Below are 576716 nucleotides of genomic sequence, written 5' to 3'. Positions count from 1 at the left end.
CAGGCCACTTTCGAAGGCTGCAGTGTCGGCTACTACGCAGAGGTATAAATCAGCCTTTAGCGCTGTGATGTGAGGTTCAGCAGGGTCACAGCCTCAGGGAAGAAGCTCTTCCTGTGCCTGCTGGTGCGGGAGTGGAGGCTCCTGTAATGCCTACCAGATGGGAGGAGAGTAAATAGTCCATGGTTAGGGTGAGATACATCCTTGATAATGCATTTCACCCTGCCCAGGCAGCGTTTATGGTAGATCTTCTCAACGGTGGGCAATTGGGTGCCAATAATCCACTGGGCAGTTTTCACCACCCGCTGGAGTGCTTTGCGGTCCGATACGGGACAATTGCCAAACCACATTGAGATGCAGTTGGTGAGTATGCTCTCAATGGTACAGTGGTAAAAGTCCGTCAGTATCCTGGGACAGAGGTGAGCTTTCTTGATGCTCCGCAGGAAATAAAGGCACAGTTGCCTTTATAGAAGTTTTTCAAAGTTTTAGATGACATGCTGAGTACTAAGAGCGAGCAATTTCGGGGCTCACGTTGCATGTACAGTATTTCTGGATTCTGGTTACTCTGTCTTTTTGCAGGTTTTGAGTTGTTTGACTGGGCGATCGATGCTGCGTGGGATATCCTGCATTGGGTCAACTGCACGACGCTGAACTGAACTAAACTGAGCATTACTGTTTGATATTCTATGTATTGTCTGCTTGCTTTTTGCATTGAGCAATTTGTTCTTTATACTTTGCATGCTGGGTATTTGATGTTTTCTTGAATGGGTTCCACGGTGTTTCTTTGTTTCCTGGCTGCCTGCTGGAGGATGAATCTCAGAGTTGTATTCCGTATACATACCTTGATAAGAAATATACTTTGAATGTTTGAAATGCCCATGAGAAAATTAACCTTGGTGTAGTATAGCATATGATGACATATACATATGTTGATAATATATTTACTTTGAAGTGGGAAGTAAAAGAAACTGGAGCAATGAAAATCTTACCTGAGGTACCATTAAAGGCTCATATCATTAGCTTTCACAAGAGAGGCATAAATTATGTAAAATGATACAAGAAAGAACATTTTTAGAACTAAGCTAAAGAAAACAAAGTAGTGGGGAGTGGCCGCCATGCTGCTGTACTGAGGAAGTGATTAGGATTGTGTAGGTTGGTTAACTGAACGGTTTAACTTCAGTTTATTATTATTTAACCATACACATCTATACCACCAAACAAAACAACATTCCTCTGGACCAAACTGCACAACATACAGAGTAGCATTGCCACAAATAAAGTAATAAAATGCATTCATGACACAAGTCATGGTTAACAGTATAACTCTACTGGTGGTTCATACGTGATGAGACCAGGGCCATTGCAAGTTCAGTAGACTCATGGCTCTTCCCCATCTTAACTGTCTTTGTCCCAATACTAATGTACCTCCTGCCTGATGGAGGAGGGTCAAAGAGATTGATGGATGGTGGGAGGGGTTAAAGGGAAGTAGCTGTTCCTGAACCTGGTGGTGTGGGACTTCAGGTGTCTGTACCTCCTGCCCGATGGGAACTGTGAGAAGATGGCGTAGTCTGGGTGGTGGACATCTTTGTTGATGGTGCCTTCTTGAGGTAGTACTGTACCTCCTGTGGATTGTATCGATACTGGGGAGGGATGTGCTTGTGGTGCATTGAGCAGAGTCCACTATTCCTTGCAGCTTCTTACGTTTTGTGCAGCAGTTTGAGTTGTTCCTGTGCCTTTCATTCTGATTTTAAATTCCATGCAGACCACAATACCCTGAAAAATGTTCACATAGCCTGTATTCGCTTCAACATCTTTTAATGAGGCCACGAGTGTCATGACGTGATTCATTAATGTATCATCAAAGTTTAACAGCAGTCCACATTCAGACCTGGGCCAGAACAATGAAACTTTCACATTGTTTGTTTGGTCTAGAAATTTAGCTATTCTGGTCAATTTCAAAGGACTGGGTGGAGGGTGGCAGTAGTGAGATATTGGAATGGACAGAATGTGGAGAGGGGGAGCCTGCTACATGGGCAATAGCTTTCTCTCCACATCGTACTGCCCTGGCCTTTGTACTGGCTTGCATATAACAGCTAGCACACAACATCCGCGATGGACCCCGCGGGACCAATGGAGGGTGACAGTAATGTGACACCTTTCCACTGTATGGCTGCCACAAAACAACAAATTTCATTATGTGAGTGAATCTGCTCCTGACGAAGGGTTTCGGCCCGAAACGTCGTCACCACCTCCTCCCATAGACGCTGTCTGGCCTGCTGAGTTCTGCCAGCATTTTGTGTTTTTATTAAATTTCATAACATGTAGGACAGTGACAAAAAAACTGATTCTCGTTCTGATCCTGAGGTTTGTGGTTCAAAGGCCGTGTGGTCATTTTACCAAGAAGAGGGTTTCTTGATTAATATCTATCTGCCCAGTCTTTGCATGTGTCAGATGGTCCTTGAAATCGAAGAGTGCATGTGATATGCTTCATTCTGTCTACGCTATTCATATTGCGAAACATCTCCATCCATTCCTCTCAGTAGCTGTGCAGGTCACAAGGAGAAAGCTCCATGTGAAGCAGCCAGAGTAAAGTGAAGGAAGACTTTCCAATGGAGAGCATCCTGAGGAGGTTCATGGGAATGATCCTGGGAATTAAAGGGTTAACATAATGAGGCGTACCACCAAAGGTTACCTTAAACAGAAGTTGGTGAATCTGTGAAATTCACTTCCACTATGCAGGCCAAGTCATAGGGTATATTTCAAGCAGAGATTGACAGGTTTTTGATCAGTAATGGTGTTGAGGTTATGGGGAGCAGACAAGAGAATGAGATTGAGAGGGATAATAAATCAGCCATGATGGAACAACAGAGCAGATTCAATGGGCCAAATAGCCCAATTCTCCTCCTAGGTCTTATGGTCTCCATCAAATCAGCCAGGATTGTGCTTGTGAGCTATGCTTCCAGTGCCAATGTAACATGCCTGCAACTCAATAAACCAAACCACATGCCTTTGGAATGTGGGAGGAAACCAGAACAGCTGGAAGAAGTCTGGTCATGGGGTAAATGGACAAACTCCTTACAGGTAGCATCAGAACCAAACCCTGGAACTGCATTCCTTGGACTTTGACTTCTCATATGTTGTCCAGCCAATCCCTCCTTGACCAAAAGATATAGGAGCAGAATTGGGCCATTTAGCCCATCAAGTCTGTTCCACCATTTCATTCGTTGTGGTTGATCCAATTCTCCTCTCAGCCTCAGTCTCCTGCCTTCTCTTCATATCCTTCATGTCCTGACCAATCAAGAATCTTTCAACCTCTGTCTTAAATACATGTAAAGACTTGACCTCCACAGCCGCTTGTGGCAACAAATTCCACAGATTCACCATTCTTTGTCTAAAGAAATTCCTGCTCTTCTTTATTCTAAAAGGATGCTCCTCTATTCTGAGGCTCTGTCCTCTGGTCTTAGACTCTCCCACCATTGGAAACATCCTCTCCACATCCACTATATCCAGTCCTTTCAACATTCAATAGGTTTCAATTAGATCATCTGTCATTCTAGTGCTTACAGGCCCCAAGCCATCAAACACTCTTCATATGACGTTGTTCAATCCTGGAATCATTTTCTTGAACCACCTTTGAACTTTTCCAGTGTCAGCACATCATTGACTGAACTTCTGACCACCTACCTGACCTGATGTGGCACTTGGCACCAACTTCTTTTGATAATGCTCTTGTGAAATGCCTTGGGATTGCTTAAGACATTAAGGGTTGCTATATATACACTCAGTGGCCACTTTATTAGTGTGCACCTGTGCACCTGCTTGTAAATGCAAATATCTAATTAGCCAATCATGTGGCAGCAGCTCAATGGATCAAAGCATGCAGACATGGTTAAGAGGTTTGGTTGTGGTGGTAATGCACCATTAAGCTGGGTGCCAACTGCTGTAAAACAAGAAGGAAGAGGTTCAGTTATTGTTCAGATCAAACATCAGAATGGGGAAGAAATATCAAGAAAAAGTGAATTTGACTGTGGAATAATTATTGATACCAGACAAGACAGTTTGAATATTTTATTAACTGCTGGTCTCCTGGGATTTTCATGCACAATGGTCTCTGGAGTTCACAGAGAACAGTGTGTAAAGCAAACAAACATCCAGTGAGCAGTATTTCTGTGGGTGAAAATGCCTTGTTCATGAGAGAGGTCAGAGGAGAACGGCCAGACTGGTTCAAGCTGATGGGAAGGTGACAGTAACTCAAATAACCACACATTACAACAGTGGCAGGAAGAAGAGTTCCCTAAATGCAGAACACATCGAACCTTGAAGTGGATGGGCTACAGTGGCAGGAGACCAGGAACATACATCCATTCAGTACCAACTTTATAATGTATAGGAGGTATGCCTGACTTTTTTATATTTTGGTTTGGATATAAGGTGCAGAAAGGGCCTTCCAGAGAAACGAGCTGCACCACTCAGCAATTCACCTTTCTAATACAAGTCTAATCACAGGACGACTTTTACATTGACCAATTAACCTACCAACAGGTACGGCTTTAGATTGTGGGAGGAAATCTATGCATTCACAAGGGAATGTACAAATTCCTTATAGCAGACCCTGGAATTGAATTCCAAAATCTGGAACACCCTGATCAGTAATTGCATTGCTAACTTCTACGCTGCCGTGGCACCGTATATTCTATACGTTCTATGTTCCCGCTCTCTCAATGTGCTCAAATTGGTTTGACAGGTCAGTGGCCTCCGTTGGTTGAGTTTGACCATGGATATTGCGTCCTATCACAAACAAGAGAACATCTGCAGATGCTGGAAATCCGAGTAAGACACACAAAATGCTGGAGTAACTCAGCGGGCTGGGCAGCATCTAGGGAAAAGTGGACAGTCGAGGTTTCGGGCCAAGATCCTTCAGCAGGACTGAAGAAAAAAAGATGAGGAATCAGAGTTAAGTGGGGGAGGGGAGGGAGAAACACAAGGTGGTAGGTGAAACTGCGAGGGGGAGGGGTGAAGTGAAGAGCTGGGAAGTTGATTGGTGAAGGAGATACAGGGCTGGAGAGGGGAAATCTAATGGAAGAGTTCAGAAGGCTGTGGAAGAAAGGAAAGCAGGGAGGAACAGCAGAGGGAGGTGATTGGCAGGTGGTGAGAGAGGGAACAGGGCATGGGGAATGGTGAAGGAGAATGGTGAAGGAACAGCAGAGGGAGATGATCGGCAGGTGGTGAGAGAGGGAACAGGGCATGGGGAATGGTGAAGGAGAAGGGGGGAGGCCATTACTGGAAGTTTGAGAAATCAATGTTCATGCCATCAGGTTGGAGGCTACCCAGACAGAATATACGATGCTGTTCCTCCAACCTGAGTGTGGCCTCATCGTGACAGTAGAGGAGACCATGGAATGGAGACATTGGAATGGAACTGGGAAGTGGAATTAAAATGGGTGGCCAGTGGGAGATTACACTTATTCTGGTGGAAGTGGTCTCCCAATCTATGTCGGGTCTCATCGATATACAGGAGGGCACACTGGGAGCACAGGACATAGTAGACAGTAAACAGTCACCTGGAAGGACTGTTTAGGGCCCTGAATGGTAATGAGGAAGGAGGTGTAGGGGCAGGTGTAGCACTTGTTCTGCTTGCAAGGATAAGTGCCAGGAGGGAGATGTGGGAAAGGATGAATGAATAAGGGAGTTGCATAGGGAGCGACCCCTATAGAAAGCAGAAAGTGGGGGGGGGGGGTGGTGGTGAGGGAAAGTTGTACTTGGTGGTGGGATCCTGTTGGAGATGGTGGAATTTATGGAGAATTATGTGCTGAATGCAGAGGCTGGTGGAGTGGTAGGTGAGGACAAGAGGAACCCTATCCCTGGTAGGGTGGCAGGAGGATGGTGCATGAAATGGAAGAGATGCGGTTGAGGGCAGCATTGATGGTGGAGGAAGGAAAGCCACTTTCTTTGCAGAAGGAGGACATCTCTTTTGTTTAGGAATGAAAAGCCTCACCCTGAGAACAGATGTGGTGGAGATGGAGGAATTGCTCCGAGCACCTATACTCCTTCTTGCTCTCCATCCTAGCAGTCTACGTGATATACAAACCAATATGCAAGCCAGGGCAGTAGAATATGGAGAGCAAACTGTTGCCCATGTGGCAGGCTTCCCCTTCTCCATGCAGCTGATGAATCCAAAGGAATGGCAGAGACCGATACAGTTTGCCACCAGCGACATTGTTGGGAGTGCCAGTCAGCGCTGAAATCAACATAGGACTGCTTTAGGGACTCTAGCTCTGGAATTTTCATCAAGGTTTACTCCCGAAGCCTTTTCCATGAGTGGTTATAGCCACAATTCAGCGGAGGTTTGAGATCAGAGCTTTCCCTCTCTTTGATGAGATGCCAGCCACAGCTATGAGCCCCATCTGCTCAAAGTGACTGGTTTTAGGGCACCAGTAACTCGCCTCTGCCCCTTCTCCTGTTGGTAGAAACGGTTCCGCCTGGGCTTAGAAGCTAAGCAACATGAAAAGGCCAGGAGCTGGACTTGGTTGTCCAGAATTTGAGGCACACGCTATCAGGAGCATTTAATAGGTAGTGGGAGCTTAACCCCTCTGCTATTCCTGGCTACAACAACCTTAGGAACCAGTGGTAGGTAGTGTATTTAAAAATTCTGCTTCATTTAGTAACTTATGTTATTGTTGCAGGCGTTCTTAATGATTTATTTTTGTTATTAAGTCCTTCTCCCATGGGAAAAAATGAAAGCTTTGGAGAAATTTAATCCACTTGTTTTAATATGATGCATACATCTCCCCCAACTGTCACACCACAATTGTTCAGAAAAAATAGAGTCAAAGGTTCAAAGGTACATTTCATGTCAGAGAAATGTATACAATATACACCCTGAAATGCTTTTTCTTCGCAACCATCTACGAAAACAGGGGAGTGCCCCAAAGAATGAACGACAGTTAAATGTTTGAACCTCAAAGTCCCCCCCAGCTCCCCTCCCTCCTGTGCGTAAGCGGCAGCAAGTAACAAACCCCCCCTCCCCACCAGCAAAAAAAAGTATCGGCACCACCACCAAGCACTGAAGTGTGAGCAAAGCAATAGCAAAGACACAGAACTGCAGTTACCCCAAAGACTTTGGGTCTCACCCGGCATTCGACATACCACAGGCCTCTCTCTCCCTAATAAGGGACAACGAGGTCCCTCCGTTTTTCCCAGCGAGTGGGGAGACATAACAAACAACTCACTAGTTTACAATGTTAGAAGTCCATTACGTCGGTTTTTTAAGCTCTGTTCTCAAAGATCGCGAAGATCCCGGGTCCTTGGGCACACAGCAGTAGATTTTCCAACTCCCCTGACGACACACAGGTCTCCTGCCGTGACACTGACCCTCGATTTGCCCGTCTCCAGAGCCCCGAGATCTTAGGCTTCTAAATCTGAGCCGGGTTCTCAGGCCGAACACTTGGCGTGCCGAGCAACGGCCAGTCCTGAAACTCCGAGAGCGGGTCCCATCCCCGCAGAGAACCAGTCAGCGTGTAACTCCAGGTCAGGGTCTTCAAAATAACCCTGAAAGGGAAAAATAAAAATATTAAAGATGGAAATAGAGTTGTCTCCGAAGATGCAAGCACAGGAGTCGCCATCTTAACTTTGCTCCACCTCCGCCAGTCATAGAATTAAACAGCACAGAAGCAGGCCCTTTGGCCCAACCCATCCATGCTGACCCGGTTGCCTACCTGAGCCGGTCCCATTTGCTTGCTTTCTGCCCCTATACCTCTAAAGGGCCTGTTTAAGATGGTGCTGGTGAGAGAAAGTGGCGCCTTACTGGCAGCAAACAAAACTGCCAACCATTTTATTAGTCACACATTTTATGGAAAACAATCACTGCTTGTAACTTCTTCTTCAGAGTTGAGCTTTTGAACCCCTTGTACGACTTGGTTTCTTTGCAGTGTGAACTGAATTCTTGAAGATGTAGGACACTTGCTGCGTAGCGTGTATGGGCCGAGTCGAGGCGGCGTGGTCCAGGTCCGAGAGAGAGGGACAAGCCAATGTTTGGCCTTTGCTGGAATAGACTTGGAGCCAATTTGAAGCGGCAGATCTGAGGTGAGGTAGATCACCCGGCCCGAGGGTGAGGAGTGAGCCAAGGTTTGGCTGATATAGGTGCTGGGCCGGATTGCTAAGGTCAGGGTGTCGGGGCCAGAGGCGAGGGATGGGCCGGTGTTCAGCTCGCTGCTCCGTGAGGTTTACTCTGACAGGCTCCTGGATCAGCTGCAGTGACGACTGACTTCATGGCTATGACCTCACTTTCGAGAGCTTCTCTTCTGAACGTTCTTTGCTTACTTTTTATAGTTTGGATGATTTGTTTGTTGTTTTGCACATTGGGTGTTTGACAGTCCTTATTGACGGGATCTTTTGGGTTTCCTTGTTTTGTGACTGCCTGTAAGCAGACAAACCTCAAGGTTGTATATAGGATATATATTTTGATAATAAATATTACTTTGAACTTCAAACTTTAAGCATTTCCTATCCATGTACCTGTCCAAATGTCTTTTAAATACTTTGGAGATGAGGCGGAATCTCTTTTATCCTGAAGGTGGTGAATCTGCAGAATTCATTGCCACAGGTGGCTGTTTAAAGCCGAGGGTGATAGGTTCTTGATTAGCCATGGTATCAAAGGTTATGGGGAGAAGGCGGCTGAAAGAGATAACAAATCAGCCATGATGAAATGTTGTAGCAGATGCAATGGGCCGAATGGCCTAACTCTACTTCTATGCACACGCTTTTACCACTTCCGCTCTCAGCTTATTCCATATACCCACCACCCTCTGCGGAAATATCTTGCCCTTGTGTCCCTTTGTAATCTTTCCTGTTGTATCTTTAATCTATGTTCTTTAGATTTAGAGTCCCCTGCCCCGGAGAAAACATTACGACCATTCGCCTTATCTAAGCCCCATTACTACAAGTCTAAAGACTAGCTTTAGGACATGGTGCATGTTTCTCTGGCTCGTAAACAGTCCATAAGATCATAAAGACATAAGAGCAGTATTGGGCAATTTGGCCCATTAAGTCTGCTCTGCCATTCCATCACGGCTGATTTATTAACCTTCTGAAGCACATTCTCCTGCCTTCTTCTCATAATCTTTGACATCCTTACTAATCAAGAAGCTATCAACCTCCGTGTTAAATGTACTCAATGACTTGTCTCCGCAGCTGCATATGGTAATAATTTCTACAGATTCAGCACCCTTTGGCTAAAAAATTTCTCCTTATCTCTGTGTTAAAAGGACATCCTTGTATTTTGTACCTATGCCCTCTGTTTGTAGACTCTCTCCTAGATGGAAGCATCCTGTCCACGCCCAGCTCCATTCCATCTAGGTCTTTCAATATTCAATAGTTTTCAATCAGATCCTCCCTCATTCTTCTAAATTCCAGCAAGCACGGGCTCCCAGCCATCAATGGGTCTCATAGGTTAACCCTTTCATTCCTGGGATCAATCTTGTGAACCTTCTCTGGACCCTCTCCTACATCTTTTTGAGATAAGAAGCCCAAAGCTGCTCACCATACTCCAGGTGAGGTCTGACCAGTGCTTTATAAAGCCTCAGCATTACATCTTTGCTTTTATACTCTAGTCCTCTCAAAATGAATGCTAACATTGCACTTGCCTATTAACCACCTACTGAACCTGCAAATTAACCTTTAGGGAATCCTGCATGAGGTCTCCCAGGTCCCTTTGCACCTCTGATTGCTGAATATTCTCCATTTAGAAAATAGTCTACACCTTTATTCCTTCTAGCAAAGAGCATTACCATACACTACCCTGAATCATATTCAATCTGCCACTGCTTTGCACATTCTCCTGGTCTGTCCAAGTTGTTCTGCAGATTTCCTGCTTCCTCAACATTACCTGCCCCTCCACCTATCTTTGTACCATCCACAAACAAAGCCATTAATTTTATCTTCCAGATCATTGACAAATAACATGAAAAGAAGTGGTCCCAACACGGACCCCTACAGAATGCCACTAGTCACTGGCAGCCGTGCACAGAGGGCCCCTTTATTCCCACACTTTGCCCTGTCAATCAGCCAATCTTCCATCCATGCTAATATTAGTCCTGCAGTACTGGGCTCCTGTGTCTAATACAGTGGTCACTGAGTGTATGAAGGATCATGCTCTTCTGTTGCTGTATCCATTCCACTTCAAGGTTACAAATTTTGTGTTCAGAGATGCTCTTCTGTACACCACCTTTGTAACACGTGGTTATTTGAGTTACTGTCACCTGGAACCGGTCTGGCCATTCTCCTCTGACCTCTCTCATTAACAAGATGCTACCCACTGGATGTTTTGTTTGTTTATTGCACCATTCTCTGTAAACTCTACAGGCTATTGTGTGTGAAAAATCCCAACAGACGAGTAGTTTCCGAGACACTCAAACAACCCTGTCTGGTACCGACAATCATTCCACAGTCAAAGTCACATAGGTCACGTTTCTTCCCCACTCTGATGTTTGGTCTGAACAACAACTGAACCTCTTGACCAAGGGTTCCCATCCTGGGGTCCACAGGCCCCTTGCTTAATGCTATTGGTCCATGGCATAAAAAACCGTTGGGAACCCCTGCTCTTGACCATGTCTGCATGCTTTTTGCATTGAGTTGCCACCACATGATTGGCTGATTAGATACTTGCATTAGTGAGTAGGTGTACAGGGGTACCTAATAAAGTGGCCACTGAATGCAAAGGAGACATGTGCGTTCTGTCAAAGCACTGAAGTAATTATGATTTATAATTGTTTTCCAGCGATAGTGTGTGCATGCTGTGTTTTACTTTAAGCCTTGACAGTCGGCAAATGTTTGAAATTGGGGACGGGTCTCCTGTGGAAGGTACTTACAGAAGGAAATGGAAGGTCTTTCTACATCACTGGTGACAGGAGGCTGAGTATAAACAGCGGCTACATTAAATCTCTGCAGCACATGCGATGCTAATGCAGGAATGCGACTGCATTTCCACTGGGACCAATTCTGACATTAGTACAATTATCTATAGCAAAACACTGCAGACGTGAGAGGAACAGCTATTTTGCTCGCATGCTCAGTCGGCTGAGCACGAGTTCTGGAGAGATCCTGATGCTCTCTGCTTCGCTTTGCAGTTCTCTCCGAGGTGACAAAGAGAGCAGAGGGGCAGGAGAAGCCAGGACACAACTTCACGTTGTGGCAGCCGGGCTTGAACTACATCATCAAGGTTGGGAGCAAGATCTATCATCAAAGACCCCCACCACCCAGGCCGTGCTCTAGCCTCACTGCTACCATCAGGAAAGGGGTCCAGGAGCCCTAGGTCCCACTACACGAGGTTCAGGAAAAATCAGGCTCCTGAACCAGCATGGATAACTTCACTCACCTCAACTCTGAACTGATTCTACAAACTGTGGACACACATCAGCTGTGTGGTGAAAAAGGCACAACAGCAGACTTTCAAGGATTCTTTAACTCATGTTCTCATCATTATTTATTTGCTCGTTTGCTTGTCAGTTTATCTTCTTTTGCACATCGGTTGTCTTTGTGTGCAGTTTTTCATTGATTCAATCGGACTTCTTTGTTCTGAGAATGACTGGAAGAAAATCAGTCTCAGGGTAGTATATGATGGTGACATACTGAATAGGTACTTCGTTAATAACTTTACTTTGAACTTTGGGGAGATGTTCACTGCCCCCTGCATCTTTGAACATGCCAATTGGCAGCATTTGACTGCAAAGTCATCTCTATATACCGTATGACCAAGTTTAAGGAACACCAAAGTAGATTTCCTTACACAAAACATTTATTTTGCCTCAAAGATATATGAGTGGATCAAAGGTGAATAAGATGATAAAAAGCTTAGATAGCATGGACAGTCAGAGAACTTTTCCCAGGGTTGAAATAGCTAATGTGACGGGGCATAATTTTGAAGATGGTGGAAGGAAAGTATAGTGGGGATGTCAGGTGTAGTTTTTTTTAATACAGAGAGCGGTGGATTATAGATTCATAGAAAACTACAGAGCAGAAACAGGCTCTTTGGCCCATGTAGTCCATGCTGAACCATATTCTACTAGTCTCATCGACCTGCACCTGGAACATAGCACTCCGTACCCACCATCCATGTACTTAACTTCTGAATGTTGAAATCGAGGCTGCATGGACCACTTGCACTCTCACCTCATTGCACACTCTCACTACCCACTGAGTGAAGAGGTTTCTCTTTGTGTTCCCTTCCCTCTAGGTCCAGTCCCACCAAACTTCAATGGAAAAAGCCTGATTGCATTTACCTATCTATAACCCCCCATAATTTTGTATACATCTATCAAGTATCTTTATTCTCCTCTTCCGGGGAATAAATTCCTAACCTTTCCCTATAACTCAGATTCTTGAGACCTGGCACCATCCTTTTAATTTTTTTCCTGTATTCTTTCAACCTTATTGCTATCTTTCCTGTAGACAGGCACCCAGAACTGCACACAATACTCTAAGTAAAGTCTCATTATCTTAATCAACTTCAACATAACATATTTATGAAGGCCAGCATACCAAAAGCTCTCTTTGCAGGCCTGTCTCCATGAGACGCTTACGGAATGATGGATCTGTATTTCCATATTCCACTGTTCTACCACATTTCTCCGTGCTGTACTGTTCACTGTGTAAGACCTACCTGAGTTGGTCCTCTCAAAGTGCAACATCTTGCACCCGTCTGTGTTAAATTCCTTCTGCCATTTTTCAGCCCATTTTTCCAGCCGGTCCAGATCTTGTTGCAAGCTTTGAAAGTCTTTTTCGCTGTCCATTACACCCCCAATATTTGTGTCATCTTGATGTCATCCTCAAATTTGTTTGATCCATTTTACCACATTATCATCCAGTTTGTTAATCTAGATGACAAACAAAGATGGACCCAGCACCTAATACAAGAAAGCACGTGATTAAGGTGAGGGGGGAACGTGCTGGAGGTGTCTGAGACAGTTTTTTTTAGAGTGGTGGGTGTGTGGAACACACTGCCAAGGGTGGGGATAGAGGCAGATAGATTAGGAACATTTAAAAGACTTAGATAAGCACATGGCTGAAAGAAAAATGGAGGGCTATGGGGAGGGAAGTGTTGACCGCAAGTCCCTACAAAGGTTTGTGAGGATTGCTGAGAGGACCATCAGAATCTCCCTTCCATCCATCAAAGATACTTATCCAGAGTGTTGTGTATGCAGGGCTCTTGGCATTGTCAATGATCCCTCCCATCCGTCCAACAATCTTTGACCCCCTACCATCAGACAGGAGGTGCCGGTGCATTAGGACAAGGACTGTTAGGATGGGAAACAGCTTCTTCCCTCAGACCGTGAGAGTACTGAACTCCCGGCCACCACCCGGGTCTCATCATGTATGAAGCAGCAGTAGCATTATACTGTTTACTTAGTAACTTGTGTTCTAAATGCACCTTATTGTTAATTTGTTTGTGGTAATATTACTTCATGTGTTATGTGTTTGAGTTATATGTACTGTGTTGTGCACCTTGGTCTGGAGGAACATTGTTTCCTTTGGTAGTATACATTAAAATGAATTGATTTTATTTCTTACATCCTTCACATACATTAGGAGTAAAAATTTTTACATTATGTTTCCGTCTAAATGTGCAATGTGCAATCACAGTAATTTATAATAATTTATAATAAATAGAACAGTCAATGTAATATAGAGTACACTCAAATCAGCGTGAGTCCAACAGTCTGATGGTCTGGTGGAAGAAGCTGTCCTGGAGCCTGTTGGTCCTGGCTTTTATGCTGCGATACTGTTTCCTGGATGGTAGCAGCTGGAATAGATTGTGATCAGGGTGACTCGGGTCCCCAATGATCCTACGGGCCCTTTTTACACACCTATCCTTGTAAATGTCCTGAATCATGGGAAGTTCACAACTCCAGATGCGCTGGGCTGTCTGCCCCACTCTCTGCAGAGTCCTGCGATTGAGGGAGGTACAGTTCCCATACCAGGCAGTGATGCAGCCAGTCAGGATGCTCTCAATTGTGTCCCTGTAGAAAGTTCTTAGGATTTGGGGGCCCATACCAAACTTCCTCAACCATCTGAGGTGAAAGAGGCGCTATTGTTCCTTTTTCACCTCACAGCTGTTGTGTACAAACCCCACGTGAGGTCCTCGGTGATGTGGATGCCAAGGAACTTGAAGCTGTTTACCCTCTCAACTCCAGATCTGTTGATGTCAATAGGTGTTAGCCCATCTCCATTCCTCCTGTAATCCACAACCAGCCCCTTTGTTTTTGGTTGAAAAATAATATTCTGAATTTGAACTTGAAGTTGATGTTGGAGTAGGGTAAAAGGTTGGCATAACATTGTGAGCCAAAGGGCCTGCACTGTCCATATCGTTCTATGTTTGCTTTTAACAATTATATGCAATCATAATACATTCTAGTCAGAACATAGGATGAGGACAGGCCTACCGACTTCCAGTATTGTGCAAAATTAGTTAAACCTATGGTATTCCTTCCCTTCCTCTCCCACCTACCTTCTTATTGTGGCTTCTGCCCCCTTCTTTCCAGTCCTCAGCCTGAAACATCGACTGTTTATTCCCCTCCATTGGTGCTGCCTGACCTGCTGAGTTCCTCCAGCATTTTGCGTGTGTTGCTCTGGATTTCCAGCATCTGCAGAATCTCTTATGTTTATGCTGCCTAATGACTTCTGCCTGCACGTGGTACATATCTTTCCAATCTCTGCATGTTCATGGGCCTCTCTAAGAGCCTCTTAAATGCCTTTATCATATCTGCCTCCATCACCACCGCAGGCAGCACATTCCAGGCACCCGCTGCCTCGGCACACCTCCTTTGAACTTCCACCGTTTCACTTTAAGTGCATGCCCTCTACTGTTAGGCATTTTGTAACCAGGAAAATGATTCTGACTGTCAATCTATGCATCTGATCTATGCATCATATATTTTCTATCAGATCACAATCAGGAAAGCTCTCCAGTGCCTTTACTTTCTGAGGAGGCTGAAGAGAGCTGAACTAGGCACATCTATGCGATATTCGTTGTGCTACTGAGGCTCAGTGCAACCACTGCATTGTTTCTGTGGAGAAGGAGCACACTCTCGGGGTCTGCTGTGCTGGACACTGAGGGGCTGTGCCCTGTCTAACAGTCTCTCAAGCACTTCGAAAGGCGATGTCTCAAAAAAGACTTCATCTGTTATTAAGGACCCCCACCAACCAGGACATGCCCTCTTCCTATTGCTACCATCAGACAGACGAGACACTGAAGACACACAGTCATTGTCTCAGGAACAGCTTCTTCCTCTCTGCCATCCAATTTCTGAATGGACAATCAACCCAAGATCACTACCTCACTATTTTTGCACTAACTATTTAATTTATATATACACATATGTATATGCGTAAAATATACACATATATGTATGTGTATCTGTGTGTGTATATATGTATCATGCGGTATGTATACTGTATAAATATACTGTAAATATATTTATATATATATATTCTTATTGGAATGTATAGTATATTTTATGCATTGCTCTGTACTGCTGCCATGAAATAAGGCATTTATGGGGGGAGGGGGAAATGCGAAATGATAGGAGAAGACCGGAGGGGGTGGGATGAAGCTAAGAGCTGGAAAGGTGATTGGCGAAAGTGATACAGAGCTGGAGAAGGGAAAGGATCATGGGACGGGAGGTCTCGGGAGAAAGAAAGGGGGAGGGGAGCACTAGAGGGAGATGGAAAACAGGCAGAGAGAGAAAAAAAAACAACTAAATATGTCAGGGATGGGGTAAGAAGGGGAGGAGGGGCATTAACGGAAGTTAGAGAAGTCAATGTTCATGCCATCAGGTTGGAGGCTACCCAGCCAGTATATAAGGTGTTGTTCCTCCAACTTGAGTTTGGATTTTTTTTTGGGGGGTGTGGACGGGTGGGGATTTTGATTAGCCTTACTGCTGGGGGGAAAGTAACTGTTTTAGAGTCTGGTGCTCCTGGTGTGGATGCTGCTTACTCCTCTCTGATGGGACCCTTCTGTTCCAATGAGCTGCACTGCCCAGCAATGCACCTGTTTAACCTTATCCCAATCAGAGGGCAATTTACAATGATTGATTAACCTACTGTCCAGTAGGTCTTTGGACTATGGGCGGAAACCAGCATACATGGAGGAAACCCACGCTCTCCGGGGTAGGGCGTACAATCTTTTTACAGACGGAGCTAGAATTGAACTCTGAACTCCGATGACCTGAACTGTAATAGTGTTGTGCTAACCGCTACACTACCATGGCATCTATTTCAATTATGTTGAAAATTTGCAAACCAGATTATCAAGTTTATTGACCATGATGAGGTGACTCTCAGGGTGGAGGAGAAATATCTCATCTTCTGTCTTGGTATCCTCCAACCTAATGGCATGAACATTGATTGCCGCTTCCAGTATTTTTTCCCTCTCCCTCCCCTCTTCTTCTGTTCCCCACCCTGGCCCTCTTACCTCTTCTCGTCACCTGTTATCACCTTCCCCTGGTGCCCCTTCTCTTCCCTTTCTGCTGAGGTCCACTCTCCCCTATCATCAGATTCTCTAGCCCTTTACCTTTCCCATTCACTTGGCTTCACCTATCACCTTCCTGCTATCCTCCTTCCCATCCTCCCATCTTTTTGTTCTGGCATCTTTCCTCTTCCTTTCTGATCCTGAAGAAGGGTTTTGGCTCAAAACACCGACTGTTTATTCATTTCCATAGATGCTGCCCGACCTGCAGAGTTCCTCCAGCATTCTGTGTGTGTTATTGTTATACCTGTTGTTACCATGTACATTTCACAAAAGCAAGGACTTTCATTGCATTCTGGTGTGTTTGATGACAAGCAAACCTGAATCTAAATCTGTGAACCAAAGTGTCTCCAAAAAACATAATGGACCAGAAAAGGTTAGGTTAATTTCAAAGTTCAAAGTGAATTTATTATCAAAGTACATATATGTCACCATATACTAGCCAGAGATTCATTTTCTTGCAGGCATACACAATAAATGCAAAGAACCACAACAGAAGCAATGAAAGACCGCACCCAACAAGACGGACAAACAATCAATGTGCAAAAGGCAACAAACTGTGAAAATTCGAAAAGACAAAACAGATATTAATAATAATAAATAAATAAATAAGCAATAAATATTGAGAATATGAGATGAAGAGTCCTTGAAAGAGAGTCCATAGATTGCGGGATCAGTTCAGTGTTGGGGTGAGTGAAGTTACCCCCGTCTGGTTCAAGAGCCTGATGGTTGAGGGGTTGTCACATGTACATCATAACATACAGTGAAATGTGTTTCTGTCAAATCAGCGAGGATTGTGCTGGGCAGCTCTCAAGTGTCTCCACGCTTCTGATGCCAACGTAGCATGCCAATGTAGCATGCCCACAATTCACTAACCCTAACCCTAACCCTTTGGAATGTGGGGGAAACCGAATCACCCAGAGGAAATCCACGTAGTCACAGGACAAAAGTACGAACTCCTTACAGAAAGCGGTGGGAAATGAACCCAACGCTTACTGCGTTACGCTGACTGCTACACCCTTCAGTGTACGTCCTGTAGTTGGGCCTTGAAAGCTGAGGCATTGACGAGTCTAGTGATGGTTTTCTCTGACATTTTTCTCCTTCCTCGCAAGGCAGACAGGCAGTTAGGGAAGTTTTATGATTAATAGTATTCACTCGCATGTAGCTTAGAGACATGAGAAACATTTTTAGCTTCAATAATTGCCATAAATTGAGGCTAGCTGCCTGTGAGAATGTGCTCTAGAGCAATTTTGAAGCGTGATCGGCTCGGCTCCAAAGTAACTGTCTGTTCATCCTCGGCTTCTGCGGATGTAATTCCAGATGCACTTTATTGCTTGCTACAGTAAACAGCGCTTAAAGGTAATTTTTCACCTTCTGGAATCTCTTCCATCTCCAAATCAGCAAACAGCAAACTCTAAACCGGAAAGAGTGCAAAATAGATTTATGAGAAAATTACCAGGACTCATCGGCCTGAGTTACACAGACTGGTTAGGGCTTTACTTTTTGCAGTGTAGGATGATTGGGGGGGGGGGGGTGGCCTTTAGAGGTGTATACATTCATGAGGGGTGAGATAGGTTAAGAGCATTAGACATAGGAGCATAATTATGCCATTCAGCCCATCAAATCAACCATAATGCCGTTCCGTTGCGGTTGATTTATAATCCCCCTCAACCCCATTCTTCTGCCTTCCTCCCGTAACCTTTGACATCCTGGCTGATCAAGAACCTATCAGCCTCTACTTTGAATATAGCCAATGACTAGGCCTGCACAGCCGATTGTGGCAATGAATTCCACAAATTCACCACCCCTTGGCTAAGGGCGAAAGGGAAAATATTTAAGGAGAATCTGAAGGAGAGCTTCTTCCCCTCCGCCATCAGATTTCTGAATGGACGATGAACCCATGAACACTACCCCACTATTTTAAAAAATCTCTTTTCGCACTACCTATATAAAATTTTTTACGCATTTGCTATAGTAATTTATTGAATATCTTATTTGAATGCATATCTTACGTGCCGCAAAACAACAAATTTCATGACGTATGTCAGTAATTGTAAACCTGAGAGTGTGGAATGAACTGCCAGTGGTGGATGTGGATTTGATTTCAGCACAAAGAGAAGTTTGCGTAAGTACGTGGGTGGGAGGAGGAGGGGGAGGTCAGTGGAACAAGCCAGAATAACAGTTTGGCATGGACTAGAGGGGCCAAAGGGTCTGTTTCTGTACTGTAGTGCTCTATGACTTTACAGGGTGAATGCACACAGTCGTTTTCCCAGGGAAAAAGAATCAAAAACTAGAGGGCATGGGTTTAAGGTGAAAGGGGAAAGATTTAGAAGTGACCTGAAGGGTAACCTCTTCCCCCAGAGAGTGGTCAGTATATGGAACAAGCTGCCAGGTAGGGGTTTGCAAACTGAGTTTCCAGGAGGCATCCATGGCATAAACCCCCTGTGCTAGAGGATGTGATTGAGGTGGGTACAATTACAACATTTAAAAGACACTTGGACAGATAGATGAGTAGGAAAGGGTTAAATGGATATCGGCTAAATGCGGGCAAATGGGACTAGCCTAGAGGGCAGCTTAAGGCCAGATGGGCCGAAGGGCCAATTTCTATGTTGCATAATTCTCGTATGCCTACAAGACTTCACTGTTTTAGTAAGCGTTTTGCAGAAAGTGATGTGAACAAAACAAAAGAGGTGGTTGTTGACTTCAGGTGGGCACGGAGCAACCACTCCCTGCTGAACATCAATGGCTCCTCGGTAGAGATCGTTAAGAGCATCAAATTTCTTGGTGTTCACCTGGCGGAGAATCTCACCTGGTCCCTCAACACCAGCTCCATAGCAAAGTTAGCCCAGCAGTGTCTCTACTTTCTGCGAAGGCTGAGGAAAGTCCATCTCCCACCCTCCATCCTCATCACATTCTACAGGGGTTGTATTGAGAGCATCCTGAGCAGCTGCATCACTGCCTGGTTCAGAAATTGCACCATCTCGGATTGCAAGACCCTGCAGCGGATACTGAGGTCAGCTGAGAAGATCATCGGGGTCTCTCTTCCCGCCATTACACACATTTACACTACGTGCTGCATTCGCAAAGCAAACAGCATTATGAAGGACCCCACACACCCCTCATACAATCTCTTCTCCCTCCTGCCGTCTGGGAAAAGGCTCCGAAGCATTTGGGCTCTCACGACCAGACTGTGTAACAGTTTCTTCCCCCAAGCCATCAGACTCCTCAATACCCAGAGCCTGGACTGACACCTTACTGCCCTATTGTCTTGTTTATTATTTATTGTAATGCCTGCACTGTTTTGTGCACTTTATGCAGTCCTGGGTAGGTCTGTAGTCTAGTGTAGTTTTTCTCTGTGTTGTTTTTTATGTAGTTCAGTCTAGTTTTTGTAATGTGTCATGTAACACCATGGTTCTGAAAAACGTTGTCTCATTTTTACTACGTACTGTACCAGCAGTTCTGGTCGAAATGACAATAAAAGTGACTTGACTTGACTTGCAGCAAATCAGGTCAATCAAGTAATGGCTGCCTGAATGCCCTGCTTCTTTATTGCACTCAGCAAGATCCCAGAGACCTTGATATCCAGATTATCTGTGTTTGGTGCAGATGAGGGGTAAGGAATCATAAGCAAGTGACTCACTACCATCTTCTCAGGGGGGTGGCAATTAAATTCTGCCCTTGCCCATGATGCCACAATATGAAGAGTGAAGATTGGTGGTGCAGCTGGTAGGGCCACTGTATCACAGCTCCAGAGACCCAGGTTTGATCCCAGCTGCCGCTGCTGTCCATGTGGAGTTTGCATGCTCTCTCTGTGACTGTGTGGGCTTTTCCCCAGGCACTCTGCTTTCCTTCTGTGTCCCTACGGTGTGTGGATGGGAGGTTAAAAATGGCTCTGAGTGTGTGGGTAAGTGGTAGAGTCTGGAGGGAGATTTAGAGTCATAGATTCACACCACACAGAAACAATCTCGCAGCCCAACCTGTCCATGTCAATCAAGATGTCTAAACAAGCCACACTTGACCCATATCACTCTAAAGGTTTCCTAACCATATACTTCCTGTGTCCATAAGACCATAAAACATGATTAGACCATTGAGTCTACTCCGCCATTTCATCATGCTGATCCACTTCCCTCTCAACTCCATTCTCCTGCCTTCTCTCCATGGCTTTTCATGCCTTGACTAATCCAGAACCTATCAACCACTCCTTTAAATGCACCAATGACCTGGCCTCCACAGCCACCAAGATCCAACTTGATGGTGGGGTTATTAGTGCCCATGAATTTACACCCTCTGCAGACTTTTCTCCGATCCTAGGTGTTGGCCCATCCTTACCAGACACGATGCAGCCAGTTAGAAAACCCTCCACAGTACATTTGCAGAACTTTGTGAGAGTTGCTAATGACATACCAAATCTCCTCAAGCTCCTAATGAAGTATAGCCACTGTTGTGCCTTCTTTGTAATTGTATCAAGAGATATATATTAGCTAGGATAGATCTTCAGAGTAGTTGACATCCAGAATCATCCTTTCAATGGTAACACTCCCCCCACCCCTGATGAGGACTGGTGTGTCTTCCCCTTCCTGAAGTCCAGAATCAACTTCTTGATCTTACTGATGCTGAGTGCAAGGTTGTTGCTGCAACACCACTCAACCAGCTGATCTATCTCACTTGTGTACACCTCCTCGTCACCATCTGAGGTTCTGTCAATGACAAATTTATTGGCAATTTCTTCAGATTTAGATTAATTTATCAATTGTGCTATTTTTGTTAAATAGCTGGGGACAACCCTCGAGTGTTGCCACACGTTCTGGCACCAACATAGCGTGCCCAGAATGCTCGACAGAGCAACACAAGCAGCAGCGACAACACCAACAGCAACTTCTGAGGAGTTTCTGAAACCTGGTTGCTTCTTCAGGGGTGCCACGTCTGGGCTTTGCAACCTGCATGACATGTGCTTCCCACAACCTCTTACATCGACTCAGATCTGAATTACAAGCTGCTATCGGATTGCCGGAGCTACGGAAATATTTTGTATTTCACTTCCCTGAGAAAATGCAACTCCAAGGAAGGTGCAGCTGCAGGAAGTGCAAAGACAGGCTCCCACCACCCCCACACCAACTTCCATCCCCTGATGGTTAACAGACTCTGAACCATATGGCCCCGTTCAGGGGAGGGTTCTGGACTCAGCATAGTTCTCCCACACACACACACATACTGAGTCAGCACATGTGAAGTGGTGGTGTTGAAAGCTATTGAGTGTGAGCGCCAGAACTCTACATACCTCAATCCCCAGGTCAAACCCAACTGAAAGCATGCAAGGTCAGGAGCAGTCTTGGCAGTGTGAGTGTGGAGACGATGTTTCCTCTTGTGGGACAGGCAAGAAGAAGCCATCTTTGTTTATAGATGTATATAAGGTATCTATCTATATAAACCAATCTATGGTCACACTCAAAGAGATCTTGTACATTTTCTATCATAGGATTGCTTTTATATTTATATCCATTGTGCTTTAATATCACGGGCGTATGTCAGGAAATTTGTTTTGCGCCAGCAATACAATGCAACACATAGCAAAAAAATTGCAATAAGAGATATTGATATAAAAATTAAATTAAATATGCAGTGCAAAAAGGAAAGAGAAGGTAGTGAGGTAATGTTCATGGGTTCGTTATCTATTCAGAAATCGGATGGCAGAGGGGAAGAATCATTGAATGTTTGTCTTTAGGTTTCTGTACGATAGCAATGAGCAGAGGGCATGTCCTGGGAGATGGAGGCTCTAATTCAAATGCTGGGGTGTCTGTATGTTTATTCTCTTCCATAGCTGCTGCCTGACCTGCTGAGGTCCCCCAGCATTTTGTGTGCTGCAGAGCCTCTCAGGCACTATAGTTGTGAAGTGGCTGCTGTAACTTTACAAGGCCAGTAGCCTGGGTTCAATTCCTGTGGATGTCTGGAAGGAGTTTGTACATTCTCCCCATGACTATGTGGGCTCCTTCCACGTTGCAAAGACGTACAGGTCAGGGTTAGGAAGATACAGGCACGCTACGCTGGCGCCAGAAGCACGGCGACACTTGCGGGCTGCCCCCAGCACATCCTCGGACTGTGTTGTTCGTTGATATAAATGATGCATTTCACTGTGTTTTGATGTTTTGAAGTAGACGTTAAAAGTAAAACTAATCTTTAAAGTCATAGAGAAGGACAGTACAGGAACAGGCCCTTCAGCCCATCTAGTCCGTGCTGAACCATTTAACTTGCCTAGCCCCATCTACCTGCACCCTGACCACAGCCATCCATTCCCCTCCCATCCATGTACCTATCCACACTTCTCTTAAACATTGAAATTGAAATTGCATCCACCACTTGTGCTGACAGCTCATTCCATACTCCCGCTACCCTCTGATCTGAGTGAAGAATTTTCCCCTCATGTTCCCCTTAAACATTTCACCTTTCACCCTTAACCCATGACCTCTGGTTATAGTCCCATCCAACCTCAGTGGAAAAAGCCTGCTTGCATCAACCCTATCAATACCCCTCATAATTTTGTATGCCACTATCAAATCTCCTGTCAACCTTCAATGTTCTAGGGAAGGAAGTCCTAACCTATTCAATATTTCTTTATAACTCAGGTCCTCCAGCCCCGGCATCAAACTTGTAAATTTTCTCTGTACCCTTTCAAACTGTTTACATTTTTCCTGTAGGTAGGTGAACAAAACTGCACGCAGTACTCCAAATTAGGCCTCACCAATGTCTTGTACAACTTCAACATAACATCCGATCTCCTGTACTTTGATCTAGGAAGGCCAGTGTGACAAAAACTTTCTTTATGAGCCTGTCTATCTGTGATACAATTATGGATTTGTGTTCTACCGCACTTGTCAGTGCCCTGCCGCTCACCGTCCAAGACCTGGTTGGTCCTATCAAAGTGCAACACCTCACACTTGTCTGCATAAAATTATGTCTACCACTTTTCACCCCACGTCCCCATCTTTCTTATGTCCTGTGTCCCAACATTATACACCCATCAATCTCAGCTGCCCTCTCTCTTGCCACACCATCCCAACCTTCTCAGCCTGCCATCTCCCACCCCCCCATCCTCATCACATTCTACAGGGTTTGTATTGAGAGCATCCTGAGCAGCTGCATCACTGCCTGGTTCGAAAATTGCACCATCTCGGATCGCAAGACCCTGCAGCGGATAGTGAGTTCAGCTGAGAAGATCATCGGGGTCTCTCTTCCCGTCATCACGGACATTTACACTACACGCTGCATCCACAAAGGAAACAGCATTATGAAGGACCCCACGCACCCCTCATACAATCTCCTCTCCCTCCTGCCGTCTGGGAAAAAGGCTCCGAAGCATTTGGGCTCTCACGACCAGACTGTGTAACAGTTTCTTCCCCCAAGCTATCAGACTCCTCAATACCCGAAGCCTGGACTGACACCTTGCCCTACTGTCCTGTTTATTATTTATTGTAATGCCTGCACTGTTTTTGTGCACTTTATGTAGTCCAGTGTAGGTCTGTAGTCTAGTGTAGCTTTCTCTGTGTTGTCTTTTACGTAGTTCAGTCTAGTTTTTGTACTGTGTCATGTAAAACCATGGTCCTGAAAAACGTTGTCTCATTTTTACTATGTACTGTACCAGCAGTTATGGTCGAAATGACAATAAAAGTGACTTGACTTGACTTGACTTTATCAGCCCTGTGTGAATAATACTGGCATGGTAATGGGGGCTGTACAGAGGCAGAGGGATTAGTGAGAAGCTTTACAGCATCAGCGATAGGTGCTTGTTTCCACCTGTAATAAATATTTGTGCTCACCCAGTGACCATGTGGGTTTCCTCCAAGTGCTCCTCTCCCCCCACTGGAGAAAACAAGCTCAGAATGTCCCACCTCTCCTTCCAGCACATGCACTCCAACCCAGGCAGCATCCTGCATGAAGGGGAAGCTGAGAACCTGAGGGGGATCTTGATTTGCTCAGAGGATGGTCCGAATGTGGAATGAGCTTCCAGAGGAGGTGATGGATGTGAGTCTGATATCAACCTTTCAGAGAAGTTTGGGTAAGTACATTGAATATGGAGGGCCATGGTCTAAGTGTGGGTTGATGGGACAAGGTAGAATAAGGAACACAAAATACTCTGCAGATGCTGGGATCAAAGCAACACGCACGACACACTGGAGGAACTCAGCAGGTCGGGCAGCATCCGTGGAAATGAACAGTCAATATTTCGGGCCAAGACCCTTCATCAGGACATGCTGATGAAGGGTCTCGGCCCGAAACGTTGACTGTTCATTTCCAAGGTAGAATAAGGGTTTGGTACAGAATAGATGGGCAGAAAGGCCTCTTTCTGCACTGCAGTGCTCTATAACCCTATGATTCTAATATCCTGGAGAACCTTTTCTACACTGCTTCCAAAGCTTCCACATTCTTCTAATAATGAGGCAACCAGATCTGGCCCAGCTAGACTTTTATAAAGTATCAACTTTAAAACGTAACTTCCTGACTCTTGAACTCAACGCTTTGATTAATAAAGGCAAGCATGTCATGTGCCCTCTTAACCACCCTAATAACCTGTGCAGCCACACTTTACAGCCCCAGAGACTCGGGTTCAATTCCCACTCCTGTCCGTAAGGAGTCTGTACATTCCCACTCCTGTCCGTAAGGATTTTGTACATTCTTCCCAGGACCTCTAGGTGCTTCAGTTTCCTCCCACATTGCAACGGTCTGCAGTACGGGTTAGGGTCAGTAAGTTGTGGGCATACTGCGTTGGCGCTGGAAGCTTGACGACACTGGCTACCCCCAGCATGTCCTCGAACTGTGTTGGTCGTTGACACGAACAATGTATTTCACTGTATGTTTCGATGTACGTGTGACAAATACAGCTCATCTTTCTTGTGTCTGTAAATATCCTATGCCTCCTCCCTTGACACATCACCACAGTCGGCTTGGCTGGCCTGTCAGCCGTGTCAGATCTGTAGGCCGGGGGGTGTAGTCACTGCCCAATGGAGAAACAATTCACCCAGTGGGTGGCCAGTCACTGCCTTGGCTTTACAATTGTCTTGGCTGGCTAAAGCCTGCTGACATGCAAATGTCACTAATGTCAAGTGATTTTCTTATGAAGGGTATAGATATGCTAATGCATGGAGCCTGTGTCATGCTGCCAGGCAAATTAACACATACTTTGGCTTCAGGCTCCTATTAATCAATTTTGTTAGAGATCCTGTGATCAGATACTGATCATACAAGCTTCCCCCTGCTGTGACAATGGCTCCAGAAGACATCCCTTCACTCCTGGAATACCTGATGCCCTCTCATGCCTGTCATGTTGTCACAGAGTTAAACCAAGTCACTGGACTACTAATACAGAGAATTTAAATTCAAATCACCACACTCCAGCTCAGTTTTCAAAATTCTAACAAATGGAATCAGATATTCTGGGAGAGTTAGAGTGGCATTGTGTTTAGCATAACACTTTACAGCACCAGTAGGATTCGATTCTAGTCTGCAATGCTTGCAAGAAAATGAATCTTAGGGTTGTTTATGGTGGTTTACAGTATTGTGCAAAAGTCTGAGGCATAAGCATTTAGCTCATGTCCTAAGACTTTTGCACAATACTGTATACGTACTTTCATGATAAATTTACTTTGAACTTTGACTTCCCTGCCGTTATTTTAAGGATCATGTACGTTCTCCTCGTGACTATGTGTGTTTTCTTGGCTGCTCCAGTTACCTCCCACATCCGAAAAAGATTTGGTTAGTTAACTATGGCCAGCTTCGTGTTTGGATCCCAGGTCCGTAGGCACCAAGTACCACTACGTGCCCAGGTTCTACCTGTCGCCCTGGCTACGAAGGATGGGTCTGGCCCCCTTACCGTGCAACACCCCTGTCAGCTGGTCGTTGCCGCCATACCTGTCCTTTGTAGAGAAGTTCTTTCAGGTCAACGCCTTTGACCACAGGGCCATCAGGCAGTGGTCAGCACGTAAGGTCCTGCAGGCACTGCAGGAGAAGGACGAGATGGACACAGTGGGGTGGTTCCCTGAGCAGACCGTCCAGTTCATCTGGCAAAATGCCTTATCGCCAGACCTCACCAACAGGCACCAAGACCTCGCCTGGCTGGCGGTGAGAGGGGCCCTCCCAGTCCGATCCCTCCTGTACGCCCGGAACGTCGTCTCCACACCCCTCTGCCCACGGGAGGACTGCAGTGAGGAGGAGTCGGTGACCCACCTCTTTGCACACTGTGGGTTCGTGGAGGAGGATGGAAGGGACAGTGTCGAGGTTCATCCCCAGCATCTGCGTAACAGAGGACTCTCTGATCTACGGGCTGTTCCTGGGGACGCACACGGAGACCAACATCCGGTGCTGCTGGCAGATTATCAACTTGGAGAAAGACGCTCTCTGGTCAGCCCGAAACTTGATGGTCTACCAGCACACGGAGATGCCCGTGGGGGAATGCTGCCGACTGGCACATTCTCGGCTGCAGGAGTACGTGCTGAGGGACGCACTCAAACTTGGTGCAGCCACCGCAAGGGCCTGGTGGGGAAGGACCACAGGCTAGGGTTCTTCTCCCGCGGGAGTTGAGGGGTAGGGGGGGCAGGGTGTATACCCCTGAACAAGGGAATGTAAATATGAAGTAACAGAGTGTCACCTGGGTGGCAAAAGTGTGGGAATGTAAAGACTGTAATGGAAACATTTGTAAAGGACTGAGAGTCATTGAATGGTTTATTGTACATAATTTTATTTTTGAATAAAGTATATTTTGTTTAATAGAAAAAACTACGTTTTAGTTAGTGAGCTGTGGGTATACTATGTTGGCACTGGAAATGTGGTGACACTTGTGAACTGCTCCCAGCTCACCATCATGCTGTGCTGGTCATTGAAGCAAACGGCACATTCTCCTCCATACCCATCTACCATTCTCTACTCTCCTCTCCTATCAGATTCCTTCCTCTCCAGCCCTTTACCTCCCCCCTCACCTAGATTCACCTATCACCTTTTAGCTTGTCCTCCATTCCCTCCCTCCATCTGGCATCTTTTCCCCTACCTTTCCTGTCATGAAGAAGGATCTTGGCCCGAAACATTGACCGTTTATTCATTTCCAGCAGAGTTCCTCCAGCATTTTGTGTGTTATTTATTTATTGAGATTCAGTGCGGAGTAGGAGCCCCAATTTAATGCTCACCTAATCATGGAATGACTAATTACAAAGTTGGGTCAATGGACTGTGGGAGGAAACCAGAGCACTTGGAGGAAACCCACACAATTACAGGGAGAACGTACAAACTCCTTACAGGCAATGAAGGGAACTGAACCCTGGTCGCCTGTACTGTAAAGCATTATGCTAACCACTACACTACTGTACCATCTGTGTACTTGACAAATAAAACTAATCTTTAATCTTTAAGTTTTGAAAATGTTGCCATGTTTCCACTAGTACAAGCACTTTTCAATTGTTAAATTGACGAGATGATCTTGTTGTCATATACACCAGAGTGCAATGAAATTCCTTGTTTGAGTAAGCAGAGGACACGGTGATGGAGACAATGAATATAACGAAGAGCATAAAACTGCAGAAAGCTCCAAAGTTTTTTTTGTATATAATTCTTTATGCTTTATAATTGTTGAATGCTGTTGTTTTTTGTTGCATGTCGTGCCCTGACCAACACACCACAGTAAATTCCTAGTACATGTTTATATACTGAATATGGCAAATGAAGTTAATCCTTGCTTCTTGATCCATGAGATTGTTGTGTAGTCTGAAGGAGAGATGAAAGAAATGCTGACGGAGGACGCACATTTAAATTGAGAAGGGGAATGATTATGCCGGGCAAGACATTTACAGAGAGTGGTGAGTGTCTGGAATGTGCTGCCGGGGTGGGGTGGAAACAGATACGATAGAAGGGTTTCAGAAACTGAGGAAGAGGCATGTGAATGTGCAGGGAATGAAGGAATGAGCAGATTCAGGGTCATTTAAAGCTCTATGTAAATTTATTATTAAACTACAGATATGTCACCATGTACAACCCTGAGATTCATTTTCTTGCAGGCATACTCAATAAATCCATAATAGAATAACAACCATCACAGAATCAATGAAAGTCTGCACCAACTTGAGCAATCAACCAGCGTGCAAAAGACAACAAACTGTGCAAATACAAAAAGAAAGGAATAATAATAATAATAATAATAATAATAATAAAATAAGCAGTAGATATTGAGAACATGAGATGAAGAGTCCTTGAAGGTGAGGCCATAGATTTGTGGAACATTTCAATGATGAAGTGAAATTGAGTGATGTTATCCCCTTTAGTTCAAGTGCCTGATAGTTGAGGGGTAGTAATAATTCATGATTTTTATCTCATGTACATTGAAACATAGAGTGAAATGCATTAACAATCAACACAACCCAGGGATGTGCTGGGGGCAGCCCATAAATGTTATCAGATGTATGGGTGCCAACGTAGCATTTCCACAGTGTTCAGCCAACAACAGCCACCAAACAAGACAGCAGCCTTGCATCCCTCCCATCCACTCACTCACACACACACACACACAGGTCTCCAAGCCCAGAGCAGACTGCTTCCGGGTCTCCAGCCTCCAGTGCACTCACAGACGTCTGACTTTCAGACACATCGACACTGAGCTTCAACCATTTGGCCTCGACTTCTGCACTCGCTAACTTCAGTCTTCAGGGTGGGCATCGTTTGAATGAGATGATTGTGTCCTGCACGGATAGAGAAGAAGAAATTACCTTAGCTCTGGAGGAGTAGGTGTGGTGTCATTTGTTGTCGGAGTGGAATACAATCATTTAGCAGGGTAACGTGGTTTTCAGCCACTGAGTCTGTGCTGCACCAACCAACAGCCACCATTTTACTCCAATCCTTCATTAATCCCAGTCGGCACTTTAGGATGAAACCCTTCACCAATCCTCCAGAAACGTCGACTACTCATTTCTCTCCACAGATGCTGACTGACCTGCTGAATAAGAATTATTTTGTGTGTTTTCCTCTGGACTTCCAATATCTGCAGAATCTCCTGTGTTTATTTATTTTATGGAGATACAGTGCAGAATAAGCCCTTCCGCCCTTTGATCCACGCAGCCCTTGATTTAATCCTAGCCTAATCGGGGGCAGTACCAGGTCTGTTCAACCCTGCGTGCCTGGGAGCAAGCACAAAGTTGTGAGAGTTCTTAATACGTGACATGCTCTTCGCCGTTGACGCTGCTATAACCTCACACACTAAACAGCAACTACAAACTCTCATGGACCGCTTCTCTAAGACATGCAAGGACTTTGGGCTTACCATCAGCCTGAAGAAAACAAATGTCCTTGCCCAGAACGTAGTGGAGACACCAGACATTACCATCAACAATTACGTTCTAGAAGTGGTCCACGAGTTCACATTCATGGGGTTGACAATTAGTGACACCCTCTCCCTCGATGCTGAAATCAATAGGCGTATCGGCAAAGCAGCATTGATCCTTGCTTGACTCTCCTCGCGGGTCTGGGAGAATCCGAAACTCGCTACAAAGACCAAGACTGCTGTGTACAATGCATGCGTTATCAGCACCCTCCTGTAGGGTAGCGAGACTTGGACCATCTACTCCAAACAGGAGAGGAAACTCAATGGTTTTCACCTGCGCAGCCTTCGCTACATCCTTGGCATCATCTGGAGAGACAAAGTCCCAAACTCTGAGGTCCTCTCCCGTGCTGGACTTCCCACAATGTTCACGCTTTTAGACAACGCAGACTGCGCTGGCAGGACCATGTCCGTCGTATGGAGGATGGTGGACTGCCAAAGGACATCCTCTATGGAGAACTAGCAACAGGCAAGAGGAACGTTGGTAGACCACAGCTTCGCTTCAAGGACCTCTGCAAGCACGACATGAAAGCCTTAAAAATCAACACAGAGTGCTGGGAGATTACAGCAGATGATCACAACAAATGGCGAGGTACTCTTCAGCAACACCTAGAGCAAGGCGAAAGAGTGATCAGAGCCAGTTTGAGGAGCAGAGAGCTAAATGGAGAGCACAGCGTACAGTGGACAACAATTCCACGACGCCCTACACGTGCAGCAACTTTGCAACTGTGGCAGAGCCTACCGTTCCAGGATCAGCCTCAATAGCCACAGTCCACACAGCTCTACAAACCAGTGACTACAGAGGCGCAGTACCCATGGTCGACCACGACCGACGGAGGCCACACACGCACGCACACACATACACAAAATCAGGGGGGCAATTTATAATGACAAATTAACCTTGAACCGATATGTCTTTGGACTGTACGAGGAAACTGGATCTGCCCTCAAATTCTATGATTTATGATTCTGTACTAATCCCATTTTATTCTCCAAAGATTCTCATCTGATTCCACCACTCTCCCACATGCAAGCAATTTACAGCAGCCAGTTAACCCAGAAACCTGCACGTCTTTGGGATGCGCTGGGAAAGTAGACTATTCTCGTTCAGCTGTGTGGATGCTAAACCGGTAAATCGGTGTATTCTTGTCTCATGTACTGAGATACAGTGAAAACGTTTTCTCCACACAGCATCCATACAGACCATTTCATCACATCACCGCAATGAGGTAGTACAAGGGAAAACAATAACAGAATGCAGAATAAGGTGTTACAGGTGCAGAGAAAGGGCAGTGCAGGCAGGCAATGAGACGCAAAGCCATAGCGAGGTAGATTGTGATGTCAAGGCTGGTAGATTGCTGCCAGCAGGAGTGGTGGATGCAGGCTTGATTTCAACATTTAAGGAAAGTTTGGATAAGTACATGGCTCAGAGGGGCATTGTCCAGATGCAATTCAATGCGACTAGGCAGAATAACAGTTTGTCACAGACTAGATGGGCTGAAGAGTCAGTTTCTGTGCTGTGGTGCTCTACGACTCTATGACATTAACATTCTATCTTATACTAAAGTCTCCCCATATTCTCGTCAACTGATTTTAACACTCCACCTACACACCAGGGGCAATTCAGCTACTGGCCCATCCATCACAGGAGCATGGTAGCATAATGCAATGCTGTTACAGAATCAGCGACCCCAGTTCAGTTCCTCTGCCATCTGTAAGGAGTTTGTAAGCTCTCTCTGTGACCACATGAGTTTCCTCCAGATGAGCCAGTCCCCCCCACATTCAAAAATCGCATGGGTTCCTAGGTCACATGGCGTGAGCTAATTGGGCCGGTTACCATGCTATATCTCTAAACAAAAAATACCCTTGGCATGTGGGGACCATCACCAATCAGGAAATGCCCTCTTCATGTTACCATCATTGGGGAGGAGATATAGGAGCCTGAAGACCACCTACACTCAACAATTGAAGAGTAGTTTCTTCCACTCGACCATCAGATTTCTGAACAGTGTATGAACCCACGAGCACTACCTCAGCATTCATCTTTTGTACAATTTATTTATTTTCGTCATTTTTATGTCTTGCACTGTACAGTTGCTGCAAAACCGACTTGAACATTTTTTTGTGTATGTTTTTCTGTTATTGTAACTAAATGTGCTGTGTGCTGCTGGTTCTGTGTTTTACTCCTTGGCTCCAGAGGAACGCTGTTTCATTTGCCTGTATTCATGGGTGTGGTTCACTGACAATCAAACTTGAACCTGAAATTTCACAAATACATCTGATTCTGTAACCAAAGCACCCAGGGAAAGCCCACAAAGTCACTGGGAGAGCATGTGAACTGCACAGAGATGGTACCCGAAGGCAGAATTGCACCCTTATCCCCAGCTGCTGGAGGCCATGGCTGGCTTCACCATCTTCACTACCCCAGCTCCCAGGAATGGGGCTTACTATTTCCAATAGCCTTTGGGAAAGTTCATAGTTCAAAATGAGTTTATCATCAAAGTACGAAAATGTCGCCAAATACTACTCTGATATTTTTTGCTCTCCTTTTGCATTACTTATTGAATTTAATTATATATAAAAAATCTTGTTGTAATTTACAGTTTTAAAATTATTATTACCGGTATGTATTGCAATGTACTGGTGCGGCAAAACAACAACTTGAATGACGTTCACCAATGACATTAACCCTGATTCCAATTCTGATTCTCTTACAGGCATTCACAGTGGAATAGAGAAAAACAGAATCAATGAAAAACTACACACAAAGGCAGAAAAACTGAGAAATACAAAAAGAAACAAGTCATAATAATAATAAATATATAATATTGAGAACATGAGTCCTAGAGTCCTTGACAGTGAAACCACAGGTTGTGTTCAGTGATCATCTCTGTGTAATGGTGAATGAAGATGTCCACGCTTGTTCAGGAGCCTAATGGCTCCTAACTGTCTAACAGCGTGTTGCAAGAAGTCTGCTCAGCTCCACAAAAGGCAATTGTAAATCCACATGTTTTTATTGTGAAAGGATCAGGCCTGTATCGTTAATGTTGACAGCCAGTACTGGTAGAAAGCAGAGTCCCAGACACAATGTGACACTTGCCCCGTGATCCCCCGCTTTATCTCTCTGGTCTTTGACACAATCTGCGGTTTTCCCAGCTCTCCATAAAGATTTTGCAGCGGCCCAGGTGGCTTGAGTTAAAGACGAACAAAACAGAAATGTTAATTATCTGCTGGTCAGTGAGCTGGGAACATTTGTTATAAATTACCAGAAACCAGAGATGAGGGCACAGGAAAAGGAACGGTGAAATTCCGATGGTATACTGTGACTGAAAGCAGACAGTGTGGTGAGACTGGATTGCCTGGGGTTCGAGAGAAAGCTCTCATGAACGAGTTAGAGTCATGCGGAGTTGATTAACGCTGTTTTCTGTATAAATATAGAATCAGTCTCTCTTCCCTCACTACCCTGCCCCCCTCCCGCCCCCAGCCCCACACCATCACCACACAGTGCTTTGTAAAAATAAAGAGATTCAGGTCGGGAACCTATATTATTTAAAACTACACACTAAAACGGCACAGAGCCAGGGCGCTCTCGCACCGTAGGGAGGTGGTTTCCTTCCGCACGCATCGTGTGCCGAGATTTGTGGCTCTTTGAGGTGGCTGTGCTAATTTCAGGATCCACGCGGCAAGCGCAAGCTCTACTTGTGCCACATCTTGTCATTTTTAGAGTTCTTAAGGTGGCAGTCTTTCCTCGGGAGCGCTGCCGGAGGTTGTCGTAGAGCGATAGACTCGTAGAGTACAGAAACAGGCCCTTCAGCCGCATTGGTCCATGCTGGCCGAGGTGCCCCATCCAAGCTGGTCCCACTTCCAGCATTTGTCTCCTAGAACCATAAGACATAGGAGCAGGACTAGGCCACTCAGCCCATCGAGTCTCCTCCGCCATTTCATCATTATTGCTCTCGACACCATTCTCCGGCCTTCTTCTCATAACCTTTGATGCACTGCCTAATCAAGAATCCTGGTTCAATTCCTGCCACTGCCTGTAAGGAGTTTGTACGTTCTCCCCGTGACTGTGTGGGTTTCCTCCGGGTGTGCCAGTTTCCTCCCACAGTCCAAAGGCATATCAGTTGATAGGTGAATTAGTCATTGTGCATGGTCCTGTGATGAGGCTCGGATTAAATCAGGCAGTGTGGCTCTGAGGGCCTATTCCATGCTGTATCTCAATAAATAAATAACCATATCAATATACCAAATAACTTGGCCTCCACAGCTGTTTGCTGTGATGAATTCCACAGATTCACCACTCTTTAGGTAATGAAATTCTTCTTCATTTCTGTTCCAAAGTGACGTTTTTCTGTTCTGAGACAGCCCCCTGTGGTCCCAGTCTTCTGGAATATAGGAAACATCGTCTCCACGTCCACTGTACGTCCCTCTAAACCAGATCTCAATGAGAGGGCTTGGGTGTAACCTGACACGAAGACTGAGATGTGTGATCATAGAACGTACGATGGGAACAGGCCCTTTAACCCATGATTTCTGTAATAAACTTGATGCCAAATGATATTAATCTCAGTTGCCTGCAGGTCATATCCATAACCCCAGCATTTACTGCACATTCATGCGTCTGCTAAAAGCCTCTTTAAACCCTTGGTTATTTCTATTTCCATCGCCATTCCTGGCCACCTGTTCCAGGCACCTTCCACTCTCTGTGTAAAAAAACTTGTCCTGTACATCTCCTTTAAACTTTCCCCTTAGACGGGCATCCTCCAGTATTTGGTATTTCTGCCCTGGATGCTGACTGTGTGGAGCCTGAAGTCTGGAACTCTGGCTGTCCACCATCCCACCTCTGTGTTGCTGGCCTTTCATCACGGAGCCGAGACCCAGTTCTGGCCTGATCTCTAATTCCTTCAGATCTGTCCTTAAACCCATAAGACATAGGAGCAGAATTAGGCCATTTGGCCCATCGAGTTTGCTCTGCCATTTCATTATGGTTGATCCATTTCCCTCTCAACCCAATTCTCCTGCCTGTTCTCCATAAACTTTCACATCCTGATCTAACCTTCGACTCTTTCTGCCCTAAAACCATCCCTGCAGACTGAAAAAAAAAGCTAAGTTTGTGTCTCGACCTTGATGGAGATTGTAACTCAGAGCCATCTTGACTGGGAGGTTGCAATTTGAAACACAGAACTTTGAACATAGAACAATACACACAGGAACAGGCCCTTCCGCCCACATTGCTGTGCTGAACCCATTAAACCAGTTATTAAATGTGACTGAAAGTTCAAATTTATTATCAAAGTACATATATATCACCCTGAGATTCATCTTCTTGTGAGTTTTCACATAAAAAAAGCAAACAAATTAATAATCATCATCATCATCACCATCGTTATGTGCCATGATCGTTCTTGGCAAATTCCGAAGAAATGGTTTGCCATGCCTTCTTTTGGGCAGATTCTTTACAAGTGGGTGACTGACCCCAGCCATTAGGAATACCCTTCAGAGATTGTCTGCTTGGCATCAGTGGTTGCATAACCAGGACTTGTGACCTGCACCCGCTGCTCATACGACCACCCACCACCCACTCCCATGGCTTCACGTGACACTAATTGGGACGGGGACTAAGCAGGTGTTACAGCTTGCTCAAGGGTGGCCTGCAGGCTAGTGAAAGGAAGGAGTGCCGTACACCTCATCTGTCACCCTAAATTAATAATAAATAAACAATAAATATCAAGAACATGAGATGAATAGTTCTTGAAAGTGAGTCCAAAGGCTGCAGGGCCAGTTCAGTGTTGGGGGTGAGTGAAACTGAGTGAAGTTGTCCCCACAGGTTCAAGACGCTGGTGGCTGAGGGGTAATAACTGTTCCTGAACCTGGTGGTGTGGGTATCTCCTTGCTGATGGCAGCAGTGAGAGGAGAGGATGACCTGGGTGGTGGGGGTCCCTGATGATAGATGCTGCTTTCCTGGGACGGTGCTCCGTGTGGATGTGCTCTGTGATGGACTCAGGCCTGTCGGTTGTTAACGCAAATGATGCATTTCACTGAGTGTTTCAACGTACACAAATAAACTTGAGTCTTCCATCTTGAATGTCTAACTGTCCTACACAGTGAAGGAACTTCGTGCAGTTTGTGGAATATGTATGAAGCAATAGCTGGAAGTCACACTCCCTTTGCTGAACCTTGGCTGCATGCTAGCATAGTGGTGAGTGTAATGCTTTACAGCTTCCTGGGTACAACCCCCTCCACTGTCTGTAAGGAGTTTGTATGTTCTCCCTGTGACCACGTGGGTTTACTCTGGGTGCTCGAGTTTCCTCTCACATACGGGTTAGCAGATTAATTGGTCAGATTGCGCTGGACGGGCCTGTTAATGTGCTGTTCAATAAACCAGCCAGAGTAGAGGACACACTTCCATTAGGCTGGACATTTTCTTGTGAAAACAATCATGGTGCCAAACACACTGGCTGGTGGGCATTGTATGACGATTGTTGTGGGTAACCATCTTCACCTCAAATTGAATAGGAGAGGGAAATGAGATCAGACACTCCTTCTCCATACTGAGGACATCAATCAATTGGTAAAAATTAGTGTTGGAATTGGTTTATTATTGTCAGAGGCACTGAGGTACGGTGAAATCCTTGCATACTGTTCATACAGAACAGATCATTGAGGTAGAACAAGGTAAAACAATAACAGTGCAGAATGAAGTGTTACAACTACAGATAAAGTGCAGTGCAGGTGAACAATATGGTGGAAGGTCATTACAAGGTAGATTGTGAGGTCAAGAGTCCATCTAGGACACCATTTAACAGTCTGATACCAAGCTGCTCCTGAGCCTGGTGGAACGTGCTTTCAGGTTTTTGAACCTTTGGCCTAATGGGAAGAATACATTTTATAGCTGAACATAACATAACTGAGATGATTTTACGGGACAGTACAGTAGCATGGCAGTTAGTGTGGCAGTGTTTATTTATTATTGTAAGTTACAGTAATTTTATTTTTATTTTATTTAGAGATTCAGTGCAGAACAGGATCTTCTTTACAATCACCAATTCTCCTGCTAACCAGTCCATCTTTGGACTGTGGGACTGTTGGAGCACCCGGCTAATACCCACACATTCCACCGGGACGTCGTACAGATTTCTTACAGATGATCAGATGATATCGGTATTGAACTCCTCCCTCCAAAGCCCCAAGCTGTAATAGTGTCGCGCTCACTGCTATGCTACCGCGGTGCGCTTACTGCTGCCACAAAACAACAGATGTCAATTCATATAGGACCTATAAATCGGTTTGACTGATTTAAATGCTGGGCCAGATTGGAAAAGTCAGGTACAGGCCGAATTGAGGCGGCAGGGCCCGGATCTGAAAGTGAGGAACGAGCCAATGTTCGGCCAATTTAAGAACTGGCACAGCTCGAAAAGGTTGGGATGTTGGGGCCAGAGGCGAGGGACAGGCTGGTGTTTAGCACACTGCTGGGTGAGGTTTACTCATCTCTGCGCTGAACTGAGGACGTGGCCTGCACCTGACAGGCTCCTGGATCGGCTTCGTGGCTGTGGACTCACTTTGGTGAACTTCAGTTCTGAAAGTTATTTGGTTACTTTTATTGTTTGTACAAATTGTTTTTCTTTTGTAGATTGGTGTTTGACGTTCTTCTTTATTAATGGGTTCCGTTGGGTTTCTTTGTTTCGTGGCTGCCTGTAGGAAGACGAATCTCAGGGTCGTATAGAGTATACATACTTTGACTATAAATGTACTTTGAACTTTGAAATCTGACTCTGTAACCAGTTCACCTAGGGGAAAGCCACAAAGTGATGAGGAGCCCTAACAATCTCCAGACAGACAGTACCTGAGTTCAGGTTCGAACCTGAATCTCCTGAGCTGTGTGGCAACAGCGTTAACGTGCTACCCCCACTCTAACCTCAGAATCAGAATCAGGTTTATCCTCACCGGCATATGTCATGGAAGTTGTTAACTTAGCAGCAGTGGTACAATGCAATACATGATAATATAGAAAGAAAAGTAATCAATAAATCAATTATGGTTAGTATATAAATGTGTACTGAATAGATTAAAAATAGTGCAAAACCAGAAATAATATATATTTACAAAGTGTGGTAGTGTCCATGGGTTTAATGTCTATTTAGGAATCGTATGGCAGAGGGGAAGAAGCTGTTCCTTCTGAGTGTACTTTTTTAACTATACCTAATTAGTCAGTTTAATAGGCAATTTATTAGGTACACCTGCTCATTGATGCAAATATCTAATCAGCCAATCATGTGGCAGCAGCTCATTGCATAAAAAGCATGCAGACATGGTCAAGAGGTTCAATTGTTCAGACCAACATCAGAAAGGAGGTGAAATGTGATCGAAGTAACTGTGAATTTCAGAAACTGGGATTTTCATGCACAATATTCTCTAGAGTTTACAGAGAATGGTGCAAAAAATGGAAAACATCCAGTGAGTGGCAGTTCTGGGGGGTGCGAGCGCCTTGTTAATGAGAGCGGTCAGAGGAGAATAGTAGACTGGTTCAAGCTGACAAAAAGGTAACAGTATGTAATTCAAATAGCGTGTTTCAACAGTGGTGTGCAGAAGAGCATTGCTGAATATAGAGCACGTTGAACCTTGACGTAGAATGCCTACAGCAGCACCAGACCACGAACAAACAGAAATACTTCCTGTACCTAATAAAGTGGCCTCTGATGGTTCTTCTCAGCATGCACCTCAGGAGAGAGGTTTAAGCCTACATTTTGTCAACGCAAGGGTATTATCAGCTGCCACATGGCTGTCAGTGTGATTGGCATGGTCACACTGTCCTTAGGGTAGAGGAGACTTGAAAAGCAACTGTTTTGAGTTCTAATCACTGCCTGTTTTCTTTTCCCGCTTCTTGTGTTAGGAGAGAGGGACCACATGGGAAGATAATCATTCCAAACTGATATCCTAATCTAATCCTTGCAAATAAACAAAGGCTCTTGATAAATGTGAAACCAGACCTCTCCAAATGCCACTGAGGAGATGATGGGAGGTGTTGGAACACTGAATCATGTTTATTGCAACTGGCATATGTCGTGAAATTTGTTGATTTGCAGCAATGCTAAACATAAAATGAACTATAAATTATAATAAGAATATATACAGTGCCTATAAAAAGTATTCACCCCACTTGGAAGTTTTCATGTTTTATTGTTTTGCAACATTGAATCACAATGGATTTAATTTGACTTTTTTGACACTGATCAACAGAAAAAGATTCTTTCATGTTAAAGAGAGAACAGATCTCTACAAAGTGATCTAAATTAATTATAAATATAAATCACAAAATAATGGATTGTGTAAGTATTCACCCCTCGGTAGTCGTTACCTCGATTTGGATGTGGTTGGGGGGAGGGGGGTGACCTGACAGAGGATGACCGCGGTGATCGAGTTTCTGGCACTGAGCCTGGTTCTGTGGTACAGAAGGGAAAGAGGATGATGAGGAATGTGGTAGTCATAGGGGATTCCATAGTGAGGGAAACAGACAAGAGGTTCTGTCAGCCTGATAGAGATACCCGCATGGTGTGTTGCCGTCTAGGTGCCAGGGTACAGGATGTCTTGGATTGGGTGCAGAGTATTCTGAAGGAAGAGGGAGAACAGCCAGAAGTCTTGGCACACGTTGGTACCAATGACATAGGTAGAAAAAGGGAGGAAGTCCTGAAGAGAGAATTTAGGTAGTTAGGTAGGAAGCTGAAAAGCAGGACATCTAGGGTAGTAATCTCGGATGGCTGCCTGTGCCACGTGTTAGCGAGTGTATTAATGTGTGGCCGAGAGATTGGTGTAGGGGGCAGGGCTTCAGATTCCTGGATCATCAGGGCCTCTTCTGGGAGAGGTATGACCGGTACAAAAAGGATGGGTTACACCTGAACCCAAAGGGGTCCAATATCCTAGTAGGCAGGTTTAATAGAGCTGTTAGGGAAGGTTTAAACTAATTTGGCAGGGGGATGGGAACCAGAGTGATAGGGCTGAGGAAGGGGAAAACAGAAATAAATCAAAGATAGTGTGCAACAGAGATTATAGAAAGAACAGTCAGGAGATGAGGCTTAATCAAAACCAGTGATATGAGTTACAGGGCAATAGAGACATGGTGCAGTTAAAACAAAAGCAACAAATACTGGACTGCGAGTGTTGTATTTGAATGCATGCAGCATAAGGAATAAAATGGACAATCTTGAAATTCAGCTAGATTGGCAAATATGATGTGGCCATCTCTGAAAATTGGCTAAAGGATGGCTGCCATTGGGAGCTGAACGTCCAAGGATATACGGTGTATTGGAAAGATAGATTAGTAGGCAGAGGGGGTGGTGTGGCTCTGTGTATAAGAAATAATATTAAATCATTGGAAAGAGATGACATTGGATTGGAAGGTGTAGAGTCTCTGTGGGTTGAGTTAAGAAATGGCAAGGGTAAAAGGATCCTAATGGCAGTTGTATACAGGCCTCCAAACAGCAGCCAGGATGCGGATTACAAATTACAGCAGGAGATAGAAAAGGCGTGTCAGAAAGGTAATGTCATAATAATTGTTGGGGATTTTAACATGAAAGTGGATTGGGAAAATCAGGCTAGTACTGGATCTTAAGACAGAGAATTTGTAGAATGTCTAAGGGATGAATTTTTAGAACAGTTTATTGTTGAGCCCACTAGGGGATCAGTTGTGTTGAATTGGGTGTTATGTAATGATCCGGAGGTGATAAGAGAGTTTAAGTTTAAGGAACCCTTAGGGAACAGTGATCACAATATGATCGAGTTCACTTTGAAATTTGAGAGGGAAAAAATAAAATCCAATGTGTTGGTATTTCAGTAGAATAGAGGAAATTACAATGGCGTGAGAGGGGAACTGGCCGAAGTTGACTGGAAAGGGATATTTGCAGGAAAGATGGCAGAGGAGCAAGGGCTGAACTTTCTGCAAAAAATGAGGGAGGTGCAAGACAGAGATATTCCAAATAAGAAGAAATTTTCAAAGGGAAGGAGGACACTACCATGACTGACAAGTGAAGTCAGAGCCAAAGTAAAAGCAAAGGAGAGGGCATACAAGGAAGCCAGAGCTAGTGGGAAGATAGAGAATTAGCTTTTAAAAACTTACAGAAGAAAATTAAGAAGGTCATTCAGAAGGAAAAGATGAATTATGAGAGGAAGCTGGCAACTAGTATCAAAGAAAATATTAGTTTTTCCACATATTGATTGGGACTCCCATATTGTTAAAGGTCTGGACGGGTTAGAGTTTGTAAAATATGTTCAGGAAAGTTTTCTAAATCAATATATAGAGGTACCAACTAGAGAGGATGCAATATTAGATCTCCTACTAGGAAACGAGTTAGGACAGGTGATGGAATTGTGTGTAGGGGAACACTTTGGTTCCAGTGATCTTAACACCATTAGTTTCAACTTGATCATGGATAAAGATAGATCTGGTCCTCGGGTTAGATAGATAGATAGATAGATAGATAGATACTTTATTCATCCCCATGGGGAAATTCAACATTTTTTCCAATGTCCCATACACTTATTGTAGCAAAACTAATTACATACAATACTTAACTCAGTAAAAATATGATATGCATCTAAAATCACCCTCTCAAAAAGCATTAATAATAGCTTTTAAAAAGTTCTTAAGTAGTTTACTTAAATACATTGAGTCCTAACCCCGGCACTTTAACATATCTTACTCCTGGCGGTTGAATTGTAAAGCCGAATGGCATTGGGGAGTATTGATCTCTTCATCCTGTCTGAGGAGCATTGCATCGATGGCAACCTGTCGCTGAAACTGCTTCTCTGTCTCTGGATGGTGCTATGTAGAGGATGTTCAGGGTTTTCCATAATTGACCGTAGCCTACTCAGCGCCCTTCACTCTGCTACCGATGTTATACTCTCCAGTACTTTGCCCACGACAGAGCCCGCCTTCCTTACCAGCTTATTAAGACGTGAGGCGTCCCTCTTCTTAATGCTGCCTCCCCAACACGCCACCACAAAGAAGAGGGTGCTCTCCACAACTGACCTATAGAACATCTTCAGCATCTCACTACAAACATTGAATGACGCCAACCTTCTAAGGAAGTACAGTCGACTCTGTGCCTTCCTGCACAAGGCATCTGTGTTGGCAGTCCAGTCTAGCTTCTCATCTAACTGTACTCCCAGATACTTGTAGGTTTTAACCTGATTGGAAAAAGGCCAAATTTGAAGAAATGATAAAGGATCTAAAAAGCGTGGATTGGGACAGATTGTTCTCTGTCAAGGATGTGATTGGTAAGTGGGAGGCCTTCAAAGGAGAAATTTTGAGAGTGCAGAGTTTGTAAGTTCCTGTCAGGATTAAAGGCAAAGTGAATAAGAATAAGGAACCTTGGTTCTCGAGGGATATTGGAACTCTGATAAAGAAGAAGAGAGAGATGTATGACATGTATAGGAAACAGGGAGCAAATAAGGTACTTGAGGAGTATAAAAAGTGCAAAAAAAAATACTTAAGAAAGAAATCAGGAGGGCTAAAAGAAGACATGAGGTTGCTTTGGCAGTCAAGGTGAAGGATAATCCAAAGAGCTTCTACAGGTATATTAAGAGCAAAAGGATAGTAAGGGATAAAATTGGTCCTCTTGAAGATCAGAGTGGTTGGCTATGTATGGAACCAAAAGAAATGGGGGAGATATTAAATGGTTTTTTTTGTGTCTGTATTTACTAAGGAAACTGGCATGGAGTCTATGGAAATAAGGCAAACAAGTATTGAGGTCATGGAACCTATACAGATTGAAGAGGAGGAGACTTGCTGTCTTGAGGAAAATCAGAGTAGGTAAGTCCCCAGGATCTGACAGGGTATTCCCTTGGACCTTGAAGGAGACTAGTGTTGAAATTGCAGGGGCCCTGGCAGATATATTTAAAATGTTGGTATCTACGGGTGATGTGCCAGAGGATTGGAGGATAGCTCATGTAGTTCCATTGTTTAAAAAAGGCTCTGGGTTTGATGTCAGTAGTAGGTAACTTATTGGAAGGAGTACTAAGAGATAGGATCTACAAGTATTTGGATAGACAGGGACTTATTAGGGAGAGTTAACATGGCTTTGTGTGTGGTAGGTCATGGTTAACAAATCTATTAGAGTTTTTCGAGGAGGATACCAGGAAAGTGGATGAAGGGAAGGCAGTGGATGTTGTCTACATGGACTTCAGTAAGACCTTTGACAAGGTCCTGAATGGGAGGTTGGTTAGGACAGATTCAGTTGCTATGTATACATGGTGAGGTAGTAAATTGGATTAGACATTGGCTCAATGGAAGAAGCCAGAGAGTGGTAGTGGAGGATTGCTTCTCTGAGTGGAGGCCTGTGACTAGTGGTGTGCCACAGGGATCAGTGCTGGGTCCATTGTTATTTGTCATCAATATCAATGATCTGGATGATAATGTGGTAAACTGGATCAGCAAATTTGCTGATGATACAAAGATTGGAGTGTAGTGCACAGTGCAGAGGGATTTGGACCATTTGGAGGAATGGGCAGAAAAATGGTAAATGGAGTTTAATACAGACAAGTGTGAGGTATTGCACTTTGGAAGGGCAAACCAAGGTAGAACATACAAGGTAAATTGTAGGGCACTGAGGGGTGCAGTAGAACAGAGGGATCTGGGCGTACAGATACATAATTCCCTAAAAGTGGCGTCACAAGTAGATAGGGTCGCAAAGAGAGCTTTTGGTACGTTGGCCTTTATAAATCAAAGTATCGAGTATAAGAGTTGGAATGCTATGGTGAGGTTGTATAAGACATTGGTGAGGCCCAATTTGGAGTATTGTGTGCAGTTTTGGTCACCGAATTACAGGAATGATATTAATAAGGTTGAAAGAATGCGGAGAAGGTTTACAAGGATGTTGCCGAGACTTGAGAAACTGAGTTACAGAGAAAGGTTGAATAGGTTAGGACTTTATTCCCTAGAGCATATATGTCAAACTCAAGGCCCGCGGGCCAAATCCGGCCCGCAGTGGAATTATCTTTGGCCCGCGAGATAATATCTAATTACTATTGAAGCTGGCCCCAGTAATCGAAGCGCCTATGGCGTATGATATGGCTAATGCTGAGTTTATTCAGGTACCAGGTTTTCAGGGTTTTTAGTGTTTATTCGGCAGTCTTCTTCATAAGAAACGGAATTTGTAAAGTGAAACACTTTGTAGCTATAGCAGAGACTGAGACACATGAGAGCAGGCTGAAAAAACGGAGGCAACGAAAGCTGCGTTCGCACGCGTCCGACTGATCCGGCCCGCATGAAGCTGCATTTTGCTCAATCCGCCCCGTGACCTAAAATGAGTTTGACACCCCTGCCCTAGAGCGTAGAAGAATGAGGGGAGATTTGATAGAGGTATATAAAATTGGTATAGATAGAGTGAATGCAAGCAGGCTTTTTCCACTGAGGCTGGGGGAGAAAAAACCCAGAAGACATGGGTTAAGAGTGAAGGGGGAAAGGTTTAAAAGGAACAATGGGGGGGGGGGGCTGACATTCAAGAATGTCAGGAAAGTGAAGTTTGAACAGAGAAAATTACGACTGAGAAGGTGCTCAAGAAGCTTAATGGTCTGAGGGTGGATATATCTCCTGGACCTGATGTAATGTACCCTCGGGTTCTGAAGGAAGTAGCTGGAGAGATTGTGGAGGCGTTAACGATGATCTTTCAAGCATCAATAGATTCTGGCATTGTACCAGATGACTGGAAAATTGCAAATGTTAATCTGCTATTTAAGAAGGGTGGGAGGCAGCAGAAAAGACATGGTGTACTTGGATTTTCAGAAGGCCTTTGACAAGGTGCTGCACATGAGGCTATTCAGCAAGATAAGAGCCCATGGAATTAGAGGGAAGTTACTAGCGTGGGTGGAGCATTGGCTGGTCGGCAGAAAACAGAGAGTGGGAATAAAGGGATCCGATTCTGGCTGGCTGCCAGTCACCAATGGAGTTCCACAGGGGTCGGTGTTGGGACCGCTGCTTTTTACGATGTATGTCAATGATTTGGACTATGGTATTAATGGATTTGTGGCTAAATTTGCCGATAATACAAAGATAGGTGGTTAGCAGGTAGTGCTGAGGAAATAGAGAGCCTGCAGAGAGACTTAGATAGTTTATGGGAATGGGCAAAGAAGTGGCAAATGAGTACAATGTTGTAAAGTGTATGGTCATGCACTTTGGTGGAAGAACTGAATGGGTGGACTGTTATTTAGATGGGGAGAGAATTTAAAATGCAGAGATGTAAAGGGACTTGGTAGTCTTTGTGCAAGATACTCTAAAGGTTAAACTCCAGATTGAGTTGGTTGTGAAGAAGGTGAATGCAATGTTGTCATTCATTTCTAGAGGTATAGAATATAAGAGCAGGGATGTGATGTTGAGGCTCTATAAGGCACTTGTGAGACCACACTTGGAGTATTGTGTGCAGTTTTGGGCTCCTTACTTTAGAAAGGAGAGGGTATACTGACATTGGAGAGGGTTCAGAGAAGATTCATGAGAATGATTCCAGGAATGAAATGGTTACCGTATGAGGAACGTCTGGCAGCTCTTGGGCTGTATTCCCTGGAGTTCAGGAGAATGAGGGAGGATCTCATAGAAACATTCCAAGTGTTAAAAGGCCTGAACAAATTAGATATGGCAAAGTTATTTCCCATGGTAGGGGAGTCTAGGATAAGAGGGCATGACTTCAGGATTGAAAGACGTCCTTTTAGAACTGAGAGGCAGAGAAATTACTTTAGTCAGAGGGTGGTAAATCTGTGGAATTTGTTGCCATGAGTAGCTGTGGAGGCCAAGTCATGGGGTGCATTTAAGGCAGAGATAGATAGGTTCTTGATTAGACAGGGCATCAAAGGGTATGGGGAGAAGGCAGGGGAGTGGGGATGACTGGAAGAATTGGATCAGCCCATGACTGATTGGCGGAGCAGACTCGATGGGCTGAATGGCCTAATTCTGCTCCTATATCTTGTGATATTATGGACTTTAATATGACACACCAAATCATCACTGGTGCAGCCAATTGGTTTTAAAAGTCACATAATTAGTTAAATGGAGATCACCTGTGTGCTTCAATTGATTGTAGTAAATATACACTTCTATCTGGAATATGGCACAGCTGTAAATCTGCCTCGAGCAGGCCATCCTCAAAAACTGAGTGACCGTGCTAGAAAGGGAATAGTGAGGAAGGCCTCCGAGAGTTCTATGACAACTCTGGAGGAGTTACAAGCTTCAGTGGCTGAGCTGGGAGAAATTGTGCATACAACAATTATTGCCCGGGTGCTTCATCAGTTGCAGTTATATGGCAGAGAGAAAGCCACTGTTGAAAAAACTCACATGAAATCTCGGTTAGAATTTACCAGAAGGCATGTGGGAGACTGAAGTCAGCTGGAAGGACGTTCTATGGTCTGATGAAACCAAAATTGAGCTTATTGGCTATCAGACGAAATGCTATGTTTGGTGTAAGCCAAACAATTCACATCATCGAAAACACACCCTCCCTACCATGAAGCATGGTGGCGGCCTGCATCATGCTGTGGGGATGCTTCACTGCAGCAGGTCCTGGAAGGTAGAGGGTAAAATGAATGCAGCAAAATACAGGGAAATCCTGGAGGAAAACCTGATGCAGTCTGCAAGAGAACTGTGACTTGGGAGAAGATTTGGTTTCCAGCAAGCGAAAGACCTCAATGCAATTGAGAATTTGTGGCTGGACTTGAAAAGTCTGGTCACTCTCAATCCCCATGCAATCTGACAGAGCTTGAGCAGTTTTGTAAAGAAGAATGGGAGGAAAATTGCAGTGTCCAGATGTGCATAGCTGATGGAGACCTATCCACACAGACTCAAGGCCGTAGTTGCTGCCAAAGGTGCATCTACTAAATACTGACTTGAAGGGGGTGAATACTAATGAAATCAGTTGTTTTATGTTTTATATTTGTAATTAATTTAAATCACTTCACTCTGTAGAGATGCGTTTTCACTTTGACACGAAAGAATCTTTTCTGTTGATCAGTGTCAAAAAAAGACAAATTAAATCCACTGTGATTCAGTGTTGTGAAACAATTGAACATGGAAGTTTCCAAGGAGGTGAATACTTCTTGTAGGCAATATAAATATACACACTCCTTTTTGAGGCGTCACCTTTTGAAGACGTCCTCGATGGTAGGGAAGTGTCCATGATGTAGCTAGTTGATTCCACAACCCTCTGCAGCTTTTTCTGATCCTGTGCAGTGGCCCCTCTATACCAGACGGTGATGCAACCAGTTAGAATGGTCTCCACAGAACATCTGTAGAAATTTTGCTAGAACCTTTAATGACATAACAACTCTCCTCAATCTCTGAATGAATTATACCCACTGGTATGTCTCTTTCATTATTTTCGGCCCAGAATAGATGTTGACACCGACACCCAGAAATGCTGACACACAGGAACTTGAATCAATGAGGACTGACTTTCACTTCCTGAAATCCAGTGATAGTTATTTCGAAACATCGAGTCAGAGAGTAATATATCATGGAAACAGGCCCTTTGGCCCAACTGCTCTATGATAACCTGAGCAGCCTTTCTGTTAGGCCAAGTAGCTCATGTTCAGTCCATGACTCACCAAGCCCATTGCCTCCAAGTGCCTATCCAAAGGCATGCTAAATGTTGCAATAGTACGCATCACCATCACTTCCTCTGGTGGCTCATTCAAGGTACTCAGTACCCTCTGTGTACAGAAGTTACCTCTCAGGTCTTTTTCAAATCTTCCTTCTTATCTTGTACCTGTGCCCTCTCATTGTGAACACCCTGGCCCTGGGGAAAAGACTATTCCTGTTTGCTGCGCTTCACGGGATAAAGATCCAGCGTGGCCAGCCCCTCAGTATAACCAGGCCCTCCAGTACAGGCAGCATCCTCGTAAATCTCTTCTGCACCCTCTCCAGCTTGACGGTTTCTTTCCTGTGACATGCTGTCTGAAACTGTACACAGTGCTCTAAGTGTGGTCACACCAACAACATCTATTACTGCAACATAATGTCCCTACTTCTAATCTCGATGCCTGACTCACTTAAGTAGTGTGCAAGAGGAACTACTTGGCAAGGATGCAATACTTACTGAGGCTTTTTTGAGGCATTGGTCAGACTGTGCTTGGAACATGGGGAGCAGTTTTGGGCCCCTTATCTAAGAAAAGATGTGTTGGCATTGGAAAGAGTCCAGAGGAGGTTCATGAGAATGATTCCAGAAATAAAAGGGTTAATGTATGAGGTGCGTTTTATGGTTCTGACCCTGCACTTACTGGAGTTAAGAATGAGAGAGGATCTCACTGAAACCTATAGATAAAGGGGATGTGAAGAGGATGTTTCCTGTAGTGGAGGAGTCTAGGACCAGAGGTCACAGCACAAGAATAGAGGAACATCCATTTAGAATGGAGATGAGAAGGAATTTCTTCAGCCACAGGGCAGTGAGATTGTGGAATTCATTGTGGAGGCCAAGTCATTGGGTCTTTGTAAAGCGGATTTTGATAGGTTCTTGGTTAATCAGGGTGTCAAAGGGTTATGGAGAGAAGGCATGAGAATGGGTTGAGAGGGATAATAAATCAGCCATGATGGAATGGGCAAACAGACTTGAAGGGGCCAAATGGCCTAATTCTGCTCCTATGTCTCATGGTCTTATGGAATCTCTGCCATCATCAATGATACAGATATCGTCTGTACTTGTTAAGCCTAATCTCTTGGACGACCACAAAGGGCACGTGGACAGTGAGGCACCGAAACTCATGTTTCCCCAGCTGCAGCTCATTAGGATATAATGGGAAGACTATTCATCACCTCAAGCCCGCTTACCCAGACAGAAAGGTCGTGGCTGATCTCCCGAGCAACACAACCTCAGTAATTCAAACGGAACATCAGCATTAACTTGATTGCCCTAAGTAATGCTAGCTCATCCTGCAACATCATTGTAGGAATGGTGACTGGTGATACAGGGAACGGTACATCCAGAATCAGAATCAGACTTAATATCCCTGGCATAGATCATGAAATTTGTTAACTTTGCGGCAGCAGTATATTGCACTGCATGAGAAATGTAGAGAAAAAAATCTGAATTACATATACATCTATTAAATAGTTCAGTTAAAATGTCGTGCAAAAAAAAAACAGAAATAAAAAGTAATGAAGTAGTGTTCCTGAGTTCAATGTTTATTTAGGAATTGGATGGCAGAGGGGAAGAAGCTGTTCCTGAATTGCCGAATGTGTGCCTTCAGGCTTCTGTACCTCCTTCCCCGATGGTAATAGTGTGAAGAAGGCATGTCCTGGGTGATGGGGGTCTTCAGTGATGCCTCCCTAAGGTATTGCTCCTTGAAGATGTCTTGGATAGTATGGAAGCTAGTACTCATGATGGAGCTGACTAATAATACAAGTTTTTGCAACTTAGTTCGATCCTGTGCAGAGGATGTGTAAGAGGATAATATGGTATTTTGTGTCTGCAGTGATCCTACAGTACATTGGCTTATCTGTTGCTGGAAAAGAGAGAGGTTGACCGGTTGGGACTTTATTGGAGTGTAAGAGATTGTTTATTTATTTGGAGATACAGGTCAGACAGACCCTTCCAGCACAACGAGCCGAACTGCACAGCAGTCCATGTATTTAACCCTAACCAAATCACAGGACAATTTACAAAAACCAATTAACCTACTAACTAGGCTGTCTTTGAACTGTGGGAGCAAACCGGAGCAGTCAAAGAGAAATCACACGTTCAGGAGGACAACATACAGATGGCGCTGGAATTGAACCCCAGTCTCTGATGCCCCGAGCTGTACTATCATTGGGCTAACTGCTACGCAACTGTGAAGAGAGGTGTATACAGTTATGAGAGGCATCGATAGGGACCACACTGTATTTTTCCACAAGGTTGCAGTATCAAGGACTAGAGGGCACAAGTCTGGGGTGAGAGGGGAAAGATTTACAAGGAACGTGATGCTTGAGTTTTGCTGAGCGACCTGCTTCTATGCCATCTACACAAGTAGTTGTGTGCACAGGTGCAGCGGAAAACTTACCTGGTAACAGCATCTCAGGCACAGAGGATCAGATAAGCAAAATTTTAGTGCAAAGGGATCAAAGTGGTCATTGTGTGGCTAAACTGTATTGATTAGGGTTTTGCTGGTTGGTTCAAGAACCAAATGCTTGAAGGAATGTGGCTGTTCTTGAACAGTGCAGCATCCATCATTAGAGACTCCAGTACCCAGGTCATGCTCTCTTCTCACTGCTGCCATCAGGAAGAAGGTACAAGAGCATCACGACCCACACCACTGGGTTCAGGAACAGTTACTACCCTTCAACCATCAAGCTCTTGAACCAAGGTGACTAACTTCACTCAACTTCAATTGTTCCATCATTGAAATGTTCCCAGAATCAATGGACTTACTTTCAAAGACTCTTCATTTCATGTTCTTGATAGTAATTGCTTATTTATTTATATCGTTGATTCTTCTTTTTGTATTTGCATAGTTTGTTGTCTTCTGCACTCTGGTAGAACACTCTAGATAGATAGATAGATAGATAGATAGATACTTTATTCATCCCCATGGGGAAATTCAACTTTTTTCCAATGTCCCATACACTTGTTGTAGCAAAACTAATTACATACAATACTTAACTCAGTAAAAAAATATGATATGCATCTAAATCACTATCTCAAAAAGCATTAATAATAGCTTTTAAAAAGTTCTTAAGTCCTGGCGGTAGAATTGTAAAGCCTAATGGCATTGGGGAGTATTGACCTCTTCATCCTGTCTGAGAAGCATTGCATCGATAGTAACCTGTCGCTGAAACTGCTTCTCTGTCTCTGGATGGTGCTATGTAGAGGATGTTCAGAGTTATCCATAATTGACCGTAGTCTACTCAGCGCCCTTCGCTCAGCTACCGATGTTAAACTCTCCAGTACTTTGCCCACGACAGAGCCCGCCTTCCTTACCAGCTTATTAAGACGTGAGGCATCCCTCTTCTTAATGCTTCCTCCCCAACATGCCACCACAAAGAAGAGGGCGCTCTCCACAACTGACCTATAGAACATCTTCAGCATCTCACTACAGACATTGAATGACGCCAACCTTCTAAGGAAGTACAGTCGACTCTGTGCCTTCCTGCACAAGGCATCTGTGTTGGCAGTCCAGTCTAGCTTCTCGTCTAACTGTACTCCCAGATACTTGTAGGTCTTAACCTGCTCCACACATTCTCCATTAATGATCACTGGCTCCATATGAGGCCTAGATCTCCTAAAGTCCACCACCATCTCCTTGGTCTTGGTGATATTGAGACGCAGGTAGTTTGAGTTGCACCATATCACAAAGTCCTGTATCAGTTTCCTATACTCCTCCTCCTGTCCATTCCTGACACACCCCACTATCCACTATAGCGGAGCAGTCCTTCTTTGATAGTTATTATTATATAGATTTATTGATTATGCCCGCGAGAAAATGCATCTCAGGGTTGTATATGCCGACTTATATGTACTTTGATAATAAAATTTACTTTGAACTTCGGAAGTGTGGGATTTCAGGCTTCTGCACCCCCTGTCTGATAGCAGCTATGAGAAGATGGCAAGTCCTGGTATGTGGGGATCTTTAATGATGGAATAATTGGCAAGAACCATGATGAGGTAGATTAGGAGATCATAAGTTCAAAACTTCAATTCTTAGTGTCTGAGAGAGCCATTCAAGGGGCTGTTAAGAACAAGATAGAAGCTACCCTTGAGCCTGTTGGTACATGTCCTCAGGTTTTTATATCTTCTGCTCAACAGGAGAGGGAGAAGAGAGATTGATTGGTTTGGGAAGGGTTCTTGATTATGTTGACTGTAATCACTTCCAGTAGGAAGAGTGGACAGGGTCAATGGAGGAGAGGCTGGTTGTGTCCACAACCTTGCAGTCTTGCTCGGACCAGTTGTCATCCCAAGAATCCGGAAGGTATATTTTCCTTGGTGCCCCTATAAAGATGGCTCAGAGTCCTTGTACCTACCAATACTAGTTCCACTGATCAGTGCTTTGCCCATGGCCTTGACTGCGCTGTTTGTTTGGACACTTTTATATGTTGTGAGTGTCTCAGCTTTTTCCACCTCCTCAGGCTCTGTTCCTGATTCCAACCAACTCTCACCCAAAACATGTTTCCTCAAATTTCATTCATGCTCTTACTCTCAAGTCTTCATGGTTTTAGATGGACCTATTAAACTGCCAGATTGTCACATCTACCGAGGTACAGTGAAAGTTTTGTTTCTTGTGCAATACATACAGATCATTTCATCGTATCAGTGCATTGAGGTAAACAAGGGAAAACTATTGCGAGGGAAGAATTTTGTGTTATTGTTACGGAAAGAATGCAGTGCAAGTAGACAGTAAGTATTTTATTTTATCTTCTGCCTCTTTGTGGGCTGGAGAGTGTTATGTAGAGAAGAGACAATGAACTCTGAACTTTACATTGGTTCATTCTACTTTACAAGCAGAATCTGGCCACATTGTCGTGAGTGTACAGGGAGAAGGGTAGGGAGCTGAGGATGCAGCTTTGTGCAGTAACAGTACTGTGAATAATCGTGGTGGAGATGTTGCTGACTGTCCTTACGCATTGTGTCTATTGGTCAGGAAGTCAGGGGTCCAGTTCCAGAGGGAGGTGTTGAGACCCAGGTCTGAGAGTTAGGAGATGAGTTTGCTTTGAATTATGGTTTTGAACATGGAGCGGTAGTCAATAAATAGAAATCCAACCTAATCAAGGTGACTTTCTGTCCACATACTCCAGAGGTGAGTGTAGAGCCAGGAAGATGGTGTCTGTCCAAGACATGTTTCAGAGGTAGGCAAATTACAGTGGGTTGGGGTTGTCCGGGAAGCTGGAGTTCGAGTGTATTATGACCAGGTTCTCAAAGCACTTCATGGTGGAGGAAGCCTGAACCACTGGGAACTAGACTTTAAGGCATGTTTCCTTCATTTTGTTTGGTACTAAGGTTATAGTGATCTTCGTCAATCAAGCAAGAACATCAGATTGAAGAAGAGAGAAGTTAAAAATGTCTGCAAATACTCCCACCCACTGATCTGCACAGGGTCTAAAGACATGGTCTGGGACATCATCCATGCCAATTGCTTACTGTGGGTTCATTCTCCAGAAGGCTGATCTGACATCTGCTATGGTATGTTCAGGTGCACTGGAAGCTGTTGGGGTGAGTGGTGTCATTTCAATTCCTTTCTGTTCAAAACTATCAGGACACTGGAGCAGGGATCCAACCACAGACCCAGTACTGTGCACACAATGATATTAATTGAGTAACAAATCCCAAGATGCAAACAAAGTTGGCATCAAAGTTCAGGCAGAGATCAAAACATCCAGAGAAATCCAAAAACCAGAATCGGGAGACAGACAGAGTACAAATATGAATGTTGGAAAGGCTCAGGAAAATTCACCGGCACAATCTGGCAACAAACAGGTGAAAACACAGGACTGAAATATACTGAGCAATAAACAGAGAGGCAGATGATAGGTGGAGCACGATGAGACACAGGTGGCAGCAAAACAGGTAATAATGAGAAACAGGTGAGAGGTGGAGTTCTCAGTAATACAGGAGCCGGAGTAGAGCAGGAGCGGGGACAGGAGCACATGGGGCATGAAAACAAACAAGAGCATACGGTAATACAAAACCACAGACTGACAGTTAGGGGGAACCACACAAAAAGACAGAGTTCAACTGGAGGTACTGACAAAAATGTGCATACAAAAAGTAGTGGGTATAGCCCAGTCCATTATGCATAAAGATCTCCTCACCAATGAGCACATCTACAGGGAGTGCTGTCACGGGAAAGCAGTATCCATCATCAGAGACCTACACCACCCAGGTCATTCTCTTTTCTCGTTGCTGCCATCAGGAAGGAGGTACAGGAGCCTCAGGATTCACACCACCAGGTTCAGGAACAGTTATTATCTCTCAAACATCAGGCTCTTGAACCAAACTAAACTTCACTGCCCCATCACTGAACTGTTCCCACAGCCTACGGACTCACTTTCAAGGACTCTTAATTTCATGTTCTCGATATTTATTGCTCATTTATTTATTTATTATTATTTTTTTCTTTTCTTTTTGTTTGTTGTTTTTTGCACATAGATTGTTTGCCCACACTTTTGGGTGCAATCTTTCATTGATTCAGTTGTGTTTCTTTGTATTTAATGTGAATGCCCACAAAAAAATGAATCTTAGGCAATGCACACAAAATGCTGGAGGAAGTCAGCAGGTCAGGCAGCACATATATATATATCTAGGGTGTAGGGTGCTTAAGACTTTTGCACAGTACTGTTGTAATTTTATGTATTGCACTGTACTGTTGCAAAAAACAAATCTCATGACATGCAGTACTGTATATGAGTGATGATAAAATGACTCCGATATAAGACTCTATTGTGGACTGAGAGTGTGAAGGGGGCAGGGAGAGGGGAATCATGGTTGGGTGAAGGGGAACCAGCGGGAAGCACCAGAGAGACATTCTGCAATGAAATGATTAGAATCAAATGACCTTGCCTGGTGTCTCAGGGCTGGGTGTGTTTGCACCTGAGTCACGCCCTGGCACTCCTTTTCTGTCACCAGTCCCACACCCCTCCCACAGCGCTCCACCCTCACCATTCCCATCATCCTTTGCTCCCACTGGATTTACAAACCCGCTCTCCGCTGAATGTCAACAAATACAGTACTGTGTAAAAGCCTTAGGCACCCTAGTTACATATATGTGTGTGCCTAAGCCTTATACACAGTACTGTATAGGAACTTTGATAGTAGAGTCATAGAGACATAGATTCATAAAGTCATAGAGCAGTACAGCACAGAAACAGGCTGTTTGGCCCATCTAGTCCATGCCGAAATCATTTAGACTGCCTAATCCTTGTACTTTGCTAATAAATTTACTTTGAACTTTAGAATACGTTATGTCCATTGGGAAGGGATGTGTTGCTCTTGGCAACGTAACTTGACTTGGTTTTCTGGTCTATTATAGCATTTAAACCCTGCCACATATGATGGCTGATCTGGGACTCAATTTTGAACTGGTACTATTTCTTAGCATCACTGATAGCTTTGCCAAAGTCATATCTTGATTCCTTGTATAGGACAGGGTCACCTGATTTGAACGCCAGAGACATGGACTTCAGTAGAGAACAGCTCCACATCTATCCTGACAAGCCCTGTAATGATTGTGTATGCTTTAATGAGATCACCTTCCTTTCTTCTAAACTCTGGAGAGAGTCAGCCCACTCTGTGTATGTTTTATTTATTTGAAAACTATACTTTATTCATGAAATATAAATGCAATCAGTGCATGTCTGTCTCCACATTCATTCCACCATCACATCAATACATTCTCTTACAATGCATCAACACCCCTTCTGTTCCTTCCTCAAGCAACACACCGGAAAGAGTTAGAGAGGCTGATGCAGAAGGACGCAGCCCCACAGTGTCCAGTGGTTGCAGGTCCCTAGATTGTGGTCCTTCCCAACAGAACCTTTGTGGAGGCTGCACTGTCACTCAACATGCTCTTTTCCATCTCGCAGGGCACCACATTAGCATAGCAGCTAGTGCAACACTACTACAACTTGAGGCGTTGGAATTCAGAGTTCAATTCCCACATGCTCTGTAAGAAAGCTTGTATCTTTTTTCCACGTGCATGTGGGTTTCCTCTTGGTGCACTGGTTTCCTCCCACAGTCAACCTACTAGTTAGTAGATGAATCAGTCATTGTAAATTGTCCTGTGGTTAGGCTAGCGTTAACTCGTTGTGTTGCTGGGCAGTGCGGTTCGGTGGGCTGGAAGAGCCTGTTCTGCACTGTATCTCGAAATAAATAAAAAATCCCAATCTCAGGAAATATCCAGTATTAGAGGGCATTCATTAAGTGACGTTCTGATTCCGATTCAGATTAATTTGTTTATCATGTGTAAATCAAAACTTACAGTAAAATGTGTTGTTCGTGTTAACAACCAACACAACCCAAGGAGGTGCTGAGGGCAACCTGCAAGTGTTGCCACACACTGGCGCCAAAATAGCATATGCACAATGTTTGCAGAGCAACACCATCAACAGAACAGAAATGGGAAAATAGCAGCACAGCAGCAACAGTGAAACAAATCCTTTACCTACACATACACACACATTAACCCCTGGACAGGCCGTCTCCGGGTCTACAGCCTCCTGTGAACTCATGGACTTTTAGACATTGGTTCTTTGACTTCGCCAGTGGGCTCACAGACTCAGAGCTTTGCCCTTTGGGCCTTGGCTTCTGAATTTCCGATAAACCTTTAGGCTTCGATCTTTGGTAGCCCCAGAACTCGCTGATGATGATGAATTGGAGAATCTGGATGAGGACCCCGAACTCCAGACTTGCTATTAGTGGGACCCTGAAGACTAAGCCTCAATTTCCACACTCTCCAACTGCATATCGAAAGGCTCTTGCCTCCTGCTTTCAGCTTCCACAGAACTCTAATCATGGAACCTGCCAATGACATGTTGACCTGGGGGGTGTCATCAGTCGTTGTCCTTGCTGGTCTGCCGTCCGACATCCACCCAGAGATTTCCTTCATCGCACGTCCACATCATTGACCTTTGATCACGGAGTGGAGTCTAGGCTTCAGTTTGACCTCTAACTCCCCCACATCCATGTCCTAAATAGTAACTTGACACCTAACTGAGATCTAATCCCCAAACCATCCCTACAAACTTCAAAATCAACTGTTTGAGTCATAACCCCGATGGAGACTGTAGCTTGGTGCCATCTTAACCAGAGAGTGAGTAAATTCAAATGGATTAAGGGAACAAGTTAGTGGAGAGTGTCTGGATTGTGTTGCCAGGGGTGATGGTTGAGGCAGATGTGAATAGTAGTGTTTAAGAGGTATTTACACAGGCACAGGAATGTGCAGAGAATGGAAGGAAAGGGACATTGTGTAGATAGAAGGGGTTCCTTAACCCCAGTGAAGGGGTTGTCATAACCAGGGGTAGTAGTGGGGTTAATCTCCCACTAACTATTAAATGGTCTCAAAACCAAATCTGGCTCCTGGCCTTCATATGAGTTAGCTACTAAGCCCTGCAGAACCAATTCTACAGACAGAAGAAGGGGCATAGATGGGTTACTAGCACCTTAAAACCAGTCCCTGAAGGAGGATAGGGCTCATCAGCCAAGGTTGGCGTCTCACCTAGGAGAAGGAAAACTTTGATCTCAAACCCCCACTGCCTTGAGGATATACCTACTCATGTGGATGGCGTTGGGAGTAAACCTCAAGGGAAAATCCAGACTTGGAGTCTCTAAGGCAATCCTATATTGAATTCAAAGCTGACTGACAACTCCTGCGACGCCGCTGGTGCCAAACTGTATCGGTCCCTGCCGTTCCTTTGGATTCATCAGCTGTGTGGAGAGGGGGAGCTTACTGTATCGGCAACAGCTTGCTCTCCATATCGCAGTGCCCTGGTTTCCATACTGGCTCACACATCACATAGAACGCTGGGTCCATGGTCAACTCCGATCAACAAAGACCCTCAGCATCAGGTAGAAGAGATTAGCTTGACACAACATCGTGGACCTCCTGCCTACACGGGTCTATGTACTATATTCTATAATCCAATTGGAGAACCTTCACTATACTCCTTCTGTAGGCTTATCCTTCATTAGATAGAATGACCAGTTCTGTACATAATATGTAAACACAAAGTACACTGCAGATGCTGTGGTCAATTCAACACGTACAAACAAGCTGGAGGAACTCAGCAGGTCGGGCAGCATCCGTTGAAACGAGCAGTCAACGTTTTGGGCTGAGATCTTTCGTCAGGACCGTACATAATATGGTTTTGCCAGGAAATTATCTAATTCTAGTAAAACATCTTTGCTCTCATACTGAAATCCTCTTACAATAAAGGCCAATATACCACCTGCCTACGTGATGGTTCACTGAATCGGCATGTTAATCCTTGGTGTTTTGTGTACGCAGACATCTAGATATACCACCTTTCAACTTCAAGTAAAGTTTCATTATCATTCACTATGCATGGCTATAAACAAATGAAACAGTGTGAACACTGGAGGGGGGCACCTAGTGAACACTGGAGAGCAACACCTAGTGAACACTGGAGACCAACATCTAGTGAACACTGGAGAGCAACATCTGGTGAACACTGGAGACCAACACCTGGTGAACACTGGAGAGCAACATCTGGTGAACACTGGAGACCAACATCTGGTGAGCACTGGAGAATGACACCCAGTGAATACTGGAGATCAATACCCAGTGTGGAGAGCAACACCCAGTAAACACTAGAAGGAATTTAACATCGGAGGTAGCACTGAGCAAGCACTGGAGGGCAGAATCAACAGGAGAGGCCAAACCCCAACCCAGCACAATTCCAACATTCCCAGCAGAAGTCCCTACTCTCTCCCCAGTGCAGATGCAACAGGCCACTGCGTCCAAGGTGGCCCGCGGATGAGGCCTGTTCCTTGCCCCAGCCATGCACTGCAGCTCCCCTGCCATTGGTATTGCCAATAAGTCTCACACCATTTTGAAAAAAATACCTGTTTACTATTTTCCTCCCTGATTTATAGAGTCATGGAGCAACAAATCATGGAAACAGATTCCTTAATCGAACCCATCCATGCAGGTCAAGTTGCCTTGCTGGGCTAGTCCCATTTCAAGTTCAAGTTTATTGGGCCCCTATCCATCTAAACCTGTCCTATTCATGTACCCATCCATGTGTCTTTTAAGTATTGATATTAGACCCATCTCAAATATTTCTTCTGTCATCTCAGTCCATATATTGAGCACACTCTGAGTGAAAAAGTGTCCCTCATATTCCTATTAAATATCTGCCCTCTCTCTCTAAACCTCTCTCCTGTAGTTCTTGATTCTCCAACTGTGGGGTAAAGACTTTGCACATTCATCTTATCTACACACTTCTAGATTTCAAACACTGCTTTAAGATCAGCTTTGAGTCTCCTACACTCCAATCAATATGATTCTAGCCTGCCTAAACTCTCCTTGTAAGCCAGTCCTTCATCTCCCAGTAACATATTTTCTGCACTTTTTCCAGGTTAATGACATTTTTCTCATAGCAGGGTAATCAAAACTGTGCACAATATTCCAAGGGTGAGCTCACCAATACCTTGTAAAATTTCAGCATAAGACCATCATTATCATTATGTGCCATGTCGGATGATGTAGGCGATCATGGTCTTCCATCTGTTTTTTATCTGTGAGGGATCATTGCCTGTGGGAAAGAGCCCTTTCACGCTGTTGTTCCTATTCATTTCTCTATCCATGCCCATGATTGTTTTTGGCAAATTTTTCTACAGAAGTGGTTTGCCATTACCTTCTGGGCAGTGTCTTTACTAGATGGATGACCCCAGCCATTATTAATACTCCTCGGAGATTCCTTGCCTGGCATCAGTGGTCACATAACCAGGACTTGTGATACGCACCAGCTGCTCATACGACCATCCACCACCTGCTCCCATGGCTTCATGTGACCCTGATCGGGGGCTAAGCAGGTGCTACACCTTGCCCAAGGGTGACCTGCAGGCTTGCGGAGGGAATGAGTGCCTTACACCTCCTTTGGTAGAGAAGAATTTCCACTCCACCACCCCAGCATAACATCACCGCTTCTGAACTCAATGGCTTGAATGACGAGTGTGGGTGAAAATCATGTCAGAGGGAAATACATAGAACATAGACCATAGAAATCTACAGCACATTACAGGTCCTTTGGCCCACAATGTTGTGCCAAACATGTAACCTACTCTAGAAACTGCCTAGAATTTCCATAGTGCATAACCCTCTATTTTTCTAAGCTCCATGTTCCTATAATATGCAATTATATTTTCTTTCTAATTCAAAGCAATGCACATCAGCTTCTGAATGATAGTGTGGAAAACTGCATTGTGATCTCATTCCCAACTTGGGGTCCAGGACACCTCAGTAAATGGCGGGGTCCGTGGTGTAAAAAAGGTTGGGAACTTCTGCCCCTAAAGAATCTCAGGACTGAATAAGATAGGGAACTGTAAGTCTTCCACAACCAATTACATTATATTTAGGGCAACAGGTATCGTAGTGGCCTGCTGTAAGTTTGGGGTTCCCACTGCAGTCTGTAAGGAATTTGTACAATTTCCCTGTGACTGTGTGGGATTTCCCTGGGTGCTTCAGTTTCCTCCGACATTTCAAAGATGTACAAATTAATGTCACTGGCAGATATCACATTTAGATTTGTAAGTTCTTTCACAGTGTCCATATATTTTCTTCTTTGCCTTCCTCTTCCACGTTTCCCAGGCATACAGCCTTGTAATGTAAGACATTCTATTTCTCCATTTCTGATGACATGGCCCAGGAAATTAAGTTTCCTCTCATTAAAGATCTTTTTGTATGGGCATGTTGAAGTACTGTCTCATTAGTTACCCTATCTCTATATGATATTTTCAGCATTCTTCTAAGAAAACACATTTCTGTTGCTTCTAAGTTTCTTTGGAGTTCTGGTGTTATAGTCCATGTTTCAGAAGCATACAGCAAGATTGACCAGATATAACATTTTAGTAGCCCAAGCCTTGTTGTCATAGAGATGTGTCTGTTTGTAAAAATGGGTTTCATTTTTTGGATGTTGGTTTTGGCAATGGCAATTCTTCCAAATATCTGGACCTGACTTACACTACCGTACTTTCCCTTTTCTATTTTTTAATTATGATTTATAATTTAAATTTTTATTATATTTACTTTGTACTTCAGGGAGCGCGAAGCACAGAAACAAATATCACTGTGATGATTGTATGCTCTAGTATCAATTGTTTGGTGACAATAAAGTATTTGTATTTGTATTTTATTTCTACTTTATTTCTAGAATCTTGTGATATAAAGCTACCAAGGTAATTAAAGCTGGTGTTTTGTTCAATCTCTTGGTTACCAATGTACAATTGGCAATTGGGAGTATCCTGCTGTTTTGATATTACCATACATTTGTTTTTTTTACAGTTGATGGTTAGACCAAAATCTGCACTTGTTTGTACTACTTTGTCTAGGAGGATTTGTAGGTCTTCTGCAGCACTTGCTATTAGGGTGGTATTGTCTGTATATCTTATATTGTTGATGTTAACACCTCCAATTTTTATCCCATCTAGGTCTTCTATTTCTCTGAGAATCATTTCACTATAGATATTAAATAATTCCAGTGAGGCAACGCATCACTGTCTAACTCCTCTTTGAATTTTAGTCCAACTGCTTACATTATCATCAATTGTTACCGCCACCGTTTGATTCCAATATAAAATTTGAAGCAGCTGTTGGCCCCTTCCATCAATGTTTAGTTTAGCGAGAATTTGAAATAATTTTTCATGTTGGACTTTGTTGAATGCTTTAGTGAAATCAATAAAACATAAAAAGACATCATTTTGATATTCAATTGCCCTTTCTGAATGCATTTGTAGTATGAAAATTGCATTCCTTGTTCCTCTATCCTCAGTAAACCCATACTGCATTTCATGTGTTGTCCACCTTTCCTTTCTGGTAAAGTGTACGGATGTTCCATGTTGCCACCCTTAGCCTTTCCCTATTGCTTACAGGCTCTGGATGACGGTCTGGTGTCACCTGCAGCACCTGACTACCCCCACCGAGCGAGGTGTTGTTCTGTTCATGCTGTCGTCTGGTTTCCTTCTTTTGTTTCTTTCCATGGTTGACCAGGCAGAAATTTCAACAGTGGTTTGCCGTTGCCTTCTGTTGCTGCAGTGCTCATCAACTAGAGCATTTGACCTCTACTGGTGTTCCCAATTGGGAATCATACACTAGACGTCGCCCAACCTTTGCTGTTGTTGTACAAAGTCAATCCTCCACCAAAGCTTGGAATCCATCTCCCTGCTGCCGTAGACTTCGGTGATTTTAGGTGACACCACCACCATTGGCCTGATTATTTTTCTGGCGCCAAACACTTGCCATAGACAGAGCTCCTTCAGCGAGACAGTAAGTTCTACGTGAAGGCGGAGTTGTCTTGGGAGGGAGAAGCTATATAATCGCTATTGGTATTTCCTGATATTTAGTCAGGACCAAACCACCCCATATGCCCCTATATATATAATATTAAATTAAATAAGTAGTGCAAATAGAGAGCAAAAAAAAATAGTGAGGTTGTGTTCATAGGTTCATTGTCCATTCAGAAATCTGATGGTGGAGGGGATGAAGCTGTTCCTGAGATGCCGAGTGTGTGTTATCAGGCTCCTGCACCTCCTCCTCCTTGTTAGTATCAATGAGAAGAGGACATGTCCTGTGTGATGGGGGTCCTTAATGATGGAGCCCACCTTTTTGAGGCATTGTCTTTGAAGGTTGATGATTAGAGTTAGAGAGTTATGGGTATGGAATACTGACACTGGAAGCGTAGCGACATTTGCGGGATGCCCGACACAATTTCACTGATTTGATTTGACACAGAATGATACACTTATACACTTCTGTCAATGTTTTGATGTACTTGTAACAAATAAAGCTAATCTTTATAATCTTTTATCCACTTTAATCTGAAGACTCATCTGCAGTTTGAGTCATGCTGAGATCCCATATTCTCTAGGGCGAGAAAAACTGAACTGAAATGAACTTTGACAAACTTCTATAGATGCACAGTGAAGAGAATCCTGACAGGTTGCATCATAGCCTAATAAGGGCAAACCAGTACCCAGGAATGGAAAAGCTGCCAGAAAGTGGTAGAAGCAGCCCAGTTCGTCACAGGGAAAGCCCTCCTCACGACTGAGTACATTTTCATGTATGCACGCAGGTTATATAACGCAGGGTACATAAATGCACAGAGGTTGACTCTGTGGTTAAGAAGGCGTACAGTGCACTGGCCTTCATCAATCGTGGAATTGAATTTAGGAGCTCAGAGGTAATGTTGCAGCTATATAAATTTCTTGGTGTCCACCCGGCGGAGAATCTCACCTGGTCCCTCAACACCAGCTCCATAGCAAAGAAAGCCCAGCAACATCTCTACTTTCTGCAAAGGCTGGAGAAAGTCCATCTCCCACCCCCCAACCCCATCCTCATCACATTCTACAGGGGTTGTATTGAGAGTATCCTGAGCAGCTGCATCACTGCCTGGTTCAGAAATTGCACCATCTCGGATCGCAAGACCCTGCAGCGGATAGTGAGGTCAGCTGAGAAGATCATCAGGGTCTCTCTTCCCACCATTATGGACATTTACACTACACGCTGCATCGGCAAAGCAAACAGCATTATGAAGGACCCCATGCACCCCTCATACAAACTCTTCTCCCTCCTGCCACCTGGGAAAAGGCACCGAAGCATTCGGGCTCTCACGACCAGACTATGTAACAGTTTCTTCCCCCAAGCTATCAGACTCTTCAATACCCAGAGCTTGGACTGATACCTTACTGCCCTATTGTCTTGTTTATTATTTATTGTAATGCCTGCACTGTTTTGTGCACTTTATGCAGTCCTGGGTAGGTCTGTAGTCTAGTGTAGTTTTTTTCTGTGTTGTTTTTTACATAGTTCAGTCTAGTTTTTGTACTGTGTCATGTAACACCATGGTCCTGAAAAAAACATTGTCTCATTTTTACTGTGCACTGTTATGGTCGAAATGACAATAAAAGTGACTTGACTTGACTTGATATTGGACCCTGGTCGGACCCCACTTGGAGTACCATGCTCAGTCCTGGTCGCCTCACTATAGGAAGGATGTGGAAACCACAGAAAGGATGCAGAGGAGATTTACAAGGATGTTGCCTGAATTGGGGAGCATGCCTTATGAGAATAGGTTGAGTGAACTCGGCCTTTCCTCTTTGGAGCGACGCAGATGGGAGGTGACCTGATAGAGGTGTACAAGATGATGAGAGGTATTGAAATGGTTGCCACAAAAGGACACAGGTTTAAGGTGCTGGGGAGTAGGTGCAGAGGAGATGTCAGGGGTAAGTTCTTTACTCAGAGAGCGGTGAGTGCATGGAATGGGCTGCTGGTAATGGTGGTGGAGGCAGATATGATAGGGTCTTCCAAGAGACTTTTGGATAGGTACTTGCAGCTTAGAAAAATAGAGGGCTATAGCTAAGCCTAGTAATTTCTAAGGTAGGGACATGTTCAGCACAACTTTGTGGGCCGAAGGGCCTGTATTGTGCTGTAGGTTTTCAATGTTTTTCTATGTTTACATGGAGTTCTGCCACAAGTATGCAGCATCCATCATCAAAGAACTCTCACCATCCAAGACCATGCTCTCTTCTTGCTGCAACCATTGAGGAGGAGGTATGGGAAGCAGTTCAGGCTCCCGAACTGGTGTGAACGACATCACCCACCACAACACTGAAATCTCAGGTCACATGCCAGTGATAATAAACCTGATTCTGAATCTGACAACCTACAGGTTGACGTTCAAGGGCTCTGCAACACATTCTCTATATTATTTCTTCAGTGGTTTGATCGGGGCACGACTGCGCAAGCGCGTGGACGTCAGTCAGTGAGAACAGCGAGAGGAGTTTAAAAGGAGACAGCTTTATAGAGCCGGCACAGAGTAGGAACGTTTTGGCTCAATGGGGCTTCAGCGATACCAGATTGAGGCAAGTTAGGCTATCTGTGTAGAATACAGATATGAAGAATGTGTGTGAGGCCGGTATTCTGTGCTTGATGTCAGATGTGGGAAGTCCAGAAGCCTCCCGGATGGCCACATCTGTACCAGCTGCGTTGAGCTGCAGCTCCTTAGGGACCGGGTTAGCGAACTGGAGATGCAGCTCGATGACCTTCGTCTGGTCAGGGAAAGTGAGGAGGTGATAGAGAGGACCTATAGGCAAGTAGTCACACCGGGGCCTGGGGAGACAGGTAAGTGGATAACAGTCAGGAAAGGGAAGGGCAGGAGTCAGAGGCTAGAGAACACCCTTGTGGTTTTACCCTATGATAATAAGTACTCCTGTTTGAATAATGTTGGGGGAGGGTGGTCTACCTGGGGGAAGCAACAGTGGCCACGCCTCTGGCACAGAGTCTGGCCCTGTGGTTCAGAAGGGTAGGGAAAGGAAGAGGAAGGCAGCAGTGATAGGGGACTCTATAGTTGTGGATGCAGGAAAGAAGCACGGATGGTAGTTTGCCTCCCAGGTGCCAGGGTCCGGGGTGTTTCTGATTGCGTCCACGATATCCTGAAATGGAAAGGAGAACAGCCAGCAGTTGTGGTACATATTGGTACCAATCACATAGGCAGGAAAAGGGCGGAGGTCCTGAAAACAGGCTGCAGGGAGTTAGGAAGGAAGTTGAGAAGCAGGACCACAAAGGTAGTAATCTCGGGATGACTGCCTGTGCCACGTGACAGTGAGTATAGGAATAGAGTGAGGTGGCAGATAAATGCGTGGCTGAGGGATCGGAGTGGGGGAGCTGGGATTCAGATTTCTGGATCATTGGAACCTCTTTTGGAGCGGGAGTGACCTGTACAAAAAGGATTGGTTGCACTTGAATCCTGGGGGGACCAATATCCTGCGGGGAGGTTTGCTAAGGCTATTGGGGAGAGTTTAAACTAGAATTGTTGGGGAGTGGGAATCAAACTGAAGATATGGAGGAAGAGGCAGTTGGCTCACAAATAGAGAAAGCTTGTAGACAGTGTGAGAGAGAGGAAAGGCAGGTGATAGAGAAGGGACGCACACAGTCTGATGGTTTGAGATGTGACTATTTTAATGCAAGGAGTATTATGAACAAAGGGGATGAGCTTAGAGCGTGGATCAGTACTTGGAGCTATGATGCAGTGGCCATTACAGAGACAGATGGCTCAGGGGCAGGAATGGCTACTTCATGTGCCAGCTTTAAGTGTTTCAGAAAGGACAGGAAGGGAGGCAAGAGAGGTGGGGACGTGGCACTGTTGATCAGAGATAGTGTCACGGCTGCAGAGAAGGAGGAAGACATGGAGGAATTGTCTATGGAGTCTCTGTGGATGGAAGTTAGAAACAGGAAGGGGTCAATAACTCTACTGAGTGTTTTTTATAGACCACCCAATAGTAACAGCGACATCGAGGAGCAGATAGGGAGACAGATTCTGGAAAGGTGTAATAATAATAGGGTTGTCGTGGTGGGAGATTTTAATTTCCCAAATATCGATTGGCATGACCCTAGAGCGAGGGGTTTAGATGGGGTTGAGTTTATTAGGTGTGTTCAAGAAGATTTCTTGACAGAATATGTAGACAAAACTACAAGAGGAGAAGCTGCACTTGATCTGGTATTGGGAAATGAACCTGGTCAGGTGTCAGATCTCTCAGTGGGAGAGCATTTTGGAGACAGTGATCACAATTCTATATTCTTTACCGTAACATTGGAGAGGAATAGGAACAGACAAGTTAGGAAAGTGTTTAATTGGAGTAAGGGGAAATATGAGGTGATCAGGCAGGAAATTGGAGGCTTAAATTGGAAACAGATGTTCTCAGGGAAATGTACGGAAGATATGTGGCAAATGTTCACGGGATATTTGCATGGAGTTCTACATAGGTACATTCCAATGAGACAGGGAAAGGATGGTAGGCTACAGGAACTGTGGTGTACAAAAGCTGTTGTACATCTAGTCAAGAAGAAAAGAAGAGCTTATGAAATAGTCAAAAAGCTAGGCAATGATAGAGATCTAGAAGATTATAAGGCTAGCAGGAAGGAGCTTAAGAACTAAATTAGGAGAGGCAGAAGGGACCATGAGAAGGCCTTGGTAGACAGGATTAAGGAAAACCCCAAGGCATTCCACAAGTATGTGAAGAGCAAGTGGATAAAACATGAGAGAAAAGTACCAATCAAGTGTGACAGTGGAAAAGTGTGCATGGAACCAGAGGAGATAGCAGAGGTACTTAATGAGTACTTTGTTTCAGTATTCACTATGGAAAAGGATCTTGGCAATTGTAGTGATGACTTACAGTGGACTGAAAAGCCTGAGCATGTAGATATTAAGAAAGAAGGTGTGCTGGAGCTTTTGGAAAGCATCAAGTTGGATAAATCACAGGGACTGGATGAGATGTACCCCAGGCTACTGTAGGGGGTGAAGGTGGAGAATGCTGAGCCTCTGGCAATGATCTTTGCATTATCAATGGGGACAGGAGAGGTTCTGGAGGATTGGAGGGTTGCGGATGTTGTTCCGTTATTCAAGAAAGGGAGTAGAGATAACTCAGGAAATTATAGACCAGTGAGTCTTACTTCAGTGGTTGGTAAGTTGATGGAGAAGATCCTGAGAGGCAGGATTTATGAACATTTGGAGAGGCATAATATGATTAGGAATAGTCAGCAGGGCTTTGTCAAGGGCAGGTTGTGCCTTACAAGCCTAATTGAATTTTTGAGGATGTGACTAAACACATTGATTAAGGTGGAGCAGTAGATTTTGTGTATGTGGATTTCAGCAAGGCATTTGATAAGGTAACTCATGCAAGGCTTATTGAGAAAGTAAGGAGGCATGGGATCCAAGGAGACATTGCTTTGTGGATCCAGAACTGGCTTGCCCACAGAAGGCAAAGAGTGGTTGTAGACAGGTCATATTCTGCATGGAGGTCGGTCACCAGTGGTGTGCCTTAGAGATCTGTTCTGGGATCCCATCTCTTCATGATTTTTATAAATGACTTGGATGAGGAAGTGGAGGGATGGGTTAGTAAATTTGCTGATGAGACAAAGGTTGGAGGTGTTGTGGATAGTGTGGAGGGCTGTCAGAGGTTACAGAGGGACATTGATAGGATGCAAAAATTGGCTGAGAAATAAGGTAGGACAAATATGATGACAGAATATAGCATTAATGGTAAGACTCTTGGCAGTGTGGAGGTTCAGAGCGATATTGGGATTCCAAGTACATAGGACACTCAAGACTGCTGCGCAGGTTGACTCTGTGGTTAAGAAGGCATACGGTGCATTGGCCTTCATTAACTGTGGGATTGAGTTTAAGAGCCGAGAGGTAATGTTGCAGCTATATAGGACCTTGTTTAGACCCCACTTGGAGTACTGTGCTCAGTTCTGGTTGCCTCACTATAGGAAGGATGTGGAAACCATAGAATGGGTGCAGAGGAGATTTACAAGAATGCCCTATGAGAATAGGTTGAGTGAACTTGACCTTTTCTCCTTGGAGTGATATATGATGAGAGGTGACCTGATAGAGATATATAAGATGATGAAAGGAATTGACCATGTGGTCAGAGGCTTTTCCCCAGGGCTGAAATGACTAACATGAGAGGGCACAGTTTTAAGGTGCTTGGAAGCCAGTACAGAGGAGATATCAGGGTTAAGTTTTATACACAGAGGGTGATGAGTGCATGAAATAGGCTGCTGGTAATGGTGGTGGAGGTAGATATGATAGGGGGCTTTTAGCAGACTCCTGTACAGGTACATGGAGCTTAGTAAAATAGGGGGCTATGGGTAACCCTAGGTAATTTCTAAGGTAAGGACACGTTCGGCCAGCTTTGTGGGCCAAAGGGCCTGTATTGTGCTGTACGTTTTCTACGTTTCTAATATATTTATTTATAATATATTATATATTTATGTAAACTCCAGTAAACTTGCTGGTTCACCAACTTTGAGCTTTGCTTACCTGATAGACTTGCAGATACTCACTGACCCAGGCCCTGGCCATCAAACCTTGGCTTCCAGACCTCTGATTGGCCTTTGGGCTTTAATTTACAGTATCCTATAACATAGCAAAGTGCAAACCTGCCGCTGACATCCCCTCTATACTTTTCTCCAATCAATTTAAAATTATGCCTCTCGTATTAGCCATAACTGCCCTAGGAAAAAGGCACTGGCTGTCCCCTGTGCTTAGCGGTTTGCATGGGGTGTCAGAGTTTGGAGTTCAGTTCCACCTCATCTGTAAGGAGTCTGCATGTCCTCCCTGTGGAATGCATCTCAGGGAGGACATAGAGGCTCAGGTTTCGTCCCACAGTCCAAAGACATACGGGGTAGGTTAATTGGCCATTGTAAATTGTTCCAAGACTCGGTCGGGGTTAAATCAGGATTGTTGGGTGTTTGCTGGGGCAACATGGCTCAAAGGGCTGGAGGGGCCTATTTTGTGCTGTATCACTGAAATAAAATTAAAATCTTTGGATCATGTTCTATGCCTCTACCAAGTCACGGCAATGAAAAACGTATTTGTTTCATGCTAAATAGTTCTCACTCCGTCTGAATTAAAACCAAAGGTCTGTCCGTGGGCATACTGAGTTGTAAGGCACAGAAAGGTAAGCTCATTATATCCTTGCTGACCCATCTGTACTAATGATATTTTTCTTGTGAGTGTTGCTTACCTGATGCTATGTGTGGCTGCAAGTGAGTTTATCATTGCTCCTGTGCATTGATGGACTCGTGCAAACCTACTGCTGGAGACACAAGAGACAGCAGACGCTGGCGTCTGGAGCTACGACCAATCTGCTGTTGGAACTCAGTGGGTTGAGCAGCACCTGTCCAGGGGTGGGGAAGGAACTGCTGATGTTTCAGGTCAAATCCCTACCTCAGGACTGAGAGATTACATTGGCTTCATTTATCACACGTACATTGAAACATCAAAACATACAAATTTGGCGTTGTTTGTGTCAAATCAGCAAGGATGGTGCTAAGGGAAACCTGTAAAGGTCTCCATGCTTGCAATGCCAATGTAGCATGCCCACAACTTACTAAACCTAACCCTAACCCTAACCCATATGTTGTTGAAATGTGGGAGGAAATCAGAGTTCCCTAGGAACCCCACTCTATCACAGGGAGAACATACAAACTCCTTACAGGCAGCAGCAAGAATTGAACCCATATCAGTGATTGCTGCCACCTCACACAAAGTAAAGTTCAAAGTAAACTTTTATTATCAAAGTACGTATATGTCACCATATACAACCCTAAGATTCATTGTCTAGCAGGCATACTCAACAAATGTATAGAATACTAACTATAACAGGATCAATGAAACTCTGTCCAACTAGAGTGCTCAACCAGGGTGCAAAAGACAGCAAATGCAAACATAAATAAGTAACAATAAATAATGAGAACATGAGATGAAGAGTCCTTGAAAGTGAGCCCATAGGTTGTGGGAACATTTCAATGATGGGGCAAATGAAGTTGAGTGAAGTTATCTCCTTTTGCCTGATGGTTGAGGGTAGTAACTGTTCTTGAACCTGGTAGTGTGAGTCCTGATGAACTTTTACCTTCTACCTGATAGCAGCAGAGAGAAAGGGCTATGAACTGGGTGGTGGGAATCCCTGATGATGGATGCTGCTCTCCTACGACAGAGTTTCATGTAGATGTGCTCAATGGTGGGGAGGACCTTACCCATGATGGACTGGGCCGAATTCACTACTCTTTGTAGGATTTTCCATTCAAGGGCATTGGCGTTTCCGTATCTGGTTGTGATGTAGTCAGACAATATACTCTCCACCACACATGTATAGAAGTTTGTCAAAGTTTCAAAGAGTTAGAGAGAGGAGATGCCTGGCGTAAAGAGGGTAGGTGGAGTTATGGATCCACATCCAGGCTAGAGTGACAACTTCAAGTTCCATTCTCAGAGGGAATTAGTGAACAAAATAGGTTTTTATGACAATCTGCCAGTTTCCTGATTGCTGTTAGTGCCTTTTTATAAACTCCAGTCTTAATTAATTACTTGAGTTTAAATTTCCCCAGACACCATTGAAAAGCATAAAAAAATAACTGCAGATGTTGCAAACATTCAGCAGGTCAGATTGTTCCCAATTTTACTGGGCTTTGGCCCAGATTGTAAAGTGGAATTTGAACTAATTCCCTGCTGGGATGACCTGGGATTCAGGCAGTAAGGATGCTCTGATTCCGATTCAGATTCAGATTTATTAATGACATATATAGTGAAATGTGTCACTTGCGTTAACAACCAACACAATCTGAACAACACTGACAGCAAAAGAACCTGCTTTTCCATTCCTCCTAACCTCTCACTCACGCACTCAGACAGGCCTTCAAACACTGAACAGGCCTCGGATTCTCATACTCACAGGTATTGGGCCTCTGGTCTGGGGCCTGTACTCACAGGAGTTTAGAAGAATGGGAGGGGGGAATCTTATTGAAACCTACCAAATTTTGAAAAGCCTAGATAAGAGTGGACATAGAGAGGAAGATTCTGATGGTGGGGCAGTCTAGAACCAGAGGGCACAGCCTCGGGATACAAGTATGTCCTTTCAGAATGGAGATGAGGAGGAACCTCTTTAGTCAGATGTTGGTGAATCTGTGGAATTCATTGGCACAGTGGGCTGTGCAGGCCAAGCCATTGAGTATATTTAAAGTGGAGGTTTACAAGTTCTTCAGGATGTCAAAGGTTATGAGCAGAAGGCAGGAGAATGGTGTTAAGAGGGATAATAAATCAGCCAAGATGGAACAGTGGAGCAGATTGATGGGCCAGCTGGTCTAATTATGCTCTTATGTCTTATAGTCTTAGAGGCATCCAACTTTGGACTTCATTCCAGGATGATCATGGGTTTGACCTTTGGGCCTCAGTCTTTGGACCCACACAGACCTCAGACCCCTGACACAGGCCCTTGTGACTCTTTTGGAGTCAGCAGGAAGAATGCTGGAAGTGAATAGTTGCTGTGTGAGCATGGCTGGATGGGTTGAGGGACAGAGGGAGGAAAGACAGTTGTTTTGCTGTTGTGTTCTGTGTTGTTCTGCTAAACATTGTGGGTATACTTTGTTGGTGCTGGAATATATGGGTACAGTTGTGGGCTGCCTTAGGTTGTGTTGGTTGTTAACACTAACAATGTGTATTTAAAGTGGAAGTTGATAGGTTCTTGATTAGTAAGGGCATCAAAATCAGTCATGATAGAATGAAAGTGCAGACTTGAGAGGTCAAATTGTCTAATTCTGCTCCTAGGTTTAATGGTTTTTGTCCAAGAGTACCACAACCATGTAATGTCAGTGACTGGAGAGTTATGGTGGCTGGAGTCAGGGCTTTATGCTTTGGCCCTTGGTATGGTCACCCATTACAAACAGGTCAAAGGGTAGAGGCCAGACCAAGAGCGTCTACCGATCTTCCAGGTTTGGGGTTTCAACTCAGGGCTAACAATCAAAATTGTTGTGGAAACAGCAATGAAGAATCCTTCTACTGAGTTTGATCACCTCCACCTGGGATTTGCATGACTGACAGCAGTGAAACCCGAAAGGAAGCTTCTGACATGATGAAGGAAGCCCTGAACACCACCAATATGGCCAAGAACTACAGGGATGGACCTTCATTGCTGTTCTTAATATCAGCAGCATAATGGGCAAGGATGTATGTGGGCTTATGGTCTTACAGTGCACTTATCACTGCATGCTTCAATATATGTCCATGTGATTAATACATGAATCTGAATCTGAGAGACTCTGGTGACCAGTGAAGAAAATGAAGCTTGTTATCTGAGTGAAACAATGGCCATTGTCACTCACGCTCTTAAAATTGGAGCAGTTCTCAGTTCCCTGTTTATGATGACTCTTTGGAGTCAATCAGCAATGCATAATGGTTTTAATTGGAACAGCTTCTGTGGGCAAAGCACCAAAAATTAATCTTTACTTAAAAAATTCCTAAGGGTGAAATATTAAGCAAGTGCTCTAAATTCACTCTTAAATTAAAGGTCACGTTCTGTAGATTAAGATAATGCTTGTATGAACTTTATAATTACTTCAGTTTTTTCCTGCGGAAATTAAATTGAGGTTATTGCTGCGTCTTCCACCACCTCCCGTCCCCACCTGCATGCAATTTGTTCAGTGGCTTTGCTCACTAATTAGGCTTGGGTTGGAGGTACGGGGAAGGAGCCATCCTGGACTCAGGGGAGCTGGCTGATATTTTCTTGCCGTGTGTTGACATGTGTAATGAGTTCAAGGCAAGGATCTGGAAGCTTACCAAGTACCAAAGATAGTCCTTGCCTCTCTCCCCGTCCAACTTAGTTAATTAGTGTTTAACATTACATTGTTGAAAACTTGTAAGTTGTTTTTTTATTGGAACAAGAGCAAATTGGCTTGCATCCTCTAAGCCAGGGGATCCCATCCTTTTTTGTTGCATGGACCTCTATCATTAACCAAGGAGTCTGTGGACCCCAGGCTGGGAACCCTTGCTGTAAGCAGATAGGTTCACAGAATTGCATTCCCCATTACTCAGCTATACTTTATCACAGATCTGAACTCTAATGGAAACATCACGGGCACCTCCTTCCCCACCATCGGTCATATCTACAGGAGGTGCTGTCTCTAGCATCAACAATGATTCCCCACCATCTGGACCACACCATCTTCTCACAGCTACCATCAGGCAGGAGATACAGAAGCTGGAAAGTGCCACACTACCGGGTTGAAAGAGCAGCCATTTTCCTTCAACCATCCAGTTCTTGGACCACCCAGCAAAACCCTAATCGCCTCCTCAGTTTAACAATACTGTGATCACTTTGTACTAAAATGGATTTCTTCTTTCTTCTAATTATGTTCTTCCATGCAGAAAACATGTTTTATTTACAGTATAGTTAATTTACATTTTCTCTTGTGAATGCTGTTTATCGCAGTGACTGTATCAATATGTTGGGCCTAGGATAGGGCCCCTGAGATGTTGATGCCCAGAACCTTTCCACCACAGACCCCTTGATGAGGACTAGCGTGTGTTCTCCTGACTTTCCCTTACTGAAGTCCACATCCAATTCTGTAGTCTTGCTGACAGTGAGTGCAAAATTGTTGTTGTAACACCACTTAACCAGCTGGTCTATATCATTCCCATATGTCTTCTGGTCATCTTTAAGATTACAGTTGTTCCATCAGTGATTTTATAAATGACAGTTAAGCTGTGCCTAACCTCACACTCGTAAGTGTAGAGCGTAGAGCGGCAGGCTAAGCATGAATCCCTAAGGTGCACGTGTGTTCATTGTCAGTGACATGGAGATGTTATTTCTGATCTCCCCTGACTGTGGTCTCCCAATGAGGAAGTCAAGGATCCAGTTGCAGAGGGAGGTACAGAGGCCCAGGTTTTGAAGCTTGTTGATTAGTACTGAGGGTATTTGGGTATGAACACTGAGCTGTAATGATTAACAGCAGCCTGGTGTAGATATTGCAGGTGGTCCAAGGCCGAGTGGAGAGCCATTGAGATTGCATCCACTGTAGGCTTGTTGTGGCGGTAGCAGATTGCAGTGGTCCCAGATCCTTGCTCAGGTAGGAGTTAATTCTAGCCATGACTTACCTCTCAATGCACTTCATTTTGGTAGATATAAATGCAACCAGGTGATAGTCTTTGAAGCAGCTCACCCTGCTCTTCCAGGCTATTGGTATGATTGCTGCCCTCTTGAAGCAAATGGTAACCTCCGACTGCAGCAGTGAGGGGTTGAAGGTGTCCTCGAACGCTCCTGCCAATTCTTCAGCACAGGGTTTCAGCATTCGGGCATGTGCCCTGTTGAGGCCTGTTGCCTTGCAAGGGTTCACCCTCGAGAAGGATGTTTTGACATGGGTCTCAGCTATCACCAGGTCAACAGGTGCTGTTGGGATTCATATAGATGTAGCATTATCCTCCCTTTCAAAGAATGCATAACGGTGTTGAGTTCATCGGGGAGTGAAGCATCACCTGCCATTTATGCTATTGGGTTTTGCTTTCTAAGAAGTACTGGCATGCAAACCCAGCCACAGCTGATGTGCATCTGTTTGTCACACTCCCATCAGGGCGGAGGCTAAGTAACATTCGTGACAGGACCACTACACTCAAAAACAATTACTTTCCCCATGAAGTAAGGCTGACCAACACCTCCACCCACTAACCAACTTTCCAGACCCCCAACCACCACTACTTTATCATTTCCTGTCAGTCACCTGAAGTACTGACACTCCTGTGCCCAGCATTACTTTAAGCTGTCTTATGTATATTCATTGTTTTTTTTTATTGTGGTCTTTATCTTATTGGGATCCAGAGTAACAATTATTTTGTCTTTTTTACACTTGTGTACAGGAGATTACATTAAACAATCTTGAATCTTGAATGATTGTGCAGGGCCTATCAACCTTGCTTTGCTGTGCTTTCCACTCCTCCTGACTTGGATCTGCACTTTGACCAACAAGTTCATTCTAAGAATGGAAAGAAATAAAGATAAAAAATCTTTATTTGTCACATGTACAAGGAAACACACAGTGAAATGCATTGTTTGCATCAATGACCAACACTCTGAATATGTGCCGGGGGCAGCCCACAAGTTACCAGTCTGTACATCTTTGGAATGTGGGAGGAAACCGGAGCACCCAGAGGAATCCCACACAGTCACGGGGAAAACGCTTCACAAAGACCCGCAGGGACCGAACACCGATCACTGATTGCTGGGACTGTAATGGCATCGCGCTAACTGCTAGGTTACCATGCCCCCCCCAGTGATATGTTAAAAAAAATCATCTGTAGATGTGCAGGCAATTATATAACTCGGAAAAGCCAGCAATGGTTTGGATAACAATCCCACACAGTGTGACAAGGACCAGATGTCTGTGGATCACCTTGCAGCGATATGGAGGCGTCGGGGATAGTTTAGCAGATTGCCAAAAGGTACAATGAGATATAGGTCAGCTGCAGATATGGGTGGAGAAATAGCATTTGGAGTATACCCCAGTCAAGTGTGTGATGTTGCACTTTGGGAGATCAAATATCAAAGGTCAGCACACTATTAACGGTAAGGACCTTGATGTGCGGAGGGATCTGGGGGTAAAAGTCCAGAGATTAAAGATTAGCTTTATTTGTCAGAATCAGGTGTAATATTCACTGGCATATGTTGAGAAATATATTGTTTTGTGGCAGTAATACAATTCAAAATTAAAAATGTATAAATTACAATAAGAAATCTATATTAAATTTGGGTGGTGGGGTGGAGATACGTCTCTACCAAAGGAGGTGTAAGGCATTTCTTCCCTTCGCTAGCCTGCAGATCTCACTTACACAAGGCGTAGCACCTGTAAAGTGATCCCCTCACCCCGATCAGGGTCACTTGAATCCATGGGAGTAGGTGGTGATCGTATGAGTGGCTGGTGCAGATCACGAGTCCTGGTTATGCGACTGCTGAAGATTGGCAGATAGTCTCTGAACAACACACACAAAATGCTGGAGGAACTCAGCAGGCCAGGCCGCATCTATGGAAAAGAGTAAACAGTTGACATTTTGGGCCGAGACCCTTCATCAGGCAATCTCCGAAGAGTATTGATAATGGCTGGGTTCATCCATCTTGGAAACACACCTCTCAGAAGGCAATGGCAAACCACTTCTGCAGAAAAATTTGCCAAGAACAATCATGGTCAAAGACCATGATCACCATTGTCATCTGATATGGCACATAATGCTGATTATGTAAATAGTGCAAAAAGAAAAATAAATAAAAAGAATAGCGAGGTAGTTAACATAGGTTCATTGTCCATTCAGAAATCTGATGGCAGAGGGAAAAAAGCTGTTCCTAAAGCACTGAGTGCGTGTCTTCAAGCTTCTGTACCTCCATCTTGATGCGTCGAAACATACCGTGAAGTGTGTGATCAACAGACACAGTCTGAGGATGTGCTGGGGCAGCCAGCAAATTTCGTCATACCTCTGGCGCCAAAATACCAGGCTCACACTTTGTAACCCTAACCTGTGCATCTTTGGACTGGGGGATGAAGCTAAAGAATGTGGCCCAGTCCATCACAGGTAAAGCTTTCCCCACTATTGATCTCATGGGAAGAATGCAGCAACTCCTTACGGAAAGCAGCGGGACAGCGGAACACTAATCATTGGGGCTGTAAAGTGTGGCTGCACAGGGTAATAGGGTGGTTAAGAGTGCACATGGCATGCTTGCCCTTACTAGTTGAGACACTGAGTTCAAGAGTCAGGAAGTTATGTTTTAAGGTTGATTCTTTATGTAACTCTCATTTGGTCAAATTTAAAGTATTGCATTCAATCCTGATCAGCTCATTATAAGAAGGATATGGAAGCTCCGGAGGCAGGGTAGAAAAAGTTCACCAGGTTGTTGGTCACAGATTTATAGAGCACTGTAGCAGAGAAACAGGCCCTTCTGCTTGTCCTGTCGTTACACACACATACCACTCTCTCTGAGTGAAGCTCAGCTTTCCCTTAATGCAGTATGTTTTCTGGATTAGAGGGCATGTGTATTAAAGGGAGTTGGGCGATACTTGGGTTGCTTTCTCTGGAGTGGGAGAGGCTGAGGGGAGATCTGATAAAGGTTGATAAAATTAGTAGTCGTGCAATCATTCGAGTCGAGCGTGACATTTGCCGAAATAGTTATTCCTTTAATGGAGAACGCCTGTGTGTGACTTTGTTTAATTTGGGGAGGTTGATGTATGGGGAACTACCAGATAGCCCTTTAAAGATTAGGGTCAGTGTCCAGTGGAAGGGAATGCAAGACAATTAAGGGGACTTTTAATTGCTGCAGCCTTTGCTGAGGTTATGAGGTGTTTTCATTACTGTTGAGGTCTTGCTTGGATTGCTCTTTGCGTGGAACCTCCCTCCTGACCTTCTCGCCATGGGTGACCCTAGAAGGACCTAAGCTCTAGACAGCATCGCTTTCAGGATCTCAAGACTCTCCACCAAGACAAGGAGATGATCCTCGGAGAAGCTTTCCAAAATTACGAGAGGCACAGATAGAGTAGGCATCTGGGATACAGTAGACAGTTGACATCCTCTCACTAGGGTCAAAATTTCTAATACCAGAGGGTTTACATTAAAATTCAGAGGGAGTAAATACGAAGATGTTCAGGGGAGTTGGTGAGGTACATGGAATGCACTTCCCGGTGTGATGGTGGATGCAGCTACAATAGAGGTGTTTAAGAGGCTCTTGGACAGGTACATGAATGTGCAGGGAATGGAGGGAAATGGACAATGTGTAGGCACAAGGGATTAATTCACTAGCATTTAATTACTAATTAGTTTAGCACAACATCATGGGCTGAAGGGCTTGTTCCTGTGCTTTACTGTTCTATATTCTGTACTTTATGAGTCAACTGTTGTAGTTGGGGTGTATGGGGTGTCCAGGGAAGGGTAACACCTCTGGTGACGGGGCTTGTCATGTCCATTCTGGGGCAGCTCACTCACCTTTGGTCTCCACCAGACACTCAGCTCTTGCCTGTGGCTCCAAATAACTGTTTGCATGTGACAACGGCCACACCCCAGTACACCACGTCGACACACAGGCTAAAGCAGGTGAGGGTAGCCGGCTGGCCTCATAACCCAGTGAGATGGGGACATGCCTGTCCTACCATGCAAAGTCAGCTCTGGTGGACTGGGGGGATGAGATCTACAGTGAGATGCAACAGCCAGGAAGGCAGTCTGCAATGCTTCATGGAGAGTGAAGGGCATGACAAAGCACAGAAGAGGTCATGGTTGTCCACTGCAACCAAGGAAGACCCTGGTATGTGATGGCTACCCATACCACAGGACCCAGCCTCCAGAGGTTAAGAGAGTGGAGCTGCCCCAGGGTAATGGGCTTTTCCACTTTAAAAACTCTCCCACACAGGCCTCTTGTCATTGCTGGATACGATGAACACCAACAAAAGTTGTACTTCAATTCCCACTTCGACATGGTCTTGTCTACTGCCAAGGTGATGTAGCATTTTGCATGTGGTATTGAAGTTTGTTTTTTTCATAAACTTCTGTTTGGCATTCAACACCATTATACCCCAGAAACTGGTGGAGAAACTGTCAACACTGGGACCCAACACCTCCTTCTGCAATTAGATTCTTAACTTCTTAACAGTAAGGCCACAGTCAGTCCACATGAGCAGTAACACCCCTCGTCCCATTAGCAAGGCTATGTGTTCAGCCCACTGCCAATCACACTGCTGACGCATGACTGTGTCGTGGGATCCAGCTCAAACCATGTCATCAAGTTTGCGGAAGACACAACAATGGCTGGCCTTATCAAGAACGATGACGAGACAGAGTATAGAGTGGAAGTGGAGTGGCTGGAGGATTGGTGTGAGAAGAACAACCCAAGCCTGAATGGGGACAAGACAAAGGAGATCATTGTGGACTTCAGGAAGGTGCAAACCAACCATCCCCATCTGCAAATACATGGCTCCACCATAGAGAGATATAGGTGCACCAAGTTCCTGGGAGTTCACATCATGGACGACCTCACCTGGTCCCTGAACAAGAAGGTACAGCAGCACCTGCACTTCCTAAGAAGGCTGATGCACGCAAGGCTCCCACATCCCTTCCCCCCCATCTTAACTGCATTTTACAGGAGCACCATTGAGAGCATCCTGACATCTCCATCTGGTATGGGAGCAGTCGAGCATTGGACCAGAAGTCCCTACAAAGGAATCTGAGAGGATCATAGGGGTCTCCCTACCACCTGTCAGGAACATTTATCAGGAGCGCTGCATATGCAGGGCCCTTAGTACTATTAAGGATCCCACCCACCATCCAGCATCCTCTTTGACTTCCTACCATCTGGCAGGAGACAATGATGCATAAAAACAAGAACAGTCAAGATAAGAAATAGTTTCTTCCTCCAGGCCATTAGGCTTCTCAACTCCTGGCTACATCGTATTCGAAGTGTCACTGGTTAATCTGTTCCATACCTTACAATATTTAATATTAATGCACTTCATTTTGTTATTTATGTGTGACCCATTTGTAGATTTTTTTTCCCTTACCTTCATAAGATATTGTGTATTATGTGTGTTATGTGTATTACAGTGCTTTATGCCCTAGTTTGAAGGAGCGTTGCCTCGTTTTGATTTACATTGTATACATTATATACCTGTATGTAATTAAATGACACTGTCACTTGTCACTTTACCTTCTCAGGTAGATGCATAGGAGAACTGGCATCACTTGAAGGAAAAATCTCTCCAGTGGTTTGGCTCGATATTTATCCCTCAAGCAGTATCACAAATAAAAAAAGACTTTAATCACATTTCTTTTGCTGTGATCTTGCTTTGTACAGAGTACTGGTGTATTCTCTCCCCTAGCAGTAACGCCGACACATTGGGCTGGCGTGGTAGTGTACTGACTAGTTTAATGCCATTACTGCGTCACTGACATGGGTTCAATTCCCCCCATTGTCAGAATCAGACTCAGGTTAAATGTCTTGAATTATGTTATGATGTGGAAACAGCACATTGCAAAATACATAATAAAGTAACAATAAATTATAATTAGAAATACATATAAATTAAATATGATTTAATTTAATTAGGTGGTTCAAGAAGAAAGCTAAAAAAGTAAGAAAAAGTGAGGTGATGGGTTCAATGCCCATTTAGAAACTAAAGGCAGAGGGAAAGAAGCTGTTTCTAAACCACCGAGTGCCTGTTTTCAGGCTTCTATACCTCCTCCTTGATGGAGTCAAGTCAAGTCAAGTCAAGTCAACTTTTATTGTCATTTTGACCATAACTGCTGGTACAGTGCACAGTAAAAATGAGACAACGTTTTTCAGGACCATGGTGTTACATGACACAGTACAAAAAACTAGACTGAACTAGTCTAGAACTAGAAAACAACACAGAGAAAACTACATTAGACTACAGACCTACGCTGGACTGCATAAAGACAACAAAAACAGTGCAGGCATTACAATAAATAATAAACAGGACAATAGGGCAAGGTGTCAGTCCAGGCTTTGGGTATTGAGGAGTCTGATAGCTTGGGGGAAGAAACTGTTACATAGTCTGGTCGTGAGAGCCCGAATGCTTCGGTGCCTTTTTCCAGACGGCAGGAGGGAGAAGAGATTGTATGAGGGGTGCATGGGGTCCTTCATAATGCTGTTTGCTTTGCGGATGCAGCGTGTAGTGTAAATGTCCATGATGGCAGGAAGAGAGACCCCGATGATCTTCTCAGCTGACCTCACTATCCGCTGCAGGGTCTTGCGATCCGAGATGGTGCAATTTCTGAACCAGGCAGTGATGCAGCTGCTCAGGATGCTCTCAATACAACCCCTGTAGAAAGTGATGAGGATGGGGGTGGGGGGGGGGTGGGAGATGGACTTTCCTCAGCCTTCGCAGAAAGTAGAGATGCTGCTGAGCTTTCTTTGCTATGGAGCTGGTGTTGAGGGACCAGGTGAGATTCTCCATCAGGTGAACACCAAGAAATTTGGTGCTCTTTACGATCTCTACCGAGGAGCTGTCGATGTTCAGCGGGGAGTGGTCGCTCCGTGCCCACATTAAGTATTAAGAAGAGGGCATGTCCTGGGTAACACACAGAGACCCGAAACATTGACTATACTTTTCTCTGTAGATGCTGCCTGGCCTGCTGGGTTCCTCCAGCACTTTGTGTCTGGTGCTTGGATTTCCAGCATTTGCAGATTTTCTCTTGTTCATGTCCTGGGTGTTGGGGTTCCTTAATGACAGATGCTAACTTCTTGAGGCATCGCCTTTTCACAGTTTAAAGTAAATTTATTATCAAAGTACATATATGTCACCATATACAAGACTGAAATTTGTTTTCTTACAGGCATACTCAGTAAACCCAATAGCCATAATAGAATCAACGAAAGACCACACCGAACAGCGCGGACAACCAATGTGCAAAAGACAATAAACTGTGCAAGTACAAAAGAGAAAAAAAGATAATACTGATAAATAAATAAAAACATGAACATAGAACTGTACTACACAGGAACAGGCCATTCGACCCACAATGTTGTGCTGAACCAGCTGAAAAGTAAATCAAAAACACTGAAATACTAATCCTTCCTTCCTATACCATGTCCATATCCCTCCATCTTCCATACATCCATATGCCTATCCAAGTGTCCCTAATGTACAGTGGCATGCAAAAGTTTGGGCACCCCTGGGCAAAATTTCTGTTACTGTGAATAGCTAAGCAAGTAAAAGATGACCTGATTTCCAAAAGGCATAGGGTTAAAGATGACACATTTCTTTAATATTTTAAGCAAGATTTCTTTTTTAAATTTCCATCTTATACAGTTGCAAAATAACAAAAAAAGGAGAAGGGCCCAAAGCAAAAGTTTGGGCACCCTGCATGGTCAGGACTTAGTAACACCCCCTTTGGCAAATATCACAGCTTGTAAACGCTTTCTGTAGCCAGCTAAGAGTCTTTCAATTCTTGTTTGGGGGATTTTCACCCATTCTTCCTTGTAAAAGGCTTCTAGTTCTGTGAGATTCTTGGGCCGTCTTGCTTGCACTGCTCTTTTGAGGTCTATCCACAGATTCTCGATGATGTTTAGGTCAGGGGACTGTGAGGGCCACAGCAAAATCTTCAGCTTGCGCCTCTTGAGAAAGTCCATTGTGGACTTTGAGGTTTGTTTAGGATCATTATCCTGTTGTAGAAGCCATCCTCTTTTCATCCTTGGCTTTTTTACAGACGGTGTGATGTTTGCTTACAGAATTTGCCGGTATTTAATTGAATTCATTCTTCCCTCTACCAGTGAAATGTTCCCCGTGCCACTGGCTGCAACACAAGCCCAAAGTATGACCGATCCACCCCCGTGTTTAACAGTTGGAGAGGTGTTCCTTTCGTGAAATTCTGCAACCGTTTATCTCCAAACATACCTTTGCTCATTGCAGCCAAAATTCAGTGTCAGAAGTTTGCAAGGGAACATCTAAACAAGCCTGATGTATTTTGGAAACAAGTCCTGTGGTCTGATGAAGTTAAAATAGAACTTTTTGGCCCCAATGAGCAAAGGTATATTTGGAGAAAAAAGGATGACTTGCCAAAGTGGATGTTACTAAGTACTGACCATGCAGGGTGCCCGAACTTTTGCTTCTGGCCCTTTTCCCTTTCTGTTATTTTGAAACTGTAAAAGATGGAAATAAAATAGTAATCTTGCTTAAAATATTAAAGAAATGTGTCATCTTTAACTTTATGCCTTTTTGAAACCAGGTAATCTTTTACTTGCTTAGCTATTCACAGTAACAGAAATTTTGACCAGGGGTGCCTAAACTTTTGCATGCCACTGTATTAGCCTCTATCACCATATGAGTAGCACAATACAACTGGTCTACATCATGCTGAATTTTTTTCCTGTCTTCTACACCATTCACAACTCCACTAATCTTGGTGTCATCCACAAATTTACTAACCCATCCATCTAAGTTTTCAACCAGTTCATTTATATACATTAGAAACAGCAGAGGTCCCAGCACAGATCCCTGTGAAGCTCCACTAATTACAGACCTTCAGCTCAAATAAGTCCCTTTAAACCACCACCCTCTGTCTTCTATGCAGAAGGCATTTCAAAATGTACCTTAAGCAGCCAATTCACCGCTGATCCCATGCATTTTAAATAGCCAATTCACCATGGATCCCATGCATCTTAAATACAACTGAGATGAAATTTTGAAAGTAAGTCCATGGGTTATCAAAACAGTTCAGTTATAGGGCAAGAGAAGTTGAGTAAAGTTATCTTCTCTGGTTCAAGGGTGTTGAGGGTTTGAGTGATAACTGTTGAGGGGTAATAGCTGTTTTTGAACCTGGTGGTGTGAGTTTTGAGGCTCCTGTATCTTCTTTCTGATGGGTCCCTGTTGATGGATGCTGCTTTCCTGCAACAACGCTCCATGTAGGTGTGCTCAATGGTGGGAAAAGCTTTACCTGTGATGGACTGGGCCATATCCGGGTGATTCTTTAGTTAGGGTAACGTTTCTGTCCATTTAAAGAAAAAATAGTTTTTACAAAAGCAAGTACTGTAGTTTTAAAAGTCAGATAATAGTGGCTCTAGTTTTTTTCAGTATGCTTCATAAATAATATTTTCTTAAATTTTAAGTGAATGTGCCAGAATTTCACTATTTTGGGCTTGTCCCCTAACCAGACCTTGTAACTTTGTCTTCAACATAAAGCAACAATAACTACTAAAGTTATGAAACTTTTAGTTTGTATTTTATCACAAGAACTTTTAAAACAGATGTCAAATTCATGTGGTTATTTTTACACAATTTGTATATTTTTTATTACAAAGAACTGCTGTCCCCAATACTTATGCCATTACCAACACATTTTAGAGAACAATCAAATTTTTTCAAACAACTGCTAATGTAGTTGCTATAGAAATGAGAAGTGACAGGGAGCATGTGGCTGTCATGGCAGAAGACTGACATTTTGATGTCCAGAAATGGGAGTAATTTAAGGATTTATACCTCCTGATCTGAGAGTATGCTTAATATGAGTCATTACCAAACAAGTTGCTATTTGAGTGTTTTAACTGAGAAATAAATAACGGCACTTTATTTCTGTAGATTTAAATTGCATTTATAAGCTAGCTATCCAGTCAAGTTAACTATTGCAAGACTTAGCCAACTTTTTCTTTAAAATGTGAGATGTGACGTTACCATCACACATTTGTATGATTTGGTATTGCAACAAATAGACTCAAAAAGCTCTATAGTTGTACTGTGGAGAGCATTCTGACAGGCTGCATCACTGGGGTATGGAGGGGCTACAGCACAGGACCAAAAGAAGCTGCAGAAGGTTGTAAATTTAGTCAGCTCCATCTTGGGTACCAGCCTACAAAGCACCCAGGACATCTTCAAGGAGTGGTGTCTCAGAAAGGCAGCGTCCATTATTAAGGATCTCCAGCATCCAGGGCATGTCCTTTTCTCACTGTTACCATCAGGTAGGAGGTACAGAAGCCTGAAGGCACACACTCAGTGATTCAGGAACAGCTTCTTCCCCTCTGCCATCCGATTCCTAAATGGACATTGAACCCTTGGACACTACCTCACTTTTTAAAAATATGTTGTATTTTTGTTTTTGCACAAATTTTAATCTATTCAATATATGTATACTGTAATTGATTTACCTATTTATTTATGATTACTATTATTTTATTTTGTTTTTTTCTTCTAGATTATGTATTGCATTGAACTGCTGCTGCTAAGTTAACAAATTTCACGTCACGTCGGTGATAATAAACCTGATTCTGATTCTGACAATGGCAATGAAGTTGTCAAGATGGCCCCAAAATCATCAGCAGACCAATCAAAAAATACAGACACAATTAAAGAAGACCCAGTTAAATACCATCATGAGAGAGAAACAAAAAAAGAAGGGAGACACGAGAACTCACAATTACCAAAGTGTGAACAGAGACTGAAGAGGTAACAGAGAATGTTTTGTCAGAGTTAATGTTTAACCTAAACTATTATTTGTCAATGCCAAAAGTATTTTGTCATTACCATCACAGTGCACATTTTGTTGGGGAGTAAAGTTCTGTTTAGTAATATTGGTCTGAACACATTTGCTGGAGTTAGGTGTTTTGATGTCAAAATCAGCACTCTGTCCAAAAGGCTTAAAATTCCATTAGTCTAATTAGTAAACAAATGTTTCTTTGTTTGGCCAAGGAAAATACTGTCATGCTTATGAAAATATGTCTCAAAATATATTGTGAATGTACTGAAAATGAGTTAAAACTATTTTATTAATAGTTTTTATTTGCAGGATTGACTTTGAAATCTTTGTCATTTCATTTTAATTTAAATTCAGTATTTTGATGGTATGACAGCAATGACACTCATTCATGAAAAGTGTGTAAATACGCCTTAAAATACAAAAGTTCTCCTAAAGGTCGATCATTGCTAAAATCTGGTCTTCATTCCAGAGCCTGAAATAAAGGTTCTAACATAAACAAAACAGTTCATGAAATTTCATTTCTCAGAATTTCTAATAGTTAAATCTGCCTCTAATTGAAGAATCGCCCATTCAGTACATTTTGTAGGATTATCCGTTCAGCCAGTCAACATATTATCCACCACACATCCACAGAAGTTTGTCAAAGGTTTAGGTGTCATGCCAAGTCTATGCAAACTTCTAAGGAAGCTTCCTTTTGATGAGTTCTTGATGCTAGCGAGGCCAGTGTCCATGACATAGATGGCTGAGTTTGCAACTTTCTGCAGCATTTTCTGATCCTGTGCTGTGGTTCATCTATACCAGACAGTGATGCAACCAGTTAGAATTCTCTCCATGATACATCTCTATACATTTGTGAGACTCTTTGGTGACTCTTTTGTGAGCCCATTTCTCCTCAGGCTCCTAATGAAATATAGCCTTCTTTGTAATTGTATCAATTCACTGGGCCCAGGATAGGTCTTCAGAGATGTTAACATCAAGAAACTTCGAAACTTGAAGCTGCTCAACCTGAAAAGAGTTCAAACATTCTTCTTCAGTGACCATGTGGGTTTCTTCCAGATGTTCCAGTTTCCTCCCTCATTCCAAAAGACTATGGGTTATTAAGTTACTTTGTCATATGGGTGAGTTGGAAAGGTTGGATACACAGGCCAAATCACAGTGGCGGGATCCAGGCTCCAAGAGTGGTCCAAGAGCAAAGAACAACCCGATGTTTGGACGATTTAAGTGCCGGGCCAGATTGAGAAGGTCAGGGTATCAGGACTGGTTCTGGCCAGTTCTGCTTGTGGCTCTGCAATATTTATTCAGCTCTCTGCTGGATCTGAGGCTGTGGCCTGCTCCGGCTGCAGTGATTCCTGGCTCCATCTTTCGCAAAACTTCAGTTCTGAATGCTAGTTGCTCACTTTTATTGTTGGCATGATTTGATTTTTTTTCTCTTTATACGTTGGATGTTTGACAGTCTTCTTGGCATTAATGGGTTCTTTTGGGATTCCGCTTTGTGGCTGCCTGTAAGGAGACGAATCTCAAGGTTGTAAAAGGTATACATACTTTGAGAATAAATGTGTTTTGGACATGGGTGTCATTGGACAGTGTGAGCTTGTCGAATCGGAAGGACCTGCTACTGTGCTGTATCTCTAAATAGAGAAAAATATTTAAAGCACCTCATTTGGCTTTGGAACTATGGGTGAGCAAGTTTTCCTTGACTGAATCTCTACTTATGTGGGCAAAACTCACAGAGCACTTAGTACACTAACAAGCTATGGGAATGCAAGGATCATTGAGTAAGTTTTTCACATTGTATTAAATGGAAGTGTTGGTTTGCCTGATTAATGCCCCAGGGATGATAAGTTCCTTGGAGGAGAGACAAAGCTCAGAATCCTCAGTGTATGTAATGAGAAAAAAAATCCTTTACCACTGGAAAATTTACATTGCATAAAAATATTCACAAAAGCCCTGTGGGACCCGTAAACATGAGTTTACTTTCATTATTGATTTGATTTATTTATCTGGAGATACAGCACAGTAACAGGCCCTTCTGACCAATGGGCCCGCATTGCGCAGTTACACCCATGAGACCAATTAACCTACTAACATGTACACCTTTGGAATGTGGTAGGAATCTGGAGCACCCAGCAGAAACCCACAGGGTCATGGGGAGAACATACAAACTCCTTACAGATAGCCCCACATAGACCCACACTTCCATTTTCTCCCCATAAGAACATAAGAAATAGGAGCAGGAGTCGGCCATCTGGCCCATCGAGCCTGATCCACCAGTCAATAAGATCATGGCTGATCTGACCATTGGCTCATCTCCACCTACCTGCCTTTTCCCCATAACCCTTAATTCCCCCACTATGTAAAAATTTATCCAACCCTGTCTTAAATATATTTACTGAGGTAACCTCCACTGCTTCGTTGGGCAGAGAGTTCCACAGATTCACCCCCCCCCCCCCCCCCCCGGGAAAAGCAGGTCCTCCTCATCTCCATCCTAAATCTACTCCCCTGATCTTGAGGCTATGCCCTCTAGTTCTAGTCCCACCTACCAGTGGAAAAAACTTTCCTGCCTCTATCTTATCTATTGCTTTCACATTTTTATATGTTTCTACTGCGGCGGCCACCTGTTTCATTTTGACTTCTCATTCCGACTTGTCAGTCCATGGTGAGGCCAATTGCAGCTTGAAGGAGCAAAACCTCATTTCCATATTATTTCATATTGCTGGAGCACCATGGTAGCGTAGTAGTTAGCGCGACGCTATTACAGCTTGGGGCATCAGAGCTCAGTGTTCAATCACGGTGTCCCGGTTTACTCCAGGTGCTCTGGTTTCCTCCCACAGTCCAAATATGTACGGGTAGATTAACTGGTCATTTTAAATTGTCTTGTGATTAGGTTAGGGTTAAACTGGAGTTGTCGGGGGTTGTGGGGTAGAGTGGCTCACAGGGCAGGAGGACCTATTCTGTGCTGTGTCTCTAAAGAAATAAATAAAGATTTCCATCTGGATCACCTCCAATCTGAAGGCATAAACAACAATTTCTCCTTCTGGTAATTTCTTCCACCTCCCTCGTCTGTTTATTGTTTCCCCATTCTGATACCCCACTTACACCTTCTCTTCTCACCTGCCCAGCATCTCCCTCTTCCTTTCCCTTTCTTCCATGGTCCACTGTCCTCTTCTATCAGATTCCATCTTCTTCAGTCTTTTCCATTTCCACCTATCACTCCCAGCTTCTTTCTTTCTTTTTCAATCTTTTTATTAATTTTCAAATTCATATACATAACAACAGGAATAGTGCAAAGAGAATGGGATTACATCATTGATAATTGCATATATGAATATAAACTAGAAATAACACAAGTATACTAAGCCTCCCAAACTCTTAATGTAATTAAACATGTTAAAAAAAGTGAAAAAAATCAAAAGAAAAAAAAAACAAATTGAAAAAAGAAAGAAAAATTGAACTATACTAAACTAAACAAAACTAAACTAAACAAAGCTGAGCTATTATATTACATCGGATAGAATCATTAATGTCGTTAGTTCCGCTCCTCTATCCATACATTTAAGGTTGATAATAGGCATTCAGAAAGGTCAAGTTACATCATATAAAAGTGTTGAATAAATGGTCTCCAAGTTTCTTCAAATTTAACCAAAGGGTCAGAAGTAACACTTCTGATTTTTTCTAAACTTAAACATAAGTTTAAGACCTGTTGCCTTGACGTCGCATGTGATGAAGACCATGGAGCGGCTGATAATACAGAATCTGAGGCCACAAACCAGGCACGCCCAGGATCCGCTTCAGTTTGCGTATAAGGAGAAGGTGGGAGTGGAGGATGCTATCACGTATTTGCTGCACAAATCACTCTCTCACCTAGATGGGGTCAGTTGTGCTGTGAGGATTACATTCCTTGACTTCTCTAGTGCCTTTAACACCATCCAGCCCAAGATCTTAAAGCACAAACTAACGGAGATGGGAGTAGACTCTCACATGGTGGATTGGATAGTGGACTACTTGACAGATAGACCTCAGTATGTGCGGTTGGGAGACTGTAGGTCTGACACAGTGGTCAGCAGCACAGGAGCGCCACAGGGAACCGTACTCTCTCCGGTCCTGTTCACCCTGTACACATCTGACTTCCAATATAACTCGGAGTCCTGCCATGTGCAGAAGTTCGCTGATGACACGGCCATAGTGGGGTGTGTCAGGAATGGACAGGAGGAGGAGTATAGGAAACTGATACAGGACTTTGTGATATGGTGCAACTCAAACTACCTGCGTCTCAATGTCACCAAGACCAAGGAGATGGTGGTGGACTTTAGGAGATCTAGGCCTCATATGGAGCCAGTGATCATTAATGGAGAATGTGTGGAGCAGGTTAAGACCTACAAGTATCTGGGAGTACAGTTGGACGAGAAGCTAGACTGGACTGCCAACACAGATGCCTTGTGCAGGAAGGCACAGAGTCGACTGTACTTCCTTAGAAGGTTGGCGTCATTCAATGTCTGCAGTGAGATGCTGAAGATGTTCTATAGATCAGTTGTTGAGAGCGCCCTCTTCTTTGTGGTGGCGTGTTGGGGAGGAAGCATTAAGAAGAAGGACGCCTCACGTCTTAATAAGCTGATAAGGAAGGCGGGCTCTGTCGTGGGCAAAGTACTGGAGAGTTTAACATCGGTAGCTGAGCGAAGGGCGCTGAGTAGGCTACGGTCAATTATGGAAAACCCTGAACATCCTCTACATAGCACCATCCAGAGACAGAGAAGCAGTTTCAGCGACAGGTTACTGTCGATGCAATGCTCCTCGGACAGGATGAAGAGGTCAATACTCCCCAATGCCATTAGGCTTTACAATTCAACTGCCAGGACTTAAGAACTTTTTTAAAGCTATTATTAATGCTTTTTGAGTTAGTGATTTAGATGCATATCATATTATTACTGAGTTAAGTATTGTATGTAATGAGTTTTTGCTACAACAAGTGTATGGGACATTGGAAAAAATGTTGAATTTCCCCATGGGGATGAATAAAGTATCTATCTATCTATCTATCTATCTATCTATCTATCTATCTATCTATCTATCTATCTATCTATCTATCATAACATAGTTTGGGAAAACCATTGAATAGTAGGAGGGTTAATATCTTTCCAATTTAACAGAATAGATCTTCTAGCCATTAATGTAGCAAAAACAATCATTTGACGAGCTGAGGAGGATAAATAACTATGTTCCATCATTGGTAAGCTAAAAATTGCGGTAATAGGATGAGGTTGCAAATCAATATGCAAAACTGTTGAGATAGTATCAAAAATATCTTTCCAATATTTTTTTCAAAAGCGGACAAGACCAGAACACATGGGTCAAAGAAGCTACCTCAGAATGACATCTATCGCAGACAGGATTTATATGAGAGTAAAAACAAGCTAGTTTATCTTTAGACATGTGGGCTCTATGCGCCACCACTCCCAGCTTCTTAATTTATCCCCTCCTCCCACATCCACCCACCTTCCCCCTCACCTGGTCTCACCTATCAACCACCAGCTTGTACTCCTTCCCTTTCTCCAGCCTTATTATTCTGGCTTTTTCCAACCAAAGGTCATGGGTTAATGGTGAAAGATGAAAAGTTTAAGTGGAACATGAGGGGAAACTTCTTCACTCAGAGGGTGATGATAGTGTGGAATTAGCCGTCAGCACAAGAGGTGCATGCAAGCTCAATTTCAATGTTTAAAAGAAGTTTGGATAGGTACGTGTATGGGAGACCTCTTGGTCTCACAATCTACATTGTTATGATTTTGCACTTTATTATTTACCTGTACTGCACTTTCTCTATAGCTGTTAGACTTTATTCTGCAATCTGTTATTGTTCTACCTCCATGCACTGGGTGATGATCTGACCTGTATGAACATTATACAAGACAAGCTTTTCTCGATACATTGACAATAATAAACCAATTTTCATAGAACAGGGGTTCTCAATCCTTTTTATGTCATGGAGCCCTACCATTAACTGAGTGCTCTGTGGACCCCAGGTTGAGAACCTCTGTAATAGAACCTTCTTTAAGGTTGTTATAGCTGGGGGAGGTAGTGCGGATAAGTTCCCAGTTCCTATTAAATGCTTCCAATGGTGTGCATGTCATATAGCCTCTGACAACCAAGTCCAGCTCTTGGCCTTCAGGCGTGGCTTAGCTACTGAGCCTGGCAGAACTGTTTCTACTGACAGGAGAAGGGTTAAAGGTGGGTTACTGCTGTCTCTGGGGAAGGCTTCAGGACAAAACCCTGAGGAAAAGTCCAGAGCTGAAATCCCTGAGGCAGTCCTATGTTGAGTTCAATGCTGACTGGCAACTCGTGCAACAGTGCTGGTGCCAGACTGCATTGGTCTCTGTATTGGATTCATCAGCCGCGTGGAGAGAGGGAGCCTGCTGCATGGGCAACAGCGTAAGATCATAAGACCATAAGATATAGGAGCAAAATTAGGCCATTTGGCTCATTGAGTTTGCTCCACCATTTCATCATGACTGATCCAGTTTTTGCTCTCAGCCCCAATCTCCTGCTTTCTCCTCATATCCCTTTATGGCCTGACCAATCAAGAATCTTCAACCTCTGCTTTAAATACACATAAAGACTTGGCTCCACAGCTGCCGTGGCAAAGAATTCCACAGATTCACAACTCTCTGGTTAAAGAAATCCCTCTTCACCTCCATTCTAAAAGGACGCCTCTCTATTCTGAGGCTGTGTCCTCTGGTCTTAGGCTCTCCCACCATAGGAAACATCCTCTCCACCTCCACTCTGCAAGACCTTTTACCATTCGATAGGTTTCATTGCATTCTTGCTATTATATTTTAGTCCTTTTGAAATGAATACTAATGTCACAGTTGCCTTCCTCACCACAACTCAACCTGCAAATTAACTTTAGGGAATTTTGCACAAGGACTACCAAGTTACTTTGCAATTCATATTTTTTTGTATTTTCTCTCCATTTAGAAACTAATTGCCCCTTTCATTTCCTCTACCAAAGTACATGACCATACACTTCTTGACACTATATTCCATCTGTCTCTTCTTTGCCCATTCTCCTAAACTGTCTAAATCCTGTAGTATCTCTACTTCTTCACCTTCTTCTGCCTCTCCACCTATATTCATATCATCTGCAAACTTTTCACCAAAGCCATCAATTCCATCATCCAAATCATTGATATATAATGTAAAAAGAACCGGCCCCAACACAGATCCCTGTGGAATAGCGTTAGTCAACAATAGCCAACCAGAAAAGGCTCCATTTATTCCCACTCTTTGCCTCCTGCTAATCAGCCACTGGTTTAACCATGCTAAAATCTTTCCTGTAATACAATGGGCTCATAGCTTGTTAAGCAGCCTCATGTGTGGCACCTTGTCAAAGGTCTTCTGAAAATCCAAGTACCCAACATCAACCAATTCTTCTTTGTCTATCCTAGAAACATAGAAAACCTACAGCACAATCCAGGCCCTTTGGCCCACAAAGCGATGCCGAACATGTCCTTACCTTAGAAATTACCTACGGTTACCCATAGCCCCCTATTTTTCTAAGCTCCAGGAGTATCTTAAAAGACCCTATTGTATCTGCCTCCACCACCGTCACCGGCAGCCCATTCCACGTACTCATCACTCTCTGAGTAAAATACTTATCCCTGACATCTCCTCTGTACCTACTTCCAAGCACCTTAAAACCGTGCGCTCTCATGCTAGCCATTTCAGCCCTGGGAAAAAGCCTCTGACTATCCACATGATGAATGCTTCTCATCATCTTGTACACCTCTATCAGGTCACCTCTCATCCTCTGTCACTCCAAGGAGAAAAAACTGAGTCCACTCAACCTATTCTCACAAGTCATGCTCCCCAATCCAAGCAACATCCTTGTAAATCTCCTCTGCACCCTTCTATGGTTTCCACATCCTTCCTGTAGTAAGGTGACCAGAACTGAGCACAGTACTCCAAGAGGAGTCTGACCAGGGTCCTATATATCTGCAACATTACCTCTCAGTTGTTAAACTCAGTCCCACGATTGATGAAGGCCAATGCACCTTATGCCTTTTTAACCACAGAGTCAACCTGTGCAGCAGCTTTGAGCATCCTATGGACTTGGACCCCAATGTCGCTCTGATCCACCACACTGCCAAGAATCTTATCATTAATACTATATTCTGCCATCATTTTTGACCTACCAAAATGAACGACCTCACACTTATCTGGGTTGAATACTATCTGCCACTTCTCAGTCCTCTACAGTATCCTCAACATCCCAAACTGTGTGTCATCAGCAAATTTACTAACCTATCCTTCCACTTCCTCATCTAGGAAATTTATAAAAATTATGAAGAGTAGGGGTCCCAGAACAGATCCCTGAGGCACACCACTGGTCACCAACCTCCATGCAGAATATGACCCATCTACAACCACTCTTTGCCTCCTGTGAGCAAGCCAATTCTGGATCCACAAAGCAATGTCCCCTTGGATCCCATGCCTCCTTACTTTCTCATAAGCCTTGCATGGGGAACCTTATCAAATGCCTTGCTGAAATCCATATACACTACATCTACAGCTCTACCTTCATCAATGTGTTTAGTCACATCCTCAAAAAATTCAGACTCGTAAGGCATGACCTGCCTTTGACAAAGCCATGTTGACTATTCCTAATCATATTATGCCTCTTTAAATGTTCATAAATCCTGTCTCTCAGGATCTTTTCCATCAACTTACCAACCACTGAAGTACGACTCACTTGTCTATAATTTCCTGGGCTATCTCTACTCCCTTTCTTGAATAAGGGAACAACATCTGCAACCCTCAATCATCCGGAACCTCTGGAGTGGCATTTGTAATTTGCTGGTCTTACGGAACCATTCCAGAATCTAGTGATTCTTGAAAGATCATTGCTAATACGTCCATGATCTTTTCAGCCACCTCTTTCAGAATTCTGGCACGTACATCATCTGATCCAGGTGACTTATCTACCTTCAGACCTTTCCATTTCCCAAGAACCTTTTCTCTAGTTATGGTAACTTTGCACGCTTCATGCCCCCAATACCTGGAGCATCCACTGTACTGCTAATGTCTTCCACAGTGAAGACTGATGGAAAATACTTATTCAGTTCATCCATATTTCATTGCCTCCCATTACTACCTCTTTTGCATTGTTTTCCACTGGTCTGATATCTATTCTTGCTTCTCTTTTATATTTAGTGTATTTGAAGAAACTTTTAATATTATTGGTTAGCTTACTTTAATATTCCATCTTTACCTTTTTATTGACTTGTTTTAGTTGCCTTCTGTTGGTTTTCAAAAGCTTCCCAATCCTCTAACTTTTCACTTATTTTTTCCTCGATTATATGTCTTCTCTTTGATTTTTACATTGGCTTTGACTTCTCTTCTTAGCCACAGTTGTGTCATCTTTCCTTTAGGATACTTCTTCTTCATGATGGATAAATCCTATGTCTTCCGAATTCCTTCCAGAAATTCCAACAACCGCTGCTCTGCCATCATCCCTGCCAGTGTTCTTTTCCAATCAATTCTGGCCAACTCCTCACTCATGCCTCTGTAATTCCCTTTACTCCACTGTAATACTGATCTGACTGTAGCTTCTCCTTGTCAAATTTCAGGGTGAATTCAATCATATTCTGATCACTTACCCCTAAGGGTTCTTTTGCCTTAAGCTAATCAATTCTGGTTCATTGCACAACACAAAATTCAGAATAGCTGATCCTCTGGTGTTCTATGTTCTTTTTGAGTTCATACATTTCCTCATGACATTGAAGGAGACTATTCAGCTCATTGAGCCCCTGCAATGCTTCAGAGCAAATCCGTCTTCCCGTTCCCCACTTATCCATCTGTATCCAATTCTCTCTCGAATGCTCCATCAGCTCTCCAATCCCTCACCTACACTGAGGGTAATTAATCACACAAGGTGCACAACTTTATAATATGGACAACTCCTCAGGAAACCCAGGCAGTCAAGGAGAAAGTTGCAAACTCCATACATATGACACTGGAGATCAGGATGGAAGCAATTCACAGCTGCTGGGGAGCAAGTCTACCTGCCAAACACAAATAGGCACAAAAGAATGTTATTGCCCCATTCCAAGAAGACTAGAATATAAAACCAAGGATGTAATGTTGAGGCTTTATAAAGCACTGGTGAGGCCTCACTTGGAGTATTGTGAGCAGTTTTAGGCTCCTTATCTAAGAAAAGATCTAAGAGTGGTTCCAGTGGAAGTTCACAAGAATGATCCCATGTATGAAAGGGTTAATGATTGAGGAGTGTTTCATGGTTCTGGGTCTGTACTCACTGGAGTTCAGAAGAGTGATGTGGAATCTCATTGAAACCTATCAGTTATTGAAAGGCCTAGATAAAGTGGACATGGGTGATGTTTCCTACGGTAGAGGATTCTAGGACCATAGGCCACAGCCTCTGAATACAGGGTTGTCCCTTTACAACAGAGATAGGAGGGAATTTCTTAAGCTGGTAGGTTTAATTCATTGCCACAGATGGCTGTGGAGGCAAAATCATTGGGTATATTAAAAATGGAGGCTGATAGGTTCTTGATTAGTCAGGGTGTCAAAGGTTATGAGAAGAAGGCAGGAGAATGGGGTTGAGGGATAATAAATCAGCCATAATGGAATGGCACAGCTGACTAGATGGGCTGAATGGCTTAATTCTGTTCCTATGTCTTATGGTCTTAAGCTCTTATTCCTTTTTTTCCACTGCTTTAGTCACGGCACAATGAGATCAAATGTAAGTTACATAAGAACATAAGAAATAGGAGCAGAGGAGGCTATCTGGCCCCTCAAAGTTGTTCCGTCATTCAATAAGATCATGGCTGATCTGACTATGGACTCAGGTCTGCCTTTTTCACATAACCCTTGATTCGCCTATTATGCAAAAATCTATCTGAATATATGTAATAAAGTAGCATCTACAGTGGCTAGGAGGTGAGGGACATGCCAGTTCAGCTCGCCGCTCCACGAGGTTTACTCGTCTCTGCGCTGAACTGAGGCTGTGGCCTGTATTGAACTCCTGAATTGCTGTAGTAATGACTCGCTTCCTGGCTGTGGACTCCCTTTGTGATTTTCAGTTCTGAATGCTATTTGCTTATTTTTATTGTTGGTATGATTTGCTTTTTTTCTGTTCATTAAGTATTTAAGTCTTCTTTTATTTATTGGGTTCTATTGTGTTTCTTTGTTTTGTGGCTGCCTGTGAGAAGACAAGCCTCAAAGTTGTCTATAGTGTACATACTTTGATAATATTACGGATTTTGAATTTACAGTAGGTTAAAAAGTCAGCACAACATTGTGGGCCAAAGGGCCTGTACTGTGCTGTAATATTCAATGTTTAAATTCTAATACCATGGCCACAGGACCTGTTTCTGTGCTGTATGGTTCTATGTTTTATGTTGTTCTTTGTTTTGTATTCTAACATTAGCCATCCCTGTCAATCCAAAGATTCTGCCTGACCCATTGAGTTCCTCCAGCAATTTCTTTTTTTCTGCACTTAATGTTCATTTTGTCAGTTTGTCACTAAGTTGCCAAAACCATGAACTTTTAGATCATCAAGGTGATGTTTACGTAGCTGATCTACTTTTCTTCACTTAGCCTCTCTTCTGCATAAGTAATTTCACGCCCCCTTAACTTTGGCCAGGGAAGAGGGGGAGGCCAAAACCATGGAATCCAGAGGCAACATAGCCTACTCTTAGCCCTTGGAAAGATTCCTCTGTCATTCCGGGACTTTTGAGAAAATGAAGCCAAGATTTCTCTGCCGCTAGTACACACAATTAAAGCAGGAATTTCAAACTTGCTTCTGAACTCAATTTGGGATTGTTCTGACTGATATTTATTCTTTTGGATGAGATTTTATTTATTTGAAGCTCCCACTGATTTCGAAAAGCATGAAGTCACTTTGGAAAGTACTCAATTGCAAAAGTTTTATTGTAGCTGGGGACGAAGGATGGATGGACTGGGAGTTATTGGTCTTTGGTATGGAGGTATTTTTAGGTCCTGAATCGTAGAGTGATGGACTATAGATTGGTCAAGCACCTCCGCTCCATCCACCTAAAACATAATTTCCTTGTGGCCAATCATTTTAATTCCTATCTCTATTCCCATTCTGACATGTTGGTCCATGGCCTCCTCTGCTGCCATGATGAGACCACTCCAGGGTGAAGGATCAATGCCTTATGTTCCATCTAGGTGGCCTCCAACACAATAGCATGAACATCGATTTTGCTTTCTGGTAAATTTTTATTAATTTTTTCATTTCCGCTCCCCCTTCCCTCTTTTCTTCCCCAATATGTCCTCTTGTCTCTTCTCCTTGTCTGCCTCCCTCTGGTTCCCCTCCTCCTTCCCTTTCTCCTGTGGTCTGCTCTTCTCTCCTATGAGATTCCTCCCTTTCCAGCCCTTTACCTTTCCAACCTTTCTGGCTTCATCAGTCACCTTAGAAACATTGAAAACCTACAGCACAATACAGGCCCTTCAGTCCATAAAGTTGTGTCGAACATGTTCCTACCTTAGAAATTACTCGGTTTACCTATAGCCTTTTATTTTTCTAAGCTCCATGTACCTATCCAAAGGTCTCTTAAAAGATCCTATCGTATCCGCCTCTACCACCGTTGCCGGCAGCCCATTCCACACACTCACCACTCTCTGAGTAAAAAACTTCCCCCTGACGTCTCCTCTGTACCTCCTCCCCTGCTCCTTAAACCTGTGTCCTCTTGTGGCAACCATTTCAGCCCTGGGAAAAAGCCTCTGACTATCCACATGATCAATGCCTCTCATCGTCTTATACATCTCTATCAGGTCACCTCCCACCTCTCTATATAGGGACCTATATAGCTGCAACATTACCTCTCAGCTCCTAAATTCAATTCCACAATTGATGAAGGCCAATACACCATATGCCTTCTTAACCACAGAGTCAACCTGCACAGCTGTGAGTGTCCTATGGACTCAGACCCCAAGATCCCTCTGATCCTACACACTGCCAAGAGTCTTACCATTAATACTATATTCTGCCATCATATTAGACCTACCAAAATGAACCACTTCACACTTATCTGGGCTGAACTCCATCTGCCACTTCTCTGCCCAGTTTTGCATCCTGTCAATGTCCCATTGTAATCTGTGACAGCCCTCCACACTATCCACAACACCTCCAACCTTTGTGTCATCAGCAAACTTACTAACCCATCCCTCCACTTCTTCATCCAGGTCATTTATAAAAATCATGAAGGGTAAGGGTCCCAGAACAGATTCCTGTGGCCACTGGTGACCGACTTCCATGCAGAATATGACCCGTCTACAATCTTCTAGCTTGTCTTTCTTCCCCCCCCCTCCCCAACTGGTATTTTCCTCCTTCTTTTCCAGTCCTGAGGAAGAGTCTTGGCCTGAAATGTCAACATGGATGACCTGCTGAGTTCCTCCAGCATTTTATGTGTGTTGCTCTGGACTAGAGAAGAACCTATTCCAGAGTTATGAGGCCTACAGTTACAAACAAGATGCTGGAGGAACTCAGTCGGACAGGCAACATCTGTGGAGGGATTAAAGATTGATGATTAGCTTTATTTCAGAATCAGAATCAGAATCAGGGTGATGAATCAGGTTAACTTAGCAACAGCAGTACAATGCAATACATGATAATATAGAAAGTAAAAAAATTAGTAAGTCAGTTACAGTAAGTGTGTGTGTATATATATAATAGATTAAAATCAGTGCAAAACAGAAATAATATAAAAAGTAGTGAGGAAGTGTTCACGGTTTCAATGTCCATTTAAGAATCAGATGGTAGAGGGGAATTGCTGAGTGTCTGCCTTTAGGCTCTTATACCTCCTTCCTGATGGTAACAATGAAAAGAGGACATGTCCTGGGTGATGGATATTGCCTTTCAGAGGCATTGCTCCTTGAAGATGTCTTGAATACAACAGAGGCTAGTACCCATGATGGCGCTGACTGATTTTGCAACTTTCTGTAGCTTCTTTCAGTCCTGTGCAGTAGCCCCTCCCCTCCCCAATACCAGTCAGCGATGCAGCCTGTCAGAATGCTCCCCACGGTACATCTGTAGAAGTTTCAAGTGTTTTAGGTGATAAAGCAAATCTCTTCAAACAGCTAATGAAATATAGTCACTGGACTAAATTGTCCCTTAGCGTTTACTAGTGGTACGCAGTCTTAACATTACAGTAAATTGCATCACTTTGTGACAACACCCACCGCAGTACATGGATTGTGCTGGGGGCAGTCCGCGAGTGTTGACACACTTCTCAGCATGTCCTCAGCTTACTAACGCTAACTGTGGAAGGAAACTGGAGCACCGGAGGAAACCCACACAGTCACAGGGAAAATGTCTAAACACCTTAGAGGTAGTGGTGTGGAACTGAACACTGACCGGTGGTCACTGTTGCTGTAAAGCAATTGTGCTGTAACACTATCGTGTTCATAGAACATAGAAATCTACAGCATGTTACATGCCCTTCTGCCCACAATGTTGTGCTGACCATGTAACCTACTCTAGAAACTTCCTAGAATTTCCTGAGCGCATAGTCCTCTATTTTTCTAAGCTCCATGTACTTATCTAAGAGGCTCTTAAAAGACCCTATTGTATCCACTTCCACCACCATCGCCCGCAGTGCATTCCACGCACCCATCACCCTCTGTGTGAAAAACTTATCTCTGATTTCCCCTCAGTACCCATTTCCAAGCACCTAAAAACTATGCACCCTTGTGTCAGCCGTTTCAGCCCTGGGAAAAAGCCTCTGGCTATTGACACAATCAATGCCCCTCAACATCTTTTACACCACTATCAGATCACCACTCATCCTTCGTCACTCCAAGGAGAAAAGGCCAAGTTCACACAAACTATTCTCATAAGGTACGCCCTCCAATCCAGGCAACATCCTTGTAAATCTCCTCTGCGCCCTCTCTCTATAGTATCCACATCCTTCCTGTAGTGAGGTGGCCAGAACTGAGCATAGTACTCCAAATGTGGTCTGACCAAGATCTTATATAGCTGTAACATTACCTCACAGTTCTTGAACTCAATCCCACGGTTGATGAATGCCAACCCACCATACATGTTCAACTGCCTTCACCCTTCTGAAGTCAACAGTTAACTCTTTTCTGACATTGAGCAAGAGGATGTTCTATCTTATTCCTGTATGTTCTGGTTCCAGGACTAAATGGATACAGTAAACTATCCCTTAGTGTATACTCGTGGGCACGGAAATCAGCAGGGGTGAGTTGGTGATGGTGATGGAGATGGTGGTGGACTTTAGGAGATCTAGGCCTCATATGGAGCCAGTGATCATTAATGGAGAATGTGTGGAGCAGGTTAAGACCTACAAGTATCTGGGAGTACAGTTAGACGAGAAGCTAGACTGGACTGCCAACACAGATGCCTTGTGCAGGAAGGCACAGAGTCGACTGTACTTCCTAAGAAGGTTGGCGTCATTCAATGTCTGTAGTGAGATGCTGAAGATGTTCTATAGGTCAGTTGTGGAGAGCGCCCTCTTCTTTGTGGTGGCGTGTTGGGGAGGAAGCATTAAGAAGAGGGACGCCTCACGTCTTAATAAGCTGGTAAGGAAGGCGGGCTCTGTCGTGGGCAAAGTACTGGAGAGTTTAACATCGGTAGCTGAGCGAAGGGCGCTGAGTAGGCTACGGTCAATTATGGATAACTCTGAACATCCTCTACATAGCACCATCCAGAGACAGAGAAGCAGTTTCAGCGACAGGTTACTATCGATGCAATGCTCCTCAGACAGGATGAAGAGGTCAATACTCCCCAATGCCATTAGGCTTTACAATTCTACCGCCAGGACTTAAGAACTTTTTAAAAGCTATTATTAATGCTTTTTGAGATAGTGATTTAGATGCATATCATATTTTTACTGAGTTAAGTATTGTATGTAATTAGTTTTGCTACAACAAGTGTATGGGACATTGGAAAAAAGTTGAATTTCCCCATGGGGATGAATAAAGTATCTATCTATCTATCTATCTATCTATCTATCTATCATGGTTGGATTTCACAAGAAGACCAGAATTGGTTAACTGGGAGTCAGTGTGGGCAGCATTCACAGGGGTATTAGCTGCCTACAATGCTATCCAGCCCACAAGATGCCATAATGTGCAACTGTTACTGACTGCATCCAGATGATTCAGGGGAAATTTAAGTGCTAGCGTTCACGCTGTGTGCCTGGACTTAACTGGTTTCCCTCTCTTCTCATTATTACCTGTGGTAAACTACATATACCTGTCTGGACACGCCCCCCTGCTGACTGCTCCTGTGGCTCCTCCTACTGACCCCGGTATAAAGGCGATTGGGGACTCCGCCCCGGTCTCAGTCTCCAGGATGCAGTGTGGTGGTCAATTGCTGCTTGTTCTTTCTTCCAGCCAATAAAAGCCTATATCTCGCCTCACGTCTCCAAGAGTTATTGACGGTGCATCATTACCGTCGGGCGGGAGGTGCAGAAGTCTTGGGACTGTGTTATGTTTTGTAACTTCAAAACATCAAAGGAAGACACGAGAGTCCAGGAATGCAGGTCTAACTTTGTGTTTACTTTAAACGAGATGTGCATAAATCATGCGGTAGCATGATGATGCATGCAATTCACGTATATGTACATATAGCCCATAATGAATTATTTAACAAGACAAAAATGTTTTAAAACAATGTAAGTACAAGATTACTCAAATCTTACTTAAATACAAAATACACAACACTACACTGCCAGGGTGGGGATAAATTGCTGTCTGCTATCCATTGGGCTCCTAGATCATCTTCATTTTCCTCAGCAGTGAACAGGCTCAGTTACTGTGGACTCACTGTTAGGGACTCTACAGTGCATGTATCATGTGTTATTTGTTTACCTCATTTGTGCTATTTTTCCTCTTTTGCAAATCGGGTCTGTGGTGGTCTTTGTTGTGTATGTTTATTCGTGAATTCTATTGTGTTTGTTTTGTCTGCAAGAAGATGAATCTCAAGGTTGTATATGGCACCGGTATTTTGATAATAAACTTGAACCTTGAACTTTCAACTTTCAACTTTGCACAAACCAGAGGCTGTGTGAGGGCACTGAAGAGTTAAACCCAGGAGATCCAAGGACACTGCAGTATCATCAGACAGCTTTAAGCTTGAGTGCCTCCTGACATCTGTGCTTGGCGTCCGCCCCTTTGATCATGGAAAACCAGACAGAAAAAAGCCTAGCTCTGGGCTGCCGAGGTTAAAAATAAAGTACTCCCACGGCCTGTCCCCAATCCAGATGGCTCAGCAGTCCTGCCCAATACGGAGCAGTGTCAGATTCCTCTTGTGCAATGTTGATGGAGAGATGGAATCGAAACACTTGGCTCAACATGCCAGACTGCAGCAGCAGGAGCAGCCGAAAGCAGCTCTTTCATAATTGCTTTATATCTGTTTTATAGAGTCATTGTATGGTACAGCATGGAACCTGGCCCTTCTGCCCAGGCATCAATCATCTAATTATACTATCATCGATTTATTTCTTTGGAGATACAAAACAAAACAGGCTATTTCGGTCTGTGGAGCCTCACCGCCCACCAACCCACTTATTTAACATTAGCCTAATCATGGACAATTTACAATGATCAGTTAACCTACTAACCTACATGTCTTTGGACTTTGGGAGGAAACTGAAGCACCCAGAGGAAACACATGTGGTCACCGAATTATAGGAAAGATGTCAACAAAATAGAGAGAGTACAGAGGAGATTTACTAGAATGTTACCTGGGTTTCAGCACCTAAGTTACAGAGAAAGTTTGAACAAGTTAGGTCTTTATTCTTTGGAGCGTAGAAGGTTGAGGGGGGACTTGATAGAGGTATTTAAAATTATGAGGGGGATGGAAAGAGTTGACGTGGATAGGCTTTTTCCATTGAGAGTAGGGGAGATTCAGACAAGAGGACATGAGTTGAGAGTTGGGGGCAAAAGTTTAAGGGTAACACGAGGGGGAACTTCTTTACTCAGAGAGTGGTAGCTGTGTGGAACGAGCTTCCAGTAGAAGTGGTAGAGGCAGGTTTGGTATTGTTATTTAAAGTAAAATTGGATAGGTATATGGACAGGAAAGGAATGGAGGGTTATGGGCTGAGTGTGGGTCGGTGGGACTAGGTGAGAGTAAGCATTTGGCATGGACCAGGTGGGCCGAGATGGCCTGTTTCCGTGCTGTAATGGTTATATGGTTATATGTGGTCATGGTGAAGAATGTACAAATGCCTTAAAGATGGTGCTAGAATTGAACTACGAACTCCAGGATGCATCAAGCTGCAATAGGGTGACCCTAACCGCTATGCTACCATGGCACCCTTTTACTTTCTTTCTCTGCACAAAGTTTGTGCCCCTCCTCAGGCTGTTAACCTGATCGACTATTCTTGTTAGCCTCCCCACCCCCTCTATCTATTACCTCAGTCATTGCACTGCACTGTAAACACTTCAAACCACTTTTTATAATGTTGTTTACAATGTAAATACATGCTGGAATCTATATATCTATGAACATTTTATTCTATATCTGTACTTTAATCTCTAACCTTTGAGTGGTGAAGAGTATATTGACTAGTTGCATGATAGCCTGCTATAGATACGCCAATGCCCTTGAATGGAAAATCCTACAAAAAGAAGTGGATAGGATTCATTCGATCACGGGTAAAGCCCTCCCCGCCATTGAGCATATCTACATGGAGCATAGTCACAGGGAAGCAGCATCCATCATCGGGGACCACTGCCCACCACCACCAGGACATACTCTCTTCTTACTGCTGCCATCAGGAAGGAGGTACAGGAGCTTCAGGACTCACACCACCAGGTTCTAGAACAATTATTACCCTTCAGCCATCAGGATCTTGTAGCAGAGGGGATAACTTTACTCAGCTTTACTCACCCCATCACTGAACTGTTCGCACAACCTATGGACTCAGATTCAAGGACTCTTCGTCGATATTTATTGCTTACATATTATTATTACTATTATTATCATCTTTATTTTTTTCTCAGTTCACGCTGGTAATACCAGACGCACAGGCATGAGCAAGCACACTCATTTCTCAATTGCTAGGAACTTTCAGTCCATTCTATCGGTGTTTAGTATTGTGAATTTCTGAAGATTTACATAGATATTGCTGTGTAGCCCTAATTGTTTAAGGCTATTGTCTTGTGACTTTGAATGCTCCAGATGAGGCCTAACCAAGGTTTTATAAAGGTGCAACATAACTTCCTGACTTTTCAGCTCAGTGCCTTAAGCATGCCATATTCCTTCTTATCACCCTAACAACCTGATGCACCATCAATAACTCTCGGAGACGTGAGGCGAGATATCGGCTTTTTTTGGCTGGAGGAAAGAACAAGCAACAAATCACCACCAGACTGCATCCTGGAGACTGAGGCCGGGACTGTGTCTCCAATCGCCTTTATGCCGGGGTCTGTGGGAGGAGCCACAGGAGCAGTCAGCGGGGGAGAGGGGGGGGGGGCGTGTCCAGACAGATATATGTAGTTCACCACACAACCTGTGAAGGAGTTATGAACTTGAACCACAAAATCCCTCTGCTCATCAACACTGTTAGTAACTTCAGTAAGGCCTTCAGTGGACTTTAGTAAGGCCTTTGACAAGGTTCCGCACGGAAGGTTAGTTAGGAAGGTTCAAACATTAGGTATTAATATTAAGTAGTAAAATGGAATCAGCAGTGGCTGGATCGGAGATGCCAGAGAGTAGTGGTGGATAACTGTTTGTCAGGTTAGAGGCCGGTGACTAGTGGTGTGCCTCAGGGATCTGTATTGGGTCCAATGTTGTTTGTCATATACATTAATAATCTGGATGATGGGGTGGTAAATTGGATTAGTAAGTATGCAGATGATACTAAGGTAGGTGGCGTTGTGGATAATGAAGTAGGTTTTCAAAGTTTGCGGAGAGATTTAGGCCAGTTAGAAGAGTGAGCTGAGCGATGGCAGATGGAGTTTAATGCTGATAAGTGTAACGTGCTACATTTTAGTAGGAATAATCGAAATAGGACATACATGGTAAATGGTAGGGCATTGAAGAATGCAGTAGAACAGAGTGATCTAGGAATAATGGTGCATAGTTCCCTGAAGGTGGAATCTCATGTGGATAGGGTGGTGAAGAAAGCTTTTGGTATGCTGGCCTTTATAAATCAGAGCATTGAGTATAGGAGTTGGGATGTAATGTTAAAATTGTACAAGGCATTGACAGACAGACAGACATACTTTATTGATCCCGAGGGAAATTGGGTTTCGTTACAGCCGCACCAACCAAGAATAGTGAAGAAATATAGCAATATAAAACCATAAATACTTAAATAACAGGTTAATCATGCCAAGTGGAAATAAGTCTAGGACCAGCCTATTAGCACAGGGTGTCTGACACTCTGAGGGAGGAGTTGTAAAGTTTGATGGCCACAGGTAGGAATGACTTCCTGTGACGCTCAGTGTTACATCTCGGTGGAATGAGTCTCTGGCTGAATGTACTCCTGTACCTAACCAGTACATTATGGAGTGGATGGTAGTTGTTGTCCAAGATGGCATGCAACTTGGACAGCTTCCTCTTTTCAGACACCACCGTCAGAGAGTCCAGTTCCACCCCCACAACATCACTGGCCTTACGAATGAGTTTGTTGATTCTGTTGGTGTCTGCTACCCTCAGCCTGCTGCCCCAGCACACAACAGCAAACATGATAGCACTGGCCACCACAGCCTTGTAGAACATCCTCAGCATCGTCTGGCAGATGTTAAAGGACCTCAGTCTCCTCAGGAAATAGAGACGGCTCTGACCCTTCATGTAGACAGCCTCAGTGTTCTTTGACCAGTCCAGTTTATTGTCCATTCGTATCCCCAGGTATTTGTAATTCTCCACCATGTCCACACTGACCCCTTGGATGGAAACAGGGGTCACTGGTGCCTTAGCCCTCCTCAGGTCCACCACCAGCTCCTTAGTCTTTTTCACATTAAGCTGCAGATGATTCTGTTCACACCATGTGACAAAGTTTCCCACCGTAGTCCTGTACTCAGCCTCATCTCCCTTGCTGATGCATGGTAAGGCTGAATTTGGATTGTTGTGTACAGTTCTGGTCACCGAATAATAGGAAAGATGTCAACAAAATAGAGAGAGTACAGGGAAGATTTACTAGAATGTTACCTGGGTTTCAGCACCTAAGTTACAGGGAAAGGTTGAACAAGTTAGGTCTTTATTCTTTGGAGCATAGAAGGTTGAGGGGGGACTTGATAGAGGTATTTAAAATTATGAGAGGGATAGATAGAGTTGATGTGGATAGGCTTTTTCCATTGAGAGTAGAGGAGATTCAAACAAGAGGACATGAGTTGAGAGTTAGGGGGCAAAAGTTTAAGGATAACACGAGAGGGAATTTCTTTACTCAGAGAGTGGTAGCTGTGTGGAACGAGCTTCCAGTAGAAGTGGTAGAGGCAGGTTCGGTATTGTCATTTAAAGTAAAATTGGATAGGTATCTGGACAGGAAAGGAATGGAGGGTTATGGGCTGAGTGCGGGTCAGTGGGATTAGGTGAGAGTAAGCGTTCAGCACGGACTAGAAGGGCTGTTTCCGTGCTGTAATTGTTATATGGTTATATGGTTAGGGATCTTGTCCGTAACTGTCTCTTTACAGTTGATCTACGAAGGAGCAGCACTTCACATTTGGCTGGGTGTCAGGACGCTGGAGCAGGGATCCAAGCGCAGACCCATTACTGTTCACACAGTGATATTAATTGAGTAACAAATCCTGAGGAACAAACAAAGTCGGCATCAAAGTTCAGGCAGAGATCAAAACATCCAGAGAAATCCAAAAACCAGAATCGGGAAACAGGCATAGTCAATATTCAGACAGACAGAGTACAGGCACAAATGCTGGAAAGGCTCAGGAAAGTCTGAGTACAACTTATTCAGTACAGCAAGAAAATTAGAGCTTTGTACCAAATGATGGTTGCTTGAATTTCATAGAGGAAAACGATGAAGTTCTGGTTGCTGGTTTTGGTCATAAGGGGCAGCCATTGGTGATATTTCTGGTGTCCGCTTCTAGGCGGTTAAAGTAGCCAATGTATCTTTGTTGGCCCTGTACAAAGGCAAGAAGGAGAGACCAAGATCCTAAACCTGTCATTATATTAACAAATATGGAAAATAAACCATTTTAAAGTGTTAAAAAAAAAGGAAAGGCTCAGGAAAATTCACTGGCATGATCTAGTAACAAAGAGGTGAAATCTCAGGACTGAAATACACAGAGCAATAAACAGAGAGGCAGATGATAGGTGGAGCACAATGAGACACAGGTGGCAGCAATACAGATAATAATGAGAAACGGATGAGAGACGGAGTACTCAGTGATACAGGGGCCGGAGTAGAGCAGGAGCACATGGCAATACAAAACCACAGACTAACAGCTAGGGGGAAACACACAGAAAGACAGCTGGAGGTACTGACAGAACCCTCCCCCCATGGACGCTTCTTGGTGCCATGGCAGGTAGAGCTGGGTGCTGGCGATGAAAGTCCCTGATGAGAGAGGGGTCCAGGATGTTACGGGCGGGGACCCAGCACCTCTCCTCAGGACCGTAGCCGTCCCAGTCCACACAGTACTGGAGGCCATGGCCCTGCCGACAAATGCACCATGAAGTCCTCTGACACATCGATGAGCTGTGGGGGAGGGAGGGGGTTTGGGGACAGGACACAGGGGGTGGCTCATGAAAAGCTTGATGAAAGGTGGGATGAATGCGGCGGAGAGTGGAGGGGAGCTTGAGACGGACGGCAGCGGGGCTGATGACTTTAACAATGGGAAAGGGGCCGATGAAGCAAGGGGCGAGCTTGTGGGAATCCACCTTGAGGGGTAGGTCTCGGGTTGAAAGCCACACACTCTGTCCCTGGCAGTCAGCTTGATGCTTGATCCTAGCAGAGACACGGAGAAGGGCAGAGTGAGTGCTCCTCCACATCCGTTGACAATGGCGTATGAATGCCTCGGCAGACAGAGCACCAACCTCCTTCTCCTGGGCAGGACACAGTGGAGGCTGGTAGCCGAGACAGCACTCGAAAGGGGACAGACCGGTGGATGAGGATGGATCAGAGTTTATGGCGTACTTGGCCCAGGGTAGCTGCTGACTCCACGCAGAGAATTTCTGGGAGACCAGACACCGCAATACTGTCTCCAGCTTGTTGGTTGGCCTGCTCGGTCTGGCCATTGGTCTGTGGGTGGAATCTTGAAGACAGACTCACAGAGGCACCCAGTGGATTACAGATTGCCCTCCAGAAGATGGATGTGAATTGAGAGCCTGTGTCTGACACAACATCTACAGGTAAACCATATAATTTAAAAACATGCAGTACCAGTAATTTGGCTGTTTCTTTGCCCGAGGGAAGTTTAGATAATGGAATGAAGTGTACAGACTTGGAGAAACGATCAGCTACTGTGAGAATGGTGGCATTACCATTTGATGGGGGAAGACCAGTGATAAAATCCAGGGCCATGTGGGACCAGGGTCTCTTGGGGATAGACAGGGGTTGTAACAGACCAGAGGGTGACTGGTTAGTGTTCTTGCCTTGAACACAGACTGAGCAGGCTGAGAGAAAGTTACGGATGTCATCACTCATGGAGGGTCACCAGAACCACAGTCTGATGAAGGCCTGAGTACACTTGGTTCCAGGGTGACAGGATAACCGGGAAGAATGGCCCCACTGCAAAACCTTTGAGCAGGCAGAGCTGGGAACATAAACACGGTTACTAGGGCATTGACGAGGGGCTGCCTCGCTCTGTTGAGCAGCTTGCACCAAGGCTTGAATGTCCCATTGTGCTGCACCCACGAGGCAGTGAGCAAAGGAAGATGACATCGGGTACCCTGGGGTCTCAGAGGAAGGAACTCTTTGGGAGAGGGCATCAGGTTTTCCATTCTTGGAACCGGGGCAATAGGACAGAGTAAAATCGAATCTTGAGAAAAACAGGGACCAACGAGCTTGACGGGAGTTGAGACACTTGGCTGTATGGATATATTCTGGATTCTTGTGATCAGTCCAGACAATAACAATAACAATAACAATGCAGAATAAAGTATAACAGCTGCAGAGACAGTGCAGTGCGGGTAAACAATAACGTGCAAGATCATAACGAGGTAGATTGTGACATTCTCTTCTTATTGTACTAGGAAACCATTCAGAAGTTTTATAACAGTGAGACAGAAACTGTATTTGAGCCTGGTGGAGCATGCTTTCAGTGTTTTGTATCTTCTGCCCAGTGGGAGAGGGGAGAAGAGAGAGTGACTGGGGTCAGTGTGGTCATTGATGATGCTGGTTGCTTTACTGAGGTAATGAGCAGTGTTTACAGAGCCAATGGATGGGAGTCACGTTCCTGTGATGTCCTGAGCGGTGTCTATAAATCTCCAAATTTCCTTGCAGATCCTTGCGTGCCAAGTCAAGGTGCTTCCAGACAGGAAGCTTTCTGTGGTGCATCAATAACAATTGGCGAGGCTCAGCGGGGAATTGCCAAATGATAAGGGAATAATATGGTAGCTTATGGACCATGAATATCACAATGTCCATATCATGTCCATATCTCTCAAATTCTGACCCTAATTACTCCTGGATAATGGGAAACAATAAAGTTCCTCTAATCGGAATGAAATTCATTGTCCATGGCAAAAGCCATCTGCTGTTTCAGTATTATTTCACAGTCGTGGACAATATAAGCCTGTTTCGCTGGATGTGCTTGTTGGCATGTCCTGCGAGTTCCAGTTGGTATCCTGAGCTTCACCTAGACTGAACCCACACTCTGTGAAATGTGAAGTGCATGTTATCACTGTGTTACAGGATAAGCCTAAGCTGCAGCACCTTGTTGTACATGAGTTCCCCATCGTCGCCAGAGTGGCTGCCCTTCTTGGCAGGGATGTGCTTTGGGATGTCCTAGGGTCATGAGACACCTCACTGCAGATCGCGGTGTAACGAGAGAACGCTGATGCGGGGATCTGGAGAGAGAAACAACTGCTTGGATGAGCTCACCGGGACGAGCAGCATCACGGAGGGAAACAGAGAAGTGCAAAGCTCACCACCCCCCAGTCTAACAACTTTCTACAGGAAGACCGTCCTGAGGGTCCTGTCTGGCTCCATCATTGTGGTGTGGAAGCTGCAAGGCATCAAACCTCAAGACCCTACAGAGGAGAGTAAAGCTCACCGGTCACCCTCCTCCATTATTTGTCACATTTATAACAATCACAGCATGGAAACAGGCCATTCCGGCCCTCCTAGTCCGTGCCGAACTCTTAATCTCACCTAGTCCCACCTACCCGCACTCAGCCCATAACCCTCCACTCCTTTCCTGTCCATACTAACGGAGATGGGAGTAGACTCTTACATGGTGGATTGGATAGTGGACTACTTGACAGATAGACCTCAGTATGTGCGGTTGGGAGACTGTAGGTCTGACACGGTGGTCAGCAGCACAGGAGCGCCACAGGGAACCGTACTCTCTCCGGTCCTGTTCACCCTGTACACATCAGACTTCCAATATAACTCGGAGTCCTGCCATGTGCAGAAGTTCGCTGATGACACGGCCATAGTGGGGTGTGTCAGGAATGGACAGGAGGTGGAGTATAGGAAACTGATACAGGACTTTGTGATATGGTGCAACTCAAACTACCTGCGTCTCAATATCACCAAGACCAAGGAGATGGTGGTGGACTTTAGGAGATCTAGACCTCATATGGAGCCAGTAATCATTAATGGAGAATGTGTGGAGCAGGTTAAGACCTACAAGTATCTGGGAGTACAGTTAGACGAGAAGCTAGACTGGACTGCCAACACAGATGCCTTGTGCAGGAAGGCACAGAGTCGACTGTACTTCCTTAGAAGGTTGACGTCATTCAATGTCTGTAGTGAGATGCTGAAGATGTTCTATAGGTCAGTTGTGGAGAGCGCCCTCTTCTTTGTGGTGGCGTGTTGGGGAGGAAGCATTAAGAAGAGGGACGCCTCACGTCTTAATAGATAGATAGATAGATAGATAGATACTTTATTCATCCCCATGGGGAAATTCAACTTTTTTTCCAATGTCCCATACACTTGTTGTAGCAAAACTAATTACTTACAATACTTAACTCAGTAAAAAATATGATATGCATCTAAATCACTATCTCAAAAAGCATTAATAATAGCTTTTAAAAAGTTCTTAATTCCTGGCGGTAGAATTGTAAAGCCTAATGGCATTGGGGAGTATTGACCTCTTCATCCTGTCTGAGGAGCATTGCATCGATAGTAACCTGTCGCTGAAACTGCTTCTCTGTCTCTGGATGGTGCTATGTAGAAGATGTTCAGAGTTATCCATAATTGACCGTAGCCTACTCAGCGCCCTTCGCTCAGCTACCGATGTTAAACTCTCCAGTACTTTGCCCACGACAGAGCCCGCCTTCCTTACCAGCTTATTAAGACGTGAGGCGTCCCTCTTCTTAATGCTTCCTCCCCAACACGCCACCACAAAGAAGAGGGCGCTCTCCACAACTGACCTATAGAACATCTTCAGCATCTCACTACAGACATTGAATGACTTTTTAGCCAACCTTCTTAGGAAGTACAGTCGACTCTGTGCCTTCCTGCACAAGGCATCTGTGTTGGCAGTCCAGTCTAGCTTCTCGTCTAACTGTACTCCCAGATACTTGTAGGTCTTAACCTGCTCCACACATTCTCCATTAATGATCACTGGCTCCATATGAGGCCTAGATCTCCTAAAGTCTACCACCATCTCCTTGGTCTTGTGATATTGAGACGCAGGTAGTTTGAGTTGCACCATATCACAAAGTCCTGTATCAGTTTCCTATACTCCTCCTCCTGTCCATTCCTGACACACCCCACTATGGCCGTGTCATCAGCGAACTTCTGCACATGGCAGGACTCCGAGTTATATTGGAAGTCTGATGTGTACAGGGTGAACAGGACCGGAGAGAGTACGGTTCCCTGCGGCGCCCCTGTGCTGCTGACCACCGTGTCAGACCTACAGTCTCCCAACCGCACATACTGAGGTCTATCTGTCAAGTAGTCCACTATCCAATCCACCATGTGAGAGTCTACTCCCATCTCCGTTAGTTTGTGCCTTAAGATCTTGGGCTGGATGGTGTTAAAGGCACTAGAGAAGTCAAGGAATGTAATCCTCACAGCACAACTGACCCCCTCTAGGTGAGAGAGTGATTTGTGCAGCAAATACGTGATAGCATCCTCCACTCCCACCTTCTCCTTATACGCAAACTGAAGAGGATCCTGGGCGTGCCTGGTTTGTGGCCTCAGATTCTGTATTATCAGCCGCTCCATGGTCTTCATCACGTGCGACGTCAAGGCAACAGGTCTGAAGTCATTCAACTCCTTTGGTTGTGGTTTCTTCGGTACCGGGACAATACAGGATGTTTTAATAAGCTCTGTCGTGGGCAAAGTACTGGAGAGTTTAACATCAGTAGCTGAGCGAAGGGCGCTGAGTAGGCTACGGTCAATTATGGAAAACTCTGAACATCCTCTACATAGCACCATCCAGAGACAGAGAAGCAGTTTCAGCGACAGGTTACTATCGATGCAATGCTCCTCAGACAGGATGAAGAGGTCAATACTCCCCAATGCCATTAGGCTTTACAATTCAACCGCCAGGACTTAATAACTTTTTAAAAGCTATTATTAATGCTTTTTGAGATAGTGATTTAGATGCATATCATATTTTTTACTGAGTTAAGTATTGTATGTTATTAGTTTTGCTACAACAAGTGTATGGGACATTGGAAAAAAAGTTGAATTTCCCCATGGGGATGAATAAAGTATCTATCTATCTATCTATCTATCTATCATATACCTATCCAATTTTACCTTAAATGACACAACTGAACTGGCCTCTACTACTTCTACGGGAAGCTCATTCCACACAGCTATCACTCTCTGAGTAAAGAAATACCCCCTCGTGTTTCCCTTAAACTTTTGCCCCCTAACTCTCAAATCATGTCCTCTCGTTTGAATCTCCCCTACTCTCAATGGAAACAGCCTATTCACGTCAACTCTATCTATCCCTCTCAACATTTTAAATACCTCGATCAAATCCCCCCTCAACCTTCTACGTTCCAATGAATAGAGACCTAACTTGTTCAACCTTTCTCTGTAACTTAAGTGCTGAAACCCAGGTAACATCCTAGTAAATCGTCTTTGCACTCTCTCTAATTTACTGGGAGCATTGTAGACGAAGGCACCAAAGTACGGTTGAGGATCCCTACCACCCATCCCCTGATCTCTTAGAGCTGATTACTGTTCACTGCTTACCTATGTTGCATTCTACATGCATTTTAAATTATATTTTATTAACTTACATATTTTGCCTAATGTGCTGTATGTGGTATATGTTTTGAGGGTGCACTGTGGTCCAGAGAAGTGTTGTCGCGTTTGATTGTAGGTACGGTGCTGTGCAAGAGTTTCAGGCACCCTAGATATATATGTGCCTAAGACTTTTGTACAATACTGTGTGTACAGCCAGCTGACAATGTACTCAAACTTGCATTTAAGAGAAATAATCAAGCTGAGACTGATACTAGCTCTCCACCAAAAATGGTGACATTTCCATGCCGCCTGATCTGCTGAGTTCCTCCAGCCACCTTTACCTCACTGAAACATCTTTGCTTTATGTCAGAAACATTCATTAACTAATCTCACAGCTGGTATGCCTGCCAGAACCATTAGCTTGACATGAAAAGAAATCTTCATACATTAGAACTGTTTAATCAGCTCCAGACAAAGCACAACAATAAAATGGATCAAAGCACCTAGGAGCGTTAGATTGTGGAATCCAACCTAATTTAACACTGAAGCCCTGAGGAAGAACTGTACTGCTGGAAGTAACACATAAAAAGCTGGAGGAACTCTAGTCTGTGGAGGGAAATGTTCAGTTAACGTTCTGGGTTGAGACCCTTCACCAGGACTGAAAGAGAGAAGATGGCTGGTATAAAAAGGTGAAGGAATGGATCGAGCAGGAGCAGGTAAGTGATAAATGGATGCAGGTGAGGAGGAGTGACGGAAAGATGGAGGATTAGATTAGATTAGATTGTGAGGACACTCAGTCCTCGTTTATTGTCATTTAGAAATGCATGCATTAAGAAATGATACAATGTTCCTCCAGTATGATATCACAAAAACACAAGACAGATCAAGACTAACTTACAAAAACTACATAATTATAACATATAGTTACAACAGTGCAAAGCAATGCCGTAATTTGATAAGGGCAGACCACGCACACAGTAAAAGAAAGTCTCAAAGTCCTCGATAGCCCATCATCTCACGTAGACGGTAGAAGAAAGAAAAACTCTTCCTGCCACGAACCTCCAGCGCCGCAAAGCTTCCTGATGCAGCCTCTGGAAACATCCGACCACAGCCAACTCTGAGTCCGTCCGAAAAACTTCGAGCCTCCGACCAGCCCTCCGACACCGAGCACCGAGCACCATCTCTGCTGTGCACTTCGACCTCAGCCCCGGCCGCCAAGCACCAGGCAAAGCCGAGGATTCAGGGCCTTCCTGTCCGAAGATTTTCCGATCGCACTGTAGCAGCGGCAGTGAAACAGGCATGTCGGAAGTTTCACCAGATGTTCCTCCGTGCTTCTCATGTCCGTCTCCATCAAATCAGGATTGTGCACGGCCCCTACTTACAGATAACAGATATTCATTCCTGGAGTGGCCGCGCACACTGCCGTCGTGCCGCCATTTTCTCATCTCTTTTCCCTCAGGAGCTGAGGGAAATGAATAGCATCAGATGCTGGGAGGTGAGGGGTGGAAGTTACAAAGGGAATCTGATGGAGAGTGGAATAAAGGGAGAGAGGCGGTGAGGGAAATCAGGGGGGAAGAGAATGTGGAAGATGGGCAGATGGACATTGTGAGGGAGTGGAAAGAGACAGGATAATGGGGGCCAGGTGGATCACGAGGAGACAGAAAAGAGAAAAGATAGAAACAGGGCAGAGGTGGAGCAATTTCCCGAAGTCCCAGGCGGAATATAATTTTTTTCCTCAAATTTGCATTTAGCCTCAACCTGGCAGTGAAGGAGGTCGAGGACAGGCAGCTCAATATGTGAATAGAGAGGACAATTAAAGTGACTGGTCACTGAGAGCTGCAATCAGACGTAGCAGACAGATTGAGCGTGCTTGACAAAGTTGGGACACACTGGTGTAAGTGTGACATGGGCGATCATGGTCTTTCCATGATCATGATTGTTCTTGGCAATTATTTTACAGATGTGGTTTGCTATTGCCTTCTTCTGGGTGATGTCTTTACAAGACAGATGAACCTGGCCATTAGCAATACTCTTCAGAGTATGTCTGCCTGGTGACAGTGTTTGCATAACCAAGACTTGTGGTATGCATCAGCTGCTTATATGACCATCCACCACCTGCTCCCATGACTTGATGTTTCCCTGATCGGGCAGTGGGAGGGGGGGGTGGGATAAGCAGGATTTAAACTTTGCCCAAAGGTAACCTGTGGGTTAGCAGAGGGAAGGAGCACCTTACATTTCCTTTGATAGAGAACCCACCACCCATCCCATTCATGTACCTTCACAAATCTCTCTTGTGTGTTGAGCTCTACCATTTCTTTCCACTGGCAGTTAGTTCTACAATCTCACTACTCTCTGAGTGAAGATGTTACTCTCATATTCCCGTTTAGTATTACTAATTTCACCCTTAATCTATTATCTCCAGTTCTAGTATCACCCGACCTCTGGAAAAGTCCTGTTTACATTTAGCCTATCTATACTCTTTATTACATTGCATTCCTTTATCAAATCTCCCCTCATTCTCCAGTACTCTAGGGAATAAATACTCTAGAGACCTTTCTCTGTGGTCTCCTGATCTCGCAATGTTCCTAATTATGACCTTGCATCTTAATGTCTATCGGCACTGCTCTTTCTCTGTGACTGTAACACTTTAATCTGCGTTCTGTTATTGTGTTTCCCCTTGGACTACCTCAATGCACTGATGTGATGAAATGATTTGTATGGATGACATGCAGAACGAAGTTTTTTACTGTACCTCAGGAAATCAATTTACAAATCTATTTATGTTTCTCTGAGCTGTCCAGAAAGCAAGTATATTCCTCCTTATTTTTCAGTCTCAGTATTCTCTCCATAGATGCTGCCTGACCTGCTGAGTTTCTGCAGCATTGTGTGTGTGTTGCTTTGGATTTTCAGCATCTACAGATTTTCTCGTATTTATATTCCTCCCCAATACTATGTCTTTGAGGACTTAAAGATGGATAAAACCTCAGGACCTGATGAAATGACTTCCAGGGAGACAAGAAAGGAGATTTGGGTCTGCGATGGCAATCAGTACTGTGCAAAAGCCTTAGGCATACACATATATAGCTAAGGTGCCTTAGACTTTTGCACAGTACTGTAGTAATTTTATGTGTTGCACTGCACAGCTGCCGTAAAAAAAAAACAACTTTCATGACATGTGAGTAATGATAGACCTGATTCTGATGTGGGTCTCTATTGTGGACTGAGAGTGGGAAGGGTGCAGGGGAAGGGAGAGGGGAATCATGGTTGGGAAAAGGGGAAGGGAGAGGGGAGGGAGCAGGAAGCATCGGAAGGACATTCTGTAACGATCAATAAATCAATGGCTTGGAATCAAATGACCTTGCCTGGTGTCTCAGGGAACACGCACCCCTAGCCCCCGGCACTCCTTCTCTACCACCTGTCCCACAGCTCTCCCATGGACCTCCAACCTCGCCATTCCCAACACCCTTTGCTCCCGCCAGTTTTACAAACTCACTCTCTGCTCCACATTGACAAATACAGTACTGTGCAAAAGTCTTAGGCACCCTAGCTATATGTATGTGCCTAAGACTTTTGCACAATACTGTATTTATATCCTCACTGTCCACAGGTGAGGAGGCAGATGAATGGACACAGTAAATGTGGTACACTTATTTAAGATGGGCATGAGGGAATAGTCGAGTAATGGGCAAGTTAGTCCAATGTCAGTGGAACATCGCAGTCGAGCAGGATGTTGTTAATTAACTAGTAATTAAATGCCTAACTAAACTAATGCTTTCTACCTAGACAAAGTCCATATTCATCCATTTCCTGCATGTTCATGTGCCCGTCTAAGAGCATCTTGGAATTGGAATTGGTTTATTATTGTCACATGCGCGGAGATACATTGAACAGCATGTCTTGCGTACCATTCATGCAAACATACACACAATGCTGGTTGGTGGGATGGAGCTACATATCTTTCAAAGAAGGTCTAAGGCACTCAGTCCTTCCAGTAGCTTGCAGGTCACCCTTGGGCAAGGTATAGCACCTGCTTAGCCCCCCCGATCAGGGTCACGTAAAGCCATTGGAGCAGGTGGTGCATATCACAGGTCCTGGTTATGCAACCACTGACACCAGGCAGACAGTCTCTGAAGAGTATTGACATTGGCTGGGGTCACCCGTCTTGTAAAAATACTGAAAAAGAAGGCAATGGCAAACCACTTCTGGAGAAAACTTTGCCAAGAACAATTGTGGTCATAAGACACAGCACATAATGGTGATGATGGTGATCTAAACGAAGCTTTTTGCTGAGACAATGTCCATATTCATCCATTTCCTGCATATCCATGCGCCTGTCTAAGAGCTTCTTGGAACTAGAGTTGGTTTATTATTGACACATGTGCCAAGATACAGTGAATAGCTTATCTTGCATATCATTTATGTAATCATATCATTTCAGAGTGCTCGGAGTTGGAGGAAAGATAAAACAATAACAGAATGCAGAGTGAATTGTTACAGTAACACAGAAAGTGCAGTGTAGACAGTGCAGTGTAAGATCATAGCAAGGAAGATTGTGAGATCAAGAGTACATTTTGTTGTACTAGGGATCCATTTAATAGTCCTATTACAGCAGGATAGTAGCTGTGATTGATCTTGGTAGTACGTACCAAGTTGTGATTCATCCAGACCGGATGCTCTCTATGGTGCATTGATAAAAATTGGTAAGGGTCGACAGCAAAATGTCTGCTGTAGCCACACTGCCAGCCCCGTCATTGCTCATCAGGTGTTTGTTCTCTCAACATTAGCATGTCACGATGGCTGCAATACATTTTTTCTGGAAATTGCAAGGAAATGCCTGAAATTGATTTTAGTCTTCAAGTACATTACACTATGGATAGAAACCAGCTGCTATTTCTCAGAAAATCCAACACATCATCGCTCATTCCACAACCACTCCCTGTGGGACCAGACTTCCACATTCTTAAAGCTTTGTGGATAAATAAACATTCCTCCCGTGCTTTTATATTGGATTACTTAGTGACTATCTTGTATATCTGAGCCCGAATTTTGGTCTCCTACACATTCTGCCTAACTCGAGCGCTATTAATTTTCCAGTGATAGGGTAGATGCAGGGAATGGGTGGTTTGAAAAAGAAATCTGTTAAATCCCTTTAGTTGATAATAACCATGGCATTTACTCTCTGGTCAGAACCTCTAATAATCTGCTCCACTGAACCAGTGTAAGTCAGCTTTGCACTTTTCCTCTCTGAAGTACAGGATGAGTCAGTGGTGTAGAGCAAGCACTTCAAGAAGAAATAATAATGTCTTTGAAAGGCTAGGCAATATACTTTACCCAAAATTAAAATGTTCCATAAAATTTCTATCATGTTTTTGACATATGTTTAATTAACTGTGGGAAGCAAAAGGACTAAGGATTTATGACCTTAGATCCTGGAGCATAGGAGAGTGAGGGTAGATCTGATAGAGGAATACAAAATTATGCAGGGTATAGATAGGATTGGGTGGTGGGGCAGAGATGTGCTTGTACCAAAGGAATGAGGGTGATTTGTTTCCAATCCAGTTCAGTGGGTTCTGAGGTGGCTGACGAGGCTGGTGTGGGACAAGCGATAGTTTTCCTTTCTGCTGCTATATTACATCAGACATTTCAGGAGGTAGGTATGTGATCAAAGACTAACACATTTGGACAGATGTACGGCAGAGAGCACTGTAACTGGTTGCAGCACTGTCTGGTAGGGAGGGACAGACAACAGACTTAAGAGTTAACAGAGAATGCCGTGAAAAACAAAAATAAAATCCAATAAGCAGCAGTTCTGTGGGTAGAGATGCCTTGTTAATGAGAGTGGTCAGAGGAGAATGGCCAGATTGCTTCAAGCTGATAGGAAGGTGACAGAAGTTCAAATAACCACAAGTTATAATGGTGATGTGCAGAAAAGCATCTCTGAATGCACAACATGTTGAACCTTGAAGTGGATGGGCTACAGCCACACTGCACCTAATAAAGTGGCTACAGAGCATATATCACCATTTCTTCATTACTGTGGGGCCAAGTACTGGAAGTTTCTTGTTAATGTCGCTGTGGGAATCCACTAGAAGGAATCCAGTGATTCAATCAGCTGGTTCAACTCCACCTTTAGGGCTGGGGTTGGACCGGAGATACCCAAATCCAAAGTCCAGAATCCAGATTGGACATATGTTGTGAAATGTGTTGCTTTGTGGTAGCAGCACAGTGCAACACACAGACACACACACACACTCACACACACACACACACACTCACACACACACACACACACTCACACACACACACACACACACACACACACTCACACACACACACACACACACACACTCACACACACACACACACACTCACACACACACACACACACTCACACACACACACACACACACACACTCACACACACACACACACACTCACACACACACACACACACACACACTCACACACACACACTCACACACACACACACACACTCACACACACACACACACACACACACACACACACACACACACACACACTCACACACACACACACACACTCACACACACACACACACACACACACTCACACACACACACACACACTCACACACACACACACACACTCACACACACACACACACACACACACTCACACACACACACACACACTCACACACACACACACACACACACACTCACACACACACACTCACACACACACACACACTCACACACACACACACAGACACACACACAGACACACACAGACACACACACTCACACACAGACACACACACAGACACACAGACACACACACTCACACACACTCACACACACACACACTCACACACACTCACACACACACACACACACACACTCACACACACACACACTCACACACAGACACACACACAGACACACAGACACACACACACACTCACACACTCACACACACACACACTCACACACACTCACACACACACACACACACACTCACACACACACACACTCACACACTCACACACACACACACTCACACACACACACACTCACACACTCACACACTCACACACACACACACACACACACACACACACACACACACACACACACACACACACACACACTCACACACTCACACACTCACACACACACACACACACACACACTCACACACTCTCACACACACACACACACACACACACACACTCACACACACACACACTCACACACTCACACACACACACACACACACACACACACACTCACACACTCACACACACACACACACACACACACACAGACACACACACACACTCACACACTCACACACACACACACACACACACACTCACACACTCTCACACACACACACACACACACACACACTCACACACACACACACTCACACACTCACACACACACACACACACACACACTCACACACTCACACACACACACACACACACACACACACACTCACACACACACACACACTCACACACACACACTCACACACACACACTCACACACACAAATATAATTAAATAAGTACAATGCAAGACATAAAAAATCCTATAATTTGCAATAAACAAACAAAAAAACAAATAAATAAATAAAGCAAAATAGGAATAATGAGGTAGGGGTAGTCTGTAAGACACAGGAGCAGAATTAGGGTGTTGAGCCCATCGAGTCTACCCTGCAATTCCACTGGGCTGATTTATTATCCCTCTCAACCCCATTCTCTTGCATCCTTGCTGTAAGCTTTGACACTATTACCAATTAAGAACCTATCACCCTCTGCTTTAAATATACCCAATAACCGGGCCTCCACAGCCAAGTTATGCGGCAAGGAATTCCACAGTTTCACTACTGAAGAAATTCCTCCTTCTCCCCATTCTAAAGCAACAGCCCTCTTTTCTGAGGCTGTGCCCTCTGGTCCTGGACTCTCCCACTATAAGAAACTTGCTCTCCATTTCCATTCTATCTAAGCCTTTCAGTATTGAATAGGTTTCAGTGAGATCCTGACCCCCTAGTTCTTCTAAATTCCAGTGAGTACAGGTCCAGAATCCAAGCCACATGGGAAGAAACAAACAGATTTCTTACAGATGACGTCAGAATTGAACTCCAAACTCTGACAACCAGCGCTGTTGTAGTGTCGCACTAACCACCACACTACTGTGGCACCTGTGAGTTCTTCCAGCATTCTGTGCATTGGGATGGTATTTTTCATCCCAGTAAGGCTGAAGTGTACACTACACAGTCTTCACTACCGTCACGTCCCAGGTTCAGAGATGGGATCAGCAAGCTAGCAGCTCACTAAGGAGTAAAGGCTGAGAAAAAGTGACTGGAATATCGGAGGTTCCATCAGCTTTACAGGCAGGGATATTATCTCATCACAGCAGCCGTTTTACCTTCAGTCTAGAGGGTGAAATCGCCCAGCGGTATGGAGGGAGTGCAGGGGAAGCCTAAGGAAAGATGGCTGCAGGCACAGTTTGAAATATTGTCCTTTAGTAGAGGATATTTATGTGGTTATTCTGCACACAGTTTCAATAGCTATTCAATTCCCCATGGAGTCAATGGACAACACCCCACTGGAGCAATGCTAAAACAGCACCAGTGATCAGGCACGAGGAAATCTGCAGATGCTGGAAATTCAAGCAACACACACAAAATGCTGGTAGAACGCAGCAGGCCAGGCAGCATCTATAAGGAGAAGCACTGTCGATGTTTCGGGCCGAGACCCTTCGTCAGGACTAACTGAAAGGAAAGATACTAAGAGATTTGAAAGTAATGGGGGAGGGGGAAATGCGAAATGATAGGAGAAGACCGGAGGGGGTGGGATGAAGCTAAGAGCTGGAAAGGTGATTGGCGAAAGTGATACAGAGCTGGAGAAGGGAAAGGATCATGGGACGGGAGGCCTCGGGAGAAAGAAAGGGGGAGGGGGGAAGCACCAGAGGGAGATGGAGAACAGGCAGAGTGATGGGCAGAGAGAGAGAGAAAAAAAACAAACAACTAAATATGTCAGGGATGGGGTAAGAAGGGGAGGAGGGGCATTAACGGAAGTTAGAGAAGTCAATGTTCATGCCATCAGGTTGGAGGCTACCCAGCCGGTATATAAGGTGTTGTTCCTCCAACCTGAGTGTGGCTTCATCTTGACAGTAGAGGAGGCCATGGATAGACATATCAGAATGGGAATGGGATGTGGAATTAAAATGTGTGGCCACTGGGAGATCCTGCTTTCTCTGGCGGACCGACCGTAGGTGTTCAGCGAAACGGTCCCCCAGTCTGCGTCGGGTCTCACCAATATATAAAAGGCCACACCAGGAGCCGTGATCAGGGTTCAATTCTGCCGCTTACTGTAAGGAGTTTGTACGTTCTCCCTGTAACCTCACATTCCCTATGTAATCAATTGAATTGAATGGGTTTCCTCCAGGGTGGTCAATTTTCCTTCCATATTTCAAAGATGAACAGGTTAGTATGCTAATTGGTCAGAAGGGTCTAGTCAGAATCAGATTTAGTATCAGTAGCAGATTTATTGTCACTGACATATACTATGAAATAAGACCATAAGACATAGGACGAGAATAAGGCAATTCTGCCCATCGTGCCTGCCCTGCTATTCCATCCTGGTTGATTTATTACCCCACTCAACCTCATTCTCCTGCCTTCTTCCTGTAACCTTTGATGCCCTGACCAATTAAGAACTTATCAACCTCTAGTTTAAATATACTCAATGACTTGGCTTCTATACCGCCCATAGCAATGAATTCCACAGATTCATCACCCTCTCACTAAAGAAATTCCTCATCATCTCTGTTCTAAATGGATGACCCTCTACTCTGAGGCTGTGCCCTGCTGTCCTGGACTCCCCAGCTATTGGAAACAACCTCTCTATGTCCACTCTATCTAGGCCTTTCAGTATTCAATATGTTTCAATGAGATCCTCCTCATTCTTATAAATTCCAGTGAGTACTTGTCCTGAGCCATCGAACACTCCACATGCATTAACCCATTCATTCCAGGGATCATTCTTATGAGCCTCCTCTGGACCCTCTCCAATGCCAGCACATTCTTTCCTAGGCAATGGGTCCAAATGAAGAATGCAGAGGTTAAGTGAGTGGATGCTCTGTGGTTCTATGAGCTTGCTGGCCTCTCCTTCCATGTTACAACATTGCCCATAAAGCACATTTCGAGTCACTGAAGTTTACTGGTGAATGAACAGATCACAGGCAGGCCCATTACATATTTAAGAAACATATTCAAATTGCAGAAGAGATGTTGAAAGTGTATTAACGTGGATAAATCCTTGGGACCTAACCAAGAGTATCCAATGGGAAGCAAGGGAAGACATTACTGGGGCCCTGTTTCATTGTTCACCACAGGTTTCAATAGGTACATTTAATGCCAGAGAAGTGTATACAATATACATCCTGGAATTATTTTTCTTCACGAACATCCATGGAAACAGAGGAGTGCCCCAGAAGGCTGGATAGATAGATAGATAGATAGATAGATAGATAGATACTTTATTCATCCCCATGGGGAAATTCAACATTTTTTCCAATGTCCCATACACTTGTTGTAGCAAAAACTCATTACATACAATACTTAACTCAGTAATAATATGATATGCATCTAAATCACTAATTCAAAAGCATTAATAATAGCTTTAAAAAAAAAAAAAGTTCTTAAGTCCTGGCAGTTGAATTGTAAAGCCTAATGGCATTGGGGAGTATTGACCTCTTCATCCTGTCTGAGGAGCATTGCATCGACAGTAACCTGTCGCTGAAACTGCTTCTCTGTCTCTGGATGGTGCTATGTAGAGGATGTTCAGGGTTTTCCATAATTGACCGTAGCCTACTCAGCGCCCTTCGCTCAGCTACCGATGTTAAACCATTGTTCATTGTTCTGCCTTTATTTGAAAAGGACAGGCTGGAAAGCCGAACACCCACTGTAGAAAAGGTGCTGGAGGGTTTTCTGTGAGACAGGACCTATCTCATGGAGTCATAAAACACTGCAGTCCACCTAGTCTGTACCGAACTGTAATGCTGCCTCAACCCATCAATACGCTATAACTATAACCCTCCATTCCCCTCCCATCCATGTACCTATCCAAACTTCTCTTAAACGTTGCATTCAGACCCCCATTCACCACGTCCACTGGCAGCTCATTCCGCACACCCACAACCCTCTGCATGAAGAAGTTCCCTTTAAATAGTCCACCTTTCCCCCTAATCCTGTGACCTCTAGTTCTAGTTTCAACAAGCCTCAGTGAGAAAAGTAGGCTTGTATTTGCCTGATCTATATCCCTCATGATATCATATACCTCTATCACACCTCCTCTCATTTTCTTATGCTCCAGGGAATGAAGTCCTAACCAATTCAACCTTTCCCTATAACTCTGGTCCTCAAGATCCTTGCAAATTTTCTCTGCACTCTTTCAATCTTATTGGTATCTCTCTTGTAGGTAAATGACTTGAACCCGCACAGTGTCGGTGAGTCTGAAGATTCAAACACAATATTTTAGGAACAGCTTTAGCCCCACTGCCATTGGATTTCTGGAAGCTCCATGAAACTATGAACACTGCCTTGATATTTGCCTTCTGGACTGCTTACTTATTTTGTAATTTATAATAATGTTTATGTTTTGTACCATCCTATAACTGCAATGCAACAGATTTCAGGTCAGTGACAATGGTGCAGCTGATTCTGAAATTGGCTTGGTGGTGAGCATTAGAGAGGTAGCAGAAAGCTGTTTATTAGACTAATGGTTACAATAGCCAGTATTCAGCATAAATAACTCACAAAACGCTGGAGAAACTCAACAAGTCAGGCAGCATCTATAAAAGGAAATAAACAGTTCATATTTTGGCCCCAAACTGCATGACCTACTGAGTTCCTCCAGCATTTTGTGGGTGTTGCTTTGGATTTCCAGCATCTGTAGAATCTCTTCTGACATCAAATACTGTATATAAGATCCCCAGCTGGGGCCTCTCATTACAGGAAGAACATGAAAGCTTCAGATAGGGTGCAGATTAGATTCATTAGGATGCTGCCTGATTAGAAAGCATGTCTTATAAGGGAATATTGAGTGAGATAGGGCTTTTTTTTTGGAGCAAAGGTGAATGAGAGGTGATTTGATAGAGATGACTAAGAGGCATAGATAGAGTGAACAACCAGAGACTTTTTCCCAGGGAAAAATTGGCTAATAAGAGGGGACATAATTTTCAGGTGATTAGAGGAAAGTATAGGGGGGATATTTAGGAGGTGGGGTCAAGATATATCTCTACCAAAGTTCCTTCCCTCTGCTATCCTGCAGACCGTCCTTGGGCAAGGAGTAACAGCTACTAAGTTCCCGATCAGAGTCATGTGAAGCCATGGGAGCAGGTGGTGGTAGGTTGTATGAGCAGTTGGTGCAGATCACAAGTTCTGGTTATGTGACCGCTGATGCCAGGCAGACAGTCTCTAAAGAGTATTGAGAGTGACTGGGTTCATCCATCTTGTAAAGACACTGCCCAGAAGAAGGCAATGGCAAACTACTTCTGTAGAAAAATTTGCCAAGAACAATCATGGTCAGGGAACCATGACCGCTTACATTATACGACACAGAGCATGATGATGATGATATGGGGGTGGGAATCAGTGGTAAGTTTCTTACACAGAGAGTGTTGGGGATGTAGAACGTGCTGCCACTGGTGGTGAGAGAGACATTAGAGAGAGGTCAGAGGAGAACGACCAGACTGATTCAAGCTGACAGGAAGGCGACAGTAACTCAAATAATCGAGTGTTACATCAGTGGTGTTTAGTGGAGCACCTCTGAATGCACAGCATGTTGAACCTTGAAGTAGATTGGGCTACAGCACAGAAGATCACAAAGATGAACTCAATGGTTTTGTTAGGTAGACCACTGAATACATTTCCCCTTGTTCAGAACGCTCTCATTGCTGAAAATACCCCAGCATCAGCCTGGCCAATCACCTGTGGGATAGAAACATAGATCAGACAATATAAAACATAAAACAAAGAACATAGAACGTTACTACACAGTACAGGCCCTTTGGCCCATAATGTGGTACCAACCTTTTAACCTACTCTGAGATCAATTAAACATTTCTCTCCCAAATAGCCCTTCATTTTTCTTCCATCCATGTACCTATTTAAGAGTCTGTTAAATATATTTAATCATTGCTTTCCTCAGAACTATCTAGGTGGCATCCTTCTGAGTCCTAATAAGTAAACTTTGAGATAACTGAGGGATGTTTCTGCCATCCCAGTGCCTGGCTGGGTTTGGATTTTGCAGTTGTTCTTGTTATTACCTGGTCTGGAACTTGCTTGGCATTAAGCATTGCTGGCTGTTAGCGCCAGTGGAAATGAAGAAAGACTGTGCTTGTGAAAGAACGATAAATCAGAGGTCGTGCTGTTAATTGAGACCATGTCCCTAAATGTGTCAGTGATATTAATTGCTCCCATCCCATGGCAACCCTTGCTGAATGTTAATCTTGCAGCAATTTGGAAAGGAAAATGAACAAAGTGTGTGAGTTCCTCCTCCAGTCCCCAATGTTCTCACCTGCTGTCCAATTATTAGGCTGCAGATCACATGAATACTATTTGATCTCATGTAAGGGGAGGATTTCCCCACAGAGGGGCATTAATGTTGGACCAAATAGCCCTGAAATCAAACCCATTTGCACCCACCTCTGTACATGCACTCATTTGCCTCTTTATTAGATACCTCCTGCACCAAGTAACGTAGCCTACATAATGTACTGATTAATAATGCACATTTTAGTATTGCACTGTTTCTTCTTTTTATTAAAATAAATTTTTTAAATATGCCCTCCATGACCAATTTATTAGCTGTTTCCTCTACCCAGCAAGGTAGCCACTGAGTATATGTTCCTGGCCTTCAGCTGCTGTAACCCATCCACTTCAAGGTTTGAAGTGTTGAGAATTCAGAGGTGCTTTTCTGCACACCACTGTTGTAACACGTGGTTATTTAAGTCCTGTCACCTTCCTGTCAGCGTGAACCAGTCTGGCCATTCTCCACTGACCTCTCTCATTAACGAGGCGTTTTCACCCACAGAACTGCTGCTGAATGGATTAGTTTTTGTGTTTTGCACCATTCTCTGTAAACTCTATGGACCATTGTGTATGAAAGTCCCATGAGGTCAGCGGTTTCCGAGATACTCAAACCACCCCTGTTGGCAGCAATAATCACTTCCCCATCCTGGTGTTTGGTCTGAACAACAACCGAACCCCTTGACCATGCCTGCACGCTTTGCTGCCTTGAGTTGTTGTCATGCGATTGGTTGATTAGATATTTGCATCAATGAGCAGGTGTACAGGTGTGCCTATTAAAGTGACCATTTGAATGTACAATTCACACACGAAACACACTCCGCCTGTTCCAATGGAGCAGCGTGGGCTTCTTGAGCTGCACACATTATTCTTGAGGCACTCAGTATGTCAGGAGGGAAATGGACAGTCAATGCCTCACTCCAGATGAAGACTCCTGACCCAAAATGTCGACTGTCCATTTCCCTCCTTAGATGCTGCCTGACTCCTGAGTTTCTCTATCTCCTTGCATGTTGGTCCAGACTCCTGTATCTGCTGCCTCATGTGTCTCTATGAGGTGATTCTTGTTGAAATCTCACCTATCAGGTTATTGGGCGGGCACTTAAAGTTCAGAACAATGAGTGGTGATCTTACTGAACACGCAAAAAAAATACTAAAGGGGTGCGATGTAGAGTTGTTTCCATGAATATTATGGCTACCTTATGGCTCTTGAACTCAGTCCTCTTAAACACCCTCTTAAGCACCCTATTAACCTGCACGGCAACTTTAAGGGATCTATAGACTAGCACCCCAAGATCCCTGGACAATTTCCTTATCACCATCGTCTCTAATTACATCATCTAAATAATGGATGGCATTGTTGGTTTTCCATTGTATCCAATCTGTGTGGGAGAGCTTTTAAAGTGGAAAAGCCATTACGCTGGGACATTTCCACTCTCTCAAGCTCAGAAGTCTGGGTCCAGTGGTACGAGCAGTTGTTACAACTGAGGTCTCCATTGGCTGCAGTGGATAACCATGACTGCTTCTGTGACTTGTCATGTCTTTTATCTCCACTAAGCATTCCAGAACTGTCATCCTGGCTGTTGGATCTTACTGTTAATCTCATTCTCCCAGTCCACCGGAGCTGACTTCCTATGCTAAGACATGCATGTCCTTATCTCTCGGGGGTAGGAAGCCCACCGGTTGGTTCCTCTGACCTGATTTAGAGTGCCTGGTGAAGCAGTGTACTGGGGTGTGGCCACTGTCACATGCAAACAGCCACAGGTGAGAGCTGAGTGTCTGGTGGGAATCAAAGTCGAGTGAGCCGTCCCAGATTGGACACAACAAGCCCCTTCACCAGAGGTGTTACCACTCCCTGGACACGCCATACAGCCCACCGGTGACATTAACACTGTCTAACTGCTAACATTTACCAATTCCATCTTCAGTGATGATCCCTGTCAACCAGAAACCTTCCTGTCTTCATTATTAATCAATTGAGGGATCTGAGTTTCCAGTCTGAGGATCAGCAACCTCCCATCTCTAACTATCAACGTGCATACCAACAAAGTCAAGGTGTAAAAATTCAATAATGAAGCACCAATCTCCACAGCTTAGCAACACCGTGACCCTGTGCACTGAAATGGACTGTCTTTATTATTGTTGTAATTGTGTCCTTTCTTGCAAAAATTGTGTATAATCTAAGTATAATTTGTGTGTTTCTTGGGCATGTTGCTTATCTGATGCTCTGTGCCTGTGATGCTGCTGCAAGTAAGTTTTTCATCGCACCCGTGCATAAGTGTACCTGTGCAGGTGACAATAAACTCGACTTTGACTTTGTCTCTCCACATTTACTGTGTGACCTACTGGGTATTTCCAGAGTTCTCCTCAGTAACAATTGTTCAGTAGTAACAATGCTTTCCTATCATCTCTTTCCTCTCTCTTCTACAGACAGACCCAGTGGCCCGTTCCTGCGCAGTACAATTCTCCACTCAATTTCCTCAAATCCTCTTTCAGCTTTTCGACTTCTTAACCCCCATTGCTACTCAGCATACCTACACTTTGTCTGCATACCCCATTGCTATTGTCTCATATATTTATGGGTATGAGGATAAACTACATTCTGCTGTGGAGCACCTGCTTTGGGTAATGAGGTCACCCTTAGGCAAGGTGAGGCACCTGTTAGCCTCCCTACTTGGGCTACAGTGAAGCCACGGAATGCAGGTGGTGGATGAAGCAGAAGGCAAGTTGGGAGTAACACAATCGATGGTTCCTGCTTCTCAGACGCTGAGCAGAAGATCTTTTCAATAGGACAATGGTCAGGGTCACCCATCTTGTAAAGACACAGCATCGGAAGCAAGTAAGGGGAAGCCACTTCTTGTATTTCATCCCTAGTACAACCATGGTTAATACATACACAGATGTAAAAGACAGCAGCATAAATGGGAGCCCACTTCCAGATAGTGCGGACACCTTGCTGGGTACAGGATATCATGCAAACAGACAAGTGAGCCCGGATCGTCAAACCACTACTGTTTGCAAGAACAGGAGACTGCGAATTGCCACTTGGAACGTACTGTGCTGGTAAGCTAGAAAACGTAAAATTAGAAATGAAGAGACTAGTAGTCAGCATCCTAGGCCTAAGTGAAATACGATGGAAAGGCACTGGAGTATTGCAATCGGACGACTACAGGATGATATACTCTGGAGGAGATAAACATGAAAAGGGTGTTGCAATCATCTTAGACAAAGAAACATCCAAGAGCCTGCTAGGATACTGGCATATCTCAGACAGAATGATACTAATCAAACTAAAAGGACAACAAACAACATCTCGATCATCCAAGTATATGTACCCACAAAGGCAAGCTCAGAGAAAGAAATTGATGCCTTCTACCACTCCCTAGACAAAGCACTAGAATAATGCAAATCACGAGAAGTCGTCGTAGTCATGAGCGACTTCAATGCAAAAGTTGGTGAGTGAAGAGGAGACCATGTTGTTGGAGACCAGGGATTGGGAGAAAGAAATGAAAGAGGAGAAAAGCTTATATTGTGGTGTAAAACAAACAATCAGATAATCACCAACACTTGGTTTAAGCAACATCCAAGAAGGAAGTGGACATGAAGAAGCCCAGATGGGAACAACAAAAATCAAATCGACTACATAACAATCAATAACAGATTCAAAAACTCGATAACTCAATCCAAAAGCTACCCTGGAGCAGACTGTGGGAGCGACACATACCAGTCATTTGCAAAATGAAAAAAAAGATGAGAAAATTAAAGAAACCAAAAAGATCAGAGCCGCTGGATTATCAACAACTACAAAACAATCCTCATCTGAAAACAGAATACACAATCAAGGTGAAAAAGCATTTTCAATTGGTGCAGGATGAAGGAGGCAAATCTTCCTGGGACATAATGAAGGAATCCATGGTTGAAACTGCGAAAGTAACCATCCCACGAAAAGAGCGGAAGAGTAAGAAGAAATGGATAACTGAAGATATAATACAATTGATGCAACAAAAACAGACCATCAAACCAAGAGACAGTGAAGAATACAAACAACTTGATAAGACAATAACAAGAAAATGCAGAGAAGCTAAAGACAGATGGCTAAATGAGAAATGCTCAGAGATAGAAATGCTACAAACCCAAAACCCTGGAACAAAGTTGATGCACAGTAAGATTAAAGCACTAATGGGGAAATTACCTTGCTCAGCAAATGGATTCATCAAGGCAAAAGACGTCAACTTAATTATGAGCAAAGAGGGAATCCTAAACAGATGGACAGAATATAAAAAAGAACGTTTTGAAGACCAAAGAGGAGAAAAACTGAACATAAAGAAGAATCCTGAAAGACTTAGCATCCTAAAATCAGAAATTCGAGCAGCCATAAATAAAACAAAACATTATAGAGCAACTGGTCCAGACAACATCGCTGTTGAAACGATACTGGCATTAGAAGATTTTGGAATAGAGAAAATAACAGAAATAGCAAATGAACTCTATGATCATGGGGAGATACCTGATGATTTGAGTAAATCAGTGTTCTTCAGACTTCCAAAGAAAGAGGGAGCAACAGAATGTGAGTTACATCGTACAATACGCCTGATGAGCCACATGGCAGAAATTATTCTCAGAGTAATCAGGATGAGAGCACGACGCTGTATAAAACCAGAAATCAGTAAAGATCAATGCAGCTTTGTGGAAAACACTGGAACCAGAAATGCAATTTTCATGCTACGGATGATATGTGAATGAGCCATCCAGGTACAAAAAGACATCTACCTATGTTTCATTGACTATACAAAAGCTTTTGACACTGTCAGACACTAAGATCTCCTGGAAATGCTTCAAGATCTTGACATAGATGGGAAAGATATACATTTCTTAAGAAACTTATACTGGGACCAGACAGCATCCATCAGAATAGAAAGAGAAGTGAGTGAGTATCTGAATATCATGAGAGGAGTCAGGCAAGGTTGTGTCTTTTCACCCGACTTATTCAACCTGTATCGCGAAAATATCTTGAGAAATATCAAAGACATCAAAGGACTCACAATTGGAGGCCACAATATAAATAACATCAGATATGCTGATGACATTGTACTAATAGCTGACTCGGAAACAAAACTTCAAGAACTACTCACTATAGTGGCAGCAGAAAGTAATCGCAGAGGCCTCTCAATCAACTCCAAGAAGACAGAAAGCATGGTCATCTCCAGAAAGACAAACATCCCACAACATGTGATCAAGATCAGAAATACAAACAGCAAGCAAGTCAACAAATTCAGATATCTTGGCAGCCAAATAACAAGTGATGGCAGGAACATCACAGATATCAAATACAGAATAGCAATGGCGAAAGAAGCTTTCCAGAAAATGAAGACTATATTAACAGACAGAAAGATGAGCATGTACACTAAAAACAGAATACTGCAGTGCTACATTTATTCTATCCCGACTTATGGAAGTGAATGCTGGACCGTTTCCCCAGCAATGGAAAAGAGACTAGAAGCAGCTGAATTGTGGTTCTACAGGAGAATGTTAAAAATATCATGGGCTACACACACATCAAATGAAAAAGTTCTCAGAAGAGCCTAAGCAGGTAGATCACTCATACCAACAATAAGAGAAAGACAACACAGATTCCTAGGACACATCATTCTCCATGAAGGAAAAATAACCCCTTGGGAGAATGTCACACTGGACTCGAGTGGTTGCACTACTGTCTTACATCTTGTACTTTATGTTAAGCTGCCAATCTTTAGGCCACGCCACTCGGGAATGTGTGCTAATATTATTTTGTGACTGTGTATTCTGTTGTAACTATATGTATTTTGTGTTTTACACCTCGGCCCCAGAGGAATGTTGTTTTGTTTAGTTGTATACATGTGTACAGGGGTGTATGGGGCATCTCTAGTGAAGGGGTTTGCTGTGTCCATTCTGGGGCAGCTCACTCACCTTTGATGCCCACTGGACACTCAGCTCTCACCTGTGTCTGCATGTGGCATACTTCAGTGAGATAGGGACACGTCTGTCCTGGCATGCCATGACAGCTCCAGCAGACGGGGCTGGGAATGTGCTGCTGCAACATTTCATGGAGAGCGAAGGGCATGAGAAGGCTCACCACTGCAACCAAGGAAGATGCCAGTTTGGACCTGGACTTCCAGGGTCAAGAGAGTGGAACTGCCCCAGTGCAATGGCTTTTCCACTTTAAAAACTCTCCTGCACAGGTTTCAATTATAGACCAGTGAGTCTTACCTCAGTGGTTGGTAAGTTGAAGGAAAAGATCCTGAGAGGCAGGATTTATGAACATTTGGAGAGGTATAATATGATTAGGAATAGTCAGCAGGGCTTTGTCAAAGGCAAGTCGTGCCTTACAAGCCTGATTGAATTTTTTGAGAATGTGACTAAACACATTGATGAAGGTAGAGCAGTAGATATAGTGTATATGGATTTCAGCAAGGCATTTGATAAGGTACCCCACACAAGGCTTATTGAGAAAGTAAGGAGGGCATGGGATCCAAGGGGACCTTGCTTTGGGATCCAGAATTTGCTTGCCCACAGAAGGCAAAGAGTGGTTGTAGATGGGTCATATACCGCATGGAGGTCAGTGACCAGTGGTGTGCCTCAGGGATCTGTTCTGGGACCCTCACTCTTTGTGATTTTTATAAATGACCTGGATGAGGAAGTGGAGGGATGGGTTAGTAAGTTTACTGATGACACAAAGGTTGGGGGTGTTGTGGATACTGTGGAGGACTGTCAGAAGTTACAGCGGGACATTGATAGGATGCAAAACTGGGCTGAGAAGTGGCAGATGGAGTTCAACCCAGATAAGTGTGAAGTGGTTTATTTTGGTAGGTCAAATATGATGGCAGCATATAGTATTAATGGTAAGACTCTTGGCAGTGTGGAGGATCAGAGGGATCTTGGGGTCTAAGTCCATAGGACGCTCAAAGCAGCTGTGCAGGTTGACTCTGTGGTTAAGAAGGTGTACGGTGTATTGGCCTTCATCAATCTTGGAATTGAATTTTGGAGCCAAGAGATAATATTGCAGCTATATAGGACCCCACATGATGTACTGTGCTCAGTTCTGGTCACCTCACTACAGGAAGAATGTGGAAACCATGGAAAGGGTGCAGAGGAGATTTACAAGGATGTTGCCTGGATTGGGGAGCAAGCCTTATGAGAATAGATTGAGTGAACTTGGCCTTTTCTCCTTGGAGCGACGGAGGATGAGAGGTGACCTGATAGAGGTGTATAAGATGATGAGAGGCATTCAACAAGTAGATAGTCAGAGGCTTTTTCCCAGGGCTGAAATGGTTGCCACAAGAGGACACAGGTTTAAGGTGCTGGTAAGTAGGTACAGAGGAGATGTCAGGGGTAAGTTTTTTACTCAGAGAGTGGTAAGTGCATACAATGGGCTGCCAACCACGGTGTTGGAGGCAGATACAACAAGGTCTTTTAAGAGACTTTTAGATAGGTACATGGAGCTTAGTGAAGTAGAGGGCTATGGGAAGCCTAGTAATTTCTACGGTAGGGACATGTTCGGCACAGCTTTGTGGGCTGAAGGGCCTGTATTGTGCTGTAGGTTTTCTATGTTTCTATATGTATACTTTTGAATGACAATAAACTTGACGACTTGAAGCAGCAGGTCCTATTGTTCGTACTGAGTCAGCAGCCACCCATGGCCTTTCAGACAGGCACCCACGACAACAGCAGCATGTTTTGCAGAAGACTGTCTATCATGTTGTCACAGACGGTGATGGGTGCCGGGGTAGACGGCAGACACACACATGAACAGGTAGGGAATGGATCGGTGACACAGCAGCACAGCAGCTAGCGGAACACTTTACAGCACCAGCAATCGGGGTTCAAATCCCACCACTGACTGCGATGAGTTTGTGCCTTCTCCCGGTGACCACGTGAGTCTTCCCCGGCTGCTCCAGTTTCCACCCCGCTCCGGAGATGTTCAGATTATGGTCAGTAAGTAGTGGGAATGCTACGTCAGCACCGGAAGCGTGGAGACAATTGCGGGCTGCCCCAAGCACATCCTCAGACTGGGTTGGTCGTGGACACAAGCACAACATTTCACTCTACGTCTCAATGCACAGGTGACAAATAAAACTCATCTTTTAAAAAATCTCTAATTTTTAGATATGGATATTTAAAATTGGCATTGTGGTGGAACAGATAATATTGATTGAAGGGTCTGTCCTTGTGCTGTAATGCTCAATATTCCAAATGCCTTGGTAAAGCCTTGTAACAGAAGAGCTGAGTTCTCCCTTTAGGTCTGGCAAGAGCCAACAGATGATTTGGTCACTCCCACGTTTGCATTTGTGGGACTTCCAGTGAAAAACCAACCACTTTATTTCCTGTCATACAGAGTTCCAGACAGCACACAAAATGCTGGAGGAACTCAAGCAGTATCTAAGGAGAGGAAGAAAGAGCTGACATTTCAGGCTGAGACCCTTCATTAGAGTGGAAGTACTAGTCTTTATTGTTTTCGTTTTAAAACTTTATTTAGAAATACAGTGCAGAATCAGCCCTGCCAGCCTCTCCAATCCAACAGCCCCTGATTTAACCCTAGCCTAATCGTGCAACAATTTACAGTGACCAACCCACCTACTAACCTGTACATCGTTGGAAGCAGGGTTGGGTTTCACATCACTGGCATACAGTAGGTTGTGGAATTTATTAACTTGGCAGCAGCAGTGCAAATGCAATACACGATAATAGAGAGAAAAAGGAAACTGTGAACTGTGAATACGAAAACTGTGAATGACAGTAAGTTGTCTGTGGATTCCACGCATTCCACGGGGACGACACGTAGACGCCTTATGGATGACTGAACTTCCAACTCCGGTGCTCCATGCTGTAATAGCATCACACAAAATGCTACACTACTGTGGTGCCTCGTAGACGGGTGGCACCTCCTCCTTTCCTTGTGAGGGTAGCCTCAAAGCTTTCTGGCTCAGGCAGCGAGGAAATGCTGTTCTGACGAGTATGCCACTTTAGAAAACTCTTATCCAAAGCCCAAAGAAAATCTTACTTTCTTCACTGAGTGACTGGCTAGGGTATAACTCACTAAAGGAAAGTACGTGAAGCTAATATATTTGAACAAGTTCATTACAGCAAATGTCAAGCGTCTTTCAGAGGTGTTTGCAGTGCTGTGGCAGTCGAGTTAATCACTAAATTCTGGGGCTGTAATGGAAAAGGTAGGCGAGATAATGAGATGTGGAGCCCTGCAGTCCCACACTGGTGGCCATCAAAATATTGTATTAAATACCTTACAATAAGGGGCTCTCAAATGGTGTCAGTGCCTGGTCCATTGTAGAATTCTACAATAAAGTGAAAGATGATTCCAAGACAAGAAAATAGAATTTGCGTTTTGACAAACATTGGCACAAAATACGTCAATCAACAAAGTTAATGCTGTTAAAGCCACAGACAGGAAACCAGAAATGGTTTCTTATAATAGGGATTTTGTCTTTTAATGAAGGAGGATGAGAGGTGAACTGATAGAGGTGTATTAGATCATAAGAGGCATTGATAAGGAGGATCTTGGTCTGAAACTCTGAGAGTTTATTCCTCTCCATTGATCTTGCCTGACCTGCTGAGTTCCTCCAGTATTTTTGTGTGTTGCCCTCGCTAGCATGGACTGTCAGAGACTTTTTCCCAGCATGGAAATAGATGCTATTTGAGGGCATCAATTTAAAATGATTGGAGGAATGTATAAGGGAGATTCAGAGGTAGGTTTTTTATAACGCAGCAAGATGTGTGTGTGTGGAATGTGCTGCCAGGGGTGGCGGTAGAGACAGATCCGTTAGGGCTATTGTAGCGGTGTGCTACACGCAGCGCTAAAATAACGACACGGAGTCGGTAAACTGCAATTAAAGAAGATTTTATTCGAACTTCACAGCCTTGCTTTAAAGCCTCCCTCATCCCGCCCTCCCCGGGCGCGGATGCTGTAAGGGGCACGTACTCACAAACCCCCGCAGGCTTTTCCCTTTGTTGGTGAAGCAGACCTGGCCTTTGTGCCGGCACGCTGGCTATTTGTGAGCCGGTTCGAGTGCGCTAGGAAGTGGGTCGCCACAATATTTACTTTTTTAAATTAATTTTTTAATGAGTTTCTGCAATATAACTACAAAAAAAACCATTAACAAAATGGAGATTTATACAGTGCAAAACAAATGTGTCTAATATATAATTCATAACAATAGGAAAAAGCACCCAAAATAAAATCATATAAAGTTAATATCCTCCCCACCCTCCCACTACAAAACTCCAGGCCAACCATTTCAATGTGTAAAACAAACATTAATTGGAGTGTTCGACCCCACAGTGCTGTAAATATATATATATATATATATATATATATATATATATATAAAAGAAATATAATGCCTACTACCAAAACGATAATGTAATTCACATCAAAAAAACCCGTAAAACTTACAGAAAAAAAGCTGAAAGTAAGAGATTATAGTACAAAAAAAAAACTTAATCTAAAGAGTTATGAAAGTATTCAGGAACAGGTCCCCACACCTTATGAAACTTAATGAGGTTTAGGTTCTAAGTGGCAATTAAGAATATGGGATAAAGATTTAAAAACTTCTCTCCAGATTTTCTCTAGACTAGGACAAGCCCAGTACATATGAATAAGAGAAGCCTCGCCCCCCCCCCCCCTTTACACTTGTCACAAACGGGACTAATGTCAGGATAAGACCACGATAATTTCGTTTTAGACATGTGAGCCCTATGTACAACCTTAAACTGCAAAAGGCAGAGTTGAGCACATAAAGAGGTTGAGTTAACTGACTTAAGAATTGAATCCCAAACTGCATCAGATAAAGAAATATTTAAATCATGCTCCCAGGCAGTTCTAATTTTATCGAAGGGGGCACGCCTCACGATCACAAACTTATCATGAATAGTAGATACTAAACCTTTACCCAATGGATTAATACAAATAAAACAGGTCCATAACGTTTTTCTCAGGCATCTCAGGAAAATTTGATATTAAAGGGTTAATGAAATGTTTAATTTGTAGATATCTAAAGAAATGAGTATTAGGTAGGTTAAACTTTACAGACAGTTGTTGAAAAGTTGCAGAACAATTATCTATGAAAAGATCTTCAAAGCGCCTAATGCCCTTTCTGTACCAGTCATGAAATGCTGAGTCTTGCATAGAAGGTAGGAAAAGATGACTGTGTAAAATAGGACTAGAGAGAGAGAAACCATGAATGCCATTATATTTTCTGAACTGAGCCCATATTCTCAGAGTATGCCTAATAAGAGGATTAACAATTAGTCTAGGCAAGTGACAAGGAAGTGCGGATCAAAGAAGTGCAGAAATGGAGAGATCCTCACTAGAGTTCAACTCCATTGCCACCCATTTTGGGCAGTCAGACTGATAATGAAAGAAGGACCAAAAAGTAAGACAATGAATATTGGCTGCCCAGTAATATAAACAAAAATTAGGCAAGGCCATACCACCTTCCTTTTTAGGTTTTTGAAGATGAGCTTTATTAAGTCTGGAACGCTTCCCCTTCCATAGATAGGACAAAATATTAGAATCTAACGAATCAAAAAAAGCTTTAGAAATAAAAATTGGTAAAGACTGAAATAAGTATAAAAATTTAGGAAGGATATACATTTTAATAACGTTAACTCGACCTACCAGAGACATGGACAAGGCTGACCATTGTGTCAAACTCTGTTTTGTAGAATTTAAAAGGTCGGCAAAATTTTCTCGAAAAAGATTCTTTAAGTTCCTTGTTACTGTAATATTAAGGTAAGTGAATTGGTTATTAACTACTTTAAAAGGGAGGTCATGAAATAAGGGATATTTACAAGACTCTTAGATAGACACATGGATAAAAGAAAAATGGAAAGTTACGTGGGAGGGAAGGATTAGGTTGATCTTAGAGTTGGTTAAAAGTTCAGCACAACATTGTGAGCTGAATTACCTGTACTGTTCTATGTTCCCCAGCTTTGAGAACATTTACACAGAGGAGTATCCATCATCAGAGACCCCCACCATCCAGGCCATGCTCTCTTCTTGCTGCTGCCTTCAGGAAGAAGGTATAGGAGCCTCAGGACTCATGCCACCAGGTTCCGGAACAGTTATTACCCTTCAAACCATCAGGCTCTTGAACCAATGGTGATAACTTGACTCAACTTCTCTCCGTGTAAGGCAGCAGCACTATTAGATGTCCTTCTGACTCACAAAATAGCAAAATTCACTTTTCTGTATGTTCTGTAAGAATACCTGATCCATGCAAGTGGGATCTTCTAGTTCCAACGACCTTGCTGGCAATGCTAATCTAGATTAAACTAAGTAGATATCCTGTTCCATACCTACCATCTTCCATCTAGTATTTATACAGCGACGTTAGCATGACAAAATCTCCAGGGGGAATCTATCAAACTAAATGTTGCCACATTGAGAGAGGTAGATTTTGTACAAGGTCTTAAGAGAAGAGATAGAATTGAGAGTTGCTGAGCTTGGGGCTCAGGCAGCCAAAATGTCACTGATGTCAGAGTCATTAAATGGGCAAGTACAGATATCTTGATCGGGATCAGACTCATTGTCATACACTGATGGCGTAAACTTTGTTGTTTTGTGGCACCAATACAGTTCTTTTATTCATTATGAGCGATGTTGTTTGATATAGGTGAACATGGTTTTTCCATGAGCATGACTGTCTTGGCAAGCTTTTCTCCAGAAGTGGTTTGCCATTGCCTTCTTCTGGGCAGTGTCTTTACAAGACGGGTGACCCCAGCCATTATCAATACTCTTCAGAGATTGTCTGCCTGGTGTCAGTGTTCGCATAATCAGGACTTGTGATAGGCACCGGCTGTTCATACGACTATCCACCGCTTGTTACTATGGTTTCAGGTGACCCTGGTCGAGGGGGTAGGGGTGGTGTGAGGGAGGGGCTAGGCAAGTGCTACACCTTGCCCAAGAGTGACCTGCAGGCTAGTGGAGGGAAGGTTTGCATTACACCTCCTTTGGTAGAGACTTAACTCTGCCCTGCCACTCATAACTGTACATGTCAAAGACATAATATTTCCATAAATGGCAAAAATAAATAAATAAGAAGGTAGTGTTCATGGACCATTCAAACATTTGATAGCGGAGGGAAGGAAGATGTTCTGGAATCATTGAGTGCGTGTCTTTAGGCTCTTGTATTTCCTCCTTGATGATAGATGTTGTAACATGAACAGAATCACTAGAGGGACACTGAAGATAATGGATACAGAAGTGTTTTATTCAACAAAAATGAGCAGTAGGACAATTCTATAGGTACAATGTATCTACAATGCTTCCTTTGAACTACATATAGTTTTCAAACACCTGCTTCTTAGCAGCCACACTCCAGTCACCCAAAATGAACGTTAATCAGCATTGTCTAGTTTGCAATCAACACCAGGAAAACTATAGTTCAGGGCTGCATTTTAAATTCAATCTACACTCAGGTCTAAAACTGGTTGCTGATGAAGTTAATATTTGATATATATCCTAACCCCACAATGCACCCTAACAGTAGAAATGAGAAGAGGGCATGTCCTGGATGGGTCGTTAGTGAGGGAAGCCACCTTTTTGAGGCACCATCTCTTGAAAATCTCCTGGATGGTGGGGAGGCTTGTGCCTGTCATGGAGCTGGCTGAATCTATAGCCCTCTGCTGCCTCTTTTGATCCTGTGCACTGGAGCCCCTATTCCATGCCGTGATGCAATCGGTTAGAATGTTTTCTGTTGTATACCCGTAGAAATCTGTGTGAGTCTTGGGTGACATATCAAATCTCCTCAAACTCCAAATGAATTAGAATTGTTGGCAACACACACAAAATGCTGGAGGAACTCAGCAGGCCAGGCAGCACCTATGGAAAAATGTTATCAATTAACGTTTCAGGCCGAGAATCTTCATCAGGACTCATGAAGGGTCTCGGACTGAAACATTGACTCTTTACTTTTTTCCATAGATGCTTCCTGGCCTGTTGAGTTCCTCCAGCATTTTGTATGTGTCACTTGGATTTCCCGCATCTGCAGATTTTCTCTTGCTTGTAGAGTTGGCGCGCCTTCTTCGTGATTGCATCAATATGTTAGGCGCAGGATAGATCCTCTGAGAAGCTAACACCAAGGAACTTGAATCTGCTCACTCTTTACACTGCAAACCCTTGAATGAGGACTGGTGAGTCTCCTGACTTTACCTTCCTGAAGTCCATAATCAGTCTGTGGTCTTGCTGATGTTCAGTGTGAGGTTGTTGTGACACCACTCAACCAGCTGATCTATCTCACTCCTGTCTCAATCCTCTTGGCCATCTGAGATTCTACCAACAGTGACAGAATAGGTAAATTCAACGTGTCACTTGAGCTGTGCCTCACCGTATTGTCACGTGTGCAGAGAAAGGCTTATCCAGGCAAACTGGTGTGCAATAGAGTGCATGGCAACAGAGTGGTGAGAATTTACAATTGTGTCCAGTTAAGTGGAGCCAGTACAGGTCAGCAAACACACGGATGAACAGGACACACTGCAGTTCAAGTCATAGACAACAGAATCAGAGTCAGGTTTAACATCACCAGTATGTTGTGAAATATGTCAACTTAGTAGCAGCAGTGCAATGCAATACATGATAATACAGAAAATTAAGTAAATCAATTACGGTAAGAACATATATGTATATTAAATAGTTAAATTAAAATTAACGCAAAACCAGAAATAATACAGTAAATTAAAAAGTGAGGTAGTGTTTAGGGATTCAATGTCCATTTAGAAATTGATGGCAGAAGGGAAGAATCTGTTCCTGAATCACAGAGTGTGTGCCTTCCTCCTTCCTGATGGTAACAATGAGAAGAGGGAATATCCTGAGTGATGGGGGTCATTAATAATGGATGTATCCTTTCTGGGGCACCACTCCTTGAAGATGTCTTGGATATTATAGTGGCTAGTACCCAAGATAGAGCTGATGAATTTAATAACTTTCTGTAGCTTCTTCTGGTCTTGTGCAGTAGTGCTCTTCCACCCATACCAGACAGTGATGCAGCCTGTCAGAATGCTCTCTATGATACATCTGCGGACATTTTTGAGGGTTTTAGGTGACATACCAAATCTCCTCAAACTCCTAATGAAATATAACCACTGTCTTGCCTTTTTTATAGCTGCATTTATATGTTGGGACAAGGTTAGATCCTCTGAAATCTTGACACCCAGAAACTTGAAATTGCTCACTCTCTCCACTTTTGATCCCTCTATGAGGTTTGGCTTGTGTTCCCTCATCTTATCTTTTCTGAAGTCCACAATCAGTTCTTTGGTTTTACTGACATTGAGTGCAAATTCGTTGCTGTGACACCACTCAACCAGCTGCTATATCTCGCTCCTGTATGCCCTCTTATCTCTGTCTGAGATTCTACCAACAATGATTGCATCATCAGCAAATTTGAGCAATCCTTAGCCACACAGTCATGGTTATAGAGAGAGAAGAGCTGTGGGCTAAGCACACACCCCTGAGGTGCGCCAGTGTTGATTGTCAGTAAGGAGGAGATATTATTACTTGATGGTCCTTGATGGTAGGTAGGATGGTGCCAGCAATGTGTTGGGCAGTTTTGACTACCCATTGTAGAGTCTTCCAGTCTGCTGCTGTGCAGTTTCCATATCATTCAGTGATGCAACTTGCTTGAGCTGTGTGACTCTATGACCAGAGGATCTATTTGCAGAATATATAGCAGCATTCCTTCCCTCTTCTAATTCACTTGAGTTAAGTCCTCACACTTAGAACCTACATATTTTAAGAATGTTACTGCCACCTATTAACTTCTGCCCCTGTGAATCTATGACAATAGCTTTGATCTCTCCTTTATTTATACAGAGGAAATTTCTGGTGAGCAGTCGTGCTCATCAGTCATTCTGACAGCTCAGAGACATTAGAGGGTTGAAAGAAAGAGAGAGGGAGAGGGAGAGAGAGAGAGAGAGAGAGAGAGAGAAAGAGGGAGAGGGAGAGAGAGAGAGAGAGAGAGAGAAAGGAGGGGATGAGGGTGAAATTCTCTGCTTGCCTGTAGACACCCTGATCACATGTGATTAGAGACACACACTCAACGTTTTAGGAACAGCTTCTAGCCTCTTCCACCACGTTTCTGAATGATCAATGAACCCTCTTTGCGCTACTATGTGACTTTATATATATAATTTCTTATTGTAATTTATAGTATATTTATGTGATGCACTGTACTCCTGTAGCAAAACAACAAATTTCATGACAAACGTCAGTGATAATAATATTCTAATTTTATTTTTACTTACAGATACAGAGCAGAACAGGCCCTTCTGGCCCATTGAGCTGTGCTACCCTGCAACCCACTGATCTAACCCTACAATGACCCATACTACTAACTTTCTAACCCTACATGACCCTACAACTTACTAACCCATATGTCTTTGGAATGTCGGAGGTAACTGGAGCACGTAGGGGTAATGGACATGCACGCATGAAGAACATACAGATTCTCTTACAGAAGATGCCAAAATTGAACTCTAAGCTCTGACCCTCAAGCTGTAGTTATGTCATGCAAACCACTGCATTACTATGGCACCCTACATAAAGCTGATTCTAATTCTGACGCTCTTCGAGGGAGGTTGTGAAGTTTCTAAAGCTGCCGGTCCTATCGAACATGTCAAGCATTTTTGATACTCTTTAAACTCATATTTCTAGTATCACCATTCATTTCCCTCTATATTGCATTTAAGAGCCTGTTCTGTGAGAATTCTGTACTGTTGTAAATATAATTGACACACACTGCACACCAAGTAAATAATAATCTCAAATGTCAGCTTCTCTTGTTGTGGAGTATTCTGCCTGAGACAGGGACAAACTTAATTAAAATTACCTTTACGATTTTAGCAGCTGGTTCAGATTGACACGGGGAATGGGGGTGGGTAGTGGGGAAGGAGGACCTGGGGAGGTTATCGTGTACATTAAAGAAGGGAGCCATTCAGCCTATCAAGTTTTTGCTAGTGTACAGAATAATCCCATAGTCCAGTCCTCCAATCAAGTTTTCCCTGTAACCTACTGTGCCACATTCAAAATCAGGGTCACATTTATTATCAATGACTTCATAGTGGAATTTCTGATGTGAAATTTATTATTTTGCAGCAGCAGTACAGTGCAAAGACATAAAAATTATGGTAATTATGAAATAAATGAATCGTGCAAAAAATTGAATAATGAGGTAGAGTTCATAGACAGTTCAGAGATCTGACTGTGGAGGGGAAGAAGCTGTTTCTGAATCATTGAGTTTGGGTCTTCTCTGGTGGTAGTAGAAGAGGGTATGGCCAGAAGATGAGTGTCCCTAATGATGGATACAGGTGTCCTCGATGGTGGAAAACGATGTGCCTGTGATGGAGCTGGCTGCGTCTACAACACCCTGCAGTCTCTTGCAATTCTGTGCACTGGAGCCTTTTACCATCAATTCAGTGATTAAAGATTAACGATTAGATTTAATTATCACATGTACATCGGAACATACAGTGAAGTGTGTCATTTTGTATTAAAAAATCAGTGAGAATTGTGCTGGGCACGCTTCTGATGCCAACACAGAATGTTGTACTCTCTAACCCTAACCCAAATGGAAGGGTTACTATATGCGCACCACTTGGTGACTTTGGGCTGTACTCACTGGAATGAGGAGGGATTCTCATTGAAACCTATCGAATGTTGAAAGTCCTAGATAGAGTGGATATGGAGAGGATGGTTCCTCTGGTGGGGAAGGCTAAGACTAGAGGACACAGCCTCAGAATAGAGGGCGTCCATTTAGAATGGCAATGAGGAGGAACTTCTTTAGCCAGAGAGTGGTGAATCTGTGGAATTCATTGTCACCTGCGGCTGTGGAGTCCAAGTCTTTGGATATATTTAAGATAGGTTCTTGATTAGGATGAAAGGATAGGGAGAGAAGGCAGGAGACTGGGAAGGAGAAGGAAATGGATCAGCCATGATGAAATGGCAGAGGAGACTCGATGGGCTGAATAGCCTAATTCTGCTCCTATATCTTATGGTCTTTTGGAAACTGTAACACGCGGAGGAAACCTAGGCAGTCATGGGGTGAATGCACGAACTTTTTCCGTAATGAAATTCCAAAATTACAGCAGGATCCTGTAAAAAGTAGAACTAACTGCTATGGTAATTTACCACTCTAGCATTCCAGCATTTGCTTACACATCAGGGGATGATTTACAGTGACCTACCGACCAGCTCGTTGTTGGGGTGTGTGAAGGAAACCAGAGCAAACCCACGCTATCTGATAGAAACCATGCAAACAGCACATAAACAAGATCAAACCTCGCTCATTTCCAAGAGGCGATGCCTCGGAATTGCTGTATCCATCAGTAAAGACCCCACTTTCTCCTCTTTTTCTTTTATTTCTTTTCTTCCCCCTCTCATTTTGCATTCCTTATTTAATTTACAGTACTGTGCAAAAGTCTTTGGCACATACATATACCTAAGATGCCGAAGACTTTTTGCAGAGTGTTGCATCTCCTAAATGTTTACCAACATTAACAAAAACTTAAGATTCACAGATCTTTCTGTTTCAAGAGCAAATAAAGAAAGATTGGTGACAGATGTCTTTCCCTTGTGCCTTTCAAATCAAATCAAAATTCAAAAGCAATCCAGGAAAAGATATAAAAACAGCTTACTGTATTATATATTATTGTAATTTTTAGGTTTTTTTATGTATTGCTGCTACAAAAGAACACATTTCATGACATACTGTATGTCAGGGACATTAAACCAGTCTCTGATTCTGTGAGGCGATGGCTCTACCCATTCCACCCCTCAAACCTGGAATGCTTGTGGGTGCTCTCTTTGCTGATGAGCAAGCACGTTCACAAGGAGCGCTGTCTCAGGAAAGCAGCATCCATCATCAGAGACTCCCACCACCCAGTCCATGCTCTCTTCTCACCGCTACCATTGTGAAGGAGGTACAGGAGCCTCAGCACCCACTCCACCAGGTTCAGGAACAGTTACTACCCCTCAACCATCAGGCTCTTGAATCAGAGGGGTGTGGTGAACTACATATACCTGTCTGGACACGCCCCTCTGCTGACTGCTCCTGTGGCTCCCCCCACAGACCCCGGTATAAAGGCGGTTGGAGGCACTGCTCCTCCCTCAGTCTCCAGGAAGTTGTGTGGTGGTCTCTTGCAGCTAATAAAAGCCTATCGTTCGCCTCCCATCTCCGAGAGTTATTGATGGTGCATCAAGGGGATAAATTTACTTACCACAATACTGTACTGTCCCCACAACCAATGGATTCACTTTCAATTGAACTGGCTTTATTACTTACATCCTTCATATATATGGAGTAAAAATCTAACGTTATGTCTCTGTCTAAATGTGCAATGTGAAATTTATAGTAATTTATAATAAATAGGATGTACAACAGGACAGTCAATGTAATATAGAAATACTATTGTGTCAGCGTGAATTAATCAGTCTGATGGCCTGATGGAAGAAACTGTCCCGGAGCCTGTTGGTCCTGGCTTTTATGCTGTGGTACTGTTTCCCGGATGGTAGCGGCTGGAATAGTTTGTGGTTGGGGTGACTCGGGTCCCCAATGATCCTTCAGGCCCTTTTTACACACCTGTCTTTGTAAACACTTCATCTCATGTTCTCAATATTTATTGCTTATTTTTTATTATTATATTGATTGTTTGTACTTATTTATGTATTTGTACAGTTTATGTATTTGCACATTTTGGTTATTTGTCTTGATGTGTGCAGTTTTTCACTGATTCTGTGGTGTTTCTAGTATTTACTGCAATTGTAATGAAACTCAGATTGTATATGCTGACATCTATGTACTTTGATTAAAAAAAAATGTTGAATTTGAACACCATCTCCCTGACGTGCAGATGCACAGGATCCCCTGGCACTGTCAGGTACCCAGGGGAAGATTTATTCCAGACGGCCTATGCAGCTGGGTGTTTGTGGGGGCTGTTCGAATGAGTTGCTACGTTTGACTTCAGATGTATTGAGTACACTTCAAAGGTAATCCACTGGTCGTAGAAACCTCTGGGACATGCTGAATTTGTGATAAGACCCATACATAAACAATTTCTTCTCCCTTCCTTACTTTGCCAAGGCTTTTTAGCAAAATCTTATCTCTGGTATTTAGGCACCGCTCTCCTTATTAAACTGTGCAGATTCCTTATTCATCATCCAGAGCTTAATCTTATGAACTGACGGATTCCAAAAGCTTAAGGAGATTCAGTCAGGGGGAAGTAAGGAGACGGACCGATTATGTATGTAAGAACTGTGATTTGAAGGAGCTATCCGTCAGGATCAGAACCAGGCTAGGCACTCCCTTGTGTTGAGTTCTGTTCATTTAGACTGTGTAAGCATTTAGTTGGCATATGCAGTCTCCCTGTTGTGGGCATGCACACGAGGGTATTGGTTGGCGGGAATTGTGGGCAAGAAAATGTCATTCTAGTGTACTAAATGTGAATGGAGAAAGTAAAGTTGTTAGAATAAAAAGAAAGAAATGCACATTGGTTTAGATGTATTACTTTTACCTCTAACCATCAGGCGTACTTTTAGTATATCTCCCATCAGGGTTTCTTTCAGAGTGTCCACCCACCTTGTAGACACTGTCTTTTGGCCAATGTCTATCTTCCTGAAGCACTCCATTATTTCTCCAACTTCTGATAAGCTTGTCTCAGTGTATAAACATGACTCAGTGGTTAATGCATGGTTATCAGTTTGAGACCCAATTATTTTTTAAATTTTATTGAGATACAGCAAGGAATAGGCCCTCTGACCCTTCAAACTGCGCCGCCTAGCAACTCCAGATTTGACCCTAGCCTAATCACGGACAATTTACAATGACCAATTAACCTACTAACTGGTACATCTTTGGAATGTGGGAGCACCCAGAGGAAACCCACATAGTCACGAGGAAAATGTATAAGCTTCTCCCATTCAGTGGGGGAATTGAACCTGATGCGCCTGTACTGCAAATTGTAGTGCTAACCACTACGTTACCGTGTCACCATGAGACCTCAGCAGAAATTTCCAGGTGAATAGATCAGTGCATTGCCAAGGAGGTTCTGCCCTGTTGGAGAATATAGAACAGTCTAGAACAATAACAGGCCCTTCAGACCATCGTCTCAGTGCTGACCATGATGCCAATTTAAACTGCACATTGTCTATATCCCTCCATGTCTTGTCTGTTCATGTGAAGATATTCTTAATATTTATTGATTTATTATTATTTTTTCTTTCCGTATTTGAACAGTTTGTTGTTTTTTTGCACGTTAGTTGTTTATCCATTTTTGTTTTGTGTAGTTTTTCATTGATTTCATTGTGGTTACTGTGAATGCACTGGTGTCGGTGCTGTGCAATTGCTCAGCAAAAGGAGGTGTAAGGCGTTCCTTCTGTCCGTTAGCCTACGGGTCACCCTTGGGCAAGGTGTAGTACCTGTTTTGCCTCCCAGTCACGGTCACGTGAAGCCATGGTTGGCAGGTGGTGGATGGTTTTTTACAAGCAGATTCTACAAATTGGAATTTATGGTTGTAAAACTAAAAATGCTGGGCAGATGAATCTGCTGATCAATGGCCAGGGTTACCCGTCCAGTATGGACACTGCAACTGAAGGAGGCAACGGGAAACCACTTCAGAATTCCTCCCTTGTATAATCATGAACTCAAGTCAACTATGGTCTCAGTGCAAAGACGTGAATGGAGCCTTCACAGAAGGAGCCTCATCCGGTAGAGGATCTCATGCGCCACAGGTGAACCTCGACCGTTATCCAGCGACTGTCGGCAGATTAAAAGTAAAGAAGATCAGACTAGCAACCTGGAATGTAAGAACCCTTAACCAACCTGGTAAACTAGGCAACATCAAACAGGAAATGGAAAGGTTAAAAATCAGCATCTTGGGAGTGTGCGAGATGAGATGGAAAGGAGCTGGTACAACAAGCTCAGAGGGATATACCGTCATTTACTCAGGAGGAGAAATACATGAAAAAGGTGTTGGAATTATATTAGATGAAGAACATGCAAAATCAATAAAAGGCTATTGGCCAATATCGGATTGAATGTTACTTGTGAAACTACATGCAAAACCTTTTGACATTAACATCGTTCAAGTTTATGCCCCAACAGCAGACAGCAGTGAAGAAGACATCGAACAATTTTATGATGAACTAGAAACAGCACTACGACAATGTAAAAGCTCAAAAAACACCATTATTCAAGGTGACTTCAACGCAAAAGTAGGCAAGACCAGGGACGAGGACAATATTGGGCATTACGGCATAGGTGAGAGAAATGAGAGAGGTAAACGACTAGCCACATGGGTCACAGAAAAAGATTATATAATTGGTAATACCGTCTTCAAGCAATACCTGAGAAAACTATGGACATGGAAGAGCCCAGGGGGTAACAGCAGAAACCAGACTGATTACGTGCTTATAAGGAGAAGGTATAGAAATGCTCTGAAATCATGCAAAACATATCCGGGTGCAGACTGCTACAATGATTATGTACCAATAGTCAGCGTGATGTACCTGAGACTCAGAAAGCTTAGAAGACCAAGAGTAGAGCCAAAGCTGAATTTGGGACTTTTGAGAAAAAAACAGTGACATCAAAAATGAATTCCAAATAACAGTGCAGAACAAATTTGAGGGTCTACAAAACATCACTATTATAGAACAGCAATGGGATAACCTCAGACAGCATTACACAAGGAGCACAAGAGGTGATTCCCAAACAACAGAAAAAAGCTAAAAAGAAATGGATGACAGAAGGAATTCTGAATCTTATGGAACAAAGAAGAAAATGTAAGGAAAACGAAGAAGCCTCCGTATCCTTGCAGGCACAGATAACAACCAAGTGCAAGGAAGCAAAAGAAAAGTGGCTTAAGGACAAATGTGAGTTAATAGAACAATTGCAGAAGACCAACAACAGCAAATGTATGCATGACGAGATCAAAGAGGTCACAAATCGGATGAAAAGCGGGGCAACAACAGGATGTATAAGAGCAAAAGATGGGTCTACAATTATGGAAAAAGGAAAAATAATGCAAAGATGGTCCGAATACATCAAAGACCTACATGACGACAAAGACCGAGAGGACAACTTTGATATTGGCAACAACAACGAGAGCCCAGCAATACTGAGAAAAGAAGTGGAACATGCTTTGAAGAAAATGTGAAAGGGGAAATCATCAGGACCGGATAACATTCCGGTTGAACCGTATGAAGCACTAGAAGATTTTGGTGCAGAGAAATTAACAATCTTATTGAATAGAATATACAACAGCGGCAAAGTACGAGAAGATCTTTTAAAGGCAGTGTTCATTGCACTGCCAAAGAAACCAGGTGCAACAGAGTGTGGACAACACAGAACAATGAGCCACCTCACAAAAATTCGACTTAGAATCACCATGCTCAGAATAAGAAACAAAGCACAGTGTGGCTTTGTCGAAGGCAAGGGAACGTCAAACGCAACTTATATTCTCAGGAATATTATCAAAAGGGCAATAGAAGTACAACAAGACCTATGCTTCTGTTTCATTGACTACACAAAAGCCACAGTGAAACACCAAGTCATCATGAAAATGCTTAAAGATATTAATATCGATGGAAAAGATCTAAGAATAATCAGGAATCTCTACTGGCAAGGAAGTGCAGCCATACGGATAGACAACGAGATTGGTGACTATCAGCCAATAAAGCGAGGAGTCAGACAGGGTTGTGTTCTAGCACCAGCCCTGTTCTCCCTGTATAGTGAAAACATCATGAGAACCATACAACACCTGCCTGGAATAGGTATAGGAGGACACAATATCAACAACCTCCGCTATGCGGATGATACAGTACTGATAGCATACAGTGAAGTAAATTTACAGAAACTAGTATCTACCATCAACACAGAGAGCGAAAGACTTGGCCTAACCTTAAACAAAAGAAACCTGAAGTAATGGTAATTTCAAAGAAACCTGATATCCCAAACTGTAGATGAAATCCTGAAACAAGTCCACAACTTCAAGTACCTTGGATCATGGGTAACATCTGATGGCAAATGTGAACAGACATAAAAGCAAGAATAGCATTGGCAAGAACAGCATTTACAGAAATGAGAAACATCCTAACGAACAAGAAAATAGCAATTGACATCCGCCTTAGAACTCTCAGCTGCTACATTCTCCCTATATTGATGTATGGCTGTGAGTCATGGACCATCACAAATGCAGTGGAAAAGAGAATCAATGCAGCAGAGATGTGGCTCCTCAGAAGAATGCTATGCACATCATACACAGACAGGATAACCAACAAAGAAGATCTACAAAGAACAAAAACAAAACGTACATTACTTAAAAAAATCAGAAAACAGGAATCAAAATTCTTTGGACACATCATGCGGAGAGAGACATTAGAACATTTAGTTACAACTGGAAAGCTGGAAGGAAAGAGAAGCAGAGGCCGGCAGAGAATGAAAATGAGAGATGGATTAACATCACGGTTAGAAACATGGGATGCAACAACTACAATTCGGAGGGTCAGGGACCGTGATGGATGCAGAGACATGATCCCCCACACCGAACGGCAAAGCACCTGAACACACACACTGTGAATGCCCACAAGAAAATGAATGTCAGGGTTGTACATGCATTTTGATAATAAATTTTCATTGAACTTTGATTTAAAGGCTAGCCTTATTTATTTGTCACATGTAAATCAAAACATGCAGTCAATGACCGACACAGTCCAAATATATGTTGGGGGCAGCCCACAAGTGTTGCCTTGCTTCAAGTGGCAACACAGCATGCCCACAACTGACTAACCCTAACCTGTACATCTTTGGAACGTGGGAAGAACCTGAAGCACCCGGAAGAAACTCACAGAGAGAACGTACAGACAGCAGCCAGAATTGAACATATGTCACTGATGCTGTCAGAGTGTTATACCAACTGCTACACTACTGTGCTGCCTCCCTGAGACTGGCATTCAATTACTAGCTTTGCTTATGTGATCAAGTCAATCACAATTACAGATCAAACTTTAGATCAAAACTAAGTCAATGTGGGCTGAAGCAGCAGCAGTTGCTCCCGTGGTGGAGTAACGGTTAGCAAAATCACTCGGAGCATCGGAGATCAGAGTTCAATTCCAGCATCCTCTGGTGCGTCCTTCCCGTGTGCGTGTGGGATTCCTCCGGGTGTTCCACTTTGTTCCCGCAGTTCAAAGACGGATCAGTTGGTAGGTTACTTGGTCATTGTAAATTGACCCGTGATTAGATGCCGGTTAAATCGGTGGGCAGCAGGGCAGCTCAGCTCGGTCGCTGGACTGGCCTGTCCCATGTTGTGCCTCTAAATAAAATTTGAGCAAAAGCCAAGTATATTTTTACTCAAAATGACATTTTATGAAGATAATTAAAGTTGAAATCTGATAATAAGAGACTTAAATTCCTCAGAATATCGTGCCATATATAGTAAACCAATAAAATGGATGGTATTTCACTGTGATTTGACCACTGTACAGAGCTTCACCCAGGTCTACCAAATAGGGGAAAACATACTTGTACAGTGTATAATTACACTGGGAGAGGCTCACCAAAGTGATGTCAATGAACTGCCAAGATAAATCCTTTAAATGAATGGTTTCATTGCCAAGTACTCAACAAGGTCAGATACTCCCCGCAATGGTCTAGTTGTGTTCATCCAACCAATGAGAGACCCCGAGGATGCAAAATTCCAGCTGTGTATCATTTAATGTTCAAAGTAAATCTATTATCAAAGTACATATATGCCACCATACACAACCCTCAGATTCATTTCCTTATATTTATTGTTAATGCCTGCAAGAAAATGAATCGGAGTAATGAGAAGAGAGCATGTCCTGGATAGTGAGGGTCAGGGAAGAGGTGCAGGTGCAAAAAGACACACACTCAACATTTTAGGGACAGCTTCTTTCCCTCTACTATCAGATTTCTGAATGGACAACAAAAATACAATAAATTACAGTAATATATATATATATATATATATATATATATATATATATATTTAATGTATTGCAGTCCAATTCAATACATTAAAATACTATAAACTACTATAAGAAATATATTTTTAATGTATTGCACTAGACTGCAGTTGTTAGAAAATACAAATCAGTGATAATAACCTGATTCTGGTTCTGACAGATTGCAACCAGAAGCTAGAAGCTGGAGCAATACAGAAGATGCTGGAGATGCTCAGCAGATTAAGCTGTACCTGGGGGTGGAAATGGACAGTTTATGTTTTTGGTGAGACCTTCATCTGGAGTAAATAAAGGGTCTCTGACCCCAGGCGGTTAATAATCTGATCAACCCTTCTAGTTAGCACCCCACCCCTCTGTTACCCCCATTACTGTACTGTAGACACTTTAAACCACTTTTTATAATGCTAGTTACATACTGGTGTTTATGTATTTCTGCACATTTTATTCCAGATCTGTGCTTTAACCTCTAACTTCATTTTTATATAATTCTTTATTTTTTTACAATTGTTGAATGCTGTTTCTTTTTGGTGCTTGGCGCACCATACCCCCACTGTAAATTCCTAATCCATGAAATGCAAACACAAGGGATTCTGCAGATGCTGGAAATGCAGAGCAACTCACAAAATGTTGGAGGTACTCACCAGGCCTGGCAGCAATGTCTCCTGTCCCATTACGCTGAGCACTGGCGCTCCCCAAGGCTGTGTGCTCAGCCCACTGCTGTTCACACTGGATCCAGCTCAAAGCTTGAGGATGACAACACAGTGGCTGGCCTCATCAACAATGGCGATGAGTCGAGTACAGAGAGGAAGTGGATAGGATGGTAGGTTGGTGTCAGAAGAGCAACCTAAGCCTGAACGTGGAGCAGACAAAGGAAATCATCGTGGACTTCAGGAACGTGCAGCCAAACCATCCCCCTCTGTGAGTACATGGCTCATCCATAGAGAGAGTTAGGTGCACCAAGTTCCCAGGAACTCACATCACAGATGACCTCACCTGGATTCTTGTCAGGGAAAAGAGATGATATTGCATTTCATCTCTATCTTCACGGACCAGGAATGGTGTTTGGATGAGAGAGTGCAGTAATGGAGGAGGTGTAGGAGAGTGTGGGAGTTGCAGGAACGACAAGCATGAAGTATACTTTGGACAGATTTGTCAGGCGCTCTTTACTTGAGCTGCCCTTAGGAAAAGCTAATAACTATTGGATTTTTGTGTATATTTTCCTTTTATTTTTCCTCTTCTAATATCGAATGCCTTTGGAGCAGTCTTCAATTTTACGTGGGATGAAATTTAACCACTTTTGGGGGGCACGGAAGCACGGTGGTTAGTGTAACGCTGTTATGGACCCAGGGTTCAATTCCAGCAATTGTCTGTAAAGTGTTTGTATGTTCTCCCTGTGAGTCCACCTGTTTCCTCTGGGTGCCTCTGGTTCATCCCACATTGCCAAGACCTACAGGTTAGTGGGTTAATTGGTAAGGTGGGTGTAATAGGGCAGAGCAGGCTTATTAGCCTGATACAGTGGTGTGTCTCTAAGTTCGCTCTTAACTGGAACAGACAGACTGAAAGTGGGAGGTTGCTGGCTAATGAAGAGGGCAATGCTGGAGTATCAAATGTGGCAAAGGGAGGACCATCTCTTGATTTGGATTTTTATGTCTCAAAGAGTAAAAACCTACACTCACATCTCACTGGTCAGCACCTGCAAAGTTCGCATTTTCATGTGAGATCTCAAAGCACAGCCTCCTCTTCCCTGATAGAGATAGACAAAGTTTCAGGTCAATGATCTCTTATCAGATTAGGAAATATTGGAAAGCAGACATGATTGGAAGGAGAGAAAGGGGTTGGAGAGGGAACAGCCAAGAGACCAAAAAGGGTGAGGACCAAATGACAGAGCGAAAAGGATGGGGGTGGGGGGGCGGTGGAGGAATATGTTTATCAGGATACTGCTGAGATTAGAGGGAAGGAGCTGTGAGGAGAGTTTGTACAAACTTGAGTTGTTTTCTCTGGAGTAGCAAAGACTGACAGGAGACCTGATAGACATGAGAGGCAGAGACAGAGTGGGCAGAATCTTTCTCCCAGGGGGAGAATGTCAGATACTCAGGGGCAGAGATTTAAGGTGAGGGAGGGAAAGTTTGCGACTCCAGTGGAGGCTGGAGGCCTGGCCTAGGTTTGATGTGTGTGTGTGTGTGTGTGTGTGTGTGTGTGTGTGTGTGTGTGTGTGTGTGTGTGTGTGTGTGTGTGTGTGTGTGTGTGTGTGTGTGTGTGTGTGTGTGTGTGTGTGTGTGTGTGTGTGATGTGTGCATGTGAGTGTGATATGTGTGTGTGAGAGAGCTGGTGGATGTGTGTGTATGAGTGTGATGTCAGTGTGAGTGTGTGTGTGTAAGTGTGTGAGAGAGCTGGTGAGTGTGTGGGAGGAAGGAAAGGAGGTTGTTTTGCTGTTGTTGGTTGTGTTGTTCTGCCGAACGTTGTGAGCATGTTACGTTGGTGCTGGAGTTGCATTCCTTGTGGACTGCCCACAGCACATCTTTAGTTTGTGTTGGTTAACACATATGTCATACTTCCTGTATGTTTCAATGTACACATAATCATTTAAATATATCTGAATCTCAGTCTGAATTTGCCAAACTGGAGGGATCTGGTCCAAAGGCCTTTGTTTAATTATGTACATGCCATTGGCTTAATTACGTAGTTCAGTACAACATGCTGGATTGAAGGATCTATTCCTGTTTTGTAGCGTTCTATGTTCTATGCTGTTGAATCCTCGATAATGGCTAAAATCCCTCACTCTTGCAGCCACAGTCTGAACCGTAACATGTGGCTGTCAGTAACCCCTGCCAAAATTGCACAATAAAGAGCATTAAACACTGGTGCACTCTGAGTGTCTTAAATCACCCTGGGGACTGCAAGGAGGAACTCGGCCACGGTTACGGAACACTTGAGGTTCAAGGGGCAATTGCAGCTTTGACTGGCCTGTAGGATCTGTTGCGGAATGTGCGACAGGAAACTGTGCTTTTAATCATGTACTTGGGTTCACAAGCAATAAAATATTTTGGCTGGCGCTTTACGCAGTGTACCACAGACTGATGGATTATTAACCCTCGGGGACTGTTGTAAAGACTGCACAGTCACCTTCTGTGGAATAGCAGATTCTCACAGCCCATAATTCAGTTTATTGTGCAAACCAATGTTTCTTTTACTCTGCTTTCCAATTAACCCCCACTATCTCACCCTACTCCTGTAAAGTTTGGTTTTTATCACTCCCTGGATATTCTCTCAATTCCCATTGGAAGTCGCTTTCCCACTGGACTTCCAAGTACAAAATCATAGTGACGTGCTGAATGAAGATTACAGGCGCACAGTAGCATAGCGGTTAGCGCGACACTTTACAACACCACTCATCAGCGATCGCTGTTCAGTTCCCGTTACCGTCTGTAAAAGTTTGTACTTTCTTCCCGTGACCATGTAGGTTTCCTCTGGGTGCTCCAGTTTCCTCCCACAACACAAAGACGTACAGGTTAGGGTCAGTGAGTTGTGGGCATGCTATGTTGGTGGCACTTGCAGGCTGCCCAGCACAACGCTCACTGAGTTGATTCGATGTTTCACTGTACATGTGGCAAATCAAACTAATCTTTAGGGGGCATAACTTTAAGAAGGAAGTATAGGAGGAATGTCAGAGGTAAGTTTCTTACACTTCTGAGTGGAGAGTGCATGGAACTGCCAGGTGTGGTGCCAGAGGCAGAAGCATTAGGAGCATTTAAGGTAGGCACATGGATGATAGAAAAATGGAGGGTTAAGTAGGAGGGAAGGGGTAGATTGATCTCAGCTGCCAAACATCATGTGCTGAAGGGCCTGTGCTGTGCTGTAAATTTATATGTTCTATGTTTAAGTGTTTTCGTCTGGGGTTTTTATCCACTGAAGGAAGGAGTTTACAATGACGTATCACTTCTGAGTCTCAAAAGTTAGGTGACTGTAGTTTCAGATGATCTACAGTCACCTAACTGGCTTTGCGGCTATGACCTGTAGCCATTGGGGTCCTGAACCAGTTTCACTTGCCTCAGTGCTGAACTGGCTCCGTGGCTGTGGCCTGTAGGTCTCGGGCTCCTGGACCGGTCTCACTTGCTGAACTGGCTCCGTGGCTGTGGCCTGTAGGTCTCGGGCTCCTGGACCGGTCTCACTTGCTGAACTGGCTCCGTGGCTGTGGCCTGTAGGTCTCGGGCTCCTGGACCGGTCTCACTTGCTGAACTGGCTCCGTGGCTGTGGCCTGTAGGTCTCGGGCTCCTGGACCGGTCTCACTTGCTGAACTGGCTCCGTGGCTGTGGCCTGTAGGTCTCGGGCTCCTGGACCGGTCTCACTTGCTGAACTGGCTCCGTGGCTGTGGCCTGTAGGTCTCGGGCTCCTGGACCGGTCTCACTTGCTGAACTGGCTCCGTGGCTGTGGCCTGTAGGTCTCGGGCTCCTGGACCGGTTTCACTTGCTGAACTGGCTCCGTGGCTGTGGCCTGTAGGTCTCGGGCTCCTGGACCGGTTTCACTTGCCTCAGTGCTGAACCGGCTCCATGGCTGTCAATTATTTGTTTACTTTTTTATTGTTTGCATGTTTTATTTTTTATCACACATTGGATGTTTATCTGTCTTTGTATTTTGGTAATAAATGCACCTTAAACTTTGAACTAGTTATTAAGCTATAATAGGACAGTTAGTTTACAGTCATAGATTCATATAGTGTGGAAACAGACCCTTTGGCCCAACTACTACATGCTATCCAAAATGATCGATCCAAGCTAATCCCTTTTGCCTTTGATTGGCCCATAATCTTCTAAACCTTTCCATTCCATTTATCTGTCCAAGTACTTTTAAATGTTGTTAATATACTCATTTCAACTGCTCCCTCTACCAGCTCAGTCCACATGGATAACACCCTTTGTCTAGAAAAAGTTGCTCCTCAAGTCCTTCTTCAATCTTTCTCCTCCCACGTTAAATGTATCACTTTTAGATCTTGATTCACCATCTCTAGGGCAAGGACCAAGTGCTTTCAACCTACCTACACCTCAAATGATTTACACACAGATTATTGTCGATGCAAGCATTGAAGTGTTTATGCTTCAGATGCTATGGACTGTTTCTCTCAGGCATTCCGTCTCCACTGACGGAATGAGGTTGTAGAGGATTGTAGTTCCATCATGAGCACCATTGAGGGTATCTTCATGAGGTGCTGCCTCCAGAAGGTGGCATTCATCATTAAACCTCACCATCTGGGACATTCCCTCTTCTCATGGGAAGGAGGTACAAGAGCCTGAAGACCCACACTTGATGATTCAGCATCATTTTCTGCCCCCCTGCCATCAGATTCCAGAATCGGCCATGAACACTACTTCACTATTCTTTTGTTTGCAAAGTATATAATTACTTCATGTTTTTGCACCGTACTGCTGACGTACAACAAAATAATTCATGTCATACAAGATCAGTGATAATAAACTTGAAGCTAATTCTGATTCTGAAGCAGGACTTTAATGTTCCAACAGTTGCTCTGAGTGTAAAGAGCCAGACAGAGGAATTAGTAAAATTTTAAAACAGGTCAGGAAGCAGAGAGTGAAACAATTAGACTTGTAGCGTACTGTCTTCTTGTGAAATTGGAAAAAAATAGCCTAAAAGCTCAAGAGATTCTACAGATACTGGGAATCCAGAGCAACAAGCACAAAATTCTGGAGGAAATTTGTCAGGCAGCATCTATGGAGGGGAATAAGCAAGTAATCAGCAGCAAGATCCTGCATCAAGACAGGCAATAAAGATGGGGGGGGGGGGAGAGAGAAGAGAGAAAGAAGCCAGAATTAGAAGGGGAGGGAGGGGAAGGAATACAAACTGTAGGTGATGGATGAAACCGGGTGAGTGGTAAAGTGGGTGGGGGAGGGTAAGTAAGAAGCTGGGATGTGATAGGTGGTAAAGGTAAAGGGCTGGAAAAAAAAGGGAATCTGATACGCGAGGAGGGTGAGAGAAAGGGAAGGGGCACAAGAGAGGAGTAATAAGCAGGTGAGGAGAAGAGAAGAGCTGAGGGGGAAGCCAGATAGGGGATTGTACAAAGAGAGGAGGAAAGGAGGATAGAAATTGATGTTCATGCACTCAGGGTACGAGGTGTAGTGCCTCAAACCTAAGTGAAGCCTTAACGAGGCATTAGAGGAAGCCGTGGACCTACATGTCAGAATGGGAATGGAAGGTACAATTAGAATGGGTGGGCACCAGGAAAGCCTGCTTTATGTGGCAGTTGGAACAAAGGAGTTCAGCAAAGAAACAAGGTTGGTTAAGAGATTGATTAAGTAATAAAGATCAAATCAATAATCTACTGCAATTGGGCAACATACAATAGTGGCTGTAAGCCCTGTAGGTTTTCCTACAGAGCCTCATAGCTGTGCTACCAACAGGGCATGATGTTAAAGTCAAAATCAAAGTAGATTTATTTTCAAAGTATATGTCACAATATAATATCTTGGGATTCATTTTTCTTACAGGCATTAACAGGAAAATAAAGAAATACAATAGAATTTATGAAAAATTATACATAAACAATGAACATCCAATGTGCAAAACAAAGAGAAATTGAGCAACTAAAAAATAAATAATATTGAGAGTGAGTTGCAGAGTTGTTAAGAGGCTGCGGAGTCAGTTCAGTGTTGATGCCAGTGAAGTTATTCATGCTGGATCAGTACTCTGATGGTTTTAGGGCAATAACTGTTCCTGAACCTGGGTGTTGTGGGACTTTGTCAGGATAATAGACAATAGGTGCAGAAGTAGACCATTCGGCCCTTCGAGCCTGCACCGCCATTTTGAGATCATGGCTGATCATCTACTATCAATACCCAGTTCCTGCCTTGTCCCCATATCCCTTGATTCCCCTATCCATAAGATACCTATCTAGCTCCTTCTTGAAAGCATCCAGAGAATTGGCCTCCACTATCTTCCGAGGCAGTGCATTCCAGACCCCCACAACTCTCTGGGAGAAGAAGTTTTTCCTTAACTCTGTCCTAAATGACCTACCCCTTATTCTCAAACCATGCCCTCTGGTACTGGACTCTCCCAGCAGCTGGAACATATTTCCTGCCTTCATCTTGTCCAATCCCCTAATAATCTTATATGTTTCAATCAGATCCCCTCTCAATCTCCTTAATTCCAGTGTGTACAAGCCCAGTCTCTCTAACCTCTCTGCGTAAGACAGTCCAGACATCCCAGGAATTAACCTCGTGAATCTACACTGCACTTCCTCTACAGCCAGGATGTCCTTCCTTAACCCTGGAGACCAAAACTGTACACAATACTCCAGGTGTGGTCTCACCAGGGCTCTGTACAAATGCAAGAGGATTTCCTTGCTCTTGTACTCAATTCCCTTTGTAACAAAGGCCAACATTCCATTAGCCTTCTTCACTGCCTGCTGCACTTGCTCATTCACCTTCAGTGAGTGATGAACAAGGACTCCTAGATCTCTTTGTATTTCTCCTTTACCTAACTCTACACCGCTGGAGTTAGGGATGCTGGAACAGGGATCCAATCACAGACCCAGTACTGTGCACACAGTGATATTAATTGAGTAATAAATCCCGAGGTACAAAAAAAGTCAGCATCAAAGTTCAGGCAGAGATCAAAACATCCAGAGAAATCCAAAAACCAGAATCAGGCAGTCACTATTCAGATAGACAGCACACAGATACAAATGCTGGAAAAGCTCAGGAAAACCCACTGGCACAATCTAGTGAAAACACAGGACTGAAATACACTGAGCAATAAACAGAGAGGCAGATGATAGGTGGAGCACAATGAGACACAGGTGGCAGCAATACAGGTAATAATGAGAAACAGGTGAGAGATGGAGTACTCAGTAATACGGGGGCCGGAGTAGAGCAGGAGTGGGGACAGGAGCACATGGCAATACAAAACCACAAACTGACAGCTAGGGGGAAACACACAGAAAGACAGAGTTCAACTGGAGGTACTGACAGACTTCAGGCTCTGTACCTCCTGCCTAGTAGTAAGAAAGCATGGCCTTGCTGGTGGGGATCTTTCATGATGGATGCTGCTTTCTTGTGGCAGCACTCCATATAAATTTGTCCAGTGGTGCGGCAGTCTTCGCTTGACATGGACTAGGCTGCATCCAGTCTTTTCCAATTCCTGGACATTGGTGCTTCCATTCCTGGCCACGTAATGAGATATTGGGATAAAGGATTGAAAGTTTGGTTGGGGAGGGAGTTCTTAAAAGAGAGGTGGAGTGGCCTAGGCATGTAATTCTGGAACTTGACACTTAAGAGATGAGGCACTCGATTCCTGTGTGGTTGGATCACAATCAAAATAATAGACACAAAATGCTGGAGGAACTCAGCAGGCTGAATCTATCCAGCAGGCTAGATTCACAGTATCTATGGAAAAGAGAAAACAGTCAATGTTTCGGGCTGAGACCCTTCATCAGGACTGGAAAAAAGAGATGAGAAGTCAGAGTAAGAAGTAGGAGGGAGGGAAAGAAGAACTACAAGGTAGTAGGTGACAAGTGAGATTGGGCGGAGGAGTGGTAAAGTAAGGAGCTGGGAAGTCGATTGGTGAAAGAGATAAATGGCTGGAGAAGAGGGAATCTGACAGGAGAGGACTGAAGGCCATGAAGAAAGAGAAGAAGAAAGAGCATCAGAGGTAGGTGATGGATGGTTAAGGAGATAAGCTGAGAGAAGGAATTGAGAATTGGGAATGGTGAAGGAGAAGGGAGGGGACCATTACTGGAAGCTCAAGAATACTTGTGCATGACTGTTTGATTTAGACCCAGTCTGGAGAAGGATTAGAATTAAAGGTAAGGGTCTAATGAAGATCCAGGAGAGTGTGAGGGTAACACACTTGTGGGTTTTGTCTATTTATCTTCCTCCAGCCACAATCAATTGCAAATAGCCTTTGTTAGTATTGAGGCTGTTGGATGCATGCTGAAGAAGCATTAGACTTTTTTATATCATTGTAGCTCTTCCCTCCATCAACCAGTGAATGTCTCAGAGCAAGAAGTGGACATCTGGATGAAGTATCTCTAAACACAAGAGATCTTGCAGATACTGGAAATCCACATAACCTGCATCCCTGCTCATTGTCCCTTAAATTGCAATTTCTTAAAGTTCAAAGTTCAAAGTAAATGTATTCTCAAAGAATAATAACCCTAACAGAATCAATGAAAGACTGCCCAACTTGGATGCTCAATCAGAGTGCAGAAGACAACAAACTGTGCAAATGTAGGTTTTCACAAATAAAATGAAGTGAGGCATTTTATGTTAAATGAAACCCATAAACGTTTTTTTGACTTCCAAAACCTAAACACAAAAGCGAGCTAAAAATCCTTACGGAACTATGTCATCACATCAGACCAGCCTTCTAAAGCAAAATCCCAAATCAAAGTTGGTGGTTATGAATTATGTACATTTCTCCCAATTATGTTACTCTACACAAGTAGAAAAAGAAATAAATAATAATAATAATAATAATAATAATAAATTAGCAATAAATATTGAAAACATAAGATGAAGAGTCTTTGAAAGTGAGTCCATTGGTTGTGAGAACAACTCAATGATGGGGCAAGCAAAGTTAAGTGATGTTATCCCCTTTTGTTCAAAAGCCTGATGTTTGAGGGGTTATAACTGTTTCAGAACCTGGTGGTGTAGTTCCTAAGGTTTCTGTTCCTTCCTCCTCATGACAGCAGTGAGAAGACAGCATGTCCTGGGAGGTGGGGGATCCTGATGATGGATACTGCTTTCCTGCAACGGTGTTTCATGTAGGTGTGCTCAATGGTGGGGTTACCCATGATAGACTGGGCCATATTTACTACTTTTTGTAGGATTTTCACCCATCCCCTAAATCATTTAAGTTCTAGCCCAGATGAAATCTGTTGGACTCCGTGATGTCATCTGACATTTCAGCATACCCTACATTTTGCTTAAAGCTCCAAAATTCTGCTTCCCATCAAAATGGAGAGATAAACGCATGATGGTGCCTTTGCCTAACTTTCTCTTTAGCTACAGAATAAGATGTCAAATCAGAGATCTTACACTAGAACATGGCTTCCTATGCTGACAGAGCATTGTGGGTTAGCCTTTAGAGTGCAACAGTTGTTAAGTATTTCATGCAAACAAGATTCACTGATTGTGTTGGGTGTGAAGGGCCTGTTTCTCTGCTTTACAACTCTGTGGCTGATCTGTCCTCAGCCTCAACTCACATCCTGGAAGCCTTGTCTCTCCTTGGCTCAGCGGTTTGTCTCTCCCCCGAGTATACTCAGTAACTCAACTTGTGTAGTCTTCTGGGACTGAAAATTCCAAGAATTCACCAATTCAAAGTTCAAAATAATTTATCATCGAAGTGCATAGATGTTACCGTTCACTCCTCTTGTGGTTCATTTTCTTGCAGGAATTTATCGGGAGAAAATGAAATACAGCAGAATTTAAAGAAAAACTGCACGTAAGACAAAGTTGACTAACACCAACAATGTGCCAAAGAAGACAAACTGCAAATAATACTGAGAACATGAATTGTAAAGAGTCCTTGAAGGCACCTCTGTAGATAGTTCAGAGTTGGGGTGAGTGAAGGAACAGACTGCTCCTAATCCTCTAATGGGTGACTCATACTCATACTCGTTAATGCAAATATGTAATCAACCAATTGTGGCACCAACTCAATGCATACAAGCAAGCAAGGGTCAAGAGGTTCAGCTGTTCACACCAAACATCAGAATGGGGAAGAAGTGTGATCTAAGTGACTTTGACTGTGGAATGATTGTTGGTGCCAGACAGGGTGATTTGAGTCAGAAACTGCTGGCATTTCCACTCACAACAGTCTCTAGAGTTGACAGGAGCATGGCTAGACTGGTTCCAGTGACAGGAAGACAACAATAACTCAAATAACCATGCGTTACAACAAAAGAGCATCTCTGAATGCACAACACATTGAACCTTGAAGTGGATGGGCTACAGCAGCAGAAGACCATGAACAAACACTCAAGGGCCACTTGAGTAGGTACAGGAGGTGAAGATCTTTGGTAAGGATGGTGCCCCCTGGAGGCAGCGCCTCCTGTAGATACTATTTATTGATGATGGGGAAGGATGTTCCATGATATATTGGGAAGAGTCCACATCAGATGAAAGATTCTGATGGGATATCTCAGGCCTGAAGCATTAACTGAATCATTTCTGTAGATGCTACCTGATTTGCTTAGTGATTTCAGCATCTTCTGACATTTTTAGGCAAGGACAGAGCATCAAGTCTACTGATTTCAGGCAGTCATCCACTCTAGACTATTTTTGCAGGTTGCCTTTCTCTAGGGTGGCAGGGTGGAGATGCATCTCTACCAAATGAGGTGTAAACCACTCCTTCCCTCCAGTAGCCTGCAGGTCACCCTTGAGCAAAGTGTAGCGCCTGCCTAGTCCCTGATCAGGCTCACTTGAAGCCATGGGAGCAGGTGGCGGATGGTCGTATGAGCAACTGGTGCACATCACAAGTCCTGCTTATGTGACCATTGACACCAGGCAGACAATCTCTGAAGAATATTGATAATGGCTGGGATCACTCATCTTGTAAAGACACTGCCCATAAGAAGACAATGGCAAACCCCTTCTGTAGAAATATTTGCCAAGAACAATAATGGTCACGGAAAGACCATGATCGCCCACGTCTTACGATATGACAAATAATGATGATAATGATGTCTTTGTCTATCACCTTCAGATATATATAGGTTTTGTTTGCTTCTTTACATGTCTTATGAGGAAAGGTTGAGCGAGTCTGAGGTAGTGTCTGCAAGTCTGGCCAGGGACTGGAGACTGGAGGTCCGATATCAGAGAGTCTGGTGCCAAGGACTGGTGGCACAGAGGCAGGGTTAAAGATCTGTCTGTGTGCGTGAGAGGCTGGGTGTTGCTACTGAGAGGGCTGTTTTGCTATTGTTGTTTTGTTCTGCTGCTGTTGATGTTTATGTCGTTCTGCTGAGCACTGTGGGCATGCAATGTTGGCGCCAGACTGTGTGGCAAAACATGAGGGCTGCCACCAGCACACCCTTGGGTGTGTTGGTTATTAATGCAAATGGCACATTTCACTGATTGTTTCATGTACATGTGATTAATAAATCTGAATCTGAGTTAGGGTTTTTCTTTCTGGAGCAAAGGAAGATGTGAGGTGACTTGATAGAGGGGAACAAGATTATAAGAGGCACAGATAGAGTGGACAGCCAGACACTTTTTCCTAGGGTGGAAATGGTTAAAACCAAAGGGCATACTTTTAAGTCAGGAGGTTCCCAACCTTTCTTATTCTATGGAGCCTTACCATTAACTGAGGGGACCATAGAACCCAGGTTGGGAACCCCTGGTTTAAGGTGAGTGGATGTCAGAGGTAGGGTTTTTACACAAAGAATGGGAGGTGCCTGGAATGCACAGCAGGGTGGTGACAGACGCTGATACATTAGAGACATTTAAGAGTCTCTGAGATAGGCACGTGGATCTAAGAAAAATGGTAAGTTCTGAGCTACGTTAGAGGAAAAGGGGTTATCAGAACAATATGGGCCAATTGGTCTGTACTGTGCTGCATGGGTCTATGTTTGTCTTGTCTTGAATGCTGCTCATATGATGCTGCTTGTGTTGTGAAATTTGTTGTTCTGTAGCTGCAAGATGATTAATAAACAAATAAACGAACAAACAAATAAATAAGAAAGTAGATAGACAGACTAATAGATAAATGAATAATTTAAGGACTGTGATGGTGCTAAAAGTAAGATTTGCATTCATGTATCTGTGCATATAGCAATAAACTTGACTTTGACTTTGAATGTACTTGACCTGAACGATTAAATCTGTGACATGTGTGGGCTGACTTCATCACATGTGTTGGTGAGAAGTCATAGTCAAAGAGGAGAACAGCATAGAAACAGGCTCTTCGGCCATCTAGTCTGTGATGAACCACTTAAACTGCCTAGTTCCATCAACCTGCACAGGGACCATAACCCTCCATACTCCTAGCTTTCATGTAGCTATCCAAATGTTGAAATCAGGCTCACATGCACCACTTGCACTTGCAGTTCATTCCACACTCTTACAACCCTCTGAATAAAGAGGTTTTCCCTCACGTTCTCCCCAAATTTTTCAATGGCTCTCCACACGGCTTTAGACCACATGGACAACACAAACACCTACGCCAGGATGCTGTTCATTGACCATGGCTCAGCAATTAATACCATCGTTTCCACAATCCTGATTGAGAAGTTGCAGAACCTGGGCCTCTGTACCTCCCTCTGCAACTGGATCCTCGACTTCCTAACTGGAAGACCACAGTCTGTGCAGATTGGTGATAATATCTCCTTCTCACTGATGATCAACATTGGCGCACCTCAGGGGTATGTGTAGCCCACTGCTCTACTCTCTCTATACCCATGACTGTGTGGCTAGGCATAGCTCAAATACCATCTATAAATTTGCTGATGATACGACCATTGTCGGTAGAATCTCAGGTAGTGACAAGAGAGCATACAGGAGTAAGATATGCCAACTAGTGGAATGGTGCCGCAGCAACAACCTGGCACTCAACGTCAGTAAGACGAAAGAACCGATTGTGGACTTCAGGAAGGGTAAGACGAAGGAACACATACCAATCCTCATAGAGGGATCAGAAGTGGAGAGAGTGAGCAGCTTCAAGTTCCTGGGAGTCAAGATCTCTGAGGATCTAACCTGGTCCCAACATATCGATGTAGTTATAAAGATGACAAGAAAGCAGCTATACTTTATTAGGAGTTTGAAGAGATTTGGCATGTCAACAAATACACTCAAAAACTTCTATAGTTGTACCATGGAGAGCATTCTGACAGGCTACATCACTGTCTGGTATGGAGGGGCTACTGCACAGGACTGAAAGAAGCTGCAGAAGGTTGTAAATCTAGTCAGCTCCATCTTGGGCATGAGCCTACAAAGTACCCAGGACATCTTTAGGGAACGGTGTCTCAGAAAGGCAGTGTCCATTTTTAAGGACCTCCAGCACTCAGGGCATGCCCTTTTCTCACTGTTACCATCCGGTAGGAGATACAGAAGCCTGAAGGCACACACTCAGCGATTCAGGAACAGCTTCTTCCCCTCTGCCATCCGATTCCGAAATCGACATTGAAGCTTTAGACACTACCTCACTTTTTTTTAATATACAGTATTTATGTTTTTGCATGTTTTTTAAATCTATTCAATATACACAATTGATTTACTTGTTTATTTATTATTATTTTTATTTAATTTATTAATTTTCTCTCTCTGCTAGATTATGTATTGCATTGAAATGCTGCTGCTATGTTAACAAATTTCACGTTGCATGCTGGTGATAATATAGCTGATTCTGATTCTGACCTTAACCTATGACTTCTGATTGTAGTCTCACCCAACTTCAGGGGAAAAAACCTGCTTGCATTTACCCTTTGTATACCCCTCATAATTTTGTATACCGCTATCAAGTCTCCTCTCAATCTTCTACTTTCCACAGAATAAAGTCCTAATTTATTCAATCCTTCCTTATAACTCAAGTCTTCCAGATTTGGAAACATCCTTGTAAATTTTCACTCTACTCTTTCAACATTACCGTAGATGTCGGATTATAAGCCGCTACTTTTTTCCCACATTTTGAACAGCTTTGAACACTGCGGCCTTTACTACGGTACGGCTAATGCATGATTTTTTTTCATGCCGCCAAAAACATTTTGCCTCATAACAGTAGACCAATAAAATTGATGAGTAGTTCACAGAGGTCCAATGAAATTGTACGATAAATCAAGCGCACTTTCACAATTAAATTATTGTAAATCAGTCATTTGTACTCACCCTCATCAACATGGAAAACACTCGAAGAAAAGCATTGTGCTGCCTTTATGGCAGTTATTTAGTTTATAATATTTTCGCTTAGTAATTCATTTGTTAGTAATTTCTAGTTAAAGTTAGAAGTGTTTTAACTATATTTGTTTTCTGTACTACATCCCGGGATGCTATGACGTCACACCCGGTTTCACCGCGTCTTGTGGGAAATACCAGTTTGCGATAAACGGGAAGGTGGGGGCGAGCGGCATTAGATCTGAGCGAATGCTGCTTTTAAGTTAAAGGCGATCAATAACTTTTCCTGGTAGGCTGCAGTATATATATTTTTTACCAGTCGTTAGGAGATATTGGAATGTTGTTCAGTAAAAAAGTATACGCAACGTAATTTGTGTTACCGATACGTATGTATATTTAAAAGTAGCCGCGTTACAGGCACGGTTCGAAAAAAAGCATTTGCAATATGTATTTGTTTATGTTACCATATGGATTTAATTAAAAGTTAAAAAATCCTCACGTGTAATATCTTTCTGTGTAAATATCTCATATTACAACGTGGGACACCTGCGGCCGAAAATCCGGTGCAGCCTAAAATCCGGTGCGGCTTTTGATTTTCTTTCTAAAATTAGAGCCAGCGGCTTTTAATCAGGTGCGCTCTGTAGTGCGAAATCTACGGTATTTACATCTTTCATGTAGGCAGGTGACCAAAACTCCAAATACTCCAAATTTCACTGGAAATATGTTAAATAAATCTGAATATGATTCTTCAACAGATGCTGTCTGACCTGCTGATTATTTCCAGTAATTTCTGTTTCAATTACAGATTTTTAGTGGCTGCAATGTTTTTATTCTTGGTAATGTGCCTAGCCAGGGGTTGAGGCTCAGCTCTTCAATCCTAATTTGAACTTCATTAGATTAACATAGAAGTCTAACATCAGAGAGCTGAGAGTAATGGGATGGAGGTTCAAAATGATGGCCAAATTGAAGTTCCGTTTTATCCTTGCAGATCACATGGAAGTGCTCCATAAAGTGATGGCTTTATCTGTGATTGGTTTCTCCTATGTATAGGCCATCCCAAGGTTAGGAATACTAACTTATGGGCAGCCCTACAGTACAAGTGAGATTCCTATAATGGACAGAGTCAGCAACTTTAAATTCCTCGGTGTCAGCATTTCAGAGGATCAGCCCTGGGTCCAGCCAGTGTCATCACAAAGAAAGCACCTTAACACCTCTACTTTCTTAGAAGTTACTGAAAATTCATCATGTGGTCTAAAACTTTGACAAACTTACATAGGTATGTGGTGGAGAGAACATTCACTGGTTGCATCACAGGCTGGTATGAAAACACCAATGCCTGTAAACAGAAAAGTCTCCAAAAAGTAACGGATATTGCCTAGTCCATCATGGGTAAAACTCTCCCTTCCATTGAGCACATAAAAACAGAGCTCTATGCAGGAAAGCAGCATCTATCATCAAGGACCCCCATCATCCATGCCGTGTTCTCCTCTCACTGCTGTCATCAGGAGGAAGGTACAAGAGCCTCAGGACTCACACCACCAGGTTCACGAACAATTATTACCCCTCAACCATCAGGTTCTTGAACCAGAAGGGATCAATTCTGTCAACTTCATTTGACCGATCAATGAACTGTTCCCACAGCCTATGGACTCACTTTAGAGGACTCTACATCTGATGTTCACTGTGGAAAGCCGAATAAGAAGGTGGGGGAAGGGGAAGGAGTATAAGCTAGCAGGTGAAAGGTGAGACCAGGTGAAGGGGAAGGTTGGTGTGTTGGGAGTGGAGATGAAGTAAGAACCTGTGATAGGTGGAAGAGGTAAAGGGCTGAAGAAGGAATCTGATAGGAGAGAACAGCAGGAGCGGTAAAAGAGAGAAGGGATGAGGACGGAGAAATTACCAGAAGTTAGAGATAGTGACATTCACGCCATCAGGTTGGAGATTATCCAGATGGAATACGAGGTGACAATAGAAGATTGACATGTCCGAATTGGAATTGGAAATTGAATTGATATGCCTAGCAACCGGAAAATCCCTCTTGTTGTGGTGGCCAGTGAAAAGGTGGTCAACAATGCAGTCCCTCAAGCATTGACCACCTAAACCAAGGCTGAGTTCAACCAATCCAGGAACAGTCAATCAGAGCCTGCCATATCCAAGGCCAATCCAAAGTCAGTCCGATTCTCGTTTCAATTAACGTTCTAGGAATATTGCGTTGTGAAAATGAACTTGCGAATCCTTGTGCGGGATTCCCTAAGGGTTATCTTGCAGGTTGAGTTGGTGGTGAGGAAAGCAAATGCAATGTTAGCATTCATATCGAAAAGACTAGAATAAAAAAGCAAGGATGTAATGCTGAGGCATTATAGAGCATTAGGCAGACCACTTTTGGAGTATTGTGAGCAATTTTGTCCTCCTTATTTAAGAAAAGATGTGCTAGTATTAGACAAGGTCCAGAAAAGGTGAATGAGAATGATTCTGGGAATAAAAGGGTTAATACATGAGGAGCATTTGATGGCTCTGAGCCTCTGCTCACTGGAGTTCTGAAGAATGAGGGGGTGTCTCATTGAAACCTATGGAATATTGAAAGGCTGAGATAAAGTGAATGTGGAGAGGATGTTTCCTCTAGTGGGGGCACAGTCTCAGAATAGAACAGAGATAAGGAGGAATTTCTTTAGCCATAGAAAGGCGAATCTGTGGAATTCATTGCCGTAGACAGCTGAGGAGGCCAAGTAATTGAGTATGTTTAAAGTGGAGATTGATGGGTTCTCAATTAGTCAGGATGTGAAAGGTTATGGGGAGAGGGCAGGAGTAAGGTTCAGTCGCTCAACATTCAAGGTGAGGTAGTAACCGGATTAGACTTCATCTTTGTAGGAGAAGCCAGAGAGTGGTAGTAGAGGGTTGTCCCTCTGACTGGAGGCTTATGAATTATGGTGTGCCACAGGGATCCATTGTTGTTTGTCGTCTATATCAATGATCTGGATGATAATGTGGTAAACTGGATCAGCAAATTTACAGATGATGCCAAGATTTGGGATGTGGTAGACAGCAAGGAAGGCTAGCAGAGGGATATATATCAGCTGGAAAAATGGCAGATGGAACTTAATGCATGCAGGGTGTTGCTCTTTGGTGGGACCAACTGGGGTAGGTCTTACACTGATGAGTGTGGTAAAACAATGGGACCTGGGAATACAGGTCTAAATTTGTTGAAAGTGACATTACAGGTAGATAGGGTTGTAAAGAAAGCCTTCGGCACATTGGCCTTCATAAATCAATGTATTGAGTACTGGAGGTGGGATGTTATGTTGAAGTTGTATAAAACAAGTTTAAGGGCACCATGAGAGGAAACTTCTTCACTCAGAGAATTGTGACAGTTTTGAATAAGCTGCCTGCACAAGTGGTGCATGCAAACTCAATTTTATAGTGTTCAAGTGAAGTTTGGGTAGGTACATGGATGGTAGGGCTATGGTCCCAGTGCAGGTTAATGGGAGTAGGCAAATTAAATGGTTTGGCACAGACTAGATGGGCCAAATGGCCTGTTTCTGTGCTGTCATTTTCTATGACTCTTCTATGATTTTAATGAGTTGAGAGGGGAAATAAATCATCCATGATCAAATGGTGGAGCAGATTCAAAGGGGCCAAATATCCTAATCCTCTCCTATATCTTCTGGCCTGATGTCTTATCTCACAGTATTGATCCGTGAGGACAAAATGGTAAAAATTAACTAAGCAGAGTATTCAAAATAGGAAGCAAATCAACCTGACCTTGAAAATGAGCTGAACCAGTGTGTCATCACAGACTGTCATGCCTCAGAACGGAGTGTCGAAGTAGAACATACACCCAGCCCGACGGGACACGTTGTCCGAATTCCCACACATATTCCCAGGGGGATGGGAAGTTCAGTGAATGAGAACTGAAGAGCAAACTGGTCTCTTTGGAATTCTGAAAGCGAAGGGAAAAGGGAAGGTGTGCCTACTGGTTCAATTTCAAATTCAAGATGATTGTCATTCAACATATATACCGCTAAATATAACATCGTTCCTCCAGACCAAGGTGCACAACACAGTATGTATAAATCACACACCTAACACATAAAATAATATTACTATAAATAAATTAACAAATAATAAGGTGCATTTATTCAACAAGTTAAAAGGAAAACAGTTTAACTCTACAGGCACTTCACACGTGATGAGTACAAACTGGTGGCAGGGAGTTCAGTGGTCTTTTGGGCGGGGGAAGAGCTGTTTTGCAATCCTAACAGCTATGGTACCTCCTGCCTGATGGTAGGGAGTCAAAGAGGTTGTTGGACAGACAGGAGGGATCATTGACAAAACTAAGTGATCTGCATACGCAGCATTCTTGATAAATATCTCCAAAATGGAAGATAGACCCTGCTGATCCTCTCAGCAGTCCTTGAAATCCTTTGTAGACAGCTTGCAATTTCCGTACCAGACAGCTACTTAGCTGGAAAGGATGCATCTCATCAGATAAATCCTGATTTATACATCATGTTACTTCTCATTAAAACAGCAGCCTTATCCATGGTTCAGGTCCAGAGAGTAACCATCTATCCCACTGACTCAAAATCCTGAGATACAGTATTTCCTTCTTCTGATTCAGGTTCACATGTACATCAAAGTTTAAAGTTCAACTAAATTTTATTATCAAAGTATATGTATGTCACCACATACAGCCCCGAGGTTCATTTTCCTGTGGACCTCCTCAACAAATCTGCAGAGTAATAACTATAACATAATCAGTGAAAGATTGCCAAATTCGAACATGAGGTCAGCTGAGATCATCGCGGTCTCTCTTCCAGCCATCACGGACATTTACACTACACGCTGTATCCGCAAAGCAAACAGCATTATGACGGACCCCATGCACCCCTCATACAATCTCTTCTCCCTCCTGCCGTCTGGGAAAAGGCTCAGAAACATTCGGGCTGTCACGACCAGACTGTGTAACAGTTTCTTCCCCCAAGCTATCAGACTCCTCAATACCCAGAGCCTGGACTGACACTTTGCCCTATTGTCCTGTTTATTATTTATTGTAATGCCTGCACTGTTTTTGTGCACTTTACGCAGTCCTGCGTAGGTCAGTAGCCTAGTGTAGCTTTCTCTGTGTTTTTTTTATATTGCTCAGTCTAGTTTTGTACTGTGTCTTGTAACACCATGGTCCTGAAAAACGTTGTCTCATTTTTACTATGTACTGTACTAGCAGTTATGGTCGAAATGACAATAAAAGTGACTTGACTTGACTTGGATTCTACCAGGGTGCAGAAGTCAACAAACTGTGTAAATGCAAAAACAAGAAACAATAATGTAAATCTCGAGAACGAGAGAGAAAGAGCCCTGGATAGTGACTCCATATAGTGAAATGCATCATTTTGTGTTAACAAAAGAATGTGCTGGGCCAGCCCACAAGTATTGCCACACATTCTGGCACCAGAATAGCATTCCCACAATGTCCTGCAGCTATGTAGAGGTTGTAACTCAATTAGGGGAAAATGTATCCAGCCATGGAGCTTTACAATGTACAAACTGGCCCGTGGAGGACAGGTTATTGGGTGTATTTAAAGCATAGTTTAATAGGTTGTTGTTTAGTAAGTTCAAGTTCAAGTTTATTGTCATTTAACCATATCCAGCTAAAAGAAACAGTGTTCCCCTGAAACCAAGTTGTAAAACACAGTACACATAGTCACATAATTACTTACTTACTGCTCTTCATGCCATTGGCATTCGGGGCAGGAATGAAGGTTCTTCCTCTCTGGTGGTGTTCAGAGCTTTCTTCATCATCTTCCACTCAGTTTTCACTACTGTCCGTTAAGCAAGTCCCAGGTGGAGACTGTCACATTCAGATATAGAAGAATTCTTCGTTGCTGTTTCCAAAACAATTTTATTTCACCAGTCAGGGATGTTAACCTTGAGCTGAACCCCTGAAACTGGAGAAACAGTGGACGACTCTTAGTCTGGCTTCTACCCTTTGACCCATGGATAACCCATAAACCCCTGACTCCAGCCAACATAGCTCTCCAGGTTATTGAGGCAGACCAGCCTCTAAACCATGACAAGGCTGTGGTCTTCTTGGAGAATATAGTCTCACACAGCATTTATGATTACGATCCCACACACATAGTTACAAAATAATATTAGCACATCCCTGCGTGGCCTGGTCTGAAGACGTAAAGTGCGAGGTGCATGTTTATGAATTAGTGTGGCTTCAGAACTGTGTGTCAGACATGGCTATAAGCAGCACTGGGGCCCTACAGGGGACTGTATTGGCTCCCTTCCTGTTTACTCTGTATATCTCGGACTTTAGATACAACACTGAGTCATGTCATCTGCAGAGATTCTCTGATGACTCAGCAATTGTTGGGTGTATAAAAGGAGGACAGGAGGATGAATACAGGGCCCTGGTGGAGGACTTTGTCAAACGGTGCAAGCTGAAACATCTGCAGCTCAACATCACTAAGACAAAGGAGATGGTGATGGACTTTAGGAAGGCTAAGCCTGCACTGCTCCCTGTTACTATTGATGATGAGGATGTGGATGTGGTGAGGACCTACAGGTACCTGGGGGTGTACCTGGATGACAGACTTGACTGGTGCACAAGAAAGACTAGAGTTGCCTTTACTTCCAAAGGAGACTGACACCCTTTGGAGTACACAGGCCTCTCCTTCACATGTTCTACCAGTCTCTTGTAACCAGTACAATCTTTTATGTGGTGGTGGGCTGGGGCAATGGCATCAACATGGGTGATGCCAACTGGCTTAATAAACTGATTAGAAAGGCTGGCTCTGTTATAGGTGTCAAACTGGACACACTGGAAGCTGTGGTAGAACAAAAGACCTGATGGAAAATCCTGGCAACTCCGGACAATGTTTCTCACCCGCTGCATGCCACCTTGGCTGAACAGAAGAGCACTTTTAGTAATAGACTAAGACAACTGACTGCTCCAAAGAGCGCTATATGAGGTCATTCTTACCCTCAGCCATTAGGCTCTATAATGAGTCAACCTATAGCCAGGGAAGTGGCAACCCCCTCCTGTTAGATTGTTTAAGGTAACTTATTTTTTATTCTTTCTTACTTCTCTTCTAATATTGGTATATTTGTATATCTGTGCACTTGTAATGCTAATTTCCTTTGGGATCAATAAAGTATCTTTCTATTTATCTAATGTTACTGGCACTATTACAATAAAACAAACAGCCATATAAATAACTGAAAGAACAGCAATAAAAAGGGTGAAGAGAAGGCAAAATAGGGCTGAGCAGGATAATCAGCTATGATGGAATGGTAGAGCAGACTCGAAGGGCTGAATATCCTAATTCTGCTCCTCTTTCTTGTGATAATATGGTCTAAAGTGTTGAGCCATCTGTCTCCATATTTCTCTATGTGAACTGGAGACAAATTATATTTAAAATCCCTTCTGTGAATCATTGTGGTCTGCAAATAAAGAGCTCCCGGATGGATTGCAGTGATGACTGGCTCCGTGGCCGTGGACACACTTCTGTGAAATTCATTTCTGAATGTTATTTGCTTACTTTTATTGTTTGCATGATCTGTTTTTTTAAATATTCACATTGCATGTTAGATGGTCTTTTTTTTAATGGGTCCTATTGGGGTTCTTTGTTTTGTGGCTGCCTGTAAGGAGATGAATCTCAAGGTTGGATATAGTATACATACTTTGATAATAAATGTACTTGGAACTTTGAACTTGGGATATTTTAATAAGATAATGGTGTAATATAAATAAAAGTAGTTAAAATGCATTACAGAGTACTGTATTATTTTCTGGCAGGAAATGATGAACAGTCAGCAGTTCCATGGTAAATTGTAAAGAGAATCTAATTTGCAACATTGGAGAACACATTTAATTTTTTACAGAATCAGAATCAGGCTTAATATCACTGGCATATGTTTTAAAATTTGTTAACTTAGCAGCAGCAGAACATTGTGATACATGATAACAGACAGAGATGAAGTTTGGGTGAATGTATGTATTTATTTATTTAATATATAGTTGACTTAAATAGAAATTTTAAAAAGTAGTGAGGTAGCGTTCATGGGTTCAATGTCCATTCAGAAATCAGATGGCTGAGGGGAAGAAAGTTTTCCTGAATCACCGAGTGTGAACCTCCTACCTGATGGTAACAATAGGAAGAAGGCATGTCCTGGTTGTAAGTGTATTTTGATGATATTGTATAAGATGATGGTGTTATAGAAATAAAAGTTGTTGAAACTTTGTACCCCTAAGCTGCAGAAGAAGTTTTTGTGATCCTCTGCTGAAGGCCACAAAGAAACTTGCTTCAGTGACTAATTTACTCGGCTTTTTTTCAGGGGGGTGGGTGTGGAGTGGAGCCAGGATTTTATGACCTTACGGAAGATTGAAGAGAATGTTTATGAGGATGCTGCTAGGATTTGAGCAGCTGAGTCAGAGGGAAAGGTGAAATAGGTTATGGCTTCATACCTTGGAGTGAGTGGCCTAATTTCGTTCTTGTGTCAGATGGTCTCATGGTGTAAGTTGTAAATTATGCCTATCTGTAGATATTAATGCATGTTAGTGCCTCCCTTGCAATAACAGAGTTTTTTTTTGCACTGAATACTTGAATTAGCAGTGCTAGTCGCTGTACCTGCTTTATTGTAAGCCACAGTTTACCAGCTGGCAAACACCTCCAGATCTGTTTACAGACACCTGCTCTGCGACTCAGCAGAGCACACACTAATTTCTACTTCTTTCAGCATCGGTGCATAAGACTAGAGGCCATAGGAGCAAACTAGGCCATTCGGTCCGTTGAGTTCTTGTTGTCATTTGTGTAATTTGCATGTGGGCTTGATGTTTTCCTTGTGAAAGGGTTTTATGGTGTCCTTTGTTTCATAGCTGTCTGGAGAAGATGAATCTCAGGGTTGTATACTACAAACTTACCTTGATAATAAATGTACCTTGAACTTTGAACTCTGCGTCTGCTCTGCCATGGCTGATTCATTATCTTCTCAACCTGATTCTCCTGGGTTCTCCCTGTAATCTTTGATGCCCTTACTAATCAAGAACCTATGAATCTCCGTTTTAAATGTACCCAATAACCTGGCCTCCACATCTGTTTGTGGCAATGAATTTCACAGATTCACCACCCTCCAGCTAAAGAAATTATTCTTCATCTCTGCTATTGTAATTATATATGCTGTGTGGTGTGTGACTGTGTTTTTTCACTTTGGGTTGCTATTTCATTTGGCTGTATTCATGTGTATGGTTGAATTAAAATTAAACTTGAACTTGAATTTGAACTTTTCTAAAGGGATGTCCTAGTATTTTAAGGCTGTGCGCTCTGTTTCCAGCCCAAGGGTTCCCAACCTGACCATGGACCCCTGGTTGGGAACCCCTGTTCTAGACTCTCCCACTATTGGAAACATCCTCTCCATGTCCACTCTGTCTAGGAACTTCAATATTCAATAGGTTTCAATGAGATGCCGCCTCATTCTTCTAAACTCCAGCGAGTTGAGTTTCTCAATACCATCCTTAATGGTACTTGATCAGTCTCGGCTGACGTAGCAACTACAGTATATAAAAATTTAGTTGGGATGTTGATGGTTTGCAGAGAGTGCAGAAGAGGTTTACCAGGCTGCTGCCTGGATTAGAGGGCATGAGCTAAAAGGGGAAGTTGAGCACACTTGAGCTGTTTTCTCTGGAGCACAAGAAGCTGAGGGGAGATCTAATAGAATTTCATAATATGAAAGAGTGTAGAGTTGAGAGTCTGTTTCTCAGGATAGAAGTGTCGAGTACCAGAGGTGATGCATTTAACTTCAGAGGGGCAGTCCTGAAGAAGGTTCGTGGCCTGAAACATCAACTGCTTATTCATCTCCATAGATACTGACTGACCTACTGAGTTCCTCCAGCATTTTGTATGTGTTGCACTGGATTTCCGGCATCTGCAAAATCTTTTATGCTGCAGGTGCCCCTGTAAGAATGTGTGTGTGTGTGTGTGTGTGTGTGTGTGTGTGTGTGTGTGTGTGTGTGTGTGTGTGTGTGTGTGTGTGTGTGTGTGTGTGTGTGTGTGTGTGTGTGTGTGTGTGTGTTCTGGTTTCCTCCCACAGTCCAAAACACATTGTTCAGTAGGTTACTTGGTCATCGTAAGTTGGCTGTGATTAGGCTTGGGTTAAATTGGTAGGCTGCTGGGTGGTGTGGCTCATTGGGCCTGTTCCACACTGTATCTCTAAATAAAATAAATAAATATGCTTTTTTCCAGAAAATGGTGGCTGCACAGAACAGACTGTCAGAGACAATGGAAGGGTAATGGTATCTGCGAGGCATTCGGGATGTTATGTTGAAGTTGTATAAGACATTGGTGAGCCCTAATTTGGAGTATTATGTGCAGTTTTGGTCACCTACCTACAGGAAGGATGTAAATAAGGTTGAAAGAGTAAAGAGAAAATCTACAAGGATTTGGGGTACCTGAGTTAATAGGAAACATTGAATAGGTAAGGACTATATTCCTTGGAACGTTGAACATTAAGAGGAGATTTGATTAAGGTATACAAAATTATAAGGGGTATAGATAGGGTAAATGCAAGCAGGCTTTTTCCACTAAGGTTGAGTGAGACTACAATCAAAGTTCATGGGCTAAGGGTGAAAGGTGAAAAGTTTAAGAGGAGCATGAGGGGAAACTTCTTCATTCAGGGTCATGAGGGTGTGAAATGAGATACCAATGCAGGCTCGATTTCAACATTTAATAGATGTTTGGATAGGTAGATTGATAGTAGGGGTATGGAGAGCTATGGTCCCGGTCGGTGCAGGTTGATAGGAATAGGCAGCTTAAATGGTTCAACATGGACTAGATAGGCTGAAGGGCCTGTTTCTGTGCAGTACTTTTCTATGACTCTTAGACTCTAATAGAACACATGAATGTTTAGGGAACAAAGGAATAAAGACCATGTACAGACAGACAGAAAGACAGTTCATGTTGGTACTGCCAGTGGAGTCCACATTCTGTGACTAAATATCGTTTCTCACACTTACCAGGTATATAAAGAAGAAAATAACAGGAGAATGGGGTTAGGAGGGGAAATAGATCAGCCATGATGAAATAGCAGAGCAAATTCAATGGGCCAAATGGACTAATTCTGCTCCTATGTCTTATGATCTATTGGTCTAAAAAATAGATCAGTTTATTTGTCACATGTACATTGAAACATACATTGAAGTGTGTTGTGGGCTCCTCTGGCAGGATTTGCAGTCATTACTTCCTACGAAGCAAAACCTAGCATCATGTATGGCTGTGACGCTCACTGCCAGATGAGCTCAGTGCCTTTTCTACACGCTTTGAAAGGGAGAATAAAACTACACCTGTGTGAATCCCTGCAGCACACAGTGACCCAGAAGCCAACGTCTGACTGTCTTTCAAGAGCGTGAACTCTTATAAGGTGACAGACCCTAATGGAGTACCTGGTAGGACTCTGAAAACCTGTGTCAACCAACTGGCGGGGGTGTTCAAAGACATCTTCAATCTCTCATCGCTGCAATCAGAAGTTTCCCACCAGCCTCAAAGGGCAATAATTATATCAGTGCCTAAGTGTGAGTGAGCTGTCTTAACAACTATCATCCAGTAGCGCTCACATCAACAGTGATGAAGTACATTGAGAGGTTTGGTCATGGCAAGAATGAACTCCTACCTCAGCAAGGACCTGGACCATTTGCTTATTGCTGCAATAGGTCTATGGTAGATGCTATCTCATTGGCTCTCCACGCGGCCTTGGATCACCTGGACAATGCAAATACTATACCTATGTTAGGATGCTGTTTTTTGACTACAGCTCAGGGTTTAAAACCATCATTTTTACAGTTCCGATTGAAAAGCTCCAGAACCTGAGACTCTGTACCTTCATCTGCAACTGCATCCTCAACTTCCTAACCAGAAGACTATAATTTGTGAGGATTGGAAATACCTTCTCCTTAAGACCATAAGACCATAAGACATAGGAGCAGAATTAGGCCAATCAGTCCATGGAGTCTGTTCCGCCACTCCATCATGGTTGATTCTGGATCCCATTCAACCCCATGCCATGCCCCCTACCTTCGTGCCATATCCTTTGATGCCCTGACTGATCAGGAAACATAAAAACATAGAAAACCTACAGCACAAAACAAGCCTGTCAGTACCTCCAGTTGAACTCTGTCTTTTTGTGTGTTTCCCCCTAGCTGTCAGTCTGTGGTTTTGTATTGCCGTGTGCTCCTGTCCCCGCTCCTGCTCTGCTCCGGCCCCCGTATCACTGAGTACTCCATCTCTCATCTGTTTCTCATTATTACCTGTATTGCTGCCTCCTGTGTCTCATTGTGCTCCACCTATCATCTGCCTCTCTGTTTATTGCTCAGTGTATTTCAGTCCTGTGTTTTCACCTGTTTGATACTAGATCATGCCAGTGAATTTCCCTGAACCCTTCTAGCATTTGTATCCCTACTCTGTCCATCTGAATATTGACTCTGCCTGTCTCCTGATTCTGGATTTTTGGATTTCTCTGGCTGTTTTGATCTCTGCCTGAACTTTGATGCTGACTTTGTTTGTACCTTGGGGTTTATTACTCAATTAATATCTCCGTGTGCACAGTACTGTGTCTGCAATTGGATCCCTGCTCCAATGCCCTTTAGCCCACAAAGCTGTGCCAAACTTGTCCTTACCTTAGAAATTATCTAGGGTTACCAATAGCCCTATATTTTTCTAAGCTTCATGTACCTATGCAGGAGTTTTCTTAAAAGAAACAATCAACTTCTGCCTTAAGCTTACCCATGGACTTGGCATCCACCACAGCAGAGAATTCCACAGATTCACTACTCTCTGGCTAAAAAATTCCACCTTATCTCTGTTCTAAAGGGTCACCCTTCAATTTTGTGACTGTGCCCTTTAGTTCTGGATACCCCCACCATGGCAAACATCTTCCCCACTCCACTCTATCAGTCCTTTCAATGTTTGGTAGGTTCTAATGCAATTGCCCCACGTTCTTCTAAATTCCAGTGAGTACAGGCCCTAAGCTGCCAAATGGTCCACATATATTAACCCTTTCACTCCCAGAATAATCCTCATGAACCTCCTCTGGACTCTCTCCAATGACAACACATCCTTTCTGAGATAAGAAGCCTGAAACTGTTGACAATACTCCAAGTGCAGCCTGACAAAGGCTCAGCATTATCTCCTTGCTTTTATATTCTATTCCCCTTGAAATAAATGCCACCATTGCAATTGCTTTCTTTACCACAGACTCAACCTGTAAGTCAACCTTCTGGGAGTCTTGCATGACGACTCCCAAGTTTGCACTATTGTTCCCTTTCCAAAATACATTATCATACATTTCCCAACACTGTATTCCATCTTCCGTCTATCACTTTTTGCCCATTCTTCCAATTTGTCTAAGTCCTGCTGCAATTCCGGCACTACCTACCCTTCCACTTATCATCATATCATCTGCAAACTTCGCCACAAAGCCATCAATTTCATTATATAAATCATTGACAAGCAATGTGAAAAGGAATGGTCCCAGTACTGACCCCTGAGGAACACCACTAGTCACTGGCAGCCAATCAGAAAAGGCCCCCTTTATTCCCACTCACTACCTCCTGCCTGTCATCCATTCCACTATCCATGCCAATATCTTTCCTATAATGCCACCAGATTTTATCTTGTTAAGCACCTCATGTGTGACACCTTATCAAATGCCTTCTGAAAATCTAAGTAAATGACATCCACTGCCTCTCCTTTGTCCACCCTGCTTGTTACTTCCTCAAACAGATTTGTCAGGAAAGGTTTCCCTTCAAAGAAACCATGCTGACTTGGACTTATTTTATCATTAGTCTCAAGTGTCCTGAAAATCTCACCCTTAGTAATAGATTCCAACACTTTCCCAATCACCAAGGTTAGACTAACTTTCTTTCTTTTGTTTTCCTCCCATATTAATGAGTGAAGTGACATTTGCAATCTTTCATTCCTCTGGGACCATGCCAGAATTAAGTGATTTTAAAAGATCATTACCAATGCATAGCAACCTCTCTTGGGACTCTGGGATGTAGTCCATCTGGTCCAGGTGACTTATCCACCTTAACACCTTTCAGCATTTGCAATGGCCATAGGATTGACTTCGACAGCACAAAACTACTGTGCCGTGCCAATGGCTTTTGGGACCGCCTGGTAAAGGAAAACTAGAGGAAAAGAATTTTAACAAAGATGATAATCTTGCTTCCATTAAGAACTGGAATTTGATTGTAAACCAGGTAGGAAAGATGAGTCCTGATTGAATGAGGACTAACCGATCAGGAAGGATGGACTACGGGAATTATAAATACCACCTGACAAGACATGACCAGGCATCATCCCTGAAGACGATGGTAGAGTTTGCCATCGGAACGTCGCTTGTAATTGATACATGTACCAGGCTGAAAGCACGAGAAGTTTATTTGTCATATACATCGGGAAAGCACTAGATCCTTTTTCATACGTCGATGACGTTAAATCTCATTCTGATTCTGCATCGATGCCCAACACAGCATGGGGATGTGCTGAGTACAGCTCACAATTATCTCCATGATTCTAGCCTGCCCACAACTTACTAACTCATATGCCTTTGGAACATGGGAGGTGACCAGACCATACGGAGGAAACCCACGCAGTCACAGGGAGACTGTACAGGCAGCAGCAGGAATTGAACCCTGATTGTTGGTGCTGAAAAGTGTTACACTAACTGCTACATTACCTTGCTGCCTGGTACATCTGGGTAAAGCCCTGCCTACCATTGAGCACATCTACAGAGCGCTGTCTCTGGAAAGTACCAGGCCCATACCACCAGGTTCAGGAACAGTTATTACCCCTCAACCAGCAGGCTCCTGAACCAGGCAGGATAACTTTACTTAACCTCACTGCCTCATCACTGAACGGTTCCCACAACCACTGGGGTCACTTTCAAGGACTCTTCATCTCATGTTATTGATATTTATTGCTTAATTGCTTATTTATTATTATTACTTATCTTCTCTTTCATTTTGTATTTGCACAATTTTTTTGTGTTTTTTTGCACATTGGTTGTTTAACCATCTTTTGGGTGTGGTCTTTCATTGATTCTATTATATTAATGAATGCCTGCAAGGAAATGAATCCTAGGGTTGTATGTGGCGACATGAATTGATAATAAATTTACTTTGAACTTTGATCACCGCGAGCTTTTCTTCCTACCTGCTCCCCAGGGAGTGGGTGGCCAATCCACTAAAGATTATAACCGTTGTTTATCCCCCTTCCCCTTACTCAGTATCGCTTGTGCATTTGCTGCAAACACATTGCCGCTTGTGGCTGCTTGCTAAAACCGATTGATGTCTGATTTTTGCATGTTACTAAAGCAATTCCAGTTACAGGATAATGGTATTGGCTGCATAGTGCACTGGAATACTCTGAAATTGTGAAAATTGCTTCCGAAACTAAGTCTCTTTATTCATTCTGTCATGTAGGGTATCTCTTTCACCACAAAATGTTGTTTGCCTTTGCTGATGAAACATAATTTAGTTGAAAGAATCATTCCAGGCAAGGAGTTTATGCAACAAATTTTCCATTAAATGAGTCAGTGTTTTACCTGGGAACAGGGCTGTTGAGGTACTACAGAGATTCTGATTGCTTCATGCACTTTAAGTGACCTTGACACTCTTGAATGTGACTCAGTGAAAGAAAGTGAAGGTAAAATGCTTTGAACACAGCAAATAAAAGATTGCAATTCAATACAGTAGTAAGTGCCATGTATCTCTGGTTCTGTGATATGAGTTCAACAGCTCAACTCCTCCGCATTTCTGGTCTGCACGAAACATCCTGGAGACAGTCAGACAACAAGGTGAATGACAGGAAGGGGCTTGGCTACTAAGGTGAAGACCCAGTAATGGAGACACACAACACAGATTCAGGTCCTTTGGCCCATAGAGACGATGATCCCCAATGAGAGAGCGCCAATCTTAAACCTTCTTGTTTAAGATGGCGCTGCTGAATCTCACCCACTTCTGGCTGGTGGGCAATATGTACTGCCATAATGTACTGTTAATGTACTGTCTAACCATAATGTACTGGTTAGGCACAGGAGTATGTTCCGCCAGAGACTCTTACCACCGAGATGCAACACTGAGCGTCATAGGAAGTCATTCCTGCCTGTGGCCATCAAACTTTACAACTCCTCCCTTGGAGTGTCAGACATCCTGAACCAATAGGCTGGTCCTGGACTTATTTCCACTTGGAATAATTTACTTATTATTATTTAATTATTTATCGTTTTATATTGCTATATTTCTACACTATTCTTGGTTGGTGCAACTGTAACGAAACCCAATTTCCCTCGGGATCAATAAAGTAGTCTATCTGTCTGTCAATGAAATAAAGAAAACCACTAAATATTTTCTTAATCTCACTTTTTCTGGTAAACAATCATCACAAGTAATGGCCTGTAACTTCTCTTTGGACTTGGAGGAAATTCAGAGGCATATATATTAGGGGCATTTAAGAAACTCTTACAAACACACTGGAGGAACTCAGCAGGTTGGGCAGCATCCATGGAAATGAGCAGTCAACGTTTGAGGCTGAAACCCTTCGTCCTGCCTCTCAGGATCTTCTCCATCAACTTACCAACTGCTGAAGTAAGACTCACTGGTCTATAATTTCCTGGGCTAGTCCCTACTCCCTTTCTTGAATAAGCGAACAACACCTGCAACCCTCCAATCCTCCGAAACCTCTCCCGCCCCCATTGATAATGCAAAGATCATTGCCAGAGGCTCAGCAATCTCCTCCCTTGCCTTCCATGTAGCCTGGGATATATCTCATCCGGTCCTGGTGACTTATCCAACTTGATGCTTTCCAAAAGCTCCAGGACATCCTCTTTCTTAATATCTACATGCTCAAGCTTTTCAGTCCACTGCAACTCATCCCTACAATCACCAAGGCCCTTTTCCATAGTGAATACTGAAGCAAGGTATTCATTAAGTATCTCCGCTATCTCCTCTGGTTCCATACACACTTTTCCATTGTCACACTTGATTGGTCCTATTCTCTCACCTCTTGCTATCCACATACATGGAGAATTCCTTGGGCTATTCCTTAATCCTGCTTGTCAAGGCCTTCTCATGGCCCCTTCTGGCTTTCCTGATTTCATTCTTAAACTCCTTCCTGTTAGCCTTATAATTTTCTAGATCTCTATCATTACCTGTTTTTTTAAACCTTTAGTAAGCTCTTCTTTTCTTCTTGACGAGATTTACAATAGCCTTTGTTCACCATGGTTCCTGTACCCTACCATCCTTCGCCTGTCTTATTGGAATGTACCTATGCAGAACACTACGCAAATATTCCCTGAACATTTGCCGCATTTCTGCCATACATTTCCCTGAAAACATCTATTCCCAATTTATGTTTTCAAGTTCCTGCCTGATAGCTTCATATTTCCCCTTACTCCAATTAAACACGTTCCTAACTTGTCTGTTCCTATCCCTCTCCAATGCTATGGTAAAGGAGATAGAATTGTGATCACTATCTCCAAAATGCTCTCCCACTGAGAGACCTGACAGCTGACCAGGTTAATTTACCAATAACACATCAAGTACAGCCTCTACATATTGTGTCAATAAACCTTCCTGAACACAGGTAACAAACTCCACCCTATCTAAACCCCTGGCTCTAGGAAGATGCCAATCAATATTGGGGAAATTAAAATCTCCCACCACCATGACCCTGTTATTATTACACTTTTCCAGTTCTGGCTGCCTATCTGCTCCTTGATGTCCCTGTTACTATTGGGTGGTCTATAAAAAATGCCCAAGTAGAGTTATTGACCCCTTGCTGTTCCTAACTTCCACCCACAGAGACTCAGTGGACAACTCCTCCTTGACTTCCTCCTTTTCTGCAGCCGTGACACTATCTCTGATCAGCAGTGCCACGCCCCCAGCTTTTTTTTGCCTCCTTCCCTGTCCTTTCTAAATCATCTAATGCCTGGCACTCGAAGTAACCATTCCTGCCCCTGTGCCATCCAAGTCTCTGTAATGGCCACAACATCATAGCTCCCAAGTACTGATCCACGCTCTGAGTTCATCCGCTTTGTTCATGATGCTTCTTGCATTAAAATAGACACATCTCAAGCCATCAGTCTGAACGCATCTCTTCCCTATCACCTGCCTATCCTCCCTCTCACACTGCCTACAAGTTTTCTCTATTTGTGAGCCAACCACCCTTTCCTCCGTCTCTTCAGTTCGGTTCCCACCCCCCAGCAGTTCTAGTTTAAACTCTCCCCAATAGCCTTAGCAAACCTCCCTGCCAGGATATTGGTCCCCATTGGATTCAAGTGCAACCCATCCTTCTTGTATAGTTCACATCTGCCCCAAAAGAGGTCCCAATGATCCAGAAATCTGAATCCCAGCCCCCTGCTCCAGTCCCTCAGCCACACATTTAACCTACACCTCACTCTATTCCTATTCTCACTGTCATGTGGCACAGGTAGTAAATCCACGATTACTATCTTTGAGGTCCTGCTTCTCAACTTCCTACCTAACCCCCTGTAGTCTGTTTTCAGGACCTCTTCCCTTTTCCTGCCTATGTCGTCGGTACCAATATGTACCACAACCTTTGGCTGTTCACCATCCCACTTCAGGATATTGTGGACACCATCAGAAACATCCCAGACCCTGGCACCCAGGAGGCAAACTATCATCTGTGCTTCTTTCTGTGTCCACAGAAACGCCTGTCTGACCCCCTAACTATAGAGACCCATATTACTGCTGCCATCCTCTTCCTTCCCCTACCCTTCTGAGCGAGAGACACCACCACTGTTGCTTCCCCCAGTTAGGTCACCCCCCTCCCAACAGGAGTACTTATTGTTAAGGGGAACAGCCACAGGGGTACTCTCTAGTATCTAACTCTTGCCCTTCCCTCTTCTAACTGTTACCCACTTATCTGTCTCCAAAGCCCCGGTGTGACTACTTGCCTATAGCTCCTCTCTATCACCTCCACACTTTTCCAAACCAGACAAAGGTCATCGAGCTGCAGCTCCAGTTCCCTAATGAAGTCCCTAACAATTGTTGATATATTGTAACTATAAAATTACCTTGCTGTTATCTTTGATCTTTAGCATATAAAAATGTCATATAATATTGGGTTAGGAGGCCTCTTCCTCCAAGGGTGACTCAGTATGATGCCTGTTGCTTGTTTTTGTTGAATAAACGCTTCTGTATGCACAGTTTCAGTGTCTCTCCGGTGACTTTGTTCATATTATATTTGGGGGCTCATCTGGGATACCTTTATGACCCATTGTGTGGCCAGTGATCTCAGCAGTCTAAGTGGGTGACTATTTTTAAAATTAGCACTCACACTTGGGCCTAGTCATGTCAGTGACTATGGGATCACTAGGTATTGTGAACACAGTGGAGAGCTGAACTAGTAGATATAGAAGTGAGTGCGTGTGCGTTCATGTAAGAGACTGAACTTTTGTGTGTTAATTTAGAGAGACAGGGCCATCAGTCATGAAGGGTGTTATTGACCATTTGGGATGCCAGTGAAGTTCGTGTATACTCATTCAGGGAACCATATAGTGGCAGATTTGTTTGTGAGAGTGTGTGTTTTAAGACCATGTCTGTAACCTTGGTATATAAGTTTTATAGCAAAGGAATTATGAGTTCAGATGCACATAAGTGGCAGATTGCAGAGTACATACTCAATAGTTTTAAGCATATATACTGCTCAATTTATCCATTATTTACATTTTGTGTAGTGTGGGAATTAGTGTGGAGATTTTTGAGAAAGTAACTAAACCCTGATGTATTCCTTGAGGAAGTAGTTAAATCGATTGAGGTTAGGCAACATCAGGTTGAGAACCCTGCCGACCCGAACCAGTCCTTGACCTTGATTATGACCATCCTTAAGCCCTTCAACCCTGGGGAGAAGAGAAACATTTTGTCAGAGTTGCCCCCTCTTATGGTTGGCTGTGGGAATGCAGAGTTCTGGCACAAGCTTGAGGAAATGAGTAAAATTCACCAAATGCACTCGAAAAATATCCAAGTGTTGGTAAAAGTGAAGTGCCCACTATGGCCCAGGGGGTGCAGGATGATCGATGGACAACTGTCCATCACCAGCAATGAAGAGAGATATCCCTTAAGGGGGAGGTGAGAGTAACTGGGGAATGATAATGTCAGTAGTTCAGAGAACTGATGAGCCTGCCTTCGATTATGCAGAACATAAATATCCAGCACATGAGAAGTATTCAGGGTTGGATAGTCCAGGGAGGGATGACCCAGTCTTCCTGAAATGCTGAAGGAAGGGCTGAGTTCAGCTTACCAGATAGTTTTAGATAGTGATGGGATCAACCTACTCCACAATCGTATCATGGTCTGTTGAGGTGGACCAGAGGAGGGGAAAGAGAATTCGTGAAGTAGCTGTAGTGAATGTATGTGCTGTGATGTACCAGAGAAATTGCTTTGTGCGCCAGCAACTGGGGCATGTAGCAAGGAATTCTTGAATAGACACAGGGAGGTAATGGAGATGGTATGTTACAGCTGCAGTTGCTCAGGTTATTACTGGAGGTAGTATCCTGAAAAGAGAGCAGGTTGTGCGAAACACTCACCAAAGCAGGAAGATCCAACGCAGTACCTTCTCTTTCCGATATGTCTACTGACCAGATTATAGAGCTGGTGAGGTCAGACAGATAGCTAATGTAGCCTCTATGGCCAGTGCTGGTCATCCACGGATGTACATGAGGTTTATCCGGGGGCCAGCAATGTGAAATATTAGTGGACACAGGGTCATCAGTATCGATAACTGTTCTACCCTTGCCCATGACATTACCAGTGCAGGAGGTGAAATAATGAGGGTGGAGAAAGGTCAGCCCCAGGTACTTGTGACTGAGGGAGTGCAGTTTCCTGTAGATTTCTGGGTGTGCCCAAACAATGAAGGCACTAGCCTGGGGATAGACACATTGAGTATGGCAGGCACTATCGCATACTCGGGGGGGGGGGGGGGAAGAGAAATATCATGGACAAGATAGGGACAGAGAAGATATGTGACTAGCTGAGCAGCTAACATTGCCCACAGAGAGACAGCAGCCTCAAGCAGAGAGGAGAGATAAGGTGATGTGTGGGAATCATGTCAGGAGGTCCCAAGAGGATAGGCCAGCACTGTCATGAGCTGTTAGAAGTGATGCAGCTGCTTGAGAAGGTAGCAGTGATTGAAGTAAAGGCTCACCAGAAAGGGAATGAGTGGGCAGACATCAGTTTGAGGAGGACAGTGGAAGAACAAGAAGCAACAGAAATTACAAGAGTACAGGAGGAAACTACAACGGCCAATTTAGTAGGATTACATGGAGGGATTACACGGTAACACACTGAAGGATCAAGCAAAGCAGCAGCGACATATTGCAAATCGGAGAGAGCCAGAGGGAGAAAAGATAGTCTCTCTGATAGTCTCAGGTAAGCAAGCCACGGTAGGGATTCTGGTTGAAAAGAGGTTTCACTCCTAGTGGTGCTCTGGATGGGTGATGACTATGTGTTGGGATACAGACCAGGCGAGGCAGCCAGTGGCAACACTGGACTCGGGTTAAACGGTAGTTGCCCTCACAGACGGAGCAAGAGATCAAGTGCACCCAGTAGCAGTGTCATTGCAAGAGATGAACACCGGCTGGCTGCATCAGAGCTGACCAAAGCTAATGGAAGCAGACCCACAGCGAAAGCAAAGGCGGAAGACACCGAGAGAGTGTAACAGCAAGCCATGAGTACCATGTTAAAGTATAATGAAGACTGGTTGCTGAGGCAGATGATTAGCCGAGTATAGCTCACTATAGAAATACATTTAGGAAAAATAGATGGGGTGGGATCCGAGTGATGCACCATCAATAGCTCTCGGAGACTGGAAGTGAACGATAGGCTTTTATTAGCAGCAAAACGGAGCACGGCATCTCGGAGACTGAGTGGGGAGCAGTGCCTCCAATCACCTTTATACAGGGGTCTGTGGGAGGAGCCACAGGAACAGTCAGCAGAGGGGCGTGTCCAGACAGGTTTACATAGTTTACCACACCGAGTTACAGCAGATACATCAAGTTCCACAACTTTGATGGTATGGCGGACCGAGAAAGAAAAGGAGTTACACACAGCTGAGTCCTTTCAGTGGTTGGGCCTGCGGGCGAGTGGACAGCCTGGAATGGTGTGCCACAGGGGTGAGCTTCTTGCTGTCATTCAAATAGAGACCATCCCCAACCCCTCCAATGTGAGCCAAATACATATTTACCTTGCTGGTGCCCGTAACCAGAGAGTAACCGCTGATAGCCACTGGCTGGCAGGGAATGGAAGAGTGAAGGTAAGGAATGTGATGAAACTGCAACTGGCCAGCAGGGAAGGAGGCAGCACTGCATTTTAAAGACTGTTGGTCAAATTTCTGAACAATCTCAAAGTTCAAAATTCAAAGTGAAATTTATGATCAGAGAACACACATCATCACGTACAACCCTGATATTCCTTTTCTGTGGGCATATTTAGCAAATCTACAGAACAGTAACTTTAAACAAGATCTGAAGACTATAAAGATCTGGAACAATGAACTGTAAACAGATTGCAAATACAGATAATAAACAAACAACAATTAATAATGAGCATAAAGTGACAGGACAAAAGGGTCCTTAAATGAGTATAGTTATCCCCTATTGTTCAAAATAGGAAGTTTTCGGACGGACTCACAGTTGGCTGTGCTCGGGTGCTTCCAGAGGCTGCATCGGGAAGTTTTGCCACGTTGGAGGTTTCTTCCTTCTGCCATCTGCTCGGGTGCTTCCAGAGGCTGCATCGGGAAGTTTTGCCACGTTGGAGGTTTCTTCCTTCTGCCATCTGCGTGAGATGATGGGCTATCTGGGACTTTGAGACTTTTTTTTACCGTGCCCATGGTCTGCTCTTATCAAATTATGGTATTGCTTTGCACTGTTGTAACTGTATGTTATAATTATGTGGTTTTTTTGGTCAGTTAGTCTTGGTCTGTCTTGTGTTTATGTGATATCATACTGGAGGAACATTGAATTTCCCCTTGGGGATGAATAAAGTATCTATCTATCTATCTATCTATCTATCTAAAAGCCTGATGGTTGAGGGGCTGTAACTATTCTTGAACCTGGTGGTGTGAGTCCTGAGGGTCTTGTGCCTTCTACTTGATGTCAGCAGTGAGAAAAGAGCATGGCCTGGGCGGTGAGGATCTTTAATGATGGATACTGCTTTTCTACAGTAACATTTCAAGATGTGCTCAATGGTTGGGAGGGGTTTAGCAGTGATGTACTGGGCTAAATCCATTAGCTTTTGTAGGATTTTCCATTTAAAGGCTCTGGTGTTCCCATACCAGTCAGCACACTTTCCACCAGACCTCTATAGACATTTGCCAAAGTTTTTGATGACATACTGAATCTCCCCAGACTCCTGAGAAAGTAGAGGCAGTGTTGTACTTCCTTTGCAATAATATTTATATAATGGGTCGAGGACAGGTCCTCTGCTTAGAGATTTGTAGGTAGCCATTAGGGATGATAGCGTAGATATTGATGCAGATAGGGATGATGGGTAATTGGGGAAGGGGTTACGAAGTACAGGGCATTTTTGCTGCCCTATTTGATTAGATCTTTCTCAAAGTTTGGCCCTTCCTGGAACAAATTTAATTTTGTTCAGGAGGGCCAAGAGGAGGATCTATTAGGGCATATTCTGAAGTTAGGGCATATATCAAATATTACCTTCAACAGCAACCAATCTTCGGACATTTATGGGGATTGTAGGTTGAATTTAAAATGCAATCTTGAGCAGTAGTTTTCCTGGAGCTGTGGTCTGGGGTTGATCGCAAACCAGACAACGATGATTAACATACATTTTGGGTGTAAAAACTATATGTAATTCAAAGGAAGCCTTGTAGATACATTGTAACTATAGAATTTTCCTGCTGTTACCTTTTACCTTTAGCATATAAAAATGTCATGTAATATTGGGTTGGGTGACTTCTTCTTCCAAGAGTGTCTCACGATGATACCCATTGCTCAGTTTTGCTGAATAAAACACTCTGACTTTGTTCACGTTACAACAGCCTGCACATCTTTAGGATTTTAGAGGAACTGGAGCACCCAAAGGAAACCTGTGTGATCACAGGGAGGATGTGTAAACACCATGCTGGTGAAATGCCATGACATTTTGGCAGGTCAGATAACTATGAAATTGAATAAACAGTTGATGTTTCAGACTAAGGACCCTTCATCAGGCCTGGTTCCTTAAGGTTTTTATAGCCTGGGAGGGTTGGGTGTTGGGTGTGAGGAGGTAATTGAGGATAAGTTCCCACTATTAGATTTGTACTCCAGGGAGCACGAAGCGCAGAATCAAATATCGCTGTGATGATTGTACGTTCTAGTGTCAATTGTTTGGTGACAATAAAGTAAAGTAATCCTGAAATGCTCTCAATCATTTGTGTCTCAAATAGTCTTTGATAACCAATTCCAGCTCCTGGATTTCACATGAGGCTTAGCTACTAAGTCCAGTGGAACCGTTTCTACAGACAGGAGAGGGGACAAAGGTGGGCTACTGGCACCCTAAAACCAGTCGCCTTGGGCAGATGGAGCTTGTCAGCTGTAGTTGGAAGCTCATCTAGGAGATGGAAACTCTGATCTCAAATCTCCATTGCCTTATGGATATAACCAGTCATGGGGAAGCTTCGGGAATAAATCATGAGGGAAATCACAGATCTATAGTCCCTAAGGCAGTCCTATGTTGAGTTCCGCACTGACTGGAAACTTGTATGATGCTGCTGGTGCCGAACTGTATCAGTCTCTGCCATTCCTTTAAATTCATTGGCCGTGTGGAGAGGCGGAGCCTGCTGCACGGGTAACAGCTTGCTCTCTGTACTGCACAGTCACATAGACAACTAGGACGCAACATCTATGCTTGAGCCAACCTCAGATGCTGCCTGACCTAATGAGTTCCTCTGGCATTTTGAGTGTGTTGTTCTGGATTTCCAGCAGCTGCAGAATCTCCTGCATTTATGTGTCATGAAATTTGTTGTTTTCTAGCAGCAATAAAAATTGAGAGAGGGTCTCACTGAACTCCCGTCGAAGAGAAGTTTTAAACTTCTTCGATTTCTCAGTGAGACCATTTCTCACTGCTTCCTCTTTCTGATCTCCACTCTTCAACCATGTGCTCATCCAGACTCAACCTAACTTATATTTCTTCCCCTCCTCCCTCCTTCTTATCCTGCCTTTCTCCCCCTTCCTTTCCAGTCCTGAAGAAGGGTCTCAGCCCAAAACATCAACTCTTTATTTATTTTCATTGATGCTGCCTGACCTACTGAGTTCCTCCAGCATTTTATGTGCTTTGCTCCGGATTTCCAGCATCTGCAGAATCTGCTGTCTTTCATATTGTCCTGCTCCTTTGTTAAGGCAGAACTATATCCACTTTCTTTGTTTCCATGGTGAGATTAACTACACAGGTTGGACTTTCTCCACTGAAGAATTCCTTCCTCTCTACCAACCCTCTGAGTTCCTCCACAGACTGTTTGCTGTTCCAGATTGCAGCATCTCCCATCTCTTGCGTCTCATTTATGTCCCCATTGAATACATATTTCTTTTCGTGTTGGTGAAGAATTCTCAAACTGTAATTCCCATTTGTTCTTTTGCTTTCTTAAATACCCTGGCTGCTCACTCTAATATTACTTGAAACAAAGTTCTTCATGTACAGAATGCAAAATTATGAGGGATATACTAGTGGGTGATGGGGTGGAGTTATGTCTCTACCAAAGGAGGGGTAAGGTGCTCCTTCCCAAGTCATTTGTCTGGGTTTGACCCATAGCCCTCTAAACACTGGGCTGTACATAAGGTGACTGATGGGAAAAAATAAAGTTGTGGTGGCGATAGTGGGTGGAGGTGTTGATCAGACTTATTGCTTGGGGCAAGTAACTGTTTTTGAGTCTGCTGGTCCTGACGTGGATCTGGTCTGAATCTGATCTGCATTTCTGGTCTTTCCACTAAAGCAGGGGTTCCCAACCTGGGGTCCATGGACCCCCTCGGTTAATGGTAGGGGTCCATGGCATAAGAAAGTTTGGGAATCTAAAGGAAAGAGCTTTCTTTCTATCTGAACCAGTCTTGCATTTGTCTGCCTTTCCAAAGCCTCATCTCCACTTTGGAAAACTCAACAGTCAATTGGGAAGAGAAACAGAGTGAACATTTCAATTGGAAGACCCTTCGTCAGAACTGCTGAGTATTTCCAGCATTTTCTGCGTTGGTTTTTGATTTTTTTTTTGTGATTTCCACTCCTCTCAACCTTCTCTGCTCCAAAGAGAACAAGCCAACATTTTCTGACCTAACCATATTACTGAAATGTTTATGCATTATTTTGCCCTGGGGAAGAAGGGGTTCAGAAACTCTTCCTTGCCAAGGAAGAGGACAATATTGCACTGACCTCTCACTCATGACGATGAAGCAATGGCTGCAGAATTAGAAATTTTTGATAATTAATAGGCACAAATCTGTCAATTACTTTATTTTGATTCAATAGATCCCATCATATGCAATGCTTTAAATACATTAACAAATACCCTGTGTAAACATCCTCTCAAAATTAAAATGTTAATTAAATTTTTCATACCCAGGGTATATTTAAATTAGTTTATAAGATCATAGTTTTGACTCCTAATGTGACTAAGCTGTTGAGGTAGGAATAGCCATGGGCTTCAGTGATTCAATATTTTCATCAAAATGAATTATATAGAAATATTGCACTGAGCATCACATAAATCTGCTTTAACTCTGAAATCAAGTAATCGCAGCTCAGTTAAATACCTGCTGAAAATTCATCTGTGGTTGTCCTTTTCTAGTGAGTAACTCACCCCCTCTACCCGACCTCCACTCACTTTATGTTGTTGATCCAAACCATGTCTCTGTCCTATGGGCAGCAGAGGCATATAGTGGTCAACATAATACTTTACAATGCCAACTGTAGGATTGGGGTTCATTTCCTGCCACTATCTGTAAGGCGTTTGTACGTTCTCCCTGTGGCCATATGTTTTTCCTCTCCTATTCTGTCTGTCTGTGAGCTTCACAGCAATATGCCCCACTGTGCGATGAACTGAGCTCGAGGCTATGGGCCTACTCTGGCTTTCATGTCTATGGACTCACTTTTGCTAGGAATGCTGTTGCTTGCTTTTATTGTTTACACAATTTGTGTTTTTATTTCTCTCTCTGCACACTGGACACTTGCTGGCCTTCTTGTTGTAATGGGTTCTTTCTGGTTTTTTGCTTTGTGGCTGCCTGTGAGCAGATGAATCTCAAGGTTGTAAAATTTATACATCCTTTGATAATAAATGTACTTTGAACTTCGAAGCTTGAGCATTACAAATATGTATGGGTTAGGGTCAGTGAGCATGCTATGTTATACTGTGTACATGATATGATGGTGACACATTTGATTCCCAGCATAATCCTTGCTGATTTGTTTTGACACAAGTAATGCATTTCACTGTATGTTTCAATGCACATGTAACAATTAAAGCTAATCACTTTTAAAGCTAATCTCTTATCTCTTGCTTCTTGAAAGTTCACCTGCAGTTGTGCAAGGAAGGAAATTCTGGAGATCAGGATTGTTCTGCACTGGAATGGTTTAAGAGCATCAACCAGGTTCAATGAAAGGTTCATTTATTATCAAAGTATATATCCAGTATACAACTCTGAGATTCTTCTCCAGATAGCCATGAGACAAAGAAAACAATTGAAGTCAAACACGAGAACTTGCGCCATCATTCTGTGTGTGTTGCTTGAAACATTTGAAATTGTTCAAAGAAAAATATCAACCCCCTGCACAAAAAAGTTTTTGCAAATGGCAACATGATCATCAATCCCCATGAAAAAAAATCATGCCAGTTGGCAACAAGAACATCAAACCTCCCCACACTTGTGATGTGATGGCATCCGATAGTCTCGCGAGACCATGGATCTGCGCCTGGAAAGTCTTGCTTCAGTCAATGTCCTCTCCAGGGCACAGGCCTGGGCAGGGTTGTATGGAAGATCGGCTGTTGCCCAAGCAGCAAGTCTCCCCTCTCCACGCCACTGATGTTGTCCAAGGAAGGGGCAAGGACCGATACAGCTTGGCACCAGTGACGTCGCAGGAGTTGCCAGAGCAAGATTGAAGGCAACGTCAGACTGCCTTAGGGACTTCAGCTCCGGATTTGTCCTCAGGGTTTACTCCCGAAGCCTTTCCCATGAGTGGGAATGGCCGCACGGCAGCGGAGGTTTGAAATCAGAGTTTTCCCTCTCTGAGATGGACTGCCTTCCCGGGCTGACGAGCACCATCTACCCACACCAAGAGAAGCAAATCATGCAAATGACAAGAACGTCAAACCCCAAACCCCTCCTTCACACAGAAAAATCTAACAAATTGCTCCAAACAGCAACAAGAATGGGCAAAAAGCACAGAATATATATATAAAAAATAAAACTGAAACAGCCCAACTTGAATTGCAGTCAACAGTCCAATCTATAAATTGCAGAACTTTGGTAACATCCTTCGACAGCATCGAGGATGGGAAAGACCACTTGAACACAAAGGCCTTCCCTCGGGAGAAGTGAGTGTGTGACCATCACACACAGAGACACCTTATCCCGTAACAGCGAGCACGTGACCATCACCCCTGGAGCTGGTCATCCCGCTCACCTTCTGCATTCGCCACAATGTTCCAATCTTCCGTAATGCTTTAACTGGCGAGAAATGGAGTCCATCATGGGCTTGTATCTCATCTCGAGACTACACAGCTCTAGCTCACTCAATCATTCTCCAAACTGTAAATCACAGGCTCTAACAGTTCCAGAAACACATTTTGTATATGTAAAGGGGGTTTCTTCTTTTCCTTTGTTACTGTGTATGTAAACAAAATGGTTTCTTTGTTTTGTTAAAAGTAGGAATGCTTCTTTGTTGCCAGAGAGTGCTGGAAGCTTGTTTGGGTTAAAATTTACTGATAACGAGAATTGTATTCCTTTGTAAACCAATTGGGATTAATGTTGTTCTTTCTTCCGAGTCTGTAAGCTATTGTTGGCGGGCTTTTGGGGAGTTCGGCATGAGGGGGTGAGAGAGAGAGGACGTGATGCTGTAAACTGGGCGAGGAATGGACCCCAAGTGGGGGGGTCCAAGGCCAGGAGGTACCCCAAGGAGAGGAGACGAAGATAGATGTGCTGGGTTGACCACTTCGGGTGGTCCTGAGCTGCGAGTCGAGGAGTTCGGAGGGGATCGAATGGTGGCCAGAAGACTTCAGTAATTGAGCTCCAATGGTTGTGCACGAAGTGGTTTGGACTTTGATAAGTTTGGCGCCTTTTCTTTATTTTCTTTTCCTTCATGTATACTGTATCGTTATTAATTACTTAGTTATAGTAATCTTTATAAATTGTACTCATTTAATCGCATATGGTGTACTGTCTGTTTTTGGGTGAGGTGGGGACATCACACAGCATCCACACCAGCTGATTACCCAGTTTGGCGGGGCCGAAGGCTGCTCCCCCTAGACGAGAACCAGCTGAGTGAGCCCGAGGCGACCCAGGGGGTTACACATAAAAAGATGAGGTAACAGTTTTGTGGACTGTCTTGAAGGTGGTGCCTGAGGAAATGTTGTTCACTGGCGCTATCTTGACCGGTATTTCTTCTGTTCCCAGTTCTACTGGCTCTGGGATGGTGACACTCAGCCTTGCTCTGAACTCCTTCTCTGTGGGGAATGTTAAGATGATTGTCAATGGTTCTTTTCCTTAACCAATGCAAGCTGATAGGTTGGTTAAGTAGGCATATGGTTGCTGGCCTTCATCAGTTGAGGGTTGAGTTCAAGAGCCATATGGTAATGTTGCAGCTCTATAAAACCCTGGTTTGGCCACACTTGGCGAATATTGTGTTCAGTTCCGGTCACCTTGTTATAGGAAGGACATGGAAGCTTCAGAGAGAGGGCAGGGATGATTTACCAGGATGATGCTGGATTAGAAAGTGTGTCTTATGATCAAAGGTTGAGTGATAGGGCTTTTCCCTTTGGAGCGAATGACGATGAGAGGTGACTTGATAGAGGTGTACAAGATGATAAAATGCATGGATTGAGGGGACAACAAGAGATGTTTCCCAGGGCTGCAATGGCTAATACGAGGGGCATAATCTAAAGGTGTTGTGGAGAAAGTATAGGGGAGGGGATGTCAAAGATAAGTTTTTTACACAGAGAGTGGTGGGTCCGTGGAACACACTGCTAGGGGTGGTGGTAGAGGCAGATACGTTAGGGACACTTAAGAGACTCTTAGATAGAAAAATGGAGGGCTATGTGGGAGCGAAGGATGAGATTGATCTTGGAGTAGGTTAAAAGTTTGACACAATATTGTGGGACAAAGGGCCTGTACTGTGCTGTCTATTGTCTTAAAAACGTCTCCTCCAGTCAGTGACCTTCTTGAAATCTCCCCTTATCCTTCTCAGTGGCACACTTTCCATAGTTGAAGACTGTAAGAAATGACTAATTGCCCAAATTCTACACTCTGTGTCAGTGATCAGAGGTGGAGATGGTCAGCAAGCTTAAATTCCATGGTGTTATTGTTTCAGAGGAGCTGTCCTGGGCCCAGCACACAAGTGCAATTGTGAAGAAAACCCAGCAGCAACTCTGCTTCCACTGACGTTTATGAAATTTGACGTGACATTTAAAACTTAGGCAAACTTCTAGAGCTGTGCATAGAGTGGAGGGTATATTGACTGGCTGCATCACAGCCTGGTATGGAAACACTAATGTCCTTGAATGGAAAATTCTACAAAAAGTAATGGTTACGGCTCAGTCCAACACCGGTAAAGCCCTCCCCACCACCGAGCACATTTACACAAAGCGCTGTTGCAGGAAAGCAGCATCCACGCATCCACTATCACGGATGCACACCACCCAGGTCATGCACTCTTCTCACTGTTGCCATCATGAAGAAGGTACAGGACTCACACCACCAGGTTCAAGAACAGATATTACCCCTCAACCGTCAGGCTCTTCAACCAGTGGGGATAACTTCACTTGCCCCATCACTGAACTGTTCCCACAACTTACAGACTCACTGTCAAGGACTCATCATCTCATGTTCTCAACATTTATTGTTCGTTTATTTATTGTTATTGTGTCTTTCTTTTTGTATTTTCACAGTTTGCTTTCTTTTGCACTCTGGTTGAGCGACCAAGCTGGTACGGTCTTACATTTCTTTGGTTATGGTTATTATTTTATTATGGATTTATTGAGTATGCCTGCAAGAAAATGAATCTCAGGGTCGTATATGGTGGCACATATGTATTTTGATACTAAGCATACCTTGAATTTTGAACTTCGAGCTATGCTAGTTCGCTACTGAATTATAATTTCTACAGTTTACCAGCCTTTATCCCATGATAAAGATTACAGAGCAGTGAACACAATGTCAACAGATCTACAGAAAAAGAAAGATAAAATTCCCTGTTATTTGAAAAAAATAAAAAAAATTGTAAAAGTTAAAAGATTTAGAGCAGATGAGTCACCTGATAAGGGGATGAAGCATTTCTTTAGCTAATCTTGAAAGAACAGGGGAGATCAGGACTATAGATTCCCACTACCATAGGGGAGGAGGTACAGGAGCCCGAAAACATGTACTCAAACTTTTAAGAACAGCTTCTTCCCCTCTGCCATCAGATTTCTGGCAGTCCATGAGCTCCTGAACACTACCTTGCTATTCATCTCTTGCAGTGTTTATATATTTTTCTAACTTTATTTATTTTTATGCATTGTGTGGTACTGCCGCCTCAAAGCAAAACATTTCTCAACATATACAAGTGATAAAAAAAACCTGGATCTGGTCTTAAACATGAGATTCTGCAGATGCTGCAAAGCTTGAATTCGTTTCCCTTCCCCCTTCTTATTCTGACTTCTGCCCTCTTCCTCTCCACTACTGATAAAGGGTCACAATTGGCAAAAAAAAACACCCTAGCTGCAGGTATATACCGTACATGTACCCAAGACTTGTGCACAGTTCTGTAGGTTTTAGATGGATTTGAGTGCATGTTCCCACAGGGCAAATGTCTACAACCTCCCATTATAAATGTTTTCCCTGGGTGATTATTAGAGTGCGGTCTGTACTTACACTTGGCCCTGGAGTGAATAAATGAGGGACTGACCTTTCATGGTTTATACCTCTTTAAACAAAGGACTGAGTGTGAGCTTGTATCCCATAATGAAGAATCCTGCCTTTGTCTAAAATGGAAGAGCACTTGATCTAAATCACCCGTCAGTGGCTTATGCTTAAGAAAGAGCTGCATTCCATAGCCTAATAATGAGATTCCTTTATTTTTTTTGCTAAAAATATACAGTTCTTGGTAAACTATAGGAAAATAAGAATCATATGTGAAGCACTCATTGGCACTGTAAATGAGTGCAATTACAGTACTCTGAAAGGGTTCCAGGCCTGTAATAACTGCTTAAATAGCCAGGACGTGACATGGAATGTAAATACACACCCGAGGGATTCAGACAAAACAGCTGACTTAAATACTCTCAGGACACAGTTTCTGCATCGGTTACCCCCCAACAACACTGTTCCTTTTCTGTTGTGCTGGGCAGCAATAGGTAGGTACTGATCAGGGTCTCAGTCTGAAATGTCGGCCCTTTATCCCTCTCCATAGATTCTGAGTTCCACCAGCATTTTGTGTGTTGCTCTCCATGGACCTGTGCAAATAACTGGGATTGCTACACTTGCTCTGGACACAGTATCATCCCTTGTAAAGACCAAAATAGACCATCTTCTCAGAAATTGTTTCAAGTCTGTCAAGTTCATCGACTGAGTTCCTTTGGTATTTTGTTCATGTTGCTCTGCGCTAAGTGCTGGTAAAAAGAAAATAGAGTAAAAGATGAATAACAGGGTAGTATTTTTGTGTTTGCTGACAGTTCAAAAATCTGATGATGGAAGGGAAGAAGATGTTTCTCAATGATTGAGCGTGAGCCTTCAGGATCTGTACTTCCTGAATGAAAGTTCTGTGAAGAGGACATTTTCTGAATGATGAGGGGCCTTAGTGACACATGCTCATGAAGGATGGGGAGGGTCGTGCCTGTAATGGAGCTGAATGAGTCTGCAGCCTCTTGTGATCCTGTACATTGGAGCCTCCATACCAGACTGCGATGCAAAGTCCAAAGTCAATTTATTATCAAAGTACATACAGTATATGTCTCCATATACAACCCTGAGGCTCATTTTCCAGCAAGCATACACAATAAATCTGTAGAATTGTAACTATAACAGGATCAATGAAAAATCAGCCAATGCACAGAAGAAAACAAACTGTGCAGATGCAAATATAAATAAAAAGCAATAAATAACAAGAACATGAGATAACAAGATAAAGAGACCTTAAAGTGAGATTGTTGGTTGTGGGAGCATCTCAATAGATGGGCAAGTGAGTGGAGTTGTTCAAGAGCCTGATGGTTGTGGGGCAGTAACTGTTCTTGAACTTTCAGAATGTCCTCCAGTGCACATCTATAGAGATTTGCAAGAGTTTTTTGTGAGGTACAAAATTTCCTAAACCCCCTAATGAAGTGAAATGAAATGCAACGTAGATATTCATGAGATGTAGCACTTAGCTGTTAAAATGACTTTCTGAGGAAAATCAGAATTTAAATGAGGAGTATTGGAAAGGGATCAAGTTGTAATGATTACAAATTACTCAAAGTACTGATGCTGTTCAATACGGCTGTTAAAAAGAAAAGTTAATAGGGTTTATTTCTGGAGGGATAGAATTGAAAAGAGCGTTATGTTAAATGAAGAGAAATTTGGCTAACTATTGTGCACATGTCCAGCCATCATATTGTGAGAGACATGGGAGAAGTGTAAACACAATATAAATAGTCTGTGGTGTGTATGGATCTTTAGAATTGCAGAAGGTTGAGAGACAAAGAAAGAGGAAGAAAGAGAGGGAGAGAGAGAGTCTGTGAAGGAGAGAGGAGAGGTAGTGAATGACAGAGAGAGAATGAGACAGATACAAAGTGAGAGACAGAGTAAGAGGGAGAGTAAGAGAATCCAGAGGCAGAGAGAGAGAAACGTAGAGAGACTTTGTGAGAGAGAGAACAAATGAGTGAGAGAGAGAGAGAGAGAGAGAATGAAAGTCAATTTCCAGAGATCATCAATATATAACTGTCATTGAAAAATTGAATTGAGAATTCAGAATACAATTTTTTGTCCAAACAATTGTGAGGACATGGAACTTATTTGTGTAGGAATTGGTTGAGGCACAGAGTACAAACATGCTTAAGGAAGGAAACATCTGTGGAATGAAACAGAAACAGAATCTACATTTCAGGTTGAAGTTCTGATGAAGGGACTTTGCCCTGAAACGTTAACCCTTTTTCTCTTTCCACAGATGCTGCCCGACCAGCTGAGAGTTTCTTTTTTCTTTTTTTTGTGTCAGATTTCTAGCGGGAAAGATTGATGGGAAAAACTGTTATGATAAGGACATTAAAAACTCTTAGATAGGCACATGGATGAAGGTAAAATGGAGGGTTATGGGCTGTGAGCGAGGGAAGGGTTAGATTGACAGTGAAGTAGGTTTATATAGGTCAGCTCAACATCGTAGCTGAAGATCTGTACAGTGCTACGTTCTACTCTCAGTGGTCACTTCATCTGGGGCAGAAATGGAGCCTTGTGTGGTCTACTGTTGCTGTATCCATTCTCTTCAAGGTTCAACGCGTTATGCATTCAGAGATGCTCGTCTACACACCACCGTTGTAATGCATGGTTATTTGAGCTACTGTTACCTTCCTGTCAGCTTGAACCAGTCTGGCCATTCTCCTTTGACCTCTCCCATTAACATGGTGTTTTCATCCACAGAACTGTCATTCACTGGATGGTTTTTGGATTTTCACACCATTCTTTGTAAACTCTAAAAATTGTTGTGTGTGAAAATCCCAGGAGATCAGCATTTTCTGAGATACTCAAACCACCATTCTGGCACCAACAATCATCCCACAGTCAAAGTCACTTAGATCACATTTCTTCACCATTCTGGTACTTGGTCTGAACAACAACTGAAGCTCTTGACCGTTTCTACATGTTTTTATATCTTGAGTTGCTGACGCATGATTGGCTGATTAGATATTTGTGGGTGGACAGGTATACTTAATAAAGTGACATTGAGTGTATGTTCTAAAACAATTTCTCCAGATATGTGGAACAAGCTGCTGGAGAAAATGGTTTAGGCAGGTACAGCAGCAACATTTAAAAGGTTGAAATTCAAAGTCATCAGTACAAGTCCGCGTATGCACAGGTGTAATGTTGGGCATCATGGGCACTAACCTTCACAGCATCTGTGGCGTCTTCAAGGAGTAATGCCTCAAAAAGATGTCACCCATCATCATGGACCCCGAACACCCAGTTCATTTATTTACTGAAATACGGTATGACTCTTTGAGCCGCGGCTCCCAGCTATCGCTAAGGCACGGGATAGTTTACAATAACCGATTAACCTACTAACCAATACATCTTTGGACTGTGGGAGGAAGCCAAGCACCCGGAGGAAAGCACGAGGTCACGGGGAGAATTACAAACTCCTTACAGGCAGCAGTGGGAATTGAACCCATAGCATCCCATTGCACGATACTTCCTTCACCATACTTTACAGTAGGGAATGTGTCACCTGGTTGATTCACAGTATGAAATTTACACCACACGTACCACTTAGTGTTGAAGCCAGAAAGTTCCACTTTAGTCTCACCTGACCACAAGGCCTTCTTTCACATCCCTGTAGTATCTTCCAAGTGACACTTTGCAAAGTCTTCACAGGCAAGGATATGCTTTCTTTAGCCAGGGCTTCTTTCTTGCCACTCTTTCATAAGTACCACTTTTGTACAAGGTCTTAGAGATTGTGGAATCATGAACTTCATCTCCAGTTGCAGTCACGGACTTCTGCAGCTCCCTCAGAGTGACTGTTGGTGTCACAGTAGCCTCTGTTACAAGTGTCATTCTTCTCCGGCGACTAAGTTTAGAGGGGTGGCCTGACCTAGGCAGCGTAGCTGTGGTTTCACATTTTTCCCACTTTATCATGACAGACTATACTGAGCTTCAAGATATGTTCACTCTGCTGACCCACGACTGTGCTGCAACACACAGCTCGAACCACATCATCAAGTTCGCCGATGACACAGCTGCGGTGGGTCTCATCAGCAAGAACTACGAGTCAGCTTACAGAGAGGAGGTGCAGTGGCTAACGGACTGGTGCAGAGCCAACAACCTGTCTCTGAATGTAAACAAAACAAAAGAGATGGTTGTTGACTTCAGGAGGGCACAGAGCGACCAGTCCCTGCTGAACATCGACGGCTCCTCGGTAGAGATAGTTAAGAGCACCAAATTTCTTGGTGTTCACCTGGCGAAGAATCTCACCTGGTCCCTCAACACCAGCTCCATAGCAAAGAAAGCCCAGCAGCATCTCTACTTTCCGCGAAGGCTGAGGAAAGTCCATCTCCCATCCCCCATCCTCATCACATTCTACAGGGGTTGTATTGAGAGCATCCTGAACAGATGCATCACTGCCTGGTTTGGAAATCGCACCATCTCGGATCGCAAGACCCTGCAGCGGATAGTGAGGTCAGCTGAGAAGATCATCGGGGTCTCTCTTCCCGCCATCACGGACATTTACTCTACACGCTGCATCCGCAAAGCAAACAGCATTATGAAGGACCCCACACACCCCTCATACAAACTCTTCTCCCTCCTGCCGTCTGGGAAAAGGCTCCGTAGCATTCGGGCTCTCACGACCAGATTTTTCTCCCAAGCTATCAGACTCAATACCCAGAGTCTGGTCTGACACCAGCTTACTGCCCTGTTGTCTTGTTTATTATTTATCGTAATGCCAGCACTGTTTTGTACACATTATACAGTCCTGGGTAGGTCTGTAGTCTAGTGTAGTTTTTTTTTGTGTTTTTTTTTACATAGTTCAGTCTAGTTTTTGTACTGTTTCATGTAACACCATGGTCCTGAAAAACATTGTCTCATTTTTACTATGCACTGTACCAGCAGTTATGGTTGACATGACAATAAAAGTGACTTGACTTGACTTTGAGGAATTTTGTATCCTTCCCCAGATTTGTGCTTTTTTTGTTATCATTTTCCTGGCTTGTCTTGAATGCTCTTTGTCTTCATTTTGGATTGGTTTGTTGAAAATCTACCTTACTGTTGGACCCCACAGAGAGAGAGGGGGTATTTAATCTGATGAATTCATTGAAAACAGGTGATCCTCAAATTTTCTGCACATCAACAACATGGGTGAGTCAGTCGGTAAGGTACAATACAGTATCGCACCTGAGAAAAGTTAGCATAATAATTACAAAGGAGATGAATACTTCATCACCCTCACAATTTTGGTTTCTAATTTTTAGTAAATTGTTGATAGGTTTTGGAATTTTTCTTTAGATTTAACATGATGCAGAATATTTTGTAGATTAGCTCAAAAATCCTACCTCAATATATTTTAAATTTAGTAAAATGTGAAAATAGTTGTGGGTGCTGAAAGCACTGTAAATCAAACTGTCGCATAGGCTGTTGCCTGTTTCATTTAAACTAGTTTTTACTATAAAGACAACCACGAGGCAAGTCATCTTTCTTCTTCTTCAGCTCCATCTTTACTTTCTTTACTTCCTGTAGAGTGGGTTATTTGCTCACTTTGTGCCTTTGTAATGGACACCTAAGAATGCGACTGTAACTACAGGATTTATGCCTCATTCTGGACTTCTGAAGAACCTCCTGGACAATATTCTTCAAGATCCTCATTGAAATTCCAAGTTCAATGTTCAAAGTAAAATATATTATCAGAGTACACACGTCACCAAATATAACCCTGAGATTCTTTCTCTGTGGGCACACTTAGCAAATCTATAGAACAGTAGCTGTAAACAGGATCTGTAAACTATCAACATCAGGAACTGTAAACAAACTGTGCAAATGCAAATAATAAATGAATAGCAATAAATAACAAGCATGAAATAACAAGATAAAAGAGTCCTTAAATTAGTATAGTTACCCTCTTTTGTTAAAGAACCTGATGGGTGAGGGATAGTAACTGTTCTTAAACCTGTCCTGAGGCACCTGTACCTTCTACCTAATGCAGCACTGAGAAAAGATCATGGCCTGGGTGGTGAGGATCTTTGATGATGGATGCTGCTTTTCTACGACAACGTCTCAAGTAGATGTGCTCAACATTTGGGAGGGTTTTACCTGTGATGGACTGGGCCGAATCAACTACATTTTGTAGGATTTTCTGCTCAAAGGTATTGGTGTTCCCACACCAGGCCATAGTGCAGCCAGTCAGCACACTTTCCACCACACATTGATAGACGTTTGCCAAGGTTTTTGATGACACGCTGAATCTCTGCAGATTCCTGAGGAAGTAGAGGCACTATCATGTTTTCTTCACAATTATATTTATATGAACATCCAGGACAGGTCCTCTGAGATAGTGACACCCAAGAATTACTGACCCTCTCCACCTCTGATCCTCCAATGATTACTGGCTCATGGACCTCTGGTTTCTCTCTCTTGAAGTCTACAATCAGTTCCTTGGTCTTATTGACTTTGAGTGAGAAGTTGTTGTTACTACACCACCCAGCCAAATTTTCAAACTCCCTCCTGTATACTGATTTATCAACCCCTTTGATTCAACCCACAGCAGTGGTGTCATCAACAAACTTGTATATGGTGTTGGAGCTGTACTTAGCCATGGGTGTAAAGCGAATAGATCAGGGGGCTACGTACACATCCCTGTGATGATAGAGATTATGGACATGTTTTTGCCAATCCAAACTGACTGGGGTCTACAAGTGAGGAAATCCAGGATCCAATTGCACAAGGAAGTGTTGAGGCACAGGTCTTGAAGTTTACTAATTAGTTTTGAGGGGATGATGGTGTTAAATGCAGAGCTGTAATCGATACATCTTTCCTGTCCAGATGTTCCAGGGTTGTGTGAAGAGCCTCTGAGATGGCATCTGCTGTGGACCTGTTGCTTCAGCAGGCAAACTGGAGTGGATCCAAATCACCACACAGGAAGAAGCTGATATGCTTTAACACCAGCCTCTCAAAACACTTCATCACTGAAGCCTGCATTGAAACATCAAAACCTACAGTGAAGTGAGTCACTTGCGACAAATCAAATCAGCAAGGATTGTGTTGGGTGCAGCCTAGAAGAGTCACCATGCTTCCAGCACCAACATAGCTTTCCCACAGCTCACTAATCCTACCTGTACGTCTTTGGAAAGTGGGAGGAAACCGGTGCCTCTGGAGGAAACTCACGAGGTCACAGGGAGAACCTACAAACTCCATACAGGCAGTGGCAGAAATTGAACCCTGATTGGTGATCGCTGGTACTATCATAGTATTACACTAACTGCTACACTACCATGGCAACATAGACCTGACTGATTAAAACAGCTCATTTCCTAAAGCACTGAACTTCGGGTGCCACAGTAGCATAGCAGATAACACAACGCTGGGGACATTGGAGTTTGAAATCAATTCCAGCGCTGCCAGTAATAGGTTTATATATCCTTTCTGTGAACTGCATGGGTTTCCTCCGCATGCTCCGGTTCCCTCCCACATTCCAAAGACATAGTGGTTAGTAGGTCATTGTAAGTTTTCCCATGATTAATCTCGGGTTAAATCAATAGGTTGCTGGGCGTTGAGTCTCTGGGCCAGAAGGACCTGTCCCATATTGTGTCTGGAACAAATAAGAAAAAATAAAATAAAGCAGACGTGTTTTCATTACAGAGAATTTGACAACCATTTAGAGTTTCATTCCAAGTTTATTTCATTATCTGAATTTAACTTTCCTGCCTCCATGGCGAGGTTTGGTCTCCTGTCTCAGGATTGTTAATCCAAGCCTCCGGATTTCTAGCCCAATAAATAAATGCTGGGGTATCCAGGTGCAGCAAAGTGCCTGGAAAGAAATTGGTAACAGATTAGCGAAGCAAATGAAATGCAAGAATTTTATACTAAAGAAGCAATGGTTTGGATATATGAGAGTAGGACGATTGTTAAATGTATTTTCCTTGCTAAGACTTGATATACAAAGCTGGCAACAATAACACTGACAGGTGCTCCATTTACAACTTTCCTGGAATATTGCTTCCTGTTCTGGTTGCCAGAAAACAAGGAATTCTTTCGACTACACAAAAGGTTTATATTTGTGAAACCCTTTCCAAGACATTGTGAAACGCTTAGTAGGCAATGCATTATTCTGGAGTAGTAACTGTTGTAGTATGGATAATTTTTGCATGGTAAACTCCAACAACATGGTTTAATGAAAACAATCAAAACTCCTGTATTCGAGAGATTGGTCTATGGGTAACTACTGCTCCGGGTGCAGTTGGTAAAACTGCATCTTCCCCAGAACTTACCAGTATGATTCTACAATGCCATCATAGAAAGCATCCTCACATCAGCCATTATCATTTGGTTAGTGTGCAGCGTCCTGCCACAATATACAAAATCTACAGTAAACTGTCAGGTCAGTAGAAAAAGTCTTCGGCTGCTGTCTACCATAACTGAAGAGTTTGTATGTGTCCAGGACAAAGAAATGAGATGGAAACATCATTGTGGGCACTACCCACCCAGCAAACGGCCTTTTCCAAAAGCTCCCTCTGGAAAGGGCTAGAGGGCTATTAACACAAAAACTTCACACCGTCTTAAAAGTTTCTACCGCCAGACAGTGAATCTGATCAACCATTCCAGTTAGCCCTCCCTTATTACCCGTCACTGCATTGCACAGTAAACACTTTAAATCAATCTTTTTGCACTATTTACATTGTAAATCCATGCTAGTATTTATGTATTTATGCACATTTTTTCCAGATCTGTACTTCAGCCTTTGTTTATTATTTATATGATTCTTTATTCTTACAATTGTTCAGTGTTGTTTTTGGCTGCATGTGGTGACAACTCACCACAGCAAATTCCGATACATGTACCGTAGATATATATGGAAAATAAAGTCAATCCTTTATCCTTGATTCCTGAGGAGAATTTCCCAACATGACTTTGATCTATCTTTTTTTAGAGATACAGTGCAAAACTTCCCCAGTCCTGATCAACACTTCCATCCATTAACTCCACCATTACTTTGACAAACTTGACAACTTCTATAGATGTATGAGGTGAGTTGAGGCCTTCCATCGGCCAGGGCTGACCATGAATATTGCATCCTAGCAGTCTAGATACGCAAGCCTGGGCAGTACGATATGGAGAACAAAGTGTTGCCCATATAGCAAGTCCCCCCTCTCCACCCAGCTGACGAATCCAACAGAACGGCAGAGACCGATACACTTTGGTACCAGCAGCATCACAGGAGTTGCCAGTTAGCATTGAACTCAATGTAGGACTGCTCTGGGGACTCCAGCTCTGGATTTTTCCTTCAGGGTTTACTCCCGAAGCCTTCCCCATGAGTGGGTATAGCCACAAGGCAGTGGAGGTTTGAGATCAGAGTTTTCCTTCTCCTAGGTGAGCTGCCAACCACGGCCGATGAGCCCCATCTACCTGAAACAACTGATTTTAAGGTGCCTGTAACCCCCTTCTCCTGTCAGTAGAAACGGTTCTGCTGGACTTAGTAGCTAAGCCACACGTGAAGGCCAGGACCTGTATTTGGTTGTCAGAGGCTATCTGAGGTGCAAGCAAATGAAAGCATTTAATAGGAAGTGGAAGATTATCCCCACGACCACTCCTAGTTATAACAACCTTAAGAAACCATAGTTGTGTACTGAAGAGTATATTGACTGGCTGCATCACAGCCTGGTATGGAAACATTAATGCCCTTGAATGGAAAATCCTACAAAAAGTTGATGATACTTCCCAGGCCAACATGGGTAAAGTCCTCCTACCTATTGAGCATACTTACATGAAACACAGTCACAGGAAAGTAGCATCCATCATCAGGGACCCCCACCCCATGTTCTCTTCTCACTGCTGTCATCAGGAGGAATGTACAGGAGCCTTAGGACTCACACCACCCTCAACCATCAGGCTCATGAATCAACGGGGTTGACTTTGCTCAGCTTCACTTGCCCCATCATTGAAATGTTCCCACGACTAATGTTCCCACTTTCAAGGACTCTTCATCTCATGCTCTTGATATTTATTGTTTATTTATTTAATATTGTTTCTTTCTTTTGTACTTGTACAGTTTGTTGCCTTCTGCACTCTGGATGAATGCTCAAGTTGGGAATTTCATTGATTCTATTATGGCTATTAGTCTATAGATTTATTGAATATCTCCACATGAAAATGAATCACAGGGCTGTATACTGCAACATATATATACTTTGATAATAAATTTACTTTGAACTTTGAACTTTATTTCCCATCAGTCACTTTATGGACATACAATTAATCTATCTATATAAGCTATTTTATGTATTTATATTTATTGTGTGTGTTGTTTACTATTACTGTGTTCTTTACCTTAAGTGTTTTTTCAGCTACATGAGATCCATAAGAACAATTATTTTATTTTCCTTGAATTGTGTACAGGAAATGACATGAAACAATGTTGAACGGGCCCTTCCAGCCCAACGAGCAGTACCACCCAACTTTCCTACTTATCCTGAGCCTAATCACAGGACAATTTACAGTGCGTTTCAGAGTTACCTCTACATTCACTTCTAAGGACACACAGAACAATTGAATTTATTTTATTCTTTCAATGGACGGTTATGCTTCTTGAAAGGCCAAACTTTATTGCCCAGATCTTGTTGCCCCTGAATTGTGTCTTATTAGCCATTTGTAGTTAAGAACCTATCACATGGTGGAGCATGGACTGCATATCATAATTCTGCTCCTATACCCACCTGAACCGCCTCTCCTGGCAGCTCATTCCAGTAACTCACTACCCTCTGTGGAAGGAAGATACCACTCTTAAATCATTTGGGTGGTGGGATGGTGCATGTCACAAATCCTGGTTATGTGATCACTGACACTACACAGACAATCCCTGAAGATAATGGCTGGGGTCACCCGTCTTGTAAAGACACTGCCCAGAAGAAGGCAATGGCAAGCCACTTCTATTGAAAAATTTGCCAAGAATAGTCATGGTCAAAGACCATGATTGCCCATGCTATATGACACAGTATATAATGATACTAATCTTTTCTTGTGTCGGTGCTGTTTAGTTTTGGACTTGCTGTCCTATTCCACATCCCTCATGATATTATGAACTTCCATGAGATCACCTCTCATTCTCCTGTCCTCCAGGAAATGAAGATCTAGTATGGCTGACCTCTCCCTACAACTCAGGCTGCCAGTCCAGCCAACGTCCTTGTAAATCACATCTGCACCCTCTCCAGCTTGACAATGTCCTTCCTATAAGTGGGTGACCAAAACTATACGCAGTACTCTGTGTGATAGATGAAGGCAGAAAACAAAAACGAGAGGCAGATGGAGTGATGTAGGGGTGGTGGAAGGGGTGAACGTTGGAGACACTTGCTGGAGGGAGATACAAGGGCTGATAGAGCTGGCCTCTGATAAGTAAGCAAAGTGATTATGGGAACCTCTAGGAGATATAGATTTAAGTTAATAGATTTACATTACTTGGTAGAAGGATTTGTCAAAGCTAAATTGAGTTTATTGCCATTTGCACACGCCATGTATGCACAGGTGCAATGCAAAACTTACTTGCAGCACCACACGCATATTGCAGCCAAGACACAACAAAGTTCAAACTTCAAAGTAAATCTATTGTCAGTGTTACCATACATTATCTCACAATAAATGTAAAGAACACAATAAAATCACTTCTGCTTTCATGAACTTTAGTTCTGAAAATTATTTGCTTACTTTTATTGTTTGCAAAATTTGTTCTTTTTCCCTGTACATTGGGTGTTTGACATTCATTTTTTCTTTTTATTCTTTTTTTTGTTTTAATGGGTTCCACTGGATTTCTTTGTTTTGCAGTCGCATGTAAGAAGACAAATCTCAAGGTTGCATATCGTAAACATACTTTGATAATAAATGTTCTTTGAACTTTGAAAATCAATGAAAAAGCTGCACACAAGATGGGAAAACAACCAATGTACAAAAGACAACAAATTGTGCAAAAACAAAAAGACAAAAAGGACAAAATAATAATAATAAATAGATCATCAATACCTATCGCGAGCATGAGATGACGAGTGCTTGAAAGTGAGTCCATAGTTCAGTGAGCGAAGCTGAGTGAACTTATTTCGCCTTGGTTCAGGAGCCTGATGCTTGGCGGGTAATAACTATTCTGAACCTGGTGGTTTGGGTCCTGAGGCTCCTGTACCCTCTCCCTGATGGCAGCAGTGGGAAGAGAGCATGACCTGGATGGTGGGGGTCCTTGATGATGCATGATCCTTTCCTTCAACAGCACTCCTTGTAGATGTGCTCAATGGTAGGGAAGGCTTTACCCGTGAAGGACTGAGCTACGTCCACTACTTTTTGTAGGTTGAATAGAACTAACTATTCTTGAACCTGGTGCTGTCAGATTTCAGGTTTCTGTACCTCCTAATGGTTCCTGCCTAATGGTAACTGTGAGAAGATGGCATGGCCCAGATGGTGGGGATCTTTGATGATGGATGTTTCCTTCCTGAAGCAGGACTTCCTGTAGAGCAGGTTCCTGTAGACTCCTAAATGTTGAACAAGTTAGGTTTTTATTCTTTGGAGCATAGAAGGTTGAGAGGGGACTTGATAGAGGTATTTAAAATTATGAGGGGTGTAGATAGAGTTGACGTTGATAGGCTTTTTCCATTGAGAGTAGGGGAGATTCAAACAAGAGGACATGAGTTGAGAGTTAAGGGGCAAAAGTTTAGGGGTAACACGAGGGGGAACTTCTTTACTCAGAGAGTGGTAGCTGTGTGGAACGAGCTTCCAGTAGAAGTGGTAGAGGTAGATTCGGTATTGTCATTTAAAGTAAAATTGAATAGGTATATGGACAGGAAAGAAATAGAGGGTTATGGGCTGAGTGCAGGTCGGTGGGACTAGGTGAGAGTAAGCGTTCGGCATGGACTAGAAGGGCCAAGGTGGCCTGTTTCCGTGCTGTAATTGTTATATGGTTATATGGACACTATCAATCCTGGGGAGCGATATGCTCATGATGGATCGCTTTGAATCGACTATTACCTGAAATTTCATACATTCTTGAGCATTTGAATTACTGTACCAGACCATGATGCAACCTGCCAGGAAGAGAGAAAATTGTATTGCACTCAATAAGTGTCTAGAATTGTTGGTGTCTGAGAGGAAGGTGGAGTGAAATTAAAGTGAACCATCGAGAATGTTCTGTCTAGCTGCATTGTTGTGGTACAGAAGCTGCAAGGCATCAAACTGCAAGATCCTACAGATTTAGTAAAAATCACCGAGAGGATCATCGGGGCTCCCTGCCCCGTTTATGTGAGATACCAGGAGATTTGCTGACAAAGCATTGTTGAGGATCCCTACCACCATCCCACAATCTCTCTGACCAACTACCATCCGGAAGGAGGTACAGGAACATCAGGACTAGGACTGCCAGACTGGGGAACTGTTGAGTATTTATTGTTTCAATAATATTTCAGTAATTTTGTGAATATACAAAATAATAAATACACAACAGTTTGTATGTATATATATTATACATATATATACATACACATACACATTTGTTTGAACATTCACATGATATGTGTGTGCCTCACTTAAAAAAACATCAAGTTAGATCCACATTTTTGGACTCCTGTGTCTTCCTTTGAATTATTTAATGTTTTGAAGTTATAAAGCATAACATTGGTGATGAGGAACAGCATTCACAAGTAAAAACTAATTATACAGTTTTTTTGGAGAAAGAACAGTATTAGAACAACAAAAATAAAGTCCATTTTAGTGCAAAGGTACACATTAATTAAAATGGTCAGTGTTGCTGACTGAGGTAGTGATTAAGATTGCTCAAGAATTGAGTGGTTGAAGGAAAGTTCCTTCGATGAATCAAATGGTTTTTATGACACTACAATGCTTTCAGGGTCACCAATACATTTTTACTGCCGACTGACTTGAATAGAAAATCCTCCAGCTGCCATGCTGGGTTTCGGATACCTTTCTCCTGAAATCAATAGTTCAGGACTCTGGATCACTGATCCACTAATTAAGCACAATGCTACCACATTGAGTTGCTGTAATTGGCATCATCTCCAACAGTGCGGTACTCTCTCAGTATTGGACTGTACGGCAGCCTGGACTGTAGAGCTGCCTTTTGAATAAAACTTAAACCCAGGGCTTCTAACATCGAGGCGAAAGTTCTGACATGCAAGTTTGGGAAAATGACAGAAAGTGTAGCCATTATTAGCTTTGTAAGTTGGTCAGTGATATCTGCAGGAAAGGAGATGGATTATGTTGCAAATAGCCACAAGTCATTCAATAATTAGCACCACGTCACTGTCGCTTCCACAAACGCTACGGTTCTCCCAGTGAATTTTAAGAAGAGCTACACATTAATTGCCAGTTAAACTCAACAAGGAAAGGTAAGGTTGGAAAATAACAATGCAAGGTCCTGTTAATGAGTGGAATATTTTTCTAAAATGCCACTGAGCAACTCAGCCCTTCCCTTTATTCCATGGTCCATTTTTCAACTCCTGTCTGGTTTCTTCTTCAGCCCTTTATCTCTTCCATTCATCACCTCCCAACTTCTCACATCATCCCTCCTCCCCAGCCACTCCTCTTCCCCCTCACCTGGTCTCACTCATCACCTCCCAGCTTCTCACATCATCCCTCCTCCCCAACCACTCCTCTTCCCCCTCATCTGGTCTCACCCGCACCTCCCAGCTTCTCCCAGCATTCAGAATCAGAGTTATTTATCATGTGCTCATGGACATACAGTGAGATGTGTCATTTGTGCTGACATCCAGCTCACTGAGGATGTAGTAGAACAGCCTGCAAGTGTTGCCACATGCGAAGCGGAGAAAAGGAGGCGTTTTGAGCCCGTCCACCTGAACTGCGAGCGAGGCCTGGCTGATCTAAATGCCAGGTTCCAGGCCCAGAGTGCAACGATGTGACAGGGGCCAGGCCCTAACACGAGGAACGGCTCGAAGTTTGGATGATTTAAACACCAGGCCAGACGGATTGAAAAGGCAGGGTGTCAGGTCCAGAGGCGAGGGTTGGGCCAGTTCTGCTTGCTGCTCTGCGTGCTTTCTCCGCTCCTTGCTGCACTGAAGCTGAGACTGTGGGCCTGCACCGGCTGTTCCAGGCTTTGTGCCTCCAGATTCACTTCCATTCTGAATGCTGTTGCTTGCTTTTAATATTTGCACCATGTGTGTTTTTCTCTCTATCTCTCTGCACTGGGTGTTTGCTGGTCTTTTTTTAAAATGGGTTCTTTTGGGTTTCTTGTTTTGTGGCTGTCTGTAAGGAGACAAAGCTCAAGGTTGCATAATGTATACATTCTTTGATAATAAATGTACTTTGAACTCTGAACACAAATTCCCGCACCAGCGCATCATGCGCGCAATCGCCCCTCCTCCCCCACCCACCCACTTGACACTCTCACCTATGACCTTAATGGAGGCCCTCTGTTGATCGGGGTGGATAATCATCAGCTGTCTACATGAAACACAAGCCAGTACGCAAGCTTGGCCAGTATGATATAGAGAGCAAGCTGTAGCCCACGCAGCTGATGAACCCAAAGGAATGGTAGAGACCAATACAGTTTGGCACCAGTAGTGTAGCAGGAGTTGCCTGTCAGCATTGAACTCAATGTAGGACTGCCCTAACGAATCCAGCTCAGGGTTTTTCCTCGGGGGTTACTCCCAAAGCCTTCCAAATGAGTGGGTATAGCCACAAGGCAGCAGAAGTTTGAGATCAGAGTTTTCCTTCTCCTAGAGAAGCTGCCAGCCATGGCTGACAAGTCCCATCTGACCAAATCGACTGGTTTTAAGGAGCCAGTAACCTGCCTTTGCCTCTTCTCCTGTCAGTAGAAACGGTTCCACCAGGCTTAGTAGCTAAGCCACACGTGAAGGCCAGGAGCAGGACTTGGTTGCCAGAGGCTATTTGGGATGCACAGCACTGGGAGCATTTAATGGATGGCGGGAGCTCATCTCCATTACTACCCCCTGCTATGACAACCTTAATGAACCCCTATCACCTACAAACAAAAAATTCTGCAGGTGCTGAAAATCTTGAGCAGCAAGTGAAATGCTGCAGAAACGCTGAAGATCAGGTAGCATCTATGGAGGTGAATAAATGTCTTGCTCCACAATGTCAACTGTTCATTTCCCTCCATAGATGCTGACTAACCTGTGGGGCTCCTCCAGCACTGCAGATTCTCCTTCAGAATCAGGCTCATTTATCACATGTACATTGAAACATACAGTCAAATGTGTCACTTGCTTTAACAACCAACACACCCAAGGATGTGCTGGGGACAGCCTGCAATTGTCACCACACGTTTTCAAGATTTCCAGTGTCCAGTGCAGAATCTCTTGTGACTTTAAGAAGCAAACCACAGAGACGGTGGAATCTCACTTCCCAACGGAGGGAACTATTGCTGGAGATTTGTTTTCAATTACAACAATAATTATTAACACAATAAATTCTGCGGAGTCTGGAAATACAGAGCACCACACACTGGAGGAACTCAGCAGGTCAGGCAGTATCTATGGTGAGGAATAAAGAGTCGATGTTTTGGGCTGAGAGCCTACCTCAGTCCCAGGCTGGAAGTGCTGAGTACTAGAGGACATGATTTAAGTTCAGAGGGGCAGTTCTGATGAAGGATCTCAGACCAAAGCATCGACTGCTTATTCCCCTCCTTAGATGCTGGCTGACGTGCTGAGTTCCTCCAGTGTTTTAAAAATGTTTGTGTTTTTGTCCGTTAATCCAATATTTCTTTCTTTCCCTTTTGTTTTTCTTTCCATCCCTGATTTGTCTCTGATTCTCCTTATTTCCTTCCCCATCACTCACAGTTTTGGAACTTTGCATGTCCAGGAGGTGGGCTGGTGGTCCCACCATTCTCTTTGTCCAGCTACACCCACTGGTTTGTTACCATCCTACCAGTTCAATGAGACAGTTACTCACAATACTGTACACTCAGCAGCCACTTTATTAGGTACACTGTACACTATGCAAATATCTAAACATGTGGCAGCAACTCAGTGCATAAACGCATGCAGACATGGTCAAAACCAAGGGTCCCCAACCTTTTTTATGCCATGGAACAAGACCATTAAGCAAGAGGCTCATGTAAAGTGTTGAGTTAACCAATATGCTATTATGTTGGTTATTGACGTGAATGACACATTCTTTTGTATGTTTCAATGTTTCGACGTATGTATGACAAATGAAGCTTATCATTGAAGTTGTCTCCAGCCAGTTCTGGTATAAAGCTACGTCAATTTTGGACGAGATCACGCAATATATTCACCTCAATCCACTTTCTTCTGCTTGCGTACCCTTAGCTCCGTCTCTCTGAGGTGAACCTGCCTCTGTTGGTTCTCACTCCTCGTTCTGTGGACGCTTTCTTCGGGCTCTTGAGTCCAAGGTAAGTCAGCACTTTACAGTACCAGCAGCCATGGTAAGACATGTAAGGGTTACAAATGGCTTACGCATTGTAATCATCATTCTGTCAGAGAGTTGACTCTCTGCCAAGAAAAAAACTTTGAATAACTCACTGATGATCAAGTAGAATCTTTAGCAATGAGCCTTTAACCCTAGCATTGAATTCCTCTCAGCTTCAGCAATTCTTTTCCACTCAGCATCATGCAAGGTTTTATGTACTTGATACTCGTGTTTTGCCAGTGTTAATATTGGTATTGGTTTCTGATTGTCACAGGTACTGAGATATAGTGAAGGACTTGTTCAAACAGATCATATCATAACACAGTGCATTCAGATAGAATAAGATTAAGCTAGAGTTTCCTCACATCAGCCATTATTGTCTGGTTCGGTGAAGCATCCTCTCATAATATACAAAAATTACAAGTCTCACCCAAACTCAGTTGAAAAAGCCTGCTTGCATTTATCCTATCTCTACCTCTCATAATTTTGAACACCTCTATCAAATCTCTCCGCATTCACCTGAGCTCCAAGGAATATAATCCTAACGTATTTAACCTTTCCCTAAAACTCAGGTCCACAAGTCCCTGCAATATTTTTGCAAAGTTGGATGTTGCCTCTTGAGACAATACCTTATCTAGTTAGTACTGACGGTGAGGAGGGATCTGACTTACTTTGTCTTTGGGATTATACTCAGTGGCTATGTTATTAGACACGTCCTGTACAGAATAAAGTGAGTGTATGATCATTGTCTTCTGCTGCTGTAGCCCATCCACTTCAACCTTTGACATGCTATGTGTTCAGAGATGCTCCTTTGCACACCACTGTTGAAATGCATCGTTATTTGAGTTATTGTCACCTTTCTGTCAGCTTCTACCAGTCTGGCCATTCTCCTCTGGCCTCTCTCATTACTTTTGCCCACAGTACTGCCGCTCACTGGATGTTTCCTTCGCTCCATTCTATGTATACTCTAGAGACTGTTGTGTGTGAAAATCCTAGGAGACTGGCAGTTACTGAGACATCAAACCACCCCGTCTGGCACCAACAATCATTCCACGTTCAAAGTCACTTAGATCACATTTTCTTTCCAGTCTGATGTTTGGTCTGAATAGTAACTGAACCTCTTGACCATGTCTGCATGCTTTTACATATTGAGCTGCTGCCACATGATTGGCTGATTAGGTACCTGCATTAACAAAAAGGCATACAATTATATGTAAAAACATGGCCACTGAGTGTATGTACTTAAGTGCATTACTTTTTTATTTCATGGCCATACTTTCACCTCTAACTGTATTTTTATATAATTCTTTATAAATGATTTAAAGGTACATTGCTTAAAAGGAAATTACATGCTTCAGATTGCAGTGATAGTAATTTGGAAGAGGTATATTTAGAAATATTCTCCACAGCCCACAGAATGCTGCCGTGGTTCACCAGCGTCATCTTGCTAAGGTCGTGGATGTGTCATGGAGAGTTTATTGACTGGCAGCATCACAACCTGGTTTGGAAACAGCAATGGCCTTGAATGAAAGTTCCTGTGAAAATTAGTAGATGTAGCCCAGTCCGTCACAGGTAAAGCCCTCCCCACCATTGAGCACACCTACATGAAGCGCTGTTGCAGGAAAGCAGCATCCATCGCTCACACCCCCCACCCCCACCACCACTCAGGACATGCTCTCTTCTCGCTGCTGCAAGGGAAGAAAGTACCGGAACCTCGGGACTCTCACCACTGGTTCAGGAACCGTTATTACCCCCTCAATCATCAGAGTCCATGAACCAGAGGGGATAACTTCACTTGCTCCATCATTGAAATGTTCCCACCAACATGTGGACTCACTTTCAAGGACTCTTCATCTCATGTTCTTGATATTTATTGCTTATGTATATTATTATTTCTTTCTTTTTGTAATTGCAGTTTGCTGTGTTTTTTTGCACACAGGTTGAACGCCCAAGTTGGTGCGGTCTTTCATTGATTTTGTTATGCTTATTACTCTATGCATTTATTGAGTATGCCCACAAGGAAATGAATCTCATGGTTGTATCTGGTGATATGTATTTTGATAATGAATTTATTTTGAATTTTGAACTTAACTTGAACTTTATAATTGTTGAACATTGCTTTTTCTTGAATGTCGCACCCTGAACAACACATAACAACAAATTCCTAATCCACGTAAATGTATAAGGTGAATAAATTTAAGACAATAAGATATAGGAGCAGAATTAGGCTATTTGGCCCATCAAGGCTCCTCTGCCATTTCAATCTATCAAGCCCTTTCACCATTTGATGTGTTTCAATTAAGTCACCCATCATTCTTCTGAATTCCAGTGAATCCAGGCCCAGAGCCATCAAACACTCTTCATGTGACAAGCCGTTCAATCCTGGAATCATTTTTGTGAACCTCCTTTGAACCCTCTCCCGTTTCAGCAGATCCTTTCTAAGGTAAGGGATGAAAAACTGCTCACAATACTCCAGGTGATGTCTCACCAGTGCTTTATAAAGTCTCAACATTACATCCTTGCTTTTATATTCCAGTCCTTTTAAAATGAATGCTAACATTGCATTTGCTTTCCTCAGCACAGACCCAACCTGCAAATTACCCTTTAGGGAATCCTGCACAAAGACTCTCAGGGCCCTTTGCAGCTCAACTTTTTAAAAAGTATTTTCTCTCCATTTAGAAAATAGTCAACCTTTTCATTTCTTCTACCAAAGTGCATGGCCATATTCTCCCCAAGACTGTATTCCATCTGCCATTTCTTTGCCCATTCTCCTAATCTAAGTTCTTCTGTAGCCTCCTTTCTCAACACTACCTGCCCCTCCACCTATCTTCATATCATCTGCAAACTTTGCAACAAAGCCATCAATTCCATCATCCAAATATTGACATATAACATAAAAAGTATTGGTCCCAACAGAGATAATTGTGGAACACCACTTGTCACTGGTAATCAGCCAGAAAAGGCTCCCTTTATTCCCACACTTTATTTCCTGCCAATCAGCCACTGCTTTATCCATGCCAGTATCTTTCCTGTAATACTATGGGCTCGTAGCTTGTTAAGCAGCCTCATGTGTGGCACTTTGTCAAAGGCCTTCTGAAAATCCAAGTTCATAGCATCAACTGATTCCCCATTGTCTATCCTGCTTGTTATTTCTTCAAAGAATTCTAACAGATTTGTTAGACAAGATTTTCCCTTGAGGAAACCATGCCTATTTTATCATTTGCTTCAAGTATCCTGAGATTTTGTCCTTAATAGTTGACTTCAATATCTTCCTAACCGCTGAGATCAGATTAACTGGCCTATAGCTTCTTTTCTTCTGCCTCTCTCCATTCTTGAAGAGTGGAGTGACATTTGCAATAACAAAGCAGAATAAAGTATAAAAGCTACTGAGAAAAGTGCAGAGCAGGTAAATGATAAAGTGCAAGATCACAATGAGGTAGATTGTGAGGCCAAAAGTCCAAAATGTCTGTTCAGAATTTTGATGACAGTGTGGAATAGAAACTGTCCTAACCTGATGTTGGTTTCCCTCACTCAGTCTACACCATCAATGGCACTCTGATACTCTGCACATTCAAATTTGAAGACTGATTGCTGTTGAAATTAATATTTGTTATCTACCCTACCTCTAGACTATGCCCTTATATGGACCGCAAACTTGTCATGGTTTGGAGGCTTGCAAGCCTCAAAGACCCAGAGAGTTATGCTGGCTGGAGTCAGGACTTTATGCTTTGGCTCTTGGTAGGGTCACTTCTGCCAAACAGGCCAAAGGGTAGTAGTCCACTGAACCTCCAGGTTTAGGGGTTCAGCTTAGGGCTAACAACCCCAACAGATAAAACAAAATTGTCATGTAAACAGCAATAAAAATCCTACGTCTGTGTGCGACAGTATTCCCGAGTCTCCACCTGGGATTTGCATGACTGACAGTAGCGAAAACCAAGAGGAAGCTACTGATATAATGAAGGAAGCCCTGATCACTGCCAGAGATGGAGGATCTTCACTGCTGCCCTAAATGCCATTGGTGTAACAGCAAAAGAGAGAGAGAGTTTGAAAAGTTTCCTCTGCCCACTTAGGGCTCACTGACCTGCCTTCAACTGGGAGTAAAATGATCTGTTTGGGGGGGGTAAAGTATGGTTTACAATACTATAGTATAATATGTACTCTCTGACGTAAGCTATCAAGATCTGGCTGTCCTGATGAGTACTGTAGCTACTGCACGATGGCAATTCAGCTACAGTACTCAATAATAATGGTGCTGAATCAGATTCAGATTCAGATTCAGGACAAAGATCAGTAAGGATTGAGGGTCAATGATCAAATTTATTCATCATGTACACTTCCATTGGTTAGGAATTTGCTGTGGTGTGTTGGTCAGGGCACGATATGCAACTAAAAGCAACCACATTCAACAATTACAAAGAATTAAAGATGGAGCTTAAAGCACAGATACAGAATAAAATGTGAATAAATACATAAAGACCAGTATGTGTTCGATTCTTATGTATGAAGAGAATCGAGGGATATGGGATTAGTGTAGGAGAGTGTTTCTGGGTTGGAAGTTCAGCCACGATGTTAGTGAGTGGTGGAGTAGATATAATCCTGTTCTGAAAATTCTGCTGGAGGCAACATGCCACAGAAATGTCATTGGTACAATAAAAAAAATAAGCTGTGCCCTCTTCAGTAGTTGATGGAACATTCTTAACTTACTGTTTTCACCAGCCTCCTGGAACAAGAACAACCAGGCTACATGGAGAGCCAGCGGTTATGGCCCCTGTAAAAGACCACACAGCCTGTGATCAGGCTGCAGTGTTGATATTTGGGATTAAAGACGATATATCTTGTACATATATCTTTTTATATCTTATATATCCTTTTTTGGACAGAATACAAGAAATGCTGGAAACACTCAGCAGGCCAGGGAGCAATTGCAGAGAGAGAAGCAATTAATGTTTCAGTTCCAGGGGTCTTCATCTCACCTGGATCCACCCTCTGTCTCACCTTCTCTCTCAACTCTTTACACTGGTAACCTATCTTTATTTGCTGTTTTGTATTTACAATATTTAGAAATACAACATGGGACAGCCCATTGAGCCAAGTGCCCAGGATTGCACTTATTTAACCCACAGGACAATTTACAACGATCAAGTTAATCTACCTACTAACCATAAGTTTTCTCTGGTTGCTTTGGTTTCTTCCCACATTCCAAAGACATGTGGATTAGGGTTAGTAAGTTTTGGGCATGCTATGTTAGTATCAGAAGTGTGTCAACACGTGAGATCCGACCCCAGCACACGTTCAGACTGCAGTGGTTGTTGATGCAGTGATGCACTTCACTGGGCAAAAGTCTTAGGCATGTATGTGGGGCTAGGGTGCCTAAGACCTTTGTACAGTACTGTAATATGTCAATGTGGAGAGCGAGTTTGTAAATCTGGTGGGAGCAAAGGATGTTGGGAATGATGAGTTTGGAGCGCCGTGGGAGGGGTATGGTTCAGGTGGCAGAAACGGTGTGCCGGGGTGAAGGTTAGTAGACACACCCAGCCCTGAGACACCAGATAAGGTCATTTGATTTCAAATAATTGGTTTATTGATCATTACAAAATGTCTCTCTGGTACTTCCTGCTCCCTTCCCTCTCCCTTTCCCTTTACCCAACCATGATTCCCCTCTCCCTGCCCCCTTCCCCTCTCTCAGTCCACAATAGAGAACCATATCACCATTCACATACTGTATGCCCATAGAATTATTTGTTGCAGCAGCAGTACAGTGCAATACATAAAATTACCCTGGCTATATATATGTGCCTTAGACTTTTTCAGAGTAATGCATGTTTCAATGTTTTGATACACATATGACAACTAAAGCTGATCTCCCGTTTGCACGCCCCCTGTAGTTCAGGGTTTCAACTGGACACACTGACTATCCCTTTGCCTCCATGAGGCTGCTCGATCAACTGAGTTCCTTCAGCGGCTTGCTTTTCCAGCAAGTATTGCGGCACCTGCAGTCTATCGTATGTATCCCTGTACATCTCTCCTTCAATCTGATCAAGGGACTTGGATGTAAACTTGTTTTTTTTCCCCACAGATGATACCTGATCTGTGGAATACTTTGAGAATTTTCCATTTGTATTGCTTTAATTTTTCATTTTTAAAAGCCATAATTTATACCTGCAATGAATATTTGAATCCTCCAGGAGGAATGTTGTGATGTGAAAAAAGTCACCAGAGAGGGCTGCATTCATGCATATGCAGGAATCCAAGGACTAATTGTTCTGATCTACATTTTAAATCCAATCTACAATCCACATTCAAATGAGGATTAGTTGTTAGTGAAATTAGTTTTTGCTATACACCTTAACTCCAGAATACGTCCGAACGAGGACCAAGACCTTGGAGACTTACGTGTCTCAAAGACCTGGACAGCTACGCTGGCTGGAGTCGGGGCTTTATGCTTTGGCTCTTGGGAAGGTCACCCGTGCCAAACTGGTTAAAGGGTAGAGGCCAGACCAGGGGTTCAGCTCGGGGCTAACAACCCTGACTAGTCAAACAACGCTTATGAAAACAGCAATGAAGAATCCTTCTACATCAGTTTGCAACTGTATTCCTGATTCTCCAACAAGGTCACTATTCATGAAGTATGGATGATGTGGAGTTGGTAAGCAGTTTAATAATGTCACATCTACGGAGGTAATGTGAAAACCATTTTGCATCCAATCCATACAGATAATTTCATTGAGGTAGTACAAGGTAAAACAGTAACAGAATACAGACTAAAGTGCAACAGTTACAGAGAAACTCCAGTACAGACAAAGTACAAGGTACTGTAGATTGAGGTCAAGGGTCCACCTTATGATACAAGTGAAACATTCCATAGTCTTATATCAGAGGGGTAGGATCTGTCCTTGAGCCTGGTGGCATGCCCTTTGCATCTTCTGCCTGATGGGAGGTGGGAGAACAGAGAACGTCTGGCGTGCGTCATATCTTTCATTACGTTGGCTGCTTTACCAATAAGGTTACTCCACATCCTTCTAAACATAACCCTAACCTGTCTAGCCTCTCTTGCTAGTACAAACCTCTACTATCAGGAATTAACCTGGTGAAGCTCCTGGAGAGTACGTCCGATATCCCTTTGCAGGAGAAGGCACCAAAAATATCCCGAGTATTCCAGATGTGGCCTCGCCAACACATTGAACGATGTTAACACTTCTCTGAGGATCATTCACTTGTTGTGGTGGAGAAACTTGTGAGTTCCTGAGATCCTGGGGGTGACACCATCTGGAGCTCTTGCTAGGGTCATCCATAGTGGTAAGTTAAAGGGGGAAGGTTCCAATCAAAGAGCAATCTAACCAAGAGTGGAGTTGTCAGCAGATCCTGACATCTCAGCAGCAGTGAAGGCAGAGGAAGGCTACAGTGGTGAAGGGTGCTCCAGTTGCCTTGTCAGTGGACCCTGACTCCAATCTGTCAAGGACAAGGTGCTGGTTACCCATGCATCACCCTCCCCACGTTGCACACGTCTTCTCCATTTATGTGGATCCTGGCTTGACCTTTACAGTCACCCCGCCTGAGGCCCCACCAATAGACAGCCCCTTAGGAGAGCATCAGACTCAACTCAAGTGATTGCTCTTCTGCTAATGTTAACAAATTTGTGACTTATGACATTGAATTAATTAAATCTAAGTTTAACAGCAGTGGCAAGGTTTTTGAATTCATGCCTTCACATCAATATCCAGACCTCTAATAATTTATCCATTGTGCCTATTTGTGGAAAAAGTTCCACAGATTAATCACTGTGTTCAAGCTATAATGAAAGCATCTAAGGGAGAGAATTGTAAACTGCAACTAATACAGCAACTAAAACCCAGAAGAACTGTCAATATCTGTGGAAAGAGAATCAGAGCCAATGCTTCAGGTTGTTGCCCCTTCATTGGAATTGAAAGGTGACAAAAGAATTTTGTATTACAAGGAGGAAGGAAGGATAAAGGAGTTAAATGTCCAGGTAAAGTGGTAAATAGCAAGTTGCAGGGGGTGCTGGGTAGGTCACTTGTGGAGGGAAGTGGACAATCAATGTTTCAGGTTCAAACCCTACATCTGGATTGGAAGATAGAGGAGAGCTGACAGGAGATGGGTGGATCCAGGTGAGGAGGAGTGATGGGCAGGTGGAGGAGGGGAGAGTGGGAATAGTGTCCGAGGCTGGCAAATGATAACTGGAGCAATTGAGGGCTGCAGGTGTTGGAATCCAATAAGATTAATGAGTAGCTTTTTTGACATCCATTAAACTCATCAGATGATATTTCAGCTAGTCCTGTTCCCAGCACTGCATCTGGTCCATCAAGCAAACGAATCTGCTCATTGTTCCACCACCTCAATGATGGGCAGTGAGACCTTTATCAAGAGATTTTATTTTCTTTTGTCAGTTGGTCCAGAACTTTCACAGCCTGGTTGAATCGAGAGCAAGAAAGAAAATGTTAAGAAAAACTCACCTTGCACAAATCCACACTCACGCACACACAGACACACATAAATACACTGACACACAAACAATCAGACACACAGACACACTCACACATAAACAATCATACCCACATGCATACACTCACACATGCACATGTAATGCCCTGGTTCATTTTTTTTTACTGTTGTGCTGTATGTATATCATTTTATGCTGTTCTGTGCAAGCTGCTTGTTTGGGTTACTGTTGAAGATAGAGAGAGGAGAAATGTCTGCTATCCAGTTAGGATGGTCGGATTAAGGGGAGGTTTCTCTGATGAGGGTCACTAAGGTTGGGCTTGGAGCTTTTGTTTGAGAGGATGTAGTTCTACACCTGATCACTGGTGCTGGACAGCGATTGCACCAACTGCTACAATATGGTGCCGTCCTAGAAAACAACTAAATTTAACAATTTGCAACACAATTAAACACAAATTTTCCTCAGATTTTGCTATAAAGAACAGAACAGGAACAAAAACAAATCCTTTTAGTGCAAAGTTTTGAAAACTGGTTATAGCATTGCTATACTGAGATAATGATTAGGACAGTTCCATTTGGTTCAAGAACCAAATGATTGAAGGGAATTCTGTTCCTGAACCTGGTTGAGGAGGAGCTTCAGGTTTCTATACCTCCTTTTAGATTTCCATTCAAATTTGTTTATTCATCACGTGTACATCAGAATGCACAACAAAATGCATCATTTGCTTGAACAACCAACAAAACTAAAGGATGTGGTGGGGCAGCCAGCAAGTGTTGCCACACATTCTGGCGTCACCATAACATGGCCACAGAAGTTCAACAGAACAACACAAAACACAACAAAATGGAACATAACAAGTAACAAAACAACAGCAACAAAACTGTTATGTTTTGGTAACTCCGGAAATTAATCAAAAGAAAAACATAAGTCCAGGAAAATGTGTCTATTTTGTTTTTACTTTAGTGAAATGTGTACATATAACATGGTAGCATAATGGCGTGTGCCGTTCACATACTTTTACATATAACCCGTAATGAATTATGTAAACAAAAGAATGCTTAATCAAACAATATATTTGCAATATTACTCAAATATTAAATATACAACAGTCCTCCCTGCTATAAACTCCAACTCAGTAATGTATTGTTTTCTAGACATCTTATATACGCACACATTATTCTATATAACTACTATACAGACATCCACAGCATACTAAATGTTAAGGCAACCCCTGTCATGTGCAAGTTCATTCCAGTACTGGTAAAAATGGGGTAACTCAGATTTCTGCTGCACACAGTAAGTAATACTTGGTTTAAAGAATTCACACTTGTTGCACTGTGCTCCAAGAGCAAAATCTTCTATTTTTTTTAATGCTGTCTTGAGATGTTCCTTATCATCCTCATTGGTAACAATGATGGCATCCAGTTAACACCTGGGCATTCTTGCAGAACCTGGTCCATAGCTTTTGGCCAGAATGCAGGTGCAGATGCTACCCAAAAATAAGCCTATTATAGTGATAAGGCCCTTTGTAAGTGTTTATGATGAGAAACTTTAGATTCTTCTTCCATATCCATCTGTTGATAGGCCTCAGCCAAGTCCACTTGGCAGAAGTTTCTCTCTCCGGAGACGTTAGCAAAGATATTCTCTCTCCTGGGCAGAGGGTATTGATCTACTTTCAGTCTTGTGTAACCCAGGTTAATTAAATCCAAAGTTGCAATGTTAGAAAGTTCTACCAGCAGAGGGATGAAAACCAGATTTACCAATTAAAAATAATTTGAAAAACTATGCGGAGGGGTGGGCCGGACACAAGACGGACAAGGAGAGAAACGCAGCAAACAATCAGAAGCTGAATACATGAACTGTTAAGAGTGGAAATAGTAGAGAGTTTTTTTACCCTACTATCTTGAAAACCTCAGGGTGAATCCCTGGAGGAGAGACAATAGCGATAGAAGATTTATTGAAGCTACAGCTATATATCAGAGTTAACGAGACAATATCAGCAGAGACCAGTGTCCAAAATCCCTACAATGTAGTCGGGAATTAGTTCCACAAAAATCATACTAAAGGATTTAATGAAGTTTTGATACAAGTTTGTGAATTGACTTTCTGTGAGTGATAAACTATTTCATTCTAATGAACTATGAACCAAGATGGCGAGCCTCTTAAGATGAAGAACCAGTGTGGGAAACAAAATGTGTAATGATGCAGAGGATTTAATACGGTTGGATGTACAAGTTTATTTTCATTCGAAGAATCTAAATTTGATTTTCTGCGAGAACTGATTATTTTTGCAAAGACTTTAAGTTACTGAATGAGATTTACTTTAAAAGTTGTGATGTTGGAGAATTGTCGTGAAAGGAGTTAAACTGTATAGATATACAATTTTTGAATTAGTATTTGAACCTTTAGATATACTGCCTGGAACTGAAACAGAAGTTACAGTAACTGTAACACTTAAGAATAGGAATTATATTAGGTTTTCTAACTAATCAGGGATAAGTAAAAAGTTTAGTCTGTAAACTTTTAAATAGGGAATAACACTAGATCTAATTAGTTAGAGAAATTGGAGTAACAAAGGTTATTCTAATGAATATCACTGAATCTGACTAAACAGGAATTTTGCTACACGGGGGCGATGGAGGAGAACCCAAGTGCAGGACACTGGCACGTCGACTCAGTTGGGGAGGCTGGCGTAGACCTGAACGTAGAGCAGGAAACCAGAGGGATCTTACAAGGAGACAGGATTCACAGGGACTCTAGAACTAGAGTGGAACTTAGAATTACCAGTTCTAATCGGAACAGGGAACAAAGTATCACACAAGAATTGACCAACGAACTGACAACCTGTGATAGGGTCGTCCTCGTTTTTATTTCCCAGTCTCTGATTGAAAGCCAGCTGTACGGTAATTGGGTAACTAGCAGCAATTGACTGAAATTGGGGCATGATCAGGGAGAAAGAAGTGTTAAAGGGAATGGCCAACCCGAACTATGACAGTACCTCCCACCCCTTTAATGGGAGCCTCCCGGCATTCCTCCAGGCCTGTCTGGATAGTCCTGATGGAAGTCCTGGATGAGGGAAGGGTCTAGGATAAAGGAGCGGGGGACCCAGGAACGTTATTCAGGACCGTACCCCTCCCAGTCCACCAGGTATTGGAGGCCCTTGCCCCGACAGCGCACATCTAGCAGTCATCGGATGGTATATGCCGGATGGCTGTTGATGAGCCGGGCAGGGGGAGGAGTCTCAGCCGGGGGACATGAAGGGCTGACGGAGACTGGTTTCAATTGAGATGCATGAAAGTTTGGGTGAATACACATGGACTTGGGCAGCGTGAGGCGGACCGCTGTGGGGTTGATAATCCTTTCGACCTTGAATGGTCCCAGGAAGCGGGGGGGGGGGGGGGGCGCGAGTTTCCTAGGTTCACATTTGAGTGGATGTCTTTGGCAGAAAGCCACACCATCTGCCCCGGTTGGTACTCTATCTTCAATCTGTCGGAAGCATAGGTACGTGGCTGCAGATTGAAATCCAGGGAGCATTGGAGCCGGAAGGCCCAGCACCTGCCTAGGTCCTTGGCATAGGGTTCAGGCTCGGGCACAGGCGGTTCTCAAGGGGATGGGATTGTGGACTCTGAGGCCGAAGCCATCCTAAGCAAAGCAGTTTGGGTAGCTGGGGATCTTGGAGGGGTTGGGGAGGCTAAAGCAGAGACCTGGTCCCTCCATTCACTGACCTTCTGCACGTTTATGGTTAGCATCCGAAGGTTGTCTGTGATCTCCCAAAGCAGTTGATCATGGGCACCCAACAGGTAGCCCTGGCTGGTCAGGGCCTCTTGTACAGGATCGATGTCTGTTGGGATCATAGTGGCCAGTTCATTGTTACCCAGGGGCGATGGAGGAGAACCCAAGTGCAGGACACTGGCACGTCGACTCAGTTGGGGAGGCTGGCGTAGACCTGAACGTAGAGCAGGAAACCAGGGGGATCTTGACAAGGAGACAGGATTCACAAGGACTCTAGAACTAGAGCAGAACTTAGAATTACCAGTTCTAATCAGAACAGGGAACAAAGTATCACACCAGAATTGACTAACAAACTGGCAACCTGTGATAAGGTCGTCCTCGTTTTTATTTCCCAGTCTCTGATTGAAAGCCAGCTGTACAGTAATTGGGCAACTAGCAGCAATTGACTGAAATTGGGGCATGATCAGGGAGAAAGAAGTGTTAAAGGGGAATGGCCAACCCGAACTATGACAGTATCCCCACCCCCCCAATGGGAGCCTCCTGGCATTCCTCCACGACAAATTTGGCTTTTGTTGTTATCTAAGATTTGGAGCCTAAACAGAATGTTGAATTTTGAATTGTTCTTGCTCATGTAAATATTTTGTACATATTGTTCTTTTTGTATAAACAATACCATATTTCCAGAAGTGTGTGGTTTCTATTCACTGCCTCCTTCCCATACCTGGACTCTTCTGATGGCCTATTAGCACTGAGTGTAATTTGATTTTCTCAAAAGAGTATGGCAACTAGTCACACACAATAAGACTGGTGCTACACAAGTGTTACACCTGGGTTGTTGGTGACCTAAAAATCACCACAGATCCTGACAGACCTATTCTTCTTGGGCCTGGGACCACTGGTGTGGCCATGGACTCCACTCAATCGTGGAATGAATCCTTTCAGTGTCCATGCGATCCAGCTCACTGCCCACTTTATCACAGATGATACATATGAGGAACCAGATGGGCTTTGTAAACTTTGAGTGTGGCATTTGAATTTAACAGTATTTTACCCTTGAAATGTTTGAGTTTTCCAATGCCATCCTTGAACACTTCTGTGGCATCAAGAATATTCCTGCATTTGCTTTCAGTTGAGTCTATTTCTGAAGATGTGGAATGCAAAGAGTGGATGGATCTCCAATCAAGTTGTAGTTGTCTCAGCCCACAATGCTGGCCCTCCTGTTTTTACCACATACAAGCTCAATGTGGCTTGATGGTTTTGTATTTCATTGCTACGAATGCCATTCCCACAGGAGTTAACTTTTCTCCAGTATAAGTTCTTAGTTGGATACCTGCAGGCTTCAGTTCAGTATCTTGGCACTGCCATTCAAACTCATTTTGTGGAATGATTAATACAGCTGAACCAGTGTCTAATTTCATTTTAATTAATTTGCTGTTCACTTCTTGCGCAAGCTATATTGCTTGTCTGTTGCTACTTTTCACACTATAAATCTCAAGGCTACTCTGTCCTGTGCTACTCTCGTCATTATCAGATTATTCATCAACAATGTGAAGATTAGTGCTCTTGTTGAAACTGCAAGTTGACTTTTTATCTTTTTCTCTTCTCTGTGTTGTTTATTTACTTTTGTCTGCACAACATGCTTTTTGTATGTGTCCTACTTTCTTGCACTTTCTGCAAGTTTTGCTTTTGAAGCTGAATTCATCTGGTATCTGTGGTCCCCTACTACAATGATAACACAATTTGTTTGGCCAGGCTGATTTTTGTTTAAAATATCAGCAAAGCTCATTTCAGCTGGTTAGGTTCTAACTTCTAACCAAACTGCATGCTCTTTCACAAATTGCACTCAGCAAAAAATCGCACTTGTTTTTCATACGCTATTTCAAAATGCTGCCCAATTCATTCAGTAAATTGTTTGAATGTCTAATCCATCAATTATCTGCAATATTACTCAAATGTCACTGAAATATTAAATACACAAAAGATACAAGCCCCTATCCACTCTCCAATACCCCCCTCTCACCCACACATAGACAGTCCTTCAACTCTGCAACAGGCCTTCGGCATCCAGGTTTCAGCCATCGAGCCTCAACTTCTGATCGAGCTTCGGGCTTCGATCTTTGTTATCGAACCCCTGGTCCAGCTGAATATGGGCACCACAGCTTGAAGTCCAAGTACGCTGACTGACCGGCCCCCTTGCCTCTTGCTCTCATGGGCGTGCACTGATCCGGGACAGACCACAGCCACGGTAGTCCTAGTATCCAAATCACTGGCCTTTTGAGCAAGTGTGGACTCCAGGTGACTTTCCCCTTAGGAGAAGTTGGACACCATGGTAGCGTAGCAGTTAGTGCCAGACTCTTACAACTGGGGGTGTCCGAGCCCAGAGTTCAATCCCAGTGTCCTCTGTAAAGAGTTTGTACATCCTCTCATGTGGACTGCATTGGTTTCCGCTGGGTGCTCAAGTTTCCACTAGCTGATCTAGCACCAATACAGAACAATATTTCTCAAATAATTCAGACAGCTATTGACAAAAATTGCTGTCAATGCCTTTATTGTATGCCAGGCAATCCAACCTCCCTCTCATCTGTGCACAATATTAAGGGAACTGACAAAGAAGAAAAACTACTACAGGATATGACAGTGTAGTTAATGGTTAAGCTGTTAGACCAGCAGTCAGCAGTCCGGACTACTGATCCAGAGATGTGAGTTTAAGTCCCACCACTGTGGCTAGGGAATTTACGTTCAAGCAATTAAATAAACCAGGAATTTGAAACAAAACTATTCTTGTTAATAGCAACTATTAACAGCAACTGAACTGTTGAAACACGTCTGGTCTGGCATATACATTACTCCAGCCTCACAACGTTGGCAAACTCTTAACAAGCTCTTCAGTTTAAGTGGGAATGGGTTATGGGAAACTGAATGTTGGCATTGTTCACATCCTGTGAATGAAAAAACTAAAATACATGTGAGACAAGGGAAGATTTTTATCCAAAAATAAACTTTATTCATAATAAAATTTTTATATATGAAGAAGAAACAGTTCAAAACTCTTACATTCATGGCTAATACATTCAGTACATAGAACATATGCTCAGTGGCCACTTTAATAGGTATTCCTGTGTACACCTGCTTGTTAATACAGGTATCTAACCGGCCAATCACGTAGCAGCAACTCAGTGCATAGAAGCATACAGACATGGTCAAGGGGTTCAAATGTTGTCCAGACCAAGCATCAGAATGTTTAAGATGGTGCTGGTGAACCTCAGCGGCTTCTGGCTGGCGGCTGAAAGAAAACAACTAAATACTTTGTTAATCACACTTTTTCTGGCAAACAATCAGCGCAAGCAATAGCCCGTGGCTTCCCTTCGGACTTGCAGGCGATTTGATGTGGCAGAACCAAGACGAGCGAGGCAGCGGGTTTGTTGCCGAATACAAGGAATTTCCAAGTTTCGATCCATTTAAGTGCCAGGCACAATTTAAAAGGTTGGATACATGCAGAATCGAGGGGGAAGGATCCAGGCCCCAGAACGTACCGAAGTGACTGAATTCAATGTTTGGATGATGATTTAAGCGCCAGGCTGGGTTGAATTGGAAAGGTCGAGTATATGCTGGAATTGAGGCAGCAAGGTCCAGGCCCCAGAGCATAACGAGGTGAGTGAACCCAGTGTTTGAATGATGATTTCAATGCAGGCCTAGATTGAAAAGGTCAGGGTGTTGGGGCCTGAGGCGAAGGTTGAGCTGGTTCAGCTTGCTGCTCTGCTCTGCACTGAACTAAGGGTCCGTGACAGGAGTCACTTTGTGCGCTTTATCTCAGAACGCTATTTGCTTGCATTTGTTCTTTGAATAATTTGTTTTTTTCCTTCCTCCACATTGGGTGTTTGATAGTCTATTTTTAATGGGTTCTTTTGGGCTTCTTCGTTTTGTGGCTGCCTGTAAGGGGACGGATCTCAAGGTTGTATAATGTCTACGTACTTTGATAATAACTGTATTTTGTACTTTGAAATGTGCTGTCGGTGACCTTGACCGTGGGATGATTGTTGGTGGCAGATGGGGTGGTTTGAGTTTCTCAGAAACTGCTGATCTCTTGGGATTTTCACGAACAACAGTTTCTAGGGTTTACAGAGAATGGTGTGAAAACCAAAAAAAAATCCAGTGAACAACAGTTCTGTGGGCAACATCGTGCAGAAGATCATCTCTGAATGCACAACTCTTCGAACCTTGAAGTGGATGGGCTACAGCAGCAGAAGACCATGAACATAAACTCGTAGATGATAGCACATAGAACATCAAGCAGAACAGCACAATATGGGACTGATGAAGGGTCTCAGCCCAAAATGTCAACTCTTTATTCCTTTCCACAGATGCTGCCTGACCTGTTGAGCTCCTTCAGCAATTTGGGTATGTTGCTCTGGATTTCCAACATCTGTGATTGATCTGTGTAAGGAAGATGCAAGATAACTTTTTTTAGTACAGCTCAGTACATGTGACAATAATAAAACAATTTATCAAATTACCAATTTACCAAGAATCAGCATCATGTTTATTATCACAGATTCATTTGTTTTTTCAAGTTCAAGTTCTTTTGCACTTTGCTGGTTTATCCATCCTGTTGGGTGCGGTCTTTCATTGATTCTATTATGTTTCTGTTGTTTACTGTGAATTCCCGTAAGAAAACAAATCTCAATGTTGCATTTTTTTTTCATTAAGTGCAATCGTGAACAATAGCTAGATCAGATGGTGATGTATACTTCTGTACTTTGATAATAAAATTTAATTTAAACTTTGAAGTTTGATTGTCATCTGACTGTACATACATAGAACCAAATGAAACAACATTCCTCCAGACCATGGTGCTCCCACAAAATATATTTCACACACAGCACATGAATTCTGTAGATGCTGGAAATGCAAAGCAAGACACACCAATGTGAGAGGAACTCAGCAGATCAGGCCGCACCTGTGAAAAATAGTGAATGTTTCAGGCAGAGACCCTCCTTGAGGACTCAATTAAAAAATTATTACCACACATAAGTTAATAAAATGCCATTCAAAATGCATCTGGTGTGCAACACAGCTACTTTAAACAGTGAACAGCTCGCTGTTCTAGTAATGAGACCTCAGTAGTGACAGGGTATTCATTAGTCTCACAGCCTGCGGGTAGAAACTGTTACCCAGTCTGGCAGTCCTAGTCCTGATGCTCCTGTGCTTCCTTCCTGATGGTAGTGGGTCAAAGGGATTGTGGGATACGTGGCAGGGATCCTCAACAGTGTTATGGCCCCTTCGTCTGTAACATTCCTGGTAAATGTCACAAATTGGGTGGGAGTTGGAAGGAGAACCCAGTGATTCTCTTAATGGCTTGTATTATGTTTTGCAACACAGTTTAGTACAAAGGCAGAAAAATTACTGTAAATTACAATTAAATCATCATCATTATGTGCCATGGCACTTGACGTAGGTGATCATGGTCTCATGGCCATGATTGTTCTTGGTAAATTTTTCTCCAGAAGTGGTTTGCCATTGCCTTCTTCTGGCCGGTGTCTTTACAAGATGGGTGACCCCAGCCATTACCAATACTCTTCAGAGACTGTCTGCCTGGTGTCAGTGTAAAATCAACAGGTATAGAGTTAAGGTGAATAACCAGTCATTTGTGCCCAGGGTAGGCGAGTCTAAAACCAGAGGGCATGAGTTTAAGATGAGAAGGGAAAGATTTAAAGGGGACCTGAGAGACAAATTTTTCACAAGGATGGTGAGTTCATGGAACAGACTGCCACAGGAAGTGGTTTAGGCAGGTACAATTAAAGATTAAGGATTAAGGATTAGCTTCATTTGTCACATCATTGAAACACAATGAAATGCATGGTTTGCATCAAATCAGATCAGCGAGGACTTTGCTGAGAGTAGCTGACAAGTGTCACCGTGCTTGCCAACATACTATCCCTAACCTGTACGTCTTTAGAATGCGGGAGGAAACCGGAGGAGCGATAAGGTCACCTACAAAGTTATTGTGATGAGAATGCACAACCTCTTCAAGAGGAGGAATTAAACCCCTGGCATTGAAATACTTTTACGATAGCCACCACACTGCCGCCTGGTCATTTCCAGCATCTAAGCAGCACCTAAATGATATTTTAAAGTCATTTAGACTGGTCCATGGATAGAAAAGTTTGGAGGGATGTGAGCCTTATGCTCATTGGTCAACTTGGTCAGAATGGATGAGTTGGGGCAAGGGGCCTGCTTCCGTGATGCACTATGACTGAAATCAGAATCAAAGATTCACCTTTTCACCATCTTCAATATTTTGCTGACAAATAAGCAGAAAGAAAATGGGATTTGTATTTGGATTTGTGATCCTTCCCCTGATTATTGCCAAGACAGGGAGATTTATTGGTTGTTTGTCTGGCTTTGTTTATGTGTAGTATTTCATTGACTCTATTGTGTTTCTATGTTCGTCTGTGAATGAAGTGAATCTCAACGTCGTATATAGTGACATACACATACTGTACTTCGATAATAAGTTTACTTTGAACTTTGATTTCTGGAACATCCAGGACGGTTTCTAGGTGATGAAAGAGCTGAGGGGAATGGCACTGTCCATGGATTCACTGGCTGTTACAGAACAGACAGGACAGATTGGGTCCATGATCTCAGCCCTTTCTTGCAGTGGGAGCAATTATAACACTGCCACACCACAGGTCCACTCAGCAGCAGGTTTTTTTATGTTCTTAGGTAGAACAACCTCTCTGGACAACAGCAGCCACAGAGCTTGTGTGCTTAACAGTAGGTTGTAAAGAATCCTATGGCTTTAATCAGGTGAGTCACACGATTACTCCCTATAGAAATGCACTGGCCACAAACTCTTCCTGTGTGTTGTAATGTGTTTGCATTTCAATACAAATGGCTTTTGACATCAAGGAAAAGGCTTACTATTATGTGGACAACTTGAGTACCCTTCTTAGAGACAGGATGTCATTACAGCAACCCACCAAGAGGTACTTCGGAATTACTAGGGCCTGCAGCCTGAATCTCAATACTTGTCCCTTCAAAGAATTCTCTTTATTATTAGCCTTGCCTCCTGATGTCTACCTTAAAAGTAGTCCGGCTTTTTAAAAAAAAACCTTCCTTGTAAAGCAAGAGAGGAATTTTTGCTCAGCTGCATGGAGTGTACGTGGTGGTGATTGTGTGTTAGGCTCCACCAGTGAAATCAAAACTTTGCAAGTGCGTTTTAACATGTGTGTGCAATTAGCACATATCCCATTTATAGAATGGGAGGCCAAAATTCCACTCTAAATCTTCTCCATCAGGAAAACGCAAACAGGAGCTCACAAAAGAAAGGGAATGCGGAACACACAGTCCGATTCGGCGGTGGAGGTGAGACTCTGACTCACTGACATCATGTGAAATGTGGCATATTGCTGCAGCAGTACAGTGCATGGCATTAAAATTACTATAATTTACAAAAAGAATATGTTAAAAATGCATAACTAAATAGTGTACACAGGTAAAGCCAGGGGTGGTAATGGGGATAAGCTCCCACTACCTATTAAATGCTGCTAAAGGCTTGCACCTCAAATAGCCTCTGACATCTAAGTTCAGCTCAAGGCCTTAACATGTGGCTTGGCTACTAAGCCCAGTGAAACAGTTTCTACTGACAAGGGGCAAAGGCAGGCAACTGGCTCCTTAAAACTCGTTGCTTCAGGCAGGTGGGACTCATCAGCCATGGTTGGTAGCTCATCTCAGAGAAGGAAAACTCTCATCTCAAGCCTCCACTGCCTTGCAGCTATACCCACTCACAGGGAAGGCTTTGGAAATAAACCCCAAGGCAAAAATCCGGAGCTGGAGCCCCTGAGGCAGTCCTACATTGAGTTCAATGCTGACCGGCAATTCTTGCAACGCTGCTGGTGCCAAATTGTATCGGTCTCTGCCGTTGCTTTGGGTTCATTAGATTCATCGAGATGGGGAGACTGCTGCAGGGGCAACAACTTGCTCTCTATATTGTACTGCCCTAGCTTGTGTACTTAGACAGTTAGGATGCAACATTTATCATCAACCCTGACCAACGGAGGCCGCAGTGCAAAAAGGGAGCAAAGTAGTGAGGTAGTGTTCATGAACTGTTCCGAATTCTGAGTCTTTGAGCAAGTTTTTGATACCACTCAGCTATGAGTGCAGCTTAAGGGCATCTGCTCAATCAATACAGGAAACAAGCAATTCTCAAGAAAGAAACAAAACAATACTCTTCATTACTTCTACAGTTCCCAAGCGCAGATGTAGACACATTTTCTCAGTATTATAGAGCTTAGAAACAGAGCCTTTGGCCCATCTAGTCTGTGCTGAACCATTAATCTGCCTAGTCTCATTGAACTACACCTGGACCATAGCCCTCCTTACATCCAAACCTCTCTTAAATGTTGAAATCAAACCCAAATCCACCACCTCTGCTTGTTCCACATTTGTGCCATGCTCAGAGTGAAGCAGTTCCCCCTCAGCTTCCCATTAAATGTTTCACCTTTCACCTTTAACCTATGATCTCCAGCTCTAGTCTCACCCAACCTGAGTATTGGAGTTGGGGACACCATGTTGCACTCGTACAAAACGTTGATGAGACTGCACCTATATTAATGTGTAACACCTGGGTGACTCTTTCTCTGAGTACAAGGAACATGCATTTATATAGCACTTCACCTTCTGCATCCTTGAGGTCCTGAAATAATTGAAAATACTCAAAGTAAAATTTATTATCAAAAAAAGTACACTATCTTGAGATTAATTTTCTTGCAGGTATTTACGGGAGAAAAGGAAATAATGGAAATTTATGGAATGAAATTATATATAAAGAAAGACCAACAAATAACCAATGTGCAAATGAAGACAATTTGCGTGAATAAAAAATAATACCGAGAGCAGTAGTTGTAGAGTCCTTAAATGTAAGTCTGCATGTTGTGGTGAGTGAAGTTATCTACGCTGTTTCAGGAGCCAGATGGGTACAGGGTACAGGGTAATGCCTTCTTCTCATTGTTACCATCAGGAAGGAGGTGCAGAAGCCTGAAGGCACACACTCAATGATTTAGAAACAGCTTCTTCCCCGATTTCTGAATGGACATTGAACCCACGAACACAACCTCACTGCTTTTTTCATTTCTGTTTTTGCACTACATATTTCATTTTAACCATTTAATATAGATACATATACTAACTAATATGTTTTTTCTCTATATTTATCATGCATTGCACTGTATTGCTGCCACAAAGTTAACACATTTCATGATATATGCCAGAGATATTAAACCGAATTCTGATTCTGAATAAGATTACCCGAACCTGTGATGTGGGACCTAAGGCTCCTGTACTTCCTGGCCAATGGTAGTGGGGGAGAAGAGCACATGGCCTGGAAGAGGCTCGTGAGGTCCAATAATTAAAGGAACTAAAAGAGTTCATTTATGTTTTTATAACATTGTTCTGTAATTTTTACTGTTAATTTGAGGAATTGATTTCAGATCTCGACTAGTCAACCTGCGGCAACCACAAATGGTTGATGTTCATTGTCTTTATAAGGTGTCAGCCATAGCACTCAGACCTCAGACCCAGAAGGTGAAACATGGCCCTCCCAAATGCTGGGAAAGGTTAAATCCCTGCCTGTGCCCAGAACGTGAAAGAACTGTTTCCAGTGACAGGTTGAGATGGGGCTAGGCAGGTCACCACTCAAGTGTGAATTTCATCTGACACCCAAATGAAAGGCTCTCTGGCGATTATTCACGATTTTGAAGTTCTGAAAGTTGGCAGGTTAATTGGGCACTGAATTCCTGTTAGTGTGTGGATGGGTGGTAGACTCTGCAGGGAGTTGAGGATGTGGGTGTGTGTAGAACTAATATAAAGTAAGTCCTTATAGTTAGCAGGGGTTTCCTTCAGGTTCTTCCCATGTTACAAAGATGTACATGTTAAAGTTAGTGAGTTGTTGGCGTGCTATATTGGCACCGGAAACGTGGCATCACTGAAGGCCTGCCCACCGCACACTCTTGACACAAGCAGCAAATTTCACTGTATGTTTCAATGTTCTTGAGACAAATCAAGCCAATCTTCAATCTTCAGTGTGGCTTCCTTGGGCTGAAGGTCTGGTTTCTGTGCTGATCACTCTGTGACTATATCTCTGAGCAGGAGCCATGGGTGATGCGCCTCACTTCATACCAAAGTGACAGGCTAAATTCTTCTCCCTTCTGTGAGCACCATAACCCAGTTCAAACAGTGCAGAACATCATTGTAATCTTCTCTCAGTACAAATTTCAAGGAGATAATGTTGAGGTATATTCTTCCTCAAGGAGGGAACACAGGGACCAATGGACCACAAATTGATAGAACACAGAACAGTCGTCAGCATCATCATATGTGCTGTGTCCTATGACGTGGGCGAACACGGTTTTATCCATGGCCATGATTGTTCTTTTCAATAGAAGTGGTTTGCTATTGCCTTCTTCTGGCCAGTGTCTTTACAAAATGGGTGACACTAGCCATTATCAATACCCTTTGAAGATTGTCTACCTGGCGTCAATGGTTGGATAATCAGGACTTACGATATGCACCAGTTGCTCATACGACCATCCACCACCTGCTCCCAGGTCTTCACGTGACCCTCATCAGGGAGGGGGCTAAGCAGGTGCTACACCTTGCCCAAGGGTGACCTGCAGGCTAGTGGAGAGAAGGGGCGCCTTACACCTCCTTTGGTAGAGACGTATCTCCACCCTGCCACCCTATAGGAGAATTCAGCAAAGTACTGTCAAAATCTTGGACTCTGCCGTGGAGTTTAGGTCGCAGTTGGCAATCATGCTCAGAAGAATGCACATTTCAGCCACGTAGTGTTTCTATGTAGTTGCATTTATCTCTCCTTCTTTAATTCAGTCTTGCAGGGTCTTGACCAAAGCTCAGCAACAGCAATGCTCACTGCTTACATTCTGGGAAAGACGATTACAATTTAGATTGATGCTGCAAAGGAGTGTTTATTTAGTATTATGCTCCAAGCCACAGTGACGGTGCTAGATTATAGTTTAAGAATTTTAGTTAGCCACCCGGATGGCCTAGTGTTTATTATTTTCCTTTTGTTCTGTCCAGTTCTAATGAGACATCAGGGAACTGTTCATTCAGCTCCGGTGTCTCTCTCTGCACTTGAGCCATCACCCAACACCGTGCAATTATGGGCCCTATGGCCAACCACGTCGCAGTGAGCTTTCAATCTACTATAGTCCAAACATGGCAAATGGGACTGGGTTAGATGGGCGTCTCGATTGGCCCAGATGAACTGGGCTGCAGAAACTGTTTTAGTACTGTATAATTCCATAAGTAGGTAACCGTTGGTTCCTGAAGGTTGTCATAACTGGGGGATGGGGGGTGGCGGGGGTGGTAGTGGGAATAGGCTCCGACTACCTGTTACCATGACATGCGTCTCAATTAGCCTCTGACAGCCAAGTCCAGCTCCTGATTTTTACTTGTGGCTTAGCTACTAAGCCCGGTGGAACCACTTCTACTGACAGCAGAAGAGGCAAAGGCGGGTTACTGGCACATTAAAACCAGTAGCTCAGGGCAAACGGGGCTCGTCAGCTGTGGTTGGCAGCTCATCTAGGAGAAGGAAAACTTTGATCACAGACCTGCCTTGCAGCCATACCCACTCACTGGGAAAGGTTTCAGAAGTAAATTCTGAAGCTGGAGTTCCTAAGGTAGTCTTATATTGAGATCAATGCTGACTGGCAACTCCTGCACAGTCTCTGCCGTTCTGTTGGATTCATCAGCTGTGTGGACAGGGGGAGCTGGCTACATAGGCAACGGCTTGCTCTCTATACCTCACCATGCTGTCTTGCATATCAGAGACAAATAGGACACAACCAGCACAGGGTTTTGGATCACCTATTACAGCATTGTAACTTTACTTACCTCCAGCATGGGCACTAGCCTCCCCAGCAATGAGAACATCTTCAACACATAATGCCCTAACAAAGTGGCATCCAACATGAAGGACTTCCATCATCCAGGGTTGGCCCTCTTCTCATTGCTACAATACGAGAGGAGGTACTTGAGCCTAGAGATCCACACTCAATGTATGAGTAACATCTTTCTCTGCCGTCAGATTTCTGAACCGCTCATGAACACTGTCTCTTTATTTTACTCTCTTATACATACTTATTTTTATATCTTCTTATTGAAATGTTTGTAATTTTAATGTCTTGCTGTAATGGTGCCCAAACAAATTTCAGGACATACGTCAATGACGATAAACCTGATTCAGAGGTAGTGAGCAAAGAGATAGGTAGAACGGATGGGCCATGGACACAGTTAAACCAATGGACAATGGCCTTTGGTGTCCTAATATTAAGTTGAAGGCAATTTCTGCTTCTTTGAAACTAGACTGAGTGAATTGGGTCTAGACTACCATCAGCATACACAGACCATTTGATCATAAGATATACAGTAGGAGCAGAATAGGGCCATTCAGCCCATCAAATATACTCTGTCATTCCATTTTCCCTCTCAACCTCATTCTCCTGCCTTCTCCCTGAAACCTTTGACACTCTGACTATTCAATAACTTATCAGCCTCCACTTTGAATATAGAATCAGAATCAGGTTTATTATCACCGGCATGTGACGTGAAATTTGTTAACTTAGCAGCAGCAGTTCAATAGTCTAGCAGAGAGAGAAAAATAATAATAAATAAAATAAAACATAATAATAAATAAACAAGTAAATCAATTATGTATATTGAATAGATGTTTTTTAAAGTGCAAAAACAGAAATATTGTATATTAAAAAAGTGAGGTAGTGTCCAAAGATTCAATGTCCATTTCGGAATCGGATGGCAGAGGGGAAGAAGCTGTTCCTGAATCGCTGAGTGTGTGCCTTCAGGCTTCTGTATCTCCTACCTGATGGTAACAGTGAGAAAAGGGCATGCCCTGGGTGCTGGAGGTCCTTAATAATGGACGCTGCCTTTCTGAGACACCGCTCCCTAATGATATCCTGGGTACTTTGTAGGCTAGTGCCCAAGATGGACAATGACTTGATTCTTCACAGATTCACCACTCTCTGGCTAAAGAAATTGCTTCTCATCTCCATTCTAAATAGACGTCCCTCTATTCTGAGGCTGTGCCTTCTAGTCCTAGACTCACCCCTCTAAGAAACATCTTCTCCACATCAGCTCTATCTAGGCCGTTTAACATTAGATAGGTTTCAATGAAATCTGACTCATTCTTCTAAACTCCAGCGAGTGCAGAGCCAAAGACATCAAATGCTCCTCGTACGTTAATCCGTTCATTCTTCCTTTGCCGAGTGATTCTTGTCAATTCGTCTAGACCCTCTCCAATGCCAGCACACCTCTTCATAGATAAGAGGCCTGTAACTATTGAGAACTTCCAGGCAGTGAAGAATAGAGTTCACTAATTTTATTTTTTGCAATTCCGTTTAAACCCACAGACTCGCTTGGAAGAATTTAATTTCTCCCTGTTCGATGCGTAAGTCCCCGATGTGTGAAGCTAATAGCCCCCACCCTCAACACAACTTCGGTCTCGAGGGTTTGAGCTGGGATGTGAGGGGTGATTCGGGGCATAAACTCTCGGGGTTTTCCTGTTCGGAAAGCTCCGAAATCGTGAGACGACCAAGAACGGAACCGATCTGGATTTGCGCCCGTGCCTTTGTTCGTACAGAGAGGTGGGGGGGGGGGGGGGTGCAATGAGAGGCGATGAATAAAGTTCAAAATTGGCACGGTCTCGATCTGCGGGAGAGCCAAGCAGTCCCGGTCCGAGAGAACAACCACAGCGAGAGAACGGAGAGAGAGAGAGAGAGAGAGAGAGAGAGAGAGAGAAAGAGAGAGAGAGAAACCCTTGCAACTTGGACGGAAGTCCCTGGTTGCGGATTTAATTTCAGAGTTTCTCCCCTCCAACAAAAATCAGCCATGAACTGAGGCGAACAGTGAATGAGAGAGAGGAAGGGAGAGGGAGGGAAACAGAGATGACGAGACAGTCAGGCAGAGAGAGACAGAAACACTGAAAGAAAGAGAGAGAGAGAGAGAGAGAGAGAGAGAGAGAGAGAGAGAGAGAGAGAGAGAGAGAGAGAGAGAGAGAGAGAGAGAGACAGAAAGAGGGAGAGAGACAGAGAAAGAGATAGGGTGGGGGGAATAGAAAGAGCCAGACACAGAGATGGTGAGAGACGGAGAGAGAGAGAGAGATATGTGAGAAACAGAGCTGGATTTCAATTGAAACTGTAGAGAATTGCCTTGTCAAGCAAACGCCAGGTTGTGCGGCTGAGGGCTCTGTCTTTTTATTGGGGAGGCGGCGGGGGTGGGAGCAGGTTTTATCTGTTTTCTGAGTCCTTATCCCTAAAGACCATCTCTGTTCCAATCTGTTTTGGCGCATGCATGTGTGTATGTGTAAATTTAAAGCCGCTCTCTTCTTCTCTCGCATCCTTTTGGAGTGCAGACTCCCAGGAGAGAGAGAAAGAGAGAGAGAGAGAGGGGGAAAACATCCTTTCATTGGCTCTGACTGTTCAAACCAATTTGAGGGAGATAGATGAGAGAGAGAGAGAGAGAAGCTGCCAGTCGGGTACAAAGCGAGGTTAGTGGGGTCAGCGGTACGCTGTAATCTCTCGGCATTATCTTCTTGATGTTAGGTTTCTCCCCAGAAAATAGTCTGTGGGAGGGGAGAATATTTTTGGACCGCCCATTTTTCAAGCTACCCTCTCACTCTATCCCTCCCTCTCTCTCCACAACCCTTTGCGTTGAAGTGTGTCACGGAGGCAATTGTTGCTGGAGGATTTTTAACGAGGGAAACATACTCACACACATACACGCACACACCCAGACACACAGACACACACACACACACACAACAGAGAATGTATCGCCTCTCCTGCTTCCCGTGAACACATTCCAGCATACATCCAGGGAGAGGGAAGGGGGGGAAGAAGGCGAGAGAGAGGGGGGAGAGAGGGGGAGAGAGAGAGAGAGAGAGAGAGAGAGAGAGAGAGAGAGAGAGAGAGAGAGAGAGAGAGAGAGCATCCCGTGCAGTTAATGAGAGGCTGGCGACTCTTTATACATCCAACTGTAAGCGACAAACTGACCCGATCGCTCTCTAAGGTAAGACTGCATTTTTCTCGACAATTTCGTGTGTGTCCTCCTCATCCTGGGTCATACTCAAGCGATTTTGCAATGTCTTTATTAATATTGAACGCGTGCCTGTGTTTTGAAAGTATTTTGTGTCTAGATGGTGATTTAAAAATCCTTTCTCTCTACCACCACCCCCCCCCCGCCATCTCCTGCCCCCATCACCTCTCACTGAATACTTAACAGTCCAAGTGACTGGAACAGGACCACGAACACGATGTGATTGTATGTTTGTATTTAAAAGCCAATTGACATGTTATTTTCTCTACAATTTCACGCCGTGATTAATCAGTCCGCGACCATTTCTGAATATTTAGCAGGCGGGCTAAGCCGAGAGCAGTGTCGCTGGGACCCCGGGTTCCACATTCAATTGCATTGAAATGCCTGGGGTATTTCATGGCAGAAAAGACATGTTCATCACCTCAAAAGATTGCAACCATTCTTAAAGGGAAGTTTGAAAACCGGCGTGTCCGGAATTAATTATGTTCTTGGTAAATACCTATTGGATGTATCGTTTGCGAGAGCGCAGTTTTACTCGTTAATTCCATCTGGAATCGATTGTGAAGTGAATCGATATATCTTCTAGAACGCTAAGATTGCAGTGTCGTTAATTACTACCCCACTCCGGCACCCCTTCCATCTCCCGTGAAATATTAGCTGCAGTCTCTTAATAACTTGATGGACCCTCCCGCGGTTTGTCCGGATTCAACCGAGGTTTAAACGCCAATTTCAGATCTTAACTGCAGTGTCATAACGCGCTAGTACATTAAAGAGCGGCAAAGTAGCGCAGGGGAACGGAGTGAAATAACAGAGCAGCGGAGATTGTCAGTGTATTGCGTGCAGGTAAAACCCACTCTGTGAAAGGGTTGACCGCGTCTCTGCGATTGCTCCGACTCTTATGTGGCGAGGAATAACAGAGATGTGTAAAATACAACGAAGTGTACGAGACGGTACTGGAAATAAAGCGCGTGAAATACTGCGTGTGCGCGAAATTTGAGAGAGGGAGAGAGACGAGTGCGGGGAATGGGGGGGGGGGGGGGAGAGGGAGCGTTAAGCGAGCGGCCGGGGGGAGTGAGTGAGTGAGGGTGCGAGACTCTCGGACGGTCAGTATGCTCAGACCAGTTGAGGAATCCTCAGACCACAAGTGTGATGTGAATTGAGAATCGAAGGATTGTGTTCCAGTCGAGCTAGTAATGCACTAATTTTTAAAAACACACAACTACAATCGGTCTGGTTGGTTGCGAGAGTGCGGGGACGGGCTGGTGTTTATTCCGCGCTCTGTTATGTGTGACGGAATTACGGAACCAGGAGAGTAAAATTCAGTTGCGACGGTTGTGACCACATTCGCAATCAAACAGAGCGTTGATTGTTGGAACCCGGGAGGGCTGGGGGTGGGGGCAGATGGAAGTCTCTGTAAAATGGAACAACTTCTCTATTGTATATTAAATTGGAAGCAGTCTCCCCCTCCCTTTTCTCACTCTCCCTCCCTCTTTCTCTCTCCCCTTCCCCCTCTCTCTTTCCTCTTCCCTCCTTCCCCTCTCCTTCCTCCCTCCCCTCCCTCTCCCCTTCCTCCCTCCCCTCCCTCTCCCCTTCCTCTCTCCCCTCCCCCGCTCCCTCTCCCTCCCTTCTCCCCCTCTCTGCCCTCCTATCTCACTCCATCCTCTCTCTCTCTCGCTGCAGTTGTTACTACACGCTACCGCTGCGCTGTAAAAGCCTCCTTTTAAACCTGTTTAACACTCAGCCAAGACCAGGTTAAAATATCCGATTAACAGTGCTTGCCTTCAGTGTCCCACAGTTCCATCCATACGAGTTTACAGATATCACTTTCTTTCAAATAGATGATTGGTTGAAGAAATAAATGAGGACTCTTCCAGACTTTTACATCGTCTTTGGGTTGTTTAGAGGAAACTAACTCCAAGCTGAATCAGAGTGGATGATTGACGCCGAGGCGGAACTCACAGACTGAACAGGGGAAAGGGGACCAACCGGGTTGCATGTCTATAGAGCTAGCCGGAATAGAATAGGCCGGACAAACTTACGATGGTGTTCTGAATGGTCGGTGGTATCGGAGAGAGTTTTCAGATTGTGGAGTAGTTTTGGAGGGGGAGATGCCTTCTCTGGTCGAATAGTCAGGTTGTGCCCATTGGGCCTCGATATTGGCAGTGGCTTGGTTCTGCAGGGTGAGTTGAGCTGGGGATGGAGAGCAGCCAGTGGAAGGAAGCCGGTCTGGTCCCTTCTATGAACTGTAATGTTCTTCCGCGCGTCTCAACGCTAGAGGGCACAGTCCCTCTATGAGACATCACGGAAGAGCGCCTGAATATCTGAGAGCCGGGTAGATTCCCAGTGAGAACAAGGATCTTTTCTGCCTATTTCAGCCTTTGCTACCAATGTAAGACTCGCGAGAAATCTTATTTGGTAAGAATCGCACTGAATTTGCAATTTACAGAGGCTACACAGATGTTGTATGGTAGCCGTCAGTAAGGACCCCCATCACCCAGGACTTGCCGCCTTCGCTTATTACTACCATCAGGAGGCTGAAAACATACATTCAACGTTTTAGGAACAGCTTCTTCCCCTCCGCCATCTGATCTCCGAATGGACAATGAACACATATACTCTACCTCACTAATTTCCTTTTTTGCACTACTTATTTATATAGTGTAATATATATATATATATATATATATAATTATGTATTGCAATGTTCTGCAGCAAAACAGCACATATGCAAGTGGTGTTAAACCTGATTCTGAGAGAGTGAGTGTGTGTTGTGTGCTGCCTCTCTTTGGAAAAGAATTTTGTCCATCTGTGGGAAAATGCTGTGTTTGGAAAGACCGAGGAAGTGTAGAAAAAAATAAATCCCATCATAGATTATCAGCAAAATTATATACTTCCATCCTAAAGGATTGCATTCTGTAGAGGTAACGGTAAGCCAATCTATTCTTTGCTTTTTGATATCTCTTTGGAAAAGAATTTTGTCCATCTGTGGGAAAATGCTGTGTTTGGAAAGACCGAGGAAGTGTAGAAAAAAATAAATCCCATCATAGATTATCAGCAAAATTATATACTTCCATCCTAAAGGATTGCATTCTGTAGAGGTAACGGTAAGCCAATCTATTCTTTGCTTTTTGATAAATTGTCCCACAACCACATAGAACCCTTTTCTGTTTTCAAGCAGGCAATGTCTCCTGATAGATTATGGGTTTGGCAATGATAAAAAGTGATTTCACTAAACTACTTGGTTAACTAGTTGCAGGCAATCCGAAGTGTTGGATTGAGTTGTTCACCGATCTTAGCAACTTACTTGCAAACGTTTTGTCACCAAGTAAGGTATAACATTGTCAGTGAGTGCACTGTTGACAATGGTGTGTCACCCAAGTGTTTGGACTTTATATACTTATCAATCAGGTGATTGGATGTCATGTTGGAAAGTCAATTGTGATATGGGGAGGAGATCTCATTGCTGATTGGCTGTGTGTGGTGAACTTCGTGCAGGAATTTTGGCCTCATTGGTTCATAAATAAGATTGAGGTCTGCGTGTTTGTTTACATCACAATTAAGTGATGATTTATTTACATTGCAATCATCAACCACCTGAACTACACATCTTCCGAGTGATCAGAAGTGTATTGGAAAAGTGATCTTGCCTGGATCTTTCCAGCAGATCCGGGAATGAGAGGATGGAAAGATCCCTGAGGTTTGGGCTGAGCTTTGAGTTGTGTATGACTTTGGTTGGAATCTTGCTTTTCCATACCCAGTGCACACTGCATCTCTGTGAGTGTTGGATGCACCGTTGTCAAATAGCACAGTTTAACAGATTAGACCCTGCGGCTGTGTTGAAAAGTTCTGGATTAAATCTACCTGTGAGACTTTGAGGTCAAAACCTGGGCTAACACTATCTGTGATGATCTTGAGTCAATGAATTAGAATCAGGTTTATTATCACTGACATAGGAAATTTATTGTCTTGCAGCAGTGGAATACATAAATGATTACTAGAAGTTGCGATAAGAATATAAAAAATATAAATAAGTAGTGCAAAAAAAGAGCACAAGGTGAGGAAGTGTTCATGGACTATTCAGAAATCTGATGGCAGAGGGTAAGAAACTGCTCTTGAAACATAGAGTGTGCGTATCTACAGGCTGCTGTACTTCCTCCTTGATGGTAGTACAGAGAAGAGGGCGTGCATGTCCTGGATGGGTGAGTATTGTTCTTACTGAATGCCACCTTTGTAAAGCATCACTTTTTGAAGATGTTCAGGATGGTGGGAAGGTTAGTGCCCATGACAAAGCTGGCCGAGTTGGCAATCCTGTGCATTGGTGCCTCCATACTAGACGGTGGTGCAGCCAGCCAGAATGTTCTCTGCACTACTTCTATGGGCATTTGCTAGAGTCTTTGATGACATAACAAATCTCCTCAAACTCCTAATGAAATATAACATGTCTTCCTTCTCAAGCAGAGGAAGTAGAGTTGTATCTCAAGGAAGAGTAGCAGGATTTTTCCCAAATCAGTTCCCAAATGGCAAGAGAATGAGACAGAGAGGGATAATAAATCAGCCATGATGGAATGGCAGAGCAGACTCGATGGGCTGAATGACATAAGTCTGCTCGGAAGTCTTATGGTCTAAATTAACTTCACTAAAGCAGGTTATTTGGTCATTCTCACTTTGCTTGTTTGAACCTACTCCCTGCAAAATATTTGCTGCATTTCATATAGCTCACGTTTGATGGATTTAATTTGTAATCAGAATCAGGTTTATTATAACTAACATACTGTATACCATGAAATTTGTTGTTTTGTGGCAGCAGTATGGTACAATAAGCAAAGTATAAATTACAGTAAGAAATATATATTAAAAATAAAACAAATAAGTTATGCAAAAAGAGAGCAAAAATAGTGAGGTAATGTTCATTGTCCATTTCAAAATCTGATGATGGAGGGGAATAAGCTGTTCCCAAAATGTTGTGTGTGTGTGTGTGTGTGTGTGTCTTCCGGCTCCTGTACCTCCTTCCTGATGGTAACACATAATTATTTCCACAATTACACACTGAATCCACCCCTCTAAAGCTTTTACAAAAGGTTATTCACTAACAAAGCACCATCCAATAATCTGGTTTTCATAAACTATTCACAGTCTCAAATTAAAGTAAAATTATTACTGTCTACAACACATTTGAGTCCACAATGGGATGGGCCCACTGTTATCAGAAATCCCCCATTGTGCACATAGAGATTGCGTGCTCCTTCTCCAAGGACAACGGGGCAAGTATGTACCCCCAGAGCAGAGAGCACAGCCTCCAACTGCCTGCCATGTGGACTCCTGAATGGCCAGTTTAGCTAGGTCCAGGAGATCCCCCAAGCAGACCTCTCCTTCTGCTTGACCATAGATCAGGAGCATGGGCCTGAGGTGTATCCAGAACCTGAGGATTTTGAGGTATTGAAATAGAGGCTGCAACCTCTCACACTCCATTTACACATTGTGCACTGACTCCTCCCAGCCACAGAAAGGACAGGTGGTTGGGTAGTCAGTGAACCGACTATCTGTTCACTGTTACAGCCTTGCTGTATGTAACACATTTGACCACAATATACTGGGGAAGGATGCTTGCATAAAGAGACCTTTACTGGACCCATCATTGAAATGATCCCACAAGTTGAAAGCTCAACTTTCGAGGACTCTTCATCCTATCTGCTCGATATTTATTGTTTATTTATTTATTATTGTTTCTTCTTTTTGTATTTGCACAGTTTGTTGTCTTCTGCACTCTGGTTGAATGCCCTAGTTGGGCAATTTTTCATTGATTCAATTATAGTTATTATTCTATAGACTTGCTGAGTATTTTCACAAGAAAATGAACCTCAGCGTTGTATAATGTGACATATATGTACTATAAAATTTACTTTGAATTTTCAACTGGGGACCTCCATCATTGCCAGTAGCAAAACCTGACAAGAGGCAAGGGCAAGGAGGTGAAGAGTATGTCCAACCCTTCTGCTTACCATTTGTGACAAACTGGCCCTTTGGCATAACTGGTCCATTAGAACAAAGATGCCCCAACCAAGGTAGCCTCTTCATGACCCTGCTACCCATATCGACCCTGTGAATGGCGTCTCCTTTCCCCACCTTCAGTCCTGCTGTCACCGATTGTGGCATTCCACCTCCTATTCACCATTGAGAACAATCCCCCGGTCCCTGCAATCCTTGCATGTACCTCAGCCCCAGTTCCACATCACAAGCCCTACCTCTTGCCAGAATTGGTTTTATTATCACTGATGTATGTCTGTGGCAGTAGTACAGCGCGAGACGTGGAAGAACTTACTATAAGTTACAATAATAAATAAATAATGCAAAAGGGGAATGGTGAGTGTGTTGTCCTTCATGAGTCGTGGGATTGAGTTTACGAGCCATGAGGTGATGTTGCAGCTCTATAAAACCCTGGCTGGACCACATTTGGAGTTTTGTGTTCAATTCAGCACATCTCATTTTAGGATGGAAGTGAGAGTGCAGAAGAGATTTACCAGGATGCTGCCTGGAAAATGTCATTTGAAGGTAGATCGAGTGAACTGGGGCTTTTGAGTGAAAGAGGATAAGAAATGACTTGACTCAGTATGATAAAGATATACTGTAGATAGAGTGGGTAGCCAGTGAAGGAGGATGAGAGGAGATAAAGGTTATACGAGGCATTGCGGAGCCTTTTTTCCCCAAGGCAGCAGTAACTAATACTAGGAGGCATCCTTTTAAGGTGAGGGGAGGAAAGTATAGGGGGTGTCAGAGGTAGGTATTTACACAGAGGGGTGGGTGACTAGAATGTGTTGCCAGAGGTGTACTAGAGGCAAGTACATTCGGGGCTTTTAAGAGACTCTCAGGTAGACACATGGAAGCAAGAAGACTGGAGGGTGATGTGGGAGGGAAGAGTTAGATCGATCTCGGAGTAGGTTGATAGGTCAGCACAGCATTGCGGGCCGAAGGGCTTGGCTGTGGGAAATTTGAAATATTCCAAGGATGTGAGTGGTGTTGCAGAAATGAAAATCCTTCCTTCTGGTCGAGATGTCCTGATGCAGGGACTTAACCTGAATCATCAACAGCTCCTCTCCCCACTGCAGACTCTGCTTGACCCATTGAGTTCTTCCAGATTGTGTGTTGTGCCAGATCCCAGCACCTGGAGGGAGAGAGGGAGAGGAAGGAGAGGAGGATGGAGAGGAGCAGGGAATGGAGGATGGAGAGGAGGAGGGAATGGAGGAAGGAAAGGAGGAGGGAGAGGGGTAGGGAGAGAGAGAGAGAGAGAGATATGTGTGTTTAGGACCGTTCCTCTGAACTGCGAAACCTGAGCGGTGATCATTCTACATTAGTATAGTGGCTGGTATCCACGTCTGCCTCGAAGGAGTTGGGTTCAGTTCAAGGCCTAATGGGACAGAAGGGCATATTTCACATTGATCTCAGTAAATAAGTAAATAATCAAGAACCTATCGACATCTGCTTTAAATTTACCCAATAACCTGGCCTTTACAGCCATTTGTGGCAATGAATTCCACAAATTCACCACCCTCTGACTAAAGAAATTCCTCGTCATCTCAGTTCTAAATGGATTTCCCTCTGTTCTGAGGCTGTGCCTTCTGGCTCCCCCACCATAGGCAACATCCTCTCCATGATCACTCTATCTAGGCCGTTCAGTCCTCTAAACTCCAGCAAATACAGTCCCAGAGCCATGAAACACTCCGCACAGCTAGCTGTTGAGTTTTATTTCAGTACAAAAGGTGTTTCACATTAAGTTACTGTTGCTGTAGTTACTGACCTTGCCTTGTGAGAACCAACAGGTAGAAGATGCACCTCAGGTGCTAACTGTCCTTCACTGTGAAAAGGGACCTTCTGGCCCAGAAGTGGGAGCATGACGGGCATTTATCACAGCCTGCAGGCTTGGTAAGTGCTTTAATTGCATGGGTGACTGTGTAAGCCACACTTCCACAGTCTTCCAGCCTTGTACATTGGAAGCAGTGGAAGTAAAACCTTGCAATGAAGTTTTCAAACCTCGAAACCTGAACTGCCTGTAGCTCTATTCCTTGGACAATAGAAAAGTGAGAGGTGACCACCTCATTGTGAAAAGAGTTTTGTTACCTAGGACTTGAAGAAAAACTTTCCAGAGTTCAGGGTCAAAATGAAAAGTTGTCGTCATGAGAGAACCACAAGAAAATTCTGAGCGGAGATCATTTTATCTCTGGAAAGTGGTGAGAATGCTGAACTTGCTCTTATGAGAGTAATTGAAACAGACAGGCAGATATGCATTTTAGTGGAAAATGCCTAAGTACAAGGGAGCACCGAACAGAAAGATGTGTTTGTTGGAAGGACACGGGTAGGCTGCATGGTAGCACAGCAGTCCCCAGGACATCCTTGGCTGTGTTGGTCCTTGACGCAAACTATGCATTTCACTGTACGTTTTGAAGTATATTTGACAAATAAAGCTAATCTTTCTTTACTTAAAGAGGATTAGTGGAATTCTAACGCGGGCTGGAACTAAGGGCTGGATTGCTATTCTGTGCGGCTTTCTCAGTTGTTTGTGTGGTATATAAATAAGTTCTGCTGATTTGCAGTTTGTAACCTTTGCTCTGAAATCAGACTGCTGAAGGGAAACCATAAAAAACACTGTGTTTTATTTGAAAGGAATGCGTTTGCCACCAGAAAGCAAAACCGAGGCATTTATATATTTAAACATTGGCCTGAAGACTATGTGTGGTGCCTCTTTCCAGAGACCACAGTTGATCTGATGATTTTTTTTCACCCTAAGCCTGATCCTCTTCCCCTTATTATTCCCTCTGCTCTTCCAGAATTAACACATGAATGACATCAACGCTTTTAAAACTTTCAAAAACAAAAATCTTTTGTGCTGTAGAAAATGTGAGAATGATAATAAAAGGCTTCCCAATTGGTGGATTAATAGGCCATAGACCATATATTCAGTGACCTCCTGTCATACCTGCTATATCTTACCAAGTAGCCATTGAGTGTATGTTTGTAGTCTTCCGCTGCTGTAGCCCATCAGCTTCGAGGTTCAACACGTATATTTAGAAATAATCTTATGCACATCACAGTTGTAATGAGTTACTGAACCTTCTGGTCAGCTTGAACCAATCTGGCCATTCACCTTTGACCTCTCATTATCAAGCCATTTTCCATAAGACCATAAGATACAGGAGCAGAATAAGGCCATTTGGCCCATCACATGTGCTCCGCCATTTCATCATTTTTCGCACCATTTTCTGCAAACTCTAGAGACTGTTGTGTGCGAAAACCCCAACTCAAGCCATCCTGTCTGACACCAACAGTTATTCCATTGTCAAAGTCACTTAGATCATACTTCTTCTCCATTCTGATGTTTGGTCTGAACAGCAACTGAACCTCTTGACCATGTCTGCATGCTTTTATGGATGGAGTTGCTTCCGCATGATTGGCTGATTAGATATTTGCATTAATGAGCCGGTGTACAGGTGTACCTAATAAAGTGGCCACTGAGAGCAGAACATAGAACATGGAAAAGTACAGCACAGTAACACACACAAAATGCTGGAGTAACTCAGCAGGCCAGGCAGCATCTATTGCGAGGAATAGAGTCAATGTTTTGGGCCAAGGCATCCATCAGGATTCAGCCTCTACAGTGTTTGCAGAATCTCCTGTTTCTGCGGCGTAGCACATTGAATAGGCCTTCAACCTATTATGTAGTGCCCAGCTTTTAACCTACTCCAAGATTAACTTAACCCTTCCCTCTTAGCAGCCTATAATCTTCTATTTTTCTTTCATTGCGTGGAGAGGCGATCACATAGATATTGACTGTGTCAACTAAAATAATTTCCAGAGGCAGCAAAATATACCAGAATAGTTTTAAAGAGGCTAGAGTTTTAAGGAACGTAGAACTATACAGCACGGTACTGTATTAATTTTATGTTTTGCACTGTACTATTGCCACAAAATAAAAAACAAATTTAATGATGTATGTGAGTGCTGATTACCTGATTCTGATATGGGTGTCTATTCAAGTCAAGTCAAGTCACTTTTGTTGTCATTTCGACCATAACTGCTGGTACAGTACACAGTAAAAATGAGACAACGTTTTTCAGGACCATGGTTTTACATGACACAGTACAAAAACTAGACTGAACTATGTAAAAAACAACGCAGAGAAAAAAAACCACACAACTACTACACTAGGCTACAGACCTACCCAGGACTGCGTAGACTGTAGACCAGGACTGTGGACTGAGAGAGGGAAGGGGGTAGGAAGAGGGGAATCATGGTTGGGAAAAGGGGAAGGGAGAGGAAAGCAACAGAAAGACATTCTGTGATGATCAATACACATATTGTTTGGTATCAAATGACCTTGCCTGGTACCTCAGGGCCAGGTGTGACTGCGCCAGTGCCACCCTCCACCCCAGTACCCCTGGCCACCTGTCACACATCTCCCATGGTGTTCCACCTCGCAATTTACAAACTTGCTCTCTACTCCACATTGACAAATACTGTACTGTGCAAATGTCTTATGCACCCTCGCTATATATATGTGCCTGAGACTTTGCACAGTTTTGTGTTAACCATAATCCCAAATTAAACCTATCCCATTTATCTGCTTATCCTTCCATTTCTCACAGTCAAAAGATCATCTGAAAAAGTTTGAAGTCCATAATGGACCAAATAACTAATAAAAGATTGGTGGAACATAGGTTAGCACAGATCAGATGGGCCAAAGGGCCTATTTCCATGCTGTATGACTCTATGACAGCGTCCATTGTTGTAGGATTCAAAGAGGCTATGACTACCTGGGGCCAGTTATTTTGGCTGGGACGGGGCATGAACTTGAGAGCGAGGGCAGAATGGATGATTGATGGAGATAGTTACTGAAGAGCCTGGGAGATGTACAGCATCTGTTAGCTTCTGGTAGATGGAATTTAATGATCTTGTACTATTCTGTACGACAAATTAAAATGGTCAGAGCAGCTCAGTTTGAAGTGATCTTATCTTTGAATCAAATAGCTATGTGGTTAGCTCTGGCATCAGAGCAGTGAGCAAGATAATGTAGTGTGGACCTCTAGTGCAGTGTGAAGGGATGAGATGTCAATTCAGTCTGGTGAATGCTCCATCATAGACATTGGCCACCCCACCATCAAGGACATCTTCAAAAGGCAGTGCCTCAAGAAGGCAGGATCCATCGTTAAGGATTCTACCACTCAGGACATGCCCTACTCAATCAGGGAGAAGGTACAGGAGTCTGAAGACACACACTCCATGTTTCAGCAACAGCTTCTTCCCCTCCACCATCAGATTTCTGAATGGACAATGAACCCATAAACACTACCTGGCTATTTTGCTCTTTTGCAATTTTATATATTCTTATTGTAATTTATAGTAATTTTTATATATTGATCTGTACCACAACAAAACAACAAATTTCACCACATATGTCAGTGATAATAAACCTGATTCTGGTTAGTGTAGTTCTGCATTGTCGTACAACATCGCCACCAACTTTTGTATCAAATTGGAAACTTACTAATAATTCCTCTTACATTTGTATCCAGATCACTAAGGTTATTTGACAAGCCTTAGGGGTCGCAGCACCAATCCCCGTGGCATAATACAGTACAGTAGTGATCACTTGAGTTGAGTGTGATGTTCTCCTAAGGCAGCAGTTTCCAACCTGGGGTCCATGGACCAACTGGTTAATAGTATGGCATAATAAAAGGTGGGCACCACTGTCCTTAGGGGGTATCCATTGGTGGGATCCTCAGGTGGAATGCACAGCCTGCTCCTGAAGATGTGGGAAAAGGATCAATTGTGACCATATTCAAGAAGGGGGCAATGCTGATTGAGGTAATTATAGAGGCATCTCTCTCCTGTCAACACCAGGCGAAGTGCTTGCACGTATCCTTGTCAAACAGCTCCTTCCGTTGCCTGAAGAAGTACTCCTTGAATCGCAGTGTGGCTTCACCCATCTTGAGGTACCAGAGTCACGATGTGTACAGCAAGCCAGAAAGGCAACCAAAGGCAACCCTTGCACTTGGTTTTCATAGATTTGACAAAAGCTTTTGATACAGTAGACTCCAAGCTCTCTGGTGTATACTATCAAGACATGGCTGCCCTGACAAGTACTTACTTACAAATACTGAAGTTACTACATGATGGTATGTCACCCACACACAGTCACCACCATCAATAGTGGTGCTGAATCAGAACTCTTCACCGTTAACGCAGGAGTCAAACAGGTCTAATCCCTGTGTTATACCATTACTCACAGATTTCCAGTCAGAAAGCAACCCTCCACTGTGGAATCTTACTGTGCGGGCATTGACCACTACGGTTATGTTTTCTCCAAAGGCTGGAAATGCTCTGGAATTCTCCGAGGCCTGGAAGGGTCACCTACACAGCAGTTTGGAGTTTCTGCAGCTGGAAGTGTGGGTGGCAGCAATTGCTCAGTAACAATACAGCTCTGTCTCTCCTCTACCAGGGACACAAGAGTGTTTTTAATAAGGGGCTTGGAACACCCACACAGCCAGCTGAAGAGCTTTGCTTTGTAACAATCCATTGTAGGAATCAACTCACTCGACCCTAACCACTTCCAACGGTAGACACTCTTAACCCAATCACTCAACTTTCTGCTATCTACTACAGTCCAATTTTAGTTCAAGTCCTCAGTTCATAGCTCAGCAGGAACCTCATCTGTGCATTGTGACTGTGTCAGCTCAAACACCATCGAGGACATCTTCAAGAGCTAGCGACTCAAGAAGGCAGCATTCATCTTTAAACGTTCTCAATCATCATCCATCACATGCCCTCTTCTTGCTGCTACCATCGGGGAGGACGTACAGGAGCCCGAAGGCACACACTATGTGCATTTCAAAGCCAAAGTCAATTTATAATCAAAGTACTATATGCTGCCTTGGGATTCATTTTCTTGCAGGCATTTACAGGAAAATAAAGAAATCCAGGAGAATTTCTGAAAAATTATACATCAACCAAGACAAGTGAACAACCAATGAGCAAAAGAAGGCAAATTACCCAACTAATTAAATACAAATAATACTGAGAACCAGAGTTGTAATGAGTCCTTGAAAGTGGGTGTGTAAGTTATGGAATCAGTTCAGAGTTGAGGTGAGTGAAATTACCCACACCTGATCAGCAGCCTGATAGTTAAAGAGTAATATCTGTTCCTGATCCTAGTGGTGTGGGATGTAAGGCTGCTGTACCTCCTGCCCGATGGTGGTAGTGAGAGGAGAGAGAGCAAGTCCTGGACTCTGGGAGTAATTGATGATGGACGCTTATTTCTCTACGATTCAGAAACAGCTTCTTCCCTAACCACCACCGGATTCCTGAATGGTCCATGAAAACTACCTCATTATTTGTTATTCTTTTGCACTAGTTAATAATTTTGTATTTTATAGTAATTTTATGTCTTTGCAATGTACTGCTGCCGCAAAATAACAAATTTCACATCAGTTAAGCCAGTGATAATGAAGCTGATTCTGATTGCGTGGATGAAATCTCATTCTCCACACACAGCAGTGTAAACTTTTCTTCCTCTCAGGTATTTATCTAGTTCTCTTCCTGATTCCACTCGCTCTTCATTTTGGAAGCAAAAATTTGAAATTATTGCTCTAAATACAAAACTGTGTAAAAGTCTTAGACATATATATATATATAGAGAGAGAGAGCTAGGACGCAGAAGGCTTTTGCACAATACTGTAGTAATTTTATATATTATACTATACTGCTGCTGCAAAAAAAGCTCATTATATCTGTGAGAGATGATAAACCTGATTCTGATATAGGCCTCTGTTGTGGACTGAGAGTGAGAAAGGGTCAGGGAGGTGGGAATCATGGTTGGGAAGAGGGGAGGGAGCAGGAAGCACCAGAGAGACATTCTGTAATGATCAATAAACCAACTGCTTGAAATCAAATGATCCTGCCTGGTGCCTGGCACTCTTTCTTGCCACCTGTCCCATACCCCGCCAGCGGCACCCCACCCTCATCATTCCCCAAATTCTTTGTTTCTGCCAGATTTACAAACTGACTTCTCCATTCCACGTTGACAAATACAGTACTGTGCAAAAATCTTGGGCACTCTAGCTATATGTCTGTGCCTAAGACTATTGCACAGTACTGTAGATGGCTGATGATGCAATGAAAATATTACTTGCAATAGCATCACTGGCATGTTAGAAACACAGTATTCACAAGAAATAGATTAGATATAAGTTATGCAAGATGATATAAGAATGAACACAGTCAGAACAAAAAGTAATTCCGCTGTGGCAGAGCAGTCATGGTTTATCTGCACTGGGGTAGTGATCAGGGTTAACACAGAGACATAGAAAACCTACAGCACAATAGAGGCCCTTCAGCCTATGATGCTGTGCTGAACATTTACTTACTTTAGAAATTACCTAGGGTTTACCCATAGCCTTCTATTTTTCTAAGCTCCACGTACCTGTCCAGGAGTCTCTTAAAAGACCCTATTGTATCCACCTCCACCACTGTCGCCGGCAGCCCATTCCACGCACTCACCACTCACTGAATAAAAAACTTACCCCTGACATCTCCTCTGTACCTACCTCCAAGCACCTTAAAACTGTGCCCTCTCGTGTTAGCCATTTCAGCCTTGGGAAAAAGCCTCTGACTATCCACACGATCAATGCCTCCTTGAGATTCATCTCCTTACAGGTGCCCCAAAACAAAGAAACCCAATTGAACTCATTTAACAAAAAGACCATCAAACACCCACACGCAGAAAACAAAAACAAATTGTGCACACAATAAAAGTAAGCAAACTGAAGTTCATAGAAGCGAGCCCATCACCACAAAGCCAGTCATCACTGCAGCGGATCCAGGAGTCCGGTAGTTGCAGGCCACAGCCTCAGTTCAACACAGAGACGAGTAAACCTCGCGGAGTAGCACGCTGAACAAGGGTCATGCAGGTTGGTTCAAGAAACGAATAGCTCAAGGGAAGTAGCTGTTCTTGAACCTGGTGGTGTGGGACTTCAAGTTTCTGTACCTCCTGTCTTGATGGTAGCTGTAATAGGACAGCATGGCCCAGATGGTGGGGATCTTTGATGATAGAAGTTGGCTTCTTGAGATGACGTCTCCTATAGATGCTACTGATGGCAGGGAGGGATCTGCCTGTGATGTATTGGGTAGAGTCCACTACTCTCTGCAGTTCCTTACGTTCCTGCACATTCAAATTGTTGTAAAGACCATGAAGAATCCTGCCAGGATATTTCCATTGTTCTGTATAATTCATGAATAATTTAAATTCTGTGAGCTGTTCCTAATATGTGGAGTGTGCGTCTTCAGATCATGATGAGGTAGATTGTGAGGGTGTGTTCCTCGTATCGTACAAGAGATCCACTTAAGAGTTTGATACATACAGTGTGGTAGAAGCTGTCCTTGAATCTGGTGGTACTGTACCTGCATTCTGGCTTCCGTAACATCTGCCTGATGGGAGGGACTGGTGTTGAGAAGAGTGAATGTCTGGGGTGGGTGTTGTCTTTGATTCTGCTGGCTGTTTTATCGAGGCAGTAAGATAGAGTCCATGGAGGGGATGCTGGTTCCCATGTGCTGAGCTGTATCTATGGTTTCTTGAGGCCCATACTGAGCAGTTGCTGCAGGATGTGTGTCACGAGCTGTTAATACAATCAGACACACATCAATTAAAAATCAGAAAGAGTTGATGGGGACATACGGAATTTCTTTAGCCTCCTGAGCAAGTACAGGCACTGGTGAGCTTTCTTGACCGTAGCATCAATGAATGTGGATCACAGATGGAGACCCACCAGCACCTCTCTGCTCAGTGACACTGTCTGAGGCAGAGGTACTCTCATGCCATTTGAAGGTCCAAGATAAAGGCAATTTATTATCAAAGTACATTTATGTCACCATATACTACCCTGAGATTCATTTTCTTGCGGGCATTCATGATAAATAGAAAAAAGCACAATAGAATCAATAAAAAAGCTGCAGACAACAGAGACAATCAATGTGCAAACATCTAATTGTGCAAATACAAAAATAAAATTTGAATAATAAATAAATAAGCAATAAATATTGAGAATGTGAGTATTAACAGTCCTTAAAAGTGAGTCAATAGGCGGTTGGGGTGAGTGATGTTGAGTGTAGTCATCCCCTCTGGTTCAGGAGATTGCTGACTGAGGGATAATAACTGTTTCTGAATTTGGTGGTGTGGGACGAGGCTCCTGTACCTTCTTCCAGATAGAAGCAGCGAGAAGAGAGCTGGATGGTGGGGGTGCTAGATGATGGAGTGAGCACTTGAATTGCCAAGGTATAGAAATCAACAGATCAAGCACTAACTTTTGAAAGGCTACATCTATAATAGCACTGGGTATGTTTTTAATCAGTGCTGTTAGGTGAAAGAAAGGTTATGAGTTGTTAAGTGTGGAAATAGAATGTTGTCCGTTTTTCATAATCTAATGCATAACATTAACCTATAACCTAATGTGTGTGTGGTGTCTTTCGCAACTGATTTGTGAAATCCCCAGAGAGGGAGCAGGAAAGGTTTGCAAGAATGGTTCCAGGGTTGAGGGATTTTGGCTACAAGGTTAGACTGGAGAACTGGAATTGTTTTCCTTCCAGCAAGAAGGGATTTGATGAAGTGTAATGGAACATGGCTGGTAGAGGAGAGGATATGCCATAAGAAGCTGTTCCCGTGGGCGGGTGGTTCAACAGAGCAGAGACACAGATTACTATTATTGTTATTTGTGCTGAGATACAGTGAAAACTTTGCCTTGCATACTGTTCATACAGATCAAATCATTACACAGTGTGTTGAAGCAGAGCAGGGAAAACAATAACAGAATGCAGAATAAAGTGTAACAGCTCCAGAGGAAGTGCAGTGCAGGTAAACACTAAAGTGAAAGATCCTATTGTGGTAGATTGTGAGGCCAAGAGTCTATCTTATCGTACCAGAAGTTTCTTCAAGAGTCTGATAACTGGAGTAGAAGCTGTCCTTGAGCCTGGTGGTATGCACTTCCAGGGTTTTGAATTTTCTGCTTGATGGAAAAGGAGAGAAGAGAGAAAGTCCAGGATGTGGGTTTTTTGATTACGCTGGCTGCTTTTCTGAGGCAGGAAGAAGTGTAGACAGAGTCCACAGAGAGGAGGCCGGTTTCCGTGATGTGTTGAGATGTATCCACAGCTCCCCGCAGTTGCTTGTGGTCACATTATGCATCAGGATAGGATGCTATACTGGGGCAATAATGAAAATTGGTTAGGGTCAAAGGAGACAGGCCAAGTGTCTTTATCCTCCTGAGGAAGTAAAGGTATGGGTGATCTATCTTTTGACCCTGTGAGGATTTTAGTTCTACACAAAGATAATGGATGATGTAGCGCTTGTTGCCTGTAGAAATGTTGGTCAATCGGAGCCTCCAGAAATCACAAAGGCTCTTGTTAAAGAACTTACAAAGCTCAGGGGGAAACTTGATGAGACCGCTCCACTAGAAAACAAGATATATTCCAAGAGACAAATGGCCTCTTCCTCTGCCAATTCCAAAGTCTATTATTCAATAAGCTTCACAGCGACAGTGACCTGGGTTCGATTCCCACCACTGTCTCTAAGGAGTTTGTGCGTTCTCCCCGTGACCATGTAGGTTTCCGCCGGGTGCTCCGGTTTCCTCCCACATTTCAAAGCTAGCAGGTTAATTGGTCGCATGGGTGTAACTGGGTGGCCCTGTCACAATCACAGACTCGGGCGGCACAGCAATTGCACTCATGAATATGCATGAATCAGCTAATTATTATTTTATTATGGCTGTATTTAATTCATTGTAGCACTTGTCGATACTCGAAAAAAGCACGGCACCATTATGCCGCCTGCTTGCGTTTGGCCTTGCCTGAGAAAGTGGACTATCAAGTCGACTGATGCTGAAGACTAGCGGTGTTTAGATATTTCCTTTCAGCCGCAGTGTTGGCATCTAGTTTTTGGTTTGAAAGTTTTAGCTAATGGCCATGTTTGGCCTAACGTTTATTGTTCACTTTCCCCTTAAAATACTGTTCCCATCAAAAGTCTGTGATCTATCGACCCGCTTCAGTGTCACTCTCTCTCCGCACTTGGGCCATATCCAAACATAGTGACAGGCACGAACAAGATCATTGAGCCAGAAGCCCTGTTACCCTGCTGTATCACAAAATAAAAATAACTAAAAATGTAACTCAAAATATCCTAAAGCATTTCACATCCAACAAAGTTTTTACCTGTAGTGAGAGTCACAGGAAAGGAAGTAAATAATCTGTCATCTCCCAAGCCCTTTTGTCTTGATAACTTTTTTGTGGGATTGTTCACATTAATTGTTAATTAGCCTCCAACCTGATGGTATAAACATTGATTTCTCCTTCTGGTAATTTTCCCCCTCCCTATTCTCTCGTCTTCATTTTCCTACTGTGGCCTCTTACCCCTGCTCCTGATCTATTATCACTTCCCCCTGGGTCCCCTCCTTCTTCCCTTTCTCCCATCTATTTTCTCATCTGATTCCTTCTTCTCCAGCCCATTACTTTCCCTACGCACCTGGCTTCACCTATCACCTTCTAACTTGTCCTTCTTCCCCTCTCCCACCTTCTTATTCTGGCGTCTTTCCCTTTCTTTCCAATCCCCATGAAGGGTCTTGGCCTGAAACATCGACTGTTTATTCCTCTCCTTAGATGCTGCCTGACCTGCTGAGCTCCCCCAGCACTATGTGTTTGTTACATGAGAAATACTCCTGTATTTAATATCTTGCCTGACCTATTACTGTTCAGTGTTGTTGGCTTAAGTCAGTCAGAAACCTCTGACTCACGGGCAAGAGTACATGCATGAAGCGAGAGTTAATATATTCTGGATAAATTTTCAGATTTTGTATTCCTGGCTGGGAACTGTCCTGCCCAACTGTCTGAAAATGGTATAAAACAATCTGAAATTTCTCTCCTTGTGAACATTTCCCCCCATCACAGTGAGGTTACAAGCCAAAGGGGGGAGGGAGGGGGGGGGGGAGAGAGAGAGAGAGAGAGAGAGAGAGAGAGAGTGTGTGTGTGTGTGTGTGTGTGTGTGTGTGTGTGTGTGTGTGTGTGTGTGTGTGTGTGTGTGTGTGTGTGTGTGTGTGTGTGTGTGTGTGGATGCTCATTCAAACTCACATTTATTTGTCAGGAAACATTTTCTGCACATCCACATTACCAAACTGCAGACAAAAACGGTCCCTTCCAAATCCCTTCACAATGTAAATGTTGGTTCAGCTATTGAATACAAAGCAGATTCATAACTAAATAAAATTACATATACAGGGCATTTAGATTTTTTAATATGCCTCAGGCTCCAGATTGGATGTACCAGTGGCTTGACTTTATTTAGATAGTCTCACTGTTATTAAGCAAGGAATGCCTTGGGACTGGATTGCAATTATTACTTACTTAAGCCCAGCACCCGTACCAAGGCAGAATCCCCTGTCCTGGCCAATCTCCAGGTGTGGCCCATCTTCTTGGATGTATCCTTCCTCTCCCTGGGATAAGGTCTTTGGAGCTTCTTCTGGTGTTTCTGTAGCACTGGGCGTTTGCTAGCCTTGTATTCAACCGTCCTCCCTGCACAGCCGGGCTTGGGACCATCCGTGGCAGAGTTTATTGAAAGCAGTGGAAATTAATAGAGAATATTTTGAACTCCTTTCCCAAAGCCCTTTCCATCATCTATAAGGCAAACGAACAGAAGATGAAGTAGCACAATTAGGCCACTCGGCCCATCAAGTGTGCTCCATCATTCCATCATAGCTGATTTATTTTTCCTCTCAACTCCATCCTTCTGCCTTTTCCCCATAAACTTTGACACCCTGACTAATCCAGAACCTATCAACCTCCGTTTTAAGGAAATCTGACTCAAATAACCACGCTTTACAATAGTGGTGTGCAGAAGAGCATCTTCAAACACACAACATGCCAAACCTTGAAGTGGATGGGTCACAGCTGCAGAAGACGACACTGGGCTCCACTGTACCTAATAAAGCCGACGCTGAGTGTAAAGCTAAGCTTTTAAGGTCTTTAATCTTTGAAATATGGTGTTTTGTGGCAGCAGTCCAGTGCAAGGCATAACGATAACTATAAATTACAAAATAAAGTGCAAGGAAAGGAATAATGAGTTAGTGTTCTTGGACCATTCAGAAATCTGATGGTGAGAGGGAAGAAGCTGTTCCTAAGTCTTTGATAAATATTAAATCACTGGCATGCGTTGTGAAATTTGCTGTTCTGTGGCAGCAGTATATTGCAATTCATATTCATAACAATTGTAAATTACAGTGAATATCTATTTTTTAATGTTAAATTAAATAAGTGGTGCAATAAGTGAGAGAGAAAAAGTGATGAGGTAATGTTCATGGGCTCAATGTCCATTCAGAAATCTGATGGCAGAGGAGAAGAAGCTAGTCCTGAATTGCCGAGTGTGTGTCGTCTGGCTCCTGTACCCCCCTCTCCCTGATGGTACCAATGAACAAGAGGGTATGTTCGAGGTGACGGGAGTCTTTAATAATGGATGCCACCTCTCTTGAGGCATCGCTCATATAAGATGTCCTGGGTGTTGGGTGGCTGGTGGCTCGTGTCCATGATGGAACTGACTGAGTTCACAACATCCTACAGTTATTTAAATCCTGTGCCAGTAGAAACCCCCTAACCCCACCTCCCATACCAGGCAGTGATGCAGCCAGTTAAAATGCTCCCCCTGGTATATCTAGAAATTTCCGAGAGTTTTTGCTGACATACAAAATCACCAGGGTTTCTTTGGGGCCAAGGTGCAAAGCACATTACCAACAGCATATAGCACAAAAGCACATATTGTTGTAAGTTTAGAAATACATACAGTCACAAAGAAAATAATATATAGCCCATATCTTTGAGTGGCATGACTGTAGATCAGTGGCTTCCAAACTGGGGTCCATGGACCCTTTGCTTAATGGTATAGGTCCATGGCATACAACAGGTTGGGAACCCCTGCAGTCGATTGTCCTGCTCCAGCTTGTTCTTCCACTGAGCGAACACTGGAGAGCAGCACCAAGCGAGCACCAGAATGCAGTACTGAGCAAACACCCACTCACAGTAACGGTAACTTTGAAACTATCGACCTGATTGTTGTTAAAACCCAGTGGGTGGAGGAAATCTGCGGCAGCTCGCAGATTGTCTGACCTAAACATCATTCCAATGACATGCAAAGAGTAGCTGAATCTCAAGTGGCTTCATTAGCTACTCAGTTGTATCTACACTGGTTCATGAAAGTGCTTATCACCACTTCTCAAGGGATAATATGTGGCAACAGCAATTATGCATGAAAAATGAGTAAAAGAGAGGATATCCACGGTAAGATCCGTGTACAGTGATTAAATTTTAAAAAAAACAGTTTGGCTCATTGGGACTATTTGGAATCCAGGTGACAGGAAAGGGTCCTGTTAAACTTCTCAGGCAGATTATATACTCAGTGACCTTTTTATTAGTGTACTGCACACCTGCTTGTTCATGTGATTATCTAGTCAGCCAATCAAGTGGTAGCAACTCAACACATAAAAGCACACAACCATGGTCAAGAGGTTCAGTTGTTATTCAGACATTGGAATGGGGAAGAGATTTGATCTAAGTGACTTTGACCGCAGAATGACTGGTAGTGCCGGATAGGGTGGTTTGAGCAGCTAAGAAATTGCTGATCTCCTGGAATTTTCACCCACACCAGTCTCTAGAGTAGGGGTTCCCCAAATGGGGTTCATAGACACCTTGGTTAATGTTAAGTCTCCATGGAATAATAAAGGTTGGGAAGCCCTGCTCTAAAATTTACAGAGATTGGTGCAACCCCCCCCCCCCCAAAAAAAAGAACACATCCAATGAGTAGCAGTTCTGTGGGTGAAAATGCCTTGTTCATGACAGAGCTCAGAGGAGACTGACCAGACCAGACTGGCTGAAGCTGACAGCAACTCGAATAACCATGTTACAGCAGTGGTGTGCAGAAGAGCATCTCTGAATGCGCAGCACGTTGAACCTCAAAGTGGATGGGCTACAGCAGCACAGCGTCACATACACACTCGGTGGCCACTTTATTAGGTACAGGAGGTACCGAATAAAGTGGCCACTGAGTGTATAGACGGCGATTTGGATTTCAGTATTGACCAAGCAAATTATTTTTCTTCTTCCCTTGACAGTGTGCAGTGGATGAACACTGCACTCTGGGCTGAAAATTACAGTTTAGAAAGGATATTTAAATTCATTACACATTATTTTTGGAAGGCTGTGATCTCTTTGATTTCATAAATCCTTAGAATTCCCCACCACAGAGAGCCTCCATGCAGAGTGAAAACACAGAAAATAGATAAGTACAGGACAGGCCCTTAGTCCCACAAAGTCGTGTCAAACCAATTAAATTAGTAATCCAATGGCCAACTAAACTAATCACCTCTGCCTACACAATCCTCATATCCTTCCATTTCCCTCACATTCATTTGCCAATCTAAGCATCTCTTAAAATATCCTAAAGTATTTGCCTCTACCACCTCTCCAGGCACCCACCAACCTGTGCAAAAAAAAATCTTGTCCTTCACATCTCATTTGAATTGACCCATTCTCACCTTAACTGCATGCTCTCTGGTATTAGATATTACAATGCTGGAAAAAGATCCTGTTTACTCTGTCTATGCCTCTCATAACCTTGTAAATCTCCTCACAGCCTCCGGCGCTCCACAGAAAAGGTTGTTGAGTCGATTGAAGGTTGAGAATGATATATTCTTGGGTACTGAGGCAATAAAGGAACATGTGAACCAGTACATTAGAGATATTATTGGGCATGGACTTACTGAATGGGGAAGTAGGGGTACGTGTTTGAAAGAAAAGTAAATGGTTTTTGTAAACTTAGCCAACTCCATCATGGGCACTAACCTCCCCAGCAGCAAGAACATCTTCAAAATATGATACCTTTAAAAAGGTGGTGTCCATCATCAAGGACCCCCAACGCCATCCAAGACATGCCTTCTTCTCTTTGCTACCAACCAGGAGATGGTACATGAGCCTGAAGACACATGCTCAGCATTTCAGGAACAGCTCCTTACCCTCGACCACCATATTTCTAAAAGGTCTATGAGCCTATGAACACTATTTCACCATTATGCTTTCTTTTTCTACAACATATACATTTGTTTGTTTGTTTATTTAAATGGCTCAGCCAGAGTAGACTTGATGTGCCAAATGGCCTAATTCTGCTCTTACATCTTATGGTAATTTAAAGTATATTTTATGTTTTGCACTGTACTGCTGTCACAAACATTTGATGACACATGTCAGTGATAATAAGCTTGATTTTGATTTCCTTTTGGAGCACCGTTGTCTCTTATTATCTGGGACTTTCTCCAGAATTGGACTTCTGCAGAATCTCTTATTCTCCAGAAGAATGGAAGGTGACCTCAAATGTGTCAAATTATGGAGGAATTTGATGGGGTGAGCATTTCTACTGGTGTGTGGATTGAGAACCGTGGGGGGGATAGGGGTGATGTTCCGAGTGTCGGAGGAATTTCTTCTCTAGTGGGTCGTGAAGACTGAGACTGGCAGATTGCTTGACGACAGGGGTCAGGGATTACGGGAAACAGAATGAAAGAGGACTGAAGCCAAGATCAGACGGATTGGCCTGGAATGGTGAGACAGCCTCCTGGGCCATATGGGAGACTCCTGAAGCAGTTACTTACGCTCCATGCCTGACCTTCGGCTAACATTGTTCAGGTAAATACCGATGTGATTACCTGAACAACCCAAGTGTGATTCATTGCTTTGTGGAAGTTTCTTGTCCATCGATGGGCTTCTGTATTTCACTTATTACCACTCACATATTTACAGTGTTCTGAGTTTGAGACGAATTGTAGGTTTGCTTACTAAAGTTGCACTGTGGTTATTGTAAAGCTTTCATCTCATGTTCTCAATATTTATTGCTTATTTATGTATTTGCAGTTTTTTGTATTTTGCACTCTGGTTGGTTGTCTGTCCTGATGGGTGCAGTTTTTCATTGATTCTTTGTATTTACTGTGAATGCCCGCAAGGAAATGAATTTCAGGGTTGTATATGGTGACAAATATGTACTTTGATAATAAATTTACTTTGAATTTTGAACTTAACAGTACCAACTGGGATATCAGGATTCCATTGCTGCTGCTGTCTGTAAGGAATTTATATGTTCTTGACGTGACCATGTGGGTTTCCTTCCACATTCCCAAGATGTATGGGTTAGGATTAGTGACTTGTGGGCATGCGATGTTGGTGCTGAAAGTGTGGTGACGCTTGTGGACTTCTTTCTAGTACAATCCTTGGACTGTGTTGGTCTTGATGGAAATGGCACATTTTATTGTATGTTTTAATGTTCAAATAAAGTTAATCATTTCTTTCTTCACTTCCTTCTTTCCTTCCCTCCCTTCTTCCTTCCTTCCTTCGCTCCTTCTCTCCTTCTGTCTTTCTCTCTTCCCAACCTCTAACCCTCATTCTGTCTTTCTACCAGATAAGGGCAAGTTGTTGATGCAGTCAGCCCCCGTGTTGTTCTGCTTGATGTGCTTGTGTGAGGTACAAGTCCAGAGATCTCCTCTCTCCAAACATTCTCTTTGTTTACTGTGAGCCGGTTCATCCCAGCTGCTAGCGATCTAACTGTCATTGATATAGTTCAGCTGGAGAGACGAGTTCAAATTCCAACACAATGACTGAAGAATTTTGCTTCCAGTGATAAAATAAATAGATAACTTCAGCAATGGTGGCATTGAAACAGCTGGGTTGCCCTGAAAGCAGAGAGACACTGAGATCGCAAAGCGAAAGATCAGCTACTGGAGGAACTCAGCACATCAGACTGCATCTGTGGAGGCAGATGGATAGTCAAAAGTGACCTCTACCCTCCCTCTGCCTCCTCAGATGCTGACTGACCTGTTGAGTTTCTCCAGCCTATGAATATTGAAAGGTCTAGATGGAGTGGATGTGGAGAAGATGTTTCCAATATTGGAAAGGTCTAGGACCAGAGGGCACAGCCTCACAATAGAGGAATGACCATTTAGGACAGAAGTGAGGAGGAATTTCTTTAGGTAGAGGTTAGCAAATCAGTGGAATTCAATGCTATAGACATCTGTGGAGGACAAGTCATTGAATATTTTTCTAACTGGCCCAGATCCCACTGCACTCTTTGACAGCTTTCCTTGCTGTCCACTAGACCCCAATCTTGGTCTCACCCACAAATTTGCTGATCCAGTTTACATTATCATGCAGGTAATTAATTGATGTAGATGACACACACCAGTGGACCCAGCACCGATCCCTGTGGTTACACTACTAGTCTCAGGCCTCCGGTCTGAGAGGCAACCATCTACAACTACTGTCTGTTTTCTCCCGCGAAGCCAAAGTCCGATCCAATTGACTACCTCCTCCCGAATGCCAAGCGACTGAACCTGCTTGACCAACCTCCCATGTGGGACCTTGTCAAAGTCAATGTCAGAGTTTGGTATTTTACACAGAGAGTGATGGGGGCCTGGAATGCATTACCTGGGGTGATGCTAGGAGCAGATACAATGGGGACACATAGACAGGCACATGGATGTAAGGTAGATGGAAAGCGATAGTGTGTAGGAGGAAAGGATTAGTATGTGTCTATATAGGGTATCATTCTATGTATTATGTTCAAAACATTATAATTATACCTGCCTTAACGTCTTCCTCCGGCAGCTCATTCCACCTACCTGCCACCCTCTGTGTGAACAGGTTGCCTCCCCATGTTTTGTATCCCTCTATAAGGCACCCCTCAGCCCTGCTACGCTCCACGGGGATAAAAATCCCAGCGTGTCCAATGAATTCCTATAACTGTGTTGCACAGTTCTTCAGATAAGCACATAAAATGCAGAAAATGGAAGGATATGGACATTATGCAGGTGGAAGAGCTCAGGTCAGTTTGCCATTTGATTGCTAATTTAATTGGTTTGGCACAGTGTTGTGCGTTGATTGGCCAGTTCCTGTGCTGTATTGTTCTATGTTCAAACTCAAACCCGCCAGCTTCAAGAGTTTGGGGATGAGCATCACCGAGGAGCTATCAAGGTCTATCATCCTTGATAGTAGGGCAGGCACAATACTGGCTACCTGAGGTGCTTAAGGAAAGATCATCTTTCCCAAAAATTGCTGGCCAACTGTTAACGAGAGAGCGTGCTCGCATACGGAATGACAGTGTGGTACTCTAGCTGCAGCAAGACAGATCATAAATCACTTCAACGGGTGATTAGGACGGCGTTGGGACTTAACTACCGGACCTGGAGACAATCTTCAACTCTCGATGCCTACAGCACGCTCGTAACATCATTAAAGACAAATCCCATCTCTGTCTGTTCATTCCCCTGCCATTTGGTTGGAGATACAAAAACATCTTAGCCAAGATTGTTAGACTGAAAGACAGCTTCCCAAGGGCTGTTATGCAGCGGAATAATGCTACACCCTGGCTTGCCAATGACCTTTGAGTGTTTTGGACTGCTATGGAATGTTACTATTATTTTAATTTTTTTAAATTAAGCCATACATCATGCTTTGTAAATATCTGTTTGCATGGACTGGAGTAGCACTGAAATCTTATTGTCTTCAGCATTGACAATAAAGTTCTATTCTAAACCCTCTGGTCCCTGTAAAAGCTTTGGAAAGTCACACCAGCTTAGGAAGTTGGCCAGTTGGGTCTTTATTCCTTGGAATTCAGAATGAGGGACAACCTTGTAAAAATGTTTGAAATTATGAGAGTCTTTGATGAGCTGGATGGTAACAGGTTAGGGAAGTCGAGAACTAGGGGGTATAAGTTTAGGATGAGAGGCAAGAGATTTAAAAGGACATGAGGGGTAGCTTCTTCACCCAGAGGGTGGTAAGGATATGGAACAAGCTGCCAGGGGAAGTGGTTGAGGCAGATACAGTGGTATAGGTAGATGCAGCATAAGGAGGGATATGAGATGAACTCAGGAAATTGGGATTAGCTAGCTGGAAAACGTGGTCCAGAACAGTTGGGCCAAAGAGTTTCTATTGTGCTGTTTTGCTCTATGTCTTTAACATCCCTATAAATCTTTTCAACATACACCCTATCGTTAAAGATCAGCTTTATTTGTCACATGTACATTGAAACATGAAGTCAGGTGTGTCAGCTGCATCAAACTAAATCAGCGAGGATTGTGTTGGGCAGCCCACAAGTTTGGCCTCGCATTCAGCACCAACATAGCACAATTCACTAACCTTACCCCGAACTGTATGCCTTTAGAATGTGGGAGGAAACCCACACGGTTAAGGGGAGAATACACAAATGACTTACAGACAGCAGTGGGAATCGAAACCCGATCAGTGATTTCTGATCCATGTAAAGCGATTAAACTAACCACTACACTACCATGCCACCCCCTTAACAACACCCTTTACTGTAGCTGGATGAGGCCACCGAGATTGGTCTCACCACCAACTCCTGCGTTTTTCACCGAACTGTCTTCAGAGAGGGGAACCTGCCACATTTTCTAGGTCTGACCAAGCACTGACCCCAGAATACAACAGGTTTATTGAGTGTTAATGTGGCAGGGGTGATTTCAGTATCAATGAACCCTTTTTACTCCCTCCAGTAATTTTGTCTTCCTGCTCTGCCCTGTAGACTAGTGACCTTTGCATCCCCAAGCAAACAGTTCCCTGTGCTTGCTGCAATGCAGGGCAGGAGAGCTTTGGTTGGGTTTAAGCTGATGAATTGGGACTGGCAGATTGATTCTGTCATCTACGGGCAAAGAACAACCAGGCTTGCCTGAAAAACTCCCCGGACCATGGAGGATTGAATCCGCAGCAAGATTAACTGTAAGAGACTTGCTTGGTCATTACTGAAGGATCACTATGTACACAGACTTGATAATTTGTTATGTACATGTACTGTAGGTCTAGCTTGATAAAGCTTCCAGTTGTTGAAATATATAGCCTTCAGATATATATTTATATCTGAAGTCTGCAATCATTTCTGATTAAAACCTGATCTCATAGGGAACATTTTAAAGTATGTGCTTGATTATGTGTCACACATGATTGCTGTGTCTGAAGGTTGTGAGTTCAAGCCCCGCTCTAGTCTGGCATTCCAGTGGAACGGTGAGGCAGTGAAACATTAGGACGGACTTGTTTAAGGTGAATTAACAGTTGAGGCCCTGTCTGCTCCTCGATCGATGGGGGATATTCCTCTCCAGGGAGAGGGCAGGGGTGTTTTCCCTGGTGTCATTTATACCTTGAAACGGATCATTCAGCCAGAAGCACGTCGCTGTATGCCGGGGTTTGTGCACGGAACATGATTACACGCTGAAGGGTGCTGCTTGCTGGTGTGGGACATTGTAAGGATCTGGGACGGAATCAGTGAATTTGTGTGTCGTCTCCAACACCTGTGATCTCACAAGGAACTATTGAGCAGAGTGTAATTGTGATCATTAGAACTCAGATGAATAGGAGGAGGATTAGATTAGATTGTGAGGACACTCAGTCCTCATTTATTGTCATTTAGAAATGCATGCATTAAGAAATGATACAATGTTCCTCCAGTATGATATCACAAAAACACAAGACAGACCAAGACTAACTTACAAAAACCACATAATTATAACATAGAGTTACAACAGTGCAAAGCAATGCCGTAATTTGATAAAGAGCAGACCATGGACACGGTAATACAAAGTCTCAAAGTCCTCGATAGCCCATCATCTCACGTAGACGGTAGAAGAAAGAAAAACTTCCTGCCATGAATCTCCAGCGCCGCAAAGCTTCCCGATGCAGCCTCTGGAAGCATCCGACCACAGCCAACTCTGAGTCCGTCCGAAAAACTTCGAGCCTCCGAACAGCCCTCCGACACCGAGCACCGAGCACCATCTCTGCCGAGCGCTTCGACCCCGGAACCAGCCGTCAAGCAACAGGCAAAGCCGAGGATTTGGGGCCTTCCTCCCGGAGATTTTTTGATCGCACCGTAGCAGTGGCAGTGAAACAGGCATTTTGGAAGTTTCACCAGATGTTCCTCTGTGCTTCTCACATCCGTCCCCATCAAATCAGGATTGTGCATGGCCCCTACTTACAGATAACAGATATTCATTCCTGGAGCAGCCGCGTGCTGCCATCGCATTGCCATTTTCTTGCCATACATTGAACATAGAATAGTACAGGCCCTTCGACTTATAATGTGCTGACCTATATAAACCTACTCTTAATATCAAAATTTAACCCTTCTCTAGTATATAGCCCTCTATTTTTCTTTCATCCATGTGCTTCTGTAAGTGTCGCTTAAATGCTCCTAATCTACCTGACTTTACCACCACCCTTGGCAGCATGTTCCATGCACCCACCACTGTCTGTGTGAAAGTACCTACTTTTGACAGCCCTCTATACTTACCTCCAGTCACCTTAAAAGTATCCCCTCTTGTATTAGCTGTTGCCATCCTGGGAGAGAAGCGATGGCTCTCCACTCTTCTTAACGTGGACGTAATAGGGTGGAAGCAGGGGCGAAATCTCCCCTGGCTAAGTGGTCTAAGATCAGGGGGCACAGTCTGGGGGTAGATTGAGGGGAAAAGGTCTCACTCAGAGGAAGATGTTGGTTGTCCGTCATTTCTGACGATGACAGGAGAGTTGTGTGGGAGAGCTTTTAAAGTGGAAAAGCTGTTGCTCTGGGGCAGTTCCACTCTCTCGACTTCAGGAGTCCGGATCCAGTCACGTGAGTAGTCGTCACAAGCTGGAGTCTTCCTTGGTGAAGCTGGATAACTATGATTTCTTCTCAGCCTGGACTTGTCATCCACTCTCCATGAAGTGTTGCAGATCTGCCTTCTCGGCCATTGGATCTCACTGTTAATCTCATCTGCCCAGTCACATGCTAGGCCAGGCATGTCTCTGCCCCTCTCCTAGTTCAGGCTGCCCGTTGAAGTGATATACCGGGGTGTGGCCGCTGTCACATGCAAACTGCTACTTGGAGCCACAGGCGAGAGCTGAGTGTCCAAAGAGGACCGAAGGTGAACTAGAATGGACATGGTGGGCCACTTCACCCCAGAGGAGGGTAAATCTTTAGAACATTCTACCTGAGTGACTGTGGGAACTCAATTTTTGTGCTCATTTGAAACACAGATGGATTAACTTCTGGGCATTAAGGAATTGAAGGGATATTGGAGGAACGCTGGAAAAGTGGCTCTGAGTCATGATCCCGAAGAAAGGTTGAACGGACTCAATGGCCTGGATGGCTGCCTCTTGTGTGTTTTTTTCACGTACGCATGTCTGTCATTGATGACAGAGGCCCTGGGAAGTACCAAAAGATGCCCCAAATGTTTACCAGGAGTTTCCAGGAGTGTTTACCAAACACCAGTGACATCAAGCCACATGAGGAGAATTTGAATCAGATTAACTACGTTGTGAAATATGTTGCTGTCTGGCTGCAGTACACAGCAATGCGTAGCAGAGAAGCCAAGAATTGATACAAAAATTACCAGCATTGCAATTAAGAAATTGTTTTTTTTCATATATAGATATAAAATAAAATTTAAAAATGTATATTATACAAATAAACCAAGTTAAGTAGTGTAAAAAGAGAGCAGAGAAAGAAATGGTAGCGTAGTGTTTAGCAAAGCACTTCACAGTACCAGTGACCCAGGTTCAATTCCCCCCACTGCCTGTAAGGATTTTGTACATGACTGCATGGGTTTCCTCCAGGTGCTCCGCTTTCCTCCCACGATCCAAAGGCGTACCAGTTAGTATGTATGTTGGTCATTGTAAATTGTCCCATGATTAGACTAGGGTTAAATCAGGGGGTTGCAGGCCAGCATGGCATAAAGGGCCAGAAGGGCCTATTCAGCACCGTATCTCCAAAAAAAATTAAAAATACTACAAAAATTACAATAATTTCAATAAAAATATATATTATAAATTACATATTTGTAATTTACATATACAATTAGAATGTTTTCATTTATACATATATACAAATTAAATTAAATATATAAATTATATAATTAAATAAGTAGTGACATAAGTGAGCACTAAACAGGCTAAACAGGTGTTACACCTTGCCCAAGGGTGACCTGCAGGCCAGCAGAGGGAAGGAGTGCCTTACATTTCCTTTGGTAGAGACGTATCTCCACCCTGCCACCCATGTGATCATAGCAACACACACAAAATGCTGGAGGAACTCTGCAGGTCAGTTAGCATCTATGGAAGTGAAAGTTTCGAGCTGAGACCCTTCATCAGGACTGGAAAGAAAGATGCTAGAATGGCAAGCTAAGGGGAGCGGAAGGAGGGGAAAGAGGCGAATCCAGGTAGGTAGGAAAGGTGAAGGGCTTCAGAGGAAGGAATTTGCTAGGAGCATGGGAGAAAGGGAGGGAGAAGCAGCTCTGGGGAAGGTGATAACAGGTGAGAAGAAGTAAGAAAGGGATCAAAGTGGGGAATGGACGATGAGGAAAGGGGGAAGAGAAATAATAAACAATTTAATGAATCAGTTACTGGAAGGAGAAATCGAAGTACATGCCATCAGGTTGGAGGCTGTAAAGTGATTGTTGTGTTGCTAAGTAGCAGTGAGTAAGTCTCCCCTCAGTCTCCTTCACTCCAGTGGAAACAGCCTCAGCCTCATCCTCTCTTGCAACTCAAAGCTCTCCAGTTCCAGCAACATCCTTGTGAATCTTCTCCGCAAGGAGAACAGAATAATTGTTACTTTGGATCCGACGCAGCACAAAAAAACACAATACGATAAAGACCACAATAATAATAAAAACACAATAAATACAAATACATCAGATAACTTATATACATCAATTGATTGTATGTCCATAAAATGACACTAAGCATTGCCAGGCAATAATAAAGTAGTGATGGTTGGGGGTGGTTGGGAGAATAGATAGCCTGTGCAAAGGTTATTTCTGAAGCGCATTGGACAGATGGTGACTGTTGGCTGCACCCAATTGGTAGCAGTCTCACCCCTTTGATTTGGAAAACAGATTGTTAAGTTTCACTCTAGGAGCTGAATGCATAATCCGTCCTGACAGACTGAGTTAATGTCACGATGCTACTGAATGATAATGACAATCACATTCCATTCCAATAAGAAGATTGTGCATTTTTGTAGCACCAGTATCGCTGTAAAATGCGCCAAGTAGTGTGAGAACTTACTACTTAAGCCCAGTTACCCTTACGGGGGAATAGGGCATTGAGAGCAGCTCGCCAGAATCCTCTGTCCTGGGCCAGTCTTTCACACTGTCTCCAGGTGTAGCCTGTCTTCTTCCTGTCCCAAGGATGAGGACTTTGGAACTTCTGTTGGCGTTTCTGTAGCCCTGGGTTTTTATGGGGTCCTGTTGGTAGCCCCATGCCCGACCCTCCTTTCACAGCCAGGCGTGGGACTATTTGTGGCAAAGTTAAGTTCACGGGATGACAGGCCGACTTTCCTCATGCTGGGGAAGTACTACGAGCGATCATGGAGCAATAAGCAAGGGAAGAGGCCTTTCATCCCAAGCTCTGGTGCCTTTTCCCCAGGGTCTGCGTGCGCCACAGTGGTGTAGCGGTTATCATGATGCTATTACGTTGGAGGCGTTGGAGTCCAGAGTTCTATCGCAGTGTCCTCTGTCAGGAGTTTTTGTACATACTCCCCGTGGAAAGCATGGGTTTTCCCCAGCAACTCCGGTTCCTCCCACAGACCTAGGATGTACGAGGTAGGTTAATTGGTCATTGTAAATTGTCCTGTGATTTGGTTAGGGTTAGTTGGGGTTGTCAGGGTAGGGATCGAAGGACCAGAAAGGCCTACTCTGTGCTGTATCACTAATTAAAATGATATACATAAAAGTCTAATACTGGAGGGTCTGTATATAAGGTGAGGGGGTAAGGTCAGAGCAGATGTGTGGGGGCAGGTTTTTTCTTACACAAGAGACTAACAGGTGCCTGGAACGTGCTACCAAGGATGGTGGAGGAGGCAGATATGATAGAGGCACTTTAGTCAGGCACATGGATGTGCAGACACTGCAGGGAGAGGGACCATGGGCAGGCAGGTGGGATTAGGTGCCATCAGGTTAATTAGTTCGGCATGACATCGCCTGTTCCTGTGCTGCACTGTCTGTTCTCTGTTCCATGAGCAAGGAAAAGATGACTGGTTAATAAAGAACAGGACACACAAAGTAGGTGTAAACAGCTCTTTTTCACGTTGACAGCTTGTTAGTTGCAGGGTGCCAAAAGAATCGGCAGTGGTCCTCAGTAACTTGCAGCCTGTATTAATTACTTGGAGCAGCAATTGTTAAACTGTGGGATCTGATCCAACGTGGGATCTGAACTCCTCGCTGGTGGGTCTTGTGTTCGGGGAGGGATAATCTCCGTCTCTCAGTTGGCTGCTGCTATGCTCGGCTGAGAAATCCTCTCTGTTATCACCTCCAGCCTCAACACACACACACACACATATGCACATGTACAGTATGCATTCACATTCACACGCACACACACGTACACACACACATATGCACATGTACAGTACGCATTCACACTCACACGCACACACACGTACACACACATATGCACATGTACAGTATGCATTCACATTCACACACACACGTACACACATATGCACATGTACAGTATGCATTCACACTCACACGCACACACACACAAAAAAATGCACTTGTATAGTATGCATTCACACTCACACACACAAACATACGCACTTGTACAGTATGCATTCACACTCACACGCACACACACACACACAAAAATGCACTTGTATAGTATGCATTCACACTCACACGCACACACGCACATGTATGTGCACACACATGCTCACACAGTCCCATCAGGGAGGAGGCTATGTAGCATCCACACCAGGATGTCCAGACTCAAAAACCATTACCGTAGATTCCGGACTACAGAGCGCACCTGATTTTTAGCCGCTGGCACTAATTTTAGAAATAAAATCATTTTTTTAAATGTAAAGGCCGCACCGGATTTTCGGCCGCAGGTGTCCCACGTTGTAATATGAGATATTTACACAGAAAGATATTACACGTGAGTATTTTTTTAACTTTTAATTAAATCCATATGGTAACAAAAACAAATACATATTGCAAATGCTTTTTTTCGAACCGTGCCCGTACGCGGCTACTTTTAAATATACGTTGCGTATACTTCTTTACTGAACAACATTCCAATATCTCCTAACGACTGGTAAAAAATATATATACTGCAGCCTACCAGGAAAAGTTATTGATACCTTTAACTTAAAAGCAGAGTTCGCTCGGATCCAAAGCCGCTCGCGTAATGCCGCTCCCCCCCTCCTTTCGTTTCATCGCAAACGGCATTTAAAAGCAGATTTCGCTCGGATCCAAAGCCGCTCGCGTAATGCCGCTCCCCCCCTCCTTTCCGTTTCATCGCAAACGGCATTTAAAAGCAGATTTCGCTCGGATCCAAAGCCGCTCCGCCGCTCGACCCCCTCCTTTCCGTTTCATCGCAAACGGCATTTTCCCACAAGACGCCGCGAAACCGGGTGTGTCGTCATAGCATCCCGCGATGTAGTACAGAAAACAAATATAGTTTAAACTAAGAGGGTAGGTAGCACAATGCTTCGAGTGTTTTCCATGTTGATGAGGGTGAGTACAAATGACTGATTTACAATAATTTAATTGTGAAAGTGCGCTTGATTTATCGTACAATTTCATTGGACCTCTGTGAACTACTCATCAATTTTATTGGTCTACTGTTACGAGGCAAAATGTTTACGAGGCGGCATGAAAAAAACCTTGCATTAGCCGCATCGGATTATTGGCCGCAAAGTTCAAAGCTGTTCAAAATGTGGGAAAAAAGTAGCGGCTTAAAATCCGGAATCTACGGTACTTTCCCCAGGCAGTAAGGCTGATCAACACCTCCACCCACTAACCCGCCCCCACACCCCCAACCAACACGTCTTTATCATTTCCTGTCAGTCATCTTATGTACAGACACTCCTATGCCTAGTGTCATGATATGGACATACAATCAATCTATCTTATATATTTATATTAATTTTGGTTTTTTATTATTTTGATAATTATGGATTTTTTTGGTGCTGCATCGGATAGGGAATATCAATTATTCTGCTTTGTGTATTGGAAATGACTTTAAACAATCTTAAACACAAATGTACGCTCACGCTTACACAAACACGTACACACACATGAAGTCACATGAATATAGACACTCACACAGATACACACACACATGCAAATTTGCACACAGGCATATGCGCAAGTGAACAGGCGCACACCCAAAATCAGCTGTGACCCTTTTGAATGATGAAAGAGGTCTGTGATGCCAGAACAGGACAGTGGCATTGTGCTGTTGTCTCACGGTACCACAGGACTAGGTTGAATCGACCACTGGGCTGTCTGTGTGAAATCTGCATGCTTTCCCTGGATCACACGCAGTCAGAAGATTTTCACTACATCTTGGTACATATGACCTTAATAAATCAGTTCCAATATCAATGGTACAAGATTGACTCGTGACCTCATAATCCACCTCATTATGATCCTGCACCTTACTGTTTGCCTGCACTGCAGCTGTTACACTTTATTCTGCATTCTGTTATTGTTTTACCTTGTTCTACCTCAGTACACTGTGTAATGATTTGATCTGTATGATGAAAGGCATTGATCGTGTGGATAGTCAGAGGCTTTTTCCCAGGGCTGAAATGGCTGCCACAAGAGGGCACAGGTTTAAGGTGCTGGGGAGTAGGTACAGAGGAGATATCAGGGGTAAGTTTTTTACACAGAGAGTGGTGAGTGCGTGGAATGGGCTGCCAGCGATGGTGGTGGAGTCGGATACGATAGGGTCTTTTAAGAGATTTTTAGATAGGTACATGGAGCTTAGTAAAATAGGGGGCTATGTGTAACCTTAGTAATTTCTAAGGTAGGGACATGTTCAGCACAATGTTGTGGGCCGAAGGGCCTGTATTGTGCTGTAGGTTTTCTATGTTTCTGTGAACAAACTTTTCACTGTACTTCAATGCCTGTGGCAATAATATTCCAATTCCGTCAGAATTGGGATAGGAAGTGATGTGTTAAGTTTTCAGTAAGAGAGAAGGTGGTGGAGTGACAGGTAGAACTTGGTGGATGGTTGAAATAGCATGTGAGGCCCCCGTTGGTCAGGGTCGACCATGGATGCCGTGTCCTAGCTGTCTAAGTAAGCAAGCCTGGGCAGTACAACATAGAGAGCAAACTGTTGCCAATGTAGCAAACTCCTTCTCTCCACACATCTGACGAATGCAGAGGAGCAGCAGAGACCGATACAGTTTGGCACAAGTGGCATCGCGGGAGTTTCCAGTGAGCATTGAACTCAGTGTAGGATGGTCTTAGGGACTCCAGCTTTAAGAAGAGACTTCTCCTTCTCCTAGATGAGCTCCCAACCACAATTGACAAGCCCCATCTGTCCAACGAGACTGGTTTTAAGGAGCCAGCAATCCACCTTTGCCTCTTCTCCTGTCAGTAGAAACAGTTCTGCTGGGCTTAGTGACAAAGTCACACAGGAAGGTCAGGAGCTGGACTTGGTTGTCAGAGGTTATTTGAGATGCACGCCATTGGGAGTATTTAGTAGGTAGTGGGAGATTGTCCCCACTACAACCTCCGACTATACCTACCTTCAGGAACTTGAAATAACCTGATGGTGGAGTTTGCCAGCAAATTCAGCTTGTGGGTCTTTGTATTTGTCTTATGAGTAAACTAAAACTATTCTCCTTTGAAGGAGGATGAGTGATGACATGAGGTATACTGTAAGTTGATAAGAGATGTAGATTGGAGTGGACAGCCAGAGATATTTTCCCAGGGAAGCGATTACCAATACAAGACGACAACCTTTTCAGGTGATCTGAGGAAAGTTCAGGGGAGATACCAGAGGTAGGTTATTTTTTACACAGGAAGTTGTGAGTACCTGGAATGCACTGCTAAGGGTGGTGGTAGAGGCTGACACATTTGGAGCATTTAAGAGCCTCTTAGATAGGCATATGGATGTAAGATCAATGCAGAATTTTAGGCTCTATAGGAGGGAAGGGTTAGAATCATCATCGTATCAGAGCCAGTGTGCTGCAGCAGAGCCATGCAGGCTGGAGTTGGTGCTGCCCCCAGTGTTCGCTGGGAAGAAGACACACTCCATTGTGGTCGACTGTAGACTTCTGTGGAATTCATGGCTCAGGTCTGGACTTTTTTATTGTGTGGCTGTATCTTACTGATATGTTTATGTGCTTTGTGCTGTGTGACGGTCGGTACTGTGTTTTGCACCTTGGCCCTGGAGTAATGCTGTCTCGTTTGTTGTATTCATGGGTATTAATGTATGGTTGACAATTAAACTTGAATTGAATTGAGTAGGTTAAAAGGTCGGTGCAACATCGTAGGCCAAAGAGCCAGTATTTTTCTGCACTGTTCTATGTTCTATATTCTATGTAATGTATCAGTGGTAAGATATTGAGTCCTGAAATGGACTTGGTTAAGACAGAAGCGGCAGAGAAATGGCAGAGATCAAATACTAGGGAGATGGAGTCCCTTTATGATACAGCCGAAGATCCTCTCTCAATAAGTGTAGCGATTTAATGAAATGATTGGCCGCTGTTCATTTAGCTGAACCTGGAATTGGAGTACATACAAAATGGCTGCCAGATCTCCATACATACCAGCAATGCAAATTAACTCACTCCCCGTGAAGTGGTTTGAAATGTTTCCTGACACATGAGATAATGTGTTACCTATCTCCTTTATAGGGAACACACCACTTTCCAGCCTGACAGCACTAACTCAGCTTGAACTGAATAAAAAAGACTCCTGGATAGATTATATTGAATTTTTTTACAATTGATGCTGAGTTCTCAAGTCTTCAGTGAAGTCTCAGTAAACATTCCTTCTGGGCTTATATCTATCTTAGGAAAAGATTACTGTTCTGTTCCAATCTGTAGCTTAAATCTGATGCACAGTGCTTATGCTAAATTACTTTTTATTAATGTGGAGTTAGAATGAAGCCTTGCTCACACTAAAACTTTCAAGTTTATTTGGTTCCTCTTGCATTCAATGTAAGGTTCAATACAAAATTCAAGATTGTTTATTATCAATTTCCTTTACACTTGTGTACTAAAGAACAAAATAATTGTTACTCTAGACCTGATGCAGCATAAAAAAACCAATAAGCGTAAAAACACAATAAAAATAAATATAAAAGCAATCCTACACAATTGTTGAGTGTGGCTGTATACACATAGACTGATTTTATTGGGATAAAGCGACACTCTGTGCACTATCAGTACTTATTATTTCCTATTTTATTTTATCTGCACCTCGTGGTGCATCGGCTGACAACCGTTGCCATTTCCTTAGCATTTGTCTTTTTTTTTGTGAGGCCGAGTTGCTAGCTTGACGCTCAACCCAGCACTGATGGACAGCCTGCAATGAGCTGACTGGATTCGAATATAAAGCCATTTGCCTCAAAGTCTGGCGTGGATACCACTACACTACCAGCTAGCTTTATTGTATGCTGTTATTTCTTTAAATGAGTAGTTATCAAAACAGCTGTAACTATGGGATTTGTCTCATTCTGGACTTTGGAAGACCTTCTGCTCATTATTATCTTAAGATCCTCATTGAAGCTATCCGATATTGAAAGTCTTAGAGAAAGTGGACATGGAGAGGATGTTTCCGATAGTGAGGGTGTCTGGGACCACAGGGCCCAGCCTCAGAATAGAAGGATGTCCCTTTAGAACAGAGATGAAGAGGAATTTCTGTAGCTAGATGGTGGTGAATCTGTGGAATTAATTGTCACAAATGGCTACAGAGACCAAGTCATTGGGTATACTTAAAGCCCAGGTTGACAGGTTCTTAATTAGTAAGGGCATCAAAGGTTACATGCGGAAGGCAGGAAAATGGGGTTGAGAGGGAAAATATATCAGCCATGATATATATGTATATCAGCCAGAGCAGACTTGACGGGCCAAATGGCCTAACTTCACTCCCTTTGTCTTTTGCTTTTATGAAGACCTGGGCAGTTCTGCTTATTGGAATTTGCAATTTTTCACTGAGTGTGTTATCCTATTGGATATGCATATTTAGTGTGGAAAGTTCAAGGTCTGTGTGACCAGGTTAATTGCTTTTTGGTTAGTCTTGGCATCAAAGGTTACTTGGAGAAGGCAGGAGAAAGGAGTTGGGAGGGATAATGAATCAGCCATGTTGGAATGATGGAACAGATTTGATGAGTTGAATGGCCCTAATTCTGCTTCTTTGTCCTATGGTCTAAATTAGATTTTTGGTCATAAATAAGCACTTAGTTCAGATACAGTCGTGTAGTTACATAGTGTGGAAAATATCCCTTCAGCCCAACTCACCCATGTTGACCAAATGCTGCCTGGTTCCATTTGCCTGCTTTTGGCCTTAAAACCTTTTCTATCCACGTACCTGCCCAAACGTCTTTGAAACACCTGTGGCGGAAAGGAGAATGAGGCCGAGAGGACTAGTAAACCAGCAATGATGAAGTGGCGAGTAAACTCGAAGGGCCAAGTGGCCTGATTTTGCTCCTGTGACTTATGGTCTTTCAGCATGTGAACATAAGGTGACTTTGATGGGAAATGATCACATCATCATTGGCCCAGAACTCTCTCCCCAGTCCAGCATCAGGGGGGAAGTGGCATTGTCAGATGCACCAACCGAATTATTTATAAATTCCCAAAGCAATGATGTCAATATTTTTTGCACGGGATAAAGCAATATAGGCAGCGGATAATTTGAGCACAACATGTTGTCATGAATAGTAGTGCAGTCACTCGAGTCGTATATATTGCGCTCCTAAGGCAGGGCTTCCCAACCATTAACCAAGGGGTCCATGGACCCCAGGTTGGGAACCCCTGTCTATTGGTGGGTCCTCGGGTGGTTGTAGAGGCCGATCCAGGATGCACATGTTCTGGTGCAGTGTGGGCAGGAGTAAGTGGTGGCTGTGGTTAGTGGTTGAGTCTCATGGTTGTTCAGTGTCTGCTTCCTCAGATGTCACTTGTTCTCTGTGACAAAGCAGAAGTCATTCTCATGCAGATTTCCTCCGGGTGTATCTGTTGAATGGCAATATCTTCCTGGTTTTCAGATATAATGTTGAATTCCTTCAGACTGATGTTGCTATTATCTTTGCAGTATTTACTCTGCCCACCAGTGACATGCCGACCTTCCTTTAAGTGGGAGTAAAGGATCTGCTTGGGGGCGATGTGAGGAAGACATGGCTGCCCTGACAAGTACTTACAAATACTGAAGCCACTGCATGAAGGCACGTCAGCCACAAACTCAGCAATAATGGTGCTGAATCGGAACCCTTCACTGTGGAGACAGGAGTCAAACGGGGCTACAGCATTGCACCCACCCTATTGATTGTTGCCATACTTCATCTCATTGTCCAAGACCTGCCACACGAATAGTTATGTGACGTTGATTAAAAATAAAGATTAGCTTTATTTGTCAAACGTGCATCGAAACATTCTGTGACATGGTTTATTTGTGTTAACGACCAACACAGTCCAAGGATTGAGGAAGAAAAGTGATAATAAATGACTTTGGCCGTGGGATGAGGGGTGACCTCATTGAAACCTGCCCAATGTTGAAAGGCCTTGATAGAGTGGATGTGGAGAGCATGTTTCCTATAGTGAGGAGTCTAGGATGAGAGGACACACCCTCAGAATAGAGGGGCCTCCTTTTAGAATGGAGATGAGGAGAAATTTCTTTAGGCAGAGAATGGTGTATCTGTGAAATTTGTTGCCACAGGCAGCTGTGGTGGTCAAGTCATTGGGTATATTTAAATCAAGGGTTGATAACATTTTGATTGGTCAGGACACAAATGGATAAAGGAAGAAGGCAGGAGATTGGGGCTGAGACGGAAAATGCATCAGCCATGATGAAGTGGCAGGGCAGACTCGTTGGGCCAATGGCCTAATTCTGCTCCTATATCTTATGGCCTTATAGAATGATTGTTGGTGCCAAACGGGGTCATTTGAGTTTTACAGAGAGTGGTGCAGAAAAAGAGAAAAAATCCAGTAAGTGGCAGTTCTGTGGGTGAAAAAGCCTTGTTAGTGAGAGGTCAGAGGAGATTGGCCAAACTGGTTCAAGCTGACAGGAAGATGACAGGACTCAAGTAAACATACACATAGTAACAGTGGTGTGCAAAAGAACATCTCTGAACGCACAGTGCGTCGAACCTCGAAGTGGACAGGCTGCACAGCAGAAGACCACAAACACATACACTCGGTGGCCACATTATTATGTACAGGTGGTTCCTAATAAAGTGGCTACTGAGTGTATGGCTCACTTATTCAATGTAAAAGAGCAGATAGCAGGAAACCAGCAGAGAGCCAGTTTGCTTCACATTTGTCATCGGGAAAATGTTAGCAGTTAAAGAATGTATATCCAAGCACTTGGAAAAGATCAAAGCAATTAGGCATGTTAGCTGACATGTGTGAAAGGGAAATCATGTTTGACCAACTTATTAGTGTTTTTGAAAAGTAACACGTGCTGTGGACTAAGGGGACTGAGAGTCTGCACTATATTTTGATTTCCAGAAGGTGTTTGATAAGGGGCCATATCAAATGCTGCAGCTTTATTGCAGACGGAAAAAGAACCTTGTGTGTAGGAGGTAACATACAGTATATTGTCGTCAGTGGCAAGATGTAACGAACGGGTGCTACAAGCATTGAACATGCACTTTGATCAATTTATATAAAAGATCTGGATGAAGGCAGTGAAGATCTGGTCACTGATGACTGAAAGATGGGTAGCAAAGTAATGGACTCACACTCAAAGACTTTACAACTCATGCTCTGTGTTATTTATTTACTACTTATTTATTTTTTTAATTTGCAGTTTGTCTTTTGCAGGTTGGCTGTTTGTCGGTCTTTTTGTGTAGTTTTTCATTGATTTGATTGTATTTCTTTGTTCTACTGTGAATGCCTGCAAGAAAATGAATCTCAGGGTAGTATTTGGTGACATACACTCGATAGAGTGGACGTGGAGAGATCTTTCCTATGGTGGGGGGGGGGGGGAGCCTAGGGCCAGAGGGCACAGCCTCAGAATATAGGGACGATCACTTGGAATGGAAATGAGGGGGAATTTCTTTTTATTCAGAGGGTGGTGAATCTGTGGAATTTGTTGTGCCAGGCGACTGTGGAGGCCAAGTCTTTGTTTATATCTAAGGCAGAGGTTGATAGGTTCTTGATTAGTCAAAGGTTATGGGGAGAATGGAATCGCAAGGGATAATAAATCAGCCATGATGGAATGGCAGAGCAGACCTGATGGGCCAAATGGCCTAATTCTGTTCCTATATCTTATGACATACAGAAGTTGACACTTTTTCGTGGCACTCCGCTTCTACCATTCCCAACATCCTTTTTTCCTGCTGTCCATTTCACAATGACAAATACAGTACTGTGTGAAAGTCTTAGGCATCCTAGCTATGTATATGTGCCTAGGACTTCTGCGCAGTACAATGTACTCCAAGGAATAAAGATCTAACTTGGTGAACCCTTCCCTATAACTCAGATGCTCTAGCCTTGGCAACAGCATCATAAATGTTTCCTGCACTATTCCAGATCGTTCTATAATAGGGTGACCAAAGCTCTACGCATTACTCTGTAATGCTTATACAACCACTCAGTGCCCTGACTGATCAAGGCCTCCATGCCAAATGCCATCTTTTCATCACCATGTGACACTGCAGTCACCTTGGTCAGCAGGGATGCGTTGGGTTGAAGGGCCTGGTTGCCATAAGGCCATAAGATATAGGAGAAGAATTGGGCCATTTGGCCTATCTAGTCTGCTCCACCATTTCACCATGGCTGATCCATTTGTAACCCACTTATTGGGCTGGTATGCAAACTTGACTCGTTAGCTGGCTCTGCTAATGGCCATGGGACTCAGCGGTGAGGAGACCACCTTTCAAAAAAAATGTATACGTCTAGGGTACGTATCACTTGGGATTCAACCAAATGGGAATGGTGTGACGTTCTGATTAAAGAAACCTTGATTTGACTGAGTGCTGTATAAATACTGCCCATACACTATTGTTGGTTGGCAAGAAATAATGTATATTTACAAATTTCAGCTTTATCAAACAGTAAGAGGAAAAAATAATAAAAGGGCCCATTACAGTTAAACCAGTCCAATATGCACATAAACATTGGAGCTCATCCTGGAGTTGTCTTTATTCACGCGTTGGACCCACGGTCTGTGTGAAAGCACACACCATATTCCGAGCATTGCTCGAAATCCATCTTGAACAAATGGGCTCTCTCTTGGGAGTATTGGCCCTTTCTCCTTGGAGCCATTCATCTGCACAAAGCACTTTGTGCCACAGGGACTTGCCTTCCAACGCCATTCTGTGGCATCTTCCTTTCTCTGCTGTACCCACCAAAAGCCCCCCAAACCAGACTACTGCCCTTCAGAAAACCCTTCCCCATAGTTCTCTAGAACCTTCTCTCACATCCCACAAACCTGACTGGCTGATACACATTCCTAAATTGGACAACATATCTTCAGTCGAAGCCAAAACATGGTTCACTGCTTTTACTAAAAGCAGCTAATATAAACTACTTCACAGCATAGCAGTTGAAATCTTAAGCAGGGTATTACACATCTCCACTCTCAGCCCCATTCTCCTGCCTTCTCCCCATTCCCCAATCAAGAATCTATCAACCTCTGCCTTCAATATACTGTACATAAAGACCACCTCCATAGCCACCTGTGACAAAGAATTCCACAGATTCACCCCTCTCTGGCTAAAGAAATTCCTCCTTAACTTCATCCTAAAAGGACGCCCCTCTATTCTGAGGCTGTGTCCTCTGGTCTTAGACTCTCCCATCACAGGAAACATCCTCTTCCTATTGTTCTGTGACTCGAAGTGCTAGTAAAGTGTAGATTTTTCCCTCCCCCCACATCCTAATTCTGCCTTCTTCTCCCTTACTTTTCAGTCCTGATGAAGGGCTCCTGCCCAAAACGTAGGCTGTTATTTCCTTCCATACTTGCTGCCTGACCTGTTGAGTTCCTCCAGCATTGTGTGTGTGTGTGCGTGCGTGCGTGCGTGCGTGCGTGTGTGTGCGTGTGTGTCTTGCACAACATTTCTAGCATCTGCAGAATCTTTTGTGACTAGGAGTACTGGAAAGTTGCCTGCGCATGTTAGGCCATAGGGCCTCATTCTGTGCTGTAGACCCTAAACTCAGTCTCAGAGTCCTTGGAAAAGCTGACTCACCCCTTTGTTGGCTGGAGCTGGGAGGAAGGACAGACTCCCACCCACATAAATAAAGGAATACAGCGTGGAGTGCAAAGCCAGGAGATTGGCTGGTTTAAATTTAAACGCAGGCTGCTGTGGATGACGGAGTCTCGGAGGTGGGAAGTGCGGCAGGCAGGGAAGAGAGAGAGGGGAATGGCCAGCACTGGAAATTGGCCACCGCTCTGCTAAAGAAAGCGAAATAAGCCAACGGCAAACTGTCAGACAGTTACTGAATTGTTATCCACGTTCGCACAGCAGATTAATTACTCCCGTAAAACCAAGATAGTGTTTACTCTGGCGTGAAGCCAGCACAAATCACTGGGATGCAGAGAGGGGTTGTTCTGATAGAGATCACACGACTTTGCAGAGAAATCACTGCCGAGTCTTTCAAAGAGACCTCCTCTTGGCTTGGCTGAGTTGAGATGTTACCAGCACTGTCCAGTATGCACTCGGAGGGCTGCCTCCTCCCTCCAGGCACATCCTGCCATTAGTCAGGGAAAACCATTCACAGATGTCAGTAATTGATGCCAACTGTGAACTTTTAGATGTTGCTCATGATTATGTTTATTGTGCTGTTTGTGGCGTCGAAAACAGGGAAACAGATGTAACTCAGTTCCTACTCCCACCAATAAGACATGCCCAGCTCTTGTCTTTTCCATAAGACTGTAAGACATTGGAGCAGAATTAGGCCATTCGGCCCATCGGTCTGCTTCACCGTTCCATAATGGCTGATATTTTTTCAACCCCATTCTCCTGCCTTCTCCCCATAACCTTTGATGCCCTGACTAATCAAAAACCTATCAACCTCTGCTTTAAATATACCCAATGACTTTGCCTCCACAGCCAGTCGCGGTGTATTCTATAGATTCAGCATCCTCTGACTAAGGAAACTCCTCCTCATCTCTGTTCTAAATGGACATCCCTCTTTTCTGAAGCTGTGCTCTGTGGCTGGAGACTCACCCACTAGAGCAGGGTTCCCAACTTGAGGTCCACAGACCCCTTGGTTTATAGTGTCGGTCCATGACATAAAGAAGGTTGGTAATCCTACAGTACCTCTCCATATCCACTCTATGTAGACCTTCCAATATTCAATAGGTTCCAATGAGATCCCCCTTCGTTCTTCTAAATTCCAGCGAGCAGAATCCCAGAGCCTTCATATGCCCCTCATATATTAACCCTTTCATTCCTGAAATCACTTTCCATTAGGCCACCCCTTCAATTTCCACTCAGTTGTACCATTGATCCAAACCATGCATTAGATAGATAGATAGATAGATAGATAGATAGATAGATAGATACTTTATTCATCCCCATGGGGAAATTCAACATTTTTTCCAATGTCCCATACACTTGTTGTAGCAAAAACTCATTACATACAATACTTAACTCAGTAATAATATGATATGCATCTAAATCACTAACTCAAAAAGCATTAATAATAGCTTTAAAAAAAAGTTCTTAAGTCCTGGCAGTTGAATTGTAAAGCCTAATGGCATTGGGGAGTATTGACCTCTTCATCCTGTCTGAGGAGCATTGCATCGACAGTAACCTGTCGCTGAAACTGCTTCTCTGTCTCTGGATGGTGCTATGTAGAGGATGTTCAGGGTTTTCCATAATTGACTCTACAGCATAGTGGTTAGTGTGATTGTAGAAAGTCCTGAGTGATAGTGTTGGGAATTGAACACTAATTGCTGGTGCAGTAACGTTTTGGCCTAATCACTGTGCTACTCTGCCTCCTCCACCAGACCTCTCAACCTTCCATATTGGGTCATTCTAACTGTTTTATTTCTTCAGTAATTTCTCCTCTGTTTTTGTAACACCCACAAAATGCTGGAGAAACTCAGCAAGTCAGTCATCAGAGGGACGTGAACAGTCACGGTTTCAAGCCTCTCCTGTCAGGGAGGAGGCTACGTAGCATTCACATTAGGACCACCAGACTCAAAAACCGTTACTTTCCCCAATTAGTAAGGCTGATCAACATCTGCACCCACTGACCCACCTCTCCACACCCCAATCACCACTACTTTATCATTTCCTGTCAGTCACCTTATGTACAGACACTCCTGTGCTTAGCATCACTTTATGAACATACAATTAATTTATGTACATAAGCTATCTTATGTATTTATATTCACTGTGCTTTTTATTATTGTTGAGTTCTTTATCTTGTGGTGTGCGTTTTATTTGTGCTACATTAACAATTAATTTATTTTCCTTTATACTTGGAAATGATTTTAAACAATCTTGAGTCCTGAATCAGTACAGGTAGTCCCCGAGTTATGAACGTCTGACTTACGGACAACTCGTACTTACGAACCGAGGAAGGAGAACACCGTCCGCCATTTTAAGACAGATCGCGACGCCATCTGCCATTTTAAGTCATTGCTGTTGACACTTTGTTGAGTGTTTAACTTTGTATTTGGCTTAAATTTTTCTTAGTAAGATTCACCCTGACCCTGCACCCCCCATTCCAGTCGACTGGTGGCGCAGTGAGATCAGCGCTGGGCTGGAGAACGGAGGTTCGCGAGTTCGATCCATTGATAGACCGCTCCCGTGCTGGGTTGATGTTGATCCAGTGACTCCCGTACCATCCGTGCCTGGTTAATGTCGAGCTCGCAACTCGACCTCGTAAGAAAAACATTGCCACCTCTAAATTCCCATGTGGAATATTGTGGATGATCCTCTTACTGCCGACCGCAGTGTTTCTGTTCCACTGATGGGAAGTGATTGCGATTGAAAATAAAATGGAAATAATAAAGCATTTGGAAAGAGGTGAAATGCCATCAGTCATCAGAAAAACGTTAAGCTACAGTCGGTCAACAATCGGAAAAATTTTAAAGGATAACGGATAAAGTGAGAATAATGGAGCATGTGAAAGGCCCTGCCCTGATATAAGCTATAATTATTACTAAGGAACACAGTTGTTTAAGTTTAATTATTGGAATACATACGTTTCTTAAGTGTTTTATATGTATAGAAAGGTAAAATATATACTATATACTAAGACAAACGTTTGACTAACTGACGCTAAATAATACTGGATGTACTTGTTCCGACTTATGTACAAACCCGACTTAAAGACGGACTCAGGAACGGAACTTGTACATAACCCAGGGACTGCCTGTACTGGGTAATCATCAAGGGCTATGGCCAGAAATGTCAACGCTTTATTCCTTTCTGTAGATGCTGCCTGAGCTGCTGAGTTCCTCCAGCATTGTGTGTGTGTTGCTCTGGATTTCCAGCATCTGCAGAATTTCTTGTATTTGTTAGAACAATGAGTTTTTGGGGATTTCAAGATATTCCAGGAGATTTGGCTGTAATACAGTGGTAGACTTGGCGAAAACAGCTCTTTAGCGCGTCAGTAACTACCGTATCAAAATATCCTATTACTGCCAGAGGGCAGGTCAACAGGAGCAGATAGGAAAATAGTTCAGCTTAAGATACATTTTTTAATCGAAATTTACAGTGAGATACATAATTTGCATTAACAACCAGCACAGCCTGAGCCTAGCTTCACTTTAGGGACATACAATCAATGTGTATAAGCTATTTTATGCCTTTATTTTTATTCTGCTTTTTTTAATCATTGTGTTTTTTAATCTTATTGTGTGTTTTTCTGGTGTTGCATCGGATCCAGTGTAACGATTATTTTGTTCTCCTTTTCGCTTGAGTACTGGAAATGTCATTAAGTAATCTTGAATCTAAACCCAAGGTCGTGATTATGAAACTAAGTTTGGGAGCTAGTTAGCAAAAGTATTTGTGATTTGGACATTTACTTAAGTGAAGTCAACTGCAGGAACCATATTAGTGAAATTGTTCCTCCTCTCTGAAGAATCCTTAATTGAGAGCTGGAGTGAGACAATGCTTTGAAGGATCATTTCAGAAGAGTGGGGATTGATTAGTAACAGCACACTTCATTAACTCTGCACTTTTTCGATCGCATTAATTGGAAATTCTATCCTAATTTTCAAGTGCGAAGTGTCAGTGCGATGAATAAAATATACTGAAGTTAGCATCAGATACCCTTGGTTCAGCAGGAGCTCTCGCACATCAGGTTGCTGGTGATTCAAATCAAAATTGCTCAAGGCGTGAGGCAGTGAATTCCACACCCAGCTGTGAATGACATAGACTTACCTCCAACCCACTCTCTCAGACTCTCCACCAAGCTTTCAGACAATAAGGCATAGGAGTAGAATTAGGCCATTCAGCCCATCGAGTCTACTCCGCCATTCTATCACGGCTGATTTATTATCCCTCTCAACCCCGTTCTTCTGCCTTAATCTTTGACGCACTGTTCAAGAATCTGTCAACCTCCGTGACTTGGTTTCCAGAGCTGGCTGTGGCAACAGATTCCACAGATTCACGACCCTCTGGCTGAAGAGATTCCTCCTCATCTCCAAATGGATATTCCTCTATTCCGAGGCTGTGCCCTTTAGTACTAGACACACCCATAATTGGAAACATCCTCTCCACATCCGCTTTAGCTAGGCCTTTCGATGTTCCATAGGTTTCAATGAGATTGTGCACACCCCCCCCATCCCCAGTTTCTTCTAAACTCCAGTCAGTACAGGCTCAAAGCCATCAAGCGCTTCTCAATTGTTAACCCTTGCATTCTCGTAAACCTCCTCCGTATGTTCTCCACTGCCAACACACCCTTTCTTGGGTAAGTGGTCTAAAACTGCTCACAATGCTCCAAATGCAGTCTGACTGCATTGTTGAAACAAACACTCAGGAGTGAGCAACAACACTGGAGCCCAGTGTGACCTGTAGCAGGATTGACATGTTGGAGCATTCAGAGATGCTCTTCTGCACACCACTGGTGTAATGTATGGTTATCTGAGTTGCTGTCGCCTTCCTGTCAGTGTGAATCGTCGGGCCATTCTCCTCTGGCCTCTCTCATTAACAAGGCATTTGTACCACACAGAACTGCCATTCACAGGATGTCTTTTGCACCATTCTCTGTAAAGTCTAGAATATTGAGCACAAAAATCCCAGGAGAGATCAGCAGTTTCTGAGATACTTAAACCATCCCATCCGGAACCTACAATCATTCAACGGTCAAAGTTACTTGGATCACATTTCTCCCCCATTCCAATGTTTTGTCTGAACAACAACTGAACCTCTTGACCATGTCTGCATGCTTTTATGCATTGAGTGCTGCCACTTGATTGACTGATTAGATATTTGCATTAACGAGCAGGTGTACCTAATAAAGTGGCCACTGAAACTATGTCCATATTCTCACTTTTACAGTAATTTTATGTCTTTGTACTGTACACTGTTCTGACACAACAATGTGTCACATAATCAGTAATAATAATCCTGATTCTGTTTTATCGGGGGGGGGGGGGGGGCTGAGCTTCCAGTTTGAGGAGAAACTGCCCTGTCTCTACTTCTTGATTAAAAAAAAAGTATCATTCGTCCCTTTATGAGATATAAAGCTTCCTTTGTCAGCAACACTATGACTCTTGGATCACTTCACATTAAAATGGGCTTTGCTTTGTTGTTGTTCGACTTGTGATCTTTCTTGTAAAAATTGAGTATAATTTTGGATTAAATTATGTGTTTTTTGTGAATGTTGCTTATCTGATATCTGTGCCTCCGAAGCTGCCTCAAGTAAATATTTCATTGCACCCCTGCAAAATGGACACAATCAACATATGCATATATAGGCTATCTTACAGAACATAGAAACGTACAGCACTGGAACAGGCCCTTCGGCCCAACAGTGTGTGAAGACCCAATTAAATCAGTAATCAAATGGTTAATTGATCTAGTCCTTTATGCTTAAGTCTCTAACATATCTGCTTCTACCACCACCCCAGGCAGTGCATTCCATCCACCCACCATTCTCTGTGTGTAAAAAAGTGCTCCTTGTATGTGCTTTGAAATTACATCCATCACTTTAAATCAGGGGTTCCTAACCTAGGGTCCACAGACTCCTCAGGTAATAGTAGGCGTCCAAGTCATTAAAAAATTTTGGGAACTCCTGCTTTAAGTGCATACTCACTGGTATTAGACCTTTTAACCCTTGGAAAAATATACTGTCTGTCTACACTATCTGTGTCCCTCATATCCTTAGCTATCTATATCAGTTCTCTCCTCAGCCTCCACCGCCGCAGAGAAAACAGCCCAAGTTTGTCCAACCTCTATGTCCATTATAGTACATGTCCTCTCACCGAGACAGCATCCTGGTAAACCTTTCCTGCACTCTCTCCAATGCCTCGGCATCCTTCCTATAATGGGATGACCAGAAGAGTACGCAATTCTCCAGATATGGCCTAATGTTGTATTGTATTTATATTTATGGTGGTTTTGTTGTTATTGTGTTCTTTATTTTATTCTGTTTCTTCATGCTGCATCGGGTCCGGAGTAACAATTACTTCATTCTCCTTTACACATGTGTACTGGAAATGACATTCAACAATCTTGAGTGTACGTGACAATAAACTCAACTTTGACTTTAATATGCCCCTAGGACGTGGAGGAAGGCTACTTGACCCACTGAGTACTCTGTCCCTTTCCTCTTCATGTTTTTCCCTGTAGTCTATTTATTTGTGCCAGTCCAAACACCACACAGGAAATCTTGGGCCTTTGGGTCAGGTTCCATTCTGAATGCAGAACAAAAGGGGACGAGAATGCAGCTGGGAGAGCCACTGCCTCACATCTGTGTTGATTGACTTATTTTCCCTCTCAACCCAGTTCTCCTGTAGCCTTTGATGCCTTTATTAATCAAGAACCTATCATCCTCTGCTTTGAATATACTTGCTTCCAGCGCCATCTGTGGCAATGAATTCCACATATTCATTGCCCTTTGGCTAAAGAAATACCTCCTCATCTCTGTTCTAAAAGGACGATGACCTATTCTGAAATTGGACCTTCTGGTCCTAGACTCCCCCACTATAGGAAATATTCTCTCCACATCCACTTTATCTGGACCTTCCAATATTTGTTAAGTTTCAACAAGATTCCCCCCTCATTCTTTTAAAGTCAAATCAGTACAGGCCTAAAGCCATCAAATGTTCCTCATGTGTTAACCCTTTCATTGCTGGGATCATATTGGTAGGGTAAACGGCCACTCTAAGTTGTCCTTAGTGAGTAGATGGTCAAGCGATGAGACTAAAACAGGAACCCAAGAGAGCCCAGGAGGTGGGATCTGGAGCAACATACAGTCTATTGAAGGAACGTAGAGTAGGGTAAGGGGTCAGCACAACGTTGAGGGATGAAGGGCCTGTACTTGTACTGTTCCATGTCATCTGTGGGAGGAAAGCAGTTGTCAACATTTCATATTAAGACCTGCATCAGACCCACAGAACATTTCTTTTAATTAAATGAATTAGTTTATTTAAAGATACCACACAAAACAGGCCCTTCCATTCCCTTCGAGCCACTCCACCGAGCACCCCACCGATTTACCCCCAACCTAATCACTGGACAATTTACAATGACCAATTACCCTACTAACCAATACATCTTTGGACTGTGGTAGGAAACCCATGCACCCACAGGAAGGAACGAACGAACTTGCTTACAGAGGTCGCTGGAGTTGAACTCCAAACTCCAGAATGCCCGGCGCTGTAATAGCATCCCGTTAAAGCTGCCCTACTGTAGCAAACGTAAGTGGGTGATTGATGTGCGGTGTACAGACTCAATGGGCTGAAGGGACTGGTCTGATGCTGTGTGAATCCGCGACCTCGACAATGAGCGGAGTATGAATTGACTTCACTAGGCGGGCCGCACAATGTCACCCGGGTGGGAAGGAGAACGAATGCATTGTGTTGCAGTAGCATAACAGCTCAAGTTGTGACTGTCACAATAGCTTCTTTTGGATGCCAGTCAGCTGGGCAATGACTATGATTAATGATAATATAATATGCACCAGTACATTGTAATCTAGCATTGAAAGAGTGTTACTTTTCCACTGATTCCTTTCACTCGCTGTCAGCCACCTTTATTAAGAAACTTATCTTGAATCACAGTGCTAAGCAATAAAAATAGAGCACGGAAATCAGCACAGAAAGAATGCAGATCCTGGCTCTGCTTCTGACTTAACAGAACAGTACAGCCCAGGAGCAGGCCTCTCAGCCCCCAGTTTCTTTACTTATTGAGATACAGCATGGAATACATCCTCCCAGCCCTTCGACCCGCTCCACCCAGCGACCCCTGATTAAACCGACCCCAATCATGGGACAATTTACAATGAGGAATTAACCAATTGAACTGAGGAATGAAACAGGAGCACCCGGAGAAAACCCTTGCACTCCGCCAACTTCTTATAGAAGACACCGAGATTCAACTCCAAACTCTGGCACCCCGAGCTGAAATGGAGTGGCGCAAACTGCTACAGTGTCGGGCGCCTCTCTATGCCGAACATGATGCAGAATGAAACTATTTCATTTTTGCCTGTACATGATCCATATCCCTCCATTCCCTGTCTATCCATGTGTCTAACTTTTTAGAAACAGCCAAGGGCAAGCATGTCCCCACAAAGTAATTCAGATTCTTTCCCATTCAGAAGCCATGGATGAACCATGAGGTCTGTAATCTGTTGAGGGCCACATCAAAGTTATTCATGTCTGACAACCAAATAAGAAACAACAGGTCCAGGTATGATCTCCAGAAAGCCGTCTTACATGTGAAATGACAATGCTGTCTGCTGCACGGCTTGAATGTTTTCAGCACCCACAAAGTGAAACCAAGTAACGTAGGTGGCACCAAAGCTTCTCTCCCCAATGACCTCAATGCCTTTTAAACTGCTTCAATCGTCAAAACCTGGCTGACACCTTCACAAACTTTCACACCCTCCGACGATCCTGTGCTTTTAGTCCATAACACCATCAGACATAGCAGCAGAATGAGGCCGTCGAGGCTGCTCCACCATTCGATCATGGCTGATCCCTGATCCCACTTAACCCATGCACCTGCTTTCTCACCATATCCTTCCATGCCCTGACCAATCAGGAAACTATCAGCTTCCGTCTTAAATATACGCACAGTCTTGGCCTCCACCACAGTCTGTGGCAGAGAATTCCACAGTTTCACTGCTCTGGTTAAAAAAAATATCCTCCTTACCTCTGTTCTGAAAGGTCGCCCTCAATTTCAGGCTGTGCCCTCTAGTTTTAGATACACCCACCATAGGAAAGTTCCTCTCCATATCCACCTTATGTGGTCCTTTCAACATTCGGTAGGTTTCAGTGAGATCGCCCTGCATTTTCTAAATTCCAGTGAGTACAGGCTCAAGGCTGCCAAATGCTCCTCATATGGAGCAGTGTGGACAAGGAAAGACAGTGGGTGTCATTTACTTGGATTTTCAGAAGGCATTTGATGAAGTGCCAAACATGAAGCTGTTTAACAAGATAGAATCCCTGTGGTGTTATAGGAAAGAAACTGGCAAGCAGGGTTCCTGGAATCATCCTTGTGAACCTCCTCTGGACTCTCTCCAATGACAACACATCCTTTCTGAGATGAGGGGCCCAAAACTGTTGACAATATCTCCAAATGCCAAATGCGGCCTGACTAGTGTTTTATAAAGCCTCAGCATTATCTCCTTTGGCTCTTATATTCTATTCTCCTAGAAATAGATGCCAACATTGCAGTTGCCTCATTTACCATAGACTCAACCAGCAAACTGACCTTTTGGGAGTCTTGCATGAGGACTCCTAAGTCCCTCTGCACCTCTGATGTTTGGATCTTCTCTCCATTTAGATATTAGTCCGCACTATTGTTCCTCTTACCAAAATGTATTGCTGTACATTGCCCAACACTGTATTCCATCTGCCACTATTTTGCCCATTCTTCCAATTTTTCTAAGCCCTGTTGCAATCACATTGCTTCCTCAGCACTACCTCCCCCTCCACTTATCTTCATATCATCTGCAAATGTTGCCACAAAGCCATCATTTTCACTATCGAAATCATTGACAAACAGTGTGAAAAATAGCAGTCCCAGTACTGACCCCTGAGGAATGCCACTACTGATCTGCAGCCAACCAGAAAATACCCCTTTTATTCCCACTTACTGCCTCCTGCCTGTCAGCCATTCCTCTATCCATGCCAGTATCTTTCCTGTAACGCCATAGGATTTTATCTTGTTAAGCAGCCTCATGTTTGGCACCTTATCAAATGCCTCCTGAAAATCCAAGTAAATAACATCCACCCTGCTTGTTACTTCCTTAAAGAACTCTAACAGATTTGTCAGGCAAGATTTCCCTTTACAGAAACCATGCTGACTTTGACTTATTTTATCATTAGTCTCCAAGTACCTTGAAACCTCATCCTTAATAATAGACTCCAACACTTTCCCAACCACTGAGTTTGGCTAACTGCACAAACATTTCCTTTTCTTTTGCCTTCCTCCCTTCTTAAATAGTGGAGTGACATTTGCTGTCTTCTAGTCCACCGGGACCGTGCCAGAATCAAGCTAGTCTGCCCTCATAGTTCATCTTTTCCCTTTTTATTGCTTTTTTGTTGCTTTTTGTTGGATTTTAAAAGCTTCCCAATCATCCAACTTCCCACTCACTTTTGCTACGTTATATGTTCTTTCCTCGGCTTTTATGCAGCTCTTAATTTCCTTTGTTAGCAACGGTTGCCTACCCCTGACATTTGAAAACTTCCTCTGTGGGACATATCTGTCCTGTGCCTTGTGAACTATTCACAGAAACTTCAGCCATCTCTGCTCTGCCGTCGTCCTCACCAGTATCTTCCTCCAATCCACACGGGCAAGCTCCTGTCTCATAGTCTGTGGCCCATGTGGGAGCATCCTTCAGGAGTGTGAACCCAGGGAAAGCATCCAGTCCAGACGGTGTAGCTGGCCAAGTATTAAGAACTGTGCTGATCAGCTGCTGGAGTGCTCCCTGATATCTGTAACTTCTTGCTTCAGCAGTCTGAGGTACCCACCTGCTTCAGGCAGGCCTCAATCACCCCAGTCCCTCAGGAGAACGTGGTATCCTGCCTCAATGACTATCATCCAGTAGCACTTGTTTCCACCGTGATAAAGTGCTTTGAGAAGCTGGCAATGAAACATATCAATCCCTATCTGAGAAGTGACTTGGATCCTCTCCAATTTATGTAGTGACAACAGGTCAACAGCAGATGCCACTTCATTGGCTCTTCACTCAACCTTGCAACATCTAGTCAATAAAAATGCCATGATACTCTTCATTGAATCTGGCTCAGCATTCAATGCTATCATCCCCTCTAAACACCTAATTATTAAGCTTCATCACCTTGGCCTCAATAGCTCTTTGAATAACTCGATCCTCAGTATCCTCACTTGCAAACCCTAGTCAGTTCTGAACGGCAACAACAAACCATCTCCTCCACAAACTCCATCAGTACAGGTGCACTGTGTACATAGCCTCCTACTCCAGTTGCTTCATACGTACGACCGTGAGGGTAAGTACTGCCCCGAAGCCGTATTGAAGTTTGCTGATGACACCACTGAAGAGGATCCAGAGGAGCTTTGGCAGGATGATGCTGGGAGTGAAAGGGCTGACATGAGGATCATTTGATGGCTCTGGGCCTCCACTCACAAGAGCTTAGAAAAATGGGGAGGGATCTCATTGAAAGCTAACTTAATATTGAAAGGCATAGACAGAGTGTATATGAAGTGGTGGTTTCCTATAGTGGTTGAGTCTAGGACTAGAAGGCACAGTTTCAGAATGGAGAACGTCCTTTTAGAACAGGGATGAGAAGGAAATGCAAGGGTTCCTAACCTGGGCTCCACAGACTCTTGGTTAACGGTATGGTTCCATGACATTAAAAAAAGGTTGGGAAGAGAGGGTGGTGAATCTGTGGAATTCATATCTACAGATGGCTGTGGAGGCCAAGTCATTGGGTTATATTTAAAACGGAGGTTGGTTAGAACCTTCTTGAGACAGAGCATCAAAGGTTACTGGGAAAAGGCAGGAGAGCGAGGTTAAGAGGGATAATAAATCAGTTATGATGGAATGGCAGAGCAGACTCAGTGGACTGAATGGCCTAATTCTTTTTCCATCTCTTATGGTCTAACCTGAAGTTTATTACCTCGGGTGCAGCAGAACTGAGATTCAGTGATGTCGTACATTGAGTAAATGCCATTACTGTTGAGTGCACTTGACCATGAATGATTTTCTGCTGCTGAGGTATATCGACAGTGACAGCTTACTGTCCTTTAGGCCTAATTTAAAAGTTTGTTTTCTTGTCAGTTAAAACTTCTCTGCGTTTTCTTTTGTTCCAGATTGAAGGTCAAATTTTGAAGGCAGAATACAAGGTTAATGGCAGCATTCTTAGCAGTGTGGAGGAACAAAGGTATCTTGGGATTCACATCGATAGATTCCTGAAAGTTGCCATGCCAGTTGACAGGTGGTATGTTGGTCTTCACTAGCTGAGAGATAGAGTTAAGGTAACGTTGCAGCTCTATAAAACTCTGATTTGACCACACTTGGAATATTATGTTCAGTTCTGGTCGCCACGTTATAGGAAGAATATGGAAACTTTAGAGAGGATGCAGAGGAGATGTACCTGAATGCTGCCTGGACTAGAGAGCATGTCTTATAAGAAAAGGTAGAGTGAGCTAAGGCTTTTCTCTTTTGAGTGAAGGAGGATTAAAGGTGATTTGATGGAGGTGTATAAGAGGCATAAGAGGTGTATAAGAGTAGGCAGCCAGAGACATCATCCGAGGGCATAAATGACAAATACAAGGTGCATAATTTCAAGGTGATTAGAGGAAATTATAAGGGGAATGTCAGAAATAAGTTTTTTTAAGAATTGTGTGTGGACGAAATGCCATGTCAGAGTTGGTGTTAGAAGCAGATACACCAGGGATGATAGGAAAATGGAAGCCTATGTGGGAGGGAAGGGTTAGATTGATCTTGGAGTAGATTGATAGGTCAGCACAACATTTTTGAGCTGACCAGCAGTATAGCAGAGTACAGGCCCTGTGTTCTATGAAAGGCTTTGGACACTGTTAAAAGACATGAAAACAAGCAATCTATTTACTGAGGGACAATTGTCAAGTCAGCTCCCTTACAAAGTCTATAGGAATGTTAAATTATACATTCATAATTACCCAATACCTCATGTTCTCTTCTCCTTGCTACCATCTGAGAGGAGGTTCAGAAGCCTGAAGGCACACACTCAATGATTTAGGAACAGCTTCTTCCTCATTTCTGAATGGACATTGAAGCCATGAACACTGCCTCACTACTTCTTTAATCTAATTTTGTAATTTACTGTTTTTTTTGTCTATTATTATGTATTGCATTGTACTGTTGCCACAAAGTTAACAAATTTCATCTCCTATGTCAGTGATATTCAGTCTGATTCTGAAGGTTTCCAAGGGGGAAAGTTATTCTAGCTTTTGAGTCCTGGGTGGATTGAAAGGCGGAGATAGAGTGGACATAGCAAGGATGTTGGGGAGTCTCGGACCAGAGGGCCTTGCTTCTGAATAGAAGGACATTCCTTTAGAGTAGAGATGTGGATTTTTTTTTGGCCAGAGGATGATGAATCTGTGGAATTCGTTGTTGCAGATGGATGTGGAGGCCATATTAATGGGTATATTTAAAATGGAGGTTGATATTCATTTGATTAGTAAGGGCATCAGAGGTTATGTGGGAAAGGCAGGAGAACTGGGTTGAGAGGGAAAATATATCAGCCGCGATTGAATGGCAGAGCAGACTTGATGGGCTAAATGGCTTAATTCTACTCCTATGTCTTTTGGTGTTCTTAAGGCATGGGCAGTTCTGGTTATTGGAAGTTGCATTTTTTCTCTGAGGATGTTCTGCAGTAGAATATGTGCATTTAACATGAAAACTGCAAGGTCTACGTCACCTGGTTGAAAGTGGTCACTTGTCATTGAGCCTATAGCATGCAAACAGGGCATTGGGCCCAAAATGTCCACACCACTCTGGATTAAGCCTTTCTTCCAGCACTAGGCATATAGGCTTCAATGACACAATTCAAGTGCCTGCGTAAATACTGGAAAGAACGTGCAAACTCCTTACAGATAGTGGTGGGAATTGACTCCAGGTCATTGGTACTGTAAAGCGTTGTGCTAACCACTACGCTACTGTAGATTGTGAGGCCAAGTGCCCGTCTTATTCTACAGGAAGTCCATTCAGGAGTCTGGTTACTGCAGGATAGAAGCTTGAGCCTGGCGTGTGTGTTGCTTTCAGGCTTTTGTATCTTCTGTCTGATGGGGGAGAGGAGAAGAGAGAATGTCCGGGATGGGTGGGGTCTAGGTTTATGCTGGTTACAGACACAGCGAGGATTACCTGCCTCCTCTTCACGTAGACGTGACACCATCGGACCGAATATGTCAAATACCACTCTGTCAGATCGATACCATTTTTACAGAGAGTAATACTGGACTTAATATTTTATAGATGACAGCAGTGCCCTTTAAATTTCTCTACAGCTCTGGCTTCTGTGGAGCTCAAACAAAGCGCATCAAAAAATTGAAGATTCAACTCTGCAGTCTGAGCAGTCAGGAGAAAATGAGAAGTGACAGGTTATGAAACAAAAGGAATCTTTTGCTTTTAACTGACAAAGCAAGTCCCGTCTCTCTCCTGCTCAGGGTCTGCAAGTGGGTCTACGAAGCGAGATGTTTATTTTGAGTCTCTCTCAAAGCAAGGAAGTCTTAAAGGGGCAGAGGAGAGTATCTTTGCCTCCTCTAAGGCAGATATTTTTCATTGTCAATCACTGTTCAGTGTTCCAATGCTGAGGAAGATACTCTCCCCTTTGGGTGGTGCTGCCCAGTAATCCCAATCGCGGGTCAATTTACATGATCAAGTAACCTACTAACCAATATGTTTTGGGAGGAAATTGGACCATTCAGGGAAAAAAATCATGCATTCCATGGGGAGGACATACAAACTCCTCACAGAGGATGCCAGGATTGAACTCTGAACTCTGATGCCCTGAGCTGTAATAGTGACTATCCTACCAGAGCACCCCATGGTATAAAAACGAAAATGCAAGCTGCCTGCTTGGCCCATTGAACCTGCTCATGGATAATCGCCTAGAAAGAGCCCCTTATTCCCTCTATCTCCCTGTGTCCTGTTCATTTCTCTACCCTGTAGAAAATCGTCTAACTCCGTAATATATGCAAAATGTGAGAGGAACTCAGCAGGGTAGGCAGCATCTCTGGAAATGACTAAACAGCTGGCATTTCGGGCCAAGGCCCTTCGTCGGGACTGGAAAGGAAGGGGGAAAACCAAGAGTCAGAAGGTGGGTGGGGGTGGTGGGAAGGAGGACAAGATGGAAGGTGAAAGGTAAAGTCAGATGGGTGGGGGAGGGGGATGAGGTAAGAAACAGGGAGGTGAAGATGGAAACGGACAGCTGAGAGAAAGGAATCTGATTGTTGAGGAGAGTGGCTCACGGGAGAAAGAGGAGGAGGAATTGAATTGAAATGAATTGACTTTTTCAATTGAGGGGCACCATGGGGATGTGACAGACAGGTGAAGAGAAGAGCTAAGAGGCCAGAGTGGGAAATTGAACATGAGGGAAAGGGAAGGGGAAAAGTATTACCTGAAGTTGGAGAAATCGATGTTCGACCAATCATTTTGGAGGCTATCTAGCTGGAATATGAGGTGCTGCTTTTCCACCCTGAGAGTGGCCCCATCATGGTAGATGAGGAGGCCATGATGGAATTGGAATGGGGAGAGAAATTAAAATGGTTCCTCCGTAATATCCTTATCACGGTGTTCTGGAATTAATGGGGTACTGAGGTTTTATTTTCTGTCATCAGTGAAAAGTTTTGAATATGGAAGCTCGTGCAACTGCTGAAGATATAAAAATGAATCTAAATATTTTATTGTTTTATTTATTTAGAGATGCACCACAGTAACAGGCCCTTCTGGCCCAACAAGACCGCACTGTCCAATTACACCCCTGTGACCAATTAACCTATTAACCTGTATGTCTTTGGAATGTGAGAGGATACCATACCTTGGAGCAGGTTAGAGGTGGGTTGAAGGGCCTGTTCTGGGTTGACCTGTTCTATGTCCCTATGTACAATATCCTTCTCCACAGATGCCGCTGGACATGCTGAGTATTTCCTATGTGGTCTGAATTTGGATCCCAAATATGCATCTCATTGGGCCATAAGTTTTAAAGGGATTTAAAACAGAGGCTGTTCATGTACTTCCTGTTATCAAGGTTAACACGTAGCTATGATGGTATAAGCAAGATGTTTAAATGTAGAGAGAGTCAAAAGGCATAGATTGAATTCTGCTCCCAGAATTCGTCGATAAATATTGCCAACAGCAACCTATTAATTCATTTCTGTTACCTTGAAAGTTCCAGATACTGGTGAATTATGGATTATAAGCAAATCTGCTTGCTGGAACTTAATCTATCTCTATAGTTGGTGGTTCAACCATCATATTCGTATCTTTGTAAGAATCCTCCAATTAAGTTCCAACTTGCATAGATCTGCAATTTCCTTTTCTACATATCACCTCTCAGTTCTTACTTCATCACCTCCTTCCCCAGCCACTTGGTCTCGCCTATCATTTTCTAGCTTGTATTCCTTCTCCCCCAACCTCATTCTGGCTTCTTCCCCCTTCCTTTCCAGTCCCAAAGAAGAGTCTCTGCCTGAAGCATCTTCAGGTTATTCCCATCCATAATTGCTGCCTGACCTGCTGAGTTCCTCCAGCATTTTCTGTGTGTTGCTCTGGATTTCCAGCATCTGCAGAATCTCTTGTGTTTCTGATTTATAGTCTACAAAACTTTACAGTGCAGGATCAGGCCCTGTATCTATAATATCACCATAGTCAGTCGGATATGGTAGCACACAGGAGACAGAAGATGTCTTGAAGCTTATTAATTAGTTTTGAGGGGATGATAGTATTGAATGCTGAGCTGTAGTCAATAAAAAGCATCCTGAAGTCCTGAAGAAGGGTCTCAGCCTGAAATGTCGACTGTTTATTCACTTTCATAGATTCTGCCTGACCTGCTGAATTCCTCCAGCATTTTGTGTGTGTTGCTCTGCAATTCTCTGTTCTGATTATATACCTGATTTGCCGAATCTGCTTCCACAGCTCTCACAAACAGTGAGCGGCAGATCAGAACAAGGGCTAAAAGAAAAATATCCCCATCTTTCCACCACCCTACACTCCTGTCAGTTATATATTTTGTCAGTAAAAATAGCAGTATTGTTCACAAGGATTTTAAAACCAGTATTCAAGGCGGGTTGACTGGTGGGACCAGCTATGGGATCTGGTTGGAGCTTCAGGCTGAATTTGATTTGATCTATCCCTGGTCTGGTTGATACTGCTGCTGTGGTAATTTGTCACTGACACTGGTTACTCAGTTGGCTCTGGCAGGAAACTGTTTATGATCATGGTGAAGTACTTTCAATTTCAGTTCAGCACTAAATGGTTTGGAGGTCATGTTTGCTGATGTGACAAGAACTGGTAACAGTATGAGTTTAACTAAAAAGGGTTGTACGCAGACATACAATTCACTTTTCTTCACTCCTCTCTCCCTCTCTCTTTTTTCTCATCCATCTCTCTCTTCTTCTCTCTCTGCCTCTCTCTCTCTTTTTCTATCTTCTCTCTCTCTCTCATCCTCTCTTTTTCTCTCCCTCCCAGTCTTTTTCTATCTCTCCTCTCTCCACCTCCCTCCCTCTCACCCTCCCCTCTCTTTCCCCTCTTTCCCCCTCTCTGTCTCCTCTCTCCCTTTCTCCCTCTCCCACTTCCTCTCCTCTCCCTTCCCCTCTCGCCTTCTCTCTCTCTTTTCTCCCTCTCCCTCTCTCACCATTTCTCTCTCCCTCGCACTCTCCCTTTCTCACTCTCCCTTTCTCCCTCTGTCTCTCTCCTCCCTCCCTCCCCACTCTCTCCCTCTCTCCCTCTTCCTGTCATTATCATTAGTAACTCTCATTATCCTCGCACTGAAGCCGACACAAACACAAATCATGATATTCAGCCTGTAACCTTCCCTTCCTGTCCTGGTGTTCACAGACTCAGATGCACCAAAGAATTTGATGACCAATGTAGGAACCATGGTGGCTAATTTGAACACAAGCCCCCACAAATAGCAACAAGACAACGAGGCAATCAATAATTGCTGTTGGAGGAGGTTGATCAGTTCATTGGGGAGAACTTCACTGCAGTTCTTGGAGCACAAATTATTTGTATTGATCCAAGAGGAGAGGCAAGATCTCGATTGAACTGTGCAGAAGTTGAGTATTATGTAACTGGTTTAGCATAAACTGGATTAACCCTAGAAAAAAGGTCTGATCATACATTTAACTTGCACTTCTAAAAGGCTTCTGATCATCCAAGTAGAAGCAATCCGGTGATGTCCTTTGCCCACTGAACAACATACCAATCATCTTCTGATTCAGATATTTAGGGATTGGTGATGATAGTCAAACCCCCTCAGCAACTTCACTCCAAATCTACAGCACCACTCCAGTGCAGTGGTGAGGAGGTGCTGCACACTCAACGTTCAAAGTAAACTTATTATCGAAGTATATATGTGTCGTCATATACAATCCTGAGAGTCATCTTCTTGTGGACAAACACAGTAAATACAAGAAACCTGATAGAATCAATGAGAGACCCCACCCAACAGGACAGTCAAAAGGCAACAAAATGAGCAAATACAAAGAAAGAAAGAAAGAAGAGATATAATAATAACAATAAATAAGCAATAAGTATCGAGAACGTGAAGTGAAGAGTTCTTGAAAGTGAGTCCCTAATTTTTTGGGAACAGTTCAGTGATGGGGTGAGTGAAGTCATCTGCTCTGGTTCAGAAGCCTGATAGTTAAAGTGTAGTAACTGTTCCTGAACCTGGTGGTGTGAGTCCTGAGGCTCCTCTACCTTCTTCCTGATGCCAGCAGTGAGAAGAGGGCATGGGCTGGGTGGTGGGTATCCCTGATGACGGATGCTGCTTTCTTGTGCCAGCGCTCAAAGGTGAACAGTCGACAGTTGTTTTGAGTGGTCCATTATTTATCCCCCAACTATCACCATTATGGTCAGGTCCTCCCTCCACAGATGCTGCGTGGCCTGCTGGGTATTTACAGCAACCTTCAGTTTTTGATTTTAGATTATCTATAATTATTGCTCTTTAATAATGATGATAAAGAACTTGATTTAAAGATTTCAAGTGTAGCTTTGTTTGTCACATGCACATCAAAACATAGAGTGAAATGTGTCATTCGCGCCTATGATCAACACAGTCGGAGGATGTGCTGTGGGACCAGCCTGTAAGTGTGCCACACTGTTGGTGCAAATGCAGCATGCCCATAATTCACTAACCCTAACCTATATGTCTTTGGTGTGGGAGGAAACCAGAGCATCTGGAGGAAGCCCACACAGTCATGGGGACAACATACTAACTCCTTACAGCCAACGGCAGGAATTGAACACCAATCTCACAGCTGCCGTTATAAAGCACTATGCTCAGATGGAGCTGCTTCCCCTACATCGCTCTAGAGGCACTACAGTGAGAAACAGCTTCCCCTGGCTACACACCATTAACGTAGCCCTCTTCTGTGGCCTTTGATCTCAGCATTTTGCGAAAGAGTTAATGGTTTCAGCCTGGGAGCTCGTTCCCTTGTTGTGTTGAGGATAACATTTTGTTTTAATCTTCCATCTTACTGCGGGCTGTTTCATTCTAAACCTGGTTCTGCATTGGCAACCCCTTACAAAGAGCCTGCTCTCGGTTACATTTTTATAGTGGCGCTCCTCGGCATCTGAGATGTGTTCATTGCATTTCACTCAGACCCAGGAGCACGCATCAGAAAGAAAAATGAGCAGCAAATAATTCCTATTGGCTGCTTTAGGGCAAAGAAAAATTCAACTTGTTTTATGAGATGAAAACAAAAGTTGTGTTGCTTCTTCATCCCTTTATCTTTCCCACCCACATTCTTGCTCACCACCTCATCCTCCACTGCTCCAGGGATAGGCCTCCTCTTGATCTCACTTAGCACCCTTCCCTCTTCTTCTTATCCCCTCTCTGACCTCTTGCCCCTTCTCCTCACCAGACTATCACCTCCCACTGCTGCCCCTCCTTTCTCCCAAGATCCACCCTCCTCTCCTATCACATTCCTTCTTCTTCAGCCCTTTACCTTTCCACTCACCGAGCTTCACCTATCACTTTCTAGCCGGTCCTCCTTTCCCTCTTCCCACCTTTTTATTCTGGCATCTCCCCCCGCTTTTCTTTCCAGTCCTGAAGAAGGGTCTCAGCCTGAAAAGTCGACTGTTTATTCATTTCCATAGATACTGCCTGACATGCTGAGTCCCTACAGCATTTTGTGTGTGTTTCTCTGGAATTCCACCATCTGCAGAATCTCTTATGTTTGTGAACTTTACTTGTTTGATGTTTCACTGCTATTTGGACCACCCATGTGTGTTGGAACTCTTTCCTATACACGCGATTCTTCAGCTGCTGGAAATCCAAAGCAACGCAACAAAATACTGGAGGTCAGGCAGCATCTATGGAGAAAAAAATCAGTCAGTGTTTCAGATTAAGATCCTTCTTCCAGATTAGGAAGAAAAGGGGAAGATGCCAGAATAATAAAGTGTGTGGAGGGGAAGGAAGGCAAGCCAGAGGGTGATAGGTGAAGCCCGGTGGGTGGGGGAGCGGGTATGAAGTAAGAAGCTTGGAGGTGATAGGTGGAAAATGCAAAGGGCTAGAGAAGAAGGAATCAGATTGGAGAGGAGAATGGGCCATGGGAGAAAAGAGGCCTGATTCTGTCTGTAATATTCTGCAGTAAGATAAGAAATAGGTGCAGGAGTAGGTCACTTGATCCTTTACGGTTGCCCTTCCTCCATATTCAGTAACTCAATGCTAATCATCTTCCTCAGCTTGATTTCAAAGTTCAAAGCAAATTAATCATCAAAGTCCATATATGTCACCATGTACTATGCTGAGACGCATTTTCCTGTGGCAATTCATAAATAGAAAGAAACACAATTTAATCAATCAAAAAGCGCATACAACAGATAGATAAACAAACAATATGCAAATATAAAATTAAAAAATTAGTAATAAATAAGCAATAAATATCAAGAACATAAGTGGAATCAGTTCAGTGTCGGGGTGAGTGAAGTTATCTGCTCTGGTTCAAGGGCCTGTTCCTAAACCTGGTGTTGAGGAACTTGAGGATCCTGTACCTCTCCTTGATGGCAGTGGTGAGAAGAAAGAATTTGCTTGCTGATGCACCATCAGTAACTCTTGAAGACGTGAGGTGAGATATAGGCTTTTATTGGCTGGAAGAAAGAACAAGCAGCAAATGACCACCACACTGCATCCTGGAGACTGAGGCCGGGGCGGTGTCTCCAATTGCCTTTACACCGGGGTCTGTGGGAGGAGCCACGGTCAGTTGGAGGAGCCACAGGAGCAGTCAGCGGGGTGAGGGGGGGGGGGGGGGCGAGTCCAGACAGGTATATGTAGTTCACCACACTTGCACTATCTCAATCTTGATAAATTTGTTTTCTATCTAATACACTTCTGATTGCTGTATTAAATATACTTAGTGTCTAAGCTTCCACTAGATAAATTTTCAATCACACACAAGCGAAAATGTGCAGGTGCAGGAAATCCAAGCAGCACACACAAAATTCTGGGGTAATTCAGCAGGCCAGACAGCCTTCATGGAAAAGAGTACAATCGATGTTTCGGGATGAGAACCTTCAGCATGATTGGTTGTGATTAGTCAGAACTTCAAAGGTTACAGAGAGAAGGCAGGAGAATGGAGTTGAGAGGTATAGTAAGTCGGCCATAATGAATGACAGTCAGACTCAATGGGCTGAATGGCCTAATTCTGCTCCTATGTCTTATGGTGTTATGGTGTTATGGACCACTTGGTTGAGAATTCCATTGATTTGGCTCATGGATAACCCTTCCTGCTAAGCATTTGACCCCTAGTTCGAGATGTTTTCTTTGTGGAAATGTGAAATGGGAGATAATTGAAAAAAAATAAAAACACAGCAAGATGTAATCTAAACATACTGATTGTTAATGGCTCTGTGAAACTGAGAGACATTTCACTGAAAGCAAATGCCCGTGTTCTTGAGTCAGCTTAGGCAGATTTCTTCAAAGCATTTTTCATCATTTCATTTATGGGGAGGGATTTTTTTTTGCAAAATAAAATGTGTTTGTGAAGCAAAGCATTTCCTGAGAAGGGTCATTCAGCTGTGGACAAGTCTGCCATTGTCCTGGGCTTTGCTGGTTAAGTAGTGGGGAGATTAGAATGTGTAATGTGGAACAATAGTGCTTTTCACTACTGTGTTTCAAAGCTCAATCTCTCTGCTTTTCTCTCTTTCCCTCTCTCCCTCTTCTTTTCTCTCACTTTTTCTTCCCTCTCTCTCCCTCCTGCTCCCTTCTCTCTCTTTCCCTTTTCTCGTCTCTATTTCTGTCTCTCTCTGTCATTCTTTCCATCTCTCACCCTTTTTCACATTTACTCTCCCCTCCACTCTCTCCCCTTTCCCTCCTCTCTCTGTCATTCTTTCCAGCTTTTTCTCATTTACTCTCCCCTCCTCTCTTCCTCCTCCTCTTTCTTTCTCTCTCTCTTACTCTCTCCTTCCCCCTCCCTTTCTCTCTCCCTATCCCTGTCCCTGTCTGAGGCTGACATGAGACAGACTCAATCTCTGTTCACGTTGAACAGACAGCTCAGGGGCAGACAACCTTTCTGATCTACATCAACCTCCCTGCATTACTATAGCAGCTTCTCCCAGCCGCAGGACAATCCAAAGCACTCTACAGCCAATAAAATTCTTTCTGAAGTGCAGTCTCGGAAATAGAGACAGAAGTAGATTTTGTAATGATCTGGCTGATATTATAACATCCATGAGGACAATTCAATGCCCTGGTTTAGATTTGCAGAGAATAGCAGAGTGCGTTCTACAACAGTGGGGCCTTGGAGTAGATGCTAATGTTTCACTGAAAGAGGAGTTACAGGTAGATAGGGTAGTGAAGAAATCTTTGTACTCTGGCCTATATCAGCCAGGGCAGTTGGTGGAGGAGGGGGGAAGTGGCCATGGAGCAGCTATGGTAGCCAAGTTTAAGAGGCATTTAGACAGACACATGAACAGGCAGGGAAAAGAGTGATACAGACAACATGCATTTCAGATTAGATTAGATTAGATTGCCTTCATAGTTGGAATTGAGAATTGGAATTGGTTTATTATTGTCACATGTACTGAGATCAGCTTGCCTGGTGTACAGATGTAATCATTACACAGTACATTGAGGTAGTAGGCCTCCGTCGGTCAGGATTGACCATGGATATTGCATCCTAGTTGTCTAGATACACAAGCCGGGACAGAATGATACGGAGAGCAAGCTGCTACCCATGATGTAGGCTTCTCCTCTCCACACTCCTGATGAAGGCACTAGAACGGGTGAGACTGATACAGTTTGGCACCAGGTGTGTTGTAGGAGTTGCCAGTCAGTGTTGAACTCAGCACTGGGACTCCAGATCTAGACTTATCCCTCGGGTTACTCCCGAAGCTCTCCCATGAGTGGGTATAGCCACAAGGCAGCAGAGGTTTGAGATCAGCAGAGTTTTCCTTCTCCTAGATGCAGCCAACCAGAGCTGACGAGCCCCATCTGCCCAAAGCGACTTGTTTCACCCACCTTTGCCACTTCTCCTGTCAGAAAAGGTTCTACAGGGCTTAGTAGCTAAGCCACACATGAAGGCTAGGAGCTGGACTTAATTGTTAGAGGCTGTTTCATGCACACGCCATTGAGAGCATTTAATAGGTAGTGGGAGGTTATTGCCATGGCGCCCCCCCAGCTACAATAACCTTAAGGAACCAAATGCATGGAGGTAGAACAAGTTTAGGCAATAACAATACAGAATAAAGTGTTACAAGTGCAGGTGGACAATAAGGTGCAAGATCAAAATAAGGTAGTTTGTGAGGTTAAGTGTCCACTTTATCATATTAGGGAACCATTCAATAGTCTTACAATAGCAGGGTAGAAGCTATTCTTGAGCCTGGTGGTGTGGGCTTTTAGGCTGTTGTATCTTCTGTCCAGTTGGCGAGGGAATATCCAGGGTGAAGTGGTCTTTGACTATGATGGCTGCTTGACTGAGGCAGTGAAAAGCGTAGACAGAGGGAGGCGGGTTTCTGTGATGTACTGAGTGGCATCCCGAACCATGGAGAGCGGTTACTGTACCAAGCCAAGATGTTTTCCAGGGTGCATTGATAGAAATCGGTAAAGGTTGATGGGGACATGATGAATTGTTTTAGCCTCCTGAGAAAATAGAGGCTTTGGTGATTTTTCTTGGCCTGGTTTCTATGTGCTTGGACCCATCCATGTGGTTGCAATGGTTTTACACAGATGGGCTGAAGGGCCTGTGTCTACGGTGTGATACAGGGGGAGGGAATGATGTGCTTACGTGATGGGAGTAGGATGATGTCTATTTAGAAGAGAGGTGAGAAGGAATTTATCTAGTTATGGACAGATATAGTTGCTAAGTTATTGGTATATTTAAAGTGGAGGTTATAAGTTCTTAAAAAAAAATAAAAACACAAAATGCTGGCAGAACTCAGCAAGCCAGACAGACAGCATCTATGGGAGGAGGTAGTGATGACGTTTCAGGCCGAAACCCTTCATCAGGAAGTGATAGGCTGGAGGGAAGGTGGAGAATTATGGGAAATAAAAGAGAAAGAAAGATAGGGCTGGGGGGAGATTATAGTGAGGGGGGAAAAAAGAGAGAAAGAGAACCAGACTAAAATAAAAGATAGGGATGGGGGTAAGGGTAGGGGAGGGGTATCAACGGAGGTCTGTGAGTTGGATGTTCATGCCGGCAGGTAGGAGGCTACCTAGGCGGGAGATAAGGTATTGCTCCATCGACCTGTGTGTGGCCTCATTTTGACGGTAGAGGAGGCCATGGACAGACATGTCGGAGTGGGAGTGGTCTGTGGAATTGAAGTGTGTGGCCACAGGGAGATCCCGCCGCTGCTGGAGGACCGAGCGCCGGTGTTTGGCGAAACTGTCTCCCAGTCTGCGGCGGGTCTCCCCAATGTATAAATGGCCACATCGGGAGCACCGGATACAGTATATCACCCCAGTTGACATGCAGGTGAAGTGATGATTCTTCAATTCCACTTCAATTCCACAGACCACTCCCACTCCGGCATGAACATTCAACTCACAGACCTCTGTTGATACCCCTGCCCCCACTTTACCCCATCCCTATCTATAATTTTAGTCTGGTTCTCTTTCTCTCTCTTTTTTCCCCTCACCATAATCTCCCCCCAGCCCTACCTTTCTTTTTCTTTTATTTCCTATAATTCTCCACCTTCCCCCCTAGCCTATTTCCCTTCAGCCTATCACTTCCCAGCTCTTAACTTCATCCCTCCCCCCACTTCTTATCCCCCCTCGACCATCCCATGTTACTTCACGCCTGATGAAGGGTTTCGGCCCGAAACGTCGTCACTACCTCCTCCCATAGATGCTGTCTGGCCTGCTGAGTTCTGCCAGCATTTTGTGTTTTTATTTATTTCCAGCATCTGCAGATTCACTCGTGTTGCCTGGTTATAAGTTCTTGCTTGGTCAGGGCATCAAAGTGTGTGGGGGGAAGGCAGGAGAATGGGGTTGAGAGGGAAAGTAAATCGGCTATGGTGGAGCAGACTTGATGGGCTGAGTGGCTTAATTCTGCTTCTATGTCTTATGGTCTTAGGAGCCGAATTTGGCCATCTACCTTTTGAATCAGCACCGCTAATTGAATCATGGCTGCTCCATTTTCCTGTTGCTAGCTTTGATAATTATATTTAAGAATCTGAACCCATGGCTGGGTGCTGCCGTGTTCAATCTGCCTTGTATGATAGGTTGAATTGTGCTTGGGGAGCAGGATTGCTTCAGGGCTGTTTCTGCATGCCTGTTCTATCGCTATGATTTGAGGCCAAGGTAAGGCTGGATCTGCTCTGATCAGCCTCAACATGTACTCCAGCATGACCTGGGGAGGTGAAATTCAGGTGCAACATTTGGATTCCTTCAGCTTGCTTCGGTGAATTCAATCTCAATTTTGATCTGGGGTTGGCTCTGATGAGGGCGTCAAAGAATGTGGGGAGAAGGCAGGAGAATGGGATTGAGGGAGATAATAAAATCAGCCATGATTGAATAGCAGAGCAGACTTGATGGGCCAAATGGCCTATTTCTGCTCCTTTGTCATAATATCTTATGGTGGTGTCCCAGTAGTCTTGCTTCAGGTAAACTGTGAAGATGGTTCAGTTAGTGGATGTTGCCTAACCCACACTTTGTCCAAGTGACACATCCACCCCTCTTGGTTCATCATTGTCTAAAATCCACGTCCTTCTAATCTCTTTGTGAACTCCTCCCACCCTCCCTCTTTAACTTCCTCCAGTCTTATAATCCTTCAGGACCTCAGCTCTTCTTATGCCAACCCAGTTTTAGTTGGACCTTTGTCATTGGCCCTGCCTTCAGTTGACAAAACTAGTTTTCCTTCCCAAAGCTTTCAGCTTCTCCATTACAGTTTCTCTGACATCCACCCATGTGGCCAGGCTGCCCTAAATCCTCCTCATGACAGATGTTACATTTTGTTTAGTAATAACTGGGGTGTCATGGTAGCGTAATGCTATAAAAGCCCTAGTGATGCGAGTTCAATTCCGCTGCTGTCTGTAAGGTATTTCTATATCCTCATCATGACCACAAGCCTTAAACATAATTAGCGAAAGTCAGCTGCAGGATGTCTTCACTTCTGTTTCTCTGGGTCTATCTCACACTTCGGGTGCTCTGGAGCACCCAGAGGAAACCCACGTGAGAATTTATAACCACAACACCGGGAGGTGCTACAGCTGTGCGGTGGTGACTTTACCAGTTGTACCAATGCACTGCAATTCCATCTGCCAGTTTCTCTCATTGCTTCCCATGACCATGTGGGTTTCCTCCGGGTGCTCCAGTTTCCACCCACATTCCAAAGATGGAGGTCAATTGGCTACATGGGTATAATTAAGCAGAGTGGGCTAGTTGGGCCGGAAAGTTCAAAGTTCAAAAGTGCAAAATAAGTTTATTAAAGTACATATATGGCACCATATACAAACATTTCCTTGTGGGCATACTCAATAAATCGGTAGAATAATAACAATAACAGAATCAATAAAGAAGCACCCAACCAATGCACATAAAAAACAAACAGAAATAAATAATAACAAATAAGCAATACATATCGAGAACATGAAATGAAAGTGAAATGAAATGAAAGTCCTTGAAAGTGAGTCCAAAGGTTGTGGGAACATATCAATGATGGGTCAAGTGAAGATGAGTGAAGTTATCCATTTGGTTCAAGAGCCTGATGGTTGAGGGGTAATACCTGTTCCTGAACCTAGTGGTGTGGGTCCTGAGGCTCCTGTACCTTCTTCCTGATGGCAGCAGTGAGAAAACAGCATGGCTTGGGTGGTGGAAGTCCCTGAAAATGGATGCTGCTTTCCTGGGACAGAGCTCTGTAAAGACGTGTTCAATAGTTGAGAGAGCTTTACCTGTGATGGTCTGGGCTGTATCGGCTACTTCTGTAGGACTTCCTTTCAAGGGAATTGATGTTTCCATGCCAGGCTGTGATGCAGCCACTGAATATCCTCTCCACTACACATTACAGAAGTTTGTCAAAGTTTTGGATGTTACTGATGCCTGTTACTGTGACATATCTCTAAATAAATAATAAAATGTTATCATAATCTTCTTGGGATATGTATTGTATTAAATGCTCTATACCAATGCAAATTGTTCCCAATGGTTAGCCTTTTAGCTATCCCTGAGAGAAACTGGCTGTGTGGGACTCATTCACACCGATGTCCTCATGTGGCTGTGAGCCCAGTGCTCCTAGACTCCACGCACTTACAATACAGAATGGTCATCCACACAAAGATGAAGCAGCATTGAAAGTGATACCTTGATGTTGGAAAATGCTAATGAGCTAGTGACTGCATGGTGTTTGATGAAGACTTATCTAACAAGTGTGGCAGCATTGTAGCGTAGCGGCTAGCGTAAGGCTTTACACTGTCGCTATCTGTAAGAAGTTCATACATTATTCCCGTGGCCGTGAAGTTTTCCTCCGGATGCTCTGATTTCCTCCCACATTGCAAAGACAGATGGATTATGGTTATTAAGTTGTGGTGTTGGAAGCACAGTGACACCTGGGGGCTACCCCCAGCACATCATCGGACTGTATTGGTTGTTGACATAAGTAATGCATTTCACTGTATGTTTTGAAGTTTCAATGTACATGTCTTTATCTTGGGGTCTTGGGGTCTGTGTCCATAGGACGTTCAAAGCAGCTGTGCAGGTTGACTCTGTGGTTAAGAAGGCATACGGTGCATCGGCCTTCATCAGTTGGGGAATTGAATTTAGGAGCCGAGAGGTAATGATGCAGCTATATAGGACCCTGGTCAGACCCCACTTGGAGAACTGTGCTCAGTTCTGGTCGTCTCACTACAGGAAAGATGCGGAAGCCATAGAAAGGGTGCAGAGGAGATTTACAAGGATATTCCCTGAATTGGGGAGCATGAGTTATGAGAATAGGTTGAATGAACTTGGCCTTTTCTCCTTGGAGCGACAGAGGATGAGATGTGACCTGATAGAGGTGTATAAGATGATGAGAGGCATTGATCATATGGATAGTCAGAGGCTTTTTCCCAATGGCTGAAATGGTTGCCACAAGAGGACACAGGTTTAAGGTGCTGGGGAGTAGGTACAGAGGAGATGTCAGGGGTAAGTTTTTTACGCAGAGAGTGGTGAATGCATGGAATGGGCTGCCGGCAACGGTGGTGGAGGCTGATACGATAGGGTCTTTTAAGAGACTTTTGGATAGGTACATGGAGCTTAGAAAAATAGAGGGCTATGCGTAAGCCTAGTAATTTCTAAGGTAGGGATATGTTCGGCACAACTTTGTGGGCCAAAGGGCCTGTATTGTGCTGTAGGTTTTCTATAATCTATCTTTTAAAAATACAAAGACAGGTATCATCTTCCACAGCCTCTGGATATCCTAAAAAATCAACATAGAGCATGATGGAAGATCTCACAACAATACTTTAAAGTTTCAGTGTTTTAAAACAGTGCTTTAAAGAACAACTCTATAAATCTTTGGTTAGATCGCACTTGGAGTTCTGTTCTGGTCACCTCATAATACATTCAGGCAGCATCCTGGTAAATCTCCTCTGCACCCTCTCTAAAGGATGTTGATGCTTTAGAGAAGGTGCAAAGGAATTTACCCGGAGGCTGCCTGGATAGGACAGCATGTCTCATAAGGGAACCTTCTTCCCCTTCACCATCCGAATTCTGAAAGGACAATGAACCTATGAACACCACCTCAGTATTTTTTTTACTTTCTTTTTGCACAACTTACTTAATTTTACTTTACTTAGGTTTAATATCACTGGAATAAGTAAACCTTACTTAGGTTTAATATCACTGGAATATGTAGTGACATTTGTAACGTATATTTCTTAACGTAATTTATAGTTTTTTAAAAATTATGTATTGCAATACACTGCTGCAGCAAAGAAGAATTTCATGACATATACCATTGATGGTTCTGAAAAGATAAGACTTTTCTCTTTGGAGCAAGGGAGGAAGAGAGGTGGCTTGATGGAGGTGAGGTACGGATTGTGTAGATAGCCAGAGCTTTATTTCCAGAGAGAGAATGGTTAATATGGAAGGGCATAATTTTAAGGTGATGAAGGGTCGTATAGGGAGAAACTTAGGATTTTTTTATACACAGGTAAGGTTGGGTGCAGTGGTAGAGCAGATACATTAGGCACATTAAAAGTCTCTGAGATGGGCACATGGGTAATGAGGGAGAGGTCTTGGAGTAGCCACCAGAGGGAAGTGATAGGCAGGTGAGGGGAAGAGAAGGGGTAAGAGGGGAGCCAGAATGGGGAATGGAAAGAGAGGGAAGAAGGAGGAGCAATTTTCTCCAACCCAACAGTATGAACATCGATCCCACCAACTTCTCCCTTTCTTTCCTTTTCCATTTCCCATTCTGGCTCTGCTCTGAACCCCTTCTGTTCACCTGCCTATCACCTGCCTCTGGCGGCCCTCCTCCTTCCCTCTCTCCCATGGTCCACTCTCCTCTCCTATCCGATTCCTTCATCTACAGCCAAGACACTTCATCAGGACCTTTCCTCAGCTCGAAACACTGACTGTTCATTCCTCTCAATAAATGCTGTCTCTTGTGTGTGTTGCTCTGCACTTCCAGCATCTGGAGAATCTCCTTGTTTACCAGGTTCAGGAACAACCATCAAGACTCCTGAACCAGCGTGGATAATTTCACTCATCTCAACTCTGAACTGGTTCCACAGCCTTTAACTCACTTTCAAGAACTCTCCAACATGTTTTTACTTACTTATTCATGATGTGATCATTTATGTATTTGCATAATTTGTCTTCCTTTGCACATTAGGTGTTTGTTTATATATAGCAGGAGTTTCGAAATTGGGGTCCATGGACCCCTCGGCTAATGGCAGGGTTCCATGGCATGAAAACAAGTTGGGAACCCCTGATATAGTTTTTTATAAGCTCTAACTACCTAAAAAAACTGAATCTGAAGGTAGTACATATGTATAACATATATCATAGAGGTACTATGAATTTGATAAAACAGTGATCTTATCATTTCTGGGGGCTTGCTGCATGGAACTCTGTGTTGTCCTCGTACTAGACAGTGATGATATTTCAGAAGTATCTCTTTTGGGTGTCTAAGGGCACAGAAAGCTGTAAAAATGCACATTTTTTCAGTGTGAGAGATTCTTGCACGAACTTTTTACAGTGCCGTTCCCGCATAAAGCTAGCATTCTTTTGAAACAGACTTCTAGGAATCTTACAGAAACTGGCTGACCTAGCCATCACACCAGCAGTAGCAATTTATTTTGGGAAACCTTAGTATAAACCGAGAGGATTGCCAAACCTCCCAAGGAGATACCTTCATTGCTGAGGCCTTGATCGGTAGCATAGCAGTTAGTAGCTGAAACACTCCATCAGGACTCTGATGAATCCTATTACGTTCTGATGAAAGGCCTTGGCCCAAAATGTTGACTGTGTATTCTCTTCCATAGATGCTTCCTGGCTCACTGAATGCCTTCAGTACCTTGTGTGTGCTGATCTGGATTTCCAACAAGCTCTTGTGTTTGTGCTTGTTTAGCAAGTGATTTCTTGACAGATTTATATATTAATTACAGATATAGTATGGAACAGCAACCCAGCTATTCAACTCTAACCTAATTGCAGGACAAATTACAATGTCCAGTTAACCTACCAACCATCTTTGGACTGTGGGTGGAATGCAGGGCACCCAGGGGAAATCCATGCACGCATGCGAAGATCATACAAACATTCTCACAGAGGAAACTAGAATTGAACTCTGAACTTCAACGACCCGAGCTGTAATAGCATTGCACTATCCACTACCCTACCGTGGCTCCCCATTTTCTGCTGGTTCCTTGCATATTCCTGTCTTCCAGTAGTACACATCTAGTAAGGAAAGAGTAGTGGTTTGGAGAAGGAATGGTTGGGAGCGATTGGTTGAGAATATATATCACCCAGCAGATTACTCTTACATCACTAGCAAACACCATCAGTCTTCGTTATTTGCATCAATGGCCTTTTCAATTATAGCTGCCTAGCTTCAGGGCAAGGTACCATTGACAAAATGTACCACAGCAACTATATATCTCTTGCTTCATCACCTCCTTCTGAAACAAAATATGTTCAGATGTTTCATTAACAGGAGAAATGGCTACAATGGAAACTTTGTAGGGTTGCTAGAGTAGCAACACACTTGGCCTTCTTCTACTGGCATGATGAGGCCACTCTCAGGCTGGAGTAGCAATGCCTCATATTCCATCAGGGTAGCCTCCAACCTAACTGCATGAATATTGATTTTGCTAACTTCTGGTAAAATCTGCTCCCTCCCCTTTCTCTCTTCCATTCCCCATCCTGGTTCTATCTCACCCCTTCTCTTCTCCTCATCTGCTCCTCCCTCTGGTGCCCATTCTCTTTCCGTTTCTCCTTTCCACTCTCCTCTCCTATCAGATTCTTTCTTCTTCAGCCTTTTACCTTTTCCACCTATCACCTCCCAGCTTCTCATTCCCTCATCTGGTTTCACCTATTACCTCGCAGCTCGTACTCCTCCTTCTCCCCTCATCATCTTATTCTGGCTTCTTCTCCCTTCCTTTCCAGTCCTGATGAAGGGTCTTGGCCTGAAATGTTGACTGTTTAATAATTTCCATTGATGCTGTCTGATCTGCTGAGTTCCTCCAGCATTTTGTGTGTGTTGCTCAGGATTTCCAGCATCAGCAGAATCTCATGTGTTAATGACAGATTAGTTGCCCATCTGCTGTCATCTACTAAACGTGCATCACTTCTAACCACAGCTTGGGTTGCCCACGTTGCTTGGTCTCTGAGCTGGAGACTTCCTGACAATCTCTCACATTCAATTCTCACTTTCTTCCAAGTGTTCCATCATACAGATCCACCCATTGAATCATAATTTTGCAAATAATTTTCAGTATTGCATATTATTACTATTTTTTTTTACCAACACCCCTGAGAATAAGTAACCTCTGTAAACTTCAGACAGAAATTGCTCACAAGTGTGATACTGGGGAGAGAGAGTGGTATGTTCACAGATAGCACCTCCGTGTTAGCTAGTTACTTTCTATTGAGATTTGCTAATATGTTCACAGTGTCTTATATTACCATCTCCAGTTCAAAGGCACAATCATAATTACACGTGATATACTTCATAAACTGAAAGAAAATATTAGCTCTATAAAACTGAGCTCATCATTCTCAGATTTTCAGCTAGCCTTGAACTCTGCCCGCTGCCTTGTTAACGCAATCTTATTGAAATTTTACAGGCTAGAATCTAGTCAGGGAGTTTGGGGATTAATATAGAGAAGTTCAAACACCCAGAAGTGAGCTACGGGCTGGAATCTAATCAAGGGGTTTGGAGAATTTCTATTGCAGATTGGGAATGGGTATAGGTTGGAATCTAATTATGAGCTTCAAGTGATTCTTATACAGTATGGAATCACAGATACCTAAGAATCATTCACAGGCTAGATTCTAACCGAGGGGTTCAGGGTGTATATAAATAAAATCACAGATACCGAGGAGTTTAATTTAGAATTTTCTAATACAATGGTTATATTTTATTTATTTTCATTTAGAGATACAGCACATTACAGGTTCTACCAGCCCTATAAGCGGAACTGTCCAGCAACCCACTATTTAACCCTAGCCTAATCACAGGACAGTTTCCAATGACCAATTAACCTATTAAATGGTACATCTTTGGACTGTGAGAGGAAACCTGAGCACTTGGAGGAAACCCAAATGCTCACAGGAAGAGGATGCCAGAATTGAACTCCAAGCTCTGACGCCCCAAGCTGTAATAGTGTCGCGCTAGTAACTGTGCAATAATTTAAAGTTAAACGTACCTTGTAAGGACATCAGGAAGCCAAGTGGTTTCAATAGCTCCTCATTCAGAATTGACGACAATAATTTTGTCAATTTGTAGCAAATGATTAAATCCCAAATTAACTCTATGGATTTTTGAATCCGGTTCAACAGACTCAAAGCGGTGGAGAAAATCAGCAGGTCAGGCAGCATTTACAGAGACAAATGAACAGTTGGCGTTTTGGGTTGAGACCCTTCACCAGGACTGGAAAGGAAGTGGGAAGAAGTCAGAATAAAAAGGTGGAGAGGGAAGGGGAATGAGGACCAGCAAGAAGGTGAAAGGTGAAGCCAGGTGGGTGGGAAAGGTAAAGGGTTGGAGAGGAAGGAATCTGATAGGAGAGGAGAGTGGACCGTGGGAGAAAGGGAAGGAGGAGGGGCACCAGGGCAAGGTGATAGAGAGATGAGGAGAAGAGGTAGAAGGATAGAATGGAAAATAGAAATAGAAGAAGAGTGAAGGGGGTGGGGAAAAGTAGAAAGGACAAAAACAAATTACCAGAGGGAGAAATCGATATTCATATTGTCAGGTTGGAGGCTATCCAGACAAAATATGAGGTGTTGCTCCTTCATCCTGAGTGGCCTCATCTTGGCAGAAGAGGAAGCCATGTCAGAATGGGAATGGGGATAGGAATTAAAATGGCTGGCCACTGGGAAATTCCACTTTTTATCAGATGGCGCAAAGGTGCTTGACAAAGTGCTCTCCTAATTTTCAACGGGTCTCACCAATGTAGAGGAGTCCGCGTTGGGAACACCGGACACTGTAATTCACTTGGTTGCTTTGGGCCTTGAATGGAGGCGAGGGAGGAGGGGAATCGGTAGGTGTAGCACTTCCGTCACTTGCAGCGATGGGTGCCAGGAGGGAGATTAGTGGGTAGGGTCGATTGGACAAATGTGTGCTGCTCTGGATTTCCAGCATCTGCAGAATCCCTTGTGTTTATGATTTGAATACAGTTTGTTTGTCTGTTTGTTTCATGTTATTTCCAGTACACATGTGTAGAGGGGGAACAAAATAGTCATTACTCCGGATTCAAAGCAGCACAATAAAGAATGCAACAATAAAAATACAATAAATATAAATACGTAAGATAACTTATATACATAGCAACACACACAAAATGCTGGAGGAACTCAACAGGCCAGGCAGCATCTATGGAAAGAGTGAACAGTCGACATTTTGGGCCGAGACCAGTGGACTTGCCTGTCCACTGTTTACTCTTTTCTTTAGATGCTGAGTTCCTCCAACATTTTGAGTGTATTACTTTGATTTCCAGCATCTGCGCAGATTTTCTCGTTTGTGATTTAACTTATATACATAGATTAATTGTATATCTATAATAACACTAGGCACAGGAGTGTCTGTACATTAGGTGACTGACAGGAAATGATAAAGTAGTGGTGGAGGGGGTGTGGAGGTGTGGGTTAGTGGGTAGGGGTCTTGATCAGCCTTACTGCTTGGGAAAGTAATTATATTTGAGACTTCTGGTCCTGGTGTGAGTGCTACGTGGCCTCCTCTGATGGGAGAGGGACAAACAGTCCATGAGCAGGGTGGGTGGGATCCTTCATCATGCTACTGGCCCTTTTCTGGCACATTTCTGTAAATATGTCCTTGATGACAGGATTAACTAAGGATTTGAAAGACAAAATTAGCGTAATCAATTCTGACCAAGGAGCTATGAAACCCGTTTGGTTTGCTAATGTCTTTACAAGATACGTGTGGCTTTAAATCACTGTGATGTGGTTGATTCCTAATAAATGGGATTGGATATTAAATGCTGACTTTGTCAATGATCTCACTTCCTTTGAAAGAAAAAGATAATGAAGGATTCATTTTGTTTATGTATTGATGTATGTCTTTACGTTTCTACCAAAGGAGAGCCTGCAGGTCACCCTTGGGCAAGGTGTCGAACCTGCTTAGCAAACCCCACACCTGCCCCCACCCCCCGAATCAGGGTCACGTGAGGGTTGGTTGGTTAAACAGCTGATGCCTCTCACAATTCCTGGTTATGTGACAATTGACACCAGGCAGACAATCTCTGGAAAGTATTGATATTGGCTGAACGACACTGCTCAGAAGAAGGCAATGGCAAACACTTCTGTCTAAAAATTTGCTAAGAATAGTCATGGTTATGGATAGACCATGATTACCTTCATCATATGACATGGCGTGTAACGAGCGCATGACAGATGTATGTATATATTGGGGAGTAATTTTCATGTTGAAATCCAAACAAGAACTTTGAGTTAGGTGTCATAGAATGCTACACACAGGCCCTTTGGCCCATCTAGTCCTTGCCGGACTGTTATTCTCCCTAGTCCCATTGACCTCCACCTGGACTATATCCGTCCACAACCCTCCCATTCATGTGGATAAATCATTGCCTGGGAACAATAAAAAGCTATCTGACTAAAACACATGATTCCATAGATACTGGAAATGTTGAGAAACAGGCAGAAAATTCTGCAGGAGCACTGTGAGTCAGGCAGCCTCTATGAAGTTCATGTTTCAGCCGAGACCCTTCATAAGAATGAGAAAGGAAGAGAGCAGATGCCAGACTAATAGATATTGACTCAGCAATTTGTGTTTCTTAACTGATCTGTCTATGGCTGTCCAGTCCAAACCCAACCAGAGCTAGAGGGTAGTACTGCACTCATTTGAGTCAGGGATGATGTTCCCCTAATTGGTTGTCTATTATTCTCTTATGAATACCCGTGCATGACTTTGTTTAATGTGGGGAGGCTGATGCCCAATCAACCACCACACAGCCCAGTCTCCCAGTCTGACCTGACTTGGAAGCATCTGCAGGAACAGAAAAGGAAGGACACGTTGTCCTGCAAGTACATGAGCATTTCAAAGTTCAAAGGTTAAAGCAGTGATCAAGGACTGAAGACGCACTCAGTAACTCAAAGTAAACCGTCCCAAACCGGATAAATTATTGAGCTGACATGATTCAGCTGGACCAAGGACCACTGTGTTGTATCAGAACACACACCCAAACCAACCCCAACCTGACACAAGTGAACAAGAGTCGGCCATTTTGTCCACAAATCTACTCTACATTTATAGATTATAGAACAATACAGGTCCATCAGCCCATGATGTTGTGCAGACTTTTTAACCTACTAGATAAATCTAATGTTTCTCTTCCACAAAATATCCACTTTTCTTTCATCTGTGTCCAACAAAGTCTCTCTTAAATGTCTCTAATGAATCTGCCTCACTACATCACTGTATCAGCGTGTTCCACTCACTGCGTTAAAAAAACTTACCTCTGACATTCTCTTTCTACATTCCTCTAAATTATGCTCTCACGTATTAGTCATTTCCAGCCTGGAAAACGAGCTGGCTATCCACTCGATCTATAATTTATTCATAAGATCAGAATCTCATTTATTATCACTATCATATTATCAAAGTTCAAAGTTAATTGATTATCAAAGTTACATTTTGTGTATGTCACCATATGCACCGTACCACACTGAGATTCACATTGTTACCGGTGTTCTCAGTAGAACAAAGAAGTGCAATAGAATCACTGAAAAACTACACACAAAACTAATAAAACAACCAGTAATATTGAGAACACGAGTTATAGTGTCCTTGAAAGGAGATCATAGGCTGTGTTCAATGTTAAGGTGAGGGAAGTTGTCCCCTCTGGTTCAGGAGCCTGATGGTTGAACTGTTCCTGAAGCTGGTGTTGTGGGACCTAAGAGTCCTGCATTTACTTCCCCATGGTGGTGGTGAGAAAGAGCATGGTCTGGATGGAGGAGATTCGTGAAGGTAGATGGTGTTAATTTGTGGCAGTGCTCCGTGTTCAGTTGGGGGGGGGGGGGGCATTTTCCTGTGATGGGCTGGGCTGCATCCACTACTTTCTGTTCCTGGGCATTGGTGTTTCCCTACCAGGCCGTGATGCAGCCAGTCCAGGATACTCTCCACCATGCATCTATAGAAGTTCAAAGTAAGTTTCAGATGATATGCCAAACCTGTGCAAACCTCTAAGGAAGTAGAGGCGCTGCCATGGACATTTTTGAAATGGGATTTATGTGCTGATCCCAGGATGTGATAACACTCAGGAATATAGTTACTGATCTTCTCCAACTCCGATCCCCAAGTGAGAACTGGCTCATGGACCCAACATTTTTCTATCATTCATGTGCCTAGCTATGAGATTCTTAAAATCCCCTAATGCATCTTCCTCTACCACCGATCACTAGTGGTGAACTCCACTCTCTGACATCTCTCCCCTATACTCGCCTCCAATCTCACCTTAAAATAATGTCCCCTCATGTTAGCCATTTCCGCTCTGGGGAAAAGCCACTGGCTGTTCACTTTACGCTACACCTCTGTGAAGTCACCTCTCATCCTCCCGCTGTCTTCCTCCAGCATCTCGTGTGTTAATGGTGAGTGGAATGGCCTGACAGTGCCCGCCTGGCACCCTCCTTCCCAAACCGCCCCGCACACCTCCTGTGCCTGTCTGTATCTGCAGATTCCTCCAGGCTTTTTTGTAAATGTCCCTGCAAAACGGACTGCTGGAAGTGAAGGTGCCGTGTCTCATCCCGGAGAATCATTGAATCTGCCACGCCAGCTGTGAGAAGCACCACGCGACTCTGAGCTGATGCGGATGACAGCGGATGTGGATGTGGAAATGTATTCATTGCCTCAGGTCGGTTGCATCAGTGTGCGCTGGCGAGGCTCGGCTTCCAACAACATGCTGGTCACTTCCTATCATGGCCAGCACCAGCCTACCAGCCATTGAGGACATACATACAGAAATTGCCAGGAATGAAGGATCCCACCCACCCTGCCCATGGACTGTTCGTCCCACTCCCATCAGGAGGAGGCTAAATAAGTAGCATCCACACCAGGCCCACAGTTACTTTCCCCAAGCAGCAAGGCCGATCAACACCTCCATCCACTAACCCACCCCTCCACACCCCCAACCACCACCACTTTATCATTTCCTGTCAGTCACCTTATGTACAGACACTCCTGTGCTTAAGTGTCACTCTATGGACATACATTCAATCTATGTATATAAGCTATCTTCCGTATTTATATTTATTGTGTTTTTTTTTATTATTACTGTTTTTTTTGTGCTGCATCGGATCTGGAGTAACAATTATTTCATTCTCCTTTACACTTGTGCACTAAAAATGACATCAGACAATCTTGAAATTGAATATGAGAAGGGCCTGTGCTGCATGAATGACAGGATTATTATTCATCACTTGCGTTGGTCATGGAGTTATACAGCAGAGAGAAAGGCCCATCGGCCCATCATATTCATACTGACCCTTTTAATCAAAGTGGAAGTAAATTTATTATCAAAATACGTATGTTTTGATAATACATATATCAACATGTGGATGTTTCCTATGGTGGGGAGTCTAGGTCTATTAGGTCAGAATCGAAGAACATTAATTTAGAACAGAGATGCAGAGGAATCTCTTTCACCAGAGGGTGGTGAATCTGTGGAATTTATTGCAACAGATGGTTGTGGAGGCCAACTCATTGGGTATTTTTAAAGTGGAGGTTGATTGGTTTTTGATTAGTAAGGGTGTCAAAGCAAGTACAATATAATTTATGAAAAACTATACTTAAACTATGACTGACAAACAACCAATATACAAAAGAAGACAAATTGTGCAAAAAAATACTAATACCATGAATATGAGTTGTTTACCCTAATCGCCTTTATGTACATTGGGACGGTATCGTTCCATGTCTTGGCTGTTTAAATGTTTCCAAATGCCTCTGAAGCAGATTGACTGTGTCTAAGTCCACTCTGGCAGCATGATCCAGATACCAGTCAGTAAGAGAATCAGAATCAGGCCTATCATGGGCAGATGTCGTGAAACTTTGTTGCTTTGTGTCAGCAGTTCTGTGAAAATACATGCATTTGGTACATTTGTACGCCTGTTTGTTAATGCAAATATCTTATCAGCCAATCATGTGGCACCAACTCGATGTATGACGTAATCAAGAGGTTCAGTTGTTCAGACTAAACATTAGAATAGGAAGATATGTGATCTAATTAACTTTGAGAATGAAATAATTTTTGGTGCCATTTGGGGTGGTTTGAGTATCTCAGAAACTGCTGATCTCCTGGGATTTTCATGCACAACAGTCTGTAGATTTTACAGAGAATGATGCGAGAAACAAAAAAAAAGACATTCAGTTAGTGGCAATTCTGTGGTGGCAAATGCCTTGTTGCCTTTTTGATGAGAGAGGTCAGAGGAGAATGGCCAGACTGGTTCAAGCTGACAAGAAGGCAACAGTAAGTCAAATAACCATGTGTTGCAACAGTGATGTGCAGAAGAGCATCTCTGAACGCACAACATGTCAAAATTTGAAGTGGATGGGCTGCAGCAGCAGAAGATCAGGAACATAAAACTCAGTGACCACTTCATTAGGTACAATAGATATCTAACAATGTGACCGTTGAGCGTACATAAAAAAGTTAAAGATTAACTTTATTTTGTCACATGTACATTGAAACTTACAGTGAAGTGTGCGTTTCCATCGAAACAAGTCAGCAAGGATGTGCTGAGGCAGCTCGGAAGTGTTACCACGATTCCAGAACCAACAAAACATGCCCACGAGTCACTAATTTTACTATAAGTTGATATAATTTTTTTAACAAAATTAATGAAAAACTAAAGAAATAGTGCAAAAGGACAGGAAAATAGTGAGAAACGTGCACCAAATGTTGGAGGAATTCAGCAGGTCAGGCAAGCGAGTCTGTTAACGTTTCAGGGTGAGACCCTTCAAAAGAACCGGAAAGGAAGGGGGAAGAAGACAGAGTAAGGTGGTGGTGGGGGAGGGGGGAAGGAGTGAAAGCTGGAAGGTGATGCCAGGTGAGTGGGAGAAGGGTAATCCTAGAAAGGGGAGGTGGCTGTGGTCAGGAGTCTGCGTCAGCATATTGAGGTGCATTCATGGGTTTATGGTCTGTTCAGAAACCTAATGTGGAGGGCAGGGAGCTGTTCTACACTTTCTGTGTAAACGCTTACCCTTCATGTACCCCCCTCCCCCCGGAAAACACTTTCCATCTCCTCTTCATGTCAGGTCAAGTCAAGCGCTCAATTACGATGAGGTCCGTGTACAATGAAAAACTCAGGCGCTTTGGTTCAGACCAGACTCAGCAGATAAATTATGCATAAATTATCCATTAATTATACAAACAGTGAAGAGAAAGACTGTATAAAACAAGATATTAATGCAAGAAAATCAGCAGCAATTCCAGGGTTTCAAGAGCTGGTCTGTAGTGTTCCGCTGCTAAGGTAAGATCTCGTTCAGGTCAGTGTGAAAATGCTGATGGCTGTGGATGTTCCTGAACCTTAGTGTGGTGGGATTTTAGGCTTCTGTATCTCCTGTGTGATGGAAGCAAAGAGAAGAGGATGTGTCCCAGATGGTGGGGATCTTTGCTGATCGAAGCTGCCTTCTTGAGACAGCACCTCCTATAGATGTTGTCAGTGGTGAGAAGGGCACTGCCCAGTACTCCCTGCAGTCTCCTTAATGTCCTCTGGCAGGCTTCTAGCTACGAATCAGAATCAGGCCCACTGTCATCAACATGCTGTGAAATGTATTGTTTTGTGTCAGCAATTCTGTGAAATACACTCAGTCGCCACTTTAGGTACATCTGTACACCTGCTCGTTAATGAAAATATTTGACAGCAATCAGGTGGCAGCAACTCAATGCAGAAAAGCAAGAAGACATGGTTTAGAGGTTCAGTTGTTGTTCGGACCAGGCATCGGAATAAATTTTATTTATTTACTTATTGAGATACAGCGTCGAATACGGCCTTCCTGTCCTTCGAGGCGTGCTGCCCAACAGCCCCCCAGTTTAACCCTAACCCAATCACAGGACAATTGACAATGACAATTAACCCAGTAACCAGTGTGCCTTTGGACTCTGGGAGGAAACTGGGGGCACCCGGAGAAAACCCATGCATTCCACGATGTACAGACTCCTCACAGATGACAGCGGAATCGAACTCCGAACTCCAACGCCCCAAACTGTAATAGTGCCACACTAACCGTTACGCTACCGTGATGTAAGAGACGTTGACTGTGGAATGATTGTGGGAGCCAGTTGGGACGGTTTGTGTTTTGCAGAGACTGCTGATCTCCTGGGATCTTCATGCACAACAGTACCTAGAGTTCACAGAGAATGGCGTGAGAAACAAAATACCACCAGCGAGTGGCAGTTGTGTGGGCAAGAGTGCTTTGTTGGTGAGAAAGGCCAGATTGGTTCACACTGACAGGAAGGTGACAGTAATTCAAACAAGTACGCAGTACAGGGGTGGTGTGCAGAAGAGCATCTATGAACACACAGTGTAGATGAACTGTAGCAGCAGATGCCATAACCAGGTTCCACTTCTATGGCCACTTTATTAGGTACACTCCTGTACCTTAAAATGTGGTCCCTGAGAGTGTGAATTTGGTGTGTGTGTGTGTGTGTGTGTGTGTGTGTGTGTGTGTGTGTGTGTGTGTGTGTGTGTGTGTGTGTGTGTGTGAGACAGAGAGAGAGAGAGAGACACTATTTTAAAACGCAGAGTGTTGGTGGGTGTACCTGACAAGAGTGTCTGTAATTACCTATCAGCACAATGAACAGACTTCTTGCCCTATTCAGGCACCAAGAGCCGGATCACTCGTCAACAGTTAATCACCAGGGGCGAGGTACATAGTAAAAATAATTGTCAACGCATTGAAAGAAAAAAAAATTCCAATTTCCTTTTTCTTTTATTTAGCCTAACCTCACAAATGTCTTTTGAGTGTTTCTTTCAATAGACTCACTGAAAATAAATTGAGAGCTGACAGGTCTGTGTGGAGTTGAAATACATTTCCATTCAATGTCACGGATTTACATCATGCACTGCCTACAAACTGGAGCAAGTTTTCCTGGAGTTTATAAAGCCCAGGGGTGTCTGTACTTTATTTATATTACATAGAATCAGAATCACAATCAGAATTTGGTTTAATATCACTGGCATATGTTGTGCTTTGTTATATGGCAGCAGTTTGGTAGTACAGTGCAATATATAAAAGCAATAAATCATAATAAGAAGTATATAGACTGTATATATAAAATTAAATATATATACAGAATATGTCATGATTTTATTTTTGGTTTGTAGCAGCAGTACATAGGAATCCTATAAACGATAAGATATTTCTATCGTCCATCATCAGAGATCCTCACCACCCAGGCCATGCTCTTTGCTCGCTGCTGTCATCATGTAGAAGGTACAGATGCCTCAGGACTCACACCACCAGGTTCAAGAACAAGTTACTACCCCTCAACCATCAGGCCCTTGAACAAAAGAGGTTAACTATACTTGCCTGCCCCATCCATTGAGATGTTCTCACAGCCAATGATCCCACTTTAATGACTCTTACCTTGTAATCTCATGTTCTCATTATTTATTGCTGTTTATTTATATTTATATTTGTATTTACTCTGTATATATATGTTTGCTCTGTGTATTTATATATATATATATAGATACACACACATACATCATCATTACTTTGTGCTGCGCTGTATGACAAGGGCAATTACAGAATAGAATAGTACAACACATTATGGTCTATTATTCTTGGCAAATATTTCCACAGAAGTGGATTGTCATTACCTTCTTCTGAGTGGTGACCCCAGTCATTGTCAATACTCTTCAGACATTGCCTGCCTGGCGTCACGCGTGACATGAATCAGCTGCTCATAGGACCACCCACCACCTACTCCCACGGCTTCATGTGATTCTAATCGGGTAGGTGGGGGTGGGGGGGAAGCAGATGCTACACCTTACCCAATGGTGACCTGGAGACCAACAGAGGGGAGTGAGGTGTGCCTTACACCTCTTTTGGTAGAGACATATCTCCACCCCACCTCCCAATATAGTATATAAATTAAATTAAATACGTAACATAGGAAAGAGCTAAAACACAGTGAGTGTATGTCCATTCAGAAATCTGATGGCAGAGGGGAAGAAGTTGTTCCTAAAATGTTGAGTGTGTGTCTTCAGGCTCTCATAACTCCCTCTTGGTGGCAGTAATGAGAAGAGGGCATGTCCTGGATGATGGGGGCCCTTAATGATGGATGCCACATACTTGAGACATTGCCTATGGGACATGTCCTCGACAGTGGGGAGGCTAGTGCCAGTGATGGAGCTCGCTGCATTTAAGACCCTCTGCACCTTTTTCTAATCTTGTGCCTCCATACCAGATGCTGGTGCAACCAAACAGGGTGAACCCTTGGTGCATCTGTAGAAACTTGCTGAAGGTTTCAGGCTTCTGCACCTCCTGTCCAATGGTCGCAGTGAGAAGATGTCCCAGCCTGAATGGTGGGAGATCCTTGATGATCGATGCCGAATTCATGAGGCAGCAACTCCAGTAGTTGCAAGTAATGTTCTGTGACTCTTAAACTGAACTTCTAACTTAACAAGACTTAACTTTGATACTGAATGCAGTCATGGTATTTGAACACATGGTCTTTGGAAATTTTTTATCCAGAAACAGTTGCCCTCAGTTACTGCTCAGTCCCTACCTCTGGTCACACCTCCCCTGCCACCATAGCATAGTGGTTGGCACAACTCTATTACAACTCGGGGTGTCAGAATTCGGAGTTCAATCCCAGCGTCCTCTGTAAGGAATCTGTCTGTCCTCCGTATTGAATATGTCAGTTTTCTCCGGTGCTTCATTTTCCTGCCACAGTACAAAGAAGTACCGGTTAGTAGGTTGGTCACTGTAACTTGTCCTGTGATTGGAATAGGGTGAAATCAAGGGTTGTTGACGTTTGATGGGTGGTGTGGCTCAAAGGACCAGAACAGCCTATTCTGTACTATATCTCCAGAGTCATAGAAATGTACAGCACAGAAACTGGCCCTTTGGCCCATCTAGTCCGTGCTGAAAACTTTTAAACTGCCAACTCCCATCAACCTGCACTGGGACCATATCCCTCTATACCCTACCATCCAAGTACCCATCCAAACTTTTCTTAAACTTTGAAATCGAGTTCACATGCACCATTTGCGCTAGCAGCTCGTTCCACACTCTCACGACCTTCTGAGTGAAAAAGTTTCCCCTCATGTTCCCCTTTAACGTTTTACCTTTCTCTCTTAGCCCATGACCGCTGGTTGTAGTCCCACGTAACGTCATTGGAAAAAGCCTTCAATCATTTACCCTATCTAAGCCTCTCTTCATTTTGTTTTGCTCTATCAAATCTCCTCTTAAACTTCTAAGGAATAAAGTCCGAACCTATTCGATCTTTCCTTGTAAATAAATAAAATAATAAAAATCTCCACCCCCCCTCCCCACCTTCCCAACCAACAAGCAGGAGGGCAGAGGATGCAGAAGCAGCTGACTCAGCCTCAAATAGAAGCTTGTGCGACCTGAAGACGTGAGCGAAGTGACACCTCATCAAGTGTGACAAACTGCAATGTTCATCAAGCATTATCACTGCAATTAAAATTGAAAAGGAGGATTTGCAAATGAAGAGAATTGCTGTACATGAAAAGAAACACAATTTTAATGAAGGATTTTCCATCAAATGGGAAACTTAATTGAGGTTTTAATTTGCACGCCACATTGAAGCAAGGAAATGTTTGAATTGGGGTCACATATTGCGGAGAACAAAAACCGTTATGAAGTGTTTATTTCACTGAATAAAAAGCAGAAACTCATTTTTCAATAAACAGAGGTCAGACAATGATAGCAAGTACACTGTTATCATTATTAGGTACACCCGTACACCTGCTCATTAATGAAAATATATAATCAGCCAATCGTGAGGCAGCTACTCAATGCATAAAAGCATGCAGACATGGTCAAGAGGTTCAGTTGTTCAGATCAAACAAACATTGTAATAGGGAAGAAATGTGATCTATGATTTTGATTGTGGTGCCAGATGGGGTGGTTTGAGTATCTCAAAGACTGCTGATATCCTGGGATCACAGAGTCAACAGTCTCCAGAGATTACAGAGAATGGTGTGAAAAAAAAATCCTGTGCATTGCAGTTCTGTGGATGAAAATGTGTTGTTGATGAGTAAGTTCAGAGGAGAATGGCCAGACTGGTTCAAGCTGACAGGAAGGCAACTGTAACTCAAATAACCATGCATTGTGCACAGCGGTTCGCAGAATGCACATCACATTGAACCTTGAAGTGGATGGGCTATAGCAGAAGAAGACCACAAACATAACAGAAGGTACTTAATAAAGTGGTTGCTGAGTGTATATCAGTAAACAATCTCTGCACACGTTGGCACTGAATGAGAAACCTTTTGTCTTTGGTCTCCATCATATGAGATGAGCAAGGTCTATCTGCTGGGTCCTCCTCATCGCAGGGTGCTGTGAGCTGACACCTACTGGTCTTGGCATCAGATGCAATTGGGGCACATAATCTCCAAAACCACCTCACGGTCGCTGTAACAGATTATGTACATTAATATTCACCACAACCAACTTAGAATCATACATAACAACACCAGAAAAGGAAGTTGTTTAGCCTGAAGAAGGGTCTTGGCCTGAACCATTGACTGCTATTCTTTTCTATAGATGCTGCCTGGCCTGCTGAGCTCCTCCAGCATTTGTGTGTGTGTGTGTGTGTTGCTTGGATTTCCAGCAACCATTGTAGGCTGAAGGACCTATACTGTCCTGTGCTGTTCTGTTCTATGTTCCACACAAAGAATTCCTAAGTTCAGGATTGAACCTATTTCTCTAAAGCTGTAAGGCAACTCCAGTAACGTATGAGGGGTTTCGGCCTCCAACACCCTCTCATGCATCACTCTCCTCACATGTGACTCCCTAAAGGTGATTAATGTTTTTCACACACCTCTCTAGCTGACTACTTGTCCCTCTAAATAGAATTTGCTTTCTCTATCTGCCCAACAAGTTTTGCTAGCAATTATCCATCCACACTAATATGTTATCTTCTACACTCAGTGGCCACTTTATTAGGTACCTCCTGTAACTATAATGATAGGCTCCCCAAATGGTGGATTATTAGAACGTAGAACATATACTCAGTTGTCTTCCTGTTACACCTCTGAACTTCATAAATTGGCCATTGAGTATATGTTCGTGGTCTTCTGCTGCTGTAACCCATCCACTTCAAGATTCGACGTGTTGTGTACTCAGAGATGCTCTCCTGCACATCACTGCTGTAATGTGTGGTGGTTTGAATTACTGTCACCTTCCTGTCAGCTTGAAACAGTTTAGCCATACTCCTCTGACCTCTCATTAACGAGGTGTTTTCACCCACAGAACTGTCGTTCACTGGATGTTGTGTGTTTCTCACACCATTCTCTTTAAACTCTACAGACTGTTGTGTGTGAAAATCCCAGTGGATCAGCAGTTACTGAGACACTCAAGCCACCCCATCTGGCACCAATAATCATCCCACGGTCAAAGTCACTTCTGCATTTCGCATTTCTTCCTCTGCTTATGTTTGGTCTGTATAACAATTGAACATCTTGACCATGTTTTCATGCTTTTATGCATTCAGTTGCTGCCACATAATTGGCCAATTAGATATTTGCAATAATGAGCAGGTTGTCAGGTGACCTTAATAAAGTGGTCACTGAGTGTATGGACATTCTTTGAAGGAGTAGCATGTAGAGTGGATAAAGTGGAACTGAACAGAGCACCATACTTCTATTTTCAGAGGAGATATACTTTTAATTGGTCCTACCCTGAAGCAGCTTTTTCCCAAGGAAGTTTGTTTGCAGTAGTGCCCTGGAGATAAGGCTTTTCTCTTGCAGATGTTTCTGGTGAAATTCGAGTGGAACCAGCAACATCAGTTGTGGTTCAGTGAGTAGCCTTGTGCTGAAGATTAGTGTGCTCAACTCCCAGTCTAGCCACTAAGTTATGAATGTCTGTTGTGTGGAGGGATTTCTGCTCCATTGCCAATACTGTCACCTGATGCGAGGTCAGGCCAAAACCATGTTTACTTTGGAGTGAACCTGACAAATCCACATTCACTGTGGGGTCACAACGAACTAACATTCTTAAAGCTGGCAATCTAATATTGGCCAATCACTATATATTGAAGATTGATAGGCTCTTGATTAGTAAAGGCATCAAAGGTTATGGGGAGAAGGCAGAATGGTGGAATAGATGCAATGGCCAAATGGCCTAATTTTCCTCCTCTGTCTTATTCATAGAATCATAGATATCTACAGTATGTTACAAGCTCTTCAGCCCACAATGTTGTGCTGACCATGTAACCTTCTTTAGAAACTGCCTGGAATTCCTACCGCATAGCCCTCTATTTTTCTAAACTCCATGTACCAATCTAAGAGTCTGTTAAAAGACCCTATTGTATCCACTACCACCACTATTGCTGGCCATTCTCCTCTGACCTCTCTCATTCCATGCACCCACCACTCTCTGCGTGAAAAACTTACCTCTGACATCCGCCTTGTACCTAATTCCAAGCACCTTAAAACTGTGTCCCTTAGTGTTAGTGATTTCAGCCCTGGGAAAAAGCCTCCACACGATCAATGCCTCTCATCATCTTATACACCTCTATCAGGTCACCTCTCATCCTCCATCGCTCCAAGGAGAAAAGGCCAAGTTCACTCAACCTATTCTCATAGGGCATGCTCCCCAATTCAGGCAACATCCTTGTAAATCTCCTCTGCATTCTCTCTATAGTATCCACATCCTTCCTGTAGAGAGGTGACCAGAACTGAACACAGTACTCCAAGTGGAGTCTAACTAAGGTCTTATTACCTCATGGCTCTTGAACTCAATCCCACGGTTGATGAAGGCCAACACATCGTATACCGCCTTAATGACATTCCTATTGTCCTATGATCAGCAGCAGGTTGAGCAGCCTCTGCTGGAGGAAAGGAATTGCCTATGCTTTAGGCCGATATCCCACCCCATTATTATCTGGTCAGATTGGTCACTGTTAGTAGGATCGCACTGTATCAGATTGTTTGACAGACAGACAGACATACTTTATTTGCAGGAGTGTGGCGAGTGTGCATGTGGCTGTTAGGTAGCGCAATGAATCGATTGGGCCTCCTACGTGTGCAAGTCTCTCTCTTCTTGCGCAGGCTTTTGAGCGTGCATGCCTTCTGTCTTGTTGTGGCCGGTTCATCGCTCCCATCGCTCCCATCGCTCCCATCGCTCCCATCGCTCCCATCGCTCCCATCGCTCCCACGCTCCCATCGCTCCCATCGCTCCCATCGCTCCCATCGCTCCCATCGCTCCCATCGCTCCCATCGCTCCCATCGCTCCCACGCTCCCACGCTCCCATCGCTCCCATCGCTCCCACGCTCCCACGCTCCCATCGCTCCCATCGCTCCCATCGCTCCCATCGCTCCCATCGCTCCCATCGCTCCCATCGCTCCCACGCTCCCATCGCTCCCATCGCTCCCATCGCTCCCATCGCTCCCACGCTCCCATCGCTCCCATCGCTCCCATCGCTCCCATCGCTCCCATCGCTCCCACGCTATAAGTTGCCCTGTGTGTACCACTACTGACAAATGAATTAGTAAAAATGTTTAACCATACTACCCTGTTGTCACGCTTGCTGTGTGCATACGTGACAGGAATCTTGCTAAGCATAAATTGTCCATCTCAAACATTATTCTATCGGCTACAAAGCGTATTGGGATGTCACACAAGGACTGTAAATGCATTCTGGGACAAGGCCGTACTGAATCTCTATCTCAGGGACAATATAACAAAGACAGAAGTATTGAGAAAAATGTGGCAAAAATTACTTGGAGATAGATAAATACATAACACAATTCCGGATTTTAATCTCATCATTATGGTTTCCAGGAGCTAAATGTATCTTCTAGGCCATGATCTCTTCTCAGTACTACCATTGGCCAGGAGGTACAAAAGACTTTGGACCCACACCACCAGATTCAAGAACAGTTGTTACTCTACACCCATCAAACTGTTGAACCAGGTGGATAACTTCACTCACCTCAACACTGAATTGATTATACAACCTACAGACTCATTTTCAAGAACTCTACAATTCTTGTTTCCAATATTACTTGTTAGTTTGCTTGCACAGTTTGTGTTCTTTTGCACATTGCTTGTCTGTCAGACTTTGTGTGTAGTTATTTAATTGATTCTACTGTATTCCTTTGTTTTCCTGTGAGTACCTGCAAGAAAATTAATCTCAAGGCAGTACATGATGACTTTGACAATAGATTTACTTTGCACTTTGAAATGCTTGCAAGAAAATGAATCCTAACGTAGTATATGGTGACATCTAAAAACATAGGATTCTGTAGATGCTAGAAATCCAGAGTAACGTAACTGATGCACCATCAATAACTCGCTGAGACGTGAGGCGAGATATCGGCTTTTATTGACTGGAAGAAAGAACAAGCAGCAATTGACCACCACACTGCATCCTGGAGACTGAGGGCCGGGCTTAGGCCCCAATCGCCTTTATACCGGGGTCTGTGGGAGGAGCCACAGGAGCAGTCAGCAGGGGGGGCGTGTCCAGACAGGTATATGTAGTTCACCACAGTTACACACACAAAATACTGGAGGAACTCAGCAGGTCAGGCAACATCTCTGGAGGTGAATAAACTGTTGACATTTTGGGCAGAGTCTCTTCATCAGGACTATATGGCAACATATATGTCCTTTGATAATAACTTTACTTTGACTTTTGACTTTGACAAAGGTTGCAATCTGTTGTCAAGAAGGGAATGAACAAAGATATTTACCTCAACACCTCCCACTTCCATCGCTGTCGACTTGCTTTCCAACAATCTGCTTCACCAATGACTGGGATTATTTTAGGCTTGAATCTGAATCTCATTCTTTGTGACTGAGGAAATAAATTAACTAGCAAGGGAGGATTAACGACAGAGTGTTTAAAGCATCTCATGAAGTTACTGGAAAAGCATGCACAGACATGTACAGATAGAAGAGAGCTGCTGGACTTGATCAATGTCATTGAATGTCTATCTTGTTAACTTGTAGTCACTGGAGAAGAAAATGACATTGCACTGGCTTGCACTCTTTATATTTTCTTCTCTCAATGGGTGAGTGCTTTTTGTTTACACACATTTTATCTCCTCTCTTCTGCAGTCCATTGTTGTGTGCATTGGTACGATCCACTTTGAGATATAACACCTCTGTACTACCAGTATACTGGGACTGCTGTCTGCACTAACAACTCTGACAGCTCTACTCAGCAAACTCCCATTTCTGGTGGCCTTGCTTGATGAACACCTTCTCCTCCATTTTCCAATATTTCTCACATCAATAAATATTTTTTAAAAAGAAATGTGGGGGAAATAACAATTAAATCAGCTTTATTATCACTGCCAAATGTCATGAAATTTGATGTCTTGTGACAGCAGTACAGTGCAATACATAAAAAATAACTCTTAAGCCACAACACTTTAAAAAAGTGCAGAAGATATATAAAAAGATAGTGTTCATGGATCATTCAGAAATCTGAAACAGTACAAGCTGTTCCTGAACCATTTAGTATAGCTCTTCAGGCTCCTCTACCTCCTCCCTGATTGTAGTAATGCGAAGAGGGCATGTTCCAGACGATGAGGGTCTTTAATAGTCAATGCTCCCTTCTTGAGGCATGGCCTTTTGGAGATGCCCTGAATGGCAGAGTGTGTTGTGCCTGAGACGGAGCTGGCTGAGTCTAAGCCTCTGCAGCCTCTTGCGATCCAGTGCACCAGAGCCTCCCTACCGGACGATGAGTCAGAATGCTCTCACCCCGTACATCTGTAGAAGTTTGCAAGAGTCTTTGGTGGCCTATCAAAGGTGAACATGGTCATCAGGCTATCCCGGCTGCCAACCTTGTTAATTCATTTTCACATTCTCGCACCAACGTTTTTGCCCTTGGCCTCCTCCACTGCCTCAGCTGTGCCCTCTAGCTCTTGGTTCCCTAACCTGGGATGAAGAACAAGTACATTCATCTTATCTGAGCCTCTCATGATTCTGTGCACCTCTAGAGGATCAGTGGCCAGTATCATTCACACTAATGAATAAAGTCCCAACTTGCTCAGCCTCCCTTCGTAACTCAGTACCTCAAGTCCTGATCTTCATAAGTCTCCTCAGAAACTCTTTCCAGCCTCTTTCCAGCTTAATACCCTTTCTCCTGTGACCAAAATCGACCACAATATTCCAAATGCTAATACGGGTGTGGTGAACTACATATACCTGTCTGGACACGCCCCCCTGATGACTGCTCCTGTGGCTCCTCCCACAGACCCCGGTATAAAGGCGATTGAGGCCTGAGCCCTGCCTCTCAGTCTCCAGGATGTAGTATAGTGGTCAACCACTGCTTGTTCCTTCTTCCAGTCAATAAAAGCCGATACCTCGCCTTTACGTCTCAGAGAGAGTTATTGATGGGCCGTGTAATTTTAAGGTGTTTGGAGGAATGTATGGGGGGAGGAGGAAATGTCAGAGGAAATTTTGTCCATGCAGAGTGGTGAATGCCTGTAATGCTGAGGTTGGTGTTAGAGGTGAAAACTTCGGGACATTTGAGAAACTCTTAGAGAGGCACATGGATGAAATAATTGGAAGGCTTTATAGGAGAGAAAGGTTGGATTGATCTTAGAGTAGGTTAAAAGGCCTGCACAACATCGTGGGCCGATGGGTCTGTACTGTGCTGTACTACGTTCTAAATGTTGCCTGACCGGCGTCTTGTACAGCTAGAACATAACATCTCAACGTCTGTTTTTAACATTCTGACTGATGAAGGCCAGTGTGCCAAAAGGTTTCTTCACCTCCCTGCCCCCCTGATATTTCTGAGGAGACTTGGGTCTCCCATGGCAACAACTCCTGCTGCCTTCGAGAGTCCAGATGAAAATGACAAAAGGATCACTTTGTTCGATGCTGCGTAATCAGAGTGTGATGAAGTTGAGTTTGTTCCTCCTTAATGCCTTAGTTCTGCGCAATGATTCCATTTCCCCCTTGTCCATCAAGATTCAAAACAATCTGTGATTCAGCAATTTATCCTCTCTCCTGATCCATCAGCATATGTAAGGCACAGAGGAAATGATCAGATAGTGACCACAATGCACTGAGGTAATTATCCCATCTACTAAAGTTTTTTTATTTATTTTATTTAGCAGTACAGAGCAGAATAGGCCCTTCTGGGCCTACTAGCTGACCTGCTCCAGGAACACCTGACAATACCAGTTTAACCCTATCTTAATTATGGGACAATTTACAATGGCCAATTAACTTATCCACTATGTCTCTGGACTGTCGGAAGAAACTGGTGCACCCAAAGGAAACCCACACATTCCATGGGGAGAACGCACAGAGACTCCTTACAGAGGATGATGGAATTGTACTCTGAACTCCAAGCTAACTATGGCAGCACCCAGATTTACATCAAGAATAGACTTAGAACAAAGAACAGTACAGCACAGTACAAGCCCTACAGCCTACAATGATATCCTGACCTTTTAACCTACGCCCAAGTCCAATCTAACCTTTCCCTTCTACATGGCCCTCCGTTTTTCTTTCATCCATGTACCTACCTAAGACCTTCTTAGTGCCTCTAATGTATAGAACAGTACATCACAGTACAGGCCCTTCAGTCCACAATGTTGTGCTGACATTTTAACTTACTCTAAGACCAATCTAACCCTTCCCTCCCCCATAGCCCTCCATTTTTTTCATTCCTGTGCCAATTTAAGAGTCTATCATTTTTAAAGTTTAGTGATACATCATGTGACAGGCCCTTCTGGCTCATGAGGTCACACTGCCCAGTTACATCCATGCAACCAATTAACCTACTAACCCGTATGTCTTTGGTACCTGGGGGAGACTGGAGCACCCGGAGGAAGCTCATTTGGATGTGGGGGGTTGCGGTGGTGGAAGTGCAAGCTCCTCACAGACAGCAGGAGGAATTGAGCCCGGATCCCTGATGCTGTAATAATGTTTTGTTAATCACTGTGATATCATTGCATCCCTGCATCTCCCTTTGCAACCATCCACACGCCCATCACTCTCCGTGTAAACATCCTACCTCTGATATCCCCTCTATACTTTCTTCCAATCAGCTTAAAATTATGCCCTTTCATGTTGGCCATTGCCACCCCACCCTCGTAAAAAGACAGGGCTACCCACACGATCTATGCATCGTATCATCTTATTTACCACAAATTAAATCATCTCTCATCCTCCCTTGCCCCAAAGAGAAAATCACTAGCTTGCTCAACCTATCCTCATAAGATTACCTCTGCAAATTTAAATATCTGACCCAGCGGATGAGTTTCATTCAGAGCTGGTTGTATTTTCTTTATATCTCTCTCTCGTCCTCACACATTACTGATATTGGTCAATACCACGTCAACATTGACAGATGGTTGAGGTGCCTGACTGGGTTCCCTTGTCTGCTGCCAACTCCAGTTTATCTGTAGTTTGTATTAGCCAGTGGCTCTGACTAGTCAAACTAGACCTGTCACTTACGGCTCTGAGGCTACAAAACAGAGATGGTTCAGACAGCTGTATCTGCTTTCGGGTAGCTCAACTTCAAGCAGAGCACCATTATCATTCTCTTTAGAGCTGCTAAATCTCACAGCTGCTCACCTTTATGATGTTCTGATGGGCTCTGTGAAAATGTGTTAGCTTGTTTGTTTTATCAGGTGGTTTGGTGGGGAAGCAGGCCATTCAGTCCACGGTACATGCTGTACCTTGGGCTTCTCTCAATCCTTCCACGTTGCTCTGTGTTACCTTGTCAGTAAGGTATTCTATCCTTTCAGCATGGTAGTGAAATGCTTTGCTGAACCCGGCTTCAGATTTCACTGCTATCCGTAAGGAGTTATTACATTTTAGTTTCATGTAATAATTAATTTTGACCTCTGGAGACTGGGTGACCTAGAACACCATAGCCCTTCTGGACCATGATGATGTTCTCACATTTTAACCTGTTGTGGTGGAATACATTTTAACATGATGATGACGGGACACTTGTGCAGGAGAGTTTTTAAAGTGGAAAAGCCATTGCACTGGGGCAGTTCCACTCTCTCAACCTCTGAAGTCCGGGTCCAGTGGTACGAACAAGCGTTGCAACTGGGGTCTTCCGTGGGTGCAATGGATGACCATGTCTTCTTTTGTGCCATGTTAGGCCCTGGCTCTCCCTGAAGCGTTGTAGAACCGCCTTTCCATCCACTGGATCTCACTGTAGATCTCTCCGCCCTGTCCACCAGAGGTGACTTCACATACTCAGACAAGCATGTCCCTACCTCACTGGGCTATGAGGCCTTGGCTTATCCTGCCTGTCAAAGCGGTGTGCTGGGGTGTGACCACAGTTGCATGCAAACAGTTACTCGGAGCCACAGATGAGAGCTGAGTGTCCAGTGAAGAGCAAAGATGATTGAGCTGCCCCTCCACCAGAGGTGCTTGCCCTCCTGAGACACCCCATACACCTCTTGCAATCAATCTAATCCTTCCCTCTTTCATAGCCTTCCAGTTTTCTGTCCTCCATGTTCTATATTCTAACCTATTAATCTCTTCCTTAAATACAGCCAATGACCTAGCCTCCAGCCAGCTGTGGTAACGAAGTCCGTCAATTCACCACCTTCTAGCTGAAGAGATTCCTGCTTGTCTCAGTTTTAGGGGGATGCCCCTCTATTCTGAGGCCAGTCGCTTTGATCCCAATCTCTCCTAATGAAGGATGCATCCTCTCCATGTCAACTGTGTTCACACAAGTTGACATTCTGACAGGAGAAAGATGACAATTCCACAGTTAAACACAGATCATAGAACGTAGAAATTTACAGCACACTACAGGCCCTTCGGCCCACTGTGTGGTTTGTTGATGATGTAACCTACTCTGGAAGCTGCCTAGAATTTCCCTACCACATAACCCTATATTTTTCTAAGCTCCATGTACCTGTCTAAGAGGCTCTTAAAAGACCCTATTGTATCCACTTCCACTGCCACTGGCAGCAGTGCTTTCCATGTACCCACCACTTTCTGTGTGAAAAATTTACCCCTGACATCCCCTCTGTACCTATTTCCAAGCACCTTAAACCTGTGCCCTCTCGTGCTAGCCATTTCAGTCCTGGGAAACAGCCTCTAGCTATCCACACGATCAATGCCTCTCATCATCTTAAACACCTCTATCAGGTTACCTCTCATCCTCCGTCGCTCCAGGGAGAAAAGGCCAAGTACACTCAACCTTTTTTCATAAGGTACTCCCTCCGATCCAGGCAACATCCTTGTAAATCTGCACTCTCTCTATGATATCCACATCCTTCCGTAGTGAGGTGGGTAATCATCGGGTAACTCTAAACGGCAAGAGACCTCGTTGGCTCTGACCCTTTTGCCTGTAGAATGAGACGCCCAGAGGCAGAACACTGACTCAGCTATCAGAGCTGCTGCTCACCCCTCTGGAGAGCCAGCTTCGATCCTGATCTCTATGTGGAGTTTGCATGTTCTCCCTGGGTCTGCGAAGGCTTCCTCCAGGAAATCTGGTTATTACCACAACCAGGTAATTCAGACTCCCCAACTATTGGAAACATTATTTCCATATCCACTCAATCTAGGTGTTTCAATATTCAATAGGTTTTAATGAGATCCTCATTCATTCTTCTAAACTCCAGTGGGTTCAGGTCCAGAGCCATCATACACTCCTCATATGTTAACCCTTTCATTCCTGTGAATCATTCGGAGTCTCAAGATAATGTTCTGAAAATGACAGGAATGTGAGAATCCAGAGACTTCAATTATTTAGGGGAGATGTTCTGTGTAAAGCGGAGATGGTTTAATACATTTCCAAAGGTCTGTAATGGAGTAAGTAAAGACAAGCTATTTTTAGAGTTAGTATTCAGGAAGATACAGATGCAAGGTTATTAGTTAAAAGAACCAGTACGCGGATATGGACGATATATGTTAACACAGCAGGCTGTCAGAACCGGCACTGTGCTGCCTGTAAGCAAATTCACTTGAACCTAAATAAAGAAAGTGGATCAGCATTCAATCAGGAAATGTCTGTGGGGAAGGAAAACTGGAAAAGGGGATAATTTGTTTAACATCTAATGTAGAAACAAGCCCTCTCTTCGTAATCTTTGAGCCCTGACTAATAAAAGAACCTATCAACCTGCACTTTAAATACATCTAATGACTTGGTCTCCATAGCTGACTGTGGCAATGAATTCCACAGATTCACCATCATTGGGCTAAAGAAATTCCTCCTCAGCTCTGTTCTAAAGGGATGTCCTATTCTGAGCCTGTGCCCTCTGATCCTAGACTGCCCTTAAGGAAACTATTCTGACTTTAGTCTATTTTATCGTACATCTCCATGTGTCTCAAAACCACATCCCAATGAGATCTCCCTTCCTTCTTCTAAAGTTCAGTGTATACAGGCCCAGAGACATCAAAGGCAACTCTTACATTAACCTTTTCATTCTCAGGAGCATTCTCATCAGCCTCCTCTGCACCATCTCCAATACCAGCACATCTTTTCTCAGATTGGAGCCCAAAATTGCTCAAAGCACCCCAAATGTGGTCCAACCAATCATGTATAAATCTTCAGCATTGCAAATGGCAGCACAATTGTGGCATTGTGGAGCTCTCCAAGACTTCCAGCCTCCACAGTGGGCAGGGAGAGAAGCCAAGTTATAATAATCAGAGTCAGAAAAAAATATATTCAAGAATCTCTCAGCATCATCTCGCTCACTCATTATTCCAGAGAGTGAGCTGGATGGGGAGTGGGAGCATTTGGGGTCTGAAATGTGGGCTGGGTTTGCGTCCAGAGCAGAGGCTGGGGTCGGCAGCATCAGAGTGGAACGTGGGTGGGTCTGTGGACAACAAGTGTCCAGAATATTGGAACATCTCCTGTTCTCCCTAAGATTACTGGGTTCACTGGAAAAAATCATTGTGCTACTGTGTACCACGATAAATAATTAGCCTTATAACTAAAATAATCAGTGGGGCAGTACAGTTCAAAGTTCAAAGGGAAGGCGAGATGTGTGGAACAGGCTAAAAGGTCTGGTAACATTTAAAGTTCAAATTAAATTATTATTAAGGTACATACACGTCACCATATACAACCCCAAGATTCATTTCCTTGCTGGCTTTCACAATAAATACATAGAAACATAATAGGATCAGTGGAAGGCTGAACCTAACATGATGGACAAACAACCAGTGTACAAGGATAACAAAAAGAGAAAATAGTAAGTAAATAAGCAATAAATATCAAGAACATGCGATGAAGAGTTCTTGAAAGTGAGTCTGCAGGTTGTGGGACCACTTAAGAGAAGTTATCCCCCTCTGGTTCCTGAGGGGTAATAACTGTTCCTGGACCTAGTGGTGTGGGTCTCAAGTCTCCTGAAACTTCTTCCTGATGGCAGCAACGAGAAGAGAGCATGGTGGTGGGGGTCCTTGATGTTCACCTGCAACAACACCTCATTTAGATATGTAGAATGGTGGGGAGAATTTTACCTCTGATGGACTGGACCGTGTCCATTACTTATTGTAGGATTTTCTGTACCTTCTTCCTGATGGCAGAAACGGAAAGAGGGCATGGCCTGGATCGTGGGGGTCCAGCAGAATAACAGTTAGTGCAATTCCCTAGAGGGGCAGGTGACCACCTTAAAGGAGAAAAAGGTTTGGGCAGGACATTCCAGGTGCGGTGTGGGCTGTTTGAGCTCCAGATTTGGATGGAGTAGGGGGAGGAACATGCTGGGATATGAGTAAGATTGGAACTGAAGGAGCTCAGACAGATGCAAACTGAAGGGAGGTTTGGGAGGGCAAGGTGCTGTGCTTTACAATGCCTGTGATGACCAAGAAGATTTCTAATGAAGCACCACCGATGCCTGTGAGGGTGTTGGATTTTCTGAGATTTAATGCTTTGTTTGCTTGAACAGCGCTCATCAACTCCATCTGCCTGCATTCTTTATTCCTGCCAGTCTGCCTGTTACCATTCCAGGGCCAGAATTTGCTGTCTTGCACAGTTGATCAGAGGGTCAATAGATGATGTGGGTGAGCGTGTTAATACAATTTTCCTCACTTTGAGTACTTTGACTACTCCTTTGAGTAATTCAAAGGAAAAAGACGGATTGTTCTACTGCCAGCAGTATATTTAATTCTTTTAGTGGTTGGCAAGGGTGGAGATATGTCTCTACCAAAGGAGGGACAGGGCGCTCCTTCCCTCTGTTAGTCTTCAGGTCACCCTTTGGCAAGGTGTAGCACCTGCTTAGACCCACTCCCTCCCCCCCCCCCCCCACCGATCAGGGCCACGTGAAACTATAAGAGCAGGTGGTGGATGGTCGTATGAGCAGTCGGTGCATATCACAAGTCCACTGATGCCAGGCAGACAATCTCTGAAGAGTATTGACACTGGCTGGGATCACCCGTCTTGTAAAGACACTGCCCAGAAGAAGGCAACAGCAAACCACTTCTGCAGAAAAAATTGCCAAGAGCTGCCATGGTAAAGGAAAGACCATGATCGCCCACGTAACATGACACGGCACATAATGATGAATAAATGAATGAATCAGTAGATGTCACACAATGAATGGTAGGGCCCTGAGGGAGTTCTGAGGAGCAGAGGGACCATGGTGTACAAGCCTATGGTTTCCTGAAGGTGGCAGCAAAGGGAAATAAGGCAGTGAAGAAGTTGTGAGAATCTTACCTTCATCAACCAAGGTGTGACTGAGAGCACTCGGTAAACATCATGTGTACACAGGTGCATTTACACACACACACACGCTCACATGCTCATGCACACACACACACACACACACACACACACACACAGAGTCACACACACACACACACACACACACACAGTCACACACACACACACACACACCCACACATACACAGTCTCACACACACACACACGCTCATACACAGTCACAAACACACACACATACACAGTCTCACACACACACACACACACACACACACACGCTCATACACAGTCACAAACACACACACATACACAGTCTCACACACACACACACACACACTCATACACAGTCTCACACACACACACACACGCTCATACACAGTCACAAACACACACACATACACAGTCACACACACACACACATACACAGTCACACACACACACACACACACACACATTGCCTTCACATGTTGCTTTTGTGCTTCAATGTCTTGCCCGGGATATTCTCAGAATGGGTCCCAATGGGTTGGCTTTATGGCACCTTTCCCACCATACACTTAAAATGTTCAATTTCTTTGTAATAGGAATGTGTAAATATGCATATATTGTTTGTATATCATATTTAAGGTCGATACCTGTTTATTTTGTAATATGATTGTAACTATATTGTTGGGTGCATTATATTTTGATTTATGTAGACTGATATGAACTTTGTGGGTAATTAAAGATGGGATGTCTTGATCCCTAATAACAAGATGGATCACCTTTGGTAGCAGTGAGAGAGAGAGAGAGAGAGAGAGGAGGGGAGTGAGGGGGGAGAGAGAGAGCGGGGGGAGGGGGGGGGGGAGGGGGAGAGGGAGAGGGTGAGAGAGGGAAAGGGATATGTTAGGTGTTTACACTGGACATGTTGCTATAATTGTATTTTCTGGTAGACATCTTTTTGTAAATATTGGCAATTTTCTTTGCTATGTTTGCTCATTTTTATTAGTTGCTTTTTTGAATCACCAAATAAACACCCTTGCAAAACCCCACGTACATTAACACAAGATAAATTGAAAAACCTAAATAGCATGGCTGTGGAGATGGTGTTTCCATTAGTGGTTGAGTCTAGGACCAGAGGGCACAGCCTCAGAATAGAATGACATCTCTTTAAAACAAAGAAAATGAGGAAAAATTTCTTTAAGAAGAGGGTGGTGAATCTGTGGAATTAATTGCCTCAGATGGCTGTGGATGCCAAACCATTAGATATATTCAAAACAAAGTTTGATAGGGTCCTGATTAGTCAGGGCCTCAAAGGTTACAGGGAGAAATCAGGAGAATGGGGTTGAGTGGGAGAATAAATTGGCAATGATGGAATAGCAGAGCAAACTCGATGGACTGAATGGCCTAATTCTGCTCCCATGCCTTATGGTGAAATGTTATAGAACATTAGAACAGTAAGGTTATAAAATTTTTGAGAGGGGGTCTGTAGCCAGAGAGACGTTTTAATTACTAGTCATCACACTACCAGTAGGATGCAGGCTTTCAACACAAAATGTCGATGGTTCCTTGTCCTGAAAAGATGCTGCTTGGGCCACTGAGTTCTTCCAAAGGTTGGTTGTTAATGCAGATTCCAACATTTACTGCTCCTCCTATCTCCAGGGAAAGCATTCAGATTCAGATTTGTTTATGACGTGCACAATGAAAAATCCTATAACTCAGTGGACACTTTATTAGGTACACCTTTACACCTGCTCGTTAATGTAAATATCTAATCAACCAATCATGTGGCAGCAACTCAATGCATAAAAGCACGCAGACATGGTCAAGAGGTTCAGTTGTTGTTCAGTCCAAACATCAGAATGGGGAAGAAATGTCATGGAATATTTGTTGATGCCAGATAGGGTGGTTTGAGTATCTCAGAATCTGCTGATCTCCTGGGATTTTCACACACAGCAGTCTCTAGAGTTTACAGAGAATGGTGTAAAGCAAACAAAAAGAAAACACCCAGTGAGTGGCAGTTCTGTTTGTGAAAATGTCTTGTTAATGGGAGAGATGAGAGGAGAATGGCCAGACTGGTTCACACTGATAGGAAGGCGACTGTAATTCAAATAATGACACGTTACAACAGTAAAACAACTTCTCTGAACATGCAACATATGGAACTTTGAAATGGATGGGCTCCAGCAGCAGAACATGCATGTTGTGACCACTTTATTAGTTACAGGGGATATCTAGTAAAGTGGCCAGTGAGGGATGTCACCCGAGGATGTGCTGGGGGCACAACACTGTGATTACACTGGAGAGAATGCAGATGGGGTTGCCTGGGGCGTATTTAACAGTTATGAGGAGAAACTGGATGGGTTGGCACAGTTTTCCTTGGAGCAGAAGAACCTGATGAAGTAATGCAATATACTGGGAGGCATAGACAGGCAGATAGTCAGAGACTTTTCCCCATTGTAGAGGGGTCTAAAACAAAAAGGCATTAGCTCAGAGTAAAGCAAAATAATATTAGAGGGGAGATGAGGAGGACATTTCACCCAAGGTTAGTTTGAATCTGGAACTCACTATTGGGGCAAAGACTCTTGCAGTAATGAGAAGTGGTCATGTCCGAGATGTGAGGCTTCTTAGCTATGGGTGCCGTTTCCTTGAGGCATCACCTCTTGAAGATGTCCTCGATGGTGGGGAGAGATGTACAGGTGATGGAGCTCACTGAGTTTACAACTCTCTGCTGCCTCTTACGATCCTCTGCATCGGAGCTTTCGTACCTGGCTGGGGTTCAACCAGCCACCATAACTTCCGTAGAAATTTGCAAGTGTCTTTGATGCCGAGCTGAATCTCCTCAGGCTCCTAGTGAAGTAGAGCAGCAGCAGGAAATGGCCATCATGACCTATTTTTAATAACAAAATGATTTTATCTTTAGGGGGGGGTTTGGTTCAGTATGGTTTGAGGGCAGCCAGCAGTTAATAGCAGATAGTGTAACAGTTTTCAGTGCCAGCTGTACAATAAGGGTTCAGTTATGCCCTGGCTGTAAGGAATTTGTATGTTCTCCCCATGGCCATGTGTGTTTCCTACAGGTGCTCCAGTTTCTTCCCACATTCCAAAGACACATGGTTTAGGGTTTGTAAGTTGTGGGCATGATTCCAGCTCATCCTGGAATTGTTTTGGTCATTGATGCAAATGATGCATTTCACTGTATATTTCAATGTTTCGATGTACATGTGACAAATAAAACTGATCTTTAATCGAACCCACACCCACCACTTACATTAGCAACTAGTTCCGTACTCTCAGCACACTCCCGAGTGAAGAAGTTCCCCCTCATGTTCCCCTTAAATATTTCGCTCTTCACCCATGGTTCTAAACTCGCCTAACCTCAGTGGAAAAAATCAGTTTGCATTCACCCTATCCATACCACTTATAATTTTGTATAACTCTGTCAAATCTCCCCCCCCCCCCCCCATTCTTCAACACTCCTAACCTATTCAACCTTTCCCTATCACACAGGTCCTCAGTTTCTGCAACATCCGTGTAGATTCTCTCTGCTTCTTAGAACATGAGACAAGTCAATGGCTTGCAAGCAGGCAGCCATTGGAAAGCTGGATAACATAATTATTTTCAAGAAATTTCCCTCAGTCCATAGAGGAAACTGAGAATGATATATCAAACACAAACATTCCAATCACACACCATCTTAAAAAAATGTTTAGTCTGTTTATTGACCAAACACGAGCTTGTCTAAATTCTCCTTTCACAAACTCTGATTAACGGTTGGCAGTGTTTACATTTAAGCTCCATTTCATATTACTCTTTTCCTGTAATAACAGTAGTCCTTCATTCTTTCCTTGACCCTTCTAGGGGTTTTATTTTTCCAGCACTCAGCAATTTTGTGGGTTGTTTGGCTTAAATTTTTTCTGTGTTTATCACCCTTGTGTTAGGCAATTTCTTTTTATGCGTTGGGGGTTTGGTGTTTTTCTTTGAATGGGTTGCATGCTCTTCCTTGTCTCGTGGATGTCTGTGGGAAGACAAATCTCATAATTGTATACTGCGCACATACTTTGACAATAAATACCTTTTGAATCTTTGGACCCTGGTGAGGCTCGTGTTAGCGTAATGGTTTAGCTGATCACTTTAAAGCAATGGTTTCATCCGGGGGGGGGCTCCACTTTCCTCTCATATTCCAAAGCCATATGGTTTAGGGTTAGGGTTAATAAGTTCTGGCCATGCTACGTTGGCACCACAAACATGGCGACACCTGGGACTGCTCCCAGCACATCCTTTGACTATTTTGGTTGTTAATATAAACATCACATTTCACTGTGTGTTTCAAAGTTTTGATGTAACAGTAGATGTGACAAATAAAGCTGATCTTTCTTGAGTTCTCTAGAAGATCAAGATCTTTCTCCTCAGCTCCACTTTCATACACAAACCCCAGACTCCTCGATAAATTGGTAACTTAGTAAATTTGTTTTATTATGTCACAGGTACCAAGGTTCAGTGAAAAACTTCGCTTTGCATGACTTCCACACAAGTGTTTTGAGGTAGTATGAGGGTAATAACGGAATATAGAATAAAGCGTTACAATTACAGAGACAGTGAAGTGCAGGCAGGCAATAAGGTGAAAGGCCATAATCAAAGTTCAAAGTTCGAAGTAAAATTATTATCAAAGTACATACACATACAGCCCTGAGATGCTTTTTTCCTGCAGGCGTACTCAGCAATAGTAACTGTAAACAGGATCAAGGAAAGAGTAAGAGCGTAGAAGACAACATTGGGAAGCATCCTTTCCACATCTACTCTGTCTAGACCTTTCAACGTTTGAAAGGTTTCATTGAGATGAAAAAAAAGAGATAAATCAGGTAGATTATGAAGTCAAGAGTCCATCTTATCATACCAGGGAACTTTTCAACAGTTTTGTAACAGTGGGGTAGAGGCTGTTTCTGAGCCGATGTACTTGTAGGCTTTTGTATCTTCTGCCTGATGGGAGAGGGGAGAAAGGAGATTGTCCTTTGTGCACAGGATATCTTAATGTTTATCAGAAGAAAAACAAAGAGTAAACATAAAATATGCATGTTTTACAATAAGGAGTACAATTAAAACAAAAAAAGTCAAATCTCTTGTGCTGTGAAGTGATCGAAGTGGTCACAGTATTGCTATACTGAGATAGTGAATTGTGAGTTAAGCAAGTTGGTTTAAGAGCAAACGGTTGAAAGGAAATTGCTTTTCTTGAACTTGATGGTGTGGAACTTAAGGCTTCTGTATGTCCTGTCCAATGGTAGCTGTGAAAAGATGTTATGGCTCGGATTGGTGGGGAATCTTTGATGATGGACTTCTTGAGGCAGCACATCATGTAGATCCTGCTGATGCTGGGGGTGGGGGGGGGGGGGCGATGTGCTTGTGATGTAACGGTAACAGAATCCACTGCTGCTTCTTGCAGTCCTGTGTGTTTGAATTGCTGTTCCAGACCATGATGTAACCAGTCAGATTCCTCCATTGAAATTTGTCCATTGCCAACAGGATATCTTTATTTTCTGCCTTCATGCCTCAGAGGAATACATAGAATTCCAGCTCACATTAAAATAAAAAGAGTAATATGAAGAATTAAGAGGGAATTATCATTTTCCAACCTAATCCATGGAGATTAACTGAACATATATCTGCAGGCAGTAAGTCCATTGCTTATGGAAGAAAATTGAATTTTTGCTTGTTTTTTATTAATATCCTCTGAACAGTACATCACATATTAGTCTTGGAGACAGCCCCATTTGCATATATATATGAATCTGAGTCCCCGTGGGATGTGTCTGCACAAAGGTGCGGCGAGGATAGCGAAAGAAATCAATAACTGCTAAAGCACCTGCAGACGTCGTCTAAATTGTGATCCCACTTTGAGAAGCAATTAGTCGTCCGTCTTCAATTAGCGGGCATCTTTTGTTAAAACAATTACAAGAGGGAAGTCAATATTATTTCACTTAAAAGTTCTCCATTTTCGCTGGCAGATGCCGAAATATTGAACAGCGAGTGCTGGCATTGTACAAGACTTGCATAATTCATCAGCAGTTATGATGGTTGCAGGTGTGAATGTGGGATTTGAGAGTCTAAATTAATAAATATCATTACTAGAGTACACGCCAAACCGTGACCTATCTGCAACCTGTGTCCTTTTAATACATTTACCCATCCTGTCCAGACTTGTTGTATAATCAGTGAAAGGAAATTAGTAGTTATATAGAATACATGTGGTAACTGACTCAATATCAAACCCTGACCCTGGCTTTCCCTCAGAGAATCATCACAGGTGGATATAGGAACTGCTTCAAATGAATTCACAAAAATAGAATGGAGACAGGCAGTTATTTATCTCTGAGTAGCTCAGTTCCAGACTAAAGTGACATTTATCCGTCATATTATTCTCATCATTGTGTCCTGCCTCTGAATGAAGGGCACCACGGTAGCATAGCAGTTGGCATGACGTTTTTTACAGCTTGGGACATTCTGGATTTCAGAGTTCAATTCCCATGCCCTCTGTATGTTCTTCCTGTAACTGTGTGGGTTTCCTTTGGGTGCTCCGGCATACTGGTTACCAGGGTAATTGGTCATTGTAAGTTGTCTTCTGTTTAGGCTGGGGTTAAATCGGTGGCTCGTTGGGCTGAGAGGGTCTGCTTCGCACTATTTCATTTCATTTTCATTTTTGAAATCTTTTTATTGGTACATAATCTTTTACAGCTATAAAATGATACAAAACTTCAACAGATTAATATGTATACAATTAATAAAGCTGAAGAAAAAAAAGCTGATCGTAATATATAAAAATGGAATTTAAAAAAAAATATATATAGGAAAAAGAAGAACCCTATCTAACTAGGAAAAAAACCCACATTAACTACAAAAAAGGGGAAAAAAATAAATAAATTCCTTACCTAACAGCAGTCTCCTTGCATTGGGAGTGTTTGATGTGGAGTGTAGGAAAAGCTTTAACTTGGTTCTAACATGTGCTCGCCCATTCTCTGGGAGTGTGTGACGGTAACTTTATTCCAGCTGCCCCTGCCCAGGGAATGTTTGATGGTATTGGAACAGAGTGTAAAATTGTTATTTTCTGGTAGTTTAACCTTTCCTATGCTTGCTTGTATTTTTATATAAACATCTATATACACATAATAATTCAGTGAATTTTCCAGCAATTGTTGAATATCACCATTCAGTCATGGCTGATCCTCTTTTCCCATCCTCAGCCTCCTTGACAGCCTTCTCCCCATAACCTTTGATGCTGTGTCCAATCAAGAACTGATCAAGCTCTGCTTTAAATACACCCAATGAGCTGGCCTCCACAGCTGCCTTTGGTAATAAATTCCACAAATTCACCACCATCTGGCTAAAGAAATTTCTCCACATCTCCGTTTTAAATGGATGCCCTGCTGTCCTGAGGCTGTGCCCTCTTGTCTAGATTCCTCCACCATGGGAAATATCCTTTCCACATCTACTGTCTAGGCCTTTCAACATTCGAAAGGTTGCTGTGGGATTCACCCCTTTCATGGGTTAATTGCTATTTTTCTTTATTCTCAGCTAGTTTTTGTATAAGACGACCATGCCATTTTTGGTCTTTCTTTTTTAAATTACTTTCAAATCAAATCAAAATCAATCAAATCAACTCAAGTTTAATTATGATTCAACCCACACAAGGATACAGCTGAATGAGACAGTGTTGCTCTGGGGCTAAGATACAAAAACATACAGGCACATTCAAAATAGCGAGAAAGTGAAAAAAGAACAAGGTTATGCAAGAAAACACATTCTTACTATAAGACCCTGAGTGGCATCCTGCAAGTTTATGGTTTCCAGCTGTCTAGCCTGTAAATTCATGGATGCAGCACTGGAGGGCAGCATCGACGGGAGAGGCCACCCCCAAACAAGCGTGGACACCATGCTGCGCCACCTCCGGAATTTCCTCACCTGAACTGCAGCAGCAGGCAAGCCCAAGGCTTGAGGCCTAGTCCTCGCTACAACCACGAATCAAGGTGACGCTGCAGCCTCACCACCTGTCTCATAACCAAACAAGGGAAACAGGCCTGCGGCAATCAATGCCCAACAGGGTCTTGCGACCGCAAAAGACGTGTTCAAGATTGTCACTCACGTTTTCACTGCATGCTGCCTTCGCTCTCAGACTCTGGTGCCTTCAAGTAACATCATTCTTCGTTCTTATAACGCTTAATAAAACGGCTGAAAGCAGCAAGTTTTATGTCTCATCATTGATTCTGGAGAACCTCTGGATCACTGAATCAGCAAATCCAACAATGAGGAATGCAGAGGGTGCTATTACCCGGCTTTAACGTATGCTGTCGCATCTCCTGGGAATGTGTGACTTGATAGTGTAAAGGGAGTTTTAACCCATGCGGTCTCTGTGCTGGGAATGTTTGATAGGACAGTGTGGAGGAAGTTCTGTCCTTGTTCTAGGAATGTTCAGATGTTAGGAGACAAAAGCTCAGAGCCATCTTGAAAATAAAGGTTCCCATCGCTGTTGGTAACGAGTTTGTACAGTCTTTTCATGACCATGGGGGTTTTCTCTGGGTGGTCCAGTTTCCTCCTACATTCCGAAGACATCAGGGTTAGGGTTAGTAAGTTGTAGGCACGCGACGTTAGCACTGGAAGCATGATGACACTTGCAGCTACGGCACCCCCCAGCACATCCTTGGACACAAACACATTTCACTGTACGTTATGAAGTTTCGATGTATGCGTGACATGACTATTCAATATTGAATCTTTCTGAAAGTTTAGCAATCCTTTTTTCCAGAGGTTGTGGTTATTAAGTGAGGTTCATGGGAAGTTTGAAGATGGTGGGAATTGAGGGAAACAGGGCAGAAAATGGGAGAATGATGGAGAAAATTCGAAGGGTAAAATGGTGAATTCGCTCTGCTCTCTTGCACTGAACTTTAAATGCTGTGAAGTTTATGTGACCAGGAAAAAGAAGCGGGCAGGATAAATTATTGCAGGAACTACAAGCGTCAGCTGTGGTGGCAGCACGTTTAGGTGAAGGAAAACTGATCTGAAACTTCAGCTGCCTCACAGCTGTACCTGCTCATGGGGAAGGCTTTGGGGAGTAAATTCTGAGGGAAGAATCCGGAACTGGAGTCCCTAAGACAGTCCTACACTGAGTTCGACACTGACTGGCAATGCCTACAATGCCGCTTGGTGCCAAACTGTATCGGTCTCTGCCGTTGCTTTGGGTTCATGAGATGCATGGAAAGGGGGAGCTTGCAGCATGGGGAACAGCTCCCTTTCCATATCGTACTGCTCTGGCATGAATACTGACTTCAACTTAGACAGCTAGAATGCAGCAGCCATGGTCAATCCCGACCAGCGAAGTGTCTCCTCTGCTACGGTGAATAACGTTGTACTCGTATGTGTCCAGTGGAGATTACAGATGCATTTCCAGAATCAGAATGAGAATCCGGTTTATTATCACCGGCATGTGACGTGAGATTTGCTGTTAACTTAGCAGCAGCAAGCAGTTCCATGCGATACATAATCTAGCAGAGAGAGAGAAAAACAATAATAAGAATAAATAAAATAAAATAAAACATAATAATAAATAAACAAGTAAATCTATTATGTATATTGAATAGATTATTAAAAATGTGCAAAAACAGAAATACTGTATATTAAAAAAAGTGTCCAAAGATTCAATGTCCTTTTAGGAATCGGATGGCAGAGGGGAAGAAGCTGTTCCTGAATCACTGAGTGTGTGCCTTCAGGCTTCTGTATCTCCTACCGGATGGTAACAGTGAGAAAAGGGCATGCCCTGATGCTGGATGTCCTTAATAATGGACACTGCCTTTCTGAGACACCGCTCCCTAAAGGTGTTCTGGGTACTTTGTAGGCTAGTGAACAAGATGGAGCTGACTAGATTTACAGCCCTCTGCAGCTTCGTTCAGTCCTGTGCAGTAGCCCCTCCATACCAGACAGTGATGCAGCCTGTCAGAATGCTCTCCATGGTACAACTATAGAAGTTTTTGAGTGTATTTGTTGACATGCCAAAACGCTTCAAACTCCTCAGAAAGTATAGCTGCTTTTTTTAGCGTGTCGCACCAGGCAGTCAGCCATTCTTGTCTGGTGCATGGTATCAGGATCGGTCTCCTTTCAGATTAACTGGGTCACGATATGAACGTTCCTGACTTGACCCTTTTTTACAAGGCCGAGTGGCTAGCTTGGCACTCAACGTGGCACGGATGGAAAGCGTGCTCGGGGGTGGCCCGACTTGGATTTGAACTCAGGAACCTTCGCTCCTGAGTCTGGTGCTGATGCCATTGTGCCACCTGTTAGCCAAGAAGTATAGCCACTGTCTTTTCTTCTTTATAACTATATCGATTTGTTGGGACCAGGTTAGATCCTCAGAGATCTTGACACCCAGGAACTTGAAGCTGTTCACTCTCTCCTCTTCTGATACCTCTATGAGGATTGGCGTGTGTTCCTTCGTCTTACCCTTCCAGAAATCCCCAATCAGCTCTTTTGTCTTACTGATATTGAGTGCCAGGTTGTTGCTGTGGCACCACTCAACTAGTTGGCATATCTCACTCCTGTCTTGATTTGGTTGAGGCTTTGATTCTTAACAGGTTGAACAATTTTCCATCTGAGCGAGTCCTGATGTACACACCTTTGTCCAAATTATGGTCCATTATTTCCAAAACCAAATCAAGAGAGATATGTGTCAGGGAGCTTCTGTATGCAGACAACTCAGCCCTGGTTGCTACTGATGTTAACGTTATTCAAGAAATTGTAGGCTGCTTCTCGTTTGCTGCCAGTCTTTTTGGTCTAAGAATCAATGTCTCCAAAATCAAACTTTTGTCCCAGTGAGACCCAACCACCAGTCATATCGGTCAATGGGGTAGCGCTGAAATGTTCTGAATCTTTCACATACTTGGGAAGCGCTGTGACCAACAACAACTCATCAGATCTGGAAGCTGAGAGGAGGATTCAATCAGCTACAAAAGTCTTTGGTGCTTTGCAGAAGCGACTTTGGTCTCGCCACGACATTAAAATGGCAACCAAGGGTCAAAGTGTATAACACAGCTGTTTTACCATCTCTGCTTTATTCAGCTGAAACAATGACATCATATTGGAAGCACATCAACAAAGTGACCAAGACACAACTCGGGCATTTATGCCAAATATTACCCATCAAGTGGCAAGAGAGGGTACCAGATGTGGAGGTGCTCAAACGTGCTGGTACAGTCAGCACAGAATCGCTCATCACAGCTTCCCAGCTACGTTGGACCGGTTGTGTCACAAGAATGAGTGATGATCGTTTTCCCAAAGCTGTTGTCCATGGTGAGCTACGTGAAGGAAAGAGGAAGCATGGTGGTCAGAAGCTGCGCTACAAAGACGTGCTCAAGCTCCATATGAAGAACACTGACATGAATGTCAACACCTGGGAGAAAGATGCTTCGGACAGAAGAAGATGGCACTGCATTGTCAAGAAGTCAATCCCAGCTATCGAGGAGAAAAGGCAGAAGAAATATGAAGCAGGTCATGAATGCAGGCATTCAGTGCTAGACCAGTCAAGTCACAAATGCAACTGATGTGGGAGACAGTGCCAATCCAATGCTGGTCTTGTGGTCCATAAACATGCCTGCGGAGACTAAACTCTCAGCACAGTCAACATCGAAATTGATGGACAGCTGAAGAAGAAGAAGATATCTCACTCCTGTACGCCCTCACGTCACCACCTGAGATTCTACCAACAATGGTTATATTGTCAGCAAATTTGTAGATGGTATTTGAGCTATGCCTAGCCACACAGTCCTGTGTATATAGAGAGTAGAGCAGTGGGCTAAGCACACACCCCTGAGGTGCGCCAGTGCGCCAATCAAAGTATTTGACAGTTCTTTGAGTGGCGAATAATGAGATTAAATAAGTTTATAAGAAGAAGAAAAGTAAGAAAATATGAGAGAAAAACTGGTGAACTAAATTGATAAATTAGTTTATTATTGAGTTACAGTGAGAAACGTGTCTTGCATACCATTTATACAGACCAACTCATTACAACAGTGCATTGAGGTATGATAAGATAAAACAACCACAGAGTGCAGAATAATGTTTTGGAGTAAAGAGAAGATGCCAACAGTGTATCTGGCCTTTACTGCATTTCGGAGTTTGTCTGATGTACATTTCTTGCCCTTTTTACATTGCAAATTGACTAGTGTTCAAAGTTAAATCATGAGTTGTAAGATACCTTAGGGTGTACCGTAGATGAATGTTTATCAGGTATTTACAACCTGAGACTACCACTTAATAAACCCAAGCTATGTGAAACATTGAAATAAGTGCACTGCTGAAAATGCCACGTTCACTGAAGATTAAATTTGCTGCAACTTTCAGTGAGTTGAGCAGCATCTGTGAGAGGAAAGGAGCTGTCCACATTCTGTGTTGAAAGCCTGAATCAGGACTGAAACACAAAATGTTGGAGGAACTTAGCAGATCAGACTGTATCAATGGAGGGGAATAAATAGTCAAAGTTTCAAGCTTTAGACCAAGAGGGCAGAAGACACAAGAAGAGGGTGGGGAGGGCAAAGAGTAGATGCTGACTGAAGCTGGCAGGTAACAGGTGAGACCAGGTACGTGGGAAGGTGAGGGATGGGAGAGGGAAGATGAACTGAGGAGCTGGGATGTGATAAGTGAAGGAGGTAAAGTGCTGAAGAAGGAGGAAACTGAGAGGAGAGCAGAGTGGACCATGGAAGAAAAGGAAGGAGTCGGGGAACCAAAAGAAGGTGATGGACAAGTGAGAAAGGAGCCAGAATGAGGAATGGAAAAACAAAAGAAGCGGGAGAAATTGATGTTCATGCCGGAGCCTCAGGTCAGAGGCTACCAAGATGGAATATGAGGTGTTGCTTCTCCAACCTGAATTTGACCTCATTGTGGTTGTAGAGGAGGCCATGGATTTTTCCGGACTGAGAGGGAGATGGGAGAATCTCTTCTGTACAGGACTGAGAACGATGAGCGGAAAATCTCTTCTGGTGTGGGCTGAGGGGAAAGGGAGAATCTCTTCTGTTCTGGACTGAGAGGGGTGAGCGGAAAATCTTTTCTGTTGTGGACTGAAGGGGAGAGGGAGAATTTCTTCTATTCAGCAGTGAGAGAGGGGAAAATCTCTTTAGTTATGGACTGAGAGGGAATATGGGATGGTCTCTTCTGTTCAGGAGTGAGAGGGAGAGGGAGAATCTTTTCTGTTCCAGACTGGGAGGGGTGAGGGGAGAATCTCTTCTCTCCAGGATTGAGACGGAAGGGCGAAAATCTCTTTGGTTCGGAACTGAGAGGGGAGAATCTCTCTTGTTTCAGACTGAGGGGGAAGAAGGGAGTTAGCCAGTGTAAAGAGAAGCAGTGAGACAGGAGTCTGAGGTGAATGACGAACTGAGGAGGGAGCGTAAGAAGACATATTGTCTCACTCCACATTAAAGGCCACAGTTTCCTTCATCACAAGCACACACGTACTGACGAAAAAGGCCAGCAGGGATGCTGCCTTTGTCATTTCCCTATCAATTCAGCTGTAAAGTCCTTGAGACATGATTAATTTCACAAGCTCTACGCAACAGATTCAGTGTTTCTCTTCACACAGACGGGGCTGATACAGACAGCGAGATAAATGTGTTGGAGCATGCAGTGGAATTCAAGTAGGCATCTCTCTCCCTGTCTCCCTCTCCCTCTCCGTCTCTCTGCTTCTGTTTCTGAATCCATCTCTGTCTCTGTCACTCTCTTTCTCTTCCTCTGTCCCTCACACTCCCTCTCTCTTTCTCTTGCTCACTGTCCATCTTTCTCTTCCCTCTACAAATACGGCCCAATTCATCGGAGGTAAAGCCACCATTGAGCACTGTCACAGAAAAGCAGCATCCATCATCAGGGACACCCACCACCCGGGCCACACTCTCTTCTCACTGCTGCCATCAGGAAAGAGGTACAGGAGACTCATACCCCGAAAACCAGGCTCAGCAACAGTTATTACCCTTCAATTATCAGGCTCTTGAGCCACAGGGGACAACTTCCCTCAACTTCACTTGTCCCATCACTATGGACAGCCACAAACTATGGACTCACTTTTAAGGACTCTTCATCAATGTCCTCTTTGCTTATTTTTTCGTTATTATTTTCTTTTGTACTTGCACGGTTTGTTGTCTTTTGCACACTGATTGTTTGTCCTGCTGAGTCCTGTCTTTCATTGATACTGTTGTGTTTCTTAGATTTACTGTGTAATTTATTGTAATTTACTGTGTTGGCGCGTGGTCAAGCGGTTAAGCCATTCACCTAGTGATCTGAAGGGCGTGTTGTGTCCTTGAGCAAGGCACTTAACCACACATTGCTCTGCAATGACACCAGTGCCAAGCTGTATGGGTCTTGTGCCCTTCCCTTGGACAGCATCGGTGGCGTGGAGAGGGGAGACTTGCAGCTTGGGTAACTGCCGGTCTACCACAAAAAAAAAACCTTGCCTGGGCTTACGCCCTGGAAACTTTCCAAGGTGCAAATCCATGGTCTATTGATCCTAACGGAGGCCTACTACTGTGTATGCCTAAGAAAACGAATCTCAGGGTTGTACATGGTGACATATATGTACCTGGATAATAAATTTATGTTGTACATCAAAACATACAGTGAAACATTAACAACCAACCCAACCTAATGATGTGCGTGGAAGCCAGATACCTAGAGAAACTCACATGGTCAAAGGAAGAATGTAGAAACTCTTAATGGTTATCAATTTATTGTAAAATGAACTTTGGGGTTTTGTAGATAAATGAAAAAACAAGTCTTTACTTACAACTTTGACCCCCATTTAATTAAAAACATAGAGTCCCATTTCAATGCAAAAGCCACATTGGCCATCAGAATTGAACCTGTGTCTCCGGAATTGTGAGCTGGCAGCTCCCACAGCTGCACTTCCTGTATCTAAACAAATTGTGAAAGATGAACTGTTCTTCCTTCGGGGAAGATTTAAAAAATCTGATTTCTCTTTTTGTGCTCTTGTAGGTTGTAAAGTTACAGCACCATGACCTGTGGAGAGGTAATGAAGCCCAGGGTTGTGTCTCAATGAAGGAACTTTGGCAGTGAGTCTCCTGCTCTGGGCAGAAACCAGGCTGTTCAGAAGCCTGCGCCCGATCTGACAAGCCGAAAGTACCACGACGAGATGGGGAGAGACTTCTACCTGCATCTTCTCCTGGCGTGCCTGGGCGTTGCCCAATGGAGTCACTTCGCCCTTGCAAGAAATTCCACGGGCTCTCAGCTGCCTGGTCAATCTCGACATGGGATGGGTGTCAAAGGTCAAGTGCTTAACCGATCCAAGCGCGGCTGGGTGTGGAATCAGTTCTTTGTGATAGAAGAGTACACAGGCCCAGATCCTGTGCTTGTTGGCAGGGTAAGTCTTCATCTCACTCCTCCCAGACAGTCACATCCCCCACCCTGGGCATTTTTCTTTCTCTCTTCTCCTATTGAGCAGAAGATACAAAAGCCTGAAAGCATGAACCATCAGGCTCTAGGACATCTTCTAGCCTACTGTAATAAGTAGGGGTCCACGGACCCCTCACTTAATGGTAGTAGCCCATGGCATAAAGAAAGTTTGGGAACCCCTGCCCTAGGGGGTTCCTTCACAGATTCTATGGTGTTCTATGTTCTATATCAGTACAGCAATATACAGGCCCTTCAGCCCATGATCTTGTGCCGACTTTTTAATCTGTTCCATGATTAATCTGACCTTTTCCTCCCACACAAACTTCCATTTTTCTTTCATCCCTGTGCCTATCTACGAGTCTTATTTGCCTCTGTCACCACTCCTGGCAGAGCATTCCATATACCCACCTCGCTATGTAAAAAAAAACTACCTCTGATATCCACTCATTCTTTCATCCAATCACCATAAGATCATGCCCCCTTGTGTTAGCCATTTCAGTATTGAAAGATGCTCAGCTGGTGCTCAGTCTATAAATGGTATCCTTCTGGAGAAACTATGTTGTATCCTTTCCACGGTTAAGTATATCCTTTCTGAAGTATGATATTCTGAAATGAATGGAGTATTTCTGAAGCATTCTGCCAAAGGCTGACAAATAAATAAGTTCTCACAGACTTACTTTTGCATTCTGCTCCCCTTGAGATAAAAAAACTCTGAAGTAAATTAGGAGAAAATGGGAAGATTATGATCACTGTTCCCTCTGAGCTGCGCAGGTGTGCGGCCGCGCAGTAGCTGAAATGCTCCCATGCACATAGCCTTTGTTGCTACCCAGCTGGAATTTTCGTTTATATCATGCTTTGTAATGATGCTGCGCAGTTTTCAGGCCGCGTATAAACTTCCGGCTCAGAGCAATGGTTGGTCTGTGCAGCTGTAAAAAACAATTAGAGGGAACATTGATGATGGATTAATCCTGCCAATCTTCACTCTGTGGTCCGTGAATCAATGCAACGTCTCCCTTTTGGCAAGAAACGTTACTTATGCTAAACATCTGCTGATTCTATACCTCACTTAGCCTTGATGATTGTACTGGGTGTTAGAATTCTGAAGAGAATCCCTGTTTTGTTCCAAATTCAAACGTGCAAGTGCAGATTAATATTGCTGGATGTAGAATGAAGTAATAAGGACAAAAGAAAGCAGTAGAGCTGATACAAACTCAGGAGACTAGAATACCTTTAGGTATTTACAGATCTTTTCTATATTCATTCAAGGTATTGGTTTATTATTGTCACATGTACCGCGATACAGTGAAAAGCTTTAGTTCTGCGTGTTCTCTGGCTGGATCATACCTTACATAATTACACTGAGGTCACAGAATATCATACTGCAGTTGCAAAGGAAGTGCAATACAGGTCGACAGATTAAGTGCCAGGATGAGATTGACTGGGAGATCAAATGTTCATCTTTTACCATTTGGGATGACTATTCAAAAGTATGATAATATGGGTTTTCTAATATGGAGGCATATAGCGTAACGGTTAGCACATTTTGCAATCTCAGTGACCTGGGTTCAATCCTCGCGCTGCCTGAAGGGAGTTTTGTTAGTTCTCCCTGTGACTGCGTTGGTTTCATTTGGCTGTTCCAGTTTCCTCCCACAGTCCAAAGATGTACCGATTCGTAGGTTCAGTGATCATTGATAATTGTCCCATGATTGGGCTAGGGTTAAATCGGGGGTTGCTGGCCTATACCGTGATGTATCTCAATAAATAAAAAAAATAATTTGAAGGTGATTGGAAGGAAGTATAGGGGGAATATCAGAAGTAAATTGGGTACGTTGAACACACTGCCTGCATTCCCTCTATGTAAAATTAACATGTGACAATAACAAACCAATTACCAAAATTACTAGTGGGAAGTCCCTGAGATCATTGCTTCGGCTTATAGTCTACATTAACGACTTTGGTGAAAGGATTGATTGCTCTGTAAATACAGTTCTGGAGGATGCCAAAAAAAGCAATAAAATAAGTTATAAGGAGGACACTAAGAGTTTGCAAAGGAACTCTGAAGGATGAATTGAGCAGACAACATTTGATAGACAAAGAGTACAATGTATTAGAATGTAATGGGAAGAATACAAAAGGAGAATAATTAGAGAGAAGCTAAAAAAGAAGTATCTGGGTAGATGGATGAAAGTGCAGATGGATGGATGAATGGAAGTGTGGATGGTTGGAATTATGGTTCATTCAATAGATGGATGAATGGATTGATGGATGGATGGATGGATGGTTAGCTGGACAGATGGATGCATGGATGGATAGATAGATGGACAGATTGTCAAGTGGATGAATGGATGGATGTAAATGTGGATGGTTGGATTTATGGATCATTTAATGGATGAATGGATGGATGGATGGGTTGGTGGATGGATGGATAGATGGATGGACAGATGGTCAAGTGGATGCATAAATGGATGAATGGATGGATGTAAATGTGGATGGTTGGATTTATGGATCATTTAATGGATGAATGGATGGATGGATGGGTTGGTGGATGGATGGATAGATGGATGGACAGATGGTCAAGTGGATGCATAAATGGATGAATGGATGGATGTAAATGTGGATGGTTGGATTTATGGATCATTTAATGGATGAATGGATAGATGGTTGGAAAGATGGTCAGATGGGTGGATAAATGGATGGATGGACAGATGAAAATGGGGATGGTCGGATGGAAAGAGAGACAGATGAATGAGAAATGGATAGATGGATTCACTAATACCGCCTCTTTCCCTTTGCAGCTCCACACTGACCTGGACAGTGGAGGGGGGAAAATCAGATACATCCTCTCTGGTGAAGGAGCCGGGACCATCTTCGTCATTGATGAGAAAACAGGGAACATCCACGCAACTAAAACGCTGGATCGAGAAGAGCGTGCTCAGTACACCCTGATGGCACAAGCTGTGGACCGGATAACGAACAAACCCCTAGAGCCCCCCTCTGAGTTCATTGTTAAAGTCCAGGACATCAATGACAATCCTCCTGAATTCCTGAACGGGCCTCATCACGCAACTGTGCCGGAGATGTCCAATGTAGGTAGGTGCCTTTTCTCCAGGGTCCCAGTGCAGACACATTAATTGGATTTTCATTAGTTCGCAGAAACAACGTTAAGTGAAAATAAAACCCTGCAGATGCTGAAAATCTGAAATGAAAACATAAAATCCTGTTATTATTATAGAGGCATAGAAAAATACACCTGTTGTCGAAAATCTAAAATTAAAAAAAAACATAAAATCCATCAGTTGTTAAAAGTCCAAACTCGAAAAAAAAGGAAATCCTGCAGTTGTAAAAAACCCCAAATCTAAAAATGTTAATCTTGCAGCTGTTGAAAATCCAAAATGAAATTTTGGTAATACTCTGCAGGTCAGGTGACATACACAGAGAAGTAAACAGTTCAAGTCAATGATTTTTTTAAAACTTGAAACAGAACTAGAAAATTTGTATTTGAAGTATAGTGCAGGATAGAAGAGGTGTTCATTGGGAGAGGGAAGATTTTAAAGATTAGCTTTAATTGGTCACATGTACTATACATTGAAACATTGAACCATACAGTGAAGTGTGTTGTTTTGCATCAATGACCAAACAGTCCAAGGTTGTGCTGGGGGCAGCCCACAAGGGTTGCCTTCCCTCACCTTACCAACATAGCATGCCCACAAGCTACTAACTGTAACCTGTACGCCTTTGGAGTGTGGGAGGAAACCAGAGTACTCGGAGGAAACCCACACTGTTATGGGGAGTATATACAGGTTCCTTACAGACGGCAGTGGGAATTGAACCCCAAATGCTGATCGCTGGCCTTGTAAGAGCATTTCAGTAACTGCTATCTGCTGTGCTGCCCACATTACAGTGCCAGACATTAAGGTCATATTAGAGTTATAGGGTCATAGAGAAGTACAGCACAGAATCAGGCCTTTTGGCCCATCTAGTCCATGCCAAACCATTCAAGCTGCTTAGTCCCATCAACCTGCTCCCGAATCATAGCCCTCCATACCTCTCCCAGTCATATAGCTCTCCTGTTAAACATTGAAATCAAGATTGCATGTAGCACTTGGGCTGGCAGCTTCTTTCCACTCTCACCACTCTCTGAGTAAAGACATTTTCCCTTGTGTTCTCCTTTCATGCTTAACCCATGACCTCCAGTTGTAGTCCCACCCAAACTCAGGGGAAAAGCCTTTTTGCATTTATCCTATTTATAACCCTTATAATTTTGTATACCACCATTAAATTCCCCTCAATCTTACATTCCAAGGAATAAAATTCTAACCTATTCAATATAACTTACAACATATATAAATTGTGCAAAAGTTGAATAATGCGGTTGTGTTCATGGGTTCATCAACCATTCAGGAATCAGATGGCAGAGGGGAAGAAGCTCTTACTGAAATGTTGACTGTGTGCCTTCAGACCCCTGTACCTCCTCACTGATGGCTGTAATGAGGAGAGGGTATGTCTCAGAAGTTGAGGGTCTTTATGATGGATACAAGAAATCCAAATCAATGCTGGAGGAACAGGTCAGGCAGTATCAGGCAGTATCAGCAGGTCAGGCAGTATCAGGCAGTATCAGGCAGTATCAGCAGGTCAGGCAGTATCAGGCAGTATCAGCAGGTCAGGCAGTTTCAGCAGGTCAGGCAGTATCAGGCAGTTTCAGCAGGTCAGGCAGTTTCAGGCAGTATCAGCAGGTCAGGCAGTATCAGGCAGTATCAGCAGGTCAGGCAGTATCAGCAGGTCAGGCAGTATCAGCAGGTCAGGCAGTATCAGCAGGTCAGGCAGTATCAGGCAGTATCAGGCAGTTTCAGCAGGTCAGATAGTATCAGCAGGTCAGGCAGTATCAGGCAGTATCAGGCAGTATCAGCAGGTCAGGCAGTATCAGGCAGTATCAGCAGGTCAGGCAGTATCAGGCAGTATCAGGCAGTATCAGCAGGTCAGGCAGTATCAGGCAGTATCAGCAGGTCAGGCAGTATCAGGCAGTATCAGGCAGTATCAGCAGGTCAGGCAGTTTCAGCAGGTCAGGCAGTATCCGGCAGTATCAGCAGGTCAGATAGTATCAGCAGGTCAGGCAGTATCAGGCAGTTTCAGCAGGTCAGATAGTATCAGCAGGTCAGGCAGTATCAGGCAGTATCAGGCAGTATCAGCAGGTCAGGCAGTATCAGGCAGTATCAGCAGGTCAGGCAGTATCAGGCAGTATCAGGCAGTTTCAGCAGGTCAGATAGTATCAGCAGGTCAGGCAGTATCAGGCAGTATCAGCAGGTCAGGCAGTTTCAGCAGGTCAGACAGTATCAGCAGGTCAGGCAGTATCAGGCAGTATCAGGCAGTATCAGCAGGTCAGGCAGTATCAGCAGGTCAGGCAGTATCAGGCAGTATCAGTAGGTCAGGCAGTATCAGCAGGTCAGGCAGTATCAGGCAGTATCAGGCAGTTTCAGCAGGTCAGATAGTATCAGCAGGTCAGATAGTATCAGCAGGTCAGGCAGTTTCAGCAGGTCAGACAGTATCAGCAGGTCAGACAGTATCAGCAGGTCAGACAGTATCAGACAGTATCAGCAGGTCAGGCAGTATCGATGGAAATGAATAGACAGTTGACACTTTAGGCCAAGCCCACTTTTCAGGACCAATGATGGATGCTACTCTCTCTAGGCATCGGCTTTTGAAGACGTCCATGATGGTGGGCAGGTTTGTGCCCGTAATGAAGCTGGTTGAGACCTCAACCCTCTGCAGCTCCAGTCAATCCTATACATTGGAGACTTCATTCCAGACAGAATGCCCTCCACCACACATCTGTAGAGAATTGTTAGTCATTGGTGATTTGTGAGAGTGCTTGGAACACTGTACGAGAACCAGAGATTCATTTGATAATATATCCACTGACCTTTTTTATATTCATAGCAACTTGTATTTGTTAATATATTTATTCAATACACCAACTCTAGAGTATTTCATTGTAACTGGACATATATCCACAGCACATGAAAATGCCATTGAATTTACTGGAGTGATCTCAGGGGCTTGGAGTAAAGCAATATAATGGATAGCGTAGAGAGATTATGATTCTCTATAGAACCAATACTATCCCTATCCTGAGAGTGTATGAATATTACAGTACTGTACATACAAGCTATATAGAAGTACCTAAGGCTTAGAGTAGAACGTAGAACACTACAGGCCATTCAGCCCATAATGCTGTGCCAACCTTTTAACTTACTCTAGGATCAATCTAACCCATCCTTTCCCAAAGCACTCCATTTTTCTTTCATCCATGTGCTTATCTAAGAGTCTCTTAAATATCCCCAATCTTTCTGCCTATGCCATCACCCGTGGGAGTGCTTTCCATGCATCAACCACTGTCTGTGTAAAAACGACATGCCTCTGACATCTTTCTCCCATCCCCACTATTCTTTCCTTCAATCACCCTAAAATTATTGTATTTTCCTTGTATTAGCCATTTCCACAACTTCTCTTAAATGTTGCAATCAAATACACATCCACACTTCTGCTGGAAGCTTGTTCCACACTTGCCCCACTCTCTGATAGAGGGATACAGATCTCCCCTCATTCTCTTAAGCGCCAGTGTTTGTGCTGTGCTGATCGTGGATACAAACGACTCATTTCACTGTACGTTCCGATAATTTGATGTACAGGCAGCATCTATACAGAGGAATAAACAGTTGACATTTTGGGGCCAAGACCCTTCATCAGAACCCTTTTATTGCACTCTTGATACTGCACTTTTGATAATTTAATGTGCATGTATCAAATACATGTGGCTTTCTGTTTTAACATGTTCTACAAGATCTTTATGATTTTCAACTCCTCTGCATTTCCTGTGCTATGTAGGCTTGCTGAAGTCTGTTATCATTGTTGTTAATCTTTTCTCTAATTGCTCCATTGCCTCTACATCCTTAGAAAAGTTCAAACAGACTCGAGGGCCGGCACTTTCTGAAGCCTTTCATAGCAGAGCTCTTGTCTTGCAGCGATGACAGGTGGAGGTGCAAGGGTTTGACAGTATGATGAATGGATATTCCTTCATGCACCGACTCAATTCATCACTTCCCCACTCGCTGTTGACAATGTGATCATCTCCTCTCTCTCCAGGTACCTCGGTGATTCAAGTCACAGCCACAGATGCGGATGATCCGTCCTACGGTAACAGTGCCAGGCTGGTCTACAGCATTCTGGAGGGTCAACCGTACTTCTCAGTCGAGCCTCAGACAGGTACGGGCACCAGCCCCTCAAACCGGTTGACAGATAAAAAAACTGATCGACTAGGATAGAGCGAAACAGACTCGGATAACCAACATACAGCACAGTGTGGCCCTTCAGCCCACAATGTTGTGCCAACATTTCAACCTACTCTAAGATCAATCTAACCCATCCCTCCAACTTAAACCCTCTATTATTCTATTTGCCTATCTTAAATATCCCTAATGTATCTTCCTCTACTGCCACCCCTTGGCAGGGTGTAAAAAAAAACGACATCTGATTTCCTGCCTATCTGTTGACCCAGTCACCTTAAAGTTATGCTCTCTCATAGTACCCATGTCTACCCTGGGAAAAAGTCTGGCTGCCCACTCTTGTCTATTAAGTCATCTCTTGCTCTTCTTCACTCCAAAGGAAAACATTATTTATTTAATATTTCAGTAATATTTGAGTAATATTGTAAATATATTTGATTAAGTATTCCTTGTTTAAGTAATTCATTATGGGTTATATGTAAAGTATGGAATGGCATATGTTATTTTGCCACCACATCCTACGTGTGCCCCTCGCTTAAAGTAAAAATGAAGTTAGACGTGTTATTCCTCGCTCCGTGTTTCTGCTTTCAATTACTTTCATGTTTTGGAGTCAGGAAACATAACAGAAAAACCCTAGCTCGTGCATTAGACGTGCTCTCTAATCCAGGCGGCGTCCTGGTAAACCTCCTCTGCACCGCCTCTGGAGTTTCCCGTCCATCAGTGCGGATTATCTTGTAGTGTGTGAATAGTGCTGGCACGGTAATGAGAGCAGCATGGTAGCATAGCGGTTAGCGTAACACTTCACAGCGCCAGTGACAGGAGATCAATTCATGTCACTGCTTGCAATGGATTTGCACATTATCCCCCCGTTTTCGCCGGGTGCTCCGGTTTTCTCCCACACTCCGACGACGTGCGGGTTACTAGGGTCATTGGTCACATGAGTGTAGTTGGGCTGACTGGGCCGGAGGGGTCTGCTACCATTCTCTATCTCTAAATAAAAAATACATAAATATTCCTAATTCCACTGCTGGTAATGAGTTAATTGGTAGAAGAGTTTATTATGGTCACAGGTACTTAGATACAGCGCCATCCACGAGTCTCAGGAACACATATATACAGCTAGGGTGCCTAAGACCTTTGCACAGTTCTGTATTTGTCAGAGTCGAGAGTGATCTGTAAATCTGGCGGGAGTGAAGGATGTTGGGAACGGCATGTGTGGGGCGCCGTGGGAGGGGTGTGGGACGGGTGGCAGAGAAGCAGTGTCAGCGGCAGAGGTGAGACAACAGACAAGATGATTTGATTCCAAACAATCGGTTTATTGATCATTACAAAATGTCTCTCTGATGCTTCCTGCTCCCTCCCCTCTCCCTTTGCCTTTTCCGAACCATGATTCCCCTCCCCCTGCCCCCTTCCTACTCTCCATCCCCACCAGAGACCAGGGTTATCATCACTCACATGCATCATGAATTTTTTTGAGTGACGGCAGTACAGCGCAATATATAAAATTACTACAGTACTGTGCGGAAGTCTCAGGCACCCTAGCTATATATATGTGCCTAAGACTTTTGCAACAGCACTGTGCAGTGAAAAATTTTCTTTTATGTGTCATCCATGATTCCAAAGCATGAATACATCAAGATATCAGAAGGGACAAGTAATAACAGAATGCAGAATGAAGTGCTGGGGTTACAGAAAAAGGGTAGTGCAGGCAGGCAATAAGGTAAAAGGGCCACAGCAACATAGACTGAGAGATCAGGTGATCATGAGTCCATCTTTATCATACAAGAGTTGACCTTAAACCTGCTGTTTCGTGCTTTCAGGCTTTTGCTTGTACTTCCTGATGGAAATGGGGAGAAGAGAAAATGTCAGGAGTGAAGGGTCATTTATGCTGACTGCTTTCCAGAGGCAGCAGGAAACGTAGACGCAATGGTGGGGGGGTTGCTGGATTTCAGAGAATATAAAACACTGAATGGTACAGGGCCTTTGGCCCACAATGTTATGCCAACCTTCACTCCTGTATGACCTTTTAGTTTTCTATTTTCGGGAGCGAAACAGGGCGTCACGGTAGCGTTGTGGTTAGTCCAACACTGTTAAGGCTCGTGATGTTTCGGAGTTCAGAGCTAAGTTCCGGTGCTGTCTGTAAGGAGGTTGTACGTTCTCCCCTTGACCACGTGGATTTCCTCCAAGTACTCCGGTTTCCTCCACAGTCCAAAGACGTATCTGCTAGTAGGTTAATAATTGTCCTGTGATTAGGCTGGCGTTAAATAGGAGTGTTGCTGCGTGGTGCGGCTCCTTGCACCAGAAGGGCCTGCTTTGTGCTGTGTCTCCAAATAAATAAATACTGACGCAAGGTTGGTGACTGTCAGTCTGAGTTCCAGGTGAAACTTGAGGTTTTAAACCCAATATTTCTGCAGAAAAATCGGAAAACAGGGAACGCACTTTTCTTGTTAGTAGCACAAGTCCGATGTTCCTCTATCTCTCTCCTTCCTGTTTTGGAAGCCTCTATCACTTTTTTCATCATATCAGAAAATTCCTCACAACTTCCCTCTTCCATTCTGTTTTCTAAACTCCCCATTCCCCTTTCCCACACTGTACTCTCATACCTCTCCTCTTTCCCACTCTATTCTCAACAAAAAAGAATGCAGTAGTCTAAAGTGAAAAGGAAATTTCCAGAAATAACACCCTTGATGTCTGTTAATTGAGTTTCTGTTGGAACTGCAGGCATAGTTTGTGGGCAAGTTTCTGTCTAGCTTTTAAATTCATTGAATGAAATGGGGCATCAAGTTACTCAGTTATGGTACAAATGTAAAGCAATTTTTAAATTTTTTTAAACAATTTTATATCAAGCTGGCCTCCAGGGAACTGTACAACAATCTCTCAGTTACATAATTTATTCAGATGTGGGGAATGGGACTAATTTTCTTTTCTGCTTTGCTCTTGAAAATGTACTTTTTGCAGTTTTGTCTAGACTCATCAAAAAATTAATCTCCAGGGTTCAGTCATATTCCAGTGAAATGAGATGGAAAGGAAGATTTGAAAGGAAGGATTTATTCTATTTCACTGCCTTATGGCATCCCTGTTCACTAATGTACTTCACCTGCAGTATAGCACCTCCCTAGCATGTATCGTGCTCATTCGAGGATGAATGGCATCTCCTGTGCATCAGAAAATCCGCAGTACTGTTTAAATTGATGCAGCCAAAATAATGGCACCCATTAGAACAGAGGGATCCGGGAATACAGATCCATAATTCCTTGAAAGTGGTATCACAGGTAAATTGATTATCAAAGTACATGTATGTCACCACGTACAACCCTGAGATTCATTTTCTTGCAGGCATTCTCAGGAAGAAAAACACAATCGAATCACTGAGAAACACAACAGATATGCAAAAGACAACAAGTTGTGCAAATACAAAAAGAAAAAATTATAACAATAGATAAATAAGTAATGAATAACATTGAGAACATGAGTTGTAGAGTCCTTGAAAGTGAGACTGTAGGTTGTGGAATCAGTTCAGTGTTGAGGTGAATGAAGTTATCCCTGCTGATTCTGAAGCTTGATGGTTGTAGGGTAACAACGTTTCTGAAATTGGTGCCTGTTTCAGCACTCTGGTGCTCTATGACTCAATGATGTGCTGGGATTTGATCTACATTGTCAATATCTGGAATCACTTTCATTTTCACTAACTGAAATATCATAGAATTGGTGAAGCTTGTTCTCCTTCAGAACTAGTAAGCTCCTAGAGTTGATTCAGTCAGCTCTGAATGGATGGATTGATACAAATGGTGGAGATGCTGCCTCAAGTTTTAGCAACTCAATTTGATCCTGACATCAGGTGCTGTCTATGTGAAGTTCACATATCCTTACAGTGACAGTATGGGTTTCCTTCCATATTCCCCAAGGACGCATGTGTTGGTAGGTTAATTGGCCACTGTAAGTTGCCCCAAATGTGTGTCTGAGTGGTGGAACTGGGTGTAGTTGTTGAAAATATAGCAAGAAAAATAAAAATTATTCATATCAGATTGGTGTTCAGGAGTGGCTGATGGTTTGCACAGACTTGACCTGTTTCCATATTTTTCTGTGACTCTCTGACTCCATCCTCTTCAAGGGAATTACAGTAACTTTTCCTCTCATTTTCTTCCTAGGTATAATAAGAACGGCTCTTCCAAATATGGACCGAGAGGCTCGGGAGGAGTACCTCGTGGTGATCCAGGCAAAGGACATGGGAGGCCACATGGGAGGTCTCTCCGGAACCACTAAAGTGACGATAACCCTCACTGATGTGAACGACAATCCTCCAAAGTTCCCTCAAAGTAAGGAAGCTTTTTGATACCTTTGCAACCCCACTGGGTATTGACTGGAAAGGGATGAACAAGAGAGATAAGCATGTGCCCTGTCAGAATCAGAATCAGCATTATCATCAGTGAAACGTGTTGTGAAACGTGTTGTGTTGTTTGTAGTAGTCGTATAGTGCAAGATGCAAAAATCGCTTTAAGTTACAAAAATAAACAAACTGTGCAAAACAGGAATAGCAGGTTCATGTGTTCAGAAATCTAATGGTGGGAGTGGAGGGTTTGCAGCCCCCTCTACCTTCTCTGGACAGTAGAGACCAGATAAGAAGATGTTCCAGATGGGAAGGGTCTTCAGTGATGGATGCCACCTCCTCGAGGTGTCATCTCTTGAGAATGTCATTGATGGTGGGGAGGGTTGACAGAGTCTACAACCCTCTACAGCCTCTTACGATCCTGCACATTGGAGCCTCCACACCAGGTGGTGATGCAACCGGCCAGAATGTTCTCCACTGCACATCTGTAGAAATTTGCTCGAGTCTTTTGTGATATCAAACCCCTAATGTATTGTAAATCTCCTTAAACTTTAAATGAAGTAAAGCCATTGGCGTGCCTTCTTTATGACTGCATCAATGTGTTGGACCCAGGATATGTCCACCAAGATGTTGGTGGACAGGAACTTGAAACCACTGACCACTCATTGAGGACTGCTGTGTGTTCTCTCAACTTCACAAGTCTGATAAAAACACACACTGCTTCATTGTTCCATGAACCCTCAAAGTTCATTGTCAAGGTACATATAGGTCACCATAAACAACTCTGAGATTTGTTTTCTTGCGGGCGTACTCAGTAGAATCTGAATAATCTCAATATGCATTTGAAGTAGCTGGTACTGCTGCCAATGGACTGGAGACAGTACAGAAACAGTCCTCTGGTTAATGACAACCTGCTCTTCTGCCTGGTCCAATCTGCATGCACCTGGACAACAGCTCTCCAAACCCCTCCCCCCCCCCCATCCATGCACCTATCCAAACTTAGGTGCTACAGTCTACCACTTCCACACTCGCACCACCCCGTGAGTGAAGATGTTTTGGTTCTTTTAGCTTTTGCATTTATTATTGTCACAAGATACAGTGAAAAGCACGTCTTGCATGGTGATCATGCAGATCAAATCATTGCACAAAGCATTGCATTGAGCTAGCATCGGGTAAAACTAACAATCTAGGATAAAGTCATCCTTCACCCTAAGCCTATAACCTATAGTTCCAGTCTCACCCAACTCGAGGGGGAAAAGCCTGCATGTGTTTCCCATATCCCTCAATTTTGTATACCTCTGTAAGAAGTCACATCCTTCTCCTGTGCTCCAGGAAATAAAGTCTTAACCTATTCACCTTTTCCTCAAGTTCTGGCAATTTTCTCTGCATTCTTTCAAACTTACTCTTCTTTCCTTTAGGAGGGTGACCCGAAGTACACACAGTACTCTAAATCTATAAGATCCCTAGCATTATCTGAGGGATCCATGGACCCAGGTTGGAAATCCCTTCTCTAAATTCAGCTTCACCACCGTACAGGGAGCATTGCCATGGATTTTGTCCTGGAACAGCCACAATCCCCTGATTCAAATGCAAGGGCTTATGTTAACTTAATACTTGGCAGCAACTATTTTCTTTCTGTCTTATGTCCTGCATGTGCTTGCTGGAGGATTGCTTGGGTATTTAAAATTCTGCCTCAGTCAAAAGAACTAAAGAGAAACATAGAAAATAGGTGCAGGAGTAGGCCCTTCGGCCCTTCGAGCCTGCACCGCCATTCAGTATGATCATGGCTGATCATCCAACTCAGAACCCTGTACCTGCTTTCTCTCCATATCCCCTGATCCCTTTAGCCACAAGGACCATATCTTACTTCCTCTTAAATATAGCCAATGAACCGGCCTCAACTGTTTCCTGTGGCAGAGAATTCCACAGATTCACCACTCTCTGTGTGAAGAAGTTTTTCCTCATCTCAGTCCTAAAAGGCTTCCCCTTTATACTTAAACTGTGACCCCTCGTTCTGGACTTCCCCAACATCGGAAACAATCTTCCTGCATCTAGCCTGTCCAATCCCTTTAGAATTTTATACGTTTCAATTAGATCCCCCCTCAATCTTCTAAATTCCAGTGAGTATAAGCCTAGTCGATCCAGTCTTCCCAGGAATCAATCTGGTGAACCTTCTCTGTACTCCCTCTATGGCAAGAATGTCTTTCCTCAGATTAGGGGGCCAAAACTGCACACAATATTCTAGGTGTGGTCTCACCAAGGCCATGTACAACTGCAGTAGAACTTCCCTGCTCCTGTACTCAAATCCTTTTGCTATGAATGCCAACATACCATTTGCCTTTTTCACTGCCTGCTGTACCTGCATGCCCACCTTCAATGACTGGTGTACAATGACACCCAGGTCTCGTTGCATCTCCCCTTTTCCTAATTGGCCACCGTTCAGATAATAATCTGTTTTCCTGTTCTTGCAACCAAAGTGGATAACCTCACATTTATCCACATTAAATTGCATCTGCCATGAATTTGCCCACTCACCTAACCTATCCAAGTCACCCTGCACCCTATTAGCATCCTCCTCACAGCTAACACCGCCGCCCAGCTTCGTGTCATCCGCAAACTTGGAGATGCTGCATTTAATTCCCTCATCTAAATCATTAATATATATTGTAAACAACTGGGGTCCCAGCACTGAGCCTTGCGGTACCCCACTAGTCACTGCCTGCCATTCTGAAAAGGTCCCGTTTACTCCCACTCTTTGCTTCCAGTCTGCCAACCAATTCTCTATCCACATCAATACCATACCCCCAATACTGTGTGCTTTAAGTTTGCACACTAATCTCCTGTGTGGGACCTTGTCAAAAGTCTTTTGAAAATCTAAATATACCACATCCACAGACTCTCCCCTATCCATTCTACTAGTTACATCTTCAAAAAATTCTATAAGATTAATCAGACATGATTTTCCTTTCACAAATCCATGCTGACTTTGTCCGATGATTTCACATCTTTCCAAATGTGCTGTTATCACATCTTTGATAACCGACTCTAGCATTTTCCCCACCACCGATGTCAGACTAACCGGTCTATAATTCCCCGGTTTTTCTCTCCCTCCTTTTTTAAAAAGTGGGGTTACATTAGCCACCCTCCAATCCTCAGGAACTAATCCAGAATCTAAGGAGTTTTGAAAAATTTTCACTAAAGCATCCACTATTTCTTGGGCTACTTCCTTAAGCACTCTGGGATGCAGACCATCTGGCCCTGGGGATTTATCTGCCTTTAATCCCTTCAATTTACCTAACACCACTTCCCTCCTAACATGTATTTCCCTCAGTTCCTCCATCTCACTAGACCCTCGGTCCCTTACTATTTCCAGAAGATTACCGTAGATTCCGGATTTTAAGCCGCTACTTTTTTCCCACATTTTGAACAGCTTTGAACTCTGCGGCCTTTAATACGGCGCGGCTAATGCATTATTTTTTTTCATGCCGCCAAAAACATTTTGCCTCGTAACAGTAGACCAATAAAATTGATGAGTAGTTCACAGAGGTCCAATGAAATTGTACGATAAATCAAGCGCACTTTCACAATTAAATTATTGTAAATCAGTCATTTGTACTCACCCTCATCAACATGGAAAACACTCGAAGAAAAGCATTGTGCTGCCTTTATGGCAGTTATTTAGTTTATAATATTTTCGCTTAGTAATTCATTTGTTAGTTAAAGTTAGAAGTGTTTTAACTATATTTGTTTTCTGTACTACATCGCGGGATGCTATGACGTCACACCCGGTTTCGCCGCGTCTTGTGGGATACCGGTTTGCGATAAACGGGACGGCGGGGGGGAGCGGCGGAGCGAAAACGCTGCTTTTAAGTTAAAGGCGATCAATAACTTTTCCTGGTAGGCTGCAGTATATATATTTTTTACCAGTCGTTAGGAGATATTGGAATGTTGTTCAGTAAAGAAGTATACGCAACGTATATTTAAAAGTAGCCGCGTTACAGGCACGGTTCGATAAAAAGCATTTGCAATATGTATTTGTTTATGTTACCATATGGATTTAATTAAAAGTTAAAAAATCCTCACGTGTAATATCTTTCTGTGTAAATATCTCATATTACAACGTGGGACACCTGCGGCCGAAAATCCGGTGCGGCCTAAAATCCGGTGCGGCCTGTACAAGTAAAAAATTGATTTTATTTCTAAAATTAGAGCCAGCGGCTTTTAATCAGGTGCGCTCTGTAGTCCGGAATCTACGGTATTTATGTCCTCCTTAGTGAAGACAGAACCAAAGTAGTTATTCAATTGATCTGCCATGTCTTTGTTGCCTATGATCAATTCACCTGTTTCTGACTGTAAAGGACCTACATTTGTCTTGACCAATCTTTTTCTTTTCACGTATCTATAAAAGCTTTTACAGTCAGTTTTTATGTTCCCTGCCAGCTTTCTCTCATAATCGTTTTTCCCTTTCCTAATTAAGCCCTTTGTCCTCCTCTGCTGCACTCTGAATTTCTCCCAGTCCTCAGGTGTGCTGCTTTTTTCCGCTAATTTATATGTTTCTTCTTTGGACTTGATACTATCCCTAATTTCCCTTGTCAGCCACGGGTGCACTACTTTCCCTGGTTTATTCTTTTGCCAAACTGGAATGAACAATTGTCATAGTTCATCCATGCGATCTTTAAATGCTTGCCATTGCATATCCACCGTCAACCCTTTACGTATCATTTGCCAGTCTATCTTAGCTAATTCACATCTCAAACCTTCAAAGTTACCCTTCTTTAAGTTCAGAACCTTTGATTCTGAATTAACTATGTCACTCTCCATCTTAATGAAGAATTCCACCATATTATGGTCACTCTTACCCAAGGGGCCTCGCACAACAAGATTGCTAACTAACCCTTCCTCATTGCTCAATACCCAATCTATAATGGCCTGCTCTCTAGTTGGTTCCTCGACATGTTGGTTCAGAAAACCATCCTGCATACATTCCAAGAAATCCTCTTCCTCAGCACCCTTACCAATTTGGTTCACCCAATCTATATGTAGATTGAAGTCACCCATTATAACTACTGTTCCTTTATTGCACGCATTTCTAAATTCCTGTTTAATGCCATCCCCAACCTCACTCCTACTGTTAGGTGGCCTGTACACAACTCCCACCAGCGTTTTCTGCCCCTTTTTGTTATGCAGCTCTACTCATATCGATTCCACATCCTCCAGGCTAATGTCCTTCCTTTCTATTGCGTTAATCTCCTCTCTAACCAACAATGCTACCCCACCTCCTTTTCTTTCCTGTCTATCCCTCCTGAATATTGAATATCCCTGGATGTTAGCTCCCATCCTTGGTCACCCTGGAGCCATGTCTCTGTGATCCCAACTATATCATATTCATTAATAACTATCTGCACATTCAATTCATCCACCTTGTTACGAATGCTCCTTGCATTGACACACAAAGCCTTCAGGCTTGTTTTTACAACACTCTTAGCCCTTATACAATTATGTTGAAAAGTGTCTTTTTGCCTTTTGCCCTGGATTTGCCTGCCTGCCACTTTTACTTTTCACCTTACTACTTTTTGCGTCTACCCTCATTTTACACCCCTCTGTCTCTCTGCACTTATTCCCATCCACCTGCCACATTAGTTTAAAGCCTCCTGAACAGCAGTAGCAAACGCTCCCCCTAGGACATTGGTTCCAGTCCAGCCCAGGTGCAGACCATCCTGTTTTATAAGTCAATAGATGGTAAGAAGGTGCAGGGCTACAGGGCAAAAAGGTGTTTTCTCTGGGTGCTCTGGTTTCCTCTCACAGTTCAAAGACATACAGTGTAGATTAATTGGTCATTGTAAGTTGTCCCGTGAATAGGTTTAGAGTTAAATCTGGGTTGGTTCTCTAAGGCTGTTATAGCCGGAGGTGGTCGTAGGGATAAGTTCACCCTACCTATTAAATGCTTCCAATGGCGTGCGACGCAAGTAGACTTTAGCAACCAAGCTCAGTTCCTGACCTTCACGAGTGGCTTAGCTACTAAGCCCAGCGGAACTATTTCTACTGATAGAAGAGGCAAGGGTGCGGTACTGATGTCTTAACACCAGTAGCTCCGAGCAAATGGAGCTCGACAACTGTGGTAGGCAGTTCATCTAGGGGAAAGGAAACTCGAATCTCAAACTTTCACTGCCCTGTGGCTATACCTGGCTGTGCAAAAGCAAACACCGAGGGAAAATCTGGTCCAAAAATGTTTATTCACCCTGGACGTGACATCATCTGACATCTGTTTTGGATTTGGGACAGGCTGGGTATTGAAAATGTTAAGGTCTAAGCTTTTGGTTTAGCCTGGCTGTGATTGGATTAAGTTCTGATTGGCAATGTTGCTGTTATGGTTTGGATTCGCTGTAGTTAGATTGGGTTTTTAATCCTCTATTCTGGACTTGGATTTTGATTGGCCATGCAGAGGTTGGGTTTGGTTCTGTTCTCAGATTGGGTTTTTATTGGCTGTGCCAGGGTTGAGTTTGGAATGTCAGTCACAACTTGGGTTCTGATTGGCTGTACAGTGTTTAGATTCTGACGATCCTTCATCAGGATCAATTAGGATTAATAATAATGTAGTTTAGTTAGGATTGGGATATAATCTTTTACCTTAGCAGATATCCATGGAAATACTTACTGTCCCTTTTTACTTATCCTGCAAATGTAGTGGTGAAACTGGAATTTTAGTGATGGTCTGGAATCAAGTGGAGAGCGAGTGAGGCAAGGAGTGTTTGAATCTTTTCCCAGTAAAGCACAAGTAAACTAGAAATGCTTTCCTGACTGTTTGGTAGCTTCATGCTGACTTTTAAGATTTTTACTGGAGCCAAAATTAAATGATTAAACAGTTCTGGTTGGATTTGCACTCTGGGTTATTAAACCCAGGAATGTAATCATCAGTCCATGGGGAGCTGGATTGCTATTAATGCCAATAGGTATCAACTGAGGAATGTGGGCATCAAAGCCTTACAGCTTAAGCTACCCTAATTCTTTACTGAGTCACAAGTCTCCATTTATATTTAACATCTTCCAGATGAAGAAGCATGGTTCGAAAGCAGGGAAACATCGTCACTTTGTACAACACAAGGAGGCCATTCAGGCCATCGTCTTTATGCTAGTTCACAGCAGAACAATCCCATCAATCCCATTCCTGCTCTTTTGTAGTCTTGCACCTTGCATAAGTTTATCAACTCCCCTCTCAGAAGTGGGATCAGCTTCTTGTGTAGCTTCAGGGAAGTTCGTGGGTGTCCACATCTCTGAACATAGAACAGTACAGCACAAGAACAGGCCCTTGGGCCCACTATATTGTGCTGAACAAATTAAACTACTGATCAATTAAACTGATTTCTTCTTCTTGCACAACATCTTTCATTTCCTCACATTCATGTGTCTCTCTAAATGTGTCTTAAAAGTTTCAAATGTATCTGCCTCAATACCATCCCAGGCTGTGCTTTCCGGGCACCCATCACTCTGTGTAAAAAAAAATGTCCCTGACATCTCCTTTGAAATTACCCCCTCTCACCTTAAATGGATGACCTTTGGTATTCGACATTTCATATCTATGATACAGATACTCCCCATCTACACTATCTCTGCCTCTCATAATCTTATAAACTCTATCAGATCTCCACTCAGCCTCTGCCGCTCCAGAGAAAACAACCCAAGTTTGTCCAACCTCTTGTTATAGCACACTAAATCAGGCAGCATCCTATTAAAACTCTTCTGCACCCTCTCCAAAGACTCAATATCCTTCCTATAATGGGTCGACCAGAACGGTATGCAATTCTCCAGATGCCGCTTAACTAGTGTTTTATAAAGCTGCAACACAGCTTCCTGACCTTTGAACTCAATGCTCAACTAACAAAGGCAAGCATGCCATTAACCACCCTATCAACCTGTGTAGCCACTTTCTGGGAGCTATGAAGTTGGAGCTCAAGGTTCCACTGTGCATTGATACTGTTAGGGATCTTGCACATAACAGCCTCTTCGTATTTGACCTACCACGGTGCAACAATTCACATTTGGCCAGGTTAAACTACATCTGCCATTTCTCTGCCCATATTTTCAACTGATCTATATCCTGCTGAATTCTTTATTAGTCTTCTACACTATCTGCAACACCTCCAATCTTCGCATCGTCTGCAAGCTTGCTAACTCGTCCATCTATATTATCATCCGGGTCATTTATACATCACAAACAGCAGAGGTCCCAGTACAGATCCTGGGTCTACTTATGGAGAAGCTCACCATCAGCTATATTTCATTAACTGTCTGAGGCAATTTGATATTTCATGAAAGATTCGAGCACAATTCTACAAATCTACCATGGAGAGCATACGGTCGGGTATGGAGGGGCCACTGAATTGGATTTGAGAAAGCTACAGAGAGTTGTAAACTCAGCCAGCTCCAGCGTGGGCACTAGTCACCCTGCTATCGATGACATCTACAAAAGGAGATGCCTCAAGAAGGCGATATCCATCATTAAGAGGCTCAAAGCATCCAGGATTACCCTCTTCTCACTCCTACAGGGAGGAGGTACAGAAGCCAGAAGATGCACACTCACTGGAAGAATGTACAAGCTTCTTTCAGACAGCGGCAGGAACTGAACCTGAATGGTGATTGCTGCTGCTCTATAGTAGCTGTGCTAACCACTATGCTACCATGAAATGTATAAACTGAAGTAGTGTGAAACAAAAATGCTTGGTTAATGCTAGGGGTCAATGGCATATAAAAGGTTAGGAACCCCTGTCCTAAAGAGACTGCAGAGGAACAACTAGGAGAGGGAGAGTTGAGAGCCCAAGGATATGACAGCACCACTGGGCAAAGGGTGATTAGTTTAGAACTTTGATAGCAGTGGGGAAGAAGGCCTTGTGGAGGAGGGCTGGTGACTCAGTTGGAAGCCCAATGACTGTGAGTCTGAGAGTCCAGGGCAGAGGACTGGAGGCAGCCTGTCCTGTGGTTGGAAGCCTGACTGTATGTGTGAATGAGTGGGTTGGGGGAAGGAGGGAAGGAAGGGCTTGTTTTGCTGCTGTTGTTGCTTGTATTGATCATTGTGCGCATGTTATGTTGGTGCCGGAATGATGGGGGTTGCGATCTTGCTGCCGTTCTTTACTTTCTTGGTTTCGTGGCTATCTGGAGAAGAAGAATTTCAGAGTTGTATATTTCGATAATAAATGAACCTTTGTAACGCTGAACCTTTGAATGTGTGGAGATAAGTGCGGGCACCCCGAACACATCTTTAGATAGTATTGGTCGTTAACACAACTGACACATTTCACTGTACGATATGTTTTGACGTGATAAATAAACTTTGGACTGCGTTTGAATCTGAAGCTGACCGTAGCTCTATAGAGGGAATCAGAGATAATGGGGAAGAGACATGAAAGCAAATTAGGTTAGACAGGAATAAATCCGAGGGACTGTAAAGGCAATTCCTGTTCCTGTTTCCCATGATCATCTCTGAAGGCAATGCTTGTTGTTCATTTCCTTCCAGGTGTGTACCAGATGTCAGTCTCGGAGGCTGCCAAGGTAGGGACAGTAGTGGGACAGCTCAAAGCCAAAGACCCAGACATTGGTGAGAACGGCATGGTGTCCTACAGTATCATTGACGGAGATGGAAGAGACTTCTTCGAAATCACAACCGACTCACAGACTCAAGAGGGAATCATCAGGCTGAAAAAGGTATTGAGATATACTGAGAGAGAATGCCAGTACTGTGGAAGTGACTGCAGGGGCTGGTGACACTTGAACCACTCACAGCCCACTTTACATGGGTGATACAGCAGTGAAACTGCGTGCAATTTCAAACACATCTCACACAACCAGAACACATCTTACACAAACAGGAAAGCTTGCCAATGTCTCTACTTTCAGGGGAGGCTGAAGAGAGCAGGACTGTGCACGTTCATACTCAGATTATTTTACAGATGTGCAGTAGAGAGCATTCTAATCAGCTGTGTCACTCCATGGTACCCAAACTGCAAAGAGGCGCAGAGGAAGGCTCGACAACGGGTAGTCAAAATTGCCCAACACATCACCGGCACTGTAATTCCCACTATCAAGAACATACAGTATATACAGAAAGTCCTGGAAAAAGGCCAGTAACATCCTGAAGGATCCCACCCACCCTGCTCATGGATAGTGTTTGACCCAAACCCATCAGGGAGGAGGCTATGTTACATCCACACCAGGACCACAGACTCAAAAACAGTCACTATCCCCAGGCAGTAAGGCTGATCAACACCTCCCCCACTCCTCTACACCCCCAACCACTACTACTTTATCATTTCCTGTCAGTCACCTCATGTACAGACACTCCTGTGCCTAGTGTCAGTTTATGGACATACAATTGACCTATGTATATAAGCTATCTTATGAATTTATATTTATTGTTTTTTGTTATTGTATTCTTTATCTCACTGTTTTTGTGCTGCATCGGATCTGGAGTAGCAATTATTTCATTCTCCTTTACACCTGTGTACTGGAAACGACATTCAACAATCTTGAATCTTGAGTCTCTAGAAGAAAAGATTTTAGAAAAAAGTTCTCTCTCCATGGGTAAACGAGGAAATCTGCAGATGCTGGAAATTCAAACAACACGCACAAAATGCTGGTGGAACACAGCAGGCCAGGCAGCATCTATAAGGAGAAGCACTGTCGACATTTTGGGCCGAGACCCTTCGTCAGGACTAACTGAAAGGAAAGATAGTAAGAGATTTGAAAGTAGTGGGGGGAAGGGGAAATGCGAAATGATAGGAGAAGACCGGAGGGGGTGGGATGAAGCTAAGAGCTGGAAAGGTGATTGGCAAAAGTGATACGGAGCTGGAGAAGGGAAAGGATCATGGGATGGAAGGCCTCGGGAAAAAGAATGGGGGAGGGGGGGAGCACCAGAAGGAGATGGAGAACAGGCAAACAACTAAATATGTCAGGGATGGGATAAGAAGGGGAGGAGGGGCATTAACGGAAGTTAGAGAAGTCAATGTTCATGCCATCTCTCCATGGGTGCTGCCTGATCTTCTGGGTGTTTTGAGTAGATTAGATTAAGATTAAATAAAATAAGATTAATTGACCCGTCAGATCACTCTGTCTGTTGCTTTGTTTCTTTTTGTTGGTTGTAATTCTGTTCTCTCTTGTAAAAAATGTAATTCTAAATGCATAATTTATACATTTTTGCCACCCTCAGAGTGGAAGAGCAATACTTTATTCTCCTTTTGGGAAGCCTTCAACCTGATGGCATGAACGTCCATTTCTCCTTCCTGTAAAAAAAAACAACCTTTCCCTTTTCTTCTATTCCCCACTCTGGCCTTTTACCTCTTCTTATCTGCATATCACCTCCCTCTAGAGGCCCTCCTCCTTCTCTTTCTCTGATAGTTCAGTCTCCTCTCCTATTAGATTCCTTCCTCTCCAGCCCTACCAACCAGCCATCTTTTCTACCAACCTGGCTTCATCTATCACCTTCTAACTATCCTCCTTTCTCTCTCTCCACCTTTTTATTCTGGCATCTTACCCCTTCCTTTTCAGTTCTGAAGAAGGGTCCCGGCCCAAAATCTCGAAGTTTATACATTTTCATAGATGCTCCATGTTCCTCCAGCATCTTGTGTGTTGCTTTATAACTGCTTGTGAACACTGCTTATCAAATATTATGTGTTATGTTTTGTAACTGTAAAACTAATTGAAACTAACATAAAACTAATTGGAAGCAGGAACGCGGAGCCTGGAATGCGTGTTTTAGTTTTGTTTTCACTTTAGTGAGACTTGAGCATATGACGTAGTGGTGTAATGACGTATGCCATTCATGTACTTTTACATATAATTCATAATGAATTATGTAAATAACATAGAATGCTTAATCAAGTAACAAGGATATAATGTTGAGGCTTTATACAGCACTGGTGACTTGGAGCATTGTGAGCAGCTTTGGGTACCTTATCAGAGAAGTCATGAACTGACGTTGGAGTGGGTTCATAGGAGGCTCACAAAAATGCATCCGGGATTGAAAGGCTTGTCATATGAGGAGCGTTTGATGGCTCTGCACCCATACTTAGTGGAATTCAGGAGTGGTGACCTAATTTAAACCTAACAAATTTTGAAAGGCCTCGATAGAGTGGATGTGGAGAGGATGTTTCCTGTGGTGGGGGAGTCTAAGACCAAAGAACAGTGCCTCAGAATAGAGGAGTTTTTGTTTAGAATGGAGATGAGGAGGAATTTCTTCAGCCAGAGAGTGGTGAATATATGGAATTTGTTGCTATAGGCAGCTGTGGAGGTCAAGTCATTGGGTATATTTGAGGCAAAGATTGCTAGATCGTTGATTAGTCAGGGCATGAAGGGATACAGGATGAAGGCTGAAGTTTGGGGCTGAGAGAAAATGGATCAGCCATGATGAAATGATGGTGTAGACTCAACAGGCCAAATGGGTAAATCTGCTACTGTATCTTATGGTCTTATGTTGAATTAGTGATTGATAATTGGAACTGACTCGAAGGACCTGTTTCTGCATTGTGGCCCTCCATGGCTTAATTTGCTGTAGGCCTCCGTTAGTCTCGATAGACCATGGATTTGCACCTTAGAAAGTTTCCAGGGTGCAAGCCTGGGCAAGGGTTTTTTTTATGGAAGACCGGCAGTTGCCCAAGCTGCAGGTCTCCCCTCTCCATGCCACCGATGTTGTCCAAGGGAAGGGCATTAGAACCCATACAGCTTGGCACTGGTGTCATCGCAGAGCAATGTGTGGTAAGTGCCTTGCTCAAGGACACACACACAGCCTCAGCCAAGGCTCAAACTAGCGACCTTCAGATAACTAGACAAATGCCTCAACCACTTGGCCACGTGCCGACGATTAATTTGCTACTCTGCAAAGAAAAGAGACAAGGCAACTTCTTCAGTGGGGTGGGAAATAGTCCTATTATTTCTGGGTCTGATGACTTGTAGCATGATGGCCTGGGTTGGAAGCACCAGTCCCCAGGAATAGAATAGTCTTCAGAAAAGTGGTAGATACAGCCTAATCTATCACAGGCAACACCTTCTCTCCCAATGAGCATCTTTACATGGAAAACATCATCAAGAGCCCCCATCGTCTAGGCCATGCTCTGTTCTAGCCACTAGCATTGGGCAGGGTGTATAGGAGTCTTAGGTTGCATACCACCACTTTCAACAACATTTACTGCCCTACGACCACCCGGCTTCTGAACCAGCGTGAATAACTTCATTTACCTCAACACCGAGCTGATTCCACAACCTACAGGCCCAGTTCCAAGGACTTTACCACTCATGTTCTCAGTATTATTTATTTTTTCTTTGCACATTTTGTCTTCTTTTGCATGTTCATTGTTTGTCAGTCCTCTTATGTAGCTTTTCAGAAGTTCTATTTTATTCCTGTAAATGCCTGCAAGAAAATAAATCACGTGGTGACATACACTCAGTGGCCACTGTATTAGGTACACTTGTACTCCTGCTCATTCATGCAAATACCAAATCAGCCAGTCATGTGGCTGCAACTCAGTGCATAAAAGCAAGCAGACATGGTCAAGGGGTTCAGTTGTTGTTCAGACCAAATAATCAGAATGGGGAAGAAATGAGATCTAAGTGATTTTGACAGTGGTATGATTGTTGGTACCAGACAGGGTGGTTTGACTATTTCAGAACTGCTGAACTCCTGGGATTTTCACACACACGATTCTCTAGAGTTCACAGAGAATTGTACAAAAGTAAACCAAACGAAATCCAGTGTGTGGCAATTCACTGGTGAAATACTGTGTTAATGAGAGTAGTCAGAGGAGAAAGGCCAGACTAGGCCAAGCTGTCAGTAACTCAGATAACCATGCATTACCACAGTGGTGTGCAGAAGGGTATCTCTGAACATACAACACATCAAACCTTGAAGTGGATGGGCTAAGGCAGCAGTAGATCATTAGCATAGACTCAATAGCCACTTTATAATAAAAGTACAGGACATACCTAATAAATTGGCCACTGAGCATACTTTGATAATAGGTTTACTTTGAACTTTGAATAAACTGGAACTAGTTTGATGGAAGCGGGATTTCAGACAGCCGACAGCTGCTGAAACAAATCTGGGCTGTCTGACTTCCCTTCCAACTGGGCAACCGCTCACAGCTTGAATGCTATTCAGAATGAACCATTTAACTGGAACCATTAATCTCAGCAGCTTGGAAGAACTTTAAAATCCTCCTGTTGCTTTGATAGGACAATTCTGGTTCCCATCATCCCTGTGAGCAACATTAATTCTTCAACTTAACAGTTGTCCATACTTTCAAATCAACCCAAGGTTTTCCCTTTTCTATTTTAAGCTTCATACTCAAAATACAACCACAGTGTATATAATTATGAGGGGTATAGTTACGATCAATAGTGATAATCTACTTTTTCCTATGGTGGGGTGTTTGGGACAGAAAACCATCAATTTATGATGAGATGGAAGAAGTTTAGAACAGGGGTTCTCAACCATTTTAGTGCCATGAACCCCTACCATTAACTGAGTGGTCTGTGGACCCCAGGTTGTAAACCCCTGGCTCAGAGTCATAGAGTGAAACAGCAGGAAAACAAACCTAAAGCCCAGTGACCCATGCTGACCAGGATGTCCATTGAAGTGAGTCCTATTTGTTTGTGTTTGGCCCATGTCCCTCTAGGTCAGAGATTCCCTACCTGTAGTCCATGGACCCCTTGCAAGATGGTATTGGTCCATGGCATAAAAGAGATTGGGAACCTCTGCTATAAACTTTTCCTGTCCAGGTCCTATCTAAGTGTCTTTCAAATGTTGTTAGTGTTCCTGTCTCAACCACATCTTCTGACAGATCATTTTATAAACTGACATCCTCTGGGTGAAAACGTTACCCATTGGGTTCCTCTCACCTTAAACCTCTGTCCTCTACTTATCGATTCCCCAATCCTGGGACAAGACTGTGGGCTCTGCCCCTGACTGTATGTTCCCCTAAAAGTTCATCACCAAACTCAAGGATAGAAACGTAGAAACATAGAAAATAGGTGCAGGAGTAGGCCATTCGAGCCTGCACCGCCATTCAGTATGATCATGGCTGATCATCCAACTCAGAACCCTGTACCTGCTTTCTCTCCATACCCCCTGATCCCTTTAGCCACAAGGGCCATATCTAACTTCCTCTTAAATATAGCCAATGAACCGGCCTCAACTGTTTCCTGTGGCAGAGAATTCCACAGATTCACCACTCTCTGTGTGAAGAAGTTTTTCCTCATCTCGGTCCTAAAAGGCTTCCCCTTTATACTTAAACTGTGACCCCTCGTTCTAGACTTCCCCAACATCGGAAACAATCTTCCTGCATCTAGCCTGTCCAATCCCTTTAGAATTTTATACGTTTCAATAAGATCCCCCCTCAATCTTCTAAATTCTTCTAAAAGGATGGCTTCTATCCTGCTGTAATAAGACCATTAAATGTTTCCCTAGTACAAGGTGGACTCTTCTCACAATCTACCTTGTTATGATTTTGCATTTTTATTGTTTGCCTGCATTTACCTTTCTCGTTAGCTACTCATAAACACAAGAGATTCTGCAGATGCAGAAAATCCAGTGACCTACACAAAATGCTGGAGGAACTCAGCAGCTGAGGGAGCATATATGGAAAGGAGTAAAGAGTCAATGTTTCAGCCTGGACTGTCAACTTTTTTTCCTTTTTCATAGATGCTGCCTGTTGCTCCAGCATGTTTGTGTTATATGCAGCTGTTACACTTCATTCTGTATTGTTTTTATGTTGTTTTACCTCAATGCTCTGTGTAATGATCTGATTTGTATGAACAGTATGCAAGACAAGCTTATCATTGTATCTCCGAACATCTGACAACATAAAACCAATTACAGTTCCTATTCCACTGCACATTGCATCTATCTAACGACTTCTCCATTAGTCACTCCGGGATACCGTCCCTAAATCTACTACTTTAACTCACTCCTAATTTATCCCTTGGGCCATGACTGCAAAAGGAAGGGTGCTACATAACTTCAGGCTTTTGATTTATCTGCCTTGTGGGAGAGAGGAGAAGAAAGAGTTCCCCGGGGTGATGGGATCTTTGATTATGGTAGCTGTTTTCTTGAGACAGGAGGGGATGCTTATGTAACACTTACCCAACAGGCTGGTATATGTCTGGGGGAAAAGGAGATCCAGCCACTCACCAACCCACCTCTCGTACACGCAGGTGCTGTGAGAATCAAGTTTATGCCGCGTGAACACACACGATATCAAACTCACACCAGATACTGTTACAGAATACACTTTAAAGATTTTACTAAAACTAAAAGAGTACTATGCAATACAGTATATATGAAAGAAAAGAAAATAAAGTAAAAGACACCAACTTATCAAAGTTCAGTCAGTTTAGTGCACATCGTTGGAGCTCAACCATCGAACCATTCGACCCCTCGTCGCTTTCCTCCGACTTCCACGTCCTCGCACCTGGGACCACCCCAGTGGTCGACCGAGCAGTGCAGCGCACGTCCACCTTCCTCGGCGTCTCCTTCCCGCCTCCCCTGAAAAGACCGCGAAACCCCCAAGCTCCCAGCCTCACAAGACAAAATAACATTCCCCATTGGTTAACAAATGAATACAATCCCCATATCAGCAATTCCAAAGCTAAACAGCTGCGAGAGAAAACACTTATCAAACATACAAGCATTCCTACTCTAGCAAACCAAAGAAGCCATTTTGATTAACATACACAGTACATTGTACACTTATTTCTGTAATACTCTCAGCAGTCTCAGGCAGAGCAGTTGCTGTCCCAAGCTGAGATGTAGAAAGACAAGATGTCTTCTGTGGTACGAAGAAACAACATTTGAGGATGTATAGTATGTACATTTCTCTGACATTACGTTGTACCTTTGAAACCCTTGCATCCATAAAAATTGCTGAGGGTCGATGGTGAGAAATGTTGAAATGCTGGAGGTTTGTAGAGATGGGAGAGATGAAGCTACAGCAAGGTGAAAGCACTGGGATACATCGATGCATTGGGATGTAAAATACAAGGGAGTATGTCATTGAACCTTTTTGAATATCGAAAGGCCTAGATTGAGTGGATGTGGCGAGGATGTCAGGGGAGTCTAGGACCAGAGGACACAATTGCAGAAGCTCTTTAAATGTCTCTTTAGAACAGAAATGAAGAGGAATTTCTTTCGGCAGATGGTGGTGAATCTATAGTATTCATTGCCACAGATGGCATTGGAGTACAGGTTATTGAGTATATTTAAAGCAAAGTTGATAGGTTCTTGATTAGTAAGAGTGGCAAAGATTATGGGCAGAAGGCAGGAGATTTGAGTTGAGAAGGATAATAAAACAGCCATGTTGGAGTGACAGAGCAGACTTGATGGACCAAATGGCCTAATTCTTCTAAGTCTTACAGTCTTATGATCTAGTCCTGGGTCATCCCCAAGTGAAGGACAGACATGGACTGTAATGTATCATCTCTCGTAGTTCTGTCGCTAATCTCTGCCAAGTCTATTTAATCAGCTGGAGCAAGTTTAACACAGCGCCTGACCTTGGAAAGTGATGTCTGGGCCCCAAACACAGTGTAATCCATTATTCAGCTCCTCAAATCATCATCCTAATTAGGCCTGTCAGTTGGTATGTAAAATTCATGCTAATCTTACCATCTGTTTTTTTTAAATTTCCTGATTAGTCATGAAAGCTACCATACTAATTTCACAGGCTTCTCTTTGCTAAACGTCTAGTCTTTGGAACCAATCGGAATCATAATAATTAACAGCCTAGAAACTGGCCACTCAGCCCAGCCAGGCTGTGCTAGCATCTGTTACACACAATCCTCCCAGCCCTCTTCTTTAGAAGCAGAATTAGGTTTAATATCACTGGCATATGTTGTGAAATTTGTTGGTTTGCAGAAACTGTACATTACAATAAGAAATATATATATATGTGTGTATGTATTTGTACACACACACACACACACACACACACACACACACACACACACACACACACACACACACACACACACACACACACACACACACACACACACACACACACACACACACACACACAGCAGGGAGCAGGTTAGGACTTTAGTCCTTGTAACGTAGAAGACTGAGATGTGTTTTGATAGAGGCAAACAAAATACAAAACTATGAGTGGTATAGTTATGGTAAATGCAAGTAGGCTTTTTCTGCTGAGGTTGGGTGGACTATAGCCAGAGGTCCTGGATTAAGGGTGAAAGGTGAAAAGTTTAAGGGGAACATGAGGGGAAACTTCTTCACCCAGATGGTCATGCGAGTGTGGAAGGAGCTGTCAGCACAAGTAATACATGTGGGCTCGTTTTCAACGTTTAATATGTAAACGGATGGAGGGCTTTGGTCACAGTGCAGGGTGATGGGAGTAGGCAGGTTAAATAGTTCAGCATGGACTAGATGTCCTAAAGCATTGAGTAGGTATCTTGAGGCTCCTGTACCTCCTCCCCAATGGTAGCAATGAGATGAGGGCACATCCTTGGTGATGGATGCTGTCCCCCTGAGGCATCACCTTTTGAAGATGTCCTCAATGCTGAGGAGGCCTGGAACCTTTGATGGAGCTGGCAGAGTTTGTTTCCAATCCTATGCTCTGGCCCCTCCGTACCAGACCGTGATGCAACCGGTTTGAATGATTTCCTCAGGATATCTGTACCAATTAGCAAGATTATTTGGTGACACACCACATCTCCTCAAACTCCTAATGAAATATGGCCACTGTTGTGCCTTCTTTGTAATTGCATCGATATGTTGGACCCAAGATACATCGTCAGAGAAGTTGACACCCACGAACTCCCTTCCTGTTCCGTTCCCCTGCACTTCCAATAAGCTTCCCCGTACATGCCTTAGGGTGTGGGCATCTTATCAATCTTTATTGCCCTTGGTGTTTTACTCCTTGATGTCGAACTGTCATTAAATTGTGTATAAATTGTGGGCACCACGATGGCGTAGCAGTTAGTGCGCTGATATTACAGCTTGGAGCCTTTTTTAAGTTCGGGGTTCAGTTCTCACGCTGTTCTGTAAGGTCTCTCTGTATGTCCTCCCTGTAGAATGTGGGGGTTTTCCCTGGTCCTCCAGTTTCTTCTCAGAGATGTACCAGGTAGGCTAATTGGTCATAGTAAATTATGCTGAGACTAGGTTAGGGTTAGGTCGGGGTTTTTGCGGGTTGTGGGGTCGCGTGGCTCAAAGGATCAGATGGGCCTACTCTGCACTGTATGGCAAAACAAATAACATTATGAAGGTCTAGATGGGCTGAATGTATGCGTTTTTTTTCCCCAAGGGAGTGAATCAAAAGCTAGAGAGGCTTAAGATGGGAAGGAGAAAGGCTTAGAACATCAAACATAGAACATATCACAGCACTGGAACAAGCTCTTCGGCCTACAATGCCGTGCCGAATTAATTAAGTTACTAATCAACTAAACTAATCCTTGCTGCTTGCACAAAACATTTAAGAGTTTCTTTGTGCAGAGGGTGGTGAATAGCTTGAATAAGAGCCAAAGGAAGAGGTAGAAATGGGTCCCAAGAACCAGAGGACACAGTCTAAGAATAGAAAGAAGAATTTCTTTAGGCAAAGAGTGGTGAATTTGTGAAAATCATTGCCACAGATGGCTGTGGAGCTCAAGTCATTGGGTATATTTAAAGCAGAGGTTGATAGGTTCTTGACTAGTTAGGCCATCAGAGCTTACAGGGAGAAGCCAGGAGAATGGTTGAGAGGGAAAATAAATCAGCCATAATGGAATGGCAGAGCAAATTCGATGGGCCAAATGGTCTAATTTTGCTCCTATGTCTTATTGCCTTAAGAAACTTTGGTCCAATTACAACATTTAAAGAGATGGATAGGGCAGACTTTGAGGAACTTGGGCCAAACGCAGATGAATGAGACCAGCACAAGATGAGCATCTTGGTTGGCATGGAAAATTTGTGCCAAAGGATTTCTTTCTCCTCTGTGTTCTCTGCAGGGGTAATGATGGACCCTCACAATCATGTAGGGAAGGATGTCTGAGTGTAAGACCCAGGGTGAAAATTTCCCTTGTTTGATATTGACCTTTCATGAATAGATCCTGCATTCTCTCTGCTGTTTGGATAATTATATTTACTCACAGAGCTCATCCTGTTCCCAAATGTGCCCCTGTTGCCCACTCTTTGGTTGAGGGTTGCTAACTCATGATATGGGATCAGTTAATATCCTAGTTGTGTATGTCAGGTCACTCCAGCGAGTGTAGTGTTGAGCGGGTGGCACAGTGCCAACTGCCAGAGACCCAGGTTCGAACCTGACCTTCCATGCTCTCTGTGTGGAGTTTGTATGATCTCCCTGTCACTCGGTGGTTTCCGCTCACATCTCTAAAGACATGTGATTAGGTAGGTTAACCCTCATGGTAGTTTACCAAAATTGGTGACAGAATGTGGGGGTGGGGGGGAGTGGATGAGAACATGGAGCGTATAGAAGGGAATTAGCGTAGGATTGGGGTAAATGGGTAGTTGAAGGTTAGCACAGAATCTGTGGGCTGAAGGGCCTGATTCTGTGCAGATTGGCTCTATATCTAAATGTCCCCTGAACCCTCTTAGGGGCGCCATGATAACATAATGGTTAGCATAACACTATTACAGCACCCTCTGTAAGGAGTCTGCACATTCTTCCCGTGACCGCATGAGTTTCCTCCGGGTGCTCAGGTTTCCTCCAGAGATGTAGGTTAATTGTTCATTGTAAATTGTCCTCAGATGAAGTAAGGGTTAGATGGATGGGTGGCTCATTGCCCAGAAGAGCTTGTCCCGTGGTGTACCTCCACATAAATAAATAATTGGAGTTCTGTACTGAACAGCCATTCCGGTCCACCAAGTTGCACTGCCCAGCGACTCTCCGATTTAAACCTAGCCTCGTCACAGGAAAACTTTTGTACAATGACCAATTAACCTACTAATTAGTTCATCTTTGGACTGTGGGAGGAAACTGGAGCCTGAAACTTGAGGAAATCCACGCACACACTGGAAGAAAATACAAACTTTCTTACAGGGGATGCAGGAACTGAGCTCCGAACTCCCGATGCCCTGAGCTGTAATAACGTCATGCTAACTGCTACGCTACCATGGTGTCCCAGCTGGAGTTCCTCCAGCAGAATGGTTAATTTTAGTTCAGGTATGACTACCTGGATTAAAAATAATCCTTGCTGTTACTGGGGATGGATTTTAACTGATCAGAACAGAGCAACTATCTGCTAAAGAGAGCAATGAAAGCAGAGTTACAGGCCCACTAAAGACATGTCTGGATAAGCACTTGAATTGCCTTGGCCAGGATGAGATTAATGCAGATGGATGTCCACTGGTTAGCGCATGCATGATGGGCCGAATAGCCTCTTTCCCTCAAAGTCAGGTTTAATGTCATATGCACCAGTACGTGTATGCACAGGTGAAATGAAAAACTTACCTGTAGCAGCATCATAGGTACATAGCATCAGCTGAGTAGCATTTACAAACCTTTACAAGAATGCACACAATTAGAGCAAAGAGAAACTTGGTTCTTGAACCAACAGTGAGCCCCTCCGTTGGTTGGGATCGACCATCATGTTGCACCCTAACTTTTCATCTGGTATGCAAGCCAGGGCTGTAGATTGGAGAGCAAGCTGTTGCCCATGTAGCAAACCTCCTTGCTCAGCACAGCTGATGAACAACAGAGGCCGATACGCTTTGCCACCAGTGGCATCACAGGAGTTGCCAGTCAGCATTGAACTCAATGCAGGACTGCCGTAGAAAATAAACTCTGGATTTTTCCTCGGGGTTTACTCTTGAAGTCGTCCCCATGAGTGGGTACAGCAAGGCAGCGGAGGTTTCAGATCAGAGTTTTCCTTCTCCTGGATGAGCTGCTAAGCCCCATCTGCCCGAAGTGACTGGTTTTAAGGAGCTAATAACCCATCTTTGCTCCTTCTCCTGTCAGTAGAAACGGGTCCACCAGGCTTAGTCGTTAAGCCACGGTTGAAGGCCAGAAGCTGGACTTGTCAGGTGCTACTTGTGACACACGACACTTGGAGCATTTCATAGGTAATAGGAGCTTGTCCGCACTGTGCCCGCCCCACCCCCCTCAGCTATGACATCATTAAGGAACTCTAATTACTACAGTTTAGCAGCAATGTGACTATGACATCACTTTGCACTGTAATTAACTTAGATTCATATTCAGACTTCAATGTACATTAAAACATGCAGTGAAATACGTCCTTTGCGTTAACTAGCACACCCTGAGGAGGTATTGCGGGCTGCCTGCAGTGATCTGTATGGATGGCATGAAAAACAGAGCTTTCAAGATTTAGGATTGTTTATTATTATTTGGGTGACGGGATGGAGAAACATCTCTCACAGAGTTGTGAGGCAGAGGCTCCCCTACCTCTGCTATTCTGCAGGTCACCTTTGGGCAAGGTGTAACCCCTGCTTAACCCCCTCCCCTCATATCAGAGTCACTTGAAGCCACAGGAGCAAGAGGTGGATGGTCGTGTAAGCAGCTGGTGCATATACAGGTCTTGGTTATGCAACCACTGGCACCAGGCGGACAGTCTCTGAAGAGTATTGATAATGGCTGGGGTCACCCATCTTGTAAAGACACTGTCCAGAGGAAGGCAATGGCAAATCACTTCTGGAGAAAAGTTTTGCCAAGAACAATCATGGCCATAGAAAGGCCATAATTGTTGCCCATATTATAAGACATGACACATAATAATGATGATAATGACTGTCATTGATCAGTATACAGTTAAAAAGGATCTGATGCAGCATAAAAAACCACAATAGCCATAAATACATAATAGAAACACAATGATTATAAATAGATATGATAGACATAGATATGTATAATACAATAATATATGCATAGATCCATCAGGTGATACTAGGCACAGGAGGTGACTGACAGGAAATGATAAAGTAGTGGTGATTGGGAGTGTGGAGGGGTGGGTTAGTGGGTGGAGGAGTTGATCAGCCTTACTGCTTGGGGAAAGTAACTGCTTTTGAGTCGGGACATCCTGGTGTGGATAATAAGCTGCACTCTTCACTGATACTGTGTTGCAACACACACACAAAATGCCGGAGGGCTCTGCAGGTCAAGCAGCAGCTATGGAGAGGAAAAAAAGAGTCAGTGTTTCAGGTCAAGATGATTCTTCAGGACTAATGAATGCCACTGTCTTGAGGAAGGAATATCCTCTCTATAGATGCTGCCTGACCTGCCAGGTTCCTCCAGCATTTTGTGTGTTACTCTGGATTTCCAGCATTTGCTGAGCCTCTTGTGTTTATGATTAATAGCTCCCGTATACATGTCACCATAACAGTTAACCAGTTGACCAAATGTAAGGAGGCGTATGTAGCAGAGATGCTGATGGAAGGGGTGTTCTTCCCCCAGCCCAGTTGGTGTACCGCTACAGGATATATTTCATTTCCAGTCACTCTCTTAGAAGATGTATTATCTTCCATCATGGTGTTGCTCCCACACCCACTCCATTCATCAGTCTTCCTTTGAGCTCAGCCTTCTCCGATTGCCAGCTGATCCATCTCTGTCACTCTCTCCAGCAGGGCTTGGATTTCGAAGCCAAGAAGTCCTACTCGCTGAAGGTGGAGGCAGCCAATGCGTTCTTCGACTCGCGTTTCGTCAGCAGGGGTCCGTTCAAGGATACAACCACGGTCAAGATCTCCGTGGAGGATGCTGATGAGCCTCCGGTATTCTCCCAGCCTGACTACGTCATGGAGGTCAACGAGAGTGCCCCGGCCGGAACGTCGGTGGGGCAGGTGCGCGCTATGGACCATGACCTGGGCCGCAGTCCCATCAGGTAAAGAGGCATGAGTTTTTATGTCGCCTTGTTAGTCCTTTTCATTATACTCAGAGGCACTGTACTGCCAATGAAACAGAACATAGAACTTACACCAGACCTGCGCAGCACAGGCCCTTCAGCCCATGATGTTGTGATGACATTATTTATTTATGTTTAGAGAGACGGTGTGAACAGGTCCTTCTGACCCTATCAGCCACACTGCCAAGCAACCTATCGATTTAACTCTAGCCTAATCACAGGGCAATTTACAGTTTTAAAATATTTGTATTGAGATTCGGCACAGAATAGGACCTACCAGCCCTTGGAGCTGCACTGCCCAGAAATCCACTAGCCCAATCACGGCACAATTTACAGTGACCAATTAACCTATCAGCTTTGGACAGTGGGAGGAAACCAGAGCACCCGGAGGAAACCCACATAGGCATGGAGAGAGCATACAAACTCCTAACAGGCAGCGATGGGAAATAACCAATTTATCCTCTGACCAGTACAATTTTGGACTGGGGAAGAAACTGGAGCACCTGGAGGAACCTCACAAACGGTCATGGAGAGAAGGTACAATGTCCTCACATACAGCAGGAGGACTGAACTCAGTTTGATGGCTCTGTACTAGTAGTACGCTAACCACTACATTACCATGTCACCCCTATTACGACCACTCCCTAATCTACTCTAAGGTCAATCTAACCCTTCCCTCCTATACAGTCCTCCATTTTGCTATCATCCGTATGTCTATCTAAAAGACTCTTAAATGTTTCTAATGTATCTGTCTCAGCCACCATCCCTGGCAGGGCATTCCACACATCCACCAGCCTACCTCCGACATCTCCCCCTATACTTGCCTCAAAAAGAGGAATAATGAAGTAGTGTTCATGGGTTCATGGATCTTTCAGAAATCTGATGGTACAGAGGATGAAGCTTTTCTTAAAACATTGAATTTGGGGCTTCAGACTCCTGTACCTCTTCCCTGTTGGTGGAAATGAGAAGGGGGCATGTCCCGTTTGATGAGACTCCTTCATGATAGATGCCAGCATTTTGAGGCCCTGTCTCTTGAATATGTCCTTGATGGTAGGAAGAGCTGTGCCCACAACTCTCCCGTAGCTCTTTTCAATCCTGTGCATTGCAGCCTCTGTACCAGACTGTGATGAAAGTTGTGATGAAGTTAGTCAGAATGCACTCCACCATTCATCTGTAGAAATCCAGGGTGTCTTTGGTGACATTCCAAATCTCCTTAAAGCCATAAAGAAATATAGTTGTTGTTGTGCCTTTTGTATGATGTCATCATTTTGTTGGGCCTAGGATAGATCTTACAAGATGTTAACATCCAGGAACTTGAAGGGTGTTGCTCACTCTTTGATGAGGTGTGTGTTCTCCTGATGTTCCCTTCCCGGTCCACAATCAATTACTTGGTATTACTGACATTGAGTGCAAGGTTGTTCTGCAACACAACTCGAGCAATAGCTGATCTATCCTGCTCCTGTACGCCTCATCATTGCCTTCTCAGATTATAACAACAGCGGTGTCACTGGCAAATTTGAAAATGGTGCTTGAGCCACACAACCCTGAGTGTCAAATGGAGAGCAGTGAGCTAAGCACACATACTTCAGGTGTACCGTGTTGATTGTCAGCCAAGAGGTGGTGTTATTATTGATTCACATCCATCATCAGAGATCCTCAGTACCCAGGCCATGCTCTTTTCTTGCTGTTGCCGTCAGGTAGAAGGTACATGTGCCTCAGGACTCACACCACCAGGTTTACAAACAGTTACTAGCCCGCAATCACCAGGCTCTTGAATAAAAGGGAATAACTGCATTCACTTGCCCATCCATTGAGATTTTCCCACAACTAATGATCTCACTTTAAGGACTCTTTATCACATAATTTCATATTCTCATGATTTATTGCTATTTACTTATATTTGCATTTGCACAGTTTGTTGTCTTCTGTACTCTGGTTGATCTTTCATTGATCCTGTGATGGTTACTATTCTATCGATTTTCTGTGTATGCTCATAAGAAAATGAATCTCAGGGCTTTATATGGTGACATACTATAAATGTACTTCGATAATAAATTTACTTTGAACTTCGAACATTGACTGTGGTCTTTTAATAAGGAAGTTAAGGATTCAATTGCAGCAGGATGTAAATATGACCATCTATGTTAATATATATATTACATTATAAATCCTTTTCTTCTGATATTTGTAATTTATCATATCTTTATGTTCCTCATATACCATTAAATATTTATTTCTCCTCTCACGTTAAAACTATTTCTAGACTTCCCAACCTGTGGCCATCTTCTTTTTCAACGCCTTTCATAATTGTATAAATCTCTATAAGATCACTCCTCAGCCTCTCTGCTTCAGAGAAAACAGCCTCAGCCTATTCAGTCTCTTCTTAGGACCTCAAGACATCCAGTCCAGGTACCCTCCCAAGCTTAATATTTTTGTGTTGTGATTACTATTACCGAGTGAGAAATCAGTCTTCAATCACTGCCTAGATTCTGGGAGTTGAAGTACAGCCAGGTGATTAGACTTTCTGAAGTGTGGATGTGGGATAGCACGGTGAGTGCTCTTGCTGGTGGTGTAACAGTGGTCCAGTGTGTTGGTTCCTCTTGTACTACAAGTGATCTGTTGTTGTCTGGGTTGAGTTGTTCTCTGATCTTGGCAATCTATTTGCAAACATTTCATCACCACACGAGGAGACATCATCAGTGTGCTGTTCATTTCTGCTGTGACCTCTGAATGATTTGTTGGTAATAATTTTTTATAGACTCTTTCAAGTTGGCCTGGTTAAACTCCTCCAAACTGATAGGGAAGGCATGAGGATGTGATGTTTCATGTCTGTCTGATCTTTACAATCGCTCAGTTTGTCTAGAGCCTATTTGACACTGGCCTAGAGGCACACACTCAATGATTCAGGAACAACTTCCCCTCTGCCATCTGATTTCTGAATGGACATTGAACCCATGATCATTACATCTTTACTTTTTTATGTTTGCAGTACTTACTTAATTTATCTATTTTATATATTTATTTATTGTAATTCATAGTCTTGATTTGATGTAATTCATTGGATTGTACTGCTGCGTAATTTTTACAGATTGTACATAAATTTCATGACATATGCTGGTGATATTAAACCTGATTCTGATTCTAACAAAAAAAAATCTGTCACACAGCAAGGTTCCGTGAACAACAAGGTGACTAGAAAACCCATTAACACAAGAGATTCTGCAGATGCTGGAAATCCAGAGCAACACATACAAAGTTCTGGAGTAACTCATCAGGTCAGGCAGCATCTATGGAGGGAAATAAACTGTTCAAGTTAAATCAGGTTTATGTCATTTAACTATATACATATATATAATGCATATAACCATATAATGTATACAGAAAGGTTTCCCCCAACCAGGTGTAAAACACCTTGGCTAAGACCCCTTACCAGGACTGGAAAGGAAAGAGGCAGAACCGGAAATAGAAGGTGAGGAGAGAGGAATTGGTACATGCTGGCAGGTGTTAGGAAAAGCCAGGTAAGGGGGAAAGGTGGATGTTTGGGGAAGAGGGGAATGAAGCGAGAAGCTGAATGGTAATAGGTAAGAAAGGTAAAGGGCTAAGTAAGTGTGCCATCCTTTACTACGAATTATGTCTTCTGCCCTATTGGAAGTGTCAATCCCAATTTTCTGGGCTTGTTGAAATACAAGTCTATGCCTGATCTTGAATGCTGAGGATTGAATTCCCAGTCCAGGAGAGTGAACAGAATCCTAAGCATTGGCTCAGAGTCCTTGGCAGATGCACTGTGTAGTACTTGTGCCAGCTGCATCTGGTTTATGGAGGAAAGTTGACCTTCTGTATTATATAGGGATCTGTCAGCACTGTTCACCATCATCATCTCTAGCTCCTAAACCTCAGTGCTGATTTTTTGTTTGCTTATGCCACTTTTATTTGTTGTTTTCTTTGCACATTGGTTGTTTTTCAGTCTTTGTGTGCAGATTTTCATTGATTCTATTGTATTTCTCTGTTCTACTCTGAATTCTTGCAATATAATTAATCTCAGTGTGGTATATGGTGGCATGCACTCATGGCCACTGTATTAAGAAACCCGTACACCTGCTCATTAATGCAAATATCTAATCAGCCAATCATATAGCAGCAGCTCAATGTGTTAAAGCACGCAGACACGGTCAAGAGGTTGTTGTTCAGACCAAATATCAGAATGGAGAAGAAATGTGATCTGGTGACTTTATCGGTGGAATGATTGCTGGTGCCGGACATGGTGGTTTGAGTATCTCAGAAACCGCCGATCTCCTGGGAATTTCACGCACAGCAGTCTCTAGAGTTTGCAGATAATGGTGCAAAGAAACAATCAAAAACATCCAGTGAGTGGCAGTTCTGTGGGCAAAAATACCTCGTTAGTGTGGGAGGTCAGAGGAGAATGGCCAGACTGGTTCAAGCTGACAGGAAGGTGACAATAACTCAAACAACCACGCGTTACAACAGTGGTGTGCAGAAGAGCATCTCTGAATGCCCAACACGTTGAACCTTAAAGAGGATGGGCGACAGCAGTAGAAGACTATAAACATACATTCAGTGGCTTCTTTATTAAGTAGAGGAGGTACCTAATAAAGTGGCCACTGGGAGTATATGTACCTCGATAATAAAGTGTCTTTGAATATTAAACTATTTTTTTACCAAGCACAAGCTGATATTCATGTAACCGTGTCATAAAATTATCAAACCAATTAAATTTTTGCATGGTGCAATGTAAGTTATGCAAGGTTTTGGGAGTTTTATAAACTTAGCAGCAAATCCTGGCTTCACCAGGTGAATTAGTCACTGTGACAACCTTTCTCTGTGACCGTCATGGTGGTCTCTCTAAAATTACTTCTGCAACTTATGGGCACGAGGGTTCAACAATTCAATGTGTTCTCCAATGTTGCAAATTAGATTTTCTTTAAAATTTACCATGGAACTGCTGACTGTTCATCATTTCTTGCCAGAAAATAGTACAGTCCTCTGTAATGCATTTTTAAATACTTTTATTTATATTGCACCATCATCTTATTAAAATATCCCCAAGTGATTCACAAGAAGGGATTTTAAACAAAATTTGTCTCCAGTTCGCATAGAGAAATAAAGAGACAGATGGCTCAACACTTTTAAGAAAGAGTTAGGTTAAATAGAAGAGCAATTTAATGATATTTGATAATTTAACTTTGTGCTGGTCACTGATGGTGGATTGATGGTAATTAAAAATGAATAAATGAAAGCTGGAAATGCTGGAAAGACTCAGGAGGTCAGGTAATGCCTGTGGAGTGAGAAAGAAGAGTTAATGTTTCATCTCAAAGACAGATGCTTTCCAAACCTGTCAGTGATGCCTCCTCTCTGAAGATGCTGCCTAACTTGTTGACTGATTACAGAGTTTTTCCTTTTTAGCTCCGATTTCCTGCATCTGTACTTGCAATAACACGTCATATTCTGTTAACTTTCCTGAGCAACATGTAAAACTCTGGAGGAACTCAGCAGAAAGGCTGCATCTATGGAAATGAATGAACAGTCAACGTCTGAGGCCTAAAACCCCATTAGCACTGGAAAGGAGGGGGGATAAAGCAGGAATAAGAAGGAGGGGGAGAAGATAGAGGACAAGCTAGGAGGTGATTGGTGAAGCCAGGTTGATAGGGAAAGGAAGATGAAGTAAGAAACTAGGAGGTGAATGGTGTAAAAGGACTGAAGAAGGAATTATAATTGATGTAGGTGCTTCTGAACAATAGTCACTGAAGCAGGTTACCATGTTCTCATGTTCTACTTCACGAAGCCTGTGTGAAGTAAGTGGGTACCTCAGAATTAAGAAGAGAGACGGGAGAGGCAAAAATGACCAGAAGTTGGAGAAATTGATGTTCATGCCATCAGATTGAAGTTATTCTTCCCGATTTGGAGAGGTATAATATGATTAGGAATAGTCTGCATGGCTTTGTAAAGAGAAGGTCGTGCCTTACAAGCCTGATTGAATTTTTTGAGGATGTGACTAAACACATTGATGAAGGAAGAGCAGTAGATGTAGTGTATATGGATTTCAGCAAGGCATTTGTTAAGGTACCCCATGCAAGGCTTATTGAGAAAGTAAGGAGATATGGGACCCAAGGGGTCATTGCTTTGTGGATCCAGAACTGACTTGTCCACAGAAGGCGAAGAGTGGTTGTAGACAGGTCATATTCTGCATGGAGGTTGATCACCAGTGCTGTGCCTCAGGGATCTGTTCTGGGTCCCTTACTCTTCGTGATTTTTATAAATGACCTGGGTGAGGAAGTGGAGGGATGGGTTAGTAAGTTTTCAGATGACACAAAGGTTGGGGGCGTTGTGGATAGTGTGGAGGGCTGTCAGAGGTTAGAGCGGGACATTGATAGGATGCAAAACTGGGCTGAGAAGTGGCAGATGGAGTTCAACCCAGATAAGTGTGAAGTGGTTCATTTTGGTTGGTCAAATATGATGGCAGAATATAGTATTAATGGTAAGACTCTTGGCAGCGTGGAGGATCAGAGGGATCTTGGGGTCTGAGTCCATAGGATGCTCAGAAAGCAGCTGCACATGTTGACTCTGTGGTTAAGAAGGTGTATGGTGCATTGGTAGGACCCCTGCTCAGACCCCACTTGGAGTACTGTGCTCAGTTCTGGTCACCTCATGTGAAGGATGTGGAAACCATAGAAAGGGTGCAGAGGAGATTTACAAGGATGTTGCCTGGATTGGGGAGCATGCCTTATGAGAATAGGTTGAGTGAATTTGGTCTTTTCTCCTTGGACTGATGGAGGATGAGAGGTGACCTGATAGAGGTGTATAAGATGATGAGAGGCATTGACCGTGTGGATAGTTGGAGGCTGAAATGGTTTGCCACAAGGACACAGGTTTAAGGTGCTGGGGAGTAGGTACAGAGGAGATGTCGGGTAAGTTTTTTACTCAAAGAGTGGTGAGTGCGTGGAATGGGCTGCCAGCAACGGTGGTGGAGGCTGATATGATAGGGTCTTTTAAGAAACTTTTAGATAGGTACATGGAGCTTAGTAAAATAGAGGGCTATAGGCAAGCCTAGTAATTTCTAAGGTAGGGACATCTTCAGTCCAGCTTTGTGGGCCGAAGGGCCTGTATTGTGCTGTAGGTTTTGTATGTTTCTGTATGATTGCAGCTCTACCTATACACCAGCTATTTCTGTGATCTATCACAATCTTATTGAATGATAATGCAGGCTGCAGAGGTACAATAGGTCTTATTTATATGTCTATAATTATTTGCCACAATAAGATGCCTCAACATGCATCACTGGAATATTTTTGGAAAATCAGGACGTCCAGGCAAATTATTTGATATAGAGGGGTCAATCAGTTCCCTTACATTTAAACTATAAGAGCATAAGATATAGGAGCAGAATTAGCTATTTAGTCGATCAAGTCTGCTTCACCATTCCATCAGGGCTGATTCATTATCCTTCTCAACCCAGTTCTCTTGCTTTCTCCCCATAACCTTTGATGCCCTGAGTAATCAAGAGCATCCACTTTAAATATACTGAATGATGGCCTCCACAGCCATCTGTGGCAATGAATTCCACCGATTCACCACCCTCTGGCTAAAGAAATTCCTTTGCATCTCTATTCAAAATGGGTGTCCCTTTATTTTGAGGGTGTGCCTTCTGGTCATAGACGCCAACTATAGAAATATTCTCTCCACATCTACTCTAGCTAGGGCTTTTGAATTTGAAAATCCACCCCCCAATTCTTCTAAACTCCAGCGAGCACAGGCCCAGAGCCATCAAACACTCCTTATAAGTGAACCTTTTCATTCCTGGAATCATTCTTGTGAACCTCCTCTGGACTCTCCCCAATGCCAGCATGGTATTTCTTAGATAAGGGGTCCAAAAATTGCTCACAACACTCCCAAGTGCAGTCTGACCAATGCCCTATAAAACCTCACCATTATATCCCTGCTTTTAAATTCCGGCCCTCTCGAACTGAAGCCTAACATTGCATTTGCCTTCTTTACCACTAATTCAACCTGCAAGTTAACCTTTTTTTTTGATACTGTGCTCCTGCTAAAATGGACACACTGTGGTTTCAATCCCCTGTGGCTGGAGAGAGTTATTACAATTGAGCTGGAAAACAAATTTCATCCCTCCTTATTGGAAAATCACAACATAAAATTAGCATTCTCACTTATGCTGTACATCAGTGGAAATGTAATTGTGAAAAGGAACTGAGTATTACATTTCAATGTAAGTGAATTGCAAAAGTGGGATTTTACAAATCTCTTTTCACAACTTTGGAATTAGATTCTAGCAGGCTGCATGATGGGCTCAGTGCTCCAGTAATCCCAGCTGCATTTGATCTGTTTGACAACAGTGCTTTGCAAATGTAAGCTCCCCAGAGGACGAGACTGCGGAGCAGCTATGTGTGGGACACATTGCTTTCTGTCACGAGTTGTTACTTGTCTCCCCAGACACCCGCCAACTGGAAGGCAGTGATAGATTCGCAAACTATTTCCAGCGTCTGCAGGCGACGATTCCAACTTATAATAACTTAGATCTGCCGGCTGAATCAAAATGGCTTTCCTTTGAGGGAGGATGGTGATTGAGGCAGGGCTGTTCAATTCTTAAAATGCTGGGGATGCGAATTTAAATCCGACACAGAACTGTTCTTTTAATTTGAGAGCTCTCTTTGAAAAGTGTTAGACTCGACTGACAGCACCTGCATATTTACTAGGTTTCAGCCCTCTAGTTCAAACGCTCCATGTTGTCGCTTAAGTTGACGGGGTGATTAAGAAGGCATATAGTCAGGGGATTGAGTTTAAAAGGTAATGGTGCAGCTCTTTGAAACCATTGTTAGATCACATCTGGATAATTGTGTTCAGTTCTGGTCGCCTCAGTTCTGATATGGAAGTTTCAGAGAGGGTGCAGAGGAGGAATAAGCTCTTAGCTTTCTGGCTGGGTACAAGTATCGATTTCAACCGATGTTTCGATAACGAACTCTGCCATCTTCATCAAGGATGATGCCTGGGCATGTCAAGTCCAGTGGTATTTATATCCCATTGTCTGTCTGTCCTGATTGGTTAGTCCTCTTCCAATCAGGTTTTTGCTGTCCCACCGTGTTTACAATCAAATTCCAGTTCTTATTTAGAGCCAGACCTTCACCTTTGTTAAAATTATTGCGGGGACTTACCAGGATGCTGCCTGGATCAAACAGCATTTGTTTATGAGTGAATTTTCTGCTTGGAGTGAAGGAGGATGAGAGGTGACCTGAAGATGAAGAGCAGCAAAACACCCTGCCTGAGTAGTGGTAAAGTTAGATACATCTGTCATCATTATGTGCCGTGTGATATGACATGGACGATCGCGGTCCCATGAGTATCAATGGTTTTGGCAATTTTTTCAGTGTAAGTGGTTTGCCATTGCCATTGCCATTTACAATGGTGTTTAAGAAACTCTGAAATAGGCACATGGATTATACAAAAATGGAGGGCTGTATAGGAGGGAAGGGTTAGATTGATCTTAGAGTAGGTTGCAACATCGTGGGCTGAAAGGCCTATACTCTGCTATCATGTTCTATGGTCTTTGTTCATATGTGAGTGGTCACGAGTGTGTGTGTACCTCCACACACATTCCAGCTACATGTATGTTTGTGTACGTGGCTGTCTCTGTCTGCATATGCTTATAAGATCATAAGATATGCTGTAGGATCAGAATAGGGCCATTTGGCCCAATGAGTCCTCTCTGCTATTTTATCATGGCTGATCCATTTTTCCTCTCAGCCCCAATCTCCTGCCTTCTCCCTGTATTCTTTCATGCCCTGACTAATCAAGAATTTATCAACCTCTGCTTCAAATATACCCAATCACCTGACCTCCACAGATACCTGTAGCAAAGCATTCCACAGATTTATCACTCTCTGGCTAAAGAAATTACTCCCCATATCTGTTCTAAAAGGACATCCCTTTATTCTGAGGCTGTGTTCTCTGGAAATTACAGCATAGAAAACATCCTCTCCATATCCACTCTATCAAGGCCTTTCAACACTTAATAGGTTTCATTGAGATCCCCTCCTCATTCTTCTGAATTCCAGTGAGTATGTGCCTGTATGCTTCAAAGGTTCATTTATCATCCATTTTACCACTCTCAAACTCTTCAGTTCTCTGGGTAGCCATGAAATCAAGAAAGAAGAGAAAGGCAGCACGAATATCAACCTCCAAATTCTACCTCCCTGAAAAAAAACAAATAAAAACAGAATAGGTACATAAACTATTCGACCACCCCTCCCCCATTCCTCTTCCCACACAAAAAAACCAGGAACACAACATATCGGGCACATTGATCTCTAAAGACAAAAACAAGAACATCGGCCCCAAAAAAAACCCCAAAGAATATAAAAACTATTAAGGCAGAAAAGAAGTCTATAGTCCAAAGTCCAAATCTGAATGCAAGAAACACCTGGACAACAGTCTGCAGCGGCAGACCCTCCCCTCTCCGGTGCAGAGCATCTGATCAAAAGGCAAGCGGACAGCGCTCACCCTCTGCACTCGCTTCGGTGCTTCAATCTCCCTCGTCACTTTGATCAGCGAAAAATGGGAGCTTTAATCAGCGAAGTGAAGCCAAGCGTTGCCTTGTGCCCCGTCCTACAGCCTGCCCGCTATGAGGTTTGCGCATGCCTCTTGGACATTGCAGAGCACTGGGACACCCAAACGATCACCAAACTTTCGCACTCGCCTTGATGTTTCAGTCGTCCTCGTCCCTTTAATTGGCAAACAGTGGATGTTATAATCGGCGAAATGGGGTGAAAAGTCATTTCACGTGCCATCCTGTAGGCTTCTCGCCGCAAGGTTTGCTCACACTGAGTCTGCCTCCCGGAATCTCAGAGTGCCGAAGCACCCAAACAGCAAAATACAGTCTCTCAACAGTTTCAGAATCACATTCGAGACGAGAAACAAATGTAAAAGACAAAAAAGAAGTGAAAAAGATGGTTCCATAATCCATCCAGAAGATGTCGACTAAAGGAGCATTGTATGCAGACTCCATCTTGCATGTGTGTGTGTGTGTGTGTGTGTGTGTGTGTGTGTGTGTGTGTGTGTGTGTGTGTGTGTGTGTGTGTGTGTGTGTGTGTGTGTGTGTGTGTGTGTGTGTGTGTGTGTGTGTGTGTGTGAGTGTGAATCAGTATCAGATTTATTATCACTGTCGTACTATATGTCACGAAGTCTGTTGTTTTGTAGCAGTGTCACAATGCAATGCATCAAAAATCATTATAGAAGCAGTAAGAAATACTGTATAGAAATAAAAAAGATAACTAGTGCAATTGAGAGCAAAATAGTGAGGTAGTGCTCTTGGATTTATGGACTGTTCAGAAATCTGGTGGTGGAGTGGAAGAAGCTGTTCTTTTAATGTGTGTCTTCAGGGCCTGTACCTCTGCTCTGGGGGTAATACTGAAAAGAGAGCATGTCCTGTATAGTGAGTGTCCTTAATGATGGATGATGCCTTCTTGAGGCACCTCCTTTTGAAGATGTTTTCAATATTGGGGAGGCTACTGCCCATGATGGAGCTGAATGAGTTTAAAACCCTCTGCAGTTTTTACTAATCCTATACCGTGGCCCCTCCATACCAGATGGTGATGCTATCCATGGTACATTGGTGGAAATTTGCAAGAGCCTTGGTGACATGCCAAATCTCCTCAAACTCCTAATGAAGTACAGCCTACAGGTATTTGGGGGGGGGGGTGGTGTGTGTGTGTGTGTGTGTACCACAGGTATTTGGGTTTGGGTGTGTATACACACCCCTCTGACAGCGTAGAATCTCAATCTCCTCATTGCGGGAGAGGGTGCATTTGTCAAAACCCAAAGGCCATCTGTTGCTCCGACTCAACCATGGATGTTGCATACTAGTTGTCCACATTGTATATGCAAGCCAGTACGCAGCACATAAGACCATAAGCTGTTAGAGCAGAATTAGGCCATTTGGTCCATTGAGTATACTCTGCCATTTTATCATGCCTGATCCATTTCCCTCTCAAACAAATTCTTTTGCCTTTTCCCCATAACCTTTCACACCCTGACCTGATTCACCACCATCTGGCTAACAAAATTCCTCCTCATTTGAAGCCAGGGCAGTACAGCAAGCTCCCCCTCTCCACTGATAAACCTAAAGGAACGGAAGAGACCGATACAGTTTGGCACCTGCGTTATCGCAGGAGTTGCCAGTCAAGGTTGAACTCGGCGTGGGACTCCAGCTCTAGACTTTCCTTCGGGGTTTACAGCCGAAGCCTTTCCTGAGCAGGTATTTGCACATGGCTCTGGAGGTTTGAGATCAGAGTTTTCCTTCTCCGACAATCCAGGAGACCTTTACAAACTGTGTGTGTAGAATTCTTCATTAATCACAAGTGAAAATAAAAATAAAGATGTGAACAGCAAGTGAGCTTTTGATGCTGGCAATTGGCCCGAAAACGACACATGCTATTTTATCGAAAGCAACCCATTCTCCCCTTGCGTACTGAGAGGGCATGGGTCCAGAACTGAGGAGTTGGTACAAATACCCAAGCTTTCACAGCAAGCATGGCAAGATGCCTTGTTCATTAACACAGGGTGCAAATATCCTAATCAGTCATTAACCCTCTAATTGCCAAAAACTCAAAACAATACCTGCAAGGTACTTGAAACAAACAAGGCTCCTCTTATTGTAACAGACTAACTAGACCTTGCTTTGGCTGAGCTCAGGAAGGAGTATGAAAATTAAAGTACTATTAATCCTCTCAACACTTTTTTACTGACAGACTTTAGGTTTATTTTTAAATCATCCACTCACCAATCATTTTATTTATTTATTGATTGATTGATTGAGTGTGGAATAGGCCCTTCTGGCCCTTTGAGCCAGACCACCCATCAATCCCTAATTTATCCCTAGCCTAATCAGAGGACAATTTACAATAGCCAATTCACCTACTAACCGGTATGTCTTTGGACTGTGGGAGGAAACCCATACAGTAATGGGAAGAACGTACAGACTTCTTACAGGCAGCAGCGGGAATTGAACACTGGTCATTGGTACTGTAAAGCATTGTACTAACCATTATGCTACCATGCTTTGTCTTGTCTCCTCTCTAACGAGTTTTAGCATTTGTTATGTTGTTATACATCTATAGTCAGAAATAAACATTTGATGTTTCAGGCTGAGACCCTTTCCTGATGAAGGATCTTGGCCCAAGACATCAAATGTTATTCTTCTCCATAGATGCTGCCTGGCCTGCTGAGTTCTTCAGCATTTTGTGTGTGTTTCTGAAGATTTTCAGCACCTGCAGAATCTCTTATGTTTATATGTTCCTATTAACACAGGGCAAGTATTTCACAAGTTGCTTTTCAAATTATATTTAATGCTGAGGTAAAGGTGAGAGGGGTCATCACCAGTGGACCACAAATGGTGGACATCAAGCAGTGTTTTTCAAGAGGAGTATTGTAGGGAATGGAGGTGTGATTGGAGAGAGGAGAGTGAGAGACGACCTGATAGAGGTGTGTAGGATGTTATGAGGCATAGACAGACTGGACCTGGAAACCTGCAGATTCCCTTCCATACCTTACTAGAAAAAAAAAACACGGTCTCTTCATCGCAAGTTGATAGGATGGTTAAGAAGGCGTATGAAGTGTTGGCCTTCATTAGTCATGGGATTGAGATCAAGAGCCATGAGGTAATGTTGCAGCTCTATAAAACCCCGGTTGGACCATACTTGGAATATTGTGTTCAGCTCTGGTCACCTCATTATAGGAAGGATGTGGAAGCTTTAGAGGGTTCAGAGGAGATTTACCAGTTTGCTGCCTGGATTAGAGAGCATGTCTTACAGATCAGATGAGCAAACTAATTTCTGACATTCTCTGTTATAACAGGTTAGAGAGAGATGAGTGAGATGTAAGGAGAAGTAAAGAGTTGGGCTTGGGGTCAACAAAAAATTATGAGTCTGGAACTTTGGTCCTGGGGGTCTATCCTTAAAATCCTGTGACATCCTAGGATTCTAGGATTATGGGACAAGAGCTAGATAGATTCATTCATATTCATTCTCTCTCTCTCTCTCTCTCTCTCTCTCTCTCTCTCTCTCTCTCTCTCTCTCTCTCTCTCTCTCTCTCTCTCTCTCTCTCTCTCTCTCTCTCTCGCTCCCCCTCCCTCTCCCCCTCCCTCTCTCTCCCTCCCCTCTCTCTCTCTCTCCCCTCTCTCTCTCTCCTCCTCTCTCTCCCCCTCTCCTCCTCTCTCTCCCCCTCTCTCCCCCTCTCTCCCCCTCTCTCCCCCTCTCCCCCCCTCTCTCCCTCCCTCCCTCCCTCTCCCTCTCTCTCACACACCTTCCTTTTACTCAAACCCAATCCACAACCTGTAGATATTAATTCTACTGCCCTAGCAGTTAAAAATAGCTTGGCAAACACTCCAAATAAAGATGGAGCTGTATAAAATTAATAGGCATATGAATATTTTACATTTCAATATTGTATTACACGACTTAGTCGTCAGGAAAATCTGCTCTGTGCGTTGTCATTGGTATCAGTGACAGTTGGTCCATATCACACTTTGATTCTCTTCTCACTTTACCTCTTCAGTTTGGCTGAAGTGCCGCGTGTGATAACATTCTCCCCCTCACACCCCCACTCCCCCACTTCCCTGCTGGCATCTGGCCTTCCCAGCTGCTTCCAACTGCTCAAAAACCTTATCTGAAAGCCATTGTTACGTTTAACCCATGCAGGTCCAAAGGGAACTCTGCCTTCTGGACTCAGGAGGCACTGAGCTCAAAACAATGAGAGCAGAAATTCATCAGGATTCTGTCAACTGGAAAAGGCAGAAAGCTGAAGGCTTTATAGGGCATTGGTCAGACCATACTTGAGTATTGTGAATCATTTTGGACCCCTTATCTACGAAAGGATGTGCTGGCATTGGGGAGGGCCCAGAGGAGGATCGTCAGAATTATCCCAGGAATGAAAGGTTTAATGTATAAGGAGCATTTGATGGCTCTGGGTGTACTACCCATAGTGCTTTCCCCTTACATTCCTTCTTTACCTTTCCTGCCTATCCCCTCCCTGCTTCCCCTCCCCCACCCCTTGATCTTTCCTCTTACTGGTTTTTCACCTGGCACCTACCAGCCTTCTCCTTCCCACCCTCCCCCCACCTTCTTTATAGGGCCCCTGCCCCCTCCCTCTTCAGTCCTGACGAAGGGTCTCGGCCCGAAACGTTGACTGTTCGTTTCCACGGATGCTGCCCGACCTGCTGAGCTCCTCCAGCGTGTTGCTGAGATCTCATTGAAACCTATCAAATATTGAAAAGCTTAAATAGAGTAGATGTGCCGAGAACCTTCTTTGAGACTCGTGAAGAAGTCCAGAATCCTGAAGAAGGGTTTCGGCCTGAAACAGCAACTGTTTACTTTTTTCCATCGATGCTGCCTGACCTGCTGATTTCCTCCAGCATTTTGTGTATGTTACTTTGGATTTCCAACGTCTGAAGATTTTCTTGTGTTTGTGGTACCCATTATGGCAGGATTCTAAGCAGTGTGGATGATCAGAGGGATCATAGGATCCATGCCCATAGATGCCTCAAAGTTACTGTGCAAGTTGATACGGTGAATAAGAAAGCGTATGATGTGTTGGCCTTCATCAGATGGGGAATTGTTTCAAGATCATATTGCAGCTTCGTAAAACTCTGGTTAGACCACACTAGGAATCTTGTGTGAAATTTTGTTTGCCTCCTTATAGAATGGATGAGGAGAATGTGGATAGGGGGCAGAAGAGGTATACCAGTGCAGATTTGAGTATATGAGCTATAAGGAAACATAATAAGATTACAAGATATAGGAATTAAGCCATTCAGCCTATCAAGTCTGTTCTGCCATTCCATTATAGCTGATTTATTGTCCCTCTCAATCCCATTCTCCTGACTTCTCCCCATGATCTTTGATGCCCTGACTAATCAAGAACCTATCAACTTCTGCTTTAAATATACCCAATGACTTGGCCTCCACACCTGCCTGTGACATTGAATTCCACTGATACATTGCCCTCTGGCTAAAATGGACGTCCCTCTATTCTGAGGCTGTGCCCTCTGGTCCTAGACTCACCTACTATAGGAAACATTCTCTCGACATGCACCCTATCTAGAGCTTTCAATATTCAAGGGTTCAGTCAAAGTTCTTCCTAGAGCATCAGAGGTGGAAGGAAGACGTGACAGAAATTTATATAAAATTCTGAGAGGCTTAAATAAGGTAGACAGTCACAATCTTTTCCCCAGGATAGAAATGTCAGAGTCAAAATCAGGTTTATAATCGCTGACATATGCCGTGAAATGTGTTGTTTTGCAGCAGCAGGGCGGTGCTATACACAAAAATTACTATAACTTAGAAAAAAATAGGTGTAAAATATGAATAGTGAGGCAGAATTCATGTGTGGTTCAGAAATCTGATGTTGGAGGGAAGAAGCTGTTCCCTAAACAATGTGTATGGGTCTTCAATTTGCTGTACATCCTCCCCAGTGAGACTAAATGATGCTGTTGTATCTGCCGTAACCACTTCGTCTGGCAGCTCGTTCCATATTCTCTCCACCCTGTGCGTGAAAACGTTGCCTCCCATGTTCCTTTCATTTAGACTTCCCTACCCCAGGAACAAAGACTGCTTCCATTTATGTTACATAGTATATGCTCTCAAACATGAGAAAATCTGCAGATGCAGGAAATCCAAAGCAACACATGGCTTAACATTATAATGTTTCTCAATTTGAAACACTAATCATCACCTCACTCTCCTACCTTCCAAGGAGTGAGGACCTATCCTGGCCATATCTCTGAGGCACACAATCAACGATTCAGGAACAGCTTCTTGCCCTTTGCCATCAGATTTCTGAAGGGACATTGAAACCATGGACACTACCTCACTACTTTTTGCATGACTTATTGAACTATTTACTGTAATTCACAGTTATTTTATTATTATGTACTACATTGTACTGCTGTCGGAAAATCAACAAATTTCACAATATATGCTGGTGATATTAAGCCTGATTCTGATATTGCAGCCCTTATAGTCCTGTTTGCACTCCTTCCACTTTAACAACATCTTTTCAATAATAGGGTGACCAAAACTCTGCATGCTGCTTCAAATGTGGCTTCCCCAACTGCAACATAATGTTCTAATTCCTATACTCAGTTAAGGTCAGCCTGCTAAATTTCTTTTTCACCTCCTTGTCTGCCTGTGTTGCTACTTTCAACAGACTATGCTCTTGCACTTCTGTTCCATAACACTTCCTATTGTCCTACCATTCATAGTATGAGCTGCACACTGGCTTGACACTGTACAGACCAGAGGAATATGTGCCACGTATGATGTTGCGATGCCGCAAGTAGTGCTGATGCCCTACAGCTCCTGTAACCTGGGCCATTCCTGATGTATGATGCAGCTCGTGTAGTGGTCAAACATTATCTGTATGTTTGAAGTGCGTCATTTGCGTCAATAACCAACACAGTCCGAGGATGCGCTCCAAGGCAGCCTGCGAGTGCTTCCAGCATCAGACTTACTTATCCTAACCCGCATGTCCCTGGATGCGGGAGGAAACCCAAAGGGCATACAAATGCCTTACAGACAACAGCGGGAACTGAACCCTGATCATCCACTCACTAGCACTGTGAGGCGTTGTGCTAACACTATGCTATTGTGCCGACCAACCACCTTGAAAGAACCACGCTGCAAGACCAAGGGTTTGTGCGGGTGGGTAGTAGGTTGATGAACCGGTACCTGGGATTCAGTTACAGGCTAAATTCCAATGGAGCTGTTCTGAGGGAATTATATACGGAATAACAGACACCCAGAGAAAGAGTTAAAACCTGAAATCTAATAATGTAATTATTATTACTCTGCTTGTAACTCAAGTTAGCAGCGCATGTTGGCTGCTGATACAAGGAGAGGCTGGATGATTAAATGGAAAGTGTCCCGCTTTGTAGAACTACCATTCATCAAATGGATTAGTCCAAGAATTTTGCTCAAAAATAATTCAGAGAGCAGTTAGGAGCCTGACTGACCACCTACGGATCTTCATTTTGCTCCAGATTCCTGAAGACATTTCCATTTTCACAGTCACTCCTGGCTCTCTTTTGCTGTCTGTGTAAACCTTCTGAATCTCAGCCCTACAATAAGTCCATAAGACATAAGAGCAGAACCGGGCCATTCAGCCCATCGAGTCTGTTCTGCTATTCAATCATGGCTGATATCCCTCTCAGCCTTATTCTCCTGCCTTCTCCCCTGTAACCTTTAAAAGCCTGACTAATCAAGGAGCTATCATCCTCTACTTTAAATATAGCGATTGACTTGGCCTCCACATCCATCTGAGTTTACCTTAGAACTAACATTTTTGTTTTTCTATATTTAAATGTACAAAACCCTTTGATTAGAGGAGGTTTATGTGCAGTAAGAGCTGAGAGTGTGTTAATATTTGGTGTCAAATTATCACATTATTTATTATTTTTTATTTAGAGTTGCAGCACAGTAACAGGCCCTTCTGGCCCAGTGGGCTGTGCTGCCCTGCCCAATTACAACCCCTGTGACCAATTAACCTACTAACCTGTACGTCTTTGGAACGTGGGAGGAAACTGGAGCACCCAGAGGAAGCCCGCATGGTCATGGAGAGAATGTACAAACTCCTTACAGATATCAGTGGGTATTGAACCTATATCACCAGCTAAATAACGTTACGCTAACAGCCACACTACTGCCCCAACGGCTGAAGTACAGAATAACAGATATCTGGGAATGTGTTACAGACTGGGATCTAAACCAGAAGTCCAACTTATCTATATATAGAATAACAGATTCTCAAGAGTGGGTTCAATACTAGAATCTAATCAAGGGGTTTGAGGAGATTATATATAGAATAACAGTCTCCATAAGATATAGGATCAGAATTAGGATATTCGGTCTAACTTGTCTGCTCTGCAAACTCTGGGGAGTGAGTTACAGATTAGAATTTAGTACTGTGGTTTAGAGTATAGAATAAAAGATACTTGGTCGTGAATTACATATTGGAATTTAATTGAGTGCTTTGAGGTGTTTATGTTCAGGACAGAGTTACAGACTGGGATCTGATTGAACATGGAACAGCAGATCGAAGAAACCACAGGTTGAAGGGATTGGGTGGTGTATATTCCAAGTAGCTAATCACCACCCATTCAGTAACAAAATCAACAAGGCCCTTACATCATCTTTAAGAGTTTAAGATGCTTTTAGATGGACATATGAATGAGAAATATATACAATGTACATCCTGAAATGCTTTTTCTTTCCAACCATCCACGGAAACAGAGGAGTGCCCCAAAGAATGAATGACAGTTAAATGTTAGTACCCCAAAGCCACCCCCCCCAGCTCCCCCTCCCACGTTTAAGCAGCAGCAAGCAACAATCCCCTCTCCCCCACCAGCAAAAAAAGCATCAGCACCCACTATCGAACACTAAAGCGTGTAGCAAAGCATCAATAAAGACACAAACTTGCAGTACCCCAAAGACTACTTGTTCACCCGGTAATTCGACATACCACAGACTTTCTCTCTCCCTAATAAGGGAAAAAGAGGTGTCTCTGTTTCACAGCGAGAGGGGACACATAACAAACAACTCGCTGCTTTACGATGTTAAAAGTCCATTGTGTTGCTTTTTCCGAGCTCTATGCCCAAAGAACTCAGGTCTGTGGGCACACAGCCAGCAGCCAGCTTGATGTTTTCGATCTTCTGTCTCCCATGACTTTACCGGATTCTTACAGAGACACCGACCTTCGGTCCGCCCGTCTCCAAAGCCGCGAGATCCCAGAACTCCGCAGGCGAGCTAATCTCGCCAATTTGTTTTACCATTTAGAGTTGTTAACCCTGAGCTGAACACCTTAAACCTGGAGGACCGGTTGACAACTCTTAGTCTGGCCTCTACCTTTCGATCTGTTTGGCATGGGTGACCCTACCAAGTGCCACAGTATTGACTCCAGCCAGCATAGATCTCTGGGTCATTGAGGCACGGAAGTCACCAAACCCAACGACAAGGTTGTGTCCTCTTGGAGAACGAGTTGTAAAGATGGCTTGTAAATATGAAGGGAATAGAGGGATATGGATGATAGGCAGGAGGAGGATATCTTGTACAAATTACAAAGAAGCATACAAACACAGAAAACCTACTGCACAAAACACACCCTTCGGCCCACAATGCTGTGCCGAACATGTACTTACTTTAGAAATTACCTAGGGTTACCCATAGCCTTCTATTTTTCTAAGCTCCATGTACCTATCCAAGTGTCTCTTAAAAGACCCTATTGTATCCGTCTCCACCACTGTTTCCGGCAGCCCATTCCACACACTCACCACTCTCTGCATAAAAAACATATTCCTAACATCTCAGATCTCTGTACCTACTTTCAAGCACCTTAAAACTGTGTCCTCTCATGTTAGCCATTTCAGTCCTGGGAAAAAGCCTCTGACTATCCACATGATCAATGCCTCTCATCATTCGTATACACCTCTATCAGGTCACCTCTGATCCTCTGTTGCTCCAAGGAGAAAAGGTCGAGTTCACTCAACCTATTCTCATAAGGCATGCTCCCCAATCCAGGCAACATCCTTGTAAATCTCCTGTGCACCCTTTCTATAGTTTCCACATCCTTCCTGTAGTGAAGTGACCAGAACTGAGCATAGTATTCCAAGTGGGGTCTGACCAGGATCCTATATAACTGTAACGTTAACTCTCAGCTCTTGAACTCAATCCCCTAATTGATGAAGGCCAATGCACCGTTAGCCTTCTGAACCACACAGTCAACCTGCACAGCAGTTTTGAGTGTCCTATGGACTTGGAACCAAGATCCCACTGATCCTCCACACTGCCAAGAGTCTTATCATTAATACTATATTCTGCCATCATATTTCACCTATGAAAATGAACCACCTCACACTTATCTGGGTTGAACTCCGCCTGCCACTTCTCAGCCCAGATTTGTATCATATCGATGTCCCGCTGTAACCTCTGACAGCCCTCCACACTATCCACAGCACCTCAACCTTTGCATCATCAGCAAACTTACTAACCCTGAAGTTGACATCAAGATTTCCACAACATTGTCAGACAAATGGTCGATTCAGTACTATACTGTTCTATGTTCTAGCCAATTTGTGTTTGAATCAAGGGATCACAGAGTTGAAAGAAGCTATTCAGCCCTTCAAGTCTATACTGGTCATAAGAGTAATCCAGTTAACCCCACACTACCGCCCTCTCCCCAGTGCTCAGTTACCCCATTCTTCATTTCATGTTCTAGATATTTATTGCTTATTTATTAATTATTATTACTGCCTTCATTTGTATTTGCCCAGTTTGTTGTCTTTTGCACACTGGTGGAACTCCCAAGTTGGTGCAGTCTTTCACTGATTTCATTTTGGTTATTATTCTATTATGGATTTATTGAATATCCCTGCAAGAAAACAAATCTCAGGGTTGTACGTAGTGACATGTTTGTACTTTGATAATAAATTCACTTTGAATTTTGAACCTATCCAGCTGTCTTCTGCTCTCTGCAGTTCAATCTGCCACACTACCTCCCCCGGCCGTGCATCACACTTTGGTACATACACGGTTTAACTCTTTCGAGAATCTGCTTCACTCTGTGCATGATGTTCTTGATGCCTCTGCTAATGGGAACTGCTTCACTCAAACTCCAGCTGCTCTGTCTTAACAACATAACTATAGTATAACTAAAATTATAGATACAGTTAACTAAAACCAGGATGAGGGAGCATTTCACTTGTAGCCTTGCTACTCTGCATTAGCTTCATATATCTTTTAGAATTGATTTTAAAGTTCTTGTTTTTAAAGCTCTCAGTGATCTGGGATCAGAGTACATCACAAAATTGATTTTGTTTTATAATTCTGCTCGAACTCTCAGGTCTTCTTCCTTAAATTTTAACAATCTCCCTCAAAAGATAATTGGTAGGTCACCTTTTCTGAACTATGCTCCTAAATTTGGAATTCAGATAGCTAAAACTACAGGGAATGTAGACTCAGTTGACACTTTTAAACACCAGCTCAAAATCTATCTAGTTAACTTTGCTTTTAACTAACATATTTTTGTCTTTTATTTTCATGTTTGCCCTTTATCCCATTGTAAAGCACTTTGAACTATATCATCTGTATGAAAAGTACTCTATAAATTAGTTATTATGTTATTATAAAGTCCCTCTAACCTGCAGTTAGTTTAACAAATCTCTTCCCCACTCTGTCCAAAACCCAAAGTGAAGCACCAACTACTGGACTCCATTTGTGGTCACACCAGTGTCCAGCCTGACTTAATGCCAGATTGTACATCTGAACCTCATATCCTCAGCTCAAAAGACAGATGAGCATGTCTTATAAGAAAAGTTTGAGTGAGCTTGTGCTTTGCTCTTTGGAGTGATGGACAACGAGAGGTGACTTGATTGAAGTGTAACGATAAGAGAAGTTGATAGGGGAGAAAGCCAGTGCATTTTTCACAGGGTGGAAATGGCTAATATGGGTGGATATAATTTTGAGGTGATGGGGGAGAGGCAACATTCCCTCTAACTTCATTTACAGCTGCACAGACCAACCATTTTTACATGGCCTGTAAACTGCATGGCATTTCAATAAAACATTATATAAAAGAAAATCCCAGCTGCACAGTAACAAAGGCTATGTGCACAGTAGCATTTCAGTTCCTGCGCGGCTGCACACCTGAGCAACACAGATTGAACAGTGGGAGGGGGAGATGTCAGAGGTAGGTTTTTTACAGAGAGAGTGGTGGGTGCTTGAAACATGCTGCCAGGGTTGGTGATAGTTTAACTGTACTGTACTGTAACTGTACCATAACTGGAATGGTACTGTAACTGTACAGTAACTGTAATGGTACTGTAACCATACAGTAACTGCATTGGTACTGTACTGTAACAGTACTGTAACTGTACTGTAATCATAGTGAAACTGTGCTGTAACTGTTCTGTACTGTAACTTTACTGTACTGCAACTGTAACAGTACAGTATTGTAACTGTACTGTATTGTAACCATACTGCAACTTAACCATACTGTACTGTATTGTAACTGTACTGCAATGTAACTGTACCATGCTGTAACTGTAATGGTACTGTACTGTAGCCACACTGTAACTTAACTGTACTGTACTGTATTGTAACTGTACCATAATGTAACCATACTGTAATCATACTGTATTGTAACTGTACTGTAACCATACTATGCTGTAACTACTGTAACCATGTTGTACAGTAACTATACTGTACTATAACCTAAGGAGGGCCTGTACCAAGCTCAGAATTCTGCATGCATTTCCAGGAAGAACTCTTGCTTTCCCTGCGTGCCTTATCATGGTCCTTGGCCCTTATTTGTCTACCTGCTCTGAACTTTCTCTGCAACTGTAACACTATATTTTTCATTCTGTTTTTCTTTTTATAACTCAATGTAATTTCGTACAGAATGACCTATCTCAGTGGTGTGCCAAACAGAAGATTGTTACTGCATTTTGCTGCATGTGACAACTTTTTTTTGTGTGTGACTGTTGGTACTGTGTTTTGCATCTTGGCCCTGGAGGGACTCTGTTTCATCTGGCTGTTCATGTCTGGTTGAATGCAAATAAACTTGAACCTGAATACTAACTAGATACCAATACTATTAAGCTGATATTTATATAGAGATACATCACTGTAAAAGACCGTTTTTGCCCAATGAGCCCACACCCATGCAACCAATTAGCATGCTAATCCATATGTCTTTGGACTGTGGAAGGAAACTGGAGCACCTGGAGGAAACCCATGTGGTACAAATTCCTTACAGGCAGTAGTAGAACTGAACCTGGGTCGCTGGTGATGTAAGAGCGTTCCACAAACCGCTCGGCTATCATGCTGCCCTTACCTCAGCCTACCTTCTCACTTTCAATAAGTTGTGCATATACAGTATATCTTCAGATCTGCTTGTATGCCTTCTAGAATGATATGGTCTAGCCTGTATTTCCTCTGCTGATCTTTCACATCAGAAGGTAACATTTTGCGTTTTTCAGGACTAAACTTCATGTGTCACCAATCGCATCTAAAGTTCAAAGTAAAATATATTATCAGAGCTCATACATGTCACCACATACAACCCTGCGATTCTTTTTCCTGTGAGCATACTTAGCAAATCTATAGAATAGTAACAGTAAACAGGATCATAACTGGCAAATGCAAATATAAATAAATAGCAGTAAATAACGGAGATTATGAAATTACAAGATAAAGAGTCCATAAAGTGAGACCATCGGTTGTGGGAACATCAGAATTAGAATGAGTGTAGTTATCCTCTTTTGTTCAATAGCCTGATGGTTGAGGGAAAGTAACTGTTCTTGAACCTGGAGCTGTGAATCCTGAGGCTCTTGTACTTTGCATTGTGCTGCTTACATTTTACTCCACATTTAGTGCTAGCTGCAGATTTGGGAATAGTGACCCACAACTGAATCATGAACATATTGTAAATACAAAGAAAAGCAGTAGTCACAATACCTGACCTATCAAAGAAACTAATGCAGACTTCACTCCTGTCCCTAAGTCTTTTAGAATTTAAATTGCAATGTTTCCTGGTTCTCTCTCCTCAGATGCTGCCCGACCTGCTGGGCTTGTCCAGCATCTCCTGTTTTGTTGCAGATTTCCAGCATCTGCAATATTGATTTTCTTTCCCTACTCCTTTTTTTTCTCCTTCCTATTACATCACCAGTATTCAATTCTGGTATTTTTAATCCAAAATTCTTCCAGAAGTTAAAAAAACAGAGACACAAAACTTGATTCTTCAGTATCATTTTATTGAGAACCAAGAAAAGACAGTAGCAGAAGTCTAGTAGCTAAGAATGAAGAAGTGAAAAAGGCTAAAGATGACAAGGCAATGTACTCTCTCCTTTTTTTACCCCATAGATAAGAACCATTCCATTCAAATGTATAGATAAGAGCTAACTAATCAGGCAGTCTCTATTCAAATAATGTGATACTGGAGAACTTTCCAGAATGATACAGAATTTTAACCACAAGGGGACACACTGAACAACTACATATACATACCGTAGCCACTAGGAAACATACTGAACAGTTACATTGATATAGTTAATTACATCAAAGTCAAAGTATATTTATTATTAATGTATGTATGTAGAATAAAACTCTGAAGCTTGCCCTCCTGCAGGCAGTATGAAACAAAGAAACATCATGGAACCCTTTCAAGAAAACATCAAAAACCCAATGCACACAAAAAAAGAACAAACTGCAAACGGCTACAAGCCAATGAACGACACGCAGAATATCAAACATCAAACCAGGTGTATTCAGTTTAGTTCAGATCAGTGCAGACGTTAAAAAATTAAGCGGCAAAGAAAATAACAGTGAGACAGTCTAATCCAACACCAGCTTTCTATCCACTCTTCAACAGCCCCCATGAGATGGATGAAAGTTGAGATGTTCTGGCGAGGCTAGAGTTGCAGTAGTGACGTGCAGAACTGTAGAGTAATACATGTCTAAATGAACCACGCTGACCATACTCATCCATACTGATCAATTCCCATCGCTGACTGTAAGGAGTTTGTACATTCTCCCAGGGACTGGTGGTTTCCTCCGGGTGCTCCGGTTTTCTCCCACAGTCTGAAGACCTACTGGTTGGTAGGTTAATTGGATTAGACTAGGACTAATTCAGGGTGGTGCAGCTTGAAGGGCTGGAAGGGCCTATTCCATGCAGTATCTCAATAAAAGCCCATTGTAGGCAAATCCTAGATGCCTGCATTTGGCCCATATCACTCTAACCCTATCCTATCCATATGCCCATCCAGTGCCCCTCCCCCCACTTTTTACTTTGACCTCTCCCCTTCCTTTCCAGTCCTGACGAAGGGTCTTGGCCCGGAACGTCGACTGTTTATTCATTTCTGCCCCACAAGCTGCATGCCTCCAAAATCCTGCGTGTGATGCTCTGGATTTCCAGCAGCTGCAGAATCTCTTGTGGGTATGGGAGTTAGTCAGACTCCTTGCTGGAATCTTGATTTATATATTGTTCGGAGCGAGTATTTGTGTGCTAATCCATTTGATGCATGTTTGCCCTAGGGTGAGAAATACTTCCCATTTAATCATCTGGTGTCTCCCTGTAGTCACTGCTTACTTGAGTAAGCTGAGTAAGATTCGTTTGACTGTGTTTCAGGAGCGGAAGAGGAGGCTGATAAGGGTGATTAATTCAGTAAGCAATTTACTGAGAGATAAATTCAATATCTCTATGACGATACCTTCCTGGGATACACACAAGCAGACACGCGGCACACAAATGGGGGGTAGAGAGAGAGTAAATGCAAGCAAGCTTTTGTCACTGAGGTTGAGTGAGACAAGAACTAGAGGTCATAGGTTAAGGGAGGAAGATGGAGTGGTTAAGGGGAACATGAGGAGAACTTCATTCAGAGAGTGGCGCGTGTGGAATGGTCTGCCGGCAGAAGTGGTGGGTACAGGTTGATTTTAACACTTAAAAGAAATTTGGATAAGTACATGGATGGGAAGGGTATGGAAGGCTATGGTTCAGGTGCCAGTTAATGGGACTAGGTCGAATAACATTTTGGGACAAACTAGATGGGCCAAATGGCCTATTTTTGTGCTGTAGAACATAGAACACTACAGTCTCTAGAACAGCACTGTACAGTCTCTTTGGCCCACGATATTGTGCCGAATTTATCACCGAGTGTTAGATCAATATAATCCTTCCCTCCTACATAGCCCTCAAATTATTTTTCATTGATGTGCCTATCTATGAGTCTCTTAAATGTTCCTAATGTATCTGTCTGTAATGTAATGCCTAGCAGGGTGATCTACCCGCTCACCAATCTCTGACATCCCCACCGTACTTTCCTCCAATCACCTTAAAATAATGCTCCCTTGGTATGAACTCAATGTAGGGCTCTATAAACTTTTCTGTTCATCCCAAGGTTTATTTCTTCTCTTGTTGTGTTCCTCTCAGTTATTTAATTGAGCCACAGTCGAACGTGGATCGATTCTTCACCATCAATCCCCAAAGTGGAGTCATAAAAACCACGGAGCCACTGGACAGGGAGCAGTCAGCCTGGCAAAACATATCTGTGATTGCAACGGAAGTCAGTGAGTATTGAGTCTATCTTAATGATTAAGTTTAAGTTTTCATTTGACTGCACATATATATAACCAGACAAAACAATGTTCCTCCGAACCACAGTACATGAAATATACATTTCAATACATATATGTATTGAATATACATAGTACATGAAATATAATTCAAAATTCATGTAGTGTGCAGCACAGGTAAAGAGTAAACAGCGCACTGTCGTAGTGACGAGCCCACAGTGATGGCCGGAGATTCATCTGTCTCACAGCCTGAGGGTAGAAACTGTTACCCAGTCTGGCAGTCCTGGTCCCAATGCTCCTGCACCTCCTTCCTGATGGTAGTGGGTCAAAGGGTTTGTGGGATCCATGGTTGTAGGAAAGACATCATTAAGCTGGGAAGAGAGTAACAAGATTTACGAGGATGTTGTCAGGATTTGGTGGTGGGGGGGGGGGGGTCTTGTGTTAAAGAAAGAGTTTGTTAAGGTATCATAGTATTCCTTGGAGATGAGGAGATGAAGGGGTGATCATATAGAGGTACATATATAAAATCACAAAGGCTATAGATTTATGTATTTATTGATTTATTAACTTACTGCGTGGAATAGGGCCTTTTGGCTCTTCAAGCCACACCACCCAGCAATCTCCTGATTAGCAATCTAGCCTAATCACCAGGCCATTTACAATGACCAATCAACTTACCAAATAGTACGCTTTTGGACTGTGGGAGGAAATCGGAGCACCCAGAGGAAACTCATGTGGTCTCCGGGGAGAAGGTATAAATTCCTCACAGGCAGTAGCAGGAATTGAACCAGGGGTCACTGGTACTGTAGAGCATTGCACTAACCACTACATTACCGTGCTGTTAGTGACCATTAACCTTCCAACCTCTATGTCTTTGGGAATGGGAGGGAACTGGAAACCCACAGGGTCACAAGGAGAATATATAGACTCCACAGAGAGACAGCGGGTTCAAGCTGGATGATCTGGGCGTTGCCAACCCCAATTTCCCACTCCTTAATGTGAGGACTTGCCTCTGCATCAGTGTCTTGCACTGTGATCAGGCCACAAGTATATGGAACATTTGTCTGGACTCAAGACAAGACATCTTCTATCCTACTGTTATCAAGTAGTTCCTTAGCAGTATTGTACTTAACATAATGATAAGATGAGCGCTTAACCTCACAATCTACCTCATTATTGCCTTGCATCTTAATTTTTACCTGTACTGCCCTTCCTCCGTAGGTGTAACACTTTATTCTGCATTCTGTTATTCCTTTCCTTTGTATTATCTGTATGTATTTAATATTTCAGTAATATTTGTATTTATGTATTGGCTGATTAAGCATTGTTGCTTCTTTAAATAATTCATTATGGATTATATGTGAAAATATGTGAATCGCATACATCATCACACTACCACGTAATATGTGTGCACATCGCTTAAAGTAAAGACGAAGTTCGACTCACATTGCGGACAAGGATGTTCACTGTATCTCAGTACCTTTGATGATAATAAACAAGTTTACCATGCATGAGTACATCAATGTTGAAGCAACATTGCAGGATTTGTGGAACTTGTGAATCACAATTTATCTCTGAGTTGGTTTCCTTTTAATATATTGAACCAAGATGCAGTGCTGTAAGAAGCCGTGTATTATCCAGGGGCTAATGTATCACAGTCAGGTTTAATATCACTGGCATAGGTCATGAAATTTGTTGTTATGCAACAGCCATGCATTGCATTAAAAATACTATAACTTACAACCATCATTATGTGCCATGTCGTCTGAATGGGCGATCATGGTCTTTGACCATGATTGTTCTTGGCAAATTTTTCTGCAGAAGTGTTTTGCCTTCTTCTGGGCAGTGTCTTTACAAGACAGGTGACCCCAGCCATTCTCAATACTCTTCAGAAATTGTCTGTCTGGTGTCAGTGGTCGCATAACCAGGACTTATGATCTGCACCGGCTGCTCATACAACCATCCACCACCCGTTCCCGTGGCTTCACGTGACTCTGATCGGGGGCTAAGCAGGTGGTACACTTGGTTTTAAGTCTAGTGGAGGGAAGGCGTGCCTACACCTCCTTTGGTAGATATGTATCTGCACCCTGCCAACCTATAAATAGCAATAAGAAATATATTAAAAAATAAAGTAAATATTGCAAAAAGAAAGCAAAAAGAAAAGAAAAGTAAGTAGTGGTACTGTACATAGATTCATTGTCAATTCAGAAAATGTAGGGTCACTGTTTCTAAAAGATAATGTGAAGGTGGCATCTACCCTATTATTATCTGGGGAGCTAAATTTGCTGCTCCTTGAAGATAAGGTAAAGGTTGGTTGAGTTTACTTAGAAGTAAATTGCTAGTCAAAATGGAGATAAGAATCTCACTTTATTTGCAAGGAGGACAATTAAAAAGCTGCAGATATTATCTCTCAGGAATTTTCGATTAATACAGGGAGTAGTTGTACGTTTCATTCCTCTTTTAAATGCGTGCAGAGTAATTTGTATTGGAAAGTATGTGTGAGGAGCATCAGGAAAAAAATGAACTCAAAGGTTTTAGCAGACAATGATTGATAAAAAACATAACTACTGTATCTAGTGCTCCCGTGCGGCCTCCTTTACACTGGGGAGACCCAACTTAATTTGAGGGACCACTTTGTCAAACATCTTCACTCTATCTGCCGAGAATAGAATTTTCCAGAGAGCAACCATTTGAATTCCCAACCCTATTCCTGTTCTGCCTCTTTTGCTGCGATAAAGCCACTCTCAGGGTGGAGGGGCAACACCCAATATTGTGTCTGTGTAGCCTTGAACCTGATGGCATGAATATCAATTTCTCCTTACAGTAATTTTTTCCCTCCCCCTTCCTCCTCCTTCTATCCCTCATTCTGACCTCTTACCTTCTCTCCTCACCTGCCTATCACCTCCCCCGGTGCCACTCCTCCTTCCCCTGCTTCCATGGACCACTCTCCTCTCCTCTCAGATTCCTTCTTCTCCAGCCCTTTACCTTCACCTATCACCTTTAAGCTATCCTCCTTCCCTCCTTCCCCTACTTCCATGGACCACTCTCCTCTCCTCTCAGATTCCTTCTTCTCCAGCCCTTTACCTTCACCTATCGCCTTTAAGCTACCCTCCTTCCCTCCTTCCCCTGCCACAGCCCTTTTTTCTGGGGTCTTCTCCCCCTTCTTTTCCAGTTCTGAAGAAGGGTTTTGGTCTGACTGTTTATTCATTTCCATAGATGCTGCCTGACCTGTTGTGTCCCTTCAGCATTTTGCGTGTGTTACTCTTGGTAAAATACTAGTTAGTGTAGTAGCGTAGTGGTCAACAAAATGCTTTACAGTGCCAGCAACCTGAATTCAACACCCATCACAGTCTGTAAGGAGTTCGGATGTTCTCACCATGACTGGATGGATTTCCTCTGGGTGTACCAGCTTCCTCCCACTTTCCAAACATACAAGTTAGGGTTAGGATGTTGTGGGCATGTTATATTGTCACCAGGTAAAATACAGGTTGTGCCTCACTAGATAAGAAGAGGAGGAGATAGAATGATCTAGGTTCAATGCAAAACAATATAAAAAGTAGTTCTAGACTGTAAGACATAGGAGCAGAATTAGGCCATTCAGCCCATCAAGTCTGCTCCATCGTTCCATCATGGCTCATTTATTATCCCCCTCAATCCTATTCTCCTGCCTTCTCCCTGTAACCTTTGTCGCCCTGACTAATCAAGAGCATATCAAGGTCCACTTTAAATATATCCAATGATTTGGCCCGTTCAGCCATCTGTGGCAACAAATTCCATAGACTCACCACCCTCTGGCTAAAGAAATTGCTTCTCATCTCTGTTCTAAATGGACAGGTGGGGGTATATCACATCCAAGTCCTGTAATGATGGTAGACTGCAGCCAATTACCTTTTCAGCTGACCTGACAGATTGCTGCAGATTGTTCTGGGATTGTTCTGCTATTTATGGAGCTGAATGATTTTCTAGAGCAGAAGTTCCAAACCGTTTTAACGCCATGGATCAATACCATTAACCAAGTGGCCCGTGGTCCCCAGGCTGGGAACCCCTGACCTGAAGAGTCATTTCATCAAATTGCATTTGGCCACATATCCTCTAAACTCTACCCATCCATATAGGTGTCTAAGTATCTTGTAAATGCAAACTGCAACATTATATTCTGGCTTCTTCGTTCAATGCCCTGACTCATCCAAGCTAACATGCCAAAAGGCTTCTTTTTTGCCCTTTCTACCTGTGACATCGAACTAACCATGTATTCCTGATTCCCTCTGCTCAATGCACGCTCCAATTTCCTACTGTCCACTTATCTTCCCAAAATACAACACCTCATCCTGATCAAATCAAATGCCATATGTCTATGAGAATATGAGATGGATGGATGGAGAAATGGAGCAGAGGGTGAAAGAGAGAGAGAGAGAGAGAGAGCAGAGAGTTAGAGAGAGAGAGAGAGAGCAAACAGAGAGTTAGAGAAGGACAGTAAGAGAGTTACGGAGAGAGAAAGATTGAGAGAAAGAGAAGAGGGAGAGAAACAGAGAGGAAGAATGAGAAAGAACCAGAGAAGAGAAAGGAAAAGATTGAGGGTGAGAGAGAGAGACAGAGAGAGGTAATGGGAGAGAGAGAGAAAGGGGAAAAGACAGACAGATATAGGGAGAAGGGGGTGAATAAAAGCGAGGGAGAGAGAGATGGAGAGAGGGAAAGAAAGAGAGAGAAAGATTAAAACAAGCACATGCCACAGAGCATTTTGCAGGTCAGGCTGTTTTCTCCAGACAGCTGCATCTGATAATTCCATCTGCAGCTTCCCACTCTCTCACCAACACTGCTGATTCCAAGAACAGCAAATGCTAGAGAATGCTGAACCCTCAAGTCACGTATCATCCGCACTTGGAAATATATCATCTTCTATTTATTATCACTAAGTCCTAGAATTCCCTCCCCACACCCCAGTGGAAGGACTGCAGTGGTTTTAGAAGATAGCCCCATCCCCACCTTCTCAAGGGGCATTGACGGTTGGGCAATAAATGGTGACCTTGCCCAGATACCAAAGTTCAAAGTTCAAAGTTGAAAGCTTCGTAGAAGATTAAATAAAATTAGAAGAACATAAACAGTTTCTGATCAACACACAAAGTTCTAGGGAAACTCAGAGGGTCAAGCAGTATCTATGGAGGGAAACTAAACATTGCCGTTTCAGCTTGAGACAATTTATCTGGTCCATCTCCCTTCAAAGATGCTGCCTGACTCACTGAGTTCATCCTGTGCTCTGCGTGCTATTTCAGATTGCAACACCTGGGCTCCCTTGTGTCCCTGAAGTTTCCCCTTCCCTCACCAAACACCCACCTTCTCCCTTTCACCTGGACTCAGTAACTCATGCCAGCATGTGCTTCTCCTCTCTCCCCCACCAGTTTATTCTGATTTCTGCACTCTTCCTTTCCAATCCTGATTTATCTATTCATTTATTGAGATGCAATACCGAGTAGGCCCTTTCAGCTCACTGAGGCACGCCACCCAGCCTAACCCTGGCCTAACCATGGGGTGATCTACCATCACCAATAAACCTACCAACCAATACACCATTGGACTGTGGGAGGAAACTGGATCACCCAGAGGAAACCCATGTGATTATCGGGAGAACTTACAAATTCCTTATAGGCAGCGACGGGAATTGAACCTGGGTTACTGGTACTATAAAGCATTGTGCTAACCACCACGTTACTGTACCACCCTGTGAAGGTTCTCAGCACAAAATGTCGATTGTTTAACCATTTCTGTAGTTGTTGCCTGACCTGCTGAGCTCCTCTAGCATTTTGTGTGTGTGTTGCTCCGGAATTCCACATCTGCAGAATCCCTCATGTTTCCTATCCATGAACCTATCTTGTAATTGTACCCACCTTTGCCAGTTCATCTGGCAGCTCACTCCATATAGGGTAGCATAGCGGTCAGCGTAACACTATTACAGTGCTGGTGAACAGGGTTCAGTTCCCACTGCTGTCTGTGAGGAGTTCTTCCGTGATTGCATGGGTTTCCTCTGGGTGCTCCAGTTTCCTCCCACATTCCTCTGGGTTACTAGGTTAATTGATCACATGGGTGTAAATGGGTGGTGCGGTCTCGTTGGGCTGGAAGGGCCTGTTACCGTGCTGTATTGCTAAATAAAACTAAAATAAATACCTGCCAGCCTCTGTGCAATGAAGTTTCCCCTCAGCTTCCCTTTAAATCTTACTCCGCTCAACTTATTCCTGTGTTGTCCTGGTTTAGACTCCCCACTTAGGAATAAGTGAGCCTGTGGCGACCCACTGCCTAGCGCACTCAAACCGGCTCACAAATAGCCAGCGCGCCGGCATAAAGGCCAGTCCCAAAAAGGCGCCAAGTCTGCTTCACCAGCAAGGGGAAAAGCCCGCGCGGGACTGTGAATACGTGCCCCCTACAGCATCCGCGCGTGGGACAGGACTGTGAATACGTGTCCCCTACAGCATCCGCGCCCGGGGAGGGTGGGATCAGGAAGGCTTTAAAGCGAGGCCACGAAGTTCGAATAAAATCTTTTTGTAACTGCAGTTCACCGACTCCGTGTCGTTATTTCAGCGCTGCGTGTAGCACACCGCTACAAGCCTTTAATTCTGCTGATCTGAGAGGAAAAGGAGGATGTGATCCAGATGTGAAGAAAACCATTTTCCTCTGGAGAATTCACAAGGGAGTTTCAGGAAGTGTTCAATACTTTGGTTATCTTGCAGTTGTTACAGAAAGACACTGTCTTCACAGCAATCATACTTAATATGGAGAATGGGAAGATGTGGTCGTGTGTACATTGCAGGCGTTTAAGATGGCTGGGTGTGTTGAGATGATTTATATTATGTGCAGCAATGCACCTCCCAAAGGCTTTCCCGGCACACTCTCAGGTCAAACTCTCCCTTCTCTGCTATGTGAGCTCTACACGGGATTTCTCCCAGTGAATTCCCAATTGTTTACTTTTCTTGGCAGGAAAAATAATGAGGAGTTTTCACTGCACTGGTGTATTAGCAAAGAGTCTTAACCAATTCAGGACTGGCACGGAATCTGACTTTCTGCTACACAAGACTGTTGTAAATCACAGTAATTTACAGCAAGGACAGAGGCCATTTGGCCTGTTCTCTTTAGGCTGGCACATTTCCAGCTATTGGCCCGCAGCCTTCTAAGTTATGGCTCTTAGGTGTTGTAGGAGCAAACTGGAAGATCACATGGCATTTATGTTCGAAATAACAGGCCTTTTACTAAAGACGGGTGCGCACCAGGAGATCTACCTGAGCATAAACTGGGTACAGCTTTTACATTCCCAGTTGATACGATTATCAGTAATACTACATTTTGAAAACAGTATGGGTGCTACCGTAATACTTAGTTAAGTAATGGACTAGGTCCTGAATACAGAGTAAAATGATTGTCCACAGGACTAACAGTAAATCCAATTTCTCTTACAAAATTAGATGTTCGCTATAAAATGATTAATAAAACTTCTGATTTTGGACGTTATTCCATGTCATAATGTCAAAGAAAAGCACAGAAACAGGCTCTTCAGCCCATCCAGTCCATGCCAAACCGTTTAAACTGCCTACTCCCATTGACCTGCACCAGGGCAATAGCGCGCCATACTCGCCCCACCCATGTACCTATCCAAATTTCACTTAATCTTTGAAATCAAGCTTTCATGCACCTTTGCTGCCAGCTCATTCCACACTCTCATGACCCTCTGAGTGAAGAAGTCTCCCCTCATGTTCCCCTTAAACTTTTCATCTTTCACCCTTAACCCATGACCTCTAGTTGTAGTCCCACCCAAACTCAGTGGAAAGTCTGCTTGCATTTAACCCATTTATACCCCTCATAATATTGTATGCTTCTATCAAATCTCTTCTCAGTCTTCTACGTTACGAGGAATAAAGTCCTAATCTATCCAATTTTTCCTTATAACTCAAGTCCACCAGACTAGGCAACATCTTTGTAAATTTTCTCTATATTCTTTCAACCTTCTTTACATCCTTTTTTTAGGTAGCTGACCAAAACTGCACACAATTCTCTAAATTAGACCTCACCAATGCCTTATACAACTTGAATATAACATCTCAGCTCCTGTACTCAATGTCTCTACTTCTGGGCTTTGACTGTGGTTCCCTGTTACCACATTAGTACAATCCACATTCCTATTTACTCGATACTAGCCCTCGTTATTCTTTCTCGTACAAGTGCTTTGCAGATACTTCTCGAATGCGGTGAGAATTTTGGTCTCCACTGTCCTTTTAAACCTGCGAGCAGGGAAACTGAAAATATCTTAATACTCAGTTCACATCCCTGGGATCAATCCAACTTCCCCCTCACCTGTCACCTGCCAGCTTGTACTCCTTCCCCTCACCACCCCCCCCCCCAACCTTTTTATTTTAGATTCTGTCCCCTTCCTTTCCGGTCCTGGTGTTGGGTCTCAGTCTGAAATGTCAATAGTTTGTTCCCCTTCATCAATACTGCCTGACCTGCTGAGTTCCTCCAACATTGGATACGGAAAGGCCTGGATAGAGAGGACTTGGAGAAGATGTCTCCAATAGTTCCATTTGGGGCAGCACAGTCGTGTAGTAGCTAGCACAATGCTGTTAAATTCAGGCAGTTCTGGAGTTTGGAGTTCAGTTCTGGCACCATCAGTAAAGAGTTTGTATGTTCTCACCATGAACTGTGGGTTTCCTCTGGGTGCTCTGGTTTCCTCCCACAGTTCAAAGATGTACCATTTGGTAGGATAACTGGTCATTGTAAATTGTCCTGTGCATTTCTAGTATTAATAGGTGGGCTGCTGGGTGGTGCACCTGGTTGAGCTGGAAACTGTATCTCCAAATGAATAAATGAAATAAACTGGTAGGAAATGCTAATATCTGGTGGAACATCCTCAAAATAAATGATGATTTTAAAAACTGGAATGATTTTTTCAGGCAGAAGATCAGAATCAGATTTATTATCACTGACATACAGTTCTGTTGGGCACATATATAGCTTGGGTGCCTAAGATTCTGCACAGTACTGTCTTTGTCAACATAAGGGCGGAGAGCAAGTTTGTAAATCTGGCAGGAGACAGGAATGTTGGGAACAGTGAGGGTGGAGTGCCATGGGAGGGGTGTGGGACGAGCAGGTGGCAGAGAATGAGTGCCAGGGGTGAGGGCTGGCACAGTCGCAGACACACCCAGCACTGAGACACCAGGCAAGGTCATTTGATTCCAAGCAATTGGTTTATCGATCATTACAGGATGTCTCTGGTGCCTCCTGCTCCTTCCCCTCTCCTTTCCCCTTTTCCCTTTCTCCAACCATGATTCCCCTCTCCCTGCCCCTTTCCTATTCTCAGTCCACAATAGAGGCGCGTATCAGAATCAGGTTTATCATCACCCACGCATGCAGCAGCAGCAGTACGGTGCAATACATAAAATGACCACAGTTCTGTGGAAAAGTCTTAGGGCACCCTGGCTATATATCCACGCCTAAGACTTTTGCACAGTACTGTACATGATGTTTTGTATTAACAGTACAGTGCAAAGATACACAAATCTGTCAGTTAAAGAGGTGAATAAATAGTGCAATAATGGAGAAGTAATGAGGTTGTGTTCAGAGATTGAAGGACCATTCATAAAGCTGATGATAAACAATAGCATAGTAATTAACATAATGCTTTATAGTGCCACTGAATTCCACTCTTGTCTGTACGTTCTCTCCGTCACTCTGTGTGTTTCCTCCAGGTGCTCCAGTTTCCACTGTGTTCCAAAGCTGTGTAGGTCAGTAGGCTAATTGGTCACAGGGGTGTAATTGGGTGACGCAGCTTTGTTGGGCTAGAAGGGCCTGTCACCATGCTGAATCGCTAAATAAAAATAGTCAAGAAGCTGTTTCTGAATGGTTGAGTATCAGGCCTGTACTTCATTCCCGATGGTAGTAATGAGAACGTGGCAAAAGGTGAGGGTCCTCAGTGACGGATACTGCCTTCGTCCTTGATGGTGAGGAGAGTTGTGCCCATGCAGAACTCTGCAGTTTCTTTCAATCTTGTACTTAAGAGATTCCATACCAGTCTGTGATGAAACCAGTCAAAGTGCTCTCCACAGCACGTCTACACAACTTTGTAAATGACATTCCAGATATTCTCAAGCTCCTAATGAAGTGGAAGGTGATCACTTTGTGGAATTTGTTTCCACAGAGGGCAGTGGATTCCCAGTCATTGATTGGCAGAGATTAATTGGTTCTTGGTTGGTAACGGTCAAGGGTTTGGGAGAAGGTAGGAGAATGGGGATGAAAAATGTGATTGAATGGTGGAGCAGACATGATGTGCTGAATTGCCTAATTCCGCTCCTCTATATTTTATCTTGAAGCCTCCAATATTTCTGCAGGCTCCCAGGCCTTAAGAGTCCTCATTGCAGTTGCTGTTTGGATTTCCTGGGATGAGGCCTCGTATCCTCAGAATTGTCTCCAAAGAAACTCCAATGAAACTGTTTGTTGTCAGAATAGAGCATTATGGACATAGACGCTCACATACTGGTCTTGTAGCCCATCATCTCTGCGTCAGCCATCAAATGTTCATTACTGATCTTGTTTGTCAGCACTTGATCTTGAACAGCAAGGCTGTCAAAGGTTACAGGGAGGAGAATGTGGTTGAGGGGGAGAAACAATCATTCATAATCAAATGGGAGAGCAGAGCAATTGCCAAATGGCTTACTGCTGCTCCTGTGTCTTATGGTCTGCAAACTGTTCATATCTTGGTGACTGAAATTCTCATCTTGTTATTTTCTACATCTTTACGAGAGTACATCCATTCATGCAGTTCTTTCCAGATACTCATGGGAAACTATTTCAGATCTCCACAAAACATTGGAATAAAAAACTGCAGTTGTAAGATAAAAGACATTGCTGGAAATACTTAGCAGGTGAGATCACATCTTGAAATACTCCTCAGATGAGGTCACATCTGGAAATACTCCACAGGTGAGCCCACCTCGGGAAATACTCCGCAGGTGAGGCCACATCTGGAAATACTCCGCAGGTGAGCCCACATCTGGAAATACTACGCAGGTGAGCCCACATTGGAAAATACTCCGCAGGTGAGGCCACATCTGGAAATACTCCGCAGGTGAGCCCACATCTGGAAATACTCCGTGGGTGAGGCCACATCTGGAAATACTCCACAGGTGAGGCCACATCTGGAAATACTTCACAGGTGAGGCCACATCTGGAAATGCTCCGCAGGTGAGGCTTCATCTCTGGAGAGCAATAATATTAAGATTCAAATTAGTTTATTGTCGTATCTACTTGGGTGCAAAGAAATTCCTCGCTGGCGTGAATCACACAGAGTAAACATCGAGTGTTAATAATAAACACAGTGAAAAGTATTAAATATCAAAATGGTGCAAAAATTGCAGTGCAATCTAGAGTCATAGAGTGCTACAGCAAAGAAACAGGCCCTTCTGCCCATCTTGTCTGTGCTGAACTCTTATTCTGCCTAGTCCTATCGACCCACACCTGGACTATATCTCTCCAAGCCACTCCCATTCATGTAGCTATCCAAACTTCTCTTAAATGTTACACTTGAAATCACTTCTGCTGGCAGCTCATTCCACACTCACACCACCCTCTGAAGCTGGTCCAGGAGCCCGATGGCTACAGGCCACTGCCGTAGAGAAAGTTCTGCGCTGATGCGAACGAAGTCTCACAGAGCAGGGAGCTGAAAACTGGTTAGCCCTTCACCCTCAGCCACGAGAAAGCAGGATTAGTTCTGAGTTAAAGGTGTTCAATTAATTCAGCGCAGTATTGTGTGCCAAAAGGCTTGTTCCTTTTCTGTACTATTTAAAGTTGAAGCTCAAAACGAAATGAAAAGTGACAGACTAAACAAAGAAGTAAATAGTCTGAGAATGTAGCAGCACCATCGGACAGGGTATGTGGAATAAAACACAGATTTGACTTTTTACATCAAAGAGTCTTCATCAGAGCGGTTCCCTTGACTATTTTTAAGGCACATCTAGATTGCTAATGGCCACCATGGTAGTGCAGCAGTTAGCACAATGTTATTACAGCTCAGAGTGTCAGAGTTTCAGAGCTTAAACCTGGCACCTTCTGTAAGGAGTTTGTATGTCCTCCCTGCGGAATACATGCATTTCCTCCGGGTGCTCCTGTTTCCCCCCATGGTCCAAAGATGTACTGGTTAGTAGGTTAACTGGTCATTATCAATCATCCTGTGATAAAGCTAGAGTTAAGTTAGGAGATACTGGCAGCAAGGTTCAAAGGACAAAATGACATACTCCGCAGTGTATGCCCAAATCTAAAAGTTAGTAAATAGATAGATAGATAGATAGATAAATAAGCAAGAGTGTGAAAGGTCAATGGTGTTAAAAAGTTGAAATGACAATCAAAACAGTCAAGTCCTTACTGAATGGTGGAACATGGCTGACAGGATGCGTTCTCTTACTGAATGGCGAAACAGGGTTGTTGGGATGTGTCCCTATTTCAGTTACTAATGTCTATCTTTCATTCTAAAAAGTGCTATAAAAAACTTTAATCATACAGTCAATGGCCACTTTATTAGGTACATCTGTACACCTGCTCGTTAATGCAAATATCTAATCGGCCAATCATATGGCAGCGTCGCAATGCATGAAAGCATGCAGATATGGTCAGGAAGTTCAGACCAAACATCAAAATGGGGAAAAATGTGATCTAAGTGACTGACTATGGAATGATTGTTGGTGCCAAACGGAGTGGGTTGAGTGTCTCAGAAACTGCTGATCTCCTCTGATTTTGGTGCACAGCAATCTCAAGAATTTTCAGAGAACAGTGTGACAGTTCTGTGGATGAAAATGCCTTGTTAATGAGAGAGTTCAGAGGGGAATGGCCAGGCTGGTTCAAGCTGACAGGAAGGCGACAGTAACTCAAATAGCCATGCATTACAACAGTGTGTACTGAAGAGCATCCCTGGACACACAACACACAGAACCTCGATGTTGATGGGCGAGAGCAGCAGAAGACTTTGAACGCAGACAGTGGCTCTTTATTAGATGCAGGAGGTACCTAGCAAGTGTCCACTGAGTGTGATTTGAAGGTGTAATTAAAATGGACCTACCACCAAGCACGTCTGACATTTAAAGTGGTAATTAACATTAGAAGCATTTTAATTGTTTAATTTCATTCAAATCAAAGTCAGATCATTGCTGACTGTCATCCCCAAAAAGCAATCAGTGTTAGTGTGGTTCAGATGACCATTGTCCCATCTCTCTCCAAAGGCCCACAGGTTCAACCATCACATTGCAAATTGATCTTGTCATCCCCATTGTCTCTGCTGCTATGTTGTCAGATCTGTCATCCTGAGGTGAGGTGGTTAAACAAGGTCCCATTGACTAGCTCGTTAAGGATTTTGCTGCATTCACTTTCCCGAGTGTCCTGACCAACTGCATGAAAAGCATGCAAAACAATGAAGATTAAACAGGTTGAGAGCAGCTGATAATTTATTTTATTTTTATTTGTTGAGACACAATGCGGAATAGGCCCTTCCGGCCCTTTGAGCCATGTCGCCCAGCAATCTCCCGATTTAATCCTAACCAAATCAAGGGACAATTTACAATGGCCAATTAAACTTCTAACAGGGATGTTTTTGTACTTGTGCTCTAGGAGGAAGCTAGAGCACCCGGAGAAACTCATGGAGTCACGGGAAGAACATACAAAAAACAAACTCAGGCAGTCTGTTAAGGATTAGTGTTTTGGATCGATTAACTTTCATGGGTTTGCAAAAAGTGGAAACACTTTGTATATCTCAGAAAGAAGATGAAATCAATATTCCTCATAAAAAACTGGAGTAAGCTGCGAGACTATGATCAGCAGAAGTGTGAGGTGGAGAGCTGTTTGAAAAATTAACTATCCCCCTTCATTTTTGACTCAGGTTCTCTCATTCTCACTGCCAAAATCCTTTCTAGGTTCTGGTGATATTGTTTTCTCTCCATAGACACTGCCTGACCTACTAAGTATTTTAATATTTCTAACATTGGCAGGAATTTGTTTTTTGAGCCTGTTGCTGCAGTTGGACAGAATTATTCTGCATATATTGATTTAATAGTCCTTGGTGAACTTGTCACAGAAATGTGCAGTGCCTGATTTTTTTGCCATTTACTTTTGTTTCAAGCGCATTTTCTTGTATTTGTGGATGTCAGACCAAATTGGGGTGATGAAGGTAATTAAAATAACTTTTGACTGGTTTGCGTCAAGTACGTTTAAATCAGGAGTTCCCAACTTTTTTAATACCATGATGAGGTGAGGTGAGGGATCCGTCAGTCAGAGTTGACCATGGATATTAGGTCCTAGCTGTCCATATTGTAAGCCAGCCTGGGCAGTACATGTTGCCCATGCAGCAAGATCCCCCTCTCCATGCATCTGATGAACCCAAGGGAATGACAGAGGCTGATGCAGTTTGGTACCAGCAGCATCACAGTAATTGTCAGTTAGTGTTGAACTCAATGTAGGACTGATTAGGGACTCCAGATCCATATTTTTCCTGAAGACTTCCCCATGAGTGGGTATAGCCTCAAGGCATCGGAGATTTGAGTTTAGAGTTTTCCTTCTTCTAGATGAGCTGCCAACCATGGCTGACAAGCCACATCTGCCCAAAGCTACTGGTTTTAAGGCACTAGTAACCTGCCTTTCCCCTTCTTCTGTCAGTAGAAGTGGGTCCTCTGGGCTTAGTAGCTAAGCCATACATGAAGACCAGGAGCTGGACTTGGTTGTCAGAGGCTATATGGGGGCATGCCATTGGGAATAGTTAATAGGTAGTGGGAGCTTGGCCCCATTCCACCATTGTAACAACCTTAAGGAACCAATTCCATGGACCCCTACCATTAACCGAGGGATCCGCGGTCCCAGGTTGGAAATCAAAATTTACTACACTCAATAGCTACTTTATTAGGTAGACCTGTACACCAGCTCAGTAATGCAAATATCTAATCAGCCAATCATGTGGCAACTAATCAATGCATAGAAGTATGTAGACATGGTCAAGAGATTTATTTGTTGTTCACACCAAACATCAGAATGGGGATGAAATGTGATCTAACTGACCTTGACTATGGAATGATTTTTGATGCCAGATGGAGTGATTTGAGTATCTCAGAAACTACTGATCTCTTGGGATTTTTACGCACAACAGACTCTATAGAGTTTACAGAGAATGGTGTGAGAAACAAATAAAATCCAGTAAATGGCATTTTCGTGGGCAAAAATGTCTTGCAAATGAGATGTCAGAGGCAAATGGTGAAAGGAAGGCGACAGTAACTCAAATAACTGTGAGTCACAACAGTGATGTGCAGAAGAGCATCTCTGAACACACATATTGATACCTTGGAATTGATGGACTACCACAGCAGAAGCCCATGAGCATACACTCAGTGCCCTCTTTATTATGTACGAGAGATACCTGCTCCTCATTTGCTGAATTTTTAACAGTTGCCTCAGTTCATGGCAGTCAGAGGCACACAATAAGTGCCCATTTTCTTTGCACAGGTATATGACAAAATATTGTGCCAGCACACTTGAATTAAACTGCTTTATAAAGTGATTAAGCGTTGAAGAAAATAGAAGATCTTAGTGTGTGAGCCAGCATCCGTGGAGAGTGAAACTTGAGTTACTGATGAGCTTTACCAGAAATGGACTAAGAAGTGAAATGTGTTTTAAGTTGTTGAAGAAAGGGAAGAAAAGAGAAGCTGTGTGATGAGCCCATGAGAGAACGATTGACACTTAGTCTAGCTGGTTGAGAGACGGTGGGGAGGATATTTCTGGAGCAGATGTATAGAAATGAGATGAATTAAATCTCTAACTAATAGAAGAACTCAAAGGATTGAGTGCTGGAAATGTGAAATCAAACCTTGATATCTAATCATCTGAAGTTACTGGAGGAACTCAGGCAGCATCCATGAAGGACAATGGACAGTTGATGTTTGGATAAAGACCCTTCATCTGGACTGAAGGATAGAGGGGAGGTGGGCAATGAGAAAAGGTGAATGAACAGGGTAGAGCAAAAACTGGCAGGTGATGGGTGGATCTGTTTGTATTTGAGGAGGGATTATAGAGAGATGGAGGAGGGAGAGTGGGAATAGTGACAGAGGCTGGGAAGTGATGGGTAGAGGTGACACAAGGCTGCAGATGATGGAATCTGATAAGAGAGGGAGGTGGGTCATGGAACCATGTGAAGGAGGTGGGAAAGGCAGATAGAATCGTGGGGGGAGGGGACCCAATGGGAGCAGTGTGTGGATGATGGGCAGATAATGGAGTGGGGGGGTGGTCAGTGGAAGGGCTGTGAGGGTGATGACCAGATAGAGTAGGCAGAAGACTGGAAAGAAACAGGGTGTGTTGTTCAAAATTCCAGCATTTCTCTCATCTCTCCTTTGATCATCGACAGCTGTTGAATTTTATGCAGAGTCTAGAATATATTGATATGCCATGTTGAAGTTTAGCCTTCATTGAGACTAAGAGACTGCAGGTGCTAAAATATGGACCAACAATTGATGTGCTGGAGGCACTCAGAAAGTCAAGTAGCATCTGTGGGAGGGGGAGGGGTTGGACTGTTAAAGATTTGGCTCAAAACCCTTCATCTTCATGTGGACCTGTCTAGGTGAAGGGTCTCAACGCAAAATGTTGACATGTCTCGTTTTCCTCCACAGATGCTGCCTGGCCCACTGAGTTCTTCCAGCATTTTGTTGTTTTTTTCTTGCTTCAGCTTTATTGATGTCTATTGGATCAGTGTAGGAAGTCAGGGAGAAAGGGATTAGTAGTGTGGATGTGATGGCGAGTTATCTAGGAGCTCTGCATCACACCCATGCAGACAGAGTGGATGTGTTTGATGAGGTAATTTCCCATTCTCTCTCTAGTGACTGTGAATACATTAGACACATGGTATTTTGGAATTTCAATTGCTGCAGAAATACCCAAGCAAAAATCAACTGAGTAACATGGAAAAAAACCAAGTGAATAGGGCGTCAGGGTAGTGTAGCGGTTAGCAGAACGCTACTACAGCTTAGTGCGTTAGACATCATTTCCAGCGCCCTCTGTACGAAAGCTTATACGGTCCTTCCCATGTGCATGTGGCTTACCTGTGGGTGTTGCTGTTTCCTGTCACAGTCCAAGGACAATAGTAGGTTAATTGGTCATTGCAAATTGTCCCGTGACCAGGCTAGGGTTAAATTAGTGGGTTGCTAGGTGACGCAGCTTGAAGGGCTCAGGAAGGGTCTGTTCCAAGTTATATCTGTAAATAGTTAAATAATACAGTGAACCATTCACTTCCCATTACAATCACCTCAGGCAGTCAATATTGAATTTTCTTTAATAACTCCCTCCGTATTAAACAGTAAGCCCTCAGCAGGTTCTATCTGTCATCTGAGTGAATGTCTCAAGGTCAGAGATGATGATTGTGAGTGGCAAAGAGGAGAAATAATGCTCCCCGGGGCAACAGCAAACATTCAGGCTGTGTCAGAAAATTTATATCTGGATTCGGACCACTCCAGAGAACTGTAAGCTGGAGATTTCGAACAATCAGTCCTTCAAAAACTCAGTGAAACTCAATGAATTGCACATGCACATACTGGTCCCTTGGGTAACTGTAATAAGTAGGTGACATTCCACAGAGTCTGAGCAATACTAGGAGTGAACTGCTTGCTGCAATCTAATCCTGCAGATTTTTTTGGAGGGTGTTACTTATGAAATAACAAGAATTAAATCAGTCTACTAAATGCACAACATGGTGGGACAAACTAACTCTATCCAACCTGATCTTTTCACCATTTTAAGGCACCTGGGATTAAGTTAGGGACTGGATCATAAGACCATAAGACATAGGAGCAGAATTAAGCCATTCAACCCTTTGAGTCTTCTCTGCCATTCCATCATGGCTGATTTATTTTCCCTCTCAACCCCATTCCCTTGCCTTCTCCCCTAACCTTCGAAGCCATGACTAATCAAGAACCTATCAACCTCTGCTTTAAATATAACTCAATGACTTGGTCTCCACAACTTCTCCATTCCACACATTCACCACCCTCTGGCTAAATAAGTTTCTTCTCTTCTCTGTTCTAAATGGACTTCCTTCTATTCTGTGTCTGTGCCCCCTCTAGTCCTAGATTTATCCACTATAGGAAACATCCTGTCTACATCCACTGTATCTAAGCCTTTCAATATTTGATAGGTTTCATGAGATCCCCCCCCCCCCCCACCATTATTCTAAACTCCACTGAGTTTAGAAGAATCAAGTTAATAGGACAATCTAGTCCTGTGTATCGCTGGCTGGTGGTGCAGTGATATCAGCGCCGGACTCCGGAGCAAAGGTTCCCAAGTTTGAATCCAGTCGAGCCGCTCCCGGACACGATTTCCATCCGTGCCCGGTTGAGTGTCGAGCTTGCAACTCGGCCTCGTAAAAAAAAACACTGCGCTGTGAGAAGGTCGTGGGGGACCACTCACAGAATCTTTCCCCCAAGACAACCACTTGAAAAAAAAAGTGGTTGCCGAGGCTCTGGCAGAGTATGGCACACACACACAAAATCCTGTGTATGTTTTCACAGGACTGAGATATACTATAACATGGAATCTAATTCAGGGTTTGGCAAAAGAAGAGATGATGATTATGGATTTTTAAAAAAGTCACAGATCCCAGGAGTAAGTTGCAGGCTGGAAAGTAATTGAAAGTTTTGGGGACCTGTATATGCAGAATAACAAACAGCCTGGAGTGAGTTACAGGCTAGAATCTCATTGAGGGATTCTGAGGGCTTAATAACAGATGCCTGGGAGTGTGTTGAAGGCTAGAATCTAATTGAAGGGCCTGGGGTTTCAAATGAAAGAAATGGATACATGTGTGTACTAGCAGCTACAATCACTCAAAAAATCAGGAGCATCTCCTTCCCCTTTGCCTTTAGATTTCGGAATGGCCCACAGACCCATGAACACTTCCTTGTTGTTCTATGTTTGCACTATGAATTTACTTGTTGTAATAATAATTATAGGTTTTTGACCTGTACTGTTGGGGTGGTGGGGTAGAAATATGTCGCTATCAAAGGAGGTGTAAGGCAGTCCTTCCCTCTGCTATTCTGCATGACACCTTTGGACAAGGTGTAGCATCTGCTTAGCTCCCGATCAGGGCCACGTAAAGCCATGGGAGCTGGTGTTGGATGGTCATATGAGCAGCTGGTGCATAACGCAAGTCCTGGTTATGTTACTACCAGACAATCTCTGAAGAGTATTGATAATGGCTGGGGCCACCCATTGTGTAAAGATACTGCCCAAAAGAAGATAATGGGAAACCACTTCTGTAGAAAAATTTTGTCAAGAACAAGCACGGTCATAGAAAGACAATGATCGCACATGTCATACGACACGGCACATAATGAACGAACGAACGCGCCCAAAAAACAAACTTCACATCATGCCAGTGATAGTTCTGATTCTGAGTACCTGACGGAGGGGTTCAGTGGGGTTTATTTATAGAAGTACATATCGAGGAATAAATCACAGATCAACTTTATTCACTGTATAAATTTACATATATTAGGAATTTGCTGTGGTGTGTTGGCACGACATATAATATAAACCAACATTTAACAACTATAAAGAAAAAAGAATTCTATAAAAATAAAGTTAAAAGTACAGGTATGGAATAAAATTTGCATAAATACATAAATACCACCATGTATTTACAATGTAAGCAGCATTATAAGCAGTTTAAAGTGTTTACAGCACAGTGACAGGGCAATAGATGGAGGGGGTGGGGGTAGGGGAATAACTAGAATGGTTAATCAGATTAACTGCACATAAAATGCTGGAGGAACTCAGCAGGTCAGGTAGAATCTATGGAAATGAATAAACAGTCATCGTTTTGGGCCAAGTACTAATGAAGGGTCTCGGCCCAAAACGTCGATTGTTTATTCAATTCCATAGATGCTGCCTAACCTGCTGAAATCCTCCAGCATTTTGTGTGTTTTGCCTTGGATTTCTAGCATCTGCAGATTTTCTCATGTTTGTGATTACATTAACTGCTTGGGGGAAGAAACTTTTAAACTGGTGTGAAGTTTTTGCGCTTTCCAGAAAATAGTTTTTGGAAAAGACAGTTTGCTGGATGGGAAGCATCTGCAATGATTATTCCTGCCCATATTTCTGGACTCATACAATGATGGTAGACTACAGCCAATGACTTTGTCATTTAACAATGTAATAAATTACAGGCTAGAATTTATGTCAAGGTTTCAGTGATTTATATCTGGAAAGATGTGGTTACAGGAGGCAGAGGAGTGGCTACGGGATTGCTTCGAGTCAGTGGGCTGGGCTATGCTCAAGGACCCATCAGAAGATCTGAATGAGTACACCATGGTTGTTACACTTTCTAAAACTAGTCGTAGACGAGTGTGACTCCTACAAGATCAGTCTGAGTCTTCCACAACCAGAAGCCTTGGATGAACCATGAGATCAACACTCTGCTGAGGGCTAGATTAGAGACATTCAGGTCTGGTGACCGAGTGAGATACAAGAAGTCCAGGTATAATCTCCGGAAAGCCATCTCATGGACAAAGTGGGAATTCCAGACTAAACTTGAATAAACGAAGAACTCTTAACAGCTGTGGCAGGACTTACTTGAATGCTATTACCTCTTACAAAGTGAAACCAAGCGACATAGGTGACAACAGGGCTTCAGTTACAGGTGAGCTCAATGCCTTCGAGGCTCACTCTGACCATTAAAACATGAAGGGACCTTCACAGACTCCCACAGCTCCTAGTGACTCTGTGATTTTAGTCTCTGAGGTTGACGTGAGTGCATCCTACAGGAGTGTGACCCCACAGAAAACGTCTGGCTTAGGTTGGGTAGCTGGCTGAGTACAAAAGGCCTGTGCTGTTCGATTAGCTGGTGTGTTCACCAATATCCTTAACCTCTCACTTCGGCAGTCTGAGATACCCAATTGCTTAAAGCAGGCTTCAATCATACCGGTGCCTAAGAAGAACATGGTAACCCACCTCAATGACTATCGTCCAGCAGCACTTACTGTACTTCCATTGTGATGATGTGTTTTGAGAGGCTGGTGATGAAACACATCAACTATTACTTGAGAAATGACTTGGATCTGCCTAACGATATAACAGGTTCACTTCTGGACAGCACACACCAAGATGCTCTTTATTGACTATAGCTCGACATCCAATACTATCATCCCCTCAAAACTAGTTAATAAGTTTCAAGACCCTGGCCTGTATACCTCCTTGTACAATTTGATCCTTGATTTCTTCACTTGCAGACCTCAGTAGTTCAGATTGGCAACAACATCTCCTCTACGATCTCCATCAGCACTGGTGCACCACAAGGCTATGTGGATACCTCCTGCTCTATGCTCTTTGACTGCATGGCTAAGCACTTCTCCAATGCTATATTTACGTTTGTTGATAACAACTGTCACGAGCTGAATCAAAGGTGATGACAAATCAGCAGATACAAGGGAGATTGAAAATCTGGTTGAATGGCGTCACAACAACAACCTCTCACCCAAATGAGAGGCAAAGGAGATGATTATTGAGTTCAGGGGGAGGACGTGTGCTGGAGAGTATATTGATTGGGTGCATCACAGCCTGGTATGGAAAATCCTACAATAAGTAACGGATATGGCACAGTCCATCATGGGTAAAGCTCTCCCCACCATCGAGCACATCCACAGAAAATGCTGTTGCAGGAAAGCAGCATCCATCATCAGGGACCCCACCACTCATGACATGCTCTCTTCTCGCTGCTGCCATCAGGGAGAAGGTACAGGAGCCTCACAACTCACACCACCAGGTTCAGGAACAGCTATTACCCCTCAAACTGGCTCTTGGACCAGTGGGGATCATTTCACTACACTTTCCCCATCATTGAAATGTTCCCACAATCTATGGACTCTATTTCAAGGACTCTTTTTCTCATGTTCTTGATATTTATTGCTTATTTATTTATTATTATTATTTCTTTTTTCTTTTGTATTTGCACAGTGTGTTGTCTTTTGCACATTGGTTGTTTGTCTGCCCCATTGGGAATGGTCTTTCATTGATTCTATTATGGTTGTTGGACTTACTGAGTATACCTGCAAGGAAGTGAGTCTCAGGATTGTATATGGTGACATATATGTACTTTGATAATAAATTGACTTCAGGCTGAATAATAGATGTCCAGGATTGAGTTACAGGGTGGGATTTAAGTAAGAGGCTGTGTATCTACTAAATGTGGATGAAATCATTGCATGTCCTTTATCAAACACAATAATAAGTAGTTAGCACAATTCTTTACAATGCAAGTGATTAGAATACAATTCAGGCCACTCTTTATAAGGAGTTTCTATGTTCTCCCATGGCTGGCTATCTTCCAAGTGGTCTGATTCATTGCACATTCCAAAGACGTATGGGTTAGGATGTGGGCATGCTATGTTGGCACTGGAAGAATGGCAACACCTGCGACCCACCCCGGCACGTCCTCAGATTCGGTTGGTCTTTGACATGAGTGGCATGTTTCACTGCAGGTTTCTATATGAATGTGACAAACAAAGGTCATCTCTATGTTTCTATGTCTTATCTTTTATTTATAACTGGTGGCATTGTGGTGCAGTGAGTAAAGTCACTGTCTCACAGTGTCAGAAAGCTGGGCTTCATCCTGATCCCCGGTACAGTTCTCTCTGTGACTGAATCGATTGCTCCCGTTTCTTCCCACATCTCACGCCAGTAGATTAATGAGGTCCCTGTAAAATCTGCCCCCCCCAGTGTGTACATGAGTGATACAGTTGGGAGGAGTGCGGTGTGGCAATTATGAGGAGAGTTTCTTAAAACATGACTACATGTAGGAAAAATGTAAATGGTAACTCGGTAGTGGTGTGTGGTGTACACTTTGGTAAGGGGCCTGGGTCAAGTGGATGGGGTGGGGGGGCATAACTTTAAAGTGTTAGGAGGAAAGTTTAGACAAGGTGTCAGAGGTTGTTCACAGAAAGTCAGAGATGTATGTAACATGTTGCCAGGGTTGGTTGTGGAGGCAGATATATTAGGGACATTTAGGAACCATAAGATAGGTGAATGAATTGAAGAAAAATGGAGGGCTAGGTAGGAAGGAAGGATTAGATTGATCTTGGAGTCAGTTAAAGGCTTTGCACGTCATTGTGGCCTGCTCTGAGCGGTACTATTCTATGCTCCACACTCAGGTACCTCCTGTATCTCAGAAATCGTCCACTGAGTGTGTGTTCATGGTCTTCTGCTGCTGTAGCCCATCCACTTCAAAGTTTAACATCTTGTACTCTCAAAGATGCTCTTCTGCACACCACTGTTGTAACGTGTCATTACTTGAGTTACTGTCGCCTTCCTGTCAGTTTGAACCAGTCTGGCCATTCGCTTCTGACCCCTCTCATTAACAAGGTGTTTTTGAAAGCATCCTGACTCCTGCATCACTGCCTGGTATGGGAACTGTACTGCACTTCCCTCAATTTCAGGACTCTGCAGAGAGTGGTGCGGACAGACCATTCCATCTGTAGATGTGAACTTCCCACTATTCAGGATATTTTCAAAGACTGGTGTGTAAAAAGGGCCTGAAGGATTATTGGTGACCTGAGTCACCCCAACCGCAAACTGTTCCAGCTGTGTACCATCCGGGAAACGGTACCGCAGCACAAGAGCCAGGCCCAACAGGCTCCAGGGCGGCTTCTTCCACCAGGCCATCAGACAACTATATTTCTTTGTTATATTGACTATCATATTGTACATAATATTTATTATAAATTACAAACTTTGTACTATAAATTGCACATTAAGCCAGAGACGTAATACAAAAATTTTTATTCCTCATGTAGATGGAGGATATAAGTAATAAAATCAATTCAATTCAATTCAATTCACCCACAGAACTGCCACTCACAGGGTGTCTTTATTTGTATTTTGCACATTCTGTATAATCTCTAGGGACTGGTGTGCGTGAAAATCTTAGGAGATCAGCAGTTTCTGAGATACTCAAACCTCCTCTTCTGGCACCAACAAGCATTCCACAGTCAGAGTCACTTAAGAACACAGTTTTCCTCATTCTGATGTTTGGTCTGAACAACAGCTGAACTTCTTGACCGTGGTCTTATACAATGAGTTGTTGCCATGTGACCGGCTGATTAGATAGTTACATTGACGAGCAGGTGTACAGATGAACCTAATAATGTGGCCACTGAGTGGACGTTCCAAATGGGTGTTTAATGGTCTGTGTAGATTTGGTTGGCTAAAGGGCCTATATCCATGTTGTACCTCTCTATGGGTCTCATTTCTCTAAATTCTTAACCAAATTCTTGCTGAACAGGACAATGTTCTGAATTGGTGTTTCTTTAATTCTGCTGGCGTTGGAGCTGGCTGTTTAATTCTTAGATTAAACTGTTTAATTTTCTTTGCAGTTTAACAATTACTTACCTGCAAGTAGTTCTTATATACATAATAACAGTTTCATTTGTGGTAATACGACATATAGATCTGGAAAGCTCTGGATGGTTCTTTGTACTGCATTTATTTGAATAATAACTTTCACATAGGTTAACTCTTATCTCTAAATTAGAATGGAATTTTCGTTATCTATGGGTATAAATGGCTGAACACAAAGCAGTGCCACCTTCTTAGTATCTTAGTCCTTAAACCTTTTGCTCCTTTTTCCTTTGTTCTATGAACACTTAACAAAACGTCTGTGAAGCATCAAGTTTTGTGCCTCCTTCCTGACCTTGGATAGGGAAAAAAAACTCAGGATCCACTGGTCACAATTTTACAACAACCTTTATTCTGGTGACCATTTAAATTTGAAACTCCCAGACTTAAACAAACATCGGCAACAAGTAAGTACACTGTCAACTATACTATTCTTAGTTAACTGTGGAATCGCTATTTCCAGCACTTTGATTAAGCTGAAAAGAGCTCAAACTGCACAGATGTTTGGCTGGATTATTTATCAGAAAATTGAATCCTGTGAGTAAGATATACAAGGTCAAAGCCTCTCATTTGACATCAAAGGTGCAACACATCACTGTGTAGATTTACTCCAACAGAGTGTCACCTAGTGAGCATTTAATTCCACCAGCATTGATTGCCTGGCAATATTAACCAGCCAAACTCATTCTTCATAAGTACTGAAGGTACTCTTACATTCTGTTTGAACACTATCTCAAGTTACAGGGCAAGGGATCTAGGACCGAGATGAGGAGCAGTTTCTTCAATTAGAAGAACATAGAACAGTACGAAATCATAAAGGCCCTTCAGCCAATGATGTTATGCTGACCTTTCAACCTAAACTAAGTTTAATAAAACACTTCCCTCCCACATGAGCTTCTATTTTTCTTTCATCAAAGAGTCTCTTAAATGCTCCTAATCTCCCGGCCTCCATCACCACCCTAGGCAACATGTTCCATTCATTCTGTACAAAAACATTCCTCTGACACCCCTTCCATACCTTACTCCAATCAGTTTAAAATTCTGCTCTCTGTTATTAGCCATTTATGCCCTGGGAAAAGGGCGCAGGCTGGCCAATCTATCTATGCCTCTAATCATCCCCTACACCTCTATCAAGCTACCTCTCATTTTAAAAAGAAAAGCCTTAGCTCGTTCAACCTTTTCTCATAATGCATGTTCTCTAGGTATCCTGGTAATTCTCCTCTGCACCTTCTCTAAAGCTTCCAGATCTTTCCTATAATGAGGTAAGCAGAAGTGAACAGGATACTCCAAGTGTGGTCTAACCACGGTCTTATACAGCTGCAACATTACCTCACGGCTCTCAAACTCAATCCCCCAACTCATGAAGGCCTATCACACCACAAGTCTCTGAACCACTGTATAAAACTTGCATGGTTATTTTGACGTAACAATGGACTTGGATGCGACACTGCTACACCTTCCTTCAAGCAAAGTCCTTTTCAAACATAGAGTGGGGTTTTACCTCCAGCGTCCTTACAATTCCATGGCATTACTACCAAGACAGCAGTAGAATCGGCTGAGTGCAATTTTCATAGAGATCAGTATGGGAAATATTGCATGTTCTCTAAGCTGGTGCGCAAAATTTTAATTGTAATTGTGAGATTGTGGGTCCAGTTAAGACTGGATGTCAATCGTATCCGAATGATCACGCAGTGAATTGATTGGCCCTCCAATGTGCGGAGGGCTCTCTTTTATGGGCGAGGGATTCTGAGTGTGCCTGTCTTTCACCTCGGCGTTCCGGTTCATTTCCCCCACGCTGTAAGTTGCTTTCAGCGCACGCTGTTACTAACATGACTCAGTCATACTACTCTGTTTATGTTCTTGCTGTACGTAGCAGGATGGAGCACTGTATTGCAGGATCACCACACTTGAAAGCAGGCTGTTGTACTGCCGCAGTGAAATTCCAGCATTCAGTAATGCCTTTCACCCCTTTGTTGTGTCAGAATGCCAGTAACAGAGCACTTTGTATCCTCTGTGCATCAGTGGCAAGTATTCAACCAAGAGCCATGTATATATACTGTAGATCATATATTAACGATTTGATGTCAGAACCAGAATTAGAATCAGAATCAAGTTTGTTATCACTGACATATATTATGAAATTTGTTGTCTTGTGGCAGCAGTACAGTGCAAGACATAAAATACTATAAATTACAATAAGAAATATATAAAAAATGAATCAGTACTGCAAAAAAAGAGCATAAAAATGGTGATATCATGTTCATGGACTGTTCATAAATCTGTTGCCGGAGAGGAGTAATCAGATCCTGAAATGCCGTGTGTCTATCTTCAGGGTCTTGTACCTCCACCCTAATGGTAGTAATGAGAAGAGGGCATGTTCTGGGTGCTAAGGATCCTCTGAGATGGATGCCGACTCTCTGAGGCATCACCTTTTGAAGATGTTCTCAATATCGGGGAGGCTAGTGTCCATGATGAAGCTGGTGGAGTTTACAACTTCCTGCAGCTTTTTCCGATCCTGTAGAGTGGCCCCTCCATACCAGGCTGTGATGCAACTAGTCAGATTGCTCTCCATGGTACATCTGTGGAAATTTGCTCGAGTCTTTGGTGACATACCAAATCTCCTCATGTCCCTAATGAAAAAGAGCACAATTTGCAGATCAGCAGATTACACAAAAAAGGAGAGAGACTGTGAGGAAATACACACCAGCTTATGATATAGGCAGCAAGATGGCAGATGACATTAGTTACTAAGAAATGCAGTGTGTCATATTTTGGGAGAAAAGAGATAAAAGAGATAAATACGTTATATATGAGAGATTGAGGATGTTTGTATGCTATTCATTGGAAGGGGTTTAACTGGCTGGAAAGGTGGTAATGGAGTCATTGAAAAGTACAGCATAAGTTCAGCCTATCTAATCCATGCCAACTATTTTAACTGCCTACTCCCATTGACCTGCACTGGGACTATAGTCCTTCATACACCTACCATCCATGTCCCTGTCCATCCAAACTTCTCTTAAACGTTGAAACCAAACTCACATGCACCACTTGCACTGATAGCCCGTTCCGCACTCTCATGACCCACTGAGATAAGAAGTTTTCCCTCACGCTCTCCTTAAACTGTTCACCTTTCACCCTTAACCCATGACCTCTAAGTTGTAGTCCCACCCAACCTCAGTGGAAAAAGCCTGTATGCATTTACCCTATCTATACCCCTCATAATTTTGTATAAATTTATCAATTGTCCTCTCAGTTTTCTACATTCCGAGGAATAATGTCTAACCTACTCAATCTTTCCATATACAGTAACTTAGGTCATCCAGGTTTGGCAATATTCTTGTAAATTTTCTCTATACACTTTCAACTTTATTTACATCTTTCCTGTAGGTGGGTGACCAAAACTGCACACACTACTCCAAATTAGGCTTTACTAATATCTTATACAACTTCAACATAACATCCCATTTTCTGTACTCAGTACTTTAATTTATGAAGGCCAATGTGCCAAAAGGTTACAAAGCCTCTGGTATCCTGTGGGTTATAAATCAAGGCATTGAGTACAAGAACAAGGGACTTACAAGAAACCTTAATAAAATATTGGTTGAACCACAGCTGGAATCTTAGGTGCAGCACTTCAGGGAAAATGTTTTTAAAGATGGTGCAGTAGAGATTTATTGAACTGATTCCAGAGATAAGAGACTTTAGTACAGATCGATTGGAGCAGCTGAGGATGTTCTTCTTGGACCAGTTTTTCCCCTGCCAGAATGTTGTTCGGTATTATTAAGTTGAACTTGTTCTCTTTGCAGACAACCACGTTCACAAATCGCGTGCTCAGGTAGCCATTAGAATCCGCGACATCAACGACAACGCACCGGAACTCGCAGAGCCTTATGAGGTGGATATGTGTGAAAATGCAAATTCAGGAAAGGTGGGTGTCTTTGAGTAACCTCCGCCGACATTCTGCAGAATCGTTCCACAGAAAATGCGGGAATGGAGTGAATGAGATAATGGAAAGTTAATGGTTTCTCATGTATGGCCTTTGGGATTGTGGAATATATACAGTATCTCATAATGCTGGAACGCTATAGTGACCATTACTTGTTTACTGCCTGTTACGTCAATTTTTGCTGATGTTTAGGGCAGCAATGAAGATCCTCCATCTCTACCTGTATTGAAGAATTCTTCATTGCTGTTTCTGTAACACAATTGTTTTTTGACCAGAGTTATAAGCCCTGTGTTGAACCCCCAGATCTGGAGGACACACTACCTTTTGACCTGTTTGGCATGGTGACCCTACCAAGAGCCATAGCACAAGGCCCTGACTCCATCCATCATAGCTCTCCGGGTTATTGAGGCATGCAAGTCTCCAAGCCCTCTGCGTCCTTTTGGAGAAGTGGCCATTAAGAATAATAGAGGTGTACAAGGCATAAATTGAGTGGACAGCCAGAATATTTTTTTTCCAGGGTGGAAATGGCTAATACAAGCGAGCATAATTTTTTGGTGATTGGAGGAAAGTATGGTAGGGTAGGGATATCAGAGGTAAGGTCTTTACATTCAGAATGGTGGGTGCACGGTGTACGCTGCCAGGGCTGGTGACAGAGACATATACATTAAGAGTCCTTAAGAGACAGGCACATATGTGGAAGTAAAATTGAGGGTTATGTAGGAGAATAAGGTTAGATTGATCTTAAAGTAGATTAAAAGCTCAGCACAACACTGAGGGCCTGCACTGTGCCGTAATGTTCTATGTGCTATGTTAAAAAGGTAAATGTTGTTAATTAATTGTCTTCAGATGGGAACAGCCAACGTCCATTCATTGCAATTAATGAACATAGATTAAATCTTAGCTTTCTCTTCCCTGTTGCAGCTCATTCACACAATTAAGAGCGTAGACAGAGATGAAAATGCCAATGGACCAAAGTTCTCCTTTAGCATGGCACAAAATCAAAATTTTACAGTAACACCGAGTGGTGGTAAGTGTTCATTGTTTTTTGTCAGCACTCTGTATAGTTTTGAAAAACATTCTTACTTGTTTCAGAGGATTATCATCCATCAGAACTTGACGCCAAGTCATGTGAAGCAGTGGTGGTCAAATGATTACAAGCCTACCCAAAAGGACAGGCTTTAAGTTGCTCCATCAGAGGGAGAGGGTTGTAGACACAGCCAGCTCTATCACAGGCACAAGCTTCTCAATCATTGAAGACATCTCCAAGAGGTGGAGTCTCACAAAGGTGGCATCCATCTTTAAGAACCCTCACCATCTTCTCATTACTATCATCAGGAAGGAAATAGAGAAGCCTGAAGACACACACTCAGATATTTTAGAAACAGCTTCCTCAGGTCTCGGCCCGAAACGTTGACTGCTTGTTTCAACGGATGCTACCCAACCAGCTTGTTTGTACTTGTTGATTCCTCCCCAATGCCATCAGATTTCTGGACTATCATTGAACCCATGAACACTGCCTCACAATTCCTCTTTCGCACTTATTTATTTGTGTTATTATTGTAATTCTTTTTGTCTTGCACTGTACTGCTGCCACAAAGCATCAAATTTCACAGCATATGTCAGAGATAATAAACATGGTTTTGATTCTGGTTCAGAAGAAGCAGACAGCTTCAGTGTTGGTATTCCAGTGTAGGACCATGGAAGCTGAAGATGTTGCTTCTACTGTTGGTTTAGTGATCGTCTACAAGCTGGAGCAATGTGGAACTGGAGGACCATGGAGATATTGGTGAGCTGTAGGCTGGAGGAGATTACAGAGAAGCCGAGGTGTCATACCACAGGGTTGGGAATGAAGATGAGTGTTTAGCTGAGTTGCCAGATTAGGAGTCTGTGGGAAAGTAAATATCTTAACTACTTTACCCCACTGAAATACTTTTAGAATATAGAACGTAGAACAGTACAGCACAGAACAGGCCATTCAGCCTACAACGTCAAACTTCTAACCTACTCTAAGATCAATCTGACCCTTTCATTTTACATAGCCCTCCGTTGTTCTATCATCCCATGTGCCTGTCCAAGAGTTTCTTAAATCTCCCCAGTGTATCTTCCTCTACCCCCACTCTTGGCAGCACATTCCATGCAACCACCGCTCTCTGTGTAAAAAAAAACTATCTCTGACATTCTCCCTATTCTTTCTTCCAATCACCATCAAATTACGTCCCCTTGTACTCTTGGAAACTGATTATTGGAAACACAACCAGTTGATAGAAACATAGAAAACCTACCGCACGATACAGGCCCTTCAGCCCACAATGTTGTGCCGAACATGTACTTACTTTAGAAATTACCTAGGGTTACCCATAGTCCTCTATTTTTCTAAGCTCCATTACAATGCTCAGTAATTTCTCACAATGAACAGATGATTTCTGTGTTTGATTGAAAATAATCGAGTACACAGGGGATGCGGAAGACTGAAATCTGAAGCAACAAGCAATCGGCTGGAGGTCGAGCAGCATCTGTGAGGAGAATGATCTGTTGACATTTTGGGTTGAAAACCCACATCATTTGTAATGCCTCAACCTGAATCATCATCTTTCGTTTCCCTCGCATAGGCTGGTCAACCCACTGAACACTAACAAAAAATGTTTGTTCATCTTGTATAAATATGGGGACGATATTGTCCTGATGAAGGGTCTCAGCCCAAAACATCAGCTGTTACTCCTCTCCATGATGCTGCCTGATTTGCTGAATTCCTCCAGCATTTTGTGGGTGTTGCTTTAGATTTCCATCTTTCGCAGAATCTCGTGTTCATAAATATTTGGAAAACTTGCCCTGCCTTGAAGCACAAATAAAAATTCCAAGGTTTTTTTTAAATATTACTTGAGGAAACACACTTATTATTCCAAAGACAACATCTCCAACATCCTTGTTCCTCCTGAGTACTGCATACTGGTATACCAACCTTGATCACTACCCCTTCAACACTCTCTCTTCATCAGTCCTGATGAAGGGTCTTGGTCCAAAGCATCGGCTTTATTTCTTTTGATTTATGGTGCCTGACCTGCTTTGTTCCTTCAGCGTTTAGTAGGTGTCTCTCTACATCTGTCCTCTTACTCCACAAAACCCCTCAGAATCGGAATCAGGTTTAATATCACTGGCATATGTCATCAAATATGCTACAAAGTTTGTATTTTGTGGCAGCAGTACGTTGCAATATGTAGTTTTAAAAAAAACTAAATTACTATATATATATATATAATAAGTAGTGAAAATGAGAGCAAAAAAGTGAGGTAGTCTACAATAGTTTATTATCCATTCAGAAATCTGATGGCAGAGAGAAAGAAGTTATTCCTGAAATGATGAGTGTGTGCTTTCAGGCACCTACAACTCCTCCTCCATGGAAGCAATGGGAAGACAGCATGTCCTGGGTGACCAGGGACATTAATGATGGAAGCCGCCTTTTTCAGGCATCTCTTTTTGAAGATGTCCTCGATTCTAGGGTACCTAGTGCCCATGCTGAAGCTGGTTGAGTTTACAACTTTCTATAGCTTTTTCCGATCCTGTGAAGTGGCCCCCTCATAGAAGACAATAATGCAATCAGTTAGTGTGCTCTCCATGTACATCTGTAGAAATTTGCTGAAAGTCTTTGGTAACGTACTAAGTCCTCAAACTCCAAATGCAATATAGTGCTGTCCCTCCGACCAACTTCTCTCCCCATCTCTTCCTCTGCTCCCTTGTCATTCCCTTCAACCTGAGCTATAAGACCGTAAGCCCATAAGAAATAGGAGCAGAATTAGGCAATTTAGCCCATTGAGTTTGCTCCGACATTTCATCATGGCTGATCCAATTTTCCTGTCAGCCCCAATCTCCTGTTTTCTCCCTGTATTCCTTCATGATGTGATCAAATAAGACTCCGTCAAACTCTGCCTTAAATATACACGAAAACTTGGCCTCCACAGTTACATGTGGCAAAAAATTCCAAAGATTCACCACTCTCCAGCTGAAGAAATTCCTCTTAGATAGATAGATAGATAGATACTTTATTCATCCCCATGGGGAAATTCAACTTTTTTCCAATGTCCCATACACTTGTTGTAGCAAAACTAATTACATACAATACTTAACTCAGTAAAAAATATGATATGCATCTAAATCACTATCTCAAAAAGCATTAATAATAGCTTTTAAAAAGTTCTTAAGTCCTGGCGGTTGAATTGTAAAGCCTAATGGCATTGGGGAGTATTGACCTCTTCATCCTGTCTGAGGAGCATTGCATCGATAGTAACCTGTCGCTGAAACTGCTTCTCTGTCTCTGGATGGTGCTATGTAGAGGATGTTCAGAGTTATCCATAATTGACCGTAGCCTACTCAGCGCCCTTCGCTCAGCTACCGATGTTAAACTCTCCAGTACTTTGCCCACGACAGAGCCCGCCTTCCTTACCAGCTTATTAAGACGTGAGGCGTCCCTCTTCTTAATGCTTCCTCCCCAACACGCCACCACAAAGAAGAGGGTGCTCTCCACAACTGACCTATAGAACATCTTCAGCATCTCACTACAGACATTGAATGACGCCAACCTTCTAAGGAAGTACAGTCGACTCTGTGCCTTCCTGCACAAGGCATCTGTGTTGGCAGTCCAGTCTAGCTTCTCGTCTAACTGTACTCCTAGATACTTGTAGGTCTTAACCTGCTCCACACATTCTCCATTAATGATCACTGGCTCCATATGAGGCCTAGATCTCCTAAAGTCCACCACCATCTCCTTGGCCTTGGTGATATTGAGACGCAGGTAGTTTGAGTTGCACCATATCACGAAGTCCTGTATCAGTTTCCTATACTCCTCCTCCTGTCCATTCCTGACACACCCCACTATGGCCGTGTCATCAGCGAACTTCTGCACATGGCAGGACTCCGAGTTATGTTGGAAGTCTGATGTGTACAGGGTGAACAGGACCGGAGAGAGTACGGTTCCCTGCGGCGCTCCTGTGCTGCTGACCACCGTGTCAGATCTACAGTCTCCCAACCGCATATACTGAGGTCTATCTGTCAAGTAGTCCACTATCCAATCTACCATGTGAGAGTCTACTCCCATCTCCATTAGTTTGTGCCTTAAGATCTTGGGCTGGATGGTGTTAAAGGCACTAGAGAAGTCAAGGAATGTAATCCTCACAGCAAAACTGACCCCATCTAGGTGAGAGAGTGATTTGTGCAGCAAATACGTGATAGCATCCTCCACTCCCACCTTCTCCTTATACACAAACTGAAGAGGATCCTGGGCGTGCCTGGTTTGTGGCCTCAGATTCTGTATTATCAGCCGCTCCATGGTCTTCATCACGTGCGACGTCAAGGCAACAGGTCTGAAGTCATTCAACTCCTTTGGTTGTGGTTTCTTCGGTACTGGGACAATACAGGATGTTTTCCACTGTCTGGGTACTCTTCTCTGCTCCAGGCTCATGTTGAAGATGCGCTGTAGTGGTTCTCCCAGCTCAGTCGCACAGGCCCTCAGTAATCGTGGGGAAACTCCATCCGGTCCAGCCGCCTTGCTGGTACAGATCTTCCTCAGTTGACCTTCCACCTGTGCAGCCGTAATCTTGGGCAAGGTCTCCTGTGAGTGGCTATTTTCCTGTGAGGGAAGTAAGCCTGGTGTGGATTTCTGCGGTGAGGATGAGATTGAGCTGTCGAACCTGTTGAAGAAGTTGTTCAGCTGGTTCGCTTTCTCCACATCTCCACTTATGTTCGCCCCCCGCTTCGCACCGCATCCGGTGATGATCTTCATCCCATCCCACACCTCCTTCATGCTTTTTTTCTGCAGCTTTTGTTCTAGCTTCCTCCTATACTGCTCCTTTGTCCCCCTTATCTGTACTCTGAGTTCCTTCTGAACTCTTTTAAGCTCCAACCGATCACCATCTTTAAAGGCCCTCCTCTTCTGGTTTAGGAGGCCTTTGATGTGACTAGTGATCCAGGGCTTATTATTGGGATAGCAGCGAACAGTTCTAACAGGGACAACTGCATCCACACAAAAGTTAAACTCTGTTCTAAAAGGACACCCCTCTAATCTGAGGCTGTGTCCTTTGGTCTTAGACTGTCCAACCATAGCAAATGTCCTCTCCACCACCATTCACCATTCGATTGTTTTCAATCAGGTCACCCATCATTCTTCTAAATTCTAGTGAATACAGGCCCAGAGCAATCAAACGCTCTTCATTTGACAAGCCATTCAATACTGGAATCATTTTCATGAATCTCCTTTGTACCCTCTCCTGTTTTGGCACATCCTTTCAAATATAAGGGGCCCAAATGTGTTCACGATACTCCAAGTGAAGCCTCACCAGTGTTTTATAAAGTTTCAACATTACATCTTGCTTTTATATTCCTATCCTCTTGAAATGAATGCTAACATTGTGTTTGCCTTCCTCACCACAGACTCAACCTGCAAATTAACCTTTAGGGAATCCTGCACAATCCCTCTGTGCCTCCATTTAAAAAAAAAATATTTTCTCTTCATTTAGAAAATATTCAACACCTTCATTTCTTCCACCAGATACACTTCCCAACACTATGTTCCATCTACCATTTCTTTGCCCATTCTCCTAATCTGTCTAAGTCCTTCTGTCGCCTCTCTACTTCCTGCAAACTATCTGCCACTCCTCCTATTCATATCATCTACAAACTTTTCAACATAGCCATCAATTTCATCATCTAAATCCTTGACATATAGCGTAAAAAGAATTGGTTCCCACACAAGCCCCTATGAAACACCACTAGTCACTAGCAGCCAGTCAGAAAAGGCTCCCTTTATTCTCACTCTTTCCCTCCTGACAATCAGCCACTGCTTTATCCATGCCTGAAACTTTCCTGTAATACCTTGGGCTTGTAGCTTGTCAAGCAGCCTCATATGTGGCACCTTGTCAAAGGCCTTCTGAAAATGCAGGTATACAACATCCACTGATTGTCCTTTGTCCATCCTGCTTGTTACTTCTTCAAAGAATTTCAACAGATTTGTCAGGCAAGATTTTCCCTTGAGGAAACCATGCTGACTACAGCCTGTTTTTTCATGTGCCTCCAAGTACCCTGAGACCTCATCCTTAATAATTGATTCTAACATCTTCCCAACTACTGAGGTCAGACTAGCTACCCTATAATTTTGTTTTTTCTGGCTCTCTCCCTTCATGAAGAATGGAGTAACATTTGCAGTCTTCCGGAACCATTTCAGAATCTAATGATCATTACTAATCCCTCCATGATCTCTTCAGCCATCTCTTTCAGAATCCTGCTGTTTACACCATCTGGTCCAATGACTTATCTACCTTCAGACTTTTCAGTTTCCCAAGAACCTTCTCTCTCATTATGATAACCTCAGAACCTTCTCTCTGGTTGACACTTTTTTGTAAGTATACCAGGGCAAGAGTATGATGAGTAGTCTTTATGGAAATAGTTGCTTTGGGTGTATTTAAGGCAATCATTGATAGATCCTTGATTAGTCAGGGCATGAAGGAATACAGGGAGAAGAGAGGAAATTAGGGCTAGAGTGTAAATGTATCTGCCATGATGAAATGGCAAAGCAGACACAATGGGCCAAGTGACCTAATTCTGCTCCTATGTCTTATGGTCTTATAATACAATTACAATGTTGAAAAAGCACTTGGAAAGGTACTTGGATTCTGTACTGTACAGTTTATGATCCTAAAGTTGAGCAGAGTGTTGGATCTATGATTGTGAATGGGTCACTCAGAGATCAGAGGTTTAAGATGGAAAAAGTCCTTTTATTCAAAACAGCAGACAGAGGGGACCTAGCTATCTCTTGGGAGAAGCTCTCAGTACAATCTCAATCTCAATAGACTGAAAAAAAAAAAGAATTTTTATACCATTAAAGACAAAGGTAACAGCAGGTGATATGATTTCAGTTGTTATAGAATACTGATTTTCAGTGCTGACAAATAGTTACATCAAATCTCATTTTTTCAGTGGGAGCACATCAGACCTGACAAGATGCCTCAAAATATTCAAACCCTTTTTCTTGAGATAAATTAATTCACATGGATGGTCTAAACGCTACTGAGGACAGAAGCCCTTGACAATGAAGATGAGTGTATTGAAGGCTGGGTGTTGGGCATCACAGTAGTGTAACAGTTAGCACAACACTATTACAGCTCAGGGCATTGGAGTTCAGAGTTCAATCCCAGTGTCTCCTGTAAGGGGATTGTACCTCCTCCCCATGCAATTTGTGGTTTCCTCCCACTGTCCAAAGTCATAACAGTTAGTAGATTAATCCATCATCATCATCATCATCATTATCTGCCATGTTGTATGACATCATCATTATGTGCCATGTCATATGACATGGACAGTCATGGTGCCCATGACCATGATTGCTTTTGGCAAAATTTTCTACAGGAGTGGTTTGCTATTGCCTTCTTCGGGGCAATGTCTTTACAAGGCAGGTGATGCCAGCCATTATCAATACACTTCAGTGGTTGCATAACTACTGTGTTGGTGGTCGCATAACCAGGATTTGTGATTTGCCCCAGTTGCTCCTACAACCATCCATTACCGGCTCCCATTGCTTCACGTGACCCTGATCGGGGTACCAAGCAGGTGCTTCACCTTGCCCAAGGGTGAAGGAGGGAAGGAGTGCCTTACTCCTCTTTTGGTAGAGACATATCTCCACCCTGTAATGCAAGTAGGTTAATTGGTCATTGTAAATTGTCCTGTGGTTAGGATCATTTTGAATAGGGGGTTGTTTGCTTTGGCTTGAAGGGCCTGAATGGACTATTCTGCCCCATGTCTCTAAATAAAATTACTAAATAAATAAGCCAGAAGCATGGTCTATAAATCTCCGAACTACCAATAAATAGAGCAAAGATACCTATGCTTGATGTTCTCAGTGACAAAACAATCAGACTGTTCTGGGGCCTTTCATGATCTCTGTCATGTATGTGTAAAAAAAACTGAGTGGAAGTTGTCTAGAGCCTGCTTTGATGTAGGCCAATTAATACAGCTCATTGTTTTACACAGGCCTGTTGCCGTATCTCTCTACTGGCCCCCCTGCTGTAGGTCAGTATCTGGGCTCTGTAGATTGTTCTGCTTGTTTACAGAGCTGTCTTTTTAATTTGAGAACTGAGCAGTCTGTTTAATTTACATTTGAAAAGATTTTTTTGAAGATTGGTGCTTACTTATATTAATACACACTCGGCCTCACGACAGCTGAAGGATGTCCCGTGTCTAAAAATACCAGACAGTTGTTTGGTGCAATTTAATCAAAATCAAGTTGATCATCACTGTCTTATAGGATGTGAAATTTGCTGTTTTGAGTGAAAGGAGTATTGGTGGGGAGGGGAGGAGGTGTATGTCAGAGGTAGGTTTTTAATATAGAAAATGGTGGGCACCTGTAACAGACTGCCAGGTTGTGGTAGAGGCAGATACTTTAGGGACTTCAAGAAACTCTTAGATAGGCATATGGTGATTGAACAATGGAGAGTTATGTACTGTGTAGGAATGGTTAGATTGATTGTGGAGTAAGTTATATAGGTTGACATAACATTGTGGACCGAAGGGCCGGTGCTGTTACGTGTTCTGTGTTCCCTGTGAGTGACCATACCATACATGAAGTATGGTGCAAAACAACAACTGAATTGGGGATAATGAGAACCAAAGAACCCGGTTCAATTTTCTGATTGGCAAGAATTCCAGTGGAAGTGTTAGGGGAGACTTCAAAACATTTGCAAAACAGTTCTATGTGTGAATATTCATTTTGCATTGGACATTCACTTTCCAGGGCCCTAGAGGTTTATTACTAACCTCAGCTTTCTACTACAGCTGCAGTGACCTTTCTAAAGCATCAAAGCTTTTGACGATAAGTTAAGCTTTTAAGAAATATACTTTGTTTGGCTTTTTATTGTGAACCAGTGTCCAGTTCTTAATGGCAAAATGTGGGCAGCAGTCTATTAGAAGTTGGAGGCACAGTGAATTGAATCAGAACAAGGTGAAACAATAACAATGCAGAATAAAGTATAAAAGATACCAGGATTGTAGTACATGCAAACGGTAAGGTCCAAGATCATCACAAGGTAGCTAGTGAGGCTAAGAATCGAGCTTATCACACAGAGGGCCCTTCCAAGATAACAGTGGGTTAAGAACCGTCCTTGAGGCTGATGATGCGTGCTTTCAGGCTTTTGTATCTTCTGCCCAGTGGGAGAGAGTAGAATCAGAATCAGAAGCAAGTTTAATCTCACTGGCATACGGTGAGATATTGATGTTTGCAATAGTAGTACATTGCAATGCATAATAATAAAGTCTATAAGTTACAATAAGAAATTTACAGTCCACTGCAGAAGTCTTAGGTACATATATATAACTAGGATGTCTAAGTTTGCACAGTCTGTATTTGACAATGTGGAGCGGAGAATGAGTTTCTAAATCTAGAGCATATATGTCAACCTCAAGGCCCGCGGGCCAAATCCGGCCCGCGGTGGAATTATCTTTGGCCCGCGAGATAATATCTAATTCCTATTAAAGCTGGCCCCAGTAATCGAAGCGCCTATGGCGTATGATATGGCTAATGCTGAGTTTATTCAGGTACCAGGTTTTCAGGGCTTTTAGTGTTTATTCGGCAGTCTTGCTCGGCAGTCTTCTTCATAAGAAACGGAATTTGTAAAGTGAAACACTTTGTAGTTATAGCAGAGACTGAGACACATGAGAGCAGGCTGAAAAAACGGAGGCAACGAAAGCTGCGTTCGCACGCGTCCGACTGATCCGGCCCGCATGAAGCTGCATTTTGCTCAATCCGGCCCATGATCCAAAATGAGTTTGACACCTTTGATCTAGAGGAAACAAAGGATGTTGGGAATGGTGATGGTCGAGCACCACGGTGTGGTACAGGTGGCAGTGTAGGAGTGCTGGGGCATGTGGGTTGGCATGGGTGCCAACACACCCAGCCCTGAGACACCAGGCAAAGTCATTTGACTCCAAACAATTGGTTTATTGGTAATTACAGAATGTCTCTGGTGCTTCCCGCTCCCTCCCCTCTCCCTTCCCCTCTTCCCAACCATGATTCCCCTCTTCTTGCCCCCCTCCCACTCTCAGTGCATAATAGAGACCCATAGCAGAATCAGGATTATCATCACTCTTATATGTCATGAAATAAGTTTTTTTTTGCAGCAGTACAGTTCAATACATAAACTTACTACAGAAGGTCTGAGGCCCCATAGCTATTATATACTGTATGTGCCTAAGTAGTGCAAAAAAAAAATAATGAGGTAGTTTAAAAGAGTTTCGTTGTCCATCCAGAAAACTGAAAGCAGAGGTGTATAGAAGCTGTTCCTGAAACACTGAGTGTGTGTCTTCAGGCTCCTGTACAGGTCGACCTTCACTAATCCGGCACCTCTGGGACCTGCGGTGTGCCGGATTAGTGGAAACGCCAAATTACAGAAGGATCCCAATAAGCAATAGCTAACCACCTGATCATATCTTTAAAATATCATGTAGATCAGTACAATTTAGATAATAATGAAACAGAAATATTAAATGAGTAGCAGGTGAAATTTTAATAAAGTAATATACTTTAAAATAAAGGGTAAAATAAAGGGTACAGGTAAATGTACAGGAATTAACTTACACAGAACAGTTGAGCACTTCCGCTTCTAAAGTGAGACGTTTAATAAACCTTCAGGCAAAGTTACATGTCTGCAAGTGTGGGGTTGTCAGGATCATCAACATCTTCATCTTGAAAAATGAGTAAAGCATCAGGAACTGGTGCTGAAAGTGGCACAGCAGTTTCTTCTAAAATTGACGATGTTGGTGGCACCACATCTAGGTGAGCAGAAGCAGAAGTCAGGGAGAGGAGGTCTTCTATACGCCACATTTCATGCGACTGCCGGGTGGCCGGGGATTCGGCGCCGGGCTCTTCCCTCTTCACTCGCAGTTACTGAGGGAATCCTCGTTAGTTTCTTTTCCTCCGCTTAGTAAATTGCTTAAATTCAACGGGTCATCACATCTGATCTGAGGTCGTAGGCAGAAGAGAACGGAGTACCGGCCAGGCGACGCCAGAGGGTAGTGTGTGACTGCCGGCAGGTGGGCGAGAAGGCGGACTGACCTCGCGTACGCTGGCGGGTGAGACGGGCGGGTGCCGGACGACCACACCACACGCAAATGATATTAATAAATGCAGGAAAACAAGCAGGAATTGCCTGTTTGTGCTTACGAGAGTGTGCTAACACGTGAACAGATCTAGCACAACCAAAACAATGCGCAGCAGATTGGTACGGTTGCCCGGAAAATTTGAAATCAGTGCCGGATTATCGAAGAAACCAGATTACAGGTAGTCGGATTAGTGAAGGTCAACTGTATCTCCTCTTAAGGTAGCAAAGAGGAGGGCGTGTCCTAAGTGATAGGGGTCTAAATGATGGATGCCGCCTTTTTGAGGCATCACCTTTTTGAAGGTGTCCTTGATGCTGGGGAGGCTAATGCCCATGATGAAGCTAGGTGAGCTTGGAACTTTCTGCAACTTTTCCAATCCTGTGCAGTGCCCCTCCACACCAGATAGTGATGCAATAGAGAATGTCCATGGTTTAGTGTCCAACAATTTCCAGGGTATCATTTGCCCTATCAAACTCCTCTATAATTTGGGTCACCTCTTGACAACTCTATCCCCAGGAGAATGCAGGTGGGTCATCCTTCACAGTCCTCGCTAGTCTGCGGCACTCCATTGAGATCAGGAGTTAATCGGATTTTAATTGGAATTGCCAGCCTTGTGGATATCTGATAAGGAGATCCCCAATCAATGGGAGACAATCAAGAAAACAGCATTTGGCGTCATAGAGCACTACAGTGCTGAAACAGGCCTTTCAGCCCATCTAGTCCATGCTGACCTTTTATTCTGCCTAGTCCAATGGACCATAGCCCTTCATACCTGTCCCATCCTTGTGGAGGTTAATATGTTCTTGATTAGTAAGGGAGAAAACAGGAGAATGGAGTTAAGAGAGGCAGAAACAATGGGGTGAATAGCCTAAATCTGCTCTTTTGTCTTATGGTCTTATGGTCTAATAGGTGGTGAGCAGTGTAGAGTTTCTGAAAAGCCCCTGGAGTAAACCCACAGTCAGAATCAGAATCAGGTTTAATATCACCGACGTATGTCAGGATGCTGTTCATCAACTGTAGCTCAGTTTTTAATAATATCATTCCCACAATCCTGATTGAGAAGTTGCAGAACCTGGGCCTCAATACCTCCCTCTGCAATTGGATCCTCGACTTTCTAACCAGAAGACCACAATCTGTGTGGATTGGTGATAACATCTCCTCCTCGCTGACAATCAACACTGGTACACCTCAGGGGTGTGTGCTTAGCCCTCTGCTCCACTCTCTCTATACCCATGCCTGTGTGGCTAGGCATAGCTCAAATACCATCTATAAATTTGCTGATGATATGACCATTGTTGGTAGAATCTCAGTTGGAGACGAGAGGGCGTACAGGAGTGAGGTATGCCAACTAGTGGAGTGGTGCTGCAGCAACAACGTCAGTAAGGCGAAAGAGCTGATTGTGAACTTCAGGAAGGGTAAGATGAAGGAACACAGACCAATCCTCATAGAGGGATCAGAAGTGGAGAGAGTGAGCAGTCTTAAGTTCCTGGGTGTCAAGATCTGTGAGGATCTAACCTGGTCCCAACATATCGATGCATTTATAAAAAAAGGCAAGTCAGCGGCTATACTTCATTAGAATGGAGTTTGAAGAGATTTGGCATGTCAACAAATACACTCAAAATCTTCTATAGATGTACTGTGGAGAGCATTCTAACTGGCTGCATCACTGTCTGGTATGGAGGGGGCCACTGCACAGGACAGAAAGAAGCTGCGGAGGGTTGTAAATTTAGTCGGCTGCATCTTGGGTACTAGCCTACAAAAGTACCCAGGACATCTTCAAGGAGCGGTGTCTCAGAGGGCAGCGTCCCTTATTAAGCACCTCCAGCACCCAGGGCATGCCTTTTTCTCACTGTTACCATCAGGTAGGAGATACAGAAGCCTGAAGGCACACACTCAGCGATTCAGGAACAGCTTCTTCCCCTCTGCCATCTGATTCCTAAATGGACATTGAACCCTTGGACAGTACCTCACTTTTTTAATATATATTGTTTCTGTTTTTTGCATGATTTTTAATCTATTTAATATACATATACTGTAATTTATTTATTTATTATTACTATGATTTGTTTTTTCTTCTGTTATGTATTGCATTGAACTGCTGCTAAGTTAACAAATTTTACATCACGTGATAATAAACCTGAGTCTCATTCTGATCTGTATGTTGTGAAATTTGTTGTCCTACAGCAGCAGTACATTGCAATACATAATAATTAAAACTGTAAATTACAGTAAGTATATATATTTTTATAAAATGTTAAATTAAATATGTAGTGCAAAAAGAGACCAAAAAAGGAAAACGTAGTGAGGTAGTGTTCATGGGTTCAATGTCCATTTAGAAATCAGATGGCAGAGGGGAAGAAGCCATTCCTGAATTGTTGAGTGTGTGATTTCAGGCTCCTGCACCTCCTTCCTGATGGTAGCAATGAGAAGAGAGCGTGTCCTGGGGCTGATGGGGGTCGTTAATGATGAACACCACCTTCTTGAGGCATCACTCAGTGAAGATGTTTTGGATGTTCGGGAGTCTAATGACCATGATGGACCTGACTGAGTTCACAACTTTCTGCAGGGGAGAATGTACAAACTCCTTACAGATGGCACTGGAATAGAACTCCAAACTCCCAATGCTTCAAGCTGTAATAGAATTGCACTGACTGCTATGCTACCATGGTTCCCTGTCCGTCATAATGGAACAGGGAACTGAGGTACCTGAGAGAGAGCTGTTGTAATTCATTAGTGCTAGACCCATTTCTTTAAGCACTCCAGGAACTGCAGGACTGGAAAGACATCTAGTGAAGGGTGATTTACATATCAGTATTGGGAGACACAAGAGGTTCTGTAGATGCCAAAAGTCTTGGGCAACACACAGAAAATGCTGGAGGAACTTAGCAGGTCAGGCAACATCTATGAAATGAAATAAATAGTCAGCCTTTCAGGACAAGACCTTTCCATTTTTCTCTTAAATGTTGAATTCTACTCTGCATCCACCACTTCTTCTGGCAGTTCATTCCACACTTGCACCACCCATTGAGTGAAGAAGTTCCCCCTCAGGTTTCTATTAAATATTTCACCTTTCACCCTTAACCTACTACCTCTAATTCTTGTTCCATCCAATCTCAGTGACAAAGGCTGTTTGCATTTACCCTATCAATTATCATCACCATCATGTGCCATATCGTATGACATGGGCCATCATGGTCTTTGACCATGATTGTTCTTGGCAAATTTTTCTACTGAAGTGGTTTGCTATTGCCTTCTTCTCGGCACTGTCTTTACAGTATAGATGACACCAGCTATTATCAATACTCTTCAGAGATTGTCTGCCTGCTGTCAGTGGTTGCATAACCAAGACTTGTGATATGCATCAGCTGCTCATGTGACTATCCTTCACCTGCTCCTATGGCTTCACATGAACCTGGTCGAGGGAATAACAGGTGCTACACCTTGTCCAAAGGTACTAGAAGAGGGAAGGAATGCCTCAGACCTCCTTTGGTAGGGATGTATCTCCACCCTGTCACCCAAACACTAGTTGTACCCTTGATCATTTTTGGATACCTCCATCAAATCACCCTTATTCTCCTACACTCCAGGCAATAAAGTCCTCACCAATTCTATTTTTTCCAATAACTCAGGTCCCCAAATTCTGGCAAACACCCTTATAAAATTTCTCTAGACTCTCTCAATCATATTGATTTCATTCCTGTAAGAGGTGACCAGAACTGCACACAGTACTCCAGTCCTGGCCTCACCAACATCTTATTCAGTCCACAATGTTGAGCCAAACTAATTAAGTTTGTCAGTAAATGCCAGACTAAAAGTCCCTTTAGAAAAGATAGGTGTGGGCATGGAGGATCAGAAACAAGGGAACTGCATTGTCAATCAGGGACAATATCACAATTGCACTCACAGAGGCATGATAAAGGGTTCATCCACTGTGGAGATATGGGTAGAACTCAAAAAATTAGGAAAGGTGAATGACTCTTGATGGTTTGCTTGTCAGGAGCAATGGAGGCTGGGGGTGGGGGGCAATATGGAAGACTATAATATTACAAGAGGCATAGATAATGTAGACAGTTGGTATGTTTAAGGCATTCATTGAAAGTGAAGGGGAAACATTTATAAAAACAGTTTCCATATTGAATAGATTAACTGGGGTTTCAAAGGTTTCAAGGGTCCATTTAATGTCAGAGAAATGTATAAAATATACATCCTGAAATGCTTTTTCTTTGTAACCATCCACAAAAAACAGAGGAGTCCCCCCAAAGAATGAATGACTGTTAAATGTTAGATCCCCAAAGTTCCCCTCAGCTCCCTTCCGTCCTGCACGTAAGCGACAGGAAGCAACGATCCCCCCTCCCCCCACCGGCAAAAAAAAAGCAACAGCACCCACCACCGAGCACTCAAGCGTGAGCAAAGCAACAGCAAAGACACAGATCTGCAGTACTCCAAAGACTACGTGTTCACCCAGTATTCAACATTCCACAGGCTCTCTCTCTCCCTAATAAGGGAGAAAGAGATGTCTCCATTTCACAGTGAGAGAGGAGACATAACAAACAACTCCATGGCCAATTCCTGCTGCACGTTGGTACTGGGGAGAAATTGATAGGTTGTGGTGAGTCTTAGTGATAATGACCAACCACTGATTCATTGTGTGGACATGGGTTTCCTTCCCACATGTAAGAGCTGGCTTTGTATCTCAGTCTTAAAATCCCTATACACTTCCTATTCCCTAAACTGATCTCTGTACATATTCCACATTACCAGCTTTATGCCTATTTCTCCAACTCCTGCATTCCACTCACTCCAGTCTCTTTTGTTCAGATACCATGCTCTCTGATTCATCACTTTCCACATCCTATTCTCTCTAATACACTGCCATCCACATCCCACTCCACATTCACATCTCACTCCCATCACATCCCACTCCCATCCATATCCTATTTCCATCCACATTCCATTACAGATTCACATCCTATTACAAATCCACATCTCACTCCACATCTACATCCCATTCCCACTCTCATCCACATCCCACTGTCATCTACATTCCATTCCCATTGTCATCTCTCTCCCAGCCACATCCCTATTCTTTCTGATTCAATCCCATCTAATTCCCACTCTTCCCAGTCACTCCCATCTACATCTCCCTCTCTCCAGTCCTGCTCAGATTATAGCTCCCTCTCTGCCTGGCATGATCTCTCATTAGTGTTCCAGTACCAGGCGGCTAGGGGCTTTCATGAAGCTTTAATATCCAAAGCTATCACTAAACTTGTAACAAACCTACCATTCTAACAGTCCTCATTTCTGCCTTCTCCATATTAATAGCTACACAAGGAGATGACATATCATAGCAGTGTAAGAGTGGTGACATTTTCTGCCCTTATTAAATAGCTTATTGCATTATACATGTTGCTTGACTGAAGATCACATTGGGCATATGAGTTGAAAGTTAATGAGATGCCTTCAAACTGTGCGAGATTCATTCACCTCCTCCTCCTGATGAATATTTATGCAAATGTTTTATAAAAATATTTTAAGTCTGGCAGAAAAATAGCTGTGTAAGTACATCTAAACCCGGGAATCACTTCTCCTGGAACTCAAATAGTGTTTGACAGGCAAACAGTGCAGAGAGAAAATAGACAATAGACAGTAGGTGCAGGAGTAGGCCATTCGGCCCTTCTAGCCAGCACCACCATTCACTGTGATCATGGCTGATCATACACAATTAGTACCCCGTTCCTGCCCTCTCCCCATATCCCTTGACCCCGCTATCTATAAGAGCTCTATCTAACACTCTCTTGAATGCATCCAGAGACTTGGCCTCCACTGCCTTCTGGGGCTGAGCATTCCACATATCCACCACTCTCTGGGTGAAAAAGTTTTTCCGCATCTCTGTTCTAAATGGCCTACCCCTTATTCTTAAACTGTGGCCTCTAGTTCTGGACTCACCCATCAGCGGGAACATGCTTCCTGCCTCCAGTGTGTCCAATCCCTTAATAATCTTATATGTTTCAATCAGATCCCCTCTCATCCTTCTAAATTCCAGTGTATACAAGCCCAGTCGCTCCAATCTTTCAACATATGACAGTCCCGCCATTCCGGGAATTAACCTTGTGAACCTACGCTGCACTCCCTCAATAGCAAGAATGTCCTTCCTCAAATTTGGAGACCAAAACTGCACACAGTACTCCAGGTGGGGTCTCACCAGGGCCCTGTACAGCTGCAGAAGGACCTCTTTACTCCTATACTCAATTCCCCTTGTTATAAAAGCCAGCATGCCATTAGCTTTCTTCACTGCCTGCTGTACCTGCATGCTTGCTTTCATTGACTGATGTACAAGAACCACCTAGATTTCATCGTACTTCCCCTTTTCCTAACTTGACTCCATTTAGATAGTAATCTGCCTTCCTGTTCTTGCCACAAAAGTGGATAAACTCACATTTATCCACATGAAACTGCATCTGCCATACATTTGCCCACTCACCCAACCTGTCCAAGTCACCCTGCATTCTCATAACATCCTCATGACATTTCACACTGCCACCCAGCTTTGTGTCATCAGCAAATTTGCTAATGTTACTTTTAATCCCTTCATCTAAATCATTAATGTAAATTGTAATCATCTGTGGTCCCAGCACTGAACCTTGCGGTACCCCACTGGTCACAGCCTGCCATTCCGAAAGGGACCCGTTAATCACAACTCTTTGTTTCCTGTCAGCCAGCCAATTTTCAATCCATGTCAGTACTCTGCCCCCAATACCATGTGCCTTAATTTTGCCCACTAATCTCCTATGTGGGACTTTATCAAAAGCTTTCTGGAAGTCCAGGTACACTACATCCACTGGCTCTCCCTTGTCCATTTTCATAGTTACATCCTCAAAAAACTCCAGAAGATTAGTCAAGCATGATTTTCCCTTCATAAATCCATGCTGACTCGGACTGATCCTTCTACTGCTATCCAAATGTGTTGTAATTTCCTTTTTTATAATTGACTCCAGCATCTTTCCCACCACTGACGTCAGGCTAACCGGTCTATAATTCCCTGTTTTCGCTCTCCCTCCTCTCTTGAAAAGTGGGACAACATTAGCCACCCTCCAATCAGCAGGAACTGTTCCTGAATCTATAGAACATTGGAAAATGATTACCAATGCGTCCATGATTTCTAGAGCCAGGGTACTCTTTAAGTACCCTGGGATGCAGACCATCAGGTCCCGGGGACTTATCAGCCTTCAGACTCAACAGTCTATCCAACACCGTTTCTTGCCTAATATAAATTTCCTTCAGTTCATCCTTTACCCTAGTTCCTTTGGCCACTATTACATCTGGGAGATTGTTTGTGTCTTCCCTAGTGAAGACAGATCCAAAGTACCTGTTCAACTCATCTGCCATTTCCTTGTTGCCCATAATAAAACATGCAAGATCTGTAGGATATGGTGGAAAGGTGCCTTGGCATTTCAGGGTTTGGTGTAACTGGTCCTCTGAAGATCACTGTGATCTTTCTCTAAAGGGAAAGACTGAAGTGACCTAACTTTGTGACTATGCAAGGGGCTGATCTGGCCAAGTTTTTCTCATAGATGTTCAAAGCCCAGATGACAATATAAAACACAATAGTAACTCAGTCCTTACAGGTCGGTTTGCCACAGAATTACAGTCCTGGTTAGCAGGGAATCAGGCCTTTCGGCCCAACTCAACCATGCTGACCAGGATGTCTACCTAAACTAGTCCCATTTGGTTTGGCCCATATGCCTCAAGGCCTTTCTTTCCCATGTACTGTATCTGTCTGAACGTCTTATAAACATTGTAATTGTTTCTACCTCTGATCCTTCCTCTGGCTGCTTGTTCCATTTACCCACCACCTTCTGTGTGTGAACATATTGGCCCCTCATATCCCTTTTAAATATTTCCATTCTCTCCTTAAACCTGTGCCCCCTACTTTTAGAGACCCCCACATGGAGAAAAGATTGTGCCCACTCACCTTTCCACACCCCTCAATATTTTATAAACCTCAATAAAATCACTCCTTATCCTCTTCTGTTTAACAGTCCCAGCCTACCAGACTTTACTTATAACTCAAGCCTTCTTGTAGAGGTTGCTATTTTGTGAACCTTTCCTGCACCATTTTCAGCTTAGACCATAAGATAGGGGAGCAGAGTTCAGCCATTTGGTCCATCAAGTTTTCTCCAGCCTCCTCCCTCTGACCAATGGTGCCCTCACTACCTGTATAGCTGGGTGATTGGAACTGCATATGTAGTCTAAAGGCTTGTACAGTTGTAAGATGTCTTCCCAACTCTAGCACTCGGTGCCGTGACTGATGAAAAGTCAAAAGAAAATTTATTATTAAAGTATGTGCATCTCACTATGCACAACTGTAGCCCCCCCGGTCAGCCTCAGGCTCGCTCAGCTCGCTTCCGTCTAGGGGGAGCAGCCTTCGGCCCCGCCAAACTGTGTAACTGAGTTTGTGTAGATGCTGTGTGATGTACCCCACCACGCCAAAATAACAGACCGTACACCATATGCGATTAAATGACTACACTTTATAGATCATACTTTGACTATGTAGATAGTAGAGGGACAAAATCAGAACTGTTTAACTGTTTTTAAAAAAAGAAAAAGGTGCCATTATTATTAACCAGTTTGTGCACACATCGTTGGAGCTCTTAAGGAACCGGGTCCCCCTTCCTCCAGTCGATGCCCTCCGAACCCCGCTGACCCACGAATGGGACCACCCTCGGTGATTGACCAAACGCTCTACTCGAGTCTGTCCTCATCTCCTCTCCTTGCCGAAGACCCTGGGCCTCGGACTCCCGCTCGGGGTCCGTTCCGTTGCCCAGCTTATAGCATCGTGTCTCCTCTCTCTGTCCCCATCGCGCCTTCTCCCCAAAGCCTGCGAAAACAATAGCTTACAGACACTCAAGAAAGAATAACATCTATCCCAATTGGTTAGCAAATGAATACAATTCTCTCTATCAGTAATTATAACCCAAACAAGCTGCGAGAGAGAAGCACTTTCTCAGCAGTTAACATAACAAAGAAGCCATTTTTATTAACATAACAAAGAAGCCATTTTATTAGTTTTAGAAGTAACCTAAAAGAAGAAACCCCTTACAAAACACTGAGATTCATTTCCTTGCGGGCATACTCAATAACTTACTTCCTGTTCTGTTGCTGGCGTTTAGGCCATCAATGAAGGTCCTCCATCTCTGTGTGTAAGGAAGGGTTCTTCATTGCTGTTTCCATAGCAATTGTTTTTGATCAGTCAGGGTTGTAAGCCCTGAGCTGACCCTAGAGGAGTGGTGGACCACTCTTAGTCTGGCCTTTATCCTTTGACCTGTTTGGCATGAGTGACCAACCCTACCAAGAGCCAACGTAGCTCTCGGGTCATTGAGGCATGCAAGCCTCCAAACCCTATGACATGATAGTGGTCTTCTTGGAGGAAACCCAATAAATCTATAGACTAGGAGCCACTATAGAATTAATGAAAGATCTCCACCCTGGAAAAAAGTCTCTGGCTGTCCACTGTATTTATGCCTCCTATCTTGTATACCCCTATCAAGCCACCTCTAATCCTCTTTCACTCTAAAGTGAAAAGCCCTAGTTCACTCAGCCTTTCCCCATAAGACCTGCTCTCCGATTCAGGCAGCATTTTGGTAAATCTCCTCTGCACCCTCTCTAAAGCTTCCACCTCCTTTGTAGACGGAACATGTTAATGTATGAATCAACAGTCTTAAATAATATCAACAAGCAATCTGCGGGAGTAACTCAGTGGGTTGAGAAGAATCAGTGGGAGGAAAGGAATCCTTGAAGATAGGAAACATTGACAATTCCATTCGTCCCACAGTATTGTTCTCCCTACTGAGTTCCCCCAGCAGATTGATTGTTGTTCCAGATTCCAGCATCTGCTGTCTCTTGATTTGCCTTTAGTAAGATGTTTGATGATTATGAAACCTGAAACATGAGCCACGTCTCTCTTGATTGCCTGAATTGCTGAGTGTTCGAGGAATTTTCACTCTAGACAAACTTGTTTTGTCTGGAATTGCAGAAGCAGAGGGGAGGTCTTAAAAAAGATTTAAGAGAGAAGCATAGACATCTGGCGTCTTCTTCCCAGGATTAAAATGTCTAGTACTAGAAACCATGCATCTACGGTGAGAGAATCAGAATCAGGTTTAATATCACTCGTATACTATATATCATGAAATATGATGTTTATGGCAGCAGTACATTGCAAGGTATAATAAAACTTATCAATTACAATTTAAAACATACTGTGCGCAATATATATACATATAGCATGGATGGTATTGGAGGGAAATGAGACAGTGGCATTTAATGTGCAAAAAATGAACGGATGTGAACACGTGTAGGCAGATGGGATTTGGATTAATTAAAGGTTTAAGTACTAGATTAATTTACACTCACAGTCCTGAATCAAAGTCTTGACCTGAAAGGTTAACCATCCTGTTGCCTTCAGGGATACCAACTGACTTGTTGAGTACCCTGAGTAATTTTGTTTGCTCTTGTTTCAACGTCTGTTCACTTCACTAATCCAGTTTACTAGCACCAGCCTATGCACCATCAAGGACATTTATAGAAAGGTACTGGAAGAGGGCCAGTAATGTCATAAAGAATCCACCCACCCTGCACATGAACTGGATCATCAGGGAGGAGGCTAAGTAGTATCCATGCCAGGACTACCAGCCTCGAAAACCATTTACTTTCCCCAAGCAGTAAAGCTGATCAACACCTCCACCCACTAACCCATCCCTCCACATCCCCAACCACCACTACTTCATCAATAACTTAAGTACAGACACTCCTGTGCCTAGTATCACTTTATGAACATACAATCAGTCTTTGTATATAAGCTATCTTATGTATTTATATTTATTGTGTGTTTTTTATTATTGTATTCTTTATCTTATTATGTTTTTTTTGTATGGCATCAGATCTGTAGGAACAATTATTTCTTTTTCCTTTACCCTTGTGTACTGGAAATGACATATTAAACAATCTTGTGTCTAGAATCTTCAATCTTGAATGATTTGGTAGTAGGGTCTTTACAAGTGAGGCAGAGAGTGGAGTATATATTTTCATTTAAATGGTAATTATTTCAGCTGGATATAGTGTTTACTTTTCATGTATTTGCTGTTGGAAACTAATGCAAAACAAATTCTGTTTTTAGTGTGCAGCCCACACTCCTTGCAATTCACTTTAATTAAATGCTTGGATCAAAGGTCTTTAAAAAGTTGTTTCGTTGTCCTGATTAAGGTACAGCCCCCCAGCTGCTGTTATTGATGCTGAACCACTACGGTGACCGTAAGAATTAGGCCATTTTGGCCCACTGAGTCTGCTTTGCCATTCCAACGTGGCTGATCTATTATCCCTCTCAACCCCATTCTCCTGACTTCTCCCCAAAACCTTTGATGCCCTGACTAATAGAGAACCTATTAATATCCACTTTAAATATACCCAATGACTTGGCCTCCACAGCCATCTGTTGTAAGGAATTCTACAGGTTCACTACCCCTCAAGGCTAAAGAAATTTCTCTTCATTTCTGTTCTAAATGGATGACCCTCTATCCTGAGGCTGTGTCCTCTGGTTCTAGACTTACCCACTATTGGAAACATCTTCTCTGCATCTGCTCTATTAAGGCCTTCTAATATTTGTTGGGTTTCAATGAAATCGCCCCTAATTCTTCTAAACACCAATGACTACAGGGCCAGAGACATCAAACATTCTTCATACATTAATCCTTTCATTTCTGGAATAATTCTTATGAACATACTCTGGACCTTCTCTAGTGCCAGCACATCTTCTCTTAGGTAAGAGGCCTTCACAATACTTCGAGTTCAAGTGGAACACACAGTATCTGTCACCCAACATAACCTTCACAGCCTTCAAGAACAAAGGGGAACAGGTACTGGCAACGCCCACAGTTCTCCTTCCAGCTGTACAGCCTCCTGCACTGGAAATGCATGGCCATAATTCAAGTAAATCTTAGCGTAAGTCTAGGGGACTACTGTCATCAGATTTTAAGCAGGCAGCTTCAACCAGCATTTTGTAGACAGATGAGGTGGGCACTCTGGCCTTGCCTACGCCACACATTCCCAACAAATGTATACAGCAACATGTCCCACCCATTCAGGAGCTGGAAACATAGAACAGTATAGCACAGTACAAGCTCACGATATTGTGCTGACTCTTTAACCTACTCTAAGATCAATCTAAACTTTTTCTCCCACATAGACCTCTAATTTTCTTGCATATCTGAGAATCTCTTCAACTTCCTGAATGTATCTGTCTCTACAACCAACCCTGGAATTGTGTTCCATGCATCTACCACACTCTGTAAAAAAACCTACCTCTGACATGCTATACTCCCAATCACTTTGAAATTATGCCCCGTCAGATTAGCCATTCCTGCCCTAGGAAATAGTCTCTGGCTGTCCACTTTATTTATGCATCATATCATCTTGTAGACCTCTATAAATTCACCATTCTCCTCCTTCACTCTAAAGAGAAAAGTCCTAGCTCACTCAGCCTTTCACGTCACATGCTGGTGATAATAAACCTGATTCTGATTCTTTCCTCTAATCCAGACAGCATTCTGATAAATCTCCTCCAGAGCTTCCACATACTTCCTATAATGAGGCGACCAGAACTGAACGCAATATTCCAAGTGTGGTCTAATGGTCTAATCAGAGTTTTATAGAGCTGCAACATTACCTCATGGCTCTTGAACTCAATTCCCTGACAAATAAAGACCAATGCACCGCTTCCATACATAACCACCCCAACAACTTGAAGGACCAATGAAAGTGGGACCTAACATTCTTCAATTCCCACACTCTGCTAAATCTGCTCTGCACCTTCTTTGAGATCTCCCACTTCTTGGAAAAGTTTGACATTTAGATCAATTTCCATCTGCGAACACAATCAGAATAGATTGTGTATCCAACTATTCAATGCGTACGACGTGCAAAACCTAGTCTCTAACAAGAGGTATAACAAGAGGATGGATAAATTTGGGTTTTATTCTCTGGAGCAGTGGAGGATGAGGAGAGATCTGATTGAGGTGTATAAGATTATGAGAGGTTTAGACTGAGGGAATTCATTTACGGCGAGGAGGGTAATTTGAAAGGAGATGTGAGGGGCAGGTTTTTTTACACAGAGAGTGGTAGGTGCCTGGAATGCACTTCTTGGCATGGTGGCAGAAATATTAGAGACCTCTGAAAGACATTCGGATAGACACATGAACATGAGGAAAATGGAAGGATATAGACATTGTGTAAGCTGAGGAGATTAATTTACCGGTAGTTGGCCTTTTGATTACTAAATACCACAACGTTGTAGGCTGTATGACATTGTGGGCTGAAGGGCCTCTTCCTCTGTGTACCCCTGTGTTCCATATTCAAAGTCAAAGTAAAAAGTAAATTTATTATCAAAGTACATGTACATCACCATGCGCTACCTTGAGATTCCTTTCCTAGTAGGCATTTATAGGAAAGCTCGCCTTGATTGCTTTTGGTTCTTATTCATGACCTTGTGGTTTGTTTAAATATATCGACCATTGTCACAAAATTCATTAACGTGCTCTTCTAAGCTTTGAGCAAGTCAGTGACTTGGATTTGTCATCAGCTGTGAGGCACAGATCTTAACCATTCACCTCAAAGAAAACCTCTTGCATAGAGTTCCCTGTGGCATCCGTGCCCCCTTTTCAAGTCCTCAGTGCTGTCAGTGATCAGCTTAAAAGAGCCATAGTGTTCTAGAAGTTACAGAGTCACAGAAAAGTACAACAGAGGAACAAACCCTTTGTCTCATCTGGTCAGTGCCAAGCCATTTAAACTGCCTACTCTCGTCGACCTGCTCCGGGTCCAGAGCCCTCCGTACCCCCTACACCCCTATTCAAACTTCTCTTAAGCGTTGAAATTGAGCTCGCATGCACCTCTCATGCCGGCTACTCATTCCACACTCCTACCGTCCTCTGAGTCGTGAGACTCGGCAAGTTTCTGCAGCTATACACTGGAAAGCAATTGGTAGGAGCCTCTGAGGCACAGCATTGCAAGAGGGTGCAGGACCAGCCAGTTCCATCGTGGGGACAACCCTCCCCACCATCGAGGAGATCTTCAAAACATTAGCCTCAAGTAGGAGGCATTGATCATTAAGGACCCTCACTATCTAGGTGGGACATGCCCTCTTCTCCTTGCTGTCATCGGAAGGATGTACAGGAGCCTGGAGACCCAAACTCAATGATTCAGTAACAGCTTCTTTCCCTCCACCATCAGATTTCTGAATGGTCCATGAACACTACCTCATTATTCTTTTATTTGTGCTGTTTATTTATATTGTAATTTACAGTAATTTTAAATGTCTTTGCACTGTACCGCTGCTGCAAAATAACAAATTTCATGTCATATAAGTCAGCGATAATGAACCTGAATCTGATTCAACTGGATTGCTGGCACCAAGCAGTTGTGATGTTATTCAACTGGCTGGATAGCTGATTGTATTAAAGTATTCTCATGTATATGAATCAGGAAGGAAAATACAAAATTGTTAATTATCTTTATATGGAGTGTGAAATGCAGACTGTAAAACACATAAGATTAAGACAGAAGCAAAAATAACAAACCTACTTCTCCTTTTTGCATTTTAATATCCATTATGTTTGGAAACATTTATGGAAGGGAATTATAAAGCATGATAGAAAATAAGTATTTTAGGGTCAGTAAGTTTGCTAAGCAGTAATAAGCAGTAATTATGATTTATTATACATTAAATACTCGATTAGATCTCATGGAACTAAACTTATTTAGATCACTTTACAGAAAGACTAGCATGTAAATGGCTTAAAATTACATCAATTTCAATCATTTTGTAAATTGTTTTATTGCCACATGTACAGAGGTATAGTGAGAAACTTGGTTTGCATACCATTTATACAAATCAATTCATTACACAGTACTTTGAGGTAGTACAAGGTAAAAAAATAACAGACTGCGGAATATAAAGTGTTGCAGTTACAGTGAGAGTGCTGTGCAAGTAGACTATAATGTCATAACAAGGTAGATTGAGACCGAAGTAGACTGAGAGATTATCTTACTTCCTGCCCATTACACCGTTGGCACTTGGGACAGCAATGAAAGTCCTCTGTCTCTGTCTGTGCTTGGCTATTTTCCCTATTGTGCCCCAGGTGTGGCTTAGGGTCCCCATTTCTACATTTGCAGTACGACACCAAGTCATCTTTGGTCTCCTGTGTTTCTTCCACCCTTCAGGGGTCTAATGAAGTGCTGTCTTGGTGATGGAGTTGGCCTCTCTTCTCATCATGCGCCCATTCCATTTCCAACATCTCTTCATGAAGATTGTGGTCATGTCTTCTTGATGACACTGAAGGAATCAGGCATGAGTGATGCACCATCAATAACTCTCAAAGACTGGAAGTGAACGATAGGCTTTTATTAGCAGCAAAAAGGGAGCACGGCATCTCGGAGACTGAGGGGGGACCAAAGCCTCCAATCGCCTTTATACAGGGGTCTGTGGGAGGAGCCACAGGAGCAGTCAGCAGGGGGGGTCTGTGGGAGGAGCCACAGGAGCAGTCAGCAGGGGTCTGTGGGAGGAGCCACAGGAGCAGTCAGCGGGGGTCTGTGGGAGGAGCCACAGGAGCAGTCAGCGGGGGTCTGTGGGAGGGGCCACAGGAGCAGTCAGCGGGGGTCTGTGGGAGGAGCCACAGGAGCAGTCAGCGGGGGGGCCTGTCCAGACAGGTATACATAGTTTACCACAATGAAATCAAGAGTCCACGTAATAGGACTTGGGGACCATTCAATTGTCTTGTAACAGTGGGGTAGGAACTGCCTTTGGGTTGAGTGGTATGTATGTTTAGGCTTTTTTATCTTCTGCCTGATGGGAGAGGGGAGAAAAGAGAAAGACTGGGTTGGGTGGGGTCTTTGATTATGCTGGCTGCTTTACTGAGATGGCAATAGGCATACACAGAGTCCATGGAGGGAAGGCTAATTCCTGTCATGTGCTGAGCTGTGTCCACAAATCCTGATGGTTTCTTGCAGCCATGAGCAGTGTATTTACCACAATAAGCTATGACGTATCTGGACAGGATGCTTTCCATCGTAAGGAACAAACGGGATATGCCAAATTTCTTCAGTCAACTGTGGAAGATGAGGCAATTAGTGAGCTTTCTTTGTTATGGCTTCGATGTGTTTGGACCAGGCCAGGCCACTGGGCAGCATGGTAGCATAGTGCTTCCAAGTGCCAGCAATCTGGATTCAATCCCCACTGCTATTTGCAAAGAGCTTGTACGTTCTTCCCATGAGTGAGTGGGTTTCCTCCAGGCGCTCTGTTTTGTCCCACATTCCAAAGAAAAGAGCTAAGGTTAGTAACTTGCAAGCATGCTGTGCCAGGGCTGGACACTTGCAGGCTGCCCCCAGCTCATCCTTGACTCTGTTGGTTTTTGATGAATACAACGCATTTCACTCCATGTTTTGATGTCCCAAATGTACATGTGACGAGTAAATCTAATCTTTAATCTCTTTACTTACCATCCTTGTGTGAATCACTCTGTGACGTTCTTTAACACCACAGCAAACACGGCCGATATAAGGGTGCGGAAGGGTGCTATGAGCAGACGGAAACAAGAGGTCTACCTGTTGCCGGTGATAATCTCGGATGGAGGCGCGCCCCCCCTGAGCAGCACCAACACCCTCACCATCCGTGTGTGCAGCTGCAGCGTGGACGGCAGCGTGCAGTCGTGCAACGCCGAGCCCTTGACACTGCCGGCAGGTCTCAGCACTGGTGCCTTGATCGCAATACTTACCTGCATCATTATACTACTCGGTAAGTGGAACTGTACAATGAAATAGAGTTAGACACAGAGAGTCGGCAATCGAATTATAGATTCATAAACACCAGTAGTCATTAAATTGCTTTATTAATGTCTCATTTCTGAGGTACAGTGAAGACCTTGTTTTGCATGTCATCCATACTTAACTAAGAAAAGATGTGCTGCCATTAGAGAGGGTCCAGAGGAGGTTCACAAGAATTAATCTGGGAATGAAAGAGTTAACATATGTGGAGGTTTTGATGGCTTTGGGCTGGAGTTTAGAAGAATGAGGAAGGAATCTCATTGAAAACTACCAAACATTGCAAGGCCTTGACAGAGTGGACTCTGAGAGGATGTTCTGCATTGTGGGGATGTCTAGGACCAGAGGGGCACAGCCTCAGAATAGAGGGATGTCCCTTTAGAGCAGAGATCAGGAGAAATTTCTTTAGCCAGAGGGTGCTGAATCTGTGGATTTTGTTGTCACAGATGGCTGTGCAGTGCAAGTCATTGGGTATATTTCAAACAGTGGTTGATATGTTCTTGATTAATCAGGACATCCAAGGTCACAGGAAGAAGGCAGGAGAATGGGGTTGACAGGGATAATAAATCAGCCTTGATGGAATGGCAGAGCAGATTCGGTGGTCTGAATAGGCTAATTCTATGGTCTTGTGATCTTCAGATCAATTCATCACTTATGTTCGAAATAGAACAAGGTAAAACAATATCAGGATTAAGAATAGAGGGTTAAACTTACAGTGAAAGTGCAGTGCAGGCAGTCAATAAGATGCAATATCCTAATTATGTGAAGTCAAGAGTGCACCCTACTGTTTAGTAGCATAATAGTGGGACGGAAACTGTCCCTCAGCCCGGTGATACATGCTATCAGGCTTCTGTATCTTCTGCCCGATGAGAGGGGAGGTAAGAGAGAATGTCCAGTGTAGGTACAGTCTATGATTGTGCTGCTGCTTAACCGAGGCATTGAGAAATGTCGACAGAGCCCATAGAGGGGAGGCTGGTTTCCGTGATGTGCTGAGCTGTGTTCACAACTTTGCAGCTTCTTGTGGTCACGGAACGAGCAGTTGCCACGATGCAAGGATGGGATGTTTTCTGTGGTACAGCGAGTGTCAAAGGGGTCATGCTGAATATCTTTAGCCTCCTGAGGTAGCAGAGCTGCTTGTGTGTTTATTAGTCCATTCAGTCATCCTGCATGGGAACAGGTTCTTTGGCCCATCTGACTGTGTTCCCAGTGAGCTAGTCCCATTTGCCTGTGTTTGGCCCAAGTACTTATCTACAGAAGATGGCTTTTAAGTATTGCCGAAGGGCCTGTGTCAACCACAATTTATAACAACTCATTCCAAATTCGTACCACACTTTGTATGGAGAAGCTGACTCTGATGTCCTTTTTAAATCTCTTGTTGCTGATTTCAAACTCCCCACTGGTAAAATAGACGATGTGACTTCACCCTGTCCTGATGATCTGATTATAACTAACAGGTCTCCCCTCAATCTCCTACGTTCCAGGGAATAAAGTCCATCTGGGTAGCCTCCAACCTAAAGGCATGAACATCTATTTCTTGAATTGTCCCCCTCGTCTCCCTCCCTATTCTCCACTCCCATTTCCCTCTTTTACCTCTTCTCCTTACCTGCCCATCAGCTCCCTCTGGTGCTCCTGCCTCTACAAGGAGAGGTCTACACAACCTCTCCCTGTAAATCAGGTCCCTGAGTCCAGGCCGCAACCTGGTAAATATTTTCTGTAATCTTTCTAGTTTAATAACATCTTTCCAATAATAGTAACAAAAGCTGTACACAATAATGTGGAAATTAAGAAGGCCCAGACCACTTTGTAGACAACAAATTTCAAAGTAAATTTATTACCAAAGTACATGCATGTCACCATATTGAAGCCTGAGATTCATTTCCCTGTGGGCATACTCAGCAAATCTACAGAACAGTGACTGTAACAGGATCAATGAAAGATTAACTAGAATTCCGAAGACAACAAACTCTGCAAGTGCAAATACAAATAAATAGCAATAAATAACAAGAACATGAGATAATGACATTAAGAGTCCTTAAGGTGAGATCGTTGATGAATGTTCAAGTGAGTGTAGTTATCCCTTTTTGTTCAAGAGCCTGATGGTTGTAACTGTCCTTGAACCTGGTGTTGTGAGTCCTGAGATTTTGTACCTTCTAGCTGATGGTAGCAGTGAGAAAAGAGCATATTATGGTCTGTTATGGTTAGGATAATAACCATAACAGGATCAATGAAAGACTGCACCGACTAGTGTACAAAGACAACAAACTGTGCAAATACAGAAAGAAAGGAACTTCAGTTACTGTTGTGATGCAGCAGCCAAGTAAGATACCACCAAACCTCAATGTGATAATAACTAGATAAACTGTTTCAGAGATCCAGGTGTTAACAGTCACCTCATAAGGATTAGATTACAAAAACAATGATGTAATGCTGAGGCATTGGTCAGATCATGTTTGGAGTATAGGGAGCAGTTTGGCACCCATACCTCAGAAAGGATGCGCTGGCATTGGAGAGGGTTCAGAGAAGGTTCACGAGAATGATCCTAGGAATGAATGGGTTAATATATGAGGACCTATATTCATTGGAGTGAAGGGCATTCTCATTGAAACCTACTGAATATTGAATGGCTTTGATATTGTGGATATGGAAAGGATATTTCCAATAGTATAGGAGTCTAGGACCAGAGGGCAGTGTCTCAGAATAGAAGGACATCTCTTTAGAAACAGAGACAAGGAGGAATTTCTTTAGCCAGAGGTTGGTGAATCTGTGGAATTCATTGCCACTGATAGCTGTAGAGACCAAGTCATTGGGTATATTTAAAGTGCAGGTTGATAGGGAAGAGCAGGACAGAGCATGAACCCTCCCCACGCCGCCCCCCCCCCCGTATATCATTTTCCAGCTCATGCCCCGCCCTCTCACCCTAACTTCTTATTCTGTCTTCTGCCCCATTGCTTTCCAGTCCTGATGAAGGGAGTCAGCCCAAACCATTGACCCTTTGTTCCCCTCCAGAGATGCTGCCTAACCTGCTGAGTTCCTCCAGCATTTGGTGTGTGCTGTTCTGGGTTTCCAGCATTTGCACAATCTCATGTCTTTGTCAGAATGGTGCATTTTTGGGGATTGCAAATTTAACTGTAGTTCAGTAGCAGACTTGGTAAAAGCACCTCCAGCGTCAGCGTGGCAATAGAGGAGGCCACATGCAGGTTGGAAGAGCAACACCTTATATTCTATCTGGGTAACCTCCAATGTGATTTACACCAGTTACACCACGGCTAACAGCATTGTGAAGGACCCCACACACCTCTCATACAGACTCTCCTCCCTCCTGCCATCTGGCAAAAGGTACTGAAGCATTCGGGCTCTCACGACCAGACTGTGCAACAGTTTCTTCCCCCAAGCCATCAGACTCCTCAATACCCAAACCAGTTTCTCTTTCCCTCTCTCTCTCTCTCTCTCTCACACACACACACACACACACACACACACACACACACACACACACACACACACACACACACACACACACACACACACACACACACACACACACACACACACACACACACACACACACACACACACACACACACCACCCCCCCGAACACCACTCCACTCCCTTTGCAATTTTTGCTCATTTCTTTCTCAATTTCTGCTAAAACATTGTTCACATTTACATCATTTATTATTATATTGTAATTTGCCCTTTTCTGTGCCTATTGTCTTGTTTATTAATTATTGTACTGTCTTGCACTGTTTTATGCACTTTATGTAGTCCCGTGTAAGTCTGAAGTCTAGTGTAGTTTTGTGTTGTTTCATGTAGCACCATGGTCCTGGAGGAACGTTGTTTCATTTTTACTGTGTACTGGACCAGCAGTTATGGTTGAAATGACAATAAAAATGACTTGACTGATGGCATGATCATTGATTTCTCAAACTTCCAGTAATTGCCCTCTGCCATTCCTTCCCCATTTTCCACTCCCATTTCCTTCTCTTACCTTTTTTCCTTACCTGCCCATCAGCTCCCTCTGGTGCTCCTCCCTCTTCCCTTTCTTCCATGACCCTCTGTTCTCTCCTGTTCTCCAGCCCTTTATCTCTTTCACCAGTCAACTTTCTAGCTTTGTACTTCACCCCTCCCCCTCTCCCAGTTTCACCAATCACCCACTGCCTTGTACTTCTTCATCCCCCTTCCCCACATTCTTACTCTGACCTCATCTTTTTCCTTCAATCCTGACCAAGAGTCTGGGCCCAAAATGTCGAACGTTCACTCTTTTCCATTGATGCTGCCTGGCCTGCTGAGTTCCTCCAACATTTTGTGTGTGCTGCTTGGATTTCCAGCATCTATAGATTTTCTCTTGTCTGTGATGTGATTAAGCACCTAAATTTGGGAGCTAGTTGGCTCTGCCAAAAACACTTTGCGTGTGTTGCTGCGGGTTTCCAGCACCTGTAGAATCTCTTGTGACTGCAGATTCTGGAATGTGTCAGACAGAGGTGTTGGGGAGAATGAGAGAGGCCATTAGAAATCTGTGAAGGTGACAAGTAGGATATGGAGGGACTTGTGTGAACTCTTATCGCAGGAAAATAGATGCAGAAGTGTGGGGGAGAAAGAGAAAGAGCCAGCAGCCATCTGGGTACAGAGGTGTGGGCAGTGCATAGAACAGAGCGCTGCTGTGTTGAGAATGCTTGCTCACAGTTCAGGGCTCTTTGCCAGAATCTTTCACTTCATTTTCCAACTGACAGTTTCTGCAGATCTTAAAATTTTAATTTCCATCCGTGTTGCTTTCGTAGTTTGCTTTCTGCGATCATTATTTTCCCTGACATAGCCAGTTAAATTAAGATTTCATTATTGGAGACTTTAAGTGCCACTGGTACTCATTTAAATTCCTTTAATAAACCAAATTACTTTGTTCATCATGGAGGGGATAAGGACTGCAAAGTAACATCGCAGTATCTCGTCAACAATGGTCTAACCAGCGCCCTCGATCACATTCAGTGTAAAGTCCCCAAGTGTATTGCTTGTATATTGTGTTCCCTTGACAGGTAACATCAAAATTTGTCTTGTTGCAGACAGCCCATGGCAACTGTCTCAAACAATATTATTCACAGCTCATTAGTTTCAGCTATTCTTCACAGGGCATCTGAACAGAAGCAATAACAAGCACATTAAACTGTTTGGACAATAAACTCCTGAACACGGCACAAAACTCCATCCATTACAAAGCCTTGACTTAATGCTCATCGTATCTCTGTGGTACGCATCGTATTGGGAGTGAGGGCTGTGCATTGGTGCTTCCATAGAAACATAGAAAACCTACAGCACAATACAGGCCCTTTGGCCCACAAAGTTGTGCTGAACATATTTCTACCTTAGAAATTACTAGGATTACCTATAGCCCTCTAATTTTCTAAGCTCCATGTACCTATCCAAAAGTCTCTTGAAAGACCCTATCGTATCGGCCTCCACCACCGTTGCCGGCAGCCCATTCCATACACTCACCACTCTCTAAGTAAAAAAATTTACCCCTGACATCTCCTCTGTACCTACTCCCCAGCACCTTAAACCTGTGTCCTCTTGTGGCAACCATTTCAGCCCTGGGAAAAAGCCTTTGACTATCCACACGATCAATGCCTCTCATCATCTTATACACCTCTATCAGGTCACCTCTCATCCTCCATCGCTCCAAGGAAAAAAGGCCGAGTTCACTCAACCTGTCTTGATAAGGCATGCTCCCCAATCCAGGCAACATCCTTGTAAATCTCCTCTGCACCCTTTCTATGGTTTCCACATCCTTCCTATAGTGAGGTGATCAGAACTGAGCACAATACTCCAAGTGGGGTCTGATCAGGGTCCTATTTAGCTGTAACATTACCTTGCTCAATTCCACAATTGATGAAAGCTAATGTACCATATTCCTTCTTAACCACAGATTCAACCTGCTCAGCTGCTTTGAGCGTCCTGTTGACTTGGACCCCAAGATCCCTCTGATCCTCTACTCTGCCAAGAGTCTTACCATTAGTACTATATTCTGCTATCATATTTGACCTACCAAAATGTACCACTTCACACTTATCTGGGTTGAACTCCATCTGCCACTTCTCAGCCCAGTTTTGCATCCTTTCAATGTCCTGCTGTAACCTCTGACAGCCCTCCACACTATCCACAACACCCCCAACCTTTGTGTCATCAGCAAACATACTAACCCATCTCTCAGCTTCCTCACCCAGGTCACTTATAAAAATCACGAAGAGTAAGGGTCCCAGAACAGATCCCTGACGCACTCCACTGGTCACTGACCTCCGTGACCCATCTACAACCACTCTTTGCCTTCTGTGGGCAAGCCAGTTCTGGATCCACAAAGCAATGTCCCCTTGGATCCCATGCTTCCTTACTTTCTCAATAAGCCTTGAATGGGGTACCTTGTCAAATGCCTTGCTGAAATCTATCTATGCTAAATCTACTGCTCTACCTTCATCAACGTGTTTAGTCACATCCTCAGAAAATTCAGTCAGGCTCGTAAGGCACGACCTGCCTTTGACAGAGCCCTGCTGACTATGCTGACTTCCAGAATCAGAATCTGGTTTAATATCACTAGCATATGTCGTGAAATTATTGTTATACGGCAACAGTAAAATGCAATACAGAATAAAAATAAACTATAAATTAAAATAAGAAATATACATATAAGTTAGATTAAGTAGTGCAGAAAGAGAGCAAAAAAACAGTGAGGTCGTGTTCATTGGTGGTGATGAGAAAACGGCAAATCCCAAGTAGTGGGGGCACTGTTTTGTTTTTCTTATCAGAGAGTGTGATGGCTTCTGATGCTGCTATGACTTGCTTGCTGGTGCAGTAAAGTATATAGGCTTCTTGTAGCCAAGTGATGCCTCAAAAAGGCAGAGCATCCACTATTAAAGGGTCTCTTTGCTGCCAACGGGGTGGAAGTGCAGAAGCCCAAATACACACTCTTGGCATTTTTAGGGGCAGTTTCTTCCCCTTTGCCCTTAGATTTCTGAATGGACAATGAATCCATGAACACCACTTCACTATTTTGTTTTTTTTTTGTTCTCTTTTTGCATTACACATTTAATTTAATTTTTATATATACATTAAATAAGCAGTGCAAAAAGAGAGCCAAAGGAAGCAAAATGGTAAGATGGTGTTCATGGATTTATTGTCCGTTCAGAAATCTGAGGGGAAGGGGGAAGAAGCTGTTCCTAATCTCTGAGTGTTTGTCAGAGTGACGGCACCCTGGGTTCAATTCCAACTCCACCACTGTCTGTGTGGAGTTTGCATGTTCTGCTTTTAACCTGGGAGTTTTCTCCGGGTGCACCGGTTTCCTCCCAAGTCCCAATGACATGCTAAGTGGGAGGTTTATTAGCAGCTGTAAATTACCCCTTGTGTGTAGGTGGGAGGAAGGAGAATCAGAGAGGAATTGATTGGGAAATCATCGAGGAGCCTTACCATCTGAGGCATCCCCTCTACTCATTACTACCATTTGGGAGGAAGTACGGGAGCTGGAAGACCCACATGCAATATTTTAGGAACAGCTTCTTCCACTCCATGATCGGATTTCTGAAAGGACAGTGAACCCATGAACACCATCTTGCTATTCCTCTTTTGGACTCTTTATTTTTATCTATATCTATCTATTTATTTAGTTAGTTATTGATTAATTTATTTATATATCTCTTTATCTATTAATTACTTAATATTTTCCATCTATTATTTATTTATTGTCTATTACTTATTTATATATCCATATTTATTTTTTGAAACTTACAGTAATTTTCTTATGAGTTGCACTGTACTGCTGCCACAAAACATCAGATTTTACAGTGAGAATAAACCGGATTCTGACTCCAGCCTCCCACTGCTCTCTGTGTTGAAGACATGCCCTACACATCTCCTTTAAGGGGAGCAGGAGCTGTGGGCTAGCAGCTGTATTAGCTGAGCATTGCTCACTGTGCAGCACATTACTGAAACTATCCTGTTTGATTACTGGTCCATGGTCACACACCTCTTTAGGGGCTCAACTGTTGGAACTGACTTAGAATGGGTTTATTATTCTGGCACGTACTGATAAACAGTCAAAAACTTAGATTTGCAATGCAGGACGTTTCAAAAATAAGTCATTTAAGGTAGGATAAGGGAAAAGCAATAACAGAGAGCAGAATGAAGTGTTACGAAGAAAGTGCAATAAAAATGCATTATTTGAAATGGAGGTGACGGCAGTGCGGGATGGAAGGGTTAGATTGATCTTGGAATAGTTTAAGAGGTCGACTTGACATCATGGGCCAAAGGGCCTGTACAGTGCTGTACGCTTCTATGTTCTAAACGCTAAAAGTAGATAATAAGGTGCAAAGGCTACGTGAGGTGAAGATTTCTTCCTTAATGTCCAGAGCCAAGAGTCATTCAAGAGTCTTATAACTGTGGGATAGAAGTTGTCCTTGAGCTTGGTGATACATCCTTTCAGACTTTTATATCTTCAACACAACGGGAGGGGAGAGGAGAGAATGTCTGGTGAGGGTGGGGTCTGGCTGCTTTTCAGAGGCAGTAAGTATAGACAGACTCTATGGAGTCTTGGACAATCAACAGCCTCGACAACTCATTTGGTTTCCCTTGGTAACCGGCCGTTGGCCCTGTCTCTTTGCCTCCACAGTGATCGTGGTCTTGTTTGTGACGCTGAGGCACCAGAAGAAGGAGCCCCTGATCGTCTTCGAGGAGGAGGATGTGAGGGAGAACATCATCAGCTACGATGATGAGGGGGGAGGCGAGGAAGACACGGAGGCCTTCGACATCGCAACTCTGCAGAACCCCGATGGCCTCAACGGCTTCCTGCCGCGCAAAGACATCAAGCCTGAGCTGCAGTACGTCCCCCGGCAGGGCTTCTGCGCTGCACCCAACAGTGTGGACGTCGACGACTTCATCAAGGTCAGGCTACAGGAAGCCGACGGCGACCCCACCGCCCCGCCCTACGACTCCATCCAGATCTACGGTTATGAGGGGAGGGGATCGGTGGCGGGCTCCCTCAGCTCTCTGGAATCGGCCAGCACGGAATCCGACCTGAACTACGATTACCTCAACAGCTGGGGACCCCGGTTTAAACGGCTGGCAGACCTGTACGGATCTAAAGACGTCTCGGATGATTCTTAACGATTAGTGTTATTAGACTGGCCTTAAAGTTCAACATTAAAGATGAAGCAACTTTGGAGAGCCGGAACGCTGAGCTAGAACTTTGCTGGAATCGGGCAGATATACATTCTTTTTATTTTCTTTCCTTTCTTATTTTTAATATATATATATTATATATATATATGCTCAATTGTATTGAGCAGAGGAACTGACACTTCCATCCTTTAAATGTTGGACGTTCTATGTTTCAAAGATGGATACTGTGAAAACGGCCTCGCCCAACCCCAAAATCATTTCCATGGTTCACTTGTCCTCCTCTCTGCCACTCAGCCTCACTCAAAGTTCCTACTGTTGGCAGGCGCAGAACCGAAATGATTGAGTCGGCTTCCCTGTGATCATTTCAACCACTTCTGGGCAAAAAGTAACCGAAGCTTTAGAGTTCCAGTAACATCGTGAGGTCAGTTATTGTGGGGGAAGAGGATAAACACCATTTCTACCGAGCTTTCAGACTCAGCCAGGAACAGAAGGTGCCATTAGCAGCAAAGATAACACAGCCAGAATTTTGAGCCTTAAGTCAGTCACAGAATTGAACTTTTTACATTCGTGGCAGTATTCCTCATGGTACGTCTTACAGTGACATTAAAATCTTTGACGGGCACCAAGCTAATCCGTCTTTGCAAAAATGAAAGAGAAAGACCTTATTCCTGTTTAAATCTTGTAAACTTTTTTTTTGGCTTTAAGTATTGTGTTTAATATGTGTCGGGCACAGAATCTGTTCCCACCACAGTGACAAATGCCTGATGTCTATGTCATTTCTATGTGTCGATTTGTACAATCTTAAAAGTTCTTATTTTAGTAAAAAAAACCATGAATCTCAATAATACGAATCGCAACAAAATGTTAAGGCATCATTATTCTATTTTATGGACATTGTATTTCTGCTTTCCTATCGTGCTTCAGCCACAGAAGCCGGACTTTACAATAAAATGATTTTTCTACAAGTCATTGTCAAACGTGCCTGTTGTCAGGGTGGTCGGGAGAGTTCAAAGTTCAATTTATTATCAAAGTACATGAATGTCACCATATACTACCCTGAGATTCATTTTTTGTGGGCATTCACAGTAAATAGAAAGAAACACAATAGAATTAATGATAGCAACACACAACAGTGACAACCAGTATGCAAAGGCAACAAACTATCCAAATAGAAAAGGAAAGTAAAAAAAAATTAATAAGCAATAAATATTGAGAACACAAATTGTAGAATACTTAAAAGGAGTCGGTAGGTCTAGAATCAGTCCAGTGTTGGGGTGAGTGAAGTTATCCCCATTCGTTCAAGAGCCTGATGGTTGAAGGGTAATGATTGTTCCTGAATTGGTGGTGTAGGTCCTGAGGCTCCTGTAGCTTCCTGCTGATGCTGCTTTCTTGTGGAAATGCTCTTTGTAGATGTGCTCAGTGGAGGGGAGTGCTTTTACCTCTGATGATGGACTGGGCTGAGGTTTGACAGTGGAACACTAGGTCACTACGCCAGGCATTGACCATTGGCAATCTTCATAGGTTACTTGTTGCTCAGTGCATGGAACCCATACTTAAGAAGTCTGGAAATTCTGGGTTTAAATCTGAACCAAGCAGGAAATGATGTGTTGTATCTACTTTGATTATCAAAGTCAAATTTATTGTCATATACACAGGTGCAATGAAAGACCTTCTTACAGCCCAATCACAGCTTCATAACATCAGAAAAATAACATGCACGAGAAACACAATATTGCACAAATTATACACCATTGTTTTTCAAGAAAGGACACAATTAGAGCAACAGTGTTGATTTTAATGCAAAGTGATCAAAGTGGCCGAGGTGTTGCTAATTGGTTCAAAAACTGAATGGTTGAAGGGAAGCACCTGAAGTATGCCAGTGTTGATTGTCGGTGAGCAGAAGATACTGCTTCCAACACGCACAGATTGTGGTCTTCTGGTTAGGAAGTCAAGGATCCAGTTGCAGAGGGCGCATTGAAAGTGAACATCTCACTCGAAAATTTCTACGGATGTACCATGGAGAGCATTCTAACTAGCCGCTTCTCCATGGTATCAAGGATATCTTCGAGGAGCAATACTTCAAAAAGGCAGCATCCATCATTAAGCAGCCCCATCACCGAGGTCAACTCTTGTCATTGTTACCATCAGGAAAGAGGTATGGAAGCATGAAGGTACATTCTCAGCAATTCAGGAACAGCTTCTTCCCCTCTGCCATTTGATTTCTGAAAGGACACTGAACCCATGAATAGTGCCTCACCACTCTTTTATTTCTATTTTTGCACTAATAATTTAATTCAACAATTTAATATTCAATTGTTAAATTAAATAATTAGTGTCTGAGTCCACCAAGCAGGTGGTGATGCTGGAGCTGACAGTCCCATGGGAAGATCACTTGGCCTTTGAAAGGAAGCTCTCGAAGTACGCAGGACTGGTCAGCAACTGACTGGATGGAGAGCGAGGTGTCTCCCAGAGGAGGTTGGTTGTAGGGTTGCAGCCCGTTCCTTAGCCAGAGCCTTCAGCAAATTGGGCATCGAGGGAGAGTGGAAGAGAAGAGCCATCAACAGTATCACCAATGAGGCAGAGAGGGCCTCAAGGTGGCTGTGGCTCAAGAGAGGGGAGCCATGGAGTCATATGTAGCTAGCCATCTGGACACAAGCTGGGGTCTGATCAGCCCTGGCTGGGTCACCTGGAGGAGGGTGTATGATGTTGAAAGACCCGAAACACCCGATGATTCCAGGAACATCACTGAAGATGTGTCCAGAAACATCAGTAGATGTATGTACACAGTGCAAAACAATATATATATACACACACACATACATACACATACATTTTTCTCTATTATTATGTATTACATTGTACTGCTGTTGCAAAGCCAACAAATTTCAAGACATATGCCAGTGATATTAAGCCTGATGCTGAAGCGGCTGTTCCTGGACCTGGTGATGTGGAACTTCTGACTTCTGTATCTCCTGTCTGAAGGTGGCTATGAAAAGATGGGGATCTTTGATGATGGGTGTTGCCTTCTTGAGGCGTGCCTACGGTAGGTGCTACCAGCGGTGGAGAGGAATGTACCTGTGATGTACAGGTTCACTACTCTCTGCAGCTTTGCATTTCCATTCATTCAAATTGCAGTATCAATCCATGATGCAACCAGTCAGGATCAGAATCAGAATCATTTTATTGCTGATTTGAAAAACATACCAGAATTCATGAGGGTCTCGGCCCGAAACGTCGACAGTGCTTCTTCCTATAGATGCTGCCTGGCCTGCTGTGTTCCACCAGCATTTTGTGTGTGTTGCCAAAATTCATTGTGGTTCGATGCCAAGTAAAAAATACCATAACAGACAACGCAATAGCAACCCACAATTTACAAGACTATAGGTCAAATAGCCATGAGCAATCAACAATTAGCAGAACAGTCGCATGCACAAACGTCAATAAACTTAATAAATATGAACATATAAACAGATTAAATAACCATCAACAGAACAAGGAGAGCAGGGGAGACCATTGAACAGATGTTGTGCAGGGACAGTTAGGGTATTACACCTGAGTGAGTTTTGATGAGAATCTGGATAGCTACAGGAAAGAAGCTTCAGAGATGACGTGTGGTCCTGGTGGTGGTGGACTTGATGGCAATTTGATGAGTTGGCTGCTGGGGTGGGTACTTTCAAAAGTACATCTGCAGAAGTTCCCTTGGGTGTTTGATGACTGACTAAATCTCCCTGACCTCCTAAGAAAGTAAAAATCACTGGAACGCTTTCCTTGTGGTTGCACCTATGTGCTGGGCCCGGGACCGATCATCCGATATGCTCATGCAAGAGAACTTAAAGCGTCTGACACTCTTCACTGACAATCCCCCAACATAGACCGCTGTATGTGTGCCCTCTTTTCTCCCTCCTGAAGGCAACAATCAGCACTTAAGTTTTACTGTCTTTGAGAGGTCGGCACCGTTCAACCAGCTGTCTTCTCTCAGTCAAGTGTAGGTAGGTAGATAGAGTGAGATACAATCTTGCAATCAATTTTATTTTCCAGCTGGATCCTAAAAGCTCTTGGCTTCAAACGTCAGGCTTGAATATTGGAATTAAAATTGGAATTGGAATTGGAATTGCAGTTGGAGTTGGATCTGGTTTATTATTATCACATGTACTGATGTCCAGTGAAAAGCTTCTCTTGTATACTGTTCATACAGATCAATTCATTACACAGTGCATTGAGGTAGAATAAGGTAAAATAATAACAGTACAGAATAAAGTGGAACGGCTGCAGAGAAAATGCAGTGCAGGTTGATAGTAAGGCAGTAAGCTGCAAGATCATAAAGAGGTCATTGTGAAGTCAGGAGTCCATTTTACAATACGAGGGAAACATTCAATAGCCTTGTCACAGTAGTATAGAAGCTGTCCTTGAGCCTGGTGGTATGTACGTTTGGGTTTTTGTATTCAAACATTCAGTCTCTCTAGTTCTCCTGGGAAGAGAATTCCAAAGATACATCCATCTAGCAGACAAAGTTCATTCTCAATGTCTCAAATGAGTGATCCCTGATACTGAAGTAATGTTCCTTGTTCTGGATATTCTACGTAACACTGCTTGGGCTCCTGGCCATATTATTTCCTATAATTCAGACCTTCTAATCCGGGCAACATCTTCATAAATTTTCTCTGAACTGTTTCCAATTTAATCACATCTTCTACAATAAGACGACAAGAACTTTAAATGGGTTTAAAGTTCTTTAAAGGTGGCTAAAATCAGAAGGAACTGGGTCACAGTTAGTGTAACATTATTACATTGCCTGTGGTCTGGGTTCAAATCCTGCTGTTTTCCACGAGGCCATGTGAATCCTGGGTGTTCTGGTTTCCTCTTACAAACTCAAGATGTATCGGTTCTTAGGCTAATTGGTCACATGGGTGCAGGATGATGTCAGTGTGCAACACTCCCTCAGTCGACATCTTCCAGATAGCAAATAAAAATAGCTTTTTTATGTCTGTTTTTCACCTTAAATGTGTTTCTGCATCTGTTGGAGCCTGTGATTTACAGTTCGGAGATTGTCCGAGTGATCCGGCGCTTCACTGGCTCTGAGAAGATTCTGGGAAGTGAGCACCTACTGGGATGGCATTGATGTAGGGAAACTTTGAGATGGAGCGTGAGATGATGTTCAACTCTATTTCAGTGTTTAAAGTATCCATTAATCGCTGACACAGTACAGAGGAAGTCTGAGACATCGAGGCGAATGCAGAAGGCGAGCGAGAGTTTCAGCGCCGACTGCTTGTCTTAATTGCTGCTGGAGGAGGAGTCTGTGAGCGGCCTGTCACTGTGGGCAGGTAGGCCTCTGCATCATGTGGTGTCCCTCTCTTTCGACGTATGTCAGTTACATTGTAGGAAGGTATCATGGTTCACCGATTATGGATTGGTCTATTGCGCTGAAGGACTGTGCACTTTTTCAGTCTTGTGGTTTTTATATTCTGTCTTTTTTTATCACCCGTTCCTTTTCCATTTTGGTGTGTGAGGGGAGGGTGCTTGGGGTAGATGTTTGGGGAGCTTTTTGTGCAGGAGAGGGGTTGTATTTTGGGGGTGGGCCGATGTTCCTGGTTTTTTTTTGTGCAGTGAGTTTGATGTTTCTTTCTGAATGACTTTCATGATCTTTCTTTGTTTCGTGGGTATCTAGAGAAGTACAAATTTCAGAGTTGTGAATGGATACATTTTTCGACAAATAAATGAACCTTTGAATTGGGTGGCATGGGCTCATTGGGCTGGAAGGGCCTGTTACAGTGCTATATCTCCGAATAAATGCCGGTTGCAATCTGGAGGGCCATGTTCAAGTTTATCGTTATTCAACAGTATACATGTATACAGCCAAAAAAAAACATTCCTCCAGACTGAAATGCACAACACTACATTAACTCACACACAACACATAACATAATTTTATCTCAAATAAATTTACACATAATATATTGCAGAAGATTAACATTAAGCATACATTGCATTTATGACACAAGTTAAAAAGTGAACAGCATAACGCTATGAGGCAGTGCCTGAGGAGATGATGAAAGCAGAGAGATAACATTATAACATTTAAAAATATCTGGATGAGCACTTGAACACCAAGGCAGAGAATGCTATGAAGAAGAGCTGATAAGCGAGATTGGCATGGACGGATATATGACCTGGTGTACTGGAGGGCTTGTTATCTCTGCTCAATGCTCTCTCTATTTTTTACAGCTGTGCGGACCAACCATTGCTCTGAGCAGGAAATTCTTACACAGCCTGAAAACTCTGCAACACTTTAAATGTGTATTTTTATAATATGCATTATGACTTTTTTGAAAGATTACTTCCTAAAAATGTCAAAATTGTGATTTTTTTTGCATCAAACAAACACTCAACAACTCACAACAGAAGTAAACAATGTCAGGTAGTCAAAACAACTAACAGACACAATAGAAAAAATAAAATGTTTTGACTAGGTGGTGGTGGTGTTCAGTGTTTATTAATGAGCTACTGACTTCCATTCTGTGTTTATTGTTATAATTTGTAACAGTTTTGAACTTGAAACACTGGCAATATAAATACGTTGAAGCTCAAAAATGTTTCAAAGTAAAGGTTGTGGGATGTTTATTATTTAGCAAGTTTATGGATTATATTCATTAATACATAATTAACTATAGGGCATTTCACAATTATATTAACATCGATTTCAAAATGATGTTATCATTATTCAAAATAAAATTCCAGCTGTGCAGCAAGAGAAGCTATGTGAGTGGAAGCATTTTAGTTACTGCATGCCATGCACCAGCGTAGCTTAGAGGGAACAGTGGCGGTGCTGTATGACTCCATGATTCTATGACATGGTAGCGTAGCGCTTAGCATAAAGCTATTACAACTTGGGTGTTCTGGAGTTCAAAGTTCAATTACGGTGCTGTTCTGTAAGGGGACACTGTAAGTCCTCCCTGTGGAACGCATGGATCTTCTCGAAGTGATTGAGTTTCCTCCGCAGTTCAAAGATGTACCAGGTAGGTTAATTGGTGATTGTAAATTGTCCAGTGATTAGGTTAGAGTTAATCAGGTTTGTCAGGGGTTACTGGTGTGGTGTAGCTCGAAGACCTGAAATGATTTACTCCACACAGTATTGCTAAAAAAATAAAATAAATAGGATAATTTCTTAGCAGAAAAAAATGACCTTGCATTGAAGGTCATATTTTCCCTCTTAATTTTTCTTTCTGGATAATCCAACAGATACAACAGTCTCAGGACTAAAGCGTTGTCCTTACGGTAAGTAAGGACTAAATCCACTTGCTTTCTGAAGGGATGACACAACCGTGTCACAAAAGATGAACTTCCTGGAAGCCCTTAGGAGGTGAATTTGTGGAATTCATTACCACTGGCAACTGTGGAGGCCAAGTCATTGGGTATTTTTAAAGCAGAAGTTGATAGGTCAGTGTCAAAGGTTACAAGGAAAAGTAGGAAAATGGGATTAAAAGGGATATCTATGAAGGTTCTCAGCCATCCAGGTCATTGTGTATCAAGCAATAGTAAATCAAGGCAACTGGACTTGCTGTGCTGTCTAGAAGACATTTCGCCACTCATCCGAGATGCTCCCTTCAGTTCTGATCCATGCTGGGTAGTTTTCCAGTTTATAAACTCTGTGAGTTGTTTAAAGGTATAGCAATCACATGAGAGTCGTTAAGAGTCATAAAGGTAATGAGCGGGTCATTAGTCTTACCTTTGCATGAATGGAGGTGTGAATAGTTGTGGAGACACCGGGGTAGAGATGTCAGGACTGCATTGTAAGTAGCTGATAGGTGATGTCGTACCCCACCCCCTCTGTTCAGGATTGGGTTTTACATTTTGACAAAGATGGCTTCTTTAACCCCTCTTTCAAACCACCCGTTCTCCCTGCAGATTGTTATAATTAGAGAGTTGTCCCCTGTCCTTCCATACAGCTGAGTCTCGACCTGAGGTGTTAGCCCTCCTATGTTGGGCCATCTGTTTGTGAAGTGGTTGTTTTGTCTCATCGATACACAGATCTGTGGCGTCTTCATTGCGTTGCATTTGCAGTATTGCTCTGTTTATGATTGGGTGTTCTCATCACCTGTTAGAACTCAAGTTGGGGGTTAGCCGAACACTACATCACCGCGCCAGGACTGTGCCCAACAACATTAGAGCTAAAGATAAGGAGTGCAAGTATTTGAGAAAAGCCTTGAAAGCTTGCAGCTACCCTGACTGGGCCTTCGTCAAGACAGCAACAAAAACCAGCAGGGACATCAGTCCAACAGACAGAGGTCAGGAGCAAAGCAGATGGAAAAACGCGTAGCTGGAGTTTCAGAGAAACTGAGAAGGATTTTCAACAAAATCCAACTCCCTGAGTTTTTCAAACCTACAAACACACTCAGACAGAAACTCATCCACCCCAAGGGTCCTACACCCAAACATAAACAGAGCAATATTGTATATGGTTTCCCGTGCAATTAGAACAGCACAGATCAGCTGTATATCTACAGCTGAAGGACAAGGGACACTTTTCTGATGATAACAATGTGCACCTTTTGGACAGGGAGGGCAGGTGGTTTGAAAGAGGGGTTAAAGAAGCTATCTTTGTCAAACTGTAAAACCCATCCATGAACAGACAGGGTGGGATATGACAGCTATTTACAGTGTAATACAATCATCTCAATCCAGCATCTCCACAACAGTTCACAACTCCATTCATGCAAAGATAAGACTAATGACCCTCTCATTATCTCTATGATTCTTAACAACCCTCATGTGATTGATATACCTTTAAACAACTCATAGAGTTTATAAGCCAGAAAACTACGCACCATGGATCAGAACTGAAGAAGCCTCTCGGATGATGGTGAAACATCTCCTAGACAACACAGCCTTGATTTGCTACTGCTTGATAAAGAGGGATAAAAAATCAGCCATGATAGAATGGCAGAGCAGACTAGATGAGCTGAATGGCCTAATTCTGCTCCTACCAGTATGTCTTTTGACTCAATGGCCTAATTCATCTCCTATGTCTTTATGGCCTTATACAAGCTACTCTGCCGCCAGAGGGAATGCCTTCTATTGCGTTCTCTCCTCATAATTCATACTCTCAAAATCCAGGCTGCGACCTGGTAAACCTCTTCTGCAACCTCTCCACAGTCTCCACATCCTAGTCTAGGATCAGAGCGTGAAGCCTCAAAACAAAGGGACGTCCATTTAATACAGAAATGAGCAGGAATTTATTTAGCTAGTGGGTGGTGGATCTGTAGAATTCAAGGCCACAGGCAGCTGTGGAGGCCAAGTCATTGGGTATACTTAAAGCAGGGGTTGATGGGTTCTTGATTATTAATAGTGAGAAAGTTACAGGGAGATTGGGTTGAGAGGAATAATAAATAAGCCATGATGGAATGGCAGAGAGGAGTCAATAGGCCAAATAGCCTCATGGCCTAATTCTGCTCCTATGTAATATAGTCTTATGGTCTTTTACAAGGCACTATGCATCCAAAGAGAATAATTTCTATGAATTTCTATAATGCCTTGGTAAAAATTAGTATGAGTCAATGAGGACATGCAGAATTTCTTTAGGCTCCTGAGTAAATAGAGGCATTGGTGGACTTTCTTGCTGGTCATATCAATGTAGTTGGACCAGGAGAAGCTACTGTTTCTAAGTCTTATGGTCTCAGCTTCTTTGTACTTGTAAAACAGGAATGAAAGATCCTCGGCTCTAGCACTTCATCTCCCAACAGTCCCAGTATCAGATCTTAGTGGGTGTCGAATCTCGTCTAGCTATCAATCTCACAAAGTCAATCCCTCAGACACCCACTGCTGAAGAACTTCAACATCAATGGCTGTGGGGCTGTGGGTAAGATTGCTTCTGCCGAGCACTCACCATCATCTCAGAAGGAATCAGGCAAAGTAAACCTCGAATTCCCTGAGAACCAAATCACTGAGGAAGAACTCAGAGGAATATGGATGAAGCTCATTCAAACTGGGTTACCAGCAATCTTGCACTCCAAAACTGTTTCTGAGTGAATTCCCCCTTGGCTTAAAGTTGCTTGCCTTTAAAGTTTTGTTGTAAAAAAAAAATCAAGGCTTGCCGAAGAATACACGGAGTAGCCACTTTATACACCTGCTCATTAATGCAAATATCTAAGCAGCCAATCATGTGGCAGCAGCTTAATTCATAAAAGCTGCAGAAATAGTCAAGAGGTTCAGTTGTGGTTCAGACCGAACATCAGAATGGGGAAGAAATGTGATCTAAGTGGCTTTGAACGTGGAATGATTGATGGTGCCAGATGGAGTGGTTTGAGTATCTCAGAAACTGCTCATCTACTGGGATTTTCACACACAGACGGCTTCTAGAATTTACAGAGAATAGTGCAAGAAACACCCAGTGATCGGCAGTTCTGTGTGTGAAAACACCTTGTTAATGAGGGAAGTCAGAGGAGAACGATCAGACTGGTTCAAGCTGACAGGAAGGTGATCATAACTAAAGTAATCACATGTTACAACAGCGATGTGCAGAAGAGCATCTCTGAACACACAAACACATCAAACCTTGAAGCAGATGGGCTAAAGCAACAGAAAATTATGAACATACAGAAATACACAGTGGCCACTTTAGTAGGCATACCCTGTACCGAATAATGAGGTCACTGAGTGTATGTCAGCATTCGGAATCCACAGCAGAGTAACCTGGTGATTGATTCTCCATCCACAACTCTATTATTATTTCTCTCTTTTTGTACTTGCACAGTTTGTTTTCTTTTGCACACGGGTTGAATGCCCGACTGGGTGCGTTTTTTCATTGCTTATTATTCTATTATGGATTTATTTAGTTATAAGGATTGTATATAATAACATTTGTATTTTCATAATAAATTTACTTTGAACTTCCTTCAGCACAAGTTGATAGGGTGGTTAAGAAAGTGTATGGTGTGTTGGCTTTCATTTGTCAGGAGACAGAGTTCAAGAGCCATGAGGTAATGTTGCAGCTCAATAAAATCCTGGTTAGACCACATTGCAATATTGTGTTTGGTTCTGTTCACTTCATTATAGGAAGTATGTGGAAGCTTTAGAGAGAGTGCAGAGAAGACTTACGGATGCTGTATGGACTAGAAAGCGTGCCTTCTGAGAAAAGTTTGTGCAAACTAAGGCTTTGCTTTTTGGATTGAAGGAGGATGAGAAGTAACTTGATAGATGTGATGGAGTGAACAACAGTGGGAATGGCTATATGAAAGGGCATAATTTTAAGATGATTGGAGGAATGTATAGGGGGCATCTCAGAGGTAGATATCTACAGAGTGAGTGGTAAGTGCATGGAACGTGCTGCAGGGGTGGTGGTAGAGGCAGATACATTCGAGATATTTGAAGAGTCTTATATAGTCACACAGATGAAAGAAAATTGAGGGCTATATAGGAGAGAATGGCTAGATTGATCTTGGAGTAGGTTAAAAGGTTGGCACAACATTGCAGGCTGAAGGGCACGCACAGTGGTGTGGTTCTCTAGTTCCATCTGTTATCTTCTGTGTTCTGTTTTAGTTCACAATAGACTAGAGGCTGTTATTATTTCATTTTATTTCATCATACAGCACGGAACAGGCTATTCCAGCCCAAAATGTTGCACCACCCAGCAACCCACCTATTTAACCCTAGCCCAATCACCGGACAATTAACTCAAAGACCAATTAACTCAATAACCAACATGTTTTTGGGCTTTGGGAGGATACAGGAGCACCAAGAGGAAACCCACATGCTCACAGAGAGAATGTACAAACTCCTTTTAGTGGGTGCTGGAATTAAATTTTGAACTCTGGAAGAACCTGAGCTGAAATAACATCATGCTAACCATTACACTACCATGGAGACTGCAAGGAACTAACCATTCCCGTGCAATTTAAACAAGATTCTTGCGACATTTAGCTCTGCAAAAGACTATTATGGTTTGTTTTAGAACAGGTTCTTAAATAATTATATCACTACAACATAAAACTAACAAACATAAGTACCTGTTTCCCCAGCCAGAGGTGGCTCATCATAGACTGATTGTGGTTTGCAACTCAAACAATCTCACGATGGAAGTCATTGCTGAAGTGTATAGGCCTGAAAATAGGGAAGAACTCAGTTCCTTTTTTTGGATACCTTCCACGCGAGACTTCTATCATCTTGGCAACTCTATTTATATCACTGCATGAGGTTTTTAAAAGGTATGGAAAAGGTTCAAGATGGTTGATTATCATTTCCAGTACACAAGTGTAAAAGAGACAACATAATTGTACTCCAGATCTGACACAGCACAATAAAACACAATAAGTTAAAGAACACAATAATAAAATACAATATATATTATATACAGTGCCTATAGGAAGTATTCAGCCCACCCCTTGGAAGTTTTCATGTTATTGCTTCACAACACTGAATCACAATGGATTTAATTTGGCTTTTTTTTGACACTGATCAACAGAAAAAGAATCTTCTGTGTCAAAGTGAAAATAGTTCACTACAAAGTGATCTAAATTAATTACAAATATAAAATACAAAATAATTCATTGCATAATTACTCAGCCCCTTCAAGTCAGTATACAGTGAATGCACCTTTGGCAGCAAATTACAGCCTTGAGTCTGTGTGGATAGGTCTCTATCAGTTTTGCACATCTGGACACTGCAATTTTTCACCATTCTTCTTTACAAAACTGCTCAAGCTCTGTCAGATTGTATGTGGATCATGAGTGAACAGCCCTTTTCAAGTCCAGCCTCAAATTTTCAATTAGATCGAGCTGTGTGGATTTTGACTTGGCCACTCCAGGACGTTAACTTTGTTTTTTTTTTAAGCCATTCCTGTGTAGCTTTGGCTTTATGCTTGGGATCATTGTCTTCCTGGAAAATAAATCTTTTCCCAAGATGCAGTTCTCTTGTTGACTGCATCAGGTTTTCCTCCAGGATTTCCCTGTGTTTTGCTGCATTCATTTTACCCTCTACCTTCACATTCTTCCAGGGCCTGCTGCAGTGAAGCAACGTCACAGCATGATGTAACCACCACCATGCTTCATGGTAGAGATGGTGCGTTTCTGATGATGTGTGGTGTTTGGCTTACGCCGAACATTAATGTTTAGTCTGATGGCCAAAAAGCTCAATTTTGGTTTCATCAGACCATAGGAACTTTTTCCAGCTGTCTTCGGGTTTCCCACATGCCTTCTGGCAAACTCTAGCCAAGATTTCATGCTAGTTTTTTCCAATAGCGGCTTTCTCTTTGCCACTCTCCCATTGAGCTGCAACTGGTGAAGCACCCGGGCAACAGTTGCTGTATGCACAGTCTCCCATCTCAGCCACTGAAGCTTGTAACCCCTCCAGAGTCGTCATAGATCTCTTGGTGGCCTCCTCACTAGTCCCCTTCTTGCACGGTCGCTCAGTTTTTGAGGACAGCCTGCTCTAGGCGGATTTACAGCTGTGACATATTCTTTCCACTTTTTGATGATTGACTTAACTGCACTCCAATGGATATTTAGTGACTTGGAAATTTTCTTGTATCCATCTGACTTGTGGTTTTCAACAACATTTTCACAGAGTTGCTTGGAGTGTTCTTTTGTCTTCACAGTGTAGTTTTTGCCAGGATACTGACTCACCAGCAGTTGGATCTTCCAGATACAGGTGTATTTTTACTAAAATCAGTTGAAACACCTTGACTGTACACAGTGATCTCCATTTAACTAATTATGAGGCTTCTAAAACCCATAGACTGCACCAGTGATGACATGGTGTGTCATGTTAAAGGAGGTGAGTACTTATGCAATCAATTATCTTGTGTTTTATATTTGTAATTTATTTAGATCACTTTGAAGAGATCTGTTTTCATTTTGACTTGAGTCTTTTTCTGTTGATCAGTGTTTAAAAAGCCAAATTAAATTCACTGTGATTCAATGTTGTAAAATAATGCAAATGAAAACTTCTGGGGGGAGGTGAATACTTTTTATAGGCACTGTATATAATATTTATTGTATTTTATTATTTTATTGTACCGTATTCTTTAAATTAATGTGTTTTTTGTGCTGTAATAGATCTGGAGTAACAAGTTCTTATAGGCACTGTACGGAGATTGATTGTAAGCTGGCAAAGTGATGCTAGACACAGGAGTGTCTGTACATATGATGAAGTAATGGTGGTTGGGGGTGTGGGGTGGGTTAGTGGGTGTAGGTGCTGATCAGCCTTACTGCTTGAGGAAAGCAAATGTTTTTGAGTCTGGTTCTCCTGGCATGGGTGCTACTTAGCCTCACCCTTATGGGTGTGGGACAAACAATCCATGAGCAGAGTGGGTTGGCTCCTTCATGATGTTACTTTCTTAAAGGAGATAGGGTAAGGATCAACTAGCTTATGCAAACAGAACCTAAATATAGAGTCACTGTAATCTGTTTTGGATACCAAAAACCATATGTAATGCCGCGATGTTGAGAGGACATAGTTATGAATCACAATATGGATGGTGGCCAATGTAAGATTTGTTAAGTATTTGCATTCTTAACAAAAGGGAAGGGACTTGTGCACAGATGAAGAACTGCCAGACATTACTTCCAGAGTGGACAACCACAAATGAATCTTTAGCTACCTTCTTGTCAAAGCATGGGACAATAGTAGTTTCTTGTGTGTAAATATCATCAACAGCTTGAGTATTCCAGTTTTATAGATGCTACGGCCTAGAAAGCACACCAGCACCTCTGCTTCCTCAGAACGTTAAGAATATTTGGGATATCCCAAAGAATTCTTCTTAATTTTAACAGATGCACTCTTTCCAAGGTGGGGGGAAGTGGGAGAGGAGGGGCAGTGGGGAAAATGCTCCCACTGGCGTGCGCTTTAAATAGCCTCTGACAACCAAGTCCAGCTCGTGGTCTTCACGTGTGGTTTTGCTACTAGGCCCCACAAAATAATTTCTACCAACAGGAGAAGGGGCAAAGGCAGTTCACTGGTGCCTTAAAACCAGTTGTTTCAGGCAGTTGGGGCTCATCAGCTGTGATTGGCAGCTCATCGGGGAGAAGGAAAACTCTGATCTCAAACCTCTGCTGCTTGTAGCTATACCACGCGTGAGGAAGGCTTCAGGAGCAAACCCTGAGGAATTGGAGTCCCTAAGCAGTCCTACGTTGAGCTCAATGCTGACTGACGCATCCTGTGATGTTGCTGGTGCCAAACTGTGTCAATGCCTGCCGTTCCTTTGGACTCATCAGCTGTTTGGTGGAGGGGAGCCTCTTGCATGGGCAATAGCATACTCTCCATTTGATACTGACCTGGCCTTCATACCTGATCATGCATTACGTAGACAGCTAGAATGCAACATCCATGGTCGACTCAAACTAATGCAGGGCCTCCCTCTCAGCCACAGAAAAGCACCTAATCTGAATGCATCTCTGTTTAGTATGACAACTGCTCTGCACAAGACCACAATAAACTGCAGAGAGTTGTGCATGCAGCTCCAACCTTCAGACAAACCAGCCACCCCTCTACTGACTCAGTCTACACTTCTCACTGTTTGATGCTGGAGGGTCAGAAGCTGTTTCTGATCATCCGTGTTAGTAACTGTGGGAGTCGGTATATTTGGGGTAAAAATGTAGTGGATAACCTATCTCCTCAGATGGAGAGAGAGAGAGAGATAAAGAAAGGCGGGGAGAGATGTCAGAGATGGACCAAGTGAACTTGAGGTCACAGTGGAAGTTGGGAGCATCATTGAGGAAATCGACATGGATTTCCCTCCAAAGATGCTGCCTGGACTGTTGAGTTCTTGCAGCATTTTCAGTGTGTTGCTACAGATTCCAGTTTTGAGTCTCCATTCACGTCCTGACAACTCATTGTGAAGAGGCAGAGGGAAGAAGTTCAAACAGCAGGAAAAATAGGGAGGGATGGTGGTCCTAGGACAGGTGGATAAAGGCAGCAAGTAAGACATAGGAACACTATTGCATAGTACAGGCCCTTTGGCCCACAATGCTGTGTTGACATTTTAACCTAATCCAAGATCAATCGAAGGCTTCCCTCCTACGTAGCCCTCTATTATTCTTCCTTACGTGTTCCTATCTAGGAGTCTCTTGAATTTATATATTTGCATTTATTTGGAGACACAACATAGTAAAACCCATGTGGTCATGATGGAGATCAATCTCCTCACAGACATTCACAGGAACTGCAATACCAGGTTTGAGGAGCTGAGAGATATCAGCACCAGGACAGCCTGGTAGTGGAGTGGTTAACACAACGCTTTACAGTACTAGTGAGCCAGGTTTAATTCCTGCCGGTACCTGTGAGGAGTTTGTCCATTCTCCCTGTGGGGCCCTGGTTGCTTCACTTTCCTTCCACAATCTGAAGATATACCGATTGACCATTGTATATTGTCACGTGATTAGGACAGGGTTAAATCAGGGGTTGTTGGACAGCACGACCCAAAGGGCCAGAAGGGCCTATTCAGCACCGTATCTCAATAAATGTATCAACCAGTGCATACTGCCATGCCTCTGTGCTACCTGCCCCACCAATCTATGCCTGCAATCTTTCTTCCAACTGTAGGGGAGACAGGAGGTATGGGATTATGTGAATAGAGCATATTAATTCATATTAACTCCCATGCTACCTTCAGGGGGAGGTACAGGAGCCTGACACCCACACTTAATATGTTAGGAACAGCTCCATCCCCTCTGCTATCAGATGTCTGAGACCATAAGCATTTCCTTATTACTTATATTGTTTATCTATTTTTGTAACTTTTATGTAAAAAAGCATTATAAAATTGCATAGTTTTTATGTCTTGCACTGTACTGTTGCTGCGAAACAACAAATTTCACGTCATAAAGGCACGTCGTACAAGTCAATGATAATAAATCCGATTCTGATTTCTGATTTCTGAACCAATTGCTATTTCGTAGTGTAAACTGCAAGCAGTAATCAGTTTGAAATTAAGAGAACAGCTTTGCAAACAAACATCACTGTCTACAGTGCACAGGCTGCTGGCTCACAGCGGGATGGGCTGGCTGCACCAGAGATATGGTTTTCAAAGTGATGTAACTGAGACAGTCCATCATTTATCAGCCAAACAAGTTAATAAGCCTATATCTAGTCAGGCAACACAGTCTAACTTATGTTGCACAATTGTGAATGAGTTCAAAGAAGCTTGCAGACCAGACTGATTTTATCAGTGAGCACATCAAATACAGTCAAAGGCATAGTTGCTCTTTCAATAACGGAGATATTTGTGTATCCAGAGAGTCTGTCCAGAAGACATAAAATCATAAGACAAGGAGTAGAATCAAGCCTTTCAGAAGTTTGGGTTTATTCCACCATGGCTGATTTATTATCCTTCTCAATCCCATTTTCCTGTCTTCCTCTAGCCTTTGACACTCTGATTAATCAAGAACCTATCAAACGCTGTTTTAAGTAGAGCCAATAACCTGGCCTGCACAGCCATCTGTGGCACTGAACTCCACAGATTTACCACCCTCGGGATGTAGAAAGTTTTCTTTATCTCTGCTCTGAAACAATGCCCCTCAATTTTGAGGCTGTGCCCTCTGGTCCTCGACTCACCCACTATAGGAACCATCCTCTTCACATCCACTCTATCTGTGCCCTCTGGTCCTCGACTCACCCACTATAGGAACCATCCTCTCCACATCCACTCTATCTGTGCCCTCTGGTCCTAGACTCCCCCACTATAGGAAACATCCTCTTCACATCCACTCTATCTGTGCCCTCTGGTCCTCGACTCACCCACTATAGGAACCATCCTCTCCACATCCACTCTATCTGTGCCCTCTGGTCCTAGACTCACCCACTACAGGAACATCTTCTCCACATCCACTCTATCTGTGTCCTCTGGTCCTCGACTCACCCACTATAGGAACCATCCTCTCCACATCCACTCTATCTGTGCCCTCTGGTCCTAGACTCGCCCACTACAGGAACATCTTCTCCACATCCACTCTATCTGTGTCCTCTGGTCCTCGACTCACCCACTATAGGAACCATCCTCTCCACATCCACTCTATCTGTGCCCTCTGGTCCTCGACTCACCCACTACAGGAACATCCTCTCCATATCGACTCTATCTGTGCCCTCTGGTCCTAGACTCCCCCACTATAGGAAACATCCTCTCCACATCCACTCTATCTGTGCCATCTGGTCCTCGACTCACCCACTATAGGAACCATCCTCTCCACATCCACTCTATCTGTGCCCTCTGGTCCTCGACTCACCCACTACAGGAACATCCTCTCCACATCCATTCTATCTGTGCCCTCTGGTCCTCGACTCGCCCAATATAGGAACCATCCTCTCCACATCCACTCTATCTGTGTTCTTTGATCCTAGACTCACCCACTACAGGAACATCCTCTCCACATCCACTCTATCTGTGCCCCCTGGTTCTCAACTCACCCACTATAAGAACCAATTTCTCTACATCCACACTATCTGTGGCCTCTGGTCCTCGACTCATCCACTATGGGAACCATCCTCTCCACATCCACTCTATCTTAGCCCTTCAATAGTCAATAGGTTTCAATGAGATTCTGAACTCCAGTGAGTACAGGCCCAGAGCCATCAAACGATCTTCATGTGTTAACTCTTTCATTCCTGGGTTCATTTTCATGAACCTCCTCTAGACCCTCTCCACAGTTCTCACAACATTAATTCTGGGATCTCTGTCCTCGGATGCTTTAAGACAATCTGTGTGAATTACCTTGTTTAAATTTTCAAAGGACTTTAGAACAACATGCTCTAAATGCTGGAGGAACTCAGCAAGTCAGGCAGCATCTATTGAGGGGAACAAACAGTTGGAGGAGTCTCCCATTGACTATATGCAAAAGCATTGTCAGACTTAATATATTGAAAAATAATGTCATTGTAGCTGTAGAAAGTAGACTCCTGTCTATGGGCTCTGTCCATAGTTCTCACTGCCTCAGTAAAGCAGCCAGCATAATCAAAGACCCATCCAATCTGGACAATCTCTCTTCTCTACCTTCCCATCAGATAGAAGAGTTAAAGGCCTGAAAGCATGTACCACCAGGCTTAAGGGCAGCCTCTGCCCTGCTGCTACAAGACCTTTCAATAGTTCCCTAGTATGAAAGATGCCCTCATTGTCCACCTCGTTGTGACCCTGTAACTTATTGTCTGTCCACAGTGCATCTTCTCTGTAACTGTAACACTTTATCTGCACTAGCTGGAAAAGAGGTGAACAAAGTTAAAAATGGATTTTCAGTATAATGTGACAACAGTAAACCAATTTACACTCATTGGCCACTTTATTAAGAGCCCCCTGTATCCAATAAAGTAGCCTCTGGGTGTATGTTCATGGTCTTCCGCTGCTGTAGGCCACTCACTTCAAAGTTCAATGTGTAGTGTGTTCAGATATGCTCCTCTGCGCACCTCTGTCATAACGTGTGGTTATTTGAGTTACTGTTGCTTTCCTGACAATTTGAACTATTCTTCTCTGACCTCGCTCATCAACAAGGCATTTTCACCCACAGAATTTTTTTTTTGTTATTTCTCATCATTATTTGTAAACTGTGAGTGCCGCTTAATGGATGTTTTCTGATTCTTGTAAGCTGCTGTGCGTGAACATCCCAGGAGATACTCAAACCACCCCTTCTGGCACCAACAATCATTGCATGGTCAAAGTCACTCAGTTCACATTTGTTCCCAATTCTTATGTTGGGTCTGAACAACAACGTAACCATGTCTGCATGCTTCTCGGCACTGAGTTGCTGTCACATAACTGGCTAATTAGATATTTGGTTTAATTAGCAGGAGTACAGGTGTACCTAATAAAGTGGCCACTGAGGTCATGTCATGAAATTTGATTTTGTTGCAGGAAAGAGCAATACAAAAGGGCACCATGGTAGCATAGCGGTTAACACAATGTTACTACAACTTGGCTTGTCGGAGTTCAGAGTTCAATGCTGATGTCGTTGTCTGTAAGGAGTTTGTATGTCCTCCCCATGGAACGTGTGGGTTTCGTCTGGGTCCTCTGGTTTCCTCCCATAGTCCAAAAATGTACTAGTTAGTAGGTCCTGATGAAGGGTCTCGGCCCAAAACGTCGACAGTGCTTCTTCCTATAGATGATGCCTGGCCTGCTGTGTTCCACTAGCATTTTGTGTGTGTTGCTTGAATTTCCAGCATCTGCAGATTTCCTCGTGTTTGGTTAGTAGGTTAATTGGTCATTGTAAATTGTCCTGTGATTGTGCTAGGGTTAAATCAGGGGTTGGTGGGCAGTGTGCATCAAGGGCTGGAAGGGCCTTTTCAACTCTCTATCTCTAAATTAAAAAAAATTGCTATACATAACAAGAGGAAATATATCAAACATTAAGGAAGGCAAAATTGTATTGAAGCATCTGTCATTACCTTTGATCTTAAGGGTATGAAAATCCGATGTACTTTGAGTCTGGGGACTTTTACCAAGAGAGTGTCCAGGAGGTGCATATCATCATGATTAAAGACTTTACCTCACCAGCTTCAGTGTCTTTCTGGTGATTCAGGTCACTGTCACAGCACAGCGACAACAGCACAATCACCTCAAATCCATGTCCAGTCCTCCTGTCCAAATCCACTTACTGTGAGAGCACCACTGCCTTCGGTTCCTTGGAAACAAATTGCATTTCTCGACACAGGAGCATCTTTCAGCCGTGTCAGACATGAGTGCATTGCTGAATGAATTCAAACAAGATCAACATAACTTGAAATGAAGTAAGCTTGCTCATTCATTGCTTCCTTTGACGGAAATGGCACACAAATCAAAAGAAAAACCAGCAACAACAATCAAAACACAAATGTCCCAACAATCTGTCCGATCACATTTATTCATCCAACACAAACCATTCACTCTGCACAGAACTGAACAAGTTGATAACTTAGTTTGATATTGTAAGCATTGTATCTATTTTCATTTCATATCTTTATGGTTATTACTTGCTCAGACATTCTAATTTGTTTTAATAATCACTTCCTTTATTTTCGTCTGCCATCCTGATTCACTCTGGGACTTGGATCACTGACTATGGCAGCTTATCTGACTGGTTGAGGTCAGTTGAAAATGATAAATTAGAGAAAGATAGAATTTTGGAGACACAGGAGTGTGCTGGGGTCTGGAGCAAAAAAAATAACAAGAGGTTGCAGGAGCTCCACACTTCAGGCAGCGTCTATTTTTTGGGGGGGGGGAGGAAATGGACAGTTTAAGTTTTGGGTTGGGACCCTTCAGCTGGGCAAAAAAGTAGGTGGGAGATAGCCAGTATGAAGAGGTGAGAGGACAGGGTGAACATGAGCTGGTAGGTGATAGGTAGATCCAGTTGGGGAGGTTATAGCCGTGTGAAAAGGAGGAGAGTGGGAATTATGACAGATGCTGGGAAGAACAGGTGGATCCAAGTGAAGAGGTGATGGACAGATGGAGGAGGGGAGAGTGGGAATAGTGACAGAGGCTGGGAAGTGATAGGTAGAGGTGAAAAAGGGCTACAGATGATGGAATCTGACAGGAGAAGGAGGTGGAACATGGAACGTACTGAGGGAGGTGGGGAGGACAGATGGGAGAGTGGGGGGGTGGGGTCCCAGTGGGAGGAATGTGTTAGTGTGATTGGCAGATGGGAACAGAGTGGAGCGGGGTCCCAGTGGGAGAGGGCGTGTTGGTGATGGGCTGATGGAGTGAGTAGAGGTGAAAAGAAACAGGGTGTGTGTAAGAGGAATGGGTATATCAGGAGAAAAGGGACAGCAGGAGACCAGCTTTGCTGGATGTATAGGGTGGCAGGGTGATTGGTGAGGACCAGAGAAATTCTAAACCCTGGTCTTTCTGAGGGCAGGAGAAATAACAGCAAAAGTGTAAGAAATACATTGGATGGAAATCTTTTTTATCCAGTGCCAGCGACCTGGTTTCAAATCCTCCATTGTTTCTACAGAGTCTGTATGTTCCCCCCACTACCATGTGGATTTCCTTCAGGTGCTTTGGTTTCCTCCCACATTCCAAAGATGTGCAGATTATTAGAGTAACTGGTCATAAAGGTTTAATTAGGCATTGTGAGCTTATTGAACCAGAAGAGCCTATTGCCATCCTGTATCTCTACGTTAAAAAAAACCAATAAATATACCTGGAGACACAAGAGACAGCAGATACTGGAACCAGGAGCAACATACTGGGTGCTGGAGGAACTCAGCAGGTCTGGCAGCATCTGTGGAGGGAATGGACAGTTGATGTTTTGGTTTCAGATCCTTCATCTGGACTGAAAAATAGGGGGGGGGGATATCCAGTACAACAAGGTAAGGGGTAGGGTGAAACAAGAGGTGGCAAGCAATGAGCAGATCTGGGTGAAAATGCGGTCGACGTGCAGGAGAGAAGATATGATCTCAGAGAGAGAGAGGAGTGAGAGATGGTCTCACAGAACTCAGATCAACCAGAAGATGATAACTTTCTCATTTGGAAAAGGGAAAGGTAGTCAGCACACCTTGCTGTCTGGGAAATTGCACCACACAAACTTCATTGTGTTTTTTCGAAGAGGTAATCAAGAGGATTGGTTGGAACAGCACAGATGGTGTTCTCTATGTGGTCATTAGCGAGGCTTATGACAAGGTGCCACTCAGAAAATTGGACCAGAACATGAGGTCACATGGAACAAAGTGAACTAGCCATTTGGATGCAAAACTGGCTTGATGACGGTGTTAGAGGACGGTTGAATAAATGTGATTGCACATTAGGGTCTTAATTGTTGAGGCCTTGTTTTCTTTTGACTTGTGGACTGCAAGAGGCCTGTAGACTCAGCCAGCTCCATCTTTGGTGGATTGATCAGTGAGTGATTACTTGGTAAATGATTAAGCACGTCGGCTGTGGGGATCCATTGAACCTTTTGTGAATCTGGGACTGAAGAATATTACACGTAGCTCTGGTAACCATCATGGGCACTAAACCCCACCATCAAGATCATCTTCAAAAGATGATTCCTCAGGAAGGCAGCATCCATCATTAGAACCTTGACCCTCGAGGACATGCCTTCTTCTTATTACTACCATCAGCGAGGAGGTACAGGAGCCTGAGGATGCACACTCATCATTTTAACAGCAGCTTCTTCCCCTCCGCCATCGGATTCCAGAACAATCTATGAACTCATGAACACTACTGGATTAGCTGGCTCTTCGTTTGCCCTATATATTTACTTACTTTTATTTTTTGTTATAACCTATAGTGATTTTTGACGTACTGCTGTTGTCAAACAAAACATTTGACACCTACTGTATGTCAATGATTTGGATTCTGATTTACGTGGGAAGGGTCATAGGGATAAGCAAGGTAACTACAGGCTAGTGATCCTTACAATCCCACCTGTTCATGTTGCACCTCCTCTCCATGCTATCTGGAAGCCCACCTTCGCCCAAGACTCTCCGACTGTCCACCCTCTCCCACTTCTCTTCTCATACCCTGGTCCCAATCAATTCATCCCCTGCCCCCACCTCACTACCACTCTCCCATCACCTGCTGTTATTTGCTCTGCCGTTGTCATCTCATGGCATCCCTATTGCTCTCCCACTGAACCCTTTCCATTATATCAGCCAACCACCCTTCCATTCGGCCACCCACCACTCTCCACTATCCCAGCTCCCACCACTCCTCTCACCATCCAAGCCCAAATCTCCTGGGACCCTTTCACACTCCCCCCCACGTCCTTCTCAGGCTAATGCTCTACCATATCCCCACCAACACCATCCACCATCCAGCCCCCTCCTCAACCCTGTCACTGTGCCAGTTCTCATTGCTCCCTCCATTTTCTCAGTTCCTTCCCTCATCCATGACCTCTGTCCCCACCCTCACACAATTCTAGCACCAATGCCCCTGCTCACCACTCACCTAGCCTCCCACCCCATCGCTCTCCTGTTCCCCCATCCCAATCCTTACTTAATTATTTCACTGTCCCATACTGACACCCCCACCCACCCAATACCAGACAGAATCATAAAGTCATTCAGTATAGCAGCAGACCCTTCAGTCCATCTCATAATGCTGATCACGGTGCCCATTAATCTAGTCTCTTTTCCCAGCATTTGACACATATCCCTCTAAACCAGTAGTTCTCAACCTCTGGTCAACGGTCCCCTTGGTTAGTAGTACGGGTCCGTGACATAAAAAAGGTTGGGAAGTCATACCATAGACCATAAGTCCATGAGACATAGGAGCAGAATTAGACCATTCGGCCCATTGAGTTGGCTCTGTCATTCCATCATGGCTGATTCTTTATCCCTCTCAACCCCATTCTCCACCCTTCTTCCCGTAACCTTTGACACCCTTACTAATCAAGAACCTATCACCTTCCGCTTTAAGTACACCCAATGACTTGGTCTCCACAGCTGTATGTGGCAATGAATTCCACTGTTTTGCCACACTATGACTTATCTTCTAAAGGGACAACATTCTGAGGCTGTGCCCTTTCCTATCCTCATACTTATCAAAATGTCTTTTAAACATTGCTTTTAAAACATTGCTGCCTCAACAACTTCCTCATAAAACATGGTCTTTGTATGCACTGTCCTCTGTGTGAAGAAGTTTTCTCTCAGTTGTCTTTTAAATCTTTTCCCTCTCACCTTAAAACAACATGCTCAAGGTTTTAGTTCTCCTTGTCAGAAGGGCAGGAGTCACTGCTATATGTTCTGGGGTTTAAATGCTTCAAAATGGACTGGGAAGGAGGTGAATGATGTGGAGGAATGGCATTACTAATCAGGGATAGTATTATAGACACAGAAAGAAGCAATCGTCTACGGAGTCAGTGTGGATGGAAGTGAGCTGCTGAGCAAATAGATAGTGGGGGTTTAAAAAACATAAGGTGTCTTGGCCTTCATTAGTCAGAGAAGTGACTTCAAGAGCCACGAGGTAACGTTGCAGCTCTATAAACCTCCCGTTAGACGCTTGGAACATCTACAGACTTTCTCTTGTTTGTGACTTGGAATATCATGTTAATTCTGATCATCTCATTATAGGAAGGAAGTGGAAGCTTTAGAGAGGGTGCATAGAAGGTTTACCAGGATGCTGCCTAGATCAGGGAGCATGTCTTATGAGGATAAGTTGAGTGAGTTAGGGCTTTTTACTTTGGAGTCAAGGAGGATGAGAGCTAACTTGATAGAGGTGTACAAGGTGGTAACAGGCATTGATCAAGTGGAGAGCAGCGCATTTCTACTCAGGGCAGAAACGACTTGTATGAAAGGGCATCATTTTAAGGTGACTGGAAGAAACTACAGGGGATATCAGAGATTATTTTTTTATACAGAGTGGTGAGTGTATGAACTGCCATGCCAGGAGTAGCGGTATATCCAAATACATTAAGGACATTTAAGAGACTCAGAAAGACAGGTCAATGAAAGAAAAGTGGAGGGTATGTCGGGGTGTGGGGGTGCGGGGATCATAGGATCAATCTTGGAGTAGGCTGAAAGGTTGGCACAAGACTATGGATCACAGGACCTATACTGTGCTGTACTGATCAATGTTCTATGTTCTCTGGGAAAAAAAGACTGTGTGCATTCACCCCATCATCCAGGCCATACTCTCTTCTTGCTGCTGAGGGTACAGGAGCCACATGACTCACATCACTATGTTCTAAAACAGTCATTACCCCTCAACCATCAGGCTCTTGAACCATAGGAGATAACTTCAATCAACTTCACTTGCCCCATCACTGAACTGTCCCACAACAGATGGACTTACTTTCAAAGGCTCTGCATCTCATGTTCTTGATTTTTATTGCTTATGTATTTATTATTATTATTTTCTTTTCTTTCCTTTTGCATTTGCACAGTTTTTGACTTTTGCACATTGGTTGTTTGTCCATGGTGTTGGGTGTGGTCTTTCGTTGATTCTATTATGTTTCTTGCACTTGTTGTGAATACCTGCAAGGTTGTATATGGGTGACATATATGTTCTTTGACAATAAATTTCTCTTGCACTTTGAACTTTATATTCCTCATGATCTTTTACACATCAATAAGGCCACCTCTCAGTTTCTGATGTCTCCTCCACTCCTGCATCACACGGACTGGGTTGCTTTGCGGGATGCTGATGGAATTGATGGGTGTCATGTGGTATTGCAGTTCCCTTCTGCAGCAGGGGAAGCAGATATAATTATAGGATGAATTAAGTCAATGTGAGAAATGGGAAAGCACCTAATTAATAAGTAATGACCCACTAAACAAATTGGGAGAACGCTTTCTTTCGGAGCAGGCAATCTGTGATTAAACCCGTTTATTAGTGGGTCATTAATTATAGAGCAAGAAGCAGTTGTCTCCAAGATTCCTATCCATAAAATGAATAATTTCACCTCCCTAATGCTCTAGTTACCCGGGGAAAGAATTCCACCAAGAAAAGAGACGGCTGTTCATTTTTGCTTTAACAATAATTTTTCTTGAAAGCCACAGCTTATTAGTATTCAGACCTCTGAGTCAGCTTCAGAAAATCACCTCCACTTCAAAACATCAGAGATAAATTCTACATCCAATTAAACTTAGAACCTTATCAAATTTGACATAGTTTTATAAATCAGAGAAATGCAGGTTGGAGAAGCAAATTTAAATTCTCGTTATGTTACAGTCATGCTTTGATTGTTATAATTATTAAAGACGAACCTTACCCTTTCTTTTCACACTCAATTGGAAACATTTACCTAAATATTTGCTTTGCTTGGAAATTTGAGCCATACCTTTCAGCATGCAATGAGGAGTCTGCTTAAAGGACAGTTAGTTTGTGTTGGACCTTCTCCAACTTGCTGGGTGGAAGGATCTTGGTGTAAGCCCACAGGAGTGAACAGAGGAATCTGAACGCATGCATTCTTCTCTACACACATAGTCTTGCTCCTGGAGTTGGGCAATCAAGAGCAAGAGGGCGACAAGGAGGGCAGAGATTTAATTGGAATCCGATGGGAACTTCTTCACCCAGTCTACGGAATGAGTTGCCAGAGGAAGTGGTTGAGACAGGTACAGTAACAACATCTAAAAGGCACTTGGACTGGTACATACATAGGAAAGGTTTAGAGGGTTTATGGGTCAAGTGAGGGCAAATGGGAGAAGCTTTGATGGGTGTCTTAGTTGTTGTTGACCAGTAGGGCTGCAGATGATGGAATCTGATAGGAAAGGAAGGTGGAGCATGGAATCAAGTGGGGGATGGTGAGGTGGGGCAGATGGGAACAGTGGACGAGGGGTTACTCAGTAGGATGAGAGTGTGGTGCTGGGCGGATAAAGGTGAGGGAGGAGAAAGAAACTGGGTAATAGGGGCTGGTTGGGGAAGAAATTGTGAGCAATTTAAATGCTTAACACTAACAGTGACTATCCTAGTCACTGAGTGTGTGACTAGAGCCAGTAACCACATGCTGAATTACAAAATGAGTGGGGGGGGGGGGTGGTCAGTCACCAGCTGAAGTGCTAAGACATTAGACAATAGACAATAGGTGCAGGAGTAGGCCATTCAGCCCTTCGAGCCAGCACTACCATTCACTGTGATCGTGGCTGATCATCCACAATCAGTACCCCGTTCCTGCCTTCTCCCCATATCCCTTGACTCTGCTATCTTTAAGAGCTCCATCTAACTCTTTCTTGAAAGCATCCAGAGAATTGGCCTCCACTGCCTTCTGAGGCAGAGCATTCCACAGATCCACAACTCTCTGGGTAAAAAAGTTCTTCCTGAACTCCGTTCTAACTGGCCTACCGCTTATTTTTAAACTGTGGCATCTATCTATCTATCGTAGCTTGCCGTAATTTTTTATTTATTACACTGTACTGCTGCCACTAAAGAACGTAGTTCAACGTAGTGTCCATGGATCCTACCATATCTGGGAAGGGTACGTCCCCCTCAGATCTGAAGACAGATGTGATTGGAGAAACTCTTCAAAAACAAAAACATTGGAAATGAGGGCAAAGTTTTTCCTACTCAAATAAAAGCCAAATAAGATTCTCAGAAGTGAACCTTACTGAAAGAATCTCCTACACTGCAAACGCAAGAGATTGTATGGATGCTGGAATTCAAGAGCCGCACGCGCGCGCGCGCACACACACACACACACACACACACACACACACACACACACACACACACACACACACACACACACACACACACACACACACACACACACACACACACACACACAATGATGGAGGAACTCAGCAGGCCAGGCAGCTTCTATGGAGAGATATAAACAGCTGATGATTCAGGCTGAGACCCTTCACCAGAACTCATGAAGGGTCACCTGATGAAGGATCTTGGCTCGAAACATCAGCTGTTTATTCCTCTCCATAGATGTTGCCTGACCTGCTGAGTTCCTCCAGCATTTTGTACGTGTTGTCACAAATTGCTGGATGTCCTTTTGACTCAATACAAGATAAAAGTTAGCAGAGGCATTACAAAATAACTTGAATCCTGCTGACTGCAACATATCCAGGGTCAGAAACTGAAGGTTTGAGGAGACTATTAGTGATTTCACGGTTGTGTTAAGGAATCAGCAACAATGCTGTCATTTTATGTTTTGTGATGGAGCACTGTAGGACAAATTTGTGTACAGAGAGGCATATTGAATCCATGTTATTGGAGACCTGGGGTTCAACTGTTGAACAATAAACAACTTGCCAGAGGAAGTCAGCGGGGGTGAACAACATCTGTATGTGGAGAGAGGAGCTGGTGATGTTTCTGGTTGAAATGTATCGGGACTGAGAGGGGAGAGGAGATACAGCTGATATAAAGAAGGGCGAAGTACTAGTGAGACAGGAGCCCAAGGTCATTGTTGGACTGAGGAAGGGTGTAAGGTGACGAGCTGGTTGCACCAGAAAGGGAGATCAGGGTGGGGTGGAATTGACAGACAGGCACTCGAGGTGATTGATGGACTGAGGAAGGATGTAAGATGATGGGCAGCCTGTGCTGGGAATCAGAGTAGGTTTAGAAGGAAAGAGTGGGTTGTGGGGAAGTAGGGGGGTAAGTCACCAGGGAGGAAGGTTACCTAAAATGGGAAAACTCAAAGTTCATGCCATTGCATTGGCATCATTCTCATTGAGAGGTCAGCAGAGGAAATGATGACCAGGCTCAAATTCCTGGGAGTTAACATCTCTGAGGATCTCTCCTGGGATCCACATATTGATGCAATTATGAAGAAGGCAGATGAGGAGATTTGGTATGTGCAGGTAACACAAAGAGGTTTCTAGCTGGTTTTGATTGTTTGGTATGGGGGGTGGGGGGGGGGGGGGAAGCTGCAGAAGGTTGAAAGCTATTTCCTAATGAAGGATCTCATCCCAAAATGTCAACTGCTTATTCCCTTCCAATGATGTTGCCTGAGCTGCTGAGTTCCTCCAGCATTTTGAAAGTGTGTTGTAAACTCAGCCAGCTCCATCATGGGCACGAGCCTTCCCCAACCCCCCCCCCCCCCCCCCCTTCAATGACATCTTCAAAAGGTGATGCCTCAGAAAGCAGCATCCATGATGAAAGATTTCCACAAATTAGGACAGACATGCCATTTTCTCATTAAATTGAGAGGAAGTACAGGAGCCTGAAGACTCACTCAGTGTTTTAGGAACAACTTCTTCCACTCTGCCATCAGATTCCTGAATGGTCCAAGAACCCATGAACCTCACTGTTCTGCTCTCCTTTTGTGCCCTTTTTTTTTACAGATTCTTATTATAATTTATAATATTTTAATGTATTACACTGTGCTATTGCTGTAAAACAACAAATTTCATGTCATATTTCAATGATAATAAACCTGATTCAGATCTTTGTAGACTCTCCAGGTAGACGTTGAGATGTTGTTCCTCTAGATTGAACTGGGAGCCACCCTCGCAGCGGATAAGGCTGAGTATGGACAGTTCATTTCAGGAATGAGAAAGGGAACCAAAATGGCATACAACTGAGAGCTGGAATTCGGCACTGGGGACTGAGTGTAGGTGGTTGCCCAGTCTACATTTGTTCTCACTGGTATAGAGGAGACCAGATCAGGATCATTAAATGCAGTAGACAAGATTGGAGAAGGTGCATGCAAGTCTTTGCCTCATGTGGAAGGGTAATGAGTACATTGAATAAAGTACATTAAAGAACAATTTAAATCTCACCTTCCCTTCAGTGGGTGTCCACATATACGGGTATTTTCCTTCAGTTGGAGTTGCTTATGGAGAGAACCTAGAATTGTTTAACTGTCATATACTTTGCTACAGAAGGGTCTCATCTCAAAACTTCAACTGTACTCTTTTCCATAGATGCTGCTGGCCTGTTGGGTTCCTCCAGCATTTTGTGTTACTCAGATTTCCAGAACCTGCAGATTTCCTCTTGTTTGATACAGAGTCAGCTGAGCTTGATAAATACAACACATCAAGGGGCAGGCACTCCAATGGTTGAAATCTTATTATGCCCAAAAGAAGGGTGTGGGTGTTGGAGGTCAACTATTCCAGCCTCTGGGCATTACTGCAGGCATTTCTCCAGGCAGTGTCTTGGGCCAAGTTATTTCAGCTGCTTCATCAATGACCTTCTTTCCAACATAAAGTACATTATTTACTGCTGGCTTCTATACCCACCAGGAAATGTTGGCCTGTGGGCAACGTTAATCAACATAAGACCATAAAACTTGGGAGCAGAGTTAGGCTGTTTGGCTAATTCAATCTGCTCCAACATTAAAACATGGCTAATTGCTTACCCCCCTCAACCCCATTCTACTCTCTTCTCCCCATAACCTTTGATGCCCTGACTAATTAAAAGCCTATCAAACTCTGCATTAAATGTACTCAATAACTTGGTCTCCACAGGAGTCTGTGCCAAATAATTCCACTGATTCACCACCCTCTGGCATTTCCATAGATTCATCACCCTCTTGCAGATAGTGGATCAGTAGCAGGAGTCGTGGGAGCTCCAGAACTATGCCCAGGTCATGTGAGCTCTCCGCAAAATTGTTAGACTGTTTGGAATAGACAATACTGATCTATTCCATCTGGGTAGCCTCTAACCTGAAGATATAAACATTGATTTCTCTAACTTTGAGTAATTGCTCCCCCTTCACTCTTCTCTTTTCTTCTATTGCCCATTCTGGCTCCCCTCTTACCCCTTCTACTCACCTGTCCACCACCTCCCTCTCGTTCCCCTCCTCCTTCCCTTTTCCCATGGTACACTGCCTTCTCCTATCAAATCCCTTCGTCTTCAGCTCTTGATCTTATCCACCTATTAAAGTTCATAGTTCAGAGTAAATTTATTGTCAGAGTACATATGTCACCATATACAACCCTGACATTTGTTTTCTTGTAGGCATATTTGAGTAATCCATAATAAAATAATAACCATATTAGAATCAGTAAAAAACTGTACCGACTTGGGCATTCAACCAGTGTGCAAAAGACAACAAACTGTGCAAATACAAAAAGAAAGACATAATAATAATTAAATAAGCAATAAATATCGAGAATATGAGATGAAGAGTCCTTGAAAGTGAGTCAATCGGTTGTGGGAATACTTCAATGATGGGACAAGTGAAGTTGAGTGATGCTATCCCCTTTAGTTCAGGAGCCTGATGGTTGAGGGGTATTAGCTATCCCTGAACTTGGTGGTGCGAGTCCGGAGGCTTCTATATCTTCTTCCTGATGGCAGAAGTGAGAAGTGAGTATGTCCTGGGTGGTGGAGGGGGGGTCATTGATGATGCATGCTGCTTTCCTGCAACAGCGCTCCTTGTAAATGTACTCAATGGTAGGGAGGGTCTTACCCCTGATGTACTGGGCTGTATCCACTACTTTCTGTAGGATTTTCCATTCAAGGGCATTGGTGCTTCCTTACCAGGCTGTGGTGCAGCCTGTCAATACACTCTCCACTACACATCTGTTGAAGTTTGTTAAAGTTTTAGATGTTACACCAAATCTATGCAAACTCATAAGGAAGTAGAGATGCTGTTGTGCTTTTTTCGTAATTGTACTTATCTTGTGGGCACAGGAAAGGTCCTCCAAAATGATAACAGCAAAGAATTTAAAGTTGCTAACCCTCTCCTTCTCCATCATCCACCCTCTGCCACCCATCCACCTCTCCCTCACCCGGTCTCACCCATCAAATTTTTAGCTTGTACTCATTCCCATCCCCCCCACCTTCCTATTCTGGCTTCTTCCCCCTTCCTTTCCAGTCCTGATGAAGGGTCTCACCCTAAAACATCAGCTGTTTATGCATTTCCACTGATACTGCCCGAACTGGTCAGTTCCTCCAGCATTTTGTGTATGTTGCTCTGGATTTCCAGCATCTGCAGAATCTCTCATGCTTCTGACACTGATGCAATGAAGATCATCCATCACAGACATCCTAGTGTAGGGCAGTGAAATGCTCTGTCTGCAGAAAGAAGACACGCAGCTTTGGTGTGTACTGACAGCTGGTTGCACACCAGAATAATGCCAGAGCAAGCACGTTCTCAGTGTAATGGCAGTGTTGATAATAGACAATCACAAAGTATCACAAAGCTTATACAGTATTAAGACCAAAGTGCCGTGTGAAGAGCAAAATTTAAGCAGCATATACACGCAGCGGCCATTTTATGAGATACGTTCTGTTTCAAATAAATGGTAGGGAGTTAAAAGCAGAGACACAGCCTCAGAATAGAGGGGCACCTTTTAGAATGGGGCTGAGGAGGAATTTCTTTATCCGGAGAGTGGTGAATCTGTGGAATTCACTGCCACAGGTAACTGTGGAGGCCAAATCATTGGGTATATTTAAGGCAGAGTTTGATAGGTTCTTGATTAGTCAGGGCATGAAGGGAAATGGCGAGAAGGCTGGAGATTGGGTCTGAGAGGGAAATAGATCAGCCACGATGAACCGGCAGAACAGAGTTGATGGGCCAAATGGCCTAATTCTGCTTCTATTTCTTATGGTCTAATAAAGTGGCCACTGAGTGTATGTTCAAGGTCTTCTGCTGCTGTAACACATCCACTTCAAGTTTTGACGTGTTCTGCATTCAGAGATGCTCTTCTGCACACCACTGTTGTAATGCATGGTTATCTGAGTGACCTTCTGTCATCTTGAAAGAGTCTGGCCGTTTTCCTCTGACCCCTCTCAGTAACAAAGCATTTTCAGCCACAGAACTGCCACTCACTGGATATTTTTTGTGTTTCGCACCACTCCCTGTGAATTCTAGAGACCGTTGTGTGTGAAAATCCCTGGAGATCAGCAGATGCTCAAACCATCCTGTCTGGCACCAGGATCCCACTGTCAAAATCACTTAGATCACATTTCTTCCCCATTCTGAAGTTTCATCTGAGCAACATCTCAATCTCTTGGCCATGTCTTTTATGCATTGAGCTGCTGCCATATGATTGGCTGGTTGGATTAACAACCAGGAGTACAAGTCAACCTAATAAAGCAGTCACTGAGGTATACCACCAACACAATATTGAAACTTGGCAAAGTTTCTTGATGTGTACCACAGCAGCTGATTGCTTGAGTATGGTACAAAGGTATTAGGAGCATAGATGGGGTGAGCAGGCTTTTTCTTTTGGGTTCAAAAGTCATATATTAGAGTTCATAGAGTGTTCTTAATGAAGGTTCCTTAAGGTTCCTTAGCGTGCATCTTAAATAGTCTCGGACAACCAGGTCCAGCTCCTGGCGTTCATATGTGGGTTAGCTACTGAGCCCAGTGGACCCATTTCTACTGACAGAAGAAGGGCCAATGGTGGGTTACTGGTGCCATAAAACCAGTCATTTTGGGCATTTTGGCTAATCAACCATGGTTGGCAGCTCATCTAGGAGAAGGAAAACTCTGATCTCAAAGCAGCTATACACACCTGTGGACAAGGCTTTGTGAGGAAACCTCGAGGAACAATCTGGAGCTGGATTTCTAAGGCAGTCCTACGTTGACTTCAACGCTGAGTAACAACTCCTGTGATACTGCCGGTGCCAAACTGTATCAATCTCTGCCGTTCATTTGGAAACATCAGCTGTGTGCAGAGAGGGAGCCTCCTGCACAGTCAACAGCTTGTTCACCGTATCATACAGCCCAGGCTGGCGTATCACTTAGACAGCTGGGACACAATTTCCTGGTCGACCGTGACCAACAGAGGGTGTCACTTCAGCGAAGAATGCTCGCCTCTTCCGATCCACATTCCAATTCAGGTTCATTTATTTATCAGATGTACATCGAACATACGTTGAAGTGTGTCATTCGCATTAACAACCAACACATCTAAGGATGTGCTGGGGGCAGCCTGCATGTGTCAGCACACATTTCTGCACCAACATAACAGGCCCATAATTTTTGGCAGAACAACACGGAACACAACAAGCAACAAAATAGCAATAGCAAAGCCAGCCCTGTTCCTCCCTCCCACCCACCCACCCAGACACCCACACAGTCCTCCAACTCCAGGACAGGCTGTCTCCACCCCCCACCCTCTCACCCACATGTAGGGCTCCAATTCCAGGACGAGCTGGCCTTGGCCTCTGGCCTCCCAGCCACCCACCCACCCATTCTTCTCTAATTCTAGGTCAGGCTGCCTTTGGCCTCTGGCCTCCAGTGGACTCAGATTCCTACTTGCAGACGTTGTGTTTTGACTTCCCCAGAGGACGTTTGCTGAGGTTCACAGAGATCTGCAGACTTAGGGCTCTGGTCAACAAGCCTCCAATTGCAGATTTCTGATCGAACCTCAAGCCTCAAAATCCCTGTCTCACACATTGCAATTTCCTTTAGTGCTGTTCAAAAATATTTTCAGTCCACTACTGATTTACTGTGCAATTAAAACCACAATTAACTCATAATTACTCTTTCATAATCATGTGATTAATTATGATTAATATTTTAATCACCCAATAACTCAAATGATAATATTTTATTGTTAAAAATGTGTATAGTGCTTGTTACTCTGTTGTCACAGAATAATATTAATGTGATCGATAAATGATAAAACTTTGTTCAGAATTCAATTAACTAATGGTCTGGCTCTCTATTTTATATTTTGTTCCATAATTCTGTAATATTGTCATAGTTTGAAATTCACTTTTTGAGTGATGACCTAACTTAAAGGTTGGAAGCTTTTTTTTAATGTTTAAAAGCTTTTGTATGCATGTTGGTCTCAGAAAGGAATGACAGATATGACATACCATCGATATTGCTGTAACAGTTTCAGAGCCAAATAAACGTGATTAAACAAACTGTTTTTTGTTCCTCTACAAGCTCGCCCTAATGACGGCTGACATTTTATTTCAACCTTCCGTAGTGAGGCTGTATGTAATGCTTCTCACATGTAGAATATCTTGAGAATATCTAAATCAATCTTTTTGATATCCCTGTCATCTCAACTGTCTGAACATTTAATCTTTATATTCAGGTAGACCATAATACCATAAGATGTGGGAAATGTAACGGGCTGGATACATTCCCACACGTGTCTGTACTGTCATTCAACAGGATCATGGTTGGTCTGACATTCTTGTTCCTTTTCCTCCCCTTTCTTCATAACTCTTGGTTAGAAATCTATCTAACTAGATGAATGCTGGAGGACGCTCGCTCCACAGGGATTTGCTCTCTTTGTTATTCCCTTTTCCACTCATCCCTTCCCAAACATGGGACAAGTGCTACACCAGACCCCTACACCTCCTCCCTCATTTCCTTTTCAGAACCCCAACCAATCCTTCTAGGTGAGGTAACACTTGGCTTGTAAATCTGTTGGGATCATCTACCTTATGGTGCAGCATGCTTCACAATGATGAGATGCTACATAGGTTAGGGGAAATGACTTTGCTGAGCACCTTTGTTCCATTTGTAACAAGCAGGATTTCCTGGTGGCTAGCCATTTTAATTCCAGGAGGAAGGGCAAGGAGCATAAATTGGCAGGTGATAGGTGAAACCAGGTGAGCGAGAAGGTGGGTGGGTGGGGGAAAGGAGATTTTGTAAAACGCTGGGAGGCGATAGGTGGAACAGGCTGAAGAGGGAATCTAATTGGAGAGACAATGGACAATGGACCTTGGAAGGAAGGGATGGGGGAGGGTGTGGTAAACTATGTAAACCTGTCTGGACACGCCCCCACCGCTGACAGCTTCTGTGGCTCCTCCCACAGACCCCTGTATAAAGGCGATTGGGGCACTGCTCCTCCCTCAGTCTTTGACATGGTCATGCTCCCTTTTCGCTGTTAATAAAAGCCTATCGTTCACTTCCAGTCTCCTAGAGTTATTGATGGTGCATCAGAGGGGAAGCTGAGGGAGGTGATAGGCATGTAAGGAGAAAAAAAGGGGTTGTGAGGGTATCTGGAATTGTGAATGGAAAAATAGAGATGGAGGACGAGGGGGGTGGGAATAATTACTCGAAGTGAGTGAAATTGACCTTCACGCCATTTGTTTGGATGCGATCCAGAATATGACGTGCTGCTCCCACAGACTGAGTTTGGCCTCATCGTCATGAGGGCAGAAGAAGCCATGGATGAATGCAAGAATCAGAATAGGAATGGGAATGTACAACATTTTGGTTAGGCCACACTTGGAGTATTGTGTGCAGTTCTGGTCACCATATTACAGGAAGGATGTGGAGGATTTGGAGCGGGTGCAGAAGAGGTTTATCTGAATGCTGCCTGGATTAACAAGTATTAGGGATAAAGAGAGGTTAGTCAAACTTGGAATCTGTTCCATAAAGGCAAAGAGGAGTTCTGACAGAAATTTTGAAAATTACGGCATTCAATGGTATGGTAGGTAGTGAAAAAGTGTAAAACACTAGTGGGTGTAGGGTTAAGGGGAGTGGGGAAAGTTTAAAGTTTAAAGGAGATGTGCGTGATGAATTTTTTACCCGAAGAATTGTAGGTGCTTGGAACATTTTGTCAGGAATATTGGTGGAAGCAAATATGACAGTGGTGTTTTAAGAGGCTTTTAAGCAGACGTGAACAGAAACTGAGAGCGGGGGAGGGGTGAAGTAAAGAGCTGGGAAATTGATTGGTGAAAGAGATACAGGGCATATGCTTTCAGGAAAAACACCATCCTCTTCTCTTAATTCCTCCATCTCCACTACATCTGCTCTCAGGATGAGGTTTTTCATTCCAGAATGAAAGTAATGTCCTCCTTCTTCAAAGAATGATGCTTCCTTTCCTCCACCATCAATGCTGCCCTCAACCGCATCTCTTCCATTTCACGCACGTCTGCTCTCACCCCATCCTCCTGCCACCCCACCAGATATAGGGTTCCTCTTGTCCTCAACTACCACCCTGACCACCTGCATGTTCAATACATAATTCTCTGCAACTTCCACCATCAACAACGGAATCCAACTACTAAGCAAATACTCCCCCCCACCCCCCGATTGCTGCTTTCCCCAGGGATCACACCCTATACCAATCCCTTGTCCATTCATCCCTCCTGGCATTCATCCTTGCAAGGGGAATGAGTGCTACATCTGTCCCAACACCTCCTCCCTCACTACCATTTAGGGCCCCAAACAGTTCTTCCAGGTAAGGCGACACTTCGCCTATGAGTCCGCTGGGGCCATTTAATGTGTTTGGTTGTCCTGGTGTGCCTCCGGTACATCAGTGAGACCTGATGTGGAGTGGGAGACCTACGCTCTGTCCGCCGGAAAAAGCAGGATCTCCCAGTGGTCACCTATTTGAATTCCACTGCCCATTCCCATTCCATATGCTTATCCATGGCCTCCTCTACTGCCGCAATGAGGCCACACTCAGCCTGGAGGAGCAGCACCTTTTATTCTGTCTGGGTAGCCTCCAATCTGATGGCATGAATATCGATTTCTCAAACTTCTGGTAATGGCATGCACCCCCCCCCCCCCCTTCGTATTCCCCATCCATCTTTCCCTCTCTCACATATCTCCTTTCCTGTCTATTGTCCTGTCTCTGGTGCTCCTCCCCCCTTTTCTTTCTTCCATGTCTCTCTGTCCTCTTCTATTAGATTCCCTTTCTCCAACCCTGTACCTCTTTCACCAATCAAATTCCCATCTCTTTACTTCACCCCTTCTCCTATCATCTCGTGTTTCTCCTTCCCCTCCCCCCCACCTTTTAACTCTCCTCATCTTTTTCTTTCTGGTCCTGCTGAAGGATCTCGGTCTAAAATATCGACTGTGAGTCTTTTCCATAGACGCTGCCTGGCCTGCTGAGTTCCCTCCAGCATTATGTGTGTGTTGCTTGGATTTCCAGCATTTGCAGATTTGCTCTTGGTAGTGAACAGAGAGATAGGGATTATATGTAGGCCGGTGTTCTGTTTAAATTGGGACCATGGTTGGCACTGACAATGCGGTCTGGAAGCCCTGTACCTGTGCTGTACTGTTGTGTGTTTGCCCATAAGACAGAGGGGCAGATTTAGGCCATTTGGCCCATCCATTCTGCTTCACTATTCCAACATGGCTGACTTATTATTCCCCTCAACTCCATTCTCCTGCCTTCATTTCAGATTTCAGATTCACCACACTCCGGCTAAAGAAATTCCTTCTCATATCAGTTCAAAATGGACATCCCTCTATTCTGTATCTGTGCCCTCTAGTTCTACACTCCCTCACTATAGAAAACATCCTCTTCACATAATTTCTATCTAGGCCAGGGGTTCCCAACCCTTGGATAATGGTTAGAGTCTATGGCATAAAAAAATCTGGGAACCCCTGATCTTGGCCTTTCAAGGTCAGCTGAGTTTGATGCTCTAAGCTGGAGGCTCCTAACCTCGTGTGCACAAACCCCTGGATTAATGTTAAGGGTCCATGGCATAAAAAAGTTGGGAGCCCCTGCTCTAAGCACTTGAATCAGCAAGATGTAGGTGGCAAGGAACTTCATGTGTAAATAGGGTTAGTTCAGAAGAATTTAGAAGAGTTCAGTAGCCCATGTGGAGATGGTGTATGACTTGATAACTCCAGACCAACACTTCAACACTTTTACGATGCCGTCAAGTAGCATACACCATATTTGGATCTGTGATCAATTCTCATCCATTTGGTAACTGGCAGCTTTATTCACTCTCACTACCACGCATGCATAATCGCTTCATGTCAGCAGATGCAATTCAAATGTTCTTGCTGAATCTTCTTCTGAATAACAGCTGCTTCTTTCCTCAGGCTGAAGGTGTTATGTAACAACCTCTTACCTTGTTGCGGGCTTAAAAGATTGAAGAATGTTGTCTCTGTATTTAGAAAGCAAACCTTCTAAATACCTGCCTTCTATTTCAAATGTTTCTGTGACCATTATGTATATTCCAGAATTAAATGTAAGCTTTACAGCACAATTTTCTAAGCAAAGCATCATTAGCTTCACTCACATCATCAAGCTACTTCAAACTGTTTAGAGTTAACAATCTAATGGTGTCGATAAAATTAACTCAGAGTAACCCCAATATGATGACATCTCTTCTTAGCTGCTCCCTGGAGAATGAAGATACCTTGTCTCTATTTGGTTCTGTGGGTTCTGAGGTCAATGTAAGACCTGTAGGCTGTGAATAAGTTGGCAAATGAGATGACTGTCATTCAATGATTAAAGTTCAAAGGTTGGGAGATGTTGATCTTAGTTCATGGTACTAGCTGGATATTGGTATCCTGTTGTTTATAGTACTCATGGCTACCTCCTTTTTATTCTGGTGACTTTTCCCTTCCTTTCCAGTCCAGAAGAAGGGTCTCAACCAGAAATGTCGACTGTTTGCTCATTTCCATGGCTGCTGCATGACCTGCTGAGTTCCTTCAGCCTTTTGAGTGTGTAGGTTTGGATTTCCAGTATCTGCAGAATTTCCCAAGTTTGTGATCTCCTCCTTAAGTCCCTTACATTTTGAGGGGCTTTTGGTCAGAGGATTTGCATGGAGTGCCATCACATCTACATGGAATGCTGTCACAACTACACGGAGTGCTGTCACAACTACACGGAGTGCTGTCACAACAACATTGAGCGCTATCACATCTACTTGGAATGCCATCATGTCTTCACGAGTGCTGTCACATCTACACGAGTGCTGTCACATCTACACGGAGTGCTGTCACATCTACACGGAGTGCTGTCACGTCTACATGGAGTGCTGTCACATCTACATGGAGTGCTGTCACATCTACACGAGTGCTGTCACATCTACACGAGTGCTGTCACATCTACACGGAGTGCTGTCACGTCTACATGGAATGCTGTCACATCTACATGGAGTGCTGTCACGTCTACATGGAGTGCTGTCACATCTACACGAGTGCTGTCACATCTACACGGAGTGCTGTCACGTCTACATGGAGTGCTGTCACATCTACACGAGTGCTGTCACATCTACACGAGTGCTGTCACATCTACACGGAGTGCTGTCACAACTACACGGAGTGCTGTCACAACAACATTGAGCGCTATCACATCTACTTGGAATGCCATCATGTCTTCACGAGTGCTGTCACATCTACACGAGTGCTGTCACATCTACACGGAGTGCTGTCACATCTACACGGAGTGCTGTCACGTCTACACGGAGTGCTGTCACGTCTACATGGAGTGCTGTCACATCTACACGAGTGCTGTCACATCTACACGGAGTGCTGTCACGTCTACATGGAGTGCTGTCACATCTACACGAGTGCTGTCACATCTACACGGAGTGCTGTCACGTCTACATGGAGTGCTGTCACATCTACACGAGTGCTGTCACGTCTACATGGAGTGCTGTCACATCTACATGAGTGCTGTCACATCTACATGGAGTGCTGTCACATCTACACGAGTGCTGTCACATCTACATGAGAGCTGTCACATCTACACGAGAGCTGTCACAACTACATGAGTGCTGTCACAACTACATGAGTGCTGTCACGTCTACATGAGTGCTGTCACATCTACACGAGAGCTGTCACAACTACATGGAATACCATCACATCTACACGAGTGCTGTCACATCTGCACGGAGTGCTGTCACATTTACATGAGCACTGTCGCAGGAAAGCAGCATCTGTCATCAGAGACTGCCACCACCCAGGCCATTCTGTCTTATCACTGCTGACATCAGGAGAAGATACAGGAGCTTCATTCTGTAGGGTGCAGCCTTTCATTGATTCCTTTGTGTTTCTTGGATTTACTGAATATGCCAAGAAAATGAATCTCAGGATTGTATATGGTGACATATATGTACTTTGATAATAGATTTACTTTGAGCCTTCAGGATGGTTGAGGGCATCAATTTCTTTGGAGTGAACATCAGCAGAAGCCAGTCCTGGTCTAACCGTGTAGATGCCACACACAGGAAAGCTACACCCACACTTCTATTTTCTCAGGAGGCTAAAGAAATGTGGCATGTTGACCCTCACCACTTTTTTATAGATGCACCACAGAAAGCATCGTATCTGGATTTATCACAGCTTGGCATGACAACTGCTTTGTTACCCTGATTGCAGGTGCAATAGCGTTTATGCCAACCGCTACACTACCTCGCTTTATGTCAGATACTGTCATGTCAGTACCCTCTTTATGCTAATCTATTTATTTATTTAATGTTTTTATTTATTTATTTGGAATAGTGTGGACCAGGCACTTCCAACCCTTCAAGCCATGATGCCTAGCATTCCCCCGATTTAATCCGGGCTGAATCAAAGGACAATTTACAGTGACAAACTAACCTGCCAACCGGTACATCTTTGGATAGTGGAAGGAAACTGCAGTAGCTGGAGAAAACCCCTGCAGTCACAGGGAGAACGTACAAATTTCTTACAGGCAGAAGCGGGAATTGAACCCCGGTCGCAGGTACTGTAAAGCGTTATGCTCACCATTACGCTACTGTGCCAGTCTGTCTCACTTCCTCAGTGAAGATTCTGGTGGTGGGCTGTTTATCTTTGGAGGAGTTACAGAGACAATGTGGCTGCTTTCTCTCCAATGCTTTAAGTGAAAAGGTTAATTCATGAGTAGCATTTGTTGGTGCTGGGCCTCTACTTGATGGAGTTTAAAAGAATGGGAGGGGGGGTTCTTATTGAATCTATCCAACAGTGAAAGGCCTAGAGGAATGGAAGTTGAGAAGATGATTCCTATTATGGCAAGTCTAAGACCAGAAGGTACAGCCACAGAATAGAACAGAGTCCCTTTAGAACAGAGATGAGGAGGAATTTCTTTAGCCACAGGGTGGTGAATCTAAGGAATTCGTTGCCACAGATGGCAATGGAGGCCAAGTCATTGGGTTGTGGAAGTTGATAGGTTCTTGATTAGTAAGGATGTCAAAGGTTTCAGGAGAATGGGGTTGAGAGGGAAAATAAATCAGCCATGACGGAACTGCAGAGCAGACTTGATGGGCCAAATGTCCTCATTCTGCTCCTATGTCTTATAGTCCATGGACCTGCTGTAGTTACTCCATGACTCAAAAGCATATTTAACTATACACCATGACTGGGGTGGAAGAACTTTATAAGAAGTATGGAGGGAGTGGACAGCCAACAATGTTTTTCCAGGGTGGCAGTGGACCATACTAGAGACACCATCTCTTGGAGGTGTCCTTGATGGCAAGGAGGATTGGGCCAGCTACAAGCCAGAGTGCTTGTAGTAGGAAAATAGGATAAGGAAAGGCAGATTTTAAATATAGGGAGTTGGCCATGTCAGCAGAGATCGGAATTTTTTCCAATTTGCCAAGTTGCTGTGTGTGTAAAATTTCTGCTTTATCTGTGGTTTCTGGATTTATAAGAGTCTGTTCAAACATTACTTATTTTCTGGAAAGAGAAGCAATGAAGACAATGGAAAGGAAGTGTTTAAGTATCAAAGTGTGAAGAATAGTTGGAGCGTGCATGGTCTATATTCAATCTCTATTCTTCCAATTTTCACTTCTCCCCTGAAGTCAGCAGAAAAAAGGATACAGCCCTTTCTGCTCTGCCCTGGAATCCCCAGGAATTGTACATTAATCTCACGAAAACTGCAGGGGAAAACAAAACAAGAGTAAACTCATAAATAACATAATTCTTCCATTTTCTGTGAAAACTTTTGCCGAGTGATGCAGTTTGGCAGGAAGAGGGATAGGCATTGTTAAAATGAAACGGCTTAATATTCAGAAAGAAGCCAGCTGCGGGAACAGAGAGAACTGGGAGGTGTCAGTGTACAATGATTCGAAGGAGGCTGGAATTGACTTTATTGAGAGAGCAAGGAAGTTAGAATAAACCTTTACAAATGACTGCTCAGACCTCAGTGACAGACCTGGAATCCATTCTGGTCTCACGCCACAGGAAAGGTGTCAAGACCTTGAAGAGAGTGCAGGGGAGATTTACTTGAATAGTCCCATGGGTGAAGGGCTCCATCTATTTGGAGAGACCGGAGCAACTGTGATCATAAGAGCAGGGAAGGTTAGGAGCAGATTTGATCGATGTGTTCAAACTTATAAATGGTTCTGCTGAACTAAGTGAGGGAAAACTGCTTTCAATGGTTGAATGCAAACAGATTTATGACAAATAGCAAACAGAACCAGATGTGACTTGAGGCAACATATTTTTCTACCAAAACTGTTATAATTTATAATAGAATTGTCATGGCACAGGAGGCCATTCACTCCATCAAATCAATACTGCTGTCTGCAGACCAAGAGTAACACACACAAAATGCTGGAGGAATTCAGCAGGTCAGGCAACATGTATGGAATGGAATAAAGAGTCAAAGCTTCAGCCAGCTCGGATGAAGGGTCTCAGCCCAAAACATCGACTGTTTATTCCTTTCCATTAATGCTGCCTGACCTACTGAGTTCCTCTAGCATTTTGTGTGTGTTATATTCTCGCTTCTCAAAAAATCTCATTGGGTAGGAGACACAAATAAAACATATTGTAAGACATAGGAGTAGAATTCGATCACTTGGCCCATCGAGCATGCTCTGCCACTCCATCATGGCTAATTTATTACCCCTCCCAACATCTGCCTGTTCCCCATAACTTTTGACACCCTGGCCAAGCATAAACCATCTACTTTAAATGTACTCAATAGCTTGACCTCCACAGCCGCCTGTGGCAATGAATTCCACAGATTTACCACCCTCTGGCCAAATAAATTGCTCCTCATCTCTGTTCTAAACGGACATCCCTACATTCTGAGGCTGTGCCCTCTGGTCCTAGACTCACCCACTATAGGAAACATCTCCTCCAAATCCACTCTGTCAAGGCCTTTCAATATTCAATATGCTTCAGTGAAATCTCTCTTCATTCTTCTAAATTCTAACAAGTACAAACTCAGGCCCAGCAAATGCTTCTCATATGTTAACCCTTTCATTCCCATGTTCATAAACCACACTGGAACTTTTCCAATGCCAACACATCCTTTCTTAGCTAGAGTTACAGAGCAGTACAGCCCAGAAGCAGGTCCTTTGGCTCATCTTATCAGTGCTGACCTGACGGACTAGATGATCCATCGACCAAAGCCCTCAACATCCCTCCCATCTATGTACTTATCCAAACTTCTCTTAAATGTAGCAATTTAATGTTTCAGATCAATGATCTTTCTTCAGAACAGTGAACTTGTTCATTTGAGTGGAATAATATGGTGAAATGGTAAGTTGGTTTATTGTTGTCACACTCAGTGAGGTACAACGAATAGCTTATCTTGCATACCATCGGAACAGATCAATTCTTTACAACAGAGCATCAAGGTAGTATAAGATTAAACAAAAACAGAACACAGAATAAGTGTAGCGGCCACAGAGAGAGTGCAGTGCAGATTGTCAGCAAGATATAGGGTCTGTTACATACAGTACTCATAGTTTGAACATGGGACAGTGAGATGATGTAATGGTGTTGTGAGTGGGATGATGTAATTGTCTCATGACTGTGGAATGATGTTATGTCATGTGATGGCATGTTCCAAATGGTAATTAAACCAAGCCCGTGATCTGTGATGTGGTTCTCATTTTTATTTTTGATGCAACGTTGTTGTTGCCGGTTGGAGATGTGGAGGCTCCTCCGGTTTTGTTTGCTGCACATTTATTTTTCCCTCACAGTCCAGTTTCAGAGAGTGAAGGCATTACCTTCAAGGTCGGGAAGGTTTGTGCGGTGACTACCCTCCAGTCAAAATGGCAGTTCCTTTTATTTCCTTGTGATTTCTTCAAACAAGACATCTCCCGGCTGTGGGATCGGCAGATTCCTCGTTACTTCGAAGGAATCGTTTGTTTCGGGGAAGTATCTCCTTACTGACTGTATAAATCACATGGACTTTTGAATTTATCACTTTAAGTCTGTGCTTGGATGAGAAATCGTTCAGAACAGTTTCTAAGTTTGACTGTTTGTTAGATATTGCCGCCTAACTGTTAACTTCTGGTTAAGTTAGTCTTTGTTTACTTTTCTAAGTTTTGAGCAGAGGTTAATAAATCTCAGGATTTGTTTTATACCCTGTCTCAGTTTCATATTCATTGCTGCTGCATTCGTAACAGGTCATAATGAGGTGTATTGTGAGGTCAAGAGTCTATCTTATTGTACTAGAGAACCACTTAAATTCAAAGTCAAAGTTAACTTATTCTCAAAGTGTGTGTTGTATACATCATCATATGCCGAACTATTATTCTGCCTAATCTCAATGAACTACATCTGCGTATGGGGGTCAAAACAGCTCACAATACTTTAAATGTGGTCTAAGTGTTTTGTAAGAATTCTCCATAATTTCCCTGCATGTGTATGTATATTACAATTGAATTTTATAGAAGCATCAATGACAGTGTCCTGGTAAGTTGCATCTCCATCTGGTATGGGAGCAGCCAGGCATTGGACCAGAGGCCCCTACAAAGAACTGTGAGAAGGGCTGAGAGGATCATAGAGGTCCCCCTACAATCCATTGGGGTAATTTATCAGGACCGCTGGATACACAGGGTCCTTAGTACTATTAAGGATGTCCCCCATCCATCCAGCCTCCTCTTTGACTTTAGGCAGGAGACACTGATGCATAAAAACAAGAACGGTTAGGATGGGAAACAATTCCTTTCCTCAGGCCATTAGGGAAGAGTTTTCATTTTTCATTTCTGCTGTAAAAATAAGACCATAAGACATAGGAGCAGAATTAGGTCATTCATCCCATCAAGTCTGCTTTGTCATTCCATCCTGGCTGAATTATCTTCCCTCACAACCCCATTCTCCTGTCTTCTTCTTGTAATCTTGGATGCCCTGACAATCTCTGCTTTAAATATACCCAATGACTTGGCCTCCATTGCCGTCTGTGGCAATCAGTTCCATGGATTCACCACCCTCTGGCTAAGAAAGCTCCTCTTCATGATGGAGTTAGCAATAGAATTTACCGAAGGATTCCTCATCTATAGATAATTTGTCATTGGCTCCATGTACATTGTTCACCATAATAAAGCTGCCAATCATGTGCTTAAAAGGATAGTCTAGTTTTGAAAATACCAAGAAACTCAAAGAATTAATGGATCATTTGTCCGGCAAAAGTGAAATGACTTATCCCATAAATTTCCGTAAAGATTCTGTTTCTCCTTGATGGTACTGCCCTTCAATCAATAACGAATAGATTTATGAAGGGAGCTCCCCAAGTTAACAGCTCATCACCACACACTTTCTGTTAGTTGTTCGACTGGTCAGCCCCTTCACGTTCTATCTTCGTAAATCTGGTCAACGAAAGCACAAATGCTGCTGCCCATGATCCTCACATCAGGTTCAGTTTCAAGTTCAAGTTTATTGATATTTAATTGTACACTTGCATACAGCTCTGGGACCAATGTGCAAAGCACAGTTCATATATCACATACAGCACATTAAATAATATTAACACAATAATAATCATCATCATTTTGTGCGGTTTTGTATGACGTGGACAATGATGGTCTCCATGACCATGATTGTTCTGGCAACATTTTCTACAGATGTGGTTTGCCGTTGCCTTCTTCCGGACAGTGTCTTTACAAGGTGGGCGTAACCAGCCATTATCAATGCTCTTCACAGATTGTCTGCCTGGTGTCAGTGGCCACATACCCAGGAGTTGTGATAAGCACCGGCTGCTCATATGACCATCCACCACCTGCTCCCGTGGCTTCATGTGACCCTGATCAGTGGCTAAGCAGGTGCTACATCTTGCCCAAGGGTGACCTACAGGCTAGCGGAGGGAAGGAGTGCCTTACACCTCCTTTGGTAGAGATGAATCTCCTCCCCCATCAACAATAGTTATTTGTTAATATTATATTAACAGATAATAACAAAAATGTAATCAGTAGATGTACAAGTTGACAGAATTTGCATTTATGACATATAGTTAAAAATACATTGTATAGTGCTACTGGCACTGTCATAAATAATATACACTGGGTGTTCCAAAGTTTTGCAGCCTGGGGGAAGAAGCTGTTACCCAGGCTAACAGTCCTTGCTCATATACTGTAGTACCTTCTGCCTCACAGTTGGAAGTCAAATAGATTGTGGGATGGATGGGAGGGGTCGTGGTCAATGGATCTGTCACACAATGGAACAATACACAAGAAGGAACTCAATGGGTCAGAGAGTATCAACACAAAAAGTTTGGTCCTCTTGATCAACATGCACAAATTGCAAGAGGAACGCAGCAAGTCAGTCAGTATCTATGGAGGGGAATAAACATGGTGTTGGCCCAAAACGGCGACTGCCTATTCCCTTCCATGGATGTTGCCTGACTTGCTGAGTTCCTCCTGCAGTTTGTGTGTGTTGTGTCAGATAGCATCTGTGGGCTAAAATGGACAGACAATGTTTCAGTTGAGACCCTTTCTAGAAGGGAGACAGCAAGTGTAAAGAGGTGGGGTGGGGGGGGATAAGAGTAACAACATCTAACAGGTTACGGGTGCATCTTGCCAAGGAGGGGGACGTGGAAAGAGTGAAAGCGGCTTGGAGGCAATAGATGGAGGCAACAGAGGGATGAGGATAATGGACAGTGACAGGAGAAGAAGGTGGAGCTAGGAATCTAGCACCTGCAAGTCTGGATTGCCCACAACCCCTATGCTCACTGAGTTGAACAGCTCTGATTTAATTTATGAGTATAAATCAGTCTGAGGTTACACACCACCCTCTTCTTCAGATCCAGACTCATTTATTTATCACAAGTACATCAGAACGTACAGGGAATTGCATCGTTTATGCTAACCACCAACACAACCTAATGATGTGGTGGGGGTACCTCACGAGGGTCACCACATATTGTACAATGACATAGCACATCCACAATGTTTATTAAAATAACAGCAATGAAACAAAATGAGCAAAAACAAACACAAGCAACGCCAGGCGTACAGGAGCGAGATACCTCAGCTGATTGAGTAGTGTCGTCAAACATTGCACTCAGCAGCAGTAAGACCAAGGAATTGATTGTGGACTTCAGGCTGGGGAATTCGGGGAAAACACACCAGTTCTCTTCAAGGGATCAGAAATAGTAAAGGTGAACTGTTTCTAGTTCCTCTGTGTCAACATCTCTGAAGATCTATCCTGGGGATCCAACATATTGATGCAATCCCGTCCACGTGCTTATGCAAACTTCACTAAAAAGTTCCATTCAAACCCACATACAGCACTTCCATTGGCAGTTTGTATCACCCACTGAGTCAAGAAGTTTACCTGGGTGTGTTTGCTTCTTGGGTGCCATTGGAATTGCAGATAAGTGGGAAGTCTTTCAGTACCTTTTAGGTTCATGTTTTTGGAGATGGTGCAAAGAATTTTGAGAGTCAAACTGCATGATTCAGTTGCTGTGTAATTATTATTGTTTAGCCTGTGCCTGTCGCTATGGCATTCACATGAGTGAATTCAAATTGTTTTCTGTTAATAACATGGTCTCTATGTGAAAATAAGGTGACACCTTGTGTCTGAGTAGAGAGTTAAATAAATGGAATAATCTTTCACGCTTTTCATATGTGACAATGCGGACGATAAAAATCAGGCTGAATTGCAAACACTAAGAGATGTTCACCATAAGACTATAAGGCAGTACACCTGTGGATGTACATCTTCACTCCTTCCACCACAACAGGCAGGATTTCATTCTCTTTGGATGCATTATGGCTTGTATAAGACCATAGGACATAGGAGCAGAATTAGAACATCAGGCCATTTGTCCCATCAAGTCTGTTTCACCATTCAATCTTGGCTGATTTATTTTCCCTTTCAACCTCATTCTCCTCTAACCTTTGACACCCTTACTAATCAAGAACCTATCAACCTACACTTTAAATGCACCCACTGACTTGGCCTCTACAACCATCTGTGGCAATGAATTCCACAGATTCATCACTCTTTGGCTACAGAAATTCCTCCTAATCTCTATTTTAAAGGGTAGTCCTATTATGAGGCAATGCCCTCTGATCCTAGACTCCCCCACTGTCATATTATTTCTCAGATTCTAACACCAAATCATCATCTTGGTTAGAGACCTGAAACACCAACTCACCATTTCCCTCCATAGATGCTACCTGACCTGTTGAGTTTCTCTAGCATCTTCACTTGCTCCAGATTCCTGTATCTGCAGTCTCTCTCGTGTCTCCTCTAAACTTGAAGTAGAAGTACTAATAGTTGATCGAATTGACATTGTGAACCCTTTGGTTATATTCTACTTTCAAAAAATGTATTTTTCAGGCATCTTGATTCATGTTTTCCTCTGATATCATATGTTCTTAGGCACTTAAATAAATTGAGACATGGTATTTTAAGCTTTTATTTTAACATGAATTTTGTATGACAGATTCCCAGAGCATTACAGTTTTGAAATAATTTTATATTTAAAACTTCACTTAGTTTCTGCTCCACTGCACTGTTGCTTCAAGGTTCAAGGTTCAAGGTACATTTATTATCAAAGTAGGTATGCAGTATACACCTCTGAGATTCGTCTTCTCCAGAGAGCCACGAAACAAAGAAAACCATGGAAGCCGTTCAAGAAAATCTATCAACCCCCAAATGGGCAAAAAAAGATCACATCAAATCTATGAAAACAGTAATAAGAACATCAAACCCCCATGTACAAATAAAAATTGCAAAAATGAGACCAAGAACATCAAACTTTCCCTTACGTGCAAATAAATCACAAAAAGGACAAGAACAACAAACCACCCCATACGCAAAAAAATTGTGCAAATGGCAACAAGAATATCTAACCCTACACGCCAACCACTTCCCATGCAAAAAAAAACCAAACAAACCATGTAAACGGCAGCAGTAACATCAAGCTCTAAACCCAAACTCCCGCTCAGGCACAGAAAACAAAAGTCACGCAAATGGCAACAAGAAAGAATGGGGAAAAAAACATAAAACTGAAAGTATCCAAGTGCACTGCAGTTAAATCTGTAAACTGCAGATCCAGAACTTTGGTACCATGGTCTAACTGCATCAAGGGAAGAGAGACTATTCAAATGCAGGGACCTTCGCTCAGGAGATGCCAGTGAGAGACCATTACACGCAGACACCTGCCTCTGGAAGCAGCGAGCGAGAGGCTGGAAGAGGGTGCTGAATACTCGCTTGCTTTCTGCACACCCATTGATGTTTCAATTTTAATCGGCAGGAAATGGAGTTGATTGTGGCATCACCACCCCCCATCCCTAAGCATTCTGGCCTCCGGGCTGCTTGCCTCCTGGAATCTTCTTGGAGACAGCTAAGCACCAGGTGGCTCATTCGATCTTCAAACTGTAGATCTCAGGCTCCAGCTAGAACAACTTCATGCCTTCTTTTAGCCTTCCTGATTTCTTTCTTAAGTGTTCTCTTGCGTTTCTTGTACTCCACAAGCACCTCATTTGCTCCTACTAGCCTATATTACTGCGCACCTCTTCTTTTTTTCTCTTAAGCAGTGCCTCAATATCTCTTGAAAACCAAGGTTCCCTACACTTGTGGAAAAGAGTATTTGAAGGTTTCCACTTTCCAAGTACAACTTTACGAGAAAACAGCCTGTCCTAATCCACATGCCAGATCATTTCTGATAAGATCAAAATTGGCCTTCTTCCAATTTAGAATCTCAACCCATGGGCCAGACCTATCTCTTTACCTACTTACTTTGAAACTAATGGCATTGTGGTCACTAGATGCAAAATGTTCCCCTACACAGACTTCAGCCACCTGCCCTGTCACGTTCCCTAATAGCAGATCCAGTATTGCACATTCTGTCATTAGGACTTCTACACACTGATGAAGGAAACTTTCCTGAACATATTTGACAAACTCTAGCAATGCACACAAAATACCCGAGGAACTCAGCATGCCAGATACCATCTATGGAAAAAGGTACAGTTGATGTTTCAGGTCAAAACCCTTCGGCAGGGCAATCTCTCTCCAGTTTAGTCCTTTTACAGTTTGGGATTCCCAGTCAATATGTGGAAAGTTAAAATCACCTACTAAACAACCTTATGTTTCTTGCAACAGTCTGTGAATTCTTTACAAATTTGTTCCCTAGGACTGTTGAGTGGTCTGTGATGTCAGGCATGGTTGCTTCATCCTCTTTTTACTTATTCATCTGAGAGATGTATCTATTCTGAATTGCCCCCAGAAACTCCAGTCACTGATGTTCTGCCATGTTCCCTTCCAAGGGGTCTCTGCTAGTGTCCCCTTCCAATCAACTTTGGTCAGCTCCCCTCTCATGCCTCTGTAATTCCTTTTACTCTACCATAATACAGATGCATCCAATTTTAGCTCTCCCCCTCAAACTGAAGGGTGGATGCTATCACATTATGATCACTCTCTCCTAAGTGTTCCTTTACCTTAAGCTCCCTAATCATCTGGTTCATTATACAAGACTCAATCTAGTACTGACCTAACGTGCTCAACCACACGTTGCTCTGAAAAAGCATCTTTTAATATTCTAAAGATTCCCTCTCTTGGGATCCAGCACCAACCTAGTTTTCCCAGTCTATCTGTATATTGAAATCCGCCATGACTATCACGACATTGTCTTTTACATGCATTGTCATTTATATTTCAAATTTGGGCTACTATTTGGAGGCCTGTAGGGTCACATCAGGGTCTTCTATATCCTTGCATTTTCCTAGTGCTACCCACAAGGATTATGCATCTTCCTATTCAATGTCACCTCTTTCGAAGGATTTGATTTCATTGTTATCACCCCTCCCCCCCACCGCCTACCTGCCTGTCCTTTCAATACAACGAGTATCCTTGGATCTTAAGCTCTCTATTGTTATTATTTTTCCATTTCTAGCTTAATGATTTGATCTGTATTAACAGTATACAAAACAAGCATTTCACGGAATCTTGGTACATGTGACAATTATAGACCAATTCCAATACATCATTTGAATGAGACCTTAATCCACCCATTCTGTCTGGGTGAAGGGTGCTTTAGTAAGATCCCATGGTCTACATTGCAGAAGATGAGAGAAGTTCTCCCAGCATTTTGTCCAATATATCTGCTTTGACCAACACTGAAATAAGTTACCTACTTGCTCGCAAATTGTTCCCTACGAGAATTGCTGTCTTATCATTGTACTGACATTGCAATAGTGACAAATTTTAAGTGTGCATCGGTGTATACGAAGCACTTCAGGACATTCTAAAGCAGTGAGAGACAACCAGGATGTTCATGAAGCAATGTGCAAAATGGATAAAAATGTGTTAAAAATGTGTGTTTTCTTTTTCTATTTCGAGGAAGCTTCCTGGAGAACCAGACTGGCTCATCACTTGCCTTTTATTTTTTTCAGGTACACAGCACTTGTCAAAAATAGTTTGTTGAGATGGGTCCTAAAAGCACTTCCTAGTTATTATACATGTCTGTGACTTACAGGTTGTGCACAGAGAAGAAAGATTAATATACGGCAGGTCACAAAACATTAATTCTTGATTCATTTTGTCAGAACCGTTTACTTTACCCATTGTCACAGGTTTAGTATCAATGTTCCCATTACTCTGTTATGTATGACGATTGTTGTATTCTTTTATTTATTTATATTTGGGGTTCTTAAATTGAGAGTTGTTAATATTACAGTTTTTTTATAATGCACTTTTTTTTTGCATTCTGTATCAAGAACAAAAATTTCAAACCTCCCCTGGTAAAAAGGAGGATTTTCTTTAAATTGTCCCAGGAAGAACCACAATTTTTCTTTCTTGGTTTTGTGGCTGCCTGCAGGAGGATGAATCTCCGAGTTGTGTTCTGTCTACATATTTTGATAATACATGTACTTTAAATCTTTAATATAAATGCAGCACAATGGTGAATGTGGTAGTAGTAGTAATGTGGCCATGAGTCGAGTAGAGTATGAAGTTCTTTTATGGGGTTGTACCATTAGGTTTGCAGGCTGGAAAATTGCCTCTACTAAAGGAGATTTCAGACCATAAAACCATAAGGTATAAGAGCAGAATTGGACCATTTAGCCCATTGAGTCTTCTCTGCCATTTTATCATGGCTGATCCAATTTTCCTCTCAGCCTCGGTCTCCTGCTTTCTCCCCGTAATCCTTCATGCCCTGACCAATGAAGAATCTATCAACCTCTGTCTTAAATATCCATAAAGACTTGGCCTCCACAGGTGCCTGCGACAAAGAATTCCACAGATTCACCACTCCCTGGCTAAAGGACTTCCTCCTCATCTCCATTCTAAAAGGACGTAACTCTATTCTGAGGCTGTACCCTCTGGTCTTAGACTCTCCCACCATAGGAAATATCCTCTCCACCTCCACTCTATCAAAGCCTTTCACCATTTGAAAGGTTTCAAAGAGGTCAGCCCTTATTCTTCTGAATTCTAGTGAATACAGGACCAGAGCCATCAGACGCTCTTCATATGACAAACCATTCAATCCTGGCATCATTTTCAAGAACCTCAATTGAACCCTCTCCAATTTCAGGACAACCTTTATACATAAGGGACCCAAACCTGCACACAATACTCCAAATGAGGCCACACCAGTGGCTTATATAGTCTCAACACTACATCCATGTTTCTTCCCTCCGCTAGGCTGCAGGTTATCCTTGGGCAAGGTGTAGCACATGAAACCATGGGAGCTGGTGAAGGGTGGTTGTATGAGCATTTGGTGCATATTACAAGACCTGCTTATACAACCACTGATGCCAGAACTAGGCAATGGTAAACCACTTTTGTAGAAAAATTTGCCATGAACACCCATGGTCATGGAAAGATCACGATCGCCCAAGTCACATAATGATGATGTTGATGAATCATGTTAGTGAGTTCACGTATTGGAGAGTCATATCAGGGTGGGGATTGTTCATGAGGGACTGTGTTGGAGATGCCTCAGTGCCCAGGCATATGTCCTGTCCAGCAGTATGTCTCTCAGCCCTAACAAAGCCTTGGCAATAACATCGCAGTACGCCTGCTCGAAAGGGGTGGTGTGATGTGGAAGAACGTGTGCTCCATTGAGGGTCACCATCATCATCATTATGTGTCACGATGTATGCCGGAGGCAATCATTGTCTCATGGCCATGAGTGTTCTTGGCAAATTTTTCTACCCAAGCGTTTTGCCGTCGCCTTCTTCTGGGCAGTGTCTTTCCAAGATGGGTGACCCCAGCCATTATCAATACACTTCAGAGATTGTCTGCCTGGTGTCAGTGGTTCCATACCCAGGATTTGTGACATGTACCAGCTATTCATATGACCATCGACCAACCACTCCCATGGCTTCATGTGACCCTGACCCGGGGGTGGGGGGGGGGAGGTGTAAGCAGGTGCTACACCTTGCCCAAGGGTGACCTGTAAGCTAGCAGTGGGAAGGAGCACCTTACGCCTAGTTTATAGAGCGGTACCACCAACCTACCCATCACTACCTTTCTTACTAATAGCTTAATAAAACAATTTCAAGTTTCAGGTTTAGAATACAGAACCTTGTACTCTACAGCACAGTACAGGACTTCCTTACCCACTCCAAGATCAATATAACCTTTCCCTCCTGCTTAGACCTCCACTTTTCTATGTGCCTATCCAAGGGCTTAAATGCCCCAGAAGTACCTGCCTGTACCATCACCCCAGTGCATTCCACACACACTCGCCACTCCCTGTGTAAAAAACCTATCTCTGACATGCCTCTACACTTCCCAGCAGTCAGCTTAAAATTATGCCCCCTTGTTTTAATAATTCATGCTCTGGGAAAATGTATCTGGCTGTCCACTCAATCTATGCTTCTTATCATCTTGTATATTCCATCAAATCATCTCTCATCTTCCTTCACTTCAAAGAAAATAGCCCTAGTCACTTAAGAGATTTTGATTAATTTAACTGAGTATTTTTATTTGTGAATCACATGCTCCTTTTTTTCACAGTAGAGCCCAAATAAAGACACAAGAGACAATTGTAAAGCATTAAAAAACTAAAAATTCAAAAACTGAAATGTCAGCAATTGAAAAGTATTCATACCCCTTTGTTCATTACTTCGCTGAACCACCTCTCACAGCTATTACAGCCAAGTGGTCTTTTTGGATCAGTCTCTATTGGCTTTGCACAACATGGTGGAACAAGACTTGTCCATTCCTTTTTGCAAAATTGCTCAAGCTGTACTAGTTTAGTTGGGGAGTGGTGATGGACAGCCAGATCTTGCCAGAGATGTTTGATTGGGTTAAGATCAGGACTCTGACTGGGCCACTCAAGTACATCAATTTTCTTCTTTTGAAGTCGCTCCATGGTTGCTCTGGCAGTGTGCTTTGTGTTGGTGTCCTGCTGAAAGATGAACAAACTCCCTCCCTATATTTAAGCTTTCTGGCAGAAGCAAGCAGGTTTTTATCCAGGATCTCTCTGTATTTAGCAGCATTGATCTTCCCATCAATCCTGACCAGATTTCCAGTTCCTGCTGCTGAAAAGCATCCACACAACATGATGCTACCTCCATCATACTTTACAGTGGGGATGGTGTTACCCGGCTGATGCGCTGTATTAGATTTACACCACACACACCACTTAGTGTTGAGGGCAAAATGTTCCTCTTTAATCTCATCTGACACAAGATCATCTTCCACATCTTTACAATATCTCCTTAGTGTCACTTTTCAAAGTCTTTATGGGCAAGGATATGCTTTTTTTTTTAGCCAGGTTTTCTTCCTTGCCATTCTTCCATAAATACCCTTTTTGTGCAAGGCCCTAGAGATTGTGGAGCCATGAACTTCATCGCTATTTGCAGCCATTGACTTCTGCGGCTAACTTAAAGTGACTCTCCTACAAGTGCTACCCTTCTCCAGTGACTAGGTTTAGAGGGACAGTCTGACCTAGGCAATGTGGCTGTGCTTTCATATTATTTCTACTTTTTCATGATGGACTGTACTGAGCTCCAAGGTATGCTCAGTGCCTTTGAGATGGTCTTGTACCCTTTCCCAGATTTGTGCTTCTCTATTAACATTCCCCTGACTTGTCTTGTATGCTCTTTTGTCTTCATTTTGGTTTGGTCTGTTGAAAATCTACCATACTGTTGGACCTTACAGAGAGAGGAGATATTTATTCTTAAGAATTTTTTGAAAACTAGTGATCGACCAATTTTCTACACATCAACAAATTTTGTGAGTTGGTAAGGTAATGTAGATTGCACCTGAGGAAAGTTATTGCAGTAATTACAAAGAGGATGAATACTTTTTCAGCTTCACATTTTGGCTTTTAAGTTTTAGCAAATTGTTGACTGGTTTGGGAATTTTTCTTTTGATGTGATATGAGGAACAATGTTTGTAGATTAGCTAAAAATCCTACTTTAATGAACTTTACATTTAGAAAAGGACACGGTACAATGTGAAAATTGCTAGTGTCCCTTTCCAATCAACTTTGGCCAGCTCTTCTCTCATGCCCCCATAATACCCTTTACTCCATTGTTGTACTGATAACTCTCAAAAAGGTATTTGGGAATCTGCAAAATCACTGGAGGTTGGAGGCCGGAGATGGCCTGTCCTGGGTTTAGTGATCTATGTGTGCTTGAGGGGGTGGGAAGAAGCAACAAGACTTATTTTGCTGCTGTTTTGTTGCTTATGTGTTCTGTTTTGTTGTGTTTTGTCTTGTTCTGCCAAGCATTGTGGCCGTTCCATGTTTGTGTTGAAATGTGTGGTGACATTTGCGGGCTGCCCACAGCACTTCCCTCACAGGAAAATAGCCACTCACAGGAGACCTTGCCCACGCCCAGGATTACGGCTGCACAGGTGGAAGGTCAACTGAGGAAGATCTGTACCAGCAAGGCGGCTGGACCGGATGGAGTTTCCCCACGATTACTGAGGGCCTGTGCGACTGAGCTGGGAGAACCACTACAGCGCATCTTCAACATGAGCCTGGAGCAGAGAAGAGTACCCAGACAGTGGAAAACATCCTGTATTGTCCCGGTACCGAAGAAACCACAACCAAAGGAGTTGAATGACTTCAGACCTGTTGCCTTGACGTCGCACGTTATGAAGACCATGGAGCGGCTGATAATACAGAATCTGAGGCCACAAACCAGGCACGCCCAGGATCCTCTTCAGTTTGCGCATAAGGAGAAGGTGGGAGTGGAGGATGCTATCACGTATTTGCTGCACAAATCACTCTCTCACCTAGAGGGGGTCAGTTGTGCTGTGAGGATTACATTCCTTGACTTCTCTAGTGCCTTTAACACCATCCAGCCCAAGATCTTAAGGCACAAACTAACGGAGATGGGAGTAGACTCTCACATGGTGGATTGGATAGTGGACTACTTGACAGATAGACCTCAGTATGTGCGGTTGGGAGACTGTAGGTCTGACACGGTGGTCAGCAGCACAGGAGCGCCGCAGGGAACCGTACTCTCTCCGGTCCTGTTCACCCTGTACACATCAGACTTCCAATATAACTCGGAGTCCTGCCATGTGCAGAAGTTCGCTGATGACACGGCCATAGTGGGGTGTGTCAGGAATGGACAGGAGGAGGAGTATAGGAAACTGATACAGGACTTTGTGATATGGTGCAACTCAAACTACCTGCGTCTCAATATCACCAAGGAGATGGTGGTGGACTTTAGGAGATCTAGGCCTCATATGGAGCCAGTGATCATTAATGGAGAATGTGTGGAGCAGGTTAAGACCTACAAGTATCTGGGAGTACAGTTAGACGAGAAGCTAGACTGGACTGCCAACACAGATGCCTTGTGCAGGAAGGCACAGAGTCGACTGTACTTCCTAAGAAGGTTGGCGTCATTCAATGTCTGTAGTGAGATGCTGAAGATGTTCTATAGGTCAGTTGTGGAGAGCGCCCTCTTCTTTGTGGTGGCGTGTTGGGGAGGAAGCATTAAGAAGAGGGACGCCTCACGTCTTAATAAGCTGGTAAGGAAGGCGGGCTCTGTCGTGGGCAAAGTACTGGAGAGTTTAACATTGGTAGCTGAGCGAAGGGCGCTGAGTAGGCTACGGTCAATTATGGATAACTCTGAACATCCTCTACATAGCACCATCCAGAGACAGAGAAGCAGTTTCAGCGACAGGTTACTATCGATACAATGCTCCTCAGACAGGATGAAGAGGTCAATACTCCCCAATGCCATTAGGCTTTACAATTCTACCGCCAGGACTTAAGAACTTTTTAAAAGCTATTATTAATGCTTTTTGAGATAGTGATTTAGATGCATATCATATTTTTTACTGAGTTAAGTATTGTATGTAATTAGTTTTGCTACAACAAGTGTATGGGACATTGGAAAAAAAGTTGCATTTCCCCATGGGGATGAATAAAGTATCTATCTATCTATCTATCTATCATCCTTAGATTGTATTGGTTATTAATGCAAACGGTCTATTTCATTGTATGTTTCAATGTACACGTGATAAATAAATGAATCTGAATCCAAATCATTCCACTGTGATACATAGAGTCATAGAACACTTAGGCTCAGAAGTAGGCCCTTCGCATACTTAATCCATGCCATGCTATTATTCTACCCTGTCTTATCAACCCCGCACCTAGACAATAGCCCTACAAACCTTTACCATCCTTATACTTATCCAAATTTCTCTTAAAATAAATCAGTCCCATACCCACCACATCCACCGGAAGCTTGTCCCACACTCCCAGCACCCTCTGAGTGAAGAAGTTCCCCCTCAGGTTCCCCTAAAACATTTCACCATTTGTTTATTCATTTTAAACATATTTATTCAGCAATACAGTGTGGACTCAGCCCTCCCAGCCCTTCAATCCCAGCTGCCTCAGCAAACCTAAACAAACCTGTTTAAACGTAACCTAATCATAAGACAATTGACAATGACCAATTCGCCTAATAACTGGCAGGGACTTCAACTGTGGGAGGAAATCTGAGGACCTAGAAAAAACCCATGCATTGCACAGAGAGGACATATAGATTCCTTATAGATGACGTTGGATTTGAACTCTGAACTCTGATGCCCCCACTGTAGTAGTGTCATGGTAACCGCTACAGTACAATGGCGCCCCACCAATGACCTCAGTTCTGATCTCACCCAACCTCATTGGAAACAGCCTGCTTGCATTTACTCTATCCATATCCTTCATAATTTTATATACCTCTCTCAAATCTCCTCTCAATGCCCTTCCCCTCATTTTCTGTTAGGCAAAGAAGTGGAGATTGCTATTAATATTCCATCTCCAATTCAAAGTAAAATTCCCTGAAGGGATTGGCTCCTTGAAGATGTGCCCTGGGATTTCTCAAGGTGTTAGGTTTACGACTCACTTTCGGTACGGAAACACATGGCCCTAGCAAAGTAATCATTTATAGGGTCTGGCTCTGCTGCCAGGGTCAGTATTTATTGCCTGTCTCTGCAGGGTTATAAAGAAGGGCAGAAAAAGAAGCTTGTGTATTAAACTTTGAGGGAGGCATGGAAGATTGAGTAAACACTTTAGCAAAGCAAGAGGAACCCTGAGCAGAGTATACAAACAAGCTTTTGTCCATCCTCTGGAAAGTCTGCGAAACATTCTAACTGATTGCATCACCCTCTGGTATGGAGGGGCAATAGCACTGAATCGGAAAAAGCTGCATAAAGTTGGTAACTCATTCATCTTCTTCATTGACACTCACCTCCCTAGCACTGAGGATATCCTCAAAAGGTGATGCCTCAAAAAGGCAGCCTCCATCACCCAGAACATGCCCTCTTCTCATTGCTGTCATCAAAGAGGAAGTAGAGGAGTCTGAAGACACACACTCTATGATTCAAGATCAGCTTCTTCCCATCAGCCGTCAGATTTTTGAACAGTCCACGAACCCATGAACACTACCTCACTATATTTTTTACTCTATTTTTGCGCTACTTATTTTAATTTTTATGTACATTTCTTATTGTAATTTATAGTTTTATTATTATGTATTATAATGTACTGCTACTGCAAAACAACAAATTTCACAACATATGCCAGTGATATTAAACTTGATTCTGATTCACAATACACAAAATATAAATATCAGAGATTTACAAGACCATTAACAATTTCAAATTAAAATATGCTTACTACCATCTACATAACACTCAAATCCCTGGGGAAGGGGGCAGAAATCCCCCAGTCTACCCATAGTGACCGTATGTTCCCTCTCTAAGGATACCCAAGCACGACCACAACCCTAGCAGATGGACAGGCAATCAGCTTGGACAGAACCCTTGACTGCCCGCTGCCTGGACCTGTGAATGGTTATGTTGGCCAATCCCATCAGTAGTTCTCCTGAGTGACTCATCCCATCCCTTATACTAGGTGCCCATATGTTTCTCATTCATATGTGCCATGTTGTATGGCGTGGACAATTGTGGTTTTTCAATGACTATGATAGCTCTTGGCAATTTTTTCTACAGAAGTGGTCTACCATTGCCTTCTTCTGGGCAGTGCCTTTAAAAGCTGGGTGATTCCCGTCAGTATACTCTTCAGAGACTGTCTACCTGACATCAGTAGTTGCATAAACAGGACTTGTGATGTGCACCAGCTCAAGATTGCCTACTGTGCTATTCCATTCCCTCACTTTGGGAAGTCTGATCACCTGGCTGTAATTCTACTCCCTGAGTACAGGCAGAGACTGAAGACTGCAGCACCAGCGGTGAGGACCTAGAAGGTATGAACAAAGGAAGAACAGGAGCGCCTACAGGACTGCTTTGAATTGATGGACTGGACTGTATTCAGGGATTCATCTACGAACCTGGATGAGAATGCTTCAGTTGTTACCGACTTCATTAAAACCTGTGTGGATGAGTGTGTGCCCACAAAGACTTACTGCACATTCCCAAACCAAAAGCTGTGGATGAACCAGGTACGTCATCTGCTTAAGTCTCCATCGCAGAGGCCGATGTTAAGCTGTCTTTAAAGAGAGTGAACCCTTGCAAGGCAGAAGCTCCCGATGGAGTACCTGGTAAGGCTCTGAAAACCTGTGCCAACCAACTAGCGGGAGTATTCAAGGACATTTCACTGCAATGGGCAGAAGTTCCCACTTGCTTCAAAAAGGCAACAATTATACCAGTGTCTAAGAAGGATAATGTGGGCTGCCTGAATTACTATCACCCAGTAGCAGTCACATCGACAGTGATGAAGTGCTTTGAGAGATTGGTCATGACTAGACTGAACTCCTGCCTCAACAAAGACCTGGACCCATTGCTGACGATACAACCATTGTTGGTAGAATCTCAGGTGGTGACAAGAGGGCGTACAGGAATGAGATATGCCAACTAGTGGAGTGGTGCCGCAGCAACAGCCTGGCACTCAGTAAGATGAAAGAGCGGATTGTGAACTTCAGGAAGGGTAAGACGAAGGAACACATACCAATCCTCATAGAGGGATCAGAAGTGGAGAGAGTGAGCAGCTTCAAGTGCCTGGGTGTCAAGATCTCTGAGGATCTAACTTGGTCCCAACATATCAATGTAGTTATAAAGAAGGCAAGGCAGTGGCTATACTTTATTAGGAGTTTGAAGAGATTTGGCATGTCAACAATACAATCAAAAACTTCTATAGTTGTACCGTGGAGAGCATTCTGATAGGCTGCATCACTGTCTGGTGTGGAGGGGCTACTGCACAGGACTGAAAGAAGCTGCAGAAGGTTGTAAATCTAGTCAGCTCCATCTTGGATACTAGCCTACAAAGTACCCAAGACATCTTTAGGGAGCGGTGTCTCAGAAAGGCAGCGTCCATTATTAAGGACCTCCAGCACCCAGGGCATGCCCTTTTCTCACTGTTACCATCAGGTCGGAGGTACAGAAGCCTGAAGGCACACACTCAGCGATTCAGGAACAGCTTCTTCCCCTCTGCCATCTGATTCTTAAATGGACATTGAATCTTTGGACACTACCTCACATTTTTTTCATATACAGTATTTCTGCTTTTGCATAGTTTTATAAATCTATTCAATATAGATTTGTAATATATGTAATTGATATAATTACATATATCAATATATGTAATTGATTTACTTGTTTATTTATTATTATTATTATTGTTTTTATTTTTTCTCTCTGCTATATTACGTATTACATTGGACTGCTGCTGCTCAGTTAGCAGATTTCATGTCAGATGCTGGTAATAATAAACCTGATTCTGACTCTGATCGTACAATCATCCACCACCTGCTCCCATGGCTTCACATGACCCCATTTGGGGGGGAGGGGTTAAGCAGGGGCCACACCTTGCCCAAGGGTGACCTGCAGGCTAGTGGAGGAAAGGAGAGCCTTACTCCTCCTTTGGTCGAGATATATCTCCACCCCACCGCTCTCACATGTTTCTGCAGAACAAGAAACTTGTATATTAAACTTTGATGTTGATGCGATGGATTAAGTAAACGCTTCAGAAAAGCAAGAGGAACTTTGAACGGAATATAAAAACAAGGTTATGTCCATTCTCTGGAAAATGCAAGTTCAAGTGTAACAAGAGTCAGCATCCAGTTCTGGTCTGACAGTTCAAAATGTTTGAGGGTCGCTGGGTGGTGGCCTCCCATCCCATTAAAACACACATATAGGGCTGGTGTGTGATGTGTCCAGGGAGGGGTAGCTTCTCTGGCGAAATGGCGTGTCATGTTCTCTTACCTTTAGTCCCCATGGATACTCAGCTCTCACCTGTGGCTCCAAGCAGCTGTCTGCATGCAACAGGGGCCACTCCCCGATTGACCACTTCGGCAGGCAAGCTAAACCAGGTGAGGGTAGCTGGCGGACCTCATACCCCAGTGAGATAGGGACATAAACACAAGAAGCGCTGCAGATGCTGGAAATCCAAAGCCACACACACAATGCTGGAGGAACTCAGCAGATCAAGCAGCATCTATGGAAATGAATAAACAGTTACCATCTTAGCCTAAAATGTCAACTGATTTTTTGTTTTGTTTTCAGAGATGCTGCCTGACCTGCTGAGATAGGGGTTTGCCTGTTGTAGCATGTGAAGTCAGCTCCGGAGGACTGGCTGGACGAGATCAACAGTGAGATCCAAAGGGCAGGAAGGTGGTTCTGCGATGTTTTGTGGAGAATGAAAAGCATGGATAGACACAGAGGAAGTCATGGTCATCCGCTGAAACCAAGGAAGACCCTAGCTTGTGATGATTTCTCGTATCACTGGACCCAGATTTCCAAGGTCAAGAGAATGGAACCGCCCCAGTGCAACAGCTTTTCCACTTTATAAACTTCCCTGCACAGCTTTCCTGTCATTGTCGGATACATTGGACAACCGTCATAGTAGTGTAGTGGTCAGTGTAACACTTGACCCACCACTGACCCTGTCTGTACCTTCTCTCCGTAACCACGTGAGTTTCCTCTGGGTGCTCTGGTTTCCTCCCATCTAACCTTAAAGACATGCAGGTAAGTTATGGGCATGTTATGTTGGTGCAGGATCATGCTGCTGTCTGTGTTGGAGGGGTCAGTGCACGAAGGCGGTGTGCAGTCTAACTCGCAAGGCCCTGTTCGACATTGTTAATGTGGAATGCTGCAAGTCCGATTCACTGATTTATTGACAGACAGCATGGGAACCAAGAATGCATTTAATGCCACAACTATTAATCAAGCAGTGATCTTTTCACGCTGAGGTAACGCGCTTGAACTGCTGGAGGAACTCAGCCGGTCAGGCAGAGTCTAAAGAAAAGAGTAAACAGCCAATGTTTCAGGCCAAGAACCTTCTTCTTGAGTGCTGATGAAGGGTCTCAGCCTGAAACATTGACTGTTTACTCCTCTCCAGAGATGCTGCCTGACCTGCTGAGTTCCTTCAGCATATTCTGTGTGTTGCTCTGGACTCCAGCATCTGCAGACTTTCTTGTGTTTTCATGTTGAAAACAAGATCACGGCTTTTTCATGCACTGAGACCATTTGTGGGACACTGGTCAAAGTCTGCATTACTGATCAGGGTGAAAATCATCAGGAATACCTCACCCAAATTAAGGTCCTAGGTAGTCTCCACAGACAGCAGATTTCAAATGCAAGACTGTGCTGGCTACAGTCTCTCTCAGAGTTGCTTAGAGAGACAAATACCTGGGAGTAACATACATACAAAAGGCTGGAGGATATCAGCAGGTCAGGCAGTATTTATAGAAATGAATAAACAGTCAACGTTTTGGGCTGAAACCTTTCATCAAACCACTTACCAAGGTGCTCCCTGAATTAGAGAACATGGCTTATGAGAATAGGTTGACTGAGCTAGTGCTTTTCTCTTTGAAACGAAGGAGGATGAGGGGTGACTTGATAGATGTGTAAGAACGTTAAGAGGCATAGACACATGGACAGCCAGGGGTTTTTCCCAGGGCAGAAATGACTAATATGAAGGGACATAATTTTAACATGGCTCCAAAGGTAGTCAGAGCTGAAGGGTGATAGTGAGGACGAGCTCCCACTGCTAAACAAATGCTCTTCACGGCGTGCGTCTCAAACAGTCTCTGACAACCAAGTCCAACTCCTGGCCTTCGTAATACCGGGCAGACGGGGCTCATTAACCATGGATGGTAGCTCATGTAGGAGAGGGAAAACTCCGATTTCAAACCTCCACTGCCTTGCGGCTATACCGGCTCATGGGAAAGGCTTCAGGAGTAAACCCCGAGGAAAAATCTGGAGTTGGAGTCCCGAAGCCGGCTGACTGCTGTACCCAGCACCAGCACGGCAACTCCTGCGGTGCTGCTGGCACCAAACTGTATCGACTTCCGTCGTTCCTTTGGACCTGTCATCAGCATGGAGAGGGGGTCCCACTGCATGGGCAACAGATGGATCTCCATATCAACTCTGACCTGGCTTGCGCCCTGGAAAGCCATTCCCAGTGACTACCAGAGGAGCAGTACCCATGGTCGACCACGGCCGACTGAGGCCACACACACAAATTTTAACATGTCTGGGTGAAAATTGGAGGTGTCAGAGGTAAATATTTTACACAGAGACTGGTGGGTGTGTGGAATGCACTGCTGGGGTGGTTGTAGGGACAGGTTCATTCAGGACAACTAAGAGGCTCTTAGATAGGCACATGGATGAAAGAAAAATGGAGGTCTATGTGGGAGGGAAGGATTAGATATTCCTGAGTGTAGATTAAAAGGTCAGCACACGTGTATAAAAGTATTGTGCTGTACCTTTCTATGACCTATGTTCTAGGTTAAAAGTAAGCACAACTCAAGTGGGGTGATGGGACTGCACTGTACTTTTCAATGTCTCATGTTTTACTCCACACTGTAGTGAGGACACCTCAGTGGTTTACGTGGCTTTAGGCTGTGACACTCAAGAATTTGTATCTCCTTGTTATGGCCTTTCCTCTTGCTCTGACTCGCGAGCAAACTGTGAATAAACATGAACAGAGTGGAAAGCGACATCTCCCCTTCCTTTAGTTATCAGTATTTTCGCCAAGGAACTAAGCACAGATGGTGGTTAGCTGGCCAATATTCCCAGTATGGAATCAGCATCCAACTGCAGAGGAAATCTGGCCTTAAGCACCTTCAAAGTCCTTTGGACAAATGCAAGAATAGTTGCTCTTGGCCGTGGTTCAATGCTCACCAACTGTTGAAGGATCCCATTTGCATCAGCTGTCAAACGCCTTCAACATAATTCAATCATCCCTCGCAAGATGTACTACTGTCTCAGCTGGGAGCTTCGTCTGTGGGCATAACTACGAGCAAAGAGCAATAAATGCACATCGGTATACTATTGGCAGGCACCCCATCATAATTAATATCATGCTAGCTGAACTGGTTGTGCTCCAGATGGAATGTGCCTGTTATTTAGATCTAACATTGACCAGCTGTCCTGGACACCTGTAAACACTCGGCGTGTCCAGTCAGGCATTCTGTCACTGGCACTGAGATGGGAAAACCGAGCCACTTGGCAGTAAGGTGGGGGTCACTGGGGACCGTTGCCCTGGACTGGCATTCCATGTGGTGAGCGAAGAAACCAGGAGCAGAAGGGTGGACAGCTTTTGTAATCTCCTTGGCACAGTCCACCTCGATTGGTCAAGTAACATATCGAGTGAAGGGCAATGCAGAGCCAGGGACGCACACAAAATGCTGAAGGAACTCTGCAGGTCAGACACTATCTATGAAGAGGAGTAAACAGTTGACATTTCAGGCTGAGACTCTTCAGCAAGAATCATTAGACCACCACACTTCATCAGGTCCTGATGAAGCGTCTCAGCCCAAAATGTCGACTGCTTAATCACCTCCGAAGATGCTGACTGACCTGCTGTGTTCCTCCAGATTTTTTTGTGCATTGCTCAAGATTTCCAGCATCTCCACTCACTTGTGTTTATGCAGAACAAGTGTTGTCTCTTAACGTCACAGAGTCATAGAGTATTACAGCAAAGAAACAGACCCTTCAGCCCATCTAGTTTTGGATAGATAGATAGAGAGAGACAGTGGGAAAGAGGAGAGAGAGAGAGAGAGAGAGAGAGAGAGGAACTGCCTGTTCTATAATGAAATATTTTTTCAATTTGTTCATTTGTTCAATTTTGCTGATTCAGAAATTTTCCCCAAGCATGAAATTCTTTATTTTTTTTTAGCAGTTCTTTAGATTTCTTTTGATTTAATACTATATTCATCTCAGAATCAGGTTTGTTATCAAAAGTTCAAAGGTTAATTTTGTTGTCAAAGTATGCATGTATGATACAACTCTGATATTTGTCTACTCCAGATGACCATTAAATACAGAAACACCATGGTCTGATGAAGGAAAGGACATCAACTCTCAAAATTCGCAGACTCCAAAATCCACACCACCTCGCCTGAAGCAAAAAACAGCCACAATAACAATCTAAGACCCTCCACACGTAATAATTCCCGACCCCCTCACTCACTGAAAAGAACAGCATCTGTAGTACCAAACCCCCAACCATCCCCTTACAAACCAAAAATTAAAAGATCACCCACCTGCCAATTATCCACAAGAAAACACTGAAAAACTGAAGGAAACCAATATAAAGTACAATTTAATAATCAGAGAAATCTCAAAGTATGGGAGATGTCTATTCGCTGCCTGCGAGGGGAGCAGCCGCACAAACTAAGTACTTCCGTAAAGAGTGACCACCGATCTGCGTCGAACACCGCTGAACACGCCAACCCAGCTGTTGACCGTCTGGCGCCGGGCCATCCTGACCACTTCCACATTCCCTTCGATGCTTCAGTCTTCCTCGCTGCTTCGAGATGGAGTCATTCATGACCACGCACCTCGGCTCTAGTTTTTCCTACTAGTAGCCTTGTGTTCTCAGTCCATTTCAGTCCCCCCCCTCCCCCGTCTGTGACCTCCACGAGACAGCTCTCTGGACCCAGCACAGCACTGGATCCTTCGATTGACTGTGCGTCACAAACTCCAACAGTTTCTGTAACACAAACAAGATGAAACGAACAAGCAGAAGGCATAGAAAGAGCAAAATGATTGGAAAGATTTGCTATCTGAAAGGTATTGCCCAAGGAATCAAAGTTCGCTGGTGGCATCTTGACCGGAAGCTGACATATGTGGTCAAATTTGATGTTTTGTGCCAGCAGGACGTTGCAATTCATAAAAATGACAATAAGTTAAAAAATAAATAAATAATGCAAAAGACATATAATGAGGTAGTGTTCATGTGTACATAAGCTAGATTATCAAACTATTGATATAGGAGCAAAATTTGGCCACTTGACCAATTGAGTCTGCTCTGCCATTTCATCATGGCTAATCCAATTTTCCTCTCAGCCCCAATCTCCTACCTTCTCCCCATATCCCTTCATGCCCTGCTTTTAATATTCATAAAGACTTAGCCTCCACATCTGCCAGTGGTAAAGAATTCCACAGATTCCCCACCCTCTGGCTAAAGAAATTACTCCTCATCTCCATTCTAAAAGGTTATCTCTCTATTCTGAGGCTGTGCCTTCTGGCATTAGACTCTCCCACCATAGGAAACATCCACTCTTCATCCATGCTTTCAAGACCTTTCACCATTCAATAGGTCTCAATGAGATTACCCCTCATTCTTCTGAATTCCAGTGAATACAGGCCCAGAGCCATCATACACTTTTCATATGACAAGCCATTCAATCCTGGAATCATTTTCGTGAACCTCCTTTGAACTTTATCATAGAACCATAGAACATTACAGCACAGAAACAGGCCTTTTGGCCCTTCTTGGCCGTGCCAAACCATTTTTCTGCATAGTGCCACTGACTTGCACCTGGACCGTATCCCTTCATACACCTCTCATCCATGTACCTGCCCAAGATTTTCTTAAATGTTAAATGTGAGCCTACATTTGCCACTTCATCTGGCAGCTCATTCCACACTCACACCACTCTCTGTGTGAAGAAGCCGCCCTCAATGTTCCCTTTAAACTATTCCCTCTTCACCCTTAACTCACATCCTCTGCTTTTTTTCTCCCCTTGCTTCAGTGGAAAAAGCCTGCTTGCATTCACTCTATCTATACCCATCATAATTTTATATATCTCCATCAAATCTTCCCTCATTCTTCTACGCTCCAGGGAAGAAAGTCCTAACCTATTCAACCTTTCTCTGTAACTCAGTTTCTCAAGTCTCGGCAACATCCTTGTAAACCTTCTCTGCACTCTTTCAAACTTATTAATATTCTTCCTGTAATTCGGTGACCAAAACTGCACACAATACTCCAAATTCGGCCTCACCAATGTCTTATACAACCTCACCATAACATTCCAACTCTTATGCTCAATACTTGGATTTATAAAGGCCAATGTACCAAAAGCTCTCTTTACGACCCTATCTACCTGTGACACCATTTTTAGGGAATTTTGTATCTGTATTCCCAGATACCACCATTCACTCTGATCATGGCTGATCATACACAGTCAGTACCCCGTTCCTGCCCTCTCCCCATATCCCTTGACCCCGCTATCTATAAGAGCTCTATCTAACTCTCTCTTGAATGCATCCAGAGACTTGGCCTCCACTGCCTTCTGGGGCAGAGCATTCCACATATCCGCCACTCTGGGTGAAAAAGTTTTTCCACATCTTTGTTCTAAATGGTCTACCCCTTATTCTTAAACTGTGGCCTTTAGTTCTGGACTCACCCATCAGCGGGAACATGCTTTCTGCCTCCAGTGTGCCCAATCCCTTAATAATCTTATATGTTTCAATCAGATCCCCTCTCATCCTTCTAATTTCCAGTGTATACAAGCCCAGTCGCTCCAATCTTTCAACATATGACAGTCCCGCCATTCCGGGAATTAACCTTGTGAACCTACACTGCACTCCCTCAATAGCAAGAATGTCCTTCCTCAAATTTGGAGACCAAAACTGCACACAATACTCCAGGTGGGGACTCACCAGGGCCCTGTACAGCTGTAGAAGGACGCCTTTACTCCTATACTCAATTCCTCTTGTTATAAAGTCCAGCATGCCATTTTAGCTTTCTTCACTGCCTGCTGTACCTGCATGCTTGCTTTCATTGACTGATGTACAAGAACACCTAGATCTCGTTGTACTTCACCTTTTCCTAACTTGACTCCATTTAGATAGTAATCTGCCTTCCTGTTCTTGCCACCAAAATGGATAACCTCACATTTATCCACATTAAACTGCATCTGCCATACATTTGCCCACTCACCCAACCTGTCCAAGTCACCCTGCATTCTCATAACATCCTACTGACATTTCACACTGCCACCCAGCTTTGTGTTATTGGCAAATTTGCTAATGTTACTTTTAATCCCTTCATCTAAATCATTAATGTATATTGTAAACAGCTGCGGTCCCAGCACTGAACCTTGTGGTACCCCACTGGTCACAGCCTGCCATTCCGAAAGGGACCCGTTAATCACTACTCTTTGTTTCCTGTCAGCCAGCCAATTTTCAATCCATGTCAGTACTCTGCCCCCAATACCATGTGCCCTAATTTTGCCCACTAATCTCCTATGTGGGACTTTATCAAAAGCTTTCTGGAAGTCCAGGTACACTACATCCTCTGGCTCTCCCTTGTCCATTTTCATAGTTACATCCTCAAAAAACTCCAGAAGATTAGTCAAGCATGATTTTCCCTCCATAAATCCATGCTGACTCGGACTGTTCCTTCTACTGCTATCCAAATGTGTCGTAATTTCCTCTTTTATAATTGACTCCAGCATCTTTCCCACCACTGACGTCAGGCTAACTGATCTATAATTCCCTGTTTCCTCTCTCCCTCCTTTCTTAAAAAGTGGGACAACATTAGCCACCCTCCAATCAGCAGGAACTGTTCCTGAATCTATAGAACATTGGAAAATGATTACCAATGCATCCACAATTTCTAGAGCCACCTCTTTAAGTACCCTGGGATGCAGACCATCAGGTCCCGGGGACTTATCAGCCTTCAGACTGAACAGTCTATCCAACACTGTTTCTTGCCTAATATAAATTTCCTTCAGTTCATCCTTTACCCTAGTTCCTTTGGCCACTATTACATCTGGGAGATTGTTTGTGTCTTCCCTAGTGAAGACAGATCCAAAGTACCTGTTCAACTCATCTGCCATTTCCTTGTTCCCCATAATAAATTCACCCGTTTCTGTCTTCAATGGCCCAATTTTGGTCTTAACTATTTTTTTGCTATTCACCTACCTAAAGAAGCTTTTACTATCCTCCTTTATATTCTTGGCTAGTTTATCTTCGTACCTCATTTTTTCTTGGCGTATTGCCTTTTTTGTTATCTTCTGTTGCTCTTTAAAAGCTTCCCAGTCCTCCGGTTTCCCGCTCATCTTTGCTATGTTATACTTCTTTTATTCTTATACTGCCCTTTACTTCCCTCATCAGCCACAGCCGCCCCTTACTCCCCTTAGGATCTTTCTTCCTCTTTGGAATGAACCGATCCTTCACCTTCTGCATTATTCCCAGAAATACCTGCCATTGTTGTTCCACTATCTTCCCTGCTAGGATATTGTTCCATTGAACTTTGGCCAGCTCCTCCCTCATAGCTCCATAGTTCCCTTTGTTCAACTGTAATACTGACACATCTGATTTTCCCTTCTCCTTCTCAAATTGTAGGTTAAAACATATCATATTATGGTCACTACCTCCTAATGGTTCCTTTACCTCGAGGTCCCTGATCAAATCCGGTTCATTGCACAACACTAAATCTAGAATTGCCTTCTCCCTGGTAGGCTCCAGTACAAGCTGTTCTAAGAATCCATCTCAGAGGCACTCCACAAACTCCCTTTCTTGGGGTCCAGTACCATTCTGATTCTCCCAGTCTACCTGCATGTTGAAATCCCCCATGACAACTGTAGCATTACCTTTGTGACATGCCAATTTTAACTCTTCATTCAACTTACACCCTACATCCAGACTGCTGTTTGGGGGCCTGCAGATAACTCCCATTAGGGTCTTTCTACCCTTAGAATTTCTCAGTTCTATCCATACTGACTCTACATCCCCTGTTTCTATGTCCCCCCTCGCAAGGGACTGAATATCATACCTCACCAACAGAGCCACCCCACCCCCTCTGCCAGTCAGTCTGTCCTTTCGATAAGATGTATATCCTTGAATATTCATTTCCCAGGCCCTGTCCGCTTGAAGCCATGTCTCTGTTATTCCCACAACATCATACTTGCCAATTTCCAACTGAGCCTCAAGCTCATCTACTTTATTCCTTATACTTCGTGCATTCATATATAATACTTTTAATTCGTTACTCCCCTCTCCTTTCATATCAATTCCTATTTCACTTGGCCATACTGTATGATCTCTTCTGAAGCTTTCTACTCCATTGATTCTGTTGTCCTTTTTAACTTTTCTTATTTTCACTTTCCCTTTAACTCCATCCTTATATTTCCAGTTCATCCCCTCCCCCCCCCACTACTTAGTTTAAACACATCCATGTTGCAGTGGCAAACCTGTCTGCCAGAATGCTGGTCCCCCGCCAATTAAGGTGCAACCCGTCCCTTTTGTACAATTCATCCCCACCCCAAAACAGATCCCAGTGGTCCAAGAATGTAAATCCTTGCTTCCTGCACTAGTTCCTCAGCCACACATTCAGATCCATTATCTCCCTGTTCCTGCCCTCTCCAGCACGAGGAACTGGAAGCAAACCAGAGATAACCACCCTGGAAGTCCTGCTTTTCAGCCTTCTTCCGAGTTCTCTGAAGTCTCGCTGCAGAATGTCCTTCCTCTTCTTCCCGATGTCATTTGTGCCGACATACAATACCGCTTCCAGCTGTTCACCTTCACCCTTGAAGATTCCCTGCAATTGGTCCGTGATGTCCTGGATCCTAGCACCAGGGAGGCAACACACCATCCTTAAATCTCGCCTGTTTCCGCAGAAACCCCTTTCCGTACCTCTTACTATGGAGTCCCCTACTACCATGGCTCTTCCTGATGTCTGACTCCTCAGCTTTGCTTCTGCACCAATTTTCGGCTCGCAGACCTGTCCGCCTCTCAGACTGGCAGTATCTTCTGTCCTGACAGCTTCCAAGAGGGTGAACCTGTTTACGAGAGGTACATCCCCTGGGGTCTCCTGTACTTCAAGCATCCTTTCCTTCCTCATCGTCGCCCCCTTTCTCTCTTCCGGTATCCATGGTGTAACGACCTCACTGTAGGTCCTGTCCAGAAAATTCTCGTTTTCGTGGATAAACCTGAGGTCATCCAGTTCTTTCTTCAGTGCTGCAACATGCTCCTTCAGAAGCTGAATCTGGACACACTTTCCACAGCTGTAGCAGATGGGGGCACCATCAGTGGAAGGCTAATGGAACCCTAATGGAAGGCTATGATCTGGGTGCAGGCTAATGGGACTGGGCAGAAGAAAAAATTGGCATAGGCTAGATGGGCCAAAGGGCCTGCTTCTGTGCTGTAGGTTCTATGACTTCATGATCTGCTCTTTAATTTTACTAACATTGACTGAGAGGCTGTTAAATATTAAGTGAAAGATTGGGAAAGATATGGAAAAAAGTATGAGGCTATTCATTTTGGTAGGAAGATTATTTCACTTTTCACCCTAAACCTATGACTTCTAGTTCTAATCTTACACAACCTGAAGGGAAAATGCTCGAATATTATATAACTTTATGTAACTACACATTATACACTCAATGGCCATTTAATTATGTACCTCTGTACCTAATGAAGTGGCCGCTGAGTATAGGTATGTTCCTGGTCTTCTGCTGCTGTAGTCCATCCACTTCAAGATTTGACATGTGCATTCAGAGATGCTCTTCTGCACACCACTTTAGTTATTTGAGTTACTGGCACCTTCCTGTCAGCTTGAACCAGTCTGGCCATAGTCCACTGACCTCTTTCATCAGCAAGACAGCCACAGAACTATTGTTCACCAGATTTTTTTTTGTTTGTTGTGTCATTCTCTGTAAGCTCCAGAGACTGTTGTGCATGAAAATCTCAGGAAATTAGCAGTTTCTGAGATACTCAAACCACTCCATCTGGCACCAGCAATCATTCCATGTTCAAAGTCACTTAGATCACATTTCTTCCCTAACCTGATGTTGTTCTGAACAACAATTGAACCTCTGGATCACGTCTGCATCGAGTTTTTTTGTATTGAATCTTTTCTGCGTTGAGATTCTGCTACATGATTAGCTGATTAGATATTTGCATTAACGAGAAGGTGCACAGGTGTCCCTAATAAAGTGGCCACTGATTGTATATTTTAACTTGTAAGTATTTAAATATTGCGCTCATTTAAGAGAAGTTTGGATAAGTACATGGATGGGAGGGGCACGGAGGTGCCAGTCAAGGAGATGAGGCAAAATAACAGATAAGCAAAGATTGTGATTCTAAATCTGTATCTCACATTTCAGATGCTGCCTGTATTGGAAATGATCTTGGGCTGGACCAGTTGACACAGCTGGGTGATACAGTTAGATTGTGCTCCCCACTGAATTTGATCCTGGGCTGAGCTGGTTGACAGAGCTGGGCGATATTGTCAGATTGTGCTCCACCACTGGACTTTACTCATTGCCCAATGCTGGACAACATCTGGGAAATTACAGGAGAAAAGTGCTGCTGACATTTAGACCATAAGACCATAAGACATAGGAGTAGAATTAGGCCATTCAGCCCATGAAATCTCCTCAGCCATTCCATCAAGACTGTTCTATTTGATGCCCTTACTAATCAAAACCTATTCACCCCCCGTTTAAATATACCTAATGCCGTGGCCTCCACAGCCATCTGTGGTAATGAATTCCACAGATTCACCATCTCTGGCTGAAGAATTTCTTCCTCATCTTTGTTCTAAATGGACGCCCCTCTATCCTAAGACTGTACCTTCTGGTCCTGAACTCCCAACTATAGGAAACATCTTCTCCATATCCACTTTATCTAGGCCAATCAATATTCAATAGTTTTCAGTGACATAATCCTAACCCTAGTTTACAACTGGATTGCTGCCATTTATCAGGAGTAGTGTTGCACTATCTAGTTATTTTCATAATGGTTAATGTGAGAGGTAGTTGCGTATGACTTGGCTGCACATTACAAACGTGTATGCATTAATTCATTGGCTGTAAATTGCTCTGGGTCATTCTGAATGATGCTATAGAAACAAGGGCCTTCCCTTTTTCCTTTCACTGTTCTGGAAATTCAGATTAGAAAATTACAAAAAATACTGACATCCTTTTGTGATCCTCACAGGACAGTTACACAATTTACACAATTTACGGACAACCCTGAGATTCATTCTTTTGTGGGCATACTCAATAAATCCATGATAGAATTACAACTAGAATAGAATCACTGAAAGACCACACTAACCAGGGTGTTTAACCAGTGTGCAAAAGACAACAAACTATGCAAATACAATAAGAAAAAAAAATAAACAATAAATATTGAGAACATGAGATGAAGCATCCTTGAGAGTGAGTCTATTGGTTGTGGGGACATATCAATGATGGGCAAGTGAAGTTGAGTGAGGTTATCCCCTTTGGTTCAAGAGCCTGATGTTTGAGGGTAATAACTGTTCCTGAACCTGGTGATGTGGGACTTGAGGCTCCTGGACCATGTTCCTGATATAATTTTACTATGAATAAAGGCTGTTTTTTGAAATAGAATATGTCTCTGGAGTGTAGCTTCGTTTCCATCCTCCTGAGGGAGGGATGTGACCCAGAAGCATAATCAACATCAGACAGTTGGTGACATTCCAGGCAAAAGCAAAAATATTCTGATATTTGTTCAGCAATAACTTCACCACAATTAATTCTTCTTGCAATAAGGTGGTGATAAGATGTGAGATCTCATGGTTCAATATCTGACAGCATCATTTATCCTGATTTATCGATGGAGGACACTCATGTGAGATCTGATGTCCTCCCACTGATGATGCCCAGTTGATGTGGGAATGGAAAATAGAATTACTAACAGGAACACATTCATCTTCTTGTCCATATGAATCCATGTTAATAAGCCCTTTCTGAATAATTTCAATTAGATATTTCAAGCCTTCTGGTCTTTATTATCAATGTAATACCTGAAGAACATTGCTGTAAAAAAACCTTAAGATAAAACAAAGACAATGGGTGAGTAATGTTAATTTGAATGAGAAGCACTGCGTTAAAATTCCTGTCTCTTCACATCTTATAATCGGTGACCAAAAACAATCTCAACTAACAGAGCATGAAATGAAGAGAGAAATCAAACTGAAATTGTTGAAATTACTGTATATCTTTACCAAATTAAAGCAAATATTTGACATCAATTACAGAACAGCAAATGTGGAACCTTGTCATTTAACTTCTCTAGGAGAACATTGTCTTGGTGGTGTATATTAAATAGTTTTGTTCATTCATGCATTAAACAAGATTCATCCTTTCCTTAACCTAGCACTGAAGTTCCTCTCACTGCAGGTCAATCAATTTTCCTTAAATCCTCACACTACTCTATTAACCAGCCCAAAAGTGGATTAATAGTGTGAGATGGCATCGATTCAATGGGCCAAATGGCCACTATATGAGTTGCATTAATCTTCTACCTTTGTTTGTCACAAGAAGACCGGAAAGTTAGGGAGCAGAAGGCAGAATAAGAAGATGAGGGGTTTTTTTTAAGATTAGCTTCACTTGTCACACATCAAAATTCTGGAGGTCAGGCAGCATCTATGGAGAAGAATACACTATTCAAAGTTCACCAGTGCCATCTTAAACTGTACTGTGAACATGAACCAATTCTGAGGCCTGAAACATAGACTGGTTATTCCTTTCCATCGATGCTGCTTGACCTGCTGAGTTCCTCCAGCATTTTGTGTGTGTTGCTCTGGATTTCCAGTATCCGTAGAATCTCTTGTGCTTTATTTGCCGTATATACCTTAAAACATCAAAACATACAGTGAAGTGCACTGGGTGCATCAATGTCCAACATGGTCCTGGGAAGTACTGGGGACAGCCCATAATAGTCACCATGTTCCCAGTGCCAACATAGAACACTGGAATTGAATGGGTTGTCATATGAGGAGTGCTTGATGGCTCTGGGTCTCTACTCACTGCAATTCAGAAGAATGAGAGGAGATCTCATTGAAACCTATTGAATGTTGAAAGACCTTGATAGAGTGGATGTGCAGAGATTGTTTCCTATGGTGAGGGATTCTAAAACTAGAGGACACAGCCTCAGAATAGACCAATGTCCATTTAGAGTGGAGATGAGGAGGAATTTCTTTAGCCAGAGGATGGTGAATTTGGGGAATTCTGCAAGTGGAATTGGAGAACTCTTCCCAGGAACAGAAGGTTTTCTTGTGACAATACGGGTCCAGGTAGTTAACACAAAAAATATTAAAACATAACGAAAAAACAAACAAACAAATTCAAGGCAATAAAAGCAGAAAATGTCAAGAGAAAGCAAAACCAATCCAACACATTACAGAATGCTGCAACAGTTTAACTCAATCTGATTACTTACACCAGCACAGTCAAGTGGCAAGCATCATTCACCAAAGTCTCGCTTTAAAATCAAACTCATAAAGACATCATCTCTCATGATGAATACAAGTTTGATCCAGTTTCAGAGTCAGAGTTATATTATGACTGATCCAGTATTACAGATAGGACAATCAATGATAACCAGCCAGATATAATATGAGATAAACAAGCGATAACAACTTATTTAATAGATATAGCCTTTCCAAATATACATAACTTACAGAAATCAATAAGAGAAAACACCAGAAATATGCTGAAATAAAAGACAAAATTGAAAGCCCATGGAACATGAACATTGTCCCAATAGTAATATCTACCACTGGTATCATCCCAAAGTCACTACACAATAGCATTAAACAATTAGGCCTACACAGCAATATTTATGTAAATCTCCAGAAATGAACAATACGAAACACCACTAGAATAGTCTGAAAGTTCTTAGCAATTGAGAAATGAGTGTGCTTGGCTATGCCTGTACCTCTGATTTCACCAATTGAGTGGAGAAAAACATAAAAATCAACGATAATAATACAAATAATGTAAAAATAATTACACAACACTCAGATAAATCATCTGAGGATATGTTTTTCATCAATGAAACTTGATTCAGCACCCTACACAAGCATATGCAATTCTGATATGAAGTTCATGTGAACAGGATATGAACAGGGTATACAATGCCCCAGTAGTAATATCTGTGATTGGTATCATCCCAAAATGATTACTGTTGTGTACTGTTTGGCTATGTCTTCTAATATACAGTAATAAACTACAACAAATTCAGTGTGGATAGAATTATAATCATTCTTATTAATTGCAAGGGAAGGTCTACCTCCATACATTAAATCATTGGAAGGTAACTTCAATCTTACAGCTCAGAAAAAATCCATTTTATACTTTTACAGAGAGCAATAATTCATCAGCTTAATGTCTTTGAGGTCATTCTATCCTATAACATTCCTTACTCATCTGGATCCATGGCATTTGTTCTTTAATCAGTCATTTCCCTGGATTTCTCTGTTGTCAAAATACTACCTGCCATAAACAAACATCCTGATATAAAACATGCCCTGTTTTCAAACACTTCAACAAACCAACAAAGCACTCTGGGGATCACACATGTTCCATTTTGTCACATAACGTTTTACAAAAATTATAAATTCATAGAGATGTCGGGGTTACTGATGTATTTCCACACTGCACAATAGAATTAAACAATCAGGCCTACACAGCAATATTTATGTAAATCTTCAGAAAGCCTTAATAATAAACACCACTGGAATAGGCTGAAAGTTCTTAGCAATTGAAAAGTAAGTATGCTTGACTACGTTCGTACCTAAGGTTTTACCAGCTTGAGCTGAGAAAAGTAAGATAATAATAATAATAATGGAAAGACTTTTACCAAGAGTGCAATAAAACAACTTAATTTTGCTTATGGCATAACACTGATCTTTCAGATGCAAAAATAGAAAAATAGCTTTTATTTAATCAATTAGCATAATTAGTAATTTTAATTTTGTACATGCTTATTAATGTTCAGACTCTGCCTTGGCTCTCTGAAATATTATCAAAACTATAATTAAAATGAAGTTAGATTTTAAAGGGCATCAACTCTTGCAGATGAGGAAGCAGTGATAGGAGAGAGTGGGTGTAGGGATCTGAAGACAGACTGGGGTGAGAGATTCTCCCTGAGTTCAAAATTCAAAGTTCAAAAGGTCAAAGTAAAATTTATTATCAGAGTCCATACATGTCAACACATACAACCCTGAGATTCTTTATCTGCAGGCATACTTTGCAAATCTGTAGGAAAATATATAGAACAGGATCAATGTCTGCATCTTGTCCTGTCATGCAGAAAGGCTTAAACAGATTAGGAGAATGGGCAAGAAAGTGGCAAATGAAATACAATGTTGGAAAATGCATAGTCATGCACTTTGGTAGTAGAAATAAATGAGCAGACTATTTTCTAAATGGGGAGAAAATCCTGGAATCTGAGATGCGGAGGGACTTGGGAGTCTTTCTGCAGAACACCCTGAAGGTTAACTTGCGGGTAGAGTCAGTGGTGAGGAAGGCAAATGCCATGTTAGCATTCCTTTCAAGTTGTTTAGAATACAAGAGTAAGGATGTGATACTGAGGCTTTATAAGGCACTGGTGAGGCCTCACCTTGAGTATTGTGAACAGTTCTGGGCCTGTTATCTTAGCTGGCATTGGAGAGGAGCCGGATTCAAGCTGATGATCACTGAAGTAACCATGTGTTAGAAAAGTGGAGTGCAGAATACCATCTCTGAATGCAAAACATCAAACCTTGAAATGGATAGGTTACAGCAATAGAAGACCATGAACATACACTCAGTGGCCACATTATAAGGTACAGTAGATACATAATTAAAGTGGCCATTGAATGCATGTGTACAATTGATGTTTACTTGACATTTTTCTTGTGGATACTACTTATCTGATGCTGTGTGCCTGCGGTGCTGATGCAGGTAAGCTTTTCATTGCACCTGTGCATGTATGAGGATAGGCTGAACGAACTAGGGCTGGAAGGAGGATTAGCAGTGAATTGATAGAGGAGTAGAAGATGACAATAGACATAGATCATGGACAACCAGAGACTTTTTCCCTGAGTGAAAATGGCCTATAAGAGGGGGCATAATTTTGAAGTGATTGGAGGGAAGTCTTGGGGTATGTCAGAGATAGGTTTTATGCAGGGTCAAATGGTGGATATACGGAACGCCCTGCCAGGAGCGGTGGTAGAGCAGATACATTAGTATATTTAAGAGACACTTAGATAGGCACAAAGGTAAAAGAAAAATGGAGAGTTATGTTGGAAAGAAAGTGCTAGATTGATCTTGGAGTAGGTGAAAAGGACGGCACAAAATCATGGGCCAAATGCCCTGTACCATCCTGAAGTGTTCTATGTTCTATGTACTTGTGCATATGACACTTACACTCTACTTACAATTAGGAGGATGTACTCATTTGATTCTGAAAGGCCTTGCCACTGTCTGTTTGTATCTCTCTCTATGCATCTTCCTCAGGTTCAGTTTCAAAGATAATAAGACCATAAGATATAGGAGCAGAATTAGCCCATTTGGCTTATCAAGTCTTTTTTGCCATTTCATCATGGCTGATCTATTTTCCCTCTCAGCCCCAAGCTCTGTCATTCTTCCCATATCCCTTCCTGCCCTGACTCATCAAGAATCTGTCAACCTTTGCCTTAAATAAACCCAATGCCTGGGCCTCCACAGCCAACTGTGGCAAAGAATTGCACAGATTCACCACTCTCTGGCTAAAGAAATTCTTCCTCATCTCCGTTCTAAATAGGTGTCCCTCTAATTTGATGCTGTGTCCTCCAATGAGGCTTCCTTCAGTATAATGAAGGACAGATAGTATGATTGGAACTGAGAACCATTTTGTACCGTTTACTCGAAAAGGAATGGAAACTCCTGAGGTTATCAGAGAAGCAGAAACAGAAGAGATAGAGATTAATTTGGGAAGGATGGCCAGAAGTAGGAATGAGGAATGAGTCTGGGGTGCTGTCTGATTGAGCCCAGGCCTCAGCCGAAACAGACTTAGATGCAAACACAGGCAGGGCCTGAATTAATTTGGTCGCTGGGCTAATGGGGCTAATTAACTCAGAAATCTTGTTTATGCCATTAAATAATAATAAAAAATTAGTAAGGGGATCTCATTAGTACTTTATGATTTATAACAGCTAGTCTAGGCAAAGCTTAATTAAATAATTGTTGCTTGCTAGCAACTGCAGTGTAATCCCCAGGGAGAGGTGCTGTGACCAGGCGACGGACCCGAACCACTCTCACATCTGACTACTGCGACGTGAAATGTAAGCACATGTCAACATCAGAGCGACTACCCATGGGTCTCCCCGTGACTGCGCAGGACTAGAGATGCCAGCTGTGACAGAGATCTGCCTCTGGTACAAGTCCTTGCTCCAGGGACCTGATCCAAAGTCCACCATTGAACACAGAATGCAGCCCATTGGGTGAGTTATTCTGCTAAGGTTCTGTGGAGATGTACACCATGGAGATGTAGAGCACAGAAGCTGATCATTCACCCCATCATGTCCATGCTGACCCTTCTGTCCATCTACACTAATCCCATTTGCCCGTATTGGGACCATAAGCTTCTAGTTACAGAAAGTGGTGGATACAGCCCTGTTCATCCCAGGTGAAGCCCTCCCTCTGCTGAGCACATTCATATAGAAGAAAGCACGAGAGCAAGCCAAGGACACTGTTTTCATTCACAAGGAAGCAGCATCAATCATCAAGGACCATCACCATTCAGGCTATGCCCTTTCTTACTACCACCATTTGGCAGAAGGTACAGAAGCCTTAGGTCCCACACCACCAAGTTCAGGAACAGTCATTACCCTTCAAACATCAGGCTCCTGAACCAGCCTGGAAAACTTCACACACCTGAGCTCTAAACAGATTCCACAACATACAGATGCAATCTCAAGGGCTCTACAATTCATGTGCTCAGTATTATTTATTTACATTTGTACAGTTTATCTTCTTTTGCACATTGATTGTCAGTCTTTGGTTACATATGTTTTTTAGTAGATTCCATTGTATGCCTTTATTTTCCTGTTAAATGCTTTCAGAAAATGAATCTCATGGTGGTATGTGGTGACATACAGTATACAGGTATGTGCTTTGATAATAAATTTACTTTGACTTTGAGGTGGTACTCTTTGTGCACACCCAACTGAGAGTGGTTGAAGTGTAGTGCTAGAATTCAAGGAGATGTGCCTTGAACAATGAGGGAGCTCTCTGATATTGGAGGGAGTGCTGAGGGAGGGGCATACTGTTGGAATAGTGCTGCACAGGAAACTTGCTTGTTGGAGGACAGTGAAATGAGAATTCCTCACCGTCTGAGGGCTACCACTGAGGGATTGGTGCACTAACAATGGGCAGAGCCATAGTGTCATAGACCTGGGCAGCACTGAAAACGGCCCTTCGGCCCATCTCCTCCTGTCAACCAAGATGGCTACCTGAGCTAGCCCCATTTGCCCATTACCCTCTAAATTTTTCCTATAATTATACTTGTCCAAGTGTGTTTTAAAAATTGTGATTGTACCCACCTCTTTCATTTCCTTTGGCAGCTTGTTCCATGTTACCACTATCCACTGTGTGGAAAAAGTCACCGTAGGTCCCTTTTAAACTTTACCCATTCTCCTTAAACCTGTGATCCATAGTTTTGGATTCCCCAGCACTGGGGTAAAAGCCATGACCATTCACCTTAAACCTGTGATCCATAGTTTTGGGCTTCCCTACTCTGGGATAAAGACCATGATCATTCACCTTATGTATGTCCTTTATTAACTTGGATATATTTAAAGCTGAGGTTGATGAGTAAGGGCATCACGGCTTACAGGGTCAGATAATAAATCAGCCATGATGGAAGGACAGAGCAGACTCAATGGGCTGAATAGCCTAATTCTGCTCTAATGCCTTATGCTCTAATTGTTTTATAAACCTCTATAAGGTTACACCTCAGGCTCTTCACTCCTGGGAAAATAATACCACCTTGTCCAATCAATCTTTATAACTCAAGCCTTCTATTACTGATAACATCTTCATAAATCTTTTTACACCCAATTTAATAGCATCCTTTCAATTGCAGGTCAACCAGAACTGTACACAGTGTTCCAAAAGTGGCCCTAACAATGTCTTCTACAGCTGTAACATGAGCTGCCAGCTCCTGTATTCAGTTTCTTGACCATTGAAGGCAAGTGCGCACATGCCTGCTTCACCACCCTGTCTACCTGTGTATCCACTTTTAGGAAACTATGTAATTATACCCCTCGACTCTCTGTTCTACAACACTTCCCAAGACCCCAACATTGCCAACTCCATCATGGAAACTAGTCTCCACACCTTCAAGGACATCATCAAAAGTTGATGTCTCAAGAAGACAGCATCTATCATTGCAGATCCTCACCACCCAGTACATGCCCTCTTCTTAATACTACTATCGGGAAGGAGGTATAAGAGCCCAAGGACACAAAGTTCAAAGTTCAAAGTAAATTTATTATCGAAGTGCATATATATCACTATATACTACCTGAAATTCATTTTCTTGCAGGCATTCACAGTAAATACAAAGAAACACAACAGAATCAATGAAAAGTTGCACACAAAAAGACAAAGAAACTGTGCAAATGCAAAAAGAAAAAAACAATAATACATAAATAAGTAATAAATATCGAGAACATAAGGGGAAGCATCCTTGAAAATTAATCCATTGGTTGTGAAGCTCCTGTACCTTCTTCCAGATGACAGCATCGAGAAGAGAGCATGCATGGGACGGTGGGGTCTTTGATGATGGATGGTGCTTTCCTGCAACAGTGTTCCATGTAGATGTGCTCAGTGCTGGGGAGGGTTTTAGCTGTGAAGGACGGTGTTGTATCTATTACTTTCTGTAGGCTTTTCCATTCAAGGACATTGGTGTTTCCATACCAGGCCATGATGAAACCAGTCGGTAAACTCTCCACTGTGCAACTATAGAAATTTGCCAAAGTTTTAGATAACACGCTGAGTCTTTACAAACTTCTAAGATTGCAGAGATGTTGCCATATCTTCGTTTTAATGACACCTTCATGCTGGACTTAGGACAGATCCTTTGAAAAGATAACACCGAAGGGTTTAAAATTTCTGACCCTTTCCACCTCTAATCCTTTGATGAGGTCCGGCTCAAAGACCTTGGTTTCCTGCTCCTAGAGTCAATAATCTTTGGTTTTGCCCTCATTGAGTTGAAGATCGTTGTTGTGACACCACTCAGCCAGATTTCCAATCTCCCTCCTATATGCTGATTTGTCACCACCTTTAATTCAGCCGACAGTGGTGTGAGCAAACTTAAGTATGGCATTGGAGCTGTGCTTAGCCACACGGTCACCATCACTCATGCTCAGCGTTATAGGACAGCTTCTTCCCCTCCGACTGCTGAATGGTCCATGAACACTGCCTCACTATTTTACTCTCTTTTCATTATTTATTTCTGGTTATCTTTCTTATTAAAGTGATCTATTTTTATTCATATTGCACTGAAATGCTGTCACAGAATAACACATTTCATGATAGGTGTCAGTCATAATAAATCTGATTCTGATTCTGGTAAGTCTTGCTTCAATTTGTCTTACCAAAGTGTATCACATTTATCTGGATTAAACTCCATCTGCACAGCTTAGTGACCCAGTTGATCCTGGTTCTGTTGAAATCTTAGATTTCCTTTTTCATTGTCCACTATATCATCAATGCTAGAGTCATCCAGAAAATTATTAAACATGCCATCTACATCCTGATGCAAATTGGAAATATCCAGCACTGCGCAAAAGTCTTGGGCAGATAGATATAGCTAGGGTGCCTAAGACTTTTCAACAATACTGTATTTGTCAATCTGGAGTGGAGAGTGAGTTTGTACATCTGGCAGGAGTAAAGGATATTGGGAACCGTGAGGGGAAGTATCACGGGAAGGGTTTGGGACAGGTGGCAGAGAAGGCGAGCCAGAGACAGTGGGTGGCACAGGTGCAGACACACCCAGCCCTAAGACAGCAGCCAAGGTCATTTGACTCCAAACAATTGGTTTATTGG

The 576716-nt window shown here is 43.3% G+C and overlaps 1 protein-coding gene and 1 long non-coding RNA gene across 4 annotated transcripts; both read left to right on the top strand.

Annotated features, from left to right (window-relative positions):
- The first annotated feature begins 21797 nt into the window (after positions 1–21797).
- Positions 21798–32693, top strand: LOC140741006 (uncharacterized). The gene is made up of 3 exons (XR_012101985.1): positions 21798–21930; positions 24415–24569; positions 32582–32693. It is a non-coding gene; the product is annotated as an uncharacterized lncRNA (long non-coding RNA).
- A 210869-nt stretch (positions 32694–243562) lies between these two features.
- Positions 243563–493116, top strand: LOC140740855 (cadherin-11-like). Of its 3 annotated transcripts, none has more exons than XM_073070420.1 (12): positions 243563–244346; positions 362620–363004; positions 365832–366126; positions 370177–370296; positions 374465–374632; positions 384152–384339; positions 398207–398460; positions 425479–425615; positions 453857–453978; positions 454918–455023; positions 482717–482968; positions 491643–493116. In XM_073070420.1, exons 2-12 carry the CDS (start codon positions 362777–362779, stop codon positions 492134–492136), a joined length of 2364 nt encoding a protein of 787 aa, XP_072926521.1. In that variant the 5' UTR covers positions 243563–244346; positions 362620–362776; the 3' UTR covers positions 492137–493116. The 3 variants fall into 3 exon arrangements, with proteins under 3 accessions (XP_072926521.1, XP_072926519.1, XP_072926520.1); XM_073070418.1 differs by having other exon boundaries at positions 243573–244346; positions 398204–398460; XM_073070419.1 differs by lacking the exon at positions 243563–244346 and adding an exon at positions 272065–272210 and having other exon boundaries at positions 398204–398460.
- Positions 493117–576716: the final 83600 nt, after the last annotated feature.

The sequence above is a fragment of the Hemitrygon akajei genome, chromosome 17, assembly GCF_048418815.1.
Source record: "Hemitrygon akajei chromosome 17, sHemAka1.3, whole genome shotgun sequence".
Taxonomy (NCBI): domain Eukaryota; kingdom Metazoa; phylum Chordata; class Chondrichthyes; order Myliobatiformes; family Dasyatidae; genus Hemitrygon; species Hemitrygon akajei.
This window is presented reverse-complemented; position numbering and strand designations above follow the sequence as displayed.

What these genes read in the sequence shown, in the direction of transcription:
- LOC140740855 (XM_073070418.1), top strand. Translation starts at nt 362,777, where the DNA reads ATGGGGAGAGACTTCTACCTGCATCTTCTCCTGGCGTGCCTGGGCGTT. An exon ending in TGTGATTGCAACGGAAGTCA is followed by an intron (nt 425,616 to 453,856) that starts GTGAGTATTGAG and finishes TTCTCTTTGCAG; the next exon opens with ACAACCACGTTCACAAATCG. An exon ending in AAAATGCAAATTCAGGAAAG is followed by an intron (nt 453,979 to 454,917) that starts GTGGGTGTCTTT and finishes TCCCTGTTGCAG; the next exon opens with CTCATTCACACAATTAAGAG.